The sequence below is a fragment of the Cervus canadensis genome, chromosome 29 (genome assembly GCF_019320065.1).
Source record: "Cervus canadensis isolate Bull #8, Minnesota chromosome 29, ASM1932006v1, whole genome shotgun sequence".
Lineage (NCBI taxonomy): Eukaryota > Metazoa > Chordata > Mammalia > Artiodactyla > Cervidae > Cervus > Cervus canadensis.
The window spans coordinates 26,477,115-26,946,971 of record NC_057414.1 but is presented as its reverse complement, the minus strand read 5'-3'; the positions used below and the strand labels follow the sequence as shown (position 1 = coordinate 26,946,971).

Genomic DNA, 469,857 nt, shown 5'->3' with positions numbered 1-469,857 from the left:
GACCTTGCTAAATACAGATTCTCATTCATTTCATCTGGTGTAAAGGCCAAGACTGCATTCTAACAAGCTCCCAGACATATATGCATTTATCTAGTGCCTGTTCTATATCTATTGGTTGGCCCAAAGGTTCGTTCAGGTTTTTCTATAAGATGTCATGGAAAAACCTAAACAAACTTTTTGGCTAACCCAGTACCTATATTGGCTATGTGTTTGCCCTCAATTTGCTTCCCTCCAGTGGGGCTTCCCAGGTGGCCCTAGTGGTAAAGAACCTGCCTGCCAATGGAGGAGATATGAGATGTAGGTTCGATCCCTGGGTTGGGAAGATCCCCTGGAGGAGGGCATGGCAACTCACTCCAGTATTCTTGCCTGGAGAATCCCATGAAAAGAGGAGGCTGGCGGGTATATAGGGTCACAAAAGTCAGACAGAACTGAAGCGACTTAGCACGCACATGCTTCCCTCTAGTGGGAAAACAGACAAGAAAATACAATGGGATAAAAACAAAGTCTTGAGGGACAATGAGGAATTAGCGAAGAGAAGAAAGGATGGGAAGGAAATTCCACTCAGAGGAAAAAACACCAGCAAAGCTACCCAGTGTATTTAGAGCACTGTAATTTGTCCATTATGGCCGGAATAGAAGAGGAGGAGAAATGGCAAGAGATAAACTTCCTATTTACTGAGTGCCCTCGATTTGCCAGACTCTTTTCAAGTAATAGAATTTAGTGGTAAGCAAGACAGACAAGATGTCTGCTTTAATGGAGTTTACATTCAAGTAAATAGATAGAATAAAATAATGTAATAGTGATAAGAGATTTTTAAAAAGTAAAACATGAAAATGTCCTAGAGAATGATTGGCAGGGTGGCTGCCACTGGCTCTTTGAAGGGAGGGCAAGTTTGGGGAGCTGACCTTGTCTTTGGATTTGAATACAGAGAAGAAGTCAGCTGTGAAAAGGTCTGGGATTAGCAGAGGGAACCAAGGATACAGCCGTAAGGTCAAAACTTGCTTGGTCTGTTCCAGGAACCAGGACAATGTGGCTGCAAATACGATGAGGTCATATTTGGCTGCCTCTCCTTTACCTCCCATATCAAATCAGTTATCAAATAGTTTTTTTTAAATCTGTATGTATTTATTTGCCTGTGTTGGATCTTAAATGGGGCACACAGGATTTTTAGCTGTGACATGCTGAATCTGGTTCCCTGACCTGGGATCGAACTCAGGCTCCCTGCATTGGAAGTGCAGAGTCTTAGCCACTGAACCGCCATGGAAGTCCCAATTACCAAGTAGTTTTGATTCTACTCCCTAAAAAATGCTCAAGTCCATCCCCTTGATTCCGTCTCTACTGGCCTTCCAATCAACTGCTTCTGATCGATTCCCTTACACAGTAGCCAGCTAGAGCTTCAGGAAATGGAAATTCAATTATTCTTTCTTCTGCCTAAAACCCTTGAATGGCTCCTATTCCCATCAGAATAAAGTCTAAACTCTTTATCATGATTTGTAAGGACTTTGGGGGTCTGTGTGTGCATACCTCTTTTACCACATGCCTTTCTGTCCTCTCTATTTCAGTCATAATTCCTAAAACACACCAATTTCCTCTGCCTACTGGGTCTTCACATAACATTCTTTCTGGCTCCCTCCATCCTCTCCACATGCACATCTTTCTTCTGGTGAGTCCTCCTCATCCATCACATCTTCTGTGAAACCTTCTCCAGCTACCTCCCTGCTCATCCTTTGAGCTCCTGGGACATCCTGAACTTCTCTTATCATCCTGCTAAATTGTAACCACTTATTTACTGATCTGTTTCCCCCATTGGACTAGGGGGAGACCATCACTGCTTTGCTCTGCTCTGTATCCCCATGTCTAGCATTGGAGTAGTAGGGACTCAAAAATTTGTTAAAAGAGTAAGTCAATAAATTAATGGAAGTTGAGATAGGCAGTTATATCATAGCTTTAGGTCACCACATGAAATTTGGACACTATCTTGGTGGCAGCAAGGAGCCACTGAGGAACTGTAAGGAAATGATTCTATTTGTATTTATGAAAGATCACCAAAGCAACAAGACACAGATTTCAAGTGAAGGAAACTGGCGGTAGTGAATGTGAAGGTAGGAGGTTGGTTGTTTCCATTACTGAAGGGAGGAATGATGAATACCTGAATCTGCAGAAAACAGTTTAGAGAGATAGCAAGAAAAAAGAAATTTAAGGACTTGGTAGCTGGATGAGAAGGTAGACAGAAAAAAGGCTCAAGATTGTCACCTACTTTATCAAGGGTGAAACAGATCGCCAGTCCAGGTTGGATGCATGAGACAAGTGCTCAGGGCTGGTGCACTGGGATGATCCAGAGGGATGGGATGGGGAGGGAGGTGGGAGGGGGGATCGGGATGGGGAACACATGTAAATCCATGGCTGATTCATGTCAATGTATGGCAAAAACCACTACAATATTGTAAAGTAATTAGCTTCCAACTAATAAAAATAAATGAGGAAAAAAAAAGGTTGTCACCTACGTTTCTAAGTTGGCTAACTTGATGGATAGAAATGCCATTCCCTGAAACTGGAAATATAGAAGTAGAAATTAAAGTAAAAGATAACTTCAGTTTTAGACATGTTGAGTTCCAGGCCATATGTACAAGTGGAGATATTTTGGTAGGCAATTGGATCTGGACTCAGGAAAGAGATCTGGGTGACAATACAGATTTGGGAGTCATTGGCATATAGATGAGATTTAAAATCATGTAGGTAGAAGAGATAACCCAGAGAAAATGCACAGATATTAAGCAGCATAAACTGAAACCACAAGCTTAACAGTTTTCAGTGAATGCTGTGAATCCTTCTAGCAAATTGTCAGAACTAAGGGAGGTCTTGGAACCCCTGAACTTGCACTAGTATCAAAGTAAGGGTGATCTTACAGACTGTGCTCCCTCAAATTTCACAGTTCATCAAAAGTCACACCTAAGAATTCATAGCAGCACTCTTCCTAACTGTCAAGTTCTGGAAACAAACAAACAAACAAAAAACATCCATCAACACTAAATGGATAAACAAAATTTCAGTGTATTTTTAAAGTTGAATATTATATAAATAAAAGTAGATCAATCTCATAGATGTTAAATTTGGAAAAAAGGACCTACACGTAAGAGTACATAGTCTGTATACTTCTACTTATCTAAAGGTGAAAAGTAAGCAAAACTAGGGGGAAGAAATCATATTAATGGTTATTTTGGGGAAGTGGAGAGGAAAGGGCCACAAAGAGGACATTTGGATTGCTGATAATGGCCTGCTTGTTGATCTGGGTGGGGTGACATGGATGGATTAAGCTAGAAAATGTATTGCACTGTGTAATTACACTTTGTGCTTTTTTCCGTACATAAGTGATGCATGCAAGCTAAGCTGTTTCAATTGTGTCCAACTCTCTGCCACCCCACGGACTGTAGCCCGCCAGGCTCCTCTGTCCATGGGATTCTCCAGGCAAGAACACTGGGGTAGGTTGCCACGCCCTCCTCCAGGGGATCATCCCAGCCCAGGAATCAAACCTGCGTCTCTTATGTCTCCTGCACTGGCAGGTGGGTTCTTTGTCACTAATGCCACCGATGAAGCCCTGCAGAATAATTATGACTCAAATTAAATTATGTAGGAAGTGGAGTCCCTCTTCTGGCCACAATGTAGTAACAGGACCTGCATTTACTTTCCCATAAGAAACAACACACAAACAGACAACATAGGAACTTCACTGGCGGTCCACTGGTTAAGACTCCATGCTTCCACTGTAAGAGGTGCAGGTTTGACCTCTGGTTGAGGAACTAAGATCACTTATGCTGTGAGGTGTGGCTAAAATATTTTAAAAAATAGATGCATTAAGAAAAACAAACAACATACAGGAAACTGTAGTTTTAAGAAACTGAACATCAGGCAACACAGAACAGGCATCCTGAGAGGGAAGGCAAGTGAGATGAGACCGCTTCCTGCTCCACATTTCCACTCTCTGCAGCACAGAAAGCGGAAGCCCAGGTGGATCCCAGCCCTTTCCCTAAAGTTAGCAGATGGAGCTGGGATACTTGGGGAGACAAAAGTGACTGGAGTTCACTGGAGAGGAGAGTGCAGTGACTGGGTGGAGGCTCTAGAAATCTGTAGAGAGACCTCCTCACCTGTTAAGCTGAGCACCCATCATAGGAGACAACTCCTGGAGTTCCAGGAAGAGTCACCTGAAAGAGGAAATAATCTCTGACCTCACAAAGAGCCAGGTGTCACCAGTGGTAAAGAACCTGCCTGCCAACGCAAGAGACGCAAAAGACGTGGGTTCGATCCCTGGGTCAGGAACATCCCCTGGAGAAGGAAATGGCAACACACTCCAGTATTCTTGCCTGAAGAATGCCATGGACAGAGGAGCCTGCCAGGCTACACTCCATGGGGTCGCAAAGACTCAGACACGATTTAGTGACCAAAAAACAACAAGCAACTTAGCACACATGCACAAAGAGCCAGGAATACTTTGTGTTCCCACCAGCCACAGTGGGAAAATCTGATAATTAGATATTGCCTCAGTGGTAGGGAAAACTAGCCCCTACCAAAGGCTACTCTGGTCCTACCTTAGGTGAAAGTTTAAAAGCTATCCTTATTCTTGAAAGTACCAAAGTATTTCAAGTAAGATAACTATGTGCTAGGTTTCCCCTATAACTCAGTGGTAACGAATTCACCTGCCAATGCAGGAGACAAGAGTTTGATCCTGGGTCAGGAAGATCCTCTGGAGAAGGAAATGGCAACCCACCCCAGTATTCTTGCCTGGAGAATCAAATGGACAAAGGAGCCTGGTATGCTGCATTCCATGGGGTTGCAAAGAGTCAGACATGACTTAGTGACACAACAACAACTATGTCCCAGGAAAAAACACTCAAGGATATATATGCTGCTGCTGCTAAGTCGCTTCAGTCGCGTCCGACTATGTGCGACCCCATAGGCGGCAGCCCACCAGGCTCCCCCGTCCCTGGGATTCTCAAGGCAAGAACACTGGAGTGGGTTGCCATTTCCGTCTCCAATGCATGAAAGTGAAAAGTGAAAGTGAAGTCACTCAGTCGTGTCCAACTCCTTGCAACCCCATGGACTGCAGCCTACCAGGCTCCTCCATCCATGGGACTTTCCAGGCAAGAGTACTGGAGTGGGTTGTCATTGCCTTCTCCTCAAGGATATGTATATGAATCCAAAAATATCCAACTCCCAACAAGGAAATATGCATAGTGTTTGGCATTCAAATAAAAGTGATGAGGCATGCAAAGATGCAAGATATTATGATGCATTATAGAATAACTGATCAGTAGAAACATCCATGAATGATATAAATTATAAAATAAGTCGACAAAGACATAAAAACCTTTTTTTAAAGGAAAGTTTTATTTATTTGGTTGCATCAGGTTTTAGTTGCAGCTCTACAGATCTTCCGGAGAAGGCAATGGCACCCCACTCCAGTACTCTTGCCTGGAAAATCCCATGGATAGAGGAACCTGGTAGGCTGCGGTCCATGGGGTTGCTAAGAGTCAGACACCACTGAGTGACTTCACTTTCACTTTTCACTTTCATGCATTGGAGAAGGAAATGGCAACCCACTCCAGTGTTCTTTCCTGGAGAATCCCAGGATGGCGAAGCCTGGAGGGCTGGTTTCTATGGGGTTGCACAGAGTCGGACACATCTGAAGTGACTTAGCAGCTTAGCAGCTACAGATCTTCATTGCATCATGTAGGATCTTTACTTGCCAACTCTGTATAAGCGTTATGTTATCAATTGTTTCTGAACTAACAGATAAGAAACTGAGATTTAGAGAGGTTAAGTAATTGCCAAGGACAGGCAGATAAGTGGCAAAACCAGTCCAAACACAGATCCATGTTACTCCAAAGTTTATACACTTAACCATTGTTCTATGCTATCTCCTGAAATTGAAGAGGAAACTACTTCTGGTTCAAGATGGTCACTGATACCAAATAATTTATTAAACAACTGCCTTAGACCCAGTTCTGACACAGATGCTAAGGATACAAACACACACACACACACATATATACACGTAGACATATATTTGGGCTTCCTTGGTGGCTCAGTGGTAAAGAATCCACCTGCCAATATAGGAGACTCGGATTCAGTCCCGGGGTCGAGAAGATCCCTGGAAAAGGAAATGAAAACCCATGCCTGTATTCTTACCTGGAGAATCCCATGGACAGAGGAGCGTGGCAGGCTACAGTCCATAGATCACAAAAAGTTGGACAAGACTTGCAACTAAACGACAACTGTATGTGTAACACATATTTATATACATATACAGTCAGACTTAAATTGAAGAAAGTAGGAAAAACCACTGGACCATTCAGGTATGACCTAAATCAAATCCCTTATAATTATACAGTGGAAGTGAGAAATAGATTTAAGGGACTAGATCTGATAGACAGAGTGTCTGATGAGCTATGGATGGAGATTCATGACATTGTACAGCAGACAGGGATCAAGACCATCCCCATGGGAAAGAAATGCAAAAAAGCAAAATGGCTGTCTGAGGAGGCCTTACAAATAGCTGTGAAAAGAAGAGAAGTGAAAAGCAAAGGAGAAAAGGAAAGCTATTCCCATTTGAATGCAGAGTTCCAAAGAATAGCAAGGAGAGATAAGAAAGCCTTCCTCAGTGATCAATGCAAAGAAATAGACGAAAACAACAGAATGGGAAAGACTAGCGATCTCTTCAAGAAAATTAGATACACCAAGGGAACGTTTCATGCAAAGATGGGCTTGATAAAGGACAGAAATGGTATGGACCTAACAGAAGCAGAAAATATTAAGAAGAGGTGGCAAGAATACACAGAAGAATTGTACAAAAAAGATCTTCAGCCAGACATCCTGGAATGTGAAGTCAAGTGGGCCTTAGAAAGCATCACTACAAACAAAGCTAGTGGAGATGATGGAATTCCAGTTGAGCTATTTCAAATCCTGAAAGATGATGCTATGAAAGTGTTGCACTCAATATGCCAGCAAATTTGGAAAACTCAGCAGTGGCCACAGGACTGGAAAAAGTCAGTTTTCATTCCAATCCCAAAGAAAGGCAATGCCAAAGAATGCTCAAACTACCACACAATTGCACTCATCTCACACGCTAGTCAAGTAATACTCAAAATTCTCCAAGCCAGGCCTCAACAATACATGAACCATGAACTTCCAGATATTCAAGCTGGTTTTAGAAAAGGCAGAGGAACCAGACATTCCAACATCAGCGGGATCATCCAAAAAGCAAGAGAGTTCCAGAAAAACATGTACTTCTGCTTTATTGACTATGCCAAAGCCTTTACCTGTGTGGATCACAATAAAGTGTGAAAAATTCTGAAAGAGATGGGCATACCAGATCACCTGACCTGCCTCTTGAGAAACCTATATGCAGGTCAGAAAGCAACAGTTAGAACTGGACATGGAACAACAGACTGGTTCCAAATAGGAAAAGGAGTATGTCAAGGCTGTATATTGTCACCCTGCTTATTTAACTTATATGCAGAGGACATCATGAGAAACTCTGGGCAGGATGAAGCACAAGCTGGAATCAAGATTGCTGGGAGAAATATCAATAACCTCAGATATGCAGATGACACCACCCTTATGGCAGAAAGTGAAAAGGAACTAAAGAGCCTCTTGATGAAAGTGAAAGAGGAGAGTGAAAAAGTTGGCTTAAAGTTCAACATTCAGAAAACTAAGATCATGGCGTCTGGTCCCATCACTTCATGGGAAATAGATGGGGAAACAGTGGAAACAGTGTCAGACTTTATTTTTTTAGGCTCCAAAATCACTGCAGATGGTGATTGCAGCCATGAAATTAAAAGATGCTTACTCCTTGGAAGGAAAGTTATGACCAACCTAGATAGCATATTAAAAAGCAGAGACATTACTTTGCCATCAAAGGTCCATCTAGTCAAGGCTATGGTTTTTCCAGTGGTTATGTATGGATGTGAGAGTTGGACTGTGAAGAAAGCTGAGCAACGGAGTTGATGCTTTTGAACTGTGGTGTTGGTGAAGACTCTTGAGAGTCCCTTGGACTGCAAGGAGATCCAACCAGTCCATCCTAAAGGAGATCAGTCCTGGGTGTTCATTGGAAGGACTGATGCTGAAGCTGAAACTCCAATACTTTGACCACCTCATGCGAAGAACTGACACATTTGAAAAGACCCTGATGCTGGGCAAGATTGAAGGCAGGAGGAGAAGGGGACGACAGAGGATGAGATGGTTGGATGGCATCACCGACTCAATGGAGATGAGTTTGAGTAAACACTGGGAGTTGGTGATGGACAGGGAGGCCTGGCATACTGCAGTCCATGGGGTTGCAAAAAGTCGGACACAACTGACCGACTGAATGAATTGAACTGATTTTTGTTTTTGTATGTAAGTTCATTTGTATCATTTTGTTTTTTTAGATTCCACATATAAGCGATATCTTATGATAATATTTGTTAGTTTTCATTTATATATTCCTCTTTATCACCAATAGAAGTGATAAAAGTGATTCTCCCCTCTATCCTTTCCTACACAGGTGTTCCAAAACGTTTGATATGTATGTATCATTTTATTTGAATTTGTTCTTATAAAATGTGAATTGTTTTATTATGGGTACATAATTTTAGTTTCTGTAAATGATGCGCCATGGCTCTCAGCCTGTTTCATCTTTCCGCTCAGCTCTGTTTTGAAGATGGCACCACATTTGATACTAAATGACAGCTAACCATTTACGTCTCATTGTTTCCTGAGGAGACAGTTTTGTTTTTTGACTTTTTCCCGCAGACCCAGAGGAAACATTCAGACATGATTTTGAATGTCAGATGTCTGCAGGGCCTGTGACAGGCTGAACAGGATGCTCTTGGTGGAGAAAGCTGTCACAGGGTCCCGGTAGTTGCTGCCAATTTGGCAGTGCAAGAAGTGCTGCAGAACAGTCACACTCATCGAGAGGCCAGAATCAAGATTTTCGTGTAAAATCTCCTGACTTTTTAAATGTTGGAAAAACTGAAGACCAAACAAAATGCTGGATTCAGCAGCCTGGATTCAGCCAAGGATTGCCACAGCCTGACTTTCACATTAAAACATTTGAATCAGAGAAGGAATGAGATCAGATTTGTTCCAGAAATTAAGAGGGGGATGAAATAGAGTAGACGGTAGGAGACCGAAGATTATGAATGGAGGCTTGAATGTGAATGAACCTAGGGGCTTATGGGTTGAAATTCCAATACTTGCTACATGGAGGAACCTTGAAAACATTATGCTAAGAGAAAAAAACCAAACATAGAAAGACACATGTTGTATAATTCTACTTCCATGAAGTACCTAGAATAGAGACAGAAAGTACAATAGTAGTTCCCGGGGCTGGTGCCAGGAGAGGGTAGGGAGTTACTGTTTAATGGTTATGAAATTTCAGCTTGAGATGATGCAAATGTTGTAAAGATGGATGGTGGTGGTTGTTGCAACAGTAATGTGAATGTGTTGCAGACAGGTTCTGATTCCTTGGTGGATTTGTTTCTTTGACCTTAACCTTTGCTTTTCATTGTTTTTATTATAATAATCACATGTAATGACCAGCCTCAGGGAACCCTGCCCCTCTGATTAACACATCCCTGCCCAGAGGTTGGTCATTCCAGGAGATATCTGCAAGATAATAGCCTTTACTTCCTCAATTCCTACCCTTCTCAGTCCTATTAAAGAACCTGGAATCCTGGTCAACCAGCTCAACACCTCATCTCCCAGTTAACTGGCCTGCCATGCAGTGAGCAGACTGAATTTGGACTGGGTAACAAAGGTACTTAATGTCATTGAACAATATACTTCAGGAGAAAAGAAAGCAAGTCTTATTTATAGGCAGACAGGACCATTCGTCACTTTCACTTTCAGGACCATTCATATGAAGAGGCTCTCTGAACTGCTGGGGTGTGTGTCTGATTCTTTGTGAGCCCATGGACTGTAGCCTGCCAAGCTCTTCTGTCCATGAGACTCTCCAAGCAAGAAGACTGGAGTGGATTGCCATTTACTTCTCCAGTGGATCTTCCTGACCCAGGGATCAAACCCGGGTCTCCTGCATTGCAGGCAGACCATCTGAGCCATAGGGAAGTCCCAAACTGCTGGGGACAGGAGTTTATATATCATTTTATTAGGGTAATGAGAAAGGAGAGAAAGGGCTTCCATGGGAAGCACAGAAGGCTTGCTGTTTTTTTATTTTGTTTTGTTTTAAGAAAGACAAAAGGTTTTATAGGAAAACAAATGCATGACAGTTCTTGATAAAATTCGTTTATGCAATTTCTCTTCCTGGTGAGAAAGGGCAATCTTCCTGGGAGTGAAGCTCCCCCAGGTGATTAATGGCAGTTTTACACTTACAAGGCCTTGTCTATTGATTAGATAGGGATGCTCTTGAAATGCTTCTTTCTGCATTTGCTATGTCTCTAACATCTTCCATTTAAAGTAGTCTTTATGTTCACAACACTGTAAATCAACTGTATGTGTGTGCTCAGTCATGTTCAACTCTTTGTGACTTCATGGACTGTAGCCCACCAGGCTCCTCTGTCTAAGGGATTTCTTAAGCAAGAATACTGGAGTGGGATGCCATTTCCTTCTCCAGGGGATCTTCCTAACCCAGGGAGTGAACACACTCTCCTGCGTCTCCTGAATTGGCAGTTGGATTTTTTACCACTGTTCCACCTGGGGAGCCCAGGTTAATCAATGGTACTTCCATTAAAAAAAAAAAAAAATCATCAGTGAGACTTCGTTGGTGGTCCAGAAGTTAGGACTCTGCACTTCCACTGCAGGGAGAGAACAGGTTCAATCCCAGATTAGGAACTAGGATCCCACATGCTGCATGGTGCAACCCAAAACACAACAAAACAAAATCATCAGGAAAAAAAAACTTTTTTCTTTCTTTTGTCGGCATTGGGTTTTAGTTGCCTTGTGCAGGCTTCTTTCTCTGGTTGTGGCTTATAAGCTTAGTTGCCTTGCAGCATGTGGGATCTTAGTTCCCTGACCAGGGGTCATACTGAGCTGCCTGGGACAACACAATATGATGTTAGGGATTGCCCTTCAATGAATGTTTAGGAAAGTTAGTCTCCTTTATTCCCTTCATCATGACAACATCTGGGAGTTACAGTAGCAAGACATTTATGGCAGAGTTAAAAACAAAGGTTCTGGACTGAGTTTGCTGAGTCCAGGAATTAGGACAAACTTTAAAACAATCCCCTCCATAGTTAACTAGAGATTCAGGCCAAGAGGTCTGCTTTGTTTGTCTTTTTGCATTAAGTTACTAGAGCTGTTGGAACTCAACAGTTTACTAAGATCTAAATACTAGTTTTGTTTTTATTTTTCAGTTTTAAAGAAAAGGTTTACTGAGATATAATTCACATACCATACATTTCACACATTTAAAGAGTGTAATGCCATATTCCCTGGTGGTTCATATGGTTTAGAATCTGCCTGCCATGCAGGAGTCCTGGGTTTGATCCCTGGATCTGGAAGATCCCCTGGAGATGGAAATGGCTACCCACTCCAGCTTTCTTGCCTGGAGAATTCTATGGACAGAGGAGACGGGGTCACAAAGAGTCGGACATGACTGAGGGGCTAACACACACACACACATACTATGTTTTATAGTATATTATTACGTGTAACTGAGTGGGGCCCTCTGGGGCTCCCAGGCATGGAGGCCTCTTTGTCCCCTATTTCTTGTAGGTGTTGACTAAAAAAAGATGCACAAAGTGAAAGTTGTAAATTAAGTTTTATTTGGGGGCAAAATGAAGACTGCAGCCTGGGAGACAGCACCTCAGACAGCTCTAAGAAACTGCTCCAAAGAAGTAATGGAGGAAGGCAAGACTACAGCCTTTATGACCTTTCATGGGTTCCAAAGGTCGAATTTGAACAGTTGCTAATCGAGGGAGGAGCCGCCAAGAAATCACCTGACACAAGATTAAAGGGACTAGAGAGGAGACTGGCCACCTGAGATCCTGCACACACCCTAATCCTGTCAGAGACCCCATCTTTGATGAAGGTTGTGAAAACCTTCATCAGGTTCTCTGGGGTTTTTCTAGGCAGAAGTCTGGTGTGTCTCCCTTTGCCTGGCAAAGCAACAAGCTATCCTTTTCACTAGCCTGGTGGCTCAGATGGTAAAAAATCTGCCTGCAATACAGGAGACCTGAGTTCAATCCCTGAGTTAGGAAGATCCCCTGGAAAAAGGAATGGCTATCCATTTCAATATTCTTGCCTGGGAAATCCCATGGACAGAGCAGCCTGGCAGGCTACAGTCCTCGGGGTTGCAAAGAGTTGGGCCCAAATGAAGGACTTTCACTTTTCTAGTTTAGCCAAAACTCTGTCTCTAGGATTTAATTCAGTACCCATGCAGAGAGGGGCCGAGATCTCGGTAACACAACCATCACATAGTCCTCAGAAATGAACCGTTCCCAGTAGCTGTCACTTCCATTCCCATCTCTCTCTCCCAGCCCTAGGCGAACACTAATCTTTCTGTCTCTCTAGATGCCTACTCTGGACATTTCACATACTTGGAATCTTACAGTATGTATCTTGTGTGTCTGGCTTCATAGCACCATGTTTTCAGGTTCATTCATGTTGTAACATGTAGCAGTTCTTTCTTCCTTTCACAGCTGAAATAATATTCCATTGTATGAATAGACTATCCTCAGTTAATGGACTGGTGGCTTGTTTCCTTTCGTTTTTTGTTTTTTGAGGAACAATGCTACTATGAACTTCCCAGGTGGCTCAGTGGTAGAGAATCCACCTGCCAATGCAGGAGACACAGGAGACACAGGTTCAATCCCTGGGTCAGGAAGATCCCCTGGAGAAGGAAATGGCAACCCACTCCAGTACTTCTTGTCTGGGAAGTCCAATGGACAGAGGAGCCTGGCGGGCTACAGTCCATGGAGTCACAAAGAGTCAGACATGACTGAGTGACTGAGCATGCACACATGCATGAACTTCCTCCACACATTTTTATGTGGACATATGTACTTTAAATTTTCTCCTGGGTATGTACCAAGACATGGAATTGGTGGGTCATATGGTAAGTCTATGTTTGTTTGTGCCTTTTAGATTGTGGTATAATGCACATAAAATGTACCACCTCAACCATATTTTAGTGTACAGCTTTGTTTTAAGTATTTTCACATAGTATGACCCATCTTCAGAAATTTTTCATCACATAAGCTGAAGCTCTTCACTCATTAAGCAATTCCACATTTCCCCCCTTTCCCTAGCCCCCAGCAACCACCATCCTGCTTTCTGTTTCTCTGAATTTAGATACCTCAGAATTTATCTTTCTGTGACTCATTCATTTCACTTAACATAATGTCATCAAGGTTCATCTTTGTTACAGCATGTGTCAGTATTTCCTTTTTTTTTTTTTAAGGGTCAATGATACTCATTTTCCATTGTATGTGTCTGTATATACTACATTTTGCTTATCTATTCTATCCATTGTTGGACACTTGGGTTGTTTGCTCTTGTCTATTGTGAATAATTCTGCTATGAACATGGGTGTGTCAGGGAGGAAAAACTTTACTCTTTTAACTTGCTGTACTCTTTGACTTCCCTATAGCTCAGATGGTAAAGAATCTACCTGAAATGCAGGAGACCGGGGGTTTGATCCCTGGATCAGGAAGATCCCCTGGAGAAAGAAATGGCAATCCACTCCAGTATTCTTGCCTGGAGAATTCCATGGACAGAGGAGCCTGGCAGGCTATAGTCCATGGGGTCACAAAGAGTGGGACACGACTAAGTGGCTAACACACACACACCTGGGGCCTGTGAATTAAACTGACAAAAGACCAATCGAATGGGAGAAAAGACACCTAATTTTTAATAATGTTCATATGCATGGGAGATGACAGAGAGTAAAACTCAAAGAAGTGTTTACACTTGGACCTAATTTACTCTTTTAACAAAAGAAAGAGAATTTGGGCTTCTAGGGACAATAAATTATGAGCAAGTGATTAGGAAACAGGAGAAACTGATGGGAGATAAGGACAATTTTAGTAAGGTCTATTTACGAACACACATCTTGATGTCAGCTTCCCATCTTCAAAGAGAAAAGTCTCTTTTCTCTCAAAGGCAAGTTTACCCAGGTGTTAGGCACGGAAGGTCTATGTTTTTCTGAGGAACTGCCATTTTTATTTGACAACTGATAGAAGCAGAGAGAAAAGACACCCTAGCAAAATCTGAATAAACTAAATTGTATTCCAAAAATGATGTTCCACAATTACCCTCTACAAACCAGTAACAAACGGCAACAACACCAACAAAAAGCTGTTTATTTTTAAGAGAAGAAGTAAATATTTTGATTTTGGAACCATGAATGATTTTTTTCTTTGTTCTTGAATTTTATATTTTAATCCACTTCTTTATATTTAAGAGAAAACAAACTTTGTTTGAAAAAACAAACAGACAAACAATCCTGGTGTGGCCTAAGACAGTCAACCCAGGGAGGAACACCATAAGGAGAAAAGCATATTCTCAGAGAAGATACCCAACAGCCAAGACCACAGAGTGTGTTTCGCCTTTTGTCATTTTCCTAGCCAGAGCCAGACAAAGAGCCCAGAAATATTAGTAAATTTACATATCAACATGGTCTTCACAGTCTGGTGTCTATTTGGACTCCACACTAGGTAAAACAATGGACTTGACCTACTGCCGGGTGCTGTTTCCCTAGGTTTAAGTAAGAGAGAACTTGAGTGGAAGCCGCAGGATTTGGTCCAAGGTCCAGCCTGGAAACATCAAAGATAAACAAATCTGTCCTTCAGCATCCCCTGGACTGAGATCCCCTTTGGTTCCCCCCACCCTCCTGTGTTTTTTGCCCTGGGGGCCAGGCTGGTCTCCTTTTCTCTTTTGTTAGGTAGGTGCTGCCTATGGGAATGCAGCAGCTCTTCTTAGTAACCATGGGAACCTTATTGGCATGGCAACCTGGCAGCCAGAGGGAAAGGCAGCAAGGGGAGGAGGATGGGAGTGGTGGGAGGTACTTCTGTGGCAGAAGGGAGGGGGTAAGCCGCCTTTCTTCCTGCTGAGGCAAGAAAAGGAGCAGAAAAGATGCCCAGCTCTCTAGATGGCCCCAAGGAGAAGCTCCTGATGAGTTTAAACCTTATTCCGTAGTCCAGTTCAGGAGGAGCTTGGGCCATGGCTGTAAGCCAAATTGGACACCAGGTCCTAGACCTACTGATGCTTTTTTATTCTGTGGCATGGCTCAACAGGGGCAGGGGGGCTGGGAGACGCAGAGTGAAGCATTTCATGTGAGCACATTCTAACACTAAATTCTGATTACAGGCAAAATACCATGTGGAGCTGTTGTTAGGCTCCGAGAGTCCAAGCACCTTTTGTTAAAGATGTCTAGAGGCGAGGATATTCCCAAGCAGCATCTAAAGCAAGAAACAAATCTGTGCAATACCATTAAGGAAGGTTATTGATGGGAGGGGGGTTTGGGGGAGAACAGATACATGTATATGTATGGCTGAGTTCCTTTTCTCTTCACTTGAAACTACCACAACATTGTTTATTCCACCATACCCCAATATAAAATAAAATGTTTCAAGTTTAGAAAAAGAGAAAAGGTTAAGGAAGGGTGTTGTTTAGTCGCTAAGTTGTGTCCAACCTTTTGGATTTTAGCCTACCAGGCTCCTCTGTCCATGGGATCCTCCAGGTGAGAATACTGGAGTGGGTTGCCATTCTCCAGGAGATCTTCCTGACCCAGGAATCAAATCCAAGTCTCCTGCTTGGCGGGTGGATGGCTGAGAATGTAGTAAAAACAAAACAAGTTCCACTAGGGAGAAAGTACTTTGACTGGAGAGGAAGGAGTGAGCAGCAGGGTAGCTGGCAGTGCCCTGATGGTCTTCTTGCTAGGCTGAGCTAGAATCCCTGGTTTTCTGGGTTTCTCCAGCGGATAGGTGTGACCTGGGGCTACCCTGCCCCATGGAGTCAGATGCTGTCCTGCATGGTACTTACCTGTGTGTGCCTCAAACAGATTAGTTTCTCAGAGTCCATTTCCCCCTTTCCTAGGACAGAGGATAATAACACTCTATAGGGCCATTGTGGAAATGAAATGAGATTAAGAGCTTTAATAAATAGTAATAGTAATTGAAGCTCCTTGCGTGTCAGGCACACAAATAACAGCTACTCTGGTTATTCTGCCGGCTCTTTAGAACTGGCTCTCTTTGTCTGGTTCTGTAGCATCACCTGAGATTTGACCAATTTTTTTTTTTAATGCATTGAGTTTTTTTTAATGCCATAAATTTTTTAGTTAGAAAAATTCATAAGATTTCTAAAATACATATATTACACATTATTTATATATATGTATACAAGAGCTTTTCTACACTTGATAAAAGCTTGAGAAAGAACTTGAAAAAAAAAAAGAGATGGAAAAATTGGAGAACATAAACTAAATGAAATGGGAACACTGAATATGAAATAGAAAAAGTGAAACAAACTAGATGAAAGTAAAAGATCTTCATATAGTTCAATTGTTTTTAAACATGGCTTTAATGCACTGACTTTTAAAAAAGCAACTTTATTGAGACGTAGTTATATATCATTAAATTCACACTTTTCAAGTTGTACAATTCCGTGGATTTTAGTATAGTTACAGAGTTGTACGCATCGTCTGATTTTAGTACATTTTGATCACCTCAAAAGAACCTAGAAAGGGCCTTCCCTAGTGGACCAGTGGTTAAGACTCCAAGCTCCCAATGCTGGGGGCTCCGGATTGATTCCTGGTCTGGGAACTAAGATCCCACTTGCTACTGGGCAGCTAAGCTCACAGACAGAGGCTAGAAAAAGTTCATATCTGACATCAAAGACCCAGTGAAGCCAAAATAAAAAATTTTTTAAAAATAAATAAAGCTGCTATGAATTCAGGTGAGCACCAAAGAACTGATGCTTTTAAACTGTGGTGTTGGAAAAGACTCTTGAGAGTCCCTTGGACAGCAAGGAAATCCAACCAGTCAATCCTAAAGGAAATCAGTCCTGAATATTTATCGGAAAGACTGATGCTGAAGCTGAAACTCCAATACTTTGGCCACCTGGTGTGAAGAAGTGACTCATTTGAAAAGACCCTGATGCTGGGAAAGATTGAAGGCAGGAGGAGAAGGGGACAACAGAGGATGAGATGGTTGGATGGCATCACCGACTCAATGGACATGAGTTTGAGTAAACTCTGGGAGTTGGTGATGGACAGGGAGGCCTGGCATGCTGCAGTCCATGGGGTTGCAAAGAGTCAGACACAACTGAGCGACTGAACTGAACTGATGAATTCAGGTATAAGTTTTTGTGTGTATGCACTTACCAAGTTTTAGTTCATGATTTATCACACCCCATGGCCTACATATGACCAGATAAAGAAAATATAAATATGAAAGATAGGTTGACATTATTTCTTTTTAAATTTCCCTCAGACTACTTACCTTTACTCCTATTCTCCTTCATAGTCTTACTCTCATCTCTGTCTGTAGAACAATATAGTCAATCTCATGCATATTTCCAGATATGGCATCTGACATGCTCACAAAGGATATTTTCCCCCACAAAGATATTCTTGAAGTGTGGAAAGGGGAGAGGTAGAGAGGGACAATGAAATGTAGGTCAAGCTTATTATTCAATGATAATCAAAATATCACTTAGAAACATTGTTTTAAACTTTATTGAGATAGACCATCCACTCTAAAAAGTATCCAAGTCAATAAATTATCACACACACACCACCATTTAGGAATTGCCTACCTTTACCAAGGTAAGGATAGATGTAGGGTTGCCAGAAAAATTATAGAGATAGAGTGCCCAGTTACATTTGAATTTCAGATAAACAATGATTAATTTTTAAGTATAAATATTTTAGGCAATATTTGTGACAGTCTTTTTTTTTTTTTTAAATCCATTGTTTAGGACTTCCCCGGTGGCTCAGTGGATAAGAATCTGCCTGCCAATGCAGGGAACATGGGTTCAATCCCTGGTCTGGGATTTTTCCACGTGCCATGGGGCAACTAAGCCAAAATATGCCACAACTACTGAGCCTGCACTCAAGAGCCAGGAGCCGCCAACTACTGAAGCCTGTGCTCTGCGACAGGAAAAGCCACTGCAGTGAGAAGCCAGTGCACCGAAACTAGAGAGGAGCCCCCACTCTCCGCAACTAGAGAAAGCCTGTGCACGGCAATGAGGACCCAGTGCAGCCAAAAATAAATAAATACATACATTTCTTAAACAGTCAAAGACAGGGATTGAAAAAAAAATCCAGACTGGAGGTCCCTTATCTTTCCTTGGAAAATCCCTAGGAGGGGAAATTAAAGAACATCCAATGAGTATAAGTAATTTTCATGACTGGGTAGCAACTGAGGTTTAGTTGTAGGAAATCTCAGAATAAAATGGAATTTAGAGCTAATTTGTTGATTTAATTGGCTTTGCTCTCTCCCTAGGGTTCTGTGCGTCTAAGAGTTGTGTCATCTTTCTTTCTCACAGTATCTCTGTGGAATACTTAGGAGTCTACACGCGGAGAAACAAAAGCAGAGGTATTTAAAGACACTCCAAGGACTTCCCTGGTGGTCCAGGGGTTAAGACTGTGCTTCCAGTGCAGGGGGATGCCAGTTCAATCCTTGGTCGGAGAGCTAGGATCCCACATGCCGTGGAGCTACTAAGCCCACACACCAACTATTGAGTCTGAGCATCACAACAAGAGAGCCCAAGCCCCGCAAGGAAGACCCAGCACAGCCAAAAAAAAAAAAAAGTACACACACACACACACACATATATATATATATATAAAGACATTCCAAGTGAGTTTGGAGTCACCTTAAACAAAATGTCATGAATGGTTTTTGAAAGAAAACATAGATTTTAAGAAGAAAGGTGTAGGGATGGATAACTGGGAGGCTAGGACTGACACGTACACATACACCACAATGGATAAAATAGGTAACTAATGATAGCCTAAGAGCACAGGGAACCCTACTCAGTACTCTGTAATGGCCTGTCCGGGAATGAAATCTAAAGAAGAGTGGATATGGGTATATGCATAACTGATTTACTTTGCACCTAAAACTTTACTGTGCACCTAAAACTTTACTGTGCACCTAAAACTAGCACAACATTATAAATCAACTATGCTCCAATAAGAATTTTAAAATAAATTAAAAATATAGATTTTAGATTCATTAAACTTAAGATTTTACTGGAAGCCCTTTCCATTAATATTATGAAAGAGGAAACTGAGATTCAGAAAACCTAAATAATTTTCTCTAAGTCACAAAGCTCACCAATGGTAAAGTTGATACTGAAATCTCAAACGCCAGACTCCTAGCCTATGGAGTTGTTGCTAACTTAAACTAAATTGTGCCCCTTCCCTTTAGTGTATGTGCTTCTGTGCTCCGTCGCTTCAGTTGGGTCCAACTCTTTGGTACCCTGTGGAGTGTACCCTGCCAGGCTCCTCTGTCCATGGAATTCTCCGGGCAAGAATACTGGAGTGAGTTGCCATGCCCCTGGAGTTCTTCCCAAACCAGGAATTGAACCTGTGTCTCCTGAATTGCAGGAGGATTCTTTACTGCTGAGCTACTGGGGAATCCCTCCCTTTAGCTTTCTTCTCCATTAACGTGGTCTAGATAATCAGATCAGCCATAATCACACAATTATGTGAAACATGAAACTGGGAATTCTCCTTAGATCTTCCCAGTATTAATAGTAGAGAGCGAGATTACTTAACACGGAACAAATAGTTTCCTATTCTAAACAAGATTTCTCGAAGGGTTTGAGATTAATTTCTTTTCATATCTTTTAGCTGCAAAGAGTTGCCGTGATCAAATTTGGGGATAATCTTTCTTTTCTAATGGGAGCTTTCCTGGTAGCTCAGCTGGTAAAGAATTTGCCTGCAATGTAGGAGACCTGGGTTGGGAAGATACCCTGGAAAAGGGAATGGTTGCTCACTCCAGTATTCTTGCCTGGAGAGTTCCATGGACAGAGGAGCCTGGTGGGCTGGGTAATGAGTGAGATTCCTCTGATTTACACATTTTGCATTTCCAGTGTCCAGTCATTATAACCAACAGACAAATTCTTACTCCATAAAGAAGCTGGATTTGTTTGAATATGCAAATCTGAAAAAAAAGTCAGATTTTTGAATGCTCATAGATTGCCAAGCTTCTCAAATCTGGTTTTACATTCATTCTATGTGGAACTAAAACAACAGTTTTAGTACTTGGCCTCATCACCTTCTCACACATTCCATGGATCTGATCAATATCCAAAAAAAAATTTTTTTTTCCTTTCATAGCTCTCCAAAACTCAGTCCCAATAATGGATTATGTCAGTATTTTTATTTATTTATTTAAAAATTTATTTCGACCTGTGTATTTTATTTTAAAAAATATTTTATGTTATCTATTTTCTTGGCTGTACTGGGCCTTAGTTGCAGCAGGCAGGATCTTTAGGTTGTGACTTTGGAATTCTTAGTTGCAGCATGTGGGATCTAGTTCCCAGATGAGGGATCCAACCCGGCCCCCTGCGTTGAATCTTTGCCGCTGGACCACCAGGAAAATCCTGGTGTGTGTACTTTAAAGGGAAAAATCTTGACCATCACTAATTCAGCATCCTTCTTCGAACTTGGTGTTCAATATGGTCAAACTGTCACCTTTCAGGATGTGACAACTAGAAGAGGCTGGCTTATATGGATCCTGGCTACAATGACTTTGCCAAAAAGACTAACTTAAAACTGAGGCTTTGGGGAAGAGATGGCTTCTTTGCTCGTCATTTTCACAGGGTTGAAAACGCTGTTGTTACCGGTGGCTTAGAGAGGATAGCTATGGCCCAGGGCAGGATTTGCAGAGTGTGCTGGGCTCTAGGGGTTTGCAGGTGAAGTGATTTTTATATGGCTAGACTGGTGCAGTAAAATGGCAAATTTTTTTTGGCATTTTTATTCCCTCAAGTTTATTTCTGATTCATCGCTGAATACCAAGTCATCCTGGGGATAGCAGAAAATAGAGAAGTTCCTTGAGATTGAGGGTGTGGGAGTCAATCTTTAGGGATTTATACAAATGATGCCCCTGAGCGGAGTAGGGAGGGGCTCATAAAGAACCAAAAGTTAACCTAAAAGTGAGCCTGTGGAGCTGAACCAGGTCATGAGTGACTTTCCCTCATGACACTAGCTCTAGGCTCTTTCCTATTGTGAGGAGGTGGCAACAATAGGCCAGTCTGTTCTGTCCCCATTCACCCAGGGCACATACTGATTTGCGCTAATGAATCACTTAGAAGCCACTGAGAAAGGAAGATTAAAGACCTTTACTTTATTTATTTTTGGCCGCACTGGGTCTCTATTGCTGCTTCGCTGTGGGCTTTCTCTAGCTGCAGTGAGAAGGGCTCCTCTCTGGTGCGGTGCACAGACTTCTCATTGTGGCGGCTTCTCGTTGCGGAGCACCGGCTCTAGGCTCATAAACGTCAGTAGTTGCGGCGTGCAGGCTCTAGTTGCAGGGGCCTCAGTAGTTGTGGCTCGTGGGCTTTGGAGCTCGGGCTCAGGAGTTGCGGCGCACAGACTTAGTTGCTCGGAGGCATGTGGAATCTTCCTGGACCAACCAGGGATTGATTGAACCTGCGTCCCCTTCACGGGCAGGCATATTCTTATCCACTGTACCAATACGGAAGTCCACAACCTTTCTTTTTGACCACTGTAGACAAGAAAGCTTTCCTCACACTGGGGACTTCATTTATGTTTTCCTATTAAAATTTGTAGTTCTGCTTTCTTGAATATCTAACTTGTTTCTAGAATAAAGAAGTTGCCATCATATTTACACTTATAGCATGTCCAAGGGAACTCTCATTCTTTAAGGGATGAGGTTCTTCAGGATCTTAAGGGATCTCATTCTTTATTTGCCAACTAGCTCATGTATTTTGTCTTTTTTCATCAGAAAGCAGAAGTGACTATTCTGGAGTTTATCATTGTTCTTGGGTGTGATTTATTGTCAACTTTTATAATTCTGCTTATTCTTTTTGAAAGTAATATAGCCTTGTTCTTGGTGCATGTGCTTTGTGGTAGGGAGTAATTACTTGCTGACTATATGGTTATGAATGGAATTTGAATATTGGGGAATGTTCCATTTCCCTTGTGGAAACAAATCAGGGAGTTTAATTAACCCTGGAGCTTGAGGATGGAGATGAATATAGGCTCAAACTGAATGTAGCTGTTCAAGAACTACCAGTGACAGAAAAATCAAGTAATCTTACGGTGTTAGCAGGTGTGATGATCTCATCTTTATTTGCTGGGCTGTGATAGACATAAGTTTTCAATGAAGATTTAGCAGCTCATTTCCAGAATGTCATGGAAAACTGGTTTCTTCGAGAAGGGTCCTTTTAAGGAAAATCAAATATGATGAGCACAATATATATCGTGCTATCACTGAATTTCTAAATTTAAAAAGCCATTTCTAGCCTTGAAAGCCATTTAAAAAAAAAGGAATGGGCAGCCCTGTAAGGTCAAGTTTCTCATCACGAGAGGCATCTAAGTGGAAGCTGTGTATAACATAATCTAGAAGGATATTGGTTTCTTCATCAGGTGAGTGATTAGACCAAATGACCTTTAAGTGCTCTATTTATGCTAAGATTATTTGATTCCATCAAGTAAATTTGGAACTAAAATAAGTTCAGTTCGGGAACTAAAATAAGACCCTAGAATGTTTTTGGTGAAATTTCAGGGGTGATTGTTTACCCTGTATTGTCAACAATCAGTGGTTTTTACCTCTAACCCAGTCTTAATTTTTCATACTTAAAAGGTGTGTGTGTGTAGACTTTAGTCCTGCTAATTCCCTATGTAGGAAGAGCAGCACCATGCTAGCAGAATGTTTACTCCTGAAAGATTTACATCAAAGGTAGTGGTTCTCAGCTGGGGCAATTTTGTAATTTTTTTTTTCAGCCCTACAAGTTCAGTCTGGAAACATTTTTGATTGTTACAGCTGGGGGTTGCTACTGGCATGTATTGGCCATGGATGCTGTTAAAACATCCTACAGAGACCAGGATAGCCCCTAAGGACAACCACTCAGCTCAAAATACAACAGTGCTGGGTTTGAGAACCCCTGGTCTAAGTTAGGTGACCTTTTGGGCAACCCCCTGCTCTATTCTCCACTATCACATAGCAATTGTGTGTGAGTGTATGTGTGTGTGTGTGTGTGTGTGTGTGTTTTCAGTCATGTCTGAGTCCCTGACCCCATGGACTATAGCCTGCCAGGCTCCCCTGCACATGGAACCCTCCAGGCAAGAATACTGGAGTGGGGGTACCACTTCCTACTCTGATAGCAATCATAGAGCTTTGCTTAAAACACTTTTTATCTTCTTTAAAGCACATATACCTTTGTCCATTGGGAGTGTCATATATTTAGAAACTTTTAAAGCTTTAGGATGGAGAAGAAAATGGCAACCCACTCCAGTATTCTTGCCTGCGAAATCCCATGGACAGAGATGCTTGGGGGACTACAGTCCATGGGGCTGCAGAGTCAGACGGGACTGAATGACTGAGCACACGCTGGGTGTGGGCTTATTGTATATCCTAGGGCAAAATTCCTCTCCATTTCTGGACCCGTGAAACTGATCTGCTTCCAAAATATGATGGTAAGACAAAGGATAGACTTTCCCATTCAGAAAGGGAGAAAATGAAAGAAGAAAAGAGCTTACTAGTGTAATGCAAGCTCAAAACCCAGCAGGGCAAGTTCCATGAGGTTTCAAGGACTGAGAATAATCCTTTGAGGCTCGAAGCTCCATCCTCTTGGCCCTGCCCTCAGAGTCATTCTTCCTTTTTCTCGAAGGATAACGTTCACCTCTATCAGCCTGCTTCTTGCACATGAAATTTCAGAAGTCTTAACAGTGTACCTTTACTGAGTCCCATCTCTGTGCCTTTTAGTTCAGGCTGGCAGTGCTTCTGTTGGTATAACATTCTCAGAAACGTTACATGCAATTTGATGCTTAGGAGCGAAGGGTGTCCAGGCCATCATCCTCACTGCATTTTACCATCAGCAGCAAGGAGAGACCAGGCCACATCCTCCACACTTTAGACATCTCCTCAGCTAAATATCTAATTTCATTGCTTACAAATCTACCCACCACTCAACAGCAAAAGACATTCCAGCCATGCTTTCTGCCCCTTTCTAACCAGATTGCCTTTTGTACAGTTTCGAATAACGTGTTCCTCATTTCCATCTGAGAACATAATTATGAGATGCACTTTAACATTCATATTTTAAGCAACATTCTGTCCATGACAATACAGGTACTCTCTATGATGATAGAAGCTTTCTCTATAATTCATCTTTTTTTTTTTCTGACCATTTGCCAGAATTGCCTTTTAACCCATATTTCTACCAACAATGTCTTCAAGGCAACCTGGGCTTTTTCTGTCATGTGTCTCAAAGTTCTTCTAGCTTCTATCTTTTTCCCAGTTCCAAAGTCATTTCCACATTAAATTCTTTTTTTTTTTTAAGCTGCACTGTGCAGCATGTAGGGTATTAGTTCCCCACCAGTGATGGAATCCATCCCCCATGCATTAGAAACTCAGTCTTCACCACTGGACCACCAGGGACAGTGTGTGTTAGCCTCTCAGTTGTGTCTGACTCTGCGACCCTACAGACTGTAACCCTGTAGGCTCCTCTGTCCATGGGATTCTCCAGGCAAGAATACTGCAGTGGGTTGCCATGACCTCCTCCAGGGGATCTTCCCAACCGAGGGACTGAACCCAGGTCTCCTGCATTGCAGGCAGATTCTTTATCGTCTGAGCCATCAGGGAAGCCTGGATCACCAAGGAAGTCCTAAATACTTGTTACAGGAGCACTGCACCACCAAAGTCTGTGTTAGTTCCCTAGCATTGCTGTAACAAATTACCATAAACTGATGGCTTAAAACAGGAGAAATTCAGTCTCACGGTGCTGGAGACTAGAAGTCCAAAATCAAGGTGTCAGCAGGGCCATGCACCCTCTGAAGGTTCTGGGAAAGAATGTTTCCTTTCCTCTTCTTGGCTTCCCGTGGCTCCTGGCATTCTTTGGTGTCCCTTGGCTGGTAGTTGTATCACTCCAATCTCTGCCTCCATCATCACGTAGCTTCTTTCTTATTTCTCTGTGTCCTTTCTTCTTATGAGGATATAAGTCATTGCATTTCAGTTCAGTTCAGTCGCTCAGTCGTGTACTGACTCTTTGAGACCCCAGGATCTATAGCATGCCAGGTCTCCCTGTCCATCACCAACTCCCGAAGCCTACCCAAACTCATGTCCATTGAGTTGGTGATGCCATCCAACCATTTCATCCTCTGTTATTCCCTTCTCCTCCTGCCCTCAATCTTTCCCAGCATCAGGGTCTTTTCAAATGAGTCAGCTCTTCACTTCTGGTGGCCAGAGTATTAGAGTTTCAGCTTCAATATCAGTCCTTTCAATGAACACCCAGGACTGATCTCCTTTAGGATGGACTGATTGGATCTCCTTTGCATTTAGGACCACCCTAATCCACTATAGCCTCTTTTTAATGAACTGTATCTGCAAAGATCCTGTTTCCAAAAAGGTCACATTCTGAAGTTCTAGGTGGATATAAATTTGGGGAAAGACTTTTCAATCACTACTGGTTCTAAGTAGTAGAGTTTGGAAATTGACAGACTAAATTCTGCACCTCTTGAAGTCAGACATGAATTTTTACCTCCCCAACGTCTAGCACAGGTCATAGAACAATATTTTTAAAATGTTGCCTGAAAAGTGTACCCCTATGTTCAACAGCTGAAAGGCAGAAACAACCCAGGTGTCCATAGATGAAACAATGGATGGGTCTGACTCTTTCATGACCCCATAGACTGTAGCCCAGCAGGGTCCTCCCTCCATGGGATTCTCTAGGCAAGAATACTGGAGTGGGTTGCCATTTCCTCCTCCAGGGGATCTCCCCAACCCAGGGATGGAACCCGCGTCTCCTGCCTGAGTATTTTACATTGGCAGGTGGATTCTTTACCACTTAAGTCACCTGGGAAGCTTGTTTTATGTACATTCAATGGAATATCACTCAGCCTTAAACGGAAATAGAATGCTTCCACATGCTATAACACGGATATACCTTGAAAGCCTTATGCTAAGGAAAATAAGACAGACACAAAAGGACAAATGATTCCACTGACAAGAAGTACTTAGAATAGCCAAATTCATTGAGACCGAAAGTAAAATGGTGGTTACCAGGGGCTGCAGAGAAGGACTGAGGGGTTAATGTTTAACTGGTACAGAGTTTCTGTGTGGGACCCACGAAAAAGTCCTGCAGATGGATAGTGGAAATGTTTGCAGCTTTCTTGGCCTGAAGCCAGCCCCTACCCTGCATCTTTGGGTGCTAAAAGCATTTATTACTTTTGAAACCTCGAGTGGGTTGTAGGCATGCCTCAGCTTGCTCATGCCAGTCCCCAGCAGAATAAAACGGGGAGTCCAGAAAGTCCAGGGAGGTCTTTGAGTGTGTCTGCGGGCATCCGCCTGCGCACCCCGCCCATCCATTCGGCCACCCGCCTACGCTTTCATGATGAAGCTACAGTGCCCGGCCCTCCCGGTGAGAAACCCACACTGGGAGTTACTGCAAGTACGCATCTTGAGCTTCTGAATATTCATGAGCGAAGCAGAAAGGCCAGCGCTAAAGGGTAGGGGGGAGGAAAGAGAAATAGTAGTCATAAATATTCATGAAGGCAAGCCACATGGACCAAGGAAAGCAAGGAATGTTAACGAGAAGATGACGTCCGGGTCCTGCGCGTGCCCGCTGTGCGGGTGCCCGGCGCGCGCCACCCTCGCCCCCCCTCCCCGGAGCCTGGGCACGAGCGCAGGGAGGGGGCGGAGGGGGCGGAGTGGAGGAGGGGAGCCGAGAGCCGGGCGCCCGCGGAGCTGCGGGGGGAGCGCTCGCTGGCTCGCCGCTGCCGCTGCCGCTGCGCTCCGGCCGCTCGCCGCGGCCCTTGGATGGGGGTGTCCAGCTGAGCCCCGCGATCCGCCTCCCTCTGCCAGGACCCGCACAGGTGCCGTCGCGGGGGGCGACCTTTAGTCCGGACCGACCCACTACCGTGGGTGGGGGGTGGACCGGGTTGGTGAAGGAGGCCCCGCGCGACTTGGGATGCTCCGGTGGGCAGGGCTGGGGGCACCGACTCTCCGCACCCCATCCCGTCCCATCCTGGACTCGGAAAGGGAGAGTCGGAGGGCCGTCGCCCTCCTGCCCAGCCCTTCGCGGGAGAGTAGGGTGGGCTGCCGTGCCCGGGGGCCGGGGAATTCGGGAAGACCCGCACTTTGAGCATCCTCAGAGCCGCGGCCCACCAGCCAGGCGTGTGTGTGTGTGTGTGTGTGTGTGTGTGGTGTGTGGTGTGTGTGTGTGTATGTGTGTGTGTGTGGCGGGAGGCTGCCTGGTTTAGGGGCTGGGGGAGGCAGGGGACGCTGCCTGGTGGTGCTGGAGCAGAGGGTTGGTACCTCCTCCCAGGACCGTCATCTGGTCCAGCTCCCTTACACGCCCCAGCATCTTCTCTGCCTCTAAGAACCTGGCCCTCAGCCCGCCCGCGCCCCTCCCTGGGATGCCGAGCCTTTCCCCAGGACCGTGCATTCCTGCAGTGTCAGAACCACTGGCAGCTGCCGCAGACGCCGGCGGAGCGATTGTTTTACCACGAACAGGTCGGGGAAAGGACGAGTGTGATGCTAGTGGGGGTGCGCTCCTGTGGGCCCAGGGCCTCTGGGGGCTGGGGGAGCATCCGACAGAGCCCCCCGGGGGCCTGTCACCGCCCTCTCTTCTCCTGTCTTGCCCGTCCCTTCCCTCCTCCCCGCGACACCACCTCCTGAACCGCCTCCCACCCCCCACCCCCCACCCCCCCCGTCCCCCGCGTCCGGGTCTGGTTGGGCCGAAAGGGCCGTGGCCGTGGAGTATGCGTGCGGCCTGCGCGGGGTGAGCCCGGCTTCCTCGGAGCGCAGGCTTTGTGCTGCTTGGAGGGGCCTTTCTCTACCCCGGCAGCCTGGGGGAGGGGATGTGGGATGAGGGTGGATGGAGCAGCAGGAGGGAGAAGGGGGGGAAGCAGAACTACAAAGAGGTTGCTGACTTCTATGCGGTGAAATACTCTCCGTCCGAAGGTGCGGCTTGGCACTGGGTTTTGCTGAGGAGCAGTGGGAAACCGAAGGTGGGTCAGTGGACGGTCAGCTTTGGGGATGGTTTGGAGGGCGGTGGGCATGTAGAATCATTTGATCTCTGGGGCAAGTAGTGGGAAGAAAGGGGGATGGAGTGGGGCCTGTGTGGAGATGCAGAGGCCCGGCAGGGGGAGGCATGGTGAATTCTTTGCTACTCAGCTCGGCAGAGCAGGCACTGGGAAACCGGTACCCGCAGCCTGAGCTGCCGCGACCGTGTATCATTGTGCTGCACGCGAGAAGCTTCTGTGTTTCCTACTGGGTCTCCGTTATGCTCAGTGCGGTCCTTTCTTCTCCAAATTACACCGTCTCTTGGGAGCCAAAATAAACGGAATAGGACATAAGCAAACTGTAGTCCTGCACTCTCGTTCTATGATAAAGAGAAAAAGACAAGACCACCCTCCTATGATTCCTTTTTTTCCGCTATTCTTCATTTTTATTTTTCCTCAAGTTGATTTTGGAAGTACAGAGGAGGATAAACTCTCAATTGAATTCACCCCAGCTTTAAGGGAAGGAAGCTTCTGAAATGAGCTGTGGTTGAAAACGGGCGTGAGCTTGCCAAGATACAAGAGTAGGACATCTCATTTGGGGGCAGAGGCCCCCCACTAACAGAGAAAAGGGAAAGGAGGAGAGAAGGGGCACCATTTGAGAAGGACAGCCAGCCCCAATTCAGGGAGCCCTCCTTGAAGCTGAGGTGGGCCAGATGCTTGCCTCTCATCTCCTCTGCCACAGCCTGGGCTCTTTCTATAAAATCTGGGCTCAGTTTTGGTGTCAAGAGCTTCCAGTTTTAGCTTCATCCGCAGCTGGTCAATCATGCAGCTTGACCATGCAATTCTCGGCGCTTGGGGAGCAAGTGAGTTGATGAAAAGAAATCAGGCTATATTGTGAGTTTTCCAGTGATCATGTTTCTGAACTCCGGAGTGAGTGGTGATATCCGTTTCTTCTTTTATAATCTTCTAGGTGAATCCATTTTCTCTAGAGCCTGTGCTGAGGACAGATGTTTTCAGTATAGTCTTCCTTGTTGCCGTCACTCAAAACTCAGTCATAGTCTTAGATTCCGATTGGGCTGCCCTCTTGTTACTGGTTGATGGGATAGATTCTGTTGTTTGCAATCAACATACTCCTTGGTATGCCTTCTCATGCCAGCTCCCTTCTCCCCTCCAGAAAGAGTACAGATTTAAAGGAAGTGTGAATATTTGGAATACCAGCTAGGTAGCTTTCATGTCTTGCTGAAATGGAACCAGTGATCTGAGAGGCTTTGACCACATGAATTGAAAATAGCAGGAGTGCCTTAGTAAAAAGCATGATAACATTCATTCAGCGATAGTTCTCTCTTTTGATAAGCATTCTGAAGCATCACACAGGAAATATTTTGGCAAGGATAGTTTTTCTTTTACTTGAAGCACTGTCACCTCACATTTTCATGTAACTATCTTTGCTTTCCTAATATTATTGACATCTTGGGACACTTCATGTATTCCATACATTGTGCTTAACACTTCAAGGATTGTCTCATTTACTACACAAAGCAACCTCCAATATAAGTACTATTTTAAACCTTGTTTTATAGATGAGGAAATAAAGTCAAAGAGGTTTATAATTTGCCCAGAGTCTCAAAGTTGGGAAGTGATAGGACCAGGATGGGAACCTGGGGTCCAGGTGCTTAATCATCAGAGTCCTTCCTCTCTCAACACAAATTTCTCATCTGTAAACCTTTCCTTAATTTCTGTCACACTGAGTGATCTTTTCTAAACTCACTCTTTTGGCACTCAGGGATTCCTAATCTTTTTTGTGTGATGAGCCACTTTAGCAATGTAGAGGAGTCCTTCGGGATCTTTCTCTGAATATGATTTTATCTCCTTCTTTTTTTTTGGCCACATTGAGCAGCATGTGGAATCTTAGTGCCCCAACCAGGGATCAAACCTGTGCCCCCAGTAGTGGAAACTCACAGTCTTAACCACTGGACCACCAGAGAATTCCCTGAAATGTGCTTTTAAATGCACAAAATGAAATATGGTGTATTCAAAAATCCCTCAGGAGTCTGTTGACCATAGGTGAGGCGCCTCTAACCGGCAATTAGTTGTGTATTGCTTAATAGTTGGGGTGTCCAATGTGGTAGCCACTAGCCATACATGGCTGTTGGACACTTGAAATTTGACTGGTCCAAATGGAGACATAATGTGAGTGTAAAATATACACTATATTTTGAAGACAGTATGAAAAAAGAGTGTCAAATGTCTCATTAATATTTAAACATTTGGATTAGATATTGAAATGGTAATATTTTAGATATATTAGATTAAACTATATTATTAAAATATACAGTTAAATTATTAATTATGTTAATATGTTATTAAAAGTGACTTTCAAAAGTATTAGCTCTATACCAACATTTTTTTTAACACTTTCTTTTTAACAGTTGAGGAAGTCAAGACCCACAGTACTTCTCACTCAGTCAGGCATTGACAGGTCTGTTGACTCTTGACCCTGTGTTCTTTCTAAGCTGTCATGCTGCTTCTGTATCTTTTTGTATTTTGAGGTCTTATTACGTTGCCTTTGCAAACTATAAATACTCAGAATGGGTTTTGATGAGATGTGGTGGTAACTGACTCAATCTCAGTAAAATCCCAGGAAGAACTGTCTAAGTCCTTACCTGGCATGCCATCCGCCTTGCTTATGTAGATTTTAGTTTTAAAGGTAGGGGTGGAGGATGGTTTTTGCTCTGTTTGCTTCTCCTTGGGTAGTGGTTCCAATTTAAGCATCTGACTGGATCAGTCATCACACAGATAAGAGATAGAAGTTGGTTGCCTTGCTGTGTTCCAGGGAAGGAAACGGAGTAGGTAGAGAAGGGCATAATAGACAATAAGCTTGTGCTGGCTGCCTGCAGTGGAAAATGAAAACTATGTGAGGGGGACGGAAGATCATTTGTCAGTGAGCACACATTGATTGATTGCCTCGCCGCAGGCCGTGTGTGCTAGAAACCGTGGAGGGTATCCAGAGGATGTCCGTGTCCTCGAGGAATTTCAATTAAAATTGGGGAAGGGCTTGGTTATATACATACAGATGGATAAATCACAGCTGAAGGCCCGGAGCTATTGGGAAATGAAAGGAGGCCTGAATGTACAGCTTTCTGGGGTGCAGGGCCCCAGGTGGCTGTGGAGTCTGGCTTTGGAGGACACGGGTAGTTGGTCTGTCTCTTACAGGTCACTAATCCACTCTTCTAGTTCCAGACATAAGCTGTGTGTCTGGAAAAAACTCAGGTGCTTGTATGAAAGTCTGTATTAGTGCTCTATTAGTCCACCATTTATTGATGAGAGTAGTAATACCCAGGTCCATGAACCCTGTCCAAAACCCTTGGGGCCAGGCGTGTTTCAGAATTTAGATGATCTCAGGTTTTGGAATGTAGTAATAGAGTGCATATTCTGCATATCATCCCCTGGGGGCTGGGGCAGCCATCTCTATAATTAAAAAAATAAAAATAAAATTTCTGCAGCAAAACACACTAAATGGGATACATTAAAACCATAAACAGCTCTATAAGTATGTAGATCAGGTTTAGTTGCCAAATGAGTTTAGGTCATGGCAGATTTTGCCACCGAATAAGTCATGGAAAACTTCCAGGTTATTTGTTTTGGCTCTGCTGTACCACATGTGGGATCTTAGTTCCCTGAGCAGGAATCAAACCCATCCCCCCTGCGTTGAAAGTGTGGGGTCCCAACTACTGGGCCACCAGGGAAGTTCCTTTTCAATATTTATTAAAATTTTTAAAAATTGTTTATTTGGCTGTGTCGGGTCTTAGTTGCAGCATGCAGGATCTTTAGTTGCAGCACGCAGACTCTTAGTTTCGGCTTGTGGGATCTAGTCTTAGCCGCTGGACCAGCAGGGAAGTCCCACAAAGCTCCCAGTTTTGAGATGTAGACTTTTGTTAATCATCACCATCATAATACAAAGAACATAAATGGAACAACATCAACATTTATTATCTCCCAGGCACTGTTCTAGGCACTTACCTGTATTTACTCCTTTAACCTTTAGGACAGCCCTTTGAGGTAGGTCCTGCTTTTATTTCTGTCTTAAGGAGAATAAAAGAGGAGCACAGAGAAGTTAAACTATTGCTACAATCACAGCTGGGCAGGAGCTAAGGAGTGGAGCAGATGCACACCTAGGCAGTCTGGTCTAGGGGGGCTGCATCCCTAACCTTTGTTAAGGTTAGGCTTTGTTCTTGGGGGGCAGGGAATGGGAAGCAGGTGTGTCTCCAAAATGCATGCTTATTAAGTCAGCATTATTCACACTGATAATGACATTCGAACTCCTTAAGGGTATAATAGTGAGGAAGCACAGACAATGGAGCCAGTAAAGCAGGATGTTTGTTTTTAGGGGCTGAGAGTAATGAGCGATTATGTAATAAGTGATTGTGGCTCCTCACAGAGCTGGCATAAAAGCCCAGTCCAAACTCACATTACCGTGTCTATTTCTTCCAGATATACGAATCCTGAACACTGCAGTTTTCTGATTGCTGTACAAGGATGGAGGCCCCACTGGTGAGTTTGGATGAAGAATTTGAGGACCTTCGGCCCTGCTGCTCGGAAGACCCCGAGGAGAAGCCCCGGTGTTTCTACGGCTCGTCTCCCCACCATCTCGAGGACCCCTCCCTGTCTGAGCTGGAGAATTTTTCTTCTGAAATCATCAGCTTCAAGTCCATGGAGGACCTGGTGAATGAATTTGATGAGAAGCTCAATGTCTGCTTTCGGAACTACAACGCCAAGACCGAGAACCTAGCTCCGGTGAAGAACCAGTTCCAGATTCAAGAGGAGGAGGAGACCCTGCAGGATGAGGAGTAAGGAGTCTCAGTTGTTTTCTGTTGTCTCAGATTAGAGCCCTGGGGTCTGGGGCTCCTTGACATAGAGCGAGTTTCTGTCCTTGGGTTTATGTCGTATTACTTATATTTTTGTATCACCGAGACCGCTCCCTGGTAACTGCTAACCTTGTTCCATTATATCCCTTTAAAGTCACCTGTAGAGTTTTCTTTTCTTTTTTTTTTTTTTTCAGAGTTTTCTTAAGTTGAAACCACAAAGGAATAAAGTATTTTTAGGAAAGAGATTTCCCTAGATACAAAATCAAAATTTAGGAGCATGGGAAATTTGGGGGTCTGTCTATATATCATAATAATCCTTCTAGATATTAGAGATAAGGGCAAGAAAAAAAATGAACTAAGGGGAACTATGTTGTTGAAACAATTTGCTTTACAAAACACCAGAACTGTGAAAATCTCCAAGTTGTTTACACCCCCTCAGGACTGGAAAGATTATCTGCAAAAGTTAAGACAGGTCCAAATAAGAAAGCATGAACATTGAACCAAGAGATTGGGGAATTACCCTGGACAAAATAAAGATGATAAGCAGGTGAAGTGGCTTTTGACTATTCTCTGTGTCACTTAATAGTCACCTTCCAGGGTCTTAACAGAAGTCAGGAACAGAGATTTGAGAAAAGTGCTGTTCAAGGAGGGACTAGAGAGAGAAGAGGGTGTTTGTTGTATGAATTAAAGAAGGTGTTTGGGGTATTTAGTAAAAACAGGCATAAATTCCCCATAGGGTTAAAATATGCACCAACTGTTCTTTAGGGATCACACAGGAAATGTCGAGTAGTTGGTAGTGGAAGTTTGGAGCAACTGCACTTTTGGTTTCTCTTTAAGTACTTGGGTGGGAAAAGTTGCTCGTAAGTAAGTGGGGGAAGAAGACCCCATCTACAGCATGGGTCCCCAGCCTACAGGCTGTGGACTGGTACCTCTTGTCAGATCAGCGGTGGCATTAGATTAGAAATAAAGTACACAGTAAATGAAATGTGTTTGTCATCCCCAAACCATCTTTCCTACTCTCGGTCTGTGGAAAAATTGTCTTGTACAAAATTGGTCCCTGGTGCCAAAAAGACTGGGAATCTCTGCACTACAAGATTGAACCTGATTATATTTGGCAGATAGTTGCTTATTTGAAAACTACTGAGACTGTATCTCTGTGAATCTTAGGGCTGTCTGTCTGTCTTACTTGTTATTCTGTCTCCAGTATCTGACACAGTGCATGGTATGTAGTAAGTGATGAAATCATGTTTTTTGAATGAATATTGAATGACCTGGATGAGCAATAATAGCTAGCCTCATAGGTACATGTAATGCATTTCCTCCTTTTCTTTTTAATTAATGTTAGCCTGAAGGTACAATCACAGAGGACATTTCACTCTGGTGACCAATACTGTGACTGTGGGCTATGTGTTTCAATTCAATTTTAAGTTTCAAACTGATTTTTTAGATTCTGAGCCTGTTACAATTTGCTCAACTCCTCGAGATCAAAGAAGAAGGGTTCTGGGGTTTTATTATAATGCAGAGCTTCTTTGACCATAGTTCACTGCAGCACGCAATGGACTAGAAACACTATGAATCGTCATTTCTACACTCTCACTAACTCACTGTATGACCTTGGTCTCATCGCTTGACTCTAGTTGACTGTGAGGGTGCTCATCTTTGGAACCTTTGGAGCTCAGTTTTGATGAGGCGGGGCTAAGGAATGGCTAAGAACCTCATTTCTCACCTCACCCAGGCTGTGCTCTGAAAATTCCTTTTGCTTCCAACAGATCATGTCTCCTTGTCTAAACCACCCTCTGCCTCATTAAGGACAGAGGTTCAACAACCAGGTTCTTACCCTTTTCTAGCACATTAGCCGAGGCCACTCAATGTTAATTACCATCACATGGGATTATTGGTCTTATCCTGCCTGCCTCATTGACTGCTCAGCTAAATGACTGAAAGCTGAATAATTCTTTAGAGGTAAAATATGATGTGGGGATAGTGTGGTGGGAAGAATCTGGGGAGAGAAATCGTAATGCTGTGCTTTCTGGGCATTCACTGTGTTTCATACACATCTAAAGCTTTACTGCTTAAAAATTTGAATCAAATTACACACTTTGTTTTATAGACACCCATCCAGCTACTTCAATTGTAATATTATGATGGGGTAAAAGAAAAAGGTAGTTTAATATCCAACCTGGTTAATAGTCTCCTGAGCCCAGCTCTCTTGTTCTGATAAACTTGCTAGGATTTGGTAGTTAGAGGTTTCATCCACCAATGAATTGCAAGTGTTTTGGATGGGTTAGAACTACATAATGGAAGCTTCAAACAAAAACAATGAAATTCTTGGCCAAAGGAATCTCCTGAAGGATAGCACAAATCAGAAAGCAAGGGGAGTGATTCCCTTTGAAGTTTTGATTTTTTTTCTTTTCTTGTTCTTGGCCCTGCCATGTGGCAGGTGGGATTTTATTTCCTTGACTAAGAATCAAAACTGCACCCCCTGCATTAGATGCACAGGGTCTTAACCACTAGATGGGCAGGGAAATCCCGAAGTTTTCATTTATAACTATTTGGCTCAAAGAGAATTGGCTGAGATATCAACGTATCTCTGCCTTGTCAGGGCATGGAAGTCATTAAAAGAGAGTCGATATGTATGAAAATATATTTTCAGTTTTTTAAATTTAGAAAATATACCAGAATCTCTTCTCTGCATATGTAGACTCACCCTTTCCTTGTCATAAGAGGTCCAACCTGGAGGCCTACTGAGTGGGAATGGTCAGCCTTCACCCTATTTCCTACCTTTCTGGGTTTTCCTATCTGTCCTCTTACAAGGACCCTGGTGACAGAGAGGCCAAATATATGAGAACACTGAGTTTCCTGTTCCTCCGACAGAATTACTGGGTTAAAGGTCATGTTAAAAATCAAGTTCCCATGATAAATAAACAGATTGTAGTCAGCCATGCTTTAAGCTGAAGACAAGTAAATCTTAAATAATCAGGTAGGGAAAGTCGACAGATAGCTGTGGTTTTTAGGAAAGTTAATTCTCTTCTCAGAGGTTCAGTTTCCCCATATGGAAGGCAGACATAGTGTGGATTCTATTGAAGCATTTAAAAGAATCTAAAAAGTTGCTGAAAGTCATTGGTGTGTTAATAATTCGTAATTCCTAAGCGTTAACAGCAAAAGTATACTCATATTAACACACATCTAAGTGTGGATATTGGCCTGCTGCTGCTGCTGCTGCTGCTAAGTCGCTTCAGTTGTATCCGTCTCTGTGCGACCCCATAGACAGCAGCCCACCAGGCTCCCCCGTCCCTGGGATTCTCCAGGCAAGAACACTGGAGTGGGTTGCCATTTCCTTCTCCAATGCATGAAAGTGAAAAATGAAAGTGAAGTCGCTCAGCTGTGTCCAACTCCTAGCGACCCCATGGACTGCAGCCTACCAGGCTCTTCCGTCCATGGGATTTTCCAGGCAAGAACACTGGAGTGGGGTGCCATTGCCTTCTTCGGGATATTGGCCTGACTTGAAACCAATGAAACACCGGATGAGGGCAGTAGCCAGCCTAAGAGATGTTACCAAATTGGAGTTCTAATGAGCACTTTGCCCTGTCTACCATAGTGTCAGGAGTATGTATATAGCTGTGTGTGTGTGTGTAGCAGGATTGATGTAGCCTTGATGACTATGTTGCCAGTTGCAGACCCAGATTTTAGTGTACACGTCTTGTCCAACTTCCCTTGTGGCTCAGCTGGTAAAGAATCCACCTGCAGTGTGGGAGACCTGGGTTCGATCCCTGGGTTGGGAAGATCCCCTGAAGTCAGAAAAGGCTACCCACTCCAGTATTCTGGCCTGGAGAATTCCATGGACTGTATAGTCCATGGGGTCGCAAAGAGTTGGACACGACTGAGTGACCTTCACTGTCACTTTCACTTGTCCAATGAATTCTGTTCAGTTTGCTCATCCTCTGCCAGCATCTTTTTCCAAATCCCTAGCCCTCCACGGTAAGAGACAGTTTGTCATTTCTACAGGTATATGTGTGTACTCAGTCATTAAGTCGTGTCCTACTCTTTGCCACCCCATGGACTGTAGCCCTCCAGGCTTCTCTGTCCATGGGATTTCCCAGGCAAGACTACTGGAGCAGATTACCATTTCCTTCTCCAGGGAATCTTCCCTACCCAGAGATCGAACCCAAGTCTCCTACAACCATATAAGCCCAAGGTATAAACTATGCACTTGAAAAGGCATTTCTATTATTATAGGGATGGAGGAAAGTTGGCACTAGTGGTAAAGAACCTGCCTGCCAATTCAGGAGACATAAGAGAGTCGAGTTCAATCCCTGGGTCAGGAAGATCCCCTGTAGTAGGAAATGGCAATCCACTGCCGTATTCTTGTCTGGAGAATTCCAGAGACACGGGAGCCTGATGGGCTGCAGTCCACGGGTTGCAAAGAGTCGGACACGACTGAAGCAGCCGAGCATGCACAAGGGAACAAACTGGATTTCAGGTGTCATGACAGCATAATAACAAGAACTGAGGGAACTTGTTTAACCTTCAGTTTTTTGATGAAAGATAATAGTGGATAGCTTTCAAAGTCTCCTTTCCCAAAGATAAGAGTAAATAGGAGGATGCTTCTCAGGAAGTGGAATTTTACAGTCCACCCAGGGTACTTCTGAAGGGAATACATCTCTTCCCAAGGATCCTGCTTAGGATAGGAGGGACAACCTCTCTGGGGACGAAAGTCTAACCCATTCTCTCCCTCCAGAAAGCTTTGTGTTTTCCCCTCCCAGGCCTCCCCTCCCAGTTCCCGGGACTGCGTGCCTGCCAGTGAGCCTGCCTTTGCCTTCCATTTACCCTTCCCTGGGCTGGAGATCTAAACAGAAAGCAGGCGTGTACGCCTGCTGACCTTGCCATTTCTGCTCTCATAGATTGATGAAAGCACCATGTCCAGAATAATGTAGTTATAGACCTTTCACACAGAGGCTGCTGCTGCCCTGCTGTTCTCGGTTGTGATTTTTAACTTGGCGTGTGTTCTGATGCTCACGAGAATCATACAGTTTATAAAGAATTGGAATAGTCGAGTGGGTTAGGAATATAGGCTGTATAACTGTATTGCCTGGGTTCATATCCTACCCCTGTTATTACTGGGTGAATTTAGATTAGTTAATTAACTTCTCTGTGTTTCAGAGTTTTTTTCCCTCCGCATCTGCTTTACAGTGTTGCTGTGAGGAATGAGTAAATTGACCCACATAGAGAGTTTAGGATAGTGCCTGGCTTGTGTTTAGTAATTGCTCAGTAAGGTTGGCTGCTATGGTTATTATTGGTAAACGGGCACTGAATGAATATGGGAAGGGGTGCAAATGATGACAAAGAGATGAGCCATTCTATTAAAGATTGCTTATGAACCTCAAAAGATAAAAAATATGTCTGTGAAAAAGGAAGGAGAAAACTTGAAAGAGAACAAGGATGGCTTGAAATCCCAAGGAGATAAAGGTTTAGGGAATTGTCACTAAAAATCTAGAACTAGAAGGTGAAATTCAGGGTCTGTCAGTGAAGGCTCAGGTGAGAAAAGTTGCTGCCCTAAATGATTTTAGAGCATTTTCATGTGTCGCTTTAAAGATGTAAACAGTTTCAAGGTCATTGGAGAGTGTGTAGTCCCCTGTTCAAGGTCCCAGCTTCCATCCTACCTAGGAGAGGCGGAGAAGGCTCCTGCCTGTTTTGGGCTTTGCTGAATCAGTTTTCCAGGCACTTGCTGCAGGGTCAGACTTCAAGGTCAGTGCCTGCATGCGTGCCGTTCATTCCCGAGGCTGAGTGTAATGCCGTGATGCACGGAGGATTTGTCCGTTGATCTTCCTGGTGGGTGTGGTGCTGGGACTTTTGTCTTGGAGACAGCAAATCGTGTTTGCTCCTTGGTGTTAGAATGCTAACTAGACTTGGATTTAGAATTAGGCTGGATTAATGATGCTCTAATAGTGCTTGATGGAGGCTGGACTATCACCCATGTTTAAGATGTAGACTCTCAATCCTGCTGAATGAATGTCTAATGAACACTTGATGAGCTCTGTGCAAGTGCTTCCTTATAATTGTAGGGAAAAAAATGGATCAGTGGAGAGCCAGAGCAGTGCCATTAAATCATGTTCTCTTGATTGCTTTTGTTTCATCACCAAATCGTATGCATTTGGTGCATACAAAACTAGGAAAATCTCCCTGTTTATATACTTGTATATTATATCATTCCAGATTTCACATATGTTAAGAACACTCCCCTCCCTCATTTTATGTATCTGATATCTAGTGCCTGTGCTTTGACATATGTATATATATACACACACACACATATCTACTTGTATATATATCTATATACTTGCTATATATATAAAATGTACACTTATCTTTTCAGCATCTTAACCATACTTTGTCACGTTTTGGATTTGATTCATATGTGTACACGTTTGCTTATTTGTAAATGGCTATTTCCTTATATTAGTATATCTAAATAAAACATCCCTTCTTGTGTTGTTTCACAGGTATCAGTCCTGTTTGATGTGCACAGGCATCTGAAGGAGATTGCATCGAGCCCTCATTATTTCATTACTTCATGTTAACTCAAGTGCTGCTGACTTGCATGGATAGCATTGTTTTAGGAGCTTGGTTTACTGATTTAGATTAACTCTTGCTGTTAACTGAATTATTTATTTTCCTTTGTGTGAAAGTTTGTGACTTCAGGATTTCCCTCAATCCCCTTCCCACTTTTTTTCCCCAAGAAAACCTTTCTGAAATAGTGAGTTAAACAAAAAGAATTGTAGAATACCCTTTTTTATAATGTACCTATCAGAAATTTAAAAAAAAAGTATAATAAAGGGGACCCCATCTCCCCCCACTAAAAGCTGATTGTGTAGACATTGGTGTCTTTATTGATTCCTTTCATATATTTTCCTTAGAGTCTCTACGATGGAGACAGGGCACACTTAGACTCTGCATTCCTAGAGGTCAGGGTTGTGCCACCCTGGGGTCCCTGGAACATTTTGGGTAATAAGAAACTTAATAACATTGGCATCATCCCCTTACCTCCATTAGGTGTCAAGGAGTTAATTCCTGACTGTTTGGATTGTAGGCATCTGAAACTGAAATACAGTTAACCTGTGAACAACATGGGGGATTAGGGGTGCTCACCCCTTACGAAGTGGATTTTTCTGCTATGTCTGCCTCGAAAACAAAGGGATTGATAAATTGAAAAACAAAGGGCAGGAAGCTGAAACAGTTTGAAGAGAATCAGGACTCAAACCCTAGTTCTTTTGATTCCACAAATTGTGATCTCTAAACTAACACAAACTTTCCCCCATACTTTTAGTTAATATAAAGATCTGTGAAATGAAAATATTGGTACTACAATATTCCTTGGAAAAACATCCACGCAAGTGGATGCTCACAGTTTAAACTCGTGTTGTTCAAGGGTCAGCTGTATCTATAAGCCAGACAATGACCCTGTTCTTAATGAGATTCAGCCAGAAAATCTGCCCAGATCAGTCTGTCTCTCTCTTCTTCCCTCTTCCTCTCCTTCTTCTCTGCCCATAGGAAAGGAAACATGGGCATTTCTTAGATTCATAGGACAGGAGTCATTTGGTTGAGGGGCAGATTTAGTTCTGGAGTAGTTTCTTTATTGTCAGCGGTGTTTTAATTGTAGATGCTACCATTAGTATCTCAATGGTGAGAAATTCCTCCTTTTTTTTTTTTTTTTTGGCCCTGAAGTTCCTGGCTAGGGTCCATTCTCTTGGCTCCTTCTCTCCTGGTAGTGCCTGAAATTCAGTTTTTAAGCTGCTTCACTCCTACATGCTGGAAGGCAGATGATCTCAGCCTGGCACACACAGAAGCCTCTCTCCTCCCCCGGCCTAGCTCTTCCTTCCTCCAGGCGGGGCCAGGCCACAGATGTGCGCTAATGAGAGCTTCTCTTTGTTTACAGGGTTTGGGATGCTCTGACAGACAATTACATCCCTTCACTCTCAGAAGACTGGAGGGACCCAAACATGGAGGCTGTAAATGGCAACAACTCTGACACTGAGGTACCTCTGGGGCCCCTCACTTAACAGGGCTTGAGGAGCTGTGGATTCCAGTTTAAAAAAAAAATTTTTTTAAAGCATCCAGTAACTCAGCGGTCTTCCCCATTATGTAACGAAGCTCAGCATCATTGCTGGGAAGGCAGGGACTGTGGAGGAAGTGAAAAGTAAGATGAAGGAGGACATCCAGGGCATATGAGGTGAATGGAATGATTGTAAAATAGTGTAAATGCAGGTCACTTCTGTTGCTCATCTGTGTCCTACAATGTGCAGAATTAGGTGATCTGAAGTAAGACAGGAGGGTGAGTATCACAGGCTTCTTTTGTGTTCAAACAATGATGGTTAAAAAACAAACAAACCAGGGTTTCCCATCTAAAATGAACAGTTCAGTCCCATCAAGAAACAGTGTTGACAGCATGCATGGCTGAATTCCTTTGCTGTCCATCTGAAATTGTCATAACATTGTTAATTGGCTGTGCTCCTATATAAAAGAAAAAGTTAAAAAAGGAGTATTGACAGACTTGTAACAAGCTCAGAGCCTGGCTAATGGCCACAGTTGGGGCCCAGATAATAAAGAGGTCATCATGTAATAGAGAGCAATTCTTTTTTTTTTTTTTTCATTTATTTTTTGTTGGCATATAATCACTTTACAATATTGTGTTCGTTTCTGCTGTATAGCAGAATGAATCAACTATATGTATATATATCCCTTCCCTCTTGGGCCTCTCTCCCACCCTCTAGGAGGAATTCTTTATGAAACTCAACCAACCAGGCATGCGTATGACTGGACCTGAGTCATAGTCTGTGGTTACTGACACCAAGGAAGAAAGTAGCCTACAGGCTTCTGAAAAAAGCAGTAAAGAGAATACTTGTTTTGAGTTGATTTGCATAGGTTACAGGAGCTCCAAAATGCCCCTCCTAGTTGAATATACATGTAGAAAAGTATTATTAAATCATATAATGGATCTGTTCTTGCTCAAAGCCTCATTCTACCCTGCTTAGTTTTCTAGTTTTAGTGGCAAAGCAGATCTGACAATTCCCTATCAAGAAGTGCTGTCACGATTCTGTGGGCTCAGCAAACGAGGGAGGGAGGTGGATCTGATCTTTCTAGGTGCTCCAGGATTGAGTCCAGGGAAGGGCAAGAACCAGATTTACCTTACCAGGCGATATGTCTGTAGACCATTGCCCAAAATAGCACAGCAGAGGGATCAGCAATCAGTTGATTTGTTGAAAGGTGGCTCTATATAGCCCTTCTAACTCTTCTAATCATTAGCTATTCAAAATACTCAGAACCTTGAGGCTTCATTGACTGGGCAAAAGAGTCTTTGAATCTCAGAGATTTGCTACAACCCTACTTAGCATGGATGTAGGATGTCTCGGGTCCTGTTTTGAACTCCTGAGTGCTTTTTTTTCTCTTTCAGTGCTTATATGGATAGTGTTGAGTCCTCACCCAAAATGCAAAGGAGAAGATAAGCAGTAATAATTTCATTTCATTACTGAAATGAAATCAGGCCTGTCGTGGTGCAAAAGGCAGATTCTGCTTTATTATCTCCTTTGTCATCTTTCTAACTCATTTTGTGGGTTAAGCCAAAAAAATATATAAGATAGCCTCCCCTTCGAAAGGACTCTAATTTATCCTCACTTGCAGATTTCCCTCAAGAGGGTTAATATTTCAGGGGAAACTGAATGACCCTGAGAAAGATGATCTTGATCTCCTCATAGAATTTTCTCCATCTAACCCACGGAAAAGGATGGGGTAGCAATAATGGATGGATTAAAGCTGTTTTATTTCAGCCTCCTTTATTATCTGTATTCATTGCAGTAGAAGCTCTTTTCACTGATCTCACTTTAAATGACTTGCTATGTTACCAATGTTCTGTATTCCTTCTGTAAAACATGGTGACCAAACACCCTTGGCATGCAGTGTCCCTATGGCTGGTCGGCCTTTCTCTAGCAAGTCCTCTTATCTCTACTTCTACTTAGTTCATTGCCAAGGATCAGTTATATTTGCTTTCAAACCTGTTCATGCTTGTCCTTGTGACTATAACCAATTTAATGAAATAGAAGCTGCAAGATTATGACTGCAAAGAGAGTCGTTTTTGCTTTTATAAAATCAAAATGACACATGTACGTAATTTTTAAAAGTCAAATCATACTTTTAAAATAGTAGGAGACTTAACAAAAAATACATACAGCAGCCCCTGACTTACCTTTCCCTTTTCCACAGAGGCAGCCACATCTACTGTTTTTAGTTATTTTTTGGCAGGTATATACAGTTTCCTAAATAACACTTTTACATTGCTGTTTCTTTGATTATTTAAAAAAGCAATTTTGTTTGTTATCTATTATGGAAGAGAAGATTTAATTCTTTTGCATCACCTCAAATACTCCCATTTGGCCTTCCCTCTTGTCACCAATTTGTCGTTAAATCAATCTTATGTATACATACTGGGTTTCCTGGTGGTTCAGATGGTAAAGAATCTGTGTCCAATGCCAGAGTGCTGGGCTTGATCCCTGGGTCGGGAAGATCCCCTGGAAAAGAGAATGGCTACCCACTCCAGTATTCTTGCCTGGAGAATCCCATGGACAGAGGAGCCTGGTGGGCTACAGTCCATGGGGTCAGAAAGAGTCGGCCAGGACTGAGCGAGGCAGAGGAGGAGAATATATACATACGAGTATAACTGAGTAAATACTCTTTGTTGCTGAATCATGGAATTTCTTTAAAAAAAAAAATACTTCCTCTCTTAACTCGGAGTGAAAAATTGCCTTGGTTTTCATATGCTTAGTTTCCTGTACATCTGTCATTAGTTCAACTCCAAATTCCGAGTGAACTCTAAATCTCATATATATATTTTTAAATCAGTCTTTTAATCCAATTAAAAAAAAATCAAAACTAGTACCCTCTATCTTCTATAAACTAATGGTTGTGTTCTAGGTCTAGTGCACAACTCTTGTCTTGGGAATTCTTCTTGCCTGTCTCTCCTCTCCTGACTGCCATATTTTTATCTTTCTGGGTGTATTCTCGTTCTGGTGAAAAAAAAAATCAGTATAGTCTTAAGAAAGGGTAGAAGGAATGTATTTGTTAGAATAGATGAGAGTGTTTTTATTTTCCTGTCATACACGTGACTGAGAATTTGACTTGATAAGAGTTATTTTAGGTTGCAAAGGCATATTTACTCAGAATTGCATAGTACCATTCTCTTATCTTTCAGCTTTCAGTTACTGTTGAGAAACCCCAAATCCATTCTGATTCTTTGTCTTTTATATGTGACTCTCTTTTGGTTCTTTTTAGAAGCTTTGAGGATATTCTCTTTTTCCTTTCTCATTTCTTTTACAGTAATGTGCCTTAGAGTGAGCTGTATTTTTTCATCCGTTCTGCTTTATACTCCGTGGGCCCTTTCAACCTGGAAGCTCATGACTTTAAATTGTGGGATGCTTTCTTGTTATTTCTCTGAAGACAAATTATTTCTGTTTTCTGCCTCTGTTGAGATGATTATATGGTTTTCTCCTTTATTATGTCAATGTGATGAATTACATGAATTGATTTCCAAATGTTAAATCAACCTTGCACTCTTGAAATTAAACTCACAGCTTTACTGAAGGATAATTGGCATGCAATGAAAGGCACATGTTAAACTGTGCAGTTTGCTAGGTTTTGACTTATGTTTATGTCTGTGAGACCATAGCCACAAGATATTAAGCCAGATAGCAAGCATGTCTACATGTCCATCACTCTTCCTTTCACCCCCTATCTTCAGGCAACCTGATTCTGTCACTGTAGATTAGTTTGCACTTTTTAGAATTTTGTATAAATAGAATCGTGAAGCATGTACTCTTTTTGTCTTTATTTAAAATTCAGTATAATTATCTAGATATTCATTCATTTTATTGCATGTATCTACATTCATTCCTTTCTATTGCTGAGTAGTATTCCATTATATGGATATGCCATAATTTTCTTATTCATTCACCTGTTAATGGACATTTGGGTTATTTCCAACATTTGAATATTGCAAATAAAGCTATTATGAACATTCTAGTGTAAGTGTTTTTGTGGACATATGTCTCTGTTTTTCTTGGATAAAAACCTATGAGTGAAATGGCTGGGTCATATTGTAAGTGTGTTTCACTTTTTAAGGAACTGCCAAACTATATTTCAGTTTGGAACTCAAATTACCCCACCAACCCTTGGCATGCACAGCCTTTTTGATTTTAGTCATTTGAGTGGGTATATAGCAGCATCTTATTTTGATTTTAATTTGCATTTCCCTGATAATATATGATGTTGAGCGTCTTTTCATGTGTATACTCTTTGGTGAAGTGCCCGTTTAAATCTTTTGCCCGTTTTCTTGGTGGGTTGTTTGTGTTATTATGGCGATGTTAGAGTTCCTCATGTTAAAAGATAAAATGAAGCATATTAAATTTTTGACAGTTTATTTGAGCAAAAATCTGTTAAAATCTGGCAGTGCCAAACCCAAAGTGGTTGAGTGCTCCGCCCACATTAGTTAGAGGAAGGACTTTTACAGAGAAGTGAGTGAAGGCGCTCAGTCGTGTCCAACTCTTTGTGACCCCATGGACTGTAGCCTACCAGGCTCCCCTGTGCATGGGATTTTCCAGGTAATAGTACTGGAGTGGGTTGCCATTACAGAGAAGAGGTGGAAACAAAGGAAGGAAATAAGGTGACTGGCTCTAGCTTGAGTGGTTGTATTATTTGGGAAAATCTGATTGGCTGTTTGTGAGTGAGTCCTTTGGTTTGCTTCTTAACCTTGAGGCATTAGAGGTTTTGGTTTTACTTCGTTTAGGAACCTCCTGAAGCACTAAAATCACCTTAGCCTAATGGTCTCTTTGTTTAATTAATTTAACACATTCATTCTAGATATAGGTCCTTTGCTGTATGTTTTGTGAATATTTTTTTCTTGTCTATGGATTTATTTTTCATATCTAAGAAAGCTAAAACTTTCTTCACATCCGTTGAAGAGAAAATGTTCTTTTAAATGAGACAAAATCCAATTTATTCAGTTTTAAAAAACAGCTTGTGCTTCTCATGTAGTATTTAAGAAATTGCCAAGCCCAGCATCACTAAGATTTTTTCTTATCTCCTAGAAGTTGTGTAGTTTTAGCTTTTATATGATTTATGATCCATTTCAAGTTAGTGTCTGTATATGGTGTTAGGCTAGGTCAGGGTTCATTTTTTTGTGCATGGGTATGGCTATCTAGTTGTTTCAATACAATTCACTGGAAATATTATCTTTTTCACATTTAATTGTCTTGGCATCTTTGTTGAAAATCAGTTGACCTAGATGTGCGGACCTATTTCTGAATTCTCCATTAGGCATCTATCTGAATGCCAATACTTTACTGTCTTTGTTACTGTAGCTTTATGGTAATGTCTTGATAGAAAGCATATGTCTTTCCACTTTGTTCTTTTTTTTCAAAGTTGCTTTGGCTATTTTAGGTCCTTTGCATTTTCATATAAATTTTGGAATCACCTGATAAATTTGTACAAACAAACTTGCCAGAAGTTCAGCTGTGATTATGTTAATTAAATCTATTGAACAATGTATGTGTGTAGATCAATTTTTTATGTTAATGTGATGAATTGCTGCACTGGGTCTTCGTTGCTGTGTGCGTGGGTTTTCTCTAGTTGTGGAGAGCAGGGGCTACTCTTTGTTGTAGCGTGCAGGCTTCTTACTGCAGTGGCTTCTCGTGTTGTGGAGCAAAGGCTGTAGGCACTCAGGCTCAGTAGTGTGGGCTTAGTTACTCCGTGGTATGTGGGATTCTCCTGGACCAGGGATCAAATCTATGTCGCCTGCACTGACCGGCAGACTCTATCCACTGTGCCACCAGAGAAGTCCCTTGTTAACATTTTATTAAGGATTTTTGCATCTATGTTCATAGGACTCTTTTAATTTTCTTCTCTTGTATTTGTCATAAAATGAGTTAGAAATTTTTCTTCTATTTTCTGAAAACATTTCTGTTATGCTGGTATTATTTCTTCCTTAAATGTTTGATTGACTATACCAGTGAAACCATCCTTCTCTGTGAAAGTTTTTGATTACTGCTTTAATTTCTTCAATAGATAGAAGGCTATTCAGATTTTCTGTTTCTTGCTGATTTTCTTTAATTTTGGTAAATTGTGTTTTTCAAGGAATTTATTCATTTAATCTAAGTCATTGAATGTACTGACCACAAACTTGTTTCTGATATTCTCTTATTCTTTCAATGTTAATAAGAGCTAGAGTGATGGTCCCTTTTTTATTACTGATATTGTTGATTTGTGTTTTTTCTCTCCTTCTGTCCCTTCCCCTCACCCCCACTGCATAGTTTATTTATGGGTTTATCATTTTTATTAATTTTTCCAGAGAAGCACTTCTGTGTTTTTTTTCTTCATTGTTTTTTTCATTTTCTGGTTAGTTTATTTCTTCCCTTAACTTTATTGTACCCTTCTTTGTACTTAAACTAGGGTTTTACTTCACCGTCCATTTCTTTAAGCTTCTAAGATGAGCGCTTGTGGCTTTCTTGGTGGCTCAGCAGTAAAGGATCTGCCTGCCAATGCAAGAGACTTGGTTTGATTCCTAAGTCAGAAAAATACCCTGAGAAGGAAATGGCAACCCACTCCAGTGTTCTTGCCTGGGAAATTCCATGGACAGAGGAGCCTGGTGGGCTACAGTCCTTGGGGTCACAAAGAGTCAGACATGACTTACTGATTAAAAGCAACAACAAAAGTGGGAGCTTAGATCATATTTCAAACTTAGAGAAAATGATCTTGTTCCATTTGGGCTGCTATAACAAAGTACCACAGGCTGGGTGGCTTATAAACAACAAAAATTTACTTCTTACAGTTAGGGAGTCTGGATATCCACAATCAGGGTGCCAGAATGGTTGGTTCTGTTAAAGGGCCTCTTCCAGCTTGAAGACTGCCAACTTCTGGCTGTTTCCCCACAGGATACATGGTGCAAGGGAGCTCTGGGAGCCTCTTTTATAGGAATACAGACCCACTCATGAGGCTCCCACCCTCCCCAGCACCGCCCCAAGGCCCTACTTCCTCATGCCATCACACTGGGGGCTAGGATTTCAACATACGTGTTGGGAGGACACAAACATTCAGACCGTAGTCATAACACAGCATCTTAAAACAGGAAAGTTTTAAGCATTGCCTCAACTGGATCCACAATTTTAATATGGTATGTTTTCATTATCATTCAGTTCAGAATATTTTCCATTTTTCTCTTGTGCTTTCTTCTTGGGCCCGTGGGTTATTTAGAAAAATGTTTACAGATATCATTTTGTCATTGATTTCTAATTTAATTTAGTCAGAGAATAAAATCTGTACAAATAAATCTTTTAAAATATATTGAGACTGATTTATGACCAAGTGTATGTTGTATCTTGGTGAATGTACTATGTGCCGTTGAGAAGAATGCTTGTTTTGCAATCGATGGTTGTGATGTTTTGTACAGGTCAACTAGACTAAGGTGGTTTATAGTATTGTTGGATTCTCCTATATCCTGATTTTTTTGTCTCTTTGTCTTATCAGTTATCAAGAAAGAAGTGTTAAAATCTCCAATTATTAATATTAAATCATGGATTTGTCTGTTTCTTTAGTTCTGTTAGTTTTTGTTTTACATATTTTGAAGATCTGTTATTAGTTACACACTTTTATTATTGTTATGTCTTCCTGAGTGACCCTTTTATCATTATGATATACCTTTTAATTTTATTTATTTATCTATTTTTGGCTGTGCGGGTCTTCGTTGCTGTGCAGGCTTTTCTTCAGTTGTAGAGAGCAGGGCTATTCTCTGTAGGTGGTGCGTGGGCTTCTCACTGCAGTGGCTTCTCTTGTTGTGGAGCGTGGGCTCTAGGGCACAGGATCAATAGTTGTGGCGTACGGACTCAATTGCTCTGCAGTGTGTGGGATCCTCCTGGACCAAGGATCAAACCTTCCTGTGTCTCCTGCGTTGGCAGGTAGATTCTTTACCCCTGAGCCACTAGGGAAGCCCTGAAATACCCTTCATCTCTGGTAATACTCCTTGTTTTGAAATCTACTTTGTCTGATACGAATTTAACCACAAAAGCTTTCTTTTGCTGTTAGGTAAATGGTTTTCAATCCTTTTACTTTTCACCTATCTATGTCTTTAAAAATATATCTTTTATAGATTATATGTAGTTGGCTCGTTTATATTTAGTCTGACCATGATGATCTGTGCTTTTTAGTTTATTGTTTTAGTTCATTTGCATAGTGTTTAATTCATTAACTTTTAACATTAATAGTTACCATTAATACCATTTTGCATTTCAATTTGTTCTACCTGGGTTTTTCTTTTATTGTCGTTATTCCTCTGTTTCACCTTCTCTGCCTTCTTTTGGGTTAATCGAATACTCTCTGGTCTTCCATTTTATTTCTACCATTGGATTTTTAGTTATACCTCACTATACCTCTTTTATTAATTTTAAAATATTTTTTAAATTATGAAAATATGATAACACTTTCATATTATCATATCATATCATATGAAAGTATAATATGAAAGTTTACAGGAAAATTGAAAAATATAGAACAGGGTTACATATAGTCCCACCATATCTTAAATTATTTTTTTGAACAAATAAATTAAGATTTTAAATTGGAATTTCAATATCAAACTCTCAAAAATTAATAGAATGAATATAAGAGTACAGTAGACCTGAAAAGCACTGTGAACCAATTCAATATAAGTAAGATCTATTCAATTTTCACACAATAAGGATACAAATTCTATTCAAGTTCACAGAGAGTGTAAACTAGGAGACACTGGAACATATCCAGGGACATAAAACAAGCTGCAAAAATTTCATGGGATCTGAGGAGGTATGAGCTAGGTATAGCTCCCATGTTGCCAGGAACTCACAGTAGGTTTCACATGTGTCTGACTCTCTGTGACCCCGTGGACTGTGGCCCAGTAGGCTCCTCTGTCCATGGGATTATCCAGGCAAGAATACTAGAGGGGGTTGCTATTCTCTCCTCCAGGAGATCTTCCCGACCCAGGGATCCAACCTGGGTTTCCTGCATTGCAGTTGGATTCTTTTACTATCTGAGTCATCAAGGAAGCCCTCACAAGCTTACAATTCATTTCAAATCTTGTTTTGCCCAAGCCTGACAAATCAGACTAGTATGCTGTGCATCAGAGAGAAGGAAGAAGGCTCTAATTTGGAGTCATCCATGCTGCTGCCCAGCTTCCTTGCTTCCATAATGTCTGAATGGCAAGAAGGGTCAATGCCTAAAAACTCCCTCCCCGCCTTCACCCTGAGCCCGGGGGGAGGACCTTGGGCAGGGGGCTGGGGTAGTTGAAAGATACAGTGTTAACAGTCAGTGAGGTAAACTCGCTAAAATTGGCCATATCTCAGGAAATGTAAATATTCCATTTAAAAAACAGACTTACTATGACAAAAATTCTGCTTAGAGGCTGACACTGGCTGTCAGATGCTTATATATTATTATAAAAAATAATCCAAACAAGAAAATAAAACTTTCTGAGCAGGACCCTAGCGCCTACCACAGGACTTCCTAGCCCTAAAGAAAGTTCTACCATGAGAGAGTAGTTGTGAAGAAGCCATGGCCACAGGAGTTTCCTTCTGCACAGCTGGGAGCTGTGGGAAGCAGGCATGTACCACAGGTGGTGGACTTGGCAGAGAGAGCAGCATATGGGTTCAACAGCAGAAATAGATGTCACCATCTGCCACAAAAGCCCCTCAAATAATCCCATTACCTCGCTGTCCTACCCCTTACCCAGGTTGAGAGCAGATGGCCTTTGAGATGTGTTTGAGTTTTTTGTTTTTGGTTTTTTTATGACATAGTCCTGGTTTTAAGCAAATGTAGATAGAAGGTGATACGTTGTTGTTGGGGGTGCCTGCCAAGGTAGAGTTTAAGGAAATGGGGAGATGCTTCTGAGGATGGATTCCCTCTGACATGACTGCTTGGACTGGAACTGGGGTGTTTCCTGGGGGTGCTAATTAGAACAGGAAACATGTAATCCCCAGTAGTCAGACAGACCAGTGTACCAGCTGTCGGGGTGCATGTGAAATTGATTCCTGGATGAGAGGTGTCTGCAGAAAGATTTCCTGGAGGTGCTTCTTGCCAGGCTGGAGATGACTTTCAAATGAGACTCCTGGATGCAGACAGCTTGTTAGTTTCTTTAGTGGCTTGTTGTTCAGTCGCTCAGTTGGGTCCTACTCTTTGCGACTCCACGGACTGCCGCATTCCAGGCTTCCCTGTCCTTCACTATCTCCTGGAGTTTGCTCAAACTAATGTCCATCGAGCTGGTGGTGTGATCCAATCATCTCATCCTCTGTCTCCCCCCTTCTCCTCTGGCCAGCAATCTTTCCCAGCTTTGCGCTTATTTTGTGCAGGATTTGACCATCAGTACCAGGCTGTGGCCTCTTGGAACACGGGTAGTAAAGTCAAAAACGTTGTGAATACGTTGCTGGGCTTCAACATCTAGAACCTCGATGGTTGTCGACTTTCAGTCTTGCTCGGGATGGAATTTTGGGGACAGTGCAAATATTTCAGTATTTGCTGTTGCAGTTTGTTCTTTGGTGTGTGTGGTCAGGTTGCTCCATGGCATGTCCTGTGGAGCTCTGACACATCCTTCATTAGCTGTGACACCGTGCCTAGATTCCAACAACACGATGACTTTTTGTCAGATTTTAAAAGCATGACTATTTGGGCCGAAACAACTCACTCTTTATAATATCTGCATGCTAAGTGGCTTCAGTTGTACCTGACTCTGTGTGATGCTATGGACTGTAGCCTACCAGGCTCCTCTGTCCATGGGATTCTCCAGGCAAGAATACTGGAGTGAATTGCCATGCCCTCCTCCAGAGAATCTTCCCGACCCAGGGATTAAACCCATGTCTCCTGCATTGGCAGGCAAGCTCTTTACCACTAAAGCGCCATCTAAAGTAAAATCTGGAAACAGAGTCCCCGTTGAAACTCCTTATATAAACAAATGTGCCTTTGCTGCAGGAGTTGGTTGCCATTATTATTCACCTTGAGAATGTTCCTTGTTTATCTGAAGGTGACCTGTCTATGGGTTAAACAACTATGCTTCTCCCCTTGGGTGAGAATGGTGCTGGCCACACATGCCTTACTGTCTTTTTCTGACCATGTTGGACCCAGTGATGTATGCTGTACGGATAGGGTATTCTTGGAATTGAATGAAACTCTGCACACCTCTCAGATTCTCTCCTTACACAGTGGGTGGCCAGGGTGGCCTCTGTCAGTGCTATCTATTCTAGAGACTGGAGAGAATCCTAGTTCTGCTGATGGTCAATCAGGATTCCATCCCCTCTCTTACCCCTTTCAGATCCATGAGAAAGAAGAGGAAGAGTTCAATGAGAAGAGTGAACACGATTCTGGAATCAATGAGGAGCCTTTACTCACAGCAGATCAGGTATGAATATGTCTTGGTTCTTGGGACTTTCAGTTCTTTTGATAGAGAAAAAGTTTGAGTACGCACTTGCCACATCCCTTTAAGGTGACAGAGAAATGTATGGTCTTGTGGTGGTTGTGTTGTGACTGAGGGTGTGTTTGATAAGGGATTGCATGTCTCTTTAAGACTCAGTTTACCCACCTGCAGTAAATGGGAATGTAACCCCTGACATGTGCGTCGGGTGGGGTCCGTGTTTGGTAACAGCCAGAGAGGGGCCCAGTGTTTACTGCCTTCATTTCCTGCTAAGCCTTTTTATTGCAACTCATTGTACTTGGTGTCAAGACACTTAAACAAGGGTCCCAAATCCTTGTTCTCACGAGAATAGAAATGACAGATGAGGCTTTCAAGTGATGGATATTTTCTCATATTTCATAAAACATTGAAAATGTTGAACCTTCCCAAAAGAGTCTTAGATACACTCATTTGGTTAAAAAAAAAAAAGTATAGTGCTTCACATTTTATTGACTTACTTACATTTTGGTTTTAATAATTTGTTACTTAGGGAGAATACCCCTGGATCTCTAGATTCCTCATTCAACCTTTCAGTCAACAACTATTTATGGGCACTTGCTTTGAGCAGGCACCTTTCAAGCATTTTCACAGAGCGATTCTGAAAAAGCTCTACCGGGAGCCTTTGGTGCCAGAAAGTGCTTTTTAGTAAAAGGAACTCTTTCACATCTGTGGTAAAGGGTAGGATATAAACAGATAAGGATCAAGAGATTAAAGGGAACTGGATTGAAAAGAAGAGGTGCTGGCATTTATTCTTGTGAATTTCGGGAGGAAATACAGTTCAGTGATCCAAGTTCAATGATAACGACTTCGAGGGAAAGAGGAACTCAGCCATAAAATTCCAAAGTAGGGTCATGTCATTTGCTTTTATCCCATGAATGGCTTAAGTATCCCTTAAATTTGTGAGTGGAGATGGGAAAGCTTTGGAATAAAATGGAAATTATTCCAAAGGAGGAAACTCTTAAGTGCCTTTATCTTTAGTCCAGCCTAACATAAAGGAACCCACTTCAGTAACCAGTGGCCTTGGAGCCGGAGCCCATCACAGCATCGAGAACAGACAAATATACAGATGCTCTGTTCTGACCAGACTCATCAATGGCTCCTTCCAAAGAAGTAGTCCTTGCTCATTCCCTTTTCTTCATGTGTGAACAATTAGTGTCCAAAGTCTTGTGCGTTGTTCAATAGTTCACCTTTTTCCCTTTTGGCAGTTATCTAATTTGACTCGCATCTTCTAGAACCAGTCCCCTACAACAGTCTAGATTATAGCTGAGTTTCTTACCTATTTTCTGCGTCCAGACCCTACTTATTCTATCATTATTTAATGGTCTTTTTTGCACTTGTTGGCCAGCTTTAGTTCTTGTCCTGGTGAATGCTGGAGGCAGAGCTCTTTTCCTCTATGTGAAAAGCTGTACATGAGTTTGAGCTGTCCTAGGAACACTGCCATTTCCGGTCATAGGCATCATCACAATGAATGGACTGGATTTTGTGTTCGAGTTGGGTGGATGAAATATTCCCCCACTCAGGAAGAAAGTGCTCAGCAAATTGAAGTAAATGTTCCCTTCCAGGCAGCTCCGCTTTGTTTCCTGAAAGAGCAGTTTATTTCCAATAAAGCACTCATCTAAATGGTGTTCTTGGAAGAGGTTTGACGTTAAAGAGGGCTTTGCATTAAAGGGAGAGTGTTTGCAAGCCTTTGGTCAGATTTATTTTTGTTATTATTCAATATTTATTAAGTAACAATACTGCTGTAGGAATTTTACAAAGACAGCAAATTAGGCACATCCTTCATTGATCATCCTTCACGCTGAGATATCCCTGCAGCAGAGAAGAGTGAGTGCTCGCTTGTGTACCCTCTTCAGGTGATTGAAGAGATTGAGGAAATGATGCAGAATTCCCCCGACCCTGAAGAGGAAGAGGAGGTCCTGGAAGAGGAGGATGGGGGAGAAACCTCCTCCCAGGCAGACTCGGTCCTCCTGCAGGAGATGCAGGCCTTGACCCAGACCTTCAACAACAACTGGTCCTACGAAGGTGAGGGTCCTCGGGGTGGACTCGCGAAGGATGAACTCAGCTCTGCTGGGCAGGGCATGTGCTTCACATGCCACTAATGGAGCCTTGGATCTAGGGAGTTGACATCACTGTTCTTGCTGTGTATCAGTAGAGAAGTTCGCGTCACAGAGAGTGGGGAGGAGGCCATCGAGCAAAATTAAAGTGGTAAAATGAACCAAAGAACAAGATTAAGTAGAGGAAATCTGCACTCACTATTCCCAATGATGCTTCCCTGCTGGGGGCTTCCCTGGCAGTCCAGTGGTTAAGACTCTGCACTTCCAATACAGGGGGTGTGGGTTCAATTCCTGGTTGGGGTGCTAAGATCCCACATGCTGCACAGTGCACCCCCCGAAAACCCCACATGATGCTACCATAAAGTCAATGAAAAAAATCTACAAACAGTAATGATAATAATAGCTCGTATATTTAGAGAACTTAGGAGTGCCAAAGCCTGTTCTAAAACTTTGTACGCATAATCTCATTTCATGCCTGTAGCAACCCCATTAGGACTGAGCTAACTGAGTTTCTGGACGAGTAAGTGACTTGTTTGAGGCCATTGTCCGGGAAATATGATTTAAAAATAATATCTCCTCCCCACCCGGGAAACCTTTCCACAGTAGAGGAGAAAGAAAACGATTTTATTATCAAATAAGCATTAAGCCAGAATATGGTGCATATCACAGTTCATTCAGTTCAGTTCAGTCGCTCAGTCATGTCCGACTGTTTGCGACTCCATGAACTACAGTCTGCCAGGTTTCCCTGTCCATCACCAACTCCTGGAGTTTACCTAAACTCATGTCCATTGAGTCGGTGATGCCATCCAACCATCTCATCCTCTGTCGTCCCCTTCTCCTCCTGCCCTCAATCTTTCCCAGCATCAGGGTCTTTTCTAGTGAGTCAGTTTTTCGCATCAGGTGGCCAAAGTATTGGAGTTTCAGCTTCAGCATCAGTCCTTCCAATGAATATTCAGAACTAATTTCCTCTAGGATTGACTTGTTTGGTCTCCTTATCACAGTCATCCACAGAAAGAGCTTGCAAAACCTTTACCTACAGGCAATTGGACACAACCCATTACATTGAGGAAATTTCACAATTTGGAGTCAGGTGATGAGTGAGGCCCCTGTTTTGTTTCTTGGTGATGACTTTTCAAAGCAGTGACTACCAGATCCTTGAGGAAACATTCCTGAGTCCTGAGACTGGCAGGAGGTGTATTTAGCCATGAAAATGAATGACACACATTTGAAAAGGACAGAGAAAGAGATTCTGGAAGAAAAGGGAGGGAAGGGAGAGGAGAAGTCTCTTCCCTTATTTTCAACAAGGAGAATCAAGCCTCTTTTTTTTCCCCATCATGTGGCATGTGGGATCTTAGTTCCCCAACCAGGGGTTGAATCACACCCCCAACAATGGAAACATGGAGTTTTAACCGCTGAACCACCAAGGAAGCCCCAAGCCTTGTATTTTTAATGCATATTTGCCCCTACACCACCTTCAGGTCATAAGGGGTGGAGCCAAAATTTGAAGGCAGGCAGGTTAGCCGCAGAGTCCACACTCTTAATCTGCATATCATATTAACTCTTTGACACAGGTTTGTAGTAATTATGATCCTGCAAACAAAGAGGCGGACGAAGTGTGTAATTAAAAGATGTAACACCAGTGGCAAAAACGGATATACATTTATCAATCTGTAGGGATAAAGGTAACCATGCTGCAGGAAGGGCCACGTTACCTGGGAGTGGATCTGCATGGGGGTAGCGGGACTTAACAAATGAGAGGGAAGGCGGGATGGTCAGGGTATAAAAGTCCAAACTCTGATTAGAATAGTGGTGAAAACAGAGGCGTGACCTGAGGGACCAAGTCCTATAAGGGAGACTGTGGCTCCAGAGAGTGGAGGCAGGGCGATGTTAGCAGAAAGAATCTGTTGGGAGCCATGGATTTGGCCCCAGCACTGCATTCACAGCTGTTCCAATCAGGCCATTCTCTGCCACACAAAGGTCCCATACACAGAACTGCTCAGTGAAAGACTGGGGAAAATAGCTGAAACGCGGAGTGAAATGGCAAAAACAGAAGGAGGAGGACAACTCCAAAGAGTGAATTAAAGGAGAAGGTTGAAGTAAGTCAGCAAATACCCCGGGCAGAGCAGGGAATGGAAAGAGAGAGGAGAATGGATTCTGATGTAGAAGAAACAAAAGATGCCATTAGGAAGGAGGGCATTCGAAAAGATGCTCCCGAATCTACTTTAAAGGAAGAAGTCGGAGGGGATAAGAATTTAAATTAAGAGATCTGTGTCCTGTTATCCCAGATTCCGTTTTCTTTTCTCTGACAGTAGCAGAAGACTCGGTACCAGACCAGGCTTCAGTTTTCCATGCGTGTTGCTGTCTTTGCACGTCTCACGTATTTTCGGACGCGTACGCTGTGACACAGGACAGCCGGTGTAGAGAGACCTCAGGTCACTCTGCCTGTTTTGCTCTTGGCTCTGTCTTGATCAGGTCTTGGGAATAGACACCACCTCTTTATTGGTCTTTGACCCAGATGTCAAAATCTTCTTCATGTCCCCCTCTCTCATTTCTTGACCCATTTCACATGAGAAATATTATATGTGCTCAGTCGCTCAGTCGTGTCCAACTTTCTACAGCCCCATAGACAGTGGCCCAGCAGACGCCTCTGTCCATGGAATTTTCCAGGCAAGAATACCAGAGTGGGTTGCCATTTCCTACTCCAGGGAATCTTCCTCACCCAAGGGTCAAACCAGCCTCTCTTGTGTTTCCTGCATTGGCCGGTGGATTCTTTACCACCGGCACCATCTAGGAAGCCTGAGGAATATTATAGAGACAGAGGAAAACTAGGGAGACCGATCAAGTAATCAAACACCACATATCTGTCCACCTGCATTTTTGTGGACAGAGTCCACAGGTCTCCCCGGGGATTGGTTTTTCTCTCCCCGTTGTTTCCCCGAGATGATGTTTTCTTTCACAGCCCATAACTGGCCCTCCCTTCTGGCATGCACCTGAATCTTGCAGGTCCTTCTGGGCCCCGGGAGCCTCTCCCATGGGCTGGAGGCAGTGACCCTGCAGGACGGTCTTCCCCTGCAGGCCTGAGGCACATGTCTGGATCTGAGCTGATGGAGCTCCTGGACCAAGTAGAGGGTGCCATCCGAGACTTCTCGGAGGAGCTGGTGCAGCAGCTGGCCCGCCGGGATGAGCTGGAGTTCGAGAAGGAAGTGAAGAACTCCTTCATCACGGTGCTCATTGAGGTGCAGAACAAGCAGAAGGAGCAGCGGGAACTGATGAAGAAGAGGCGGAAAGAGAAAGGGTTGAGCCTGCAGAGCAGCCGGATCGACAAGGGAAGCCAGATGCCTCTCAAGGTAAGAGGACAGCCCGGCGCAAGGACCGGGGGTGCCCGGCTGTGGCCCAGACAGACCTGTCCTGAGCCATGACTTCGCAGGACCCCCTGGCAGACAGGGGGGCCACGAGAGGGAGAAGAGCCCACCCATCTCCTCTGTGCCCCCAGAGGACACCCGGTCTAATTGAAGGAGACAGGCTGCAACTCTAGAAGAGAAATGAGTACAGCTATGTGCTTTAATAAGGCAAGACCCTAGGAAGTGGGGTGAAGGTATTTAGGATTGAGTGGAGTTGTGCCCTGGGACTCTAGGTTCAGAGTCCCTGTTACCAGCACAGTTTATAGTCCTGACTCATCTCTTTAGGAGGTCATTAGGGTGTTTCAGGATTGAAAATTTTGACACCTTGGTATAGTGACCAGATTCTTCCAACCAGTGATTCTCAATCAGTGAGGCTCAGCAGAATCATCTAAGGAGATTTCTCAAAATACCTATTCCTGAGTTCTCTCCGAGACCTACTGAATAGGGCCCCAGGCATGTGCATTTTGGAAAAAGCTTCCTAGATGAGGACAGGTGCTTCACATCCGTCCTTCCCAATGACTCATTTTGTTTTTGTTTTCTTCCTGAGACATTTTCATTGTCATCTGTCCAAGTTTCCCTGTGCTGCTTTATTTTCTGTGTACATAACAGAGGCTGAAATGAGGAAACCCAGGAGTGCCTGGGTGAGGTGGGGGGGTGGGTCTTACCACCCGAGGGACTTACTCAGATAAGAGTCTTTGAGATGCTGCTATTTCTTCTTGCAAAGTGCAGGCTGAAGTTTTGGCCTGTCTTGTAGCCCAGGTCTTTACTCTTACTTTCTACTTATAAAACCCCAGGGCCCTAATCTGGGACGGTGTGGATGCTGAAAGGTCTGGGTAGCTTAGGGAGGACACGGGCATCCTGGGGCGATGAATACGAGCGGGAAGCACTTACTCTTCTGAGTCTCGCTCTGCTCCCGCAGCGCTTCAGCATGGAAGGCATCTCCAACATCCTGCAGAGTGGTATCCGCCAGACTTTCGGCCCCTCGGGAAGTGACAAGCAGGTACGGCCCGTCTCTCTGCTCCGTTTCCTTCCCAGACTCTTGCCACTTGGTCTCTTCAGCAGAGTGGGGGATGGGGACGCACTAGATTTATCCCGGCATGGGGGCAGATTGGGTGGGTGGGAGGATGTCCTAACGATTTCTTCCATTCGAAGGAGAAGCAGAATGTGTCTTTTTAAAGGCAAATGGTTTTTTTGAACTTTAATGTTAGAGGGCATGGTGAAAACGCAACACTCCTTGTAGACCTGTGAGTTCAGTTGCTTTCAGAACAAAATGCGTTAAAGGAGATCCCGCTTCAGGAAAGATGCTATCCAAGAGCTTAATCAGCTCTACCACACTGGGCTTCCCTGGTGGCTCAGCGGTAAGGAATCTGCCAGCAATGCAGGAGTCACAAGAGATCAAGAGATGCAGGTTCAATCCCTGTGTTGGCAAGATCCTCTGGAGGAGGAAATAGCAACCTAAGCCAGTATTTTTGCTTGGGAAATCCCATGGACAGAGGAGCCTGGCAGACTACCGACTAGAGGGTTGCACAGAGTTAGACATGACTGAAGCGACTTAGCAAGTACCCTGGGCTCCGAGCAGAGCCAGTCCTACCAAGACTGCCTCTTCAGCTGCCTTGCTGACTGTAACCCACACTGTGGGGTCTCCAGTTTGGCTTCACTTAATCAATTACTTCCCTGAGAAATGCTTTGCATTTCTGACTCTCTAGTGCCTGCCATGTCTTGAGCTCTGTTGCTAGGCCCCCAGGAAGTACATAGATGAGTGAGTCCTGGTCCTGCCCTCATGGAGTGCATAATCTAACAGAGAAAGTCCAAAGACACCTTTGAGATCATGCACAAAATCTGTGTATGTTTGAGGCATGTTTGTGGCTGAATCCTAAGTGTTAGACTTCTGGAGCTGCAGACTGGGAAGAGATTTTTGTTGTTGTTGTTGAGTCGCTCAGTCATGTCTGACTCTGTGACCCCATGCACTGCAGCATACCAGGCTTCCCTGTCCTTCACCGTCTCCTGGAGCTCTCCCGGGAAGAGATTTTATGAACATGTAACTTGGTCCCCTGAGTTCACAGAGGTAGAACCAAGACCCAGAGAGATTAGGCAATTTTCCGCCAGGCCATACTGCTAGTGGCAAGGCCACGTCTAAAACACAAGACTCGTGGTTTTGAACTTTTCTCAATCGTGATGTCAGGCTCCCTCAGAACCTTCCAGGTCCCTCTGGCCAGTGTTTTTGGATAGCCCACTGGTCACTAAGATGATTTTGTTGTAGGAGCACCTCATCTCCACCAGAGGGAGCAAATCCAACATGCCAGACCCTGGGCGGAGTTAAGGTTTTTTCACTGGTCATTTTGGCAGAAGAGAAAGCATTCATTCTCTAGTTGCACTGCAGAGGAGAAGAAAATATCATACACCCGTAGAATGTTCTCTGCTTTTAGCCTGGAGGACCAAAAGCTCACCAGTATTCCTAAATAATCAAAAAGTTTCTAGTGTCAGAAGACTTTATTAGTTGGAGTGGAGGGACCCTTTTCCTGGCTAATATGATCAAGTCTTACTTTTGGTGGGAGGGAATTTTACTTTCTTTTTTATTTTTTTAAATTACGAAAGTATGGTAACATATTTACAGGAGACCTGGAAAATACAGAACAAAGTTACATTTAGTTCCACTATATATTATAATTTTTTTTAAGTAGATAAATTAAGATTTGTAGTTGGAGTTTCAATATCAAACTCTCAAAAATTAATAGAATAAGTAGAAAAGTAGAAGGATATAGTAGACCTGAAAAGCACTATGAACCAATATATGGGGATTATTCTCAAATATCTTTTGATATTGATTCCTAACATAACCCCATGATGATAGAATAGACTCTGTTGATTTCAATACCTTTAGACCATGGCATTTTTGCACTCTGCTTTATGTCCCTAGATATGTTCCAGTGTCTCCTGGTTCATAGTCTTTGGGAACTCAGAGAGAATTTGTATCCTACTGTTTTGTGAGAATTATGTAAATCTTAATTATGATAAAGTCTTCCTTTAAAAGAGACATTTTCCAAAGATGGGGGGAAATCCTGAAGCAATGGTGTGCACGTTGTCATGTGTGTTGTTGAGAACATCAAATTTGATGGAGTGCGTGTTTTTTAGAGAAAAACCCAGTTCCCATGCATGTTGTCAACCCATATCTCGGCCCCGGGAATGGGGCTTCTGTCTCACGCGCAACACACCCTGTTTGTCTTCTAGTACCTGAACACAGTCATCCCGTATGAGAAGAAGGCCTCGCCCCCATCAGTGGAAGACCTCCAGATGCTGACTAACAGTGAGTTCCTCCCGTTCTCAGCCAGATCAACTGCTCATTTCTGTCCCTCTTGCCCTGTGAGTTTTACCCTTGGTGTTTTGGGCCTGAGGTGTCCCCAAGGCAGTTTCTTTTTTGTTTTTATTACTATTATTATTATTTTTAATTGGAGGATAATTGCTTTAAAATGTATTGGTTTCTACCATGCAACAATGTGAATAACTCATAACTATATAAAACTATATATATATATATAACTATATATATATAACTATGTGTGTGTATATATATATATATATATCTCCCCTCCTTCCTGAGTTTCCCTTCCACCCCCACCTTTAACTTTTTATTTTATATTGGAATACAGTTGACTAACACTATTGTGTTAATTTCAGATATACAACAGAGTGATTCAGTTATACATATACATGCATCTGTTCTTTTTCAAATTCTTTTCCCAATTAGATTGTTACAGAATATTGAGCAGAGTTCCCTGTGCTATACAGTAGGACCTTGTTGGTTATCTATTTTAAATATTACAGTGCAGTTTCAATGGATCAAAATGTGCTCCACACCGTTGCATCATGTCCCCTACATGGGGCAGAATTAAAGAGCTCTTCAGTGATACTAGGAGCTGCCTTGTCTTTTCCTGGTTCCTGGAAGGGAAGAGACTTGCCAGAGAAAACGAGCTGATGGAGGAGGTTGAGCGGGGGACTTTCTGTGGTTCGCCCACAGATCTCAAGGCCATGCGTTCTCCGCCTTGCCTGCAGTTTGAGGTTGCCTTGTGTTCCCAAAGCAGGGAGCTCCTTCTAACGGACTGACTGTATTTAATGAGAAGCAAGGTTTCTTGGGTGGGGTGAGGCTGATGGGAGAGAATACAGTCTGGTTTTCCTCCCAGGCCATGACTCTATTGTCCAGTAATATTAACAAACATTCAGAGCTGTTGGAGAAAACAGCCTGTGATAGAGAGCCTTTTTAGGCAAAATCTCTCAATACATCAGACACTACAACCCCCAAAGGGCTGGGGGCACAGAGTGTTAGCCATCAGTGTCAGCTTGATTTTTTAGGAAGAGAAAAATCCTAGGCTGAGATGTGAGGAAGGGCTCAGTAAATCACAGGGCCATCCATCACCCTGGCAACCGTGCTCTGAATTGAGTAACACACTAGCCAGGATGCCCGCCGTTGCTACGCCGCCTCAGAGGGAATGGGCCGTGGTATTGATGCCTAAGGGGAGGGAAGGGGGGCTTCATCTATTTGGCTGAAGAAGGTAGATACCTCCTGGGCCCATTCCTTAAGGTGTCCAAAGATTTCATTTTTATCATTTTGGAGAACGAAAGAAGTTTCTGATAAATGGTAATCTTGCCTCCATCAATAGATACCACGTCCTTGAGAACCTGGAAGTTTAAATTCAAAGTGCATCAGCTTCCTCTTAACTCATTTGAAGCTCTTTTATTTGCATAAATATGCGCTAAGATTTTTTTTTTTAATGGGAGCAGATAGAAAAGAGCTGACATTTATAGGTGTTTGTGTTTTCACAAGCAGCAAGCATTTGGGAAATAATTTGGACAAATTATGAAGGTTGATATATGTAGAGTACTCTGTCATGCTGTTTTTTTAAAAAATAAAGAGCTATAAATTTATTACAGATACCCATTCAGGAATTCAGAGTGAAATCCTTTCATTTTAATCAAGAAACAGTGGTTTGTGTACACTTTTCAAGTTCATTTAAAAAATTAGGGCTAGAGTATATATCCATCATTTAGAATACTTTGGAAACATAGAAATGTGAATAAAGGAAAATAAATAGCCTCTTCCCCGCTTCACTGTGGTTACTATATGGTGTTTTTCAGGCATAGTATTTTATGTCTTTCCCATATAGTTGGATTACACAGGCTATTAAATTTCATATCATGATTTTAGTCACATCAGTTAACATTTGGTTAACATTCTTTTTATGGCTCTCTCTTCTGTCGTATAGACATACCACATTCCAATATTTTATTCCTTTAAAAAAAAACCTGCCAACTTCCCCGAATACCAACTTTCCTGGATGTTATGAGAGGTCTCTTTTTTGGCACATCCGTGTATGGGTTTGTGAACAGTAATTCCTCTTTTCCCAACTCCTGAGTCAAGAACATAGGCCCAAGACTGGTTCTGGGGACTGGACAATTCTTGTAAATTTTGGATTTGGGAGACCAACTTGGTCACATGTTGGCTGGGCTGAGTGCAATTACTGTATTTTTATTGCTATCTTCTTGGTGGGCAGCATTTATTTTAGTCTTCGCATGCCCAGCTGCAACATATTTTCAGCCTGTTATGTTGAAATGAATCCATGTCTAAAAATACAGAAGAAATAAAACAAACCGTTGCCTGAATGGCCTGAGGTCCAGTCTTTTTCTGGACCTGGCTGTGGACTCATGCCATCGTCAGGCTCCGTTTCCTGCCCCCTCCTGAGTTTTGGACTCAAGTGGGCTTTCCCGGTGGCTCAGATCGTAAAGAGTCAGCCTTCAGTGCGGGAAACCTGGGTTCGATCCCTGGATTGGAAAGATCCCCTGGAAAAGAGAGCAGCTACCCACTCCAGTATTCTGGCCTAGAAAATTCCATGGACAGAAGAGCCTGGCAGGCTACAGTCCATGGGGTTGCAAAGAGTCAGACACGACCGAGCGACTTTCACTTTCCATGACCCTGATTTGCAACTTGTTAAGATAATCAATCTGGAGAAGGAAATGGCAACCCACTCCAGTATTCTTGCCTGGAAAATCCCATGGACAGAAGAGCCTGGTAGGCTATAGTTAGTCGGTGGGGTCGCAAAGAGTTGGACATGACTGAGCGACTTCACTTTCACTTTCACTTTCAAGATAATCAATGGGGAACAGGACCTGGGAATGGACTAGGGAGTCCCTCCATTGTCAAGTTGCCTCCTGACCTCAGCCGTCAGGGCCAGTTGATTGTCAGTGTTTTCTTCACTTGCAAAAAGTAATACATGTACACACTGCTATATTTAAAATGGATAACTAACAAGGACCTACTGTACAGCCCAAGGAACTCTGCTCAATGTTTTGTGGCAGCCTGGGTGGGAGGGGAGTTTGGGGAAGAATGGATACATGTATATATATGGCTGAGTCCCTTCGCTGTCCATCTGAAACTATCATATTACATTGATAACTGGCTATACTCCAATATAAAATAAAAAATTAAAAAAATGAAATTAAGTACAAAGATTATTGTATCCAATGGAAAAGAAACAGTAATACATGCTCACGGAAAAAATCTGGACATTATAGAGATATGATGCCAAAGAGAACATCACCTGGGGCCTCATACTCAGAGGTAACTGCTTTTTAGTTTTATGCACATTCTTCCAGATTTTTTCTATGAATGTTAACATTTATTATTTACTCTTTTAAAATTAATATATTAAGTTCCACAGCTTCCTTTCTTCATTGATAAGTGTGTCTTGTATACATACTCATCTATCTTTTTTTATGAAGCTGTTTGAGATGGCATAGATAGCATATACCAGAGTTTACTTAAGACATCTATTGATGATGAGATCTCTTGTTGGATACTCCCATCCTTTCGCTCATTTTTTGATAGTATAAACAAGGTACAGATATTAATATTTTTTTGAAGGATTGTTTTTACAGAGCTGACTTCTGCATCATGAATAATTAATATGAGAAGGTACTTCTTAGTTTAATAACAGAAAAATCTGTTCTACAAAAAGCCTTAAGTTTTAATTACTTTTCTATTGTTTGCTTCATATGTAGTTCATATCCCTTTTTAACAAAAAGTCTGGAAGCTCCTTTAAGGTCATCAATACTTTTGCATTTCCACAAATTCTAGCACTGTACTGGGCATAAAGTAGAAGATATTTGTTGAATTAAGTTCATTTGCTCTTAATAAACTGGAGGTGAGAACTTTTCTAATAATATCTGTATGAGTAGGATGTCTTTAAAGACAGATCAGAATTTCAGCACTGTGACAGCTGTTATTCTTAACATTTGGATTGCATCTGAAAGTTTATTCCTTTTTTAAATTGCTTTATTTATTTTTATGATCATTAAAGACACATAATTCATAGGTGATGGGGAAATTACAGATGAGCACATGCATACAAAAAGGAAAGACTAAAAGAAAAGAGAAAAAAGAAGAGGACGTCAATTCATCAGTAGGGCTACCCTGATTCTTTTGATGGCTTCTTCTTCACCAGCAGGTGAACGCTGGTTCTTGACAGAGGCGTCTAGACTTTGCTCAACACTCAGCAAGTGTCTGATTTCCTGGACTCCTCTCTGTCTTTGGGTTGGTGGATGGTCTGGCCCAGAAGTGAGCTCTGTGCCCTGATTCATCTTGACTCTTCTCTCTCCCCTCCCTCCAGTTCTCTTTGCCATGAAGGAGGATAATGAGAAGGTTCCCACTTTGCTGACGGACTACATTTTAAAAGGTAAGAGCAGCCCAGATCTCTGGGAGCAGAAGTGACCCCCGAGACTCCCCTCCCCCAGGACTCTTGCTGGCTGGATGCTCAGAGCCCACACTGTGGGCCTCCCAGAGCCTCTACACTGGCCCAGACCAGGCAGAGCCGGGGAGCTCCGTGGACAACTGTGAGCGGGCCCTTGCCTTTGGATGTTGCTAGGAGGCCTGAGGAGGACATTCCATCACCCCCGAGTCACCAGAGCGACTCCACACGAAGAGCAGCCAAACCAGTACAAAGGCTTATTGTGACAGTTCTGTGGAGCTTGGGCTGTTTAGTTGGCGAAAACAAAGCCTCAGGATACCTTTAACAGTTTCGACTCCTTGAAAGGCAGCAAACTAGGGACATGATTAGCTACATCCTTTTACAGCTATTTTTTGTTTCATCTTTCATTATGGGTCATAATTTTTTGTTTCATCTTTCATTTAACATATGAAAAAGTAGAGCGAATGGTGTAGTGCAGTGGTACCCAGTGGTTTTGGCACCGGGGACCAGTTTTGCGGAGGACAGTTTTTCCAGGGGGAGGGGAAGGGGATGGTGTGGGGATGATTCAGGCACATTACATTTATTGTACACATTATCTCTATTACTATTACATCAGCTCCACCTCAGATCATCAGGCATTAGATCCTGGAGGTTGGAGACACCTGGATAGTGAACCGTCACATGCTTAGCATTTGGCTTTAACAATTACTAGTTCCTGGCCGATCTAGTTTCATTTATAACCATACCCAGCTTCTCCCTTCCATATTATTTTGAAGCAAATACCAACCATTATATCTTTTTTCATCCATAAGTGTTTCCGTATGCATTTCTAAAACATAATCATGAGATCATGGTCACAACTATAAAAATAAAACATTTTAAAGTATCTTTGAGGGACTTCCCTGGTGGTTCAGTGGTTAAGACTCCACACTTCCTCTTCAGGGGGCAAGAGTTCAATCTCTGGTTGGGGAACGAAGATCCCTCATGCAATGCGCGTTGCCCCCCTCCCCACCCCCGCTGTCCCCAAGTATCTTTGACTCTTCAATCAGTGTTCAGATTTCCCTGTAAAATTTTTTCAGTTTATTTCTTTGAATTAGGATCCAAAGAAGTTCCATACATTACAATTTCATAATGTTTCTCTTAAATCTCTTCATTTTATTTATTTGACTGCACCGTGTTTTAGTTGCTGAATGTGAAATCTTTAGTTCCTGCATGTGGGGTCTAGTTCCCTGACCAGGGATGGAACCTGGGCCCGCTGCATTGGGAGTGCAGAGCCTTAGCCACTGGGCCACCAGGGATGTCTTTTAAATCTCTATTAATATATATACAGTTTCCCCTTTCCTTCATCTCTCACATTCTTTGAATTTTATGTCATAAAGAAACCAAGTGATTTGATCCATAGAATTTCCTCATTCCAGCTTTTACTTGGTAGTTTCATTCTCATGGTTTCATTTAATGTTCTTCTACCTTTTGCATTTCCTGTTGTCCAGTGGAGCCAGAGGGCTGAACACATTCAGAGGATCCACACCAGACCAGACGGGGCAGGGCCAGAGGACTCAGTACCCTCGAATCCACAGTTTTTTGGAAAGCATTAGTTTATCAGTGGTTGGGAACTTCCATTAAGAGACACCTACCATCTGGTTGTCTTTCTTTTGGGGGATGTTAATATCTATATTAGTGTGCTCAGGCTGATAAAACAGAATACCACCAGGTGGCTTAAACATCAGAAATTAATTTTCTCACAGTTCTGGAGAGTAGAAGTCCATGATTAAGGGGCCAGTAAATTGGGTTTCTAGTGAGGGCTCTCTTCTCAGCTTGCAAGCAGCTACCTTCTTGCTGTGTCCTCACATGGCCCTTCTTCTGTTGATGAGAAAGTGCCAGAGCCTCTGTGCTGCTTCTTACAAGGACACTAATCCTAGCAGATCGGCACCCCACCCACATGACCTCATTTTAACCCTTCTTTCTCAGAGGCTCCATCTCCAAGTATAGCTGAGGGTTAGGGCTTCACCATGAATTCTTGGGTGCGGGGCACAAACATCAACCCTGTAATGCTCTCCACTGATGGTCATTCATGGTCCAGATCCTTTTTCTGATTAGATTTTGCTCCATAGGCACAGACAACCTTGGGTGCAGTTTCTGAAGGCTTGTGGACCTCAGTTTAGAAGCTCTAAGCTGTACTGTTCTGTAAGGATCAGAAAGATGAATCTTAAATTTTGGCAGGATGAATTTAGGCTCAACAGGGCTTCCCTGGTGGCTCAGAGGTTAAAGCATCTACCTGCAATGTGGGAGACCCGAGTTCGATACCTGGGTCGGGAAGATCCCCCAGAGAAGGAAATGGCAATCCACTCCAGTATTCTTGCCTGGAGAATCCCATGGACAGAGGAGCCTGGTGGGCTACAGTCCATGGGGTTACAAAGAGTCGGACATGACTGAGCTACTTCACTTTCTTTTCTTTCTTTCTGACCCTTAAAAGGTTTTAAAAGAGCATCCCATTTCTCAAAGGAGGTTTGTGGCAATGGGTTCTATAAGTCTGGGAGCCCAAAGGCTAGACTTTACCCCTCACGATCCGCTGAAATGTCAGTGAAAGTATAAAACTCGTTAACATTTGTGAGCACTTTCTGTTTGCCTCTGAGCAACCCTGTGGGCTGGGCAGAGGCAGAGGCTAGTGTATACATGAAGGAAAACAGACACAGGTGCTAGAAGTTATTTCCCGAAGGTCGTAGTTAATAACAGCCAGTCCCGGGATTCGAACCAGTGCGGTTGGACAGCAGAGAAGACCCACTTCATCACTACACTACCACCACCTACCAGTGGCTCGTTCTCCTTCTGAAAGGAAGACACGTGATTGCCATCCTTCCCTGGTCCTAAGGGGGCGGGTGGTTCTCTGCTCAGGACACCAGCGAGAGGTCAGGGCCACCCTGGGCCGGGAGGTCCGGCCCCACACTTGCTCTGACGAGCCCTCTCTCTTCTCTTTCCAGTGCTCTGTCCCACCTAACCTTGCCCTCGGGGGCAGCCTTGCTGCGGAGGTCACTGAGCAAGCGTCATCCCACCGCAGGGACTGCATGACACCACGTAGCCTCCGCCGTGTATTTAAACGTGTATAGCTTAACCCGGATTAAACATGAGCAAACGCGCGGGGTCCTTTGCTGTTGGCTTCTAGTCCTAGTAACCATTGGATGCATGACCGTCGGGCAGGGCTGGTGATGTCGCCTCTTCTCCGCCCGTGTCGGAGGGAGGCAGATGCTGTCACCGCTCATGATGTAGTCTGGCTCCAGCCCTCAAAAACAGCTTCCACCCTAAGACTAATTTTGAAATAAACCTTCATTTAATTAGTATGCTTCATGTGCTTTGGCGTGTGGTATCCCTCGGCGCTCTGGTACAAACCTCCAGAGAACGGACCTGTCGCTGCCTCCAGGCAAGGCTTCTGGCCCACGGCAGCGGTGGGGCGTTAGGGGATGGGGTGGTACCTCTTGTGCGCTTTGGTGGGTCGTGGTGGGGCTGCCATTGTCCAGACAGGGAGGAGGCCGTCCACAGACTCCTAAGATGTCGTTGCTTGACAGTTCCAGAGGGAGCCCCACAAGGTGCTATGTGAAGTACTGGTTGGGGAGGAGACTGGGAAGTTAGCAGATGGAGAGTGAGGCTTAGCGGGAAGCAGGGCGGCTCTGATGCCTCCTGTTGGGATGGCCGGGTGGACACCCCGAGGTCTGAGGGCTGGAGGGCTTGAGCTCTGCTGGCTCTCTCGGTGCGGGCGGCTGCGGCTGCCTTCCTGACCGCCCCTTCTGACCCCTGGTGTCCTCTGGCTGTCTGTGTCCTCCCCACCTCCCCACGGCCCTCGCCTCCCACATGCTATCCCCGGCATCGGTGACAGGCAGCTGCCAGCCACGACCTGCCGGCAGGTGAAAGCTGTCCTTGTGTCTGGAAGGGGCTCCACTTCGGCACAACTTGAACTGCCGGCTTCCATCTTCTGGTTTGAATGGTCCTAATTCTGTGGATTCCCCCAGTCCCATCTTTTAAAAAAAAATCCTTTTTTATTGTGGTAAAAGTCGTGTCATATAAAACCTACTATAGTTCAATATGTTGTTGTGCGGCTCTCACCACCGTCATCCAACTCCCCAGTGTTTTCACCTTCCTAAACTGAAATTGTCCCCATTAAACACAACTCCTCATTTCCGCGCCCCCCTTCCCAGCCCCTGCCCCCTGGCTTCTACTGGTGTACTTTCTGACTCCATGAATTTGACTATTCAAGGTACCTCGTATAAGTGGAATCAAACAGCATTTGTACCTAATATGTATTGGAATGCATTTTTAAGGCTAACTTAATATATGTCCTACAAACAGGACTTTTACCCCCACCCCGTGCTATACAGTAGGTCCTTACCAGCCATCCGCTTCATACACAGCAGTGTATATATGTCAACCCTAACCTCCCAGTCCTTCCCAACCCTTCTCCCCCATTGGTGTCCATCCATTGGTTCTCTACATCTGCGTCTCCATTTCTGCTTTGCAATGAATAGGTTCACCTGCACCATTTTCCCTAGATTCCACATGTATGCATTAATGTAAGATACTTGTTTTTCTGACTTCTCTCTGTATGACAATCCCTAGGTCCATCCACCTCTCTGCAAATTGCACAATTTCATTTCTGTCTTTAAAAACTTTCCTCAAGTACTTGCTATGTACCTGCCATAATCACCTTGACAAATTATCTTGCGTCTCAGCATTGCCCTGAGAGACGGATGAGAGACCAAGAAGCAGAGACGCTCAAAGTGGTGGAGTCAGCTCGGTACCTCGGCCTCTTGTGTACCTAGATCTCCACCCCTCCTTAGGAGTTGGCGTTTGTATGCCACACGGAAAGCTGTGCTTCATCACACGGGCATCTCCACAGAAGGTCACAGATGGACGCAGGTGACAATAGAGGGCATCCTTGGTACTCTATCTCTCATTCCATGGGGCTCAGCTTCTCTAGGAGCTCTGCTACAGAGCAGTAGCAATCTCCCCTGGGGGTGAGGGGGGACCCACCGGGGAAACCGCCCCACTGCCGGCAGCTCTCCAACTCAGGCATCCACACAGAGCAGGGCTTCCACGTGGACAGCGCCCTGGCCACAGCATGAGGTAGGAAAATGGAAACAGCATGAGGTAGTTGTACAGATGCTCAGGCTCAGCTCTGACAAAAGGGACACCTGCGGCTCTGCGTCCCCTGGTGCCAAGGTCACGGGGCAAAGGCCACGGGCAGGGTGAGGTCCTTAGCACCGTGCACGCATGGCCAGCTCTGAGGGAGCAGTGAATTCCCCCGGAGCCTGCCTTCCCGCCTAGGATTTGTCATATCTGGGTCAGCCACTCCTTTCCCCCAATTTATCCTGCCAGCAGGTGTCTGAGGCAGCAGTGACAAGCTAATCAAAGCTGCTGGCAGTTAAAAATAAATCTCAAGTGTCAAGGAGATGCTCCATCTCCGAGGAGGTGAGTCTAGGAGGAGGGGTGGGAGCAGTGACTGCCGTTTCTCGCCTGTGGTCCACATCAGGAGCTGAGCGGGAAGGTAGATTCATGGCCTCTGGTTTTGCATCACTCTTTCCTCTGTCCTTGCTCCTCAACCCGTGGGGCCCAGCCCAGCAGCAGAGACAACGTCTAGGAATTTATTACAAATGTAAAGAACTCAGATCCCAATCCCCCACCCACCCATCCTCTACCCCCGTCAGAAGCTGCAGGTTTTTTCCTTTTCACCATGCCAGGAGGTACATGGGGTCTTAGTTTCCCTGACCAGGGATCAAACCCGTCCCCTCAGCCGTGGAAGCCTGGAGTCTTAATCCCTGGACTGCCAGGAAAGTCCCTGGAAGCTGCAGTTTAGTGCGATTTCCAGGCAGTTGGTGTTTGTGTTAAGTTCAGAGACACTTTCAGAGTTGCTGGAACCCTGACTCTCAAAGACTGAACCCGGAAAGTGTGAACAGTGTGATTAACACGTGACTGCACATGTGACCACTTCTCCTCTCCTCATCTTTCAGGAGTCGTCCCAGGGCAGATGATTCTTCAGGCCCCAGTCAGTTTGGACGGCAAAACTCAAGTCCACCTAGGGTGTCCACACTCAGCCAGGGCACTGGGCAGCCAAGTCCTGCAGAGTGCCCTCCTGGGCAGGTAGGACTTGGTCTGGCCAGCGGGCTCCTTTACCAAGGCTTGTCTCCATCAACTAAAGGCCTCCATGTGGGTTTGCGAAGCCTAATCTGATCCAGCCTTGGTGAGGAAATGTCCCTGTGGGGCCTGACCCCAGCCTTCAGTTGTGTAGAGTTGAAACAAATGATCCTGTGAAAGTGAAATTTGCTCAATCGTGTCCAACTTTTTGTGACCCCATGGACTATACAGTCCATGGAATTCTCCAGGCCACAATACTGGAGTGGGTAGCCTTTCCCTTCCCCAGAGGTTCTTGCAAACCCAGGAATCGAACCTAGGTCTCCTGCATTGCAGGTGGATTCTTTACCAGCTGAGCCACAATGACCCTGTGAGGACAAGCTATTGTCCACATGGACTGTCCACACACTCCCTCATCTTGTGCCTCTGCTTCAGTGTGGGAGACAGATGGGGTATCTCAAAAAGAAAGCCCAAAGGGAAGGGTGTTGGGGCAATATGTTTTGTGGGATAAATTGGATTTTTTAAATGAAATAAACCTTTTGCCTATGCACTGGAGTATTATCTGGACTAGAACTGTCTTCACTTAGAGGTCAGGCAAGAGATGCAAAAAATCCAAGAAGGTGCGCTCCTCTGGATGTCTTAGGATGAATGATGAGCCAAGTCCCAATGGATGTGATGAGTCTGTTCTGTGGCCTTTGAGTACCACTGTGTCCTAGGGACTCCTCCTAAGGCCCTGTTATGCAGAGCACTTCGTCTCACCGAAGGCCAGGAGCAGGGGGCACCGGGGCCCACCCTTCTTCAGCAGAAGCCTGAATTGGGAGATGGGGGGCCTCATCTCTAAGAGAGCCAGGAGAGGTGACTCTCACCAGGGCCAGCCTCCATGATTAGTATGCGTGGAGGGGAGAATAATTAGATGCTGCTCTTGGAGAAGATACACTCTCATTCTTGTTGGGGCCTGATTATTTCTTTTCTTGGGAGGATGAGAGGAGAGTCCTTAGGCTTTCTGTCTGAGCCTCAGCTTTGCTCTCTTCCTCTCTTCACCAGAGAGGCGGATGCAGAGGCCACTCTGCTGACCAGGAAGGTGCTTGGCTTCATATTAATGCCTTTCTTTTAAAAGAACAATGAGCCACCTTAGCTCACAGCCCTGCAGCTCCACACCCCCACCCAGGCCCTCATGCATATTCATCCTGCTTCAAAGAGCACAGCATGGAATATGCAAATAGGCCAGGCAGGAGCTGGTTGGCATTTTGATAATAGCTTTGTCTGAAAAACCCCAGAGACACAAGCACATCTAGTCCCCATCTCTCTCCCCTTCCCTCCCTCTCTCTCCTTCCTCTATCCTAAGTCCCCGTCTTGGTTCTCTCTTCACTCTCCAACTGCCGGAGAACAGGAAAATGAATCACAGAACCAGAGAGGGGAGTCAGTGAAAGGCCAGGGGTCTGTCCTCCAGTCCCATGTATTTCCACTTCTCTCTCCTCTCCTCCTTGAACAGAACCATTTTGTTTTTCCGATTAGAGCATTCCAGACCTGACCATGTTGGGGTCCCCGGGCCTGCCCTCTGCTCTCGGCAGCCTCCCCCACTTCGTCTAGGCTCCGTGCTCCATTCTCTGTCCCAGAGACAAGCTCCTGTCTCTTTGTCCTTCTTCCATCTTTCAACCTGGTTTTACCCTCAGTGCGTGCATGCTCGGCCCCTCGGTTGTGTCTGACTCTTTGCAACGCCATGGACTGTAGCCCACCAGGCTCCTCTGTCCATGGGATTTCCCAGGCAAGAATACTGGAGTGGGTTGCCATTTCCTCCTTCAGGGGATCTTCTAGATTCAGGGATCGTACCTGGGTCTCCTGCATTGCAGGTGGATTCTTGACTGACGAGCCAGCAGGGAAGCCCTCGGTATTCCAGCCTAAAAAACCCAGGAGTCTGGCCTTGCCCTCTGAACAGAACAGGGGCAGGGGAGGGGGGCATTATCTACAGAGGCTGGAAGTGAGGGAGGGAGGTCTGCGGTCATCACTCAGATCACTGATCTTGCGCATCCATCTCTACTAGAAAAGTGTGCAGAGAAATTTCTTAAGGGTTTATGTCCTGCCCCTCCTCCCAAATGTAAATGGTTCCAGTGGGAGCCAGTGGACTAGTGGGCAGATGATCTGTTGCAGGAGAAGCAGCTAAGGTTTGGATCCTACTTCTTTAAACTTCTTTGGCTGCACTGTGCACCATGTGAAATCTTAGTTCCCCAACCAGGGATTGAACCAGCGCCTCCTGCATTGGAAGCACAGAGTCTTAACCACTGGACTACCAGGGAAGTCCTGGACCCCATGTCTTTGAAGGCTGTTTCATCTTGGAAACCAAGAGGAGGAAAGCAAAGGCAGATGCAGGGATACATGGACCTCCAAGGAATTCAGGGACCAGAGGAGTCTCCTCCCTTGGCCTTGAAGCTCAGCCCTGGTCAGGCCAAATCTCAGGAGGCAAATTATCTCAATCAAGGAGTGTGGGTTTGAGGGTTGGGGTCAAATCCAGCTCTACTACATATTTTTTGAATAATTTTTGAGAAATTTAATTTCTCTATCTCCTTATTTTGGGGCTTCCCAGGTGGTGCTGGTGGTAAAGAACCCATCTGCCAATGCAGGAGACATAAGAGACATGGGTTTGATCCCTGGGTCAGGAAGATCCCCTGGAGGAGGGCATGGCAACCCACTCCAGTATTCTTGCCTGGAGAATCCCATGGACAGAGGAGCCGGCGGGCTACAGTTCATGGAGTTGCAATGAGTCGGACATGACTGAAGTGATTTAGCATGCACACATCTCCTTATTTTAGAAATGGGAATATTAATATTAGCAATAATCCCAGTAATTCTCTCAGGGTTGTTTTGAATCATTTACAGTATATAGCATATAGGCAAAGTGCTTGATAAATTGTGACTTTTATTTTTGCTGGTAAACTTCAAGAAACGTAAGAGAAAGAACTGAGCCCTAGGGCCTCTTGAGCCTCATCATTTTTTCAATCCAGTGGTCACAGAAGACCTGAAAACAAGACCAAAACAATACAGGGTGTGGCCTGTTCCCCCAAAATCAGCCCCACCTCAACCTTTATGCTCCCTAAATCCTGCTTAGTGGTGGCCCATCTGATTCTAGAACCTGTGGCCTCCGAGCTCTCCTGCATAAGGAGACAAGCAAAGAGCTGGATCATGTTCTGATTTCTCAAGAATACAGGAGTGGGTAGCTTATCCCTTCTCCAGCGGATCTTCCCCACCTGGGGATGGAACCAGTGTCTCCTGCATTGTGGCAGATTCTTGGGCTTCCTTGGTGGCTCAGCTGGTAAAGAATCATCTGCAATGAGGGAGACTTGGATTCGATCCTGGGTTGGGAAGATCCCCTGGAGAAGGCAATGGTAACCCACTCCCGTATTTTTGCCTGGAGAATTCCAAGGACTGTATAGTCCACGCGGTCGCAAAGAGTCCGACACAACTTTCACTCTAGAGGTTGGGGAGAGGCATTGCAATCTCTCTCATAGGAGGTAAGCCTGGAGACCGCCGCTTCCTCCCCCTGCCGCCAGAGGGCAGCTCTCAGCTAGCAGGGTGGAGGTTACCGGGATCACTGGGAGACACTGGGTTCCCTCGCTGGATGTGGATGGTAAAGGTGGATGACAATTTACAATGCTGTGGATGGGGTTCCCACAGAGGGTGAGAAAGTTGGGTTTAATGACCTTTAGTTCCCTTTCCAGGACTGAGAAACGATTGTTTTCACTCTAGGCTTGGATCCTTGTCACCTGCAAAGACCCCTGGAGGGGACGGTTCTGAGGGTCACAAGGCTCTTTCAAGCTCAGAGCGACTGGCCACTGAACTTTTTCTGAAACCAGGCTTGGGTGAGACAGTGATTCGGCATCTCTGGGTTGCTATTGAAAATGCACTGACCTCGGCCCCACCGTTGGAGGGTCTGCTCTAGCAGATCGAGAATAGAACAGGGGTGCCTACACCTCCAAAAACCTGCTCAGCAATTCTAAGGTGCCCCCTCAGCAATTCTACTACTCAGCAGAGTAGCCCAAGGGTGGGAGTTGAGGGGGTCAGAGATGAAGATGGCCTTGGGCTGGGAGGTACTAGGGAATTTCATCCCAAGAGTGCTGGGTTATTTCATTTCCTTCCAAAATGTTGACCCCATGTGGATACAGAGCACCATACAGTCAAAAGGGCAGCAGGAAGTATGGAGAAGCCTGGCTGCTGGGGGCCTGGGTGGTGATGTGGTCTCAGCTTCTCTGGCAGGGTGGGGGCTCCCGACAGAGGAGCAGCACCCCCAGGAGACGCTGGGGACCCGAGGTACTGTTGTCTGTAAGACAGTATAGAAGATCCACTGAAGGCGAACATAGCGACCGTCCCTTCTCGCTTTCTCTCTGTACCAGTGAGGAAGTGAGTTTAGATGGTCCCTGTGTGTGAAGGTGGGTATTGCCAGGGTCTCCCCCGAATCCTGGGAAATCCAGTGTTCTTCCTTGGCTGCAGAGGAGCCATGGGAGGCCCGCAGGTGGGCAGAGCTGGCCTTCCATGAGTCTGATGTCATAAAAATGTTGCAGTACCATTGGGGGAACAACCACCCAGAAATTCACAAAAGAACAGGTGGATGAGAAAACTACATACCTGATGTGAGTGCTCTGGATAATGCTTGGGTGTAATAAGATGAAAAAAAAATCTGAAAATGAAAAGGTATAATGAGATGTACACAACTGAAGGGAATTGTCTTAAACGGCTGATTGTAATGAGATGTACATAAATTGTCAGGCTTGTAATGAAATGAAAAAAAAAAATTCTTGCCTGATAATACTGGGTGTAATGTCTACACCTGAAATAAGTCGTCTCAGTGCACTGAGTAATGAGATGCACATAATTTTAAAGAGTGTAATGAGATGAAAAATAAATCAAACACTTGTCTTAAAATGAAAGATGTACTAAGATGCACACACCTGAAGGGCATTGTCCTAAATGGGTTTGGTTTAATGAGATGCATTTAATTTGTGAAGGGGCTAAATGAGATTGGCCCAGAGAGAGGCTGAGAAATATAAAAGTGTAAGGTATACTTGACAGTGGTATAATAAAATTGGCCTGGGGACTTCCCTGGCCATCCAGTGGTTAAGACTTCATGCTTCCCCTGCAGGGGACTCGGGGTTCTGATCCCTGAAGGGGGAACTAAGATTCCCAAGCTTCATGGTGCAGCCAAAAAAAAAAAATCTGCCTGGTCTGAGGGATAAAAATAAGACACCACCATAGAAATATGGAAACATATGAGGCTTCCCAGGTGGCCCAGTGGTTAAGAATCCGCCTGCCAATGCAGAAGACGCAAGAGATGCAGATTTGATCCCTGGGTCAGGAAGATGCCCTGGAGAAGGAAATGGCATCCCACTCCCATATTCTTGCCTGGGACATCCCAGGGACAGAGGAGCCTAGAGGGCTACAGTCCATGGGGTTGCAAAGAATCAGATGTGACTGAGCGACTGAGCACACGAGCGCATAAAAACGTGTGGAGTCTGATGCTATCGGCCTTCTTTCTACCAGTCCCCTGTGACCCTTGCCCCGGGATGCTCTGCAGAGTTGAATCACCCTCTGTCCCTCATTCGATGCCAGGCACATAGTAGCCATCCTTGAATGCTCACTGAATGATGTAACAGGCTCGGGGGTTGTAGTGTGTTTAGCAGAAGGAAATTCATGGGAGCAGCTATAAAGCAAGGCACTCCTAAAAGACAACTGAGAGCGATTTTCTGAGAGCGGTGTTTCTCAAAGTCTTCAGCATCTTGATCAGAATCTGGGAACGATCCAGTTGTTGTGCAACCTGTTCTGCATATAGCACAAGCAACCCTGGTAGCTTTTATGCCCCAAGGCTCACGACTCCCTCTGTAGGTCAGGCAAACAGGTCACAGTACTGAAGGCATTTGGTTATAAGACACAGGTACCTCTGCAGTTAAAGGGAGGAGATTCTTCTCTTCCATAGGCAAATATATTCTTCCCATTTTTTTTTTCTTAATGCAGCGCCCTCTTGGATTATCTTGCTTTCTCACTCTGGATGGAACAATGGGTATAGAGATATGTTTTCCTTTTTATTTATTTTTTAACTAAAAAATTTATTGTTGTTATTTTTTTGGCTGCAGGTCATGTGGGATCTTAGATCCCCAAGCAGGGATGGAACGTATACCCCCTGCATTGGAAGCTCAGAGTCTTAACCACTGGACCACCAGGGAAGCCCCGATTTTCCTTTTCAAAGACAACTGCTCAAATATTGGAGGGAAAGGCAAAAAAAAGGAAAAAAGAGAGGAGAAAACATAATTAGCCAATGAGCCAACCAAAGAATGGCAGCCCAGTAGCTAACAGCTGACCCTCAAGCTCCGCATTGGGAGACCCCGGGAGTGGCCAATGTCACGACAGCCTGGAGGCCACACTGTCAGGGGCTGCAGTGACTCAACTACCGTCAGCTGTGGCTGGGTGGGAATCTAGGTCCTAAGTTGCCTGTTTGCTCGATTTTTCGAGAGAAATCAGGAATCTGCATTTTATGTGCAAACTTCTGACTTAAATGTTGGCCCCCAAATTTTCCAAAACAATGCATGGTCCAAACAAAACAGGACTGTAAGCTGGATTTGACCTAAGTGTCTCCTGTTTGCGGCTCTGAATGATCAAGTTGGAGGTTGTTGTCTAGGATATGGTCATAGCTCAACCATTATGAGGTTATGATGAGTTCTCTTTCAGTCTCAATCTTCCCCTAGAGTGTGAATTCCCTGAAGGCAAGAACTGTGTCTTCGTTGATCTCAGCGGTAGTCTCAGTATCTAAAACTGCCTGGGACAGAGTGGTGCCCAGTTAATACTTGATTGAATGAGTCCGTGCTGGCTGTGTTGTGACAGTCACTGCCCTCATCTGGTCACATGCAAGGCAGCAGAGAGGTCACACGGTCCAGGAAGTTACGCTCTAGTCATGAACTTCCTTGGGCAGGAAGCTCCAATCAGGTCATCCCTGATGGGTTTGGGGGGTTGGTGCCAGAAGTCAGTCTGAACGTTTCCCAGGGCCTGGATATCACAGCTCCGTCTTGAGGATAAAGGAGATCTTCCTCATCCCCACCCCACGTTGTCCCATCTCTCTTCTTTCCACATGGACTTCGAGACATCTCCGTGGGTTGGATAGGGTTGGGGTCTGGCGCAGACAGAGGTTGCTGCCTTGTCACAACACAACCACCCACGTCTCAGATGATTTAGGAGACGACTTTTTAGTTAGCTGCTTTGTATAAAAGATGGTAGAACTTGAGAGAAAAACTTAGGAAGGGGTGGGAGAGGCTGGGCTCAGGCTATTACATAATTTCTCAGCGGTGTGTTTCCTAAAATGCATTTTGTGCAATGCTAGTACGATTGATTAGCTATTACTTGAAAAACAAAAGATAAATACATTTGGAGAACATGTTAAACAGGTTTCTTTCCTGTAGGACCTTTCAGAGGCTTTTATATACTAATTCACATTATGAAACCATTTTAACAAAGTATAATATGGAGTTCATCCTAGACTAAGCTGGCTATATCTTAAGAGTGAGTTCCTTAACTCCAACTAAAAAAAATCTTAATTTATCTCCTTCAAAAAATAGTTGTCATATACAGTGGAACTATATGTAACTTTGCTCTGTATTTTCCAAGTCTCCTGTAAATGTGTTATCATACTTTCATAATTTAAAAAACTAACCAGAACGAGGGAAAAAAGTTTGCTCCTTGGAAATCACTGCTTTGAAAGCCATCTTCCTGGCTCTCAGGGGTGAGGTTCCAGCTGTCATTTTCCTGTGGCTTTGGAGGCTTTTTCTGCTGCCCAGAGGTGGGGTCTGTGTGGCACTTTCCAGATCTGGCCAGGGTTTCGGTTCTGGGAGGGCGGGGACCCAGGGAACGGCTGCCTGCTCTTTCACCTCTGGAATCTCCCCCTTTCCCATCTTCATCCTGGCCAGAGGGTGTCCACAGTTAAGCATGAACTCGCCAGCCTTTGCCAATGGGAACGAAGAATTCTAAACCCATGCCGGGACATCTCAGCACAGGGCCCAGGTAAGGAAACCTCTAGGATGAAAGTAACAAGACTGCCTCTCAGTCAGGGAGATTAGCTGCCTCTCAAATTCTTCCTGCCCCAGGGAATACAGCGCTGAACTCTGGGGTTCAAAGGGCAGGCTCCCTTCCGAACACAGCTCCTGGATTCAATGTGGCAGTCAAGACTGCCCATCCTTCCTGATCCCTGGGGCCTTTCACATGGGGATAGGGCGAGGGGGGCATGTGAGGCGGGGGGATGGGCAGTGGTGGCACCAGCTTGGATGGAGGTGGGATAAGCAAGGGTCTTTGAGGGCTGGGCGAGGTGGAAGAGGGGACCAAGTTCTGAGCTCCCCTGCTGTGACAGCAGACTGCCAGGAGAGGGCAGTGCAGAGCCTCCGCCTGTCTTCTGCTCTCTGTCTTAGAGCAGATACCTCTGCGGTGATTGTGCCAAAGTTGGCCATCTTCCTCCCCAGATTGGCAAACTGAGGACACCCAGAAAGCCCTCTTCCTTGGTCCCTTTCATGGGTAGTCGAGTGAACAAGGGTTATGCTGACGCCTCCAAATTTCCTCTGGTCCAGGGTCCCCCTAACCCTTAACCACATGAAAAGAGAATCACACACCAGAATTACAGTAGGTAATAAGGTTTACTGAAAACTCGGCCACATTCAGTACTGGTTTGGTGGATACATCAGAAGAGGTTGCATAACATTAGGCAGGTGGAGGGGGGCTGGGAGGAGGATGTGTGGGCACGTGTGTGCAAGTGTGTGGGGTGGGATGCCTGTCCAAAGTGATAAGTGGAAGGGTGTATGTGTGTGTGTGTGTGCACGCGCGTGTGTGTATGAACAAGAAAAATGAAGCAGAACAGGAAATGTAATTTATCCCACTGCACGTTGCAAAAGTCTCACGCCAAAAAAGCTAGACTTTCCTCTACCTATGGCATCAAAAGGGAGTAAAAAAATGATTGGATCACCCAGATTATAAATAAGGTTATTTGTTTCTCAAAAATCCCTATTAAAACATTAAATATCAGCTCTTTTGGGGGAAGAAATACATTCATTTCAGGGAGACCTCAGGAAAGCCACCATCCTTTTGCTCCACCTTACAGGGCCCTGCAGGGGGCCCTCGAGTTGAGCCCAGCAGCCAACTCACATCCTGCCGCTGCCGGAGATGGCCAACGCACAACTGACAAATGAAGCTGCAAGTCCATTAAATTAAATTCAATGGAAAACACACGTGTGATCAGTCCTGTGGTTCACAGCCGTAGGGGTGGGAGGGAACAGGAGGGCGGGGTGCCAATCCTGGGGGCCTGGGGGTTGGGGTGGGGGCTGTGTGTCCGGGCAGATGGTGGGAAGACTCCTCCTCCTTGCAGAGCCCAGGTTCCTCCAGGGCTGTGGTAGGGATGGTGTGTGGAACAGTGAGGCGGGTGGGTGGGCACCTCCCCCACACTTTGGATATTGATGGGAAGGGGGATGTAGCTAGCACCTTCTCCAACCCCTGGCTTCCCCCTGGGCTGGATGCTTCTTTCCAAAGTTTCTTCTGCCTTCTCGGAAGGATAGAGCGAAGAAGAGAGGATGAAGGCTGGTGGAGCCAGCCTGGGGGCAGAGGGACAACGGCGAGGGGCGGGAGGGGTGGACGGCTGCCAAGCTAACCTGGCTCCACCCTCTCCAACAGCCCATGGAAGGCGTGGAACGTCTGGAGAGCTCCATCCCAGGGCTGGGACATCTGGGCTAAGACACCACTGACCACCTGGGGACGGCTGTGGTCCCCAAAGTCACCTTGATATGGCTCCTAGCCCAGGTCTTGCCATCTCCTTGTGTCCTGGAGCCAACCCAGGTGAAGGGCCTCCATTTAACCTCCTATAATTTGAGCTCACCAGCTTACCACTGATTTCCAGGAGACAGAGAGAGAGAGAGAGAGAAGACTCTAATGGCTCTCGTCCCCCCCTACCAAGTCCATGGGCCTTGGAGGACCGAGGGGAGCCCTAGAGGATCCAGGTCCCATCTTATTCTACAGGATGTAAGGCCTTGGCCCCCTCTCCCTCCAGCCGTGGGTCATGCATTCCGGTTCCCTCCTGCCCTTGAATGTCTCTCAAAGAGCTGAGGACCCCGTGGAGGTGGAGCCCAGACCCACTTTGTCTCTTTTCCTCCTGACTCGGTTCCCTGGCAGAGGCTCACTCCATGAACAGCACTGACCCATGTCCCAGCGCGGGGCTTGTAAATGACTCAGGTCCTTCAGTGGGGGGGCGCCGTGGGTGCCCTCTGTCCTCAGGGATGCGGTGAGTCCAGATCTCACTCCTGCCCCTCCGTCCAGGCTGCTCGACCGGCCCTGCCACGCCGAGTCCTCTGCAGTCCTAGGGAAGTGGGGCCGGGGTTCTCGGTGAAGCTTGGTGGTTGGGAAGGAGCGGGTGTTTCCTGTGCATTTCCTCCAGCTACTGATTCCGGGAAGCCAGGGCCCAACTTCCTCTGTGCTGCCCGCCCCGTCCCCTTCCCCCCCACTCCGAAGCCCTCCTGATGACGCTCCTCTCCCTCTCGGTGACCAGTGCCATCTGGGCGGCTCGGCTACTCCAGGGAGTCACTGTGTTCCAAGCCCAGGTCGCTGACATTCGTTGTCTGCAGCTCGTCCGCCTCCTCCTCCAGTTCCTCTTCCTCCTCCTCTTCCATCTCATCCTCCTCCTCTTCTTCCGTCCCGTCCAGTGAATCGTCATGTGCCGCCATCATAGCCTGTTGCATGGCCATGGTGGCGTTGTCGGAGGATAAGGACTGCAGGTTGTCCAGGTTGATGGACCCTACGGGAGAGAAGAAGGCCGGGATCAGGCCCAGGAGCCCCGGTGGGTGTTGTGGTGAGCACCTACGCTGGACAGTTCCCTGGTGTGAAGTTTCCCGTCCATTCACCTGTCAGCCACCCCTTGCCCCATCCCAGGCAGCAGCACTCCTGGTTACCACTTCCTGCCATCTTCGGTGCAAGTGTGGCAGACACTGTTGCCTTTCGAAGAATTCTGTAAGTAGGTATTGTCATCCCCACTCGAAAGAGGAGGAAATAGTCTCAGACAGTTGAGTCATTAGCTCAAAGCAACACAGTCAGGCATGATATTGCTGAGCTTCTCTCCCTGGTGAGTCTGGCTTAGAATCTATTGATTTCCACTCTACCTCATAAGACTGTTGCCCACCACATAGAAACTGGTTCACAGCCATATACATGCATGCATACATGAAGGTATGCACGCACACGTGTACACCTCCACTCCACTTCCCACACAGAGCTAGCTTCACATGCCAAGCTATAAAATGCCTGGCTCATGGCTCATTGAATTATTCATTGTGCACCAGGCGACCGGCAATTAGAAAAGTGTATACGGAGGGTGTGATGGAGAAGCTGGGAAAACAAAACTCTTCCTGGCCTCCGTTCACAAGCCAGCTGCCTGCCTCGGTATTTATAGATGGCCCTGGCTCCTGGGGGACTGTGAAGACAGTGATTGGTGCTAAGAGACTTCGGGTGGGTGTGGGAGTGAGGAGAGGGGCTCTGCTGAGCAGCCGTGGACTCAGATGCCCACCAGTGGACTCCCACTCATCCTGGTGAGATTGCTTTGGACTTGTTAAAATATATACCAAAAAAATCCCCTTCTTTCAGGCTTACGTACATCCTTCGGTGGGGACCAGGAGGGTTAACTATTGTGACAGAGCTGACACCGCCACTCAAGTGAGTAGATGTTCAACCCTTGACTCTGGGCAGCCGCACCCGTGGGAGCTTCAGGAGCCCCCCTGCCATCCCCCCACCCCCGGGTCTAGAGTACCCTCAGCCCAGTCCTTACCATCAGGGTTTGTCCCTGGGGCACCGCCCTGCTGCTGCAGCACCCCTGCGGCGATGGAGTTGGGCCAAAATCTTTGGGTGGGCCGGTGCTGCGACTTGATTTTCTTGGCTTTGGGGGCAGGGTCGGGGTTGCTGGCATCAAGCATAGGCTGCAGGATGCGTCTTCGGGCATTGATGAACCTGCCCCGGGGGTCAGATGGAGACAGGTTAGCCACCACTGGGGGGCGGGAATGTGTGTGCGCAGGTGTGAGCATATGTGTGCACATGTGAGTACACATGTGCATATGCATGTGCACACATGCATGCATGTGTGTGAATGCACATACACACATGTGCACATGTCCTGTGTGCATGCACACACGTGCATGGACACACACGTGTGTGTACATGTGTGCAGGTGTGAGCATATTTTTGCACGTGCAGGTCTGTGCATGCGTGGGCACATATGGGTATGCACATGCATGTATGTGTCCGTGTGTGCATGTGCACACCCATGGATGTGTACATGTGAGCTTGTGTGCAGGTGCACATGTGTGTGAGAAGGCCTGGGAATCTGCTGCAGACCCGTCAGGACTGAACCGTGAAGGAAGAGCTCCTTAGTCAAAAGCACTAACCTCTGACCTCTCTCTGGGGAGCCAAGGGTCCACTCCCGCCCACCAGACCTTGCCCTCTGAGATTCCCGTGACACCCCGGCCAGCCACAGAGGAGGGAGCACGGGGAGCCCTGTGGGTCAGGACTGTTGCCTCCTCCCTCCTTCCTGCTCCCAGCTCCGCAGAATGTTTTAGCTTGAGCTCTGTTTACATAGGTGGTGAGGAGACCAGATAACCCCTGGAGGCTTTTGGGGCCTGGGATGCAGCCAGGCCTGTGTGTCTATTCATCAAGTTTTCCGTGATGTTCTTGACACAGTTTCCCAGCAGAGGGCGCTGAGAAGCTGCAGATGAAGCTATAGGTGTGGATTTCAGCTTTTCTGTTTCCAGCCAACATGGAAAGGCTGGTGCGGTGGCTGGGCCGAGACTGAAGTGAGCTGGGCACTCCCACCTTTTCCCCTGCTGTGCATCCCCCTGCCGAGCAAGTGGCCCCTGGGTTTGAGAGCCTCTGGGCAGGTGATGCTAACTCACCAGTTATTCACTTGCAAGAGGGTGAGGTTTGTCTGGGCTGCAATCTGCCTCTTCTCATCCTCCGTGGGGTAGGGGTGCTGAAATGAGAGGCAAAGAGCTAGTGAGGGGTGGGCACATGGTAACCTGGTCCCCTTAGAGACCATACCCATGACATAGGCAGTGTCCCAGGCAGGCAGCCTCAGTGGTTTGGAAGCCCAAACAGGTGAAAGGGTAACATTTGTATCCCTGAAAGAAGGAGGCTGCTCTGTGCCTAAGGAGGGCCACCCACCCTCAGCCCAGCCCCCCTTTGGTGGGGGACCAAGTGGTTCCCCAGGAGCTGGCACATTTCAATAGTGATCTCTTCCACAGCACCGTCACATCCTCCAGACCACCCCCAAGCAAGTAGGTCAAGCATCATCAGTATCAGGATTTACAGTGGCCTCAAAAGCCCAGGGGACTCTCAGAAGGTGGAAAATGGGGTGAATGAATCCGTTTAATTTACACTAACTGACATTTACTGAATATCTGCTCTGTGCACAGATTCCTGTAGGCATCCTAGGAGACAGAAGACAAATATAAGGACAGCTACAACTTGTATAATATTTTACAGCCTGTGACATGCTTTCATGCACTAATTTCACTTAATAAAAGCACCTCACTAAAACTCAGTAGGGGGCAGGTTAGGGGTTGTTCTTCCCACTTTACAGATGAGGAAACTGAAGAACCAGCTCCACTGTCCCCCCAGATGGTGGCATCAGTTGGAACTTGGTTCTCCTGACTGTGGCCCGGGCTCCCCCCATCACTGCACACTGCCACTTTGCGACATGCAGCCAGTGTCTTTGGAGGGGGGTGAGTGAGTGAGGACAGGGGCCAGGGCCTTCAGTCCCTGTGCTGATTCCATGCTTGTCTGTATCGCGACCTGTGCTTCATGAGGGCAAAGACCAGCTCTTATTAATTCATCTTATTAATGTATTCCCAGTGCCCTCTACATGTACATAATGCACAAATGACGTTGTGATGTCAATGACGTACAATTACACCCAGTGAAAGGAAGCAGACACAAGGCAGTAGATGCTGGGATTTGGGTGACAAGCACCAGAGAAGCTTAGAAGGAGAAGTGGGGTGCTGGCCAGAGCATTGGGAAGGCTTAACAGGTCACATTAAAGACTGGGAAATTTGGGGGTGGCCGTGGGTTAGGGTGGTGAGCCCCAGGATGACCAGTTCTGTGTGTCTTTGGTCTTTCTCAGGCTTCTGCATGCCACCTGGTACCTGGCAGGCTGGCAATAAATGTGATGAGAGTCTGAATGGGTTGAAGCCTTGCCCAGGCAGCTAGGAGAGGTTTGGGGGCTCTTAGGGTAGAGGGCCCAGCTGTCCTCAGGTTGGAAACATCCCCTTACTGAGGTGGTATGAGATACTGGAGCTTGGGCCTTCCAATGTCCCGAAGACCAGGACTCAGAGTTTTGCTCTATCATGACAACCAGTGAGATCTTCAGACCATTGCTTTACCCTACATCAAAAAGTCATGTCATGATTAAATGAAATTGTACTTGTAAAGTGCTCAACAAGAGATGGCTCTTCATCCTATTACTGGATGATGCTGGCAAGGTGCTTAAAGCTGTCTGAGGGATGAGCTTGAGATCAACAGCCTCGGTGGAATGCTCATTATCAGTGACAAAGGAAAGCAACCTCTTCGGTGGCCTCAGCATCCCCCGGCTGGAGCAATCAGTATCGTGTGTTGTTTTAACTCACACCTCTGACCCTGTCTGCCTCGCCAGGGCAGCTGGGGCTTGTGAGCCACATAATGTTAAGATTCTAACAAGGAAAGCGCAGCGGTGTCGCAGGAGCCAATTCCATTTAAAAGGGAAGGAGCAGGGGGAGGTGGGGACGAGACTGTAGCCCTCAGCGGCAAAGGAGGAGGAACTCCGTGTCCTCTGACCCCCTCCGTGGAGGGGTGGTGGCTGAGCCCTCCTCCCCTGCCCCGTGGAGTTTCAATCTCCGTGGCCCTCATTAGAAGCCGAGCAGCCTCCGCGTCATCCACGGCAGCTGGTCTGAGGATACAGCAAAAACCCGAGCGACGTTTTGGCCTTTCCGGGCCCTACTAGCTCCTTCACGTCTTCACACCTTCGCACATGCTGTCCGCCTGCTGGAATACTCCATCTCCCCCCTTTCTGAGCTTCTGCAAAAGACCACTCCCAGGTCAAGTCCTTTGTGAGGTCTCTCCCAGCTCCCCGGGGCAAGTCAGTCACTGCGGCCCTTGAATAACTGCCTTCAGCCCACTCTACCGTGACAGATCTCTCCCCTATTCTGGGAGTTTGCTCAGGCACGGACCTGTCTTATCAGACACCGCATCTCCAGTGTCCAGACCGGTAGCAGGTGGCGTGGAGATGCGGTGTTTGTGTATGAGACAGATGAGTGAACCAGTAAGGGAAGGAGCTGGTTGACTTGTTCCCCGAGCCTTGCCAACCATGCCGGCGCATCAACCACAAACTCAGGGAAGCCGCTACGGCCCAAGTGACAGACACCTGCCCGTGGAGCCCACAGCCAAGAGGGAAAGGCTTCAACCAAAGAAGAACGCCTCTATTAAAGAGGCGTGTGTAGGGGACTTCCCTGGTGGTGCAGTGGGCAAGAATCTGCCTGCCAACGCAGGGCGCATGGGTTCGATCTCTAGGCTGGGAGGATCCCACAGGCCACAGAGCAGCTAAGCCCAGTTGCCACAACTACTGAGCCCGAGCTCTAGAGCCCGGGTGCTGCAGCTCCTCAAGCCCACGCCCCAGAGCCCGTGCTCCGCAACAAGAGAAGCCACCGTGAGAAGCCCGTGCACCGCAGCAAAGAGCAGCCCCCACTTGCGGCAACTAGAGAAAGCCCACCGCAGCAGTGAAGACCCAGGGCAACCAAAAAGAAAAAAGGAAGCAGTGTGTTTCTGGACACACTGGATGGTCAGAGCAGTCAGGGGAGCCTTCTCTGGGGAGCTGGGCTTCAGCTGGACTTTGAAGAATGGCCAAGACATCTTAGTCATGGAGGGTACGGGCTTTCCAGGCAGGGGCTTTGCACTAGGACTTATTGTCAGAGGCAAATTTCTTCCACTATTAAGATCTCCAGAGAAGGAAATCCTTCAGCCTCCCACAGATCAAGTTTGCTGTCTCTAAGGAGACTTCCAGCGCGGGCCTCCATTCTCAGTGGATGTCACAAATCCACGGATTAAGTTAATGGGAAGGGATGAGAGGCGGGGTCCCCCAAAGTGGCTGGTTATTCTCTTACAAATACAGACACAAAGCCCTGATCCTCCTTCAGTGCACGTCCCCCCTCCCCCAGGGCTCCCGGGATGGGTATCTCAGGAAGCATGTGGCGGAGGTGGGGGAGGCTGGGGGCTGGGGGTGAGTGCAGGGTTTGGCATGGCCTTGGGGACAGGTGTGTTGCCAGAATATTCCTGGCACCCCATCTGAGTGCTCGTGGGAGCGGTCCAGCTTGTCCACGCCTCAGACCAGATGATTCCTGAGGACAGAGTCAAAATAGCCCTGGCCCCTGGACAGCCCTTGATTTGGTCAGCACTACTTTTAGCACCATCGGAAAGGCTGGGGGCCAGGGGCAGGGAGAGGAATCCAGTGTGATGGTGGTGAGCCCTCGGGCCTCGGCTCACTGTTTGGATGAACTTCTCCTCCGCAGCCAGGAGGGAAGGGCGAAGACAGAGGCCCTCTAGAAGAGACATGGATGGACCAGACAATGACAGCTCCTTCTCAGGCGAGCAGGGAGCCCCATGTGACTGGGCAGTGCTGCCTGCTGGTTAAGAGCATGGCCTCTGCAGAGGCCACTCACTCCAGTATTCTTGCCCTGGAAACCCCATGGACAGAGGAGCCCGGTGGGCTATAGTCCATGGGGTCACAAAGACTGGGACATGACTTAGCGACTACACCACCACCTGTACCACCTTTTGCAGAGGTCAAGTCCTGCACCTACCACTTAACCAGACACAGGACCTTGGCAATGTATTCATTGCCATCCTCAGTTTCTGGGCTTCAGATGGAAATGACAAGATAGGGCCTACTCCTTGGACTTTGAGGATGATTGAATGAGAACATGCTGTGCTAACTTATTCCGGACCACATGGTGATATCTGCCAGACTTCACCGTCCAGTTGAATATTCAGTTTCTAGGGAAGGGAAGTGCCAGATTTAAGCTGAAGAGGCATTTCACGATACCACAGTTGCCATCAGGAAGCTCCTCTGACACTGAACCCAACTCTTTGCTGACACCTCCCTTTGGGCCCCATGACTCAAGTCTCATCTGGGCTAAAGTGAAGCTGAAGGCATCTTTCGGTTTGAACCACGGGTTTCCCCCTAGGGTCCTGGGTCTGAAAGTAGCTAAACCAGGCTGGTACCTGGGCCCTTGGCCACTTCTTTCATTCAAAGCCCACCCAATAGGGAGCACCCACCTCCTCACCCAGGCAGACAAGCAGGAGGCTGGCCAGATCCCTGAGGGACATGGTGCATTGGAAGCAGCAGCCTGCAGGTGTGAGATGGAGCTGCCACTGGAGCAGAGCTTGAAGCTGCCATCCTGGCCCACTTTCCCACACTGGGGTCAGCCTCACCCTCCTTCCCTTCTCCCTGGTCAACTGTGTGCATGTAGCCTGTTGTGGCTACAAAACTTCCTAATGTGGCCACTGCTCTAGCAGGGCCAGAAATCAGCCAGAGGGAGGCAGCTGGGATGGTGAGGGGCCCTGCAACAGCCACACTGCATCACACAGAAGATGCCATTGATGGCAAGGCACACCCTGACCTCAGAGACGCTAAAGCAGGAGAGACGAGCAGTTTAGAATGGAGAGGGGTACAGAAGGTACCCAGGGACCCTCCCTTTCCTGCTACAGCTGTCCCGACTCAGACGTCCCACTTTTCCATTCCTTTCTCTTTTCCACTCACCTCCCCACTTACAACTGTGCAGACACAGGCAAGCATGGCAGCTTCCCAGGTGGCTCAGTGGTAAAGAACCCGCCTGCCAATGCAGGAGACAAGAGATGCGGGTTTGATCCTTGGGTTGGGAAGATCCCCTGGAGGAGGAAGTGGCAACCCGCTCCAGTATTCTTGTCTGAAAAATTTCATGGACAGAGGAGCCTGGTGGGTTACAGTTCATGGGATTGCAAAGAGTCGGACATGGCTGAGTGACTGAACACACAGAAAATCACAGAGGACTGAGGGACACATAGCCTGGTGTAGCGTCACCAACACCCATGTGACCATCACCCAGGTCAACAAAAGAGATTTCTACTGGTACCCCAGAAGCCCCTTTTCTGTCCCCTGCCAATCACCACTTCCAAAGATATCCTCCCCCAACATAACCCGATGTTCCTTGTAATTCCTTTTTTTGCTTTTCTTTATACTTTTACAATCTATGTTACATTCTTAATCAATATGGTTTAGTTTTGCTTAGTTTTTGGATCCTATATAAAAGCAATCATATAGCATGTAGTATGGAGAAAGCAATGGAAACCCACTCCAGTACTCTTGCCTGGGAAATCCCATGGACGGAGGAGCCTGGTAGGCTGCAGTCCACGGGGTCGCAAAGAGTCGGACATGACTGAGTGACTTCACTTCCACTTTTCACTTTCGTGCATTGGAGAAGGAAATGGCAAACCACTCCAGTATTCTTGCCTGGAGAATCCCAGGGACGGAGGAGCCTGGAGGGCTGCTGTCTATGGGGTCACACACAGTCGGACACGACTGAAGCAACTTAGCAGCTTGTAGCATTTCACTCCATAGTATAGTTGTGAGATCCTTCCATGGTTGTTCTATGTAGCAATCACCTTCATGTTCATTGCTATATAGTTTTTCGTTGTCATAATCTACCGCCTTACTGCTCTTCATTTGTTCCTCCAGTCACTAAGTTGTGTCCGACTCTGTGCGGCCCCATGGACCATAGCCTGCCAGGCTCCTCAGTCCATGGAATTCTCCAGGCAAGAATACTGGAGTGAGTTGCCATTTCCTTCTTCAGGGGATCTTCCTGATCCAGGGATCGAACCCTCGTCTCCTGCATTGGCAGGCGGATTCTTTACCACTGAGCCACCTGGGAAGCCCTTCCTGTTCTTCACCCTCCCTCCTGGCTTCTATTTCAATCGATCCTCCACAGAGTAGTAAAATTTTGGTCCTTAACCTACGCCCAGCCCCTTAAATCCATTTGGAACATCACCCCCTCCCCACCCCGCCCACTGCCATGAGGTCTGAGCCCTCACCCTATCCAGAATTCCACACACTACACGGATGATCTGTTTTTCACCCCAACCAGACAGGCTGCAGTTTTTGAGAAAAGGGTCCACACCGTTCTTTTCACCCCCACCTCATCGGTGCTGAGGAAAATGCCAGGTTTGAGCCAAGTCTTCAGTACATCTTCGTTGAATGATCATAGGATCCTGGGGGTAAGTGGTACCTGTCACCATTGCCTTTGTGCGTGTCTGTGGGTGTGAAGATGAGTGGGATGGGGGTGGGGGGCGTCTGTGATTCAGGCTCCCCGGGCCAGCTGCTTATTAACAGTGCTGTTCTTACAACTGATGGTTTCAAACATATTTGGGGGGGGATGAGAAGGAGAAGGGGGTCCTTAGGAGTCCACTGACCACACTGGCTTCTTCTCTAGAAGGGTCTTGGAGGCAGCATTGTAGCAGTAGGCAAGGACAAAGAAGAGGGCCTCTAGGGACTTCCCTGGAGGTACAGCGCAGGGGGGCCTGGGTTGGATCCCGGGTCAGGGAACTAGATCCCGCAAGCCCCAAGAGTCTGTGTGCCGCAACTAAAGATGCTGCATGCCACAACTAAGCCCTGGGGCACCCCAAAGAAGAAAAAGAACAGGGGCTCTAGAATCAGACTGCCCGGCTTTGAACCCTGGTCTCTCACCAGCTCGAGACCCTGGGCTCTCGTGTCAGCTTCCTCTTCTGTAAAGCGGGGAGAGCAAATACACCTTCCAAAGGTTGTTTAATAGCAATCAACGTGTTAATATTTGAAAGGTGCTTAGAAGGGTGCCTGGAGTGCTCCGCGTTGCTGCTGTTTAGACTCTAAGTCACGTCCGACGCTCTGTGACCCCTTGAACTGTAGCCTGCCAAGATCCTCTGTCCATGGGATTTCCCAGGCAAAGATACTGGAGCGGGTTGCCATTTTTCCCTCCAGGGGATCTGCCCGACCCAAGGATCGAACCCACGTCTCCTGTTTGACAGGTGGATTCTTTACCACTGAGCCACCTGGGAAGCCTAGCGCACTCCATGAGTGTTTGTTAAGTAAATCAGTAACATAAAATAAACCTGCTGCTCAGCGCAAGCAGCTCTCTCTCCGGGAAAGCCACAGCTTGTTTTTCTGAGGGCAAGACCCCCCAGCAGCCCCTGTGCGCATGTACAAATGTGCTTTCTTTTCAAATAGGTTTATTTCCCTGACGCTGGGACTGCACCAGCCCCTGGGTATATGATGGGGCATTTTCTGCTAACCTGCCTTCAGGCTCCTTGGGGGATGCTATGGAGGTGTACATCTCCCCTGGCCATTTTCAGGTGGAATCTTTATTTTATTTTTATTTTTTAGTGTTTGGCAGCACCATGTGGCATGTGAGATCTTAGTTCCCCGACCAGGGATTTCTCTGTTGAACTCATCTGCCTCTCTATTGTCCAACCAGAGAGCAGAGACTGTCTTCCAGAGCCACACAGGGTCTGAAGCACCTGCCCTCACCTCCTAACAGGGCTTGCCGCCACTTCCTGGAAGCGGACAGCTTTTTGGAGAACTCTGAACACTTAGAGAGCATAGAGTACCCTGTAAGAGTACTTGACATGTATTCTGATTGAATCTCAAGGCATCTATGAAGTAAGCATCATTATTCCCATTTTATACACGAGAAAACTCAGCCCAGAGGGTTAAAAACTGGCTCCAGTTTACACAGGTGTACGTGGCTGAGTCGGGACCCACACTCCCTGTGTCCCTTTTTTTCCCCGCTGCCTTTGGTCATCATTGCTGTGTGCAGGCTTTCTCTAGTTGCCGTGCAAGGGCTTCCCATTGCAGTGGCTTCTCTTGTTGCCGAGCACAAGCTTTAGGTGTGTGGGTTTCATTAATTGCAGCACACAGGCTCAGTAGTTGTGGCTCTTGGGCTCAGTTGCCCTGCAGCATGTGGAATCTTCCCGGACCAAGGACTGAGCCCATATTTCCTGCATTGGCAGGCGGATACTTAACCTCTGGACCACCAGGGACGTCCAAACCCCTGCATCTTTTTCTTCCTCCTATATCTTTAACCATGTCCACGTCACCTCTGTAAGCCACTGAGTTTTTTAACGTATTATTGATCTTCACCATACATACGTATTATTGCCTTCACTTTATGAAAAGGAAATTGACATTAGAGAAGTTAATTGACCCACTCAAGGTCATATAGTAAGTAAAAATGGAGCAGGGCTCAATCTCAGGTCTGTCTGCCTCCGCAGTCTTTCTTTCTGCTGCACAGGCTGCCCCAAAGGGCCCACAGACCAACACTCTCCAGCCCTCAGCCCTTATCATGTGACGTGCTTCCTGTAGGAGTAACCTGAACAGATGTGTCCCCATCCTGGCTGCCCTTCTCTGGACATGACTTGTCAAAGGACCTTTTGGAATCTGATGCCCAGTCCTGGATACACTATGCTGGACATGTCTGGCCAGCAAGATGGGCAAACCCCCTCCCCTCTATTGAGTTGCCAACCCCCTGCAAGAGTGTTTGTGTGAGAGCGCTTGGTTCCATCATGGGCTGACCATTCAGAGGATGTATATGATTTATTCCCTCAATTAAATGACCAGTCCTAGGAGTGCTGAAATCACCTCTCTCACCTGAAGCTCAGGTATTAGTGGACAGATGCATTATTTGGAACTTAGATCACCTTTCTCCTTAGAAACAAGTTTTTTTAAATAGGTAGTTTTCTGGGCTAGCCTTAAAGACCGATTTGGTTGAAGATCTGTGTTCTGGTAGAGAGATGCCCCCAGGATTCAGGAAGAAAAAATGAGAGATCTTCCTCTGCTTTCAGGAAACAGAACTAGACCCAGGTAAACGCTGAGACTGGTGAACATAGACTTACTCAGCTTCTCCCTTTTTGCGCTCCATTGACTCTTCCCAGTCCCTCCTGTGACAAATCCCTGGATCCTTATGTTATCCTCCCATCTGCTTCCTGAATCGGAGGCTTCCAGCCTTTAGGACTTTACGGTCAAATCCCCCGCAGTGATGTTCATGATGATGAAGATAAAGCTTTCATCAGATTCTCAAAAGGGTCAGGAGAGGTTGAAGACAATTGCTAGGAGCCTTTCCTCTGGCACCCCATTCTGGCCTACCTCCTCAAAATGCTGTGCTTACAGATGCTCTGATTTTCATCTTCCACCACGAATAAACACTGGCTCTCTTTCCCTGAATCTGATCCTAGTGGAGTGGGTGTAGAAAACCAACCTTTTGGACTAATTCATACCTAAGCTATGAAGGAGTGATGGCCTCACTGTGGGCATTCTGACAGGGATAGGATAATTTTAAATGCTTCTCTGATGAGTGAGATTTCAGATAAGGTGATGAAATTAAAGGAAAAAGTAGTAGATAATATATGCTGGAGCAAGAATGGTTCAGCCTCCCTAAGCTATTTTCTTGCTTTTTGATGTTTTTTAACTCCACAGTTTCCCTAGAAGTGTCGAGGTTTCTCTCTGAGTTTTCCAAGGCAGAGCGGATTATGGGGCCTTTCAGAGGTAGACTGCACGTATTTGTAGCAGCAGCTGTGTCTGTTTCAGGACGAAGGACCTCCGCATCCATCATCTTATTCTATCCTCACAACAGTACTACGAGCTGGCTATTGTAGCTCCCATTTTACAGCAGAGGAAACTGAGGCTTGATGAGGTCAAGTAATTCACTGCAGTTCTGCTGGCTAGGTACAGGGGGCACGTGTGCGTGCGAGCATGCTCAGTCGTGTCCGACTATTTGTGACCCCGTGGACTGGAGCCGGCCAGGCTCCTCTGTTCATGGGGTTTCCCAGGCAAGAATACTGGAGTGGGTTGCCATTTCCTCCTCCAGGGGATCTTCCCTGACCCAGGGATCAAACCCGGGTCTCCTGCCTGACAGGCCGACCACTGAGCCACGTGGTAAAATTCTTTACCACTGAGGGGTCAGTGAGACTTAAATCCAGATCTTGTCTCCAAGTAGCATGCCTTTTGCATAAACTGTTTTATATGCTGTAAGAGGCACCACCATTCTAAGTCAGCTGTCGATGCAGCCTGTAGGTGGGTGTCTGACAGGGGTAGATGCCCTCTTCCTTTAGACTTAATGCCACGCTAGGCACAGGGAAGCAGGCAAGGATGTTTGCTGAGTAACTGACGGCAACACTGAGGTGCAGAGGCAACCGACTGACTCTCTCCTTCACAAGTCCTCCTTGGCCGGGAGCCTGCGTGCAGGGCACATGCTGTACCTGGGCGACCTCCAGTAGGGATGAGCCCAGCATGTGAGGCTCCAGCCCTGCGGGTGAGAACAGCTGGGAACCAGACAAAGAGTCTCAGAGACAAGAATCATGAGGTATACACCGATGTGTGTAGCAGCATCACTCACAGCCAAGAAGGTGAAACCCAAATGTTCATAAAGTGATGAATGGATAAACAAAATGTGGTCTATCTACACAATGGGATATTCATACACAGAAATGAAGCACTGCCATATATTACAAGAGGGTGAACCCTGAAAACATCATGCTAAGTGAAAGAAGCCAATCACGAAAGATTCCATATCATACAATTCCATTCATGTGAAATATCTGGAATCGGCAAACCCCTCGAGACAGAAAGTAGACCACTGGCTTCTAGGGGTGGGCAAGTGATGGCTAATGGGTACAGGGTTTCTTTCCAGGATGATGAAATGTTCTGGAATTAGACAGTGGTGATGATTACACAATTTTGTAAATATACCTAAGGCCTCTGAACTGTACAGCTAAAAAGAGTGGATTTTATGGTAATTACATTTCAATACCAAAAGAATCAAGCAGAGAAGGCCCTTGGCGCTTTAGTGCATTCAGTTTTTGTGACTGTAGCCAAGTGTATCTGAGGGCCCTGGAGCAAGGTCGTCAGCTCCGTGGGGTGGGGCCGAGGTGGCAGCAAGCAGAGGGCAACCCTGGCGAGATGTATGCCAGGCTGGTGAATGTGGAGGCCAAAGGAAGAGGAACGGATGAGATAGTCAGGCAGCCTCACTGTATCTGGAAACTAGAGTCGGGCTAACAAACCCCACACCTGTTCCAGGATGGGGCTCTGCACCTCGACTGAGAGTTGGGGTCCCCATTTACTTTAGCTCCCCTTTGACTGCCCTGGCGGCTCAGATGGTAAAGCATCTGCCTACAATGCAGGAGCCCCGGGTTCGATCCCTGGGTCAGGAAGATCCGCTGGAGAAGGAAACAGCAACCCACTCCAGGACTCTTGCCTGGAACATCCCATGGACTAGAGGAGCATGGCAGGCTCCTCCAGTCCATGGGGTTGCAAAGAGCTGGACACGACTGAACGACTTCACTCACTTTACTTTACCCAGACTTTGTGTGGGAGCCAAGAGATGCTGCTATTTCTTGAGCCAGTGGAGAGGCGGTACATCCTAGTGGGAAGAAACTAGAGCCACGCAGACCTGGTTTCAAGTGCGGTCACCTTTTGTAGCCTGGTTTTGTAATTGGTAAAAGGAGGATGGTAGCAGTACTACATCCTAGGCTGGCTGGGCAGGTGAAATGAGACGACGCAGAGAGAAGCTTGGCCCGCACCCGGCAAGCTGCAGAGGCTACTGGGGTAGGGGGGCTCCTTTGGTGGTGGTGGGGCCGCTGGGGCTTGGCTTCCTCTCCAGGATCCTCCCCTGGAGGTTTCCTCTCTAGGATTACACAAAACATTCTGTAAAGTGGCTCCTGTGCCTGGATGGCAGCAGCAGAGAGCTGTCACATTTTTGATGGAAATGCGGAAGGATGGTGGGGGGAAGCTGTGATCTGGACCAGAGGGGATGAGGGCAGAAGTGGGGACTGGGGAGGCTGGGAAGAGCAGCACCCCTCCCTCCCTCCTCCACAGAGGGCACCCTCTGCCAGGGTTTCTCACCGGATCTGAATTTGCAATGGAATGATTGCTTCTAGCAGGAATTTAGCTGCTTTCAGCCAAAATGCAATAGCAAGAAAATCTCACGGGATTCTTTGGGGACCCAGAAGCAAGGAACCAATGGATGGAACCATCCCAATCTCACAGCAGCCTAACAGCAAAAAGGCTCGGGGGTTGAGCCTCTATCTCAGGAGCACGCTGTCATCTGAACATATTTCTGGAGTTGCAAGTGCCACAGCACAGTGGAAAGGACAAGAAGTCTCGGACACAGGGTGAAAGGAATGAAAGAATACTAACTTCTGCCTGAAGGAGAGAAGAAAACAGAAAACCAGCACCTACAGAAGAAGTTCTAATTGATATCTATTAAACAAGTCTGCATGTTATACCATGCTCTCCCTTTCTGCTGTCAACCATTAGAACTGCTGTTTACATCCTGAAAGCTTAGGATGAATAGCTTACTTTGTAGAATGTTTATTAGCCAATTTATCTGCTTATCAGGAAGACAGCAGTTTTGCATTGACTAGTTTATGCTACTTCTGTGTGTTACTGTAATTATGGAACTTAATTAACTATTCTGTAAACCATGAAATATGAGTGCAAAAAGCAAGAGTTGTTGCTAGGAAAACTAAGTGGAGTGCTTTGGAAAGACTCCAGAGTCAAATTCGCTTAAAAGTGAGATCAGGTGAGACAAGTGAAAGAGACTGAGATATACAGTAAAAATCTAAAAAGACCCTACAGTCAGGTTACTTCCCCAAAGCCAAAGTTCTTATTCCATTTTAAATAAAGGTAAAATTTATAGACGCTGTATTATAGGATAAATATGTGCAAATAAAATGACAGACTTCAATCAGAAAATGACTTTGTTCCTATATCAAAACATTAGCAAACAAATATATTATATGTCTTTTAAATCAAAGTAAAATGTATCTTTCCTTGCCTTGCATGCATGTGTGCTCAGTGATGTCTCTTTGTGACCCCATGGACTGTACCTCCCCAGGCTCCTGTGTCCATGGGATTTCCCAGGCAAGAATACTGGAGCAGGCTGCCATTTCCTCCTCCAGGGGATCTTCCCAACCCAGGGATTGAACCCACATCTCCTGCATCTCCTACACTGACAGGTGAGTTATTTACCAGTAACTCACCTGGGAAGCCCACAGTGGAATACTACTTAGCCATAAAAATGAAATAACGCCATCTGTAGCAGCATGGTTGGACCCAGAGATTGTCATACTGAGTAAAGTAAGTCAGAGAGAGACAAATACCATGTGATATCATTTATACATGGAATCTAAAATAGGACACAAATGAACTTGTCTACAAAACAGAAGCAGACTCGCCGACCTAGAGGACATACTTGTGGTTGCCAAGGGGAAGTGGGGATGCAGGAGGGATGGGTTGGGAGTTTGGAATCAGCAGAGGCAAACATCGAATGGATAAACAACAAGGTCGCACTGTATGGCACAGGGAACTATATTCAATATCCTGTAAACGACAGTGGGAAAGAATATGAAAAAGAATAAATATATGTATAACTGAATCACTCTGTTGTACAGCAGAAATTAACAACATTGTAAATCAACCATACTTCAATCAAATAAAATGAAAATGAAAATGTATCTATGTAATGATTGTTCCTTTCTTCAACAAACTTTCCAAATAACCAATCAACAAATTAGTTGTCTTGCATTGGATATGAGAACACCTACTGATATTGAGATCTGCCCTTATTCATACCTTTTCTATCCTTCCTTCCTAAAACTGGGCAGCTACTATGAGCCTAGCACAACATTGCCACAGAGCCGTATTCCCCAGCAACTGTATAGAGTTGTTCCTCAAAGCGACAATGAAAACGAGTATGACTCAGAGTGATCAAATGTCTGGGGAAAGCTTCAAGCCATGCCCTCTCTTGCAAATTCATGAAGCCCTCTAGTACACTAAGGGTAAAGAAATAAGCTAAACTTCGTATAACCCAGATTTTCCTAAACCTATTTCATCACGCTACCCTTTCTTGGGAGCAACACCTATAATATCCCGTAAGATACACACTTTGGGATCGATCAATGCTTTGGGGCCCATAGAAGAGGTATCATATATGATCCCTATTCTTGAGGAATTTACTACTGAGTCAGACATGAAACATGTAGACTGGACCCACAGATATATATACCGAACAAGTAAGTAACAGAGTTAGTCAATGCATTTTTAGGATCAAGTGAGAACCAGTAGGCATCACAGATGAGAACAGATCAGTCAGCTACCTCTAAATAACTTTCACAAATGTTGAGTCTTAGCCTAAAAACCCTGCTCATGGTCTACTCTTCTAGAAAGTTCAGAGAGAACTCACATTTCTTTTTTTTTTTTCAAAGAGAACTCACATTTCTTAAGTGCGATTGTGTGTCAGGCATGGCTCTTTATATATGTTATTTCATTTAATCTTCACAACTGTGGGAAATGAGTTACTATCTCCTTTTTCAAAGAAATAGAATGATTGCACAGCTAGTGGAAGGGCCTCAATTCACACCTCTGTCTGTCTGGCTTCAAAGCCTGTCTTCTTTTCACTGTGCCCTGTGACCAAGAGCTTTCACAGTGCCTTTCCTGAGCTGGTGTTTAGCGGGGGCTGTGTGTCGGCCTGTATCAGCAGAGCCAGCCTTGGGCCTGAAGAGGACAGCTTGCATGCTGAGTTACTAGAGCCCAGACTTCTCCCCACCCTCTTCCTCCCCCTCATCCAGAAGTTCTGAGTTCTGACTTTAAAGGCAGAAGGGTCACTCCCTTGTCCTGTCTCCATGACCTCTGGGGGGAGGACTTGCCAATGTCAAGTGCTTTATCCACAGTGTCCACTCTGAGTGCACTCTGAGCTGCAGAGGGCCTGGGGCGGGTGACAACCTCACTCTAGCAGCTCAGCAGGTGCCCCCCATCGTCCCAGGTCCTTCTGCAGCTCTGACCTGGGGCCTTCCTTCCCCTCTGTTTTGCGCTCAGCTGCTCTGCTCTCTCTCCCCTGTCTGGCTGGAGATGGCCGTGGAGTGGAAGGCAAGGACCCTGAGCTATGGAAGGGGCTGGGCAGGAAGGGGTGAGAGGCAGGACATTGACCTGAAGTCCAAGGTCAGCGGGCAGGCACAGCCAGGAGGGATGGATGCTGTGACCTTCTGTCTCAGGCTGAAGGCTTAACTCGGCGGGTGGGGGAGCTGCCATTTGGGGGTGGGAGGCAGCTGAGGTGATGGGAATCAGTGGGGGTGCTGGCCTGGATGCTGGGCTCCTGGGCAGTGGGGTGGGGACTTGTCTTGCAGCCTCCTCTCCCTACTACACTTGCGTTTTCTCCCCTGAAAAGCAAAGTTGTAGATGTGTTCACAGTCTTCAAAAATGCACTGGGGGCTGGGGACAGGGGAGAGAAGTCAGCTAACACTTTTTAAGACCCAGGACACCAGGGCCTCCGCACTCATTTCATTCCTGCATCATGATCTCCACAAGAGATGAGTGTGGCCAGACTGCAGAGGATTGACGGAAAGCCTAGATACGAAGCCAGGTTTGGTTGCCCCAAAAGCCTACATGTTCCCACCATCCCCACTGCCCTACACATTCTCACAGCTTGACACAGGGGGCTCCTGCTATGGCCGGGGGGTAGCCTGGGTGCTGCAGACATGGGTGTGATAGGTCAGCACATGGACATAAAACCTCCCCGACAGAAGCCCTCTTCCCCGGGGAGGTGGGGGAGCTGGAGCTCAGCACAGACTCCGGGGTCTCAGGGCCACCACAGCCCTCTGCTCTCTGCCCGCGTGGAAAAGACAGCAGGCAGGGGACCTGGGCACCCCCACCACGAGCTCTAGGTCCTGAGTTAGAGGAAGAGGCTGGGCCTGGCCCTGGCTCCCTGGCTTCTTCACTAGGCTCCAGGCATCTCTCCAACCTCCTCTCCTCACCTTAACCTTCAGCCTTCCAGCTCCTTCTCTCCAAACTTGGTTATCGTCTGTGCCCAAGGTGGTGCTTTCAAATGGGCTTCCTCAGCAAAGTGCTGGGGCGACCCCAAGTCCCCAGAGTCTGGGGGAGGATGTGGCTACTGGTGGTAGATGCAGAGCTCTGGTCGTATCCAGCACCACAGAGCGATGCTGGCCATCTGCTGGGTGGGCAGGCCCCCCGCTTCCGGGGCAGGGATCCTCAGTTCAGTTCAGTTCAGTCACTCGGTCGTGTCTGACTCTTTGGGACCTCATGGACTGCTGCATGCCAGGCCTCCCTGTCCATCACCAACTCCCGGAGTTTACCCAAACTCATGTCTGTTGAGTTGGTGAAGCCATCCAACCATCTCATCCTCTGTCATCCCCTTCTCCTCCTGCCCTCAATCTTTCCCAGCATCAGGGTCTTTTCAAATGAGTCAGCTCTTCGCATCAGGTGGCCAAAGATCCCCAAATCCTGGGCCTTGGCTCCATGGCTTTTGGAGGCTCTCCCATTTCAAATAAAGGGCTGATGATTAATTAATTAGTTCCCAAGATCCACTGACTTTCTCTTCTCTCTGAACAAAGAGCCTCCCTAACTTCTGGTTCTTCTCCACACTTTGCCAGCCAATATGTCTACAGCCCTAAGCCTGGTATTTATCTTCTGTCTGTGTGTCTATTACTGCCATGCCAGGCCAAGAGCTTGCAGACCACCGGGAGCCTGCCTGTGCTTGAAGATTCTGCCTCCCCATCCCAGACACACATACACACACACACACAGCCCAGACAGAGTCACCAGCTTTATTGCTCCAACCCTTGTATGATGCAAGAAGGACACAGTTTTGAAGTCACTCCTGATACTCAACCCAAGGCTTATCTGTTGCAACTTACCGTGCACACAAACACAGCCACCGTCATGCTAGATGCACACAGCAGGCGCTTTACAAACCCACGCCCCCTGCAGTGGAAGCTCAGAGTCTTAACTGCTGGGCCACTGGGGAAGCCCCTATAAACATTACTCTTTTTTTTTTTTAGTGAAAAAAAATTTTTTTGGCTGCGTCCCATGGTCTGTGGGACTAGTTCCCCGACCAAAGACTGAACCTAAGCCACCTGCCTTGGAAACACAGTTCCTTAACCACTGGGCCATCAGAGAAGTCCCCCATAAAGCTTAGGCTGCATCATCATCTCATGAAAGAGACCCAAGAAAACAACTGCTCCACCTCTCTGAGCTGAGCTGGCTATCTGATGCTAGGATTTCAGCCTGGGCTGCCCACCCCGGGGTAGGGGCGGGCTTAACCATGGCTCGGCAGTCCACACTTCCTCTGGCTGCTCTGATCAGAAGGAAAGGGATGCACACCCTCTGCTCTGCCCCCAGCACCAAGGACTCAGGAAACAGGAGGGTTTGACTGGAGAATCAGCATTTTCTTCCACGGGAGAGGACAGGGGTGAGTGTGGCTGCCCCAGGAGCAGTAGCCACAGCCCCGCCCCACAGAATCCCACTCTGTTCACGAAACACTGTCCACTTGCCCACAGCTTTACGCTCTTCAGAACATGTCCATCCCCATTCCCTCATGGACGTCATATTCTTTTGAGGCAGTAGCCACAAGCACTGGAGGAATCTCCAGCTTTAGGTCCCATTCAAGCCTCCCGCTACCCTGGCCTCTGGAAGATGGTATCCCTACAGGAGAGCCTCTCTCTGAGGCCAAGCCCTCTGGAGATGTGGGAATCACGGGCTGGTGTCCCAGGGCTTATTCATACCCCACACTGCAACTCCACACCCCAACACACACACACTCACCATGAGATGCTGGAAGAGCCAAGAACGCATTATATTGGTGGCATGCTTGGGCAAGACTCCTCGTTTGTTCTTGGACTTCTTATCCTCATTGTCCAGGAGGGAGGTGAGGTCAAGGTTAACCTTCAGGGCACGTGGAGAAAAAATCAGCATCAGCAGCCTGGCGGGCCAGCAGCTAGGGACCTGTTGCCATAGAGACGGCAGGCTCTCGCCGCCAATCCCCTGTCCCAACTCATTCTGAGGGTCCGGGGAGGTCACCTCTCCTGTCATCTGGCACCAGCCCCTCAGGGAATGGGAGAAGGGAAGAAGGAGAAAGAGGAGAAGGAGGAAGAGGGGAGGAGGGGTAGGGGGATGAGAGAGGAGACAGAGGAAACAGGCACATGCAGAAGGTATAGGAGAGAGGTTCGCCGTAAACCATCCAGAGGTTGTTAGCATTTCTGGGGTACGTGAGCTTTTTTGGAGGGCTTTCCTATCCGTTAGCACGGTCAGCCCTCACATCAGCTCTGTAGGCTGGTAGGGCCGTGGGCAGCTGATGTGAGTCCCTCTTCTATGGAGAAGAACTCAGAGGCTCAGAGGGCTCACCTGACCTATCCAAGATGGCGGAGCCAACGTCAGCTCTCCAGCCTCTGCCTTCAGATCTTCCCATCCCAGCCTGGCCTCTGTGTGTGCCCTCCACCCCACTGAGCTACAGACTGGCGTGGAGTGCAGAGCAGGAGGGGCAAGTGTAGGATCCCTCCACGTGACCCTGAGAGGCACTGAGATCTCAGGAGCTGGTAGAACCTTTCAATGCCCACCTTCTTGCCCGTCAGATGGGGGTGATGATACGTCTCTGGGAAGTGATGGGAGGCGAGGGAGCTAGTGGCGGAAAGCGCCTAGCAGACGGTGACCGGGCACGGAGCCCTCCCCACACCATGCACATGTGCACACACCTGCACTGCACACACACACACACTCACCTGTGTGTTCTGGATCTGGATGGCTCCCTGGGGGATTGCCTGGGTGACCACCTGACCCTGGGAGGTTACCATGGTAACCGGCTGGTATAAGGCTCCACCTGAGGAGACAACCAGTTTTGGGGTCCCCTGCCATAGGGATGGGTAGGAGTGAGGGCAAGCAGGGCTCCCAATCCACTTGGCACTCATGTGTAAACACTCTCTACTCTGGAGGCCTTCAACCCCTGTGGGGGAGGGGTGGGAGGGGGTGGGGTGCAGAGAAGAGAGTCTCTGTGTGTGTTTGGGGGGGAAGGGTCTTAGGGTGGGGTTCATGAGACTACGACCCAAATTTGTTCCAAACCACCATCATCAGGTCTTGCTAATGATCTGTAAGCTTACGGAACACTTTAGGCAAGAAACTCAGTTGGGAGCCCCTCCCTTGGCAGGGGGCACCCCCTCCCACATCCTAGGACACTTTGTTCAGTGTCTTGCCCCCCACCAACCCTGGAATTCCCTCAGGGCCACCCACTCTCCTCCCAGGGGTGTTCCCCAGAATCCCCTGCACAGACCTGACACCACTTGTGAGTTGACGGTTGTCATGGCGATGTTGCCCTGCTGGAGCGCTGAGGCTGGGACCACAATCCCCTGGGGGTTATTGGAGACTCCAGACATGGAATTGGGGGAATTCTGCAGGAGGTCCTGGCAGCAAGGGAGGCGTGGTTTGTGACAGTGTCACTAAGCGCCTAGCTGCCACAGCCCCAAATTCCTCCTCTCCCCTCCCACTTCCTGCCTTCCCACCTCCCGCTCCTCCCAGACCCTAAGCCAAAAGGCGATTCTCCCTAGAAAGTGTGAATAAGGAGACTCAGCCTTACAAACGACCAACCGACAAGAGTCATCCGCTGACCTATTCCACTCCCCTGCGAACGTGAGACAGAAATTATCCCCCACACCAGTGGTGCCTGCCTTGGCTTCACCGTGGAAGCTCCAATATTGATGCCTGGGTTCCATCCCCAGACATTCTAACTTAATTGGTCAGGGGTGTGACCAGGGCTCTGCGGGGAAAGTGCATGTTGAAAGCTCCGGGTGACTCGGATGTCAAGCCAGGGCTGGGAACCGGGCTTTACCTGCTCAGCACGCACTCATCCTTCACCCTCAGCTATCTCCAGAAGCCTCCTGCCACCAAGAGCCTTGCTGCTCAGTGCCCGTATCACAGCATTTATGACAAAAAGCTCCACACAAATCAGCCTCCAACGTACTACCTGTACTTAGCTCAGATCTGCCGTATCATGGCTACTAAAATATTTGCTGAATAATAATAAAAATAGCCACCTGTCCTCTTCATCACCCGTCTTCCAGGGCATCCCATAGGAGCGTTCCCTCAGCTGGGGGCACATCTCATCGGCTCCTCCCGCCCCCCTTAGGCCCCCAGCACAGAGCCCCCTGAGGAGGCTCACTCCCCACACTGTCACCTGCTGGCCCCTTTCCTGCAGACAATCCAAAGCAGCTAAGGGGGCCTTTTTTTTTTTTTTCTGGCACCCTCATCATTGCCACCTAAGAGCCGGGCAAAGAGTGCTTAGACTCTGACATAGATGGACAGGAAGCAGGCTCAGCTGAGGGCCTCCAGGAAGGGGCAGTGAAGCCTCCCTCCTTGGCCACTGGGCGCCCTGCTCCGCTAGGGAGGGTTTGTGAGGAAGGAACTGGGTGTGGGGGTTGGGGTCTCTAGGTTTCATTTGGAGAAAGCAAGGCAGGCATGGATGGGGGAAAGTAAGTGAGCCTGAGAAGACCCACTGGGGTCACTGAGCACCCCCCAACCACAGTTCTTCCTGTGAAAACAATACTTACACCAGTAACCTGCTGGCTAGGATGGGCATTCCCATGCCCAAGGCCTGGAATCACAGGCCTGAAGCTTTTAGGATTTAGACAGGAAAATGGTTAAGAAAAGGGACAACAAGGTGATCAAACCAGTCAATCCTAAAGGAAATCAACCTGAATATTCATTGGAAGGACTGATGCTGAAGCTGAAGCTCCAATATTTTGGCCACCTAATGTGAAGAGCCAACTCATTAGAAAAGACCCTGATGCTGGGAAAGATTAAAGGTAGGAGGAGAAGGAGGTGACAGAGGATGAGATGGTTGGAAGGCATCATCGACTCAGTTGCATGAGTGTGAGCAAACTCCGGGAGACAGTGAAAGATAAGGAAGCCTGGCGTGCTGCATGCAGTCTATGGAGTCACAAAGAGTCAGATGTGACTGAACCTGACCGTGGTTAAGAAAGTTGGGGGGAAAAGAAAGCCCCCAGCTCCCTAGCTTTGGTTTTAGGACCTGACGAGCTTGGACCATCAGCTGCAGGAAGATCAAGAGGGTGGAGCAAGAAGTGTGTGTCTGGAGCAAAACCTGGAGCCAGTGACTGCAAACCTGGAGCCACAGACCAAGAAAACATGTCAGGGGCTGGGGGACAGCTGTGGCACGTCACTTCCCGGACCCTGGCTCCCAGGAGCTGGCTGAGCCTTGCAGGTGGAGGCAGTTGGTACGGACAGTCTCACTTGATTCAGCTGCTTACCCACCCTTGGCATCTTCTCCAGAACTGCCTTTTTTACCCTCCTGGACTGTCCGGCCCAGGGCTGAGGAGATCAAGCTATAAATAAGCAGTCGTGGGACTGGAGTCTGGCTCCCCCTCCTCCACGCCTGGACCTCCCATCTGGCTTCTGATGGGGTGGGGTGGGGGAGGAGGCCTTGCTTCCCCACTGGGCTCACCTCTGCGGCTGTGACCTTGGGGAAGGGAGGAGGGGCCAGCTCCTGCCTCGCTTTTTCCTTTCTGGGATCTGTGAGGGCCTCCCCGCCAGTGAAGTTTATTCTTTGAGCAGGACTCTCAGCCTTTCCATTTGCACAGCTCAAGTATAACGCTGTCTGACCTGCAGAAACCTAGAAACTGGAAGGGCCCTCACAGTCTGAGTATTCCAGCTCCCTGGGGTACAAACGAGGAACTGAGGCTAAGAAACCCAAACCACTTGCTCAAGGTGCCCTAGGTGGGTACACAGCCTCCTCACAGCCCTCCTTCACCCACAAACACTGTACCCCCACCTCGGGTCAAGAACTGGGCGGCAAGGTGTTCCTGGAATCACAGGGGTTCAATGAACATGAGCAGGTGAGCAGATAAAAACAACCCAAATCCGGACATACAGAGGCAGCATGGGCACCCGAGGAAAGGATGGTGGATCAGGAGTTAGCACATCATGGCTCTTTGATCCCATGGCAACCCACCCCAGGATTCTTGCCTGGAGAATCCCATGGACAGAGGAGCCTGATGGGCTATACAGTCCACGGGGTTGCAAAGAGTCGGAAACAACTGAAGCGACTTAGCACGAAAGCATGGCTTTTCAGTGGGCTCGTTATTTATAAGATGTGTCTGGCCCTGTGTTCACATCCAGGAATCCTTGAAGCCTGACTCTTCAGCTTGAGTCTGCTCCGAACTTGAGCTCCCCTCGATCCAGCCTCCCAGCCAACCTTTCTCCCAGGGTGTAAACCAGCACTGAGATTATGAAAAGCTGGGACAAACTTGAAAATTTAAAAAAAAAACTACTTATTTATTTTTTGACTGTGCCAGGTGTTAGCTGCGGCATGCAGGATCTTCAGTTGAGGCATGTGGGATCTAATTCCCTGACCAGGGATCAATCCCAGGCCCCTTGCATTGGGAAAATGGAGTCTTAGTCACTGGATCACCAAGGAAGTCTCTGGAAGGTAAATTTAATAGTTGGGGACAGCCACTCCATTGACACTCACCATAAAACTCATGGCAAATGACTTTTCAATGACCTCTGGTTTGGAACCATCCATACCACGGTGCTCATCATTGAATAAGGATATTTGGGAATTTCCAACATAAAAACTTGTTCCAGACCTTCTTCCATCCCCAAAATAAATCTAGCAAGGTTAGGAAAACACAAGCAAAGCCAGTAAAATAAATACAAGATGTATGACTTGGGATTCAACCAGCACATCTTTACCAGCCAGAGGCAAGAGAGTGAGTTATCACTTGGATCTTCCCTGGCTTATTCACACTCTGACTGGTTCTCAGCCTTGTGGCTTGGTTAGCTTCCGCGCCAGCTTCCCTGGTTTGGGTAACTAAAGGCAATTTACTATTTGGATCAGACCCTTCACTTTCCTACCCTCTCCTCCTACTCTGGGTCTTTGCTGGGAGGTGCTAAGAGGCAGCTGAGTTACATCAGTAAAGGAGTGGAACAGAGAACCTCAGGGGTGGAAACTGTGGGCAGGGGACTGTGCTGACCACATCTTAGCTAGGACAAAGAGAAGAAGCGAAATCTTGGCATCTCTGGGGTCTAGGGAAGGGGTCTTCATCTCGTTGTTGGTGTCGTTGTTCAGTCGCTCAGTCATGTCCGACTCTTTGCGACCATATGGAGGGTAGCCTGGCAGGCTCCTCTGTCTTCCACTGTCTCCCGGAGTCTGCTCAGAATCAAGTCTGTTAAGTAGGTGATGCTATCTAACCATCTCATCCTCTGCTGTCCCCTTCTCCTGTTGCTGTCAGTCTCTTACATTTGTAAACATGAGCTGTTTCACAAACCTGCCTGAGCACTGGGGTGTTTTTAAAGACACAGATTCTCAGGGCCATTGAATGAGACCATCAGCCATCTTGGGTTTTTTTCTTTTCTTTTCTTTTTTTAGTTGTTGGCATGTGGGATCTAGTTCCCTGACCAGGGATTGAACCGAGGCTCCCTGCCTTGGGAGCCCAGAGTCTTAGCCGCTGGACCACAAGGGAAGTCCTAGCAATCTGTGTTTTTAAAAAACCCCTCTCAGATGGTCCCAAAGATCAGCTGGGTTTGAACACTATATTTTTATTATACATATTGAATGTTAGAGAACACTCTCTCACTGTGCTATTTCATTTTAACCTCACCACTACCTATGGGGTCAGCAGAGGAGAGAATTCCCAAATATCGTCGATTCTGTTTGCCTGAGGAGGAGTCGAGGTCCCAAGAATGGAAGTGACATTCTTAAGTCACATAGCTCTCAAACCCAGGTCTTCCAGTCCCAAGCATGGCACGGATGCTGCGGTGGGGAGATGAGCTTTGGAGTCAGTCAGCCAGGCTCCAAGGTAAGCATGGTGTCTGGCACATTTAGGCACCTAGTAAATCATTTCCCACTTCCTCCGGCTAAGGTCACTCCACTAGGGAATGGCACAGCCAGCGTTTAAAACCTGTCCTAGAAGTCGTAGAGCCTTGTGGGTTCCTTACTTAGCAACAGCAGAGCTTCACCCAGAGTTGCACACCTAGCCATGGGGGTCAGTGCCAGCCTCCCTGCCCAAACAGTGTTCCTGGGCCAAGGCCAAGCCACAGAACTCGAAGCTGCAGTCTCTGTCCCAGACGAGCCCCGTGACTTGACTTTGCAGCTATTTCTGGTTCTGCCTTCATCTCCAGCCTGCTAGAGCCTTGTCTCTATGGAGACAAAGGGACTGGGTCTCTGGGGACCATCTCCTGGTCTTTTCTGAAGGAGGAGCTACTATGGCAGCAGCGGGAGGCCCCTGGAGAGAAGATGTTGGCTACGCACACAGTGTTATTATCTTCTTGACAGCTTCCTCCTGGGGCTCATCACACTCCAAACCAGGTGGATGCTACCCCTTCTAGACCCAGATAGAGCTGTTTCCTGCCAGGTTCCTTGGCCCCGTGAAGAGGTGAGAAGCACATTTGGTAGTTTCAGTGACATCCCAACATCCCATGTCTCACATCCCTTGGGTTGTCCAGGAACCAGGGGCTGAAAGTTGGTTATCCAGCCCAGGAGTTCTTTGCCGTGTTCAGGAGCATGGCAGGGGTGTTCCCAATCCTCTGGAAACTGCCAGAAACCTAGGAATCACAGGCATTCTTCCTGGCTTCTCTGCTGGAGCTGTTCCATTGGGTCTCTTACTTTCTAGTAGGAAATGGGCCAAAAAGCTGAAAGCTTAGAGTTTCCCAGGAAGGACATCCTTTGGGGTGTGGACCAGATGACCAAGAGGTCAGATGGAAACCAATGAGCTGGCCTCCACAGGCCTCATCCCTCTCCTGCTCCTCGAGTGCTGTTTCTCAGAGACACAGGCTGAAAGCCCCTTGGGGAGGTGGAGGGGGGGCAGAGGGAGGCAGGAGAGCAGCTTTAGGACAGCTGAGAACTTGTATTCCTTGACACCACCCATGGGCCAGCTGCCGGGCCCTCGGTCCCTGGGGCCACTGGTCATTCTTTCTGACCCACAGTGGTCACTGGGTGAGTTCTACTCCACATTTCATTTCTGGAACAAAAAAAAGATGACTTGTTCAAAAGGAAGTCCTTTTGAACTATGAAAAAGTGAAAGCCTCCATGATTACTTTTAAAAGCAGAGGGTGGGGTTGGGGGTTGGAAATGAGCTGGCATTGACTGTGAAGTCTGACACTGTGGTCTGATGTCAGCCCAGGAGGAGGTGTGGCAGCTCCTCGGACCGCCTTTCCTCACTGTTATTAGGGGGAGGGCTTGTGCTGCCTGGGGAGACTTAACTTCCACTCATGGAAGAAATTCCTGGAACAAACTGTGACGGGAGGAAGAAACGAAGAGTGAAGAAAAGGACTGATTGGAGAAGTTTTCCTTTAAGTTGTTTTGCAATAGCTGGAATTTTTTTTATCGTGTTAGGATGCCTGCGAAACAGGGGAGTGAATTGGATGAACTTGCAAAGGCCCTTCCAGTTGGGGATTTTAGAAAAAAACACCACCACTCCCTGAGATGTGAGTGGGTGGAGGGTATGGGTTGGAGCGGGGGTACAGCGGGAGCGGGCGGCCCCAGCTGTCTGCCATCCACCCCCAGGCCACTAGGGGTCTCTGCTGATCCACCAGCCCAGACGTTACTCCCAAAGCCTCCCCAGCCTCCTAGCAGGACCGGCTTGTGCCTAACTTGCCTGGGCTGGGGGTGGGGAGCCAGTTCTGAGAGCCTGGGTTCTGCTGGGAAGCTTGTCTTGACCCACTCGGGCATGCCCTTGGCCCATCCTCTCAAATCCTTTTTGACGCTTCCTGTTGGCTTGGTACGCTGGGCACACAAGGGATCTTTCTTATACATACGTCTTTTCCCCCTGCTTGGTTGCAGGGTTTTTCTTTTCTTTTTTTCTTTTAGGGAAACAGGGGTCTTTTAATTCCCTCAAACTACCCAGCAAAGCATTGGGTGCCTGAGAGATGCTCGGTAGGTGAGTGGCCTGCCTGAGCTGAGGTCTGGACCTGGTGAGGAGGTTACCGTTGTCCCCAGGCACCCCGTTCCTGGCAGCGTCCCTCCATTTCTGGCAAAGCCAGCGTCCTGTCCTGTCTCGGGCTGGGAAGAGTTGGGTTCCCAAACCCGGGAAGCCAGTCACATGTAAACAAGCCACCTAACCCTGTTCCTGTTCCTCTCCTGGTGGGAGCTGACATCTCAAGGGAAAGGCAGCTTCTGGCCTGCAGGGACACGCAGCAGCTGTTGCTCTTAAGGAACACTCCCTGGGAAGGAGGGAGCCGCTCCAGTTTCTGAGCCTGGCGTGCCCGCACTCGGCGGGGGTCCTGGCCCCTGAGCTGGAGGGTGGGTGGGGTCGTGGGGTGGGGCTAGGGACCCAGAAGGGACAGCCTTAACACCCGTGGAGGAGGAAGGCAGTGGAACTCAGTTTCCTGTCACCTGGGTCGGGGGTATCCCCTTTTCCATCTCAGTAGTGACCTGCAGAGTGGACCACCACTCCCACGCTCGGCCACAAGGCAGAACTTCCAGGGGCTGGCCTGAGGTGCTGGCCCTCTACCCCCTTGGCTTCCTGCTAATCCTGAAAATGACCAACTCCCTGTTGGTCAACTGGCAAGTCCCCTTCCCCAGGCGGGGGTGCAGTGATAATGCCCTTCCTGTATTTTTAGAGAGCAGCCCACCTGCAGAGTGACATCTGGTGGGCCAAGCCGGGTATCTCAGAACTCGGCTCTCTTTGTGGCCACTCCCCTCCCTACTCTCAGTCAATTAGCGAATCCAAATTCTTTCTTCTCCACAATTGGTTTCTCACTCTCTCTCTCATCTCTCAATCCCTGATTGACAGCTAGACAGGGTCATGGCTCTCCACTCAGGGTCCAGGAACCCTGGTTCTCCTTCCTACACGTCACTGAAAAAGTAAAAGGACCTAGGAAATGAAAATGGACTCTGGAGGAATCCATCCCTAACTCTGCTGCTTATTAGGCATGGGGCCTTGAGCCTTAACTGCCCCGAGTTTCCCTTTTCTTGAATATAAAGTGGAGAAAAGAATGTGTACTTTGCAGGCTGGTTGTGAGGAGTAAGTGAGAGGATCTATGTCAAGCACCGAGTACACACAGTGTCTGAGACCAGGGAGCTCAATAAACATGGACGTTTTCTCCCTTTTCTCTGCCAGTTCTCCCTTGAGCGGCTCAAGAGGTAGCAACTTAGTTCATTTATCTCCAATGCATCGTCAAGCCTTACCCCATTGCCCACATTCTCCCCTGAAGGATGGAAGTCTTTGGCAATTTATGATAATCAGACTCAAAGCATAGCCCCCACAGATCTGGCTGCAAGATACTCTATTTGCAGTTAGAGATGGTGTTGCAGTGGTTTTTATGCCCTTGGAACCGAGCAGGTTCGGTAGATACCTGAACAGATGTTTGAGGCAAGAGTTTCCCCCTAAACCCTGGCCTCTTTGCTCCAGGGACTGTTCTCTGTTCCTCCCCCTACTCCAGACTTCTCTTTACACTGGGAACACTCATACCGAGGGCTCCCAGATCATCTACTAACCGCCCTTCACTCACCTGATTGAAAAGAAAAAGTGAAAATGAAAGCTTTAGTTGCTCAGTCGTGTCCAACTCTTTGCAACTCCATGGACTGTAGCCCACCAGGCTCCTCCGTCCATGGATTTTCCAGGCAAGAATACTGGAGTGGGTTGCCATTCCCTTCTCCAGGGGATCTTCTTGACCCAGGAATTGAACCCGGTGTCTCCTGCTCTGCAGGCAGATTCTTTACTGTCTGAGCCACCAAGGAAACTAGAAGCCTAAATAGCCCAAGCTCCCACTGACCCAAGCCTGCCTGAAATGCTCCCTCCCTCAAGAAGTCCTCCTAAAGCCAGTGAAGCTACAGCTTCTCCAATCACATTAGCTTTGAAAATTCTCCTGCCAACCTATCTGATCCCTCCTGAGGCTGGCTCAATCTGTCTCTGGGCAGGAACAGACACGGGCCTTGAGGTGGGGCCTGGGCTTTCCCAGTAGGAGGAAGAAGGATGCTGAGAGGTGACTGGGCAACCTCAGGCCACACACGTGCTTCGCTCAATCCAGACCCCTTCCAGCGGCTGCTTTCCCGCCCTTCCTCAGGGCCCTCTTGCCCCTGAGCACTCTATGCTCACAGAACTTATCTAGATCTTCAGGTGGGACACAAGCTCCCTCCCACCGAGGCTGAGTGCTCATCCAGGAAAATTCACAGTGTTCTCTCAGGACCTAGTGCAGCACATACAGTAAGTGTCCCCCCAGTGCCTGGCAACTGAGTGAGAACTATGGCTCAGCCCGATCAGCCCTGGAAGAGAGCTGAGGTTTAATTTCCAAGGGGAAAGACGGTTTTAGGTTAAATGCAAGCTTGGGCAAGGCCGGCGTGAGGGTCTCTTCAGTGGAATCAAGGAAAGGGAAAGTGTTAGTCGCTCAGTCGTGTCCGACTCTTTGAGACCCCAAGAACTGTAGCCTGCCAGACTCCTCTGTCCATGGGATTTTCCAGGCAAGAACACTGGAGTGGGTTGCCATGCCCTCCTCCAGGGGATCTTCCCAACTCAGGGATCGAACCTAGGTTTCCCTCATTGCAGGCAGATTCTTTACAGTCTGAACCACCAATGAAGCCCCTGGAATCAAGGAAGAGCTTCCTTGCTAAGGATCAACCCACACAGGAAGCCTGGGCTCTGCTGAGTAAGAAGCCAGGGTATCATTAGACACAGGCAGGGCAGGGTGGCTTTCTGGGGAGGGGGAAGACCAGGCTGTGGCCCAAGTCCTTGGAAACCCCGGTTTAGCTCTCCTGCTTGGGAGAAGCAGACTCCTCCACTTGGAACCCCATTCCACCCCCTAAGAGAAAGCTCACGCATCGAAATAGAAGGCCAAGTGGGAGTATGCCCAGACCCCAAAGTGCCAGGTGGGGACAGAGTACGGCATCTGAGGGAGGGGGACCAATGTGCATAATAAAAAATATCTCTCACGTTGCAACACAAGACTGGATGATCAGGACACGGGCAAAAGCATGAGCCAGCAGTTTGCAACAAAGCTAGCTGGTGGCCGGAATGTTGATCCTGTGGATCATGTTCCGGAGGGGAGACACCCCTCCCCAGGCCAGGCTGGCGCTCACTGCGGCTATTTCAGGCTGGGGGGGATTAAGGTCGAACCATGACGAATGTGTGTGCAGATACACACACACACACACACACACACACACACACACGCTCCTTCTCTCTCCTTTCTGGTGCTGACTCCCATGCCCAGACCCCAGGCCTCCCTCCTGCTCTAAGTCTCTCAGCCCCATGGGGCTCTCCTTCCTGGGGAGGCCCAGGGCCAGCCTGCACCCACCCTAGTGAGGCAGAGATTGGAGTCTGGGAATGAGGACGGGGCGACACACACAAGGCATCCTGACCAGCTTCTCCTCTGCACACCCCCAGGACATTGCACTGACCCCACCCCAGCCCCTCTCCTCGACTGCGGTCACCATCTCTCTTTCTATCTCTCTTCTGCCTCTGTCTGTCTCCAGCCTCACTTCCCTCTTCCTTGTCTGTGTCTCTTTGTCTGTGTTGCTCTTTTCCTCCAGTCTTCATCCTCTCCACACCTCCCTCTCAAACATGACCCTTGAGACCTACTGTATAGCACGGGGAACTCTGCTTAATGTTATGTGGCAGCTTTGGATGGGAGAGGACTGTGGGGAAGAACGGATACATGTATATCTATGGCTGAGTCCCTTCACTGTTCACCTTAAGCTATCACAACATTGCTAATCAACTATACTCCAATATAAACATTAAAAGTCTGAAAAAATAATATAGACAGAAAAGCAAAGCATGATCCTTGATATCTGCCTTTCTTTCCCTCTTTCTCCTTATTTCTCCTCCCCTCCTCAGCCTTCTTCTTGCCTCTCTGATTTTTCTCTCTCCATCTTTCTCATCTTATTACGTCTTTCAACAGAAAATTACTGGTTAACTACCACGCACCAGACTCTGTGTGGTTATCGTCAGGTATAGGTATAATAATATATGAAATCCTGACTCTGCTCAAAAAATGTTTGTTATCCAGGAGAGGAAAACAAGGCTTACACAGTGATGATGATGCAAAGTCACGTGTGATATTTACCACATAAATGTCCCGCCATGCCCAGGAGTTAGCTGAGAGAAAGGAAAGTCCAGCTTTGGGGTGGGGTGCCCAGGAGGCCTCTAAGGGGAGAGCAGCCTTCTTACTGCCCTTGGTGAAGAGGCTGGGTTTGGTCCTGCAGAGGTGCGGGGACATCAAATACACGGGTGTGGAAGAACAGTGACGGAGGAGGGCCTTGAATGTCCGGAGAAAGGATGTGAAAACCCTGGGGGGAGGGGCTGGTAATCAGAGTTTTTGAGCAGGAGAAGGGCTTGAACAGTGCTTTCGATGATAAAGCCAGCCGCAGAAGCCTAAGAGGTGTGCGGGTGTGAAAGTGTGTGTGTGTGTGTGTGTGTGTGTGTGTGTGTGTAGGAGGGCCTCGAGGTAGCCACAGAAGAGCAGAATAGGAAGCTATGGTAGTAGCTCGTGTGTAATTACCTTATTTACCCACTGAAGCCTGAACCAAGGAGGTGGAGGCAGAGGCAGGAAATGAAGGGGCCAGTCTGAAAAGCGGCAAACAGGACCACCTCGCTGAGTGTCTTCTCTCTTTTTCAGTGTCTTTGTTTTTGTTGGATTGTCTGAGCTCCTCTTTCTAAGCGAATCAGAGGCCTTTCTGCAGCGGTCACCCCAGGGCCAGCTTCACTGTCAGGCACCCACGTGATGCTTGCAGTGATAGAGATCAAAGTTCCTTCCTCTTCTCTCTAAGCTCAGAGGCACTGGATGCTGGGATCCCCCAGGAGGACTGACTTCTGCAGACAGCATCTCCCATGCCTGGTTCACCCAGCACCCACGTTATCCTTCTCTACTAGTGTCTCCCAGTGACCCTGCTTCCTGCAGGATGAACCTGTCAGCTGCGGGACTCCAACCTTTCGGGGGCCCCTGTGGCTACTAAGCCCCCTGGCCCTCCTTTTTTTCCCCTCTACCCTGGTACACCCCCAATGCCAGAGCTCGAGTTGGGGTTAGAGGGCCCAGAAGGGGAAACCTGGTGCCTCTCCAAGGACCTGATTATTTCCAAAGACTTGTGCTAATTTTCTGATATGATCCTCACATCTCTGTGAGGCACTAAATCCTCATTACTTTTCCTGACCGATGCATTCTAATTAGATCAACACTTAAAACAAATTCACAATAGCCACAGGATGGCTTTCCATCTCATTAACTCCTCACTTATTATTTTCATGAAAATTACTGATAAAAATGTGCATCTCCATTTGGTGAGCCTCACAGCCTCCTCGGCTCTATCTTGCATCTCTCCCGTCACCGGGGCTGCGCAGCGTCGCCATGGTAACCCACAATAATAGAAACTAATAAATTACAAACGAGATGCTCGTTGAGCAATTATTGTCCTCTTTTATGCAAGTTTCTTGCTAATTTTGATCATAAGGGAAAGTACAATAAGACTCTGAAGGAATGAGTCTATTTCAAGAGAATATTAGCAAGCAGAAGCCTGGGCGGCGGAGTTTAGATCTGTAATAAAGTGATTTGGTGATTTCAAGCAAAGGGAAGAGGAAATAAACTTCCTGCCTCGTGTCTCCTGCAGTACTCACTATTGAGTCCCTCAGAGATTCCCTGGGGGTGGGTTCGATGTGACTTTTGTGGTCAACAAGTACAAGGCCTGGCAGGCCTTCTAGAGGTCACCCTGTCCCTTCCCCTGCCTCTGCCAACCTAGAGAAACAGATTATGTATTGGTGCTTAAAATTTACAGGTTAAAAATGGCTTCACCTTTCTTTGGCACTCTTTCCAGCACATCTCACCAATCACTCTTAGAAAGTTCACCTGTCTCCCCAAGCCTGATTGTCTCATGGGTAGAAGGCTACTGCAAGCCTCCTGTGGGGTCTCCATGTGCCTGTCCTGGACTCAGAGCTCAGTGGGAGAAGAAGGTGGTGAGCCTAGGGCCTACACAGACACCAGTGAGTTGGAAAGGTTATCGCCAGGAAGCTTTCACAGTTTATAGGTTTGGGGGAAATATTCTGCCCTGGAGAGAACCCATTCTTTCCTAGAGCACAGAGTTACTGTTTCCACAGTTCCTGGTCCTCAGGATGAAGGTGGCAGGTGAATCTTGAGAGGAGGGGGTGACTTTAGGTGACTTATACAGTGGCCCTGAACCACAAGGAGACAGATGTGCCAGAGTGGGGTGAGCAACTAGAGAATGATCGGGGAAAAGCTGTCCCTTGGGAAGCTTCTGTCTTCTTCTATTAAGTGAGCGGAATTCAGGAGAGGACCACTTCCCCCAAACCCTCCAGCCCAGAACACAAGAACTCATCAAACCAAAGCCCCTGGAGAAGCCCAGGGGTGGTGCTGGCAACTCTGATTCCATTCCCAGCTCTGTCCTGCCTCATCCTCTAGCAAAACTCTCCATCTCCTTAACTTTTGTGCTCATTTCCTGGGATCTCTTGGACCCAGAAGCCAGGAATCACTTTGAACATTGTCCCTCTCAGACCTAGTCATTTTCTAGGGAATATTGATGCCCTGGCATGGTGAGCCCTGGGCTTTAGAGAGTCTGGCTGCCTGAAAATAGCAGGAGGAATGGACCAGAGGATAGATCTCATGAGGAAAGGATCCAGTGACTGTAAACCATTTTCCTAGGTCTCCATGGGACCTTCTGATACCTGGCTTTGGAGCCTGGCTAGGAGAGAGGACCGAGTGCTCTGTGTTACCTGTGAGTGAAGGTTTATGGAGGGCTGGTTGGGGGAGTAGGGCCCCCCGAGGTCGTTCCTGAGCAGATTATCACTGTGCATCTTGGTTTTGAGGCAGGTGATGTACCGGTTACAAAAGTCCTTGCAGAGTTCATTGACTTTCTCCAGCTCCAGCAGGTGGATTCTTAGCACCTGGATCGCCTTCACCATCTGCGGAGAGGGAGGACAGGTGAGCCCAGGTGTGTCCAGATTCCAGTCCCCTCACTGCCTTGACCCTCAAACCCCAAGCACACCAGAAGAGAGAAGCCCGTTCCTGCTCTGGCAATGAAGGATTTAAATTCTCTCTGTGGGTACATGCTGATTGTTAGCTTGTATTTTTAAATACACAGTTTTGGTGTTTTTTTTAACTTAAAAAAAAAATCTATACACAGCTACCCTGGGTCTTTTTCGCTGCACGCAGGCTTTCTCTAGTTGCGGTGAGAGGGGGCTACTCTCTAGTTGTGGTGCACAGGCTTCTCATTGCAGTGGCTTCTCTTGTTGCGGAGCGCAAGCTCTAGGCACTTGGGCTTCAGCAGTTGTGGTGTACGGGCTTAGTTGCCCCGAGGCATGTGGAATCTTTCTAGGCCTGGGATTGAACCCATATGCCCTGCATTGGCAGGCAGAGTCTTATCCACTGGACCACCAAGGAAGCCCCTGTTTACTTTTTTGAGCCTCCTGTTATCATAGCTGTCCTGAAGGCAGATGTGCTATTCTGAGAACAGCCTTAGAGATGCAAGGCCACATCTCCAGCTCTGCGCCTGCCTGTCTGTGTGGCCTTGGTCAAGTGCGTAAGTTCTGCACCTCACTGTCTGACAGCTGGGGGCAATGACGCCCTTCCTGACAGCTTGCAGGTTTGCAGAAAGGAGCATCTGAGGGAAGGCACATGATGCGAGGGGTGTGGCCCTGAACAGGCAGGAGGAAGGCAGAGATCCGAGCTCCTTGTAAGAGCCCCAAGAGGTCAGGGACCGGCTATTCTTAAAGGCGTGGTCTGAGTGCCTCATGTGACGCCAGTCACCGTGCAGACACCCCATCAATGCCTGTTGACTGACCGCATCATCCAGCGTGACTGAGCTGGGTGCTGGGATACTCAACTGTCTGCGGTGGCTTTTTCCATGCCCTTCGGGAGGTTGTACGTGAGCCTGCCGCCTCTTCAAATGGACCTTCCTAACCTTTCAAGGCAAGAGGCTATTTCTCAATTGAAGCTTTTCTTTTTACTGTTGCTATTATTATAAAAAGAAAGCACTGTGGGAGGTAAGGAACATAGAGGATGAAAAAGGCTGCCCTGATCCAATCACCCTAAAAAATGATGAGTTTTTTGGAGGGGTTTCACATGCACATATGTCAACATAGTTTCAGTCACTTTGTACATGCAATTTTGTTTCCTGTGTTTCCCCTTAGTTTACCGCATGTATTTTTCTAAGTGGCAACATTGTTTTCTCTATTCTTGCTTCTAGCCTATGGGCTTCTAGAAGGGAGAAGTGGCGTCTAATATGCTCATCCTATTATCATGGTTATTAACACATGTGGATACTGAGTATATAGTTCTCGAATGGGTAAAAGTTATTGAGTAAATATATTTTAAATTATTGCATACCATTCCATGCAATAATAAAGATAATAATATAATAAAATAATGAAAAACATAATAAAAATTCCATGGGACTTCCCTGTGACTCAGATGGTAAAGAATCTGCCTGCAATGCAGGAGACATGGGTTCAATCCCTGGGTCAGAAAGATCCTCTGGATAAGGGAATGGCAACCCACTCCAGTATTGCTGCCTGGAGAATTCCATGGACAGAGGAGCCTGGTGGGCTTCAGTCCATGGGGTCACAAAGAGTCAGACACAACTGAGTGACTAACACAGCAATAACATATCATTCCATGTATGTGCCCTACTTAGCCAATTCCTTATTGTTGGGAATTTAGGTTAATTCCAATTTTTCAACTTTATAAAAAATGTTAAGTGGCTATTTTCCAACTTTACAGCTTATTAATGCTTCTTCATTATTTCCTTAGGACAAGATCCCAAAAGTGATCAGGAAAAAAAAAAAATCTATGGACATTCTTTTGGCTTATGGTTCAGTTCAGTTCAGTTCAGTCACTCAGTCGTGTCTGACTCTTTGTGACCCCATGAATCGCAGCACGCCAGGCCTCCCTGCTCATGGTAGATATGGCCAAATCACTTTTCAAATAAAGATGTTGGAGCAATTAGACATCCACAAGCAAAACAGTGATTTTCACATCTTACACAAAAACTAACTCAAAGACCAAAATGTAAGGCATAAAACTGTAAAATTTTTAAGAAAAAAATAAAACACAAGAGAAAATAATCAGGAGAGAGGGCTAGGCAAAGAAGTCTTAGATTTGACACCAAAAACATGACCCAGAAAAGGGAAACTTGATGAATTGAACCTTATCAAAGTGTAAAATGTTTGCTCTTCAAAAGACCCTGTGAAGAAGATGAAAAGACAAACTACAGAACAGGAGAAAATATCTGAAAAACACATATCTGACAAAGGACTTATATCTAGAATATATAAAGAACTCTCAAAACTAACCAGTAAAATAACAAGCAATCCAATTAGAACATGGGCAAAAGACAACATCAGACATTTCACTGAAGAGGATACATAGATGGCAAATAGCCACACAAAAAGATGTTTAGAATTATCAGAGAAGGGTCTTCTCTGGCGGCTCAAACGGTAAAGAATCTTCCTGCAAAGCAGGAGACCCAGGTTCTATTCCTGAGTCGGGAAGATCCCCAGGAGGAGGGGATGGCAACCCACTCCAGTATTCTTGCCTGGAGAATCCCACAGACAGAGAAGCCTGGCGGGCTACAGTCCATGGGGTCACAAAGAGATACGACTGAAGTGACTTAGCAACATGCATGCATCATCAGGGAAATGCAACTTAAAACCATAGTAAGATGTCACCACACACCTATCAGAGTGGTTAACATTAAAAATAGAGATAATGCTAAATATTGGCAAGGAATTAGAAACTGGATCACTCATGTGTAACTGGCGGATATGAAAAATGGTCCAGCCACTCTGGAAAACAGCAGAATAGTTTCTTACAAAACTGAATATATACCATCCAGCTCAGCAGTTGCACTCTTGGGCATTTATCCCAGAGAAATAAAAACAGGTGTTCACCTCAAAACTTGTATATTCAAAGAAATCTTATTTTTAATAACCCCCAAGCTGGAAACAACCAAAATATACTTCAACAGGTGAATGGATAGAGAAACTATGGGACATCTGTATCATGAAATCATACTTAGCAACAAAAACAAACAACCGATATACTCAACTGCTTGGATGGATTTAAAGGGAGTGATGCTGAGAAAAAAAGCCAGTCTCAGGCTACATACATAATGCCATTTATATAACATTCTTTTCTTCTTTTTTTATATATAGAACATTCTTTAAATGACTAAATTTTAGAGATAGAGAACAGAGCAGTGATTGCTAGGGGGTAAGGTGGGGGAGGGAGGGAGGAACTGCTCTGTATCTTGACAATCATAGTGTCTCCATGAATACAAATATGATAAAGTGGCACAAACTAAACACACACACACACATATTGCTATGATTATATGTAAAACTAGTGAAATCTGAGTAAGTTTGGTGGTCATACCATTGTCATTTCCTGGCTGTGAAATTGTTTTCTAGCCATGCAGAAAGGGAATCAGGACTTCTCTATACTAATTCTTACAGCTGCATGTGAATCTACTGTTACATCAAAATAAAAAGCAAAAAGAAAAGAGTGGATGCTTGCCTTCCAAGATGATTTATGCTGACATAAGCCATGTAGAGGCGTCTTTCTTTAATCCCACCCTCCTAACTTTTGGCCAACATTTTGATGCCCAGGAAGACTAGCAAGGGCATCGCTCCCCGAGACTCCTATGGTCACGTTTGTTGAGCGGTAAGCTGTGTGACTAAAAGCCATGGCCACACCCTCTCTGAGCTTCATCAGCATTTCAAGTGGAGAGTGACAGAGGAACCCCCAGACTCTCATCTGGATTGTCTGATAGGTAGGGATTCAGTTCAGTTCAGTTGCTCAGTCGTGTCCGACTCTTTGCCACCCTATGGACTGCAGCACGCCAGACCACCCTGTCCATCACCAACTCGCAGAGTTTACTCAAACTCATGTCCATTGAGGCGGTGATGACATCCAACTATCTCATTCTCTGACGTCCCTTCTCCTCCCACCTTCAATTTTTCCCAGCATCAGGGTCTTTTCTAATGAGGCAGTTCTTCGCATCAGGTGGCCAAAGTGTTGAAGCTTCAGCTTCAGCATCAGTCCTTCCAGTTAATATTCAGAACTGATTTCCTTTAGGATGGACTGGTTGGATCTCCTTGCAGTCCAAGGGACTCTCAAGAGTCTTCTCCAACACCCAGTTCAAAGGTACCAATTCTTCAGTGATCAGCTTTCTTTATAGGGACAGGGATTGTGCTTGGCTAATTAAAGGCTCTTGGAGAATTAGATGAAGTGTCACTCAGAGGCAGAAACTGACAACTGTATATTTTCCTTAGTGATCAATGTAAAGAAAGAGAGGAAAACAATAGAATGGGAAAGACTAGAGATCTCTTCAAGAAAATTAGAGATACCAAGGGAACATTTCATGCAAAGATGGGCACAATAAAAGACAGAAATGGTATGGACCTAACAGAAGCAGAAGATATTAAGAAGAGGTGGCAAGAATACATAGAAGAACTATAAAAAAAAAAAAGATTTTAATAACCAGATAACAACGATGGTGTGATCACTTACCTAGAGCCAGACATCCTGGAGTGTGAAGTTAAGTGGGCCTTGGGAAGCATCATTATGAACAAAGCTAGTGGAGATGATGGAATTCCAGCTGAATATTTCAAATCCTAAAAGATGATGCTGTGAAAGTGCTGCACTCAATATGCCAGCAAATTTGGAAAACTCAGCAGTGGCCACAGGACTGGAAAAAGTCAGTTTTCATTCCAATCCCAAAGAAAGGCAATGCCAAAGAATGCTCAAACTACTGCACAATTGCACTCATTTCATAAGTGGGCAAAATAATGCTCAGAATTCTCCAAGTATAGCTTCAACAGTACGTGAACCAGAACTTTCAAGCTGGATTTAGAAAAGGCAGAGGAACCAGAGATCAAATTGCCAGCATCTATTGGATCATAGAAAAAGCAAGAGAGTTCCAGAAAAACATTTACTTCTGCTTCATTGACTATGTTAAAGCCTTTAACTCTGTGTGGATCACAACAAACTGTGGAAAATTCTTCAAGAAATGAGAATACCAGACCATCTTACCTTACCTACCACCTTACCTGACATGTATGCAGGTCAAGAAGCAACAGTTAGAACCGAACATGGAACAACAGACTGGTTCCAAATTGGGAAAGGAGTATGTCAAGGCTGTATATTGACACCCTGCTTATTTAGCTTATATGCAGAGTACATCATGTGAAATGCTGGACTGGATGAAGCACAAGCTGGAATCAAGATTGTCAGGAGAAATATCAATAACTTCAGATATACAGATGACATCACCCTTATTGTAGAACGTGAAGAGGTACTAAAGAGCCTCTTGATGAAAGTGAAAGAGGAAAGTGAAAATGCTGGCTTAAAATTCAACATTCAAAAAATGAAGATTATGGCATCTGATCCTATCACTTCATGGCAAACAGATGGGGAAACAATGGAAACAGTGACAGACTTCATTTTCTTGGGCTCTAAAATCCCTGCAGATGGTAACTGCAGCCATGAAATTAAAAGGCACTTGCTCCTTGGAAGAAAAGCTATGACAAACTTAGACAGAATATTAAAAAGCAGAGACACTTTGCTGACAAAGGTCCATCTAGTCAAAGCTATGGTTTTTCCAGTAGTCCTGTATGAATGTGAAAGTTGAACTATAAAGAAAGCTGAGCATTGAAGAACTGATGTTTCTTGAACTGTGGTGTTGGAAAAGACTCTTGAGAGTCCCTTGGACTGCAAGGAGATCCAACCAGTCAATCCTAAAGGAAATCAGTCCTGAATATTCATTGGAAGGACTGATGCTGAAGCTGACGCTTCAATATTTTGACCACCTGATGCAAAGAGCTGACTCATTAGAAAAGACCCTGATGCTGGGAAAGATTGAAAGCAGGAGGAGAAGGGGATGACAGAAGATGAGATGGTTGGATGGCATCACCGGCTCAATGGACAAGAGTTTGAGCAAGCTCTGGGAGATGGTGAAGGACAGGGAAGCCTGGTGTGCTGCTGTCCATGGGGTCGCCAAGAGCTGGACACGACTGAGCGACTGAACAGCGGCTCTCTATAGGCACCAAGAACATCTAGCGCCTCCAGCAGTACAATCTCTCGTAATTTTTAAAAATACTTATGTATTTGTCTGAGCCAGGTCTTAGTTGCACCATGTGGGATCTGGTTCCCCGACCAGGGATCAAACCTAGGTCCCCTGCATCGGGAGGGTGGAGTCTTAGCCGCTGGACCAGCAGGGAAGGCCCCACAACCTCCCTTAATTTAACATTATTCTTTCGACAAATAGAAGTCTCATTAAATGCCAAACGCTGCACAAGACCTCTCACTCGAATAAGAAGCCAGTCAGCTTTGTCTCCTCCAGCCAAAATAATCCTAATTCCTTAAACCTTTCTTCTTTTTTCCCTCCCTCTGTTCCTTCTTCCTTCCATCCTTTCATTTCTTCTTTCCTCTTTCTCCGAGCTTTCCTTAACTGGACTATTTTTCCTTTTCAATCAACATTTACTCACTTTTGTGAATACACACACATACATACACACACACAGAGGAAAGTACACATACCTATAGTCATTAAATACTTCTTATGCAAAAAGAATCAGAAAATACAATTAAATAGAACAAAATAAAAAGTAAAAACTATCCAAAATAGCTTTGCTCAGATGAAATACGCGTGCAATGTGTTTAAATCAGATCTGATGCACAGTGGCTGAAAGTGGACCTACCTTTTGGTTTAATAAAGCACAGGTGAAGGATTACTTTTTTATGAGATAACAGACTTGGTTTAAAGATTTAAGAACATAGAGTAAATCACAATGGTATTCCAAGGCAATGAATATGTAGGATCTATTCAGTATTAGAGAAAAAAGTGGGCAATGCCATTAATATGGGGCAGCTGCCTGGCATAGCACAAAGCCTGTGGGATTTACCGTCAGCCCAGATTTGAGTCCAGGACTACTGTTTACAGACTGAGTGACATTGGGCTAATTCCATGACTTCCCTTAGCCTCAGTCTTCCTCATCCCTGACTCACAGGATTTGATAAGGGCTAAAAGAGATAATAATGTGAAAGTGCTTTATAAACCACAGGGAACCAAAGGCATATACATTTTTGCAACCTCTTTTAATGATTTCTAATATCCTGTTGGCTTTTCTATTGCTATTCCATTTTCAGAGAGTGGAAAAATAATCATCCCCAGTTTTTTCTTCTATATTTACGTTTTGTGAATCATCCTCTAGCTTATTTCTAATGCAGTTTTGGGTTTTTGCCTCTAAATCAGAATAAAACTCTGACGTATTAAACTATTTCCCTAAGTGATCAATGTCATGTAAAAGGTTATTCCAAATCTTCTAGTGCAATGAACAGTTCCATTTAATTTAATATCATCATCAACTGTGATGAATGTATCCTTAATTCCTTTTCTCCCAGTTTGGCTTCATCTTTTAGCTTCTCTCCCCACCCTTCTCTTTCAAAATACTAATTAAAAAAACAGCCCTCTTCTTCTAAGTAGCATCCTTCACTAAAGCAAAACAAGATGCAATCTTACATGTTAGTCTCATATCACAGCACATGGGCCCCACATGCCTGTATGCTAAGTCACTTTAGTTGTGTCTGACTCTTTGTGACCCCATGGACTGTAGCCCACCAGGCTCCTCTGTCCATGGGATTCTCCAGGCAAGGATCCTGGAGTGGGTTGCCATTTCCTCCTCCAAGGGATCTTCCTGAACCAGGGATCGCTAAAGTCTGAACCTGCATCACTTAGGTCTCCTGCATTGGCAGGTGAATTCTTTACCACAAGGGCCACCTGGGAAACCTGCATGGCCTCACAAGTCAGCCAAGTCCACAGGATGAGGGCCTCTCTTTTTCTGGAACATCCCATGGGGTAATGTCCTAAATCTATTATTTCCTGTCTGAGTATTTTGAACCAGACCTTTCACTTCATCTGTAACATGTAAGCTGATCAATAATACTTACACTGAAGAGCTGTTGTGAACACTGAATGAGACCCTGTACACACGTATGCTGGGCACACGGTAACTGTGTTGTATGTCGATTATTTGCACAAACGTGCCCCTCCCTCCTCCATCAAGCACTTTTCTGAAAAGTGGCCTCTCTTGTAAGATTGCGACCTCTTCATTTGATAAAGACCTCTTCCTTTGATAATAATAAATCCTTGCCTTTCAAAGCATTTATGTACATAGCACTTTACAATATGCAAAACGCTTCTCTCTCCATTACCTCATTTGAGTAGCATAAACTTGGGGACCCACAGGCAAGGTTATCATTCTCCTGGGGAACAGGAGATCAAGACTCAGGGATTAGGTAACCTGTGAAATTCCAGGCAGCAATTAGGGAGTAGTTCTGCCCTGGAGGGCAGACTCCTTTCTCCCTCTCCTTCTGCAATTTGGGAAGCTGGAATAGTCTGCTTCACGTACAGATGAAGGAATTGGTAAACATGCATTCCTTGAAGTGCTCTGCAGTGCTTCCTGAATGTCACTAGGGCAGCCAAAGCTAAAATCTAATTGGGAATTTTTCCAGGCCAGCCCAGCCCGGCCTGAGCAGTTGGAAGGGTGGGGTCCCTGGAACAAGGCCTGGAACATGGGAGAAAGGTGAAGACCAGGGGCTGGAGACGCCAGATGACTTGGGGACAGGACAAGTTCTTAGGGAGGCTGCCACGCAGAACACGTTAAATACTTTTAAGCCACAATGTGGCACTTCCCCTGCCTCGTCCTCAGACTTTGGAGAGGCCTTGTGGTTCAGGAAAAAGAGGTGGGCTTCAGGAGCTAGACAAATCCCAGCTCTGTAAACTTAGTGACTACAGGGTTCTCAGTCTTGGATTCTCCCTTCTGTAAAGTGGTTATAATGATAACACTTCCCAGGGCTATCTCGAGAATTAAATAGCAGAGCTGGGTGCTAGGAAATAGTGGATTTTGGAGTCTGAGTCTGGGGCCCTCCACCTTCTGGGATGCTCTGCAGGATTCACATGATCTCTGCATTTCCTTGTTCTCATCTGTAAAATGGGATAACAACAGCAACTCCCTCAACATCGTACTGAGGATGGAAGGAGATTTGGCCAGAAAGGAACTAAAGATGAATGCAGAGGGAGTACTAAGAAAAGCTGGAGTCTAGGGCCGCATAATTGCTGAGCGTGGGCCAGGGCTCCGCGCCTGTGTTTGACTCATGTACGAGCTGTGTGATCTTGAGCTATGATTTCACCTCATGTCACAAGATCCTTTTCTTAGTGAAAGTCCTGCCCAACTCTTTGCGACCCCGTGGACTGCAGCCCGCCAGGCTCCCCTGTCCATGGAATTCTCCAGGCAAGAATACTGAAGTGGGTAGCCATTCCCTTCTCCAGGGCATCTTTCTGACCCAGGGATTGAACTTGGTTCTCCTGTGTTGCGGGTAGAATCTTTACCGTCTGAGCCACCGGGCTTCTCTCATCTTTAAGCCCCCTCATCTTAAAATAGGGATAGTAATAATCTGTGCCTTGTGGGTCTGAAAAGAGGATTAAATAAGATAATACAGGTGTAGTGTTTAGGACGACGGCACCTGGCACCCAGTAAGTATGCTATAAATGTTATTTATTACTGGCTTTGATTATTATTTCCTTTCCCTGTTCTGGGGTCTTGTGGGATTTTCTGCTCCCGTCGAGGTGAAGAAGGTCTGGATAGAAGGCAGGAGGGAATGACTCTCTGAAGGGGTGCCGCCTGGGGTCCCTGTGGACCCACGACTCCAGCCTGCCTCCTTCACGTGTCTCCATATTTGCAACCTCTGGCCTCTGCGCCCCACCCCCTTCAGAGAGGGCCCAGGGGCCTGGGGGGCCCCATGTTGGAGCTGGCTTTGCGATCAGGCAGCTCTAATCTGTCCCGTGAGCCCCACCAGAGTCTCATTAAAACGTGCCCCATAAATGTTAAAAAATTTACACATAAAAAAATTCCATGCATGAAACTGAAACCGTACGTTTTACAGCCTCGGTTTGAAATCTTGCATAATATATAAAACCTCGGCCCTGCACTGGGGGCCCGTAAATCAGATTTTATAAAACAAAAAGCTTTTGCCTTTCAAAGGGGTTTGGGGAACTTGCAAATTTTACAAACTGTACCAACTGCCAGTCAGAGGCTGCTGGGCCCAAATAGGGGATCAATGGGCCAGGTGACAGAGGGCTGGTGAGTGCTGGGGTGTGTGTGTGTGGGAATTGGAGCCAGGGCAGGGGAAGGGTGTCCCTGGGGGAGCTGACCAGGGGAAAGTCACCCCCATGGTACTGAAATGGGGAGGTGGAGAGGGTCAGGGAGTGCGTGTACCAGCAGGAGAGATGCTTATTTAATTTTTTAAATTTTTTATAATTAATGTTATATGCTTTCATTACTCAGACTTGCACTCCTCTTCACCTTTCTTATCAGGCTTATTTTTTGTGAGATGCTTATTTATAAATGAGGGCTCTACTGCCCCCAAGGAAGCAGAGAAGTGGGTGATGGAGTGGAAGGAGTCAGCAGACCTGGGCGCTAACAAGTCACCGCCCTTCTCCGGACTCCAGTGTCCCCATCCGTAAAATGGACACGCTGCTCTCTACGCTTGGGGTTTTCCCCCAGTGTTTTATGATTCTAAATTTCTATTCTGGCAGCTGGCTAACTGGGAAGGGAAGTTTACTCAGAAACCTATGCTCTAGGAATCTCTCTGGTCTCTGAGCGGCTCTGGGAGGGCTTCGTCAGCTGTGGTTCCCATGGGAACCTGTTCAGGAGATCGCGGGAGCTGGGGAGGTGGACATAGCAATTTGCTTGGATGCGAGGAGAGGGACCAGCAGGAGGGGGGAAGACCCGAATCCTGGGGGGTGGTAGGCCTGGTGGGGCTGGGGAGGAGGCAGGATCTGAGCCCCACTCCAGGATCCAGGGTGGGACAGTTCGGGGGGATCCCAGTGTCCTCGTTACAAGCCCATCTGTGAAAGTCAACATTCAAGGGCAAAGGAAAGCCGCCCTGACACACATATATATAAAAAATAAATCTCTCAATTATCTCAGCTCATTTGCTTGGGGTCTCATTTTATGTCCCTGCTCCGCTGCGCAGTATATCTGTCCGGATAAAGAGTTACAGTCCGCTGGGCTACGTGTGCGGGGTTGTAAAAAATACAGATGCCAAATTAACTGGCTGTGGCACTCGGCAGCTGATTGAGCTGATAATGACGTGATCTGACCTTTTTCTAATTTCTAATTATGTGCATCTCGGCAGTGCCGGCTGCACGACTCTTGTTCTAATGATGGCTCCTGTGGTCGGCCTCCTCACCTCCCCGCTCCCGACACAGGACCACACGTGGGATGGCAAAGGGCACTGCCTGATCCCAGCACCCCCACTCCCCCCCAACCCCCGGAAGATTTCAGGCCCTCAGTCACATGTCTCTTGATGGCCTGGAGGTGAGGTGAGGCGGCTGGAATGCCTGGCCTTAATGATACTGCATTTGACCTTAATCTTCTGGATGCCATGCATTTTCAAAGGCCATTTAGTTCCACTAGTCATGGCGTTAATTTTTTATGTCACAGGAGACAGGTGTACTGGCTCTACAGATGGGGAAACCGAGCTTCAAAGGAGCTGTCGTCAAAGCCACCCAGAGGGTGAGCTTGGCCTCAGGTCCTTGGCTCCTTCAACCACCTCCATTTAAATAATCGATCCATCCATCAGTCATTGACTGTGGCCAACTCCCCCAGGTAAACTCCTCCGGGTCCATGTGAGGGGGTGGGCTGTGCAAAGCCTGCTCCATGAGTGGACCACTCCCAGCCCATCACTTGGGATAGAAGCCCAGGTGCTCCACCTGGTGTCTCCACCAGGGGTCTGGGGCCACTGGGGCAGCTCCTATGGCAACCCCACCCTCAGATCAGGCAAGGCACATGGTGGACACTACCACGTTTTGCTGGATTAGATGAAGAAATCTGAGTCTTTGAGTGAACAGACCCCTGAGAGACCCAGGTAGTGTGGGCCAGGAGAGAGCATGGAGATGGTCACTTTTTGGTATTTCCAGGCTGTACTCTTGGGTTGGCTAAAAAGTTTGTTTTCCAGGTTTTTCCACTACATCTTATGGAAAAATCCAAATGAACTTTCTGGCCAACTCAGTAGACTAAGAGGCTGTCCTGGGGCTGGGAGGGGGAGATGTCTTCCAGAGCTCACCTGGCAGATGGCAGCGGGCAAGTTTGCAAGGTTTGTTTCGCCAGGACTCCTACTTCTGAAGAAGGGTTATATTCTTTCATATTAGTCAGCCTATTTTAGGCATTTCCTGCCAGTTGAGGCCTCAGCTTCTTTTGGGGGGTCAAGTGAAGGGAGTGTTCATTCCAGCTCCCACACAAATGGCTGCCTCACCTCCTGGCCCCATGCCTGCTGTGGGGGTAGCTTCTAAAGACCTGATTCACAATTGTGGTTTTGAGATTCTGATCAGATGGACAGCAGGGCAGGGGCAAGTCTGCCTGCACTAACTACCCAACCAAATGGAGAACGTGCACGGGGACTGCTGTCCCAGGGTACCTGAGAGATAGGGGACTGTGTCACCGGGAAGGATGTCAGCTCAGTCACAGCCAGGAGTAGAGCAGAGGTGCGTCTGGGGCTCCCAGAAACCTGCACCAATGCTCCTGACCTTGACCATGTGCGTATCCTGTGTCCTGTATCATAATGCACCATAACACTTCATAGATTTCCAGGCCAAGGAGGGGGGCCTCTCCTGGTAGCTCTCCTGGACTCCATAAAGTATCATATTCAACTCCTGAGAGAAGCAGAGGGGTGGGTCATTCACAACACAGAATAATACCCAAGTCATTTAAGTCTGCTCTGCAGATGCACTCTGTGTGTGTGTGTGTGTGTTTCTTCCTTCCTTCCTGGCGTCACATTGGCTTTTCTAAATCTGTTTCCCTTTAGGGAGTAGGTACTAACTAAATTCTGGATGGAGGTCAGCACTATAATCAATCAACTTATGGAAGACATATTTTCAGTTTCCAAATTCACTGTGCACGATCTGGATAATCCACCCACAGCAAAATCAAGAATCGTGGTTAATAATCCCAGGATAACTGTTGTCATGATGAACAAACAGAGCGGTCTCTCCACAGCTCTTTTCTCAGCAGGATTCCCAGGGCTAGACGAAGAGTTAGAGTATCATCTAATCTAGTGGCTCCCAAGCTTTATTGAAGTTGTCTGGGAACCCTTTAAAAATGTACATGTGTAAGTCCCACTAAACTTATTGAATCCTGGTTTCCAGGTGGAGGGGCCCAGGAGCATGTACTTTTTAAAGCTGTAGTGATGATCTGGATGACAAGCTAGGCTTGGGAGCCTGATCTATTGTATCGTAAATGGGCAGGACATCTGCTGGCCTTCTCAGTAGAGAAGCTGGTCTTCTCATCTGTTGCTTCCAGTCTTCCTATCCACTGACGTGCTTGAATATGCATGTCACCCTCCTCCTTCACAATGTAGCACATGGCCATCAGCTCCTCTCTTTCTGGCAGCCCAAGACAGATTTCCCAACAGGCCAGGATTCCAGCCCTCAGAACATTCTGGATGCCACGGCCCTCCCCTTCTCTCGTCTGCACTGCAAGAGGGTGGGAGGTGACGCTGGTGCTGCGGGGGAGGAGGAAGGGAGAGCTTTGGCAGCATCACCAGCGTGTGCAACTCTTGGTTAAAGGTTCTCAGCTGCTGGAACACCAAGGCCTGCCCACAGGGGGGAAGCACATTTCTTTGCTGAATGAATGAATGAAAGGATTGCTTTTGGGGCATTTGGAGGGGATCAGAGGGCAGGACGACCCTAGCCAGGGTGGGGGTTGGAGGGTCTTTACCAGATTGTCCAGTTCCGGGTCATCGCTGAAGAAGGGCTTGTGTTCCTGCTCCTGCTGGTGGACAAAGTTCTCGATGTCCACGTCGAAGCTGGCGGACGTGATGCACTCAGAGCCCTGGGTGGCCTGTTCACATTTCTCAAACAGCAGCGTCAGGAGCGGGAAAAGAGGATGCCTGTGGGGACAGCGAGAGCTCACACATGCGCACTCAGAGACCTGCTGCCATCAGGGCTCAGAAGCCTTCAGAGGCCCATCCCACCTTCCTGTCACCTCTTCTCCCAGGGTCCCACTACTGGAGGAAGGTCCTGGTCCCCACGGTCCGTCGGGACAGCAGCATTTCATACCCTGGCACGGAGGATCCAACCTCCTCATTCCTGGGGCCTCAGTGGCTTCTGTTCCTCCCCTACTGGGAACCTAACTGTTCTCTTTGTCTAGATAAATTGTGTGGATATTTGATGAGAGATGCTGGGTATAACCCTTCAGAGAGGTAGGTGTCCATTTCGGGCTCAAGGTCAACACTGGAAGGAAATATGGGAAGTGTGCAGAAAAGCCCTGGATGTAAACATTCATCACAGGTCACAGATCCACACTTGGCTACGTAGACTCAGCCAAGGGCAGTACCTGTGTGTTAGCAAGTGTCGATGGGGGTTGGGGAGGTGGGGGGAGAGCGGGGAGGAAGGTGTGTGGACCTGGCTACTCGTCACACATGGTGGGCAGATGTCCTCATCCATCCTGCCTCTGCTGGCTGACTCAGTTTAGGTCAGACACCCCACTTACAGGTGACACCTCCCTACACACTTCCGTCAACACCCACTTAGCGCAACCGCAATTAAATAATAATACGCATCATTACTTGGCCACTGTTTTTCCCCAAGACTGTCCCTGTCTCAATGATCACTGTATCCTTAGGACCTTGCCCTGACGCTCACAGCAGACACTTAACACATATTTGGTGACTGACAATGAACTGATGAATGAAGACTATGTGAGCGTGAGCGTGTTTGGCGACACGGGTGGTTCTGTGATGGATGGATGTAAGCTGAAGTGCTGACCTGGCCGCTCTCCGGGTCTTGGCTTCCACATCACCAGCTCTGGGAAGCTGCCCTGACTGCCCCACCCCGAAACCTACACAGACCTGGCTTGTTTGCCTTGCCACCTGCCTTCCTCACTAGACTGTCAGCTCCATGAGGGCAGGAAGCAAGCCCATCGTATTCTTCACTCTCTGCTGAGTCTAGCAGTGGAACGTGATCCAAATAAACATTTGTTGAATACATATGTATGTTATGTGTGAGATGTCATTTGCTTATGTAAGTGTATCTCAGTCTCATTTCTCTGCAGCCTGAGTGAACAGCTCTGTCTTCACACCCAGCACCTGTGCGTGTGCTTACATGGGTGTTGACACTGGGCTCTGGAGCCCTATTCCCTTCACTGGGGTTCCCAAAAGCATATGCATATCCCTCTCTGGCTTGTCACTGAAGTCCCCTGGGGCCACGACATCTGGCTCCTTTCTTTTTGATGAAAATCTGTTTGCTAGGAGAGGAGAAAGCATGTGTCAGGCCTGGTCCCCAGGCTCCTGCCAACGGGGCTGCTGTAGCCAGCACTGCCCAGCAGAACTTCCTGCAAAGATGAAAAGGTTCTACAATCTCCACCAACTAACTGAGGCCAGAGGACACTTAAAACACGGCTGTTGTGATGATACGAATGAACTGACTTACAAAGCAGAAACAGACTCACAGAGAATGAACTTCTGACTGCCGGCGGGGGCAGAATGGGAGGAAGGATAGTTAGGGAGTTTGGGATGGACAGGTACACACTGCTGTGCTGAAAATGGATGACCAATAAGGACCTAATGTAAAACACTGGGGACTCTGCTCAGTGTTATGTGGCAGTCTGAATGGGAGAAGTTTGGGGGAGAATGGATACATGTACATGGATGGATGCATCCCTTTGCTGTCCACTTGAAACTATCACAACTTGTTACATTGGCTATAATACTCAAATACTAAACAAAAAGTTTAAACAAATGGCTGTTTTGCCTAGGACCTTGAATTTTTAACTCTAATTTTAATTTAAGTAGCAACATGTGGCTAGTGGCTGCCATATTGGAAAGCACAAGAAATCTTGAAGAGGAAAACCCACCACACTTCTTCCAGCAGGAACGCTGTGATTAACCACACCAAGAAGGAATGAACAGCCAGCCTACAGAGTGTTCGTAGGCAGATGGGGAACCCCGATGAGCCTGTCCCATCCTGGGATTCTAATAATTCTGGACAGAAAGGCAGACAGTGCTGAGACCCATTCACACCCAAACCCATACCTGCTGGTCATTCTACCCAAGCTTGGGGGCAGGGGGCATGGAGGGGAGGTGACCTCCTGTCTCTGATGAGCTGCCTGGCTTGGCAGAGCTGCGCCTGGACACTGCCGCCCTGACCCTGGGTTTGGGAGCTGATGCATAAACAGCTGGGCTCCAAGGCTGCAGGATGGGTGGTAGCATGAAGAGAAAAGGGTCACTATCTGAGGCTAGCCTGTCTGCAGCCTCCAGATTGCTGGAAGATCTATTTGGCCCCCTCAGGAAGCTGGTGGGAAGACAATGGGTTCGCTCAGCCAGCCGCTGAAGACAAAGAGAAAAGCAGGTGAAGGGGTTAAACTCCAGTCTAAGTCTTCATTTGCAGCCACTAATACCGCAGCATATTATAGTCTAATCTAACCTGATCCCAGTTTAATGCAAGATTCTCCTGGCCCTGAGTGGAATACCAAAGAAAGCCTCCGCGGCTGTGATTTAAGCAGAGCCCTGCAGTGGTTTAGCTGAGGGACATGAAAGGCAAATTCCAGACGGTGTTATGAATTATTGCGCCTTATGAACCTTCCTACTCTCAACAGATGCCTGCTGCCATTTAAACAGCCACTAGATCAATTAGGAATGAAAGGCACAAATCGACTCTGTACAAGGGCACTAAATTACCAGGAACTAATAATCCGCAGCATCGTGCCAGGTGGTGGGGGTGCAGCCCGCCCCCCCATCCCCATGGCAGCCGCTGGTCACTGCACGTTCCTTTCTCACGGGTTGGAAGGAGGGTGGGCAGCTGCTGGAAGGGGAGGGGATGGGGTGTGTGTGTGGGGGTGGGTGTGGGTGTCTGTGCATGCATGTGCACCTGGGTTGAATGTAGGCTGTCAGCGAGAGCAAGTGTGAGTGGTGTGTCAGTGGACTGTCCTGGGCACTTCAATTTGTGTGCACACATGGTGTTATGTCTCTGAGGGACTATGCACGTATGTGTTGTGTGCATGAAGCTGGGGTGCAGGGATCGTGTGCTGTGAATACACCATGCATGTGCCCTGTATTATATGCAATATGTGTGTGTGTGTGTGCTACATGTTATTTGTATGCAGTGTGTGTGCGGGCATCATGTGTTCTGTGTACACAGTGAGTGTGGCATGTGGGGTGGGGAAGAGGGAGCTGCCGGTGGCTACACCTCCCAGCCACCAGCCTTGGGGCTGGGGTGGGGGCAGGAGGCGGGCTCCTCGGCCGCTGTCCTGGCCCCTTCAGAGAGGAGAGTGGTCAGGGAGGGCCTCTCTGAGGATGTGGCATTTGGGTGAAGCCTCCAACGATGAAGAGGCACTCAGGCAAAAGTCTGAGGGAGGGGCGTTCCAAGCAAGAGAGGACCAAAGCACGTGGGATAGAAATGAGTGTGGCGCGTGTCTGGAACAAAGTCCAGGCTTGTGTGTGGCTACAGTAAGGTAGGCGAATGGAAGGAGATGAAGTCCAAGAGGTGAACTTGCAGATCACAGGGCTCGCAGTGAAGTGGGCTTTCAGGGACTGGGGTGGAAGTTCTGTCCCTTCCACTGGGGGACAGTGTGCACCTTCAAGGCAGAGCTCTAGCACTGTTCCATCTTACAAACCTCTCACCAGGAGGGGTCAGATCTCCCTGCTGTGGGGTGTGTTTGTGTGTGTGTGTGAGAGAGAGAGAGGGAGAGAGATGAAGGCATACCCGGAAGTGTTTTCTATGACTTCTGTAAAGTTTCAGTAGAAGAAAACCTGCTTTCCATCCTGGTCCTACAAGTGAAGTGAGCACCGTGGAGCCCAGAGCAGGCTTCCTGGTGGCTGCCATGGCCCCTCTCCCCAGCCCCTCCTGGCCTGAGCAGCACTTTCAGCTCCCAAATCCTCCCTTCATATCCCACCCTCCCACCTCTGGGTGGAACACCCACCCTGTTGCCAGGATCCCTGAGCCTAGGAGCTTGGATGACACCTGTGCTAACCCACAGCTTCTCACATGACCCCTGGGCAGGGTTGGTGGGGCTGCCTGTGGCTCCTCTGCTTATCCATCTGGATATTTCCATCACCCGGATGGCTACCTGCTAACCCCAAGTGTGGGGGCTGCTGAGACACTCTGGGCCCCAAGAAGCAAGCTCAGTTTCCCAATGACTCAGCTGTTTGTTCCATGGCTGCACTGATGCTATGGGCGTCTTGAAGGCTGTTCCCAGCCCACTTCGCAGCCCCTTCCCCAGTGGCCCATCCTACACCTGCCTAAGCATTGATTTCTATCTCTTAAGTTACCCTCCAATGTCACCCCATAAAGTTGGGGAAAAGGATAGAAGCCACCCTCCAGGAGTCCTTTCCAGTAGCCTTATTTTGGCCCTGGTGTGGAGGACACAGTGGCTAGGGCAAGGACCATGGGAGCTGGACACATTAGCCACCCAGGACATGAATGGCCAATCTAATCCAGGCGTGGATGGGGAAGGGGGATTTCCAGTTATGGGTGGGATACTGATGCTGCCATTCTTGACATTTCCTGAGCTTCACCCTCTCCAACTAGAAAATGAGTTTTAAGGAGTTTCACCTCCCACTGTCCAGATCTCGCCCACTGTGGATCAGTACTCTTGAGAGGCTGGCAGCAGAAACGTGGAGACTTGGTCTCCAGTGCCCAGATGCTGATGATCGAGATGTGAAAGATGGCCATTAGGCTTTCTTTCCAAAGAGCCGAGGACACCTGACCTCCAGAAGAGCTCACCTTCCCCCTCCCTGATCCCTCTCCACTCTTCTCCCCGCGTTGCCTCCCGCCTGGCCGCCCCCTCCACCCCAATCTCTCTTAAGCCGTTCAAAATTTGGAGGAAATAAATCTCACTGCACTAATTCAGGGAGAGTTTGAGCCTCGTCGGTGCAGAACAAATAAAAGGAGTGAACCGGCATGACATTTTACTGCAGAAGAGAGGTCGTTTCCAGCCACTAATAAAAAGGATTTGACACAGACTAATAAAGAGAAATGAATTTCTCTAATGGCCTGATTTAGCACATTCAGCACTGTGCCTCTGCCTGGGTGCCGGGAGGGCGGGACGCCCCGAGTGCCGACAGAGCCGGGCACGGGGGACGAGAGATGATCTCAAATAAGATTTTATTATTTCTTTTCTCTTTTCTGAGTCCTCACCCCACCTCCCACCCCCACCCCACCTCCACCCACATCAGACCTCTCCCCAGGAGGATCTGAACCAAAAGCAAGCTCAAGATACGTACTTCTTGTTAACGATCCAAAGAAATAAAGAACCCCTCTCCACAGACCCTCAGTCTTGTGCTAGCTTAAGAAGGTGATTAAACCGGATGTGTTGATTTCTACAGGGGTTTAAGCCATCATTTGGTTTAATTACTTCTGACATTTCTGTCTTCTTGTTTTTTCTACATCGCCCAAATTCGCCAGTCTAGAATGCCCAGTTTGTGGCCAGGATGTGTGGGGTTGCCCCTGGGGGACACCCCACCTGCCATAAACTGGGCAGGATCTTGGCTGAGTCCTTTGCAGAATGGAATGTGACCCTTTCTCCAGCAGCAGAGAGGCCGAGACCCCCTCGGCAAAGCCCCAGATTTTCTTGAGACCAAAGTGATCCAGGTCCTCCCCCCACTCCCCCGCACTGGACACACATTTCTGATGAATCTTCTGATCACATCCTTGGGCAGCTGTGCATTTTATTCCTTCCTATCTCAAGACAGATGTTCATAATGTAGATGGCCTGATAGATATCACTAATATTTCCAAAGACCTTTTGGGATGGAGACCCCAAGCTCCTTGGTAATTTTTACACTCACATCTAACTGAAAGTTCCCTTCTAAGGCTGAAGTTCATTGCCTTTTGTTAAAGGACTCAAGGAAAGACAAATAGACCTTTTTCTGCTTCCCTTCCTTCCTCCTAGGACAACCTGGATTTTTAAAAGTTTTTTTTTTTTTTAACATTTCTTTCTTACTCAGAGGACCATAAACAGAGAAGCAGAGATAGGAAAAGAAAGAATGCAAAAATATAGAGCTTCAGTAGATAACCAACAGGGACCTACAGGACAGCATGGGGAACTATACTCAATATTTTGTAATAACCTATAAGAGGAAAGAATCTGAAAAAGAATATATATATAAAACTTAATCATTATGCTGTACAGCTGAAACTAACACAACATTGTAAGTCAACTATGCTTCAGTTTAAAAAGTTTTTTGAATAGTTCTTTACAGAGGCTACAATGCAAAGAGCACAAGAGACTGAGAACAGATAGGTAGAGAGAAACAGAGCCCCGTAGGCTGGGGGAGGGGAGATGATGGTCACATGCAGGGGCAGACATTAGCATTGAGCTCTCTTTCTGGGTGATAAACTTTGTGATTCACAGTCATGCCACTCCGTCACTTCTGAGCCTCTCAGCCATCCCTCCCCTTGTGACCTTGGCCAGAACTGCAGACCTCAATTATGGGTCCAGCCATGTGTGCGGCAGCCTGCCTGGCTGTCCACTCCCCGTCACTGACCTTGGAGCCCCCAGGCCTGTCCTGCAGCTCCTTCCCAGCCCCGTCTCAGCGCTCACCCTCCCGGAGCCTCGGCTGCCGCCTCCGATGGGGATGGGGCGGGATGTCAGAGCCCCTGGGCACCTCCTAAGACTGGACGGTCCAGAGGAGGCAATGTAGAGCAGGAGAGGAAAAATTTCCAGGTGGAGGTTTTTATTTTTATTCTATTTTTTTATTTTCTAAAAAATATTTATTTATTTATTTGGCTGCACTGGGTCTTTGCTGCGGCATTCGGGATCTTTAGTTATGGTAAATGGGATCTAATTCCCCAACCAGGGATCGAACCTTGAGCCCCTGCATTGGGAGCTCAGAGTCTTAGCTACTGGACCGCTGGGGGAGTCCCGAAATGTGGAGGCTTATAGAGATGATGCAGTGGGACTAGAGCCTGGTCAGGGTCAGACCTCTGCAGAGGACATGAGTCACTGGCCAGAGAGGTGGGGTGAAGGAGGGCAAGCAGTGACATGACCGGCTCACCAGCCACCCAACCTAGTCTCCCACACAGTGGGGGTCTCAAGCTGCCGAAGGCCCACCACCCTGGAAACTCTACCCAGGGACTGGCATTGTGACCTTTTATTTCTAGTGCCCCATGTCAGAGGTCGCTGAGACCACAGAATCAGAGTCAATATCCTGGAGCCACTTTGCCGGAGGGCCCGCCCCTTTCCCGGGCCCCGCCCCTTTCCCTCTCACAGCCAGAAGGCCCATTACCAGCAGTCAGTCTGAGAAGTAGAGAGACGTCGCTCCTGGATATTGATGAAGTAGAATAAGCATCATCAGATGAGGCGCTTCACAGCGTTTCCTCAGGTTTCTTTTCAGCACTAACTGAAGACTCAGAGGAATACGCGGTGGTTGGACAGATGATAGCAGGTGGCCCCCGGCCCCCTGTACTTGTATCATGCCCTTCACCAGCTCAGGCAAAGCAGGCTGTTCGTGCCCCTGCTGTTCCTTCCACCTGAAATGCCTGTGCCTAGGTCTCTCCTAGTAGCCTAGCTCAGAGTGCCAGCCCTAGTACCAAGGCTACCTGACTGGTCTCTCCGGCAAGAGAAGTCATTGCCTCCTCTGAGTTGCCACCGAGACGTGCTTGGGGGTAGGAGTTCTACTTTGACCTCACAAATTCAGTGGGCTGGATGGTCTGAAACCAGCACAGTCTCTGGAGATGGATAATTAACTGTATGACTCTGGGGCAAGTGACTGAATGTCTCTGAGCCTCAGTTTCCTCTTTTATAGAAGGGGGATGATACCACCTACCACAGAGGTTATCGCAAGGAGAAAAGGAGAAAAGGAAGGATAGTGCAGAGTGGCTGGCACTTAGGAAGCTGTCAATTAACACTTGTTCCACTTCCCTGGAATGGCGTGGGGGCACCTTTTTTTAATTCAGAGCAACGTCGATGCTATCCGCTCCAATAAATGTATAATTCCATCTCCACTGACTCATTTGGCAGGGAAACAAGCCCACGTGTCAATTCAAATAGAGGCAGAGAAAGAGGAGGAGGAGGAGAGGCAAAGTGTAACTCATCAGAACTCGAAACCCTCTTTTTAAACCAAAAAACACTGCTGGTAAGCATTTATTTTTCTTTCCCTTAGGACGATTGTTAAACTCGACTGACTACAGTTGTTTGTGCTCAGCCTTCTTCCTCACTCCATGGGGAGCTCCTCTGATCCACAATCTCGTTTTCTCTCTGAATTCCCCAGGGTCAAGCACACTGCCTGGCACACAGCAGAAGGTGGATAAATCTTTGATGAATCAATGCATGGGGACGAATGAATGAATGAAGTGACCACGGGCAGCAAGTGGGGGTTCTGAGACACAAGCCTAAAGTGCTCTTTGGGCTCAGAATCCACTCACTCCTCTGAGGTACCCAGACCAGCTACGGCCATCTGGCAGTTTCTAGCTGCTACAAAGGGACCCGCCTCCTCTGGGCTCTGCCGGCGGGGTGCGCGGGGTGGGGGCTGCCAGGGTCCCGGAGGCAGAGGAGCCAGTGTGAAGGAAGAGCTTAGCCAGCCCGCCTCCTCTCCTCCCCTCTCTTCCCCTCGAAGGACCAGATGGAGAGAGCAGAGCGGGGTGGGGGAGACCAAGCCAGCAGCTCCCGGTTGGATGTATTTTTACTTCAGGTGTGACGTGGAAACCATGCGGGTGTATTTTTAGTGCTGCCCAGTGGGCGGTGTGTTCGCCTGTGTTGCCTTGGAGAGGACTTCTTCGTGTTGCTAAATTGGAATTGCATCTGCTGGGTTCCTGGGCTCCAACCAGCTCTCCTCCCCGCAGGTGGGCGGACGGGTCCGTCCCTGCAGAGGGTGGGGCCCGGGGCAGGCCAGAGTCTGCTGTGTCTCCAACCCTTCACACACACATACACACACACACACACACACACACACACACACACACACTCCTCCCTCCTGACACAGTAAAAAAAAAAAAAAAGTGAAATCTCCACAAATTGTTAAGGCTAGTCTACAAGGGCAAGAATACAAAGAACCTAAAACTTGAAACCTGTTAGGATCTGATGTCACAGTCCCTTCATTCCCGGCACCTGTCCCCCCACCCATTTTATTGAGAAATAACCGAATGTATCACTGTATAAACTTAAGCTATACAGCATGATGGTTTGATTTATACAGATTGTGAAATGATCATCACAATAGGTTCAGCTCACACACATCTTCTCAGATAGATAAAAAGAGAAAAGGGAAAACATTTCTCCTGGTGATGAGAACTCTTAGGATTTACTCTCCTAACCTCGCTGTATATGATACAGCAGTGTTAACCATAGTCATGGTGTTGTACATCACATCCCTCATAGTTGCTGTGTGCGTGCTCAGTCGTGTCGGACTCCTTGCGACCCCACGGACTGTAGCCCGCCAGGCTCCTCTGTCCATGGGATTTCCCAGGCAAGAACACTGGAGTGGGCTGCCATTTCCTCCTCCAGGGGATTCTCCTGACCCGGGGATTGAACCCATGTCTCTTGTGTCTTCTGCATTGGCAGCCGGATTCTTTACCACTGTGCCACCTGGGAAGTCCCATGTTACATCGTTAGTACTTATTTATTTTATAAATGGAAGTTTGTGCCTTTCAACTACCCTCCAGGATTCCCCCCTACCTCTACTTTCTGCCTCTGGTAACCACGAATCTGATCTCTTTTGCTCTAAGCTATTTTTTATTTATTTTTTGGTTTTCACATATAAGTGAGATCACACAGAATTTGTCCTCCTTGGTGATGTATTTTACTTAGCATAATGCCTTCAAGATCCCTCCATGTTATCACAAATGGCAGGATTTCCTTCTTGTTGTTGTTCTTTTTTAAATGACTGAATAATATCCCATTGTGTGTATATATGCCACAACTGCTTTACCCACTCATCCATCGCTGGATACCTTGGTTATTTCTGTGCCTTGTCTATTATAAACAATGCTGCTCTGAACCTGATGGGGGGTGCAGATATCTTCTCAAGTTAGTGTTTTCATTTCCTTTGGATCCCCAAAGTGGGATTACTGGATCTTATGGTCATTCTACTTTTAATTTTTTTGAGGATCCTCCATACTATTTTCTATAGTGGCTATGCCAATCTACAATCCCAACAACAGTTCATAAGGATTCCCTTTTCTCCAATCCTTACTATTATTAATCCTTGTTATCTCCTTTTTCATGTTCAGCCCCTTCATTTTAAGGGGAGGAAACTCAGGAAGAGAAAAAAATAGAAGTATCTTTCCCACAGTTAGGCAGCTACTAAGAGGCAACTTCTATCCAAGTCTCCAGAGATTCAACCAGTCCCCAGCAAAAAAGCCCTGAGGAAAGAGATGCTGTGGGAAGGGGAACTCTGCTTTGGTCACTGGTAGTGATACACCCATGCACATTTGATGGCAATTGGTAAGTCACATTTCATGTGCTTATTGCACTGAAACATTCAATTCTTTTTTATTATTCCCACTTTACTGATTCGCAAACTGAGGTGCCATGTGGTTAAATAATTACATCATCAGGCTAATAAGTGATTGAGTTGAGATTTAAATCTCAGATATGCAGATGACACCACCCTTATGGCAGAAAGTGAAGAGGAACTAAAAAGCCTCTTGATGAAAGTGAAAGAGGAGAGTGAAAAAGTTGGCTTAAAGCTCAACATTCAGAAAACTAAGATCATGGCATCTGGTCCCATCACCTCATGGGAAATAGATGGGGAGACAGTGGAAACAGTGTCAGACTTTATTTTTCTGGACTCCAAAATCACTGCAGATGGTGACTGCAGCCATGAAATTAAAAGACGCTTACTCCTTGGAAGGAAAGTTATGACCAACCTAGTTAGCATATTAAAAAGCAGAGACATTACTTTGCCAACAAAGGTCTGTCTGGTCAAGGCTATGGTTTTTCCAGTGGTCATGTATGGTTGTGAGAGTTGGACTGTGAGGAAAGCTGAGCACTGAAAAATTGATGCTTTTGAGCTATGGTGTTGGAGAAGACTCTTGAGAGTCCCTTGGACTACAAGGAGATCCAACCAGTCCATCCTAAAGGAGATCAGTCCTGGGTGTTCATTGGAAGGACTGATGCTGAAGCTGAAACTCCAGTACTTTGGCCACCTCATGCAAAGAGTTGACTCATTGGAAAAGACCCTGATGCTGGGAGGGATGGGGGGCAGGAGGAGAAGGGGACGACAGAGGATGAGATGGCTGGATGGCATCACTGACTTGATGGGAATGAGTTTGAGTAAACTCCAGGAGTTGGTGATGGACAGGGAGGCCTGGCGTGCTGTGATTCATGGGGTCGCAAAGAGTCGGACACGACTGAGCGACTGAACTGAACTGATCCAAACCCTAAACTTTGTGCTTTCTCCCCTCTCCCAGGTACCATTTTTGAACCATTATTAGAATCATTTCATCGTCCTCCCCTTTTTTCTATACTGTCCTTGAGTCTTGAGTGTTCTAGGGTCACAGAACTGTGCTGTCAGACTTACCCTTTGAGCATTAGGACCTTTGCAGCACAAGGGTGCCTCATCAAATGAGTTCCAAAAAGAACCTTTTCCCATAGTAATACTTTTGTGTGTTGAAGAAGGCTTTGACATTTTTATAGATCTTTCATTTTCTCATTTGATGCTTACTCTATGGAGTAGGGAAGCTTATCTGAGGAGGTTAAATGGGTTGCTCAGTGGTAGAGTCAGAACTTAGTCTGAAGTCTTAGTCTTACGTTCTTTTCACTTGACCGCAAAATGGTCCAGTGGCTTGGGAAAATCAGAAAGTGGGGCTTAGTTAAAAGAAGGGCTAGGGACTTCCCTGGCAGTCCAGAAGTTAAGAACCCGCCTGCCAGTGCAGGGGACAAGGGTTCGGGCCCTGGTCCAGCAAGATCCCACATGCTGCGCAGCAATTAAGCCTGCATGCCTAGAACCCATGCTCTGCAATAAGAGAAGCCCCCACAATGAGAAGCCTGTGCACCACAATCAGAGAGTAGCCCCCGCTCACCAAAACTAGAGAAAAGCCCACACACAGGAATTTATACACAGAGCAGCCAAAAATAAATGAATACACAATTTTTTTTTTTTTTAAAAAAGGAAGGGTTATATTAGCTTAGCCCATCCCTGGTAAGAAGCCATGGGCCACATGAGCCCTCAAAGCCCCAGCTTGCTGGCTCCCATCCCACCCCATTTGCACCAGCAGGAGGCCCAGTCACTGAAGGGGGCCTGATCCACAGTCACTACTCACAACTGTGGCCACCATTCATTGGGAGCCTTGCCTGTGCCAAGCACTGTCAGCTCTGAGCATTGGTTATCTCCTTTAATCCTAACAAAACCTTGTGAGAATACGTCACTGGGATTCGGGGCTTCTGGAGCTCTCATCCATGTGCCTGGTCTCGGGGAGTATCTGGACTTCTCAACTCTACCTAGTCCAGGTGGTGAGCTGTGGAAGCAGCCAGAGCTGCTGCCTCTGAACACACCTGCTCCCGGGGCCAGGCAGCCGGCGTCCCTGTGCCTGCCAGCAGCATGTGCGGAGGCTGGGCTCGGGGCGGGGGCCTTCAAGATGCTGGCAGGAAGGGCAGGGAGCAGGCGATACCTGGCGCCTGGGGGAGAACTGAGCGAGGTTTGACTTTCAGCTTACGGCTCCGGCAGGATCACTCCCCTGACTGTAGTCAACAGCTGAGATGTTTTCTCGGATGCCAGTGAATCCAACTGCTTCCAAAAGCAAGGAGTGTCTGCTAGAGCCCCAGCCCATAAAACACCGCCTGGAACATCTGCTCCCAGCAACTCGTCCGGAAGCATCTGGTCCTGACTCTTCGGTTTGGAATGGCTGAACTTCTACCCCCCCTCCATCCTCAGGCCACCTCACCCAGCACGTTCCAGGAATGACCCAGCCCTCTGCCAGGGAAGGCACAGGGTTAAGCCCCAGGGTCAACTCCCTGGAGACAAAACACCCTTTGGTCACAAGGTGGAAGAGTTCCCTCAAAGACACTTCAGCGGGAAGTGCCAGTTCCCAGGGTCCTAGCCAGGCAGCTGCTGAAGAGGACGGTCACACGGCAGCCAGCCCCCCTGCCCAGCCTCAAGCCCTGGGGGGCTCCTCTCATCCCATCATGGACCCAGTCCCAGGAGAGGCCTCTTGCCTACCATTTCCCTTGGGCTTCATCTCCCTTGGGAAAGCAGTCCAACACTCCCACACTGCACCATGGGCCAGGGGCCTTGCAGTCAATTCCACAAATACTTTTTCTAGCCCATACCATGTGCCAAGTTTATACTCTAGCTACTTCCTACGCCTATTTTCCTCCCACTCCCTGGACCGATCTATTCTAATTCAGAATCCCTCTTGGAACTTGACACGATGCTTACACATGGCGGAGCTCAATAAATGTTTAACCAAATTGCGGTGCGAACAGCTCTCAACTGGGAGCTCTTTCCTGCCTTGCCTCTTGCTGTCTCGCCTCTCAGCAGTCACCTTCTAGCCCTACCAACCCCTGTTTCATTTCCTCAAACATCTAATAGCAGCTAATGCCTGCAGCACACTTCCAGCACTTTATGGTATTATCTCATCTAATCCTCATGACCAGCCTAATGAGGAGAGGGCACTATTTTCAGTCCCATTTTACACATGAGGAAAGGCCCGGAAAGGTTTAGAGGCCAGTGGTGGAGACAGAATGGAAACCCAGGCAATCGAGGTCCCCAGGCCCTATTCTGATGCCTGCATTTCACCTCCCTATACACACAAGACGTCTCACGTACTGAAAGGGCCAAGTGGACCACGCTGGCCCCTCTGTTTAAAACACCCTCTCTTGGGACTTCCCTGGTGGTCCAGCAGTTAAGAGTCTGCCTGCCAATGCAGGGACACAAGTTCAATCCCTGGTCCTGGAAGATCCCACATGCCAAGGAGCAACTAAGGCCATGAGCCACAACTCTTGAGCCTGCACGCCTCGAGCCCATGTTCTGCAACAAGAGGAACCACTGTGATGAGAAGCCCAAGTGCCAAAACTATAGCCGCAACTAGAGAAAGTCCGTGCCCAGCAACAAAGACCCAGCGCAGCAAAAATAAATAAATAATAAAAAATGTTTTAAAAAGAAGTAGTTTCACCATTAAAAAAAGAAACAACCCACCTTCCCTCCATCCCATGCAGCCAACACTGATCTGTGTGTTAGATATCATAACATCATCTCATTTTAGTCTAGCTATGACTATGTCCTTTTTTATGGTTGAGAAAACAGGCCCAGAGAAACTAACTAGCGCAAGCTGACCAAATTAATCACCGCTACATCCATTTCTAGAGCTCGTCCTGCCACCCAGCATGGTTGTTCTATGACCTTTGCCCCTCTAGCTACAGGACCATCAGGACCAACCCTGAACTTCAGTGACCTTTCAAGGGACAGTCTCAAGGGAATGACCTGCTCACTGCCCTATTCTGATCTTTCCCTAAACAAAAGTGGAGTCTAGAGTGATCTAGTCTGCGTGTGACAGGACAAAAGGATTAAAAACAAGGCTTTAGGAATGAGTATTGCTTTCACTGCACTAGAAGTGGACTTCAGCATGAGCTGTCTAGGGCAAGGTCCCACGTGGGCAGAAACTCTGAGCGTGGTTTACAGAGAGATGAGACCGACAGGAAGAACGAAAAACACTACATGGACAGGTCGAGCCTGATGGCTGAGACACTCAAGAGGAGGCAGAAGACTGGTCTTGATGACAGGTTTCTGGAGCTGCAGCAAAGGAGCTCATTAACGGAGAGACCAGGAAACGTTCGGAATCTCCTTGGGGAATATGGGAAAGTTGGGGCTTTGCTCAAGCAGATGCTGAGAGCTGGATGGAGCTGGATAGATTCTATGAAGGAGAAGACTCACTGCGTTGGGGTTGAGGGGAAAGATCACAATTGCAGACACTTAGAAGGCATTCCAGGACTTCCCAGGTGGTGCCAGTGGTAAAGAACCTGCCTGCCAATGTAGGAGACATTAGAGATACAGGTTCGATCCCTGGGTCTGGAAGATCCCCTGCAGGAGGAAATGGCAACCCACTCCAGTATTCTTGCCTGGAGAATCCCATGGACGGAGGAGCCTGGTGGGCTAAAGTCCATACGATTGCAAAGAGTCGGAGACGATTGAAGTGATTTAACACACACACACAGAAAGCATTCATTCTCTGCTAGGTCTTGTTCTAAGGATTAATTTGTTAAGAGAGACCATTTCAGATTTGAAACTGAGGAGTGGACCAGATAGGACCTAGGAGTGCAGAACTGTGGCTAATCCATCCCGTACAATCAGTTATTAAGGAGCTGGTAAAACTGGGTACCTGTAACTTGGCTCCTGTGTGGGGTTTGTACTTGAGGCTGGTGGGAGCCATCTGTATGTTTCTCTTCCCAGCGATGTCATGCACCATCACACCGTAGCTTGAAAAGGGCCGTGGTGGATGCAGTCACGCCATGGAGATTGATGGACGTTATAGTGAGGGCTCTCCCAGTCCCTCTTCCCCCAGGACCAGTTTGCCAGCACCCCAACCTAGAACCCTGAAATATGTCCAGTCCTTCCTCGCCTGTTTAAGGAATCCACCCAACCAGCTCTGATTTAGTACACGCTTGTCCAGGCTGCAGGCTCTAAGGTGCTGTGTGAGGCACTGGGGATAAATCAATGAAAACACATAGACCCTGTCTTCATGGAGGTAACGATCTAGCAGTGGAAACAGAACTAATATTAACACAATCCATTCAGTTGCGAGTAATGCCACAAAGGAGAAATATAGGGCCCTGCAGCCCCCTCTCCCTGCCCATCTGATTCGCAACTCAGTTCCCTGGCATTTTTCATGGTGGAATTGCCCCCACTCTTCTCTCACTGTTCCTACCTCTAGCCCAGCACTTCCTGTCACTAGCAGGTAACTTCTGCTGTGCCTGGAGGGCCTCTTCCCCGGTCCTCAGACAGGATTTCAGCCTAAGCGGCAGGAACCCAGCCTTAGCAGAATGGTCTTAGCAGAGTCCCCCTCCTCCCCACTGCACCTGGTCAGGCCCAGCTCCTGCCACTCTTCTGCTCCCCAGGACATCATGGTTTCCATGGGAACCCACTCACTTCAAAGGGGAACCAAGGAGACTGCAGGGGAGGAGGGAGAGTGAAGGCCGGATTAACCTCACCCTCTTGGCCCATCTCTGTGGCTGCTGGCAAGCCAAGCCCCAGGTTCCCAACCACCTAACACCGTGCAGCCCACAGCCCACACTGGAGGAGGGGGTGGGGACGTGTGGTCCAAGCTACATTTTAACTTCTTGTGAGGCGGGCCTGGGGAAGGAGATTTTTGAGCTGGGTCCAAACCTGTGGTCCCCACTCCACGGGGCCTCCCCTCCACAGACCCAGGCTCGGCATTGCTCACGGGCCACAAACACAATTACCCACGATGTGCACCTAATCATGGGATCTGCTTGGATTAGACTGCAATCATTAATCTGAGCCTGAGCTCCTGGTTGCCTTGCTGATTAGCCCAGATGATGCTCTAGTATGATCCAATTAAAGACAGGCTCTGCCTCCCCTCTCCCCTGCCACACACACACACACACTCACGCACACACACACACACATACACACACCCAGCTTCCACATCAGAAGGAACCAGTACATTTCATTAACACATCCTCACACACAAATAAAGCGTCAGGGCACTGACCGGCTCCCTCCCTCTCCTGGCACTGCCACCCAGAAGACCTGGCCAGGGAGGGGCCTCCCCCACACCTCCATTCTTCTATGGACCTGGGAGGGGCCTCGGAGGGGGCTCCCAAAAGTCAGAGCCGGGCACTAATCTCCGTGGAAAGGGTCTGGTTACATTTATTGACATGAAATGCCGACTTCCTGATGTACTCTGGAGCGGCCGGCTGCCCCAGGCAGGCAAATCTAATTAGAATTACCCGACCCTGCAGGAGGCGGGGGGCCCCCTCCTCCTCCCTGCCCCGCCCCCAACAAGGGCTATAGAGGGGGCGACTGGCACTAATGGGAGAGGTGTGGTTGTGGGAGACAGACACCCTGGGGCCCTGGGGCAGGCAGGGCTGCAGAGGAAAGAACCAGGCAAGGATGCTGACGTCCGTCTGCTCGGTCATCCTGAGAGGCTGGGCGGCCATGTTTGGCTGGTTCTTTGGTGGCATCAGCTTCAGGTTTCTTCTTCACCTTCGGACAGTTGCAGAGATTATTGTGCAAATGCCATGGGCTGTGAGGGGACCGGCCCCACAAAGGTGAGACGTGTTGGTTGAAGGACCATCTGGGCCTCCGTCCGTCAGGTGATGCCATGATGGACAGTGGGAGGCAGCCCACTTCCTGGCTGGGCCTGGGTAGTGCATGACCCTGGGGTCTTGGGAAGGGTTATGGAGCACGTGGGTCCCATTGGTGGGACATAGAGAACCATCTGCTTTGTGCCAGATGTGGAGCTGGGTGCGGACACGAGTTGTCTCATTATTCTTGCTGAACCAGTGATTAGGTTCTATCATGAAACTGATGCTGAGATGAGTACCAGGAGGAGGGAGGACTCGAGTCTAGGTTTCCAGAAGCTTTACAACACACCAGTAATTGGGGGTCTTTCTAGACTAGGATCGGTGCTCGCTACATGCCCCTGCCCCCTGGAGTCTGGGAAGGGGTCGGGGACCCATCTGCAGTGGGCATGTGAATCACCCGGGATCTCGTCAAAGAGCAGAACAGGAATCCTGAGGTCGAGCGAGGCCTGAGAGTCAGTGTCTCCAAACAGCTCCCAGGGGCTGCGATGCTGCCAGTTCGGACTGCACTTGGAGCATGTCGATCACTATCTAAGTGAGGTGTGATGACTGTGCCCCATCGCATTTCAGAGGCCATGTCACTCTCCTGTCCCTGCTTCTGTTCCCCACAAGGCACAAGCCCACCACACAGGTGAACTTACAGACCCCCTGCAGCCTGGGGTCCCCACACCCAGCTGCTCTGGCCCCCGGCCGTGCTGGGAACTCACCAGGCTCTCCTCCGCCTGGAAGCCCCCAGTCCTCCCATTTCTCCTCCTGCTAGGCAGTCTTACTCAGGTTTCAAGATCAAGCTTGAATACTGCCTCCCCGTTGAAGCTGTCTCTGTTAAAGCTCTGACCACTCTGTGCTGGTTTCTTGTTCTTGTTTTCAGAGAGTCTGACAAGAGCCCACACGTTACCTTTATCATTCACCCTCTTTCCCCTGCGCCCAGCACAGCACTAGTAACAGTAAGGATTCAAAGCCAAGGTGATGGGAGGACAGGAGCACTTACTGGTCTGTGTTGGGGGAGGGGGAGCTGGGGTCCTTCTCAGGGTCTCTGACTGGCCCCGTGACACCAGATCCAGGCATTCTTCAGAGCCCAAGGCAGAGGTCTCTATGCACAGGAGCTGGGCCTGGCCTGTGTGTGTGTGTCTGGGGGTAGGGGGGTGGTCCTTGGGGGGCAGGCACTGTGTTATCCAGGCCTAGTAAGAACCTCGAGTCAGGATCTAGGGATCAGGGCCCATTGCTCTGGACTCCCAACTGTTGGCATTAAAGGCATTCAGCCCATCTGAGGGAGTACAGGTAGAGCCACGGATAATTATGATAACAGCAAAAATTACGACCATCACCATACAGCCACTGTCAGGACTGGGGACAGGGAGTGGGGTGGGGGGTGGTAAGGAAGGACTCAGTCCTCCGATTCCCCCTGGGTGGGCCGGTCCGAGTGTGGGTGGTCTTAGCGTGCACTGCAGGGCTCGCCCAGTGGAGGTCAATGGTGCTGCTGCTCATGGCCGTACGTGCCCACACGAGTGAATGCGACACGGGTTTGACCTCAGTACTGATGCCTCCATACTTGGGCATCTTTTCTTAGTGATGTGGGCTCCCCATGGATAAATGATGACTGAAATCCCTGCCAGGGCCTCATCAGATCTGCCTTCCGAGGGCCGCATCTTCACCTCACCCACGTACATAAGACAGGCCGGAAAGTCCCCGAGCCCCTCCCACCCTGTGCAACAATCAGGGCCCAGCCCTGGGTGCCAGGGGCTAATGCAGACTAAAACGAGACAAGCGGCCTGCTCCCTGCAAACGGCCCCTCTCGGGGAGGATGTCAGAACCTCTACCATCACGTACAACCTCTACTGCTGAAAACCAAAGTCGGCCGTGAATCACAGCATGGGCCAAGCGGTAGCTGCATTAGATTCACCTGGAATGCTTATTAAAAATTCATGTCCTCTTCCTACAGCTTGACCTACTGATTCAGCATTTCCGAGCACAGAGTCCAGCTATGCGTGTTCTAACAAGCCTCCCAGCGGCTTTCAGGTGGACTCAAGTTTGCTCACGACCGAGTCCTGGATGGTGCGTGTGGGAGTGAAGGTGACAATGGGCACTGGGGCCGGGGCAGTCCTGAGGCAGCTCTGAGCGGCGGTGGGGGTGGGGGCGTTCTGATGCTCATCGGGACTCATCTCCCCAGCTGGTGGGGGAGGGCCCCTCCTGGAAGACAGAGCCCAGGCAGCATTTCCCTCCCTGGATGATTCCAGGAATCTGGAGCCCACCCTGCATGGGCAGCTGAGGGCTCTCTGGGGTGATTTCAGAGGGAAGCGGGGAGAGAACAGCCCTGGCTACTGGCTTCCATGAGCCCACCCTCGGGCCAGCACTCTCATCTCTCAGGCTGAGCTGGGCCTGAGGCTACCTGGGGGCTTCTGAGTGTGGTCTGGCCGAGTGTCTCCTACCTGTACACAGCGCGCTTGTCGGCCTCCAGCTGGGCCTGGGGGTCAATGGGGGCAGTGGGCACGGGCGTGCTGGCAGCAGCCGAGGGCGTGGAGATGTGGACAGCCTGGGCCTTAGAGGGGGCTTGAGCGGTCGCCGTCATCTGCAGAGACAAGAGAGAGGAGGTGTGGGTTAGTGGACCAGGACCACTGGTTCCCCGGCTGGAGCCGTGAGGTCTACCTCATCCCGTGTTGTGTGTGTGGATAAGAGAAAGTGTACAGAGTAATGTGAGCTTATAATGAGCACCCATGTGTCCATGTGCTACCGTGGGCAGAGAGAGGGCGTTTCTTCAACGCAGAAAGTTCTGGAGAATGAAAAGTTCTGGACCATCCAAAACCAAGTGATGCTGAAGTGAGCTCACTTTAAAAGCCATAGTTCTTAATGCAAAGTAAGGTGGTGGCCTCTGCCCAGAAGCTGGGGGAAAAAAAAAAAAAACTGAATGATGAGCCCTTTAAATTTCGCTTACGAGTCACTTGGGCTGAACTGAGCAGTGCTGCGTTTGATTCTATGATTTTGGAGGGCAGGAAAAAATTAGCTGAGTCAGTTCTCAATTGGGCAAAGATTTATTCCATTTAACGTAAGCCAGAGGTAACTGTTTTAATGGTTTTGATTGATAACTGAGTGTTCTGCAAATTTTGGTTTACCTGGGCACTTGAAGATAAGCAGGTTTTAGTGGACAATGAGCAGATTTCTGTTCTCAACTCTAACGAATATTTAGAGTAGTACTTTTCCTCCTATGTTACATGCCTTGGAAGGTGTCCCAAGTTTATGTCAATCAGAGCACCTTTTAAAAATATATTGGACTTTCTGTATAAGATCTCATTTGAAGAAATGATTAAATGGCTTTAAATTTTTTGGCAACCATCATTACAGAACTTAATGCTTTTATTTTCTCTGATTAAATGGATCCCTGAAACATCATGTGTGGTGATAAGCCTCAACTGTTCCCTTCCTCCAGCCCATCTACAGTGCCTCACAGCTCTCATCCCCTCTGCTCTTGGGACTTGACATCCTTGTCTGCCTCTCGAGATAACACTTTGTTCACCCCTTCATCCCCAGCACGCAATTGGCACAGAGTGAATGCCTGGTATGTGTTGAGAAGATGAATGAGGGAATAAAGAGTGAACACACCTTGAAAGAATCAGATGTTTTACAGCTGGAAAGCTCATCATATGATCTAGGTCCCTGCTTTCTAAAAGAGAGTATGGTATTTCCACGAATTCATTATTGGTGGTGCCAGCGGCCCCCAAACACTCGCTGTCTCAGCTTCTTCGTTAGATCTGTCAGATGCCACATCTTCAGAGTAAAATAGAGTCCCTCTGCCCCTTTCTCTCCCCTGGCTCTGCCTCATTTCACAGCCCTTATCATGACCCTGTATTTCACAACCCTTGGACTAGACACTACACTACTTGCTATTTTCTCTCCCACCTCCAACTCAAATTTAAGCTCAAAGAGGGCTGATTAACAGTTGCGTTTGCAGGGCCTAGAATAGCCTAGCACTAACTGATGTTCAACAAATATTTATTGAATGAATGAGTGACTGATGGTAAATAAAATTGAGACTATAAAAGAAATATACTGTCTCCTCATCATTTTTTGTTAGGTAGAGATAGTCTTGTCTCTGTTGGCTGAGCTGGGGGAGCTTTCTCAAACTCAGTGCTAACAGGCTAGACAAGAACATCACAGTACCTTGAGGCCAGCGAGGTACCACACTTGACTCCTACTGTCTCCTGCTAATAGCTTTTTGACTTAGAGCAAATCCCTCAGCTTTCCTAAGCTCCTACTTTCTCATCTGTAAGCAAACCGGTGTCCTTTGAGGATTCACGGGTATTAGGGCTGCAGTCTATGGGGCCACAAACAGTCAGACACAACTGGGTGATTGAGCATGCACAACAAGGGAGAAAGTAGAAACAAACGCTGTTCTAATCTTCAAAATACAGAAATAAGGTGGAATCAGAAATGCTAAATACTTCTAAACTTCACATTGACTCGGATCATTTTTTTTTCACTCACTAATGCAACTGATTATTTTCCCAATACTTTTTGAGTCCCCACTGGGTACTAGGCACTGGGGTGGCTAGGATGAATGCCTGATACAATAGTGCCCACTTACTGGGTTTAACATGCTAAAGAGAAGGAGGATGTAGTAGACAGAGATGCTGTAAATGACCTCCCGTGATTTCCTCATGGAAAACGTGGAGACATGGCCTGGTGGACAACTGTGTGGATTATTAGGAAGCTACACCCAAAGGATGATAATGAAAGGAGAGATGTCAGTAGGAGAAAGGCTTCTGGGAAATGCTACATTCTTTCTCCTCGACCCTCTTCCTCAATATTTTAATCAGTGACTTAGAAAAAAAAAAAAAAAAACACTTGACAAATTTATGGGTGACATGAAACCTGGATCCAAACAATTTTTACAGATTTTGGCAATGTACTAATTCTAATAAGATTAATTCTCATCTAATAAGTTGGAATTTAAACTTCTAACACTTTGGCCAAAAAAAAAGATCGATAATATAAGTACAGAACAGGGGAGATGTGGTTTAGCAGCATGCTTCAGTTGACAGCAGGCTCAGTCTATCCAAAGTGTAACATGTCTGTCAAACAAACAAACCATTATACTGATGCTCTGTGAGGACCCATGAGCAGAGGCGTGGCTCATGCAGAGCTTCCAGCCCTGCACACTAAACTGAGAGGGTGCATGAAGGTATACTCAGCGGGGAGTGGACCAGGCTGCTGAAGGGATTCTGAGGAATATTTGCAGGCATCTGCAATGCTAAGAAAGATCAGGGGGAATGGGCGGGAGATGGAGGGACATGTGAGACCCCTTTGAACCCCTGAACCAGGGGTTAGATTGTGTAAGTTCTGTACTGTGTGCTCAAAAGTGTCAAACTACAACCGATGCATCAAACCTGCAAAACATAAAGCACATTTGGGCTCGACCCAAATAGTTAAGTTTCCAAGCCTCTGAGCCCTCCAAGGCTGGGAGGCACTGCCTCCAGGAAGTTGCTTCCACTGGCACAGGGGCCAAGCAGAGACTCACCTGGAGATGGTGGAAGCTCCCTAACTGGCTGGGCTGGCTTAGGTGCTATCTGAAAAAGCACCTTCTTTTTAAAAAAATTTATGTATTTATTTTTGCCTGCACTGGGTCTTGCTGTGCGGGGGCTTTCTCTTGTCGTGGCTAGCAGGGGCAGCTCTCTAGTTGTGTGAAGGTTTCTTATTGCGGTGGCTTCTCTTGTTGCGGAGCATGGGCTCTAGGGTGCGGACTCAGTAGTTGTGCTGCCTGGGCTTTCAGTAGTTTCGGCACACGGGCTTAGTTGCCCCACTGCACGCGGGATCTTCCTGGACCAGAGACTAAACCCATATCCCCTGCATCGGCAGGCAGATTCCCAACCCCTGGACCATCAGGGAAGTCCGGAAGCCCCTTCTATTAATAGCGGTGAGAGGCTTGGATGCCATGATGATGCTTATACCATCACTACCCACCCCCAGCAATGGCACGTGGCTCCCATTAGATGATGTACAGTGTGTAAAAGTGCTTTGGAAACTCTAAAGTTTTTCCCACATGGAGGGTGGTTGTAGTTATCAAACACAAGATTTCCAGAACATGTATCTTGTAAAAAGCAAGGCACGGCTCGTTCAAGAGCAAAATACACGTGGACTGGTGTATTCTGCTCGGCTTGGTCCTCTAAGGGTGAATTTCCTTGTGTCCTTGAAGGAATCCACAAGGGGCCCCTATGCAGATGAGCTTCTAGGAGCGTGAGGGCTGAGGGGAGGGGCTCCTTTTCCTCTGACCTCCCATTTCTAGGCAGGACTTCAGGGAAAAATGGGGCAGAAAGGCCTGCTGGGGTCTAGAGGAAAGCGTAAATCAAAAGCAGTCATTGCCAGCATCCCAAGAGGCTCTAGTTGAGAGGCTGTTGTTGGGGTTCAGAGAACCGGGGAGCTGGCCTGAGGAGGACGATGATTCAGATTTATTTAGCTCCTGGGGGTCAAGTCAGCAAACTTTTGACATTTCCTCCAGGTTTGGAGAATGAGTGTTTATCTCCAAATAGATTTCTTTTTCTAGCCAGAGACACCCATTTCTCAAGAACCAGAGCGCAGAGGAAGAGGCCCATAGCTGTCTCAGGGCCCGGGAGCAGGGGGAAGAGGGTGTTGGGTGGTGAGATTTTGGCAGGAGGTTCTGGCCCTAAAAAAGAGAAGCTGTTGGGAGAGATTGCACGGATGGAGGGCAGAGATCACTTGCTCTGGTAAACAAAGGCCAAATGATAATTTTTCGGGAATTTTGCAAGTTTGATAATCACATTAACAGCTTGACAGTGGCCATGGTGGGAGCAATCACACCATGGAAACTGACAAATGTTGCAAATCAAATCCTTTCCCTAAACCCCACCCTGAGAGCCGGTTGTTAAATATTTACCAGCACATCCCTAACATCAGAGTTTCTCTCCAGGTAAGTTTCTCTTGTTCTGTAGTGAAGAGACTACACTCTCTGAGGCCACTTGGTATGTCCCCAGCGGGTCCCAGAAATGGCCACTTCAGCCTAGGAGCCCTCCTCCAAGGAAAGCCCTGGACATCCTACCCAGACAGGCTGTGAGCCTTGATTAAGAAAGCAGGGGACTTCCCTGGTGGCTCAGGGGTTAAGAATCCGCCTTCCAATGTAGGGGACGTGGGTTCCATCCCTGGTTGGGGAACTGAGATTCCCACATGCCGAAGGGCAACTAAGCCCATGCGGCACAACTACCAAGACCACGAGCCGCAGTGAAAGGTCCCGCACGCTGCAACTAAGACCCAACACAGCCAAATAAATAAATATTTTTTAAAAAGAGGAAGAGATTTGGATACAAAGAGCGGATGGGGATGGGTGACAGCATTCTCCAGAGGTCTGCCCATGGTGAGCTGCACCACTGAGCCCAGAACCTACACACAGGCTTCCACAGTCCCCATCGCCTCTCCTAGCATCCCACAGATGTTCTGACTCGCTAGACTCTCCTCTATCAACCAGCTCCGACCCAGCCCTGCATTGATCCTGATCCAGCTAAAGGTCCCTGCCCAGATTCTCCATTTGTGACACGGTGAGATGAAAGTTCCTGATGCCCCAGCCCCAGTCCTAAAACACCAAGGGAAGAGTTGGGGGTGTACGCTGTGTGTGTGTAGGAAGGCAGGAAGGCAGAATCTGGAGGGGCTTAGAGATCCAGCCCCTCAACAGTCTAGTCTGCCACGAATACGAACAGAGGACGCTGGCATGGCTTACGAGGTGCTCCCCTGCCCAATCCAGAGGTGCTCACTGACACCGGACTGGATAAATATACCCGGGGACCTCCCACAGGTGCTTTCTGCAAATGCTGGGCCACCAAGGTCTGCACCTCCCCACCACGACTCAGCCCAGACAGCACTCCTGGGGGACGCCCCCTCGTCTGACCTGGCAAGGTAGGGTTGCCCATCCCACCAGGCCAGGGAAGCCTTGTGTTCTGAGAATACAGGCCCGGCCACTAGGGGCTGCTGAGGCTCCAGCAGGGCTGGGTTGGTTTGGGAGGGGGGGGCGGGCAGGCAGGAGGGCCAGATCTGGCTTCCCAAGTGGCTCAGCGGTAAAGAACCCTCCTGCAACGCAGAAGACTTGCAGGAAACCAGGGTTTGATCCCTGGATCGGGAAGATCCCTTGGAGAAGGAAATGGCAACCCACTCTAGTATCCTTCCCTGGAAATCCCCACGGACAGAGGATCTTGGCAGGCTACAGAACATGGGGTCAGAAAGGGTCAGACACGACTGAGTGACTAAAGACAAACAAAAGGCCAGATCTGGTTTCCTGGTAACCTAGATGGAGTCCAAGGACCTGTGAGGTCAGGGCTTGAAGCCATTTAGTAAATATCAGGTTTGGCCTGAGCAGTGGGGAGGCAGAAGGGGGTACAATGGGTGGTTTTGGGGGGAGGGCACAGCCCACAGGGTGCTCAGGACTGGACCTGCTCACTGGCCCAGCCTCATCTCAGGTATGGCAACCCTCCCCCACCCCACCCCCCAGCAGACCCTCCTGGGTGGGGGTGCCCAGACATGCCCCCACCCCCATGGCTTCCTCAGCAGAAAAGGTCCAAGCTTCCCCGCCTGGTGTCACCCGCCCCATACCGGTCACCCCTGCATGCCATCAATGCTGTGGACACTCTGCCTGAGACACTGGGGCTACAACAGTGAACAGAACAGACGTGTTCCCTGCCCTCCAGGATCCCCCCTGACCACGTGTGAACACACCTCTCTTTCATGACTCAACTGGAGGAAGCGTCAGCCCTCTCGGGAAGCCTGTCCCAATTCTCCACATCCCTGTCTATGTGGAGAAGGAAATGGCAGCCCACTCCAGTATTCTCGCCTGGAAAATCCCATGGACAGAGGAGCCTGGCAGGCTACCGTCCATGAGGTCAAAAAGGGTCGGACATGATTGAGCAACTAAGCCCTGACCAGGTAGCCCCATCCCCCGCCTCCTCTGCACATAGGGTGATGGACCTTAAACTCCATAACACTTCAGGCCCTCTTCTATCCATCTCCCCGAGTGGACTGGAGTCCAGCTTCCATCACCAGCCCTGGCTCCCATGGGCTCTTGGCGTGTTTGTGAAATGACTGAATCACTGACTGAATGAGGATATGAGAGCATGCATGCTCAATCGTGTCTGACTCTTTTGTAACCCCATGGACTGTAGCCCACCAGGCTCCCTATCCATGGAATTTCCCAAGTGAGAATACTGGAGTATTCTTGTAGATTCTTGAAGGATCTTTCTGGGGATCTTCCTGACCCAGCGATCAAACCTGCATCTCCTGCATTGCAAGCTGATTCTTTACCACTGAGCCACCAGAGAAGCCCAGAAAATGAGAGAGTGGCGTGTTAAAAGGCTTAGGGATCCAAGCCAGGAGGAGTCAAGCCTGGTTCCTCCAAATATGCCCCAACTCAATCAGCTCGAGGAGAGGAAGGGCTGGAGGACAGGAGGGTAGCCCATTTGGCTCAAAGAGGCTCCTGCAACAGCAGGCCTGGGGTACCTGCCTTCTGATCCCAGGACCGACCAGATAGAACAAGCCACGGAAAGAAGTTACTTTGTGGTGTAAAATGGAGGTCTTCAGCAATTAATTAATTTTAAAAGGGTTTGTAGGCAGTGGTTTACAAAATGAAACTTGAAAGTGTTTGCTACCCTGACTGCAACTGCTGAGGTGACTGGACATGTGGCTAGAGGGAGGAAGGCCATGCACTGGGATCCAAGTCTTTCACTTCCCAGCTTCATGTACTTTCACAGGCACTGTCTTCTCCCCATCTTTCCCTCCATCCCTGGAGGACCCTTTGCTTGTATAATGGTTCCACAACAGTGAATTCAGTTAGGCCCTTGAGGGTACGTGTGTATGTGTGTGTGTGAGGGAGTGTGTTTACAGCTAGAGACACATACTTGATATCCCTACTGTGTTCCCAATAAAAAGGAGAGTGATTAAAGTTCAATCCAGTCTTGTCTACTAGAGACGTACAGAGATCAAGTAAAAAAAAAAATCAATGTCCGGGTCATGGCCGAAAGAAAGCTGGAAAACAGCATGCTACCCTTCACACCCACACTCCCAGCTGCCCTGTTAGGCAGGGAAGGCAGAAGTTATTCCCATTTTACTGATGCAGAAAGGCCCCCAGTAAACCATAAGCCCCATTAGGGCAGGGACATGTGTCCCTGGCACATAGCACAGGGTCTGCACGACCCATGGAAAGCCCCTGGTATTTATTAAATGGTTGAGTGAATGCCAGAAACAAGATTGAAACTTCTTGTCCAACTTTGTATAATTCATCAGCAGTGGAGTGGGACTGGCCTAGGATGATGAATTCCTACTTTACCACGCTGACTTGAGTCGGCTCACTCTTCTTCCTCCAGACCACAAACTCCAAGGACAGCACAGACCTCAGAGCTGTGCTCACCCACCCCCATCCCACTCAGCTCCACAGATATCCGAGCTCCTAGAAGATCAACTGGAAAAGGGGGGTGGGGAGGGAAGGCAGGTTCCAGCTCCCTAGGCCCTCTGCTGACGGATCACCTGTTCCCTGATTTATTTTAAGCTTTGTGTACTTCGGCCATCAACTATTTTTGTCACTGTTGAGAACGCTCATCCTGCTTGTAGGCAAGAGGATAGACAATAAAATATCTGAGGGTTTTTTTTTTTTTTGGTAAATATAAGAATTCAGGTAGGAAGTTTGTCAAATAAAAACCCTAGATAAGGCCATGAGAGCATGGGTGTCTTCTAGCAAAATCCTGTTGCTAGGCCACTGTCTCCTAAGTGAGACTTAAGGCCCCATGGACGGACCTGAAGGCTGTTTTCGCCTTTGCCACAATGAGGAATCCAGGCCTGGAGTGAGCTGGAGTTCAGGAACATGTCCTGTTGAAAGACATGGGTGGCCCAAGCAGGCCACGGAGAGAGGTCACTGTGCACAGTGAGAAGAAAGGCCCAGCAGAAAATAAAAAAGAAAGAGAAGAGTCCGTTTTGATGAGTCAAAGCGAGGGAAGGCAGGTCACCCATATGGTCCCTCTGGTACTGGCCCCAGGGGCAAAGGGAGATGTCAATCACAGCCACAGAAGAGGCTTTCAAAGCTGTGGAATTAACTCTAAAGCTGCAGAGTGCCTCACCGGCAGCTGAGCAGAAGGCCCTGCGTGGCAGGGGGCTCCCACCCATAAAGGGATGAGAGGAATGTAAAGTGTGAAAACAACTGAACCCGCTTCTGCCCGGCCCAGCTGCATGGCCTGGATGGAGGAGGGCATTCACAGCCAGGGGCCCTGACCACTTCCCATCCCCCTCCACCTAATGAAACCAGCGTGGGGATACTAATGACTGATCAAAGCCCTTCCAGCTCCCCCAGATATCTGCTCCCCTGGCCCCTGCCCAGAGAGGGCAGGATGCCTGGTCAGGGAGGGAAAGAAGTTACTCAGAGGGCAAGAGAGACAGGTCTGGTCTCCCCCGACATGGCTGGCCCAGCCTTAGCCTTTCTGGTGCAGCATGGCGGAGGGGGCAGGTAGCATGATCTGGACCCCTCATCTCCCAGCACAGCGTGCTGAACACCATTCTCCTGGTTCTGAGGGTGGCAGGAGGATGGAGGGGGCCGGGGAAGGAGTCTCAAACAAGGGTTTGACTCCCTTCTGAAGTGAGCTTCCCATCCGGGTCCTGAGCTGAGAGTTCTGACTTTGTCTGTCTTGCCTGCCTCTGGTCAATAACAAGGCTGCATCCCTGGTGAATTGCCAGAACTCTTTCAATACCCCCTATCATGACATCACACTATGTAAGCACCTAGCTACCTGCAGAGCAATTGGCTCCTAATCCAAACTGCAAGAGTGCCCCCATCCATTGCCACTGTGCCTAGTGGGTCAGACTGGCCACCGGGATTTCTGCTTTGTACTCAAATGCTCACGCAGCTGACAAGCTGGGGACACGCAGAGGAGTACTAAACGCTGAATACACACACACAAATAGACCAGATAAAATATTTGTCTTGCCTATAAGCCAAGGGCAAAGGTATTTGTAGAACGGTAGGTATGTGTCTGTGTTTGAGGAAGGGTGGGGGGAGGTTATTGACCGCAGGAGTTTGGGAGGAGGGTGTTATGGTGGAGGGTGGGGAAGCTGCTGCCTCTCCAGTAAAGCTGTCAGTTTCCTAAAATTGCTGATGGAGCCACAGAGCGAGAACTCTGGTGGGTGGGTGGTGTTGCCCACGGGGTGTTACAGGAAATGGGAGAACTTGAATGACATTTCAGAGGTGGAAAGAGTGCTTGGATGGAGGGTATGTGCCTGGATGGGTGAGAGGGAGCTTATGTTACCAGGAAAATTCTGGGAGGAAGACTGGACTGGCGCTTGCCGGGAGAGGGGAGTAACAGCAGAGAACATGACTTTGAGGATCCCTTAGGTATCCGTAGGGGTGCTGGGGCAGTGGGGTAGGAAAGTCCAGGTGACAGATGGGCAGGCAGAGGCAGAGACGTGAAAGGATGAAGAGTGATGTGGGCCCCGAATGGAGGGACCACACACCTTGTTTGCATCCAGGTAGGTCTCTCTGGAGACAATGTCCTCATTAAAGTTATCGGAGAATTCCACAGACCTGTGACTTGCCCTACGTCTTGGGGCATAAAGTGAGAATCTGCATCCAGGACTCAGGTGTTATCACGCCAGAACTGAGGTACTGGAGGTGGACAGCAGAGGGCGCTGTGGCTCTGATAGAATTCAACAGGGAGCCACAGGAAGGAGGAAGCAGGCCACAGGAAGGGTCCCAGTGGGTTGTTGCTTTTGTACTCTCTAAACTCAGGGTCGGTCTTCAGTGCACAATGAACACAGAGGGACATTCTTACAAGTAATCACGGGGTTTTCTAGGATGGACGGGAACAGAACTGAGGGACCAGAAGCTGCTTAACTGTTATACCACTTGGCTTGTGCCCAAATAGCACAGAGCCATAACCATGAATGTTTCTGGACTAAAATGGGAAGAAGAAGAAAAAAAAGCCTCCCTCATTTTTAATAACTTTATTCCCCAAACTTCAAAAATGAAATTGCCAAGTTAAGAATTTGCCTTGAAAAAATTTTTCCTAATTTATTATAAAGAAGGTCCGGGGCTTGGGAATTTTTTAATGCAGATTCCTAATTTTCCAAAGCGAGATTCTCCTGTGCATTTGAATAGATTATGCTCGGTATTGCTAGCCCTTAGCACAACGGGAACATTATTAAAACGACTGCATGGGTCTCAGAGGACGGGCCCTGCTTTCTCGCTTCCTTTTTCATTTTGGGAACTTTGTAGCAAAGACTGTCCATTTCTGCCCATGGAAGAAACTGGGTTTCTGAAGAGGTGATAAAGAGATGCACTCAGAGGTCTAGGCCTTGAAAAGGCAAGTCATATCGGGTCCAAAGGTAATGAGATTAGACCTGAAGGAATGGAGAAGTGTGGGACCCTTTCCAGAGAGACCCTGTTCTGGAAGTGATACCCTGTGGGCCTGGCCCATGCTATTTGGCTGGGCTTTCCTGAGGACATGGAGTGTCAGAAAGCAGCTGGTTTGCCAGGATGATGAGCATGATGAGGGCAATGGAGCAGGCTTCTTCTGGGAAGCAGGGCTCAGCCCCTGGTTGCACAAAGGGAAGAAGGCAGGAGGACCAGAGAAAGTTCCCCATGCTTGAAAACCCAACATGGAAGACATGCTCACATGATAGCCACTCTGAGAAGCCCCGAAGAGTGGGGAGAAGGGCCCCCCGAAAGCCAACTGGCCTCAAAGTCTAGCACACTGGGGAGAGCAGCCCCTCCCTGTGAGCCAGAGACTCTGCCCTGCAGTCTTCACCCACCTCCTCTATCCCACCCGTTCCATCCATGCCCTAAGTTCTCCCTGTGATCACTCATCCTGGTCAGTTTCCTTGGGAACCAGTTTGGCTCAGAGAGGACACATGGGAATCTAGCCACAGCCTAGTGGCCTAACCAAGGCCATAAAGACCCCAGGCCTTGGCCTGGTCACTTTACCATGAACACTGAGACTTCACCCCTGGACTTCTGTGGTTACAAGAAGATATGGCTTTGCTGTGGAAAATTATTCCTCTGCTGTAAATGTGAGTATTTTTGATGGCGAGATTCCAGTGGCTCCTGGAGAAGAGAGCCCTGGGACAGCCCCCTCATTGGGTTTCTGCTCGGAGGCCTCAGATGAGCGCTGGAGCCTCCCTTCCCCCACTAAAAGGCTACAGCAGCTTGGTGGTGGCTTCGGGAGGCGGGGGGCTGAGCACTATAGGGCTGCAGCCTCACCTCCCCCACCCCCCTCAGCACCTGGGATGGATGACTTCTCAGCTGTACCCTCTACCTCACTCCACCGGGATCAGCATTCCTGAACAACACAGTCCCTTGCTGCAGCTCTCCTGCTATTCCTCCACCAAACTCAAACTTCTCCCAGCTGCCTGGGAAGGCAAACCAGGGGGCGGGGCTGGAGGCAGGGAGGCAGCTGGGCCAATCTGGTGCTCCCTGACCTCTCCGCCCAACTCTGGTCTGTCCCTGAATCTTGGGGATGGGGATGGGAGCCCTGGCACCCACCACCTGCTAAACACAAGCAGTGTCTTGATGTCATTCCCGGATCCCACTGTGGAGCTTAGAGAGCATCATCCAGCTACAAAAGAAACGGAGCTGATGTTCCTGCCTCTTCATTAATACCCTCAGGTATCAGTACCCATTAGTACCCGGCACGCCCTGAGCAGACAGGGGATGGGTCTGGTCTATGGAGGACGGATGGTGTCTCGCCCCCGTAAGGCCGGTTCAGGCCTCCTTCTATGCTTAGTTCTGACCATAGCGGGAAAGGCCCTGACACAGCTACACACCTGGAGACTTTCAAACAGGGGGACCGTGCAAAGGCCAAGCCCAGCCCACAGTCGTTCATGGGAAGCTACTGACATGAGCAGAGGGTCGGCTGAAGCCGAGGTCAGCGCAGGGTGAGCCTGGGAAGGAACACAGAGATGACGAGCAGGAGCAGGGGTGGGACGTGCACTTGGAGGTCAGCGCTTCCAGACTTACACAAGGGGAGGAGTCAGAGGTGGTCCATGTGCTGGACCAAGTGGTCGTTTTGTGGGTGGGGGAGACAGGGTGGACAGGGCAGCCACACAGGCTCACACCAGGCTGGGGTGGCAGGGCCTTGGGACATAAGGCGATGCCCTCTGCACCTGCATCTCTGCATCCTGTCCACGCAGCACAGATGTCCCCTGTGGTCAGGAGAAGGGCTGTGTCCGAAATGCTAATGAGCGAGGGACGGCCGCGCAGGGCAAAGACCCGCGATCAAGACAGAATGGGAATGACGACCTGGCACACAGTAGGGGCTCGCTGCACTTTCGTGAAATGAAAGAAGGAATTCAGTTCAGTTCTAGCTGGCTGCATTTCACATTACAGGGACTCGATCAGTAATAATTGAGAAAACAGGAGAGTGTGAAGGTGGAGACTCCTGTGAACACACAGCCTCAGGAACTCTGAGTCTCAAAGAACCCAGAGTGGAGGGAGGCACACACAGGGGACTAAAGATCAGAAGGGACTGGTCTCAAGGACTTGGGGAGCCCGACGCACAGAAGCTGGGCCAGGTATCCAGAGGATGGGGAGGAGAGAACAGGAATACAGGGCGAGGCCGGTGCCTCCTGCAGGAGGGCATCTCAGAAGGACTTAGGGCTGCTGTGTCCGGGTTGCGGTTATGGAGACTGGGAACCAGAAGAAAGGATGGGAGGGTGTAGAGAAATAGTCCTGGCCCTTTTCTGGATAGAAACTGAGTGAAGTCCTGGAGAGTAGGGAGATTCCTCCCATAGGCAGGCAGAGACCAGTGAATGAGGGATCTGGTAGAGGGACCCTCTATTCAAGGGTTTCCCTAAACACTCAAAGACAGACTCGATGTACTTGGAGCTGGGTCTCCCCGAGCGAGGGGTTGGGTGCATTTGTCTGATCTGTGTTCTGAGCGGGAACCGGGGTGGGGAGGGGCACTGGACCACGAGTGGGTGCTGCACTTTGGGGTGCCGGGTCCTTGATGCAGGCGACAGCTGCCCAGGTGCTTTGCCAAGTGCAAGACTCCTCTCAGGGAGTCTGGGAAGAGAGGCTCCCAGGCTGGGCAGGGGGAGAGCTGAGGGAGGCCTGGCCCTGCCCTGCGCCCCGGGAAGTCCTCCGGGCCCCCTAGCCCCCCATCCCCGCCGCCTGTCAGTCACTCACCTGTGGGCTGTCCTGGTAGGCTGGGGGCGGGACATTCTGCGTGGCCATCATCGTCAGAGCGGGGGCTGGGGAGGCATGTTGCATCATGGGATGGATTCACATGGGGGACCTGTGGCAGGAGAGAGGGGGCCGCACCGTTAATCGCCGAGCGCAGGGAGCCCTGGGGACCAGCCACCGGGTGTGTGCCCAGGCCGGGCCCCCGGGGACTGACCAGATACAGCGAAGGCTGGAAGCCCTTGGGGCGTGCATGAGAGTTAAGGGGAGAAGCCTAGAGAGGGAAGGGCTTGCCAGTGCAGTTCGGACTTGGAAGAAACAATATTCAAATCACATGTAAAACAACCTGGGCAGCCGGCAGCCCTGCTTTTGTTCAGCACCAGCTCCGGCCTGGTGGGGGCCCGGGGAGAGGCGGGAGTCGGGAGGGGGCCTGGGCCGGGGCAGCACTGGGGCGGGGGGGGGGTAGGGGGAATTGGAGGCCACGTGGGCACGCCATGGTCAAGGGTGCTGTCCCTTCCCAGGCCTCCCGGAGCCGCCCTATACCCTCAGGGCAGAAACCTCAGCGCTGGTCCTCATCATATACACTTGCCTGACTGTATGACCTCTCCCTGTTCACCTGGGACGGGGGCCCAGTTCTTGAGGCTCTAGCTTACTGTGTTCCCCCTTTGCCTGGCAAAGTAATAAAGCCACTCTTAACTTTTTCTGCATAAAAAATAAAAGAAGCAGCAGCCTCAGCCCTCACAGTTCCAGATTTCCAGGTCCCCTCTCCCTGCCCCAGGAGTCTCCCAGCACCACAGTAACCCCGGGGTTGTGCTCACCACACCCACTAGTGATGGAAAGGGACCTGGGGCGCCGACCCCGCCCCAGCTGGAGGGTGGAGCGGGTAGCCCCAGGTGACCACTTGGAGGCGTTCCAGGAAGGGACAGAGGCAAGGGAACAGGGGCCACAGCCGCATGAACGCGCCTGCACACTCTACTAAGAAGACTTTCCTCACCCTGTGTTCAACTCTGAGTTCAACCGTACATGGGGCCAGAAGAGCCTCGGAGCCAAGGGTCCTCTTACAGAGGAGGAAGCAGAGGCAGAGAGGACAGACGTGTGTGTGTGTGTGTATGTGTGTGTGTTTAGGGAGGGGGTGGTGCTTGGGAAGCAGGGTGGAACCAAGATCTGTAGATTTCCCCCAGTGGGGACTGCTCTCCTCTACCAACCACATCCCATCCCCCAAAAGCGAGCTGCCCCCATTGGCCTCCAGGTCTCTTCTTCAGTCACTAGGTGGTGCCGTAAGCGGAGCCAGCCTGGCTGTACCACCCAAGGAAACAGAATGCTCAGAGAGCTGTTCAGTTGCAGGAGAGGCCCTGAAATATTTAGAGCTGGAAACCACGGCTCATTGCCCAGTACAGGCCTGTCCATCGAGGGACACGGGGGTTCCTGAGAACATCCGCCAAGTGCAGGGCCTGGCCTCCTCCTCGGCAGAGGGCGCTCAGGAGCAGGCGATCTTGGAGAGCATGACAGTCAGACCCTCCCTCCGCTTCCTCCCTCTCCCTGGGGACCTCAGGGCTCCATCCTCTTCCTCCCTGATGTCCTCCTAACACCCCCTCTGCAAGGCCTTCCAAAATGTTCACATCCCTGAATTCTCCCTACATGGAGTGAGTGAGTGAGTGTGTGTGTGTATGTATGTCTTGTTGTATTAGTTCTTTTTCAGGAAGTGGAGGAAAGATCAGCTTCCGCTGACCCAAGTCTCCAAACTCCCAGGTGTGGTTTGACCCAAAGTTCACATGTGAAAGTCCTGGAAATCCAGGCATTCATTCAGCAGAGGTTTATCAAGAGTCAACTACCTGCAAAGACCTGTGCTGGGGATGAGGGGACAGATGAAAAGAGGCAAGGCCTTCTCCCCAGGGAGGGAGGTGATGGAGCAGTGAATCGAGGTTCCCTTGGAGAAGGCAGAGGGAAGGATGACTTCCTGTGCTGAAAACCCGAGACTGCAGGGAATGCCTCTTGGCCTCACTGAACTTGTACCCCATCCACCCTGGCCTCACTTCTGAGACGGACCGCCAGGTCATCTTTGCAGACAAAGCACCCAAGGTCACCCCATCTCACACGCACTAGGCACTGAGACCCAGGCTCTACTTCTGCAAAGAGGCTCGGAAGGAAGCCCCAAGTGGAGCCTAACTCTGCAGGCGGAGAAAGCAATGCCTCTTTCATGGCTGGGTCTTGTCCAGAAGGTGAAAAACATCCCAGAAAGGCGAGAGCGGAGTGAAAAGGGTTGGGGGGCAGGGCATAGGATATACACTCCTTGAGACATCAGAAAGAACCTGAAGAATGAAGACCTCTGAGATATTAAAAGGGGCATGGAATCGCTCTTTTTCGGAAAAGCTGGAGGGAAAAAAGGAAATACGGGCATTTCAAGGGTGTGCTAGGTTCAGCTTTTCTGGGGACTCTGGCAGATAGGGTAATTTTGGATAGGTCATACTGGTCCTGAAGGCAGGATCTCTTCTGGGGAGCATCAATCTTAAATGCTCCTTGCCCAGAAAAAGCAAACCTCTGTGGGGCTGGAGGGCCAGCAGCCTCCAGAAGGGGGAGCCTGGGGGCAGAGTTTGGTGGCAGATTTTCCTCCCCTTTTAGGGGTAACTAGTTCCCTCCTGGGCTTCCCAGGTGACTCAGTGGTAAAGAATCTGCTTGCCAATGCAGGAGACATGGGTTTGATCCCTGGGTCAGGAAGATCCCATGGAGGAGGAAATGGCTAACCCACTCCAGGATGGACAGAGGAGCCTTGTGGGCTGCATTTGCCTGAGCCTACCCACAGTTCCCTTCCACCTCGCGTTTGGGTTTATATATGTATATACACACACCTTATTCCACAGATGAGAAAGTCATCATGAAGGCAAAGCACAAGAAGCCCAAAAGGAGGAAGACTGAGGCTAAAAAGAGGACTCTTTAGTCCGCATTCTTTTGTTCACTGTCCAATGGATGGGAAGTAGGGTCACTTTAGAAATGTTTGCAACAGCTGGTGAACTGCCCTACCTGGGGGTTAAAGAGAGATGGCAAGAGTAGTCTAGGACTTCCCTGGTGGCTCAGATGGTAAAGAATCTGCCTGCAGTGTGGGAGACCTGGTTTCGATCCCTGGGTCAGGAAGATCTCCTGGAGAAGGGAATGGCAATTCATTCCTGTATCCTTGCCTGGAGAATTCCATGGACAGAGAAGCCTGGCGAGCTACAGTCCATGGGATTGCACAGAGTCAGACATAACTGAGCGACTCACACACACACACAAGAGTAGTCTGCACCCAGAAACCAGCACCATCCAGGCTGAGAGGAGATTTTTCTGTCTGGAGCCTGCTGGGCTATGGAGCAGGGTCTAGAGGCCACGGGAACAATTTTCTGAGGACCCAGATGGCCTCTGCCCCTCCTCTCTTCCTCTCTGGGGTCACCACAGGCCACTAAGCCACTGCCCTACTGCCCTCTGGGGGCTTCTCCTGCAAAAAACAGGAGGCCTTTTCATCGCGGGCTTAAGTTTCCTTCCCTATGTGCTCAAGCACAGAGCCTCAGGTAACCTGACTCTGGGGGAGACCGGGAGCCCACCACCACATCCGGAAGCTCTAGCTTTTCTTCACCCGCACAGGTGCCCCTTCCTCCCACCAGCTGGGCTTGGGGTGCAGAGGGTCCACAGGGGAGCATCCCGGAGAGGAATGTGGGGGGTCTGACAGCGAGGCTCCACAGCGGGGGTGTGGGGGAACTCCTTGAGCCATCACTGGGTGCCAAGCCCTTTGGGGAACCCTGCCTTTCTGGTGCTTTGTTTGGGAGGCTGGAGGGCGCAGAGGCCTCGGAGTATTTGTTTGTGGCCAGCTGCCGGGAGGCTGCTCTGCCCTGTCCAGAGGCCCCAGCCCTCTGTCACCGGACACCAGGGCTCTGGAGGGACACAGCCAAGACTGCAAATGGAGGACACACGAGGAATAGTTTACCATCAAGACGTTTCCCACATCACAGGATTGTTTTCAACACTGAGCACCTTTATTAAGGGGCAGCTAGTAAGGAAAAAAAAAAAAAAACCCTAATGCAACACTCAACCCCACAGTGATATCCAGGAAGAAATCATTTGCCACTAATATTATCATCCGAAGGAGCTAAAACTGCCATTTTACAGAGCTTGGGGCCCGAGGGAGGCTGTGCGCACAGGTTGGGGGTGGCTGAGGGACGTGGAGGACACCCCTTAGGAATTAGGGAGGAGCAGCCCGGGAGCACTCCCTCTGCCTCCTCAGCTCCAGCTCCCCAGCCCCACAAGGTGAGGCTCGACTGGAGCCCAAACTCCAGCTTGTTGACAAACAGACTGAGAAAAAAGACCCAAGCTTGTTAGGAAGGAGCTCATTAGGACTTGTTGACAAGAAACCCATTAGACCAATTAACATTCCATTAACGGCCAGGGGGCACCAAGGGGTTAACGCTGCCCAGCAGTAATTGGGCTGGGGTGCCTGGGTTGGGGGCTCAGGGCCTTAAGGATGAGAAACTAAGTCTAATTGGGAACTCTCCGGCCAGCCGGCCCCACAGCATCAGGAACAAGCTCCCTGACCCTGGCTGACCCTCTCCTGGAAGGCCTGATGTGGGAGAGGGGCAAAAAGGACTGGCTTCCCTGTGCTCCCCACTGTCACACCACCCCCCCCCCCCCACTGACTGGAGGCTGGGTAGGTGGCTGGCGTTTCCACCCTCTGGGACGCCTACCCTTCTTCCCCCCTTCCCCTAAACCCTCTGGACGAGGGGAAGGGTTCTGTATTAGCCCTGGGAAGTAACTCTCCTCTTTTGGAGAGCTTTTCAGTAATATTGCCCTCTCTTACAGAACCTCTTTGGAGAAGCTAGGATCTTTGAGAGCCCAGGGCCTGAAGAGGGGTGGGGAGGGGTGGGAGGGAGCTCTGGCCCTGCCCCCTTTCCTCCCCACCCCACCCCCACCCCCCATCACCCTCCCTCCCTCCCTGTTCCCATTTTCCCTCCCTTCTTCTCTCCCTCCACATAAAGGCATCAAAGAGGCAGCAGTGAGGCACCCCCTGGCCCAGGAGCCCTCCTCTTCTGTCCCCCCACACACTGGTAGTATTTTATCATTTTCCTTTCCCTGCTCCAAGAAGAGGCTGTGGAAGTCTGGGCCTCCATTTCCTCATCTGTAAATCCCCAAAGATCAGATGGAGGCTGAGCTTAGGGTCAGAAAAGTCTGGGTTCCACACCCAACTCTGCCACTCTCTGTGACTGCAGGAGTCCCTTTCCCTCTTGGTCTGCAAAACGAGGGAATTCACTAGAATATTCCCAAAGCCTCTGCCCAGGGTTAGCACACCACACAAGCTTTGCTGAATAGAATGGAAACAGTTGAAGCTGGTAGCTTCGTTCTAAAGCCTCCCTCATTTGAGAGTGAAGCAAGGGGGCCCCAGAGTCTAAGGGAGGCAGGAAGCCTCCTCCAGGCCCCCAGCCCAGGGGCCCCCAGGTGGTTCCCGCCCCCTCCCCCAGCCCCAGGCCCGCCCCTCTGAGCAGCTGCCCAGGCCAGGGTTCTGACGTCTAGACAGATTTGCAGGAGGCTGAAATAACACAGTGAACTCAGCAGGAGGGCCCGAAAGGCTGCATTAGTAACCTGGCTGGCTCAACCGTAGGCAGTTCCCTTTATTTTCCTTGCGCGGAGAGCCTGGTCCAAAAGGAGTCTCCGGCCCAGCTCCCTTTCCAGAAGTGGCCTGTAGGTGGCGCCGCGGAGCCCCCGCTTTAATTGCATTATATAATATAACCTGTTTACTAAATCATGTAATCAGTCGGTTTAGGATTTACAGCTTCGGATGTGTATAGAGAATTGGACTTTGAGTCAAATTTAAAAACAAATAAAAATGAGAGGCAGCTGTTGCTGATAGTGTGATATTCATCTTTTGGAAACAAATTCACCCCGCTGCTATAAATTATGCCTGGGGAAAAAAAACGTGTTGGTGGTGGGAAGGAGTTGGCTACGTCTCCTATGCTGGCAACTCGGAGCGATGAATCTTGAAATAACGGTGTCAACCTGTCACTGATTTCATGTGACTCTGTGGATTTATCTAAAGAAATGCAAGCATGCGCGTGCACACACACACTCACACGCTCACACACACACACACACATACACACCAGGTCTCTTTCGCAAAACCCAGTAAGGGTTAGAAACCGCAAGTGGAAAGCTGAGTGGCTAGAGGAACTGGATGGTCCCCGATCCTTGGTGCTTGGAGTCAGCACCGGGGTGACAAGGCTTAGGCCAGTGTGGGGATAGATGGTGGGAAGGACAGAGGTGAGAGAGAGGACGTACCCATGGGTGGGAAGCTTCGAAGTGTAAGCAGGTCTGGTGGAGGTGTTTCAGAGTGACGGAGAGGTGAAGGGTCCCTGTAGAATAATGGGAAAGAGCCAGCCCCCAGGAGCCGCCCCTGACCAGCACAGCAAGCGCTGGATCTGGGTTTGCCTGTTCACCCCAGGTGCTCAGGAGCCAGGAGGAACCTCAGGGCCTGGGGTGACAGGAATGCTGTGGCTTAGTGACTGATGCTCGCCACCCCACCCCACCCCCCGCCATCTTTCTGACTTTGGGGTCCTAGGGGCAGATAGAATCCTCTCAATCTGATGAGGCCAGGATCAGTGTGGGAGTCAGAAGGGCAATTGTGTCTACACTGGAGGAAGGACTGGGATCAGACTCCCTGGGCTCACTCACTGAGCCGAAGGCTGGCCGAGAGGCCACACCTCCCCCATCACCTGGGTCCCAGGGGGTCACTGCCTCCAGCACAGAGCCCAAATCCTGGCAGAACGTCTCAGCCAGGAGGGCCACCTCCCTGGCACCCCTCTGGATCCTGCTTGGAACTCTCAGTGGGGAATGATTCTCTATTGACGTGAGACGCAGCAGAGGTGACAACCAGGACAGTAGGCAGCTCCAGACCCCATGGTCAACCAAGGCCTTCTGCTCTGACTGCCCTTCGCCACCTTTCTGGGCAGCCCACTTGGGAGGTGGAGCCAGGTCATGACCTCTTGTGATGGTCCTGGTCTCCAAGGAACAGAGGAGCCAGTGCATCCAGCCTGAGTTTGACCAGCCCGGCCAGCTTCAGTCTCCCTGGGAGATGGGAAATCTCCCTGTCTCCACCTCTCTCTCCTCCTGTAGCCTGTAACCTCCCTTTGGTCTTTGGAAGAGGTAGGAACCATCTGTGAACCGTCCCAGCAGTGAGGTCCCCTCAGTGGCCTGTGGTCCTCCCCCCAGGGGCCTCCCCCTCCTCCCCTTTTCCCACTCCAAGGCCATTTTGCTCTTTGTGCTGGAATGACAATATGTCCCCCTCTAGGGCCGGGTCTAGGAGTCATTTCTGTGCTCAGGGACCCCAGTCTGGGGATGGGCTACAGCTTGCTGGGAGACCCAGTTCTGGGGGGAAGGGGCTTATAATCCACTCTGGACCCCTCTGTGCACACAGTGTATTGTGTGTGTGTGTGTGTGTGTGTGTGTGTGTGTGTGTGTGTGTGCTGGGGGAGCGGGGGGCATTGGTGGGGCTTGTGACATTCCCTGGGTGTAGGCAGGGCTGCTGGGAATTGCTGACCCTGGTCAGTGGCTCTCCTCACCCCTGATCGGGTTTCCAGGGGAAGAGACCCATCCTGCTCCATTGCCTCTGACTCACGGGGGCTCCTGGCACCTCAGCGCCCAGAGTCAGGGCTGTAGCTTTCTCTCCTTTATGCACCCAGTTCCCTTTACTGTTCAACTTGCTTTCAAAAAAATATGGGCCAGGGTCAGAGTTAGGAGAGCAGCCTTTACTGTGGCCCCAGCATCTCTCCTGCCTGCTCCTGCTTCGCACACAGGGACCAGGAAGTGACAGGCCCCTGCTTTCCTCCCTGCCTTGGCTGTCACACCTTTTCTGGCTTCAAAAAGCCGCTGATATATTTTACAAACTGAAACAGCAATTTAATTCCCCCTGATAGCGGCAATTGTCCATTAGATCTTCCTACCGAGGAGCTTAACAATAATTCCTTTCATCCAACTGCTTGCTTCTTCTTGATCTGAGAATCAATCCCATAAATAGCAGGCGAGAGTCTTCACATTACTCTCCCCCTCCAGCTTTTAGCATTTTGATGAAGATTCTCATCTCCTCTTTAAGCACTTTACAACTTGGTGATTTTTTCCCCCTTTGGTTCCTTTAAACAAAATAAAACAAAAAAGCAGAAAGGTGGGGGGGTGGTGGGAAGCATGTTAGCTATAAGGGTAAGCACAGCCCTGCATTCTTCTTACAGAGAAGTGGTATGTACTTTCTCCTGCTGGAAGGCAGGGGGTTGGCAGCAATGACCTCCAAGGGTCACCTCCAATCTGCCTTCAAGCAAGTGCTGCTTTGCCCCAGAGGCCCCATTGGTCTGGTCCTAAATTTCACCCACAGCTGGGTCCTGCTTTTGCCAGTGGTGCTCGACTTAGAACATAGTTTCTCTTTCTCTCCCGCTCTGTCTCTGCATCCCAGGAAAGAGGGTCAGAGGAGGCCATTGCTGGTTCTAGGCACGGAAGCCTCTCCCCAGGCCCGCGACCAGGTTCCCGCCCATCCCTTGGGCAACTCTCAAGCCTAGAGATGGGAGGCTGCCCTCTCTTTTTCATCTCCAGCCCTCTTCATCTCTATCCAAACAGCATGAGTGGGAGAGGTGGGGAGGAATGGAGACAGGAGAGAGCTTGAGGCCTTTCATTCAATTATTTTTCTTCTCCCTCAAACGTGCAGGCAGTCCTAGGGGTCTGGGGCAGAGGAGGGCCCTGCAGCTCTTCCGTGGGAGCAGCCGGGGTGGATTGCCAGGGCAGCTGGGAGCCCCGGCCAGCTCCCCCGGGACCCCGTCATGTGCTCCCTGTCTGCACACATACAAAGAGAGAAACAAATCTAAAAATGAACCCAGGGACTGAAATCCCCCTCGACAAACCCGAATCCCAGGTTTATTATTATTGGTCGAGAGCTGACAGCAGCCGCTGCTCAGGAACTGAGCTGAGAAAACAACACGGGCTGGGCCCCTGAGGCTTGCAACTCAGCAGAGACAGACCAACAGCTCAGACGCTGGGGACCCCAGATGGAAGGAGAGTTTCTGCTGTCCTACCTGCCAGCTTCTTCCTATCAGTCAACTGCCTTCTTGGAGGCAGTCACCTGGGAGGCCGGCCCTCCCTGGGAGCCAGAAAGAAGGAGAATAGAAGTAAGGGGCTGGGATGGGGGTGCAGGAGGGGTCTAATTGGGGGAGCTCCCAGAACTAAGGGACCCAGGCACCTATCAGGCATGGCATCTGAGATGCTCTCAGATTCTCCTGGAAGCAGAGGATGCTAAGAGGGTCAGCCAGGCCCCCTTTCTCTCTGAGAAGGACTGCACCATGTTATCTGGCTGGATGATATCTGGTTTCATTTTTAAAAACTGCCTCCAGAGGGAAAAAATAGGGGTCAAGAATCAGGGCTATGAAAGCAAGTAGTCCTTTGGGCTCAGTTTATCATTGAAAAGCCACTCATCCCCGATACTTCCTGACTCAGCCCGTAGCTGTCCTCACTCTGGGCCCTCGGTGAGCCCATGAGAAGAGGCAGGGGGACCAGGTAGAGTCCACAGCAATGTGGTCAGCTTGTGGGAGGAAAGGGCACCAGCCGGGTGCCTTGGTCCTCATGGCTGTTTGGAACTAGAGCAGGTACACTGGCTCCGTGTTCCTCATCTGTCAGAAAGGCAGCCCTGGGGGATAAGGGAAGGGAGGATGGCATCTTCCATGTGAAAGGGGGTGATGCTGGGCAGTCATCCCTGGGTATCGGCATCCAAGCCCCAGCTAGCAGACAAGCCCCGTCTACCTCCCGAGAAATGGTTCCTCTGCTGTGCTTCTCTGCTGGCAAGGTCCTCTATGTTACACGACCACACCTCTGCCTGCATCAAAACTTTGCTCAAAGCCTTCTCTTCCATGAAGCCTTTCTTCACTTTCTACTCCAGGACCATCCTCTCAGTGGGAGCCCTGCCGTTGGGGAGAGGGAGGGCATGTAGCATGATTTAGTGCTACGTGTGTTTCTATGTCTTGGAAAGCCTCCTTCCCAGTAAGGTCTCATCTTGCCCATTGATCTCTATGTCCTCAGCAGACAAGATCATGGCCTTAACTTGCTTTTCCTTCTGGGGAAAAAGGTCTGTGCAATGTGATTTTATAAGATCTATCTCCTTACAGAGGGCTTCCCAGGCTGCTCAGTGGTAAAGAATACGCCTGCCAAGGCAGGAGACATGGGTTCGATCCCTGGGTCAGGAAGATATCCCTTAGAGAAGGGAATGGCAACAACTCCAGAATTCCTGCCTGGGAAATCCCAAGGACAGAGAAGCCTGGCAGGCTACAGTTCATGGGGTCAAAAAAGAATTGGACATGACTGAGCGATTAAACAACAATAACAACCTCCTTACAGAGCCTGGATAGACATAAAACTTCCATTGGTTTATTGTTGAAATGTCAAACAGACCAATAAATCTAAGGATATTAGATACTAGGACTTAAAGAAAGGATAAATCTTTAAGTCCCAGCAGTCATTTACACCTTAGTGAGAATGAGCTTGTTTCCCTGGAGCCAGTTTTGCCCTAGGGTGAGATGATAATCCAGAATTATTAACAACTTCAAAGCACTGAGCCATTGCCATGCACCAGGCATTATGCTAAGCTACTATCACAGAGAACCCTATTTATTCTTCCCAGCAACCATAAGGTCTAGGTGTGATAGCTGTCCCCTTTCAAGGATGTGAACACTGAGGTTTGGAGTGGTGGAGAGAGTTTTCAAAAGTGACACAAGGCCTGATTTCAGAGTCTGAACGTTTAACCTAGAAGTCTGGCGTGGAGGCGGGGAACCCTAGCGGAGCCCTGGAAACGGAACAGGAGAGACAAAACTGACTCTGCAGACACTACCCTCAGGAGTCAGGACGCCCAACACAGGTGGTCCCTCACTTCCACATGCCCTGAATTTCAAAGGGTCATATTGTATCGGCACATCTAAATGTAACCTGTCTGCCAAACTTGGGCTTTTGCACCTCACTAACAGGCACATACTTTATGCCTGTGGATGGTGAGACCTCTTAAAAAGCAACTGTTCACTTCTGTCCTGTCTTCTCTGGACAGCAGGGTGTGTGCAAATTCATTTAAATACTGTACTGCATTTGCTCTTATCATTGTATAAAAATGAGTGGAAGACGGGAAACAAAATGCTGATAACAGCCATGAGAAGTCGGGGCCTCACAAACACGACGCAACCAAGACAAAGATGCTTCCAAGACAGAGAGGCAGGTTTGAGCCTCTGTCGGGAACTCACTGGGCTGTGGGTTCAATTATGAAGGGAAAGAACAAGATTTGAGAATGACTATGAAATGACAGAATACGTGGTTGAAGACTGCATGTAACAGGCGATCACGTGTCTCAGCCGTGGGCTCAGAACCCTGGGAGCTGGTGCCAGGTGGGAGCGGGGGCTGCCTGTGCCCTGACCCCTTACCACGCAGGCAGTTCAGGGCCAGGTTCTGACTCACGTCGGCTGGAATGCCAGCAATGTCTCCCTTCTGTGTTGTGGTGGCCCAGGTGGGGTGGGGTGGGGAGGGAGGGAGGGGGCCTATAATCTACTTGCTCCCTATGAAGTGTCTCTGCTTGGCCTTCTTTCTCCAACCGACCCATGGTTTTCCAAGGACCACCCACAGCTGCAAAGAAGTCCCTGTTCTGGAGGGAAATATGCCGTGACTCACAGGCTAAGAGGCACCTGGCTCTATCTACAGAAAGTCTGTCTGATGGAACAGGACTGGCTTTTATTCAGGTTAGGGGCACCCCATTCTCAGAGAGCATCCCTTGACATAGCTCTCTGAGTTCTAACTTTATCCCCTTGCAAAAGCCCCTTCCCGCAAACCTTCCTTTCAGACCTGCCTCCTTCCTCTCTCAGCCCAGAGAGGTTTCAGGCAGCTTCTGAAGGGGTGACCAGCAAAGACATGTTTGCTGGCCAGCAATGGGATTATTACCCACAGCCTCCAAAGCAGGAAGCAATTAAACAAAAGTGCAGGGGGCTAGAGCTCTGTTCTGCATCCCCCTGGCCCCTGCCAAGCTCCATCCCTTCAACCTCCAGCTTTGGAAAGGGGTCAATAGTTCTTGGGTTTCTAACAGGGAAAACTTGAGTCATATGCTGGCCCTTTCTACTGCACTCAACCAAGAAGTGTTCCATATTAGCAGCGGGTGTCTTTGAACGCTAGCTGCTTGTCTGAAAATTTTAACTTGCCTCAAATGCTGCCCTTTGCAGTGACGACTCATTCCCTATCATTGTGGTCTTGGCGAAAAGAAATCCTGTCTTCAATAGAGAAACTTTGTGGACTCAAAGTTCAAGTTGTGCTTCTGCTTGTGCCAGTTAAGACAGACCCCATGGAGGGCAAGGACAGAGCGGGGAGGCGGGGAGGTGGAGACAGATTCACACAGTGGACTCTCGACCTGGGGTACCAATTAGGGTACTTCGATTAGAACAGAGAATGACCTCTGGGATCTGAGTGCTTGTTGATCTAGGTGTTCCAGGGTCTGGCCCATTCAGGGAGAAGGAGTGAAGCATGTCAACTCCCAGTGTAGAGATTCTATCCAGAGCAGAGTGGCCTGGGCAGGGCAGGAGAGAGGGGTGTGAGGTGTCTGCTCCTAGAGCCCATCCCTGGGGAAGGGAGGAGGAAAAACTGGGAATTCTCAGCCAAGATGTCTCCCCAAGGGCACAGGTGGCCTCAGGCTGGGATCCCGGCTATCCACAAGCCTCTCTGCTCTCCTTTTTAGGGCCTGGCTGTCTCAGGTCAGAGCATCTGCTCTGCAGCCCTGGGAAGAGAAGTCTGCTGTTTCTTTGTTCTGGAATTCATAAAAGTGTAAAAAAGGATCTCACCTAATGAGGCCCTTGCCGTGGTCAGGGTTATTTCATGAACAGGAGCTGTGTGTGTATGTGAGCTGAGACAGTCTGGGGAGTAGGGGGGGTGGGCAGACGGAGATGAAGAGAGAAGGAGGCCCATGTAAGAATGATCAGGAAGGTCAAGGAGAGAGGTCCCCAATAGGATCAATGTTCAGGGGATGCTGATGAGATCTGAGGTTTCAGAGACGTGTCTGTCATTGGAGACTGGCCACTATGGCTGCCCTAGCTTGAGCTGAGCATTGTCCTCACTCCTTACTCTTAGCTTCTTCCTCAAGCCCAGGAGCAGTGTTGGACGCAAGACTCCAAAGCAGACTGTTCACAGCAGTTTGCCGGAGGGCTGGCAGAGCCATGGTGGGTCTGACTGCTGCCTAGAGGAGAGGTAGGGAGGAGAGAGAGATCCAGAGATCCCATCTGAGGACACAGGCAAGTTGAGCGGGGGTCCTACCCAGAAACCAACAGTCATTTATTGAGCACCTGCTATGTGCCAGGCTCTGCACTGGGCCATGGACGTCCCAGAAGGAGAAAACAGAGATGAGTGGAATAAAGATATGAAATGAAGCAAGATAGATGACTTCAGATTTCAAGGGATCCCAAGGGCTGAGTAAGAGAAATAAAAAAGGAGAAAACCAAATCTCAAGCCTCAGCACACAGTGGTGGAAATTCAGAGCTTTAAAAAGAAAAGAAAACTAAAAGTGGATTCTCACTGCCAGACTGGAAATAAGATAGCGAAGCAGCACCTTCAGGATCTATGAGAAAACGGTGTGGAACGTTGCTCTGAGTTCTGTCAGTCAGGTTCAAAGAGAAGATAAAGTCTGTTTTGGATACATGAGGACTCAATTTACTCCCCTCCCATCAATATAAAAATAACTAGAGGTGCTATTTCAGAAAACAAGGAGGCTGGAGGAAGAAGACAGTGGAAAACCAAACAGAGCTGCAGCCCCACAGGAGGAAGGCAGCTGGAAGGACTGAGGGGTGGGCGTCACCCTGGGGCTCGGGAGACTCTAGGCAGTGGCCAAGTGGTGAGGACAGGATTCCATTCCTTTTCCTGGGGTCAAATCCCAAGAGTAAGTTCCGTGGCTGAATAACATTTCTACCTTGTTATCAACCAATAGACAAGGCCTGGAGAATTCCATGGACTGTATAGTCCCTGGGGTTGCAAGGAGACACAACTGAGTGACTTTCACTTTCACTTTGGGGCTTCCCTGATGGCTCAGTTGGTAAAGAATCCGCCCGCAATGCAGGAGACCCTGGTTCTATTCCTGGGTCGGGAAGATCCCCCGGAGAAGGGAAAGGTTACCCACTCCAATATTCTTGGGCTTTCCTTGTGGCTCAGCTGGTAAAGAATCCGCCCGCAATGCAGGAGACCTGGGTTCGCTCTCTGAGTTGGGAAGATGCCCTGGAGAAGGGAAAGGCTACCCACTCCAGTATTTCTGGCCTGGAGAATTCCACAGACTGTATAGTCCATAGGGTCACAAAGTGTTGGACACAACTGATCGACTTTCACTTCACTACCAACCTATAGTCAGCATGCGGAGGTAACCACAGTTATTTAACAGAATAAAAAATCTTCTAAATCTTGTAAAGATAGCACATAAACTATACTAAATAGTATAACACTATACAGTCTGTAATATATATGTTCTGTATTATATATAACACTATTGACTAAAAATAGATAATATCAAATATAGTTTGATCAAACTAATATAAATTGGAAGGAGAAGAATGTGTGCTCATTCCCTCAACTTCCACAGCAGATCATTCATAAATAAACACATACGTTAAAAATAGGAACTGAGGGAATTTCCTGGTGGTCCAGTGGATAAGACTCCAAGTTTCCACTGTAGGAGGCATGTGTTCAATCCCTGGTCGGGGAACTAAGTTTCCCATGCTGCACAGAGAGGCCAAATAAATAAATTAAATATCTTAAAAAAGAGAGAGACACATATTTTATGACATAAAAAGCAACCACGTGCGTACATATGCTCAGTTATGTGACTCTTTGTGACCTTATGACTGTAGCCCACCAGGCTCCTCTGTCCATGGGATTCTCCAAGCAAGAATAACTGGATTGGGTTGTCATTTTTTCCTCCAGGGGATCTTCCCGACCCAGGGATTGAACCTGTGTCTCCTGCATTGCAGGTGGATTCTTTACCACGGAGCCACCTGGGAAGCCCAATAAATGGCCACAAAATCAGCTAAATCAGAAACTGTTTCTTGGGGTTGACTGGATGGTGAACTAGTGGGTAGAGGTGGGGGAAAGAAGGGAGGCTTTTTAGAATACTATGCAGCAGTAAAAAACAAGACTAGATCGATTTATCTTGACCTGGAAAACTCTCCATTATATAGCCTAGTTTAACAAGGCAAGTTTTTAGGACAGCATTTGAAACATAAATTTCACTGTGTTCAATCAAACACCCAAATCGATAAGACGCAGTCCGTGTCCTCAAGGAACCCCCCTCTGTAGCCCATCTCTGTTCCTCTGCTCTACCCCACCGGCTTCTGCTTCTGGAACATCTCCCTTGCTCAGTAGTTTGCAAGATGCAAATCTCTTTCTATCCTAAGAGAGAGCTGTTTTATGTACACTTCAAGTCACAAATTCAAGTTCTTGACTACAAGTCATAAGTTCAAAGATGGACCTGGATGCAGCCGCCCAGGAGATGAAAGCTTCACACACAAGTAACTGGCCAGGGGGAAGCCAAGTGGGGAAGGGAAATCTGAGAATTACAGAAGCCAAGGTTAAAGGCATCTCACAGAGCTCCCATCCGCGTTTCTCATTCACAGATAAAGAACATACGTGGGGCGTGATGGAAGGTCACTGTATTGAATTAGTGCCCAGAAGAGGGGGAGCTGGGCTTGTTACCAGCCAGAGGCAGGAAAGAAGCCAAGAGATGCTGAAGCTGGAGCAGGGGCCTGATGCCAGGGCCCTGCAGCGGAGCCCATAGGGAGACGGTGGGGGGTGTGGTGTGTAGGGTTGGGGTCCACTTCAGGAGCTGCTCATGGAGCAGGTGGCTTGACTTTGGGGAAGACCAGGGGAAATCAAACAGGATCACACTTCCTTAGTGTCCACAGAAGCTGGAAGGAAGCAGCTTCGATGTGGGCAGGAGGGGACACGTTGGGGAGGGGCTGGGAGCATCCATCGCGTGCCAGATGTACGTGAGGTGCCCTACAGTAGTTCTGGCATTTCATCTGCACACAAGCCCTGCAGGGTAAACGCGGTTGTCCCAGCCCATCAAGACAATGATGGTTAGAAAACCTAAGTCATGTAACTTGCCCCGAATCCTGTAGCCAGCAAATGACAGAGCTGGAATCTGAAGCTGGGCTGCTTTGTCCCAAAGTCCCTGCTCAAGGAATCAGAGGGCATCAATCAATGTGTGGCCACTCACTGCTAGAAGGAGTGTCTTTGCCCAATTGGGATAAACTAACCTTTCTCACTTCCTAAATCCTGTATATGGATTCAGACTGTCTGCCCAATCCATGACACCCAGACACAATGGCTGGACTAGGATTCACTGGCCCAGTAGGACCCTGAAAATTCCCACCTCGGAGGAGAACAGGAGTTGGGGTTCCCTTTCTCCCAGCCACGACCCCTGACATTGCTTCTGAGATGTCTGCCCTGGCAGAGCCTGCTATGTCGGCCGTGGAGGGAGATGCACTGGGATGGAGTATAAGCACAGAATGGAGAAGAGAAGCTGGAAGCCGGGACCCTTGGTTTTTGGTGCTCAGCTCCATACCTGCCCTCCTACAACCGCCAGGGCACCTCATTGCCCTTGCCCCCACCCCCAGATGCTGTTTGGCTCCCCCACATCTCCCTAGGCACCTCCGCCCCCACGGAACCTCTGACTTCAGCAGGAGGCAGGCAGGCAGGCCCATGAGAGTATGTATGTCAGTTAGGGGTTGTCGTTGACACGTGGAGATCATTAACAAGGCTTATTTTTAAATTGTAATTGCAAAATGTAAATGCTCCCCAAACTGATGTGTAATTGCTACCCCCTCCACCCCAGCCCTTCCCCTCTGGTGCCAGCTTTGCAAGGAGAGAATTAGAAAATAAAAAGGGGGTGGATTATGTAAGCAAAATGATTTTAAAAAAAGAGAGCGAGAGAGCTAAGAATTTAAGTGAGACAGCTGGCGGCTCCCTGATTGCCACACTTCCAGCATTAGCTGCAAAAATTGTCCTTGCCGACTGCACCCACCCAAGCAACGGTGTCAACTGTATTGAGTCCCAGAACAGAACAGACTGGCGCTCCCTTGGCAAGATGGTTCAGTGGTCAGTGTGTGTGTGTGGTCCTCTTCAATATACATGACATTTCTAATTACCTGCCTCTCTCCTTCTTCTCTTGCGGGAAACAAGCTTTTGTGAGGAATCTGGCAATGATTACTGCCCCCCAAACAAAGACTGGATCCCAGGTGAAACTAGTAAAGAATCTGCCTGCCAATACAGGAGACTCGAGAGACGTGGATTTGATCCCTGGGTCAGGCAGATCCTCTGGAGAAGGAAATGGCAACCCACCCCACTGTTCTTGCCTGAGAAATCCTATGGACAGAGGAGCCTGGTGGGCCACAGTCCATGGGGTTGCAAAGAGTCTGACATGACTGAGTACTGAGCACATATTGGATCACAAAGACTGGGAAACTAGAAGATCACAGGGGCCCTAACACATCAGGGAAACTTACAAACACCCCAGCAGGGTCCTGTGGATTTGGGGTGGGGGGTGGGTGGAGCCCATCTCACTGTAACAGATCCAGCCCTTATCATGACATACTGGAAAGAGAAAAGACTTGTTTTGGAGAACTGGATTTCTAAACCCCTGCCTATACTGCTACTTAGGTCTGTGAGATCATCAGGTTACTTAAGGGGATTTAAAAAACCCTATCTGATAAGAGGATTAAGTGAGATTCTCTGCTTTATACTCTCTAAGGAACTAGTTCTCATAGTTCATCACACACATCTTGGATGCAGTTTCCTCTGTGTTCATCAGAAATACTGGGGGCAGGGTGCAGATTCTCAGTCTAAACCTAGACTCACAATTCGGGATCTCTGGTGTGAGGTCCAGGAACTGAGTTTCTCACAAACACCCCTGGAGACAAGGCTTGCTTCAGAGGGCTGGACAAGTATTACCGTCATGGGAATGAGCAACAGCCCATCCCTCCATAGCAACAAGAGTTTATTATTGTTCATGGAATATGAAGAGGAAAATAGAGGTACACAGGGACAAGGCCTAGCTCTCGTCCCATCCTCCAGGAGCCAAGGAGAAACAATACAGGGTTCTGTGTTCTGAGGTCATGTGCAATAAGTGTCAGCTAACGTTATGGGCCGGTTCTCAAGGTTTTCAGAAGAAAAGACAATCTGCCTGGAGGGTTTGCTAAGTATCAGTCACTCAGTTGTGTCTGATTCTTTGCGAGTCCATGGTCGGTAGCCCTTCAGGCTCCTCCATCCACGGGATGGATTCTCCAAGCAAGAATACTGGAGTGATCTTCCCAACCCAGGATCAAACCTGGGTGTCCTGCATTGCAGGTGGATTCTTTACCATCTGAGTCACCAGGGAAGCCTGGAGGGTTTAACCACGTGTTAAAGGATGGAGAACGTTCTTACTGTTCGGTGATCCCGGCGGCCTCTAGGATGGCCCTTAGGGCACACAGCCCTCTCCTCACTTCCAGCTGGGCCAGCAATCCTTCCTGTTGACCAGAACCAGCGCACCTGTGAGAAAGGGCAGAGCAGCACTCAGAAGGGAAGGCTAGAGGTGCAGGGATAAAGGGGGACCCCGCTCTGTGCCCCCTCCTCCCAGGCTGGTGGTGAAGGATACATTCTGTGTGCTCTGCAGACCTCCTACTACATGATCATTCAAGCCCCTCTCCTCGTTGGGTGTTCAGACCCACCAAGCCACGTTAGAGCCTAGCCCTTGTCTCGGCGGGAAATGGCCTGTGGTTGCCCATCTGGTCTCTTGGCACCAGACAGCCCCTCTGCCCCAAGTGTGGTCAGATCACTGAGTGATTTGTGAAGCCTGGGGAACCACAGCCAGCTTCTTGCTTTAAACTGTAGGGAACTCAGAGAAAGAGTGGCAGGTGCCACCTGCTCAGATGAGTGGAGGAGTTTCAGATGCTTTCCCAGCGGACAGGTTTCATCTGGGGGTCTGAACACTGATGGGTGGGGGGAGGGCACTGGTGGGCAGCAGGAAGGAAGAAGCAGGAGGGCAAAGGACCAAAAGCAGCGATGAACAGCCTTGACCTAAAGGGGGCTTCAGCTGCATGACTTATCTATTTGTTATTAGATTCATTGTTGTTCAGTCACTCAGTCGTGTCCAACTCTTTGCGACCCCATGGACTGCAGCATGGCAGACTTCCCTGTCCTTCACCATCTCCTGCAGTTTGCTCAAACTCATGTCCATTGAATTGGTGATGCCATCCAACCATTTCATCCTGTGCTGCCCCCTTCTCCTTCTGCCCTCAATCTTTCCCAGCATCAGGGTCTTTTCCATGTGATCCTATGGACTGTAGCCCACCAGGCTTCTCTGTCCATGGAATTCTCCAGGCAAGGATGCTGGAGTGGGTTGCCATGCCCTTCTCTAGGGGATCTTCCCAACCCAGGGATCGAACCTGGGTCTCCTGCATTGTGAAAGGACTCTTTACCATCTGAGCCACCAGGGAAGACCATTAGATTCAGTTCAGTTCAGTCGCTCAGTCATGTCCGACACTTTGCGACCCCATGGACTGCAGCAGGCCAGGCTTCTCTGTCTATCACTAACTCCCAGAGCTTGCTCAGACTTATGTCCATTGAGTTGGTGATGCCATCCAACGATCTCATCCTCTGTTGGCCCCCTCTCTCTCTGCCTTCAATCTTTCCCAGCATCAGGGTCTTTTCCAATGAGTCAGTTCTTCGCATCAGGTGGCCAAAGTATTGGAGTTTCAGCTTCAGCATCAGTCCTTCCAATGAATATTTAGGACTGATCTCCTTTAGGATGGACTGATTGGATCTCCTTTCAGTCCAAGGGACTCTCAAGAGTCTTCAACACCACAGTTCAAAAGCAATTCTTCGGCACTCAGCTTTCTTTATAGTCCAACTCTCACATCTGTACATGACTACTGGAAAAACCATAGCTTTGACTAGATGAACCTTTGTTGGCAAAGTAATGTCTCTGTTTTTTAATATGCTGTCTACGTTGGTCATAGCTTTTCTTCCAAGGAGCAAGTGTCTTTTGATTTCATGGCTGCAGTCACCATCTGCAGTGATTTTGGAGCCCAAGAAAATAAAATCTGTCACTGTTTCCATTGTTTCCCCATCTATTTGCCATGAAGTGATGGGACCGGATGCCATGATCTTAGTGTTTTTGAATGTTGAGTTTTAAGCCAGCTTTTTCACTCTCCTCTTTTACTTTCATCAAGAGGCTCTTTAGTTCGTCTTAAGATTCTGCCATATGGGTGGTGTCATCTGCGTATCTGAGGTTATTGATATGTCTCCTGGCAGTCTTGACTCCAGCTTGTGCTTCATCCAGATTAGCAATTGGCATGATGCAGTCTGCATATAAGTTAAACAAGCAGGGTGACAATATACAGCCTTGACATACTCCTTTCCCAATTTGGAACCAGTCTGTTTTTCCATGTCTGGTTCTAACTGTGATTTTTTGACCTGCATACAGATTTCTCAGGAGGCAGGTAAGATGGTCTGGTATTCCCATTTCTTTAAGAATTCTCTAGTTTGTTGTGATCCACTCATTTAAAGACTTAGGCATAGTCAATAAAGCAGAAGTAAATATTTTTCTGGAACTCTCTTGCTTTTTCTGTGATCCAACGGATACTGGCAAATTGATCTCTGGTTCCTCTGCCTTTTCTAAATAATTAGACTAAAGTGGATTAATTTTGTTTCTCAACATTTGAAATGGACCCAAATGTCCAAAAATGAGTTTGGTGGTCAGCACTGGTATAAGGCCTGGCCTGACAGTTCCCAAACACATCAATTTCTCCTTGTGGATTGAGTTGCTCATTTGACTCCAAATGAGGCTGTGCTTGGGGCAAGGATGACAGGGGGTCGTGGGATGGGGGTGTTTGGGAGGGGGCGCTGCTATACCTGAGTTTTGTTTTCAGGGAAGCCTCAGGGACCACCTCTGGCCAAGAGCCCTAGCCCTGCAACCAGAGGTAAGTGTGTCTTTAACATTGATAATTCCTTCCCAGTTAACACCACCTTAGTCTCCCTGTAAAAACACATTTGCACCTCAGTAAAGAATGTAATTAACTAGTGACATGACAACAGGAGGAGCTAAACAGTGGCCGGGCTGGGAGCTGCAGTTGGAAATGAAAATTCAGACATTTGCCTGAACAAGACTTCAGCACTTTCTTCCTGGGAGGTGTGTGTGTGTGTGTGTGTGTGTGTGTGTGTGTGTGTGTGTGTGCGCACACACGCTCGCATTGCTGGGAGGTGAGGATGGCAGAAGCGCAGCATCCTGGGTCCTGAGGGTGCATGGATTCCAGCTGCAGGCCAAGGAAGCTGGGGAGCTGGGAGCTAGGATGAGCTGAGAAGAGCTCCAAGAACAGGCAGGGAGGTCAATGAATTTCCATGAGCAAAATCTGGGTTGAACCAACCCTCTTCCCCACCCTGGACTCAGATTTCTCCGGAGAAGAGATGGTGTATATGAGACATTCAAAGCAGCAGGAGGCTCAGGCCCCCTGGCCACTGCCCAGAGAGGATGCCGTGAGCACCAAGGTACTCCCACCCCAGCCCACTTCTCCACTGGCCTTGACTGTGACTTCTGTGAGTGACTCCCAGTTCTCTGCCCCCACCTTCAGGCAACAAACCTGGGGGACAAGCCTACTTCCTCCCTCCCTAAGCCCCATCTCATGTTCCCCTCCTCTCACTTCCCCATTTCCCACCCCTTTCCAGTTCAGACGGAAGATGGTCTCCAGCCTTTCCACTCTCAGGGACATTCCTAGAAAGGGCCCTCCTTCCTGGTCATGCAGGCCAAGTCCCTCCAGCTCGTGAGCCACCTCCAGGCTACGCTTCCCAGGCAGCCAGTCGCATCCTGCATCCATCCAGACCCTGCCCAGGATGGGTGCACAGCTGTGTCACCTCCCACTCCACAATCCTCAGTGACTCTCTGCTCACAGGCACCAAAGGTGTTCAGCCTGGCTGGGAACCACTCTGCCTTCTGGGCTCAGCTTCTGCCCTTTGCCCGCAGACTGTCTACCCTCCATCCACTCACAACAGCTTCCACTCCCCAATCTGCCCCACAACCGCCCACTCTTCTCAATGCCCCAGTTCTACATTTCTACCTGAAAAGACCCTCACCATTCTTCATTGTTCAACGTGAACATTCTGGCTTTTTCCCCTAGAGCCAGCCGTCATTGTATCTCCTCTGTGTTTCCTAGGAACATGCTGCTTGTCATCTTCTGAAAGTTCTCACCACATTCCGTATCATGCTCTAGTTATCTTACATGTCTCTCATCTCTTTCCAAACTGGAGGCTCCTCATAGGCAGAGACCCTGTCTTACATCCACGTAGTTGTTCAGTTTACAAAGTACTTTCATATGTAATATCTTCTTTAACTCTTAAAACAATCTTTAGAGGGCAATATTTCAATATAATGGCTTCCCACATGGGGCAGTGGTAAAGAATCCACCTGCCAACGCAGGAACTCACATTGGATTCCTTGGTCAGGAAGATCCCCTGGAGAAAGAAATGTTAACCCACTCCAGTATTTCTTGCCTGGAAAATCCCATGGACAGATGAGCCTGGCGGGTTCTAGTCCATGGACTTGCAAAGAGTCAGACACAACTGAGTGACTGAGCATGCATGCATTTCAATATAATAACAATTTTTGTTACCTTTACAAAATAATATATGTTTACTGCACAAAATAGACAAAGAAGACAGAATTTTTTTTTTTTTTTGGGTGAGTCACAGCTTGTGGGATCTAGTTACCTAGCCAGGGATTGTAGCCAGGTGCTGGCAGTGAAAGTACTAACTCCTAACCTCTGGACCTCCAGGGAACTCCCAGAAATTTTAAAGTGAGTTGTGATCCTATCATACAAAGATAACCACAGTTAATATGAAGGGTAAAACCTTTCTTTCTTCAAAACAGCATCATACATATTGTTTGTTCCGGAAGCAGTTGTTTATATTTAGCAGCATACAATAAACACCTTTGCATATGATCTTAGTGACTGTGTGGTATTCCATTTACAGGTGTACTACAATTACCCAACCAATTGTCTATCATTTCCAGTTTTTGCTACTATAAACAAATAATACCCATTCCTTTTTTAATAATGTGGACCATTTTTTAAAGCCTCCACTGAATTTGTTACAATATTGTTCCTGTTTTATATATATATATACATTTTTTGGCCATGAGGCCTGTGGGATCTCAGCTCTGCGACCCAGGGATCAAACTCACAACCCCTGCATTGGAAGGTGTCGTCTTAACCACTGAACCGCCAGGGAAGTCCCATAAAGCCCATTCTTATGACTGAGTTTTGCTCCAGACTTGATTATTGTCTTAGGAGAAGTTTATAGATGTGGAGTTGCCAGATCTAAGGGCATATTCATTTGAAAGACTATCAACTAATAACTTGCAGAAGGTCACACATATTTACATCACATCTGCAATTTATACGAGATGCCTTTTTGCCTGTTGGGTAGTTGATCTCATCTTATCAAGGTGGATATCGAGGCTGAGGAAAGTCGAACATCAGACTTGCCTAAGAAGACAAGCCGGCAAACAGCATGTCTTCTAGCTCCAGATATTTCGCTCTTCCAGCCTCCCCATTTCTCTTTGTTCCTACATTTCTTCCCAGCACAGAGGGAAAGCCTGCAGCGCAAGTGCTAAGTAAACGCTGGGCGTCCTGAAGGACGAGGCAAGGTGATGTGTCCTGAGTAGTGGGGTGGGCCATTCCTGGGGGCTCAGCTCATGTCAGCCTCCCCTGCCTCGTGTCCCAGGGGTCTGAGACCTATTTTGGCAGAGGACAGCTCTGTTCTTAGGTAGACTTTTAACTATTGCCTCCTCCCTTCTTCTGGGCAGATGCAAACTGCTTCAGTGTAGATGCCACGTATTGAGAACCTACCATGTGCTGGGGCCTGAGCTTGCAAAGATGAAGCATGCACACCCACACCGAAGCCCTCCATATCTCAGAGGGCATAGCTTGTCGAGCGTGGACGCTGCTGCTGCTGCTGGCTGCTGGCCCCACGGCCCCTCCTCTGCAAAGCCCTCATTGCCAGGGGCAGAGGACAGGGCCGGAGTCAGGGCTGCAGAAGGAGGCTGACCTGCCTGCCCAAGGTGTCCGGCAGCCCCTCCTCTTAATTGCAATCCTTTCTGGCCCCTCAGGGCCAGAGCTCCCTCTCTGCATCTCGCTGCAGTGCTTGCTTGTCTGTCTTTCTGCTCCAGCTGTACCTCTGCCCCTGCCCTCACCCCTAACACAGTACCGAGGAGTGGACCCCTCAGAGGGGACTCACACCAGTTTAGGAAAGAGATGCCAACCCTGCCCCACTCAGGGACTAATAAATACACAGCCGAGAGGGGAAGGACGGTCCCCAGTGATGCCTGTGTGTCCCACACAGGGCACTGCTTCAGGGCTACAATACACACAGATTTCCCCTTTCCCAGAACTGGCAACTGCCTGGTTCTCACCAGCCTGGAGAAAGCTTCAAGGCAGAAGGAGAGCCTGTCATCTTTTTCTGTCACTGCCATCTCTTCCTCTGAGCATAACAGGGCAACTCACAGGGCAGAAAGGCCCGAGGAGAATGAAAGACAGTCTGGGCCAGGGGGCAAGGAGACTGCCCACGGTCACGGCCATCCTCCCCCATGCTTATACACACCTTGCCCCGAGGGGGGTCCCGCGTGTGCCTTTTTAGCTCTTTCCAGAGAAAACCCACTCCCCTTTGTTTTGTCACCGTACAAATTCCGCCTCTAGAGGCTTGCAGGCAGTCTGCAATACCGCTGCCCTGACCCCGGGGCTGGGCTGGGGTCCGCTTAACGGGCAGCTGGATAGGCACGGACGGGCAGCTGGATAGGAGGTGGACAGAGAGACAGACAGACAGATGGGGAGACATGGGCCCATGTGACCCACTGGCCCAGATACTTAAGGGACAGGAGGAACCAGGACCTTCATCTTGAAAAAAGTCCCTCTGTCCCCACAAGTTCCCCCAAGGAAAGCAGTGGCCCTACCCCGGATTTTTAGCTCTGGTCAGGCCCCTCCCTGCCTCCCTGAGGCATTTAACCAGGGTGCCCTCTGACCTCTGATGGATGGCAGGCTTCCCTGGAGAGCACCTTTGCCTGTTCAGTGGGTCTGATTTACACTTTGCAGATGAACAGGGCAGCGCTGAGGATCGAGCCTCTGGAATTCTGGCCAGACACCCAAACCAAAGGCCTGCCCTCTGTCCACTTTAGCGAGCTGCCCCAGCCTGGTATCTGTCCCATGAGCAGAAACACTGGAGTCTTTGTCCTCATTGGCCCAAGAGCCTTGAGAGAATCCATTCTGTCTGGAGACCCTCCCAGGGCCTGTTTTTGCATAGTGCAGCCTTATGATTTGCTTACTAGGACCCTCGGGCATTTCCCCAAAGATAGAGGTTCCTCCCACCTTGCCGCTGGGGTGGGTGGTTCCAGCTCTGCCAGGAGCTTGCTCTGCGATGTGGCACAAAACCCTCCACCTCTGAATTCCAGTTCATCCCCATCCCCATCACTCTTCATCACTGCTGTCTGCATGCAAGAGGTGGGACCTGACACCGTGACCCCGTTCTCACATGACCCCATTCTCTGACTGCTCTTGAGCAGCTATCGAACTCAAACATCCCAGCAGAAGACTCAAGAGTTCACCAGAGCTGTGAGGACCATCTCAAAGAGACCGGACTCCAATCCTTTAGGAAGAGAGGGCCTCCTTGGAGGCTAAAATAGTTTACAGGCTTGTTTATACTGCTTCTCCCCTACCCAGAAGCCTGCAATGACTTGCCAAGGTCTATGAAGACACAATTCAAATCTCATAGCCTCTTTTCTTGTCTTTCATCATCAACCCCAACCTACTTATCTTACTTAATCCCTTGGTTTTTCAAGCCTGAGCCTTTGCTCCAGCCATACTAGCCTGCCCTATCTCCCAACTGAGCACATGCCATGTCTGGGCCCTCTTCCCCCCTTTCTCAGCCCACCAGGGCTGCCTGGAGGGCCTGGTGGCCCTCCTTCCTCTGCGACACCCAGGTCCTAGCCAACCCTCAAGTCTTCCCTTTCTCTGAATTTCTGCAGCTGAGTGAAGTCAAATTCTTGCTCCTCTATCCTATGATTGGCCCTGAATCTTACTTTATTTTGGCCCTTATTTTGTGAACTTCTGCTTTCCATGTTTGTTTAAATCTCAGTGGCATCATAGATGTTTGAGGACAAGACTGTGTCTTTGGGACTTGCCTGGTGGTCCAGTGGTTATGACTCTGAGCTCCAGGGGGCCCAGGTTCAGCCCCTGGCCAGGGAGTTAGATCTCACATGCTGCAACAAAGACTGAAGATCCTGAGTGCCATGACTAAGACCCAGTGCAGTAAAAGAAATAAATATTAAAAAAAGAAAAAAGAGAGAGAGAGGCTAGAGTCTTCCATGTCTCTTATGTCTCCCATGTATAACTAGGTTAGTGGTGTGCCTATGTAGATCATCAACAGGATCATTCTTATCATAGGAAGGGCAATCACTACTGGAAAATGCTTAATCAGATTAGTGCTTAACCAGTTCAGCTAGACTTTGCCTGTTTAGTCATTATTACTCATTGTCAAAGGCATCACAATTCTCTATGCCTCGGTGTGTCTCTGAATTGAAAGATTTGAAGAAAACAGTGGGTTGTTTCACATGCTCCTTACACATGTCTCTTAATATTAATAAGTTGATGGGGGAGACATAGTACAGTGGGAAAAACTGAATTCAGATCCTAGATCTCCCTTTTCCTAGTTGTGTGTGGTATGCTCAGTCATTTCAGTTGTGTCCAAGTCTTTGCAACCACATGGACCATAGCTTGCCAGGCTCCTCTGTCCATGGGATTTTCCCAGTAAGAGTATTGGAGTGGGTTGCTGTTTCCTCTTCCAGGGGATCTTCCTGACCCAGGGATCGAACCCACGTCTCCTGCATTGCAGGCTGATTCTTTACCCCTGAACCACTGGGGAAGCCCCTTTCCTAGCTCTGTGATCACCAAACTCAACAACAAGGTGTTCACTGGGACTGAACTGAGTGGTTTTACATTAGACATAAGATGTGCTCAGTGGATAATAAAGGACTCAGCCTTGACATAGACAAAGCCTGTAATAAATGGTGACTATCGTTGTTAAGACAATGACAGTAGGGTGGTTTGTTTAGATCTTGTTTGGCAAAATCACACTCATCCTTCAAGATTCAGCTCTGTGAAGTTATCTCTCAATGCTCCTCTACCCCCTACAAGACAAGTCATTCCCTCCTTCCCGCTCCCCTGATAACTGGGACTGTTTCTCCTATAAGATAAAGCCCAAAGTTCTTAGCTATGAACTCCAGGCTGAATCTCACCAAATTATTATTATGTGTCACTAGAGGGGTCCCTCTCATTCAACTCTGAGCTGAACAAGGACATCCTCACCTTTTATGTTTCCAGCTCTGGCCTAGCATCAGGCTCAATGTGTGTTTGTTAAATGAGGGGATGAACAGATGAGCAGGAAGGCCAAGAGCAGTCAAGAGACCCGGGCAGAATTTGACCAGACACAAAGGTGAGCCTGGTGATAGGGAATCCAGCATGGAAAGCAAGTGTCCCTTTATTTTATTTTTTTAAGATTTTTTTTTTTGATGTGGACCATTTCTAAAGTTTATTTTTAAATTTTAATTGGAGGATAATTGTTTTACAATATTGTGTTGGTTTCTGCAATAGAAAATCATAATTGAAGGGGGCTTTCCTGGTGGCTCAGAAGGTAAAGAATCTGCCTGCAATGCAGGAGACCATAACTGAAAGAGACACATGTGCCCCAGTGTTCACTGCAGCATATTTACAATAGCTAGGACATGGAAGCAACCTAGATGTCCGTCGACAGATGAATGGATACAGAAACTGTGGTACATATGTACAATGGAATATCACTCAGCTATAAAAAAGAAGGCATTTGAGTCAGTCCTAACGAGGTGGATGAATCTAGAGCCTATGGTACAGAGTGAAGTAAGTCAGATGGAGAGACACAAATATTGCATATTAATGCATGTGTATGGAATCTGGAAAGATGGTGCTGATGCAGACCATTTTTAGTCTTCGTTGAACTTGTTACAACAGTGCTTCTGTTTCATGTTTTGGTTTTTTGGCCATGAGACATGTGGGATCTTGGTTTCCTGACCAAGGATTGAACCCACACCCTCTGCATTGGAAGGCAAAGTCTTAACCACTAGGCCACCAGGGAAGTCCCTAGAAAGTGGCCCTTTAAACTCACCTAAGATCAGCCCCAACTTTAAAGAAGTTGCTCAACTTTTCCAACAGGATTAACCTTCTTGGGGAAGCCAGCAGCTCCCTCACAAGCCCTTTGACCATCTCTGCAAACTCTTCCTGTCTGCAGCCTCCTTTTCCTCAGCTGGGCTCCATCCTTCTCCTGCTGCTCCCCACTATTCCTCTCCCCAGTGGTCAGACCTCCAGCCTTGAAGCCGCTGTTCCCTCACACCCCGCCCCCTCCCCCAAGCCTGCCGAATGACCCTGGGTTCTAGGACTGCCTTCCCAATCCAGGAATGGGAAAAGGTCAGTGTGTCCTGACACAAGCTAACCACTGTCTTTTGCCCCCAGGCAAAGCAAGCTGCATTTTCCTCCTCTCCATCACCTCTGCCACATCTGGCTCAGCAACAGCCTCCTAATCAGTTTTCCTAAGGCCTACTCCCTCCTCCCCATTTGAATGCAGATATCCAAAGAATAGCAAGGAGAAATAAGAAAGACTTCCTCAGTGATAGATGCAAAGAAATAGAGGGAAACAATAGACTGGGAAAGACTAGAGATCTCATCAAGAAAATTAGATGTACAAAGGGAATATCTCATGCAAAGACTGGGCATAATAAAGGACAGAAACAGTATGGACCTAACAGAAGCAGAAGATATTAAGACAAGGTGGCAAGAATACACAGAACTATGCAAAAAAGATCTTCATGACCCATATAACCACGATGGTGTGATCACTCACCTAGAGTCAGACATCCTAGAATGTGAAGTCAAGTGGGCATTAGGAAGCATCACTATGAACAAACCTAGTGGAGGTGATGGAATTCCAGTTGAACTATTTAAAATCCTAAAAGCTGATGCTGTGAAAGTGTTGCACTCAATATGTCAGCAAATTTGGAAAACTCAGCAGTGGCCACAGGACTGGAAAAGGTCAGTTTTCATTCCAATCCAAAAGAAAGGCAATGCCAAAGAATGTTCAAACTACTGCACAATTGCACTCATCTCTCATGCTAGCAAAGTAATGCTCAAAATTCTCCAAACCAGGTTTCAACAGTATGTGAACCATGAAATTCCAGATGCTCAAGCTGGATTTAGAAAAGACAGAGGAACCAGAGATCAAATTGCCAACATCCAGTGGATCATTGAAAAAACAACAGAGTTCCAGAAAAACATCAACTTCTGCTTTATTGATTATGCCAAAGCCTTTGACTGTGAAGATCACAACAAACTGTGGAAAATTCTTAAGAGATGGGAATACCAGAACACCTTACCTGGCTCCTGAGAAATCTGTATGCAGGTCAAGAAGCAATAGTTAGAACTGAACATGGAACAATGGACTGGTTCCAGATTGGAAAAGGAGTACATCAAGGCTGTGTATTGTCATGCTGCTTATTTAACTTACATGCAGAGTACCTCATGTAAAATGCTGGACTGGATGAAGCACAAGCTGGAATCAAGATTGCCGGGAGAAATCTCAATAACCTCAGATATGCAGATGACACCACCTTTATGGCAGAAAATAAAGAGGAACTAAAGTGCCTCTTGATAAGTGAAAGAGAAGAGTGAAAATGCTGGCTTAAAACTCAACATTCAAAAAATGAAGATCATGGCATCTGGTCCCATCACTTCATGGCAAATAGGGAAACAATGGAAACAGTGACAGACTGTTTTCTTGGGCTCCAAAATCATGGCAGATAGTAACTGCAGCTATGAAATTAAAAGACGCTTGCTCCTTGGAAGAAAAGCCATGACCAACCTAGACAGCATATTAAAAAGCAGAGACATTACTTTGCCAACAAAGGTCCATCTGGTCAAATCTATGGTTTTTCCAGTAGTCATGTATGAATGTGAGAGTTGGACTATAAAGAAAGCTGAGCACCGAAGAATTGATGCTTTTTGAACTGTGGTGTTGGAAAAGACTCTTGAGAGTCTCTTGGACTGCAAGGAGATCCAATCAGTCCATCCTAAAGGAGATCAGTCCTGAATATTCATTGGAAGGACTGATGCTGAAGCTTAAAATGCCAATACTTTGGCCACCTAATGCAAAGAACTGACTCATTGGAAAAGACCTTGATGCTGGGAAAGATTGAAAACAGGAGGAGAAGGGGTCAATAGAGGATGAGATGATTGGATGGCATCACCAACTAGATGGACATGAGTCTGAGCAATCTCCAAGGGTTGGTGATGGACAGGGAAGAAAGGAGTGCTGCAGCCCAAGGGGTCTCAAAGAGTTGGACACGACTAAGTGACTGAACTGAATTGAACTAACCCCCTCCTCCACTTGGCCGCCACAGGATATTTCTAGCAGCTTAGAGCACCTTGTACACAATTCTCTTAGTGCTTATCCTGCAAAATTGTGATTCTCTCTTTGCCTACCCCACTAGATCATATCATCCTAAACTGAATGTGTTTAGAGCCTAATGTGTGTTTTGTTCATATTAGGTGTTCAATAAATTTTGGTGGAATAAAGAAGTAAATAAATATATCTATTCAGCAGAGGGGCTTTCCCAGGTGTTGCAGTGGTAAAGAACCCACCTGACAATGCAAGAGATGCAAATCCCTCGGGTTCAATTCCTGGGTCAAGAAGATCCCCTGGAGTAGGAAATGGCAACCCACTCCAGTGTTCTTGCCTGGGAAATCCCATGGAGAGAGGAGCCTGGTGGGCCACAGTCCATGCAGTCACAGAGTCGGACAAGACTGAGCGGGCACACACACATATTCAGCAGAGGATATGTAGAATGTATGGCACACAACATGCTATGTCCCTTAGAAAGAACTACATCGCCCAGTTTATGACTTAATCCTTGCAACAACCCTGTAAAGGAGGTATTATTAGTCCCTATCCTTGAAAGAGGGAACTGAGGTTAGAACAGTGACTTGCATAGTCACAAAGCTGGTTAAGGGGCGAAGGGAAAGGGCAGAGTCCAAGGCTGGCCTCCTCTGCCCCCCTGCCCACCTGTCCCCCTCCCTGCCCAGCCAGGGAGAGGATGCACAGAGGATGAGCTGCTGCTGCTCTGCCTCACTTGGGAAATAAACAAGAAGAATTCTTCTTCTCATCATTTGGTGAGTCGGTGACATTTCGTTTGACAAAGAATCTAGGAAAAGCCTCTCCTGGGACCAGTTTTGGGACTAGGCTGTGATAATATTGCTTTATTGAAAAAGGATGCAAGGAACTGAGCTCCGGATGGCCTTTTACTTGGAATAATTTATGCAGGAAATGAGAAATAATTTTTTTTAAGAAGAAACACACATTGATCTACACATGGTCACAAAGATAGAAGTGATGGCAACACACACACACACACACATGAATAATCCCAGAGACACAGACATGCAAAGGCATAAATTGCAGTTCTCTGTCACGACCGTGGCCACACACCCTGTAAAACACCAAAAGATTGCAAGTGTGGTCAATTCAGAGCCCTGTGGACACACCCACTTGCAAAACAGTCTGATGGCTGTGACTTCCCCTCCGTGCCTTCCAGGGGAAATTGCGATTTTCCCCACACATGTAAATTTCAGTCATTAAGGGACACACAGGAAGCTTGACATTGAAGAAATTAATCTCTCCGTGCCTCCGTGCCCTTCCCAGGGCCCTGTTCCCTCCTGTGATGATCACACAGCGTCTGGAGAGGCTGCCGATCAGATGACCTGCGCCCCAGGCACCAAGTCCCCACTCGATTCACACCGCCTGCGTCTCCAAGGCTTCGGTCATAACCAGTGCCTGGAGGACCACAAAGGAACCAGGAAAAGGCTAAGAAATGAAATGTCTGTAAAATTCTCATTCAGATGCCTCTCAGAAATGAATCTCAGATATGGAAGGGATGGGAAAGGAGTTTTATTTAAAGCATCTCCCTCCCTAGACTGCTTGGGAAGGGCTGGCATTTGAAAGGAAAGCTGAAAGTCAAGAATTCCCCTCCATTCATGGTGATTTTGACCTGGGCTGAGAGCAGCACCCAGGGTCCCTGTTCTTGTGGAATCAGCAACTGAGGAATTCAGAGAGTCCAGGAACTGCACCAGAAATCAGGACACTTGGCTTCTGTCCATCATCCTCCTGGTTGAGCTCGGGATGTGACCCTGGGTACATCACCACCTGGTCCTCCGTTTCTCCATCTATAAAGTAAGAAGTTTAGGACTGGGGACATCCCTGGTGATCCAGTGGTTAAGAATCTGCCTGCCAATGCAGGGGACATGGGTTCGATCCCTGGTCTGGGAAGATTCCATGTGCTGTGGGGCAACTCAGCCTGTGTGCCACAACTACTGAAACCTGCGTGCCCTAGAGCTCATGGTCTACAAAAATGAGGAGCCCAAGTACAACAACTGGAGAGTAGCCCCTGCTCGCCACAACTAGGGAAAGCCCCAGCCCAGCAATGAAGACCCAGCACAGCCAAAAGTAAAGAAAGAAAGATAGGACTGGGTGGTCACTTCCGTGCGGTCCCATCAGGTGAGCTGTGGTTCTGTCCTCTGCATGTGTGCTCAGCCGTGTCCAACTCTTTGCAGTCCCATGGACTACCACCTGCTAGGCTCCTCTGTCCATGGGGTTTCCAAGAACACTGGCGTGCGTTGCCATTTGCTCTTCCAGGGCATCTTCCCCACCCAGGGATAGAACCTGAGTGTCTCGCATCTTCTGTACTGCCAGATGGGCTCATTACCACTGTGCCACCTGGGAAGCTTGGCCAGCTGCTAATAAGACCTCGAACGCCTCTATGTACGCACAATGATTATATATCCCAAAGCATGTCCAGCTAGCTTTTAACATTTTGCTTGAGCTAGACAGTGACTTTGTGACTTTGTGGAGGTACTGGAATCAATACACCCATTTTACAGATGGAATAATCAAAACTGAGACTTAGAGTATCTTGGCCAAGGTCACAAAAAGAATCAGTATTCATTCAACTTACAAGAAGTTTAAATCTTCTCTTGGACATCACTCTATTAAAAAGGAAAGAAGTGTACAACATACCTTGGAAACCCTGAAATTTGCTCTGGAAAATATTTGTTTCTTTTGGCCAGCTTGGACTTGTTAAGTAAAAACTGTGATTACAAAGCTTCTGCTGCCTTTTTGCACAGCTTAGGGTGGAGGCCCAGGGCAGATGTTCTTTCATTTAGGAAAAAGGTTTAAGGTCTTCTGGCTGTTAAAGGGGAAGCCAGGCCTACTCCAGGAGGGGAAAGAGGAAAACAAAAGGGAACTCAGTTGTTATTCACTCATTCAACAAATGTTTATTGAGTGTCTGCTATGTGCCAGGAACTGTTCACAATTGTTAACAAAACAGATAAAAATCTCAGCATTCTTGGGGTTTACTTTCTGGTCTGGGAGAAGACCAGAAGGGAGTGGTGGACACGTGATAACAAGGCAGTAAATAAAATACACAGGGTCAGATAACAAGGGCAAAGGAGAAAAGGTAAACGAAAGGGAGTATGGGGAATTGAAAATTCCCCACTCAGTTCCCGGCGAATCTAGGCCAGAGCCTTATAAAGACAGAGGAGCATAAAACTCAGAGCAGAAGGGAGGAGCAGGAAGGTGTTGGTTGGGAGAACAGGTAAAAAGGTGGCAAGCCAGGCCGTGAAGGAGAAAATGGACAGTGAGGAGGAATTTCTTTTGTGAGGATAGGAGAGGGATTTAAAGAACTTATTATCTCCTACATCAAGTTTAACTTGTTCTGCCCCCTGCCCTAGAACCATACCCTCTCCTCTGGCATCTCCTGGGGCTGAGACCACTGGTACCTGCCTTGGGCACAAAATTTAAGGGTGCTCCCAGAACCTCAGTAATGGGGATGAAATCAGGACCCATAAGCATGCTTAGACACATCTGAATTTAACTTGAAAGGAAGAATCAGTAATACTGATTCTGCCAGTGTTGAAAATATTGGTGCTTTGTTTATCATGCATTTTTGTCATTAATTTGGAGGTCTAAAAATATTGCATTAAAATATGATTTCTCTTGATTGCTGAGTTTGGGGGCACCCCCTTAAAGTTATGGGTTTCCCAGGTGGCTCAGTGGTAAAGAATCTGCTTTACTGACACATGGGTGCCAGTGCAAGAGACTTGAGTTCGATCCCTGGGTCAGGAAGATCCCCTGGAGAAGGAAATGGGGACCCAATCCAGTATTTTGCCTAGAGAATCCCATGGGCAGAGGAGCCTGGCGGGTTGCAAAAACTAAACAACAGCAACTTAAAGTTATGCCTGGGGTTAGACCCTGGCTGCAGAGTTGGAAGAGGGCACAGTTAGCCATCTGCCACCTGGGGTGAGTGAGCCTGGTACCAGGAAAAATGTACCCAGGCAGCAGCTTTGTTACAGGAAAGAAAGAGAAGGGGCCCTGCCCACAGTGGAGAGAGCTGTGCTGGGGGGCCGAGGAGGCTGCATGCCTAGGACCCCAGGACCGAGGGAGGAAGGGGAGCAGGGCTTTCTGCTTGACAAGACCCTGAAGCAAAACAAGACCAGCAGAACCTAACGCCCCTTCTCTCTGGGACTTCAGAGAAGCTGGGCCTTCCACAGCGTGGGAGGACATCTCCAGTTGTTCTGTGGGGATGTTCACAGAACGGTGGTTTTGGGGGACACGTGGGTGGTTTGTTCTGTGGGGATGTTCACTGGAATGGTGGGCTTGGGGGACACATGGGTGGTTTGTTCTGTGGGGATGTTCACAGGAATGGTGGGGCTTGGGGAACACATGGGTGGTATCAGATGGCTAACTGCACCCCCTTCCAGCTCTGAAGCCAGGAGTCCGCCATAATAATTAAACCGTGAAGGCACCAGAGTCCATCCCTTGGGAGTGCTGGGGATGGAGCGGGGGCAGTCCCGAGGCACCCCCTGGTCATGAGACCCTGACCAGCCGTCCTGCATAGCCAGAAGGCGAGGGGAGGGTGGTCTCCAATTGCCTTGGCTCCACAGGAAAGGAGGGGCTGGCACTTGTCACAGTGTCTGCCTACAAGAGTGTGAGCCCCCTGAGGACAGGCAGTGGGAGGGGTGTGTGTGTCAGAACAAAAGGGAAGGTCCTACAGGGGACGATCAGAGTCCAGGGTCACATCCACAGACCTGCCTCCAGGGGGCTGTTGGTGGGCCCAGCCCGTCTGCTTTCCTCACTGCTCCCTGCTTCTCTCCAGTGCCCTCCAAACCCTAGGCCCTATGATGAGTCACTCCTGTGTTCACAAACACTTTTATTATTGACATAAATAAGTCAGCTATTTGAGACCTCTCAAGTCCTGCCGAACTTTCCAGGCGTATGTCTCATAACTCTCCTTCACAACCTCTAGGTCGGGGCTGGCAAACTGCACCCAAGCCAAATCCTGAGGCTGCCTGTTTTTTGTAAATAAAGTTTTATTGGCACACAGCCCCACTGTTCCTTTATTCTGGCCTAGGTCTACTTTCCACACCAGTGGCAGTTGAGCAGCTACAACACAACATAAAACCTGAAATATTTACTGTCTGAAACATTCCACAAAATGTTTGCTGAGCTGGTCTAGGTTGCAGGTAAGCTGTGCTCATTTCCTCACAGCCTCTGCGAGGCCTGCACTTCAAGGGCTCAGGTGAAACATTATTCATCATGTGATGTCTCCTGGATTCCTGCAAAGAGTGGATTACACTTTTGTACAGCCATGACCCATGGTTAGGGTGACCATGTACAAGGAAACACCAAACCTGAACAATTTTGAGAGGGGAGGAGAGCACGATTAATAATTACACAGACACTACAAGCTTCAAGGCTCAGATGGTAAAGAATCAGCCTGCAATGCAGGAAACCCAGGTTCAATCCCCGGGTTGGGAAGATCCCCTGAAGAAGGGAATGGCAACCCACTCCAGTATTCTTGCCTGGAGAATTCCAAGGACAGAGGAGCCTGGCGGGCTACAGTTCATGGGGTTGCAAAGAGTCGGACACGACTGAATGACTGACACTGCAAGGCTTCAGCTGAAACAGTCCCAGGCACATTGGGTTGTCCAGTGGTCCTACACTTGGTGCTTGATTCATTCTGCCTCCTATGGGTCAATCGTTTATATACCTGGCTCCCCCAGTAGGCAGGCTGCTCCAGGGCAAGGAAACTGTGGGGGTTTTGGCCCTTAGAGCATCCTTATCTAAAGTCCAAGATCAATGAATGTCCATTGAAATGAAAGAGAAAGAGCTCCATCCTAAACAAGAGCAGTTTCTGTAGGAGCAGCGGCTGGAAAAACAGAGACAGGGGAGCCATTAGCCGGAACGGGGAAGAGGCACTTGCTGTCCATGAAGACTGCACGCCTGTGTCTGTGTCATCGTGCCTGCATACCCAGCACAAGGCTTCCCTGGTGGTCCAGTGGCTAAAACTCTACACTCCCAGGCAAGGGAGCCTGGGTTCAATCCCTGGTGAGGGAACGTGATCTCACGTGCCACAGCTAAGACCTGGCACAGCCAAAATAAATAAATAAATTTATATATTTATTTTTTTAAGAGCCAGGATGGTGCCTGACCCTCCAGAAGTCCCGCCTCAGCTTCCCTGCTCCTCTGCAGCCCCCACCCTCTTCCTCCTTGCTCTCCCCATCCATCCACTCAGCTGCTGCCCCTCCTGGCACCTCCCAGGAAGGTGGTCACAACTACATGAGTCTCTGCAGAGTTAGAAAAAGGGGCATGCCACTTCAAGGGTGAGAGTGGGTGATCAGCATTTAGGTATATATATATCTCTCTTCATAAAGTTCCAGCACAGGGGACTTTCCTGGTGGGCCGATGGCTAAGATTCCGAGCTCCCAATGCAGGGTCCCTGGGTTCAATCCCTGGTCAAGGAACTAGATCCCACAGGCCACAACTGAGAGTTCACATGCTGCAGCTAAAGATCCCACATGCTGCAATGCAGACTGAAGATCCCAAATGCTGCAACTAAGAACTGGTGCAGCCCAATAAATAAATATTAAATAAATAAATAAAGCCCCAGCACATTCTACAGACTTCAGCTCACCAAAGTGGGAGCTAGGAAACAAACAGCTAGGGACTAAGATGACCCACTGAATACATAGATGCTCGCCATCTGTTCTCTACTGAACAGCTGGGAGACCTCTTTGAAGTGAAAACTCCATTCTAACCCCTCACCTTCTTCTCGCTGGTTTCAGCTACTGGTTTCCCACTTTTCTTGAGATCAAGACCAAAATTCTTACCTTGGCTCAGAAGGTCAGGTGTGGTCTGGCCCTGCCCACCTCTCCTGCTTCATCTTGGCTCTTGGCCCTCCAGCCATCCAGGCCTCTGGTCCTCAAACAGGACATGCTTCTTCCCACCACAGGGCCTTTGCACAGCCACCCCATTTTCCTGCAAGTTGCTGTTCTCTCATCCACCTGGCACTAGCAAGTCTGTCTCAGCTGGAACTGCTTCCTCCAGGGCAGCAACACCAACCTCTCAGACCAGGAAGGCCTCCTTTGTATATTGCATTTCCAGGCTTCAGTCCCACTTACTGCCGTTTATAATTACATACTCAACTGCAATGGTGGGGGGATGCCTGTTTTTTCCACTAGGCTGTAAGCACCCTGTTAGCATGGATTCAGGTTTGCTCAGATCACCTTGACTCCTCGCACACAGGGCACTCACAGACATTGGTTGAATGATCATCCACGCCAACCTGAGCCAAAGATCAGGAAGGTGACCTGCGGCCACCGCTCATATGTAAATTAAAGCAGTTGGAAGTGAGAGCTGGGGGTTAAAGTCCTCTCTCTTCTCATCCTCCACTTTCAGCTCTTACTCCTTCTCCTGACAGAGCTGTCTTTAGGGACCTATTATACAGAGGACCACAAAGTGGAGCTTATGTGGGGCTAGATGCTGACTGTGAGTTCACCGGTCAAGGCTGGCAAGGGATGTGGGCAGACCCTAACAGAGCAGACAGCCAGCTGGTGGTCGGAGGGCTGAACCAGCACCAGGCAGACGGAATGAGGGCCTCCCAGCAGTTCTTGTCTCCTCCACAGCATCTTGGGCTCAGAGAAGCCAGAGGAGCCCTTTGTACCGCTCAGGTTTCCTCTTTCCTCCCTCCAGACCTTCCCCAAGATCTTTTGTGCCCGGGGGGTGGGAGGCAGAGGGTATATGTTGACCCCACTGCAGGGCAATCTCCCGGAGGGCAGGAACCGGGCCCTGGATGGTTTTGGTTCCCCATAGCTCCTGGTTCAAGGTGCAGCACAGGACTTATATTTGTAGATTCTTGTTCTGATGTGCAGGGTGTGCGGGCTGCCTGCCTAGATGCAGAGCCAGAGGATGGCGTTCAGGCCTGGTGTGGATGGTGCCAGGGAGCCCATGGGGCACTGTGGGCCGAGATGTGCAGAAAGGGCCAGACCAACCCTCAGACCTTCTCAGCCCGGTGCTAGACCAAGAGGCTGCCTGCTCCCTGGGCTGGCTCACCTGAAGTATAGAGCGGCTCACTGCACCCTCCCAGGTCAGAGAAAGACACGTCCACACCTCCGTTCACCCACCCATCCACCCCAGCAGCCTGGCAGCTGCACCCCGGGGTGGGGCCCAGCCCACCAGGGAGAAGACAAAGCGGCTGCCTCCAAGCTGGCACCAAGCCTGCTGCTGCGAAGAGAGGCCTCTCTGCGCGGGGCCGATAAATAATAGAAAGTGCAAGTGGCCCGAGGTAGCGACCCAGCCGCTGGGCCTCAGGCAGGATGGGGCGAGCGGGCCCCCAGGTCAGGAGCACGGGGATTAATAACGTATCAATTTTAATGTAGGGAGAGGGTTTTTTTTTTTTTTTTTCTGCTTCACAAACAGCAAAGTGAATGTTTGAGCATCCTGGTAGGGGGTTAATGAGGACTCTGATTAGTTATTCGGATTTCTCCACACTGCCTCAATCCATCCTGCTAGGAAGCAGAAGAGGGAGGCGGCGGGGTGGAGGGCTGCTCAGGGCCCCTCGATGAGAAGACAATCTCTGTCTGTGAGCAGGTCTCAGCCCAAGGAAAACCGCAGCCCACTCCCACCCCCTCCTCGCCACCTCCACACGCTGTGGTAGAACAGGGAGCTGGACAGACTTCCAGATGACCTGTCCAGACCCTGGATTGGAGGGGCTTGACTCTGCGGCCACACAGAGGGTCAGTGAGAGCACATGTCCAGGCCGGAGTCTGGCAGCCTGGGGCTTTCCCACTGCACCAGAATGCCCTCCCCCACTCCTCCTGTCCAGCCAAGGAGAATAGTCTGCTTTTGCCTTCAGGGATGCAGCGGATCAGGGATTAGCCCGTGTCCATCTATCAGAGGCCCTCAGCCAGGGCTGTCTGCTGGGCCGGGGGACCTTGGGACCTCCTCGTTGGGAAATCTCTGCCTTCTGGTCCAGGCTAGTGCTCAGCTCAGGGATGGAAGATGAGGCTTGCTGTGATGGCCCCTGAGAATGGGAGCCTCCCAGCATCGCTCCCTCCTCCTCTGTCCCAGCTGCCCAGGGGGCCTCCGGCCACAACCCCTCCACCCTCCCTGCTGACTCCCAGGTCAGTGACAGATCCTGCTCATTTGGCCCCAGACACGCAGGGCACAAAAGAGGGGCAGGAACCTGCAGAGACGCAGCACGCACTCAGGAAGAGACACCGCCGGGCCATCTGGACGCGTGCTCCATGCCTTTCCCTCTATTACACCGCAGATGGACTTCGGAGCCAGGGGCCCCACACCCCTCCCACCCCCAGGTCCCAGCCCATCTGCTACAGTCCGGGACCCAGAGCCGACCCACACCCAGATTCACAAGGAAATCATGTCACGGTAGGCACCGCCCTGCAGTTTTCCCGAGATCATCTGAGGTCCCCCAAGTGCCTCTTTCCGGAGGTTCCTGAGGAACCGCCTCTCGTAAAATTCTCAAAGTGCCTGTTGAGGTCCTGTCAGCTCTCCCTGACATGAATATTTATTGTTCCCAAAGCCAGGGACTGTCATATTGGCACTCACAGGCACCTGTGGCTTTGCATCTTGGACTGTCTCCCCATTCACTGGGAATATTACAGCCGAGGTTTATTGAAGGTTCCCGTGAGCCAGCCGTCTCACCCAGCTTTACACACATGACCCTTGTTGACCTTCGGGGACCCTGTGAGGTGATGCTCACGTGCACCGCCCCACAGAACTCTCTGCGGCAAGATCTCCTCTGTTCAGCGAGATCTCCTCTGTTCATAGTATCCAATACCGTAGACACCACATGGCTAATAATCACTTGCATTGTGGTTGTTGCAACTGAGTAACTGAATTTGTAATTTCATTTCATTTTAATTTTAATAGACACATGTGTCTGGTGGTTACCAAACGAGACAGCACAGACATCAGAGAGCACCCTGTGATTTACAAGGGTCGAGCAGCACACTCCACACCCCAAGCCTGGTTGGGGTACAGCCTGGAATCACTGGGTTTGCCTGCTTTTCCGTACTGCCTTTTGAGGCAGTCTCGAGTGTGTGAAGAAACTCAGGCAGAGAAGGTAAAGAGATGGCGTGTAACCGTGGAGGCCTCATGCTACATGCCAGCCCTGGGTACAGAGGTGAGTAGGATCCAGTCTCTGCCCTCAAGGGCCCTAGTGCAGCTGATTCTACTCGGGGCAGCAGGACTTAGGTGCACGACTAAAGGAAGGAGGATGTGGTCCACATATTCCATGTCACCCCGTACCCCAAACTCAACCACGCCCAGCTGTGAGCCCCACCGTCTCCACTCTGCCCACGCTCCCCACGTTTGCTCCTCACTCTGGATGAATGGCATCATTGTTGCTGCAGGCACTCAAGAGGGAAACCTGGGGACTTCCCTGGTGGTCCAGTGGCTGAGACTCCACGCTCCCAATGCAGGGGGTCCAGCTTCCATCCCTGGTCAGGGAACAAAGATTCTCCATGCTGCAACTAAGAGTCTACATGCTGCAACTAAGAGTCTACCTGCCACAACTAAGACCCGGTGCAGCCAAGTAAATAAATAAATAAGATTTTTTTTGAAAGAAAAGAACCTGGAGACACCCTCACCTCCTCGTCTTCCTTCCTTCCCCTTCTCTCACCCTCTTTCTGTCACATCTGATCTTTCACTGCAAAGGTGCTTTGCTCTTTCCTTCCCGCCCGCAGTCTATGCTCCCAGCTCTGCTGTCTCTTCCCTCCCTCACATCATTCCATGATCCGACCACACGGTGTAAACAGGCATTTCTAGGCTCTCAACACAATACCTTGTGCCCTGTGCGTCTGAGTCTGCTGTCCGCTCTTCCTGGAACACCCATGCTGGCCTCATTTACTTGGACACCACGCTATGTCTCTGGACTCTCTCCGCTGGAGGCTTTGCTGAGCATCCTTTCTCTCTGGCAGCGGGTGGCTCCTGAGACCCCCAAGCACTCCTCTGTTATGCACTTAACCATCTTGGGCTAAGAGTTCTGGCATCTCCCCTGGCCTTCTCTGAGGTCAGAGACGGTGGCTTTGTCATCTCCATGTCCAGAGGGCCCACAGGGTGGGGCGGTGGACTCTGCTCCCAATGCAGGGGGCCCAAGTTCGGTCCCTGGTGGGGAGGTGGGCAGGCCGGGCATGGTGTGTCTGCACCAGCAGTTATCTGAGGCCTGAAGCACCTTCTGGCCCTGCCTTCATGCCTCCAACACGCTGCCTTTCTGCATTAGGAGTCTTGCAGGAAGGCGCTGAGAACATTCCTGATTCGCCTCACAACCTGCTTTCCGGAGGCATGGCAGGGTGACCTCCCGCAGAGCCCGGCACTCAGCGTGAGCTCCCACAGCTCGGAAGAGCCTCAAAAACAGCCCCAACCGCAACGGGCTTGGGTCTGCGACTTCCTCTGCCTTTGTCTCTGGCTGCCCCACCCGGCCCCACTCACCTTCCCAGTTCCCTTCACAAGTCTCTACACTGACAGGAGCATTGGGCACCACCCACAGGAAACCACAGATTCATTCATGACAACTTACCGCCCTGGGCTCCCGCCCCGGGAGGGACCAGCATCATCAGAGTGACGGTGCCCTTGCGGGCCCACAGCACTACCATTCACAAAGCAGTTCCTTCCACGTTTTCTCGTCTCATCCTCACGACCCTCCTATGTGAGGAGGGAAGTCAGGCCCTGTTCCCCCACTTTACAGATGAAGAAGTAGAGGCTCAGGAACTTCCCTGGTGGTCTGTGCATAAGACTCTGTGCTCCCAATGCAGGGGGCCCAGGTTCGACCCCTGGTCGGGAAACTAAGATCCCGCAACTGAGTCTGAGTGCCCCAATCAGAGAACACGCGCACAGCTACTGAGACTGTGTGTTCTAGAGCCACAGCTCGAGACGCCGACACACCCAATGCACCTCCTGCATGCTGCAAGGAAGACCCAGCATGGCCAAAATGGGCAAGAAAAGAAAGAAGAAATAATGGTTCAGAGAAGTGAAGAGCCGGAGCCAAGATTCATGCGGAGATCTTTTGATTCTAAGTTCAGTGTTCAACTTGCTGGGAGGATGGTGATGTCACCAAGAAAGGTGGGTGAGGGAAGTGATAACAGGGGAAGAATAGGTTTAGAGGAGGTGTTGATGAGTTTATTTGAGAGTGTGTTGTGCTCAATGTGTTTCTTTTTTTTTTTTTAAACTTTTTGTTTTTTGTATTGAGGTATGGCTGATTAACAAAAAATGTTATGATAGTTTCAGATGAACAGCGGAGGGATTCAGCCATACATATACATGCATCCACTCTCCCCCAAACTTCCCTCCCAGTGTTTGGATGGGGCACCACGGTGGAGGACAAAGCTTGGAATGCATGTCTGGGGCTGTAGTCCACCCCAGTCCACCCTGTGGCCCAGCTACATAAAGTCATCTGCTGTTATGCAAACAGCATCTTGTTTCTTCACCTTTGTGCCTCCCTAAGGAATTTACAGCCTTCTCTCCATCTCTGACTTCTGATACACTCCCAGCCTTCCATGACCACTTCAGATGCTACCTCCTGCATGAATCTTGCCCTGATCTTCTCAGGTAGAAATGGTCCCTCTTCCTTTGGGACTCCTGGAACACTTTGTATAAGCCAGCACTGTCATCTTCGTCTCGTCCTGTCTAGGGCTATGGCAATTTGCGTGTCTGCCTCGTCCATTGTGGGGACATTCTTGCTCACCTCTGTATCACCCACTATATTTAGAACTATGCCTTGGGCAAAAGAGGAAATATTGGTTGGGCTGAATTTCATTGCTAATTATGTTTTTAAGAGAGGAGGGTTTGACCTATGTCTTTCTAATGGGGAATAAGAAATGTAATGGACATCACATCTTTTGCCTGCATTTTCAATTCTGAGCTCCATGATGGCTTAGAAACACATGTACAGAAGATGAAAGGAGGGGCTTATCAACAGAAAACAAGACACAGAGTAGGCTGAACCCGTTAGAAGTGCGCTGGGAAGGCCAAAGACCAGAATGAGGTGGAGACTGAAAACACTCTCCTCCCTACACCCCCTCCCTCACGCCCTCCCTCTCTTCTCTCTCTTAAAAAAAGCAATACTTGAAGCAAACGGAAAGAGACAAAAATAAGGGATGAAGGCGGCTACAGCCTGGGGCAGACGGAGGAGGTTACAGATGACAGAAGGAAAGCAAATGATTTAACTTCCACTTTGCTTTGTTTTCTTCAAGGACAGTGATCATCAAACCAGAAAAATGATTTATAAAGGTTTCAAGTTTGAGATAGGTGAGGAGATGGTAAACGAGCATCTTATAGCTTTAAATAAAATCAAGGCTACAGACATCAGCAAATCACATCTTAGTGTAAGGAAAGAACTTCGAACTGTAGAACCACTGCTATCTATTTGTGAACTGATGGAAAGAAATCATTTTTAGAGATGGAAAGATGCAAAAGTTGTGTTGTCTTTCTTTTTTAAAAAAAGATATTTTTGATGTGGATCATTTTTTAAAGTCTTTATTGAATTTGTTACAATATTACTTCTGTTTTATGTTTTTTGTGTTTTTTTTTTTTTCCACAAGGTATGCGAGATCTTAGTTCCACAGATTGAACCAGCAGTCCCTGCATTGCAAAGTGAAATCTTAACCACTGAACTGCCAGGGAAGTCCCATAAGTTGTATTTTCTTAAAGTGGTAAACATTAGATTCTGGAAGCTACATGAGAGTAAGTCTGATATTCATTGCTAACAAAAATTCCAAATTGGAATATTTATGAAGGAAATAAATGATGACCCAAAACCAGAATAGTTTCATTGAAAAACAGTCACATCAAACTAACTTTATTGCCCTTAAAAAACACCTAGAATCCCTAGGCTGGTAGATAAGGAAGATTCCAAGACCTATCTTGATTTTAGCAAGCTCTGTGACATCTTCCACAATATCTGTCTGGATAGGATAAGATGGGATAAGATGGAAGAGTAAGCTGGATGCATAGGGACAAATAAATAGTTACTAGACCTACCGTGGGAATCATTTTGTAATACATGCAAATATCAAATCACTAGGCAGTACACATGAAACTAACATAATATTGCATGTCTACTATGTTTCAATAAAAAGGAGTAAGTTGGATGGGAAAGGTGGTAGGTGAACTTTTAGCTAGAATTGTGATTGTCCCTAATCAGTATTGATTAGTAGATTTCAGCATGAAGGGAGATCTTTCATGTTGAAATAACCAGCTTGGGTTGTTGAACATCGTTACCAACAATTTGCATACCACTGTAGAAGGTGTGTCTATCATCCACACACTGAAGGGATACTTAATGTGTTTAAAGACAGAATTAAGATTGAAAGCTTGTGAGGCAGGAAACATAGGCTGAAAGCAAGGTGATGATGTCGAACAGAGAGAAATATAAAGTTATACTGGGAGAGTAAAATGCAGACAGTGTAAGTGAGGGAGATGGAGCTTAAAAGCATCACATATGAAAAAAAATTCAGTAGTTACCAGTGTTATCATGTGGCTCCAAAAACAATAAAAAGGTAATTGCAATCTGAGGCTGCACTCCTATGAGTCCAGGTGAAGGGGGTAATGGCTCAGACCACTTTGGAGGGTTGTGTTTACGTCCGAAGGGGAGCACTGATCATCAGCAGTGCATCTGGGGAGGGAGGCTAGGATGCCAGAGAAAGGTAGAGACCTGCAGAACAGAAGACATGGGGAGAGGCGTGCTTATTATCTTCAATATTTAAAGAACCATTATGCAGAGGAGGGGCTTCCCATGTGGTAAAGGGGCCCAGTGGCAAAGAATCTGCCTGCAATGCAAAAGTACAGGAGTTCCATCCCTGGGTCGAGAAGATCCCCTGGAGGAGGAAATGGCACCCACTCCAGTATTCTTGCCTGGAGAATCCCATGGACAGAGGAGCCTGGTGGGCTACAGTCCAAGGGGTTGCAAAGAGTCAGACACGACTGAGCACACACACCCAACACGGCAGCAGCATGTGCCGAGGACGTGTTGGTTTCACACTGGGCTGCCTGGAGAGCAGAACTGAGATAGAGAGGTGGAGGTGACAGAGACAAATTTCCCCATCACGGGAGGGTGTTCTACCAGCAAGAGCTGCCCCAGCAGGAAGAGCCGCCCTCCCCAGGAATTATTAGGAAGGGGACGAAAGTCGGCTGCTGGAGGCGCCTTCACGGTATGGCAGGTTAAACCCATTGACCTCCGAGGCCCCCACCGGCTCTAGGACATGATGAGATCCCTGAGCGAGGAAGGTGTTTCTGATTGGGGCCAAGCCTCTCCAGGGTCCCTTGAATGCATTGCAGAGGTTGCCATCTCCTTCACCGGCATAATAAATCTGGTCCTGCATTCTGGGCACTGCTCTTGGGAAAGATCACAGTCGTCAGGACGTGTGGCATTTGGAAGAGAGCCCTCATGCTCCTCTGTGCTCCTCACAGAGATCCCCCGCTCCCAGCACTTCAGGAAGGAAGGTGGGCTCCTGCTGGACCTTCCCCCGGGGCCTGAGCAGGGCTGGGCAGAGGTAGCAGAGAAGACCAGGATGCAGCTGCCATCCACGGACCTGGGAGGGCTGGTGGCGCCGGCAGGGCCCAGCCCGGGCACAAGCCAGAGAGCCAGCCACGCGGCTGAGAGCGTGACCACAAGCTGATAACTGGTCAGGAGGGAGCAGCGAGGAGCAGAGAAGGGGCAGGTTCTAAGGAAGGCCGACCTAAGAGTCAAATGGTCTCTCCGGATCGTGCACTCAACAACCGTGGGTATGAATTAAGCATCTGCGAGGATCCTTATTTCCAGCCATCTCTGTGCCTTCACCCACATGGCTCCCTCTTCTCAAATGTTCTCCCTGGCCTCTAGGTTTGCCTTTTCTGGTTTGCCTTCCATCCTCCAAGGCCCGGATCCTTTGTCCCGCCCTTTAGTCTCCCAGTTGAGGATGTTTCCCACTGTGGCACTCGCCGTGAGCTTGACCCCTGGGTGAGAGGATGGGTCCCTGGCACAACCACTTTGCGGGCTCACCCGCTAAGTCGATTCTGTGCCTCATGTGTCCCCTGCACTAGGAAGCAAGCTCCCTGAGAATAGAGAAAGGTTCTCTTGCATATGACTAGCCTGCGTGTCAGTGGCAAGATGACAGGTGATGGAGTGCTGAACCTGTGGTCCAGAGTTCTAGTCCTGGCCTGGAGCAACCCTCTAGGTATCCTGTTCAGGAAGAGTAAAAGAAGCACAGTGGCAAGCCCCGAAGGCCCATTTGAACCCACACACTTATGATTTTGCTCCATAAATGTTGTTTTAGGTATTTCCTCCTTTATCACATACGTCAAATCCTGTTCATCTTATGGCCTGCTTCCATTTCTGGATCTTTTTCTGTTGCTCTCGCTCATCCAACTATCCATCCATCTACCTATCCATCATCCATGCTTCCCCACTTTTAACCAACACATAATGAGCATCTGCTTTGGGCTAGGTCACCAAAGAGACTAAGATGTGTTTGCTGCTTATATGGAGGGCACAGTTACAGCAGGGGACACAGCCATGAAAACAGATAATGAAAACCCAAGGTGGTAAGTGCTATACCAGAGGTGAGGGTGGTGTGCTGGGGCCACAGGGGCAGTGAAGGAAAGAAGGATGCTGCTGGTCAAGGTACCGAAACCACTCATCACCCTCTCAGCCCTGCATGTGAGCCTGGAGCCTCGCATCCTTTTCCCTGGCCAATCCTCCTAATATAGCCCTGAGAAGAAGGATGGAGACTGTGGGGAACAGGGATGGAATGTAAAAGGCTTGGCCTCGTGGTCCATAGAGAGTCCGTGGTCAGACTTAGAATGAGCCCCAGACCCCTCTGCAGCCATGCTGGGGTCTCTAAGGTCCAGAGTCTGCATTTTCCAGCCGCTCACCACCCCCCCCCCACCACCCCCAATGCAGCAGCACACTCGGCAAGTCATTTATTCCTCCATAACATTTGCTCGAAGGAACGCTGCCGCTGAATTATGGCTGGGACCATTATCTCACAATAACTGTCTGGGAAATGTTAATGTTAATGCATGGATCATGCAGAATGCCACATTAGGGGTTTTATGGTGGACATAACATTTTTATGAACTTTTTCTCTGGAAGCATCAGCCTTTGGTGGAAAGAAAAGGAAAAAGAAAAGGAAGAAAGACAGGGTGGGAAGGAAGAAAGAGAGCCGGCATGGGGAGCAGAAGTGCCATCTGAGAGTACCCCGGACTGAGCCAATGAGCTGCTCACCCCCAGGAAGGCCCGCCTGGCTGCGCTCCAGGGGCCGAATATCTTCAGCATTAGGTATTTGTGAGCAGGAAGCAACCGGCCAAATTGGCAACTGGGGGGAGACAGGGTCTACTGGGGCAGACCCATAAAACTTCTTGGTCTTTTCAGCCACCTGCTGCCAGGCGGGCACTTGGTGCCAGCCAGGGAGGGCTGGGGAAAGGTGTGTGAGGCTTAGGGGGGCGGCCAGCTTGCCCCCTGGGTGAGGGGAGGGGTCCCTGGCAGAACCGCTTTGCGGGCTCACCTTGAGGAGTGACGGCTAATGACTTAAGGAGATTTTAATTTCTGCCATTAAAAGACAAAAAAAGGAAAAACACGATCTTGGGAATGGCAGTATTTTACACCTGGCTTTTAGAAAGGACTAATAAAGGCAGTGTTTAGCATTTTATATCCTTACTCAAAAATAACGATCTTTGGTTCTCATCTCAGACATATTTTAAGTGAACTCGTGTCTCCCATCTCCAGAATCTTCCTTCAGGAGGCTGGATTTATAGCTCTGTTCTTTACCTGCCCTGGGCTTCAATTTAAGCCTCATAACTGCTGCGCAACGGTCAGCTTGCCTCTCCCCCCGCACGCCTGCACCCCCGTCTTCACCTCTGCAGTTGCCCCGATGCTGTTACTGCAATTTTTCTTCCAGACAGAGTACTATTTAGCTCCTGACCCTGCAAGACACCTGACACCTGTTTACAGTCATGCCTTCGAGCACAAACTTGGGCTGGGGGTGGCGCAGCCACACTGCTTGGCGGCCCCCTCCCTGGAGTCACCAGATCCTGGCCCTGGGGAGTCAGTCCCTGTCCAGCCCGTGGGTCCCTCTGACCCTGGACAGGCAGGGCAGGGGGACCTCGATAGGGGGGTGCCTGGCCTCCGGAGCTGGCAGGGGGCTGGATCTTAATGGGAACACAGCTGCGGGCGTGCTGAGAACTGACAAGCTAGCATGCTTCCCTAGAAAAAACTGCCAGGCTCCTGTTGGATGACAGTGTGACTGGACATGACCTTAGGCAGGTCACTAAATCTCCAGGAGCCATTTTTCCTCTGGGAAAGTGAAGCCAGAGCAGTCCGTACACCTCCCTGCACTGGAGTCAGTGATCCTACGGCGTGCAGACCACCTGGAGGCCAGCCGTGTGGGCTGGGGCGTCTTGTCTGCCCCTGAGGCCAGGTGAGCGCCATGGGCATGGGGCCAATGGGTTTTGATCCAGACCGCACCACTTCCTAGCTCGGAGAACTTGAACAGGTTTTTACAAACTCTGAGTTTCCATCTGCTTGCATGTAAAAAGGCAATCACAGTGCCGACCTTGTCAGTTGGGAAGGCAAATCTGCAATTGACCGCTGCACCACGTCTGAGGTTCCCTGTTAGAGTGAAAACTCCACGAGGGCAGGGGTCTTGGTGTATCACCTCCACAAGGTCTCTCTAACACCTGGGACGGTTCCTGGCACAGAGTAGCCCCTGCCATCAGTGTTTGCAGTATTTAGGGAATGAATGAACATCCAGAGATGTCTGGATAAATAGGAGTTCCTCAGGATCCCCACCTTTACCCAAGAGAGACCCTGGGCATCTACCCTGAAGCTGCCTAGAGGAGGACGTCCCCCAGGCTCATGGGGCTGTTCCAGTCTCCTGACAAAGTGCCGGCTTAAGGGACGTCGGATGCAGTCGGACTTCTGGAATGCAGAAGGCGTGTGTGCAAGTCCACACTTCTGCTCCCTCCAACAGAGAGAGCAGGGGTACCTGCTTAGAGCACCCCCTTTCCAAACACCCCTCAGCTCCTAGCCAGGCCGCTCCCCGTCTTCTCAGGCGGCCACATTCTCGTTCATGGGGACCCCCTGCCATATGTTCCATTTGAGCTATTAAACTGCGTGCTAATTGTCCTGAATGAACAGCTCCAGCTGGAAAAGCAGGCAGGCCGTTTACAGACCTTAAGATAACACCCAGTTTCCCGTAAGCGACGGGGTTTCCTGGGAAGGGGAATGGAAAGTCTTTCTTTCAGGGCCAGAGCTGGGCGAGACGGGTCCCTGGGGCTGGGGCCGCGGTCCAGGGCACCAACTCTTCTGGTCTCTACCCAAACGAACCCGTTTCTGAGTGGCCCCACCTGAGCAGCCCTCCCTCTGGAGATTCAGAGTCATTCTCTGGCTCCATCAGGCTGCCAAGCTCCCATAGGTACACTCGCTCTCCATGGGTAATGAGGGTCCCCTCCAACCATTTCTCTTGCCATTCCCAGAGTCCAGCAACCTCCCTGCATTCTTCAGGAAGCCTGTTGGGATTGGCATGCATTAAGCTCCTAAAGAAAGCTGAGCACTGAAGAATTGATTCTTTCGAGCTATGGTGCCGGAGAAGACTCTTGAGAGTCCCTTGGACAGCAAGGAGATCAAACCAGTCTATCCTAAAGGAAATCAACCCTGAATATTCACTGGAAGGACTGATGCTGAAGCTGAAGCTCCAATACTTTGGCCACCTGATGCGAAGAGCTGACTCATTGGAAAAGATCCTGATGCTGGGAAAGATTGAAGGCAGGGGGAGAAGGGGACAACAGAAGATGAGATGGTTGAATGGCATCACTGACTCAATGGACATGAGTCTGAGCAAGCTCCAGGAGATGGTGAAGGACAGGGAAGCCTGGTGTGCTGCGGTCCATGGGGTTTCAAAGAGATGGCCATGACTGAGCAACTGAACGACAACAAAGCCCCTACTTCAGACAGGCTTCACGTGTCCATCTTGAGGCAGCAGGGAGGGAGTGTGGATGGAGGACGGGTAGAGAGTTAGGCAGTGAACACGTTACCATGTGATCATGCAGGTGAGGACCCCTGCACCTGCTCTCACCCACTGGCCTCCATGTCCTCCAGTGGTAAGGGGCAGAGATGGGGTTTTTCTCTGTGTCACCTTCCTAATGCCTGTTCCTACATGGAGGCCCAATTCCTCCCACGGTTCTGCGATGCTGATTCAGCTCTGTCCTCCATTTCTGCCAACGTTTTCCCAAAGCAGAAGGAGAAATGTTTAAGCAGCAGTTTTCTGATAAAGCAGGAGCCTTGAGGATGGGAGGCATCTCAGAGGCCCGGGCGCTGGACTTCCTGAATCAGGGCGGGGGAGGCCGAGGCCAGGGGTGGAGTCTCCAGACTGGCGCTGGGCAGGGAAGGACCCACCGCTGCACCTGCCCCTTTCCCGGGGCTTGGGGTCTCCCTGGGGACGAAGTAGAGAGGCTGGGGCCCAGTGCCAGCTCTCCACAAATGAGCTCTATGCACTCAGACACGGCACCCGGGCTGGACTCCCAGGTGCTCATCTATAAAAGTGAGAGTGAGGCAACGCTTGTTCTCCTTACCCCTCAGGGGAGTCTGAGGCTCACAAGAGAAACAACTACAAACAGAAGATGAAAACTGAAAAGCAGACTCCAAAGATAAGGGACTGAGGTTACGCTTATTTCCAGGGCTTGGGGTCCCTGCACCTCCACTGGGATTAAGGTTTTGGAAGATGGGAGACGCAGCCATCTGGATGGATGGAGTCTTCTGCCCAGCTCTCTGCACCCAGCACAGAAGCAATAAGTTAGCTACTACGGAAACCAGGCAGACACTGTGTCCCCCTCGGCCCGTCCCTTCTAGAGCCTGGAGCTGACAAGGCCTGACCTCTGGGCAACTGGCTGCTCACAAACCTCCCTGTTCAGGAGGAAGCCATGGGTGGAAGGCTTCAGGTGGACAAAAGGAAAAGTCCACCAGCCCTGAAAAGGCGCCTTGTGGGCTGGGGAGCAGGGTCAGAGCTTAGGGCTCAGGTTGAAGCTGGACAACCACACTGTACCAGAGGCTTCTGCAGCCCCCAAGGTCTCTCAACTCAGACATCCCCTGACTTCTGTGACCTCCTGGGGAAAGAGAGGTGAGGAGGGGATACTGAAGCTCCCACTGAGGGGGTGTCGTCAGACAAAGAGGAAAAGCTGGGGGTGGGGGCACCTGGCCCACCTGCCTGCCCCGCGTCCTCGTCAGGCATCACGTGTACACGAGACTGACGGCTGCTGCCAGTGGGAGCCTTGAGGGCCTTGACCCTGGAGGGTTGACCCAATCTCCTCTGCTCTGTGGCACCCCTGTACACGGGGTGGCCAAGAGCTCCCCAACAGTGGACCTCTCTCCAGCCTGAGGACGGCAGCTGGGGAGCGAGTTAGAGGCCAGCTTCCTCCTGAAGGGCTCTGAGCCCAGCTGCAAGGTCAGCCTGCTGAAGGCAGTGCGGCCAGATGGTCAGTGGGAGCGCCACAGGTGGAGAATCACACCCATATCAGCATCAGCGGCTAGACAGTGTCTAGTCTCTGAAAAGCAGAGACATCACTTTGCCGACAAAGGTGCATAAGGTCAAAGCCACGGTTTTTCCAGTAGTCATGTACAGACGTGAGAGATGGACCATATAGAAGGTTGAGCGCTGAAGAATTGATGTTTTCGAGCTGTGGTGCTGGAGAAGACTCTTGAGAGTACCTTGGAAAGCAAGGAGATCAAACCAATCCATCCTAAAGGAGATCAGTCCTGAATATGCATTGGAAGGACTGATGCTGAAGCTGAAGCTCCAATACTTTGGCCACTTGATGAGAAGAGCTGACTCATGAGAAAAGACCCTGATGCTGGGAAAGACTGAGGGCAGGAGGAGAAGGGCATGACAGAGGATGAGATGGTTGGATGGAGTCACTGACTCAATGAACATGAGTTTGAGCAAACTCCTGGAGAAGGTGAAGGACAGGGAGGCCTGGAGTGCTGCAGTCCATGGGGTCGCAGAGTCAGACACGACTGAGAGATTGAACAAGAGCAGCATCAGGGAGAGAACAAAGCATATCTCCTATCAGACAAGGCTTCAGTTACTCAATGGGTGGCCAGGGGCTGGGGCAGCTCTGGGCTCAGGTACCCTCAGCCCTCCAGGCCCAACTTCTAGGTCTGATGCCTGAGTGCGGCCTTTCAGCTCCTGCCATCCTGCTATCTTCTCTGTGCCTGTGATGCTGGTGCTCCTCTCCTGGGCCAGCAGAAAGCCTACTCCTTCTTCAAGGTCCAGCTCAGATGTCACCTTCTCTGGGAAGCCTTCCTGGATCTCCTCCAGGCATCACAGCCTCTCTGGATTCTCCAGGCAGACAGAGTTAGCTGTGTCCAAGATGCCACGGCCACATAGTGGAACGTCAGCACTGGGCCCTGAGCCCCTCGCACCAGCCCTGGGATCTCCAGTAGCACCACACTCAGAGCCTTGCACACAGTAGGCACTCACACATTTACAAGCGTGCAAATGTGCGATCTTGTGCTTCCCCTGGCCTAAATATCAGCCAATCCATCTGTGAAACTCACACCCAGAAAGGAAAGAATGAGAAAGCTGGCCCTGGGAAAACATGTGTATCTTCTTCTCCTAGTGCCTGTCTCATGCCCCAGCCCCAGAGCCCCCCAAACCCAAACCCAGCAATGAAACAATAGATGATCTTTTGACATTTCCAGGGCTGTTTGGAAGGAGGAAAGATAATATGTAATAAATTCATATACTTCTATGTGTTTCTTGGCTCCGGCGGTTCTATTTCCATCTCTTTATGCAGGAGTCCTGGGGAGCTGAAATCCTTGATAATGCCAAACAATTCAACACTTTATTCTCTCTTTACTCTGTCTGCAACCACAAAAATATATCGACTTTATGCTAGCAGCTGTGGGAAGTGAAATCAGATGCCACGTTTCTTCCCGCACACAGGAGTCAGTCCCGCTCTGGAGGCCCTGTCCCTACACCAGGGTCCTGGACAATGAGGGTTTAGGACCTTTTGTCTGATGGACCCAAGAGGAAGGATGGCCTAGCCACCCCCCTTTCCCCAGGGGATATGGGCTGGAGGGTCTTGCATCCCTGAGGTATCCAGCATGAGCTGAGACATTTTTCTCTCTGCCCTCTGTCCTCACTGTCTCTGGTCTTTTTCCAGTCCCCCCACCCCCATCAGTGGACTGGCAGCATCTGATCTGACTCCAAACAAAAGCTTCGTGGGCCAGAGCCAGGCCAGGGCCCCGGAGGAAGCCTGAGCAGGCTGCTATCTTTGAGCTCCGGCTCTCAACTTGTGCAGCCAAGTTTCAGCCCGGGGCTGAAATAAGCATCTATTACCATCACCTTCATTTCCGGGAGGAGGGAGCCGGGGACTAGAGCGAGGACAAGACTCGCCCAGGGCCACATGCTGCAATCTGCTAGAGCTCAAAATTTCATCTTCCCACCCCGAGGTCAGAAATGTGTCTATCTTTGTGAGTCATCAAACAAATATCAGATGCCCGCCTTGTGCCAGGCTTGTGTCTAGGTCCCAGGAAGCTTTCCCTGGGTCTGGAGCCTTTGTTTTCAGGTTTCCCTGCAGAGGTGAAATCTGGGGCTCTGCCTGTGTGGATCTGGGTGTGTCCTGTCCAGACAAATAACACCTGACATCAGCAGTCACTAAAACCCCTCCCTCTGCACCCACCTCTCTCTCTCTTTCAACCATGCACACAAATGCACACACTGACACACACTCACCCCCATGCACTCCAGACACCCTCAAGCACACTCAGCACCCCCAGGCGACTCTCCTACAGTAACGGACTATCCCTGCCTTTCTGGGCTGCCCAGGCGGCACAAGTGGTGAAGAACCCACCTACCAATGCAGGAGACACAAGAGACGAGGGTTCGATCCCTGGGTCAGGAAGATCCCCTGGAGGAGGAAATGGCAACCCACTCCAGTATTCTTGCCTGGAAAATTCCATGGGCAGAAGAGCCTGGCGGGCTACAGTCCATGGGGCTATGAAAGTTGGACCTGACTGAAGTGAGTGAGCACAAAAAACAAACCCCTCCTTTCCATGTAATTCTCAATGCCAGGGTTTGATTCTTGGTTCTGCTTCTGACCAGCTGGGGGACCCTCTGTGCCTCACTGACTGTATCTGTAAAATAGGGATAATACTAATAAACCGCCCCCTGCCCCAGAGAGGACTGAAGAGGATACACATGCAAGGTGTTTAGCACAGTGCCTAGTGTAGAGTGTTCAAAACCGCTTGCTGCTAATATTATTATTTTATTTTTGTTATTATCAATCTGGTAGGGAGTGCTTCATTCCAGGCTCTTCATTTAGGAAGAGCCCTCCAACCAGGTGGCCAGGCTGGGCGATCGGCAGGCCAGGTGTGCAGTGAGCAGACAGTGATGTTCCCTGTGACCAATTCCTGCTCCTTGGCGCCCCACGTGGGTCTCTGGCCAGGACGCTCACGTGCACAGGTGGCCCCCAGGGCTCATGTCCCTCAGCAGGCTCAGCTTTTCTTCACAGCCCATTGTAAGGGTGCCCTGTACAGGGCCCCTGTGTGCCCCACCCACACCCCACAGCCCAGGAGCTCCTGTTTCCTTGACGCCGCCTCCTGAGGGACTCATTCTGCAGCCCATTCCACCAGGCTTGCTCAGCTGCTGTTCCCAACCTCTCTCACGCTGGTGGATCTTCCCAAGCCACAGAAGCCCTCTTCTCCCCTCCAGCCCAGGCTCAGCTCAGTCCAACAGCAGTATGTCGAGGGCCTTCCCTTCCAGCAGTTAGGACCCCACGCTTCCCCTGCAGGAGGCATGAGTTCGATCTCTAGTCGGGGAACTAAGATCTCAAAAGTTGTGCAGTTTGACCAAAAAATAAAAAATACATTGAATGTCCACCCTGTGAGAGGTCCCCTGATGTCACACAGCGGCAGGAACGATGTGATTTAGACTGTTTGTCCTCAGAGAGGTCCTGGTTCGGGGGGGGTCACACAACTGTGACAGTGAGCTAGTCTGTCAGGAGGGTAACATGGGGCTCAAAAGAGGGCGCAGGGCCATCCTGGGGTGGAAGGGACACCGAGGGGTGGGGAGGAGGGCGGTCCAGGCAGAGGAAGTAGCATTTGCAAGGGTAGGAAATAGCAGCGTGATCCAGGAACCAATGAGAAGTTTATGGAGGAGACGAGGCTGTGACTTGAGTGCAGACTCGGCTGTGGCCCCACGTGCCGGGCTCAAGAGTTTGGTCCAGGGACATCCCTGATGGTCCAGTGGTTAAGACTTTGCCTTCCAGTGCAGGGAATGAGGGTTTGATCCCTGGTCAGGGAGCTAAGATCCTACATGCCTTGGGGCTAAAACCCTCCAAAAACATAAAACAGAAGCAATGTTGTAACAAATTCAATAAAGACTTTAAAAACAGCCCACATTAAAAAAAAAATCTTAAAAAAAATAAAATAAAAAGAGCTTGGCCTATATCCTTCCAGGAAGAGCCGATTTTCTTGAACATATAACACTCATTCAGAGATTCACTTCCAATGTCACCTCCTCCAGGGAGCCCTCTCTGACTTCTCTAAATGAAACACTTTCTTGCCCACACTTTCTGAATGATGAGTTTCTATCTCTTATAGCACCTACCCTATTGCTCTAAGATTTTATTTAAACAGCTGTTTCCACCACCAGGCTGGACACTGAGAATAGTTTTCTATTTGATTTCTGATCCCCAGAAACTAGCAGAGGACCTGACATATTCAAGTGCTTCCTGAATATTTTATGGGTGAATGAATGAGAGCAAATGGAAGTTGAATGATCTCCTCATCCCCTCTACCTTGCTCTCTGCCTCTATTCTGAATCCTCAGCTTGAATAATAAATACTGATTTATATCTGTATTTATCTGTTTCCTCATCTATATAATGGGAATAATAATACTCTACAGATTGCTTTGAGGAATCCATAGAGTATTATTTGATATACTCTAGAGTAATAACTTGACATTAGTCAAAGTGTTCAAGACACAGCTCACTACCTCTTAAGTATCCTGTGAATGTTAGTTTTCCTTCATTCAACTCCTGTTTATTATCCACCCACTATGTGCCAGGCACTGTTCTAGGCCCTGAATTCACAGCAATAAAGAAAACAAACTCTCCGTCTTCATAGAATACACTTTTAGGGACTCCCCTGGTGGTCCAGGGGTTAAGACTTTGCCTTCCAACACAGCGGGTATGGGTTCAATCTCTGGTCCAAGGGCTAAGACCCCACATGACTTGAGGCCAAGAAACCAAAATATAAAAAAAAGAAAAAATCTGTTACAAATTCAATAAAGATGTTAAAAATGGTCTGCATAAAAAAAATCTTAAAAAAAGAATACACCGTGATTGGGTTAGATAATAAATAAACAAGCAAATGCACAGTATTCCAGACAGACAAAAATAAGCCAGAACAAAAGGGATGGGGTATCAGGAGTCAGGAGGGGGTTGCTCTTTTCTATGAGGTGGTCATATTGGTGGTAACCTATAGGTGTCTTGCTGGTTAGATGACAGCAGAGCAGAGACTGGACAGTGTTCCAGGCGGGAGGGGATGTTGGAGGGACAGCGAGGAGGCCAGTGTGGCCGCTCTGGGAGACGTGGCTGAACTGGCAAGACCCGGTTAGGCAGGGCTGGGCTAGGCTTGCATCTTCATTCTGGACAAAATGGGAAGCCATTGGCGGCTTTGGGGCAGCGGAGTGGTGGGATCTGCTTATCATGTTGGAGTTTCTGGCTGCGGGATTGACAGCAGACCAAAGAGGGAAGGGGTGAAGCAGGACAATGGGTCAGGGGCTTTTACAACAACCCAGGTGCGAGGCAATGGAGACGCGGACCAAGGTGGGAACACCAGTGGTGACGAGTTTGGTCCGACCAGGTTTCTGAATTCACGGGTGTCAACTCTGAGAGAAAGAGAGGGGCTGGGATGACCCCGAGGTATTTTTCCTGAGCACCTGGGAGCACGGCTTCTTCCTTCACTGGATGGAGAAGCTGCCTCCCAAGGGCGAGGTGTGCGGAGGTAGAGAGAGCAAAAGGACATTCTCAAAATGCTTGTGCACACTTCGGGCAGGGGGAGACTCACACAGGGTACAGATGAGGGAAGAGGGGGACCCAGCAATCTAGGAGAGAATAAACAACTGAAGCCAAATGCAAACACGGTCTAGACAAGAAAGGTTATGGCTGGGCAGGAAGGGGGCAGTTGTGTCGGCTCAGGCTCTGAAACCGCCCTCTCTTTGAAAGCCACCTTCTCACGAAATCCAGTGGCCTTGTCTTGACCTCATTTCCCTTTAACTCGGTGTCCCATATGACCCCAGGATCCTCCCTGTTCAGTGTGGCCCCACCCTCACTGGTCACTGTGGACACAGGCGTCCCCCAAAGGCCACCTCGAGCCCTCACGAAGCTCTCTGGCTCTGCGAGTGGTGCACACATGCAGATCACACACACACGTGCACACATGTGCACCATACACAAATGCACGTGCACAACTGTGCACACCCACAGGTTCGATCCGTGGGAGGGCTTGACCCTCACAAATTCCTCTGGAGCTGACCACTCTCCCTAGGACTTTCCTCTCAGCCTGACGATTCCTCTGGATGTCCGGCTGTCACCTCAAGTCAAGCTGTGCTCAGTACCGACCCCCCATTGGTTTTTCAGGGTGCCTGGCTCCTTTCTGTCCATAGCATCATGGCGGTCTCCACACTCTGGCTCCAAGGTCTAGGTTCATCATTGGCTTGTTCCTCCGCCCATCTTCTTATCCATGAATTCTTTGAGCCCGATCCCTATGTTCTAGGAGATGCTCCTTATATCCCATGACAGAATTCCTGCAATACTGTGGCCCAGCCTCTAGTTCCCCTGTCTGGCCAGTCCTCTCAGACAGAGGCCACCACGAGATGGATCCAACTAAAGCATGACCCTTACTACTCCACTTCTCTGGGTCTTTGCGCCTGGCAAGACAGAGCTCCAATTCCTCAGCCTGGTGTTCACTTCTCCCTGTAACCACATCTCTCTCCTCCCTCTTACATGTGTGCAAGAGTGCTCAGGCGTTTTAGCCGTGTCTGACTCTTTGCGACCCTGTAGATTGTAGACTGCCAGGATCCTCTGTCCATGGGATCCTCCAGGCAAGAACACTTGCCGGGAGTGGGTTGCCATTCCCTCCTCCAGAGGATCTTCTCCACCCAGGGACTGAACCCAGGCCTCCTGCATCTTCTGCATTGCAAGTGGACTCTACTGCCGAGCCACCGGGGAAGCCCCTTCCTACCTCTTACTGGACCCCAGTACTCCACGAGAGGCAGTGAGACAGCTAGCGATTGTCAGGTACCTAGTAGCATCATGCATGTGCTTATGGAATCTCAGGACAGCCTTGTATGACGTGCCGACACCGTATTCACTTGTAGATGAAGAAAAGGATTCTTAGTAGGGTGACATCCTGGATGCCACGGAGCTGATGAATAGCAGATGCAGGATCGATGTGCAGGTTTTTTTACTTTAAAGCCCATGCCTTTCCCGTCAGAATCACATGGGGTCCTAGACACGCATGAATCTTTTCGCAGGAGAGCTGGATCTCATTTCCCAGCTCACTCAAGTGCTGACCACACCACCTCTCCACCCACCCTTTCCTCTCCCCTCTATCCTTCATCCTCCATGGCCAATTCCCAAGGCTCTTTCTCCATCCAATTCCATTTCTCCTAGACTCTCTACTCAGCTCGATTTTCTCCTTCCTTTTCATGCGTACTTCAGTTATTTTCTGGACTTCTCTGCTGGCCGCCTAGGCAGAGAATGTCTCCAAGATGACTGGCAGCTCCTAAGTTTGGGGAGGGGGGCTTATCTCAGGCTCCTGAATATCCCACAGTTCTGTCAGGGCCCATAAATACTTGTGGAAACGAAAATAATGAAAATACAATAACAACTAGTTCCTTCATAGGGACATTCAAAACAACTTAAAGCAAGAATCATTTGTGTTTCAGTTTAATGTCTTAATTTCCTCCAGTTAACATGGAAATAACTGTCTGAAATTACAAGTTAAGTGGGATAGTCATGTTAGGGAGCTTTGTTATTTAAGAAAAATATTATGACAACATTAATGGCAGTGAACTACAGAGTTCAGCTCAGGAGACAACTTCCTTCCTCAGCACACAGTTTTCCATTGCTCAGAATATTCTGTAACACTCTGAGTGTTTTTCTCCCTCCATCAATGTCTGGGGAAATGAGATTAACGGTAATATCCTCAGCCATTTCGAAGACATTTGAGTAAGAGGGTTATAGTGAAAAGGGAGACATTGTATTTCCCCAGGGATGTGTGCGTGTGTGTGTGTGTGTGTGTGTGTGTGTGTGTGTGTGTTACAACTATTCAACAAAAACTTCAACATGAGGCTACTCATTGATAAGGCCTAATTCACCCCAAAATTTAAAGAGAAAGATTTGCAAAAGAACCCTGAGAGGGAGAGCAGGAGTCTTTCAGACACAAGGGCAGAGGTATTCCTCCAGGAGGCTGGACAAATAACAAGCAAATGAATTCTGAAGAAGAAATTTCTCTTCCTAAAAAAGAGATGCCAGGAACACCCAACACCTGGAAAGAGTTCCCTGGGGAACAAGGTCACTTCTCTGCCCACATGTCCACCATCCCTAGAAGAGCACTGGCCGCAAGGACACAGAGGGGTGGGTGGATAGCGACCTCTCCATCACTTGCCCATTAGCCACCTGCCTACTTACAACACATGGTTTGGCTAAAAAAAAAACAATTAAAATGTGTTTCTTTAATTAGGCGGTTAAAAGCATACGGCAGGACTTCCCTGGTGGTTCGGTGGATAAGAATCCACCTGCCAATGCAGGGGACACGGGTTCCTTCCCTGGTCTGGGAGGATCCCACATACTGCAGAGCAACTAAGCCCCTGGGCCACAACTACTGAGCCCGTGTGCCACAACTACCAAAGCCCAAGCACCGCAACAAGAGAAGCCACTTCAGTGGGAAGCCCTCACGCTGCAACCAGAGAGTAGCCCCTGTTCAGCGCAACTAGAGAAAAGTCCGAGCGGCAAGGGAAACCCAGTGCAACCAAAAATCAATTAATTCTTAATTAAATTTTAAAAACATACAGCAAAGAAGGTAAAGAATTTAAGGAGCACAAAACATTAAGTATGAAAACCTAAGCATTTCTCCTACCTCTGACCTTGAATCCTCATTCTTCCACCTCACAGCCAGAGGCGATTAGTGTCACAATTTCTCGATCTCCCTCCCAGGGATGTTCTGTGCACACCCAGACAGGTCTGTTTTGACACAAAGAGCAAGATGCTCTGGGATGCTGCTTTGCACTCTGTTTATTCCCTTTGGTGTTGGCCTGTAAATAGTGTAGGAGGTCCCTGATCAGCCTGTAAACAGCTTAGTGGGTCCATGGTGACTGGCCCCCTTTCCCCAAAGCAAGCTTGTAACACCCTCAGTCTGCCCCACGCTCTGGGTTCTTGTTCACCCCGCATCTCCTCTCTGGCTTCCACATTTCACACGCACGTCGAGAGTGGATTACTGTCTCCCGTCTTGACCTGTTGTACTTTCTCTCTCTCAGGGCAGACAGTTCTAGGTGTAAAGTAACCTGGACTCAGGTCTGAAAGGAGCCCTGCCTGCCTTCTAGGGCTGCAAAGTCACTGATAGATAGAAAGGAGGGGGGAAAGGAAGGGGTGACCGCAGCCAGCCTCATGGATCGAAGCCATCTTCCGCAGATGACTGGACCCGCCAAGTCCCGAGGACCCTAAACTGGGGACTCATCACGTGCCTGGCCGTGTAGTAGGGTCTGGGGAGTCAAACATGAAGCCTGCCTTGCGAGGACACCACGGCAGTGCCCCCAGGATCCAAAAGCAACGTTACCACTGGCAAGGGTTCCTTGAACCCGAACCAGCTGGGCTCAGCCCCTCGCCCCCTACCCAGTTCCTGAACCTGACGCACCGAAGGGGACCTGGTGGGGGCTGGCACTCACTCCAATCCTGCAACCGCCACCGCCTCCACCAGAGACTGTCATTAAAGCTTTGTCCCGGGCGCTCTGATTTACATGTACAAATAATCGCTGTCAGGGGCACGCGCCCCGGAGAGCAGTAATAGATTCTGGTGGTAACAGACGCAGATGCAGGAAATAAAAACAAAAATGAAACACGCCAGCCTGGCAGAACTCAATGCTGAGAGAAATCCTAGGGGAGAGAAGAGCCTGCCGGGGAGGCGGGCCGGAGAGGGTCCATGAGATCAAGTATTGATTGGTTCGTTCATCTTCTGCAAAAGCCAGCCTAGGACTCTTTTTTTTTTTTTAATGGTGGTCACATATATAACATACATATGCCATTCTAACTATTTTGAAGTGCACAATTCAGTGACATTAATTATATTCACAGTGCTATGCAACCATGATCACTACCCATTTCCAAAACTTCTCCATCATCCCAAACAGAATTGCTGTATTCTTTTTCAAGCAATAACTCCCCAGCCCCGTGATGCCCTCAGCCCCTGATAACCTCTAATCTACTTTATATCTTTATGAATTTGCCTGCTCTAGACAGTTCATAGAAGTGGGTGCAGGGATTTTCCAGGTGACCCAGTGGTAAAGAATCCGCCTGCCAATGCAAGAGATGCAGGTTCGATCCCTCATCTGGGAAGATCCCATATGCGGTGGAGCAACTCTGCCCATGTGCCACAACTATGGGGCCTGTGCTCCAGAGCCCGGGAGCTGAAACTCCTGATGCCAGCATGCCCTGGAGCTGGTGCTCTGCAACAAGAGAAGCCACTGCAGTGAGAAGCCCGTGTACCGCAACTAGAGAAAGCCCAGAGAGCAAGGAGGACCCAGCACAGCCAAAAATTAATAAGTAGATAAAATTTTTTTTTAAAAAGTGGGTTCACATGACGTTTGTCCTTTTGTGTCTGGTTTGTTCATTTTTTTTTCACTTAGCCTAATGATGTTAAGGCTCATGCAAGTTGTAGCAGAATCAGTCGCTTTAATGGTTGGGCACTCGTCCCCTGTACCTGTATGTATATACTGCATCTTGTTTATCCATTCATCTGTTAACGGCCACTTTTCCACCTTTGGCCATTGTGAATAACACTGCTGTGAATGTGGGTACACAAATGTCTGCTACAGTCTCAGTGGTCAAATCTCTAGATTGTAGACATAGGACTGGGATTGCTGCGCTATGTATGTGGCGACTCTATGTCAAGCTTTTTGCGGAACTGCCATACTGTTTTTCCCAGTGCCTAGCCAAAGACTTGAGGGGATGACTCGGTTCAGCTCTAGAAGGTATGTTCTGGGCACTCCGGCCTTGGAGATCACACATTCCTCTCGCCTGGCCAGCGTGGCCCAGGGTGAGAAGAGGGGAAGAGTCCAGAGCTTAGAGGTTTCAGAGTAGGGCCTGATGGGCCTGGCCCCCCAAGCCCCTCCCCAGGTACCCACCCAGCTCCAGGGAGAGAGCCTACTATAAATTCCCAGGGTGGGAGACAGCGAATCAGTGTCCCACTGCCTCCTGCTCTACGTTTGAGACAGTGACCGCCCCCCAACTCCACCAACACTTGTCCTGGGCCCCCTTGTTCTCCCCGCTGTACCAGCTGCCAGCTCTGGGCTGGGGCATCGTCATGATACCTGTGTGCGGTCACAGTCCTGGGCCCGGCTCCGCTCGCTCTCAGAGACCCCTTCGCCCAGCAGTGCTGTCTGTTTAACTCCCATGCGCCCTTCCAGACTCAGCTCAGGTATTGCCACCCCTGGGGAAGCCCCCATCTCCTCAGTGGAGCTGGGTACCCCTCTCCGAGCTCCTCAGCACCTCAGGAATCCACTCTCAAGGCTGTCATCATGCACTCACTGATGCTTTCAGCTTACTGATGTGTCTCCCCCGCAGAGAAGTGAGCATTTTATCTGTGCATTCCCAGGACAAACAAGGCCTGGGGCCTAGTGTTTACTGAAAGAGCAAATGAATGAAAGTAAATGAATGAATGAACTGCACACTCTTTGTAGCCATGATGAATGTTTGTTGACTGACCTAATGAGTGAGTGAATGAATGAATGGTATTCCCAGGACTGAATGAGCCTGTGGAGCAGGCCTTTAGTCCTCACTCATGTATTCATTCATTTATTCCAATCACTGCTAAGTGTCAGTCTCCATTAGGTACTGGGGTTCAGATGCAAGTAACTCTCAGCTTCAGCCATCAGGAAGCCCACTGAAGAAAAGGAGGATGCTGAGATAAACAAACAGTGAGTTTCAAGTGACTCCATCTCCCCCTAAAGCACGCAGGGACTCACATCACATCAAAACCCCGGCCGGGCCTCCTTGGCTCCACCAGTTGCTGGCACAGCTGGCTGCGGGCAGAGGGGCGATTAGCATGCTACATACACCTGTCCGCGCTGCTCTGCAGATCCAGGGGCCAGAGAATTAACAACCAGGAGGATTTTTTGGAGTTCCCGGAACCCAGCCCCGCTCACATCAGAGACCTCATTCCCCTTTAGGGATTCATTCGCTCTGCACAGCTGGTTAATTTTTCATCAAGGGTGGGGGTGGGGATTGGGAGAACGCTCTGATCCTTCACTCTTTCATGCTGGGGGTGGGGGAGAAACACAACATCCGATCCATTTTATTTTTAGATGAAATAGGAACAGATTGTGGTTGCCAGGCAAGACCCAGCCCTCGCAGGGCTGGTGCTGCTGCTGCGGGCTGATTAACGGTTATTGGGCAAAGGATGAAGCATCCAGACGGCGCAGGCCTCCGGTGGAGGTGCTTACACATTTAATGAGCACCGGGTGGCATGCTGGTGGTAAGCAGCAATTTTTTTAAGTGATTTAAGGTCCTAGTCTTCCGACCCACACCTTCATCTCCTCTGCCATTAGGACCTGGTCGGGTGAACTCCGTGCTCTGGCCAGGGTGACCCTTGTTTCATTCCTCTGTGAGCTCCGCCTCCTCCCACAGTGCCTCCGACTGCAGCACCAGGGGCAAATGCTTCTGCTCGAATCTGACCCAGAACCTAAAGCTTGCAGCTGAGAACGGGGCCTCAGTTTGCTCATTCGGAAAATGGGAAAGAGAAGATTAAGAAAATGGCCTTAGAACTTCCTGGGTTCAGTGGTAAAGAATCCACCCACCATGCAGGAGACATGGGTTCCATCCCTGATCCAGGAAGATCCCACATGCCTCGGGGCAACTAGGTCCATGCATCACAACTACTGAGCCTGTGCTCTAGAGCCTGGGAACCACAACTACTGAAGCCCTTGCAACATAGAGCCTCTGCTCCGCAACAAGAGAAGCCACTGCAATGAGAAGCCCAAGCACCTAGAGAGTAGACACTGCAACTAGAGAAAGCCCATGAGCCTCGCGAAGATTCAGCACAACCAAAAATAAATAAATAAATTAAAAATAAATACTAAAATTTTTTTAAAAGAGAAAGTGAAGGTGAAGTAGCTCAGTCGTGTCCGACTCTTTGAGACCCCATGGACTGAAAGAGAAAATGGCCTTATAAATAAATCAGGCTGGCGGTGACAAAGGGCTTTCACGCTGATTATCTCATTGAATTCTCATTCAAAGCATTTACTGGCTGCCTACCAGGTACCTCCCCCCCCACCCCCGCCGGCTTCCCTGGTGGCTCAGATAGTAAAGAATCTGCCTGCAATGCAGAAGACCTGGGTTTGATCCCTGGGTTGCGAAGATACCCTGAGAAGGAAATGGCTACCCACTCTAGTATTCTCACCTGGAGAATCCCATGGACAGAGGAGCCTGGTGGGCTACAATCCATGGGGTCACAAAAAGTCAGACATGAGTGAACGACTACTTTCACACTTTCACCAGGTGCCCCAAAGTCGAGGTGACCTCAGTGGAACAGATACTACCCCCTCTATTTCAGAGAAAAGGAATCTGGAGGACCAACCTTCAGTAACCACCCAGGTCACGCAGTGGCCAGTGGCCGAGGTGGGTGATAAGGAGATGCTCCATCCTCCCCTGCTGCCCTGGCTGGGAAGTGGGCTTGCTCCACGGGTTGGGGGGTGCTCCCAGCCGGCAGCTGAGAGGTCTTCCCTGGGTGACAGAGCCCCTGGCTGCTATGGACTCCGGATTCTGTGTCCATTCTCCTGAGATGTCCACATGCAATTGCTCCAGGTCAGGAAAAAAGCACCTACTGTGCGCCTAGGACTGTGCTCTGACTTCTGTGCTCTGTATAAGACCCAACAGCCACGGTCCCCTTTCTTAAGAAGAAGGCAACTCTACTGTTGAGACACAAAATCTCGACACGCGTGACTCTGACAGACGGTGGGCGTTAAAGAACAAACACCAGTGCTTCTCCACCTTCCCGGTGCTTATGAATCACCCGGGGATCTTGCTCAAATGCAGGTTCAGTGGGTCTGGGTTGGGAGCTGAGGCTGGCAGAGGCATGTCTAACAACCTCCCAGACGGCACTGGAGCCGCTTGTCCTCAGGCCACACTTTGAGCAGCAAGGCTTTGCATGGTCACTTATGACAAGTCAGAGGCGCGTGGGTGGACAGGTTCTGCAGGAGGGGCACTGATGCCCAGTTCTGAGGAGCAGAGGGACACAGACATCTTCAGTAGAGGCTCTGGGAGCGAGGAGTTGCCTGCCTTGCTTAGTCGCTCAGTCGTGTCCGACTCTTTGCAACCCCAGGGTCTGTAGCTGGCCACGCTCCTCTATCCATGGGATTTCCCAGGCAAGAATACTAGAGTGGGTTACCATTTCCTCCTCCAGGGGATCTTCCTGACCCAGGGATCCAATCCTGTGTCTCCTGCATTGCAGGAGAGATTCTTTACTTGCAGAGCTATCAGGGAAGGAGCAAGAGGTTATGGGGACATAGAAGAGGGCCCCTCCTGGCCTGGTGGAACACATTTTCAGCTGGGACTGGAGGCAGAATAACTGATCCTGATCGTGGGACTGTGAGCTGATCGCTTCCTCAACCTGGGCCTCATTTTCTTCCTCTATAAAGAGAGAGTTCACCCGTTCCCAACCTGGGCAGCACATTGAAACATCTGGGGAGCTTTTAAAATAAAACACCTGGAATCCTTCCCTGGAGGGTTTTACGCAGTGATCTGGGCTAGGGCTCAAGCCCAGGTCGTTTTTAAAAGCTCCCCAGTGATTCTAAGAGGAGACCTGGGTGGAGACCATGACACTGGGCGATCTCAAAGGTCCTTCCTTACCCGCCTCCTCTTTACATTTGGACAAAAACCTCCAGAATTCCAAGCTTCCGTTCCTGGGCATGTAGACTGAAGCAGAAAACAAAAACAAAAACCTAAAACCAAAAAAAAACAAAAAACAAAAAAAACCCACCCCAAACCAGTATTATAGAAATCCTCAGAAAAGCTTCACCCCAATGCCAGAAATCTGAGCATTCTCCAGTGGAGGCCAGGTGGAGGGGCCGCCCTGCCCATCTGGTTCCCATTAATCCCAGGGCATGTTTCACATCCCTGGCAGGTACTTGGAGCTGGGAGCAGCCCCCTGGGTGGCCCTCAGCAGGGGCCTTTCAAGCCAAGCCCTGCTGACAGGCTGCAGGGCTCTGGGGGCCCTCCTGGCTTCCAAGTCACTTGCCCCCTCTCGGGGGTAGAATCCCAGGCAAATTAGAAACCGAGGAAAGCAGAAGCCCTGGCCGCCCTCATTAGCAGTCTGTCATAGCGCGTGAAGGCCTTCGATAAATTCTGCAGCTCGGCGGCAGCTGCCGAGGAGACCCGGGAGGAGGAAGATTCGTTTGTTTCTCAGAAGACTAAGTCTTCAGGAATTTCCAGCTCCATTCCTTCTCCCCACCACCCCACCCCCTTAGCTGGGAACTAGCCCAAAGCCACGTGTTGCTCTCTGCCTGTAGATTCCAAGGCTTTGGACAGGGCGGAGAGGGAGTGACTACCCCATCTGGTGAGACCCTGAGGACCCCTTCCTCCCTGTCAACAGCGGTGGGGGATCTGGACTCTGCTTCTAGAAGGACCCCAGAGTGTTTGGCTGCTAACACATCCTCTCCCCAGGCTGTAGCCCTAGTGGCTCTGGGCAGGGTTTGGGAGTAGTCTTTGCCAAGTCACCCCACAAGAGATGCTCAGTCAGCTTGGTGGAGCTGGGAGTGGGTGAGTAGCCTGCCTGCAGGGTGCCTCGACTGAGCCTCCACTTGAATCCTCCCTCAAAGAGAAGCTGCTTTTCCTCTTCCCACCAGTCACTCCCTAAATGCTACAGTGTCCACACTGGCCTGGACCCTGGGGCCAGACAGATCTGAACAGAGTCCCCATGCCACTGCATAGTAGCTACCTGATCTCCTTGTGCCTCTGTTTTCTCATCTATAAAATGGGATAATAAAATCTGCACTTCATATGGTGATGGTGAGGATTAATGCAGTAAGATGGTTAATGGTGAGGGGCCAAGGGAGAGAAAGGCCCAAGACAAAGGGTCTCTGCATCCCCGGCTGGCAAGCAGCTGGGCAGCAGGGGATTCAGAAGGGCCTGCTCTCATGAGCTCTCATGAGCCTGGTCTCATGAGGGGACCCACATCCAGGATGAAAGCATCGGTGACACCGCCCCTTTCAGGAAGGAACAAGAAGAACCTCCAGCTGTCTGTCTGATGCTTATGACATGCACTGTCCTTCCCCACACATTCTGGCCAAGCCACCCCTGGGAACTCTGGCCAAACAGCCACGCCAGCCCCCTGAGTGGGAAAGGGCCAAGGGCCCCAGCTGCAGATGTCCCTCCCAGAGGGAGCCTGAGGCCAGGCTTACACGGAACTTGGAGGGGAGAGAGGAAGGAGTGCTTAGTCGTTCAGTTGCGTCTGACTCTGCAACCCTACAGACTGTAGCTCTCCAGGCTCCTCTGTCCATGGGATTTTCCAGGCATATTTCCAGACATATTCCTCTGTCCAGGGATATTTCCAAGAATACAGGAGTGGGTTGCCATGCCCTCCTCCAGGGCATCTTCCCAACCCACAGATTGAACCCAGGTCTCCCACACTGCAGGTGGATTCTTCACTGTCTGAGCCACCCGGGGAAGGAGAACACACTGCAAAGTGCTGCCCTGGCCCTTACATGGCCAGTTGAGTGGTTACCTGGGCGTGAGTCCCAGCAGCGCCCTCAGCCCAGGGCGCCCCCAGCCCCAGTGGCTGGCAGGGAGAGGCGGGGAAATGGGCTCCCAGAACCTTAGCCGGCAGCAAGAGATGGCACAGTAGGTCAGCACACACCAGGACCCTGGACTCAATCCTTTTATAAAGTCTGATGAACTTTACTTTGAAGGAATTGAGTCCAAATCCATTTTTACACAAAATTTCAGTTTGAGGGGAAGAAATTTTTATTTCAGAAGGATTCTTTCCTCTACAAAATTGTTTACCAGGAGATGTTTCAATGACAGCTTCCTAATAACTTTAGGATATTACTTGATTTTTAAAAAACCCAGTGGATACACAAAGTGTTTGGGAATTCAAATTGGTGAAACACTAAAATCCCTTTCAGGTACTAACTTTGCATGTTAACCCACCTGTCAGCATTGGTGTCCTGTCCCAAGTTCTGCTCTTCCCCCTTCCTTTCTTCCTTCCACGTCTCTCCAGTTCCACCCATCATTTACTGAGCGTGCAGGGTTTCCCTGGTGGTCCAGTGGATATGAACCTGCCCGCCAATGCAGGGGACATGGGTTCGATCCCTGCTGCAGGAAGGTCCCACATGCTGCAGGGCAAATAAGCCCGAGAGCTACAGCTACCAAGCTTGAGACTGTGCTCTGTATTAAGAGAAGCCACTGCAATGAGAAGCCCACGCACCGCAACTAGAGAGTAGTAGAGAAAACCAGCGTGCCTCAATGAAGATCCAGCAGTATCAGAATAAAGAAATTAACTAATTAATAAAAAAAATCTGAGTGTACTCTGTGCGCCCAGCACTGAGATGGGGGCTTGTCTATTGGTCCCTCATTAATCCTCATGACCAGACCCTCACAACACCCCATTGGTCACTCGTGACCCACCCAGGGCCTGTGGACTGCTGGTAAACATTCAACAACAAACTGCTCTCTGGAATAGTATTCCCACGTGGCCCATTTAAGCTTACCAATAAGGGCAGAGATGCAGAGTAAGTAATATGCCATCATATAGTATTTCTGCCATTCAGAAACATTAGGCGTCAACAACCTCAAGGGCATAGATAACAGTAAAATGTAGGAGAATGCCCAGGAACCCAAGAGTTTTGAGTATTTATTACCTTTGTGTTCAATATAAGTTAATTTAAGCCTACATAATTTTAATAATGGCTATGCTTAACCATTGGCTTGCCAAATTCCTGAAAACTTAACAGTCAGCTCTTGCATGCTGGCCCAAGCTGGCCCTGGTACCCTACTGCCTAGGACTGAACTACTGCTATGGTGGGGCTACCGCCTCCACAGCTACTGCCACGACTGCATTAACCCCCAGGAGGAAGGATGAGGTCAAGCACAGCATGTTAAACTCAACCTTTCATCGGCGTCTCATTGCAAACCAATGGGCTAAGTCATTTATTATCCCCATTTTATAGGTGAGGATCCAAGTGAGGCTACCTTGAAGCTTCAGAGAAGTTCAATGATTGATAGCCCCTCTGACAAACCTAGACAGCATATTAAAAAGCAGAGACATCACTTTGCCAACAAAGGTCCGTATAGTTAAAGCTATGGTTTTTCCAGTAGTCATGTATGGATGTCGGAGTTGGACCATAAAGTTGAGCAGTGGAGAACTGACGCCTTCCAGTTGCGGTGCTGGAGAAGACTCTTGAAAAGTCCCTTGGACTGCAAGGAGATCAAACCAGACTATCCTAAAGGAAATCAACTTTAAACATTCATTGGAAGGACTGTTGCTAAAGCTGAGGCTCCAATACTTTGGCCACCTGATGGGAAAAGCCGACTCATTGGAAAAGACCCTGATGCTGGGCAAGATTGAAGGCAAAGGAGAAGATGGGCGACAGAGGATGAGATGGTCAGACAGCATCACCAACTCAATGGGCATGAATTTGAGCAAACTCCAGGAGATAGTGGAGGACGGAGGACCCTGGTGTGCTACAGTCCATGGGGTCATAAAGAGTTGGACACAACTTAGCAACCAAACAACATTAGATCAAATCCAAGCCCCTCAGTCTAACTGTCAAGGCTATGGACCAGACAATTGGGTCTTCATTTTTTCAGTTTCATTTCTCAAAACATTATCTCAAGTGGATTTCAGGAAAGAACTGCCTAGTGTGAGGGCCTTTTTCAAGGTAGAAGAGATGTGTAGGAACACTGTCCTGGGTTCTAGCTTTGGCTCTGTTTCTGATTTATTCGACCTATTACCCTCCTGAGGCCTTGGCATCCCCAACTGAAGAAGAGGGGGAACAACAGTCTCCATGATCTTGATTCCCCTCCAGACTGTAGGCTCATGGGACAGAGTATCTGCCTAATAACCTACAGAAAGCACAGGCGCAAGACTGGATTCCATTCTCCATTGTGTGGATGACTCACTCCCAGATGGGGCTGCTTCTACTTCTCTCAAACTAGAGCAGATCCCAATGTGGTCAGTCTTCAAGAAGAAGAGTACTGGTTACCTAAAAAGCTGGACCAGTACATGCCCTCACAGAAGATGGGGGACCTCTGTAGTGAAACAGCCATGTATGAGGAACGGTCTGGGGGAGGCTGCTCAGATCTGGGGGTGGGGATGGGCAGAGGCTCAAATGACCTCCAGAAGTCTCTGGTGTCCTCTCCCCAAGGAGGCTGGTCTTGTGGGTTTCCTGAGATAGATGGATTACAGGCCTGGAATCCATCATTCCCTTCATAACACAAATAATCGCCAAATGCGCTCAAGCACTCGGTAGCCTGGATATTCACTCTAGCAATTCTCTGTGTGGACGGTGATTAGACCATCATTATCTTAATGCTTCTTAATTTATCTTTCTGATTAGCAACTTACCATTTTATTTGCAAAAAATAGCCTTCTGCTGGGTGGAAGCCAGCCGAGCACAGCAGCTGTCATTTTCTCTGTACTAAATCAGGCCAGGCTTAAGTTGGTTCTCTGGTGATGCTATTTCTTGTGTCTTGGCGCTAACACACACCACTATCCATCATGGTTGTTGTAAAGACTTACTCCCGGGGAGGGGGGCTACAGGCTTAGAGGTCACCTCTACCCAAGGAAGGGACACCCCTCCCCGATCCACTCACCCAGGGAAGGACTCCCAGAGTCTGACCCTCATGCTGCCCTTATGGGACAGCCCATGGGGTCCCTGGCTGCTGAAACTACGACTGAGGTCAGTGGTGTGTGGAACAACATAACAGTTCCCATCTCAAAAGCATATCATGTAAAGCACACGAGCCCCATGATATCATTAACTGTCAAAACAACCCTGTACTTGTGTATCACGATTATTTCCATTTACAGATGGAGAGGCCCAGGCATAGAGAAGTTACATAATTCGTGTAGGACACTATGACTCGGAAGTGGCAGAGCTAGTTTTGAACAAGAACCTTTTCCCCTTTAACCTTACCCTTTCGTTTTCCCAACTTAACTATGAACAAATCATACTGCCTTCTGATTCCTATTTCCTTCCAGAAAATGTCTTCATTGTTTTCTCTCCCCGTAACACATGGGTCACAACCCTGGTGTACTGCTGCTGACATTGTCCCTAAGAGATCCATCACATTTATTCTACTTGGGTGTCCAAACCCTACACTTCATATATTCCAACTATCCCTGTCTCCCCCAGAGAGCAGTATACCTAGATATTCATGTACATGAAGGAAGGCAGAGGTTTCATTACTTGACTCCAGAGAAGGTCCTTAGGTAGAGGGAATTCACTGAAGGAGGAGGTGGCTGTAATATTGTGTCTTAACCTAGCCTTGGTTCTTGAGGTGCCATCCACTTAACTATGTATTTTCCTGGGTAACAGGAAATTTGCCCTCACTAAGCACTATCTGGCTTCCCTGATGGCTCAGTGACTGAAGAATCCACCTGCAATGCAGAAGAGATAGGAGACATGGGTTCTATCTCTGGGTCAGGAAGAGCCTCTGGAGAAGGGAATGGCAACCCACTCCAGTATTCTTGCCTGGAGAATTCCATGGACTGAGGAGCCTGGTGGGCTACAGTCCATGGGGTCACAAAGAGTTGGAAATGACGAGTGACTAAGCACACAGCACACTCTCTACGAGACTAGTCTGCTCAGTCCAATATGGCGGTCACTGGCCACACATGGTTATTCAAATCTAAAGATAAAATTCAGTTCCTCGGTTGTACCAGCTACATTTCAAGTTTTCAGTCACTGATGTGTGTGGCTGGTGGCAACCAAATTGGCCAGCACAGATATAGAACATAAACATCACTGCAGAAAGTTCTACTGGACAGCATGCGTCTAGATAATTCAGACCTCTAAACCCACTTGGAAGCTTTTGTAAACGAGGTTGGATATCTATAAGGCGCAAATTTAATGGATTATGGTTAACTATTTTCCTTACTTTGGATAGCATTTGTTGTTTTTTAGTCTCTAACTACTGTGTCCAACTCCTCTTTGACCCCATGGACTGTAGCCCAAACCAGGTTCCTCTGTCTATGGCATTTCCCAGGCAAGAATACTGGAGTGGATTGCCATTCCCTTCTCCAGGGGATCTTCCTGATGCAGGGACTGAACCCACATCTCCTACATTAGCAAGAGGGTTCTTTACCACCAAGCCAACAGGGAAGCCCTTGGATGGTAAAGCCTGCACTTTTCAAAGTGTGATCCTGTCATCTGGGAATTGATGAGAAATGGGAATCCTCAGGCCCCATATCATACCTGAGTCAGGGACTCTGCAGCTCGGGCAATCTGCACTTTAATGCTCCAGGGATTCTGAATGCTCATGAAGCACTAGTACATCTCTCGGTATCCCCTGGTGATTGAATCCAGGGCCTCCAAGGACACCCAAATCCGTGGTTGCTCAAGTCTTTTATATATCATGGAATAATAGTTGTATATAGCCTATGCACGTGTGCCTATATACCTTAAGTCATCTCTAGATGACTTACGATACCTAATACAATGTAAATGCCATCTAAATAGCTGCTGGAGTACAGCAAATTCAGGTGTGCTCTTTGTAAGCTTCTGTATTTGGGGGAGTGGATATTTTTGATCAGAGGTTGGTTGAATCCACATATGAGGAACCCACACTTTCCGAGGGCTGACTGTGTAGATAAATAATGATGCCATGTGTTCAGAGACTGTTGTGTGCCAGCCATGGCAGTGAGCTCCTACAAGTATTATTCCCCCTTAACCTGGCAACAATGCTGTGAGATAAACATCATAGTCCCATTTCACAGATAAGGAACTGAGGTGCTGAATAGGAAGCATCTAGCCCAAGACCACTCCCCAGTGGCAGAGTGGTAAAGAACCCGCCAGGAATACAGGAGACATGGTTCCATCCCTAGGTCTGAAAGATCCCCTGGAGGAGAGCATGGAAACGCACTCCACTATTCTTGCCTGGAGAATCCCATGGACAGAGAACCCTGGAGGGCTACAGTCCACGGGGTTGCAAAAAGTTGGACATGACAGCAACTGAGCATGCACGCACGCAGCCCAAGGTCACACAGCTTAACAGTTGGCAGAGGCAGTTTTCAAACCCAGTTTGATACGACTCCAAAAGCCTGTGCCATAACAGCCCTTGTTTGAAGCTAGCAGAGAGCTCCTCCTGCCAACTGAAGGTACTTGGAGATTCTCTCATTTGACAAGTTGAACAGTGAGACCCAAGACGGGAAAAGGGATGAGGTCAAAGTTCCCACAGAGCAGCCATGACAACAGCAGTTCCCCAGCAACAACAGCTCCAAATGGGGAAATGTCCCAAGTAGGGAAATGAGTTGGATTTGGGTAATTCAAAGACCAAGCCTCCACCATTCAGGACAGTGGTCTTTTTCTGGGTCTTTCTAGTTTGGCCAGCCCAAACTCAAGCATCTTGTTTTAAGGGTACATGTGAGTTTAGAGAAATGAATTGTTCTAAAAATAAAGTTCTTCCCTGGAAAACCGTGGATTTGTTTTTCTTAAGAGTTCAAGAAAACCTCCCGTGATTGTTATAGGGGATTAGAGCTCAAAATTGCTGTTTCCTTCTTTAATCTCCGCGGTGGTCCCTAGGCTGGCAAGTTGGATTTCACAGCAAAAGAAACACATGATTTGTTTTGTACAAAAGTTATGTTCCTGAAACATTCAACAAACATCCACTGAGCACCTATGTTATCCAGATCCTTTCCCTCAGGTCATCTCATTTAATCTTCAGAACAACTCTCTCAGGACCTGTTATTTAAGACAGTGGCTATTATTATTACCTCCATCTAACAGATGAGGAAAGAAGGCTATTCACTGGGTAAGTGGCCAGTCAGAATTCAAACCCAGGTCGGCCCATCTTGCAATTTTTCACTGTTTACAACATACATAAGCTTACTCTGTCTGGCACTGGGGTAAATTAAGAAAGGGACTGGACTCTGGGGATCTGGGGACAAATACAAGAAAATCTCAGGCACACCAGCCTGATAAACACAGAAAAGGAAAGATGTTCGTTCTATGTGACGGCAGGTCAACCTCTGGGAAGACTCCGAAGGAATATTTCTAAACGGATTTGTACAAATTGGGCCTGTTCGACATATTCCTAGAATCACACTTGACCGAATCCCATGTCTATATCCCAGGCTCTCAATTCCTTTCCTCCTGAGGCAGGTCTGGGCTGATTCTGGCCATCAACTCCTACAGCCCCAGGGGGAGGCTTGGCCCAAGCAAGTGGCCTGGGCTCCAGAGGATACTGACCTCTGGGCAACCCTGATGTGACAGCTGGGCTTGTCAGCCCCAACCAGCAAGTTCTGAATAATCTTGAAAGTGTGAGCAACCCTGGGTTCCAGGAAAGCTGTCTAGCCAGTGTCCAGGAAGCCAGTGGGATCACTCAGATCCCCAGGTCCCTCTGGTTCCCCATCTGTCTTAATTCTCTGCTTGGAGACCCTCTGCCTTCTGGCCTCACACAGACACTCCCGAACGCCCTGCTTCCTGGAAAGCAAGCAGAACTGGAGGAGGGAAGGGGCCAGGAATAATCCTTGCACAATTCAGCCACGGATGTCCAATCGCCCTGGCACCGCAGACAGCCAGACTTTGCCATGCCTGTGCTATTGCTGGCCAAGCTGGGCAGGGTGTGGGGAGCCCAGGAGGACATGTAAGGGGTGAGCACATGAAACTTGGAGCCTTCTCTGTGGGAGGACTCTAGCCAGGTCCTTTACATGGGGCACCAAATAGAAACATGTATCGCCCCCTCCTCCCCAATACTGCCTGTGACATTCACAAAGGAGCCTATACCAGGGCATCCCATTAGAACTCAGATCCAATAAGGATTTCCTCCAGATAGTCCAGGTATTCTCTAAATTATGGGGGGAAAGCTAGAGAAGACCCATCCCCTTCTCTCCCTGACTCAGACTGACCTGGGCTTGTCCTTTCCCAAAATTTTTGATGCTAAGAGAACTCCTGGATGCCAGAGAGGAACTTTTTTAGGGGAGACACGGCCTCCATTTGCCTCTGTGCAGATGGCTTGGCCTCCTCCTCCCCCGGCCCTAATTTCCCATTCAAGATCCCCAGTGTCGTTCCCCAGATGCCGGCAGGTTAAGAGGGGTGGTTATAAGCTGAGCTTCAAGCAGCCCCATGAGTCTGGGTGCAGGTTCAGACTGTCACGAGGTGCATATCAAAGCCGGAGTTTAAAAACTGTACTGGGAATAGTGCAATTATCTCGCTTCACCACATTTCTCAGCCCCGACTGAGGTTTAATTAAAGCCAAGTAAAAACACAGAGTCGCCATTTCAGTTATCACCCCCATTGCATGCTGGTTAAAAAAAAAAAAGAGGAAAGGAAAAAAAAAACCCTTTATCAGGGACTTAAAATTTTTTTCTGTGGGTATCTTCCAGCTCAGTTGGATATTATTCCTTCATAACAGCCACTTTAAAGAAAAAAATATATATTTAATATATATGTATAAAATGAGTTAATCCCCCATAATCTCCTTGAGTTGTACCTAAAACACAGTTTCTTGCAGGTGACCTTTTCAGAAGAGGCTGTTCCTATGGCAACCGCATTGTTTGATTCAGTCAAGAGAAAAATGCTTCATGGAAATGTATTTAATTTTGCTTAATTTGATGCTGTATTTAACACTTGCGCGGGCTGAAAGGAGAGAGGGGCTGAAAGGCAGGAGTTGGCTCTTCGGGCCACATTCATGGACATCCTATTCTGAGGTCCCGAGGGCCCCCCAGGCCCCATAATGCACTCAGTACAGGCTCCTGGCTCAGGGCTGAGGGAGAGAACTCCGAGTTCTGTAGGGAAAAAGAGGGACAGGGCCCACGGGGCAGCCGCTCCAATGGTGGGCCACCTAGCAGCTATTGCAACTTGAATAAAAATGTAGGACACACGGGTGGCAAAGCTTTGGACCAAGAGTTAAGGGGCCTGGGTGAGGTCTTTGTTCTATTATTCCCCATGCATGTCCTCACCTGAAACATGAGGCTACTGAATCCGACCACCTCCCAGGTATCTTTTAGTGCTAAGCCTGAGTCCCGTGTGCAAGACTGGTCTCCTCAAGCCAACTCTGAGCTTCAGGGAAAGAGCACTGGGCTTTGGGTAGACACACAGTAAACAATGTGTTCATGTCATCAGACAGGAGCCCACTCCGGGGCAAACCACAGCCCGGTCCTGAGAGGGCTGGGTGCAGCCTCACCCACCGCAGGTCACAGGCGCTGCACCTACTTCTCACCACCCAGGTGAGCCCACAGTCACAGACAGGGTCCTAGAGCGGATCAGCGAGGGCACTCGACTAAGGCGCCCCTGAAGGTGACAGGGCTGGAGCCCTAGGCCAAGCTTTCTGGTTTGCAATGGCACCTCTGCTGTTTGGAGCAAACCACGCGGTGAGACCAAGTGCCCTTCCACCCACAGGTGCTATGCCTCGGCTCCTTCTGCCTCAGCCTCAGACGAGAAGCACCCATAAGCTATACAGGTACCTCTGTTTTTAAAAAATTTTATTTATTCACCTATTTATTTATGGCTGCTCTGGGTCTTTGCTGCTGTGCACGGGCTTTCTCTAGTTGCGGCGAGCAGGGGCTACTCTGTAGTTGCGATCCGCCGGCTTCTCATTGTGGTGGCTTCTCTTGTTGTGGAGCATGAGCTCTAGAGAGCCCTGGCTTCAGTAGTTGCTGCTCCGCGGCATGTGAGATATCCCAAGACCAGGGGTCGAACCCACGTCCCCTGCAGTGGCAGGCAGATTCTTAACCTTTGGACCACCAGGGAAGTCCCGTACCTCTGTGCTGAGTAAATTCTAACTCCCCGCTTTTTAGCTTGATGACCATGGACAAATCGTTTCACGTTATTGGGCCTAAATTTTCTCACCTGAAAAATAAAGGCATTGACTAGGGATATCTAAAATTGCATTCTCTGTGATACAAATCTAATCTTCCATCCCCATATGCCAACAGCTGACACATGTCCAGTGGTGGACGGGATTAGCCACCCAGACCTTCAGTCACCACGTGGCGCCAACTCCAGCCGGTCAGCCCTTCCGCTGAGGTCTCCCGCTGAGGCCGCCCCTTCCCCATCACAAGCCAAGCATGGCACTGCCACTGTCCTCAACCACAGACTGTGATGACTTTCAGGACAAATCCCGTCGTGCCTCAGCTTCTCACTCCCCCAAATGCCATCATTATCCCAGACCTCCCAGATTCGGCATCACCGTGTGGACCCTCAAATCCATGCTGTGCATGTCCCCCTAACCCCTAACCTCCCCTCCCCACATCCTTTTACTGTGGCCTGTAGCAATTCTGGTCCTCTCTATCTCCTTCACTTTCTTGCTATAAATGAATCCTGGTGTCCCCCCTCCCACCCCAGGATATATTTTCTTGGAAGCCCTTCTTCCTGGTGGAAGAAGTTTTATCTCCCACATCCGAAGTTACTTCAGAATGGTAAGATGAGTACGTATCTTCCTTGCTCCTCTAAGCAAGGAAGCTGCCTCAGCTGTCTCTTTTTGCTTTCAAAATCCCAAGCTCATTTGACGAGTTTATCATCATACTCCGTGACCCTCCCCCTATATACACAACGCCATCATTCTACCAAGTTCCTGGTCCTTCCCCCTCATTCCTGGATGACGAACGAGCATCATGCTGAATGAGCAGCACTCATATCCCTGAGGCTTTCTCTCTACTGTTCCTGCCATCATTGTTGAAGACTCCAACATCCATGAAGACGGTCCGTTCCACATCCTGACCTCTTACTTCCCGGACTTGCCTTGCTCCAATGAGCTTTTGCTCCACTCACAAGGCTTTTTCCTAGGCTTGGTCACACTAATCACTGAATCACCCTCTAAACGAAGATTTCCAACTCCCACTTTCTGACCATCACCACCCTTCTCGGGGCTAGCTTACTCCAACACTCCCACTCCAGTCATTCTCCAACCTTATTAAGATCTCATTTCATCAAAAAAAGAAAACAACACTTTTTCTTCTTGTCATCTATTGCTGCCACTCCCCACACATGCCCACTTTCTTCCTTGCCGGGCTCTTGATTCCAAAATCCACACTCCAGCCACCCCCTGGCCAATAGCCCGAAAACATCTGGCTTCTCTCCTTCTGCTGTGCTGAGCCATTAGGCCTCCAGTCTGGTGTCCTAGCCACTTACGTGGAGCCTGCACCAGAGCAGCTGAACACTGCTGGAGGAAAAATGACTCAAATTTGCTGACTAGACTTGCTACAAACATGACCACAAATCTCACTCAACACTGTCAGAAAAACCTACTACACTTCCTTAGAAAATTCAATTTCCCAATCTCTGAGGAAACCATCACACTTCCTTCTCTCTGCTCGAGTCTCCAACATACCCTTCCCTGTCCCGCTCTCCAGCTGATGACCTTGTCGTATATTTCACAGAGAAAATAGATTTCTGTAAGATGAGAACTACCTCATCTTCCCATGGACAAGTCCTTCACTGTATCTGCACCCGAACCCAAATACGCTGCTGGCCCCTCCCCCAAGTTCAGTTGAAAAAGAATCCTGGCTCCTACCCAAGGTCAGCACATTCACTGGGCTCTGAACCCATTTTTCTGTGCTTTTTTGATACCTTTTTTTTTTTTTTTTGCAACTTCTCTATTGCATTATCATTTCTCCCTCTTTTCTGAGTCATTTCCACCAGCATGCTAACATACCTCCTTTTAATAAATGCTCCCTGGACCTCACTCCTCCCTGGATCCCACTTTGTCCTCATTTTCTTTCTTTCTTTTTTTTAATATCTGTTTTATTTATTTTTGGCAATGTGGGGTCTTACTTGCAGCACTTGGGATATTTCATTGCAGAGCTTGCGGTGGTCTACTGTGGCTTTGGGAACTCCAGAGCACACGGGCTCAGTAGTTGCCACACTCAGTCGGGCTTAGTTGCCATGGGATCTGCTATATGGGATCTGCTATATGGTATGTGGGATCTTCGCAAGAGACTCAGGTTCCAGCCCAGGGTCAGGAAGATCCCCTGGAGAAGAGAATGGCAACCCACTCCAGTATTCTTGCTAGGGAATCCCATGGACAGAGGGGCCTGGAAGGCTACAGTCCAGGGGGTCACCACGACTGAGTATGCACCTAACATTTTCTTACTGCCATGCTTGTCTCTCGTTTACTGACTCTTTCCCTCCCACTTAGAACAGGAGACTCCCTCAAGGCAGGGACCGTGTCTTATTTAGCACTATCCCCTGCACCTACCACCGGCCTTGCACACCAGAGGGACTTTGCATTTGTTGCCTGCCTGCCTGAAGGGAGCAATCTGTGGCTAGGTGTGGGGGCAGAGATGGTGAGGGCAGGCTCTGCCATCTCACTCACTCTGTGCATGGGGAATACATGGGATGCATTATTACATCTTGGAGTTGGATATTCTCTGAGCAGCCCTGGTTAAAAGAAAAAGAAAGAAAGCGAAGTCTCTCAGTCGTGTCCGACTCTTGGTGACCCCATGGACTGCTGTAGTCTACCAGGCTCCTCCATCCGTGGGATTTTCCAGGCAAGAGTACTGGAGTGGGTTGCTAGTTCCTTCTCCAGGGGATCTTCCTGACCCAGGGATCGAACCCGGGTCTCCCGCATTGTAGGCAGACGCTTTACCATCTGAGCCACCAGGGAAGCCCTGGTTAGCCCTCCACCTAAAGCAGGATTTTCCCTGTATTCAGACATCCCTCTGATGCCAGGTGGTCACTGAGCCTTCCGAGATCCTCGAATGTTCAGTGAGGAAGCCCCACAGCTGAGAGGGTAGCCTGGGGCCGCTGCCCACAGAGCCTGGCCTGGGCGGGGCCGTCTCCTCCCCGGGTCAGTACTGTATTCTGTGCCCCACCTCCCGGCCCTCTGTGCTCCTTGTTGAACACCCTTGCCTGTGTTCCCCGTGTCTACTTGGTTCTGTAGTTTATCAAACGGTTAAAAAAATAAAATAAAAAACAGCCACAGTTGGGGGAAGAACCCTCTGCTGCACACTGGGCTAGAACCGCAGCGGTGATGGAGCCGCATGAAGCACGCCCTCCATCCGAGCTCTCCTGAGGACCCCCCCTCTGGTAGCTGGGGTGCCTCACTGACTGCTGAACATCCCTCACCCTTCTGGGGTCAGGCGCTCCCTTCCCCGAGACCCTAAGGGCATGAAGACCACGTCGCTAGGGACGTGGATCATTCAAACCTGGGTAAGACTCGGCTCATGTGACCATGGGCAAGTTACCTGGGTCTCTGAGTCTCAGCCGTGAAGCGGGGATATTAATAACACTGAGCTCGAGGGATCAGTAAGAAAGTGAATGAGGTTGTGGATTCAAAGCATGGAGCACAGCAATGGACATACCGAAAGCCCTTGAGAAATGAGAGTGGCCATGGGTTTTAGGTCCTCCAGTTCCACCCTCTGGCTCCAGAGCCTGGTAGCACATCCCCTTCCCCACGGTTGGGAGGAAGGAACTTCTCATCAGGCCTCACCCTGGTCTGACTGGGAAGAGAGAAGATTCTTCTTCTGCTGGCACTGCTCCTGGGAAGGGACCGACCTAGGGGAATCTCAGAGAGTACATTCCCAGAGGATCTGGGTTAATCACGCCCACACTCTCTTGCATCTCACTGCTTAACAAGGAGTTAGAACTTACCCAAGTCTTTGTTGATTATGGGAGAAAAAAACAACAACAAAACTGCAATATGTTAGAGCTGAAAGGATCCTCTCTGGGCTCCCAGAAATCATCTAGTCCTGCCTTCTCATTTTAATAATTAGGAAACTGGAAGGCATTCCCTGGCGGTCCAGTGGTGAAGACTCCACGCTTCCAATGCAAGGGGCAAAGGTTCCATTCCTGGTCAGGGAACTAAGGTCCTGAATGCTACAACCAAAGATCCCAAATGCTGCAATAAGACCAGGTGCATCCAAATAAATAAATAAATATATGTATATATATATATTTTTTTCTTTTTTTAAAAAAGGAAACTGGAGCCCACAGGCCCCCACAAGATCACACAGCAAGAGCTGGAGCCTCCTAACTCAGGACAACACTCTGCCCACCTAAGCTTGGTCCCAAATTCCCTCCCACTGTAGAAAACCACGTGTAAGGCATCAAACCACAAGGGACTTCACTCCTAAGTGGCTCCATCCAAGCCAAAGCCGAGAAACTCTTTCTCTGCCCTGTTTCTCCTCACCCCTTGAGGAAGAAAGTGGTGGAAGGGGATTTTCCAGGAGAGAGGGCAGCACCATGCCAAAAGGGCTGGCAGCGGAGACCCTGGGCCCGCTTCCTGCTGGCCTCTGCACCCCTGGTCTCTCTTTTTCCATCTGCCCACCCCTCCTTTTTCATTCTCCTCTTTTCTCGTTTCGCCTGGGCTGCCTGCCTTTTCGGCTGTTTGCTCAGAGCTGGGCTCTGTTTGCTGAGCCGTTATTCATTTTCATATTACCTGGGATATTTTCAGCTGCTCCTCTGGGTTTTTAGGAGAATTTCAAGCGGCCAGAAGCAACGTGGGCTGCAAAGGCAAACACACATCCATGACCTCTGAGCCTCGCCGGGGAATTTGTGCATCTTATCAGCTGCCTTCCTGACCAGCACGGCCACTGTCTCCTGGCCTGACGCTCAGCCCCCTCGCCCTGGGCTTCTAGGGAGCAGGGCACACTTTCAGGGAGACAGGCTGCAAGATCTCATAAATCTGAGACTGAGGCAGAGGGCTGGCTTGGGTCAAGGACATGCAAGGAAGGCCTTTGGCCCTTCCTCCCCTTGCAGGACAGCCTCCCTGCTCCGTGGCCAGAACCCAGAGAGAGCATCTCAGAAGTGCTTTCATCACCTCTCAAACAGGGGAACAGCAAGGCATCCGGAGACGTCGATCCCCCCTCTTCCTCCAGCCAACAGCTTCCGGAAGGCACTATTCACTGCCCCAGCCCAGTGCTGGAGGCCCAGGGAACAGGTGGGAACGGCAAAGGAGGGGGACACCAGGGAGAAGAAGGTTGCTCCTTGGGGGGTTGCTGAAGCTTTGCCCCCTGGACTCTATTTACTTGGCAAGATCAAAGCCTGAGGAAGAGCTCCTTAATCCTCAGCCTGGTCCCTGGTGGAAGGGGACCCAAACCCCTCACATTAAAGAGGGGGGCACCAAAGGATACAGGCAGTCAGAGGGACCTGGGGTATAAGATCAGATCTTGCCTGAGTCTTGGCCAGCCCATGGATTACTCATGTGACCTCGGCAAGTCAAACGTCCAGCATCTCAGTCATCTCAGTTAAAAACCTGGGACGAGGACCCATCTCCAGGTTAATGGGAGCATCAGTAAGTGATGAAGGGCTTCGGAAATGTCATAGATTACTCATCCAGAGTCAGACATTCCATCAGCTGATCAATCATCCAGGATCGAGAATCAGCCCCGTCAAGACAGATGCACGGAAAAACACCTGCCATGCTATCCTCACGGCCCCGCTCTCAGAGACCCAGAGGCACCGCGGCTGCCAGCTCTCATCTCTGCCCCTCCTCCAGGGCTCCATGCAATTTGTTCCAAATGTTCCAGGAGACTAGGCGAGAGGCCTGGGTTATTGGATGTCAGGTTTAATAAAAGGCCCTGAGCGACTCTGGGCTTGTCATGCTCTCTAGCTTTGTCACCATAGCACTGGTGGCCCTGGCCCTGAAACTCCAGGCGCTAGACATCAGGAAAACAAGAGCGGGTTTTATCAACAGGCCAAGGGATGAGTGGTGCATCTGTCCCGGGGGGACGGGCAGTGGCAGCCTCCCCATCAGCACACTGGGCCCCTCCGCGGCTCCAGCTGCAGTTACCTCACTTCTGGGCTCCGTGGGCTGAGTGAGTGCAGCCAGGAACAGGCCCATGAGCTGGAGCAGGGCCTGCAGAGGAGATGACTCCTTAAAGAACCGGTGGGGTTTTTTTTTTTTCTTGAGGAAGTCATCAAGTTACTGCTACCTTTCCCCTAACTCTGCTAGTTTCGTGATAGCACAGGCATTGATGGACTGAGTAGAACTGAAACCAGAGCCTCGGGGGTCAGGAATCAAGTCTCCTCTGAAAACCAAGCTCCCCGCAGAGTATCTAAGGCACAGAGTCTGCTTGGTGAGTATTGAGTGAATGAATGAATGAGACAGGGGAGGGGCTGAAAGCTGAGCCAGGCATGCACTCCAGGTGCAAGTGATGGGAGAGAAAGTCCACTCAGAAAATTCGAACACAAAACACATATCCAGGTAGCGTTCAACATCCGAGAAGTCCAGAAAGAGATTATGAATCTCTTTACACATAGGACACAGTGGAAGAATGGGAAAGTGTTCTTATAAAGGCAGAAGCAAGACAAAAGACTGAAAAGAAGGTGCGTATATAGCCCAGAGCCTGGGTAGCATCCTGTGGCCACTGCCTTAAGGGGGAGAAGGTGACACTCACAGGGCAACCAAGTTATTCACATCTTCCTGTCCCTCAGCCCCTAGAAGCAACACTGGTACCCTGTGAAGGACACAAAAATCATGCTACTGGGCATCATTGTCTAGAACCTTCTGTTTCATCCTCAAGCCAGTGGAGGCTCAATCTCTTTGATCCCAGATAAGTGAGAGCCCCTGACAGGCCTGGAAAACCCTTCCCCTTGGTCAGACGTCACCTGCCCCAAACAGCCCATGCCTGTCACACACCCAGAGCCAGGCGCCTGAGCGTAGGAGAGCGGGTGTCAGTTCCGGCTTCCATGTTTCTTCCTATCATCCTATTTTGGGAGACAGAAAATGCAAGAGCATCTAGGAAGGTGGGCAGGGAGCTAGGCACCACTTGTTCCAGCTTTCTCCTCAATGAAATTCCAGGCTGGGGAGGCTGCACTGGCCTTCCAGACCACAACAAGTAACACATGGCTAAGTACAAAATAGAGATTTTTCCAAGGCATTTGTTATCCTCTCATTATCCTCTACCCCACCAGCCAGTTCATGAGAGTCTGGACCACAAGTAAATGGGAGATTTTAAGCTTGGCAAGGCATGTTGAATGAAGATATGATGCCAGGCCTGAGGACAATTTGAAAAGCCACCCAGTGGGGGAGAGACTGACAAATGCTACATTAAAACCAAAATTGGAACCCTCAGGACTCCAGCCCAGAGTCTAGGCCTTTAGGATGACGCGTGGCGGGGCGAGTCAGGGCTGGATCAGACTCCAAGTGGAGCCACTCGCCTCCTGCAGAGGGAGGGCCACACTGGGGTCCAGGAGCAAAGGATGCGGATGTCACTCACCTGGTTCTCAGGATCCCTCCTCGGGATTTAGTAAGGTTGGGTTACATCCAGAGGCATCAAGAAATCCAGAAACACTGAGCTATTCAAATACTAGACCTTGAAGCCTGGGGGTGGAGCGGCTCTCCTACAAGTTCCTCGAGGACCAGAAAGATTATTAATGGGAGAGGGGATGTGCAGAGGCAAGGGGGAACAGTCAGGACCCTGGGATGTTCTCCTCTCCATCACCTGTCTCATTTGCTGTCGCATCTCTAGTGCCAATGACAATGCCCAGCACAGAAGAAGCACTCAGTAAACTAAAAAAAAAAAAAAAAATTAGATGAATACAAGCAAGAACCCTGATCTCTAGGAAACTATCTGTTAGCCAGTCCTTCGTGGGAACTCACCTAAAGAAAACCCAACCCAAGGACTGCCACCACACCCTGCCTCCACCCCCAAGATCTAAGAATGCCTACATCTCTTAAGTCCCAGCATCCTGAAGGACGCAGGCTACCAAATGCACTTGAAGAGACCTTGGCCATCCCACCTCCTTCTAGCCTCACTCTCAGTCCCATGCTGGGCAGTGGACACCATCTACCTCCATCAACTAAACACACACGTAACCAATGGCCAAAGGGTCTTTCCCTCAGAGATTTGTCACATCTCTGCGAGTGTGAGCAGGCGGGCTGGATTCTCCAGCCCTGGCATTAATTGTAGCCCATGTGCTATGATTACAAAGTGGAATTAAATGACACGCCAAATTAAAGAGTTATTTTTTCTAATAAATATTTTGCATAGGATGTGTTTATAACGGCATTAATTATTTATGCTGCCATATAGAGAAAGCATAAATATAAAGAGAGAGAGAGATCAGACAGTTCCTGTAGGAGAAATAAAATGAAAATTTCCATCAGGATGATGAATACCTGCGGGGTTCTTTGGGGGTAACTTTGGGCTGGGGCTGGGGGGAGGGTGGAAAGAGAGGGACGGCTCGAGAACAAATCTGACAAACAGTTATCGAGGTTTTTGAAAGAGGAATACGTTAGAAATGAAAGTGAGTACAGAAAGTTTAAATATTTAATACCTGCATTAATTCTAATTCACACTTTCTTTATTTTTCAGGTTAAAAATTTATAAGAATTCCCATCTCTTTCATCGTTCTCCTCTCGTGAGACACTTCTCGGTCACAGTTTCAGGGACCACATTTAGCAGCAACCGGAGAAAAGGGCATGAGATGGTAGCACCTCCACCCCCCACCACATGACACCCTCCCCCACTGGCAGTTCCCCCAACACCACCCCAGGAGGCTACAGTTGTTGGCCTCTGGCGCCAGGATGACTGATGGAACCAAAGCCACTTCCTGGCCTCCTCAGCTCATCCCAGAGACGGCCACGGAATTCTCAGAGATGACGCAGCCACCTTGTGGGTTTAAAGTGCTCGCCCGTGTCCAGACCTTGAGGGTAGAGAAGAAACACCACCACTGAACTGATTCCTCCTTGAAGCAAGAGATTTCTGTCACATAGAGCCCAGAACCCCTGCCCTCCAGGAGGTTTTGTTTTAAGGCCTTCCAAGTTCTATATGCTTTAAATGATGTTGCTGCAAGCCAGAGTTAATTTGGATGCAAGGGAGGAATAACTTCCTGAAGATCTGAAGGTTGCAGTTGAGAGAGTAAAATTCTGCATCCGTTCCAGCTCCCAGCTTCAGGCCCAGCCTCCAGCCCAGCATTAAGCTGGTGAGCAAAGTCTGCTCTTAAGAATAATAAAACATACATCCATAAGCTTTGAAAAGGGAGTTTCCCACATCACATTTTAATACTCTAAACAGCATATTAAAAAGCAGAGACATTACTTTGCTGACAAAGGTCCATATAGTCAAAGCTATGGTTTTTCCAGTCATCCAGTCATGTATGAATGTGACAGTTGGACCATAAAGAAGGCTGAGCGCGAAAGAATCGATGCTTTTGAACTGTGGTGTTGGAGAAGACACTTGAGAGTCCCTTGGACAGCATAGAGATCAAACCAGTCAATCCTAAAGAAAATCAATCCTGAATATTCATTGGAAGGACTGATGCTGAAGCTGAAGCTCCAATACTTTGGCCACCTGATGCAAAGAGCCAACTCATTGGAAAAGACCCTGATGCTGGGAAAGACTGAAGGCAGGAAGAGAAGGGGACAGCAAAGTTGGATGTTGGATGGCATCACCAACTCAGTGGACATGAATTTGAGCAAGCTCCGGGAGATGGTAAAGGACAGGGAAGCCTGGCGTGCTGCAGTTCATGGGGTTGCAGAGTCGGACATGACTGAGCAACTGAACGACAACAACAACATCACATTTGACCCCACAGTGTCATAAAGTGGTCAAAGGGTTGTTGGGAGCCTTCATTTTAGATACAGGAAACCCAGGTTCCGAAAGGCCATGTGACAGGTCCAAGGTTGTCTACTCCAAATCAAAATTGTTCCCACTGTTGTAAGGAAGCAGCTTCACCAGCACAAGGTTCCCAGACACTAGGTACAGAGGGAAAGGGGAAAACAGACCGAGAGGTGTTTTCTGAGCCCACACCCTGACTTTGGAGCAGCAGTCGGCCTGGTGACATTTGCAGAGATGGGGACGATACGGGGGCAGTGACTGCTCTCTGCTACTGGGTCCTGGCCCCCATGTTCCTCCTGAGGCTCCTGTGACCCTTAGGCCAGAGACCCTCAGAGGAGAGCTGCGGACAGAGCTGTCTCAACATGTCTCTGATCCTCTGGGCTGTAAGTTGTCAGACACCCATGTGGCATTTTCTCCTTTTCTCTCCCGGAGCTCTCTGCCTCCTCCCATCACTCAACACAAACTCCTGTACAAAACACCTTCATAAATAGTGCTGATTAGCTCCTTGTTCTAATCAGGCCTCTGCTCAAAGACAATACCCTGCCCCCAGCCCCCCTCCTCCTCTTGTGTAGACCAATCCACAGAGTGCCTGTAAATCAGCAGAGAAAACACACACACCGCACACACACACACACACACACATGCACACACATGCACACACACACACAGGCTCCTCCATCAGAAAGCTGAGCAGGAAACCGCCTGTGGTGGGATCGGAGCTTATCGATCTGGTGCTGGAAGATGTTTGGGGTTGTTTGTTGTTTTCACTCCAGATACCCACTGGAGCAGGGCCAGCCCTTTACGTGAGATGAGCAGAGCTCGAATCATCCAGGGGACAGAATCTTCCTTCTTCCTCTTTCTCAGAGAGCCTGCTTCTGGAAGGGCAGGGGGAAAGAGGCCCCAGCAGGTAGAGGGCAGGACCAGAGAAGCTGAGGAAGGCTGGCTTCAGGGACATTCCTCTCCAAGCACATCCTTCGGTTCACTCCAGGGACAGGAGGGAGGTCTGCGTGGGCACAGGAGCGTGCCCGTGAGCACGTGGAGACAAGTCTGGTAGACCAGCTGCTCCAACTTCACCAACGGGGCTACCCACCCCTCCCAACTTTACTGGTTGTGAACTTTTCAGATGATGACAGGGGAATGGAGGTGGCAGAAAAGAAGGGATTGGGTTGGCCAAAAAATTCACCCAGGTTTCTTCATAACATCTTACGGAAAAACCCAAATGAGCTTTTTGGCCAACACAATTATTTAGCCAAATGAACCTGCTGACCAGGGTCTATGCTGCGCTCGGATGTCACTATCAGATCTGGTGACAGTGACAGCAATCACAGAGCTGACACCTTGCAGGAAGAGAATCCCTTTCACTGAAGGCTCTGAAGAGCCTCCCTCTCACCGACATAAAAGCCAAAAGCGAGAGACGATGTTTGCAGAAAGCGCGCTCCTAAGATCCTAGCACAGCGAGGAGCACATTAAGGCATTCTTGTTTTTCTCATTTCTCTCTATTCTGCCCTCATTTCCGTGCGCTAACTAAAATGATTTAAAGCCTGAGTCAAGAGACGGAAGAAAGCACTGAGGCCTCTCCTAATCCCCACCCCCACCCCCAGGTCTTGTGTGTAGATGGGTTTTGCTGCTATAAGAAAAAGGGGTGGAAAACAGGTAAGAAATTCTGCAGGTGATGTGAAGAGCTACCTACTGCTTTCTGAAGAACAAATGCCCACTTTCCACCTCTATGATGCTGCTGCTGCTGCTGCTAAGTCGCTTCAGTCGTGTCCGACTCTGTGCGACCCCCATAGACGGCAGCCCAGCAGGCTCCCCTGTCCCTGGGATTCTCCAGGCAAGAACACCGGAACGGGTTGCCATTTCCTTCTCCAATGCATGAAGGTGAAAAGTGAAAGTGAAGTCGCTCAGTCGTGTCCTATTCTTAGCGACCTCCATACCCCCAGCCAAACTCCTCCAAAAAAGCAGGTCTGTCCTGTAGTCTGTCTCTAGTAAACATTTCACTTGCTCAGGGAGAGTAAAAAGTTCAAAAGTAAAGGAAACCACAATGGCTAAATGCCCTCCAGAAACAGTGAGATATGTACCCACTCAGAGATGTTTTCCTGGAAATGACGTAAAATGGGAACGCAAAGGATTGGGGTCAGGAGGCTGAAAAACTGTGTGACCTTGGATAAGTCACTTAACTTGTCTGAGCTTCAGTTTTCTTCCCGCTAAAAATAAAGAACTCTTACCTCTCGGGGGTTTCATTCTTCTAAGCTGAGACTTACTGAGTTCTTACGTGTTGGCACTGTCATTACCGTATCATTTAGTTCTTTGAAGAATCCTGTGAGCATGAAACCATTCTTCCTTCTGAGAGACGGGACAATTGAACAAAGGGCTGATGGAGGGAGCCCCGCTGTTCTGCTTCACGGCCAGTTCTCTGGTCCATCACGGCTGTCCCCTGACGGGCAGATGTGTGCATGCTCACACAAGATGTTAGGAAAATTTAAAGGCTGGAGAATGTGGGGTGTTATTTCTGAGAGTTTGGACAGTAAAGAGAGGAGGATGGCACTTTTCCTTTTTTGGTTTAATTTATTTATTTTTGGCTGCACTGGGTCTTTGTTGCTGCTCAGGCTTTTCTCTAGTTGCGGCGAGCAGGGGCTACTCTCTAGCTGCGGTGCCTGGCCTTCTCCTTGTGGTGGCTTTTGCTGCAGTTCCTGGGCTCTAGAGCCACAGGTTCAGGAGTTGTGGCCCATGGGCTTAGTTACTCTGCAGTATGTGGGATCTTCCTGGATCAAGGATCGAACCCACGTCTCCTGCATTGGCAGGCAGATTCTTTATCACTGAGCCACTAGGGAAACCCCTGCACTTTTCCTTTTTTAAGCTTCACCACTCACGGTCCTCCTTCTAGATACTTGGGAGCCAGAACTTTCTCCTCCCTTTGTTCTAGAAGCACTGCCTCACTTTTTAAAGCAGTAAAACCACAGATGACCCATGAGCCTTGGGTCGGGGGTGGGGAGGAGATGGGGGTTGGGGTGGAGCCATGAGGGCTTCCCTCCCTCAAGAAACCTGAGATATCCCAGCACACTGCTTCTCCACTCCCACCCTAGCTCTCAAGGGTCCAGGGGGAGACCTCTCCCCGTACCAGACACCAGTGTCTCCATCTGGAATGGAGATAATCTGAGCAAAGCTGAGCAGCCAGCCAGCGGGAGGTGGTGGGGGAGGGAGAGCAGGAGGGCTGAGCCCAGGGTCGGGGTGTGGTCACAGGACCATCTGTGGTGCCAGGAACATCTCAGATGTTCAGATGTGGGGGAAGAACCTCAGATGTTGAGGAGCAACTTGGAAGGCCTTGGAACGTCTGGTACAGGCCGATGACTGCCAGGTGGGGTTTGTTCATAGGATGTGCACTAAGGGTGCCATGGTCATAAATGTTTAGGAAGCCCTAGGTTAAACTGGGTTGTCTTGCATCCTGAACTTGATCAAGTCTTTACAATGGTAAGGAGCCCTGTAACTCTTCAAAAGGAATTGTTTAGGCAGTGTTTCCCAAGTTTGCTGGGCTTCGGGACTCTCCCCTCCCTGCCCCCGCCCTCTGCGGAGCCCACTGTGCTGCAGAGCACTTTGGGAAGTGCTAATCCAAGGCAACACGCCCATTTCACAGATGGGGCCAGAGGGGGACGGGAACTCACGCAGCTTCTAAAACTGGTCGTCTTTCTGAATGCCCCTCATCCCCAGGGACTGAGAATTCCTCCACACCTGTTTCCGGGGACTAGGGGAATGTGTCCGGCTGCAGCTGTGGTGTGTGGAAGAAAGGACATCTGTCCCCTCCTTTTATGGGGGTGAGATGGTAGATGGGATGAGGGGAGGAGAAGGAAGAACCAGGCCCTTTGAAAGTGCAGAACCGTTGATCAGAAAAGATGAGCAAGACAGCTGGACAGGTCACTCTGGGAACACTATGCCTCCCCAGGCCATAGCAGGCACCACCCCAGTCACTTGTCAGGACACCAAGTCCTAGCCCTGTGCCTAACCCTGAGGTTATTAGGCCTGCTCAGAGACACCAGCCCTGACCCCCAGTTTCCCCATTTGCTAATAGCTTCCTTCTGGAAATAAACTTAAGTCCAGCGACAAGGGCCCTATGGCCCCCAAGTTCCCAGGGGCCTGAACTGTGTTCCAAGGGGCCTGGGGAAGAAGCTCTGGCCTCCCTCACTGTTTCTGGACTTGAACAGCGAGCCCAACCAGGGAGAGGAAGGAGGGGAGGAGCAATACCCTCTGCCCAGAAATGGAGGTCTGGTGCCCCCATGCCATCCCCATCCCCACACAAAGCACCCCCCCCCCCAACATGGATCAAGGTCCCTGCGAGTGTCTAATCCATCTGTTCTCCTTGATTGAGTCACCCTTTCTGAAAATGCCAGGCGTGGCTCCAACCTGCTCAGGTTAAGGGAGTTTATTCCTAAGGGGCTTGAGAAAGGTGACCTTTCCCATCCTCTGAACATGTGGGGGGAACAGACTCTGACCCTGTCTTCCCCAGAGGTCACTGAGGGTGGGCGGGTGGAATTCCGATAGTCCTGGAGGAGTGGGATGGAAGGGTGTGTAGATGGAGGCCAGCAAGCCCCCTCTCCCGCCCATCCTACACCATTCCGGAACTTTCTCCTCCCAGCTCTGAGCCCAGCCAAAGCAGCTGTAATCCAGACAAAGACCTGATACGTCCAGCCAGGCCGAGCTGGGCGGTCTGTGGACGAGTGGGCGTGGGAGGGTGGCAAAGAGCAGGGGGCGAGGGACAGCCAGAACCGGAAGAGAGTCCGCCTGCCCTGTCCTCCGGGTCCACGCCCTTTGTGCTCAGACGAGACTGGAGATAGCCACTTTCTGCAGGGGGTGGGGGGGCCATCTGGCCCTCGGGCAGCCTTTCCCCCTCCTGCTTTGCTCCTCAGCCACATGCCCTTGGGCTGAGCTAAGTCCAGAACCCGGCTGAGTAGGGGAATTGTTCTGAGAAAGTGGCCCGTTGGCTGGTTGCTATGGAAACCGACATACCACAGCGCTGACCCTGGAGAGGTTTAGCACGCTCCCCCAGCAGGGATGCCAGCAGCTGGACTGCAGCTGTTACCACGTAAGTGGGGGCTGGAGCCTTCGCCAGCAGTCCCTGCTGTTTGCCTAAACTGGTCCGGGCAGCAGATCCCTTCCCTGTGCTCCCCCCACCTCCCAGTTCTCACACAGCCTCCCACTCCTGCAGCCCAGGCAGGAGGGGGGGCGCGGGGGGGGGCACACACCAGGGAAGCATTCTTGAAGAGTAGTGCCACATCCTCCTATTGCATTTCTGGGGAAACTGAGGCCCACAGAAAAGGGGGGTTGGCACACAGGTGCCGTGGATCTTCGCTTATGCCCCTCTCGGTACAAATGGGCATGCACCGTAGGTCGTCTGCTCCTGCAGACACTTAACCCAGCATCACTCCCAGACACAAGCCTGGGGTCGAGGGGGCGTCACTGACAACAAAAGAAGCACCAACCAGTGATCGGAGAAATAAAAAGTGGAACACACAGAGAAGGATGTGAGCTGGGGAGGCGTGGGAGAGGCAGACAGGTCCGAGGGGCAGAGTCAGAGACGGAGGGAAGAGAGGGGTGATGAGGTGCCCAGAGGACAGCCCAGGTCTTGGCTAGTTCTGACCCACCCCAAGCATGTGGCCTTTGAGGACAGGTAGTGGCTCAGACGGTAAAGAATCTGCCTGCAATGCAGGAGACCTGGGTTCAGTCCCTGGGTCGGGAAGATCCCTTGGAGGAGGGCATAGCAAACCATTCCAGTATTCTTGCCTGGAAAATCCCAGGGACAGAGGAGCCTGGCGGCTAGAGTCCATGGGGTCACAAAGAGTGGGACACAACTGAGTGACTACTTTCACTTCAGGGGAGGGGTAGTGGTGGAGGGCAAAAAAACTGGTTTCAGGGCAGCACCTCCAGGCATCCCACAATGCCTGGAGCTCCCCAAGTGGCCCCAAGCAAACACGCCAACCTGCCTCCCCTCCAAGAGTGAAGCTTCAAGACTCAGGCTGGACGCTAGACAAACCCCCTGCCAGAGAGGTGAGATGGCTCTCTCTGCCCGCCCCCCTTCTCCACCCGTTAGCTGGCCATCCTCCTGTGGCAGCCAGAACACAAGCTCCTTTCATTCTGAGGTCTGCCTCACACCCGGCTTGCTCTGACCCTCATCTCCAACCTCAAAGGTCACTCAGGCCCACTCCCTCCCCCACTTCCCTTCCTCTAGAACCGGGTTGTGAGCAGGCAGCCCCCTCCTCCCATCTAGTACCCCTGTCTCACCGCTCCCCAAAGAGTTTGCACCTTCTTCAATAATCCTCCCCTCCAGCCACCCTAAAATTGTTGGTTTCAGATGACTGGGGAGCCACTCTGCACCCCTTCTCCCTTCTGAACTACCTCATGGAGACCAGGCCCTGGGGCAGCAGCCTGCTTTTGCGCTGGCCACCTTGAAAACTCCAGTCTCTCCAGTGAGTGATCCCTGCTGTGTTTGCAGCTCCGACAAGTAGAGCATCAGAGCCGGTGTCATGTCCACTGGCCCAGCCCTCTGCCTACAGAGCAAGACCAGCTGTGTACATTTGGGCCCTTGGCCTTGACTTGGGGGTGAGCAGCACTGGAGCCTGCCCTTGGCCAGCGAGGTCATCGGAGAGCGTTTATTGAACAATGACCCAGCACTGGGCCCTGTGGGTGTGGTGGTGAGGGGAGCACGTGGAAGAAATCTCGGGCAAGGACCCCTGTCCAGAAGTTTGCAGTTTTAATAAACAGACAAGATGGACCTATCACAGGAAGCAGACAGATCAGCGCTCACCAGCTCATTGCATATGATGCCATGGGTGCTGAGTCCCCACTCTTGGGAGAAGAGCTGCCCACGGGGAGGGTCCCTGCCCACTGCCCAACACCAAGTGCAGACACTCACTCAGCACCGATGCTCAGGATCTTTGCACAAAGCGTGGTGGTGAGGGTGAAACCCGACCCACCAAACCCTCCCAGTGGTGCAGCTCTGGCCAAAGCTGAGCGTAAGACACAAGCAGTGGACTCCAGGAAGCAGCAACATCCCAGGCCAACAGGGAGCATCTCTTTACCTTCTCACCAGCCCACCCAAGAAGTGGGCCAGGACCCGAGGTGTGACTCACTTTAGGACTTGGTCACATTGCACCTGAATAATGAGTGGCATGTACAGTTTCCATCATCACTGTCTCATTTAAATCTCTACCATCTCCTATGAGGTGGGTGCCATTTGACACCCACGTAACAGATGAGGGCAAAGAGGCCTAGGGAAGTGAGGGGCTGCACACAGCAGAGCCAGAATTCAACTGCATCCTTTGCATCCTTCCCACATGGGCCAGTCCACTTTCCATGACCGCGGGGCCTTTCTGGTAGTTCTCTCTCACAGAGTCTAGCACAGGACAGCTGGTCAGTAAGCCTCTCTTGCATAGCAGGAAAGCACCAAGTCGCCCTGAAGGTTACAACAAGGCGTGTTCTGCTGCATCCATGTGCATGGGGTGGGGGTTTCTGATAGAGGATGCAGCCCACCCTGTGGTTGTGGTCAGCCTCCCAGGAGGGTCCCCCAGCTGCCGAGCTGCCTCTTTGAAGGGATGGCGGCAAAGAAAACAGAATTCATTATAAGTCGAATTTGCTTCTAAAACGTCTCCAAACTCTCAACCCAAATGAGCAGCAAACCTCATTCTGATTAAAAAACCAAAAATCGTGGAGAAGGAAATGGCAACCCCCTCCAGTATTCTTGCCTGGAAAAAATTCCGTGGACAGAAGAGCCTGGAGGGCTAAAGTCCACGGGTCACAAAGAGTCAGACACGACTGAGCATCTCAGCACAGCACGCATGCAACGAAGACCCAGCACAGCCAAAAATAAATAAATGAATGAAATTATAGTTTCAAAGAAACAAAAATTGGAGGTGAAGGGTAGGTGGGAGATGAAGAGCGAGGTGGGAAGGTCAGCAGTGAGCAAGCTTTGTGAGGAAGCACAGAAGTTCAGCAGGAAGATGACATAGGAGGCCAGGCAGGCCCTCAGGCAGGCTCCTCGCAGCGAGGCCCACAGCCAAGCATGTGTTAGCAAGGGAATGTGGGCTCTCCCCAGGGTCCTAAGGGGAGGAGATGCTGAGGGTGCCCTTTGGCTGGATCAAAGCATTGAGAAGGAGAATCCGGGAGGCCAGGCTGAGTGACCAGGAGCTGGACCACAGCGCCTCATCCATCTGAGCAGATGCCTGGGGAGCACTGGGCACTGGGACAGAATGGCTGGGACACAGAGAGGCACGCAGGGTGCCTGACAGAAACAGACCAAACCCTGCGTGCACATGGATTGATCTAGAACCAGAACCCCAAGCTGGAACAAAAAAGGCCACTTTATTTATTTATATTTTATTGGTCACTTATTACAGATATCTTTAAAATGCTGGAGCTGATGGGGATTTTAGGGATCACTTTGTACATGGACCCTAGAACACAGTATGTGTTTTAGTCGCTTAGTCATGTCCAGCTCTGTGAAACCCCATGGACTGTAGCCCTCCAGGCTTCTCTGTCTATGGAAATTCCCCTGGCAAGAATACTGGAGTGGGTTGCCACTCCTTTCTTCAGGGGATCTTCCTGACCCAGGGCTCGAACCCAGTTCTCCTGCATTGCAGGTGGATTCTTCACCGTCTGAGCCACCAGGGAAGCCCTAGAACACAGTAGTGCCCCCCAAATGTTTGTTGAATGAATGGAGAGAGAAGCAGAGCTCTGACCCTGTAGCTAATCCTCATCGTGATGTGCTGAGACCCTAAGACATTGAAAAAGCTTTTGAAGCATGCAGGAGAAGAGTGTATGCTATACATTTGCTAACGGCCTTTCAGGGTTGGGTTTGAAAATCAGTGCTCTGCTTCTGATCCCAGGAAAGAATGAAGGCAAATGAAGAATGGGGCGGCAGAGGATGAGATGGTTAGATAGCATCACCGACTCAATGGACATGAGTTTGAGCAAACTCCGGGAGATGGTGAAGGACAGGGAAGCCTGGCGTGCTGCAGTCCCTGGGGTGGCAAAGGGTCGGACACGACTGAGCCGCTGAACAACAACAAAGCTCTGATTACAGTAACTCCTTGTGAATCAGAATTCAATTCATCTCCATCTGATCAGCCTGTATGGGGTTCCTAGCACATGCCAGATCCTGTGCAGAAGTAGCCTGTGCCTCTTTGGTTCCAGACTTCACTGCTGCAGCAGCTGAGGCTGCAGAGGGGGCCGGGCTGCAGCAGGAGCTCCGAGGACCCCAGGGCCAGAGGCATGTTCTGCGCATCCCCTTGGGTTCGGAGCAGCTTCTGGTTTGGGTTAATGGGGACCTAGCTGACCCTCTCCTGCTCAGCCTTCCCACATCAACGGAGTTCCCCCCATCCCCCGTCCTCCCTAGCAGCCTGGGGAGGCCAAGGGAGGGGCGGAAGGCTGCCTCTCTCCCCTGCCATTTCCTCTGCGGCTCCCTCACTGGCCCTGTTTTTCAGACCTCTTGTAATAAAAACAAGCCAATAAAATGAACATGAAAATATATTCATTAGGATTTATAATGCTCATTAAAACTGCCTGTGTACGAAAGCATGACTTAGCTTCATATAAGTGGGAAAAAAATGCAAATTATACTGCATGTGAAGAAGATATTTCCCTAATCGTCCAATCAAATGCCAGCCCAATTATCTGTGGCCAACCCAATGGGTTAAAATTATACTCTCTCTCCTTGGACACAGTGAGGCGCCTGAAAGTGTTTCATTTTAATAAAAATGAAATCTGGACCCTGCAGAAAACCAGCTTCACTAATGACGTGTTTACACAGAGAAAGACAATTTCTAGTTAATGGTGATTACTACGGAGAACAAATTAAACTTCCCAGAGTATATGGGTTAGAGATAATGGGGAAGGGGGGAAAAAGTTATGGTTTTAGTGTGTGTGGAGGCATGGGGGACCGGGTGACAGGGAAGAAGGAAGCTTAGGGAACCCCAGGAGGAGGCTGAGAAGGCAGGGACCTTGGGCTGGGTGCAGGGAGGAGAGCTCCAGACATGGGCTGCATTGCTCCTGCCCGGTCCAGCTGGGGCAGGGGGCTCTGGCAGATGGCTCTGGGCTCTCATAACCCCAGGGCGGGCCACCTTCATGGGGGCGGAGCCCCGTTCCCTCCACAAGCTCAGGCCCCTGCAAATCTGCCCTGTTTTCTTCTTGAGAAGACAGGTGAGTTACTCCTATCAGCCCCCAGTGATGGGGAGCATATGCAAAGCACTTGTGATTCCACTCCACTGGCTTAGTGATGACAGAGAGCAGAGGCAGGCTTAAGGGGAGCCAAGTGGGTAAACTTTGGGACAGGCGATGGAAGAAGCAAAACGGACAGGAAAGAGAACAAGAAGATGCTGATGATGAGGATAATGTAACTCTACCTGCCCCTCGCTAAGTCCTCCCCATCTGGTGGGCACCATTATCCCTTTTCATTTTTACCAGTGGGGCAGTATTATAGCATCATCAGAATTTTCCCGATTTTTCAAGCAGAAACAGAGGCTGAGCAATGTTATTCAACAGCCCGATGTCACAGGCCTAAGGAAGTAAAGAAGGTAGTAATTTGCAGGGTATAAAATGAAGCCTCAGGACTTCCCTGGTGGTCCAGTGGTTAAGAATCCGCCTTGTAATGCACGGGATGTGGGTTTGATCCCTGGTTGGGGAGCTAAGACGCCACATACTGCAGGGCAACTAAGTCCATTCGTTGCAACTACTAAGCCCATGAGCCACAGCTAGAGTTGAGCGCTGGAAGGGAAGATCCCACATGATGCAACAAAGACCCAACACAGTTAAATAAATAAATATTAAAAAAAAAAAAATGAAGCTCATTGGCCACCCCACCCCCAACACCAAACTCAATTTCCTATCTTCTTCTTTGGCCATTAGAGGCTATGAAGGTGCTCTAACAGGAAAATCTTAAAAATTGACAGATCTTCCTTGCTGTCTTCTCTCCCCCACCTCCTACAACCGGGTGAGCCCGGGGGTGGGAGAGGAGAAGGGAGCTAGGATTCCTCCAGTGTTGAGTTGTAATGTATGTTCTTTTGTAAACAAGAACAATCATTTGTGAACAGGCCCAGATGCAAACAGTCCCCAAATCAGGAATTCCAGCTCAGAGGCGCAGAATAATACAGCTTTGGGGAAGATTTAATAATAGTAAAATTAAAATTGTAACTGAAGCATAATGAAGAATGTGGTACAAACAGGCACTGCAAAGGGGGGGGAAAAAAAAACCAGCACAGATTAGCCCCTATGGAATAGTGATTGGTTGAAAGCAACAGTAAACATTGCACAGAAATGCAACTTAATTATCTAGCAATTCTTAACATTCTACCAAAGCCATGCGGAAAGCTTTGATGTTGGCAGCCACGGAGGCAGCGGCAGCAGCTCCTGTCTCTCCCTGGCTCCTGGAGGAAGATCATTACTAAGAAATCTGCACCCACCTCGGCAGCTGGGTGGGGGAAGAGCGGTGGGGTTCATCCGCCAAGAGACCCGGAATGGCCAGTGACCCTGGGAAGAAAGCATCTCTCCAGGGGCTACCGAGGCAGGGGGCTGGTGGACAAAAAGGGAGCTCTAAGGACTGGAGCACAAGAATCAGGACACAAGGAGGGGGACCCAGCTGACCATTAACCCTGAGGGCTGGGTGAATAGGCCCCCTTGGGGATTCCAGGATCTGTCAGCCCAGGACTGGCTTAGTGAGCACCTGGGTACTTGCTGGATGAAATCTGGCCTGCCCCTCTGCACCTACCCCAAATACAGACACAGTGAGTGTTATCTGGCCAAGAATGTCTCTGTTGTTCCTGGTTTTGCACCTGAGATACCCAGTTAGGATGGGAGGCAATGTGACCCAGAAGTAGGAGGACTCTTGATTCTGAGTCAAATGTTTCTTTTAAGAATGCTTCTGATGGATGTCCAAATCGGAGCGGAGGGAAGTCCCTGAGACCCCCAAGGGGATAGTGGTAAAATCTGAGGGGTCTTATTCTGGATTCGCTACTTCCTGCTGTGGATTGGAGGCTGGGCAGGGAAGAGACAATCTCAGTATTGCTACGTCATTTGGGAGCCTGAGCTTTAGAGGTGAGGGGATAGAGCTGAGCAGAAGTTTTCCATATGCCACACCCCTCACGCCTCACAGCAGGGCAACTTTTAGAAGCAAAGAAAACCTGCCTCAGCCCCCTGCCCCACACCCCACCTTCACTGCCCCCTAACCCACTATCTGGGTAAGTGCCACTAAATCACACTGCAAAGGAGTGCAGTGCCCCCTGAAGGCAAGAGAACAGGGCGGCAGAGCATGAGATGGTTGGATGGCATCACCGACTCAATGGACAAGAGTTTGAGCAAACTCCAGGAGACAGTGAAGGGCAGGGAAGCCTGGCGTGCTGCAGTCCATGGGGTTGCAAAGAGTCAGATGCAGCTGAGAGACTGAACGACAGATCTTACTGCACAGGACTCTCACAACACTCTCAGAACACGTATCATTTGGCAAATACCTGGTTGACTTATGGTCCAACCTCCTTCCCCATTGACAAACAAACCCCTCACGGGTATGGGGCTTGCAGGGGTTGTTCAGTCCCAGTGCCTGGCATAAGGCATACTCTCCATAAGCCCTGGTTGAATAGAAGAATAAAATGCCAAGAGCCAGAAGCCTCAGACCCACTGCCCTTCGCATCCTCCCATTGTCAGTGTGCGGCCAATGTCTTAGAGGTGCGGCCAATGTCTTAGAGGTGCGGCCCAGTCTCATCTCAAACACTTCACCTCGGGACACAAGAGGTGCCATGTGGGACAAAGGCCCCCACTCCTCGAGCCTGGCGCCCCAGCGGACACAGGTACGGCGAACTCACTGGACAGGTGCCGGCGTGGCTCTGAGCCCCTGGTGTGTATCCGCTCATTTCAGCTTCACAAAGCAGGTTTCTGATCCTGCCAAGTCCACTGACTGGCTATGTGACTCTGTGATAGTCACTTCACCCCCTGGCCGTCTGTCTTCTCGTGGAATGGAGAGGATTGGGTGCTAACCTGGAATACCTGTGGACACTGTTAGCCAGTGAGTTCTGAAAGGTCAGGGGCTGCTGGCACAATGCCTGGCACGTGGTTGGTCCTAGGTAAATGCTTACTACATGAACAGGGATGTTTTGTCCAGCTCCATTCTAGAATCCGAAGACTTCTTATCCACTGTTCTGTAGCACAAAGTTCGGTTCCCCATTTCCCTTGGGCTCAGGAGGCCTGGCCTGTTGTTTCCAAGAGCCCCAGGAGGCCTCAGACTTAGAACTCACCTGGATCCTCATCCCCTGTGGAGAGTGAGGCGGGGAGCCCTGACTCAGCTTCGGAGCTAGTGGGAGAGAGAGTAGGCATAGGGTTCTGTGCTACCCAACTGGAATGAGAGGCCACATCACAGAGGGGTCACGATCCCATGCCTTGCCATGGAATCATGGCAAGACTCAAAACAACAAGGCTGCAGGTTAGGGCAAAGTTAGTGGTTCTCTTCATCTGCAGATTTAGAAACTGAGAGGCAGAAAGGGCAAGGCACTTGCCCCGGATCACCCAGCTGTCTAGTGATCAGGAACCCTGGTGCTTCCTTCCTCCTCCTTCTCCCCTTGTTGCCCTCCAGCTGTGATCAGAGCCCTGATTCTGGAGGTTGAGAAGGGAGCTGCTCAAGAGATGGCCCCAATTCTCCTGAGTACAGCATCTCCCAGCACCCCTGGGAGGAATAGCGATCAGAGCAAGATTTGAGAAGATGGAAAACGATCCTCGACTTTGGCATTTGAGTATTTAGACACATTTTATTCTTTGTAACAAAAAGCTGCCTGGCCATTGCCTGGGCACGAAATTTTCGCAGAAGATAGCAGATGCGAGCACCTCTTCCCTTCGGTTGTCTAATAGCAGGAGTGGCTCGCTGTCTCCGTTTATTTGTTTCTCTGGGGTGCGCTCCCTCAGTCCCCAGGAGCCCGAGGAAGCCTGGTGTTACATAAGCACCTCGTTGGAATAAACATCCAGTTCCACGCTGCTTCCTTCAGTCCTTGCCCTGGAGGAGCGCTTACCTCAATCCCCACGTTCTCCCAGAGCACACACAGGATTCTGTTCCTGGCGGCTGGCTGCCCCTTATCACCAGGCAGCCGGCCCAGGGAGCCAAGCCCAGTCTGGTGCGTATCTGGGGAGCTCGTCTGCTCCTCCTGTAATGGACAGGGGGCAGGGAGCTCCTGTCCGCTGACCTCCCGGGCCCCCCTGAGCATCCTGGCATCACTAATAGCATATTCATAGAACACCTGTGCACCAGGCCCGGTGCTGGGTACCAAGGATATAAAGAGGAGTGAGCCAAGATCCCCTCCCAGGGAAAACCCAAAGTAGAGCTGAGGTGACAGAGACGCTACGAACTCACTACAGATCAGCAGCTATAACAGAGAGAGGGGAATGTATTCTGGGAACCAGGGTGGGGGCGAGTTCCGGCTCTGTTCAGCCATTAGTGGTGTTCACACAAGGCCTTGAAGGACACACATGAATGAATGAATGAGTTAGGATACATAAGCAGGAAAGATAATTCATAACAAAGGGCATGAAGCATACAGAAAAACAGCAAGCAGAGGATGGAATAAGCCACTTCTTTTAGCCCTTGGTTGCCCCCAAACCAGCTTTGGCCTAGCTCATGCCCTCCTTCCTTGCCCTGAGAAGGAATCTGCAGGCTGGGAGTCCAGGGGGCCTGCTTACATAACCTGTTTGTGATGATAACAGTACCAGCACAATGGGATTGTCGCAAGGACTAAATGAGATACTTCAGGCAATGCCTAATAGAGTGTCCTGGACACAGCAGCCTGGATAAACCAGGAAATCATCATTATTCCTTTTATCACTATCACCACCACTGTTGTACTCAGAAGCTTCCAGGGATCCAAAAAAAAGTGCTCGGAGGCATAAAACACTCTGGATGAACCTGATTCACCACTTGGTGTAAGCTTACATTCTTTGCTCCTAACCCAAACATATCAGGAAGGACCTTCCTGCTCCTTCTTGACAATGATATAAAAAACCCTTTAAAAGAGACCACCCTGGGGACTTCCCTGGTGGTCCAGTGGTTAAGACTCCACGCTTCCAATGTAGGGGTCAGGGGTTCAATCCCTGGCGGGGGCACTAAAATCCCATGTGCCATGTGGCATGGCTGAAAAAAAAGAAGAGACAACCCTTAATTATGGGAGGTGCCTGGGCAATGCTCAAAGGCCCTGGTACAGGTTGTGTTGCCTGGGTCAGAAGTCAAAGTCCAGAGGGGACCTGCTCAGCCCGGAGCTCAGAGTTTGACGATGAAGCTGCCTATCGCCGCTTAATGCCCGGCGATAAGCGGACGCCCACCTGTGACCCATGGGCCCCACTGGTGAAGAAACTGGGGCTCCACAGCTGTCACTGGGGACAGACACCCCACCTCTGCTGGGATTTGAGCCTGGTAGCCCCACATACCGGGGAGCTCCCCGGACCTCTCACGGTCCTTGTCCTGAAACGGGGAACCCACTGCACACATTCACCTGATTGCCGGAGCCAGAAAACGGCTCTCATCCTTAACACCCCCCTCCCTCACCACCAGCACCCCGACTTGGAGCCCATCATTTCTCCATCTATAACACCTCACAAATGTACACAGCCTTCTCGTTCTCCTCCGCCTCCTCCAGGCAGGGCACTATTATCATCTGCAGCAGCTTCCTCAAAGGTCTCTTGCCTTTTTTTTTTTTTTTTGTCCTTCCTTCAATCCACTCTACTGGCTCCCCTGGTGGTTTAGTGGTAAAGAATCTGCCCACAGTGCAGGAAACCCGGGTTTGATCCCTGGGTCAGGAAGATCCCCTAGAGAAGCAAATGGCAACCCACTCCTGGTTGAATTTGTCCTGTCCTGGAGAATCGCATGGACAGAGGAGCTTGGTGGGCTACAGCCCATGGGGTCACAAGAGTCGGGCATGACTTGGTGTCTAAGCCACCACACCACAATCCACTCTACACACTCAAGTAGAAGCAATCTTTCCAAGGCAGATCTGACCAAATCAATCCTCAGCTTAAAATTCTTCCATGTCACTCGATCTGTCAGAAGCTGAGCCTTCGGAACTTTTCTGATCTGTAGCCCCTCCTCCCATCACAGCCCCTGCTCCACATGGGGCTCCTGTCGGATGAAAAATCTTGCATCTCACTCACCTGCCAGGCCCTCTCTAGCTACAGAAGTTCCCTCAGCCTCAAGGACTTCCACCCACACCCCTGTCACTTTGCAAACTGGTCATCCTCCCAGTGTCAACACAGACCTCCACCCCATGCCCTCTAGAAGTCATCCTTGACCCCACAAGATTTTATTAGGTGCCCTCCTGAGAGCTTTGCAGTGTTCCTCCCTTGCCTCATGACAGCACTTAACACGTTGCACTAGAAGTGCCTGCTTGCCTGTCATCCACCCCTGTTCTCTCACTGATCTGTAAGCTCCAAAAGGTCATATCCCCATCCTGAGTCATGCCGGAACACAGCAGGCAATAAACATGCGTTGGGACTTCCCTAGTGGTACAGTGAATAGGAATCCACCATGGATTCGATCCCTGGTTCAGGAAGATCCCATGTGCCTCAGAGCAGCTAAGCCCATGCACCACATCTACTGAAGCCCGAGGGCCTAGAGCCCATGCTCTGCCCTGATAGAAGCCACCGCCAAGAGAAGCCTGCACACCACAACTAGAGAGAGCCCCCTCACAGCGCAAAGACTCAGCGCGACTAAGAATTAATAATCAAATAATTAAAAAAGAGTCCATCTCCATTAAAAAAAAAGTGCTCAATGAATAACAAAAGAACAAGTAAATGGATGAACAAGTAAACAAATAAACAACAAATGAATGAATGAATGAGGTTATATCAACTGAAGAAAATAATATACATCAGGAGGTTGTACATCATCCAGTGGGAGTCAGCACAGGATGGAGGCATCAAGAGATCAGGGGTCGACAGGAAGGGAGGGGACCTGGCAGAAAGGCAGGGAGGACATCAGAAGAGAATGCCCCTGTCTTCCTGCGCCCTGGAATCCTGGACCGCATCTGCGTCAACCTCAGCTACCCAGGAACAGAGAGTTTCATCAACAGGAAGACTTGCACTATTTCATAAACTTTCTTTAAATTAAAATCAGGCAACACACACACATACACATATACCCCACAGACATCTTCGTCGCTGAAAAGTTGCTCCCTATAAAATAAAAGAAGCTGTTTAAATGTCTTCCTTCCAAGCTAGCCCCACAGAGCTGGAGCTGAGAATACATTAGCCTTTAATGAAGTGAGACTCTCATCTTCCAGGAGACACCTCATTTAGCGCAATTGTTTCAGAGCCATTACAGAAAGACAATTACAAGGAAGCGGGGAGAGTAATTGGAAATGCTGGCAGGAGTTGGGCGAAATGATAATAAATAAAAATATTCAACCTAATAAGCTTCCAGGAGGGGGTGGGATGAAGAAAATCAACATAATTAGAACTGAACCTTAGCAAGGAAAAACAGACAGCAGGGTGGCAAGTGCTCAACTCATACAGGAAGAAAGAAGAAGTCACACACAGCCCATGATCATGCCGGGGCCATGGGCCACTGGCCCCTCCAGAAGCTGCTGGAGGGAGGGGGTTGCACCCGTAGCCCAGAAGCACTGGGGGCTTCAAGGATTCTGGTCCTGGCTGAACAGCCACCTGAGGTGGAGGAAGCAGGCCTAGCCTGCGCCCCAGGGTCTTCTGTGTGTGGATCCCAGGGAGGAGCAGAGAGCCCTGATTCAGCCGCTGACTATCTCCCGTTCTGCAACCCTGGGCAAGAGGTCCCTGGTTTCTGGTCCTAAGATGAGGGAGGCCAGCTGTCAGATCTATCAGTGTCTGTCTTCTCGAAGGCCATCTCCCTCTACTGATGGGTCTTCCCCATCAAACTCACCCCTTATCTGATAGGCCCCTGCTTAGCTTCTTAAATTTCAACATAGAAGCCTGGAAGTTAAGCTGAGAGACAGCCTAAGCCATCTTTTATACAAAAATCATTCCTGGTCCCATTCTATCTCCCCATCCCACCCTCACTGGGAGAACTATCACTCCCAGCTTGCACCAGACTCTGACCACACCCACGGGGTGGGTAGCAGGGCCCCTAGAAAACAACTGCATTGGTTGATGGGTTCTGCCCTCCCTCAAATACCAACAGATCGACTGTCTGGAGCATCTGCTGAGGAAATGGTAAGATTCCATAGGACCCATGACTGAAAAATAAATAAATAAAATAAACATTTTTAAAAAAAGTAATATAAATAACTTGAGATCAGAGACCTCAGATTTGTCACCCAGGACCTAACTCACAACCTGGTACCCGGTAGGCATTGCTGTTCAGTCGCTATGTCGTGTCAAACTCTTTGTAACCCCATAGACTGCAGCACTGCCAGGCTTGCCTGTCCTCCACTCTCTTCTGGAGTTTGCTCAGATTCATGTCCACTGAGTCAGAGATGCTACCTAACCATCTCATCCTCTGCTGGCCTATTTACTTATTTTTTGTTGTTATATAATAGACCTCAAGTCAATATATCAAGCATACTCTCTGAGAGCAGACATTTGAGGATTAAATTGAAGTCAAATTTTAAAACTTTAACACACTCTCAGATGTCTCAATTCAAATAAATAGTATTCAAGCCCCATGTAATTTACTGAGTATTTGCCAGGCTCCAGGGCCTGTGGAGTCACTGCCCCGCATCGCAGCTGAAGAGGGTCCCCAAATTACTGTCCCCAAGGAGTCTGCCCTCCAGTGAGATTCAGGCTGTAAAGCTTTAGGCATAATATGGGGCCATGCTAGGGGACAGGACATTTGTCCAGAGACACTGGCACGTATGCATTGAACTCATGTCCTGGACAGTGGGCCAGGGACCTACGTCCAAGGTCTTCAGACATGTTTACAACTCTATCAGTAAAAAATGTTTAATATACTTCAGTACCTACATATATGAACATGCATGTGTGGGAGAGTATATATAAAGCCTACTGCTCTGCCAATACATGAAACGTCTTATGGAGCATATTCAAAGATAGAAATCTGGACAGGATGAGACAAAATGTCCATATAAACAAAAGGCTTCCCAGGTGGCGCTAGTGGTAAAGAACCAGTGCAGGAGACATAAGAACCACTAGTTCGATCCCTGGGTCGGGAAGATTCCCCTGGAGGAGGGCGTGGCAACCCACTCCATATTCTTGCTTGCAGAATCCCATGGACAGAGGAGCTTGATGGGCTACAGATCATAGTGTCGCAAAGAGTCAGACACAAGTGAAGCAACTTAGCATACAGGTAGCAGAGAAACAAAGTTGTACTATTTTCTTCTTTTATTCCAATGGCCCATCTTGCTCACTCTGGTTTGGAGACTCTGCATGTTGAGTATCAGTGTCTGGGACTTGACAGTCTTGCCATATAGAAGTAACTCCAGTCTGCTCAGTGCCCCAAGCAGAATTTAACACCTGTTTTTTCTTTTGCTGGCTGTAGCCTCCAGTTTCCAGTACTTGGTGACAAGTGAGCCTCCAGCTCCTTTAGACTCGTGGGGCAGAAAAGTCAAAGCAGAGGATGGGGGGAGAACCCAGACACCCCGCCTCTGAGAGAGACCAGGAGTAATCCTGTTAATTTGGCAAACGTGTGCAATAAATTCAGAATGTGCCAGGCACCATGCCGCGTGGAGTGAGGGCTACAGCCGCATCAGCCATGTGCCCTGTTCTGACACATCTCCACGGAAAAGGACAGACAGGTAAACCCAGGATGCGGGCAGACTCTGGTCAGTGTCACCAGGCTCTTCGGAAAGGAGACACCGCCTGCGTTCCCCTGTGGGCTCTGGAAGAGGTGGTGTGGGACTGGGGAGGAAGGGCAGGCTCTGGCTGAGCAGGGAGGACTTTTCAGGAAGAGGAAATGCCCGTGGCAAAGACACAGGGGCAATAAATCAATGGGCGCATTCTTCTCTGCCATTCTCAGCTCCATCTGGAGATCCCATATCCTGAGGCCGGTGAAAGGGAGAGAATACTTATAGAATTGCATATAAAAGGGACAGGGACGTGCTCTCAGACCAAACACCCTGGAAACTAGAGAGCCAGGCGTGCTGCCATGACAGCCTCCCTTCAAACACGCCAGTGGTTCATCCAACAAAATAAGCACTTACTGAGAACCAGAGGCTAACGGGAGGGGAAGGCATTCTAATAACAGGCATTCTCCTCTATGAGGGATGAACTAAGCAGGACCTGGCCTGCGGCGAGGTAGAACAAATGAGTCCTAGGGTCTCTGCGAGTTCTAGGATGCTGCATACAGTAGCCTTACTCTTAAAGAGTCCAGCATCCCTAGTGGAAGCATAATGAAAATATGATGTGATTAATAGTCACAGAAGACTTCCCAGGTGGCTCAGTGGTACAGAATCTTCCTGTAAAGCAGGAGATGCAAGTTGGATGCCTGGTTCGGGAAGATCCCCTGGAGAAGAAAATGGCAACCCACTCCACTATTCTTGCCTGGAAAATCCCATGAACATAGGAGCCTGGCAGGCTACAGTCCATGGGGTAGAAAAGATTCGGACATGACTGAGCGACTAAACAACAGTAGTCACAGAAAGATGCCCAGTGTGCACTAGGAGCTCAAGGAGGATAAACCCTAGCTGAGATGTGGTCACAGACCTACTGATCATCAAGAACCTGAGCTCTAACCAGGTAAATGAGGGGGATGGAGGGCACTTCAAGGCAGAGATGACCTTGTGTAGAAGCCAAGAGGCACATAAGAGTACTGAGATCCCCAGGCTTGCCCGCAATAGGGGGTGGTCTAGGGATCGGGCAAAGCCAAAGAAAGCAATGGTCATCGGGGCCCTTGGGAGGAGACAGGAAGCCCAGGGATCACTCCCAGGCTGACCCTGCCAGGCCGAGAACTGGGTACCACGCACAGTGGTGCTTAATAAATGTGTGTTGATTGTAGATTGTCATTTCTAGGAAGTACTGTGGCCGCGATAAGCAATTCATTCTTATAAAGCCCCAGGCATGGCCACATGCTGAGATGCATTTATTAAAGTCTTCTGATGAGAGAGGGAGGGAGGGAGGGAAGAGAAGAGGAGGCGGAGGGGCTGAGATAGGGGCTTCCCACCTTTGGCTCAATAGAGCCCCTGGCCCCTTGTATCCAGTTCAGAGTCTAGAGGGGAAAGTAGACCTGAGCCATGGAGAAGAACGGAAAACAACAGTGCTCTGTTTCCAGAAGTAGGGTCAAGCATGCCTACTATTTCCTTTGATTTTCCCAAAGATCTTGTAAGATGAGGTTTTATTATTCTTTAACAGATGGGGAAACTAAGGCTAGGATCTGGTCCTGTCTCGTCGGGGAGGAAGAGGGAGAGGGGACTGGAGTTTGAGTCCATTGCACCCTGTTCCTCCAGCTGCTTCCCTGGGCAGATGGGGAAGGGGGAGGTGAGCTGGACACCCACAGGTGCACAGTCCAAGGTCTCGGGACCCCCTCCAGTCTCCCCAGGTTCTACAGCTCCTGGACATCCTAAGGTAGAACTCTAGGTCCTGGTGCAGACCCACTCTAGGTCAGACTTGGCCAGTAGCCCTCTAGGACCTGGGAGGTTCTTCATTAAAGGTGTCCAGAATCATCCTTAGTAGACGAGTCCATAGCAGCCGTCCATCCTCTTCTCACCCTGGTTCCTTCTCCAGCTTTGACTTACACACTTTGTATCTAGAATGCCAGCACATCCTACAGAACCGCTACAGCCTCCCCAGGCCCTGACATCACTCCCCTGCCAGGAGGTAGGGGCCCTAGGTTCCAGTCCAGCCTCTACCACTAAACCCTCAGTGGCCTTGGGCAAGGGGCTGCCTCCTTTGAGCCTCAGTCAGCGATCTGTAAGTCCTTGAGCATCCCATGAGCCTCTTCCTCTCTCCCTCTCCTTTTCCTCCCTGCCCCACCCCACAAAAAACAGGAATCCTTTCTCTCAGATAAGTCACCACTGAAGCCCCTGGGCATCCCAGTTTATGCTACCTGAAGGCTCTTGAGAGTCCCTTGGATGACAAGGAGATCAAACCAATCAGTTTGAAAGGAAATCAACACTGACTAGTCATTCGAATGACTCATGCTGAAGCTGAAGCTCCAATACATTGGCCATCTGATGTGAAGAACTGACTCCTTGGAAAAGACCCTGCTGCTGGCAAAGACTGAAGGCAGGAGGAGCAGGGGACGACAGAGGATGAGATGGTTGGATGGCATCACTGACTTGGTGGATGTAAGTTTGAGCAAGCTCTGGAAGTTGGTGATGGACAGGAAAGCCTGGCATGTTGCAGTCCATGAGGTCACAAAGAGTCGGACATGACTGAGTGACTGAACTGAACTGAAAACGATGACTGCTTGTCGATTACACATTTATCCAAACCCACAGAATGTACAATGACAAGAGTGAACCCTGTCACTGACTACAGTCCCCAAGTGATGATGTGGCAATGTAGGTTCATCAATTATAACAAAAGATTGAACGTAAAAGGAGAAGGGGGCGACAGAGGATGAGATGGTTGGATGGCATCACCGACTCAGTGGATATGAGTTTGAGCAAACTCTGGGAGATAGTTAAGGACAGGGAAGCCTCCGTGCTGCAGTTCATGGGGTCACAAAGAGTCAGACACGACCTAGAGACCGCAGGCAGGCTAGGGCCAGGGGCCTCTGCACAGCCCAGCCAGGGTGTCCTGGCCATGACATCTGGGGAGAGGGCAAGGTCTCTGACCCAAAGTCAGCTGCTTCATTCCCAAGAGATGTCCTAGCGTGGCAGGAAGTACATACATCTTCTCCGGGGTCGTGTAGACCTGAGTTCACAACCACTCTGCTCCTCTTTCTAGCTATGGACCAATACTGAGTGTGTTGCTCACTCTGTCTGATTAATCTGATCTGTCCTGTTTTTAGAGACCCTGTCTCAGAGGGCTGGGGGGAGGGTTATGACAGGTAAAACGCACTGAGCAGAAGCTATGCTTCTTCAGTGCCTCCTGGATTAGGATAACAGTAGGACTCCCAAAGTCCTCGACAGTCCTGGGGATCACGTGGTATGGGGGACAGTGCTTCCATCCACACTCAGGCAAGCCACCAAGGCTGAGCCGTTTCATGATGAAAAAACCCACCTTCCAGCAGGAAATGTCTCCTCCAGGGAGAAACTCAGGTGGGTCACTTGAATGTGATACAGCTTTTTTTTGTTTTTTTAAATGAGTTTAGTTATAAAGCAACGCAGTGAATTCCTCCTGCTTCTGCAGGTACTGATACTTGGGCAGTTGGGGATCATGGTAAGTCACTTCAGTCATGTCCTACTCCTTGGTATCCCATGGATTGTAGCCTGTGAAGCTCCTCTGACCATGGAATTCTCTAAGCAAGAATACTGGAGTGGGTTGCTATTTCCTCCTATAGGGGATCTTCCCGACCCAGGGATCAAAACCCTGTCTCTTATGTCTCCTTCACTGGCAGATGGGTTCTTTACCATTAGCGCCACGTGGATCAGGGGCCTTAATTAAACTCATCCAGCCTCCCCCACAAGACCGGGTGGTCCCCAAACCAGACACATCCCCTGCGTGGCCCCCTGCCCCAGAAAGCAGCTCCGCCACCAGTTCCAGCCTGGAGATGAATCCGCCTTGTGGACCAACCTCACAGGCACCCTGAAACGCCCACCCCGACACCCACCCCAAGCTAGCCTAATTCAGTCCTAAGTATTCCTAAGGTGCCTTCCCATTTCCCGCTGTAATAAATGGCAGAGAATGCAAATGGAGGTGGATGTGGGACACAGATGTTTGCACTAATTTAATTGAGGGAACACCTTGGATTAAACACTTTGCAAAACACTCACAAATAGGTTCAGTGCATTCGGTAATGAAAAGCCTCCCAGCCCCCTGGCACTTGGCTGCGGCTGCCTGGGGGCTCCGGGAGGAGCAGTGCTGGGAGTGCGAGGGCATGGGGGAGAGGCCAGAGCAAGGTGGAGACAAGATGCCTCCAAACACAGGGAGAAGGCGCCAGAGCCAGGGTCCCGGGAGGGCTTCCAGCAGATTCTTCACCAGCTGGGACTGACTTCACCAACAGACAGGATCTGGGGGTGCTGGGGATGGCGGTAGGCAGCACCTGCCTCCCTACATGGGTGGCAGCTCACCTCTGGGGAACCATAACAGGCCGGCACCCCCTCCTCGGGACTCAGCCCCAACACTGATGCCTCACTGCTTGCCTGGCTGATGGCCAGTCACCAACCTGCATGGGACTGAGGACCCCAGGGACCCCAGGGAAGATCAGCCTACTTGACCCTTTGGACCTGAGAGTGGGTGGGAACTCTCAGAGATTTGGGGGTTATTTACGCAGCAGTGCTAATTTCTCGGAAGCTGCTTCTTCCTCACCTTCCCCTACAGCTTAGAGTGCTTCAAAAGTTCAAATTCTGTGCATCTACCAAGCCCCAAGCACTCCTTCACCTTTCACCCATCCATCCATCCACCCAACCATCCATCCATCCAACCACCCATCCACCCACCCACCCATCCATCCATCCACCTGCCCACCCACCCATCAATCCATCCACCCATCCACCCATCCAACCAACCACCCATCCATCCTTCCACCTGCCCACCCACCCATCCATCCATCCATCCACCCACTCACCCACCCGCCCATCCATCCATCCATCCATCCACTCATCCATCCATTCATCCATCCCCTACCTCTGGAACTACAGTCATGAGTGACACCTGCCACCTGCCCTGGAGGTGCGTGTTGTGTCCCAGGAGGCAGACTTCACAGTCCCTGGTCCACATGATAAATGCCTTCAGGGAGGTAAACTTGGTAACCTGGGAGCCCAGGGACAGGGCAGCAACTTGGCATGACAGTGTCAAAAGACCAGAGGAGAAAAGAAGAGTTTACCTAGCAGAGGGAACAGCATACGCAAAAATAATGAACGTAGAAACCCTGGCAGCAGCTAGACTCAAGAGAGACCGTGTGTGGGGGTCCACACGGGGACAAGTAGCACAAATGAAGATCTGCCTGCGCCATTTTCACCAGACCCCTTCTCCCACCCCAGCCCCCGAAAGTTCCCATAGTTGGGCCAATGTGGAATCACTTCCTGTGATGCTTACTCCATACGTCTCAAGAGTTCCAAAAAGATCTGGGTGATTTTATATTCCTGAAAACAGAATCCTTAATTTTCAAACACAATGATCACTTCAAGCGTAATAACCATTATAATAATAACCCCTTATACTTGCATAGTGCTTTATAGTTTATAAAACACTTTCATGTATCTCTTATAATCTTCCACCAACGACCCTTCGAGAAAGATGGAATAGGCAGTATTAGTATTTTTGCTTTCTGGATGAGAAAATTAAATCCCAAGTTCCCAGCTACCTAAAGAACAGAACTAGGGCTCAAGTTCAAGATGTTCTGATGGCAAAGGGCATGCTTGCTGACTCATTCACTCATTCAGTGCATCACGGAGTATTTGTTGAGCACCTATTATGTACCGAGAGACCCTTCAGACTCAGAGCATAGATCATGGTGGGATGTTAAGATGACTGGAAGCCTTAATGAAGAGATAGAACATTGGCACCAAGGGGAAAACATCAAGGCAAAAAGCAAAGCACTGAAACTCAGGAACAGACAAAAACATAAAGCACTATCTTCAAACACTGCCACACACACACACACACACACATGCACGCGCACACCCTACAGCCTGCACACACACAAGCAAGGGGCATATACCCTTATCACATAGGAGGATATGAGCCATTTCTCCTCATGCTCCCCAGCATGGACTGCAGACTCCTTAAAAAATCTCACAGCCCCACTTCTAGTTGGGCAACAGACCAGAGCCAGCAGCTGGAGGCTGTCTGTGGGGCCTCAGCTTCACCCATCTCCCAGCACACACACAGGTTCTTCCAGTGCAGCAATCCAGGCATTCCAGCACGGGGAGAGCCCAGCGTGTGATACATATCCAGAGGAGCTTAGGTTGTAGTCAGGATGGATAGACAGGATGGGATGGGATAGGATGGGATGGATGGATGGATGGATGGATGGATAGACAAATGTATGGGTGGATGAATGGATGAATAGATGGATGGATGAATGGATGGATGGATGAATGAATAGATGGATGGATGGATGAATGGATGGATAGATGGATGGATGGATAGACGAATGTATGGGTGGATGAGTGGATGGATGAATGGATGGAACAGTGGATGAATGGATGGATGGATGAATGAATAGATGGATGGATGGATTGATTGGATGGGTAGATGTATGGGCTGGTTGGATGGATGGATAGATGGGGAGGGAAGGCTGGGAAGCATAGGAGCTTTCACCTACCTACAGCCTGCTGGTGCCCCACCTTTGGGCCCAGTTATAGGCAAGCACTGCCTCACTCTATGATGAGGACAGATGAGCCTCAGTGCCCTCTGCAAAAACAATATCCACCCCACAGGATCCATGTCAGATTGTATGACAGGAGATGCTGACATACCTACTGCAGGGCCTGGCACACAGAGGGAATTAAAGGTAATGGATGAGCAAGTAACTCTGCAAAGCCCCTACAGAAGTCAGTCTCCTGTTGCCGCACCACCATCACTCATCCTGGGGTTTGGAGGACTTAATGGAGAAAACCTCTCCATCACTCCACCCTCTTCCCCTTGGCTCATTCATTCGTGTTTCCATTCAACCAAACCTGTAGGGGCCTACTGTGGCCAGGCATGATTCTAGGTACTGGGATCAGGAGAAGAATAAGATTCAGTTCTTAGCTTGGCTAGACAGACAGATACCTATGTTTGAGGTCCTGTGACGACATACAGGATGTGGAAGGACAGCAGCCTTTCAGGAAAGGCAGGAAGCCCTGTCAACGGTAGTCAGAGAGGAGATGCGTAAGCTGGGCATTGCAGGAGGAGTAGGTCTATCCAGGCCGAGGAGATTCCAGATGGAGGGAGCAGCAAGCGCAGAGGCCCTGATGTGCGAAGTTACACGGAGTATTTGGGGGAAATGGAACAACCTGGCATTCTGAGTACCAGGAGTAGGAGTGTCTGTAACTAACGGGGAGGAGGGAGCTGCAAGGTGGGCAGGAGAGGAAGCTGGCAGGTAGACACAGCTGAGTTGTGCGGCCCTGGCCAGCCAGGCCCCAGAAGCCGCAAACAGTAAAGAACCCCTGGGGTTGCAGGAACACAGGTGTGACAGGGGCACATGCTCACAAGAGCATTTATTAATCTCCAGCTGTCGCAGGCCCAGAGCTAGGCTCCTTCACATTCTGGGGGCTCCCCCTGGCTGGCTCTGTCAAACATGAATTTGACAAGGTTTTCTCCTCTTTGATTCATTCAATTATCCCTGGAGAAACAGCCAATTTGGCCAATCTTCCTCTCTGAAGAGCGAGGCTGGCTGGCTAACAGCGGAGGCCAGGGGAGGGTTCCCACATCGCCACCATCACCAACCGCAGCTAGAGCTGCTAGAATCAGTGCCTGGAAGGCTCACAGAAGCTCCTGAGGATCGGGAAGAACTTAAGAAGGGATAATGGTGGAGGTGACAGGAGCCACAGAGGAAGCAGACAATGGGGAAATCCCTCAGGCTGGACAAAGATTTCGAAGTACCCGTATTTCCAGAGACTAGGAGAGAAAGGCCAGGTGGGTGGTGGCAGCCACTTGGTACTTCCAAACGCTGCTGGAAGCTTCTCCAGGCCTGCTCGCAGCAGGGAAGTTTCCCCTCCCTCCCTTCCTCCTCTCCCCTCCCTCTGTCCCTCTTCCCAACTCCTCTCCAGAAAGGTTTATGGAGGAGACTCCAGATAGCCCTGACTCCTGCAGGCATAGTCACACCAACTGAAAGGAGATTTAATTAGCAAGATCTCGTTAGGCAAACGAAATTATCCGTAAGACAATACTCCTCTGGACAGGGGGTATGATTAAACAAAGCCATTAATTGAGAGAGTCGCTTTGGCAGCCCCCCGGAAGCGTTCATCTCTGGGCCGGGCTCCACGGTGCCTCCTCAGGCCAGCGGAACAGACCCGGCCCCCTCTACCCACCACACCCCCTCCCCGCTGCATCTCTGCTCTTCCAGGACCCTTTCAGTCGGGGCTGCAGACCTCATAGCTCATCAGCGGCCTCTCTGTCGCCAGATTCCTGCTAAAGTGCCTTGATTGCATAATGTCTATTTGCATAATGTAAATTGCAATCTCCTAGCTCGGGAGGCAGGAATCACAGAACAGCCATTATTTTTTACCACTCCACAAAAATTCTACATTTAGAAAGCAGATTTGCAGCTCAGAAAGCCGTATAAATCTGAATTCGCCACCAATGCCATTAAATCACACCAATTAAGTCGGACCAACGAAGAGCCCCCTGTCACTGTTCTCTGCACACTCAAGGACTCCCAGCCCAGATGGAGGCCACGGAAAACCGGAGGCTGTTGGCGGCGGGGCTGGAGCCGAGTTGCAAAGGCAGGATGTTCTATCTTGTAAACCTTCACACACACACGCCCCGAGCACAGGTGCCCATCAAGTCTTGGTGGGCAGAGGACAGAGAGGAGATGGAAGCTGGCTAAGTTATTTCTAAGCTCATAGCCTGATTTCTTGTGGGCACATTGTTTGAGGACACTTCATTTATAGAGCAGGACACCATAGGTGGGGAAGAAGCCAGCACTTCCCCCAAAGAGAGAGGAGAGATTTCAGGAATTTCACAGGAGGGTGAAAAGTCGGGACTTTCAGCATCTCTTTAATGACCTTTTTCTGTCTTTTCCCCAGTCTCCTCCAGCCAAGTGAAAGAAAACCGGGGGCAAATTCTGCTCAGACTGGGCTGGGCTGGGCCAGATTCTGAGCTCCTAAGAGCTGTTTCCTAGGGGTCACTAGAGAGAGAGAGGCCAGTCACAAGCTCCCCAGAGAGGAGCCTTTCCTCTGAGAACTGCTTCCCCATAGCCACATACCTGGTTACTCTTTTGCCTCTTTATTGCTCATTCAATATTCATCTGTCAAAGGGCAAGATGCTAATGTGTATTATTAAAATATCAATAGTTTATGAGTGAACTTTTACGGAGAGTACAGTTAAAGGAAAGATGCTTGACCATTTCCATCAGAAGCAATGGAAAGGAACAGTCTTTCCAACTCCACTTTTTTCCTTAAATACTGGGGGAGGGGATGGCTGAACCATTACAGTGTACCTAATATGTGCCAGGAATGGCCCTAAAGCTCCTACATACTGAATTTCATTTAGTCCCCAAGCCACCCTGGGACGCATGTATAATCCCATTTCCATTCCAGAGACGAGGAATCTAAAGGCCAAAGAGATGTGTCCAGAATCACAGAGGTTCTAAGTCACAGGGCTTAAGCTTCAACCTCAGCTTTGGGCTTCACACCCGATGCTCCACTCCCAAGTTGAAGCCTTGAAAATACAAATGGTCTTTGAGGCTTTTACCTATTTCTGTCACCCTCCCAAATTAAACATTGGTTTCCTGACTCAAGTTTCATGAAAGGGGAAAGGAGAGAAGAGGAAATCATTCCACGCTTCCACACAGACCCATGTCCACAGTCAGTCTCCGCTTTAGAGATGTCTAAGCCAGTTCCCTTTTCATTCCAATCCCAAAGAAAGGCAATGCCAAAGAATGTTCAAACTACCGCACAATTGCACCCATCTCACATTCTAGCAACGTAATGCTCAAACTCCTCTAAGTGAGGCTTCAACAGTACATGAGCCGAGAACTTCCAGATGTTCAAGGTGGATTTAGAAAAGGCAGAGGAACCAGAGATCAAATTGCCAACATCCGTTGGATCATCAAAAAAGCAAAAGAGTTCCAGAAAAAACATCTACTTCTGTTTTATTGACTATGATAAAGCCTTTGACTATGCAGATCACAACAAACTGTGGAAAATTCTTCAAGAGATGGGAATACCAGACCACCTGACCAGCTTCCTGAGAAATCTGTATGCAGGTCAAGAAGCAAGAGTTAGAACTGGACATGGAACAACAGACTGGGTCCAAATCGGGAAAGGAGTACGTCAAGGCTGTATATTGTCACCCTGCTTATTTAACTTACATGCAGAGTACATCATGCAAAATGCTGGACTGGATGAAGCACAAGCTGGAATCAAGGTTGCCTGGAGAAATATCAATAACCTCAGATATGCAGATGACACCACCCTTACGGCAGAAAGCAAAGAGGAACTGAAGAACCTCTTGATGAAGGTGAAGGAGGAGAGTGAAAAAGCTGGCTTAAAACTCAACATTCAAAAACTAAAATCATGGCATCTGGTCCCATCACTTCATGGCAAATAGATGGGGAAACAATGAAAAAATAACAGACTTTATTTTCTTGGGCTCCAAAATCACTGCAGATGATGACTACAGCCGTGACATTAAAAGACACTTGCTCCTTGGAAAAAAAGCTATGACCAACCTAGATAGCATATTAAAAAGCAGAGATATCACTTTGCCAACAAAGGTCTGTCTAGTCAAAGCTATTGTTTTTCCAGTAGTCATGTATGGACGTGAGAGTTGGACTATAAAGAAAGCTGAGTGCTGAAGAATTGATGCCTTTGAACTGTGGTGTGGAGAAGACTCTTGAGAGTCCCTTGGACTGTAAGGAGATCCAACCAGTCAATCCTAAAGGAAATCAGTCCTGAATATTCATTGGAAGGACTGATGCTGAAGCTGAAGCTCCACTACTTTGGCCACCTGATGCAAAGAACTGACTCATTAGAAAACACTCTGATGCTGGGGAAGATTGAGGGCAGGTGGAGAAGGGAGAGACAGAGGATGTGATGGTTGGAGGGCATCATCGACTCAATGGACATAAGTTTGAGCAAACTTGGAGGAGATGGTGAAAGACAGGGAAGCCTGGTGTGCTGCAGTCCATGGGGTCACAAACAGTTGGACATGACTTAGCAAGTGAACAGCAACAAAGCCAGTTCCCAGAATCTTTTCTGCACATTTGGAATCTAAGGAAGGACTGAGGGTGACATTGGAGGTGAGGTCATTAGACTTCCCCCTTTTACGGGAGAGTAAACTGGGTTTCTTAGAGCCACAGGATAAAGTGATTAAGGCTCTAGAATAGAGTCTTAAGTTTGATTTGAGGTCTGTGACTAACTTACTGTATTCCTGACTAGGGTTCCTCTCTGGTCTCTGAACCTCTGCTCCCTTTCTGTAGGTACCTCTGAGATAATAACAGTGTCTCATAAAGCAGTGTGAGGGCTTAAGGGGAACATGCCCATCACATGCTGATCAGAGTGTCTAGCATATAGTAGGTGCTCAACTAACATGGTTATTAATATTAATATTTAGCCAACTTGCAGAAGACTCCAGACGCTCTCTCCAAACCTTTTCATCAAAACCATGCCCCCTGCCCTCTCTTCCCTACCCCCTCCCTTTAGTCACTCAGTTCAGTTCAGTTCAGTCGCTCAGTTGTGTCCGACTCTCTGTGACCCCATGAATCGCAGCATGCCAGGCCTCCCTGTCCATCACCATCACTAGCCATTCTCATATCTCTGGAGAAACGAACTGGTTCTCCTTCAACCCTTTGGCTGCCTGAGTTCTGTTTGTAACCCCTAAAGTCAGGACAGGGCATCCAGAGGACTCAGATCCTCTTTCAAAGTTTGGCTGCAACTGGTTCAGGAAAGGACAGCAAAGGACAGGGTTCTGCCTCCCACAGGGAATAGTGTGTGTGTGTGTGTGTGTGCATGAGTGAGTATGTGTGAGTGTGTTATGTGTGTGAGATTGTTATGTGTGAGTGAGTGTGTGAGTGTGTGTGAGAGTGTTATGTGTGTGAGTGAATGTGTGTGAGTGTTATGTGTGTGAGTGTGAGTGTGTGTGTGAGCGAGTGTGTGAGTGAATGTGTGTGCAAGTGTTATGTGTGTGTGTGTGTAAGTGAATGTGTGTGCGAGTGTTATGTGTGTGAGTGTGTGTGTGAGTGTTGTGTGTGTGTGAGCGAGTGTGTGAGTGAATGTGTGTGAGAGTGTTATGTGTGTGAGTGAGTGTATGAAGGTGTGGGGACAAAGCAGACTGTGGCCTGCCCTGGCCCCCATCTAGGCATGGACCTCTTGATCCAATCTTTGGCCAAAGCCGAGTCTCCCATCTTGGAAAGCCATGGAGTGGGGGGTGGGGGTAGGAGCTACACACCAGGGAATGAAGGGCTGAAGGCTTGTGGAGTCTGTGTCACAGGTCTAACTCTCTCTCCAGACCTGGCACCTCAAGCAGCGGGCTGCAAACTGGAGCCCCTCCTGCTGAGAAGGACTGTTGGGTAGAGGTTTCTACCAACTTCAGAGCCTCAACACCAGCATGTCCTCAGGGAATCCTGCCAGGGGGAGAAGCCTGGGGGAGGAGCCTCCAGGGGAGGCTTCAAACACAGACATTGTGTGAGTTAAGAGACACTTTGAATCTTGAAAGGCTGGGTTTCCTTAGCCTGCCTCAGGAGGCTGTGCTTTCCCACACCTGATGAACACTCGCTGTGGGCGTGTCCTCGCCAAAGACAGCTGCAATGACATATTACCCCCCTCACATTCTTCATTGAATGTGCTGTGGCTATTCCTCCTTTGAGACAGGATTAGGGGGTGTCCATATCCCCTTCTTTAAACCCAGGTGAGCCTTTGTATCTGCCCCAAACAGAGGAACGTGTGGAAGTGATAGCAATGCTGCCGGACTTGGGCAGGCAGCCCCGCCCAGCGCCTGGCTCCTCTCAGGGGATGCTCCCTCAGGGCACCCATGTTATGAGGATGCCCAGGTCACATGGAGAGGGCACGTGGGTCTGATGCCAGCTAACACCTCGGCTGACAGTTGGTATCCACCCACAGAGTGACAAGTGAACAAGCCTTCCAATGATTCCGGCACTCAGCGTCTGCCCCTGAGGAGACCCCAGGCCTGTGGACCAGAGACAGTACCCCCTGCCCCTGTGCCCTGTTTGGACTCCTGACTCACAGAATAAATGAGCTCAATAAATGTTAAGTTACTAAGTCTCGGGGTGGTTTGTTACATAGCCCTAGGAACTGGAACACCACCCAAATTAAGTTAGAATGTTTGCCTTTTCCTTCTCAAATCCAGCCCTCACTTCAGACTTTGAGACTGCTCCCTTCTCTGCAGGCTCCCATGCCTGGGGCAGCCTGAGCAAAAATCCTGCTCCCTGAAAGATCCTTTGAATCATCCCATTTCAGCATCCCGGGACCTGCAGATCCCTGCTCTGCCTCTGTCCTCTGGGCGGCGGGTCCCAAGTGTCCTGGAGAGGGCGCTCCCGGAGGCTGGGTGGTCCCCGGTTGGGCATCAGCTGACCTCACGGACCCAGGCGGAATGTGTGCAGACCTAGTTCCCCTACTCGCCTGCTTTCACGAAGTTCACGCTTGGCTTGCTCCTCTCACACTTGACTTGACTTATGGGGTCCCTCTAACCTCCGCCGCAAGCAGACATCGATTCTCACAAAGGTCATTATCTTCCTACCCTGGTTCCCCCCTCCCGCCCCCTCGGCTCCATCTCTGAGGTAGGTTTTCCTGGAACAGGAGGTAGGGAGGCACCCTTTCCCACACCCGGGCCTGGGGATCGACCCCTCCGAGCGGGAGCTTGAGAGGGGGTGCCCTGGGAGCCGCACCCGTCAATCACGGAGGCACCGGCACGGCCTCGCAGGCCATTAGGCGTAGGGCCGGCGCCCTGCTCACTCACCGGGCAGCCATCGGCAGGATGTTAGACGATCGCGGGGCGGCCATTCTTATGATTTATTCAAATACTCATTACAGTCAATCTATTTTTACACAGAGGTGAAGATGTGCGCTGATAACGGTTAATCATTTATAATTCCATGGACTGGTTGGGAGCCAATGTACTATCAAAGTCGCAGCCGCTGGGGCCCCGGGAGCCCCCGAAGCAGAGTGGGGAGGTTGCCCAGCTGCAGGCCCTTCTAGCTGACATTGCCTGAGCAGGGCCGGGGTGGCGGGCACAGCTGGAATAAAGGACCAGGGGACCCCAGACCAGTCTCCAGGAGCTCAGCCTCATGAGGGCACGCAGCACTGTGCGGGCAGAGAGATGCCCAGCAGACAGATGAGGCAAAGAAACCCAGAAGATGGAGAAACCACCTCTAGCTGGATTACCAAAGGAAGTTCCACTGAGCAGACTGAACAGAGGCCAGGGCCTACAGATTAGAAGACTTCTGCCAAGTGGGAGAACCTGATGAGCAAATACGCACACACAGAAGGTGCAGTGGTTCCTGGGCTGACCGGAGGGAAGCGACCAGCAGCATTTCCTTTTCCCTCCCTCGTGTCTCTCCAGAAACAACCAGACATAAAAGCAAGTGCGAGCTCTGAACTTGGCCCGATTCCTCCTCTCACAGCCTCCCACGCTTAGCTCCTAGACCATAGTGGCTGGGGTCTGGCCTGGCCTTGCAAACTCAAGAATTTCCCTCTCCAGCACTCATGACACACAGAACACATCAGACCCACCGTAATGCACAATCAATACAATCTGATTAAATAGGACGTCCTGTTACAGGGCCTCTTCGTCACATTCAGGCCTCATCTAATTACAGGTCCACTGTATTTCACGTCCTGACCAGCTCACTGTCGAGTGTATCCCTTGCACAAGGCATGGCTGTGGATGATCAGGTTCAGGGCTGGTCTTTAACCCATAACCTTATTGAGTTAGCTCAGAAAACACCAATCAAAGTTACTCACAGTTCACAGTCCCTTTGCTGATGAGCGGCATGGAGGTCGGCCTCAGGGTCCCACTCCAGTTTCAACCTGATGGTGAGAAAAGACATCTTTACAGACTGCGTGTGAGTCAACACCTCCCCTCTAGGAGTCCCGGAGAAAAAGAGGCTCACGGCTGTGGGGCGCCCTGAGCTGAGCAAGGCAATGATCATTTACCAATGCCACCTGTCTGACCAAAGACCTCGGGCAGAGCAGGACAGGACAGAGGAGCCCCTGGGAAAGCTCAAAATCCATATGGGGATTTGAAGACAAGCAAACACCACCACCAACGCTGTGGTTTATGGGAGGACTACAGAAAGTAAAGAGTCCCATTCACTGGGCAATAAGGGAGATATACATGGGGATGGGGGGGTAACTGATAAGACCAGAAAACATGATGGTTTTTATCCTGGGATAAAGCAACAACAACAATAAAAAGAAGAAAAACCCAGCACAGGGACTTCCCTGGTGGCCCAGTGGTTAAGAATTCACCTTGTAATTCAGAGGACTTAGGTTCGATCCCTAGTCAAGGAACTAAGATCCCATATGCCTTGGAGCCACTAAGCCCGAGTACCCTAACTACTGAGCCCAAGTGTCACAACTAGAGAGTCTGTGCACTGCAATGAAAAATCCCACATGACACAACGAAAATCCTGCATGCTGCAACTAAGACCCAATACAGTCAAATAAATACATTTTAAAAAGGGGGGGGGGGAAAGCCAGCACATATTTATACCATCTACACTCACCCAGCCCAGCAGGAATAAAATCCATGGGTCCCATAACAAAAGTGCTGCCACGTCATTGGTGAAACAAGAATATCCATCAGATAAGATGAGAACATACATAAAGCAGTGCTGAACTATGTGGTAGAGACTATAACTCCCTCTCTCTCCACAGAAACAGGGTCTGTGAGAGCTGGAGCCTTCAGGGAAGTTTTCAGGGAGAGGGAGAACTTGACCAGGGTCTTGGAGGACTGGTAAGGCAAAATCCAGCTGGTGGAAGACGACCGGGGGCATTCCAAGAAAGGGAGCAATCTGAGGAAGAATGATGGGGGAAAGTACGGACTGTCCAGGGACGATGCAGAGGCTGCCCAGCTGAGACACTGGAGGAGGAGTTAATGCTGAGTCAGCCGGTTGGGGCCAGAGCATCCCAGCTCGAGTCTTAGGTGAAGAGGTCAGGCTTGGGCGCGGAGCTCCTGGAGCCATGGAAGGTTTTCCAACAAAGAAATGTCATGAAGGAGAGGACCCTCCCACCCCCCACAACTCTGTAGTATTTTCCTTTTAATTAAGATGAGAGGCTTCCTGGAAAAGGTGGAGTTTCAGACAGGACATTCAGGAATGGGGTGTGATACAATGCACTCCTGGAAAGATGTCCCTCTTGTTCATGATGATGTCACTCAAAATGAGGCACTTCCTGGAGCTGTCTCCTAACATCTCCAGGACCAAGACTGATGACTCAATGGTAGTGCCTCAGAGACAAGACCAGACCGCTGATGGCACGTGGCTGAAGATGAGGACTGCATGTGCGCATCTGTTTAGCCCACAGTGTGACAGGTTCTCCCCAAGTGTCTGCTGAAATGTTCAGTGGTGGACTCGGCTTGTTCTAACCAGAACCTGACAACCAGCTCCTAGCTGGCAATGGACTCCAACTTGTAATCTTCTACACTATTGACACATTGCTACTGAGCATATATGAACTCAAGACAGGAAGTTTCTTGGTTGAACTGCGTACAGCGAGGATTTATCCCTGCCCCCAGGACTGAAAGTTGAGACACCAGTGACTTGGAAGAAAATAGGTTGGACTTGCCATGTGCACATGCTGCTCAGCTGGACAGGACAGCCACTCTGTTCAGGAGATGGATTCTGATGGGCACATGTTACAAAGCTTTGAACAAGTTGAAAGGATGGACCAAAACTAAAAAGTCAGTTTTTCCCGTGACCAGTTTCTATCTCTCACACAATAATATCATGACAACCATAAATGAAATAAATTTGAAAATAAAAAAATTCTTATTACAATCCTATCACTCTAAACCATCAAATGATTATATACTATGTCCACATGCAAATCCATTTTAGTTTTTTACTGAGTTGTAGAAAAAGATTTGACAAGAATAAATATACCAAATCCTACTCTTAACATTCAAAAGTCAATTACAAAAGTCATACATTGGGAATTTCCCCAGTGGTCCAGGGGTTCAGAATATGCAGGGGACACGGGGTCAATTCCTGATCTGGGAAAATTTCACATGCCAAGGGGCAATGAATCTTGTGTGCCACAACCACTGAAGTCCAAGCGCCTAGAGCCCACGTTTCACAACAAGAGAAGCCCTTGCACTGAAACTAGAGAGTAGCCCCTGCTTGCCTCAACTAGAGAGAACCCATGCATAGCAACAAAATCCCAGCACAGTCAAAAGAAAAATCACAAATTGGGGTGACCTGGTTTTTTTAAAAAGGGCAAGTGTTATTTGAGTTAAATGCAAGTTGAGGTAGAGCCCAGGGTGTGATGTTACTGCCAAACCCATTACATTGATCTCAGTTGCCTTAATAGCTATATGATAGGCAACCAAGAGAATGGTCCTCTCACTTTAGACTTATCAATCTACATTACTTTTAGATGCAATTTTGACATCATATTTTAATAACTTTGATGGTGATGAGTAGAAGAGAGAGGTGAGCAAAGGTGTCTAGTGGTCAAAGTACTGGCTAAAAGTTTAGTACTTCAAAGCACAACCTCTGGAATCAGACCGTACAGGTGTCCATCACAGCCCCACCACTTTCTGGCAGTGGGCCCATGGGTAAGTTACTTAACATCTCTATGTCGCAGTTTTTCATATGTTGTTGTTCAGTCGCTAAGTCATGTTTGACTTTTTGCAACCTCACGGACTGTAGCACACCAGGCTCCTCTGTCCTTCACTATCTTCCAGAGTTTGCTCAGATTCATGTCCATTAAGTCAGTGATGCTATCTAACTATCTCATCCTCACCACATCCTTTTCCTTTTGCCATCAATTTTTCACAGCATCAGGGTCATATTCAAAGAGTCAGCATCAGTTCTTCACAATTCAGAAGCATCAGTTCTTCGGCACTCAGCCTTCTTTATGGTCCAACTCTCACATACATAAATGACTACTGGAAAAACCATAGCTTTGATTATACAGATCTTTGTTGGTAAAGTGATGTCTCTGCTTTCTAATATGCTGTCTAGGTTTGTCATGGGCTTCCCTGGTAGCTCAGCTGATAAAGAATCTGCCTGAAATGCAGGAGACCCCAGTTCGATTCCTGGGTCAGGAAGACCCCCAGGAGAAGGGATAGGCTACCCACTCCAGGACTGTTGGGCTTCCCTGCTGGTTCAGATGGTAAAGAATCCACCTGCAATGCAGGAGACCTGAATTTGATCCGTGGGTTGGGAAGATCCCCTGGAGGAGGGAATGGCAACCCACTCCAGTATTCTTGCGTGGAGAATTCCCATGGACAGAGGAGCCTGGCAGGCTACAGTCCATGGGGTTGCAAACAGTAGGACATTACAGAGCATCTAAGCACAGCACAGCACAAGTTTGTCATAGCTTTCCTTCCAAGGAGCAAACATTTTTAAATTTCATGGTTGCAGTCACCGTTTGCAGTGATTTTGGAGTCCAAGAAAATAAAATCTGTCACTGCTTCCATTTCCCCATTTGCCATGAAGTGATGGGACCAGATGCCATGGTCTAAGTTTTTAATGTTGAGTTTCAAGTTTTTTCACTGTCCTCTTTCACCTTCATCAAGAGGTTATTCAGTTCCTCTTCACTTTCTGCCATTAAAGTGGTATCATCTGAATGTCTGAGGTTGCTGGTATTTCTCTCAGCAATCTTGATTCCAGCTTGTGATTCATCAGTCCAGCATTTCACATGATGTACTCTGCATATAAGATAAATAAGCAAGGTGACAATATACAGCCTTGGCGTACCCTTTTCCCAATTTTGAACCAGTCCACTGTTCCATATCCAGTTCTAACTGTTGCTTCTAGACCCACATACAGGTTTCTCAAGAGGCAGATAAGGTGGTCTGGTATTCCCATCTCTTTAAGAATTTTCCACTTTGTTGTGATCCACACAGTCAAAGCCTTTAGCATATTTAATGAAGCAGAAGAAGATGTTTTTCTGGAATTCCCATGCTTTCTCCATGAATGTCAGCAATTTGGTCTCTGTGTCCTCTGCCTTTCCTAAACCCAGCTTATACATCTCGAAGTTCTCAGTTCACATACTATTGTAGCCTAGCTTGAAGAACTTTGGGCATAACCTAGCTAGCATGTGAAATGAGTGCAATTATATGAAGCTTGAACATTCTTTTGGATTGCCCTTCTTTGGGACTGGAATGAAAACTGACCTTTTCCAGTCCTGTGGCCACTGCTGAGTTTTCTAAATATGCTGGCATATTGAGTGCAGCACTGTAACAGCATCATCTTTTAGGAGTTTTAAATAGCTCAGCTGGAATACCATCACCTTCAGTAGCTTTATTTGTAGTAATGCTTCTTAAGGACCACTTGACTTCACATTCCAGGATGTCTGGCTCTAGGTGAGTGACCACACCATCACAGTTATTCAGGTCATTAAGACCTTTTTTGTATAGTTTTTCTGTGTATTCTTGCCACCTCTTCTTAATCTCTTCTGCTCCTGGTAGGTCGCTTCTGTCCTTGCTATTGTGCCCATTCTTGCATGAAATGTTCATTTGGTATCTCTAATTTTCTTGAAGAGATCTCTAGTCTTTCCCATTCTATTGTTTTCCTCTATTCCTTTGCACTGTTCATTTAAGAAGACCTTCTTATCTCTCTTTGCTATCCTCTGGAATGCTGCATTCAGTTGGGTATGTCGTTCCCTTTCTTCCTTGCCTTTTGCTTCTCTTCTTTTCTTCGCTATTTGTAAAGCCTCCTCAGACAACCACTTTGCCTTCTTGCATTCCCTTTTCACTGGCATGGTTTTCATTGTTTACTACCTCCTGTACAATGTCAATGAGTTTTTGTCCATAGTTCTCAGTTCCCATCTGTAAAATGGGGCTAATGAGGGTTCTGTTCTGCCTTTGAGGTTGGCTGTAAGGGTTGAATGAATCTATATACTGTAAAGTGCCTAGAGCTGTGCTTTGCACAAAATAAGCACGCATTGCATATTAGCTGTCATTGTTGTTATTTTAATTATCAGGGGCCATGAGGTAGAAGATATGGGAGAAGAAACTAGAGATGGACCTCCATTTGCTCTCCTCTCTAACATGACACATTGGTCCTAGTTCTATTGACAACAATCTCTCTCCCACATGGAGTTCCTCCATATATTTGAAGAGGGGCTGGTGTTGCTCCACAGGGTAGACTTAGGGCTAATTGATAGATATTAGAGGAAGTCAATCTGCAGTTCAATATATAAGGACTTCTCTAGTCCGAAGAACCATCCAACAGTGAGTTAGGCTTCCTTGAAAAGTGAGCTTTCAACTCAGGAAAGAGGATCCTGTGTTGGGTAAGAAGATGCCCCTGAGCGTGGTCTCCCAGACGTGGCTCCCCTCACCCATAAAACATTGAAAAGAAAACACTGGGAGACTGGGAGGGGTGACAAACATGCGTATCGATAAAATATTAAAAGTGTCTTCTTTTATCATTGTTTGATAAAGTAAATCAACCCTTCAAAGTAAGGTGAGCACAAAGGGCCACTCACTGAGCTCTCTGAAATGAATGAGGCATCATAAACAGCATCACCCCTGCCCTGCCACCGTCATGTCTGTCTCCTCTTTCTGTCTCTGCCTCTTTTGGTCTCTATGTGTCCATCTCTCTCACACCCAACACACATGCACACATATGTGCACACACAACCTCTCCACATTGTCCTTGTTTGCCACACCTCACCAGCGGAAAAGTCTTCCTATCTGGCACTGACCCAGGAACACCTGCTGGGGAGCCACATGCATGTCATTTTAGGGCCTTCCAGGGCCATCAGCCTTTCATTCTGGAATGCCACATCAAAGGCCTTGCGACAAGCAGCCCTTCCATAACACAAACAGAATCTAAACTCAGGCCTGCCTTACTCACCAAAGAAGATAGATTTGAATCATAAATGGGATTGACTATTCACATTCATAAATATGTGGACATTCATGAAATGGTAAATGAGGAGGGAGCTGAAGAACATTCATCATTAAGAGGTGGGGGGGGGAAGAAGAAAGCTTCCCACAGGAGGGGGCATCCTAGAACTTGACTCTGCATGCCCAAGGAGAGCTGAGCCAGCTCCCATGAAGCATCCTGGGTAAGAGAGAAGGCTGGAGGGAGATGAGCTTGGAACTTGGCAAGACAGGGCTGGGGGGGGCGGGGGGGGCGTCTAACACAGAGGCCACTAGACCAAGGGCGTCATGGGTTCACACCCTGACTCCATCGTTAACTTACTGCGTGGCCTTGAACATGGAACTTTAACCACCGCCTGATTCAGCTTCCCCATCTGCAAAATGATAGTGCTTGACTAGATGATTCTGGAAGCATGTGACTTCTACACATCTCTGATGTTACCCAGACTCACCCCTTCCCCCACTCCACCTACCAACCCATGGGGGCCCTGAAGTAGTTCAGTCTATGTTTGTGGTTAAGAACAGAGACACAGGAGGCAGACAGTTCCAGGTTTAGCATGGCTCCATCACCTCCCTAACCTTAATCTCTACAGACATCAATGTTTGCATCTTTAAAAGGGGAATAAGAGCAGCGCCTTTAAATGAGGTGATGCCCCAAGAGCATTTTGTGCAATGCCTGGAACATACTCATAACAACGAATGGGGCTGCTGTTGCTGCTCTTCAGCATGAGGAGGTGAGGGCTGGCAGCAGCTCGATGGGGAAAGGGAGGCAAATCAGGAAGCCTGAGGGCCTCTGCCTTCATCCCACCACCCATGACAAGCCGCTCTGCTCTTCCCCCGACCAGGCCCTTAGGAGGAGGACAAATCGTGACAACCTGTTGTCGGGCACCCGGAGTCTCTCTGGATCTCTGGATCTCTGAGAAACCTCTGTAGGAACATAAGCAAAACTCCCCACAGAGAAACAAAACTTAAAAAAGACGCTCCCAGGGCCTCCCTGGTGGCTCAGTGGTAAGGAGTCCGCCGGCTGATGCAGGAGACTCGGGCTCAATCCCTGGTCTGGGAAAATCCCACATGCTCTGGGGCAACGAAGCCCGTGCACCCCAACTACCGAGCGTGTGCTCTAGAGCCCGGGAGCCCCAGCTGCTGACGCCCTCACTCTAAAGCCCATGTTCAACAAGAGAAGCCACCGCAATGAGAATCCCACACACCAGAACGAAAGAGTAGCCCCTGATCGGCACAACTAGAGAAAGCCCACACAGCAACGAAGATCCAGCACAGCCAAAAATAAATAAATAAGACCCTCCGAGACAGAGTCACCTGCAGGGTCACCGTGGGTCCTGCCTCTCCCGCCTCACCACCCCGAGAACCCTCTCTACTCTGCCTCTGCTCCCCTCACACACACCCCCCATGACGGCTCGCTGTGGTTTATGTTAATGTCAGAGTGAGACTGTCCATCAGTCACAGCATCGCAGGCCCTGAGCACCAGCCCCTCAGTGACACAACTGAGGAGATGAACACCGAGAGACTCAAAACATCAAAACATCAGCTTAGCGCTGGCACTAAGCGCTCGGCTCTGAGAAACGCATCCGCCCAGCCCTGAGGGTGCTGCACGGGCCCCCTCAGAACCTGGTGAGAACAGGCTTCTTTCCCGCCGTCCTCAGCCTCCTAGGCTGCAGGCAGGTCTGGGCGCCCAGCTGCAGAGAGGACCAGGGAAATTCCCTCAGCCATGCCCTCCGGCCTCAGCCCGAGACTCTAAGCCAGGTCCTACACATGTACAGAGGGCGCCCTCGGGGACGAGAAAACACCAAACCCAAGACGTACTTCTTCTCCACCAGGAACATCACCGCTCTTCTTCCTGGCCCATCGTCACCTGCCTTAGGCTTCCTTCTCTCCCCTGGGCCCCTAGTCCATCTCTGGGCCTCCAGCCTCATCCCCTTTCAGCCCGTCCACCACTTCCCCCAAGCCCGGGATGTCCCTGAAACACAAATTCCGTCACGTACATTCCTCCTCCAAACCCTCCAAGGACAGCTCAGCGTCTGGCAGAGGTCACCCACCAGCAGCCCTGAGCCAGCCTCTTGCCTGCTTGATGTTTTTGTAAACAAAGACAACATCTAAAAAGCTGAAAATTTCACATTTGAAAATCCAGATCCTAGGTTTTCTCCCAGATTCGGGATGAACGCCAAGCTTAACATCTTCACGTGGCAGTCTCTGGATGACACCAAGTGTCAGAGGCCCCCTTTTCAGGCGTGGGTCCCCCTGTTTGTCTCACAGAGAGAAGGCAGGTGTCGCTTGCAAGAAGCCCACAGGGCCGGGCACCTGGAGGCTGACTCAGCTGCCGGCTGAAGGCTCAAGGTGACAGTGCGGAGGTGGCTCATTGCGTTCTCAGCCGCGTTGTTCGCAGCCAGGCCCACAAGCATTCCTCCTTCTCTCTCCCCTGGATCGCTGCTCCACCTCTGGCCAGGAGACAGCCGGAGAAGGTCCTAGGGCAGTTTCTAGGAATGCCAGGACTATGGGGCCCCACCCCTGAGTCCAGCCTCTCCCACCCCCAACTCAGTAGAGGCTGCACCCCCTCCCTTTATTTCCATCCCACTGTTCCTATCAAAGCCCTAACAGCACATATTTTGTTAATTGTACAAACCTAATGGGGGAATGCATTGGCAAAAAAGGGTAATGGCCATCAGACCAGCAATAAAACAAAATTAATGGCCCATAGGAAGAAATCATGTCCACTTAATCCTGGCTCTGAAACTCTAATAGAATAATGGAATACCAGCGGAGGGGTTTTTCTCTCCATGCAGATTGCTTACACCATGTTAATCACTTGCAAAGCAGGCCACATACCACTCCGGCTCACATGACCCTCCAGGGAAAGTAGCAGACCAGAAACATTTAGTGCCAGGCTCATTACTGACATGCCCCACCAGCAGCGACACCTTCCCCCCTTCCCCACCTCCCCAGGTGACTCTGGGACAGCGAGTGGGGGTGTCGTTGAGAGCCATCAGGTGTGGTGGGCCGGAAAGCAAGACACACGACAGCTAACAATAGCAGACCTTTATTGAGCGCTTACTATGTGCCAGACACTGGGCTGGCTGAGCGCTTTCCATGTACGGGATTACATCTTCCTCTTCTGTAGCTACAGAGGCCAGCAAGATAGCCATTAGCTACCTCTGGCTTTTTATTTATTTTTTAAGTTTTTTTTTTAAAATTAAAAAAAATTATTTTTGGCTAGGCTGGATCTTGATCGCTATGTGCGAGCTTTCTCTAGTTGTGGTGAGCAGTGGCTCCTCTCTAGTTATGATGCTCAGGCTTCTCATTGCGGGGGCTTCTCTTGTTGCAGAATCTTCCCTGTAGCTCAGACGGTAAAGAATCTGCCTGCAATGCAGGAGACCCAGGTTCGATCCCTGGGTCGGGAAGATCCTCTGGAGAAGGAAATGGCAACCCACTCCAGTACTCTTGCCCGGAGAATCCCAAGGACAGAGGAGCCTGGTGGGCCAGAGTCCATGGGGTCGCAAAAAGTGGGACACCACTGAGTGACTAACATTACTCCTCCTCCTCTTGTTGCAGAGCAGGGCTCTAGGGCACCCGGGCTCTTTAGTCTCAGTTCCCAGGATCTAGAGCACAGACTCAGTAGTTATGGCACATGGGCTTAGTTGCTTTGCCACATGTGGGATCGTCCCGGATCAGGGATAAAACCAGTGTCTCCTGCACTGGCAGATAGATTCTTTTGCACCGAGCCACCAGGGAAAGCCCTATTTCTATTTTTTTTTAAGGTAAGCTTTTTTGTTGTTGTTGTTTGGCTGTACCACGAGGCACATGGGATCTTAGTTCCCCAACCATGGATGAACCCGTGCCTCCTGTATTGGGAGCGGGGAGTCTTAACCACAGGACCATCTGCCAAGGGAGTCCCCACATCTGGCTTTCAAAATACAAATCCTAATTCGTAAGAATTAAATAAAATCTAAAATCTAGTCTTCAGCCTCACTGGCCACATTTCAAATGCTCGACAGCCATGTGTGGCTATTGCACTGGGAGGCCCAGAAAGACCAGGCTCCCATCATCACAGGCAGACAGTGCCGCTCTAGTATATGAAAGTCAGTTGTCTTGCTCATCGAACTGATTCTGAAATCAAGGCACAGAGAGGTGAGGCAAGCAGCCCAAGGTCATGGCTGAGCTGGGTTCGAGCCCAGGTCCCATTCAGCCTGGCTCCAGAATCCCCACCCTCCACACAATTTCTTGATAGAACAAGTGGTCGAGGTGACTAGGAGACCCTTTGATGGTTAGCTGTAGAAAGACTCTTCTGTCTGCCACAGGCCCCCAGACCCCCAGAAAGCAGACAGATGCCAGGACTCTGCTTGAGGGCCAGCACTGTGGGGTCTCAAACCCCGGAAGGTCACCTGGAGAAGGAAGCCTTCATACTTCATCCAGCCCAACCTCCCTCAATTTATGGATGAAGAAACCGATGCACAGAAACGTCAAGTGGCTTGTCCAAAGTCAGACAGCTGATTAGTGACAGAGTTAGGACTACAGTTCAGATTTCCTGACGACCATGCCTCACAGGCCAAGGAAGAGGACAGAGCAAGGCCCTGAGAGAAGGAAAGAGAAGGAGGCGGTGCCCCTCCAGCCTTCCTGGGGAGTCCTGGCCAGGTCAGAAGAGGCTGGGATGCACCTGAGGGCACTGGGCTCTGAGGAGAAGCAGCAGAGGAAGAAAGAGGGGCAGCCACGGGCCTAGAAACTACAGTGGTTCAAAGCATGACACTGCATGGCTACTATCTTTGGAAAAAATAGTAAGTCAAGATCTATTGCAATTAAAAATACACAGACACTTCTCCTCAGCAGCCCCAGTCTGAGAATGTATCCTATAGAAAGGAAAGTATGACAGATTCCCCTGGAAGTCTAGTGGTTAAGACCCCAAGCTTCCAGTGCATGGACTGTGGGCTTGATATACGGTCGAGGAACTAAGATCCCACATTCCAAATGGCATGGCCAAGAAATAAAAATAAATAAATACAATTTTTTAAAAAAGGAAAGTACCCATGCATGAGGATAATGCAGCAGCAATTTGTAGTGTGAAGGAGTGAAAAAGAAGCTAGATATCCATCAGGTGGGGAATGTTCGAATAACCTGCAATACAGCTATACTATCATTAAATGCTGCTATTCAAAAGGGCAGGGCGTCCCTGGTAGCTCAGCTGGTAAAGAACCTGCCTGCAGTGAGGGAGGCCTGGGTTTGACCCCTGGGTTGGGAAGATCCATGAAGGAAGACGTGGCAACCCACTGCAGTATTCTTGCCTGGAGAATTCCATGGACAGAGGAGCCTGGCGGATGACAGTCCATGGGGTTGCAAAGAGCTGAATATGACTGAGCAAAGCACAGTGCATTCAAAAGAGCAAATTAGATATACATCTTTTGCCGCAAGAGATGGCCAGAATGTTCCAAGAAAGAAAACTGAGGAGCAGAATGATGTGTGTGGTGTGATTCCATTTCTGTAAAAATAGAGAAAAACTCCAGATTGAGTGCATCCATGTGCATGAGTCTGTGAGAGCACAGAGACGGAAGGAACAGCCCGCGTGTTCACGGAACAGAGGGGTGAAGGACCACCGCCGTTCGGACACCTTTGCCTGGTTTCGGGTTGCAGTGAGTGTGGCCACTTTTGTAAGTTTTGAAAAGAAACTCAATTTTTTTTTGACAATTGCTCAGTCGTGTCCTACTCTTTGCGACCCCATGGACTAGTCCGTGGAATTCTCCATGCCAGAATACTGGAGTGGGTAGCCTTTCCCTTCTCCAGGGATCTTCCCAACCCAGGGATCAAACCCAGGTCTCCCGCATTGCAGGCATATTCTTTACCAGCTAAGCCACAAGGGAAGCCAAAGAATACTGGAGTGGGTAGCCTATCCCTTCTCCAGGGGATCTTCCCAACCCAGGAATCGAACCAGGATCTCCTGCATTGCAGACAGATTCTTTACCAACTGAGCTATCAATAAGGAAAAGAAGATAACTGATAAAAGAAAGAAAAACAGGCTGGACTTGGGAGGCAGTCAAATCCGATTTCAAACCTGCCTTACTGAGAATTCCCTGGTGGTCCAGTGGCTAAGACTCCAAGCTCCCAATGCAGGGGGCCCAGGTTTGATTCCTGGTCAGGGAACTAGATCTCACATTCTGCAACTCAGACCCAGAGCAGCCAAATAAATAAATTACAAAAAAAAACAAAGAAACCTACGTTACTAGCTGCATTGTGTTGGGCAAGTTACTTAACCTCTGTCCATCTTTGTTTCCTTACCTGGAAACTAATGATAATATCATAGCATGGTTGGTGGTGGGGGAGTGGGTGGAGATTGATAATAAAATGAATTTAAAGCTATTCAATAGCCTGGACCTTTTAAAGCAACATTGACAGACTAGTCTGCCCAGTACACAGAGGTACTTTCTTAATTGACACTTCTGGGCACTGATGTAGGAATTAATCATATGCTTCTCAGGGCCCCTGTATTTTGTCTTATATTAAAGTTCTATTACGTATGTCTTCTTCCCAGAACATAAGTTCCTTGTGGGCAGGAACAGTACCTTGATTATTTATTCCTTCATCCAGTCATCCATTTATTATTTAGTTAATAATAACTGAGTACATCATGCAGAGTACATCATGAGAAATGCCGGGCTGGATGAAGCACAAGTTGGAATACACATTGCCAGGAGAAATATCAATAACCTCAGACATGCAGATGACACCACCCTTATGGCAGAAAGTGAAGAAGAACTAAAGAGCCTCTTGATGAAAATGAAAGAGGAGAGTGAAAGAGTTGGCTTAAAGCTCAACAGGCAACATTGCCTAGGGAGCTGGGGAGGTGACTGGGGAGGGCATCTTCGAGAGGGAGGACAAGAAAGAGCCTCAGAGTTCCCTAAGAAAGTCCTCTTCGGGCATATTCCACAGACCCAGTGAGGTTAGTAGTTATGCAAATGATGTTAGTTGAAGAACAAAGTAAAAATAGATTCGATGGAGAACAGAGGATAATTAAGACTCCTTAAAAAATATCCCTCTACTTCTAAGTTTATACCCCAAAGAATTGAAAGCAAGGACTCAAAAAGCCAATTTGTTCATAGCAGCATCATTCATAGGAGGCGGAAAGTGAAAGCAACACAAGCATCCACGGCTGGATGACGGATAAACAAAAGGTGTTCTCTAAGTACTATGGAGTGTGGTTCAACCTGACAAAAGGAAGGACAAGCGCTACAACGCGTATGAACCTGGAGAACATTACGCTTTGTGAGATAGTCCAATCACAAAGTAACAAGTGCTACAAGGTTCCACTCACATGAGGTACCCAGAGTACTCACATTTACAGAGGGAAAATAGAATGGGGGTAATCAGGGACGCTACTGTGGGCCAGAATCCCTTCGAAGAAATGGAGTAGCCATTGTGGTCAACAAAAGAGTCCAAAATGCAGTACTTGGATGCAATTTCAAAAATGACAGAATGATCTCTGTTCGTTTCCAAGGCAAACCATTCAATATCACGGTAATCCAAGCTTATGCCCCAACCAGTAACACTGAAGAAGCTGAAGTTGAATGGTTCTATGAAGACCTACAAGACTTTTTAGAACTAACACCCAAGAAAGATGTCCTTTTCATTACAGGGGACAGGAATGCAAAAGTAGGAAGTCAAGAAACAACTGGAGTAACAGGCAAATTTGGCCTTGGAGTATGGAATGAAGCAGGGCAAAGGCTAATAGAATTTTGCTAAGAGAACGCACTGGTCAAAGCAAACACCCTCTTCCAACAACACAAGAGAAGACTCTACACATGGACATCACCAGATGGTCAACACCGAAATCAGACTGATTATATTCTTTGCAGCCAAAGATGGAGAAGCTCTATACACTCAGCAAAACAAGACCAGGAGCTGACTGTGGCTCAGATCATGAACTCCTTATTGCCAAATTCAGACTTAAACTGAAGAAAGTAGGGATAACCACTAGACCATTCAGGTATGACCTAAATCAAATCCCTTATGACTATAGAGTGGAAGTGAGAAATAGATTGAAGGGACTAGATCTGACAGACAGAGAGCCTGATGAACCATGGACGGAGGTTTGTGACATTGTACGGGAGACAGGGATCAAGACCATCCCCATGGAAAAGAAATGCAAAAAGGCAAAATGGTTGTCTGAGGAGGCCTTACAAATAGCTGTGAAAAGAAGAGAAGCAAAAAGCAAAGGAGAAAAGGAAAGATATTCCCATTTGAATGCAGAGTTCCAAAGAACAGCCAGGAGAGATAAGAAAGCCTTCCTCAGGGATCAATGCAAAGAAATAGAGGAAAACAACAGAATGGGAAAGACTAGAGATCTCTTCAAGAAAATTAGAGCTACCAAGGAAACATTTCATGCAAGGATGGGTTCAATAAAGGACAGAAATGGTATGGACCTAACAGAGGCAGAAGATATTAAGAAGAGGTGGCAAGAATACTCAGAAGAACTGTACAAAAAAGATCTTCATGACCCAGATAATCACAATGGTGTGATCACTCACCTAGAGCCAGACATCCTGGAATGTGAAGTCAAGTGGGCCTTAGAAAGCATCACTAACAAAGCTAGTGGAGGTGATGGAATTCCAGTTGAGCTATTTCAAATCCTGAAAGATGATGCTGTGAAAGTGCTGCACTCAGTATGCCAGCAAATTTGGAAAACTCAGCAGTGGCCACAGGACTGGAAAAGGTCAGTTTTCATTCCAATCCAAAAGAAAGGCAATGCCAAAGAATGTTCAAACTACCGCACAATTGCACTCATCTCAAACGCTAGCAAAGTAATCCTCAAAATTCTCCAAGCCAGGCTTCAGCAATATGTGAACCGTGAACTTCCAGATGTTCAAGCTGGTTTTAGAAAAGGCAGAGGAACCAGAGATCAAACTGCCAACATCTGCTGGATCATCGAAAAAGCAAGAGAGTTCCAGAAAAACATATATTTCTGCTTTATTTACTGTGCCAAAGCCTTTGACTGTGTGGATCACAATAAACTGTGGAAAATTCTAAAAGAGATGGGAATACCAGACCACCTGACCTCTTGAGAAACCTGTATGCAGGTCAGGAAACAACAGTTAGAACTGAACATGGAATAACAGACTGTTTCCAAATAGGAAAAGGAGTACATCAAGGCTGTATATTGTCACCCTGCTTGTTTAACTTTCATGCAGAGTACATCATGAGAAACGCTGGGCTAGAGGAAGCACAAGCTAGAATCAAGATTGCCGGGAGAAATATCAGTCACCTCAGGTATGCAGATTACACCACCCTTATGGCAGAAAGTGAAGAGGAACTAAAAAGCCTCTTGATGAAAGTGAAAGAGGAGAGTGAAAAAGTTGGTTTAAAGCTCAACATTCAGAAAACTAAGATCATAGTATCCGGTCCCATCACTTCATGGGAAAAAGATGGGAAGATAGTGGAAACACTGTCAGGCTTTATTTTTTTAGGCTCCAAAATCACTGCAGATGGTGATTGCAGCCATGAAATTAAAAGACACTTACTCCTTGGAAGGAAAGTTATGATCAACCTAGATAGCATATTAAAAAGCAGAGACATTACTTTGCCAACAAAGGTCCATCTAGTCAAGGCTATGGTTTTTCCAGTGGTCACGTATGGATGTGAGAGTTGGACTATGAAGAAAACTGAGCGCCAAAGAATTGATGCTTTTGAACTGTGGTGTCGGAGAAGACTCTTGAGAGTCCCTTGGACTGCAAGGAGATCCAACCAGTACATTCTAAAGGAGATCAGTCCTGGGTTTTCATTGGAAGGACTGATGCTGAAGCTGAAACTCCAATACTTAGGCCACCTCATGCGAAGAGTTGACTCATTGGAAAAGACCCTGATGCTGGGACGGATTGGGGGCAGGAGGAGAAGGGACGCCAGAGGATGAGATGGATGAATGGCATCACCGAGTCGATGGACATGAGTTTGAGTAAACTCCGGGAGTTGGTGATGGACAGGGAGGCCTGGCGTGCTGTGATTCATGGGGTCGCAAAGAGTCAGACACGACTGAGCAACTGAACTGAATCAGGGACTGGGGGAGAGAGATGAGGAGTTTGGTTAATAGATACAGAGTTTCAGGGACTTCCCTGGTGGGCCAGTGGCTAACACCCTATGCTCCCCATGCAGGGGGCCTGGGTTCGATCCCTGGTCAGGGAACGAGATCCTACATGCCACAATTAAAAGAGTTCACACACCACAACTAAAGAGATTCCACATGCTGTGACTAAAGACCCCGCATGTCACAGTCAAAACTGAAGAACCCATGTGCCGCAGCTAAGACTCAGTGCGATCAATAAATAAAGAAATAAATATTTTTTAAAAGATACACAGCTTCAGTTCTGCAAGATAAAAGCATTTTGTAAATGGATTATGGTGATGGTTCAACAGTATGTGGACCATGAACTTCCAAATGTTCAAGGTGGATTTAGAAAAGGCAGAGGAACCAGAGATCAAATTGCCAACATCCGTTGGATCATCAAAAAAGCAAGAGAATTCCAGAAAAAAAAAATCTACTTCTGCTTTATTGATTACACTAAAGCCTTTGACTGTGTAGATCACAGTAAACTGTGGAAAATTCTTCAAGAGATGGGAATTCCAGATCACCTGACCTGCCTCCTGAGAAATCTGTATGAGGGTCAAGAAGCAACATAACCAGACAAAGAACAACAGACTTGTTCCAAATTAGGAAAGGAGTACATCAAGGCTGTATATTGCCACCCTGCTTATTTAACGTATATGCAGAGTACATCATGAGAAACGCTGGACTGGATGACGCACAAGCTGGAATCAAGATTGCTGGGAGAAATATCAATCACCTCAGATATGCAGATGACACCACCCTTATGGCAGAAAGCAAAGAGGAACTGAAGAGCCTCTTGATGAAAGTGGAAAAGGAGAATGAAAAGGCTGGCTTAAAACTCGAAATTCAAAAAACGAAGATCATGGCATCCGGTCCTATCACTTCATGGCAAATAGATGGGAAAACAATGCAAACAGTGACAGACTTTGTTTTCTTGGGCTCCAAAATCACTGCAGATGGTGACTACAGCCATGAAATTAAAAGACACTCGTTCCTTCAAAGAAAAGTTATGACCAACCTAGACATCATATTAAAAAGCAGAGACATTGCTTTGCTGATAAATGTCCATCTAGTCAAAGCTATGGTTTTTCCAGTAGTCATGTATGGGTGTGAGTGGAACTATTAAGAAAGCTGAGTGCTGAAGAATTGTTGCTTTTGAAGTGTGGTGTTGGAAAAGACTCTTGAGAGTCACTTGAACTACAAGGAGAAAAAATCAGTCAATCCTAAAGGAAATCAGTCCTGAATATTCATTGGAAGGACTGATGCTAAAGCTGAAACTCCAATACTATGGCCACCTGATGCAAATAACTGACTCATTGGAAAAGACCCTGAAGCTGGGAAAGACTGAAGGCAGGAGGAGAAGGGGATGACAGAGGATGAAATGGTTGGATGGCATCACTGACTCGATGGACATGAGTTTGAGCAAACTCTGGGAGATAGTGAAGGACAGGGAAGTCTGGCATGCTGCAGTCCATGAGATCACAAAGAGTCGGACATGACTGAGCAACTGAACTGAACTGATGGTGATGTTTGTACCATATGAATGTGCTTAATGTCACTGAATTATAAGCTTAAAATGGTTAAGATGGTGAGATATATGTTCTGTGTACTTTACTACAGCTTTGAAAAAGAGGATAACGGATTGCAGGGCAGTGAGAGAGATCAGGGAGCCCCAGGTCTGTGCAGCCACAGTGGGGGGACACAGAGGGACTGGGGCTCCCAGGCCAGTGGGCCAGCAGGGGAGGCAGCCTTAGTATGGGAACATCTGATTCCAGGGTGCTGAGGCTAGACAGATGAGACAGCTTAGGGTGAAAAAGAGAAGGAACTGTTGGGAGGCTTTGTAGAGGCCTGGGCTTCCCTAGTGGCTTAGATGGTAAAGAATCCACCTGCAACGCAGGAGACCTGGGATCAATCCCTGGGTCGGGAAGATCCCCTGGAGAAGGACATAGCAACCCACTGCAGTATTCTAGCCTGGAAAATCCTCATGGGAGGAGCCTGGAGGACTACAGTCCATGGGGTTGCAAAGAGTCAGACACGACTGAGTGACTGAGTGCATGTCCCCAGAGAGGCTAAGAATCACTGGAGGGGATAATCGCTAGGCTTATATTCAACTAGAAAATTCTAAGATTCTGACAAATCTTGGACTAAGTACCAACAAATCTTTGGGCCTCAAAGAAGTCAAGATGCTTATTCCTGCCTTGCCTGCAACAGAGATGTTGTAAAATGGAGCAAAATGATGATATACGTTGAAAAATTAAAGTTATTTCCTTTGTGCAAATAAAGATGGTCATTGCTGCTGTTTCACGGAAAGCAGGGGCAGTTCTGGGCCAGGTATACTGGTGGAGGAGGGAGGCCAACTCGTCCCGGCCCTGAATCCTCAACAAAGGATACACAGTGACCGGATGAGATACACTGCAGCGCAACTCTCCTTTGGTGGGAAATGAAGGCCCCCGATCCTCCTTGTGGAGAGGGGTCTCGGCCAGAGAGAAAAGTTAACACAGTCTCCCCAGGAGGTGCAGCTCCGGACAGAGGAAAGGCGTCCTTTGTGCCAAAAAGCCCTCTTCTTGCATCTGGCTTTACACTTGGGAGGAAATTTTCAACTGTGCGACTAGGCGAGTGGCAGGCTGAGGAGGCAACTGGGAGAAGAGCCCAGGTGGAGGATGGCGTCCACCACCAGAAAGCAGGACCCGGGTTGGAAACCTGGGTCATGACGAAAGCAGGGGCATGGGAACTTGGGCATAAAGGCAGCGCCAGCCAGGAAGAGCAGCCCAGAGGCAGTGTCAGAACCACACATGCTCGGACCTGGATGGGACCTTAGAGATGTCTATTCTGACTCCTCTTTTCACATTTGCAGAAAAGGGTTGAGAGAGGGGTGGCACTTAGCAGGGATGTCAGGCCAACAGTTCCCTTCATTCATTTATAAGATGTTTTGCATATCAGAGGCTTCCCTGTGTCGGAGACCAATAATAAAGGGTGGGGCTTCCCTGATGGTCCAGCGGCAGAGAAACTGCCTGCCAGTACAGGAGACTCAGGTTTGACCCCTGGTCTGGTCTGAGAAGGTCCACAAACCTTGGAGCAACAAAACCTGTGCGTCACAACACTTGAGCCTGTGCTCTAGAGCCAACTGCTGCAGGGCATGCCCTAGAGCCTGTGCCCTGCAACAGAAGAAGCCGCCGCAGTGAGAAGCCTGCGCACCACCGGCAAAGAGGAGCCCCAGCTCTCTGAACTAGAGAAAAGCCCACAAAGTAAAGAAGATCCAGCACAGCCATACATAACTAAATTAACTAATTTTTTTTTTAAAGGGTGGCCATTTTAAAAATAATGATGATGGTAAATGGTGAATCAGCTCCCTGCCCCGAAGGAGCCCAGTGTAATGAGAGAGACAGACTAAAGGGTGGAGAGTCAAGGGTCCCCCACTCCAGGCACGTGCATCCAGATGGGGTGAGGTGGGGACTCAGCCACTCCGTCTCAGACCAGTCAGTGCTGGAGGGAGTGGGAATATTCCCTCTGAGGTCAAGCCAAGCCAATAGCCCCTTGCATCTCAGAGACGGGTACCCACCATGGCAGCCATGGAAAGGAGCCGCAAGGGTCCAGCCCTGCTATTAGAGGCCACACTTGGCCAGCCAGCCACAGGTCCCAGGAACCAGACCTCTCCAAACTGCGCTTCCAGTCCATCACTTCCTAACTCGCCCCTAACTGGGGCCTGATCTTGGATATTGTTTCATCAGTAACACGAGAGGGCTCCAGCTTGTTCAGCTGAGGGAAGGCAGATGCGCTTGGCACAGCGGATGATGCTGAATGGCTCTGGGGTGCTGATTCTCTGCAGAGGGGTGGCTCCGTGGAAGAGAAGCCAGCCACTCGGCTCTTGTCCCCACCTGGATCCTCAGATCGCAGCAGGATGCTGAATGAGCATTTGTTCCCAATTGTTCTTAGCCACTAATTTGGCTCCAGGGGATAACACCAATCTGAGAACAAACGGAGTAGGAAAACTGTGCCTTTCCTGAAGGAGGCCCAATTCACCATCAACAGGGGAGGGTCCGGGAGATTTCCCAAGTTTGTCACACTCACCCTCGGCCGGCCGCCTGAGCAGGCCCGGTCGCCTCTCTCTCCGGCCCGGAGTCACCCTGCCATCTGCTGTGGCTCACTTGCTTAGGGCCCCTCCGAGGTGCCTCCAGCAGATTATTCTGAGGGCAGGTAGATAAAATGAGAGTCCTTGCTAGCAGTAACTAGCCAGAATAATCTCTCTCCTGAGCCGCTTACAGTTTCCACCTGCCACCTGCCAGTGAAAGAACTGGTGAGCGTCATAGGCTGGCTCAGGCCACCCTCCCTGGGTGCCGAGACGACCACCGAGTCCCTCTCCAGGCAGGACTTGCTCAGAAGGCCCTCTGTCGGGCTGCAGCAAGGTCGGCTTGGGATGCCTCTCCTGAGAGACACAAAAGCAGCTCTGTTTCTGGCCGAGTGAAGAGCAAGCACCCTCCAGGGGCAAAGGGGAAGGAAGAGCTGGTGAGCAAGGCCCCAGCAGCAGATGCTTTCTCAAGACTGATGGGCAGAAACCCCTGGAAACAAGAGGCCCTGCTCGTCGTGAAATTGCCTCCTTGTGGCTTAAAATAACTGAATCAGAGAACATTCCCTGAGACGCTCTTGAAAGCAAACTAGTAGATAAAATACCTTTACCAATCCCTGCAGCAGACAAGCCAGAGCTTCTATGACAAAGATACCTTCTTCACCAGCATGTGTCTTAGCTCTTCAGTAACCTCATAAATTCAACATAGTATGAAAACTCTGGAAAGTAAACAATGTTTAAAAAATCTCTGATCAGTCAAAGGACATGTTGCAAAATCTTTGCACTAAAGTCTATGAACCTGAGTCATAAGAAAACTCCCTGGCTCTGCTTAGAGCTTCTTCACTGATTTCATTTGTTGTTGTTTTTGTTCAGTCGTTAAGTTGTGGCCGACTCTTTGCAACCCAATGGGCTGCAGCATGCCAAGCTTCCCTGTCCTTCACTATCTCCCAGAGTTTGCTCAAACTCATGTCCAGTCAGTTAGTGATGCCATCCAACCATCTCATCCTCTATGGTCCCCTCTTTTCCTCCCGCCCTCAATCTTTCCCAGCATCAGGGTGTTTTCCAGTGAGTCAGCTCTTCTTATCAGGTGGCCAAAGTATTGGAACTTCGGCATCAGTCCCTCCATGAGTATTCAGGCTTGATTTCCTTTAGGATTGACTTGTTTGATATCCTTGTTGTCCAGGGGACTCTCAAGAGTCTTCTACAGCACCCAGTTTGAAAGCATTAGTTCTTCGTATGTATTTTTTTATATGCTCAGTTATCTAAGCCCTTGAGCCACAGCTTATTAGAAGCAAAAAATGAAGAGGGAGCTTGGGCTTTGCCAGAAGACAGGTTGAGGGGATGGAGGATTGACCAAGGAGAAAGCTAAGGGGAACTTTGTGAATTACCACACAAGTTTCAGTCATGTTCAGGATCATCTTCTCAGGAAGTTAGAAGGGGTCCATTGATGATGTTTAAAACACCTTTTGAGGACTTTTAGGAGTAAACCGGTAGCCATTCAGAAATCCCAAATGAGTCTCCTTCTAGATGCTTCCAGGTTGCTGGGTTCTTCCTGTAGGTTGTCTTTTTTTTTTTTTTTTTTAACCAAAGGAAAGCTTTACTTCTATTTGAGATGGACTACTCTTGATCTCGCTCATGTATTTTTTAAATCTTTTTACTAATTTTACGTGAGTATGGCTGCTTTACACTGTTGTGTTATCTTCTGCTGCAAAATGAATCAGCTACACGTACACATGTGAGCTGCGCTTAGCTGCTCCGTGGTGTCTGACTCTCTGTGACCCCACGGACTACAGCCTGCCAGGCGCCTCTGTCCATGGGGATTCTCCAGGCAAGAATACTGGAGTGGGTTGCCATGGCCTCCTCCAGAGGATCTTCCCAACCCAGGGATCGAACCCAGGTCTCCTGCCTTGCAGGCAGATTCTTTACCATCTGAGCCACCAGGGAAGCCCAAGAATACTGGAGTGGGCAGCCTATTCCAGGCTACCCTGGATTTGCAAGCGGATTCTTCATTGAGCCCCTCTTTTTTTGGATTTCCTTCCCATTTAGGTCGCCACAGAGCATGGAGTGGAGTTGCCTGTGCTATACAATAGGTTTTCATTCATTATCTGTCTTATACATAGTATCAATAGTATATATACGTCAGTCCCCATCTCCCAATTCATTCCACCCTAGCCTTTACCCCCTTGGTATCCATTCACTTGTTCTCTACACCTATGACTCTATTTCTGCTTTGCAAACAAGTTCACCTGTACCATCATACTTGATTCCACATATGTGTGTTAATGCACAATATTCACATTTTTTCTTTCTAATTTACTTCATTATGTATGACAGTCTCTAGGTCTACCCACATTTCTGCAAATGGCACAATTTCATTCCTTTTTGTGGCTGAGTAATATTCCACTACATTATGTACCGCATCTTTATCCATTCCTCTGTCAATGGGCATTTAGGTTGCTTCCATGTCCTAGCTATTGTAAATAATGCTGCAATGAACATAGCATGTATCTTTCTGAATTATGGCTTTCTCTGGTATATGCCCTAGAGTGGGATTTCTGGGTCATTTGGTAGTTATATTTTTACTTTCTTAAGGAACCTCCATACTGTTCTCCATAGTGGATGCACCAATTTATACTCTCACTAACAGTATAGGTCCCTTTTCTCTACATCTTCTCCAGCATTTATTGTTTGTAGATTTTTTTTATGATGGCCATTCTGACCATGAGGTGATACATCATTATAATTTTGTTTGCATTTCTCTAATAATTAGTGATATTGAGCAACTTTTCATGTGTTTGTTGGCCATCTGTATGTCTTTGGAGAAATGTCTAGTTAGATCCTCCACCCATTTTTTGATGGTTGTTTGTTTTTTTGATATTGGGCTACATGACCTGTTTGCCTATTTTGGAGAGTAATCCCTTGTCAGTGGCTTCATTTGCTATAAACCACAGACCTATAGGTCATCTTGAGCTTGTTCAGAAGCTGCTTGTACTCATTCCTGGTTGGCTTATTCATTCAATCAACAGGCATTGACTTTCTGGAGGCTGGAGTGGTCCAACAATGCATAAAATGAGATGAAGGCAAGGGTGGCTTTGATACATTACACACACACACACACACACACACACACACACACATGCACACCAGGGGCACTTATTACGTCTTAGATGCTCAACAGACACATGTCGTACAGATGTAGTAAACACATCTGTAAAAAGGCAAGCCAGTCAGACTGTCCTTTGACCCAGTCCCTAGCTACTCAAATGAAAATTTTTGTGGGGAGGGGCTGTAATATTTCAGAAGTCAACTAAAAATGTCTTCTGATCAAAACTTTAAACTGCTCCACCAAGAAAAACAAAAAGACAGCATTGGGTCTAGAAAACCATGGAACAGATTTTCCAGTTCATCTTAGAGAAAGCTGTTGCCCCTCGGTAAGCCTGGCTTCCCCATCAATAAAACAAACAGTTTGGAGCCATCAGTGTCTGAAATGCTTCCAGCTCCCTAGTCAACAGGATCTGAGTTTTATGCAAGGACTGACCCTCCCTGCTTGATTTCTTTTATTTTCACCAAAGCTTTGGAAGGAAGGATTTTGATCAACAGTTATGGCCTCCAGCCAATCATCCAAAAACATGTGTGTTTTCTTCAGAGTCCCTTTAGATCTCTGCCCCAGGTGACTGACCAGAGGTGGCAGCAAGTGGCTCTTCATCCTCTCCCCCATCCCTCAGATGGCAGGCCAGGGGACATGGCGCTCGTTTGGGAGACAGGAAATCTTTATGACACTCATAAGGGATGGTTGGGAGAGATTGGAATTTGGTCAATGTGTTCTGAAGAATTCGGGTTAATAATTTATATATGCATTTCTTTAAAAAAAAAAAAACCCTCTTCTGAAACAAATTACATACAAATTGTGTGACATTTGAAGGAAATTTGCCAATGTTGCTCAGTGAAGCATAATAAATATATGCAGCTAGCTCATAATAATAAGTTACTTAAACTCAGGGCACTAAATGATTTATTAATTGTCTCCTAATCCTTTCCAGCTACAATGAAAACCAGGAGTGTGGCCATATTTCACATACCAGTTCATAATGCTTCCGACGCCAAACAACAAGGCTGCCATTAGCTATCTCATCCATTTTTCACTCTGGTCCCTGACTCTGCAGATGGGCCTGAAGCTGGGCTTGGGGGAGGGGACTGTTACTGTCAGCAAAGGGGTAGATACACCCCAAAGACATCCCAGCCCACTGACATCTCCCATGGATGTTCACTTTGCCTGGAGTTCTCCTCCTTGGGGTCCGCTTCCTGCCCATCAGTACTGCCATGAGAACATGGTGCCCCTGGGTATATATTAGTCCTGGAGAACACAGAACATTGTCTCCCGGGATGCCCAGCACCAGGCTCGTAGCCCTGAGTCCTCTCCAGCAGCAGATGGTGAGTCAAAGAGATCAGAACCAAGATGGGAAATAGAACACCAAGACCTGCCCTTTCTTGAGAACAGACTGACCCAGTGGGGAATGTGGATTTCTGCTGTCAGGTCCACTTATTGGGCCTGCTCCATACTCCTAGTGCTCCAGACATTAGCCTCTGCTTCCTGGGAAACTCTGTGCTCAGACGGTTGCCCAGAGCCGTCTGCAGCCCCAGTCCTCTCTTGGGATTCACACCCACGTGGCTGCGCTAACCATGTGTCTGGCAGGAGGAACATCACCAGGAAGCTAGAAGTCTATAGCCAGATACACTGCCTGGGGGTGGATGGACAGCTAGGACAAGGGAGGGTCCCAGGAGCTGAGTGACTTGAGAATCGCAGAGATTGGGTTCAAGTGGTGAAATGATTCTCCAGGCCACCTCACCTCCCCCAACATTGTGTTGTTCTTTTTGTTTAGTTGCTAATCCGTGTCTAACTCTTTGTGACCCCATGGACTGTAGTCCACCAGGCTCCTCTAGCCATAGTATTTCCCAGGCAAGAATACTGGAGTGGTTGCCATTTCCTTCTCCAGAGGATCTTCCCAACCCAGGGATTGAACTTGCATCTCATGCATTGGCAGGTGGATTCTTTACCACTGATCCACCTGCAAAGCCCACCCCCAACATGTTTCTCTCCAATATTCCCATCTCAGAATCTGCCATCTTCCACCAGGTACCGGCATCTGAGAAGCATCTTCCATTCTGCCTCTGCCCTCCCTCTCACTCCCATACCCTGTCCAGGGGACTTCACTCCCCCAGTATTTCTCAGATCTATCTCTTCCCATCTCCACTACCACTGCATAATTCAGAGATCAGGGGTGAAAACAAGCAGCTCTTACCCTATCCCCAGAGTTTTTGTTCTGTTTTTTTGTTTGTTTGTTTGTTTGTTTGTTTTGTGTTTTTTTTGTTCTGTTTTTTGTTGTTGTTGTTCTGTTTTTTAATAGGTAATATGTAACCTGCTTCAAAAATCAAAAAGCACATAAAAGTTTACACTGAAATGTCTTCCTTTCATCCCTGTCTCCCACTTGCTCAAGCAAACACAAATGTAGATTCTTGTTTTCCCCTTTTGTGCACACTTTTCTGCATCTCGGTGGATTTTTTCTTTTTACACAATGTATTTTTGGAGGTCTTTCCATATCAGTACAAAGAGAGCTTCCTAATTCCTTTTTAAAGACACATTATTCCACTGTCAGTATAGTCTATAATGTAGCTAACTGGTCCCCAATTAATGGACACTTGGGTCTTTCCCAATCTTTCACTCTTACAAATGATGTTGCAATGAATAAATAAATAAATACTTTTTTTTTTTTAAGGGACTTCCCTGGTGATCCAATGTCTAAGACTCTGTGATCCCAATGCAGGGGGCCCAGATTCCATTCCTGGCCGGGGAACTAGGTCCCACATGCCACAACGAAAGATCGCAAATGATGGCAACAAAGATCAAAGTTGCCACATGCTGCAAGTAAGACCCAGCACAGCCAAAGAAATAAATATTTTTAAAAAGAATAAACTTACGCATATGTCATTTCATATATGTGCAAATATATCTTTAGGATCAATTCCCTGATATGAGATGGCTCGTCAATGGGAATACAATTTATAATTCTGATAGCTATTGCCAGGTTGCCCTCCAAGTATAGCTGTACTGATTTACACTATAAGTCAGCCTGCTTCCCCCGAGACTTGCCAATACAGTGTGACAACAAACTTTTGGGATTCCTGCCCATTTAAAAGATGAATGAATAATGCTAACTCAGGATGGTTTCAATGTGCATTTCTCTTATTATGTGTAAGACTGAACACCTTATGTATGTTAAGAGCCATTTGTATTTTCTTTTCTGTGAACAGTCTGTTAGAATTATTTGCCTGGTTTTTCTAATGGGTTCTATTTTGTTGTTGATTTTTAGGAACTCTTTGTATAAGAGGGAAAACGGCCCTGTGATTTGAGTTGCAAAACTTTTCTCCCAGCTAGCCATTTGTCTCTTGACTTTGCTTTCGATATTTTGCAGGTGCTTCCTAAAACGTTTAATTTCAATTCTAAAAGGCCAGAAGCATCCACTGTCCCATTTGTCACAAGCTCTGTGACTCCCCACAGTTTAACAGTTGACTTACTTCACTGTTTTTAAATGTGAGCCAGGACATCAGTGTGATGCCTGAAACTGCTGCCAGAAGCTGGTCTGAAAACAGCTGATATGCAGAAGGGGACAGAGTAAGAACCTGGGGGCTTGCTGATGTCCCCGAGACACTGAGCTTATCCAACCCTAGAGCAGTCCTGCTTCTGAAATTCACAACACATAAGAAAATGAATCCCTTCCTGTTTAGCCCACTTCAGGTTGGATTTGCCACTGTTAGCAGCCCAAGACCTTCTGACCGATATACACCTTGAATGTTCTAGCAGAAGTCTGATCCCTTTCAACCCACGCCCACTGCTGCTGAGGCCTGTGCTCTAGAATATTAACCTGGCAATGCTCTTGCCTTATCCTAATACATCCCAAGGCTCCCATCACCTGCAAGATGCAATCCAAGTGCTGGAGCACTCGATCTGTCACCAGCCTTTCCTCCCTTCCTGCTCCTGCTGCCTCACACCTTCTCCCTCTGTGGAGAGACCATCCCTCCTCCTCCTGATCCCCAGGAGAGTCTGTTCTGACATTACCTCCTCCAAGCAAACTGCACACCAAGTCCCTGTCCCCACCCCATCACCAGCATGAGCAGCCAGAGCTTTCTCCCAAGGCTGCACTCACCTCCTGGTCTTCTTTCTACATGCCCAAGCCCCCACCCTGCTCATGCCCTGTGAGCTCCTGGAAGGCAGGGAGATATCGTGTTTATTCTGCATCTCTAGCTCAGGATTCCGCACGTGGCAGGCATCTGAGCAGTGTCTGCAGACCTGAACGGAGCTCCCTAATTTCATCTCACCTGTCCCCCAGATGCTCCCTCCCACCTTCTTCCTACCCAAGTCCACATCACTGTAGTGAGAAGCTAAAAGAAAGGTCCCATCAGAAAGGGGAGCAGATGACCTATTAAACCACCGGATTAAGCCAGGCCGTCTGCCCTGGGTGCGGGCACCACACCTGGGGACCCAGGATTGCAGCGCATGACCCCACCGCACCAGGAGGTTGGGGCCGGGGGCTGGGCTCCAGCCACTCACCCAGCCTTGTGAGCACAGAGAAGTCACCTAAGCCCTCTGTGTCTCCGCCTCCTTATTCAGGAAGGAGGGATGAGACGAAGGTGACCTGGCTGTCATCAATCAGCTCACAGGAACTGCTCGGTAAGGAGACCACGCTGGCTCCCCCTGGGAGCTGAAAGCAGCCCCCGGAGAGTGAGGCCGACCCCCACCCCTCACTAGGAGGCCACCTCTCTAGTTCACACACTATCCTGGCGACCACAGAGCAGAACTGTATTTACGGGAACAAGAGGGAGAGGAGAGCGCGGGCGGCCACTGGGCACTTCTGTGTGTGGCCTGTGCCTCGTGGTGCCTGTGGGTCCCCACACGCACATCACAGCCGCCCTGCGAGGCGGTGCTGTCCATCTGATAGAGCCAGACAGCCTGCCAGAGTGTCCCCGGCAGGAACCCGGTGCAGCGGGACCCGGGGTCTCCGCACAGCACCGTCCGGCTCTCACGCCCGAGTTCTCCTCACCGCCTTGTGCTATCTCCACACCACGTGGAATGAGGCCGGCCTGACAGAGCCAGGGCTTGTGTTCCTGCTGACGAAACCAGAGCTGGTGGCCAGGGAGAGGGGAGGAGAGAGGGGTCCCGGGGTGAGAGATGGGGAGATGCGAGGGTGCAGGAGAAGCTCTTAGAAAAGATTTCTCCCCCGTCACCAGCATGCCTCTGCTTGTGTGTGTATGTAAGACTCCGTGTGTACCTTTGTGTGTGTCTGTGTGAGACCGCGTGTATGATTCTATGTGAGCATACATGCACACATGTATATGACTGTGTTATACGTATGACTCTGCACGTGTGTGTGCATGCCCGTGTGTGTATCTGTGTATGTAAGACTCTTAAACATGTAAGACTCACTCATGTGAGACCATGAGTATGATTCTGTGTGTGCACACATGCACGTGTGTATATGACTGTGTGTTATAAGTGTATATGACTGTGTTAAAAGTGAATACGACTCTGCACACATGTGTGTGCATGACTGTGTGTATATAAGACTCTGTATGTGCCTTTGTGTGTGTCTATGTGAGATCACATGTATGATTCTGTGAGTACATACCTGCACATGTGTATATGACTGTGTTATACATGAGTATGACTCTGCAAATGTGTGTGTGCATGTGCATGCCTGTGTGTGTATTGAGGAGGGCTAAGGGGAGCCCGCCCAGACTGACCCCCGGCTTCCTTCCATGCAAATTCACATTCAGGCCACAGCAAGCCCAAACCTGCCCCCGATCCCCATGAACTCTGCGTGGGGGCAGCTGTGGGAAACTTCACTTATTAACTCGCCTCTTCACAATGTCCCCATGTCACCGGCAGTGGCAACCAGCCATGTGACAGCAGGACTGGCTCTGTTATTAGCCCAGGGGTGGCCCAGCCAGGCTGCCGAAGGGACAGAGGGGAGGAAGGAAGCGCCTTCTCTGGTCCAGTCAGGCTTCCCTGGATGGACCTTCCCCAACCTGGACGCATCACAGTCCCTCTGGTCAGAGAGGACTCTGGGGAGGCCCTTCTGCCCACAGGTCTCTCGGTTTTCAAAGACGTTCAGAGCACAGAGTGAGACACACTCCTCTTTCCAATCCATCGATCAGCAGCCTGGCCTCCAGCTGGGAAAGGAGTGGTGGGGAGGGGTCCCAGGAGAGGAGACGGGCCTGGTTCCCGGCCAGCTCTCTCAGGACCCCTTGCACCCACCAGCACTGCCTCCAAGTTTCTGTTCCCTTCTGCCCATCATTCCATCTGACGCTGTCTGTGGGGGAGAAACATGCCCAAGGTCATCCAGCCTGTTGGGAGCAGACAGACTCGGAATCCCAGCTCTCCCCTTCCCTGGCCACTGCTGCCCGAGTCCTCTGAGCTCTGTCTGATGACAGTCACAATCAAGGATTTTCTCTCTCAGAAGGGTGAAAGAAGACAGTTTGATGGGGCCTGGACCCAACGCCAATTCTTACCCTTTCCCCACACTCCAGGGAGAGAAAAGAAAAAAAGAAAACCATCCCAGCAGATGAGGCAGAGAGCCTCATTGTCTGTATCTCCAAACCCTGCGAGGACCCGGTGTCCCCAAACCAATCCAGAGAGAGACCAACACAGTTTATTTAAGTCAAAAGGCCCTTCTTTAGCCATTTCCCCAACTTCTTTGGAAAAAAAGATGCAGAAACTAAACAACTAAGCCCGGAGTGTGACCATCTAGGCCTGAGGAGGAAGGATAACAACCCTCCAGCATCCCTCGGTCTTGTGATATCTTCAGAGATCTTTCACCTCTGTCCTCTGGGTCCGTGAATTACAGGCTCAGGGGCCAACAAAAGTTTACTTCCTGGCTCAGACTCTGCTTTTCTACAGGGCAAATCCTGCCTATTTTATAGGCAAGAAAAGTAAGGCCTGGAGGATGCGGTCTGTCCCACTGGACCACAAGCAGTGCTGTGTCTGCGGAGATCCTAACCCACAGTCCAGGGCCCTTTGCACAGCCCCCAGCTTTTCTCTGACTCTTTGTAACCTTGATCAGAAAACCAGTTATCACCGCACCAGCTCCCAAGCCCTGTCTTCCCAGCGGGAGGAAAATAGTCCCCTAGGAGCAAGCTGATATTTGGACAATCTGAGAGCTTCCCAACCGCTCCGGAAGATCCAGCCTTCCCCTTCCAGGACTTAGCGTCCTGGCTGCCAAAACAAGGGGAGAGAGCTTCCAACAAAAGTTTGTTTTCATGGAGATTTTATTTCCTTCGTGGAGGCTCTCCCTTCACAGATTTCTCTTTGTTGGAGCTTGCATTCAGAAGTCACCAGATACACAGCCCCCTGACCCTTCGAGCCCTCGGGGGATCTCACGCCTTTCTCTCTCCTCCCAGGCCCACAGGCTGTCTGCTCCCCACTCAAAAGGCCCTTTGAGCCCCTCTGGAGAGAGAGGGGCTCTTCAAATGGACAAAAGCTTCAGTGGGACTGAGTCCTGCATGTCAAGGATGGGGGAGTCGGTAGAGAAAGAGAGGGAGAGGAGGAGGGGGAAGAAGTGGGGAGGAGGGAGAAAATGGAGCGGGGAGGTGGAGGCAGGGAAGCTGTCTGTCTCGGACTGTCAGCAACTAACCACAGCCCTGTATCTGTTGGGTGGCTCCCCGATGGCGGAGGATGTGGGTCTCCCAGACTGTCCACAGGCCTCGGCTCAACTTGCACCAAGGCAGGAACAGCTCCAGTAGAACTCGGAAGGGGATGACATTTGTCCCAGTTGGGCAAGCCTTTCTTATTTGCCCTTTTGGGGATCAGCCACCCTCCAGGGCACACAATTTAGAGATTCTGCTCTGGCTATCTCTCTGAGCCAAGAAGAAAGGGGCTGACAACATGAATCCATGCTTCATGGGCAACCCTCCCGGTGTGTGCGGTCAAGAGAGAGGAAGAGAGACGGAGTGAGAGCAGGAGGAAGAGAGAACCAGGAGGGGAAACGCTTAACTCTGGGGACCAAAATGCTAAAGGTAGAATTACAGGTTCATGATGTGGGTGGGATTCAGAGGCAGCAGTGAGCTGTGGCCACTGATGGAGGCCAGCCATCCTCAAGGGTGTCCTCCGCGAGGGGGTGATGTCACGGGCGTGGACAAGAGGGCCAGGAGGAGCTGAGTCTGATTCTCTGTTTTATGACCTGTTCACTTTGTGATCATGGACAACTTATTTCATCCCTTCAGGTCTCATCTCCATCATCTGCTCAAATGCAGATAACGGCATTTCAAGGGTGGTGGGAGGACAGAGAGCAGACCCTTAAAGCCAAGCAGGGAACCCCAGAACAAAGCCCCCCACCACTGTGAGGACTGGGGTCGAGCTGGACAATCCATCCTTCTCTTCGGGGCTCCTCTGGGCACTATCTCACCCTTGTCCCAGATTGCCTGCGCTCAGCAGCAGAATTTTATTTTGTTCTTTCATGTGTTTTTTTTTTTTTGACCGTGCCACACAGCAAGTAGGATCTTAGTTCCCTGACCAGGGATCAAACCCACATCCTCTGCACTGGAACTGCAGCGTCTTAACCACTGGACCACCAGGGAAATCGTCAGACAGCAGAATTTTAAATGTTTAAGTGTCTATATTAGCTTTTGTCATAAGGGCACAGTGAAGAGAATTTACTGAGCACTTTTCAGAACTATAGGCGTCCCTGGTGGCTCAGCAGTAAAGAATCCGCCTGCCAAGCAGGAGACACAGGTTCCATCCCTGGGTCGGGAAGATCCCCTGGAGAAGGAAATGGCAATTTTGCCTGGATAATCTCATGGACAGAGGAGCCTGGTGGGCTACAGTCCCTGGGGTCACAAAGAGTCAGACGTGACTGAGAGACTAAACAACAATTCCTTTTCAAAACTAGTATCTCATTTGTTCCTCAAATGGTCTTTTTCTCACTTGATAAATGAGAGATAACTGGGAGTCACAGATATGACGTGACTTTTCCAAAGCCACGCATTAGGTCAGCAGCACAGGTAAGACGAGGCCAAGCCCAGGTGGTATCCAAGGCAGACACGACTGAGGAATGCCACCCCACACAGCGCGGGGGGCAGACCGAGGGGAGGGAAGCTGGGGCTTCTGCCCGAAGGGAAACCACGAAGGACAACAACTTTTGGAAGATGGAGGATTCTAAGCAAACCTTGGAAAAACCAGAACCTGCGAGCAACGCAGGGACATCTGTTGGACAAGGAGACAGGAGAGAGCAGCTTCACACCATTTCCGCAGCCTGAGCGGGAGTCCCGGGAAAGCTGTCCACTATATCTGGGACAGGAAGACACTTGAGAGGGGGCCCTGGGCCAGACTGGGGTGCAGGAGACTGACTGGGTGGTAGAACCTGAGTCAGTTAAAAGTCCATTTCCCAAGGCCAAGAAAGTACTAAGTGTGGACCCATAATTACCCACCTGCCCACAGGACAGAGGAGCCTGGTGGGCTATAGTCCACAGGGTCATAAAGAGCTGGACACGACGGAGGGACTTAGCATGCATGCACGCACACACACACTATAGAACATGTGTCCGAGATCGCCACCACCTGGACTGAACAGCAGTCGGGGAGGAACCAGAGAAAGCTCTGGGTCCTGGTCTAACTTCAGACCCACCAAGGGGACCTTCAGCCTCGGCACTGGCTCCCTGGCCCCTATTTCCTCTCCACACATGCCTTCCAGGAGGCTAGGGACATCAAAGATGGGTATGACATTCCTTCTCTTCGCCCTCTCTTCCCATCCTGTTCAGTGGGGTCCCCTGACAGCACTGAGCTCTGACCAGCCCTTTACGAACTCCTCCTTAACCTCCTGACCAGTGTTGACACACCCCCAGGGCCAGGCCAGGGGGAGTCACACTTAGACTAGAAGGATGACTCCTGGCAGATGGTCCAGCCAATGATTCTGGGGTCTCACATCCATAATTACCAGCTCCAGAATATACAAGACTGCCTGCTCCAGGACACACAAGACTGCCTACACTCTTCTAGACTGATCTCCTGCTTAACTAGCTGCAAAGGAACTCTTTCAGAGGGAAGATAAGGAGTCCCTCCTGGGCCTGGGGAGGCCACCAGTTTTATGGTGAAGCAATTTCAAACTGTCTCCTTTTGCTTTAAAATGTACTCAATCAACACGAAAGGGATTCTGAGGGCTGGTGCTCCTACAGGTAGAATGAACAGAGAAGAATAAGGTTCATAAATCATTTAGCATGCAATCCAAACAAGGGTGTGTCTTTTTTTCTTAAAGTAAAAGGCCAAGTCAAAGAAGTGGAGCTGTATAGGAAACCAAAACCACTGCAACTTGTCCCAAGTGTAGAGTGTCCTCAGGTGGGGCTTATTTTAAATTCATCTGTGATCTGACCCTCAATACTCTTTTCCCAGCTTGAGTCCCTCCCCCATTCTGGAGGCTGAAACCAACAAAGGGGCCAAGACCGCTGAGAGACAGCTGATATAAACAGCTGCACCCCACCTCCCCTGCAGGCCAGATCAGGCACTGACAGTCTCTCCTCACCAGCTGACTCCACCCTGGGCAGCTGGGCCTGCGGTGGGAGCTCTGGGAGGAAGGGAGCAGGCCCATGGGACCCAGGCAGCATTCTTCATGCCTCAACTCAAATGTCACCTCCTCAGAGGGGCCGTCCTACCTCCGGCATAGAGCAATGCCTGCTTCCCAGCCACTCCACCCCATAGACCTGCTTTGTTTTCCCTGATGAGCAAATATTACTGATTTACATTATATTAGATAGATATTTTAAAATTTTATTTTGGCCATGCCATGTACCATGCAGAATCTTAGTTCCCCAACTGGGGGATCCAACCTGTGCCGCCTGCAGTGAGAGTGTGGACCAGCAAAGAAGTCCCAAGATAGATGTTTACTGTTCATCTCCCCTAGCAGGATTTAAGTCTGAAGAGGGTAAAAATTAATGTGTTTTGTTGACAGTTGAACTCTAGCACCTAGAACACTACTTGGCGCATGGTAAGCACTCAATATATATTTGTTGAATGGATGGATGGATGAATGAATGTGTGGATGGATGGGTGGGTGAATAGATAGGTAAGTAGATAGATTAAAAAAAAAATAGTTTCTTTCCCTCATCCAGGGAACATTCCACATAGAGAAATTCTTATTTACTCCAAAGTAGGAAGGTAGTAGTCAAAAGCTGCAAGTCTGCTGTTGATTTCTAATTCTGACTGTCATTTTGATCCAGAATAAAATAAACCTGCTCTTCAGCTTCACTTTCTCCATCTGCAAAATAGGTATCCCTCCAAAGCAAGGAAGAAGAAGAGTGGGAAATTAAAGAGAATTAACGCTTGATTGCAGCAATGAAATTAAAAGACACTTTCTCCTTGGAAGGAAAGTTATGACCAACCTAGACAGCATATTAAAAAGCAGAGACATTACTCTGCCAACAAAGGTCCATCTAGTCAAGGCTATGGTTTTTCCAGTGATCATGTATGGATGTGAGAGTTGGACTGTGAAGAAAGCTGAGTGCCAAAAAATTGATGTTTTTGAACTGTGGTGTTGAAGAAGACTCTTGAAAGTCCCTTGGACTGCAAGGAGATCCAACCAGTCCATCCTGAAGGAGATCAGTCCTGGGTGTTCATTGGAAGGACTGATGTTGAAGCTGAAACTCCAATACTTTGGCCACCTGATGCGAAGAGCTGACTCATTGGAAAAAACCCTGATGCTGGGAAAGATTGAGGGCAGGAGGAGAAGGGGATGACAGAGGATGAGATGGTTGGATGGCATCATCGACTCGATGGACATGGGTTTGGGTGGACTCAGGGAGTTGGTGATGTACAGGGAGGCCTGGTGTGCTGCGGTTCATGGGGTCGCAAAGAGTCGGACACGAATGAGCGACTGAACTGAACTGAACGCTTACTGGAGCTTGCCTGGGGCCTCAATGGTAAAGAATCTGCCTGCCAATGCAGGAGACATGGGTTCGATCCCTGGATCAAAGGGAAGATCCCCTGGAGAAGGAAATGGCAACCCACTCCAGTATTCTTTGGGGCTTCCCTGGTGGCTCAGACAGTAAAGCGTCTGCCCTCAATGCAGGAGACAGGGTTCGATCCCGGGGTCAGGGAGATCCCCTGGAGAAGGAAATGGCAACCCACTCCAGTACTCTTGCCTGGAAAATCCCATGGACAGAGGAGCCTGGTAGGCTACAGTCCATGGGGTCGAAAAGAGTCAGACATGACTTAGCAACTAAACGCGCACACACACACACACACACACACACACACAACGCTTACTGATGGTCTCCTGCCAGTGCCCTGTGCTAGACACCTGACTGACAAAAGTCATCCCATTTAATCCTCAAAACCACCTGTGAGGTGATACTGTGATCATCTGATCCCAGATAAGGACACTGTCAGAAATATAAAGTAACTCACCCAAACTTGTACACTTAGGAAGTGACAGAAAGGGGATTCCAACCCAGGCCTGCTGATTCCCAAGCCACGTCTATATCACACACTGCAGAGTTTATCCATGACCCATGTGGAGGGTGCATCCACCCAGAGGAAAATCCAGGCTGTGCCCGGTAGAATTTGGAGATCCTGAACTTTGCCCTTTTCTAGAAGTCAGCATGGGAACTGAGGTGACCAACTTGGCCCAGTTTCCCTGAGACTTTCCAGGTTTCCACATGCAAGACTCCTATCCCAGTTCCAGAGCCTCAGCTCCAGGCCAACAGGAACAGCCAGCCTCCCTTGGTGGGAGACAGCCACAGCTAGAGACCCTGAAAACTCTGAACCCAAGAGCAGGGGGCTTCCTGGGAAGGACCACGGCCCCCATGTGTTCCCATTGCAGTGATGGGAGGGTCCAGCTATGTCTGGTCCACCTGGCTGCATGTCCTCCAACACCTCGCCTGCAACTGCTTCTAGCCCATGTTGGCACAGGGGAAGAACAGGAAACTGTGAGGGGTCCTGGCCCACCCCCACCCCCATTGCCCCAAATGCAGACTTTGGCCTCAGAACAAGAACAGCGTGGGCTCCTTCCCTAAAAGATTGCAAGCACTGGGACGAGATGACCTGCTGAAGGCAAGGAGGGCAGATTCCTGGAATTCCAGCCAAGGAACTGGGCAGTAAGAGCAGAATTTAGGACAGCCCAGAAGTTAGCAAGAAGCATGCGGCAGGGCCCACAGGGTGGAGGGTCCTGGCTTCCCAGACCACAGGCACGAACTCGAGGGTGAGGTCACCTCTGCGAGATGCTCTTTCAGTACAAGAGACCACCCCTCTGCTCCCCGGCCAAGCTTTGGTGGAAACTTTACTGCATGTTTTCATTCTCCTGCCTCCAGAGAGGTCCTCCCCCAGCCTCCCTTCTCCACCTGGCTTCCCCTCCATCCAGAGCAGGGGCAGGTCACTCCTTCTCCTGGGGCCAGGGCTACAATAAGAACAGGACAGGCAGGAAGATCACAGGAGGCCAAGGGCAGGTGAGGGTAGGAGTGAAGAAAGATGCTGGAGCATGTGTAAGGTTGCATAGAACACACTCCTTTAAGATTAATCTGTTCAGGGCCTCAGGAGAGGGGCCCTCTACCCCTCTATTCATTTGTTCTTTCACAACAAAGGTGGCTCTGACCTGCATCTTCTAGGCCAAAGCAGTGGGGCCCGCAACCCGCTCATCACCTCGCCCATCCTCCAGCCAGTCCAGCTCATCCCTGTGCTCACGGGCACCTTACTTCACAAGTGCCTGAGTTTTTCGGCAGGGCATTTTCAGTGTCCACCAGCTCTGGGTCTCTGAGTTTGCCTAACAGCCTCCCTTTCTTCTCAGCATATATCTTTAGCTCCCCTTTCCTTTCCTCCCCTCTCAAAAGCAGACTCCACTTCCTCCTTCCTAAGGCCAACCTCACCTGGGCTCTGACCCTCCATCCCACCGTTCCCATCTCTTGTGAGTGTGTGTGTATTCATGTGTCTGCGGTCTCTCCCTCTGCTCAGGCCATGCCCCTGAACCTATGTGCATACAGAGTCTCCCAGACCCAGCTATCATGTGACAGGCATGTGTGTGTTAGTCGTCTCCGACTCTTTGAGGCCCCATGGACTGCAGGCCGCCAGGCTCCCCTGTCCATGGGATTCTCCAGGCAAGAATACAGGAGTGGGTTGCCATTCCCTTCTCCAGGGGACATTTCCAACCCAGGGATTGAATCTGAGTCTCCTGCATTCCAGGTGAATTCTTCACTGTCTGAGCTATCAGGGAAGCCCCGTTATAGGCATGAGAGCCCCGCAGACCCATCGCCATCACAGATATGAAAGCATAGTGGAAAAAATGCTAGCCCAGAAGGCAAGACTCCACCCAAGACATACATTAGCCCCCTTGTCCCCAGAGACTCCATTTCTTAATCTGCAACATAGGTGCAATGTCCCCTGCCTGACTCCCCATCCAAGGTCCAGGCTGATAGCTGGCCATGCCCCGAACACACTGGCTCTCCTGGCTTCCTCACCCCCATTCGTGACTCTCCTCCCTCTGTACCCTCTTCCCTGGTGATCTCATTCGCTTTCATGATTTTGACCACCATGCATGGCTCATGGTTTCCACACCTCTATTGCAGTCACATCCTCTAGGGCGCATTCAACTTCCTGATAGACAACATCTCCAAGTAAGTGTCCCACAGATGCTGGAACTCAAAATGCTTCCTTTTTTGAAAAAAGAATGGAGAAAGAAGCGGGGGAAGAATCTGCAGAAGGAGGGAGGAAGAAAGGGAGGGATGGAGGGAAAAAAAGGAGAGAGAGAAGAAGGGAGAGAGAGAAGAAGGGAGGGAAGACTCCCAGCCCAGAAGACCCTTTGCTCCTCCTGGATCTCCTGGCACAGTTGCTGGAAGCACCGTCCACCCAGTGGTGGTGTTGTTCAGCCACTCAGTCATGTCCGACTCTTTGCGACCCCATGGACTGCAGCACTCCAGGCTTCCCTGTCCTTCACTATCTCGCAAAGTTTGCTCAAATTCATGTCCACTGAGTTGGTGATGCTATCTAACCATCTTATCCACCCAGAATGTAAAGTGAAAACTCAGGAGTCTCCTTGGAGCCCTCCCTTCCTCTTATTCTCACAAAGCTCTGGGGTCTGGCCCCCGCCCTCTAGCCACAGCGCCCCGTCTCCATCCAGCCCTCATCACTGCACGCCTGGAGTGCTGCGATAAGTTTCTAACTGGCTTCCTTACCTCTAGTCTTGCCCACATTGACCCAGTCTTCTCAGGATGGCTAGCATGATCTTTCTAAAACACAAATCTGCCCGAGGCACTTGCCAGCCTAAAATCCCTTAATACCAGTGATGGCCACAACTTACTGAGTATTCTTTTTGTTCCAAGACTGCTCTCTTAGCACTCTGTGGTGACTGACCCACTCAGTCCTCATGAGAGCTCAAGGCAGTCAGTACTATTTTTACACCCTTTTTACAGATTAGGAAATTGAGGCACAAAGAGAGGATCATTTGGCCAAGGTCACACAGATGATGAGACAGAGCTGGGCCTGTTTCTCCAATGCTATTTCATGTTGCTCCCTCAAGGGTTCCCCATGGGCTAGATGAAAATGCCAGGCTCCTTAGCTGGCATCTGAGGCTCTGCAGGACAATGGAGACTTCTTCCTGCCCAGGAAATCCTGAGATGCTCGCTTGGTGCATCCTCAGTGGGCTGGTTTTGTTTATCTGAGCTTTCGTGCACATGACATCTTGGCTTGATTCTCCCCCTCTCGCATTTGGCCACATTTGGACAAACTTCCCCTGGGGTCAGTTTAAACGTCAGAAGGAATGAATCCCTCCAGCCCCCCCTGACGGCCATCAGCCTGAGCCAGGCATCCCTCCTTGGTGCTTCAAGCCCCCCACCCCACCCTTGAACTTCCCTCCACTGTTCTCCCCTGGATTGTAGACTCCTCAGGGGTGAGCACTAGGTCTTATTCCCCTCGTCTCTGCAGGGCACAGCACGGTGCCTGGAACGTAGTAGCAGATGCCCCATAAGTATTTGCTGAGATGAACTCAACTCTGCCTTCCTCAGCTTACCCCATCCCACGCCAGTCATTCCAGATCACCTCGGTGCACAACCGTTTCCTTGTTCCAGAATTCCCTCAACTCAGAGAATCTGTGCCACTCACTCGGTAATTAATCCATCCTGTCCCATCTCGTGACACCTCCTGCACTGTCATCTTCATTATTATTTAACTCCTACACTGTTACTTTTCTTCTCATGAACCGCCTCCCCAGTTAGAGGATAAACTTGGAGATGGAAGTTAGGGGCTAGATTTCATTTCCTAAATGCTTCCTGGTGGCACACCAGTAAAGAATCCGCCTGCAATTTTGAGACCCAGGTTCGAGCGCTGGGTTGGAAAGATCCCCTGAAGAAGGAATTTCAACCCACTCCAGTCTTCTTGCCTGGAGAATCCTATGGACAGAGGAGACTGGTGGGATAACAATCCATGGAGTTATCGGACATGACTGAGGGACTAAACAACAAATGCCTTGTACATGTTCAGGGCTCAGTAAATGCGTGGTGATGTAACTAAATGTAGCCTGAGGAAGCCGAGGCTGGGCTGTAGGGCAATGAGAGAAGAGGGGAGAGACCCTGACTCTAAAGTAAGGGCTGCCTCGAGGGGCCAAAAATCTGGGGCTCAAAGGGGCATTTGCTCATCCTCATCCCAAGCAAGAGAGTCAGCTGCTGGCTTTGAAATCGACTTTTAATTGAATGTAATAAAACACTGAATTAAAATTTTAGATTGAGCATCAGCAGTCACAGTGTATGCATAAAAGCCAAAAATATCAGTCTCTGCCATCCGTCAAGAAGCAGCCAATCTGGCCTGCTGGACCCCAAAGCCCAGTCCCCCTCAGTTGAGCTAAGAAGCATGTGAAGCTCCTGCGGGCCAAGTGGTAAAGGGGAGCGCCCACCTGGAGCCTCGTGATTCCAGGCCTTCGACAAGGGCTCACCCCCTCCCCTTCCTCTCCGGAAGCAACTCCGTGCCCAAGAACACAATTTCATTAAAAATAAAAATTATCCAGCCCACTACTGCCAGGCAGAATGGATACAAAAATAAATGCCAAGAACTCAGGCATCGAAAACCATTCATGATTAAAATATGTACTGAATATCTTCTAACTCACTCCTTTCTAGGAGCTACATGTAACGAACACATAACGGGCACAAACTCTGTGCCAGGCCCTGCCCACTGAGTCTTGGGAATAGAGTCACTCGCAGGACAAGCCCCATCCTTCCAAGAGTAAACACCTGCTGTGTACAAGGTACCGCAAGGACACAAAGAAAGAGGGGGCACAGTCCTCGTCCTCGGAGACTGAGCAGTCTAGCTCTGGAGTCAGGGCCTTTGTGTGTGGGTGTGGAGTATTCTCAAGGCTGCCATTAGGCCACACGATAGCCAGTGGCATCAGAGAGCCTCTGCCAAGCACAGTTGGTCCCGGAGCTCAGAGAGGGGTAGGATGACCTGGAGAAGAGGCAGCCTCAGCCAGGCTTGTGGCCTGAGGAAGAGTGTCTCGATGTGTTATAGAAAAGGCATTAGCAGAGCTGGGAGAAGGACAATGCAAGCCTGAAGGGGGGTTGAAAGTGTTAGTCACTAAGTCATGTCCAACTGTTTTCGAACCTGTGAACTGTAGCCCACCAGGCTCCTCTGTCCATGGGATTTCCCAGGCAAGAATACTGGCGTGGTAGCCATTCCCTTCTCCAGGGGATCTTCCTGACCCAAGGATCAGACCCGGGTCTCCCAAATTGCAAGCAGATTCTTTACTATCTGAGCACCAGGGGAGCCCCATAAAATCTCATCCCACCTTTAAGGCAAACCTCTGGGGGCTGAAAGTAAGGCCGGAGTGGGGTTTGGACTGGGGCCAATTGACACTCTAAATGGAAACCATGTGGCAGGGTGAGGCCCAGGAAAGAAAGGTGACGGCCTTGAAGACAGTCACTGGGAGGGGAGGTTTGGAACTGGGCGGTCAACCATTTAGGGAACTTTGATTGACAAAACTGGAAAATTCCCAGGGAAACGGGTAAGCGGTCCTGCTTTGACAGGAATAGAGCAGTCGTTCAAGCCACAGGCCAGCAACTTTTCACTTCGTGAGCACAGCGCTGCCAAATCCACCAGCCCCTAACTGTTCACTATTCGCCCTCACCGTGGGTGTGGCCCACAGCCCAGCAGCACCAGCATCACCTGGGAGCCGGTTCAAAATGCGGGATCTCGGCTCAACCCAGACCGACGGCCTCAGAAGCTGCATTTGGCTTCCTTGGTGGCTCAGTGGTAAAGAATCCGCCTACCAATGCAGGAGACACGAGTTTGATCCCTGAGTTGGGAAGGTCTCCTAGAGAAGGAAACAGCAACCCACTCCAGTATTCTTGCCTGGGAAATCCCATGGACAGAGGAGCCTGGTGGGCTACAGTTCCTGGGGTCGCAATGAGAAGGACACAACTGAGAATCTGCATTTTACCAAGACACCCATGTGACTCCTTTGTACAATAATGCTTGGAAAACGTGTTCCTGGTGGCCCCTTCTCCCCGGACATCCAACTCCTAGCCACCTTGGCTGCATCCTGAGGACCAAAACCAGAGCCCTGACAGCCCCACCCACAATCCTGCCATGGACTAAACCTCCGCTGCTTAGAAAGCAGGAGGCCGTGGCTTCTTCCCTGTGCAGCGCATCATGGGGATCCTCTCCAGCTTCAGAGTCTCTAAGAGTCAAGCAACTTCGAAAATGAGATTTACTCTCCAGGGTCTGACCTCACTCCCCGCCAACCTCCACTGTATGGATCTCTGGTAAAAAGCAGTTCCAGGAGCTGCAAAGAGCAGCATTGATTTCCCCGCCCCACCCCGAACCTACGACCTGCCCTCCAGACAGAGGAACCCAAGAGGTTTGTACTTCTCCCTACAAGGGAAGCGCAGGCCAAGGTAGAGCATTGGTCAGGGAACATGAAGCTTGGGATGAAAAGGGCTGACACCAGATTAGCCCGGAAATGCCGTAGAAATTCTGGAGTTCTGAGTTTTAGTCCCTGCTTCAGGGGTCGGGCAAGAGGACACACGCTCCCATCAGCCACACAATGCATTAAGTGGATCTGTTTGCTGATGCAGGTCACGAATGGCTTCAAGCATCGTGCTGGTGTGCTAATGAAAGACCACCCCACCCAGGGTTTCACTAGCCTGACTGTGCTCCCAGAAAGGCCGACAGGGAGGATATTAGGGTTTGTGGCTTGAAACCATAGGTTAGGGGAGAGAATGCCCTCATCAGGGGATGGGGGTGGACGGGAGAGAAAATCAAGGCCTTGCAGTCCTGTCTCCCATGAACATTTTAGATGCTCTCTTCCCGCCCAGCCTTTGGTGTCTCCCTACTTCCCTGAAGGGCCAAGGAAGCAGGCAGGCATGGGAAGGAAGCAGGGGCCTGGCCCTCGCTGAGGTGGCAGCACCCTGGCTAGATATCAGGTCCTGTGAGACAAGAAAAATATTGATAATTAGAGGCCAGATGTGGGGTCCCACCCCTGGACCCTCTGTTTTGGGGGTTTTGTGCACGGCGTGTCCACCAGGCCTAGACTCATCCAGTTCCCAGAACTAGAGTCTTTCCTCTAAGACTTGAGATGAAGGAAACAAGAAGGAAACTTTACCACAGTGAAATTCCATCATGAGGGTGATATATTTAGGGACCGCAAATGTTTTACCTCATCAGAAAAGGTTTTTTTGAATTCTAAAAAGAAAAAAAATTCACCAGGCAGCCGGGGGCAGACAGTGAGAGAATAGTGAGTGCTATTACTAAGGCCTGATGCAACCAAATAAATAGATTTTTAAAAAGACCACTCTGCTCCTAAACCAGGACCTCTCCCCCCAGTGCACCTGCCAAGTACCCCCTGCCCCTGGGGGCAGGTACTTCTCCACCTGGTAGTACAGTCTCCTCAGACGTGGAGGGTGTAGGGAGATGTAGGGTTTGAGGGGAGAGGCAAGGATCGGGAAATGGAGTCCAGAGACAAATGGGCACGTCCACTCCCTCCCCTTCCACACCCCCCACCCCCACCAGCATTTGACATTTCCCCAGGACCCAGAGAGACCAGGGCTAATGCCCCTGGAGGCATGGGGGAGGGGGAGTCACAGCTGCAGCCCCACAGGCCCCCAGCATGTCTGGGGTGAGATGGGGGACTCTCCTGGGGATGCCATTCAAGCCCTGTCTTTTGGGGGAAAAAAGCCAAAGAAAAACATGTATTTATAACATGAACTTCCCTCCGCTCCTTCCCCTCAGCTAACTGATTAATTAAATGAATACAAAGGCCGTCTTGTTGGGAGCCCCAGCCGCACGGACCCTCTGTGTTTTCTTTAAGCCGGCCTAGCAAACAGGAAACAAAAGGCTTAATTCTGTCTGGTTTCATGAAGGGGGCTGTATGTCACAGCCAGAGGCTGGGGCTCTGCCAGACCCCGCGGAGCAGCCGCAAGGCAGCTCGTGACCCCCAGCCCCCTAGCCGAGCCCACCGCCCCTCAGACACCTCTCTTCCCCAAACCGGAGCTGATGCCAGGCTAGCTGGGCTCTAGAGGGAAATGAGTGCACGCGGGAGAGAAACTAAAAAGAGAGCTGGGAGGGCCCAAGAGAAGGCTCTGGAAGAAAACCTTCAAGGGAGTGGAGGAATTGGATCCACGGGGTCATTCACAATGGGAGAGTGGGAGAGTGTGCTGAAGCTGGGGCTTTCCTGACAAGTGAGATGAAAAATGACCATTTCCTAGCTGTCTTACTTCCTACTCCAGAGCCTCTCAAACAGTCTTCAGCGTGGCTGCACACAGGTGTCCCGGCCTCCCTCCCACAGGTGGAAACCGCTCGGAGAGGGACCAAGGTGGGTAGTCCCAGCACAGCACGCCTCCCGGAGCCGCCTTCTCCCCAAGGCCTTGCCCTCTCTTCTGCGGCCAGGCCTTGTGGACACTTTCCATGTTTTCTGGGAGTCACCAGAACTTTGAATGGGGAGGAGGTAGGCTGCTTTTCCTCTTCAAAGGAGAAAAGCAATATTTGGGAAGGATCAGAGCTGCACTGCTGTAGTTCTAGCTTCCCAGGTGGCGCTAGTGGTAAAGAATCCGCCTGCCAGTGCAGGAGACGTAAGAATCGTATGTTCGATCCCTGGGTCGGGAAGGTCCCCTGGAGAAGGGCATGGCAACCCACTCCAGTGTTCTTGCCTGGAGAATCCCATGGACAGAGGCGCCTGGGGGAGTACAGTCCATTGTGTCACAAAGAGTAGGACACGAAACGACTGAGCACGCACACTGCAGGCTCCAGAGGCCTGTTTTCAAAAGTTCACGGGGCCAAAGTTCACGGGACCAAAGGGCATGGCCCCAGCACACCTCCCCATCTCTCAGCCCTAACCCAGAAATGACAAAGAAGACACCACTTCCTCCTCAAGGGGGTTGCAGGACACAATCGATAGCAATTCAGCCCCAACCTAACCTCCCAGCTCAGAAAGCGATTCTGGAACCAAAGGCCTGGGAGACCTGGGAGAAGGAAAGAGAATGAGGCGATGGTCTGAGAATGTCGTGGTGGTCTGGATCTCGGCCAGTGGTCTGCGCTCAGGAACCTGGTCGAACCTTCTACTTTAGAGCCTCTCAAATCACTCAGCTGTGACCTTTATAGAATTTCTGGATGTGCGGGTGTTCTAGGCTCTAAGAAGATAACAGTGTATAAAACATACAGACCCCTGCTCATGTGGAGCACACATCCCTTTGGAAGAGAGAGCAAGAAAGCAAATGCCCCACCTGGCCCTCTGTTCACTCATTTGCTCAACAGTTGCTTATCCAGGGCGCTGGGATGCCTGTGGTGATCAACCCAGACACTCTCCTTGACCTCCTGGAGCCTGTCTAAGGGGCAAGTCAGACCACACACATAAAGACTCAACTGCAAATGGCCTGGATGAAGAAGAGACTCGGGGTAGGGAAGATGGCTCTGGCTTCCATGTAGAGGAGGGATCGGGGCACAAGGATGAATGGGAAGCCAGTTGGAGGCACTGCAGTGACCAGGCTGACAGCAGAGACCCGGCCGAGGGCATGGCGTGGGGAGTGCAGAGCCATGGTCAGGCCAAGACTTACCTTAGACCCTAAGTCAAATGGACAGGATTGGCTATGTGGAAATGGGGGAAAGCGCAAAGTCAAGGGTGAGCCCTGGTTTTCAGTTCAAGCAACCTGGTGAATCCTCCTGCTGTTCCCTGGGGTGGGGCAGGCTGACTCCAGCTCTTGGAAAAGAATCTCTGCTCATCGCTTTGTCTTGTTCCGTCCTGTGACTAATGACTGCGACCGGGAGAGCAAAATGCCTTGACAGCGGGGACCTTTGGCCTCACCTCAGTTACACCTGTGAGGCAGGGAGGCCGGTGGCCAGGACCCGGCGCTGTGCCTTGAATGGAACACCAGGTGCGTTCCTCGGGTACTGCTCTCAGAGGACACCAGTGTCGCTGCTGTGTAGACGGGGAGCCTGAGCCACCTGCTGTGGGTACCAGAGGCCCGGGTTCCCTCTGTGAGTGGACGCAGCCTGCATCTTAGCCGGTCCACAGAGCAGCGTGGAGAGACCCAGGAGCCCCAAATGGCTTCATCTGGGACAGTGAGATGCATCACACTGTTTTCTTTGGCACTGACTGACTTCACCTCCTGGTTTGGTTTTTCTCGGATGGATAATAAATTTAATTTGTAGTGAATGAATGTGAGAGAGTGGCAGGGGTACCTGGACCTGAAGGACAGCGAGAACAAAAGAGGGCTTTGCAGCGAGGAGAAGCGGGTACCCAGGCAAGCAGGGAGCAGCCTGCATCCCACTCCAGCCAAGCTCCTCGGCCTCTTCAGAGTAGACAGGGGCCTGGTGGGTGCCCAGGGCCAGGGGAGCAGAGGCTGGTCAGCTGAAACATCAGTCAGGTACCACCTGGGGGTGGGCTGAGGGCAGCGGGGTGGGAACTCTGACAACCACCAATGAGAAGGAGAAAGGCAGGAAAGAAGGAGGGTGAGGAAGAGACAGGGGAAGAGACAGGTGGGGAGCAGGGCCAGCCAAGGAGCAGAGAGGGGAGGTAGGTGGCCGGGTGGGTGGGGTGGGGGAATGTTTGTCTGAAGAGTCTGGAGGTGAGATCTGCAGGGTTAGGATGCAAGGTCGCTGGCTGTCACAGGTCAAAGGGACTCAAAGGAAGCGGAGACAGAAACAAACCTACCCTGGGGAATGTGCCCAAGTTTACCTGTGCCCAAGTCAAGTTGACCTTGGCACTCATATCACCAGGCAACGATGGGCAGGAATGAGTGTGTTGAAGTAGACCCCAAAGCAAGTTTTGAAGGGAGGACTGGCCCCCTCCCCTGCTGCCTCCCACCCTTCTTATCTCTCAGGGAAGGCACCACCAGGGAATCCAAGGTGGAAAGGCTGGTCCATGGGGTGTGTTACCTGTTCCCCATCACCCCTTTGTCTTTCTGCATTTTCCATCCAAAAAGCTGATGGAAGCAAGGATTCCAGACAGAATTCTTTGTCCCCTTGGGAGGGAAGCCTGCTATAGAAATGATGGTGGAACATCTGGCCTCCTCCAAATGAGACCTCCATGCTAAACTCCAACACAATTCATCTCTCTTTGTTCAGTAGGCTTGAGAGCCCCCAGCAAGTCCCAGGAAGATGGCCCTCCAGGCCTTAGCCTCACCACAGGTTGGCAGACACAGCCAGGATGCCCAATTCTCCCAAGCTTCTTGCTGTTCAGTCACTTAGTCAAGTTTGATTCTCTTTGCAATCCCATGGACTGCAGCATGCCAGGCTTCCGTGTCCATCACCAACTCCTAGAGTTTGCTCAAATTCATGTCCATGAGTGCGAGTCAGTGATGCCATCCAACCACTCATCCTCTGTGTCCCCTTCTCCTCCTGCCTTCAATCTTTCCCAGCATCAGGGTCTTTTCCAATGAGTCAGCTCTTTACATCGGGTGGCCAAAGTATTGGAGCTTCAGCTTCAACACCAGTACTTCCAACAAATATTCAGGCTTGATTTTCTCTAGGATTGGTTTAATCTCCTTGCTGTCCAAGGGACTCTTAAGAGTCTTCAACACTGCAGTTTGAAAGCATCAAGCCTTCTTTATGGTCCAGCTTTCACATCTATACGTGACTACTAGAAAACCCATAGTCTTGACTAGACCATGAGGTCCAGACAAAGAATCAACTGCCTCCCAGAGGGCCCTCCACTGGCCTGCAAGCCAGGATTATGCTGCTAACGTGTCACGTGGGGAGGTAACAGCCAGGTTTCCCGGGATCCTTCAAGCTGCAACCCACAGCTGTGGTGTGACCCCCAGAGACGGCCGCAGGCGTCTGTGTGCAGGGCAGTGTAAGCAGCGGTGGAGATGACCCAGCCAGAGGTCACCGTGATCCTTTTCCAGGAATCTCACCAGCTCTGTGCACAGAGAGCTTCTGCGAGCCCAACCCCAACCCCCCTACTGACCCCAACTCTAGAGCAACCTGGGGGGACCTCTGGGGATGTGCAATCCTTTTTGACGACTCTCAGCTCACCCCTGCTGCAGCTGCTGCGTCGGAACCTCAGCCTGGGTCTCTTTCTTCCCTTCCAGGACCCATAGCAGGACTCTGAGGCACAGTTATTTATTACTAACAAGTCCCCAGTGGGAGAAGGCTCCCTGTCTGAGGCCTCAACGGAAACTGGAGGGAAGCCGAGGACCCTCGGGTAAGGCCTGGGCAGGACCTCTTTCTCAGGTGGGTGTGGAGCAGAAGAGATTTCGCTGGGGCCCCGGTCAAATAGGGGTTCAGAAAGAGAGACCCTGGGGCGGAGACAGTCACAGGACACCAGAAGCAACCTCTGAGCTGTGCTCACTGCCCACCCCAGAGGCTGGGCAGTAAATAAATGAGTCTGAAGATCAGAGTGGCTGGGCCTGAGAAATTGCATCTTCCTCTCATCCCAGATACAACGAATTACACCGGGACCGGGGTCTCCCCAAGTGCCATCCGCCCTCTCCAACCACACAGGCCTCTGCCCCCTCAGAGACACGGGGGCCCCGCCGGGGCTGGCTTCTACAGTAGCTCCATCCAGCAGAGCTTCCTACAGGGACGGACAAAAGGCGACTGAACTCTTGAAACATGGTCAGTGAGACTGAAGAACTGAGTTTTTCACGTGATCTCATTTTAATTCACTGAAATGCTTTACAATTTTTATTTATTTATTTATTTGGCTTGTGGGATCTTAGTTCTGCCACCAGGGATTGAGCCCAGGCCCAGAGCAGTGAAAGTGCTGAGTTCTAACCACTGACTGCCAGGGAATCCCCTTAATTTGTTTAAATAGCCACACCGTGGTGGCTACCATATTCTTACCACACAGGGTAAAAGCCAGCGATCTCAGGGAAGAACGCTCTCCATGCCTTCCCAGCACTGACACAAGGCCTCCTCTCTAAGTGATGAAGCACAGGGGCCCTGCCTGGGGGAGGCATGTTGTCAAGACACTTTAGTCGTGTCTGACTCTGTGGACCACAGCCCACCAGGCTCCTCTGTTCATGGGATTCTCCAGGCAAGAATCCTGGAGTGGGTAGCCATTCCCTTCTCCAGGGGATCCTCCTAACCCAGGGATGGATCCCACATCTCTTGCGTCTCCTGCATTTGCAGGCCGGTTCTTTACCTCTAGTTCAGGGGAGGAGCCATGCTTTATCCTCATAGTCTCAGGGCCACTTCCTTCCGGGAGCCTTTGAAAGCAAGCAGCAGCTCTATACTTAGAATCATGGAAAATTAACTTGGATAAGACCTTGGCCATGACCAGATCCAACTCCTTTGCTCTATCGATGTGGGAATCCAGGCCCAGAGAGGTGAGGCAGCTGGCCAAGGTCACAGAGGAAACTGTAGCAGGGCCATCAGAAGCCAGGCTTGACGTCACTGCTCTACGACCCTCTCCCTCCCTGGACCGCCTCCAAGCTCCAGTGCACCCTCCCTGACTGCCACGCTTCCACCCCGGTACAGACTGGAACTTCTCAGTAAGAGAAATATACAACACTCCGTGAAGGTGCTGGGGAGACCCCCTGGGTCCGGCGATAGGCTCAGAAGACGAACTTGATGGAAGCATCTCCTGGGCTTGGGCCCTGTTCGGGCCGTCCTGAGTCACCATTCCTCAGGGGATGCCTAGCCCAGCCCCTGACACGCAGTCAGCACTCAGCAACTGAGTGAATGAGAGGAAAAAAAATGAACAAACTCAGGGCCAAGTTTGGGGCACACCCGGGGAAGATGACCTGTGACCCTCCTGTTGGCTCAGAGTCTGAGAGGAAACCCCACCCACGCTGTTTCCAGGTACAAGCTTTGAAATGGGGAAGTGTCCCCTTCAAGGAATCCTGGCCCGATTCACATGTCCAATACGCAGAGACAGAGCCTCTCAGGACATCCGTCTCCAGCTTCCCAAGCAGACCCAGCAGTGGCAGAGCACAGATGCCCTCAGCCAGGACAGAGGCCCTAAACCGAGTGCTGGTAACCTGGAGACCCTGAATCCTAGCGATCCCCCCTGGGGTATTGTCAACACATATTGCATGTGTGTGCGCACGTGTGTGTGTACATATGTATATGTGTGTGTATGTTTTTCTTGGGCTAGAATCCATCATTCTACTACACTCCCCAAGAGGCCATGACACCCAAAATCAAATTTGGAGGTTGGAGAAATGATCAGGCATTGCTCACGGAACTCCTCTCCCAGATGTTTGCACGGGGCCTCAGAGTCAGCACCTTAAAAAGAGAACCTTGTCCCACAAGAACCTCGCTCTTTTCATGACTAGTATGTCACTCCCTCAACTTTTCAGGCTGGAGATTCCACCCCAGGGTGGTCTCCCAGTACCTGGTCAATCACCAGATTCTACTGATTCTTCAACAGAGCTCTCAAGTCCATCCTCTCGCCCATTCCTCCCACCCTAACCTGGACCGCACCCCCTCTCCCATCACTGCCCAACTCCTGCCAAGTTCATCCCCTTGCTCCTGCCCCTCAGGTCTCCCAGCACAAACCATCCATATCGTCTTAAAAACTTCAGTTTTACGATATTACTCATCTGCTCACAATGTTAAGAACTGGGGATGGGAAAACCATGTGTCTTGAACCCGTATCTTAAGTCAGTCAGCAAAAGGATGGAGGGTGTAACAGAAAGACCTTAGGCTTGGGAGTCAGACCAATCCTGGTTCAAATTCTGGTTCTGTCTCTTCCAAGTTATGTGTTACTAAGCAAGTTATTCAACCTCTCTGAATATCAGTTTTTACACCTATATGTGTGCTAAGTCACTTCAGTTGTGTCCGACTCTCTCAACTCCATGGACCCTCAGACTTCTCTGTCCATGGGATTCTCCAGGCAAGATTACTGGAGTGGGTTGCCGTGTCCTTCTCCAGGGGATCTTGCTGACCCAGGGATCAACCCTGCTTCTGTTATATCTCTTGCATTGGCAGGCCAGTTCTTTACCACTAGCTCCACCTGGGAAGCCCTTTTACACTTATAAAATGGAGTAATAATAAATTCCTTCCTTAAAGAAGCAATATTTCTTGTGTAGTGGTTAAGAACTCAGAAACTAGACTCCTTGGGTGCCAATCCTGTCTTCCCAAATGCCTAGCTGTGTGACCTTGGGCAAGTTCCTCAACCTCTCTGTGCCTCGGTTTAATTATCTATAATATCAGAGGATAATAATAGTACCTACCTCATAGAAGTGCTGTGAGGACTGAGTTCATGTGGAGAGCTCAGATGAGGGCCTGGCGCATAGTAAGTGCCTCATGCCCTTCAGTTATTATTACTGGTAGGATTTGTGGTGATAATGAAATTAGGAGCATACAGAGCACGTTGCCCACTGCCAGCCAAATGTCGATGCTCAATAGGTGACGGCGTCTTTCCTTCACTAAAATGTGCTGAATGAGCCCGTTTTAAACTCGTGGAGTTCACATCAGTGGCAAAATATCCAAGGGTGAGCACTCCAGCAGAAGCAGTTAGAGGAGGAATGAGGCTTAGAGGGACCCTTAAGGAAGGGTGGGATTCGGGGGACTCACCTACACCCCCAAGGAAGGGCTGAACGTCCCCCTCTATCAGCCAGTGTAATAGTGTGATCCCACCTCGGGTTGGGAGGGGCAAGAGGGCCGAGGCCCCCACAGTGCAGTGGGGACACGGGGGACCGGGGTACAAACCTCCTTCTTCTGGACCCCCAAGACTACTGGACGGCAGCCTCCCGGGGAGACTGCTAGAAAAGCCGCCTGTGTCATCTCCTGATGAGAAGTGTTAGCAAAGGCCAGGAGAGGATTACAGCTCCTGAGAAAGGTTAGGGTGGGAGCAGGCCTGGAGGTGGGGAAGGGGGTGCCTAGGAGCTCTTCCCCAGGGCTCAGAGGATCCTGGTGGGAAGGGAGGAGCCAAGCTCCTGGCCGTGCCCCCTCCTCTGGGGCCCTGCCCACAGTTCCGAGCTTGGAACAGCTACCAACCAGCCCTGGGATGTTTGTTGCCTAAGCTTGGGATGGGCTCTCACAGCCATCATTCTCCCTGATACAAACCCCAGTGAGAGACCTCTAATTGTACCCCCATCCTGCAGATGAGGACACTGAGGCTTAGAAGGTTCCACCTGGAACATGCACCTTTCCAGCCTGAAATCCTGGTCTCTAGGGGCTCTGACCTTCCAGCTTGCTGCCTCCCACAGCACCAGAAAGGACCCTGGACCAGATTCACATGGTGAATTCCTGCCATTTACCAGTTTCTGTTCCCAGGCCAGTGTCCCTCTCTGTCTCCACCCCGGGGCCCCCTCCCTGGGTTTGAGGAGGGAGTGGGCGGGAGGCTGGGTTAACTCGGGCACAGGACAAAGCCTCTCTCGTAACCAGGAAGAACTGACTGTACATTATGCACACATTTGTAAGTTATGAGCATCCCGGAGAGAGAAAGAGGCACATAAATTAAAATGGCCAACTTGTATGCACACATGCACACTGGCACGGGCAGAAGGCTGGCTTTAAATGGTAAAAATTAGCAGCTTGAAACAGTAAAAAAAACCTCAACTTTGCCTCAGAAAGATGCAGGGCAACTTCACAGAGTTTTATGTGGCCCATAAATTAGAGCTGAGAAAGGGTCTCTGCAGACTCCTTGGGACAGACGGGGCTTTCCGCCGTGCAGATAGGCGGCGTGGCAGCATTACAAATGTCCTGAGCAGTTTATATACAACAGCACAGCGTGAGTTTGCTGGGGGATATTGGAGCTGGTAATTGCTATTCTAAAACTGGCCTTGTAAGCTTGAAGAAATGTTTTGAGGGTGGGGAAAGAGCCAATTTAAGAGCTTTATAAAGCCGTAAATGCCTTCCGAGCAAACCAAACATAATCTGTCTGGGGAGACAGGTCGTCCCTCCAACCCAATGGCGGACCCCGCAGGGCTGCACAGGGGATTACCCTGCAGGCCCCACCGCAGCAAGTGGGTCACCTGTACGGAGACAGGGGACTGTCCCAGATGACCCCGGTGCTTCTAAGTCTCCCCTGGGGCAGGCTGCCCTCAGGGTACCTCAGGATAAGCTTCCCATCCAAAACCCCACTCAGCTACTTTCTCTGTCAGCCAGTGCTGTTTCCTTCACCACCAGCACCCGCCCCTGCGCCCCCACACACCCCCCCACCACACAAACAGGACCAGCTGGGCCTGCTTCTTACGTGCTGACCAAGTGTTCCACTTCCTGCGACCCGCAGAAAAAGGGAGGGGCTGGAGACCCCAGCGACATGGCAGGGAGTCCTCCGACTTGGCCTCGGTTCCACCCAGAAAGAGGGGCTTTGTAAGAATTAAGTTAGGAAATGGACATAAAGCACCTGCCACATGGCACTCAATAAAGCATAGCTATTATTACTTTATGGTTGCTGTTACTTAGGGGAGGAGCATGTGCTCTGGGTAAGAGGCTCCCTCAGGCTCCCGGTTCAGGTCGCGGGTCCTCATTGAAGAGACCCCAGGCATGGATGCCGCTGGCTTCCTGGGAAACCACTCCAGCGCCTGTTTCCTGACTTAATTTGCCCTTATCTCCCCCAGATGCCTGCAAACACATTCTTTCTCCCAGCCCCTGCCCTCACCTCGAAGCTCTGCCAGGACCCCAGAGTCCTTTTCTAATCCTCTGTCAGCTCAGAGCCTCTTCACGCCCTGAGATGTGTGAATTTCCCCAGGTTTATGGCTGGAAAAGCCAAGATCTGCCGGTCTAGAAGCAGCCGGACGCCTGCCCTCCCCTCCCCTTGCTCTCGCCGCCCCCCCTCGGCCTGCCTGTCACGGCCTCCCCCACGGTGCCCTCCACCACGATAATCCCACTCTCTTTTCCGATGTCAGTATTTCATATCGGAAAACAAAAGCCATATAATGCACAATTACCCACTTTCCATTGTGTTTTAACAGCTCTACTGCCAGCGTGAAGCACCGCACAGGAGCAGTAGAGAGGGATTTGAGATCAGGCTTCCAGTGAAATGTGTTTTTAGTTATGTGTATGTTCATAGTTTCTGCAACACCTTATTAAAGTTGAAAGCTATATATAACGGCGTTACCGGTGGCACTTCTCAACACCGCTCAAGTCGGGCTCCCTTACCGCCCAAAGTAAATGTGACCCAGCCGCCTCCAAGCAGGCGCCTCCCGAGACCTCCTTTGCCCCTCCTGAGCTCTCCCCGACTCCCTTTCTGAAAAAGGCGTGTGTCTTAGAGAAGAGACATTCTTCTAACACTCTTGCAGGTGGCTTTCTGTGACAGACATCTTACAACCCGAATCAGGATCTCCGAGGTCTTCCTGAACCCACCCCTCCCCCAAAACTCTTACATAGGAACAATCTACACTGACTGCTCTCCCCACATAATTATTCCAAGCAAGTTTCATCTCTGGGACTCTGCTAAGGCCGTTTCACCCTCCCGGTTTGCTCACTTTCTTTGCCTGTGCCTTCTAAATGCCTACTCATGCTTCTAAAGTGTTGTAATCCACTCACAAAATAAAATCAACATTCAGGTGGGAGCCTGGTATTGGGGAAAGTACAGCCACCCCCTTATACACACGGGGGATCGCAGCCAGGAAGGACCCTGTGAGTACCAAAATCTGTGGATGCTCAAGTCCCTTATATAAAATGTTGTCGTATTTGTAGATAACCTAGCACGTCCTCCTGTATACTGTACTTCAGGCATGCATGCCTGCTAAGTCGCTTCAGTCATGTCCGACTCTGTGACCCCATGGACTATAGCCTGCCAGGCTCCTCTGTTCATGGTATTCTCCAGGCAAGAATACTGGAGTGGGTTGCCATTCCCTGCTCATACTGTACTTTAAATCATCTCTAAATGGCTTATAATACCTAATATAATGTAAATGATATGTAAATAGTTGTAAATACAATGTAAATGCTATGTAAATAGTTGCTGGCATGTGGCAAATTCAAGTTTGGCTTTTTGGAACTTTCTGGATTTTTTAAAAAGTACTTTTTGATCCACGGTTGGTTGAATCCACGGATATGGAACCCTCAGACAGAGAAGGCCTGCATTTGAATCCTGTCTGTGCCATTTGCAGAGCTAGGTCACCTTGAGCAAACCTATTGACGTCTTTTGTGTTCATTTTTCTGTTCAGCTACAAAGTAAGAGTCTGAACTACCTGATTATAAGGGTCCTTCCAATCCCAGGATTCCTAGATGAGCACCGATTCAGGGTTTCTGGGAAGAATTTCTTTATACCTACCAGGCATCCGGTCTCATCACTTCATAGAAAATAGATGGGGAAAAAATGGAAACAGTGGCAGATTTTAGTTTCTTGGGCTCCAAAATCACTGCAGACGGTGACCACAGCCATGAAATTAAAAGATGCTTGCTCCTTGGAAGAAAAGCTATGACAAACCTAGACACCACATTAAAAAGCAGAGGCATCACCTTGCTACAAAGGTCCCTATAGTCAAAGCTGTGGTTTTTCCACTAGTCATGTACAGATATGAGCGCTGGACCATAAAGAAGGTTGAGAACCAAAAAACCGACGCTTTTGAACTGTGGTGCTGGAGGAGACTCTTGAGAGTCCCTTGGACACGGCAAGGAGATCAAATCAGTCCATCCTAAAGGAAATCATTCCTGAATATTCATTGGAAGGACTGATGCTGAAGCTGAAGCTCCAATACTTCGGCCACTTGATGTGAAAAGCCAACTCATTGGAAAAGTCTGGATGCTGGGAAAGATTGAGAGCAAGAGGAGAAGGGGGCAACAGAGAATGAGATGGTTGGATAGCATCACCGAATCAAGGGGCATGAGTTTAAGCAAACTCCAGGAGATGGTGAAGGACAGGGAAGCCTGGCATGCTACAATCCATGGGGTCGCAAAGAGTCGGACACGACTTAGCAACTGAAAAACAACACCCAGGCACTTGGTGCCATAAGGAATATAAGCATGAATAAGACTCAGCTCCTGGCCTCAAGGAACATGCAATTTCATTGAGGAGAAAGGTCTATGAGAACCAAAGTGAAATTACCGCAAATACTTGCAGCCCTCATGCAAGAGAGCAATATAGGGAAAGTCGTGAGGCAGTACGTGATTAGATGCTAAAAGAGTTGCGCAGCAATAATTGCTTGAGGCCCAGAAGTTCAGAGGAGGAGGGGGCACCGAGGGACACCTGGTCACAGAATACTGTATGGAGGGGTGGGCGCCCGCGCTGGGCTGAAGAACACACGGACAGGGGTTTGCATCTGTGGGAACTGCCTAGCATGAACTCTTCGTGAGCAGCATGCATGCGTTTTCACTCGCTAAGTCATGTCCAACTCTTGCGACCCCATGGACAGAAGCCCACCAGGCTCCTCTGTCCATGGGATTTCCCAGGCAAGAATACTGGAGTGGGTTGCCATTTCCTTCTCCAGGGGATCTTCCAGACCCAGGGATCAAACTCAAGTCTCCTGAATTGGCAGGCAGGTTCTTTACCACTGAGTCACCAGGGAAATCCTTCGTGAGCAACAGTGGTTCCTAAAAGGCAGATCAGGGGACAGGGTGTTGACTAATGAGAGTGTAAATTTTAGAGAAGTCAAAAGGGAGAAGACAAAAGCAGAGGCTGAGTTACAAAGGATGTTAAGTGCCAGACTCAGGAGCCTGACTTACATGCTGTGTCCAGCAAGGGACCAATGGGGTGAGCACAGAACACTGTCTTTTGAAAGGACGAATCAGGCAACAGTTTGCAGAGTGGATTGGAAGTAAGGAGACCAGACAGAAGGCAACTGCAGCAGTCCAGGCAGGAGGTGACAGCGTCTGAGCCAGGATGGTGGCAGGGAAGATGCAGTGACATGCCATTTTTAAAATTTTATTATTAGAGTATAATTGCTTTACAATGTTGCGTTAATTTCTGCTGTAAAACAATAATCACACATCTGCCCTCCCTCCTGAGCCTCCCTCCCACCCATCCAGGTGATCGCAGAGCACCAAGCTGGGCTCCCTGTGCTATTCGGCAGCTTCCCACTAGCCATCTATTTCACACACGGTAGTGTATATATATGTCAATGCTACTCTCTCAATCCATCCCACCCTCTCCTTCCCGCACTGTGTCCGCAAGTTCGTTCTCTATGCCTGCGTCTCTATTCCTGCCCTGTAAATAGGCTCATCAGTACTATTTTTCTCGATTCCATATATATGAGTTAATATACAAATTTGATTTTCTCCTTCTCCTTACTTTACTTTGTATGACAGACTCTAGGTCCATTCACATCTCTAGAAATGACCCAATTTCGCTCCTTGTTATGGCTGAGCAATATGCCATTGAATATATGTACCACATCTTCTTTATCCATTCCTCTGTCAACAGGCATTTAGGTTGCTTCCATATCCGGGCTATTGTAAATAGTGCCGCAGTGAACACGGGGGTACATGTGCCAGGCATGCAGAGGGATGGGAGGACAGCCTTGGTCTCTGAAAGTTACAGACTGGCTGATCAGTTACTTATCACCTGAAATTGGACACTCTAGATGATGCTAGGAGAGCCATTACAATTACACTGGGACAACAGACTTAAGCCAGGGCTGTCCTGGAAAACCAGAGAATGAAGCAGGGGGTGGAGGACAGATGGACTCCAAGGTTTCAAGCCTGCAAGCAAAGAAAAGCATAGAGTTGAGAGGGACAGGTGGGAGGATGGTAGCACAGAGCAACAGAGAAATAAGTGAGGAGAGCAGTTTGTCGAAAGTGAGTGTCCTAGCAGATTTTGAATTCTATAAAGACAAGAACTGCCTCTAACCTGCGTTATCACACAGGTATTTGCTAAATTGAATTGAGACAATAAAGACCTTCTGAATTTATTCTAAAGAGGACTGATTGCTGGGGAAATAGGAGGCAGGGTTACCCCTCTCCCCTCGGCTTTGTTTGTTTATATATGTTTTTAGAATTTCAATAGATGTGCCTCTTGGTGGGCTTGTCCTTGTGGCCATCTGCAACCCAGGGAAGTCTCATCATGAATTGATGATTCTAATGTGTGCTGAAAACATAAGCGGGGCATCGAAATGGCCAGCACTGGCAGGAGACTCAGTAAATCCAGCTCCAAGCAGGACAGAGGGAGCAGGGAAGTAAATTCACCAGGTCCTTCTTCCAACTAAAATGCAGAAAATGAGGCAAAAAAAAAAAGAAAGAAAGAAAAGGAAAGGAAATTCAACCCCTCAAGATCAAGTCTTCACCTGTCCTGGGCTGACATGGACTTTTGTGTGAGGACTCAGAAAACCTAAGGCTTTTCTACAGGCTGACCCCCACCACCCTCTCCCCACAGTCAGGATTCTCTGTTCCAGGATCATGTCCGCCCTTTTTCCCTGGAAGACACACAACTCCACCAACTGGGTCTTGTATCATTGTCCAGAATAGGATCTTACAGAGCTCCAGTGACCCGGAAATTTGAGGCAGAAACTAACCATTGGCTATGAATTATCCAAGTACCTGTGGCTGCAGTTTCGTGATAAAGCTAATCTCCCTGAGAGTGTTGATTACTCCTGAGTTAACAACGCAGGGTTTGGGGTAGGACAAAGTTGCCTGGCCCAGCACTTCTCCTTGAAGTCCAAGGATGGTGCTCCTGATCCTCAGAAAGTGTTCCCCCTTGGAATCGCCTGATGGAATCAAGTCCCCAAGTCTCTCTAGCTGATCTGGTGACATCAACAATGTGAAAGAAAGAGGATTCTGTGGTTTGCAGTGGCCCTCGACATTTTTTCCACTGCTCGCCCCTGTGGTTTGCAGCAAGCTCTGTAGTCACGGTGAATCCCTGCAGCAATGATTCCCTACTGGGGTCAGATCACCCCGAATGAGTGATGAGTCAGGATGGGCTGAGAGGAAGCAGTGTCTTTAAGAAAGCCTTCCTTCCCTCCACTCCCAGGGAGGTTCTGAAACACCCTGCAAAGAAGGGCAGCTATCACTCTCTCCCCTTGAAAACTACTGGATAGAAAAGAAGTCAATTTACAAATCAGGAAAGTCATCATGCACACCTAACTTCTTTTGAATGTCTGCCTGCCGTATAAATCACCTTGCCCTGTAGCCTTCCTTTCCTCACCTCTAAAATGGGGGCGGTAATAATAAAAAACCTGCTTCCCTGGGCTATCATAGGATCAAATGATGTAATGAAAGTGTCGGCAACATAGCAGGAGCTTAACAATTGGTGGGGGTGGGGGTGGGGAGGTTGTTAGTTCAACTAACATTTTATTAGTGTGATTGGTGTTGCCATGAAAGTAATATTTTCGAATTAGTGGGTATTGTCTTTGAACAGGCTCCAGATGTGATTCTCTGCTATACACTGAAAATGTGCTCCCAAAATTCACATGAGGGAATCCCAATTCCTTAATATGATGGTATTAGGAAGTGAGGCCTTTGAGAAGTGATTAGGTTGTGAAGGTGAGACCCTCATGAATGGAAATAGTGTCCTTATAAAAGAGACCCCAGGGAGTTTCCCTGCCCATTCCACATGTAAGGTCACAGCATGAAGATGGACATCTATGAATCAGAAGTAAGCCCTCCATAGACACCAATTGCCTTGATCTTGGTTCTCCCAGCTCCATAACTGTAAGAAATAAATTTATATTGTTTATAAGCTATTGAGAGTACAGTAATTTGCTATAGCAGCCCCAAAAGACTAACACATTCTCCTTCAGGAGAAATACATTTATTCAGTAATAAAGCAGATAATATCCCCCATTCCCACCTGACTCAGAGCCCTAGGAGTGGTCCATCTTCAGAAGGGCAGTGGACAGCTAACATCATACTCAATGATGAAAGACTTTCCCCCTGAGATCAGGAATCAGACAAGACGCCAGCTTTTACCACTACTATTCAACATTTATTAGAAGTTTAGCCAGATAAATTAGGTGAAAAAAAAAAGAGCTAGTGAAAGCATTGGTCACTCAGTCGTGTCTGACTCTTTGTGATCCCATGGACTGTAGCCTGCAAGGCTCCTCTGTCCATGGGATTTCCCAGGCAAGAATCCTGGAGTGAGTAGCCATTCCCTTTTCCAGGGGATTTTCCCGTCCCAGGGATCGAACCCAGGTCTCCTGCATTGCAGGCAGATTCTATACCATCTGAGCCATCAGGGATGGGCATTCAAAAGGAAGAAATACATAGATGACATGAACTTACATATAGACAATCATGAAGAATCCACAGGAAAGCTACTAGAACTAATAGATTCAGCAAAGTTGCAGGGTACAAGATCACATGCAAAGATCAGTTGTGTTTCTATATACCAACAATGAGCAATCTGAAAAGGACATTTAGAAATCAGTTCTATTTATAATAGCATCTAAAAGAATAAAATACCCAGGAACATATGTAGCAAAGAAAGTGAAAGACTTTTACCCGGAAACCTGAAAAAACATTGCTAAAAAAATCTAAAGAAGGCCTAAATGAATGGAAAGACATTCCACGTTTATGGATAGGAAGACTTACAATTGCTAAGATGTCAATACCACTCAAAGAAATCTACAGATTCAACACAGGCTCTATCAAAATTCCAACAGGTTTTTCCATGGAAAGAGAAATACTGATTCTCAAATTCACATGGAATCACAAGAAGCCCTGAATATAAAAAACAATCATGGGGAAAAAAAAAGAACAAATTTGGAAAACTCACACTTCCCAACTTCAGATTTTACCACAAAGCTACAGTAATCTAAACAGAGTTGAATCAAGGGTCCAGAAATAACCCTATACATTAATGGTTAATTGATTCTGGCAACTCACTCCAGTTTTCTTGCCTGGAAAATTCCATGGACAGAGGAGCCTAGTAGGCCACAGTCCATGGGGTCGCAAAAGAGTCAGACACAACTGAGCTATTGAGTATACACAGGGTGCCAAGGCCACTCAACTGGGTGAAAGAATAGTCTCTTCAACAATAGTGCTGGGACAACTAGATTCCCACATGCAAAAGAATGAAGCTTTAGACCTTACCTCGTGCCATACAAACCACTAACTCAAAATGGATCAAAAACCTAAAATTAGAGCTAAAACCATAAAACTCTTTTGAAAAAAAAACATGGGAATAATTCTATATGATCTTGGATTTGGCAATGATTGGAATACATTACCCAAAGTATAAGCAACAAAATAAAAGTATATAAATTGAACTTCATTAAAATAAAAGCTTGTTCATCAAAGGACAATATCAAGGAAGTGAAAAGACAACCTACAAAATCTTTGCAAAGTATGTATCAGGTGAGTTTGATTTTCAGAATATATAAAGAGCTCCCACAACTCAACAACAAGAGGAAAATCCATTTTTAAAATGAGTAAAGCACTTGAATAGAAATTTCTCCAAAGGAGAGATATAAACAGCCAATAAGAAAAGAAAAAAATTTTAATAAAAAAAATGGCAAATAAGAACATGAAAATATGCCTCACCATTAGTCTTAGGGAAAAGCAAATCAAAACCACAATGAGACACCACTACAAAGCTAATAAAATGGCTATAAACAACAACAATAAATACAGAAAATAACAAGTGTTAGTGAGGATTTAGAGAAATCAGGAGCCTGGAGTTTTGCTAGTGGGATGGTGCAGCCACTGCGCAAAACAGTTTGGCAGTTCCTCAAAAAGCTAAATGTAGAATTATTATGTGTGTGTCAGTCACTCAGTCATGTCTGACTCTGCAACCCCATGGACAGGCTCCTCTGTCCAGGGGATTCTCTAGCCAAGAATACTGGAGTGGGTAGCCATTCCTTTCTCCAGGGGATCTTCCCAAACCAAGGATTGAACCTGGGTCTCTTGCACTGCAGGCAAATTCTTTACCATCTGAGCCATCAGGGAAGCCCAAATTACTATATGACCCAGAAATTTCATTCCTAGGTACATACCCAAAGGAACTCAAAATAGAGACTCAGATAGTTGCAGCATTATTCACAATAGCTAAAAAGCAGAAACAACCCAAGTGTCCATCAACAAATGAATAGATTAAACAAAATATGGTACATATATATACAGTGGAACATTGTTCAGTCGTGAAAAGGAATTAAATTCTTCTATATGCTGCAACGCAGACGAACATTCAAATAGCCAGTCACAAAAGGACAAACATACTATCATCCATTTATATAAAATAGCTAGAATAGATAAATTCATAGAGACAGAAAATAATTAGAGTTTACCAAGGGCAGAATGAAGGGTGGAATAGGAGTTATTGCTTAATGAGTACAGAGTTTCTGTCTGGAGTGGTGAAAAAGTTTTGACAATAGATATGATGACATTTGTACAACATTGTGAATGTGGTTAACATCACTGGATTATACCCGTAAAATAGTTAAAATGGCAAATTTTTCTATTTTACTCAAAAAAAAAAAAAAAAGGACAAGGATAAAGTGTCATTATTTAATTTCTCACGTGAAACTAAAGTGAACACAGAGAACCTAACCAAAGAGGAAAACTCAGATTTCTTTCAACCTTGAACTCAATAGTTATAAATGCATGTGGGCTTTGTAACTGCTTCTACTTGGCTGAGACATGGGGCCACAGGGCACAGAGAACACCAAATAAACTCCAGGAGAGAAGGACCGAAATGCTGCTTGCTTTCCACAGAGGGGCTGGAATCTGGTACACACAAATGGAGTGAGACCCAGTAAATGTTTGTTGAGCACCTCTTATGTGCTGCACACACAATAAACAGTGAGTAACCTGCCTGGAGCCCTGGCCTGTGCTCAATCACCAGGATGTCTTTCTTCTGGTTTGTTTCAGGCCTCAAATGAAAGGACTGCATAGACAGAAACGCATTACGCAGGAGAGATGGTGTTGTTATCATTACTGTTACCACTAGGGATTTATTGGGTCTTCTTGGAGGATGCAAGCCTAGCCAGCCTCTGACTCAAGGCCAACAGAAAGACATTGGGTGCTCCTGAGTGTGGGGAGGAGAGGTTCTGAGGAGAACAGCAGTCAGCATGTGCAAAATTCTGGAGGCTCAAGTGTCTACCCCACAGTAGACTGGGCGTGCTACTCCCCAGGAAAAGGCTGACTTTTCCCCCTCCAGGCAGGCTGGCTAACGCCCCAACACACAGTAGGGTCTTTCTTCACTCACACCTTTGCTTACGGCTCTCCTTTCCCTGACTAGTCAATCCTTCCCAACTTTCAGGGACTAGCTCGTGGGAAACAGGCTTGCTATTAGAAAAAGTTGAGATGCAGATCAGTCTGGGTTCTGCGCCAAAGTTATCAGCTGGGCGGCTTGGCCTTTGCCATATATATATAGATAGAATCAGTCACTCACAGACTTAGAGAACGAACTTATACTTGTCAGGAGGTGGTGGGAGCGGGGAGGATGGAGGCAAGGGATAATTAGGGAATTGGGGATGGACATGTACACACTGCTATATTTAAAATGGATAACCAACAGGGATCTACTGTAGAGCACATGGAACTCTGCTCATCGTTTTGTGGCAGCCTGGATGGGGGGGAGTTTGGAGGAGAGTGGCTACATGTATATGTATGGCTGAGTGCCTTTGCCGTGCACCTGAAACTACTACCACATTGTTAATCAGCTATACTCCAGTACAAAATAAAGAGTTTAAACACTGGGAAAAAATAAATAAACAAAACATCAAGGCAGTCACACCTGCATCCCAAGCCTGCTCCAAGATCATACATATCAGGGGTTTGGTACCCCACCCCCCTCATCCATCAAGTCTCCGGGTCCTGCAGCCCTCTGCGTCTCCTTCCTCTGAGACGCTCTTTTCTGGGTCTCTTGTTCGGTAAGGAATCCTCTCTGTCCTGGAACGTCTCTTCTGATGATCCACCTTCGTGTATTGCTATGTAACTCCTCCAAAATAATTTAATTTTCCCTGTTTTCACGCTTCTCTCTCCACTCAAACTGTAATCTCCTTCACGTAGAGGCCAAAGCTCATCATCTTTGCTTTCCTCCCTGGTGGCTGGCGCACGGTGGGTGCTAAACAAATTGAAAATGGATTTGAGCCAAATGGAGGGGCCACAGGCAACAGAGGAAAACCTCACAGGAAATAGAGCATGTTCAGCTCCGAGTAACAGCCCATTGGTCTTCTCTCCTCTGCATGAGTCCATCCCCTGCCCAGACCGGCCCTTCAAGAATACTCCGTTCTTCGAGGGAGTGCAATCTGCTGATGCCCCCGGCTCATCAAAGTCAATGTTAGAGTGGAAATCCAGGAAAAGAGTTGATCTGAAGACAATCACCTCTTTTTGTGACTTTTAGAATGCCTTGGTAATCACGTTTATCTCCTTTGTTTCATTTTGGACATTGAAATAAGCAATGTAGGGACTTCCCCAGTGGTCCAGTGGTTAAGACTCTGTGCTCCCAATGCCAGGGGCCTGGGTTCGATCCCAGATCAGAAAACTAGATCCCACATGCTGCAGTGAAGATCTATGTGCCATGCGCTTAGTCGTGTCCGACTCTTTGTGACCCTATGGACTGTGTCCCGCCAGGCTCTTCTGTCCATGGGATTCTTCAGGCAAGAATACTGGAGTGGGGTGGCATGCCCTCCTCCAGGGGATCTTCCCAGCCCAAGGACTGAACTCACATCTCCTGTGTCTCCTGCATTGCAGGCAGATTCTTTACCTGCTGAGTCATCGAGGAAGTCCCCAGTGCAGCCAAATAAATAAGTAATAAATGTTTTTTAAAGGTCAAGGTAAAAAAAATCATTAAAAAAAAGAGTTCCTGTCTCATGAGCATAGTTCATCCTCCATCAGAGAGAGGTGGCAGGGGGTAGCTAGCCATGAATTTAAGGTCGGTCTCCAATAATTCACAAAGCAGGGGACCCATGGTCAGAAAACACACTTGTCACCTGCTGCAGCCATCATGCCCTGAGTCCCTTGACTGGATGACTCCCAGCCCATTTAAGAACCCTCTGTGCATGGAGCTGGGGTGCCTAGGCTAGGCTCTCTGAGAGAAAGGAAGTGGTGATTTCTCCCATCCTGTAGCCAACACTGGGAATAAATGCAACAGCAAGGATGACCTAGCCTGTGACGGAACACCTATCATGTGCCTGGAGTTATATACGCATCAGGCCATCTGAGTCCCCACCCAACACCATCGTGGAGCTATTACAGTCCCTGTGTTTACAAAAGAGAACCCTGAGACGCAGGTTTAGATGATAGTCAAGCTGATAGTCCGCAGCAGATGTGGGATTTGAACTCTGGAGAAGGAAATGTCAAGCCACTCCAGTATTCTTGCCTGGAGAATCCTATGCACTCTAGCCTGCCAGGCTCCTCTGTCCATGGGGTTGCAAGAGTTGGACATGACTTAGTGTCTAAACCACTGTCTCTAGCCAAAAGCTTTTATCTTTCAGTTAGGCCCTCCAGGGTCTTCTGTTATTGCTGAGAGATTCAGAAGCCAGATGGAGGGAGCAAGGGGACAGCTTTTAGTGGCTGCATGAGTCTGTCTGAACTGACTCACAGGGTGACCAGCCACTCCAGCACCCGGGACCCAGGGCTCCGCCTGAAGTTGGGGTTTTCAGCACTAAAGCACTAAACCAGCATGGTCCGCAGCAAACTGAGATGGTTGGCCCCTGGTGACCCAGGCTTTCCTGTGCTCTGTGGCTCCAAAACAAAACAAACGCGTTTTCAGAATGCAAACAACTGCTGAAGGATAACGTTGATGGCTCCCACTCTGAGTAGGAGGACCGCTTGAGGCCTGCCCCCAGCAATTCCAGCCTAAGACCAAGAGTGGCTAGTCTGGGTGGAGCTGGGGCTTGAGGGGGCGGGCAGAAGAGCAGAGTGCTCAATACCGGAAGCTGACTGGACCCAGGTCTTGAGAAACAAATTCTCATCATCATTGGGAGATTATTTGCCCACTTCACACACAGAACAGCCACAACCTCATAGACCATTTAGAGCAGCGGTCTCCAACCTTTTTGGCACCAGGGATCAGTTTCATGGAAAACAATTTTTCCGCGAACCAGGAGTCGGAGGGCGTGGTTTCAGGATGGTTTAAGCTCATTGCATTTATGGTGCACTTTCTTTCTATTATGATTATATCAGCTCCACCTCAGATCACCAGGCATTAGATCCCAGAGGTTGGGGACTCCTGATTTAGAGGATCTTCTCAGAAGTTCCCCAAATGTTTAAGAATCCTGAATCCTGAGGGTCTTGCCCTCAGCTCTGCCTAGATCAAAGAATCGAGTCAGACAAAGGTCAGGGGAAGAGGGTTCCAGGCAGAGAGAACAGCCAGTGTAAAACCCCCAAGGGAGGAACACGCCTGACCCCTCTGGGTTCCTCAAGGAAATCTGCGTGGGGAAGGTCTGGCTGGCTGGAGCAGTAACAAAGGAAGACGGAGAGAAGAACGGGACTGGGGAGGTGGGGATTCAGCCACTGTGAGGGCGTTGGCTTTTATTCAACGATGAATCCAAATCATTAAGGCTTTGACATAAATGAATTTGACACCATTCACTTATGTGATGAATTTGCTCATTTTTCACTTCTACCTCTCTCCTCTCCACCAAGGACCTGCAATTTATTTATGATTTTTATTATTATTACTTTCATTTCTGTTTCTCTCTCCGGGCCTATAGCCAGCGTTTTTAAATTTTTTATTTCTTTATTTATTATTTCTGGCTGCGCGAGGTGTTGGTTGCTACACTCGGCCTTTTCTCTAGCTGCGGCGAGCAGGGACTACACTCTAGTTGTGGTGTGCTGGCCTCTCAGGGCGGCGGCTCCTCTCGTTGTGGAGCACGGGCTCTGGGCACACAGGCTTCAGTAGCTGTGGTGGGTGTGCTTAACTGCCCCTGGGCATGTGGAATCTTCCGAGACCAGGGATCGAACTCGTATCCCCTGCATTGGCAGGCGGATTCTTCACCGCTGGACCAGCAGGGAAGTCCCTTTAGCCAGGCTTTAGCCTGGTCTCCGCTTTAGAATCACAGCCTCGGTCTTCCTGCCTCATCCAAATGTGCTGCCTGGTCCAGATCAGACTCCTTGTGCACGCTTCCAAGCTCTTCCAAGTTGTCCCTCCTGACATGGTTCTCTGCCCTGGCCCCCTGGCCATCCATTAATCCCTTCCTCTCTCCCCAGGGCCGTCACACCTACTGTTTCCCCCACGCCACACCCTGGAATACTCTTTAGCCCACCAGGCTCCTCTGTCCATGGGATTTTCCAGGCAAGAATACAGGAGTGGGTTTCCATGCCCTCCTCCAGGGGAACTTCCGGCCGAGGGATTAAACCCTACTCTTTGCTTTCATCTTTATTCACTCATGTCCTCCTCCCTCTTCAGATCTCAGCTCAAACTTCTCTTCCTTGAAGACTCTTCCCTGCTCTCTCTAAATAAAATCTCCTGTTTAAATGCTCTCATAGTTCCACATTTTTCCCTTCAAAGCTCCTATTATATGTGTTGTTTCGAATTTATTTGTATGATTTTTTTTTTTTTAATTAATGCTTCTCCTCTCCATCCAACTGAAAACTCTTATCAGGCTAGAGGCTACATCTGTTTTTGCTCCTTTCTAGCCCTTGGACTGCAAGCAGATCAAACCAGTCAGTCCTAAAGGAAATCAACCCTGAATATTCACTGGAAGGACTGATGCTAAAGCTGAAGCGCCAATACTTTAGCCACTTGATGTGAAGAGCTGAGTCACTAGAAAAGACCCTGATGCTGGGAAAGATTGAGGGCAAAAAGAGAAGGGAGCGGCAGAGGATAAGATGGTTGGATGGCATCGCCGACTCAATGGACATGAATCTGAGCAAATTCCGGGAGATAGTGAAGGACAGGGGAGCCTGGTGCACTGCAGTCCGTGGGGTCACAAATTGTTGGACACGAATTAGCAACTCAACAACAACAACAAAGCCCAGGCATGGAGACAACGCCTGGCACACACCCGAGATTCCTAGTAAGTGCTTAAAGAATAACCAAATGAGTGCCCCAGGCCTCCTGTGTATTGGCACCCCGGGGGGCACAAGGCTGGACCAACTCAAGGCTCTTTGGAGGCCCTGTGGGTGTGGTCAGAGCCCTGAGCCAAGTGGCGAGGGGGCAGGGCTGAGAGGGGAAAGGATTCAAGCCCACAGAGCCCCCTTATCATAACAGGCACTTTGCCCAGGTAATCTCATTTCTATTTCATTTCTATTTCTATTTCACCACTTGAGTCGAGAATTGCCATCCCATCTTACAGCTGAGCAAACTGAAGCTCAGGAAGTAAGTTCCTCTAGATCGTACTGTAAGCAAGTTTGGAGTCAGACTTAGACTGTCTAATTCCCAAATCTGTGCTCTTTCTGCTCTGCCCCAACTGTCCTGGCCTGGGCAGTTTCTAACCTAGCTCTGCTACTAGTTTCCTGTGAGACCTTAGGCAAATTACTGTCCTCTCTGAGCCTCATTTCTCCATATATAAAATACAGAGGCTGAAATAGGTGTCTCTATGTCCTTTCCAGTTCTGAGACTTTAAAATGCTATGTTTCTAAATTTATAAATTCACACAATGGGTGCTAAAGCACCTAGTTCAAGGGCAAGCACAGAGCAGACTCTTTGGAAGTGTTCATTTCCCCCCTCCTATCCTCCCAATTCCCTGTTTCAAAGAATCTCTGCTCTGCAGCCCTCCCAAGGCCACTTATGCTGTCCTGATTATTGCGGGAGCCCCAGAACACTGCACCTGGCCTTTGGGGAAGACTCGTCAGCTCTGACATCCATGTCTCCAGCCTGCGGTCCTCGGACAGCCATTCCAGCTGGGCTCCCCAGAGAGGCCCACACCTCCCTGCACCCACTCCTTCCTGATTCCTGAAGGGGAACTTTGTGTCCAGCACTGTGGGGAGAGAGAAGGACATGCAGGAAAGGAACCCACACATCTTAAGTACCCAGTACCAGGGACTAGGGGCTTCCCTAGTAAAGAATCCGCTTGCAGTACAGGAGACGCAGGAGATTTGAGTTCGATCCCTGGGTTGGGAAGATCCCCTGGAGCAGGGCATGGCAACCCACTCCAGCATTCTTGTCTGGAAAATCCCATGGACAGAGGAGCCTGGCGGGCTATGGTCCACAGGGTCTCAAAGAGTTGGACACAACTGAAGCAACTAAGCAAGCAACCAGGGACTAGACCAGGCACATCGAACCTCTGGAAAGAGTCTTTGTTCTCCCCATTTCACAAAAGGGAAGAAACTCAGACTCAGAGGTGTAGGAAATTGCCCAAGATCACACATCCAGCCTGTGGCATTTGTGGGGCCTTACCTCTCCAACCCCAAGGCAGATACACTTTGCCAGCCCTGGGGGATGCTGAAGCCTCGGGCAAAGGTCCATTCTGTACCACCAGCTATTCCCTTGCAAGCATCCTTTTTTTTTTTTTTAACATCTGTTTAACTTTGCATTTATAGCCCTAGTGACTTAAACCCATCAGTCTCTCTCTGGCTACCCACTCCTGCCTCTCCATTACTCCCTCCAAAGGACCAGAGTACAAAATATTCATTTATTGTTCCCAGTGTTTCCAACTTCACCAAGGAAACAACTCAAGAGGTTGACTTCATCCCATCTAGGGGGAAGGGCCAGATCTGTGATGAATACAGTCCTCCCAATGGTACCAAGAAAGAAGGCTGAGCCTTTGCTCCCCAGCTCACAGCTGCTGCCCTTGAGGGCTTTCCAGAAATCAGACTCAGGTGACACATGAACATGAACATCACCAGGCAACATCACCAGGCACCCCCGGATACGAGCAGGGCCCCAGCTGGGGAAGAATGGGCAAGGGAGGCCTACATCGCTTAAAGGCTCCCCTGGAGGCTGTGCCCTGAAGGAGCGTGGAAGGATGGGTCGGGGGAGGGGTTCTGTGGGAACAGCATCAGCTCTGCTCTGTGAAGCCACATGGACAGGTAACTCAGGTGAGAGCAAAATCCCTAGCAGGCTGTTTCCGGCGCCCACTGGCTTTCTCTCACCTTGTTCTGCCCTTGCCTGGGATGGGAAAGGAGCCCCCCGGGATGGAGGGGTTGGCCAACTCTCTCTCTTCAGGAAGGGCCTCAAGTGACCATGAGGTCAGGCAAAGCCAGCCCAAGGTGACTGGAATCCTCACCGGCTCCCCTCAAACCTCAGCCTGAACCTCACGTCCCCAGGATGCCCTCCAGACCCCCAGAGGAGCACACATCCCCCAGATGTGCTCATCACTTTCTGGACTTCTCCTCCATGCCTCTTATCATGGTTTCACTCATTACCCACGGAACTCAAATGCCCATCTTCCCCGGAGACTGTGAGCTCCACGGGCAGGGCGCCTGTCTGCCTGGTTCACGGTCTCCCCAGCACCTTCGCCAGGTCTGACATGTACAAGGTGCTCAGTAAAAATCTGTAGAATGAATGTTACCTACAGGGAGGAGCCTGTGGCCTGGTGCAGACTGACGGGACCCAGCAGGGGCCAACCCTCCCCATACCAGGCCCGAGATGGCCCCTCACTGGACCGAACGGGAAAACGGAAGTGGCGACAGCCACTGGCCCATAGTAGGCATGCAATGCTGATTTGCTGACTCTCTGCGGGAATCTAGAAAACCACCCATTCACGCCCCAGCTGTGGGGCCATTGTGAACGGCCGCCCCGCCAGCTTGCAGTCATTTAAACAAGGTTGTCATCGCTCTCTGAGTGAGCATGCGTGGTGTGTGTGTAGTATGTGTGTGTGTGCGTGTATATGTGCTCAACCCTAAACTATTAAGAAACATAGTCTGTGCCAACCGATTTTCTCCCCCATGTGTTACGTGCGAAGCACAGTGCAGGCACTTTTGTTTATGTTTATGTAATGTGCACAGCACATCCTCATCTGCTAGCTCAGGTGGTCCTGGCCAGGAGGCGTTATCACCACCATTTTACTGAGGCGGATGGTGGGGCGAGCTTTTAAGGCCACGCGCTAAGCATCCAGCTGAGTCTCAGCTCAAACCCAGGGCTCTGGCTCATGAGGCACTGGTCTGCCTCAGCCGTGCTCCTTGTCACATCACAATCTCATCACCTGTGACCAACCCGGTCACAGCCCTGTATCTTCCACTGAGCCCTCTATGAGCTGGAGCACGGGGTCTGGGCTGGGAGGGAGAAGGAGGAAAAAGTTAGCAAGCCATCCATAGCAACTTTCCCCCAAACACGCGTCTCCCTAGAGCAGGCAGCAAGCTGGGCTGGAAGGACCACTGATCCAGAGGGACACCGAACCAGATGGGTGACCTTGGGCAAGTTCTCCTACTTATGCTGAGCCTCACTTTCTTTCCTGGGTCTGTGATGATGGCCAGATAAAATAAAGAGTGAGTGCTCCCAGCAAGTAGCGAAAGGGTCTCCACTCTCCTGCGAACTTGCGCAGCTGCTCAGAAACCACAGGGCTCAGAAGAGCCCTTTCCTTCCCGTGGTCAGCATGCTCACTATGGCAGCCGGTCTCCTCCCTCCTGGTGGAATCCGATAAAATAAAGAGTGAGTGCTCCCAGCAAGTAGCGAAAGGGTCTCCACTCTCCTGCGAACTTGCGCAGCTGCTCAGAAACCACAGGGCTCAGAAGAGCCCTTTCCTTCCCGTGGTCGGCATGCTCACTATGGCAGCCGGTCTCCTCCCTCCTGGTGGAATCCAGCCCCACTGTGGACAGGCGGCACCTGGACTCTGTGCAGAAAGAAAGTGGGGGATGGTCCCCTAACCCCCTGCCGGCAGCTAACTGCACCACCCAGAGCACAGCCCGCGAGCACAGAGCTCTCTCCATCTTCTCTCCCTTCCAAAGCCAGTGGAAACAACTGTGAAGAGTATTCCAGGAGACCAGACATCCAGCTTGGAAAGGGCTTTTCCCAACAATCTGGGTGTCCGCAGGAGGTAGCACCCGCCCATCGCGTTGCTGCTAACTGGATGCCTTCCTTCGGCCTCCAGGGAAGGCTGGGGAGTGCCACCTAGCTCTCTGGGTGTCCTCCGGTCATACTAACGAGTGAGGAGCCCCCGGGGGACTGCTGCCCCACTGTGCGTCTAGCCAGCTCCTTCCAGAGAGGGCTGGAAGGAGACGGGGCCACGAGACACGCTCCCATCAAGGCAACAGTGTGAAACCACCACTTCTGCTCAGGCCACAGGAGAGCAGCGGACTTGAGCTCCCTAACTGCTGGTCTCTTCTGCTTGATGAATATCCCCCTGGTCCTCCTGGATCCTGGAGGACTCAGGAAGGGCCCCTCGGTGGGAGCTCACCAGCCCCAGCACCCAAATAAGTGAAACCCGGCTGCCCTTAAATCTCCTTCTCCCCACCCCGCTTGCTTAGTCAGAGCCAGGCAGTCCCACCAGCACTGGGCCGAATGTCCCCTGGAGCCCACCACCTCCTCCGGACCCAGGGCTCCTGGGCGTCTGGAGCACACACTCCAGCATGGACAGCCCCCAGTCACAGAATAGCAGATCCAGAAGGGGCCTCGGAGACAATCTTATCTAACCTCCTCCTCGTATAAGATGAGGACGCTAAGATCCAGAGGAGCTAAGAGATGTGTCGAAGGTCAAACATGCGAGGCCCTGAGTACCACACAGCACATTGCCAGGCTTTCATTAAACAGGAGGCTCATTGACGGATTTAAGGACCGCCAGGGAGAGTTATGACCAACCTAGATAGCATATTAAAAAGCAGAGACATTACTTTGCCAACAAAGGTTTGTCTAGCCAAGGCTATGGTTTTTCCAGTGGTCATGTATGGATGTGAGAATTGGACTGTGAAGAAAGCTGAGCGCCAAAAAATTGATGCTTTGAACTGTGGTGTTGGAAAAGACTCTTGAGAGTCCCTTGGACTGCAAGGAGATCCAACCAGTCCATCCTAAAGGAGATCAGTCCTGGGTGTTCATTGGAAGGACTGATGCTGAGGCTGAAACTCCAATACTTTGGCCACCTCATGTGAAGAGTTGACTCTTTGGAAAAGACCCTGATGCTGGGAGGGATTAGGGGCAGGAGGAGAAGGGGACGCCAGAGGATGAGATGGCTGGATGGCATCACCGACTCGATGGACATGAGTTGAGTAAACTCCGGGAGTTGGTGATGGACAGGGAGGCCTGGCGTGCTGCGATTCATGGGTTTGCAAAGAGTCAGACACGACTGAGCGACTGAACTGAACTGAGGGAGGGCTCTGGACTGAGAATGAGCTCCTGTCACCACGAGGCCCTGGGTGCTGGGCACACACGTGGAATCTCTCTGGGCTGCTTCTCTCAGCCCCTGACCTGGAGTTGAACTCACAACCCACACAGAGCAGGGCCTCACCTGAGAAAGGGTGGGGACAGCGCTGCACCCCCGGCTCAGCACAGGCCTGGGGATAGAGACTACTCAGAGACAAGGGACCGCAGAGTGAGGACCACATGAGGGACCTCTGGGGGTGGGCTCACTCCCCCTGCTCCATCTAGACTCCCTGAAAAACCCTGGACTTGGCCTAGACAGAGGCCCTGCCACTTACAGCCTCAGGGTCCCCGGTGTCTGTCTGGACGGAGAGCCAGAGGACCACAGGTGTAGCCCCAGGACATCGCATCAGCCCGCTCACTCTGAGCCACCTCCCAGCCCGGGCGGCCGATGGAGGCAGGGTGACGGCATTGCAGCTCTGCCACCCACCGCCACTGCCTCCACCCCGCCTCCCTGCCCGAAATCCGCCTCCTCCTCTCCGTGCGGGGCACCCCAGCCCTCCTGAAGGCCTTGTGGAAGTGAAGAAACGGCAGCCCAGAGAGACTCGAGGTGTGCAGCCAGGGCCTCCTGGTGACAGAAGCTCGTTCTCAGTCCCGAGCGTTCCCCGGCGGTCCTGAAATCCGTCAACCCAGATAGTCTGGGATTTCATAACAGCCGGGAGGTCCCTGCAGCATTTGCCAAACAAAGGTTTGGGTAACGGGGAGCTGGGTTCAGGTGGCTCCTGTGAAGAGACTCTCAGGAGAAGACGAGTTGGAGCTCAGGGCATAGAGGCTCTCAGAGCTCAGTGGGCACTTGCTTTGTCTCCGGAAGGCTAAAGAAAGAGCCCTCATCATCATAGGTGGACACAGGCCACCCTAATTACCGTGCATCCCCCTGGACAGACGGAGGCATCTGCCATCCCTTCCTGGGCCTGTCGCTTCAGCCCCTCTCTGAGTCCTGGTTCCTCTCCCTTGTAAAGCGAGACAGCGTTACAAAGCTGAGAGGCTCAAACGAGAGGGTGCATGAGAAAATTCTTTAATTGGGGGGGAAAAAACTAATATTTACCGTGAACGCTTACAGATACTTTCTTCTAGAAGAGTCACAACACTCCTCTTGTTGTGTTAGTCACTCAATCCTGCCTGACTCTTCTCTACCCCAAGGACTGCAGCCCTCCAGGCTCCTCTGTCCATGGGATTTCCCAGGCAAGTGGGTTGCTATTTCTTCCTTCAGAGGATCTTTCCAACCCAGGACCAAACCCATGTCTCTTGTGTCTCCTGCACTGGCAGGGGGTTCTTTACCACTGTGCCACCTGGGAAGCCCGCCCCTACTGCTAGACTTGCCCATTCACCCTGGGAAGGCCACTGATCAAGTCAAAGCCAACTCCCCATTGTCTTGGGAGACCCTACGGCAGAAGGACACCCCAGGGCCAAGCACTCACACTCTGAGCCTTGGCCGCTATGCGTCATGATACTTGCTGGTTTGGTGTTTCAACAGTGGTTCCAATGACCATCTCTGTGCGAATCAAGTCAATGGAAGGAAAACACAGAATCACAGAACTTTGGGCTGAACGGGGCTCTGAGAGCAAGTTCCAGCTCCTGGTTAGACGGCCAAAGAAACTGACATCCAAAGGTCAGTCACATGTTGTAGGTCAACAGCAAGCCGGTGGCCAGTCTGGACCAGAATCTTTGTTCTCCACATCCCAGCTGCTCTGGTATCAGCAGCTTCATGGCCCCCGAGAGGGCCGGGCGTGAGCCTAGCCTCTGCTCTCCTGGCTTAGGGAGCGCAGGGATGGTAGGTAAGAGAGTCGCATCACAGCCAGGAGTGAAATTAGCTGGTTGGCCCCCTGCACTAAATCATAAGCCTAAGTTCTATGCATTGAAAGATCAAGGCGTGAAAGCAGCTTATTCCCCAACACGGAGGCCTGGGAGGCTCTCCTGAGGCAGTGGTGGCCCCTTCTGGCCCCCTGGCTGTGGTCAGAGGAGGCTGGACTTTATAACCTAGTACAGGCTGCCCCCCCACCACCGCCAGCCATCACCAGGACAGTACTGGAGCACCTTGACCTGGACAGTCTCACGTTTTGCCCCTCCAACTCCAGACCAGCTGACAGCTCACCTCTACTCAGCCCCCATCCCTTGGCAGCCTCCCATCCTCCTCTTGCCTCTGTTGTTAACAATTGATTTCTACCTTTTTTTTTTCCTTTTCACGTCAGGGCATGCGCACACATCTCTCAGCCCTTTGTGGGTCAACTTTGTCCTTCCTGAAACTGCACAGTCCCCGGGGACACGCTCTGTGTCCCCATTTCTACCACAGCCCCTGCTGAAGTCTGTGTGCAGACGGGAGCACACAGCTGTTTGTTCAGCACTTGTTGCTGCACCAGGGACCTGTGGGAGGCCCATGCCACGTCCTGGGGAAGGAAAGGCAAGGGAAAGGGGAGGCTGGATAAGCCACAAGCTGGACAGAAAACCCAACTGAGCCCGTCCTGGGGGGCAGACACTGTGCTCACACTTTACAGACCCTCTCTCCACAGTTCTATGAGCTATGTCCTTCTATTTCTCTCTTTACAGGTGGGGAAACTGAATCAGAGATGTCAAGGAACTTGTCTGTGCGTGCATGCTAAGTCGCTTCAGTTGTGTCCGACTTTTTGCAATTCTATGAACTATAGCTCTCCAGGCTCCTCTATCCATGGGGTTCTCCAGGAAAGAATACTGGAGAGGGTTGCCATGCCTTCCACCAGGGGATCTTCCCAACCCAGGGATCCAACCCTCTTATGTCTCCTGCATTACCCGGCAGGTTCTTTACCGCTAGTGCCACCTGCGAAGCCCATAGCAACTTGTCTAAATTCACCTGATTAGTAACTAGTAGAGTTAGACTTTTGATGTGGTTTTTTTCTGATGCTAACCTGTACTCTGAACTTGTTGCAGCAAACTACTCAAGGGCAGTGACCTGATGGTTACATGTGTTCGTTCCATTTGTTTTTGCTGCTGCGTCCTCAGTGCTGAGGACCATGCCAGGCGCAGAGGAGACACTCCATGTATTTGCTGAAAGAAGGGACAAAGGATTGAACGGACCCCCTGCTGCCCATCCTGATCAGGACAGAGTGAGGGCTTCTTATGCCCCATTATTGGTTACTCTATTTCCAGGAAGCCTGCACAACTGCTTGTTCCTCTCTCCACCCAGAAAAATACCCAATAAACTGAAGTGAAAGTTACGTTCCATTCTTTGGGACCCCATGGATTGTAGCCCGCCAGCCAGCCTCCTCTGTTCATGGAATTCTCCAGGCAAGAATACTGGAGTGGGTTGCCATGCCCTCCTCCAGGGGATCTTCCCGATCCAGGGATCGAACCCAGGTCTCCTGCATTGCAGGCGGATTCTTTACCTTCTGAGTCAGGAAAGCCTGTACATACTAAGGATCCTGCAAAGGCCACGTGGCAGATGGCTGGGTTAACTAGGCTTGGGATGGGGCAGTGGGAGGCGGTGGGGGGCGGGTAGGAGCATAAGCTGAACACAAAAGACTGGATGATGTGAGGGAGTTAAAGGGTTCTCAGCGCCCTGTGACCTGTTGACTCAGGGCCACTCTCTGGCCCCTTTGGGTAGGGTCTCCTCCCTGTCCTCAAGCTCCCTCTTCCCCCCACCAGGCACCCCCTGCCTGGCCTGAGCTGTACTGAAACTGGCCACGTTCCTACTGAGCGGAGAAAGTAACAGTTACGCCACCCTCCCCAGCCCCATCCAAACCCTCTGGAGTCTGCCCTGGGCCCGAGGGCTAGCGGCTTTTCTCCACATTCCAGCCAAAAATAATACGAGAGCGGAGCTGTTTGGTAGAGAACTTAATCTAATCTTCATTGCTTCAGTTTTAAAATATCCTGCCTGGTTTAGGGTTTCTTATTACACACTAGGATGTGTTTTTAGTGAGATAGGTCTTAGCAGAACAGTTCTTCTTGTAATTAGAAACCCAGGCGGGCAGGGCTGGGGGGGTGAGACATCCAAGCCAAACAGCAGATCTCTCTCAAGACAACACTCTGGCAGCAAGCTCTTCCCCAGCTGCCTGGGGGCTGGTTCTTCCTCCCTCCTGGGGGATCTGGACCGAGGAAAAGTCGAGCTCTGGTAGGAGTGCCTTCCATCTCCCTCCACCCTCATTCTGTGTATCCCAACTCTTCCCCCATCAGACTGGAAACTAAGATGCTGCCTGTGACTGCTGGAGAAGGATGTGTGGAGGAAAGAATTACCCCAAGAAGTCTCCCCCCACCCCCGGATGAGGGAGAATTAAAGGCAAAGCATTCCACTGCAGCCTGTCTCCAGTATCACTGGCTAGCTTTGAAAAATCAGGCGCCGGAACGGAAGGAGGTTCCAAGTGCATATGCACTTTTGTATAAGGGCCGGGTGTAACTTCTCAGGCTTTCTGGCCCAGAATCTGCTTTGATCTGCCAGCGTGGAGGCTGCTAAGCGAGGTTCAAGCTGCAGTTAGCTCCAGACCAGCGCCCACCCCTCTCCCCACCCCCACTCCCCCCACCCCCAACCCCAGCCCGACCAGATGTCACACACCAGCCCAGGCTCTGGCCTCTTCTTCTCAATGACATAAAGAAAAGAGGCAACATTTCTGATCAGTCAGATCCTGTGTTCATCTGATGGGTGAAAGCTACTCCAGGTGGCACTGTTGGGAATAAGTACAATGGTTCCCCCAGCTCACGGTTAATTGCCTTTCCGGGAAAAGTCCAGGTGGATTTTGGAATCACAGCAGGGATTTCAAATTCTAGGATATAAGAAAGGCAGGAGTTCAGTCCCTTCACCCAAGTCTAAGAACTCCTGAGAGTTGTGGGGACGGGCTCTGAGGCCCAGTAGGGCAAGAAACCACAGTGAAGAAAGCAACTTTACCTCTCAGAAGTCTCCTCCCTCCAATTTCCTTTATTATTTAGAGTGCAGGATTAGGCAGCAGTCTTTCTCAGGGCCTAATGAGGAATTCGTGTGAGACATTCCATTTTGCAGATGAAGAAACCAAGATCTGGAAGCTTAGCTAGCTGACCCACTTTAGTCATGAAGTCAGACAGTCACAGGGTATAAAACTACCAAGTCCCCAAACCTCAGCCTAAACGCCACTTGTCACGCTGACCTGTCAGCCTCCATCATCTCCTTCCTCCCTTTCCCACCCGGTATTATTGGTGCTGTTCAGTTGCTCAGTTGTGTCCAACTCTTTTGCAACCCCATGGACTGTAGCCCACCAGGCTCCTCTGTCCACGGAATTTTCCAGGCAAGAATACTGAAGTGGGTTGCCATTTCCTCTTCCAGGGGATCTTCCAGACCCAGGGATCAAACCCCCGTCTCCTGCATTGGCAGGCAGGTTCTTTTCCACTAAGCCACCAGGGAAGTCCCACCAGGTATTAGATTTAATTAAATTAGCAGATCCTCATCGCAACAAGCCTGGCCATGCAGCCTGGATGGAGCCCAGCCAGTGCAGCTCCTCCTCCAAAATTCAGCTTCTCAGCCTGATTCAATCTTCAATAAGTTACGGATCTCATCTGAAGTGTCATACAAAGCATGGTGTGTTGGCTAGAATCAAGGCTAATGGTGGCTCGTGATGATTTCATTCCCCACGTAACTTCCTCCGTGGCATCATTTTCATCCTCTCCCTACACTGATCTGCATTTTGTTTGATCCAGACACTCTGCTTCACATGCCGGCACCTCGGGCAATTGCATCACACATTTATATATATCTTACAGCATCGCTGTCCTGGTGCCGCACGGCACAGGAAAAAGAAAAACTTATAACTGCATTTCTCACCTTCCTTGAACTAATTTAGAAAATGTGCTCCAAATTAAATAAATCGGGAACAAAAAGTTTGAAATTGGAGATAGAATTTCAGAAGAGGAGGGAGGAGGCTAAATAAATAGCAAGGAAATCTTGCAACATGTTGGAAGCCTGTAAATTTTATAGGTTGTTTCTTTAATAAAAACAAATTCAATTGCTAACAACACAGTATTATTAAGCCGCTAACATTTAAAAATCTAATTTGGTCTGCTCTGCTGCTGTTTCTGTTGCATTCACCCAGGGTAAGGAAGTCAGGTTGATGGGTTTGGTTTGGTTTCTAAACCAGGCTAATAGAGAGCCCTTTAAAACTCAGCTCTTTTGCTTTCTAGGCATGCCTTGGTCCCTAATGAGTTACAGCCCCAGGTTGAAGATGGACATAGCAGAAAGAAATTTAACACACACTCTGGTACACCCATAAACATCAAGGCCAAGGAAGAGGAGGTATGTTTCCAGTTAAGCTAGAACTCCATGAATTCAGGATTCTCCACTCACAAGACAGTAATTCTCCTTATTTCATCACTAACTTACTTCAAATGTGTTTATACAATTTATTGCTACCGAACTTCCAGGCAACTGGTGTAGAGTTAATGAAACCCAGCTTGGAGAAGCTTTGGGCTTTGAACAACTAACCACAGTTTAAATGGTTATGACATGCGGTCAAAGCCGCAGGCCAGCCCCACTGCAGTTTCTGTGTTAGGACCTAGTCAAAAACCTTGTCATCTCACCTTTTGTGCCAAATAGATTGAGAAAAGGAAAAAAGCCCTGGAAAACAGCCTTCCATGTGTCTTCTCAAGGTTCCCAGCCTTTCTCCCTGACATTTTAACACATCTATCTCCCTGAATGCCAAGCAAAGCCCCTCCCCCAGTCCCGAGTAAATATTTTAGTTGCAGTTTGAATGGGCAGCCAGTTGAAATCCTGAAATCCAGTTTGAGTTTAATTGAACCGGGTCAGGCCTACATAAAGCAATGGGGAGAGGGGGGTGTCAGGGGGAGGAACCCCACCACATTTGAAGTCAGACTCAGTGCAAGTCCAAAAGGCAAGACAGGAATGTACAGATGGCGCTGGACTGGAAAAGAAGTGAACTCCTCTTTCAGAATGACTTGGACATTGATTTTTATTAATCCTCATTGTCATACGGTGTCCTCCCCCCAAGCTCCCTCCATGTGAAAACTCCAGGAGGCTCCCTCTTTCTAAACAGGCCCATTTTGGAAGAGTAAAGGGGAGGTGCTGGACTTGCCAGGGCCGCACAATAAAAGCCCTTTTTGAAAGCAGCACTTTCATTAACTTAAAGCAATCTATGGACTTAAAAGCAGAGAGCTGTAAACTCGCAGAAAGGATCATAAAACAGCCAGTCTCAAGTTGGGTACACTTCAGTGCAATTTGCACGAGGCATTTTACTGTGAGCGGTGGCCGGGCCCATCTCCCTCCGGTAACCCCCTGCCCCTTATTCTGAACAGCATCCCTTTCTCTCGGCTTTCATGCTTTTCGCGCTCACAAAGGGGGAGGCGGTGACCGCGGAGTCTCCGTGGGGTCACGGCTCCCTCCCGCCCTCGGGCTCTCCGCGGGAGAGAGCGCGCCTGAATTCCAAGCCTGCAAAACAACAGCCTCGGAGCTCCGCCGCAGGGCGGCCGCCGCGCCCCGGGGCCGCCGCGGCCACTCGTGGGTCGCGCTCCTTCTGCGTCCCGGAAGCGCCTTCCGGCTGCCCCGGCGAGGGGCGCGGTGTGTGCAGAGTGCTGGGACAGTGGGTTTGAAATAGCAAAGGAGAAATTTCAAATCTTCCTCCTGTTCACTCCCCAACTCTGCTTCTCTAGTGGCCCAAGGGGTAATCTCCGTTCCTAGTCGGGACTTCTCTTCCCCCTCCCCGGCACCCCCCACCCCCACCCCGCCAAGCTAGGCCAGAGCCAAACGGGGTGCAGCTTGAGTGGGCGATCAGAGACAGGAGACCCTCCCTACCTTCCCCCCACAAAGGTCCTAAAGCCTCGGGAAGGCCAGAAGGCAGGGCAGCGGGCGGGCTAGGGACCAGGACTTTGCGTAATAGAGCTTGTGTTTGGACACCATCATTTTCTCAAATTTGGGGAGGAGGAGATAGTCTAAATCTGCTTCAAATGCGAAGCTTTCGGTTTCCACTAGTTGGAAAACATTTCAACACGCTGGAGGAGTCCTGGGGCAAAGGGGTAAGGGCAAAGGACCCCAAGATCCGCCCCCGCCCCACCCCCCCCTTTCTCATGCGGATCGTCACACGGGCGGCCCGGCGTGTGGGCTTCCGGGCGAGGCCGGGGGGAAGTGCAGACAGAACCTGCGGGTCAACAGCTGGCGGCTCCGGTCCGGGCGCTTGAGTTCGAGCCCGCCCTGCCCTCCGCCGCAGCCCGGACTCCCCGGGCCTGGAGCGAGGCCTCCCTGCTAGCGCCCCCCGCGCAGGCCGCGGCCCCTGCGGGCCACCGCACCCACCCCGCCGCGCTGCACCCGCAGACTCCCAAGTGGCTTCCGGAGCCCGTCGAGCCGCCAAGGTCTCTATCCATCCCTGGCCCTGCGAGGCTACCCTGTCGCTTCGCCCAGAACACTCCTTCGAATTGTCCGCTTCCCGGAATCTTTCTCCAAGGACCCGGACCTGCGCGCCTCAAGTCCTCTCCTCCAGATCCTCTTTCGGGGATAAGCGGCAGGAATTTGGGGCTCGCCGGCCATGGCTCCCATCAACTACTTTCATCGCCTACCTAATCGTTTCTCAACCCAATGAGCGTGGGGACTCCCGGGCGCGACCCTCCCCAAATTCCAATAGTTTCAACTCCCCACTCCCCCCCGCCAAAAAAAAGCCGTGAACCCGTCGCTAAATCCTAAAAGACGCCACCAGTTCCTCCGATTCCAGTCTCAGATGTAAGCCCAGGCCCTTAACTCCAGCCTTCCGGCTCCCTGCTTTGACCAGGGTGCAGATTCGATCGGCCACCCTTCGAGCTGGCTTCTGAAGGCAGCCTGGATCCTAAAAACCCGAGCTCTAGCCTGGCCCCGAAGCCCAGCCCTAATTCAGGGCTGATGCACAAACACCACCCACCCCTCGCCCTACTCCCAGTCCTAGCCCCTGGTCTCCCCACCAAGCCGGAACCTCGGGTTCTCCTCTGAGAGCCCCCGGAAAAGGCGGCCCGCGTGGCTCGTTTCTTCCTCTGGGTCTGGAGTCGGAAGAGCCCCGCACGCCTCACCCGAAAGAAACGCAAACTTTCCGCGGCAGACTTGGGACCCTGCCCCATCCCCCTCGGCTCTCTCTCTTTGAGCGCTTTCCGACCCCCCCTCTTACGAACTCGTGCCCTAGTTCTTGAGTCAGGAGGGCTCCCTATTCCCGAACCTCGCCGAGGGCCCCTACGCCTCCCCACACCTCGCCAAAGACTCCCAACAATCCTTGGAAAGCTAGTAACGCTACAAATTACGGCTCCTCCCGCGTTAGGGTCTCCGAGCCTGGCCCCTGCGATCCGGGCTTCCCTGATCCACAGCTCGTGCTCCGCTGTCCCCACGGATCCGCCTGCAAACCCTCACTCGTCCCGGCTCCCCAGGCCGGGCAGGACGCGGCCGCGGCTCCCAGACTCCAGTCACCCGGGCCGAGTCTGGGGCTGCTCCGGCTTCCAGCCGCTCGAAGGCAGCTCCAAGCTGCTGGCGCCAAGCAAGAGCCGGCCCGAAGCCGGGAGAAAGAAAGCGAACCTGGAGCCGGCCCGCTGATCTCAGCCTCGCCCGCGGAGCGCCCAGCCCGGAGCTGCCGGCACCCGGGCTCCGCCGGCCCGCGCGCGAGTCCCTGCTCGGGTCCCCGGCGCACCCGGCGCGCAGCTCCCCGCCCGCCCGCTACGGTGTCTTGGGCCCTTGGCGGTCCGAGTCCGCAGCCCCGCTCCTCGCACCCGTGGACAATGCACGCCCCGCCACGGGCCCGAGCGGGGCGAGGCGGCGGGGCGGCGGGGCTGCGCGCTGGCCGGGCCCAGGCGCGGACGGGCCGCCTCCTTCCCGGGCCTCAACGCCGGTCGCGCTGCTTCGCTCCGCGCTCTCCCGGCGCTTCCCCAGCTCCTCTGCACGCTCCCGCCGTCCCTCGCTGCTCCCTGCCTCCCTCCTCCCTGCTGCCTCCCTCTCTCTCCTCCCTGCCTCCCTCTCTCCCTCTCTCCTCCTTGCCCTGTCGCAATGAATAATACTCTGGCTTGGGGACTGGAATAAAACACACGCGCTCTGAGGCAGCCGCCCGCAGCAGCAGCACCCGCCGCCGCCGCGCCGCCGCCGCCTGCAAAAGCGTCTCTGACATGGAAATGAATGACAGCTTACCTGATGCCAATCTTCATCAGACTGACACCGGCGTGACAACACAGCCTATACTTCCCAGCACTGCTCGGGACGTCAGCGGCACAGGGACCCGCCCCCCGGAGCCCCCCCCCCCTCCACACACCTCCCCTCTCCCCACTCCCCCTTTCTCCCCACCCCCCCATCACCCCCACCCACTCCCGGCTCCCGCCGCTTCCAAGTCGGAGCAGCCGCCGGAGTGTCTCCCTCTGCTGGAGGCTTTTCTAAGACGCCTAAGCCGGCTCCGGCTGCTGGGGAGAAAACCTCAGAGTGAGAGGTGGCCTCCGACGGAAGAACGCAGCCGACCCGCTCCCCACCTCCCCCCTACCCCGGGCCAGGAACTCGGGAACACTACCCCCGACCCAGGCCAAGTACCCCTCGGCAGACAACCGAGGCGGTGCTTCCAGACATCTTGAGTTTAGTGGGGTGGAGATGCGGGGAAATTTTCTTCTGTGGGACCCTGAGAGCACTCCCCAGAAATTATGAAACTTAAAACTGGCAAGAAATCCTTCCCCCTACCCCCTCTCCTCTCCCACCTCCACCCCATTCCTGCCTGGATGGCCTCATTTTTATGATTGCATTTGAATAATTCTCATTACCCTGGCCCCAGAAAAGGTGCTCAGATGACACTCTGGTTAGTTATTCCTGTTCTCAAGAGCTCCTTCTGCTCTGGGCTTCCTGGGGCGGTTGGTTCTTCCAGGGGAAGACTGTTAACCGGGTGGGGCAGAGGGAGAGATAAAAAGGTGTGGGGGCTTTGTCAGTAAATCACCCCTTTGCAAATGCCAGGCAGGCCTGTTTTAAGCCTCTTCCTATTTTCATTCTAAAAAGTGGCGGAGTTCTGGGGATTGGTGGGGTGGTGGAAAAGGAAAGGCCAGTTGGACTGTTGCAGCCTGGGACTGCTGGGGGGGCTTTCTCTGCTTCTGGAAGGAAATTCACCAGGAGGAGGACCAACACTAGCATGTATGGTCAGACATGTGCCTTCTTTCATTCCACCGAGATTACAGTCCTACTGAGTGTCAGGTGGAGGCATGCTTGCTTCCACAAGTTAGCTCATGGCCCTCTGCGTAAGGGACAAGAGAACCCCACTTCCCCTATGAAATTTGCTCCTTGCTCTCTGTAGAGGAGCCATTTCAGCCACTGTCAGGCAGCGATTGATCCTCTGACCCCAGACCAAGCAGGGGGCCTGGAAAAAAGCCTAGACAAAAGACACGGATGTAAGCGAGAAAAGCAGAAAGTGAAACCCAAGCAGCCCAGGTTTTCGGGTAAAGAATCTGACCCAAGAAGCTGAAGGCTGCCCTTTCACTCTTTCCAGGCCTCTGGGTCATTCCTTGTCTGCCTCCTTCCTGGCCAAGAATGAGAGCCATTAGCTACCACTCAGAGGAGGCAATTGAATCTTTTTTTTTTTTTACATCACAGCCCAGATATAGCAAATACTGTTTATCCAGATCCTCCCAGTACCCGCCCTCACCCCCACCCCACCTCCCACCACATTCCACTTCCAAAGTTGCTTGTGGAAAAAACTTCACTGGAGCGCCCATCACAGATGGAGTTGAATCCTCTCACCTTCTCATAGACCCTCCAAAGACTTCACTAGGTGTATTTATGTCACCCCAGCTTGATCTGTGGTCAGAAAGTCTGGCTGCTGACAGTATAATTGCTATTATATATTATACATTGATAATAATATAATAATAATGAATGTACTTGCCCTTTTTATGTAGTACAGAAGCAGCCAGATTCTCCAACTCAGAGGCTGGAGGTCAGGCTACCATAAACTCTCAGAGGGAAGCCCCGATCAGATCCAGGAAGGGGAGGGAAGATCCACTTGCCCCTGGACCCCTGGAGGGAGGGTTCTCTCTCTTTCCCAGGGCTCCCAGTGAGCTGCTGTAGCTTGCAGAGTCAGAGGGAAGAATCAGGATGCATGTAAATACTTAACCCCATCAGAGAGGTGTCACTGAGCCATAAATAGTACTTCAGGCAACAGCCGGGCATCACTGACTCACACTTGTCACACCCCTCATTTTCTGAAATCTAGTTCCTTGCCCATCTCTCTCTTGGTACAGGAGATCCATTGCCGTGAGCTATTTTGGAGTCTAATACCCTTTTGAGGCTTTAAAATGCACATTGTAATTTTAAATAAAGATATCTTACTTTGACTATTGTTGTAATTTGCAGAAGTTTTAAAATGACTATCTAAATGTAACCGTTCTGGGACTTCCCTAGCAGTCCAGTGATTAAGAATCCGCCTGCCAATGCAGGGGATACAGATTCAGTCCTTGGTCCAGGAACTAGGATCCCACATGCCATAAGGCAAGTAAGCCCATTCGCCACAACTACTGAGCCCAAGCTCTACAGCCTGAGAGCCACAACTACTAAAGCCCACGCACCCAAAGACACAACAAGAGAAGCCAATGCAATGAGAAGCCTGTGCACCGCCACTAGAGAGTAGCCCCCACTCACTGCACGTAGAGAAAGCCCGTGCACAGCAATGAAGACCCAGCACAGCCAAAAAAAAATTTTTTAATGTGACCATTCTTATAATCATTCAAAGCAAATGTTTGTCCTGTACCCAAGCTCAGCTGTGTGCTAGAGCTAAGGATAAAGGGCAGAAGCAAAGAAATTCAAGTAACAGCTCCTGTCCTCAAGAAGCTTCCATTCTTGTAGAAGAAGGCAGAGCCCCAATATGGAAAACATTAAAAAATAATAATACAAGAATCCAACAGATGACACAGCTCACAAAAAATTAATGAACAAGTGAATCGACAATATGTCAAATTCCATAAGCTCCATTTCTAAATGTTGCCTTTGTCAGTGAGTAGAGAAGGAGTAGAGAAGAAATGAAGTCTGTAGAATTCATTTCAGATATCCACCATCTCTCCCCCATCATCCTTCTGAGGATGAAGAAGAGGGTGGAGAGGGGCACATATGTCACTTAAGTCACCAACACATCCACATTAGAACCAACAGGAGTTCCTACCACTCTTGCCATCTCTCTTAAATGCTGGCGTTCATCAGGCGTGGTTCTGGGCCATGTTCTCCATCTATCTGCACTTAATTCATCTTCAGTATAAGAAGCTAACAGCAACCTAAGTCGTCTCTTCTGAGCCCTTGTGTTCATGATCAGTCACTCAGTTGTGTCCGACTCTGTGACCCCCTGGACTGTAGCCCACCAGGCTCCTCTGTCCAAGGGATTGCCCAGGCAAGAAGACTGGAGTGAGGGATCGGGATGGGGAATACGTGTAACTCTATGGCTGATTCATGTCAATGTATGACAAAACCCACTGAAATGTTGTGAAGTAATTAGCCTCCAACTAATAAAAAAAAAAAAAAAAAAAGAAGACTGGAGTGGGTTGCCATTTCCTTCTCCAGGGCATCTTCCCAATCCAGGAATCAAACCTCTGTCTCCTGCAGTGGCAGGCGGATTCTTTACCACTGAGCCAGCTAGGAAGCCCTCTTTTGAGTCCTAGACATGTCTAATCAATGGCCTAACTGAATCCTGTCTGTATCACCTTGTAAATTAAAGACTTGTCTGTATTAGTACCGTAACAAAATACCACAGACTCAGAGGCCTAAACAACAGACAATTAATTTCTCACGGTTCTGGAGACTGGAAGTCCAAGATCAAGGTGCCAACGAGGATTAGTTCCTGATGAGACCTCTTTTCCTGGCTAGAAGATGGCACCCTCTTGCATGTCTTTTCATGGCCTTTCCTTTGTGTGTATCGGAGAGCAGAATGCCCTCTGGCGTCTCTTCCTCTCCTTATAAGGGCACCAGTTATATTGGATTAGGGGCCCACCCGTATGACCTCATTTAACTTTAATCACCTTAAAGCCCATCTTCAAATACAGCCACAGTGGGAGTTAGAGCTTCAACATATGGATTTAGGAGGGACACAATTCAGTCCGGAACACTGTCCACATGCTTGTTTCCTTTATTCTCAACATAAAGACTGTGAGTTCTTTGAGCATGGGGACAGTATCTTATTTCATCTTAGGATCCTTAGAACCTGGTATGGTGATCAGTTCAGGAAAAAAAAAAAAAAATTGTAGAAATACTTGAATTGAATGGAATGGAATTTCCTTCTCCATCATTGCCCCAGTGCAGTTTAGGGACTTATCACCAATCACCTTGAGTATTTTGATGATTTTCTAACTAGTCTCATTACTGCAACATGCCCAATACTTCTGCTATACTATCACCAAAATGTTCTTCCTAAAACAAAGGTTGGCTCACACATTGGCTTCCACTCAAAATCTTTAAGCACTTCTCACTGCTTATAATATTTAGCCTAAAATGTTTATCGGGCCTTATAATAAGAAGGATGGCTTTCAGTGCCACATTCCTTACCTCCTCCTCCTCGTCTGGCCCTGGCCACCTTTCAGCTCATCTCCTGTATTCTTGCATACAGCTCCAGCTTCAGTTTTTCCAAGTGCTGCCCATGGACTTCCTGCATGACCATCCCCTGGGAAACCTCTTTATAATTCAGAGTTCCTGGTTCCAGCCCTGGAGGAAGCTGGTCTGGAGAAGGGCCTGGGAATCCATATTGTTAAAACTACCACATAAAGAGAATGAGAAGACAAGCCACACACTGAGAGAAAATATTTGCAAAGACATGATAATGGACTGTTATCCAAAATATACTAAAAACTCTTAAAATTCAACGTTAAGAAAACAAACAACCTGATTAGAAAATGGCAAAAGACCTGAACAGACACCTCACTAAAGAAGGTATACAGAGACCAAGTAAGCATATGAAAAGATGTTCAACATCATATGTCATCAGGCACATGCAAATTAAAACAAGATATCACTGAATAGTTATTAGAATGGCCAGAATCTGGAACATGACAACATCAAATGCTGGTGAGGATGCGGAGAAACAGGAACTCTCATTCATTGCTGATGGGGATGCAAAACGGTGCAGCCACTTTGGAAGATGGTTTGATAGTTTCTTACAAAACTAGTCATGGATCTTACTGTAAGATCCAGCAACTACACTCCTTGGTGTTTACCCAAATGAACTGAAAACTTACATTCCCACAAAAATCTGCTTGCAAATGTTTGTTTACAGCAGCTTTATTCATAGTTGGCAAGCCTCAGATGCAAACATGATGTCTTTCAGCAGGTGAATAGATAAACTGTGGTACATCCAGACAGTGGAATAATATTCAGCACTAGAAAAGAAATAAACCATCAAGCCTTGAGAAAACATGGAGGAAACTTAAATGCATATTACTAAATGAAAGAAACTAACCTGAAAAGGTTACACACTGAATGATTTCAACTGTATGATCTTCTGGAAAAGGCAAAACTGTGGAGACAGTAAAAGGATCAGTGGTTGCTAGGACTTAGAGAGGGGGAAGGGGCATGAATAGGTAGAGAACAGAGGATTTTTTAAGGCAGCCATATACTTCGTATGGTATTATAATGATGATATATGTATGATATATGATCCTATTTGTATGATACTATAATGAAACAGCTCCTTGGAAGAAAAGCTATGACCAACCTAGGCAGCATATTAAAATGCAGAGACATTACTTTGCCAACAAAGGTCTGTCTAGTCAAAGCTATGGTTTTTCCAGTAGTCATGTATGGATGTGAGCGTTGGACTATAAAGAAAACTGAGTGTTGAAGAATTGATGCTTTTGAACTGTGGTGTTGGAGAAGACTCTTGAGAGTCCCCTGGACTGCAAGGAGATCAAACCAGTCAATCCTAAAGGAAATCAGTCCTGTATATTCATTGGAAGGACTGATGTTGAAGCTGAAGCTCCAATACTTTGGCCACCTGATGCAAAGAACTGACTCATTGGCAAAGACCCTGATGCTGGGAAAGATTGAAGTCAGGAGGAGAAGGGGATGGCAGAGGATAAGATGGTTGGATGGCATCACCAACTTGATGGACATGAGTTTGGGGTCGGACAGGGAAGCCTGGCATGCTATATTCCATGGGGTTGCAAATAGTCGGACACAACTGAGCGACTGAACTGAACTGATAGTAATGACTGCTTGTCCATTACACATTTATCCAAACCCACAGAATGTACAATGACAAGAGTGAACCCTGTTGCTGACTACAGACTCTGAGTGATGATGTGGCGATGTAGGTTCATCAGTTATAACAAATGTTCCACTCTGATGGGAGATGTCGATAACGAGGGAAGCAGTTCATGTCAGGGCGGAAAGCAGAGAATATAGGAGATATCCCCATCCGTTCTGTTCAATTTTGCCGTGAACCCTAAACTGCTCTAAACTATAAAATTTCTCAATGTTTTAAAAAGTCACTGCGATGAAGAGGTTTGGGCACTTCCATCCTAGCCACCCTCGGCACTCATGGATATGAAGACACTCCACGTGCACCCAACACTTTCCATAGTTGCTCACGCGTGCCTTCAGCCTTGACTTTTAGTTCTTTCCCTACCTTCCAAAAGTCTATCTGCTGTCGAGACTTCACTGAAATATCACCTCTTTTCAAAACTTCCTTGGTTCTTCCAGCAGAGAGCTCTCACTTTGGAATCGCAGGGACCTGACTCAAATCTCCACCCTGTCATGAAATAGCCAGGTGTCTGGGAGGCTCCTGATGCTCTCCAAGTCTCCGTTTCTGCCCTTGTGAAATGAGGATGATGATAATATCCAACTAGTGAGCCCATGGAGATGAGAGGACATGCTGAAGGCGAGGAGCTCAGCACAGTCCCTGGCACATGGGAGGCTTTCTAATAAGCAGAGCCATTAGATTCAATGGCCCTTTCCCAGGGTTTCCATGGCACTTGCCTGCACCTTTATTATAGAGTTTCTTTAACTGGCCTGAGGATGGGAGATAGCATTTACTGAGAATTCTGCAACAGGCTCCGAGGGCTGAAAACACAGATAATGGGAGCAAGGGAAAGCAGAAGACGGTGCTTACTCTTTACCTAAGGCCCTTTCCTAACCCTGGAACCAGGTGGGACAGTGGTGTTCCGGCAGCCAGGGCCAAGCGAGAAGATTCTGCTCCTGATTAAATGCCTGAGGGTATGTTCCCTCGGAGACTGAAGCTGGGGACCAGAGCAGTGAAAATTCAGACTCTATAAATCCTCTGAAAGGCAGAGCTCCAGGACTGTGCTCTGAGCTGCAAGAGGGGACGTCGAGGCCCCTCGTGCTCTGATTCATTTTTTTTTTACCCTGAGAAAGCCTCTCTGGGTATTCCATTCTGTTCTACTCCCGCCCTCTGAAGCATGGGGGCTGCAGCCTGTCCTCTGGGCACAGACAGGCAGCTAATTGGGTCATGTCTCTAACCGGCTTCTCTAATAGAGGAGCAATATGGTCCCCAAAGCCTTTCAGAAAACCCATCCTTCTTATGGTGCTGAGATTCGTTTGGGGGGATTCTTCAAGCACAGTCTCCCGCCCATGCCTTACTTCTGCCAACCCCTACTCCCAACACACACACACACACACACACACACACACACACACACACACACACATGAATATATAAGCTCTTAAGGGAGCTGCCAGGCCTTAGCTCCAGATGAGGGACTCTGCAGGAAACAGGAAAGAGTTTGGAGTGATCCTGCACTTTGTTCCAGGTGCTAGCAAGGAGTAGGCAGTGTCACAGCCGGTCTGAAAGAACTGAGGAAGAGGACTATTGGGAGAGAGGATATTGAAACTGGAACATGCTAAGATGATCGCCAGAAAGAGCCACCCGTGGGAAGGGACATATGTATACATATGGCTGATCCATGTGGTCATACAGCAGAAACGAACACAACTTTGTAAAGCAAGTGGCTTCCAATTTAAAAAATTAATATTTAGTGGTTAAAACTGAGTCACTTGTGGGAAATGGCATCCCAAGAATTTGGTCACCAAAATTTGAGGATGGATGATGCAAAGCTGTGCTGTCCCACCTGGCAGACATTGGCCACCAGAAGCTGCAGAGCACTGGTGTGCAAATTGAGATGTGCTGTAAGCGTAATGCCCATAATGGATTTAGAAGACGGTATACAAAAGAGTGCAAAGTATTTATCAGTAATTAGCTTATATGTATGAGATAATGCGGGCTTCCCTGGTGGCTCAGCAGTAAAGAACCCACCTGCCAATGCAGGAGACCCAGGTTCCATCCCTGGGTCAGAAAGATCCCCTTGAGAAGGAAATGGCAACCCACTCCAGTATTCTTGCCTGGGAAACCCCATGGACAGAGGAGCCCGGTGGGCTATAGTCCATGGGGTCACAAGAGTCAGACACGACTTAGCAGCTAAACAAAAACGACAATGAGATACTGAGATGATAGTCTTCTAAATACATTGAATTAAACAGAATAGGTTACTAAAACTATTTTCACTGTTTCTTTTACCTTTTTAATGTGGCTATTAGAAAATTTTAAATTATTATGTGACTTGCACTCGATTTTTATTAAAACCTCTTGTCTGGGCTTCAGTTTTGCCTTGGTATAAACTGTGTCTGGGTGCTGAAACTTTTGTCATTGATCATGTATCACTCTGGCAGCTGAGGGGTGATGAGGTGATGAGGTGAAGCAGGACATCCAGTGCCTCCTCCCTCAGACTGCAGAGGTTGCTAAGATCCCCCCTCCTCTGCCCCCAGGGTTACATGGAGCATTTAAAACATTCCCCTCCAAAACAAAGACCTCTTCTCTGATCTGTACTGAGGGACCCAGCCCCCATATCCATTTCAACCACCTTATCAGCATCACAATGGTCGCCCTCTCTCACCATCCTCTCCCTCAGCTCCATTCCCATCCTCACCACCGTCATCATCACCACCCTGCATCCTTCCACCCAGCCAATGGACCGTGTCCTCCCTGTCTCCAGGGATGAACTCTATCTGTATTTGTTGCCCTTGCTGCTGCAGCCAACCTCTAAGCCCTCCTGAGCTGAAGATGTCGCATGGCTGGACGCCCAACCTCATTCCTGTGGCTGGGACCTACAGCAGCCTGAAGGCAGGGCTCTGAGAACCAAGCAACAACTCTGGGAAGGGGAGAGGGCCACAGCCCCGGCAGAAACTGGTCACGTCTTATCACTTCATAGGAGGAGGGTGAAGAAGAGTGATCTAATGAGAAGGCAAGATATCCAACTTACGTAGCACAGGGAACACGGCTTGCTTAGCAAAAAAAGAACAAAATTGAGTGACACCAATAATAATAATAGCCAATACATATGGATTTATTTGTTCAGTGCCAGACTCCATGTAAAGTGCTCAGCGTGCCATGTCTCATGTTTCATTCCCGTGAAAGCTTTGGTAAGGAGAGTAACTTGTCACCAGGAGGGACTCAGGCAGCCTGCCTCCAGAACTCACACTCCAAACCACTGTCCTGAACTGCTGCCTCAAAGCATACACGTCCACGCCCTCACGCCCTCATTCACTCATTCATCCTCCTTCAGCATGTGTGTGACTGAGAGCCGCTAAGCAATGTGCCAGAGTATTGGTTCCCATTCAGCACCCAGGCTGACCAGGCACATCCTAAGCCCTTGGACTCTCAGGATGAACAGATCACCCTCTCTGATCACACAGGGGTCTTGCAGGTGTTTGCCTTCAGATCCCTCTCCCATTCTACAGGCAAAGAAAGTGAGGCTGGGTCGGAGGGGCAAGGTAGGAGTGAGCTTAAAGCACTCCTGGCTTAATCTCAGCTTGGATTCTCCAACCAAACCAGAGTTTGTCATCCAGCCCCACCCTTTCCAGGACCTCTGGACAGACTTGGCTTGGCTTCTGCTTTCCTCCCCACTGGCCTCTATCACAACTTGCAGTGGGAAAGGCCACACTCACGTCAAAGCTCAGCCTCTCCAGAAACTCTACTTATTTCGGACACCCGTGTCCTGGATCCTTCTGCATTCTTATGCTCACATTTCCACTCTAGCAGCGTGCAGTGGAAGGCTGCTTTGAACGTGTTCCTTAATTTCAAGTACGGAGACTTTTCTGGCAGTACACTGGAAGTCCAGACTCCACACTTCCAATGCCAGGAACTCGGGTTTGGTCCCTGGTGGGGAAACTAAGCTCCCACACAGCACACAGCATGGGCTAAAAAAATTTTCAAAAAGTAAAAATAAAAAATTTCAAGTATGCATTATATCTCCAAGCAGATTTTGAACTTTTCAAAACCAAGGAGTGTTTCTTTTATATCTTGTCCTTCCCAATCTCTCAGCATTTGTTAGCAACCTCGGCCTATCTGAATTGCCTAATAAATGCCGATGGCTTGATGTGCCGTGGGCAGACTTACTGTGTTTGTGTCTGTCTGTCTGGGTGATACGCTGAATCAGGATGCGCTGCAGGGGTGTCTGTGCATCCAAGGATCAGTGTCAGCACGATGCACGTGTGTGGATGAATTCTCCAGCTATTACGGTTATGGAAACTTAGACACACATAAGCACAATCCGTCAATTTCCAGACGTTATCTCTCATGATAATTTCCTGCCAAATCTTTGAGTTGCAATTAAGAAAGCAGATAATTTGAAACATTCTCCTCTGCATGTTGAGATGGATTATAATCCTAATTTGATAAAGACTCTTAATGACTCATTAGCCACCCTTGGCTTCTCTTCAGGTCAGCCAACTTCCCAGGCGCTGGGAGGCAGCGACGCTCGGGCCATTACATGTTATTGCTTCAGCAGCACTAAAACAAAAAAAGACACGACAAAGCCACAACCGCCCCGCGGCTGTTGAATTCTCTTTTCTTCAGCTCCCAGATTTGGGCGTCGATTTTCTTTTCCTGGCTTTGAACAAAGCCTCTAATTTCCTGACAACCACATGCTCTCCCCAGAGTCTGCTCACGGCCAGAAGTGGCACGCACGGCGCGGCAGTCAGCCCTCTGCTTGGGGAGCAGTGGGGGCTGTCACTTCTCCAGCCACAGTGTCTTTCCTCGAAAGTGATCCCCAAGACCAGAGGGTGGGGTCCTTGGGAGCAATGACGATTTCGAGTTGTTGTGGGTGATAAACACAGAACAGTCCCTTCCTGTGTTGGCTGAACAGGGGTCAGAAGTAGAGAAGGCCATTTAGAGCAGGGGTCCCCAACCTCCAGGATCTAATGTCTGATGACCTGAGGTGCAGCTGATGTAATAAGAATAGAAATATAAAGTGCACAATAAATGTAATATGTGTGTGCAGTGCTAGTTGTTTCAGTCCTGTCTGACTCATTGCAACCCCATGAACTGTAGCCTGCCAGGCTCCTCTGTCCATGGAATTCTCCAGGCAAGAATACTGGAGTGGGTAGCCATGCCCTCCTCCAGGGGATCTTCCCAATCCAGGGATCGAACCCAGGTCTTCCACATTGCAGGCAGAATCTTTACTGTCTGAGCCACCAGGGAAGCCCTTGAATCATCCCAAAACCATCCTCCCACTCCCGTCCATGGAAAAATTGCCCCCAAAAGGTTGGGGAATGCTGATTTAGAGGCTACCCCACCCCCTCCAGCCCCAGGCTTCAATCATTAAATTCTTCACAGAAGCCAACGCCATGGTTTTCCTTGAGTCATCCACTCTAGAATTTAAGAAGCTTGACTCTCAGAAAGTTCTTTCTTGTGTGTGGACTTGTGTGGATGTGTGTGCAGTATGCATGCACCTGTGCACACACATACACACACTCATCACAGATGAGTACGTAGGACCCACACCCACACATCCACAGAAGCAGAGGCAGCATGCCTCTGTGAGCCAGGGCTTCTCAGAGCGGTCTCTGAGCCTGAGATCAGGTAAGGGAGGAAGGAGGAAGGGAGGCTTGGTCAATCAACAAATACGTGTCTCTGCAGCATGCCTACCACGCAGCGGGCACGGTGCTATAGGAGGCTATAGGATGGTACCAATTGGATGGAGAAGCTGGTGGTCATCCACCATGGCTGCACCTAGGGCTGCTTGCTACATTCTGAGTTGGAGCACACGAGGGTAGCACTGGTGGTCACCGGCAGCCCTCTGAGTTCTAATTCCCTTCCTGCCCTCCCTATGTGTTCTCACCCTTGTCCCCCTCCACTCAATCTCTGCTGTCACAGGCTAGGCTTGGGGTGAGCTAAAAAGCCCCCAATCCCCCCACCCCCTCCCGCCCTGTGCCTTCGATCAATGTGACAAATGCTCTCTGGGCAGAACCCCTGAGGCTGTCTTCTCTGCCACCCACCCCTCCTTCCTTCCCAATGAGTCCAGGGAGATCTGAACAGAGGGGTGATGGATAGCCCTGTCTCATTGTTCCAGACTCCGAATCCACCAGGGCCAGGGAGAGCTGCATAAATCAGCCCAGGCCGGGCTCTCACCAGCGTGATGACTCGACAAGAGGAATGGAAGGCGAGGGACCGTAAAACTGTCGATGGGCTAAGTCGTTTCATTCCAAGTCAGGGCCAGGGAGAGAAAATGTTTGGTTCTTGGGAGACAGACTTATTTGAAGAGGATGGATAAGCTGACGGAGGGAGGTCTGCATGTCTGGACGCTCAGAGGGAAGGAGGCAGAGAGGGGCTGGTCCACCAGGAGGACTTCAGCTGAGTCGTCCCTCATCTGTGTCCATTCACTCCCACCATCATAGAGGCATGGGAGATACTCGTGTCCCAGACTTGGATAATGTTTGGAAAAATTAGCCTCTAGTGAGGATGGAAGATTCTCACCCAGATGGCTGATAAAACATACTTTCCCCTTCTCTAAGGTAGGAACAACTTGGCGGGGGCATGCTGAAGAGAAGGCACCGCTGACCATGGCTCTATCAACCTGTGATCAGGGACTTCCCTGGTGGTCCAATGGTTAAGAATCTGCCCGTCAAAACAAGGTTCACAGGTTGGAACCCTGGTCCAGGAAGATCCCACGGGCAGTGGAGCAACTGTGCCCATGTGCCACAAGTACTGAGCCCACGCTCTAGGGCCTGTGCTCCACAAGAGAAGCCACCGCAATGAGAAGCCTGCACAGCACGTGTGGAGAAGAGGTGCCCCAGCTCGATGTAACTAGAGAAAAGCCCATGTAGCAATGAAGACCCAGCACAGCCAAAAATTAAATAAATGAATAAAACTGTGACCAGGAGTCATTCCCATTTTGGTTACTCAAACGTTTACTGAGCCACCTGAGTGCCAGGCACTGTGCTCTGTGCTGGGGAGAGCCCCGTTAGCACGGGAGCTCACAGTCCAGTGGAGGGACAAGGAGGTAGAATCACACATCAACAGCATGCACGTCATTGTCCTTCATCACGGCACTTCTGACATGTGTTGATTTGCTTGTCGTTCTCCCCTCATGAGACTGGAAGCTCCTTAAAAGGAGAAAGGCAAGGGAGACAGTATCTAAGGGCCGGTTATATGCTCCCATTACGTACCCTAGTCATTCCATCTCCACCCTAACGCTTTGCGGTGGATTTTATTATCCTCATTTTACAGATAAGAAGATTGAGGCTCAGAGAGGTGAATTCGCTTGCCCAAAGCCAAAGCAGTATGTGGGAGAGCTGGGACACCGAACTAGAACTCAACCCAAGGCAGCATGTCCCCACACACCGCTCAGGGTCTCCCCACATTGGGCCCTCAGCCCCTGCAGCCGTGCCTAACCCAGGACAGTATTGATTATATCAGGAGGGAGGGGTTGGGAGGAGTGTGGTTAAAGCTAAGGAGTGGGTCGGGGAGGACTTTGCAGAAGAGCCTACTGAACAGTTTTAAAGAACAGACGGAATTTACCAAAATGACAAGGGAAGGAAAGCTAACATGCAAATGACAGGGAGACACGAAGCAGGCCCCTACTCAGAAGCCCCCCTGCTCCCCACGAGCCCGCCTCCCCCTCCCGCCCCAGGCCCGAGAAGCAGGAGCCCGGCAGTGACACACACGGGCTTCTGTAGGACGGAGCGGCGGGCTTTCCTTTTGTTGTCATTGTTGGTAAATTTCCTGGGACCAGATGATAAGATCCAGGGAGGATCCAGTCTGCTTTTCTCCCAAGTGTAATTCCAACACCTAGTGTGGTGTCTGACTCATTTTGGAATGAGTGACAGAGCTGGACCAGGGAAAAAGAGGTTTTCCTTACATCCCTGCCTTCCCATGAGGCCGGTATAACGGGGCCAGTCTGGGAGCCCCTCCTGTTTGGGGTCATGAAAAACCATTTTAAGGCCAGACAAGCAGCAAGGTCAGACCAAAGGAAGAGAGAGCCAGGGGCCTCGAGCAGCTGGCAGAGAACAGCCTGGCTCCTCCATCTTCTCTGCTTCTTTCTCCAGCTCAGGAGCCAAAACCAGGCTGTGAGCTGAGAGAAGGGGGCTGCAGAGCAGAGAGTGGTCCTGGCCCCTTGTCTTTAGCTCAGCAAGTGGTGCTAGTAGTAAAGAACCTGCCTGTCAATGCAGGAGACACAAGAGATGCAGATTCGATCCCTGGGTCAGGAAGATTCCCTGGAGAAGGGCATAGCAATCCACTCCAGTATTCTTGCCTGGAGAATCCCATGGACAGAGGAGCCTGGTGGGCTACAGTCCACAGGGTCACAAAGAATCAGCCATGACTGAAATGACTTAGCACTCACAGGGCCCACAAGAGTCCTTGTGAGGCAGAAGCCTGAGGAACACCAACATTCAAGGGACAATATGAAGAAGAGGAGCCAGCAAGGGGAATTTAGGAGCTGTGAGACCCAGACGGACATCCAGTCACCCATCCCCTTCTTCTCCAGGACACAGGGCATCACCCCAGGGAAGCCTGTGAGCCTGTGGGTCAACAGCCTACCCTTTAGAAACAAACTACAAAGACATGAACCAAGGACAAGAATGGGAGAGGGAAAAATAGAATTAGAGAGTTTCACAATTATTTTTTTTTAAGAGAATGAAGGAGGATGAGTGGTAACTGGGTCAACAGAGAGAGGAATCACAAGCCAAAGGTCTATGGAGCGGGCAGACTCACCCTACAGAGCCCTGGAAAGTTCAGTGGTGCTGGGTTCAGATGCCTGGTGTGACAGGGGGCGTGGGTGGAAAGTCTGTCTGTGGAAGGGGTCCCTCCTCTCCCAACACTGCCAGTCAATCACGCCCTTTATCCCTCAGGAAACGAGAAATTTTTTCTTTGGAGAACCTAAATAAGCACAATATCGGACTTGAGAACGCAAAGTATGGTGGAAGGTGAAGAGTAAGGAGGAGAGGTGAAATTTAGTCCTTTCTCTGACCCACCTAGCAACTCTGAAACACCACCAACCAGTAGATTAACACATTCGACTCTGAAGAATTGAACAGCCCCAGAGAGAACTCCAGTTACTGATATCTGAAGTTCCCTCAATAAAAAGATTTAATTTCCACCCAATCACCCTGATAAAGCCCATAGATCAGCAAATTCTGGCACTTACATAACAAGCCTCCAAAATCAACGTTTAGTGCCTCTTTCTTTTTTTTTTTTTTTTTCTGATATAAAATACTTTTATTCCTGAGGAATTTATAAGTGACAATCAGGATAGGGAAAGAGGTGGAGGTTCAGTTCTCACCCTCATGTCAGCTTTCTCTCTGGTTGACCTCAGAGTTTGTTGGGTTTTTTTCCCATTTATTTTTATTAGTTGGAGGCCAACCATTTCACAACATTGCAGTGGGTTTTGTCATTCACTGACATGAATCAGCCATGGAGTTACATGTATTCCCCATCCCGATCCCCCCTCCCACCTCCCTCTCCACCCGATTCCTCTGGGTCTTCCCAGTGCACCAGGCCCGGGCACTTGTCTCATGCATCCCACCTGGGCTGGTGATCTGTTTCACTATAGATAATGTTCATGCTGTTCTCTCGAAACATCCCACCCTCGCCTTCTCCCACAGAGTCCAAAAGTCTGTTCTATACATCTGTGTCTCTTTTTCTGTTTTGCATGTAGGGTTATCATTAGCATCTTTCTAAATTCCATATATATGTGTTAGTATACTGTATTGGTCTTTATCTTTCTGGCTTACTTCACTCTGTATAATGGGCTCCAGTTTCATCCATCTCATTAGAACTGATTCAAATGAATTCTTTTTAACGGCTGAGTAATATTCCATGGTATATATGTACCACAGCTTCCTTATCCATTCGTCTGCTGATGGGCATCTAGGTTGCTTCCATGTCCTGGCTATTATAAACAGTGCTGCGATGAACATTGGGGTTAGTGCCTCTTTCTTAAATGTGAATAAACAGTTGAGAATCATCAGGGGGTTTTTTTGTGTTTTTTTTTGTTTTTTTAATTTTTAAAGCTTTAAACAGGAAAAAGGAGCAAGTAAACAGGAAAAAAAAGGGAAGTAATGATAGAAATTTTGCAAGGAACAAAAGTTCAGAAAAAGCAATAACACCAGTCCACAAAGATAAAAGGAAACAGTGTATTCACAAAACAAGAAGAGGCTACAATGAAAAAGGAAAAAAACAAATGAGAAAAACCTCTTTTAAATTAAAACTATAATTAAAATTTTTTTTTCAAAAACTCAAATGATTCAGAAGACAAAAACTGAAGAAATCTTCCAAAGAGTGAAAAAGCAAAAGAAAAAAGAGAATACTAGGAGAAAAACAAAGGATATCAGTCTCCTGATTAGCCATGCACAAAAAAATGAAAAAAAGATATATACCAGTCTGTGCCTGCCACCATTATCATTATGACATTTTAAATCACGAGGAATAAATGAAAGTTTCTAAAATCTTCTAAAGAGGAAAAACAAGTAAAAGACACAAGAAAAAGAAAACATCAAACTTCTTCAAAAACATCAGATGTTAAAAATACCTTCTAAATTTTGAAATAAAATATGTTTTAATCTAGAATTCTATCTCAAATAAATTATCAGTCACATGCCAGAATAGTATAGAATATTTTCAGGTAGCCAATGACTCCAGAAAATTACCTCCCAAGCACGAATTCTTAAGAAGTTATTGGAAGTTGGAGTTTAGTGAGGTTCAGTGATGGTGCACTAAAGAGGTGAGGGATTCAGTAAATAGAGGATCCAGTGTGGGAAGGCAGTAAAGGAAATATTCATAATGATGATAAAGGAAAGTCTCAAGATGACAGCTATCCACTGTTTCAATTCCAAAAGCAGACAATCCAGATTGGAGCAGAAAAACAGAAAGTTCTTGGAGGAATAGCTGTAGGACAAAGTGGAACTGTAGGAAAAATTGACAGATATTAGCAGAATTGTTAAACCATCTGAAAAAAATTTATAAGTACCTTTGGACATCAGATCCATATAAAAGGAGGCAATTATTAACTCTAGGAAGAAACAAAGAACTGTACAAAAGAGGACACATGGTCACAGGACACTACTTGATTCGGGAAGAAATATTATTTGCACATTCATTAATATATAAACACAAATATCGATTTAACAAAAAATAAGTTTATGTTGGAAAGATAGAAGGAGCAGTGTAGGAATGAAATTGAGGGAGAATTGTGTGGGAGAACTAAGTTCTCATCTACCATGGTAGAAAGTCAATATACAAGTTCTAAAATTAGGAAATCAAGAAATAGGAACAAAGGATATTATTTTAAAACACAGCCATGCATAAAAAAAGTGAAATGAACTATAAAAACTGAGAGTGACTGCTCTGGAGAATGGGAGTGTGAAGGAGAGAAGCAAGGCAAACTATGTATATGCATTATGTGATTAACATAAAAATTAAACATTTGAGAAAGGGCCTCTCTGGCTCACACACAGTCCAGCTTACATTCCCACGGTGTGAGACCAGATGAAAACTTACAGCCAAAGTTCTGATCAAAATAAATGATGCAAAATTAAATAAAAATAAAACAAAATAAATGATACATTTTTTATCTGAGAGTCTGCATATACCCAATAGGCTTCAAAGATGAAGGGATCTGATCCTGGCCCCACCCCCAGTTGTGGACATTACAGGCAATTCTCAAACATACCGTGATATTTTGTGTCTGTGCGTGATGGTCTTTCTGATTAGAATGCCTCAAAAAACAAACCTCCCAAGCCCCTAAGATGATCAACTTCTCTTCAACCTTTAAAACCCTTCAGAGTTACTGTGTCTTTTAGAAAGTCTTTCCTGATACCTCTCCCCCACAGTTCTTTTTCCCTCTTTTGGCCTATGTCTGACTCTTCTGTGTATAACTCTAGCAAAGCATCCATCACCCCATGTTTCGGCTGGTAATGAGCTGACTCCCTGACTAACCTGCGACCCCCTCGGCAGTCATCAGCTTGTGCTAGTTACGCCGTAGGATGAGCGACCACAGAGTCTCAGGCACTCACTGCCCGAAGGTTTGTCTCTCGTCACATTACATGGCGGCTGTGGCTCTGGATCCACTCCACGTCTTCTCTCCAAGTGGTACCCAGCTAAAGGTGCAGCCCTCTTCTGGACACGCCACTCTCCTGGCAGATAGAAAAGAGAAAATGTGGGCAGGACCATAAAGTGCCCCGGAAAGCCTCTGCTCAGAAATGATTTACATCACTTCTGCCCAAGCCTCATTGGTCAAAGCTCCTCACATGACCACATCTGATGTCAATGACCCACGTTAAGTACAGTCCTCTCACAGTGATAGGAAGTAAAGAACTGGATACAATAACACTGTCTACTACAGCCTCCTCGGTGGGGTCCACAGCTTATTTTTGCATCCTGGACCTGACACAATGTTTGGCACCAAGCAGACATTCGGTGCATTTCCACCAACTTGAAGTGAATTATCAAATACACAAATCTGAGAACCAAAGGAGATTTGAAAAAGCGGAAAGGCTGATGTACAAACTCGTGGTATGTGAAATAGCACTGGGCTTGGAATCAAAAGACTACGCTCCAAAAGCCAAGACACCTTTCTGGGCTCATCTTTAACTGAAGGAGATGAACTAGAGCATCTCTAGGGTCCCTTCCGGTTCTAACCTTTAAAAGAGTTTGTAATGTGTTCGTGAGTATCTGTTTGCCAATCTGCCAACTTCTATTAGTCATGTGTCCAGGCCTAAAACTGGAAAAAAAAAATAATAACAAGCCCCTAAATCAGTTCACGTGCCCAAACTGAAAATTCACCCACGTCTGTAAAAGAAAATAAAACTATACTTCAAAAGTGAATATGTTTTCAACAAAAATATTGTGGCAACTGTGTTTTTCTTTAATAAACTATTTTCTGTTTTGAGCACATTGTTCTAAGCCACAAGATTTCCAGTTACAGGAAGCTAGCATGGCATTGCAGAGGGGTGATTACACATCTGAATGGATTAACACAGAGTTCAGGTTCACACATGGAAATTGTCACATCAATTAAAACTGTCTCACACATAGCAGAAATTCTTTGTTTGTTGAACAAATACATACCCGTCTAGGTTGGATTTGTTAGGCTCTGAAGCTATCATTCCCAATCCAATTTATCCTTATTTCTGTATATCTGTACTTGGTCTTTTTTTAAAAGGTTTTAGAAAAAAAATGTAAAACGGTTGAGAAATCCTGTAGTTAATGGGCTGATGTACTAAGAGAATTATTTAACAGAGGCTGAGTTCTGAGCCCTGTGTTCCCAGCAGAAGGCGAATGCTGTGATGACCCTGTTTGATTAGAGAAGTGTGTACCCTTACGTTTCCACCCATAAATCATGGGTGCCAACCCAGGTATCCACCACTGTCAGATCATAAAAACAACATGTACGTGGCATTTACTATAAACCAGGACTGTTCCAGATTCTTTACATATATATACTCTCATATTGATCATAGCCACTCTAGGAGATAGGTCTTGATATCATCTCCATGTTACTGATGGGGAATCAAGGTACAGAAAATTTAAATAACCCATCTGAGGGTCACACATTAAGAAGCAGGGCTGGGTTTTAAAACTGAGCAATCAGGTTCCAGTCTGAACATGTGGCATGCTATCAAATGAGCTGGTTCCATTCTTGGATATAGGTATAGCCTGAAGCCATCAGCATACAATCTCTCTCCCTCTTAAAGACCCTTGCCATAAGGCTTCCCTGGTGGCTTAGTGGTGAAAAAAAATCCACCTGCCAATGCAGGAGACACGAGTTCCATCACTGGGTTGGGAAGATCCCCTGGAGAAGGAAATGTCAACTCACTCCAGTATTCCTGCCTGGGAAATCCCATTGTCAGAGGAGCCTGGTGGGCTACAGTCTACAGGGTCACGAAAGAGTGGGACATGATTGAGCGGTTAAACAACAACAACAACAAACCTACCCTGCCCAGCCCAGGAGACTGCGGTTTCCACCCTCAAACTGTGGGCACTATGAGGAAAGTGAGTGCGTCTGACTCCCTCAGATGCCAGAAAGAGTCTTTTTTTTTTTTTTTTTTTTTTAGGATGAGGATGCTTATCTATCCTCTAGACTCTATGCCCTCTTGCCTGGATGAGTGTAAGGAAAGATGATGTCTCACTGGGACAGCGGGGTCTCATTCCTTGTGGCCATATCACTGCAATCGTCAGGCAAGGCTCTTTCCTGTAAAGGCCAATCAATACTGCTCCACCCCACGTCCCCACCCTTTCCTGCTTCTCGCTCTATAACTGCTATTGATTACAGCAGAGCTGGGAAGCAAATGCCAAAATATATCAATCAATCACCAAGATGGCAGAGAGACTTTATTAAAACCATTACACCTTCTTCTGTTTTCCTGCCCACCCCAGCTTCCTCCGCCCAGTGGCCATTTCTCTTGGAAGGTTTCCAAGAACTCTGCAGACATGATCTGATGGCTGGTGGAATTTCCTCTATTTGGGGAAAATTTAGACCCTGAGAAGGAGCAAGAACAAGTCCCGTGGTGAGAAGATGGAAACCAGGTGTGTGAAAAAACACGCATGTGTCTATGTGTAGTACGTATATGGAAATGTGCACGTAGGCCAGTTGGTTTAAAGGAAAACCTAGAACTTAGTCACATTTCAGAAACACTTGGTAATTATCGCTGAATTTTTTACAAATCAATTCCTTCTGGTCGCTTAATGTCCTTCACTAAGTGGTTTAATTGTGAAATTTCACTTTATAATTGGGTTCATTTTAATGCAGAAAGTGGTAGATTTGCATAAGCAAATGACAAACAGTTAACAAAATCCATTAGCAGAAAAGGAGGCATCCAATGAGCCACACACCTGGGCTTGGAATCAAACCTGTGGTGAGGGAGTGCCCGCCCCAGCCCAGTCCTGTGGCCCCTAAGCAGACGGAGGGGAAGCAAAAGAAGCATTTTTAAGTGCTTTCTCGATGCTCAGCCTGGGAGGAAACCAGTCTGTGTGCAGAAGACACAAGGTGAGGAAGAATTTTTGCTTGTCCCTCAAAGACCAGAGACCTTTCTGTGCAAGGAAACTCAGGCAAGGATTTTTAAAGAATCCAGATTGTACACAGACCTTTGACAACTCTTATTCCGGGTTTCTGAAAAGACCATTAGACTCAGAATAATCCTCTGCAGTATTCTTGCCTAAAGAATCTGATGGACAGAGCAGCCTGGTGAGCTACAGTCCACAGGTTTGCAGAAAGTCAGACACGACTGAAGCGACTCAGCACGCACATAGAAGGGAGTGTGGAGCCCTGACGTCCAGTCCTCATTCTGTCATGAGCTAGCAAGGAGCCTCCTGTTGGGAACCTCAACAGATCCTATCTGGATGTCTGTGTGTCTCAAGCTCCTGCTATCAACACAGGTAACTGACAAAAGGATTCATTCATTCAAAAAATATTTACTGAGCCCTTGCTATGAGCAGGTACTGTAGAAATTACAGAGGTAATTACAGAGGAAGGTGCCATTTAAGCCTGTTGTGAAGGATTATGGGAATATCCTAGGAGAGACTCACAAGGAGGTAGGGTAAGGACCAAGCTGGAGGACGTGCAGATCAGCTGGAGAAAAGGCCCTGCTCTCATGGAACTTAGGGTCTGAAGGAGCGTTATGAACTGGACTGTATCCTCCCTAAATTCACATGCTGAAGCCCTAATCCCCAGTGTGGCTGTGTCTGGAGACAGAGTCTTTAGGGAAATGTGTGCATGCATGCTCAGTGGCGTCTGACTCTTCGTGACCCTATGGACTGTAGCCCGCCAGGCTCCTCTGTCCACGGGATTTTCCAGGCAAGAATACTGGAGTGGGTTGCCATTTCCTTCTCCTGGGGATCTCCCACGTCTCCTGCATTGGTCAGAGACATTGAGCCACCTGGGAAGCCCCTCTTTAGGGAAGTAATTAAGATTAAACGCAGTCATGAGAGGGGGGCCCTGATCCAATAGGACTGGTGTCCCTCTAAGAAGAGGAAGGGATTTCAGAGCCTTCTCTCTCACCACGCACGCACAGAGAAGAGGCCACGTGAGAACACCGGGAGGAGGGGCCATCTGCCAGCCAGAAGGAGCATCCTCACCAGAAACCAACCCCGCTGCCACCTTTTCTGGGCCAGGCAGCCTCCAGACCCATGACAAAATAAAGCTGTGCTGCTTAGGCCACCTACTCGGTGACATTTTATTATAGCAGCTGGGGCAGCCTAACATGTTTCAGAATGGGAGGGGGCCAGATCAGGTGCACCTTGCCCAATTCTAGGGATAAGGGAAGGCTCCCAGAAGGATTGGCAGGGGAAGAGAAATCAGGGCAGGGCACCTCTGTGGATGGAGCCTGTAGTGTCAGAGAAACAGTGGGAAGAACAAGGCTGAGGAAGTGAGGGGGAGCCCTCTGGGGGAGGTCTCATGAGTAAACATGCCCTTGAAGATCTTGAACACCGAGACACTGCTCTACCTTGTAAAACTTTGGACCCACCCATTGATGATTCTGATTCTGCTGAGGAAAAAAAATGCCAGCTTGGGTTCTATAGAAACGAAGAAGTAGTCGCCTTTCCTTGCCACCCTACACAGTGGAATCTCCTTCAGCATGTCTGCATACATTCCCTGTGGAAATACTTTGCTTTTCTGTCTATGAGCTTCCCCCTAGTCTTTCAGAGCATCTGCTGCGATGGTTCCTTCTTCAGGTGCTTGCTTTCAATTCTACAAAATTCCCTCGCTTTTTGTTAATAATTGCTAATATTAGCCCCCAGTGACTCAGCTATAAAGAATCTGCCTGCAATGCGGGAGATGCAAATTCAATCCCGGATTGGGAAGATCCCCTGGAGTAGGAAATGGCAACCCACTCCAGTATTCTTGCCTGGGCAATCCCGTGAACAGAGGAGCCTGGCATCCATGGGGTGGCAAAGAGTAAGATATAACTTAACAACTAAACAACAACAAAATTGAGTCAGCTAAGGCTAACTGTGTACCAGACACTGTTTTAAGAGCTTCATGTGTATTAGCTCTTTTAATCCTCAAAACCACCACATAAAGTAGATTCTATTAACTCTAGTTTATGGATGAGGAGGCTGAGCCCAGAGAGATTAAGACGCTTGCCTTGGGCCACTCGGCTAAAATGGAGCAGCCAGGATTAAAACCTGCAGTTTAGCTTGGGTGTCCTTACTCCTAACCACAAATCCATATTGTCTTTGGGAGGGAAGGGACAGAGAAACAGAGACTCGGGTTCCCATAGGTAGTTTTAAGTGCAAGAGTCTTTCTGATTCTGGAGTCTATGCTCTTGATCTCTTAAGCAAATGGAGAAGAGGTAGGCGGCTTTGAGAGTCACTCAGGAAGGAAACTAATTAGAACCACCATGGAACAGTTGAAGAATAAGGGAGAGGGGGAGAGAGAAAGAGGAGGTTGGGGTGACAGCCGGGTCTCTGGTAAATCGTACATCCAGACCTTCATCATCTTGTGCCACCTTCTTAATTCATTTATTTGTTTAACAAATGGCAAATACTTAGCCAGAATCTACTATGATTAGGCACTGGACTGAGAAAAGAGGAACAGCTACATACTAATGACCATGACACTCATCTGCCCCTTCCCCTTGCCCTCATCCAGGAGCTCAAGGACTTTACATTCTAGGAGAGGATTGATATATGAATAAATGCAAAAATTATCACAGTGTGATTATATATGTCTATCAGTATATGTCTTTCTATCCATAAAGCATTGAAAGGAGGACAGCCCATCTCTGCCAAAAGGGGTCAGGGGAGGTATCACCCTGAGGAAGGTGCCATTTAAGCCTGTTGTGAAGGATGATGGGAATATCCTAGGAGAGTAGCTGGGCTCCTTGGAGCATCCCTGGAGAGCATATGAGAGATCCCCGAATCCCTAGACACAGAGGCATAGAACCAGAGCATGTGAGCAGTGAGAGGAACCTCAGAGGTCATCTCGTTGCAGCCCTGTGTCAGGCCCTGCAGGCACAGCTCCATCAGAGAGTCAGCCCAGCCCTAGTTCCAGCCGGGAACCCTAGCACAGCTCCCTTGGGAAGCACACAGGCAGACAGACGGTCAACAATCAACAGGACAGCACCTGTGTTCTGGGCCTTGTGATCCACCGGTTGCCGAGGGTAAGGGAGACAGAAGAGGGGAAGGAGTCAAGAAAGTCTCCATGTCCCTGGTTTGTACAACTAAAGAGACAGCTCTGAACCTCCTCCTCCCCCAGGGCCTCCCAGTTTCCCCGATTCTGGCTTCCACACCCCACTTCCCCCCACCACCCCGTCTTAGGTTCCAAGTAAGGATCTTTTTCTCAGTCCCTCGCTTCTCTCTGCTCTTCCAATTCCACTTCAGCTGCAGGTTCTCTTTTCAACTGTTCCTGGGGAGCCCAACTACTACCGGTGACCCTCTGCCCTGTGGTCCATCACGAAGGTCAAAGGGTTGCCGTTCAGCAATCTGCCAGCAGGGGGCAGTCCTGCAGCCGGTCTCCATCCCGGCCTGAACCTCCCAGCCCCCCCAGGCCGGTCACAACTCCTTAGAGATGCAAATTGAGAGGCAGCCTTCCTAACCCGAGATGGCTGCTAATTCTCTGAAGACTATGCAGATTTCTAGCCTGCCTTCGCCTGGGTTTGTTTGTTTTACTTTGCAATAAATTTAATACAGATCGCCTGAAGCAGAGAGGCAGATGGACTATAAACTCTGCATTTTGAGCAGCCTTAGTTACTGGGTTGGTGTGGGTTTTGATCCCTGTTTAAATTATATCGATGAAATTTGACATGGATTTGGGTCTGGGGTTTGCTGGCTTCGTGGTGCTCTGGAGCCGCTTCTAGAGAATTTACAAGGGCTGATTTGATTATGGGGACTTTAATTTCTCACAGAGGCTAACAAGGAGGCTGAGAAGCCTGGCTGATGTGTAACAGCAAGAAGGGAAAAGGGGAAAGTTAGCTTGGGTTGCTGCCTACCCCGGTGCACATGGTGTCACTACTGTTTTCTCTCACCCTTTGCAGGGCCTCAAGTTAGACACCCCAGGGACCGTGGGCTGAAGCCTGTGCTGACCCAGGCGGAGCGAGGAGGTGGAGTTGTGCAGTGGAAAGTGTCCACAAGAAGCTCAGCGTCCAGAAAAGAATCAGGGGTGCATATGGGGCAGACAGAACTAAAATGTCTGTAAAGAGACATTAACATGAGGCACACACAAAGCATTGTGTAACAATGTAAACTGGGCTTGAGGGGGCACGGCAGAAGCAGGGGAACTACAGCTCATCTTCCCATGGGCACCTGGTCTGTGTGCCAAGTGGCAGCCCTCTCCCCTCCCTGCTCCCTCTTAGACCACCAAAGGAAAGATGATGCAATGAACCAGGAGTAGGACAAACCAGGTTCTAGCCTCAGCTCCTCCAAATGTTTGTTGCCAAGTTGGGTAATAGGTTCCGTCTCATGGAGCTTCAGTTTCTCTATCTGCAAAATCAGAATCACGTGATTGTCACAAGGCCCAAGTAGGATAACTTGGGTCAGAATGCGTGTATGTTGGAAAAGACTGGAACATAAACTGCCTCTAAGTGATCAGGCCATTTTCTCCATTACAAAAGAGTCACTGATTAGAATGGGAAGGCCTGGGGCAGAGGGGAGGTATGAAGGGAATTCTGCAAACTTGTCGTAAGACTGAGAGTCGAACTCTTTGTGACCCCATGGGCTTTACAGTCCATGGAATTCTCCAGGTCAGAATACTGGAGTGGGTAGCCTTTCCCTTCTCCAGGGGATCTTCTCAACCCAGGTCTCCAGCATTGCAGGTGGATTCTTTACCAACTGAGCCACCAGGGGGGATGGGATGGGGAGGGAGGTGGGAGGGGGGGTTCAGGATGGGGAACACATGTACATCCATGGAGGATTCAAGTCAATGTATGGCAAAACCAATACAATATTGTAAAGTAAAATAAATAAATTAAAAAAAAAATACTGAGAGTCCGGCCCCACAGTTCAGACAGGTGCAGAGGCAGCTCTCGGACGTGGCCCTTCCGCTCACCTGCACAGAGAGCCTGTATATGAGCAGAGGCCTGGCTGGGGCACCAGGGGTGGTTTCCAGCAGCAGCAGCCTCCGGGCACTGTTCTGGGGGACTCTGGGGACCTGGACCCCCCAGCCTGAGCTGGGCAGGGAGGTGGGGCCACAGACTCATCTTCCCTGAGAAATCCCAGAGTCCAGGCAGAGCCAGCCTCACGGCCAGAGGAAGGGCTCTTTTCTGCTCCCCCTTCTGTGCATGTTTGCATCCTTTCACAAAGGCTGGGCCGGGAAGGGAGCTACCAAGAGTCATTGAGGCCCAGGGACAAAGAGAAGGAAGAGGGCAGATAAAGGAAGAAGGAAGGAACACAGGACATGTCGATGTGTGTTCCTTGCTGGTGGGAGGAAGATCACCAGAAGACAAGCAAAGAAGTGAGAAGCGTGCAAAGGGGACCAGCGGAGGAAAGGGCCAGGCTTCGCAGGGGGAGGGCGGCTGTGGGAGGTGGAGGCTGAGATTAAATGGAAATGAGGGGCTTGGTCACCATGGAGAAAGAAGCTGGAAGCTTCGGCAGCAGTTAGTCTATTAGGAGGAAAGGAGGGGATGAAAGCTGCTGTGGGTGTGTCTCTACACACCATGGGGTTGGAAAATAGCCAGCTAATTCAGCCCCGAGCAGGGGGTGGAGGGGATGGGGGGAGGGTGAAGACCACCAGTTGAATGGTTGAATTCTCCCCAAAACAATAATCCTTTTCCACTGTCACTTCGACATTCTGCCTGTTCCTCTGGCCTCAAGAACACAGTAAGTTAAAACTGTTGGTTGTCAAGATTTTGTTAAATTAAATTTGCTGACCCTCCCCACCACACCCACACACTCCCTCTCTCTCTCTCCAGTGATCTGTATGGCAAGGAAAAGAAAGTGTGTTAGTGGCTCAGTCGTGTTTAACTCTTTTTGACCCCATGGACTGGGATTCACTAGGCTCCTCTGTCCATGGAACTCTCCAGGCAAGAATACTGGAGTAGGTAGCCATTCCCTTCTTCAGGGGATCTTCCCAACCCAGGGATCAAACCCAGGGATCAAATCCAGGTCTCCCGCATTGCAGGCGGATTCTTTACTAGTTGAGCCACAAGGGAAGCCCAAGAATACTGGAGTGGGTAGCTGTTCCCTTCTCTAGGGAATCTTCCCGACTCAGGGCTCTAACTGGGCCTCTCACACCTTAGGCAGATGATTTACCATCTGGGCTACCAGGGAAGCACCTGACAAGTGAGGGAAGGAAGCCCTAAATCCTGTGGCGGGCGATGGAAGAAGGAAGATGAGGCTGAGGTCAGGAAGGGTTGGGGAGGGGGGAAGGATGATGGCGGAAGTGAGGGTAACCAGACACCTCGCTCTTCATAGAAACTCCCAATGGAAGATGAAGAAGTTCGGCTAGCACAGAAGTTCGGCTAGCACCGGCCATAAGCCCAGAGGCTGGTCACTCTGCTTTCCAGTTTGTGCACAGGCAGTACCACCCTTAGACCCACCACCGGGACCCTGCCGGACCCCACACTTTAGAAGGGCCTGTGCCCCCTCTCACATGGGCATCCCTCCCCGGAGGCAGGGAGCAGAAGCCTTGCTCCCCCTTCTGGGTCGTATTCCAGGGACTGGGCCAGCCACAGGGTGAGCCCTGGAAAGGGAGTGGGGAGTTATGATACAGACACATCCTGGGACAGGGATCAGGGGACACGGGGCTCCTCGCAGACCAGAGCTGTGCTGCTTATGGGAAAGGTGGGAAGGGGAGGCACTGGGGGCAGGCCTCCCCACACCCCCTTGCTTGGTCTGAGAATGTCAGCCGCAGCCCTCAGCAGGGGAAAGACTGGCTTCAGAGATGGAGGTGAGGAGATTGGTAAAAAAGCCAGGAATCCAAGACTGTCAGAGGTTAGAAGCTGAAAGAGAAAAAGGAGCCAGAGGAAGGACAATTGAACTCTGAGCACGTGTGGCAGAGGACAGTGGAGAAAAAGAGAGCCGTAAGGGCATCTCCTATGAGGTTTGGTACACACTCATACCAAAACCCATTCATTGTTTATCTGCAATTCAAATTTGACTGGCTGTCCTGTATTTTATCTGGCAACCTCTCCCTGAGGCTGGAGGTGTTGGAATGGTGGCCGGGAGGCTGTGTCACGAGTTGGGTGAGGACAAGAGTATCTTCATAGATCTAAGAGGTAGACAATCTTCCTAAAGCCAAAGCATGCCAGAGAGCCCTAACCATACAGTGTCAGTGGGTCAGGCCAATTCTTCCGACCACGATGGGTTATGAAAGACCCCGTCATTTTCAGAGGCCCTGGGCAGTGTAGAGAGTATGGCCCCTTATCTGTCAATGACTGAGATGGAACCAAAATTCAAGCGGTAGACAACTGGGTCCCCCAAGGGGGGAAAAAAATCTCTTTTTGCACCTGCTGGAATCCCAGAGGCTGACAAGGTTCAAACTGATAAGAAAGAATTTCCTTCACCGAAAGCATCTTGCCTCAGTGCTTCATGTTGAAAAGGGAGTCTCTGCCAGCAAAGGAGAAGTGTAATTCACACTTCTTGCAAAAGTTGACACAACTCTATGCTATTTTTTACACTAAAACTCCCCTCCTGCAACTGATGCTCTTGTTTTCAGAATCTAACCTCTTAGATGCTACGTTCCAAGAAGAAAGTAAATAAAGAAATACATGAATCAATAATAATCCTACATTAATTTTGAACTCAGTTATGAAAACAGAAGCAAAAGAAATCAATGGATGCCAAACAAAAAAGGATGGACTCGGAAAAGCAATTTGTAATCCCCCAAAGTTTCATAAGGGTAAGACAAACAATAGAGCATATAATAATATTAAAACCAAAATAATAAAGGAACATAACAGCAGTGTCCTGTTAAGTAACTGGATGGGATTCATCAGGGTAGCAACTGGTGCTGAGCGTTTTTTAATTTTCTCCCTGCTGGAGATTTGTTTCTCACAGTCTCAACAAAGAGATGAACTACTTGTCAGAGATGAGACCTTCCACAGAGCAAAATGGCATTCTCCAGTGTTTATTTTCTTCTTCATACCACCTCCCCAAAGAGGAAAAGCTGATCATTCTTTAAAAGACCCAAAACCTAGAAATGATTCCTTCTATCCCTGAGGATCACCCAGTTACATCACGTAAAGAGTTAATTTCACTATGGTTCATGCTGGGAAGCCAGGTCTAATACAAATTACTAATTGTCTTTCCTTAGGAAGGAATCAACTTTGAAAAAACAGAAGACAGAGGCAGACCCTGTATTTAAAGGATGCATCTGGGCCAAGGGAATGCCCAGTGGTGCCACGGTGCTTTCAACAATCTTAGAAAATTTGAATCCAGGAGAAGAGTGGGACCCAAGCACTAGGGGAGCCACATGAAAAGAACCCAGAGCTGAGCAGTCAGGGCTGCACGCTCCTCCACAGGGTGATTCAGCTTCAGGAAAATGACCTGAGGGCTCAAACTGGACTAACATTGTTGGTTTTTTTTTATTGTTTTTTTTTTAGAATTTTTTTAGCATTTAATTAATTCTTAGCTGTGAAACGCTACAAATGTTGGGCAGTCATACCTATCCTTTTGTCTGCACCTTTTAAGTCATATTATGATACAAAAAATCCAGGTCCATGTTAGATGTCTGAGAGACTATTTTTCCTCCTTGAGGAAACTCTGAACACTAATCAAATATGAGTAACAATGGCAGAGTGGAAGGACGGAGGCTTGGGGCCTGAGTCTAACATCATTACTGTGCATATGGGGCAGGTCAGGGCTTCCCTGGTGGCTCAGTGGTAAAGAACCCACCTGCCCAAGCAGGAGACATTAGAGATGTGGGTTCAATCCCTGGGTCAGGAAGATTCTCTGGAGAAGGGAATGGCAACCCACTCCAGTATTCTTGCCTGGAGAATCCCATGGACAGAGGAGCCTGGTGGGCTACAGTCCACGGGGTGGCAGTGTGGAATATGCTGGAAGTGAGGGTCGCAGACTGGAATATGCCGGAAGTGACTGAGCGCGCACAGGGCCGAGTCTGTGCCTTTCACTTTCTCGGGGGTGCTATGAGGATCACATGAGATGACGGATGTGGAGTAACCATTTTAAAAGCGAAAGTGAAAGTGGCTCAGTTGTGTCCGACTGTTTGCGAGCCCATGGATATAGTCCGTGGAATTCTCCAGGCCGGAATACTGGAGTGGGTAGCCTTTCCCTTCTCCAGGGGATCTTCCCGACCTAGGGATCGAACCCAGGTCTCCCACATTGCGGGCAGATTCGTTACCAGCTGAGCCTCAAGGGAAACCATTTTAAAAAGTGTTGCTCAAAGCATGTGAAAAGTATTTTCCATAGTATTGTAATAAAAGATAAACAATCTAATTTTGAGATGGATAGTCCCTGGGTTCGCCCGCATGAACTCAGTGAGATGAAGAGTATTGCTTCTGTGGGAACTTCCCTGGTGGTGCAGGGGTTAAGACTCTGCCTTGCAATGCAGAGGGTACAGGTTCATTGCCTGGTCTGGGAGCTAACATCCCACATGCCTAGTGGCCAAAAACACAGAACATAAACAACAGAAGCAATATTGTAACATATTCAAGAAAGACTTGAAAAAAGAAAGTGTTGCTTCTGTTGTGGTTAACCTAAGAAGACTGCAGGGAAGAGGAGGAAGGATATAGAAGAGGGAGCGTGCGCTGAGCCTGTTGGTTCACCGTGCTCAGCTCAGAGACACTGCAGGGCTGCCCCTCCAGCCTTGCTCCCTGATGGGGTTGGTAGACCCTGCTGCCCTATTCATTCCCAGCTCTGCTTTCTTTCTCCTGCCTTCCAAGACCCCCTTCTGAGTCAGTCTGGGAAATGAGACAGAAAAGGTATTACTTAATGGTGTCTGAGGAAGACTTGTCAATTTTTCCTGCTCTGGCCCTCACCCAACTTTCCAATCAGCAGTACTGCACACCACGTCGGACCCACCAATCTCAGTTCAGTTGGAAATTCCAGGCACTGAATTCTCTGAAGGAGAGAAAGCAGAACTAGAGAAGGCTGGGGTTGGCGGGGGGGGGGGGGGGGGCGTGTTAGCACCTACCTAGTTGTTGACATTTTCGGAAAATGGATGCAAACAAAAATTAGTGACATCTTAGTAGAGAATTTAGACATTAGTAGTTCCCAGACTACAGCAGCATTTTTGGTCATTATTTGATGCCAAAAGGGAAGAGGCTGCTCAAATATTGCTTTTTTTCCCCTGTATTTTTACCCCCAGAGCATAATTAGCCATTGTGTTTCCAACAGAGAATAAAACACAATTTCTTTTTATAAGTAAAAACAAATTCAGTTTATAATAAGATACCACTGCCTGGATAATCCTATGGACAGATACCATTGTAGGCTGGCAGGCTACAATCTGTGAGGTTGCAGAGTCGGACATGACTGAAGCGACTTAGCACATGTCCCTGCTTGAAAGAGTGAAACAGGCCAGTGCAAATGGAAGAGCAAGTCCAAAAACAGGCTTATGCGCGGAAAACTTGACATATGATAAATCTGGCATCATGAATCACGGTAAAAAGAAGCATTATTTCATACGTGGTAAAATAAATTGGAATCTCTTTCATTACTGAATAAGAAAACAGACTCTATATGGAGTCAACACCTCAATGGGAAAGGCGAAAACATAGGCTAATAGAAGAAAATATATGATAATATGCTGTGACCTTGAGGTAGGAAAAGATATCACAAGGAGAAAAATGGCTGGACTTTACATTGCCATTAAAGACTGCTGTTCAGCAAAGTACACCATCGACCGAGTTAGCAGACAAGTAATACCTAGAAGAAGACATTTGCACTAACAAATGTTCAGGGAATCCCAAAACATTAGTAAGAAGAAAAAAAAAAGAGAGGAGACCACAGAAAAACAAGCAAAGTATAGGTCTATAAATAGGTAGTTCATAGAAAGGGACATCCTAATGGCTAACAAGTCTTTGAAATGATGCCTAAATTCACAAATAGTATGAAGAACACAGAAAAAAAAAAACAAAACAAGACATCACTTTCCAGCAGGGGTCCCCAAGCTCCAGGATTTAATGCCTGTTGATCTGAGGTAGAGCTGATGTAATAATAATAGAAATAAAGTGCACAATAAACGTAATGCACTTGAATCATCCCCAAACCATCCCACCCCTGCCTGTGGAAAAGTTGTCTTCCGTGAAACCGGTCCCTGGTGCTAAAAAGATTGGGGCCCACTACAATACAGCTAATAAATTAGCAAAAAATCAGAAATCTCATAATACTAAGTGCTGGCAAGGATGTAGAGAAACAAGAAAGCAGATAAATGTGAAAACTAGCACAGTTATTTTAAAAGGTAGTTTGGTAGGGCTTATTGAAAGGAAGACTTCTTGGAACCCAGGACCCAGACTGCCAGTGCATGGGTACACACGCCCTGGAGGAATTCCCACACCGAATGTCTATCACCTCCCTGATGGAGGTGGCAAGGTGCTAGTGGCTCTGGGTGTCCAGTAACAAGGGAACAGAAGGGTAAATGGCGGTGACTACAAATGACAAAACTGTGTACAGTGGGAAGACGGAATGAAATAGATCTGCTTAAAGCAACAGGCTTTCCAGGTGGTGCTAGTAGTAAAGAACCTATCTGCTCATGCAGGAGACCCAGGAGATTCAGGTTCAATCCCTGGGTGGAGAAGATCCCTGGTGAAGGAAATGGCAACCCACTCCTGTATTCTTGCCTGGAGAATCACATGGACAGAGGAGCCTGGTGGGCTATACAGTCCATGGGGTCGCAAAGAGTCAGCCACAACTGAACTGACTTAGCACAGGATAAAGCAACAGGGATAGGCTTCCAAACTGGAGTTGGGGTGTCATGTGGGGGAGAGGCTAGATTCATAGCACAATACCATTTACATAAATTTTTATAAGACACAAAGGAACCCTACTTATGTTTCAAGGGTACATATGTGGGTGAATAAACTTCAGGAAGGTGAATTAGAAGGACATAACAAATGACAGTGGACACTGGGATGCTCTGGCCATACCCCTCTTCAGGGCCAGCGCACCCACCCCCATCTGCTGGGATGTTAGTGCTGAGACTAAGGCTGCGCCCAGCAAAGGAACTGCTTCGCCAAGGTTAGGACCCTTCTAAGGGAAGCGATCCGTGGTTGGCTGAGGCAGGGCTCATAAAGGACCCTTGGGAAAACCCTCAAGGGTCCCGCCAGCTCTCTAGCTTGCATGGCCTAGCTGAGTCCTCAGCCTCAACCGTGACAGGAATCAGCTTCGCCGGCAGCCCTAACCTAACCGTTCTCGCTTCCTCATATGTGTGTCTCCTGAACAAACCTGCGCATAGCTCTCATCTCAGAACTTTCTCCAGAAAGCCCTCATCAAGGAACACATCCAGTCATCAAGAGTGGGAGCCGTTGGTGTGGAGAAGAGAGCAGGCATGGAGACAGGGGAACAGAAGGAGGCAATGAGGACCCAGGAAGTCCAGGAGAGGTCCCGGTGGGCCAGCACTTGGAATCAAGGATGTGACCGACACTGTCAGGTGCAAAACCCACAAGATCAGAACCATCCGCCTGTGGGCAGTTCACACGCTGCCCCTTCCCTGTTCACTAACTGAACACCTGCCTGTGGGCCGGTGGACTCAAAAAAGCCAGGCAGGTAACTCGGCGAGGTCTTATGTTTTCTTACCCTTGTCTCCAGGGACATCCTTGAGAACTAGGAAGCCAGGGATCACCCCGCCTCCCTACCCTCACCTTGGCCTAAGCCTATCCTTGCTGCAAGGAGCTATGAGAGAGCCGCATCCTGTCCACAGGGGGAGGTGGGAGTCAGCGTGGTGTGTGTGTGAGTCAGACAGAGACCGTGTTTTCACCTCAGGCCTGGCACAGCCGCAGATTCAACAGAGATAAAGAGCCTGTTTTTTCCATTCACTCTGTCACCAGATGGAGCAAGATCTCTTCATGGCACTTGTGAGGTGGAGAGGTTTTGGGGAAGCGGCCCACCTCTGCGGGAGCGACCCCGGCTGCCTCTGCGAAGGTGCCACACTCATTGGGCTCCTGCTCTGCCTTCTGCTCCCGCTCCTGCTATCCTCTCTTCTCCTCTGACTCTCCTGCTTGGTGCTTTTCTGTGACAGGAACGAGTTCACTTCTTGGGCTCTGACCCAGTCTCCTCTCCACCCACCACCTGCCCGACCCTGACCAGATCTCCAGAGTCTTTTGCCCTCTTCAGGGTCTCTGGGTTAACTTCATGGACTCAGACATGGAAACAGATGAGGCTGAGGAACAAGGGAAACTCTTTAAGAGAAAAGCCAGAACACCTGTCCGCACCTTGAAAAGTGTGATGTTTAGTTAAGCCACCCAGTGGCTGACCAGAGGCTGAGTTCTCGTGGCTCATTAAAACAACAGCAACAACAGAAGACCATGTTAGAAGGTGTATGAGTAAATTATAATACGAACTCGCCAACTCCCCCTTTTAATAAAATGCATTGCACTCCTGCAGTATGTTTAGCATCTAAGTATGTTTGGAAGGCAGGGGCTTCCTGGAGTAAGATACCATCCTTCGTGTCTTGGAGCTTACAATATGATAAGAAGGTAGGGCTTGCACACAAATATCTATGATGTAAAGTGCAACAAGGTAAGGTTACTGAGAAAGTTACCCCCAAATGCTCCAAGTGTTCAGAGTGGGGAACCTCACATTAGAAACAAGAAGCCAAGGTTTCCTGAGCCATATAACTTTTTGAGATGAATTGCAATTGGTGGAGAGAATTTGTTGTTAAAATAATTTTCAGATTAACTTGGATGCATTTGCAAAATACATTGAGTAGCATTTTTTGGTTGTGTTGTGCTGGTTGACTTTGCTGGTTCTTAGTTGAGGTAACATACTCTGAGTTGCAGCATGCAAACCCTTAACTGCAGCATGTGGGATCTAGTTCCCTAACCAGGGAAGGAGCATGGGCCCCCTTCATTGGGAGCATGGAGTCTTAGCCACTGGATCACCATGGAAGTCCCTTGAATATCATTGTTTAAAAGATGATCAACAACAATTCTACTTGTTTTTTTTAAGAATTATAGAGGGTAAGAAATCAATATTCCCTTCTCATTCACCCCATTCTATCCCCTCAGATTAACTATTTTAACAATTTGGTGTGTATCAGCCCTCATCTTTGGGTGGAAAAGATTTTCACAGAAAGAGTAGGAAAAGGGTATCACAGGTAAAGAATGGGAGTAAAAGAAAAGGCAAGTCATGTGCCTGGAGTGCTTGGCAAAAGCAGAAGAAGATGAGAGAGGACAGGATGAAAGGAGTTGGAGCCTTGCCACAGAGCTTCCCCTGTTTGGAATTCTGGACATTATTCAGTAGGCAATGTTAGATAAGAAATGGCAAAAAGGAATTAGGGATTTTTAACTAGAAGAGAGGATCTTAGGAGGCTGATGGCAGCAGCAATAATTCAATTATATAAAGTGCTTTCATGTGGAAGACAGACAAGGCTTTTAATGTGAGAATCCATAGGTCAGAATTTGGGTCAAAAACTGGACCCAAATTACAGTTCCAGGAGCAAGATTTCAGCTCTGTGTAGGAAAAGACTTACTAACAAGCAGACCTGTGCAGGGAGGGAATGGATGGCCCAGTGAGGAGTAAGTTCCTCCCCACGGAGGGCTCACTCCAGCAGAGGCCCCATGACCAGTCACTGCGGGCAGAGGACTCAAGCGTCAAGCAGACAGCAGGTATGAAAAAACTGTGGCATCTGTTAAAGTGTTAAGCTTCTATAGTAGAATGGGGAGGCATTTTAAGGCTGTTCAAGGGAGGGGTTAAATCATGACTCATCTGGCAGAAACCTACAGATTGGGTCAAAGAAGAAACAGCCTTAAACCATGAGCATGAGGCTGAGGGAACAGCTCAGTCAAAAGCAGTCAAGACTCTGGTTGAACACAGTGAATTAGACATCTTTGTTTATCTAGTCTCCCTCAAAAAAAAAACAACCAACTAAAATGACGGTAAAGAGACTTCCCTGCCAGTTCGGAGGTTAAGACTCTGCACTTCCAAGGCAGGGCATGCAGGTTTGATCCCTGATCAGAGAACTAAAATCCCATATGCCATGCAGCATGGACTTCCCCCCAAATTTTTTTAATTGTTTCCGTTTCTCATTCTATTCAAATGACCTCCCAATTCTGGAATATGGGTGTCCTAGCAAGGCATTTCTTTTGACAGCTCTGCACCAACGTGTCTTCTTTCTTAAATACACAGGATGCAGTCTTGATCTCAACAATCCAAATCCTTGATGCTAAGGGCTAGGAAAGTGGATACGTTTTCCTTAGAAAGAAATCAAGTATTTTATATATGACCTCTGAGAATAACAACTTTAAATGAGATCAGCCACCTAACCCGTTAGAAATTCTGCGAAAGGCCAGTCTGTTTTATGAACCAATGTGTTAGCCATGCTCCTCTTTCTCTGACTACAGAGAGACTTAATACCCCTGAGCATTATTCTTTCTATCTGTAAAGCCCTTTTTGACTGTTGGTCCTTGATTACAAGCTCTGTATAGCCTAGGTTTGGATTATCAACCTCCTAGGGTTGTGTTTATGAGGGCTTTGTGGAAGCAGATCTAAGTTTCTACCTTCCATTTGCATTAGCTAGAGGAGAACTCAGGGAAACCTAATGACAGGCTTATGATGAATGCTGTTACGAGAAATGCCCAAGAAACAGATGGGCATTTGAAGAGATTAGACATTTTGAAGCATCATTAACCCATCCTCAACTTTTGACCCAGCTCTGGCACCTGACTGCAAGAGGGCCACAGGCGTGAGACACCCCCCGCCCTCCCACCTGGGTGGGAGCTGACAGAGGCAAGGCGGCCGCCGTGGGAAACACAGAAGCAGACAGCTTTCCTGGAGGACAATGAGATGAGAAGCAGCTAGCAGGGTCCGAGGGACCAGGATACCTGGCAGAGAAGAACTGCATCCTTGCCCCAACTCCATCATCCCTCTCCCGGCCTCTGCCAGCTCTGCCTCTAGGGTCCAGGGGCTCACACGGTCCAGCTCCCTCCCTGCTCTTCCAATTCCTCTCCTGGTTCCTTTCTCTGTCTCCTTCTGGCCCCCGCTCTCCCAGTGGCCTTATGCTGTGCTCTATCCCAGCTGCCCTCAACAACACTCAGTCTGCATCCTCCAAGTCACACGTTTTCCTTGTACACTTGTTGCCAGAAAGTCTGGATCACATACTGACATAGAAGAAAGACTCCAGTCTCCAGGAAGATTGGAAAATGTCTTTATTTCTATTTAATTACTAAATTATTTACGCTTTTGTTTTCTTGATCCTGATTCTGGTTCTTGCTTAAGTATTAATTGGTAATGCTTGTTCTTCAAATTGGGGCTTCCCTGATAGCTCAGCTGGTAAAGAATCTGCCTGCAATGCAGGAGACCCCAGTTCAATTCCTGGGTGGGGAAGATCCCCTGGAGAAGGAATAGGTTACCCACTCCAGAATTCTTGGGCTTCCCTGGTGGTTCAGACAGTAAAGAATCTGCCCACAGTGCGGGAGACCTGAGTTCGATTCCTGGGTTGGGAAGATCACCTGGAGGAAGACATGACAACCCACTCCAGTATTCTTGCCTGGAGAATCCCATGGACAGAGGAGCCTGGTGGGTTGCAGTCCATGGAATCGAAAAGAATCAGACATGACTAAGCATGCACACACGTTTTTCAAATCACTTTTTATATCTCCCTAGTAATTCACAGCTGATGATTCCCATCATTCTAGAGCTAGGATAGAATTAAGGTTTTAAACATGAGGAACTTCTGTTGACTCTCACTAGCCACAAATATTTGGGATTTGGAGATTACAGCATGGGGGAGGGGGTTCCGGATCTCCTTCAGGGCAGGTGTTCCACTGAATCCAGCCCTATGTCCCTTACAATTAGAACAGCCTTGCTTCATCTAACTGAAATGTATCATGTTGCTGTGCTTGCCATCCCATGAGGAATTTCATCACAGCACCTATCCCTCGGGGGAGTCTCTCGAAGCCCTTCAAAACAGCCACCATCAGATCATCTCAAGCTGCAGGGGGAGGATCTGGGAGAGGGAGGGAGCATCCGTCTGTTCTGATGGATGAGGACCCTGACGTCAAGGGGGAGACGGCGCTTCGTCAGAGTTGTGTACCTGAGGGGAAAGGCCCAGCACAGAGCCTCGAACCCTGACCCCCAATCCTCTGTGCCTCCACCCTGCTGCTCTCCATCCCCTTCCTGAGCTTCCACGCTGACCCCTGGGCCCTGTCCTTCTCGATGGCGTGTCTCTGATCTACTCCCTCTGGGATCTCCGGCAGTGAGGTTTAGTGTTAGGTAGGTGGCTCCGTTTGTCTTCGATTCTAATCATCAGCCCTGCCAGGGGCTCTCTTTTAACCAAGAGGCCCGCTTTCCTCAGCATCTCGTATGGGCTGATTTCTGAGAAGGATAGAGTTGTACGTGTCATTAGCAGCTTATATCTTCTTTTTCAAGCTTACAACTTTTTATCTTGTGTTGGGGTTTAGCTGATGAACAATGTTGTGATAGTTTCAGCTGCACAGAGAAGGGACTCAGCCATACGTATACATGTAGCCACTCTCCCCCAAACTCCCCTCCCATCCAGGCTGCCACATAACTCTGAGCAGAGTTCCCTCTGCTCTACATAAGTCCTTGTTGGTTATCCGTTTTGAGAATAGCAGTGTGTACATGACCTTCCCAAACTCCCTGACTATCCCTTCCCCACCCCGACAACCATAAGTTCATTTTCTAAGTCAGAAGCAGCTTGTATCTTGACTTCCTGCCAGGATGATCAAAACTGATTTCTACTGGGACCTGAAGAAAGATGATCCAGCCAGGGCTCCTCTGGGGTAGAAGACAGAGTCTCCCAAGTGCCTCTACATTCCTTCTTTAAATTATATGGACTTTGAAATGAGTGATCTGTTTAGACCCTTGGACCAATTAAGCGATGAGAGCAAGACTATCTGCAGCTCTTTGTTTCTTTGATGTGCTCCACAAGGAAAAGAAAAGGAAGTAGGCGTCTATGTGACCCACTATTCCCATGACCCGGAGAAGGTGAGTCACTCACCCGACGACTATCACTCTAGTCTTCTCAGAACACTCTGATCCAAAGGACCTGGAACTAAGAATGCACATGGGAGGTGGCCAATAAATATTTGTTGAGTGAATGAAAAAGAATTTTTAATGTCCTACAGTGTCTCTTCAGTATTTAGATTACCCTCACTCTGGACTGCCCAGGTGGCCCTAGTAGTAAAGAATCTGTCTGCCAATGCAGGTGAAGCAAGAGACACGGGTTCTAGCCCTGGGTCAGGAAGATCCCCTGGAGGAGGAAATGGCAACCCACTCTAGTATTCTTGCCTGGGAAATCCCATGAACAGAGAGGAACCTGGCGGACTACAATCCATAGCGTTGCAAAGAGTCAGACAGGACTGGGCACCGGCGCACACACACAAACACTGGACTAGAGGTTAAAAGAGGAAAGAAATTAAAAAGAGTTTGGCACTGAGACAGAGGAAAGCTGTGTCTAAACATGAGATAGAAATCACATCCTTTCTTAATGCCCCAGGTTCTCCACGTGCAGCGACTTGGGAGATAATATTGACAGACAGAAGAGAATGAAAACTTATTTCAAGATCCCCCAAACCACCGTAAGTGTTCCATCTCCACGATCCAGACATCTAGGCCTATTTTTGACCAAAGGAAAGAGACCAAAAATTTGGAAACCCAAATTTTTGCAGAACTGAAAAATGTGCTGTTTCACAGCTTTAGCTAAACAACGCCAGCTTGATTATCAAATATTAGAATTGGGAGAAACGAGCATTGATGCAAGTAAAAGAATATTCTGCTGCTGATTTAAAGACAAGTGAATCGCTAAATATTTTTATTAGCAGCAAATTTGCTGCTTGCTGGAACTAATTTCACGCCCTGTAGATATGGTGCTTAAGTTGGAAATGGCGTTAAATTGCTCTCTCCTTGAGGCGGGTAAGGCTTCTGGTGGCAACAACCGCTAGGTGGCACAGACCAGGTCGTTCCTCTAAGACTGGCAGCTTTGGAGCCAATCACAGGGGAGTCCACCGGAAGTTCCACCCTACATGTCTCCTTCCCAAGAAATGTTTGTCTCAAATAGCCAAAACTTTTAAAAAGGAAGCTGCCTAGAAAGTGTTGCAGGGAGGAAGCCAATTTTGACTCCATGTTGGAACTGTTCCTTTGACTTGCTTTCCATTGCTTTTGTTATTATAATCATACTTAATAGCTTATCTCAGAGAATCCTGCCCCTCTGCCTGACTATTAAACTAAAATGCCTTTGTTCAGAACACTGTCCCGGCCAAGGACTGCAGGAAGGAAGAAATTAACATATCCCCTGCCTAAGGCTTACCTCCTATTCTAGGAGACCTTTGCAAGATTAATGGCCTTTTTATTTTGCTTCCTCACCTCCCACCATCTCTGATCTAGAAAAGAACCTGGTATCCAGACCCCATAAAGTGGTTATTTTGAGGCACTAACCTGCCATCTTCTCTGTCAGCTGCTTTCTGAATAAAGTCCCCCTTCTGCAGGGGATCTTCTCGAACCAGAGATAGAACCTGGGTCTCCTTCATTGCAGGCAGATGCTTCACCAGCTGAGCCGCAGGAAACTATTCTCAACAGCCTGTGATGGACCATAATGGAAAAAAAATTTTTAAAGAATGTACATGTGTATATAACTGAGTCACTTTGCAGAGATCGGCATAACATTGTAAGTCAACTATACCTCAATAAAAAAATTAAACACGCACACACACAGTTTGAGATGCTCATTAAATAGATCCTTAATGACTGGTTAATACCAGAGCCAACATGAGTTCACTAAGAATAAGTGTGGCCAAACTGAACTCATTTCCTATACAGTAGAGTTAATGACCTTGATACACCAGATCATGTTGCTCAGGGACTTCTGATATAGCTAAAGCTCTTTACCTACAAGATAAACCCTGAATTCCTTAATCTGGCGTTTAAGACCCTTGCTACTCCGTCTCATTTCCTGCCACTCATTTCCCTGAGCCTGCACTCCACCTATATTAGAAGGTCTGCTGTTTCTGAACCAAAGACATTCATTCTTCCATATTCTGTTTCTTCAGTCTGGAATATCTTTCCATATTCATTCTCCACCTATGTTAAAATGTCATTTCTCATGTGAAGACCTTCTTTTTCCTTTTCCCCCTATGAAGAGGTAATCTACTTTTTCTCTGGATTCTCTGTATATTTTATCCTGCTAATATAGAAAATGATATGATGTACGTGGGACTTCCCAGGTGGCACCAAGTGATAAAGAACCCACCTGCCAATGCAGGAGATGTAAGAGACTTGGGGTTCAATCCCTAGGTCAGGAAGATCCCCTGGAGAAGGAAATGGTGACCCACTCCTGTATTCTTGCCTGGGAAATCCCATGGACAGAGGATCCTGGTGGACTACAGCCCATGGGGTCACAAAAGAGTCTGACACGACTTAGCAACTAAAAAACAACAAATATTTGATTATACACAGATTGGATGAACATCACCTCCATGAGCTTTTTAAGGCAAGAGTGATGTCATGATCATTTTTGTGTTCTCAGTTCCTACCACAGAACCTAGTAGATAGGAGGTCAACAATAAAAATTTATTGATTTAAATGCAAGGAAATGCCAGATACAGTGTATCAAATTATCACATGAATAATGTTGTAAAATGGGTCACTTGGCAAAACTGAAGCTGTCTGAGCACAGATCCAGACTGGAAGGAGATCTCCAATGATACTAAATTCTATCCTAAACAGCATTTTTATTAGTGACCTGGATTAAAACACATAACAAATGTTTATCAAATGTGCAGAGAGGCCAGCTAATATCATAGGAAAAGAAAATTGAAGGATTAAAAAATGAATCTAGGGACTTCCCTGGTGGTCCAGTGGTCGAGAATCTGCCTGCCAATGCAGGGGGCACGGGTTCAATCCCTGGTCTAGGAACTAAGATCCCACATGCCTCAGGGCAACTAAGCCCCTGTACCACAATTACTGAAGCCCAAACATGCTGAAGCCCATGCTCTGCTACAAGAGAGGTCTCTGCAATGAGAAGCCTGCACACAGCAACTAGAGAGTAGTCCCCATTCACTGCAACTAGAGAAAGCCTGTGCACAGTGATAAATAAACAAAATATTTTAAAAATGAATCTAATAGGCTGGAATCTAGTAGTCTAGAAAACTAACAAAGTAACATTTAAATAAATGTAAAGTTCTATATTTAGATTTCAAAAATAAATCACACATACTGAGTACAGTGGAGAATTTACTTGGCAGTAATTAAGGTGCAGAAGAGTTAGAAGCTTTGGTTAATCAAAAGCTTTAAAAGCAAACAGTGAGACGTGGCCAGGAGCAAACTAAGGCCATGAGAGTCCCTGACGGTCACAGTGCATCCAGCTCAAAAGAAGCAGCAATCTCATTGCTATACTCCACACCTTTAGGGTTTATTTGAAGTATTATGAGCAATTCTAGTGCCAGATTCTGAAAGGTGCTTTAATAAACCACAGTTCATCCAAATAGGTGTGACCGGGAGTCCAGAATCGATGAAATAAACAAAGAATGAGGGAGCTTTGTGTGTACTTAACTTGGAAAACTGAAAAGGGAAGGAAGGTTTCATTGTATCTTCAAATATTTTTCAAGTGGACTTTTATGTGTTGCTACAAATGGCAAAGCTTAAACAGAATGAGTAGGAAATATGAGGATGCAGTTTGACCCAATTTAAGAACTTTCTCAGGTTTATAGCCATCCAACAATGAAGTGGGCAGCTTTGGGAGGTTGAGAGCTCCTTAATCCTGAATATATTCAAGCAGAGACCAGAGAACCAGATAAATATCTATAAGAGATTTATGAAAGAGTATATATATATATATATATTTACACACACACACACACATATACACAGGCTTCCCAGGTGGCTCAGTGGTAAAGAATCCACCTGTCATGAGGAGATGCAAGTTTGATCCCTGGGTTGGGCAGATTCCCTGGAGGAGGGCACGGCAATTCATTCTAATATTCTTGCCTAGAGACTCCCATGGACAGAGGAGCCTGGTGAGTCACAAAGAGGAGCTGTGGGGTCACAAAGAGTCAGACACAATTGAAGAGACTTAGCAGGCACGCACACACACCCTCTGTTACACTATTCAGAAAATAGAGGTGTAAAAATAAAGCCCAAGGTCACATAAACCAGCCAGTCCCCATTGACCAGAACTCTAGTTTTTCAAGCAATGATGAGCATAATCAACGTTCAATTCCCTCTCTGTCACCAGCCTTTTCCTCTATTTCAGAGTTAGACCCTAGAACATCTTCCCAGCATGAGAAATCTTTCCAACTATCAAATAAGCCAAGTGAATCCAGTCTTCTCATGGTTGAGGACCCTAAAACATTTCATTTGATACTTAATGGTAAAGCTGACCAAGTTCTTCCTAATTTGGGCGAAACAGCTTCTTGCAGAGAATAGACAAAATGCCTGACTCCCAGCTGTTGAGCCAACAGGTTGAAATCTCTGAAAAACATTCTGGCTTGTAAGAACTGGCAAACAAAAATCAGAAATCAACAGCATGTTGCATGTCTCATCCACGTCTGAGTCCCATCAAAGAGGAGTTCTTCCCCTTTCTCCAAACCCAGGAAGACAGGGGCTTTTACAAGACACAATGCTGCAATAATTCTGAAGCAAGCCGGCCAGGTTTGCTTTCCGTTCTATTGTCTTATCCTGTCAGCTCCCTCATCTCCCAGAATCCAGGCTTAATAATTTACAGCGGAAAGACATTTAATAAATAAACGGCCAGATTGGAGCTGTCAGCTCCACAATGGGGCTGTTTGCATCTTCCGCTCGGCATCAGCACCCGCTCTCCCGGTTTGCTTCAGCCGAAAAAATCCCGTTTGCTATTTTCATAAAATTAGTTCCTCTGCAGTTTCTATTAATCAGAACGCTCTTTGGAGAGAATTATACTGGGATTTCATCACCCTCTGAGTTCAGCCGTTATGTGAATCTGATGAATTTTTATCACCTTTATAAGTGACAGAAGAGGTAAAACACACGGGCACACACACACAAAACTTGGGTGAGCTAATGTTAGTGAGCAAACACCTCTTCCCTCCTACCATCTAAGGTCTTACAGACCTGAGAACCTAGAGCAAGTCTCCCCAACCACGCATCTGAGTAGCTTTCTCCCCAGAACACATCCCCTTATATATATCTAAAATTCCAAATCTTCTTGGGGTTATGAACTCTTAACATCTTATGAAAGCTAAGGATAGTACTCCCTAGAAAAGCCCACATATGCACATATACACTAAACCTCACCCTTTGATGGGTTTGTGGACACCTACTGCCCCTCTCCACACATACGGTCCATCCATGGACTCCAGGGCAAAAACTGTGTCCTATGCCTTTCTAGCTGTCTTCATCTCCCTTAAGAACTTAGACTGGAATAGAAAGTCAGCCATCTCTGAATTCCTTTGTGAAAGAGAAAGTTTTTTTTTTTTTCTTTTTAAATATAAAAGTGAGAAAGTTTTTCATGATGGCCATACACTTTTTGCAGAGAAGACAAAGGCAACCCACTCCAGTACTCTTGCCTGGAAAATCCCATGGACGGAGGGGCCTGGTGGGCTGCAGTTCATGGGGTCACAAAGAGTTGGACACGACTGAGTGATTTTACTTTCACTTTTCACTTTCATGCATTGGAGAAGGAAATGGAAACCCACTTCAGTGTTCTTGCCTGGAGAATCCCAGGGATGGAGGAGCCTGGTGGGCTGCCGTCTATGGGGTTGCACAGAGTCGGACACGACTGAAGTGACTTAGCAGTAGCAGCAGCATATACTTTTTGAGAAATGAGAAACATGGAAGACAGAAGACAGCTCATATCAGCTGAAATAGTGAAAGTCCAGTTATCCATAAATTGATTGTAGTGCACTATATTTCTTTGATGAGACAAGAGAACAAAATTAGGAAAGTTTTTGAACGCTTCTTGTCTCCAGACTATAGAACATCACTCCCATCCTAAGATAAGCATCATATGAGAAAAGACACAACACAAATGAAATAAAACAAAAAAAACTTAGACCAACGAAACCACAGTTATATTAATAATACTGGTTCTGTCCACTGACTGTGTGTTTTTAGGAAGAAGCAACTTATTTTTATCAATGTAAGACTTTCAAAGTCTGTTTCAGTTCCAACATTCCATGGAAAGGGATTCATTAGAGATCTTTAAGATAGTAAGAATCAAAACTTTTCCTAAGGGCCCAACAGTAAATATTTCAGTCTTGTGGGCTTAACAGCCTCTGCATTAACTACTCAACTCCGTTGTTGTAAATGAAAACAGCTATGGACAACAACTAAATGTAAGAGCGTGTCTGTGCTCCAGTAATACTTTACCAATGGACACTGAGATTTGAATTTCAAAATTTTCATATTTTTGTTCTTTTGATTTTTTTCCCAAACATTTAAAAATGTAAAAATCATTCTTAGCTTGCAGGTCATACAAAAAATAGATGGCAGGAAAGTTTAGACCTACAGGACATAGTTTGCTGACTCCTGATCTATGGCAATAGGTAAATATTATGATCTGAAAAATCACACTGGTGATTCAGGGTGACATTGGAAGGCCAGTAACTCAGGTTCAACTACTGACAGTAGTACTGGAAAGGTTTTTTTTTTCCCTAACCCAGTGTCCCAACCAGCAGAATAGGATAATGGTAACTTTTGAATCTCAGCGAATAATCAACAATTATTGAAGGTTTGAGTACATTTTCAGACCTATGGAAATGCTAAAATTATCACAACACATGAGAATATACATACAAGAAATTTAAGGCCGTCTGGCAGGAAAAGTTTTGATAACCATAATATGAATAAGAAAAATGTATGTCTTCTCTTGAAATCATTCCTTATACTCAGTAACCCTAAAGAACCCTTTTTGCTACCCTATTTCTCTATCAGGTAGCATAGTGAGTGATTTTACACATTTGAGAGAGAGGAAATTAGACACTGGTTATTGTTCTTGCTTGGACTTGGTAATTACACAAATCATATGCATACACATGTGGCATCTATGTATACTCTACAAGTACAAGGTAAGTGACAGATATACAGCAGAGCTGTGGAGTACTATAGGACACCTGATATACAGAAGACGATTTTTAAAAAGAGAAAGATTGGATGGTCAAGTAATCACTCTTCTTTAGAGTGAACTTCAATTAAGAGATGGCAAAAGATGGAATAGTACAGTGATAGCACCTCTCTCAATTTCAATGAGAGGGTAGGATATGAACATTTAATAAAACAACTACTACGTGCTCCCAGTGAAGAAGGGAGATAGAGAAGGGTTTGGGGGGAGCGCCCCTTCTTATGAGAGAGAAAACCTAAAAGGTTATTTCCATCCAGGAAAATGTAAGAAGTTGGGAGTGCCTCATCAGTCATGCCCTATTCTTAACTTACAATTTAACTAAAGTCAGTTGGTCACTAGAAGTGTAAAGAGGTTAACGCTCCCAGTCTCAAGCTTCTGAACACTTTCCTCCAAAATATTAAAAGCCCAGACCTGTCCTCAACAGCTGGTCTTCACAATGTTATTGTCCATTATTTGTCTCCACTCTGGCTGAGGCCTGTCTCCACCTTATTTCCCACATACTCTGCGCTCAATCTTGTCTTGGCCTCTTTGTTGAAACTATTTTCTCTTCTTGGATCCCCTTCCATCTTTGTTCCATGTTTCCCATTCCTACCTATATACCAGGGCCCAGCATTAGTTCTAGCTGTACTGTGAAGACCCACAAGAACTCCAGCCAAAGCAATATTTTCCCCAAATAATACAAGTCAGGAGTCCACAGCCTCCAGGATTTAATGGCTGATGATTGGAGGTTGAGCTGATGCAATACTAATAGAAATAATGCACACAATAAATGTAATGTGCTTGAATCATCTCGAAACCATCCCCAGCCACTGCCCTACCCAGTCCATGGAAATATTGTCTTCCAGTCCCTGGTACCACAAAGTTGAGGATTGCTGAAACAACCGAAGGAGTGCTCTAAAAGCTGCAAAGCTCCTGTAGATATGTAATATTACTATTAATATCAGTATAGTAGTATTGCTACCTTTTGGAGAAATTAACTATAAATAAAGTTTGGCATTTCTTATATCTTGCTTTAGAGTGTTTCCTAATTGTTTCATATACAGTTGACATTAACAAACCACAAGCTATTAAGGCAGGAGTCACACATCGTATTTCTTTTGTATCCTCAAAGTCTCTAGTGCTTAGCTACAGTTAACAAACAATTCCAAGGAAATGAATTATCAAAATAATGGCTTTCTTAACCACAGAACTCCTCATTGGGCCAAGTAAACATAAGTTGTTAAACACAAAAGAAATCATCAATCAGTACACATGACTGCAAATGAAACCTTGAGAGCAGAATAAATGTGAGATGTACTTTCAATGGAATTCAACTATCTTCTTCCATTTCACTCATAAAGTTGTGGTTGGGAAGCTGAACCCCCTAAATCAGAGACTGAGTGTTCCAGGACTGAATAGTTTGCTTCGAGATGCTTCAGAGTTTTGTGTAAGGTCAAAGGTTCGAATAGTGCAGCTGTCCTATTTGGTATGTTTTTATGTATTTCTTTGACTGTGTTGGGTCTTAGTTGCAGCATGTGGGATCTACTTCCCTGACCAGGAATCAAACCCTGGGCCCCCTGCATTGGGAGCATGGAGCCTTAGCCACTGGACCACCAGGGAAGTCCCCTTGGTATGTTTTTTTGTCTGTCCACCCTTCCTGATTCAGCAGTGTAACATGCATTCTTTGTCTTATTTCCTTTGGTTGGCCTGATTTATGGATCTTTTAGTCTACAGACTATAACCTCAGGATAAAATCATGAAAAGTTTTAGTTTGCAGTTAGGCAAGAGCAGTTTGCTAAAAGCATGGACCACCATCTCCATTCCCAAATGCCCGGAGGTGTAGCTACAGAAGATTTGATTTGACCCTGACTCCTCTTTCCCAGTCTGCCCCACGAGTAGTAGGATGATCCTTGTAAGTCCTAAGGCTAACATTAGAATAATGCCAAATACAATAAAGCGAGGTGAGGACAAATGAAAACGTGACATTATTACAGAATCAGTGCTTTAGGGACTTGGTTTTCTCCAAGATGGTTCTCAGGGATCCCTTAATGACTGGGTCTGACCCACTCCCTGAGGCCTAATTTGACTTGATCCCAAGTCCTTTGGTCCACGCAGCCAGTAGGACTTGAACTGTGATACCCACCAGACTCCGAAACAGGCGCTAAGGGGTTGCCTGGACTCTGGGCCTCACACCGGCTGTGCTGTCTCCATGGTAACAGCGCGGAAGGCATTAAAAGCAGTTCTCTTCCGTCCAACGACCAGCCCTCCGGCGGGACTGACCAATGGTCCCGTGGGTTACCTAAGAGATGGTGTGATTGACAACGGGATGGGGCGGGCGCGGGGGGCAAGGACGGCCTCTGTTCAATAGAATTTGAAGCCTGTCCCAGGACCCGCAGCCACCGACCAATCAGAGTGCGTAACGGAGGGTGACGTGCCCACCCACCACGCTCCGCGTTGCCTGGAGCCTCGGCGGCGAAAGCAAATGAGGGGAAACTCGGGAGTTAAAAGAGTGGCCCTGATTAGCCAATCCAGAATCTCCTAGATAAAAGCCCACTTGTGATTCGTCCTGAGTAGACCAGAGCCCCGGTGGGCTGAAACTGGCTGGGCTGAGAGGAGTGAGTAGGGGACCTGGGAGATGCGAAGCCAGGTGAGCGGGGTGGAGGTGAGGAAAATAGGGGCGGCTGAAGAGAGGAGAGAGAATGGCAGGGGATTGCGGCTGACGGGGGACTGGAATGAGGCTGGGGGCGATGGCGGGGCAGGGACCGCTCAGACTACCATCACCACTGTTCTGCACCCGAGGTCCGGCGGCCAGTAGATACTGAATTCGGGGAAATCTTGTGATCAAAACCTTAATTTATCTCCCAACTACTGGGAAGTGGCCGGGCGAACATTCTGAAGATGAGACCTGGGGGGCACTGTTTTCCTGTTGCCAGTTTGAATCAGCGACCGGGCAGGGAAAGTGTTCACTCTCCAGCACTGTAGGGCTGCCTGCTGCGGGCCCCGGGGTGGTGTGGATGACAGACAGGCTGTCGTTGCCCACTTTCAAATCGCCACAGCACCCAGGAAAAAGGGTGGAAGGATGTAATCTGGATCCACTGATCTTCCTTTTCTATGGTCGGGTGAAGAGATGGTGCCACATCGGTGGCATTTTGGTAGTATGGCAATTGATTTTTCCCAGACTTGCATTTGGTATCATTACAAGAGTAGAGGCATTATCCTAATATTTTAAAATTCAAACCATGTTGAAGTGTTTAAAGTAGAAAAAAGTGTGAAAGTTCACCCTCTCCCACCCAATTATTTTTGAAGACTTGAAACAGCTATAAAGGAAAATGAAAAGGAACCCTCCAGAAAATAGTTCTCTCCTGTAACCCATTCTTTTCGTTTTTCTTTAAGACTGACTTCTTTTTGAGGTAACATTTGTTTATAACATTGTATGTTTCATGTGTACAACATTGTATTTCCACCTCTATATGCCCATATGCCTCTCTATGGTGTGCTCACCACCAAAAATTTAGTCTCTATCAGTCACCCTACAGTTGATCCCCTTTAGCCATTTTGTACCCTCTCCCACATTCTCCTCTGATAACCACTGCTCTGTTCTCTGAATCTCCCTCTTGTTTTGGTTTGCTTTGTTCATTTTTGTTGGTTTATTCCTAGTAAGAGTGAAATTATGTGGTATTTGTCTTTCTCCACTTACTTCATTTAGCATAATAACCTTAAGAGCTATCCATGTTAGCATGGCAAGATTTCATCTTTTTCAATGGTTCAATAGTGTTCCATTTTATATATGTATATATATTGGTGGCTCAGATGGTAAAGAATCTGCCCGTAATGCAGGAGACTGGGGTTTTATCCCTGGGTTCGGAAGATCCCCTGGAGAAAAAAATGGCTACCCACTCCAGTATTCTTGCCTGGAGAATTCCATGGACAGAAGAACCTGGAGGGCTACAGTCCACAGGGTCCCAAAGAGTTGGACACAATTGAGTGACTAACACTTTCACTTCATCTGTATATATACATACACCCAACTTGTTTATCCATTCACCTGTTTAAAGGCACTGGAGTTGTTTCCATATTTTAGATATTATAAATAATGCTTTGGTGAACACAGAGTCACATATATCTTCTCAAATTGGTGTTTTCATGTTCTTTGGATAAATGCCCAGAAATGGGATAGCTGGGTTTTTTGGTAGTTGTATTCTTAATTTTTTGAGGAATCTCCATACTGTCTTCCACAGTGCCTGCGTGCTCCGTCACTAAGTCATGTCTGACTCTTTGCGACCTCATGGACTGTAGCTCTCAGGCTCCTCTGTCCATGGAATTCTCCAGGCAAGAATACTGGAGTGGGTAGCCGTTCCCTTCCCCAGGGAATCTTCCCAACCCAGGGATCGAACCTGGGTCTTCTGCATTGCAGGCAGATTTTTTACCATCTGAGGAAGATGGCTAACCACCAGGGAAGCCCAGTTCTCAAAAGAGGGTTGAGAAAGCCTTGTATATTAAATAAAAGGCTTCCCAGATGGCACAGTGGTAAAGAATCCACCTGCCAATGCAGGAGACACAGGAGACACCAGTTCAATCAGTGGGTTGGGAAAATCCCTTGGAGAAGGAAATGACAACCCACTCCCGTATTCTTGCCTGGAGAATTCTTTTTATTTTATTTTTTTATCAAGCTTTACTCAGTAATTTAGCTATTCCAGTTAGAGAAATAATCACAAGCATTGTGCCCACGCTCAGTTAACAAGATAAAATGAGTAGTTGTTCACTCTTTCCCCACAAAAACATTCTGTACTTTATCCAGCCCTTCCTTTCTATGCTTATTAAGAAAATGTATGGTTTGGTTATAAAGTGACAAACTTCATTCTTATAAGAGGTTGGGGATATTCATCTTAATACTTTAAAGCTGAAACATGTACAGAACCCAATGTCTCATGAACTTTCATGTTTCTCTGGAGGAATGAAGGGCAAAACCAGCTTCAACTACCATTTGCCCTGTATTCTAGGTGTTAGAGTTGGTACAAGTCTTACAGGTAACTTGCGTAATATCCCAAACAGCAGCAACTACACTTAACTAGTTATCTTGCTAAAGGCGGTACCATCAGTTCAGTCAACCAAGCAGGAAACCTGAGTCACCTCTAATGCCACCTTCCTAAGCCCCTTCCCATTCCCACAGCTAAGATGAAGCCCAGACCTGCCTCATCGCTTATCTGGAGAATTGCAGTAGTCTCCTAACTGGTCACTAGTCTCTGTTCTCTGATCTCAGCTCATATGTACCCTGCTACCAATTACCTTTTTAAAAATTAATATTTATCTCAAAAATTTCAAAAGTACTGAATATTGCCCTGGAAATTATAACAAAGACCTATGCACAAACAACTAGATTAATAAACATTAACTTTTTCCACTCATCTGCTTAAATTTTTTATTTTCAGAAATAAACCATCACAGATTTCGTTCAAACCCCTTTGTTCTCTTTCCTGGCCCCATTCTCCTTCCTTCCTCCCTCCCCAGAGACATACAATCTCCTGAAATTGTTTTGCACCATTTATGCCCATGGTTTTATGTTTACTGTATATGTGTATCTCATAAATATATAATGATTTAGGTATTTTTTTAATTTTAAAGATACAAATAGTATAGTACTGTGGGCCTCATTCTGCAACTTGCTTTTAGACTGTATTGTTTTTTATTGGGTTGACCAAAAAGATCATTTGGGTTTTTCCGTAAGATATTATGGAACACACTTTGTGGCCAACCCAGTAGATACATTCATGTCAGTACAGCTAGCTCAAGTTCATTGATTTTAAGTTGTCATGCGTATATAATACCCATCCCCTTACTAATGGACATTTAGATTTTCTCAGATGTTTTGCTATCATGAACACCCTTGTTCACATCTCTTTATGCCAGAGTTTATTTATCTAGGCTTGGGCTTCCCTCATAGCTCAGTTGGAAAAGACTCTGCCTGTAATTCAGGAGACCCGGGTTCATCCCTGGGTCGGGAGGATCCCCCGAAGAAGGAAATGGCAACCTACTCCAGTTCTTGCCTAGAGAATCCCATGGACAGAGGAGCCTGGCAAGCTACAGTCCATGGGGTTGCAAGAGTCAAATTTGACTTAGCGACTAAACCTCCACCTGGTTCTTTAAGGGGGTGGCATTGCCCCTTTGGTCATTTTGGAGTTTGTGAGGGCACCTTTGGTTTATTAGTGTGATTTTAGAGGCACTCCTGGGGTTTACAGAGCAGGACTGGGGCTGCTGGAAGTCCCGTGATGCACTGGACAGCCCCTCACCATGAAGAATTGTCCTTCATCCTGCACGACATCCCAAGTGTCTCACAGGATACTCATTTCTCATATGAACCCAGAATCAACTCCATTTTTTGTATAAGCATAATGTATCTTTTGGCACAGTTGAACATAGTAAAATTTCCAGGAATACAACTCTAATGTAAATCAGGGGGAAATTATACTTATTTGTAGTTTGGAACTCTTAACAGAGTCGTTCATCACTGTAGAAAACCCCGCAATTGAAGGCAGCCCAGCCCGTGGTATTTGAGTTGCCGTAAAACACACCTGTACCAGCCTGCATTTGTAGCTTTTGCGTTCATGCCGATTCTAAGTTTAGGTGTGAGCATCTGAGTGCTGTCCTTCATTATGTATTCTAGTGTAGTCAGCCTGAACGTTTGTATATTTAAACATATGCTGTTTTATTACGAATAACTTTCCTTTTAAAATTGGCTTCGGCGCATGATATAAAGCAGAGATCTGGTTTTATTATTTTCTGATTGGATAATCACTTATTCCAACACTGTCTATGAAATCCTCTACCCATTGACTATAAATACAACTCTGTCCTGTGCAAAGTTCTTCTAAATGCGTGGCTCTGCTTCTGGGCTTTCTGTTTTGTTCCACTGGCCCATGTGTCTTTATGCCACTATCACACTGTTTTAATTACTGTGGTTCTATAATGTGTCTTGCAGCAGTTGGTAACATGAAAGGCAAGTTTTCCATCCTAGTTCCCAAAATTGTTTTCGCTATTCTTGGGCTTTTACTCTTGCATCTGAATTTAGGATTGGTTTTCAAGTTCCACAAAAAACTATTTTGAGATTTTGGTTAGAATTGCATTGAGCTGATAATTTAAGGAAAATTGAGTCCTTTGAATATTAAACCATCCCATCCATTCAGGAACATGGGTTATTTCTCTATTCAGGCCTTTAGGGGAAAAAAAAAATATATATATATATATATATATATATATATCTTTGAATAAAGTTTTATACTTTTTGCCATAAAAATCTTCACATCTTTTGTTGGGTTTATTCCTACTTGCCCATATATACTTATTCATACACACAACCCTTTTATTGCAAAAGTTTCAAATATATTCAAAAGTATAGAACATTGTATAGGAAAATTCATATATTCACCACTCCAGCTTCAACAGTGAATTCATGACTAGCCTTGTTTTATATTGACCCCTTTCTCCTCTGTCCTAGATAATTATAAAATTCCTAGACATCATTTTCTGTTATTTGTGTTGTGTGTGTTTGTGTATTTGTATATTAAAAGTAATCTTTTAGTAAAATAACCACATCATCACATTTAAAAAAAAAACATTATTTTTCACTTAAAAAATAAACAGTGATTCCCTAACATCGTCAAATACCCAGATACTGTTCAAATTTCTCCAGTCATCTCATAAAAGGTTTTGGACAGCAGGTTTGTTTGAGTCAGGAACCAAACAAGGCCCATACATTACTTTTGTCTGGTATGTCTCTTCAGACTTTCTTTGAAGTAAACTTTTTTGGAAAAGTAAAAGTGTAAGACACATAATGAAAAATATGCAAATCAGAAGTGTACAGCTAGATACAGTTTAACAGAATTAACAAAGCTGTGTAACCCATACCCAGCTGAGGAAACAAAATTTCGTAAGCACCCCAGAAGCCCCTTTAGTCACTTCTTTCTACAAGGCAACCACACTCCTAACTTCTAACCCCCAAATTAGTTTGAACTGTTTTTGAACATTATATACATGTTACTACACAGTGTGAACTCTTTTGCCTCTAGCTTTTTATACTTAATATTTGCAAAACTTACCCACATTGCTGGGTATAGTTGTAGTCTGTTCATTCATGCTTCTTTTTACTCTTCCATTGTATGAATGAATAAATTGTATCTATAATACCAACTCTTTGCAATCCTAAGGACTATAGCCCACAAGGCTCCTCTGTCCCATGGAATTTTCCAGGCAAGAATACTGGAGTGGGTTGCAGTTTGCTTCTCCAGGGGATCTTCCCGACCCAGGGATCGAACCTGGGTCTTCTGCATCTCCTGCATTAGCAGGAAGATTCTTTAACACTAGTGCCACCTGAGAAAGCTCACCTTATCTATTCAATTGATGTATATTTAGGCCATTTCAGTTTGTAAGTATTTCTAACAGATCTGCCCTGAACTTTTGTACATCTCTTAATGAACTTATGACATGTCTGTTGGGGACACGCCCAGGAAGAGAACAGCTGGATCTAGGGTTCACATATTCAGCTTTATTAGATATAGCCAAAGAGTCTCCAAAGTGCTAGTAACAACTTACACTCTCACCAGCAGAGTACAAGGCTTCCAGTTATTCCACATTTTTGTCAACACTTGGAGTTGTCCATCATTTTCCTTTTAGCCATTCTGGTAGGTGTCTAGAGGTACTGTATTTTATTTGCAATTTCCTAACGAAGGAGATGGGAATACCAGACGACCTGACCTGCCTCTTGAGAAACCTGTATGCAGGTCAGGAAGCAACAGTTAGAACTGGACATGGAATAACAGACTGGTTCCAAATAGGAAAAGGAGTACGTCAAGGCTGCATATTGTCACCCTGCTTATTTAACTTATATGCAGAGTACATCATGAGAAATGCTGGGCTGGATGAAACACAAGCTAGAATCAAGATTGCCAGGAGAAATATCAATAACCTCAGATAGACTATGGATTTTCCAGTGGTCATGTATGGATGTGAGAGTTGGACTATAAAGAAAGCTGAGTGCCGAAAAATTGATGCTTTTAAACTGTGGTATTGAAAAGGGGGCTCTTGAGAGTCCCTGGGACTGCAAGGAGATCCAACCAGTCCATCCTAAAGGAGATCAGTCCTGGGTGTTCATTGGAAAGACTGATGCTGAAGCTGAAGCTCCAATACTTTGGCCACCTCATGCGAAGAGTTGAATCATTGGAAAAGACCCTGATGCTGGGAGGGATTGGGGGCGGGAGGAAAAGGGGACGACAGAGGATGAGATGGCTGGATGGCATCACCGACTCGATGGACATGAGTTTGAGTAAACTCCGGGAGTTGGTGATGGACAGGGAGGCCTGGCGTGATGTGATTCATGGGGTCGCAAAGAGTCGGACACAACTGAGCGATTGAACTGAACTGAACTGATGCAGATGACACCACCCTTATGGCAGAAAGTGAAGAAGATCTGAAGAGCTTCTTGATGAAAGTGAAAGAGGAGAGTGAAAAAGTTGGCTTAAAGCTCAACATTCAGAAAACTAAGATCATGGCATCCAGTCCCATCATTTCATGGCAAATAGATGGGGAAACAGTGGAAATGGTGGCTGACTTTATTTTCTTGGACTCAAAGATCACTGCAGATGGTGATTGCAGCCATGAAATTAAAAGATGCTTACTTCTTGGAAGGAAAGTTATGACCAACCTAGACAGCATATTAAAAAGCAGAGACATTACTTTGCCAACAGAGGTCTGTCTAGTCAAGGCTCTGGTTTTTCCAGTAGTCATGTACGGATGTGAGAGTTGGACTGTAAAGAAAGCTGAGTGCCAAAGAATTGATGCTTTTGAACTCTGGTGTTGGAGAAGACTCTTGAGAGTCCCTTGGACTGCGAGGAGATCCAACCAGTCCATCCTAAAGGAGATCAGTCCTGGGTGTTCATTGGAAGGACTGATGTTGAAGCTTAATGCCAAGAGCTTACTCATTTGAAAAGACCCTGATGCTGGGAAAGATTGAGGGCAGGAGGAGAAGGGGACGACAAAGGATGAGATGGTTGGATGGCATCACTGACTCAATGGACATGAGTTTGGGTAGGCTCCAGGAGTTGCTGATGGACAGGGAGGCCTGGCGTGCTGCGGTTCATGGAGTCACAGAGTCGGACATAACTGAGCAACTGAACTGAACTGAATGACTAATGAACTTGAGCACTTTTCACATATACATTGGCCATTTGTATATCCTGTGTCAAAGGTTTATTCTTAGCTGCTTGATCTGTCAGTTTCTGAGAGAGACCTATTAAGACCTGTATTGATGAATCCTCCTCCCACACCAGTCATCAGAAGTTTCCAAGGATGATTTCAGACTTTCTGTGTCTGACCCCCTAGGAAACCCAGGAGCACCCAGAAGCCCAGCAGTACCCGTCACACCAGGACCAGCTCATCGCACTGTGCCGGCGCTCAGCCTCAGCCCCGCATGGCCGGCACGGTGCTCGGCGTGGGGGCCGGCGTGTTCCTCCTCGCCCTGCTCTGGGTGTCCGTGCTGCTGCTGTGTGTCCTGCTCTCCAGAGCCTCGGGGGTAGCTAGGTAAGGCCTTCTCTCCAGCCGGGAGTCCGAGGTAAAAGCAATTAGATGCGAAATCACTGACACTCATGAAACATTTAGAATTCAGAAGCTCATTGTCATTACCGGCAGTTGGAAGGAGTTGCATTTTAACCTCTTTATCATAAGCACTGACTGTATTATTTATACTCGGAAGCAGAGGTGGGAGGAGAAGGGAGGGGGTACATGTCAGCTCTCAGCATACAGGAGATGAGGACATAGGAGATGAAAAGAGAATCTGCTTTCGCTGCCGCTTGAGTTTCTTGGGGTCACACGTGTGCATGTTTCTTAATTGTTGAGATTCATGGCAGGTGCTGGATCCAGCCCCTGAGGGCTCCAGACCAGGGCCCCGGGAAGCTGAAGGGTTGTGGATGACTTGGGCTGGTGTTGACTTAAAGAATCAGGGCATAAACTGACCCTAAGGACACTGTAGACTCATACTCCCTGGCCAGACTGTGTAGGTACAAAAGGAATTACATCATTCACTAAAGTTTTCTGATTTCAAACACAGCAGTGGGGGATCAGGGAGGGGCCACTTCGGGTTTTCCTCCGACCACACAGAGGTCAAAATAAAAACCACCTATTCCTGACAGAGTACGATTAACATATATACACTACTATGTGTAGAACTGACCAGTGGGAACCTGCTATATAACACAGGGAGCCCAGCTCCGTGCTCTGTAATGACCTAGAGGGGTGAGATGGGGGTGGGCGGGAGGCTCAAGAGGAAGGGGACATATGTGTACATAGAGTTGATTCACCTTGTTGTATGTTAGAAACCAACACAGCATTATAAAGCAATTATCCTCCAATTAAAAATAATTTTTAAAAACCCCACCAATTCCCATTCTTAGGAACTTGGAGTCCCCAGGAATAACAGGAACGCATCCTGCTAGTACCTGTCTGGAAAGAAGGGCTTTGGGAGGAAGGGGAAAACGTTTCTGAATTCCCGTGGCGCTGGGGCAGCACACTGGGCCCTGTTAATGGACTGAGACAGAATGTGGGCCCCAGGGAAAAGCCAGGCCCAGCCTAGCAGATTGGAGAGAACGCTAACCTGTGCTTTTAACCCCCTGTCTTTGGGCCACAGGTTCTCTGTCATTTTCGCGTTCCTCGGTGCTCTGATCATCACAGCCGTTTTGTTGCTCTTCCCTCGAGCCAGTGAAGTCCCAGCCCCCGAGGCAGAGATGAAGGTAAAAACCTGGGTTTTGTTTTGCCTTCTGAGTTGTCATTCCTCTTTCTCCTGGTCTAGACCTCTGCCCTGCCCCGCGTGGTCCCCAGTGCCAGGAGGGCTGAAGTGTGTTCAAAAAATTGTAAAGTTGAAACCAGGATGGGGTGTGGGGGCGGCTCAGGGTGGGTTTTAAACGTCCTCCTGCTTCTTCCAGTGCCCGCTGGCAACACCTCCAGGCAGCTATTTGCCTGGATTTGGCTTCTGAGCGAGTGGTGTGTCAGGAAGCCGCCTCACACCGCAGGGCCAGAGACGAGCAGGCAGGCTCCCACTCCTGGTTGCCTTGGCTTGGAGACTCAGATCCCAGGCGACACTTAGGCAGTGCCCTCAGGTGCTAATCGACATGCTTTTTCATCATGTGTTTGGATTTTCCCACTGGCGGTGCGGAGGGAGTATTCTCCATAGAGAAGAGCAGAGGGGAGGGAGGAACTCTGCTGTGGAGGGTGGGCAATGTAGCCATAGATGCACTTCACACTAACAGCTTTCGGGGAGTTCCTTCCATCCTCATTTCCAGAGCCGGCTCTCCCAGCACCTACCTGTCTAAATGAAGTTTTATCATCTCTCTCATAGACCCCACCCATCCTGGTTCCTTCCTGACTGGGGCTCTGCCTTTACCATGCGTGGCTGGTCTCAGGTCTCTACAGTCTTGATAATCTCTACAATCTTGACATCCTGTGGCCCATTACTCCTTCTAACAACTTCCTTCTGCTATTTTAATTTTTTTTTAAGATGTAATGGTGGCACTTCCTTGGAGGTCCAGTGGTTAAGACTTCACCTTCCAATGCAAGAAATATGGGTCCAATCCCCCTGGTCAGGTAACTAAGATCTGACATGCCTTATGGCCAAAAAAAATCAAAACAATGTTGTAACAAATTCAATAAAGACTTTAAAAATGCTCCACATCACCAAAAAAAAAAAAAAAAACTAAACAAAAAAGCAGTAATGGTGATAATAGCTAACACTGTTTAGGGCATCACTGTGCGCACGGTCCTGTGCTCAGCATGTTCTTTACATGCTCTCATTCAAACCTCAGGACAACCCTAAGGAGCATGACACAGGCACTGTCAATGTCCCGTTTCACAGGTCAGGATGCTAAGGCTGGGAGGGGTTAGGGTAACTTACCGAAGGTCATACACACACAGAAAGAGGCTGAGCAAGGATTCAAGCTGAAGTCTTCATACTGGGGACTCAGCAGAACATCAGGGGCCATCGCCGAGAGTTTAAAGGCAACTGTTTTGACGCCGGACAACAGTACACAAAACGACATTATAACTTCTGAACTAGACTCGGCACCCCTTTCTAGTACCATGTAGGACTGACCATGGCAAAAGGGAGGAAATCCATTCTGAAAATTCCAGGGGAAATAATACTTAGCCACACAAAACTAAGGCACCGTTTTCATACACACTGGGTTTTTTGGTCAGCATCTGACAACCACTCTGACCATGTCAGGACGGTGACCGGTTTTCCTGTCTTAAATGGAGAAAGCGATGAAGTCAGGGTATTTCTGAATCACTGGGGATGTGAACATTGGAAGAAGGGCACAGAGCAAACTGTCGTGAAATCAATCCGTCTTCCCTCTTCCCTCCATCATGTGAGTTTCAGACCCGGTTTCAGACCAGGAGAGCAGATCAGCCTCTTGAGCAAAATCTGTTCATCAGTGTGGCCAGCAGAGATTGGAGTTCTCATTTTCAGGTTTGGAGTCCCAGCCCCTGTAAGCGGTCTGGCTCAATACTGTATCAATAATACATGGCCTGGGCCTTCCGCACCCAAGGCCTGCTAATTGGCTAATTAAAAAGTGAACCGTGTCGAACAAGCAAACATATAGCCCACGAGAGACTTGTTCAGTCCTGCAGCCAAGGTCAAAGTCATGTCAGAGCCGTTTCATCCACCCGACCTTTGTTGTAAGTTGGCTGTTGGGGTAATCTCTGGAGCAGCCCTCTCCCCTGGTGTCCCTGGATCTCAGTGATCACAGCAGAGCGTGGACTTGACAGGCGCTTTGTGCATCTCTGCTGTATTAGTTACCCACTGCTGCTGTAACAAATTACCGTGAAATCAGTGGCTTACAACACGCGTTTACTATCTTAGAGTTCCACAGGCTAGAATCCCAAAATCAGCCTCGTTGGGCTAAAATCACGGGGTTGGCAGGGCTGTGTTCCTTTCTGGAGGTTCTGGGGAGAAATGTTTCCTTGCCTTTTTCGCTTCCAGGGGCCACCCTTCGGCTTGTGGACCCCTTGCTCCATCCTGAGAGACGGCAAAATAGCATCTCTCTGTGTCTGCCTCCATCCTCACATCTCTGTGTCTCTGACCCTCTATCCTGCCTCCCTCAACCTCTTCTGAGGAGCCCTGTGATTACATTGGGCCACCTGTATTAAACAGTTCAGGCCAGCCTCCTTATTTCTTTATTGGAGTATAATTACTTCATGATGTGTTAGATTCCGCTGTGGAATGAAGTGAATCAGCCATATGTACACATATATCCCCTCCCTCTTGGACCCCCATCCCACCCCTCTGGGTCATCACAGAGCACCAAGTTGAACTCCCTGTGCGACAGAGCAGCTTCCCACTAGCTGTCTCTTTTACACGTGGTGGTGTATATATGTCAATCCCAACCTCCCAATTTGTCCTACTCTTCACTTCCCCCAAGAACATAAATACAATGGAATATCATTACCCCTAAAAAGGAACAAAGTTGAGGCATTTGTAGAGACAAGGATGGACCCAGAGTCTGTCATACAGAGTGAACTGAGTCAGAAAGAGAAAAACAAATATCGTCTATTAACGCATATATGTGAAATCTAGAAAAATGGTACAGATGAACCTATTTGGAGGGCAGGAATAGAGACACAGAGGTATGGACATAGAGAATGGACAGTCTGCCTATTTAAGGTCAATGGATTAACAACGGTAATCCCATCTAAAACCTTAATTCTCCTTTGTCATGCAGTTTAACACATTCAGAGTTTCTGGAGATCAGGATGTAGACCTTGTAGAGGTTATCCTATCAACCACTACCCTGCAGGTATCTGGGGATCTCTTCAGGTACTAGGTTCTGAAAGCTTTGGGAAGTCGCGATGTCCCTGGTCACTTGGTTTGTGTTCCTGCTCTATAGTAAGTCTGTAGATTAAACTGCTTTTTCCTGCCCAAACTTAGGCAGCACTCTTTGGATCTGTGGAAAGCAGAGTTCTGGCAGTGAACAGTAGACAAGTGGGTAGAGCCAATACGAATGACAGGCTTCTGTCAGCCACGACCGGCAGCTCTGGGGCCTCAAGTACGACTGGCTGCCAGGCAGCCAACGGTACAAACTGGGACAAGTTTCCTTTCCTCTTAGTGTTTCAGGACCGCAGGTAAATGGCCATTTCCCCAGCCCTTGGAAGGCTGGGTTATGAATGTGAGGGTTCAGAACTCCTCTGGTGAAAGTTTGAGAGTCCCCTTTTCATTTTGAAAATGACCCCTCCTGAGTTGGCCATGGGTTGATGGCGTGGGTGTTTGAATCTTGAGTATGTGGGGGATTATTATACTATTGTATTTTTATACGTGTTTAAAGTTCTCCATAATGAAAAGTTGACAGCCACAAAATAAGCTGTTCTGAGACCAAGCAAGCAAGGTTCTCATTCATTCTTTCAGATAACTCACTTCAGAACAGGAAAGAACCTGCCTTCAGAGTGTTTATGCATCTCCTACACCAAGCCTATGTTTGTTCCCTGTACTTTATTAAGCCTCTTCATTAAGCTTCTCTTTATCTTGAATTTCTGGCTCAGCATGTTGAGAAAAAGGTTCTTTCTTATCCATGTTACTGGAAGTTATGAATATGGACACACCCTGGGCTTACTCATCAGAGATTCCAGTTGAGCACAGTCAAGGTGCAGATGTGACAGTAATTTCACTTTTAATGTTTCTTTCTCCAGATCGTAGATGCCTTTTTCATTGGCCGCTATGTCCTGCTGGCCTTCCTCACTGCCGTCTTCCTTGGAAGCCTTTTCTTGGTTCTAATCCATCACATCCTGGAGCCAATCTATGCCAAACCACTGCGGTCTTACTGAGCCACCTTCGGGGAAAACAAGACCTTGTTCTCCTCCTCGCTTTGATGTCATTGGTGAGCAGACATTGTTCAGAGCTTTGTGTTGACAGCCTTCCTGCTTTAAGATCAGAGGATCATCTCTTCATCACAAAGACAAATCCGCTGAGTCCTGGCTTCCAGAAACAGGATTGCAGAATTGCCCCCGAGGAGAGATTCTCACCAGCTTAAGGGGGATATCGCCATCTTCTCAGCACCCGTACTTCAGGTTTCCACCTCTTTTGAAAAGGAAATAGCAACAGTGATCTGCGTAGGTTTTCGATCAAGACATCAGTAAGTGAATTTTGAGAAAAAGGGTACTTTAGCTTCTGCTGTCCAACAGACGGAAGGACTTGGTCCTTTTTGATAATATGTGAAATACTTAATCTCAAGGTCAAGATCATTTGGGAGAGAAAGGCCCTCAGAGTTCAAAAGATTATTTTAATGTGGTGACTTGGAGACATGTTATCAGATGCCAGCTATGCAGCACTCTGCATGTCACACCACGGGGCTCCACAAAGGCCTTGGTATCACTTCCCGCTGCCTTGAGAAAGCAGTCAACAGCAGCCAGAGGACTGATTTCACCTCGATCTCCTGAGCACAGCTTCCTGAATCTAACATTTCTATAGTTCAGGTTCATGGGAGGATTAGAGGCAGAGTTTAGAAACATCAGTCGTGTGTCTGGCGGCTCTCTCTAGATTCTTCTTCTTCAAGTATTTGTAGGTCTTTGTTCCTTTATTTAGTTACTATAAGTGTCCATGTTGAGTTATTGTCATCTCTTTCATCTTTGTAGATCTTTCTCCAAAGCTGATGAGGAATGTCTATCCCCAGGCTTAGGTATAACTTTATACCTAAGTTCCCAGACCAAGTGAAATCTGTCATTAAATGGGGGGTGGGGGCGGGCAACTCTAGGCTGTTTCCACTTTGGGAGTCTCAACCTGGCACCCGAGAACTATTTGAAGGACCTTCTGGCTGAAAATTAAGAACCAGAAAACAAGTTGGAAAAAGAACTTTGATAGAGTACATGCTATATGCCAGTAGTGCATAAGTCTTCCCCCCGCCCCTCCAACAAATGTAAATGACAAGCTTGTGTGTTAAGGGCAAAAATATACTTTTGTATAAAGGGTATTTTAACTCAGCCTACCTTCTGTAGATCCCATAATCACCGGCAGTGGTGAAGTGAATGATGGATCACTTTATATCTTTATGCTCAAAGCAGTCATGTCCGACCCTTAAAGAAAAAAAAAAGAAAACCCACAGGATTGGGATAAGAAATAGAAGGCTGAGAGGGCACAAAATCACGAAATGAGTTTCACTAAATTCTATGGCGGCGGGGGGGACCCGCAATAATCAGTGGTTAACATGGCACCCCTTGTATTCAGAGCCTTCCTGGAGACAGAGGTTAGAGCTTAGAGGGCGTCCCTTCAATACAAACAGAAATCATCTCAATGTCCCCATTTGTTGTTCTTTGATCAATGGCCTCAGCACAGGTTGTGCTACCCAGAGGGAATCCTGTGGCAAAGAAACTGGTGATCCTACTGTTTGAGAGGTGGGAGGAGAGCAAGTCAGGGCTTCTGTGTAAGAAAACAGGTTATTTCAGTTCAGTTCAGTCGCTCAGTCGTGTCCGATTCTTTGTGACCCCATGGACCACAGCATGTCATCTTAAAATTGTATCCTGACAAAGACCGCGTCAGCACATTACCCCCCCGACCCAGTGTCTGATCCACTAGGCGGCGCTGTCTCAAGCTGCAGAACATGCTAGGTAATTTTTTGAGAAGTTCTTTCTGTGTCTCGTAGAAGTAAAGCTGACATTCTTTACTGATGCGCAGTATCAGATATTTAATCTAAAAATTCATCAGAGTTATTGTACGCTGTTGAGTTGCTAGGAAATGCACTACCACTCACCCATGTTGCACACAGCAGGTATCAGTGTTCACTCAGAGCTCACTGTGTGCCCACAGGGTGTGAAGCATGGTCTTTGTGGAATAAATCCACTCGAGAAGGAGGCGCTGAGGCATCCCGGCTGCCTTCCTGACTCCATCCTGGGACGAAGGCATCCAAGTCATTTCAGAATGTTTTTATCCTCACATAAAGTAAGCCATTTCTTGTTCTGTTCTCTAAGACAGACTTTTCTATCAACTCTATCCTGTCGCTGCTGAAGTTGAACAATTTTGTTTTGCTTTGGTTTGCATCGATGGGTCAAGAAACATGCTGTGGGGACTTCCCTGGGGGTCCAGTGGTTAAAGAATCCGACTGCCAGTGCAGGGGACACAGGTTCAATCCCTGATCCAGGACGATCCCACATGCTGCAGAGCAGCTGAGCCCAGGTACCACTCAGTTGGCACATGTACCGCTACTGAAGCCATTGCAACGAGAAGCCCTGGCACCCCAACAAAGAGTAGCCCCCACTCAGCAACAAAGACGTGGCGCAGCCAAAAATAAATAAAAATACAAAAGAAACCTGCTGCAGTTATTTCACAGATGAGAGACAAGCAGAGAGATAAGGGGATTGTAAAAAGTTCCACAGGTAGTTAGTAACGAGGCTCCCACTTAACACTGGGATCCTGATATCTCATTTCTCAGTTTAATGATCAGTTTTGGCTTTCAGGCAACTCCTTATTTTTCCATTGGCTAATATTATTTCCTAACTACTTATACCCATAATTCCTCTGACCCATATCCACAACAGGTAAAAGTTTCATTAAAGAATTCCTAATTAACAGGTGTTAGTCACCCAGTCGTGTCCGACTCTGTGAGACCCATGGACTGTAGCCCACCAGGCTCCTCTGTCCATGGGATTCTTCAGGCAAGAATACTGGAGTGGGTGTCCATTTCCTTCTCCAGGGGATCTTCCTGACCCAGGGATCGAACCTGGGTCTCCTGCATTGCAGGCAGATTCTTTACTGTCTGAACTGCCAGGGAAGCTCAACCAGTTAACATTTATAGTACAAATAAAAAACATTTTATCAGGACTTCTTGGCATGAAGCTTTAAGTATTTGGTTCTTACCACATAGGAGCAACTTTCCAGACATGAGAATGGGAACCGCATGGGTATGAATCTGAAGAAGTGCTGATTATCCTCACAGGAGCATAAAAACTCAGGATTGGAAGAGGTTTTATCACCCACAGAATTCAACCTTTCATCTCTATTGCCAGCCCAGATACTTGGGAATATTCTCTTCTTTACCTGCTGAAGTCACAGTTTTTATTGTATTTAGCAAACACGTATGAGGTGCTTTTCTAAGCACCCCATAAGTATTAACTAACGTCATCCTTATAGCAACTCTTAAGTACTCTTAATACCCCCATTTCACCGACAGGGAACGGGCAGAGAGGCGAAGTGGTTTGCTTGAGGTCACTCAGCTAGGAGTTAAATAGGAACCAGGACTAAAGTTGGGCAGTCTCAGCTCTTCACTGTCTTTTACCACGTTGCCCTGTAAGGTGAAAACAAAGGGAAAGGGGGAAGGCAGGAAGTAGTGAGGAAATGCAGTTGAGTCTACTGCAAAATCTGGAATCTCAGGAATCCAGGGCAAAGCAATCCGAAGCCACATGGACTCACGGACAGCTTCACTGATCAGCTCTGGCTTGGGGGGCCCTGCGCTGTAAGACTTCAGCTTCCCCCTCAAGTAGAGCCCCTCACTGATGGAGCGACTGGTGGACTGACTGTCAAGGACACACACGACCACCTCTCCAGCACTGCCTGCCTGGAAAGATGGATACTTGGGTTAGTTTTCAGAGGCACCAATGGAAGAACCAAAGCCGCGAGGCAAGAATGTGTATGTGTTTCTTGACCTCTGCCTCTAGGAAGTCACATCAGTTGCTGTTTACTCAAGGAAAATATTTCCAAGCCCCACCCCCACCCCCACGCCCGACTCAACACACACCCTCCTGCCTCAGTTTCCTGGGACCTAAGAAACGACAGCAGGGATCAAAACCAGGGCCCAGGACCACAGACAGAATGAGAAAGTTCGTCTTCCAGTTCTCCTCACACACACTAGATACTGTAAAGCAGGGGTCCCTGACCTCTGTGATCTAATGCCTGACGATCTGAGGTGGAGCTCATGTAGTAATCCAAGAAATAAAGTGCACAATAAAGGTAATGCACTTGAATCATCCTGAAACCATCCACCCTGCCCCTTGGCCCGTGGAAAAATTGTCTTCCACAAAACAGGTCCCTGGAGCCAAAAAGGTTGAGGACCACTGATGTAAAAGCTGTGCATTTAGCTCGGGTCCTGCCCTCAGGGAACTCAGGGTAGTTACACATTTATTTGGTATTTGGTGGCATTTATTTGGTACTTAATTGCTCCATGGCCATCCTCTCCACTTTTTTTTTTTTTTTTAATCTTTGAGGATTTCTTTGGTTTTGCTATCTTCAGATTGATATTGGCCCCTTTTTACCCTGGGGACATGTAATACTTTCCTATTGCTGCTGTAACAAATTACTACAAACTTGGTAGTTAAGAGGGCTTCCTTGGTGGCTCAGACGGTAAAGAAACTTCCTGCAATGCTGGAAACCCAGGTGCGATCCCTCGGTTAGGAAGAACCCCTGGAGAAGGAAATGGCAACCCACTCCAGTATTCTTGCCTGGAGAATCGCATGGACAGAGGAGCCTGGTGGGCTACAGTCCATGGAATGGCAAAGAGTTGGACACGACTGAGCAACTAACACTTTCACTTTTTTCACTAGTAATTTAGAACAATACCAATTTATTAACTTGTAGTCCTTTTGAGGTAAGATATCTGAAATGAGTTCACAAGGCTAAAATCAAGGTTTTGGAGGCTCCAGAGAAGAATCCTGTTTCCTTGCCTTTTCCAGCCTCTGGAGGCTGCCCATATTCCTTGGCCTTGCCTCCATCTTCAAAGCCAGCATCTTCTGGGAATTCCCTGGTGATCCAGTAGTCAGGATTGGGCACTTTCACTGCTGAGGATGCAGGTTCAAATCCCGGTCAGGGAACTAAGACCTCGCATGCAAGTAGCAAGGTGGAGGCCAAAAATTAAAAACTTGAAAAATATTTTTTTAAAAGCCAGCATCAGGGACTTCCCTGGTGGTCCAGTGGTTAGGAATCTGCCTTCCAACACAGAAGACATGGGTTCAATCCCTGGTCAGAAAACTAAGATCCCATTTCGGGACAACTGAGCCTGCATACCACAACTAGAGTGAGAAGCCCACATGCCACAAGGAAAAGGTCCCGTGTGCCGCCAACTAAGGCCTGACGCCGCCAATAATAAATCAAGTAACTAATTAAATGTTTAAAAAGGCCAGCGTCATCTAATCTGATGCCTGACACTCCTGCCTCCCTCTCCGATCAGGAGCAGCTGTGATTACAATGGGCCCACCCCCAAATCCAGAATGGTCTCCTCACCTCATGGTCCTTAACCTCATCTGCAGAGTCTCATCTACTGTGAAAGATAACATTCACTGATCCTGGCATTCAGGATGCAGATCTCTCTGGAGGAGGGGGTATTATTCTGTGCCCTGCCCTGCAATGTATGGCCCCATCCTCCACCCCTAAGGACCACCTCCTTCTACCGTCCCTCCCCCATCCTCCCCTTACCCCATGCCTGCGTAGCCGAGGCCTGCCCCTTAGCCCCAGGTCCACTCTCCGGTTTTCAGGGTGCCCACCAACCCCACAGCGTGTCCGTTCCTCCCCCAGCCTCTCACTCTTGGTGGCCCCTCTCAGAGCGTGGAGATCCACTGAGAGCAGCTTTCCTTTTCTTAGTTTATCCCCACTCCCCCTCATTAGCCCAACCTCCCCATGGATCTCCAAAGGAGGAATGTGAAGAGTTACTGCTTTTTAATTACAAGTGCTATTGTAACATCTATAAGGAAGAACACTTTAAGCTTAATTGAGACCAAATGTGAAGTTAAATTAAATGAATAACTAATTAACGTGATGCTCCCGCATTAGCCCCGAGTGAGTGTGGAGGCCCAGAGAGGAGCCAGGTAGGTCCCAGGCCTCCAGGGACAGACAGCCGGTGCCCAGGGCTGCGGGGGAGCAGGAACCCTAGGCTGGGGAGCCAGGTGTGCCAGGGCAGATCTCAAGGAGAGTGGGCCCCAAACTCCCATCTTCACCCCAGCCCTCATTTCTGAGGCTGGTCCCGAGCACCGCATGCCCTTAGCATCTCCACAGCACCACCCTGAGCCGAGGACAGCCGTCCTGTACATTTTCTAGTCCCTGTCCGTGCTCACGTGTTAGGGGCTTCATGCATGTTCATTTTAACTTCCGTCCTGTTCATTCTTCCTTCTGGACCGTCACATTTGTTCATCCTCTGCCACTGGGATCACCCTCCCCGGCCCCGCCCCTTCAGGGCTGGAGGGGCTGATGGCAAAGTCTCTTGAGTCACCCACCCCGGTGTTTTTTTTCTTGCATTGTTTAAACGTTTCACTGTTCCTGTCTCATCCCCTAACTAGACAAGCCCGTGAGAGCAGGGCATGCGTTTAACACTAACTTGTCTCCTTCACTCACAGGGATCCTCTGAAGGAGGTGACATTAATAGTTTTCTAATAAGGAGAAGGTTCAAAGCCATCAGCAGCGAGGCTGGGAAAGAGGAGACCTCCGGAGGAAAAGCAAGCAGTTGAGGGAGCCTCTTGAAACCTAAAGGGAGAGCTGGCCACTGGCTACCGTGGAGTGAAGGCGCCATCTAGTGGCTCCCTGAGTGTGGCTGCTTTGTTTTTCTTTTTTAAAGACAGTGATTGGGGGGGCCGGTTTATCTATTTTTATTTTTTATTGTTTATCTGGCTGCGTTGGGTCTTAGTTGTGCCACATCAGATCTTCTTTGCTGCACACCGACTCTCTATTTGCAGTGCACGGGGCTCCAACACACGGGCTTAGTTGCTCCACTGCGTGTGGGATCCTAGTCCCCTGAGCAGGAATGGAACCTGCGGATTGACGCGGCACTGCAACCTGGGTTCTTAACCACTGGGCCACCAGGGAAGCTCCTAACCCTGGTGCTGAAAGACGCCTTCTAGAACCTGAATTGCAGCTCCGCCCTGGGGGCCTGAGGACCAAGACATCTCAACTCAGTTCATTTCAGTTGTTGCTCAGTCCTGTCCGACTCTTTGCGACCCCATGGACTGCAGCACAGCAGGCCTCCCTGTCCATCACCAACTCCCAGAGTTTACCCAAACTCTTGTCCATTGAGTCAGTGATGCCATCCAACCATCTCATCCTCTGTTGTCCTGTTCTGCTGCCTTCAATCCTTCCCAGCATCAGGGTCTTTTCCAATGAGTCAGCTCTTCACATCAGGTGGCCAAAGTATTGGAGTTTAAGCTTCAACATCAGTCCTTCCAGTGAACACTCAAGATTAATTTCCTTTAGGATGGACTGGCTGGATCTCCTTGAAGTCCAGGGTACTCTCAAGAGTCTTCTCCAACACCACAGTTCAAAAGCATCAATTCTTTGGCGCTCAGCTTTCCTTATAGTCCAACTCTCACATCCATACATGACCACTGGAAAAACCATAGTCTGGACTAGACAGACCTTTGTTGGCCAAGTAAGGTCTCTGCTTTTTAATATGCTGTCTAGGTTGGTCATAACTTTTCTTCCAAGGAGTAAGCGTCTTTTTATTTCATGGCTGTAGTCACCATCTGCAGTGATTTTGGAGCCCCCCAAAATAAAGTCTGCCACTGTTTCCACTGTTTCTCCATCTATTTGCCATGAAGTGATGGAACCGGATGCCATGATCTTAATTTTCTGAATGTTGAGCTTTAAGCCAACTTTTTCACTCTCCTCTTTCACTTTCATCAAGAGGCTTTTTAGTTCTTCTTCACTTTCTGTCATAAGGTTGGTGTCATCTGCATATCTGAGGTTATTGATATTTCTCCTGGCAATCTTGATTCTAGCTTGTGCTTCATCCAGACCAGCATTTCTCATGATGTACTCTGCATGTAAGTTAAATAAGCAGGGTGACAACATACAGTCTTGACCTACTCCTTTTCCTATTTGGAAACAGTTGTTGTTCCATGTCCAGTTCTAACTGTTGCTTCCTGACCTGCATACAGATTTCTCAAGAGGCAGGTCAGATGGAATGGTATTCCCATCTCTTAAAGAATTTTCCACAGTTTATTGTGATTCACACAAAGTCTTTGGCATGGTCAATAAAGCAGAATAGATGTTTCCCTGGAACTCTCTTGCTTTATTGATGATCCAGCAGATGTGGGCAATTTGATCTCTGGTTCCTCTGCCTTCTAAAACCAGCTTGAACATCTGGAAATTCACGGTTCACGTATTGTTGAAGCCTGGCTTGGAGAATTTTGAGGATTACTTTACTAGCGTATAAGATGAGTGCAATTGTATGGTAGTTTGAGCATTCTTTGGCATTGTCTTTCTTAGGGATTGGAATGAAAACTGACCTTTTCCAGTCCTGTGGCCACTGCTGAGTTTTCCAAATTTGCTGGCATATTGAGTGCAGCACTTTCACAGCATCATCTTTCAGGATTTGAAATAGCTCAACTGGAATTCCATCACCTCCACTAGCTTTATTTGTAGTGATGCTTCCTAAGGCCCACTTGACTTCACATTCCAGGATGTCTGGCTCTAGGTGAATGATCACACCATTATGATTATCTGGGTCATGAAGATCTTTTTTGTACAGTTCTTCTGTGTATTCTTGACACCTCTTCTTAATATCTTCTGCTTCTGTTAGGTCCATACCATTTCTGTCCTTTATTGAGCCCATCTTTGCATGAAATGTTCCCTTGGTAGCTCTAATTTTCTTGAAGAGATCTCTAGTCTTTCCCATTCTATTGTTTTCCTCTATTTCTTTGCATTGATCACTGAGGAAGGCTTTCTTATCTCTCCTTGTTATTCTTTGGATCTTTGCATTCAAATAGGTATATCTTTTCTTTTCTCCTTTTCTTTTTGCTTCTCTTCATTTCACAGCTATTTGTAAGGCCTCCTCAGACAGCCATTTTGCTTTTTTGCATTTCTTTTTCTTGGGGATGGTCTTGAGGGAGCAAGACCATCCCCAAGAAAAAAAGACATTTCAACTGGCTCCTTGCTTTTCAAGCCAGAGTGAGTCTTAGTAGTTTGAGACTTACTATTTGTCACCACTGGTGTGTGTACAACCTGTCTCAGTGTAGAGGTGTTTGTATCCAAAGAATGAACTAGCCTCCAGGCATACCCTTGGGTCATCAGTATCCTCACTGCTGAGGAAAGGAGTACACGAAGGCTTTATATTTTCACCCTGCTTATTTAACTTACATGCAGAGTACATCATGCAAAATGCCAGGCTCAATGAAGCACAAGCTGGAATCAAGATTGCTGGGAGAAGTATCAATAACCTCAGAAATGCAGATGACACCACCCTTATGGCAGAAAGTGAAGAGGAACTAAAGAGCCTCTTGATCAAAGTGAAAGAGGGGAGTGAAAAAGTTGGCTTAAAGCTCAACATTCAAAAAATTAAGATCATGGCATCCGGTCCCATCACTTCATGCCAAATAGATGAGGAAACAAGGGAAACAGCAAGAGACTTTATTTTCTTGGGGTCCAAAAATCACTGCAAGGTGACTGCAGCCATGAAATTAAAAGACGCTTTACTCCTTAGAAGAAAAGCTATGGCCAACCTAGACAGCATATTAAAAGGCAGAGACATTACTTTGCCAACAAAGGTCTGTCTCGTCAAAGCTCTGGTTTTTCCAGTAGTCATGTATGGATGTGAGTTGGGCCATAAAGAAAACTGAGTGCCAAAGAATTGATGCTTTTGAACTGTGGTGTTGGAGAAGACTCTTGAGAGTCCCTTGGACTGCAAGATTCAACCAGTCCATCCTAAAGGAAGTCAGTCCTAAATATTCATTGGAAGGACTGATGCTGAAGCTGAAGTTCCAATACTATGGCCACCTGATTTGAGTAACTGACTCATTGGAAAAGACCCCGATGCTGGAAAAGATTGAAGGCAGGAGGAGAAGGGGATGACAGAGGATGAGATGGTTGGATGGCATCACTGACTCAATGGACATGAGTTTGAGCAAGCTCCGGGAGCTGGTGATGGACAGGGAAGCCTGGCGTGCTGCAGTCCATGTGGTCACAGAGTCAGACACGACTGCACAACTGAACTGACTGAACTGCCTCCTCTAGGCACGCCTGCCGTGAACACCCCAGTTGTGGGCACCCAGCAAGCACACCACCCTGAGGTCCTGGGATGCTGTGCCAACAGCCCACGTGAGCCCCAGTGAGCACAGGGGCAGCTGACAACAGATATCGGCACAGGGGCTGATGGGCAGTGTCAGAGGGCAGACAGAGATGCCAAGAGCTTGCCTGGCATATCCAAGGGTTCAGGGTGGCCAACAGTGAACACTCAGTAACCACTGGCATTTCATTATCAAAATATTTAATAACATACTGGGACTCTGGGTCATGCCCCCCCAGCCCCACCGCCCTACACAACTCCCCCACAGCACTGCCGTGATAAGCCATCTGCCCTGGGAACACAGAGGGCCAGGACAAGAGCGAGGCAAGGAGCCCTTACACTCAGGGGCTGGCAGTGCCTGGGAGTGACACCCCCCACCCCGCCCTGCCTCTCCCTGGAGGATACAGCGATAATGTTTTAATCAAAATGGGTCAGGAGTTAGAAACAGGATTAAATGGAGGGTAGAAGCAGGGGTCCCAATGTGGGGAAACACATGGAGAAAACAGGCTTGTGGACATAAGGGACAAAGAGAGGTCTGGTGGCTCTGAAATACACACTTTCAGCTAGAGGCTGATTACAGAGGTTCAAGTTTAACATGAGAAGGAGAGGCACTCTTTCCAGGCCTTCGCCTCACGGAACCTCGGCTATCCATCTTGGAATCTGAACAAGAAGGGTCTGAGCAGATCCCTCCTTGTCCCAAAATGCTGACAGCCCTCAGCCCCAATCCCTCCGGCTTGCAGTCTCCAGAGTTCAGGCCTGGATCACTGTCAGCGGAACTGACACCATCAGGGATCCTCACAGTCTCTCCTCTTCTTCCGCTGGGCCTACTCAGGACTGGACGGTATGCTGAATCATCGCCCTGTTACCAAGGGCTTTGGAAGTTAATAGAGACTGTTTCATAACCATTAGGACCAGGCAGCCTCTATGCTCTGTTAGTCCCCAAACAATGATGGAAACCTTCTCTGACGTGTTCCAGCACCCACAAGACTGGTTACGCGTTCATAAATCTTCACTTAGGAATGCATGTCCTGCCTCCCCGTCCCCCAGGTTAGCCATAGAATCGTCCCCATGGCCCCTGGGCAGCATGGGGACGCTCCCAGATCGCTGTCCACCCTACCCCATCCTGTAAGTGACCCTGTAATAAACTGATCCACTGATCACATGGAGCTGCCTGAGCGTTTTGTTTTTGATCTCAAGATGCCTTCTCAGTATGGTGAGCATGCTGCATTCCCTCCGTTCTCCAACAAGGCCCTTGAGTCGTCCATGTCCTCGAGCTTGGCGGTCCCTTCTCGTGGAGCATCTCCTAGCCCTTGGAAGCCTTGCGGGCTGGGCTGGCTGGTGCTGGGTCAAGGGACTTTTTGCCTCAGCCATCTGTGTGGGGGGGCACTTTGGGACCCGGCAAGGTCCCTCCGTGTTTCTGCTCTGATCAGGGGCCTCACATTTCTCTATACCTGCATGAGGAGGACAGAGGCAGTGGAAGAGAAAGTGAGACACTGGTTAACAAGTGTTGGCTCCCATCCCAACAGTGGGAACAGGGAAGACAAGTCCCCTTGCCTTAATACTGGGTCCCTTAATACTGGCCTGGCCAAAAAGTTCATTTGGGTTTCCCCATAACATCATATGAAGGAGATCAAACTGGTCAATCCTAAAGGAAATGAGTCCTGAACATTCATTGGCAGGACTGATGCTGAAGCTCCAATACTTTGGCCACCTGATGCAAAGAACTAACTCATTAGAAAAGACCCTGATGCTGGGAAAGATTGAAGGCAGGAGAAGGGGACAACAGAGGACGAGATGATTGGATGACATCACCGACTCAATGGACAGGAGTTGGAGCAAACTCCAGGAGTCGGTGATGGACAGGGAAGCTTGGCGTGCTGCAGTCCATGGGATCGCAGAGTCAAACACGACTGAGCGACTGAACTGAACTGATAATGTCGTATGGAAAAACCCGAATGAACTTTTTGCCCAACCCAGTAATTGGTTTTCATCCTGTTCATTGTCATTAGGGCTCCCCGTCACCTCTTCAGCAGGGAACACCAAGCCAGAATCATGTTTCAAAAAACTTTACAGCGTTTGTACAATGTCTGACGGCTTTGCAAAGCCATGTCACATTTTATCCCAGCGTGTCTCAGCCTGAGACCAACCCAATCAGGTATTTAGGAAAGAGCATCCCCATTGGACACATAAGGACGCGGACATTCAGAGAAGGTGCCAAGGTTCGACAGAAGCAGGCGAGCAGAGAAGGCAGGATTGTCCAGGGTTTCTGGTGCCGAGCCCTGGCTCTGTGCCCGAGCAGGCGCCTCCGCGCCCCCGACACAGGCCTTCCTCAGAGAAAGACCCGCTGATGATGCAGACGGCAGTGAACCCGCACACCTAGGTCCAAAGGCGGGCTCTGCTGGGACGAGCTAAAGCCCTGAGGTGTGTCCCGTGAGTTCTGAGCCTCCGTTCTCTTGCCTCTACCCCTCGGGGCTGCTGAGAGGGACGCCAGTACAGCTAGACAGACTCAAGTCAACACCCAGATTAGACGCTCACTATGCATCATTCTCCTCCTCTCCTGCCTCATTCCCTCTCCTCCCCAGGTCCCCACAGGCCTGGCCTGGGAGGGCGGCAGGGGGCAGCAGGTGGAAGCAGCACTAGTCTTGAGGTGCCGTCTTCTGCTCCCCCTCTGGGGCAGGGCAGGACAGAGACCCCGCTAACGCCCCTGCCCTGCAGGTTACTCTCCCTGAGCTGGGATGATGCCCTCCTTAAAGGGAAGTGCCTCCCCAGATATGGCGCTGGTTCCCAGGCGCCCAGCGGGTTCTTCCTCACATCTACCATCCAGACCGGGTCCATCGCTCGGGCCGCTTCTCACGAGCAAGAGCTTCCTAAGGAGAGCCAGAAAGGCCGCGAGAGAACATTCCCAGCCTCAGCACCAGCTGCACGGCCCAGCCTCTCGTGCCCAGCCTCAGCCGCGAGCCTGTCTGAGCCACCTCTGCACCCTCCACCGCTGGGCGACAGGCAGACCGCACCTCAGGTCAGCTTGGGGTTTTGTTCCAGAGGCTTCGCTTCACAGTTGCTTTTTTTTGGCACACCCCAGGCAGACGGGCCAGACACCCTTGGTTTCTGAACTCTGGGAGGTGCAGACAGCTCAGCGTCCGAGTTCAGAGGAAAAACTATTTCCCTAGACGCCACCTCCTCTGTCCTGGGAAGGGGGAGGTCCATCCCAAACCCTGTCACTCTCCGTAAGGAGAGGCTGCCAACCTTCCCAGCGGCTCCGGCCTCTGAGGAAATACTCCCCAAGCACCATATTCCGCCCAGAGTCCAAATCTTTGGAACTGGCCCCCAAGGAAAAAGCGAAAGTCAGAAAAATCAGGAAAATCAGAAAAATCACACTGGAGGAGAGAGAGGCTTTGCATGCACTCTTAAGAGCACCGTAGTCACAGACTTGAAGGAAATACTCACAAAAGTCATGGGACTTGAGGAAAAGACTATCACGCGTGGGTTAGGGCCATATTAGAGCTATGGAGACACATGGGACAACAGACGACAGGTTAGTGGAGCTGGGGGCCGGGCCGGGGCTCGCGGAGCACGTTTGGGGTCCGCGGGCCGCGTCCCTGAGGTCGCGGCTGGAGCTGGGCTCAGACTGTGCAGAGCCCCCAAGCGATGGATTTCACTCCCAGGAGGAGTGAGGCCCGCTGGACAGGGCTCCAGCGCTCCCTCCGCAGGACTTACCCTCTGTCTCTGCCCAGGGATGACTTCCAGGCCAGGATCTCTTTGTACACCAGCCGGCAGAGAAGCTGGGGGGAGGAGGGGAGGGAGACACGAGCATGGAGGAAGTGGCCGGTCCCCAGCACTAGGTGACCGCTGGGCTGGCCGTTCACAGGGCCATTCCGTAGGGGGTCACCCCTGGGAGGCAGAGTGCTTCGCGCAAGGGAAGCAGTCCTCATCATCCTGACACTTGGGAGCCCCAGGTTCCAGGCCTGCAGGAGGGGACCCCTCCCCCTACCCATCTGTGTGCCCCCAAACTCTTACCAAGCAGGCCAGGACGTCGGCAGCGATGAGCATGTAGAAGACGTTGTTCCAGCCCGTGGGGGAAATGAGCCCGGCCAACAGAGGCCCCAGAGCCGCACCTGTGCGGAGCACTGCATCAGGGAAGGGCCCGGAGCAGGGGCCCCGCCCTCCAACCTAAACTCTGCCCCAGACCAGGCTCGGGAAGGCGAGAGTCACAGACCTATGGATCCAGTGCCGTCGATGATGGCCGTGACAGTGGACAGCGCCTTGGCGTTGCCCTTCAGGCTCTTGTGCGTCCCCTGGAGAGAGACACCAGCGTTGGGGTGTTGGGGTGGGGGCTGAACTAAGAGACAGCGCCCCGAGCAGGACGGGGACCGGGAAAGGGGCTGGCTCGGGGAAAGGGAGCCCTGAGGGCTTGGAGTTGGGAAGAAAGGGGACCCACGGCAGACTCTGGAGGACTTTGAGGATCTCGTCTCTGCAGGCTGGGGGAAGGGGAAAGATGTGGGGAAGATAAGCCTGGAGACAGAGGCCCTGACCAGTCCCCGAGGGGGCCCTGCTCACCAGGTCAGCCGAGACAGCGGTGGTGATGAGTGCATAAGGGCCGTTGACCAGGGCTCCGCAGATGAGCAGCATGACTGAGGTGGTGATGGGGATGGCCCGTTAGAGAGGAGAGGCCGCCGTCACCCCCCGCCCCAAAGCGGGTGAGTCCCCCAGGCTCCAGGCCGAGAACCTCCACTTCCCCAGGCCGCCCACTGTGCCCCCAGGCCAGCCTCGTGTGGTACCCAGGGCAGCGCCCGCTCCCCACCTATGGAGATGCCGATTCCATTCTGGCCAACGTGGTTGTACAGGAACATCTGAGAGAGGAGAAGCAGGGGGCAGGGTCACAAGCTGGCTTCCCCATGGGCCGCCTCTGTTAGCCTGGGGCCCAGAAGACTAGAAACCCCAGAAGCCCCCTTTCCTCTCTTTCTTCTCATACCCTGGCCTCTTGGTCCTCAAGCGTCCCAGGGAGGCAGGGTCTAACACGCAGTAATCCATCGTTTCCCTTTGCCCCAGGAGTCTCCTCTCCTATCGAACCTCAGCCTCTTATTCTTTCCCTGGTCAGGAAGTTTAGCAGCTGACATCCCCCGCCTCTCACTGAGGTCAAAGAGCCACTAGTCCTTTTCCAAAATTCTCAGTCTGGATCCCTTTCCCTGGGCTGATCCTGGCTTCTCCTCCCCTGGCCGTGCACAGGGCTGCACACACACAAAGAGATGGGTGTGTGTGTGTGTGTGTGTGTGTGTGTGTGTGTGATGCATGGGCGTGCACCCAGCTCCCGGCCCTCAACCTTGAGGTTCTACGCACCATGGGGGCAGCCAAGATCAGCATGACGCAGCAGGTGGTGGCCCTGCCATTGATGTAGTCAGAGATGAGCCCCGCCAAGATGCCGCCTGGAACACAACAGGCACACTGCCGCCCCAGGCACGGGGGACCCCCGAGCACTGCCCCAGCAGTCCCCCCAGCACAAGCCTGATTGGGGCACCCCGGGCCAGCAGAGTGTCTCCCTCTGCAACCGTCCCCATACCCATGGCTCACGGGAGGGACACCTGGGCAGGATGCCACCTTTTCCCTCCGAGGCCACCTGCCTAGGTCTCGTCCCACTGGGACCCGTCCCTTCTTTCTGCAACCCAACAAGAGAAGAGGTGGATGCAGCTAAGAGGCACAGCAGGGCGTGGCCTTACCTATGATGCCACCAACATCGAAGAGCGTGGACAGGTCCCCAGCCTCCTTGGCGGTGAAGTGAACTGTGGAAAACGAAGCATGTGCTCAGACCTGGGCACTCAGGGCAGACATTGTGGGGGGCCACTGCTGGAAGTGTCCCGGCAAACACCCGATCCAGGATCACTGCCTCCTTCTTCAGAGGAAGGAGTTGGGGGCTGGGGGGCAGTAACTGGCCAAGGTCACAGGTGAGTCTGCAGTTTGGGATGAGATGCCCATTCTGGCCCCCAGGCCTATACTGCCTTCTTCCCCTGTCGGATGGCCTTGACCTCTGAGAGCACTGGGATCTGGACCCCAAGGACCCTGTCCCAGCAGGGGGGCACCCTAGCGCTATCTGAGCCTCGGCCCGTCCAGCCACATGCCTGCCCACCCTTGACGGAGCAGCACGCCCCCACAGGAGCTTGTCACCTCCTTCTGAGGTGTCTGCTGATAAGCAGAGCCAGGAAGGAGGCTCACGGGGAGAATGGGCACCTCAGGCCCCTGACCTTGCCCTGGGATGAGAAAGAGGGGCGCCCAGCAGCGTGACTGGCAGCCCAGCCCTCAAGGTTGACTCACGCTCTGTAGCCAGCATCAAGGCCACAGAACAAAGAGTCAGTGTCCACAGGGCCGCCCTGGGCTCTCGCCCCGTCTTGCGGGGAGGCCCCTCAGATGCAGACATGGGGAGGGTGGGAGGGGGTAGGTTACAGCTTGAGATTTGGCCCTGACTCATCCAAACGGCATCCTCTGGCCCCAATGTACCGTGTGGATGGCAGCTTGTCCCCCCAGGGCCCTGGAGGGAGCCCGGTGGCCCTGCTGAGAGGTCCTTGACCCTGGTGGGGCTCTGGGGCTCTGGGCTCTGGGGGCAGACCTGCTCCTTGATAGAGCAGCCCCACCTGGGGACAACCAGAGACCCAGGACAGGACGTAAACATCCTTTTCTAACCACCGAAGTGACCTCTCCTCATCTGTCCATCCTTGGGCAGGGACAGAGGCTGGAGACAGGAAGTCCACGAGGTGGGCAGACCAGGAGACCTGGGCACTGGGCATCAATGGCCCAAGTATCCCGGCAGCCCCTGGGAAGAGAATGGTGTTTCCCACCAGGCTACCAGCAGCGGGGGTCGCTTGCCAGGCCCTCTTCCTTGGGCTGGGGGAGGCTTGAGAGACTCCTGGAGGCACTCAGAAGGCAGACCATTTCTCAAGGACCCTCCGATACCACCCATCTATGAGCCAATGGGCCTGAAGCAGGGTTTCGCCTACACTTGAGGCCGGAGTAGACGTTCGAGAGGATTTGAGTTCCTTACCCCGACTGAGTGCCAAGTGAAGGAAAGTGGTTGGAATCAGTCAGGGACTAGGAGGCTTTCTGCAAAATTTAGCTTCCCATTAAAAAAATTTCTCTTCTGTGCTGGGAGAGTTTCAGCAGAAATCCTGCCTATTCGTGGAGTCATAAGCATCACGTGGTGGGTTTCTTCCTTGGAGGCCCCCACTTCCTCTCTCCCCTCTTCTTTCCCGTGTACTCACCCACATTGGAAATGTACAGCGGCAGCCAGTAGAGGAAGGTGTAACTGACCAGCTTGGCAAAGAGCAGACACAAGGAGAACTCGACCACGCCCTGGGAGCACAGCAGAGGGCAGATGGGAAGGTGGGCAGGACAGCCTGGAGCCTGAGGCCGCCGAGCCCCAAGCCAGCACTTTCCACCGCCCACCACACGGAGCAGCCTCTAGAACACTGCCGGCCTCAGGTACAGCAACGTGCCTGCTGCCTGAACACTAGGGTAACGTCCGGCCACACTGCCCTCCCCAGGAGGGCCCCCTCCCCAAGCACTGCATGTAAAGAAATTCTGCAAACCGTGGATCTCCCTGAGCATCCCCATCTCCAACAGAAAAATCTAGAGAGCCTCTCTTTTCCTTCTGGTCCACAGATGACTCACCGGGATGCGCAGGGCCCCGAAGAAGCTGATGGCGGTAGGCTGAGCGCTTGCGTCCTTGGAGCAGGTGACAGCTGACTCCAGGCTGCTCTCTTTGTTACAGTGGGGTCCGTTTGCGGGGTCCTCGGGGTGGTCTTGGCTCTCTTCCGGATTACCCTGAGCAGAGAAGAGCCCTTACCAGGGGCACGTCCACATACTACCCCCCACCAGCTGGAGGGACAACCCACGTGAGACGAACTGCATGAGGTATGCACCCCCCTCCTGGACTGGACTCACCACCTGCCAGGGAGCCACCCGCGGGCCCAACTTTGGACACACAGGCCCCTCCTCAACTCCCCAGGCCTCTCTGGGACCAGCCCCCGGTGGAGTGGGGCTGGGGGCCACACTCACGTGGTGCTGAGGCGGGGCGCAGTCCACGTCTTCTGGGTCTGAAAGGAAAACCTTCTAAGAAGCTTGCCAGCAGACCAGGCCCTCATCCTGCAGGGCATGTGACCCCCACACCCCAAGGAGGCCTGTGGGCTTTCCAGCATGAGGGAGCCGGGGCTCCGGAGACCACCTTTGAGGCCTAGGTCTCCTAACCAAGGGAGCCTTATGGACTTTCGTTCTCTTGCTTACAAGTGACCACGGCCATGACTCCAGGGGCCATCTGTCAGGGAGCCAGAAAAAAAGCAGCAAGCATGACCCACTTCTCAGGTTCAGAGGGGCCAGTGTTTGCTGGGCATCCTGACACACATCTCACAGACACTCTCCACAGCCCGGGAAAGCAGGTGTCCCACGTGAGAAATCGAGGCTCAGAGAGGTTGCCCATCCTGAGTCACACGTCTGGGCCTCCAATCCCGCGACCCCCACGGGACCAGCCTCCGTCTCCCAGAACCTAACTGGGAGGCTCCGCTCCGGCCCTGTGGGGAGGCGGGGAGAGGGGTCCACTCACATTCGATGAGGAAGAAGAAGGTGATGATGCCCATGATGGCGGTGATGACGCCAGGCACCACGAAGGACAGGCCCCACTGCTGATCCACCCACACGCCAGCCAGCAGGGAGCCCAGGATGTTGCCCACAGACGTGTGGGAGTTCCAGATGCCCATGATGAGCCCCCGCCTGGAGGGGAGGCGGGGAGGGGGCAGGGAGGGAAGAGCAGGAGAGGTAAGAGAAGCCCTGGGCTCACGGAGACCGCCCCGGCCAAGTGCGAAAGCTGGCTGCCTGCAGCCTCCGTGCCCGAAGACCCCAGTCAGGGAGGAGGGGCAAGGCTGGCTGGCATCGAGTGAGTGACAGCCAGGCCTGGGGTGTCCTGCTCCCCACCCAGCTCCCTGAGCAAGCCCTGCCTCCCCTCTGTCCCAGGGCCACAGCCCTGCCCTTTCTTCTCTAGCCCTGAGGCTGTGACTCTGAAGGCCTCACCTAAGGGTGACTGCCCCCAGGGGACATGGACACTGTCTGGAGAGTTCTGGTGATCCACCCCCGAGTGTGCTGGTGGTATCTAGCAGGTAGAGGCTGCTAAATGCTACAACGTGTAGGACGGCCCCCTAACAAAGAATTACACAGCCCCACATGTAGCCCACGATGTCAACAGTGCCAGGGTTGAGAAACTCTGCCCAAAAGAAATTTTTTTTTTTTGCACAAAAGCCAGTTCAAGGGAAAAATAAATAAATATATAAGACATATACATATATATGCATTAAAAATATATGGGTATATGTATTTTATATATATACATACACACACACATACACACAGAGTTTTATAGGCTTCATTTTTGTCTTCATGCAAAATGGAAATTCATCTATTATGAGCAAAAAGCATAACGAAGATGGCAGGTTTTAAGGATTAAAACCTCAGCAATGAAAATGCTCACTGCTTTTAGTCACTAAAATGTTTGTATCCCAGCCTGTGAAAGTCAGCAGAACGGAGGCTTATTTCTAATCTTTGGTCCTAAAATCGTATCAGAGGCCACAAGGGACCTCCTGCCCCCACACCAGCCCAGCGCCCCCAGGCAATGCCCGCCCTCCTCCCTGGTCACACTCACTTGCCCTTCCCGAACCAGTTGCCCACACAGCTCACCACGGCGGGCCAGCCCGTGGTCTGCACGAGTCCATTGAAGATCTGCAGGGAAAGTGGGGGGACAGAGGCCCCTGGACTGAGCGGTGCAGCCTCTGCGATGGGGGGCCCTCCAGAATCCATGCTATGCCTCCCCTTCCTTCACACGCATGCACACACCCACCAGCTGATGTCCCTCTGACCCCAGGCCCCCACGGCAGAGACGAGGCCTCGCAGGTGCCTCCAGCGACCTCAGGCTGATGCTCAGTGCAGACTCCCTGAGCCGGCGAGGCCGCCCTGGCTGTGGGCAGGGGACCCCGCAGTGTGATAAAGGAGCCTGGGTCGGGATCTGCCGTGACCCGGGGCGGCTGAGTCTGTGCAGGGACAGAGGCCCGAGTGCAAGCCAGAGAAGGCTCATACCTGCACCAGCACAAAGTACCAGAGCACATGAATGTTCCAGAAATAGCCCAGGCCGAAAAGCGAGGTGAAAAGGCCGCTGAGCAGCATCCCGGCTGTGAGGTAGTACCGGAGGGGGAGCCGCTCCCCAAAAATGCCGCTGCAGAGAGAAGTGGGTTCGTGGTTAATCTCTGCTACCTCGCAGCCCTGCCCTCCGCCTCCTGGCTCCCCGGGGACCCCACCCACAGCTACTGAAACATTGCCGAGGTGACCACCAGGGACCTCTGTGTGGCCACTAGGTGCCTCTGTTTTGACCACGCGCCTCGCGACATGCCTGGCAGAGTGGCCTCTGTGACATCCCCGCGACCCTCCTCTTCCCCCTTGGCTGACCAGCCCAGCTCATGCATTTTCTCTTGCATCACCTTTATGGTTTTACCTGCCACGTCTGTACATGTACACAACCCAGCTGTGCATCTGCAGCCCTGAACTTTCTCCCAGGATCATATCCACACGCCTTCTGGACATCCTGAGTGTGGCACCTCCCAAACAGCTGCCCATCAACAACTCCAAAGACTGGACTCCTCTGCCTCCCTTCCAGACCCTGCCCTGTGTCTGCGCCCCTCAGAGGACTGGACGGCACCCCCACGTTTGGCCACTCAAGCCGGAAACGAGCTACCTCAGTCTCCTGTCCCTGCAGCCCACCCTCCACAAGTGACCTCCAAGATCTGCCCACTGCTCCTCTTATTTCTCTCCAGCACGTCACTTCTCTCCATCTCTGTTATTAATAATACTGTTCTAACTTAAGCTTTCCTCCAAGCCCATCTGGGCTACTCTCAAATCTGCTCCTTCGTGTGACCTGCTAGTCAGCCCTGAAGTGAAGTGATAGTCACTCAATCGTGTCCAGCTCTTTTGACCCCATGGACTATAGCCAGTTGGGCTCCTCTGTCCATGGGATTTTCCGGGCAAGAGTACTGGAGTGGGTTGCCATTCACTTCTCCAGGGGATCTTCCCAACCCAGGGATTGAACTCGCATCTCCTGTGTCTCCTGCATTGCAGGCAGATTCTTTACCGTCTGAGTTACCAGAGAAGCCGATCAGCCCTTCTCTCCTCAAGGCCACCTCCGTCAGCCTCTCATATCTGTCTGACATGTAAATCTGAACATGACACCCACTCAGTGGCTCTCCTGTGCCCACAGCCTAGTACACAATGACCTCGTTCTTCGGCCCCGTCTCCCGCGTTTTGCATGTTGGGAAACCTGTTATGAGTCCCCCAGTCCACCCCCTGCCCCTGTGCAGTCATGCTGCTTCAAATTACAGCTGCCTTCTTTCACCAGGCCATGCCTCCATTGTGCGAGCATGCTCAGTCGGGTCTAACTTTCTGCCACCCTTGGGACTGTAGCCCGCCAAGCTAGTCTGTCCAAGGAATTTTTTAGACAAGAATATGGGAGAGGGTTGCCTTTCCTCTTCGAGAAAGTCTGCCCCACCCAGGGATCAAACCTGAGTCTCCTGTGTCTCTTGCCTTGCAGGTGGATTCTTTACCCACTGAGCCAGTGGCGAAGACTCTTGTCTCTATTCAGTTCAGTTCAGTTGCTCAGTCGTGTCCAACTCTTTATGATCCCATGGACTGCAGCATGCCAGGCCTCCCTCTCCATCACCAACTCCCAGAGTTTACCCAAACTCACGTCCATTGAGTCGGGGATGCCATGCAACCATCTCATCCTCTGTCGTCCCCTTCTCCTCCTGCCTTCAATCCTTCCCAGCATCAGGGTCTTTTCAAATGAGTCAAGTCCAATTTCTCTTCATCAGTTCAAATGTCATCTCCTCCAAGAAGCCTTTCCTGACCCCTCTTTTCTAATCTCAGCTCAGACTAAGTGACTCCTCGGAACTCCATACGTAGCCACCTCTGTCTCAGAGCCACTGTACTGTCTATAATGCAGCTGCTGAAGTATCGGTCACCCCATTAGGCTGTGAGCTCTCTAGAGGTAGAAGCCAGACTCAGTCATCCTCAACTCCTCGAACAAACATCATGCTTGCTACATAAAAGCCATGCTGGGCTTTCAGCTTTCAGGTTATCCTTGAAGGACCCCTGTCCAGGACAGACCATATTCCAGCCACACCGCTGACATGCCATCTGAGTGAATAAACTCAAAAGGAGATCCAGGAAGGCCTTTGCAGGAGAGTTACTAAAAGAGGCAGTCATCCAAGTGAAGGAGGAGGCTGGGTGAAAGCGGCAACACGCCAGCTACGGGTGACAGGATGTGTGGAAGGCTTGTCTCATTTCCAACAACTTTCTCTCTTTGACCCCGCTGCCCCAGTTTGGTTTAGAGGAGACAGCAGCTCTGAACCATCCTACAGGACAACACAGGCTCTGCCTCTTACCTGATAAACATGCCGATGGCATAGGCCACGAGGAAGGCATTGTCCACGGCCCCCAGTAACTCCTTGTAGTTGCTCTTATCTGTAGGCGGACCGGGGAGACAGAAAGCTGGCTGTCTCTCCGGGCCTGGATGGGGATCAGGCACGGAGAGGAGCGGCTCGCCCCGCTCTTACCAAAGGGGGCCCAGTTGCACCATGTGGTGTCGTTGAGACTGTGGGTGCTGTTGAGGGGCTGGATCACCTCTGAGCAGTTGCGGTGCAGACGGCTCTGGAGAGGCGACGGGTGTGCCGGTCAGGGGTTAGCTGGTGACCCCAGAGTCAACCCAGCCCACAAGGGAGCCAGTAACCAACCCCCTCACAACACCAGCCCACTGCCCCTCCCTCCTGGACTCCCTGCATCTTCCTCTGATGCCCGGTCAGGCAGGTATGGCTCTGGCGACAAGGGGCCAGGGCAGAGACTCGGTGAAGGGCAAGGGGTGTCTACAAGCAGCACCCGGGGGACCCAAGGTGTCTGCTCTCTGGTTCCACCCCCGACTCCCCGACACCGCTCTCTTGGTGAAGAAGCCCAGGAAACTCTCCTGGGAAAAAGAACTGCTAAAAGTGGGAGTCAGCCAAGGGGGAGGAGACAGACTCGGTGACCAAGATAAGGGACAAGGACTGTGCTTCATTGAGCTCTGGGCTGTTCTACTGAAGTATTTCCGTATTTCTGCAGAGGCCAGCAGTCCTGCATTCTTCCTTACCCCCGGGCCAGACTCACCTTGACGACACTGATGGGCTTCCGGGACATGTGATAGCAGGTGTAGATTAAGAAGGTGATGAGCAGGATGAAGGCTCGGTACCTGCAGGGGAAGGTGGGCATCTGGGTTAGCAGGGAGTCCAGGCCTACCGTCCCCGCTGTGTCCAGGAAGCAGTCCGCCTGTGCCTGTTCTGGCAGCACCACCAACGCTCCCCTCCAGACACAAGCTGCTCGGGGCAGAGGCCAAGGGGAGGGGAGGGACAGGTGCCCAGAGGCCAGAGTGCTCAGAGTTCCTGCTCCCGAGGACAGAGGCCTCCCAACAGAGCTGGGCCAGCAGCGGCGTCCTAGACGTCACCAGAGTGCCCTCTGCGGCTCTTGTCACTGCCCATCGCCTCTACTTCTCCTTGTCCTCCCTGAGATCAGGGTGCCTCTGTGTGTGTGTGGAGAGAGATGGGGGCGCAGGGAGACAGAACTGTGTTTAAATACCGGAAGTGGTGGAAGCTGGTAGGAGGAGGATGCATGCCAAGTGTCTCTTTCTTTAAAAAGCTTTTTATTTTGTATTGGGGTAGAGTTGATGAACAATGTGATAGTTTCAGTGAACAGCGAAGGGACTCAGTCATACATACACATGTATCCATTCTCCCCCAAATTCCCCTCCTATCCAGCCTGCGACATAACATTGAGCAGAGTTCCCTGTGTTATACAGTAGGTCCTTGCTGGTTATCCATTTTATTTTACTTTTAAAATTTTTATTATTTTTAACACCAGAAACACTTTGTATTGGGGTACAGTCGATTAACAATGTTGAGGTAGTTTCAAGTGAATAGCAAAGGGACTGAGCCATACATATACATCATCCATTTTAAATGTATCAGTGTGTATATGTTGATTCCAAACTTCCAGAAAGGGTCTATCTTTAAAGTGAGGTCAACTACTCCTCGTAAGCCTAGTTGGTTGCTCAGCCGTGTCTGACTCAGCCACCCCATGGACTGTAGCCTGCCAGGCTCCTCTGTCTGTGAGATTCTCCTGGTATGAATACTGGAATGGGTAGCCATTCCGTTCTCCAGGGGATCTTCCCCACCCTGGGACCAAACTCAGGTCTCCTCCGTTGCAGGCAGATTCTTTACCATCTGAGCCACCAGAGAAGCCTAGAACACTGCAGAAATAGCACCTGCTACAGCCCAGCAGGAGCAGAGTCCAAAACATAGAGGGAAATGTGGCAGCAGGAAAAAGCTGGTCGACAGGGCCCAGGTCCTCTGCCTGGCTCCATGCTAGTCCATTCCTCCAGACAGAAGGCTCACTCTTTCCACTGTGGCTCACGCATCACACAGCCCTCTCCCACCCCCACGTCTCATCCCGTGCACTGATCTGGGGTGGAAAACACAGGTCAGCCAGACACCACTGAAGTTTCCACTGCCCGCCCCACTCTCCCCCTTCTCCTGAGGATCTGGGGGAGGGCCCCCCATGTCCTCCTGAGTCACTGCTTCCCCAGCAGGGCATCAGCTGAGCCGACTCAGCATCCAGGAGCCAGGAAGTACATGGAAAAGAGAGCTCAGTATGGACTCCAGCCCAAGAGAAAGGCCAGAGCCTTGGTTTCTTAAAGATCCCCTGGAGAAGGTGGGGAAGAAGGCGAGGGGGGCCCAGAAACCTCATTCTATCCCTGGGTTCCTTGAATCAAAGAGCCAGGACACTGGAGGCTTGGTCTGCCTTCTCTAGCAATCTGCCTCCAAACCCCAAATCACTTCCCCACAAGCATGTTGCGGAGGCTCGGGTTTGTGAAATGAAGGGTGTTACATCAGAGGCTGAAATCAGGTTGGGCTGCCTGGCTCCTTCTCACTTCGCCCCTGGACTCCTGCTCTATCTCCATCTCTCCACTGCCTCATAGCTCATCTTCTGAAGAGAATGAAGGTACATGTACCCTGCTGTCACCAGGCTGAACATTTCCCAGTGGCTCTCCATTCCATTAAGTACGAAGCTCCGTACAAAATAAAAAGCTTAAAGTTTGGGGGGAGATAAGAATGAAGCTCCAACTCCAGCCTGGCCTTAGGCTCCTCTACTGTGTGGTCTGGCTCCTACTTCCAGACACGGGGTGCATGGGGGCAGGGAGTCACAGGGGATTCTCCAGGGAATCTGGGGTTATTCCCAGGGACTGTCACAGGGACCCACATAGACAAGCTTGGTGGCAGCAATGTTTTCCAACTGGTAAATGGCTCATGACTCCTGGATCAGGGACTTTCAGAATCTGGCAGCAGGTGGGGGGAGGGGTGGAAGGATTTGGAGACTGTGCCCAGCTGGGCTTCTTCAAGAAGCAAAGGATGGAAGAAAACCACAGCCCTGCAGATTAACACTCACCAGTTTCCTGTCTGGAAAAAAGCTTTAAGTTTTGTATATGTGTGTGTGTGTGTGTGTGTGTGTGCGCGCGCGAGCACGCTCAGTTGTGTCTGACTCTTTGCAACTCCATGCTCCTCTGTCCATGGAATTTTCCAGGCAAGAATACTGGAGTGGGTTGCCATTTCCTGCTCCGGGTGATCTTCCCAACCCAGGGATCGAACCCATGTCTCCTGGGTCTCCTGTATTGGCAGGTGGATTCTTGACCACTGAACCACCTGGGAAGCCTCTAATTAACTGTGTAACCAAATGCAAGTTCTTTAATTTTTTGCCTCCGGTTTCCTCATCAGATGTCCAGGAGAACAGCACCGACCACATCTAAGTCAAAGACAGGTGATTACAACACAACGCTCACCCTGGTCCCCAGGTCTCTGCTGCGCTACCCTTAAGACCTCCACCCCTGGGCTCAGCCAAGTCTCTTTTCACTGCTACCTGGACGCAGTGACCCTGGTGATAAATCAGATCTCCTTGGCTTCCCAGATGGTGCCGTGGTAAAGAATTTGCCTGCCAATGCAGGAGACTCAGGAGATGTACGTTCGATCCCCGGCTTGGAAAGACACCCTAGGGAAGAAAATGGCAACCGGCTCCAGGATTCTTGCCTGGGAAATCCCATGGACAGAGGAGCCTGGCAGGTACAGTCCATAGAGTCGTAAAGAGTCAGACAGGACTGAGTTACTGAGCTTACCTGCTGGGCCTCAAAGATCCCCCGGGCCCCGCAGAGGCCCCAGCACTGACTGTCCTCGCTTGACAGGGCTGCCAGTGAGGCCCAGGCTGCCCTCAGCCACGCTGAGCCCTCAGGAGCCGGTCGGGGTCAGTGAGGGGTCAAAAGGCACAGCCCCGCTGGCAGCCACCCCTCTCCTCCCCACCGCTCCCAGCCGGGCCCCACTGCTGACATCTCGGTCTCCCTGAGACGGAGCCAGGGCCGCCCCACCCCCACGCGCATCCCACCACGGCCCGGCCCTGAGCTAGGGACCTGGGGAAACCAACCGTAAGAGAGACCTCTGCCCGCCCCGCCGGGGCTCACGGGGCAGCAGGGAGTCAACAGGACCGGTGTGACTGTGCCACAAAAGACGGCGGCCAGCCCTGCGGGATCCGGAGCGGGGCACCCAGACCGGCCGGGGAGGGGCAGGGTCAGGAGAGGAATCTGTGAGTGGACCTGAGACAGCCACACAGGGTGAAGGAAGTCAGAAAGAGAAAAACGAACATCGTATATTAACCTGTGTATGTAGAAGCTAGAAAAAGGATATTTGCAAAGCAGAAATCGAGACACAGAGAACCAACGTATGGATACCAGAGGGGAAGCGGAGGGTGGGATGGATCAGGAGATTGGGATTGATGTATATACACTACTGATGGGAGTGCTAATTCGCTTCACTCGTGTCCTTCTCTCTTGCGACCCTATGCGCTGCAGCCGGCCATGCTCCTGTCTGTCCATGGGATTCTCCAGGCAGGAACACTGGAGTGGGTTGCCATGCCCTCCCCCAGGGCATCTTCTGGACACAGGGATCAAACCCAGGTCTCTTGCATGTCCTGCAAAGGTGAGTGGGTTCTTTACCACCAGTGGTACCTGGGAAGCCCTAAGTATAAAATAGGTAACTAAAGAGAACCTACTGTATAGCACAGGGAACTCTACTCAAAAAAGAGGGGAGATATATATACATATCTGATTCACTTTGTCAGACAGCAGACACTGATACAATATTGTAAAGCAACTATACTCCAATACAATTTTTTTAAAAAAGAAAGAAAGAATCCTGGAGGTGAGGTCTCAGCCCAGTCTTCACAAACTAGCAGGAGTCAGCCAGGTCCACCATGGCAGGGGCGGGAGCAGGGCCAGGGAGAGGGGAAGTGCAGAAGCGTGGAGGCGTGAATATCACTACCTGTTTGGGGAACTCTGTATGGTTCAGGGTGTAGTTCAGGGTGTCTGGAAGGTGGGGCTGAGCCAAACACGGCAGGTGAGGGCGCTGGGAAGGAGGAAAGGGACAGGTCACGGAGGGCCTTGGGCGAGATTGAACTGTCTCTTGGGGTGACGGGACGTCACTGAAGAGGGATGGGATTTTCTAGGTCACAGAGTTCTGGGCACCAGCCAGGTGGGGACCCAGGGCTCTGCCCTGCTGGTGAGTTGGGAAAACTCCAGACGGGCTTCCTCGCAGAAGGCAGGGCCGGCTTCCTCTGCCTCGTTCATCCTGCCAGCCACTCCCCAGGCACACGGCCACCCCCGGAGAGACCCTTGGTGGTGCCCTGGACTCTGGAATCAGGTGAAACCTGCTTTCATTCCTTACACCTGTGTGTCATCTGAAAGTAGAGTTTATCACCTCTGTCACAGCGCTGTTGATAGGTTGATGAGATGATGCATACCTCTTACAGGTTTCTGACACGCAGTCCACACTCAAAAACAACAGTGATGATGATTTCAGGTTTTGAGGAAGGAAAACTGGAGTGGGCGGAGGCAGCTCTTGCCGCTCTATTAAGGGAGGTGAGCAGTGGGGGTGGGCACCGAGCTGCTCTGAGCAGTGGGGGCTCCAGGCCCCGGATGTGCCTGTCAGGTAGGGGTCTGGAGGCTGGCTAGTACTCTCCTCCCCACCAGCGCAGCGTGCAGACCTGGGCTGGAGGCGTCTTTGCAGACGCCTGAGGCTACGAGTGCCTACGGGGAGCCTGCAAGGGGATAGAGCACAGGCTGGCCTGCTGGGCCCGCCCCTGCACTCCCTTGGGAGTAGATGGGGAGGCTTAGCAGAGGTCCACAGACATGCCGATCGGCCAGATTCCAGCCCTGCCCAGAGGCCTGGCTGACCTTTCTCCCAGCTCTGACCCCATCCCTCCGTGGAAAACCTGACGCCCAAGAGAGCAGGAGAGTCAGAGGGAGGGAGGCTGTGGGACAGAAGATCCTCAGAGCTCTGTGTGATGCTGGGCTGGGCACTCCTCCTCTAGGACTCCTTGCCTGGACCCCAGCACGATGGCAGGAGGAGCCCAGAGGGGCCCAGCTAGCTGGGGAGAGCGTGCTTGGAGCCGGGCCTCTCCTTCGTCCAGTTCGCTTTCCATTCCACTTTGACATCTCTTAAAGAAAAAGGCCAAGGTGCCATAGTTCAAAGGGGACTGGGGACATGGGTGGAGTGAAGGGCTGGGCTGAGGCCAGCAACCTCACAGTAGCTCACTGGAAGATAGCTGACGGGCTCCTGACGCCTGTGGAAGCCGCAAGTTTCACTTCTGCCCTCAAGAGCCCTTCTTTCAGAACCAAGGGGCCCCAGAAAGGGGGGCAGGGGGAAAACACACACAGAGCCCGGCCTTACCCAGCTGGCCCCAGGGCAGCTGCACAGGGGAGGGAAGGCAGCTCAGGGGCTGGGCAGGCTGGACAAGCCAGCCAGGGACCCCGGAACCTGCACCGCAAGGCCCACAGACTGTTCCAGGCGGGGTGCCTACCCCAGGACCCTCCAAGTCTGTGTTAGTGAGAAATGTCACTTCCGAGAGTCTCACCTCCCCTTGCCCAGCACTGGTTACTGAGTAACCAAGTCAGATAGAGAGGTGGACTGGCTATCTCTTAACTATTAGCTGACAGTCCAACTTACTCTTTCAAATGAGCACGCTAATAGCTTTATGGACCTCGTTAAGACTTTGCACTAGAAATGCTTCTGAGGTAGGGACAAAGAACAATGTCTGTCAAAGCAGTGACCGATAACAAACAAAACCCCAAGGACCTGCTACCACCAGCAGCGCAACAATAGAAAATAAGAAACAGTCCAGGAGAGGGACCTTAGGAGACAGTGGCGGGAGCTCCCTTTCGTCCAACGTCTACCAGGTCATCCCCCAGTCCTTGCATCCCCCTCCTGGCTTTGCAACCACATTGCGGATGGTTCCCATTCCCATTTCAGGCCCCAGGTCAAGGGGGACTTGAGCTCCCTCATTGACCCACTCCTATCACTTCCTGCCTCAGCCCAGCCCTTCAACGGAGTCTGGGGCAGCTAGTAGATGTATAGGGACATTTGGGTTGGCCACGTGAGAGACTGGGCTGGCTGTGGCTGCTGGTGACCTTGGCACTTGCCCTGAGGAGATGAACTTGGTGGCCTGTACTTGGATGTGCCAGTTCTGGGACTCAGCAGATCCGAAAGGGAGAGAGGGCTGGGGATGGTAAGAACCAGGGCAATGGTGACGATGCCATCACTGTGCTTCTTGCCAAGTCCTCCACTACCACTAGCACACAGCCTGGTGGGGAAAGGCCAGGCTGGAACAGACCGCACAGGGCAGAGCCCCCGAGCCGGGCTTCCCACTGACAGGAGGGGATGGAGACAGGCCATACGGGACGGGCCAGGTCCGTGACAGCCTCTGACGAACAAAGCCCTCCTGGAGCTGAGCGCAGCGTGACTGGTGGATCCTCCACGTGCTGCCCTTTCCTCCAGCTGGGACTCAGGCACTTGCTCAGAGGGATCGAGGGGACTCTGGGCTCAGTCCCAAGGTCCTTCCGGAGAAGGAAGTCGTTGGCTAGTAGCACAAGCCGCCCAGGACTTTCTAGAAGGAACGAGTACATCATAATCTTTTTTTAGGAGAGTGGAAACTATAGGCTAGATTGCTAGACTGCTTTGTTTTGAGAAGGAATCTAAGCAGGAGAACCCTGAGTGTTCAGACAGAATGAAAAGACCCAGCTTTCAGCCATAGCATGAGGTGTCATGTGGGTACCTGGAAAACCTCTGGGAGCATGTGAGAGCTGGCAGGGTTTGGGAGAAGTGGGCAGGAAGCTGGTCTCTCTTCTGCAGAGAGGCTATGCAAACAGCATCAGTGGAACGCACTGACGGTGGCAGGACTATAGTCCTGCCAGGGCGTCAGGATGGGGGCCCTCCTCTGGAGAGTCTCTGGAGGTCTGGCCCCTGGCTCACCCTCCTCTATGCCTTCTCCCAGGCATGAAGGATCCAGGGGGTGAGGCATGGACCGGAGGCCAAAACCGGAGCAGCAAAGCTGTCCACCTCGCCTCTACCCCACAGAGCAACTCGGGGGCTGTGAGATGGCGGGTGGGGGCTGTGGGCTTCACCGACTCTGCCCTTGGTGTCTGGCCCCAGTTTGGCGTCACTCGGGAACTGCTCACCCCCAACTTCAGTGCTCAGGTGGTACCGCCAACTGGAAGACATAAGGCCTTGGCCATCCATATAGACCATTCCCAAACCGCTGCTGCCTTCTAGATCAGCTGGCAGCCCCTGGGGCAGAGTGCCCCACCCAGGGCCAAGGAAGCGCTGTCAGTCTGCTCCGTAAAGGGGAAACGGCAGAGAGGAAGAGGAAGCAGAGCAGCTGGGGGAGAAGACAGCAATCATGGGTGGGGGGGAGGGGAGCGACCAGGGTCACACGCTCTCTGGGGATCAGCCTGAGGACGCGGGTGGGGGTGGGGGGTGCGGGAGTGGGGACAGGGGACAGGCTCAGCCCTCCAGGTCCTCTGCCAGGATCTCTCATTCCTTCTCGGGCCTGCCTATCACCATCACAGCTCATCCATACTGGGTACCACGAAAATAAGACAAGAGAAAGCTGCTTTGGCAGCGTCTGGCACCCCTGGTGTGAAGCCAGAGCAGAACGGGGAAAAGTTCGTTAGACCAACAGGAGGCTGACTCTTAACTTCTGGTTCTGTGACTGTGACCCTGGGCCAGCTATCTCACCTCTTGGCCTCTGCTTGAGCTTCTTTAAAACGAGACAGTAAAATGTCATCGAGGTGGCCCTGGGGATTAATGCAGAGAACATTTCACCTCTCAGTCTCACTTCTATCTTCCTTTAAAAGAGATACTAAGGAACTTTCCTGGTGGTCCAGTGGCTAAGACTCTGCACTCCCAATGCAGGGGCCCCAGGTTTGATCCCTGGTTGGGGAACTAGATCCCACAGGCCACAGCAAGAGTTCGGATGCCACAGCTAAAGATCCCGCATGCCAAATAAATAAATAAGATAGCTAATTCCTATCAGAGAGGGGGCGGCAGAGAATAAGATGGTTGGATGGCATCATCAACTCAATGGACACGAGCTTGAGCAAACTCCAGGGAGACAGTGAAGGACAGGGAAGCCTGGCATGCTGCAGTCCACAGGGTTGCAAAGAGCTGGACACGACTGAGGGACTGAACAACATCACAGATGTCCGTAAGTACTGTGAGCTGTGATGGACCTGGCAGCAGGCCCTCAGCAAACTCTGGCAGACAGATCCACTGGTCCCTGCGGCAGCACCACCTGCCTCACCGTTCCAGCTCCCACGGGAGGGCTGGAATGTGGGGGAGGACTGCCACGAGGGAGTTCACAACTCCTGCTTTCCTGCCCGTCTGGTGCCTCATCCCATTCCTGCTCATCCGGCTCCTGCTCCTCCTCCCACGGGCTCCTGTCCCCGCCACAGGTCCCAGAAAAATGGGCCCAGCCCCATGTGCAGCAGCCATAGTCATCTCTCTGGCAAGATGCCTACATTGCCATCTGCCCCCAGACAGGCCCACTCAGAGGCTGGCACAGGGGCAGGGCACTGGCTAGGGCAGGCCCAGCACCGGGGAGGACTCAGCAGGGGTCTGACCGGAGGAGGCGGGTGGGTACCACCTTCCTGGGCAGAAACTCCTCCGAGTCTCTGCCTGTTGCTGGCACAGCTCATTCCACCTGCCTCTCGGCCTCCTATCCACGGGGGCCATACCTTCAGACCCCCAGGCTCCGGCCAGCAGGCGACCAGGTTGGCGACCTCCCTGCCCTGACTGCCACTCCACTGCCTCTGCTCAGAATACCTCCTGATCCAACAAGTCAAATGCTACCTTTCCTTTCTAATGAAGATGAATCCCACCTCCAGAAACTGACAAGCACCAAACCATTCCCAAGTATTAAGTGTGCTCCAGACACCGGGCTAAGTGCCTTCAATGTCTTCTCACTTAATTTCACCAAAGCCCTGGGCTAGAGGTACATTGTTATTTCCACTTTAATGACAAGGACCTAGAGCCTTAGAAATTTAGTGATCTGTCTCAAGCAAAACGCCTCTGTTTTCTTTTCCCCTCCCACCCTCTAATCAGAAGGAAAAGACCAGGGACTTGGGAGTCCAGTTAACCTGGATTCAAATTCAGCTCAATCATTGACTAGCTATGTGGTGCTGGACAAGTTACATAACTTCTCTGTGCCTCATTATATCCTTGTAATGGGGAATTAGGCTGGGAAACAAAGATCTTGCAGTGGACCACAAACACAAGGCCTGGTACAGAGTGGTAGGAAGAGCAAGTAGAATAATAGTCAATAATTAATGCTGACTCAGTGCTTACTGTGAGCCTGGCACTCATCCTGCTTCACCTTTCGACAATCTTTAATCCTCACAAGTACGGAATGAGGCAGGTGTTACAAATATCCTTGCTGTACAGAGCTCGGGGGGAGCCCACCCGCCAAAGCTCGGGGGGCGCCCACCCACCAGGGTCCCACTCCAGGATGCCTGCTTTCTTCTCTTCTGTTTAAAAGTCCTCCCTGGGAACGTGTGGAAGCAGCCAGTTTGATAATGAGAGGACACTCCCTCCCTCTAGATTCCGAGAAAGTAGGACTGTGACTTAACCATCTTTGTAAGCCTGAGAGTTCAAAACAATCATGTGCCTACAGTAAGAACTACAATGACTTTGGGTGTTTGTTAGGAGTCTGAACCTACACACATCAAGAAAGAAGTGAAGGAACCCTTGCCGCGGGCTCTCCATCAGCTATGAACCTTCATGGATCACTTTTGCCCCCAAGAACCCACCTGACTTTTACCGATGCGGGGGCAGGGGTGGGTGGCACTCAGAGACGTTAACTATACAAAAGCACACAGTGGTGAGAGGATTTCAATTCAGATCTGTCTTAAACCTGGGAGATGTGGTTGGATTCACACTTTAAGGAGTGTCTCAATGACATGTGCAGCTGTAGAAAGTTATGTGTGTTTCTGAGCCCTTCTAAAATGCTGGTGTGGGACAGGCTACTTCCAATGACCCAGTCTCTCTGCCCCCTCATTTTCTCTGAAATACAAGTTCCTTTGGTTAAAAGGTATAGTTAATATATATGAATAAGACTCTACTAGGAACAATAAATGGCAGAGAGGTACAACTTTGTATATACAGTAATGAGATGTATTTTTGTTTATTAAGAGAAAAAAGAGAAGTAGAATATGATTACTTATATAAGTATCTCAGAAATGGTTTGCTGCATGAGAAATTTCTATAGACTTCTCAACACCCTCTTGGTCCATGATCTGTCTCTACGGATCAGTATCCTCGTGTGTTTTGCCTGATGATGACTATATTGTTACTGGTCATGACTTCAGCTAATCTTATCCAAACTGCAACTTTACTTCTTTATTTTGAGTCTAGGATCTTCTAGGTCAGTGGCTTTCAACTGGGGAGGTACATCAGACTTTCCTACAGAGCTTTATTAAAACATAGATGTTTAGGACTTGCTGGTGTATGTTCATGCAGTTTGTCCGACTCTTTGCAACCCATGGACTATAGCCAGCCAGACTCCTCTGTACATGGAATTCTCCAAGCAAGAATATTGGAGTGCGTTGCCATTTCCTCCTCCAGGGGATCTTTTCGACCCAGGGATCAAACCTATGTCTTCTGCATTAGCAGGCAGATTCTTAACCACTGAGTCACCTGGACTTACCAAGTCTTAAGTTGACATTCTTGGTATTCCTGTGGCATATTATGTAAATTATGTCTTGGGACTTCTATATATCTCTAAATACATAAAAATATATATACCGAGATATAAAAAATCTTGAGATATTTTTCCTCTATAAAAATTATCCATTCTTAAAAATCAGATATTATGTTCACCATCTTCTTTGAAATTAACCTTAAGTGTGTTTTTAGACACTGTCTAATATTTTCTGGATTGGCTTCGTGTGTGTTACATACCTCAGGAACAACCAGACTTCACTGTTAGCTGCATTTTTCTTATTATGACTTCTCATCAGATCATTCACTTTTGAAAATTATCATTAATAAATTAATCCATACCTTTTCAGATCTCTGACCCTTACAGATAGTTTCTGTTTTATTCTGGATGCTCCCTAAAGGCTCTGCAACCATCTATAAGCCAAAGGTTTTATCTTTAACAACCAAGTACTGTCTCACGAAATCAGTGGACCAGTTACACATTCGTGGTTACAGACTCTTGGTGATATCATTCAGATATCTTTAAGAACATACCTGTGGACTGAGTCAGGATTTCCAAAACTTAGGTAAAGAAGCTGACAGGTTTATGAGGTTGCTGACCCAAGATTCAGCAGAATAAGAATTAATCACTTAGAACTGAATGAACTGATGAGGATGATTGTCACTGACATTTGGAATGTCAGTGACATTATAGCGTTCAGTGTTCTGAATATATAAGAAAGCTCTTTTTTCTTTCTTCTTAATATGTCTGTAACCCATAACAATTTAGGAGATTCTGTTTTTGTAAACTGAAATGAAATATTTGTAAATACTTTATTCTCTCTACCCGACTCCCCAGAATTTAGAAACTTTTATTGTCTCCTTGCTTTTTATAGAATATGGTTATTTGCAAAAGTTCAATAAGAATCTGTCCTCTTTATTTTACCAGGGCATATTTGAAAACGGGTTTACCAGGTGTCTCAGCAGTAAAGAATCCACCTGCCAATGCAGGAGGCATGGGTTTGATCTCTGGGTCAGGAAGATCCTCTGGAGAAGGAAATGGCAATCCACTCCAGGGTTCTTGCCTGGGAAATCCCACTGACAGAGGAGCCTGGAGGGCTATAGTCCATGTGCTTGCAAAGAGTCAGACATGACTTAGCGACTGAACAACAACAATTAGAAAACTTGGTTTTGCAACCAAGGCCTTGCCTGGAATATTGTATTTGACAATGATACTCGTTTAGTCAGATATTGATGCCACTCTTAAGGAATTAAGATTGACAGCTGATACAAAACCCTCCCAAGAAAACTGGCTTACTGTCTTCCCTTACAGGCAAATCAGGACTTCACTCCCTGGCAGGCCCAGGAATCTTAGGATATTTTGGGGACCTTAAGAAGAAGGGAATTTGTCTATTAATAAATGTATAGGCACAGCAGGTAAAATATAGTGGAGACAATTTCTTGGCTTGACTTCCTAATCTCAGAACAGTAAATAATAGAAGGCTTTTAAAAGTCCAGTCTCAGAACCCTTATGAAAACTTCCAGCCAAGGGAACTTAACATAGTAAATTATATATACAGATAATCAGATCAAACCTAGCATGACCAAGAATAATCATTCTTTGAGGCTATTTTTTTTATCCTAGCAGAGAAAACTGTAGGAGAGAAACAAAAATGTGTGTGTGCTTCTCTGGGAAACTGTGCGTTGCCTAGAGGACAGCCCTCCCCTCCAAGTTATCTGATTCACGCCTTTCCCTAACCTTGAATTTCATCAAATGGTAAGTAACAAGTAAGTCATATAAAATATGTCCATGAACTGATAGAGTTTCAATAATCTGCCCTCTCAACCAGTTTTGCCTCAGTATTCCTAACTTAAATGGGCACCTTCTTTGTATTCTTTTTAAAATTGTGGTAAAACTTCTATAACATAAAATTTAACTATTTTTAAGTGCACAGTTCAGTGGCATTTAGTACCTTCATATTCTTGTGCAACCCTCATCCTTCATCTCCAGAACCTTCTCATCTTCCTAAACTGAAACTCTGTACCCATTAAACAGCAACTCCCCATTCTCCCCTCCCTGGATTTTCTTTTATGCCAATTATACCACCTTCTGGCACCTTCATCACCAGTGAAATAAAATCTTTTTAACACATATTCATTTTTATATCCTTACAAGAGTCATCTGACTTTTTTTCTGAAAAATACCGAATAAATAAACGAGTGAGGAAGGCTGGCAGCGATAAGGAAGGTCCCCAAGGAGGGCTGTCACCAATTGGAAAGTGCTTCAGGTGACCATCCTGATTTGCCTAGGATTGAGGGGCTTTGGGGTGCAGGATTTTGTTTTAAAACAAAGCTGGGTCCTACTAAGAGCTTGCACCCCATCTAAAGGGTGATGATAATACTCCTAATGATAAAATTTGAGAATTTAGGCCTGATATTACTAGATCAGAGGAAGGAGGAATCTGGCTATTAACGTTAAGTTTTATCATTTGCAAGTGATGGCAACTAACACAAAGCGAAACAAAAGGAAACAGAGACACGGTGTAGACCAAGCCAAGTGTTCCATTGTGTGGCCTCTGATGAAGAGTGGGTTGAAAACTCTCCAGCCCACCACACACCTGATGGTCCAGTGGCCTCCTCAAGCCTCCTTGGTCAGGAGGAAGCTGCTGGCCGGCTGCTGGGGTGACCAGCCAGTTGAGAAGCAGCTGGCCCCTGATCCGAGAGGTGTGTCCTCCCCGGGGATGTCCCTCAGGGCCGGAAGCCGCTCAAGGCAAGCTCCCAGGACCACTAGGTTCTGGTCTTGGAGCTATCCAAGGGCTAAAAGAGACCAAATGGGACACTCGGCAACTCCAATGGCCACTTTCTCGTAGCAGCAGCTGCCACGCCCTGACCTCGGTTCCCTAGTCTACAAACCGGGGGTCCCCCGGGTGATAAAGGAGGCGCTCTGAGTCGGGTCTCCCCCAGGGGGGAGTGTGTGTGCGCGGAGGTGAGGATGCGAAAGGACAAGGCGGAGACGCTGCTGGGCAGCGTCCCAGGGAGGGGTTCGGGAGAGGCGGAGTGAGCACGTGCCACCTCACCTCCCCGCCGACCGCCGTTCAGATCCTACCAGAACCCGCCACCCTCACCCCAGCAAGCGCCCTGGGACTCCCGGAGTCGGGTCTCAGTAGCGAGGCCGCCGGGCCCGGCGCTCCCCGTGCCCCCACGCCCCAACCCCGCTCACTTGCTGTCCCTGGAGAAGGCGCGGAGGAACCAGATGCCGGGCGCCAGAGAGGACCTCATCGTGCCCGGCGGTACCCGAAGCGAAGTCGGAGCGGAGGAGGACGCGGAGCTGGGCACGCGTCCCGAGCTGACAATCCCCGGGGTTTAAATGCCCCGCCGGCCGGCCCGCCCCGACTCGGCAACCCGCAGCCTTTAGCCCCCGCCCCCTTGCACCTGACCGCCCTCGGGGCCGGCTGGCGCTGTGCAGGGCGCACGCGGCCTGCCCATCCTCTGGTCCGTCCGCTCGCACGCGAATTTCCCGTGCTTCGCCTCGGGCCGTGGACTCGCGGCCCTCCGCGCCTCTGTGGGCCCTTCAGCCCGAACTTGCCGGCTCACTTCCCTGCGGGAACCTAAAGCTGCGATCACACATGCAGCCGGCTCTGAGCGACCGTCTG

The 469,857-nt window shown here is 48.8% G+C and overlaps 4 protein-coding genes, 1 long non-coding RNA gene and 2 other non-coding genes across 12 annotated transcripts; 3 read left to right on the top strand and 4 right to left on the bottom strand.

The window, feature by feature from the left end:
* The first annotated feature begins 26,677 nt into the window (after nt 1-26,677).
* Nucleotides 26,678-69,027, top strand: FEZ1 (fasciculation and elongation protein zeta 1). 4 transcript variants are annotated; one of them, XM_043452521.1, is made up of 11 exons: nt 27,346-27,638; nt 28,089-28,135; nt 32,621-32,976; nt 40,928-41,027; nt 52,364-52,450; nt 54,355-54,523; nt 57,559-57,902; nt 58,876-58,956; nt 61,185-61,260; nt 65,615-65,680; nt 68,671-69,027. In XM_043452521.1, the coding sequence occupies exons 3-11, from the start codon at nt 32,666-32,668 to the stop codon at nt 68,685-68,687; spliced, it is 1,251 nt and encodes a 416-aa protein (XP_043308456.1). In that variant the 5' UTR covers nt 27,346-27,638; nt 28,089-28,135; nt 32,621-32,665; the 3' UTR covers nt 68,688-69,027. The 4 variants fall into 4 exon arrangements, with proteins under 4 accessions (XP_043308454.1, XP_043308457.1, XP_043308456.1 ...); XM_043452519.1 differs by lacking the exons at nt 27,346-27,638; nt 28,089-28,135 and adding an exon at nt 26,678-26,998; XM_043452522.1 differs by lacking the exons at nt 27,346-27,638; nt 28,089-28,135 and adding an exon at nt 26,816-26,998 and having other exon boundaries at nt 57,631-57,902.
* Nucleotides 66,918-66,990, bottom strand: TRNAG-CCC. The gene has a single exon. It is a non-coding gene; the product is annotated as a tRNA-Gly (tRNA).
* Nucleotides 69,028-80,449: 11,422 nt separating the features above from the next.
* Nucleotides 80,450-370,006, bottom strand: PKNOX2 (PBX/knotted 1 homeobox 2). 2 transcript variants are annotated; one of them, XM_043451879.1, is made up of 13 exons: nt 369,863-370,006; nt 287,144-287,209; nt 183,537-183,641; nt 165,081-165,189; nt 151,363-151,502; nt 131,456-131,627; nt 117,395-117,583; nt 103,996-104,125; nt 103,451-103,548; nt 102,498-102,617; nt 84,748-84,824; nt 83,631-83,809; nt 80,450-82,607 (listed from the first exon to the last, which is right to left on the bottom strand). In XM_043451879.1, exons 4-13 carry the CDS (start codon nt 165,165-165,167, stop codon nt 82,381-82,383), a joined length of 1,419 nt encoding a protein of 472 aa, XP_043307814.1. In that variant the 5' UTR covers nt 165,168-165,189; nt 183,537-183,641; nt 287,144-287,209; nt 369,863-370,006; the 3' UTR covers nt 80,450-82,380. The 2 variants fall into 2 exon arrangements, with proteins under 2 accessions (XP_043307814.1, XP_043307816.1); XM_043451881.1 differs by lacking the exon at nt 183,537-183,641.
* Nucleotides 370,007-386,053: 16,047 nt separating this feature from the next.
* LOC122431077 lies at nt 386,054-418,327 on the bottom strand. Its single transcript, XR_006266432.1, has 3 exons — nt 418,190-418,327; nt 410,412-410,553; nt 386,054-388,096 (listed from the first exon to the last, which is right to left on the bottom strand). It is a non-coding gene; the product is annotated as an uncharacterized LOC122431077 (long non-coding RNA).
* A 213-nt stretch (nt 418,328-418,540) lies between these two features.
* Nucleotides 418,541-433,733, top strand: TMEM218 (transmembrane protein 218). Its single transcript, XM_043452275.1, has 4 exons — nt 418,541-418,693; nt 426,418-426,615; nt 427,718-427,820; nt 431,764-433,733. The coding sequence occupies exons 2-4, from the start codon at nt 426,506-426,508 to the stop codon at nt 431,896-431,898; spliced, it is 348 nt and encodes a 115-aa protein (XP_043308210.1). The 5' UTR covers nt 418,541-418,693; nt 426,418-426,505; the 3' UTR covers nt 431,899-433,733.
* Nucleotides 433,734-442,224: 8,491 nt separating this feature from the next.
* Nucleotides 442,225-469,580, bottom strand: SLC37A2 (solute carrier family 37 member 2). Of its 2 annotated transcripts, XM_043452311.1 has the most exons (19): nt 469,425-469,580; nt 455,250-455,331; nt 454,667-454,760; nt 454,496-454,574; nt 452,142-452,277; nt 451,711-451,787; nt 450,622-450,788; nt 450,081-450,118; nt 449,694-449,846; nt 449,285-449,375; nt 447,752-447,814; nt 447,375-447,460; nt 446,839-446,887; nt 446,595-446,668; nt 446,254-446,332; nt 446,055-446,152; nt 445,755-445,819; nt 445,485-445,541; nt 442,225-443,491 (listed from the first exon to the last, which is right to left on the bottom strand). In XM_043452311.1, exons 1-18 carry the CDS (start codon nt 469,481-469,483, stop codon nt 445,514-445,516), a joined length of 1,518 nt encoding a protein of 505 aa, XP_043308246.1. In that variant the 5' UTR covers nt 469,484-469,580; the 3' UTR covers nt 442,225-443,491; nt 445,485-445,513. The 2 variants fall into 2 exon arrangements, with proteins under 2 accessions (XP_043308246.1, XP_043308247.1); XM_043452312.1 differs by lacking the exon at nt 445,485-445,541.
* On the top strand, nt 463,381-463,453 carry TRNAG-CCC. Its single transcript has one exon. It is a non-coding gene; the product is annotated as a tRNA-Gly (tRNA).
* Nucleotides 469,581-469,857: the final 277 nt, after the last annotated feature.

Coding starts and splice junctions, on each gene's coding strand:
- FEZ1 (XM_043452519.1), top strand. CDS start 32,666: ATGGAGGCCCCACTGGTGAGTTTGGATGAAGAATTTGAGGACCTTCGG. Junction 52,451..54,354: donor CTTTACTCACAGCAGATCAG/GTATGAATATGT, acceptor TACCCTCTTCAG/GTGATTGAAGAGATTGAGGA. Junction 61,261..65,614: donor CCTCCAGATGCTGACTAACA/GTGAGTTCCTCC, acceptor CCCTCCCTCCAG/TTCTCTTTGCCATGAAGGAG.
- SLC37A2 (XM_043452311.1), bottom strand. CDS start 469,483: ATGAGGTCCTCTCTGGCGCCCGGCATCTGGTTCCTCCGCGCCTTCTCC. Junction 447,461..447,751: donor CGATGTTGGTGGCATCATAG/GTAAGGCCACGC, acceptor GTTGTGTTCCAG/GCGGCATCTTGGCGGGGCTC. Junction 446,153..446,253: donor CGACGGCACTGGATCCATAG/GTCTGTGACTCT, acceptor TGCTCCGCACAG/GTGCGGCTCTGGGGCCTCTG.
- PKNOX2 (XM_043451879.1), bottom strand. CDS start 165,167: ATGATGCAACATGCCTCCCCAGCCCCCGCTCTGACGATGATGGCCACG. Junction 104,126..117,394: donor CCATAAACCTTCACTCACAG/GTAACACAGAGC, acceptor CCTTGCTGCCAG/GACCTCCTGCAGAATTCCCC. Junction 82,608..83,630: donor CCCAGGGACAAACCCTGATG/GTAAGGACTGGG, acceptor TCTCTCCCGTAG/GGTCCATCAACCTGGACAAC.
- TMEM218 (XM_043452275.1), top strand. CDS start 426,506: ATGGCCGGCACGGTGCTCGGCGTGGGGGCCGGCGTGTTCCTCCTCGCC. Junction 426,616..427,717: donor AGAGCCTCGGGGGTAGCTAG/GTAAGGCCTTCT, acceptor TTTGGGCCACAG/GTTCTCTGTCATTTTCGCGT. Junction 427,821..431,763: donor CCCCCGAGGCAGAGATGAAG/GTAAAAACCTGG, acceptor TTCTTTCTCCAG/ATCGTAGATGCCTTTTTCAT.